The 508,348-nt window shown below is 40.8% G+C and overlaps 1 protein-coding gene across 7 annotated transcripts; it reads left to right on the plus strand.

The window, feature by feature from the left end:
- The first annotated feature begins 17,788 nt into the window (after nt 1–17,788).
- Nucleotides 17,789–443,003, plus strand: FRY (FRY microtubule binding protein). Of its 7 annotated transcripts, XM_079902876.1 has the most exons (63): nt 114,402–114,504; nt 114,983–115,155; nt 165,150–165,186; nt 235,734–235,933; nt 263,463–263,516; nt 276,677–276,816; nt 281,831–281,921; nt 282,147–282,226; nt 282,344–282,424; nt 287,284–287,452; nt 290,364–290,456; nt 290,551–290,649; nt 292,279–292,380; nt 301,313–301,416; nt 301,896–302,004; nt 303,860–303,946; nt 308,140–308,311; nt 309,555–309,687; nt 321,009–321,116; nt 331,153–331,411; nt 332,830–333,012; nt 335,541–335,627; nt 337,845–338,104; nt 338,508–338,697; nt 339,308–339,432; nt 341,607–341,664; nt 342,999–343,090; nt 343,377–343,549; nt 344,844–345,004; nt 346,597–346,707; nt 350,385–350,539; nt 357,899–357,998; nt 358,313–358,484; nt 362,565–362,821; nt 363,267–363,413; nt 364,850–365,018; nt 365,978–366,068; nt 371,394–371,476; nt 376,427–376,577; nt 377,131–377,234; nt 377,999–378,184; nt 380,355–380,553; nt 381,974–382,095; nt 384,949–385,136; nt 386,167–386,261; nt 388,298–388,905; nt 390,038–390,135; nt 390,466–390,636; nt 394,276–394,416; nt 396,452–396,631; nt 398,620–398,781; nt 401,054–401,128; nt 403,892–404,062; nt 410,093–410,293; nt 410,845–411,003; nt 414,046–414,212; nt 415,409–415,598; nt 419,127–419,276; nt 420,448–420,546; nt 422,621–422,704; nt 437,030–437,140; nt 440,647–440,849; nt 441,486–443,003. In XM_079902876.1, exons 4-63 carry the CDS (start codon nt 235,814–235,816, stop codon nt 441,742–441,744), a joined length of 8,889 nt encoding a protein of 2,962 aa, XP_079759002.1. In that variant the 5' UTR covers nt 114,402–114,504; nt 114,983–115,155; nt 165,150–165,186; nt 235,734–235,813; the 3' UTR covers nt 441,745–443,003. The 7 variants fall into 7 exon arrangements, with proteins under 7 accessions (XP_079759001.1, XP_079759000.1, XP_079759002.1 ...); XM_079902875.1 differs by lacking the exons at nt 114,402–114,504; nt 165,150–165,186 and adding an exon at nt 17,789–18,394; XM_079902874.1 differs by lacking the exons at nt 114,402–114,504; nt 165,150–165,186 and adding an exon at nt 114,220–114,297.
- Nucleotides 443,004–508,348: the final 65,345 nt, after the last annotated feature.

Below are 508,348 nucleotides of genomic sequence, written 5' to 3' on the forward strand. Positions count from 1 at the left end.
ATCATTCAATTCTCAATTTCCCTTTTCTCAGGAAGAATCAATGCACAGAGCCACCAATGTTCAGAAATCCACCCCTTTCAGTGGATTTCCTTCCAGGAGGCTTCTATTCTGGAAAAAATTCTGAAGCAATGCCTCAGACATTGAAGCTTTTCTAGGACACAGGCACTTACAACAATACAGCAGTAAGTACAACTTAAAAATTAGGTGGCCTATTGCTAGCAAAATCCAGGAATGCAGACATCAGCATAATTAACAAGCAAACATCTTAACTACAAATCAGACTGATCTCTTCACTTAAGTGTAAAAATAGGTCTACTATCACCTGCATTAGCCTCTTAAACAGACATAGATGCACAGGGATGTCCAGCACTTATGACTGGGTATACTCCTGGGAAAAATGTTGTTAGGATAAAGAGACAATGACATACCTGATTTCCCCGTGGAACCAGCATAGAACATGTGGTTCTTGACCCAGGATTCAGTTCCACCTCCAACTTTGCCCCATCATCTGTAAACTCCCTCCCCGTGTCACCAGCCTCTCCCTCCCTCTGCTGGCTCTTTCTCCTCAGCTCACAATGCTACAATTCTCACCGCAAAGAAGACAAGCCCACCATCCTGCACCCTCCTCTGTATTATTCTCACCTTCTCTTTATAGCTAAACATTTTGAAAGAATAGTACATTCTTGGTCATCAGCATCTCACCTCCCATGACTTCCACCCTCACCACTGCACTGAGCTGCTCTCATGAAGATTGAACCACTATGTTGTACACACAAAACTAATGTAATGTTATGTCAATTACACTTCAATAAAAATAAATAACTTCTTTTCATTGAAGTATAGTTGATTTACAATGTTTCAGGTGTACTAGAGTCTCTGGCTCTTCCATCACTTCCTGTTCAGGAAGACACATCTGGCCACCGGAGGGTGAGAGCGGAGGAGGGGTAGTAGAATCTGGCCTCTCCAGCAGCTACTGAAGAGGCCAGGGCATGTAATCTGAAAGTGCAGGGTGATTTACTCCCCTCTGAATGAACTTTGTCCATAAGAGAGAGAAGAGAAAAGATCCATTTTGGATCTTTGGATCCTCCATGTTTGGATCCAAATGGATCCAACAGATCCATTTCCACTTGTCCTGCTCCAGGGAACTGTTCCTAGGAATACGTTCCCCTAAAGCCTATCCAGAGACGCCTCACGTGGCCGAGTGGGTCCACCTGCCCAGCTGCTCGTCTTGGCTTGTTCTGAAGCTGTGGCATTTGCACAGACCTTGCATTTGCTCCCTGTCCTTCTCTGCCTCACATTCTGCTTCTCTCAGCCTCACTGCTCTAGGATTGGCTTCCTCATAAAGCACTAGCTCTTAAACCTTGCCTCAGGCTCTGATCTTTCTAAGGGATCCAGGCTAAGACATCCCACAAACCAGCAATTCAACTTGCAGGTGTTCACCCTAGAGAAATCGAAGCACATGGGCACAAAGAGATGAATACAAAGATGTTCAGTGCTACAATGTTTGTTCAATATTTGTATTAGCACAAAAGCAGAGGCAATCTAACTGTCCTGCAGTAGGAGTATGGGTAAACTATGGCTTACTAATTAAAACAATCCATTATCATACAACAGTTAAAGTGATCTCATGTATCAAAATAGAGAAATGTCAAGAATGTAATATTGAGTGAAACAAAGTTATAAAATATGGAGTACACTGTATTATTTACACAAAATTTTAAAACACAAAACAGTATATCCCTTATGTATCTTATACATGGGAATGATATTCTGCAATTTTAAGAAAGGATTTACCTCTGGGAAAGAGAGAAAAAAAATTTAATCTGTCTTTAACAATTGTTCTAAAAAAAGAAAAAAAAGACCTAAAGCAAATATCACTAATGTGATTATCTGTTTAATTTTGCCAGTGTATATATTGTTAGCAGTTATATTGGGTTGGCCAAAAAGTTTGTTCAGGTTTTCCATAGCATTTTATGGAAAACCCGAACGAACTTTTTGGCCAACCCAATATTAGTTCATAAACTTTTTTGTGGTTCCACCATCTTTTAGAATTAAAATTTCAATGACTCAAGCCCTCATCCTGCATATCATAACGTTAGAACGTCCAAAAGTCTCTTCAAGCGAGGTTTCTTTGAATTTTCAGGGGATTTACAATTGGCTAAATCGGTTCCTGTTCTGTGAGCACTTTCCTTCTCCCCTGATCCCCAGCCCTGGGCCTCCTCTAGCCTCAACTGTCTGGACCATGGGCCTCAGTCCTCCCTCGATATGGTGCTGCCACCAACACACTCACAGAGCAGAGGGATCCTGGAGGGAGGGCTGTGTTATCCCTCAGCTCCGTGTACCATTAACAGACTTACAGCTGCGGGTAATGAAGACAGATTACAGTTCAGTTAAAAAAAAAAAAAAAAACCACAAAACTTAAATGTGTTCTAAAAGGTCATTCAGTCATTTCCCTCTGTACATTTAGGCCCACGCTGTCTCCATCTTCTGGGGCTTTTCTGTTACACACACACACACACACACACACACACACACACACACACACACACACCTTCTTTTCTGTTACACACACACACACACACACACACACACACACACACACACCTTCTCCCTACCCTGACTGCCAGCCGTTCTATCCCACAAATTCTGTTAATCCCTTCTTCAGAATAGTTTTGTTTCTCACCCCTGCCCCAAACTGACTTTCAAGCCTACCCTTGCTTATCCAAAATCTGAATCCACATCGTTAAACAACGGGCCTTCTATTTAGGATCTCTGCCCTTTGGCTGCACAAAACAGAAGGAAAAGCTTTGAAATTACAGGCTTTCCTTTCGCATGAACAAATTTTATGAAAGATAGCTTCCCCCTGCAAGTCTTTCTCAAAACAGAAGGAAAACAGTATGAAAATTCACTTTACGTCTGTCCAGAATAAATCTGCAAGGGTGGGGAATCTCCCCCAACGCCCCACCACAGTTTACCCAACTCAGCACCCCTACACATATATACAAGTGCTAAAAGCCCTGAAATCTAGGTCTATTTAGTATAGGGGCAAATAATTCCGTACACCTTAGTTGATACTGAAGAAATATCTGCATTATGATCCCGTATTAGAATTACTGTCCGTGAGGATGATGCCTTAGATGTGCATAGCCTTCCACAGTTTACAAGGAACTTTTATATAGAACACAATCTGTAAAGAAATACGTAAGGAGACGCAAATAATTTTTAGCAGAACTGAAACTAAAATCCAGTTCTCTCGACACAATAAAATTCTTTCCACTCTACCAAGCTGTATCTAAACTTATGTCACCTAGAAAAGATTAGATTAGTATGAAAGGATTAGATTAAATAGAAAGGATAAGGTGAAAAGAAAGATTAGATAGAAAGGATAAGGTGAAAAGAAATCTAAAAGACTTCAGAAGAATTCATTTCAAAGTTTAAGCTTTGGTGGACAAATGGTTGTCTAGAACAGTGCCTAATGCGTAGTAGGTGCTCAAGAATTCGTTGAATGAATGAATGAAATGTGTATGTCCCTGGCTGCCTGAAATCACTATTTAGTTATCCAGAATAACCCAAGGATTTTAGATGTTTGAAATGGTGATATCCAGATGGAGGGAGATGTGTTTATATGTATGGAGATATATATATATCTCCAGAAATTCCCCATCTCTATTACTCTCTTCCTTGCCTACATCCTTTGTCTTCAAAGCCACATTAGAAAGTATAGATCATTAATATATAAGAAAACATACCCAGGGGTACAAAAACCATACCTAGAAGAAGACACTGAGATTCAGATAAGATTTTTTCACAACTTCATTACCTACTGAATAGAGTACCCTTTGTGTAATCTTTGGTGAAATCAGACTTTCTTAAAGGAGAGAACATATGTGACTTCCTCCCTTCTTCCTGGTGCTGATGGTGAATGTGGCCGTGCAGAGCACAGAGGTAAAGTAAAACCCTTGACTTTGATTCACAAGAAGGGGAAAATTTGCTCAGAGAATGGGACGCATCAGAGAACAGACCTCGGTCCCACTCTTGCCCAGTGGCTGAGCAAACAGCAGAGTTTTATTTGGCAGAATTTGCTTCAGAGAGTTAAGAGAAGAGAGAAGGGGTCCAAAGAGGAAGAGTGAGGGTCGGGTTTTAAACCCCTGTGCAAATAGTGCAGTCAGGTTGAAGCACCCTGGAGAATTTAGAACCCTAGCCAAAGTGGAATCAATATCTATCTAGCAAAAATGCCAGAATGTTATTAAGTCACCTGCAAAGCATATGAAGGAGAGAAAAGAGGTCTCTTTCTGCACCAAAAGACAGCAATCCCTGAATAGGTTCATGGTCTATCACCATGAGAAGCTTAAAGAACACCGCCAAATAATGAACTTGTATGATTGTATTGAATAAAAAATTTGCTAAAGGATTCAAACATCTTGTGATAAGTGAACGTGAATCAAAAGTAACTGCAATTATGAATCAGCAGATATTGAGGATTCAATTTAAGAGTTAAAAAGACATATGGGAACATATGTATATGTATAACTGATTCACTTTGTTATAAAGCAGAAACTAACACACCATTGTAAAGCAATTATACTCCAATAAAGACGTTAAAAAAAAAAAAAGATTTGGGAAGAGTCTCTAGCCGAGGAGATAACGTCTTCCCTGGGGGTGGATTAAGGAAGTAAAATATAGCATTCCCCGACTTCCAGAGTGGCTGAATGGCTTCCACCGCCAGAGCTCCTCTCCATGTCAATAAACCCCAGCTCACTGCTGGGGCTCAACAGCCTCACTCCCAGGCGACAGTGCTGCTGGAAAAGCCACAAACTGGTGATTTGTTTTCTTTTCTTTTTAACAATGTAATTAGTATTGCACAAACTAAACTATGGCAACACTGAAAGAAACATAAATAAAAAAATGAAAATCACCCATAATCCCCTCACTTTAATATATGATTTTCATTTATTTATTTTCTATTATGTTAATAGATACGTTTTCCCTCATTGCAAACCCAGCATATATACAATTACATGGTGCTATTTTTCTTTTGCAAGAGTGTAAAATTTTTTCATGTTCCCCAGTTTTCATAATTGTTATTTTTTCTGTATTGAGATTCAGTGATTTTCCATTGAAGTATTAATCCTAATTGATTTAACCACTTCCCTGCTGTGAAGCATTTTGGTTCTTTCCAACTTTGTTCATTCATTCGGAAAGCATGAAGTGTCTTTTATGTGCCAAACACTATACTAAACATTAGACGCGTAAATAGTCCCTGCTCTTGACAAATTCAGGGGAAAAGAGATGTGGTCACTGAAGGGGGGACCTGGAACCAAACTGCCAGGATCCAGAGCTCCCCGTGGCATTGGTCTTGCATCCGAGCTCACTTCTCCCTCTGCCTAATCTTCTTCCTCCCTCTCCTTTCCACAGGGGTTGATCCCGAGAGTACACCCTCATAAGCCCCCTGAACACTAGGCTGTCTCAGAGTCTGCCTTCTGAATACACCAACCTGTGAAACACCATAAAAGAAAGATGAGCTTTTCAAACCCTTGGGTAGAAATGGAACATAAATCTCACACCAGGGATCAAAAGACCTAGTTCAAGTCCCAGATCAGCCACAGAGAGGCAGTGTGATCTTGAACAAGCCTCTTACTGTCTTGAACCTCAAATGTTTCTAAGAGAAGAATAATTCCTCCCCATCTATCTTACAGGGTTATGGCATGAGGATTTAATAAGATGTGTCTTGGGAAAACGCTACAGAGTGTAAGATGCTGGGTAATTTGTTATTCAGTAGATTCTGGAGTTGTTCTTTTCTTTGTCTGTTAAGTTCATCCTTCTCAGCATTAAACCATTCAGATTGCTCTAGAAAAATATTTCCCTGGGTTATTCTCATAGGTGGCTGGAACGAACTCTCTAAGGCTCATAAAGAGATTTAAAAGATCAAGAACACTGAGAGAATATCAAAGCACTCTGCATATTTACAACAAACATTCCTACATAAAATATTCTATGACTACACACCCAGATCCCAGGCTACATGAAGCCCTGTAGTCTTGGGTATAAATGAACTAAGACGTAAGAGAGTCTGAGGCAGACACAGGACCAGATATAAAGAAGATTATGTGGCCCCAGTCCTGTTAATGATAGGAAATTATAGTATAATGATTTTATGGGGAGGGAGGTCTATTGCTAATATGTCAGCCCTTCCTGTCTAGAGAACTTTGTAAGCACGCCTTGGTTCATTTTTCTTTCTGTTGTTGAAATTTCTTCATAATAATTAGGAGTCTCATCAGAGAGGTGGTAGCTCGACTGGAAATCAGAAGAGTGATGGACATTTCGATTTTCGGTGGAAGGAAAGACTGGTAATGCAGAGACTGGACATAGTGGGGATGGCAGCTCTTCAGTGCACAGCGTCACTGGGAGCCTCTCCCATTGAGAAGGTGTGACCACCGTGTCACAACTTCTCTTCCTCTGACCTATGCCAAGTCGGTAAGACATAGCAGCCAGTGAACCGCAGCCACTGCAAACACTCCGTCTATGTATCCAGCTATCTATCTACCATCTATCTACCTATCTAATCTGTCAATCGTCTATCTATATCTTACTTATCTATCTATGTATCATCTATCTATCATCTCTATCTCTTTTTTTGAGAGAGAAAGTCTCAGATTAGTGTAACAATTCACTGACCTGTAAATTGTTATAAAAGAAAAATTAGGGGGGTTATAATGAGGGTCTTAGCCTCTGTCCACCTTCAGCAACCTTCAGAGATCTTTGATTTCCTCATCTCGATTCAATGAAAAACACAATATTAATTCAAAGTTAAAGCATTTTCCCTTTGCTAAGGGCAGCAATCTTTCTCTTAGCCCTTCTCCAGCACTAATGAGGAGAAAGCAAATCCCATTCAAAAAGCCCACTGTAGAGAGTGGAGCTGCTCTGTCAACACCAGCAAACAAGAGTGAACAAATTATCCTTAATTTTCCCCCCCAAAATTAATAAATAATTAATAGAGAAAGTGGGAGTTCATTTGACAGTAAACAGAATAAGATCCAGGCTAAACAAAGAAAAACGAAAAAAGCAGAGTTGGTTTAAGTGTCTCTTCTCTTCCCCTCTCTGTTTATGTCACTTTTCTCTCTCCCTTAGGGTCTGCCAACCTTTGTACAGCTTTTTTCCCCTTGCAATCCCTTGCCCTCCCAAACTCCTCACCCTAATTTGGCTGTCCATGACTCAGTGTCTTTATTTACCTCCACTCCCCAACCCAAGGCATGCACTCCTTCCCCACTCATAACCCCATTAGTCAATGGGTCTTATGCCCTCAGGTTTTAAGGGCTAACTAGCTAGTCCGGAGGCTAACATAGATTACAGAAAGAGGCTGGGTAGAGAGGGGCTACTCCCAGATAACATATAGCAAATACATGTTAATAATAACTTCCTAAAGACAAGTGGTCCACGGGAACCATTTTCCCCATTAGAGATTCCAATGGTGGACATTTCAGACTTGACAGCTAAGGAGGACCCAGCTCCGGCTGGCTGGGGGGAGCGAAGAGAACTGCAGCTGGAATGACCACTTTCACCCCAATCTGAGGAGGTTCCTCCCAGCGCTAACCTCTTGATATAGAGGCCCTCTACCTGCTAGTTTCCTTCCTTCAAAGTTCTGGGAACGTCGATACCATCTTGCCGAGAGCCTTTTTTGACTCCCTGGATTCCCTTCAGTCTGGTAGTATACCTTGGCTTCAGAACAAGGAGGACTGAACTGTCAATGATGATCTCCTCTGATCTGGCAATTCTGAAGCATAAACGTGCCGAAATGAGACAATTAGAGGAGCAGTGCCTTATGCGTGAGCACTATTGTGTATTAACGTGCTGAGTGCCCCCCAAAAGATAGGTAGTAGGTACCCAAACCCACTCGCGGTATTTTAACCTGCATGTTTTAAAAAATCGTGAAGCTTTAAAACTCCCCCAGCATATGCAACAGAATCATTCTGCGTTTCCTGAGGTAGTAGCTGTGTGAAGAGTGATATTGCCAAGGGGGTTTGATCAGCGGTGACATCAGACAGCAGTTTCCTGTGAGAAGCCCGGCTGCCATTTAGACGAGGCAGGGAAGAGCGGAAACCAAGCAAAGACGGCTCTAAGGGAGGAGATGACGGGGGACAAGTGGAGAAGCTGTACGGTCAGCAGTAAAGCCCCGCAGACGGATGACGAGCCCAGCAAATGCCTCCTACTAACACGTACCCGCTGCTCATCTACTGAAGAGTGAACACCAACATGGCAAACCTTTCCTTTTGTTCTCATGAATTGGCAAATATAAGGCCCACATCACTAATGTTGCTCCGAAGTCCTGACTATCCAAAATGACTAAAAACAAGTCATTCACTCATTCAGTGAAATGAATGGAGTGGAAAAATGGGGGATAGGGATGGGGCAGACAGATTTCACCAACTTCCACATATTCCAGCATGATTTTTATGTCTGCCATCCAGACACATGGATGTAACACATGTATGCAGTTGAAAGAGATATTTTTTCCTCTTAACATATTATGGTAGCTGTGCTTCACATGATTCATGTACAGGTATAAGATTTAGATCTGGTCAGTTTCGCTTTTTTTTGTTTGTTTGTGGCCTTTTAGCAGCCTCTGTTTTCCCCACCCTCCCCACCCCAAGGCAACCACTTTTCTACTCTTTGTTTCTATGAGTTTGACATTTTAAAAAGAAATTTATTTATTTATTTGTGTGTTTGTTTATTTATTTTATTTACTTATTTGTTTATTTCAGAGTCCACATATAAGTGATACCATACGGCATTTGTCTTTCTCTGTCTGGCTTATTTCATGTAGCATAATGCCCTCCAGGTTCATCCATGTTGTCACAAATGGACCATTTCCTTCTTTGTTGTGTCTGAATAATATTTGATTGTATATACAGATCTTCCTCGACTTACGATAGGGTTATGGCCCATAAACCCATCGTATGTTGAAAATATTGTAAATTGAAAATGTATTTGATACCCCTAACCCACGGAACAACATAGCTTAGCCCAGCCTACCTTCAACATGCTCAGAACACAACATTAGCCTACAGTTGGGCAAAATCATCTAACACAAAGCCTATTTTATAGAATAGGTGACAATATAACAAAGTGTTGAATATCTCATGCCATGTATTGGATTCTGTATTGAAAGTGAAAAACAGAATGGTTGTTATGGGTACAGAATGGTTGTAGATGTATCAGCTGCTCACCCTTGTGAGCCTCTGGTTGACTGGGAGCTGCGGCTCACTGTCGCTGCCCAGAATCACACAAGAGAGTATCATACCACCTACCACTAGCCCAGGAAAAGATCTAAATTCAAAATTCAAAGTGCAGGGACTTCCCTGGTGGCACAGTGGTTAAGAATCTGCCTGCCAATGCAGGGGACACAGGTGTGACCCCTGGTCCAGGAAGATCCCACATGCCGCGAAGCAACTAAGCCCATGCGCCACAACTACTGAGCCTGCGCTCTAGAGCCCGTGAGCCACAACTATTGAGCCTGCGCCACAACTACTGAAGCCCACGCACCTAGAGCCCGTGCTCTGCAACAAGAGAAGCCACCGCAATGAGAAGCCCGTGCACCGCAACGAAGAGTAGCCCCTGCTTGCCGCAACTAGAGAAAGCCCACGCACAGCAACGAAGACCCAACACAGCCAAAAAAAAAACCATTCAAAATGCAGTTTCTACAGAATGCATATCACTTTTGCACCATCATAAAGTCAAAAAATCGTAATTCAAACCATCATAAGTTGGGGACCATCTGTACATATACCACACCTTCTTTATCCATTCACGTGTTGATGGACACTTAACGTTGTTTCCATATCTTGGCTATTGTGAATAATGTTGCTATGAACATGAAAGTGCAGATATCTCTCTGATATTCTGTTTTCATTTACTCTGGATATATACCCAGAAGTGGGATTGCTGGATCATATGGTAATTCTATTTTTAGTTTTTTGAGGAACCTCCAAACTGCTTTCCTTAGAGGCTAAACCAATTTCCACTCCCACCAACAGTGCACAAGGGTTCCCTTTTCTCCACATCCTCACCAACACTTGTTATCTCTTGTCTTTTTGATAATAGTCATTGTAACAAGTGTGAGGTAATATCTCATTGTAGTTTTGATTTGCATTTCCCTGATGATTAAGGATGTGAGTACCTTTCCATGTACCTATTGATCATTTATATGTCTTCTTTGGAAAAATATGTATTCAGTTCCTCTGCCCATTTTTAAATTGAATTGTTTGATTTTTTGCTACTGAGTTGTGTGAGTTCTTAATATATTTTAGATATTAACCCCTTAGCAGATGTATGAGTTGCAAATATTTTCTTCCATTCCGTAGGTTGTATTTTCTTTCATTTTGTTGATGGTTTCTTTTGCTGTGTAGATGCTTTTTAGTTTGATGTAGTCCCACTTGTTTTTTGTTTTTTTTTTTTTGCTTTTGGTGCTTTTGCTTTTGGTGTCAAATCTTAAAAACATCATTGCTAAGACCAGTGTCAAGGAGCTTACTCCCTATGTTTTTTTTGTAGGTCAATTCTGTCAACTTTGGACAATTTTGTTATAATGAAACTTTATTCCTGAAGGATTTGTTCATTGAGTTGTCACTGTATAAAGAAAACCACATTAAAATGCAAGACTTAGAAAAAAAAAACTTAAGTCTTTGCAAAATCAGAGTGCTCCTCACTTTTGCTTAATATCAGATTGTCACAATTAATAATCATCAGCTGCAAGAAAGAAATAATTTATTTTTTCATAGTCTTGACTAAAGATTTAGTTTTCATAAGGTGGAGAACCAGTTGTATGATTTTGGGGGGGGGATTGAAGAGTTTATTCAGTTATGTCTCAAGGCAATTACATAACTGTTTATTTTGGTTAGCATAATATTTTGTTGCACTATTAATTTATACCATCAAATTGTATGATTTTTAGTAATTTTTTTCCCTTAGGGTCTGAGTAATTGTTTTCCAATTAAGGAACAACATTAAAAAAAAGAACCTTTGAGAGAAAAATTCAACTGTGTCAGTGTCCCTAATGGATTCTAGAAAATAAACCAGATTGTTGACTTGGTCTTCCTCTCCTAATAACTGACCCAGAAAAGAAGTTTAATTTCTTAGAATGTAAAGTAGGACTATTTCCTTTGATATTTCTATTAATCAAATATCTTAAATCCAGATTTATAATGGGCATATACATCTGGCATTAAATTGTTTTTAAAATGAAGTACATTATTTCTCTGACCCAACAGCTGTTACTGAATACTATAGAGATGTCTGAGATTGCGTTTGTAAGTACAACTCTAATGGTTTCTGAAATATGATTTAAAAATCAATACCTAAAAGTATTTTAAATGCATACTTGGGCATTATTCATCCTGGAGGCATGCACATCTCATTTTCTAGAAAAATCAAAGGCATACTTTGTAAAAATGAAAACAACATTTTCAATACTGTCTGTAGGATTTGATTGTGCAGGGCCAATACTTATATTTAACCAACTTGGGGGATGAACTAAACGATGAAAGAATATTAAACTTGAAGAGTTTAGACATAGATTTTCTACAGCTAAAACTCTGTGCCTTAGTCATATGGAGCTACCACAACCACTGACAAAGAAATGAATAAAGTAAAAATTAACTATAAGTTTCTTTTATCTTAATATTTCTTTTAAAATATAGGGAAAAGAGCAGTTATATTATTCGTGAGTTCAATATAATTATCCACTGATTTTTTTTTTTTTTTTTTTTTTTTTTTTGCAGTACGTGGGCCTCTTATTGCCGCGGCCTCTCCCGTTGCGGAGCACAGGCTCGGGACGCCCAGGCCCAGAGGCCATGGCTCACGGGCCCAGCCGCTCCGCGGCATGCGGGATCCTCCCGGACCGGGGCACGAACGCGTGTCGCCTGCATCGGCAGGCGGACTCTCAACCACTGCGCCACCAGGGAAGCCCTATCCACTGATTATATAATGCTTAATTCATTTTCCTAAGGTATGTTTGGAGAAACAAGTAACAACAGTATTGTAGGGATTACATCAATGAAGAGCAATCACTAAATAATAAAGCAACAACATTTATAACAAATATAATATTTTTGTTAGGGTTTTAAAGTCCCTAGGAATTTTTGAATATTGAAAGAGCAAATAGATATAAATATATTTCGCTTTAGATGAGGTTTGCAATTTTTCTTTCCATGATTAATTTTAGGGAAATTAAGACACATTTTTATGGAAAAAAGTTTACTCTGTAATTACATATTACTTCAAGATTTTAAAATTCATGCTCTGATATATAAATAGATTATAATCAAACTAATTAATACTACATTAATCTGGTTCATAACATCAGGTTACAGTTGATTCAACACTCATTACAGTTCATCTTTATTTTCTAGTTGAATTTAAAAATGATTTTTTTTCTGAGCAAAGAGAGGTATTAAGAATTTCATTTTTATTTATAATAATTGTTCAACATTTCTAAATTCATCAAAATTATATATTTTGTTGATTCTTTGCCACTTCAAAGTCTATAACTTGGGTAAATTTTCAGCACATGCCTGAAAATTACACATTTGCAATTCATTGTGCTTTTAGTCAGCAGTGATTAGTGAATTCAAATTGGAACTCTAACTATAGAATACTTAGAGCCTCTTCATACCGTGGTAGGTACTGGTTTGAAAAGATAATTGTAGAAATACATCTGTTAGAAACATATAGTCTTGGGGGAAAAATTAATGAAATACATAAATATTTCACAAGAAATTCACAAGGTTTGATATCTGTAGGCAAACCCGATGCTGCCACCACCGAACCACACCTGGCCCACGGAGTGGCAGAGAATGGGCTGTGTGCAAGAGAGAGCCTGAGAACAGTTCTGCAGATGGTGCTGAGAAAAACCTGGGTGCACGTAGGTACAATCTTTCAACCTCCACATCCCAGCTCAGGTGGGAATCTCCCTCCCCTTGTCCATGCACATCCCTCAAGCTGCAATTTACCCTTCTGTCTTCAAGGTGGCTGTGAGTTTAGTTTAATCTGATTTCACTTCAATAAATTGTTAAGGGAGACGAATGCTATTGGAGCTTTTCACACTCCGCACACGGGTAGAGCTGGAACTGCCCTGATTTTCACTTCTCCAAGGCCCTTGCTGCTGGCCAGTCTCCATCTAAGCCCCCCAGGCTTCCTAGTGCACAAGCGTCCATCTGAATTTTGAATCATGCTGAGGGCTGTGGGTGCAGAGTACAAGGCCTCAGGAACCAACCCAAAGCTGAAAACACTGCAGTTGCTACTTGTATAGAATATAACATATACATGGTTCTTCCAGTAGCCACGTGTCTTTTAACCTGATAAAAGCACAGAAGTGCTGGCTGGAAATGAGAACCGAATCTGCAAAACTAGCTTAGATCATTCAAATCTGCCTGACTCCAAACCAGTCCTGGGACAGCCCTGCATCTCTTCCACCCACCACCAAAGTTGGAGCTCCTCTAGTTTCATTTCATAACTAGAATGGCATCCTTCAAAAGAAGTAAAGTAATTGTTATCATGTTAAGTGGTCAAGACAACCTGGCAATAGGAGTTTTTAAAAGTAATCAAAAAGAGAGAGTTAAGAAATACAAAAGGATAATTTGAGTTCATTTTTGAGAGAAGTTTAGCTACATCAAAAAAATGCTTCAAGTCAATTATTTAAAAGAAATGATTTCAGTGTCAGTCTGCTTTAAACACGTGCATCTGTTGGGTTTTGTTTTATTTTATTATCATTTGAAGGTAAGTAGAACTGCAGACATCAGCTTCTCTGAATAATCACTATGAAGTCTTCCAAAAGAAAGGCAAGGGCTATAACCCTTGTCTAAATTTTTGGATGTCTTCCCAGTTAAATGTCAAAACAGTAGCTTCCTTTGGGATAACTATTCTTTATTGTACTGAAGAGCCTTTTAAGTGGTTTACTCTGAAGAATTGCATAGCATGCTTGACTTTACTTTCACATAATATGAGAATTTTTATTTTCTCATTCTCTAGGAAACAGCCAAGTTACTTCAAGCCTGTTTCTTTTCTCTCTTAAATACAAAGCTATTTTTCTGGAAGTGGAGGTGGGGGACCTGTAATATGCAAAGTCAGAGAACGTATAATCAGTGTAGATGAACAGAAACGTGTATCTCCTCCACACTTCATCCACACCCAGTCAGCTTGCTTCCTTCTGAAACCATGTACATATTCACACCCCGGGACTTTCCAGGTGCTGTTTACTCCTGCTCTGCCCTCCCCCCTCATTCTCAGACTACTGTTCCTCACTCATCTTTCACTGTCAGCTCAAAATCCATCTCCATCATGATGCCTTTTCCCCTGATCATCCAGACGGGATGATGTGTTCTTTTCTCAGCTAGGGAATGGGTCCCCACTGTTAACTTTTTAGAGTATACAATTTCAGCATTAGTTTTGATTTAAAAAAAAAAAAAACTTCACAATTTTCACATTTACACTACTTACAAAATTGTTCTTTTTCATGGGGCTACCAACGTTTGCAGTCACTGTCTGCTGGTATCCTTCCTATCCTGAAATTTTGTCATAAAGTACGTTGATTCTCCTAGAACGGCAAGGGACCCCAGGCTAGCTGACTGGAAACACCAGGATCTGGTAGATGGCTCAGCAGGGGGACGTTCTGGCTCCTCCTCTCTACCTTTGATTGTCTTTTCATCTATAGAAGCAGGTCCCGTAAATATCTCAAGGGGCAGTAGCTGTTCACTGTCCGAATAGCTCTCTGCCAAGTGACCTGGAAAGGAGGAAGCCTGCTTGAGAAGCCTGTGGAGCCATGGCTGGGGGCAGTGGACGGCTGACAGCGGCTGAACCCCTCCAATGACACCACTTGTCTCTTCCCGAGGACTGTTTCCCACACGTTGTTATGTGTGGTCCAATTAAGTTGGTCCTTTCGCACAAATCATTGTTTTTCTAAATATATTAGGAAAACTGTCATGTTCATCTGCTTTTACTGTGATCAGTAAAGAACACTTACTTAGGGATCGATCTGTCTGGGGCTGATGATATTTGATAACATTCACAAAGTAGCTTGCTTATTTTCACTATCTCATTTCTTCCAGTACATCATAACTCCTCGGGGAGGGACAACATTTGCTCCTGCAGGAGGAATGGCTCCAGCCTTCTCATTGGTTCTCCCCTGCCTAAGGACTCCAGGGAGATCAGCACTCCCCCATTCTTCTGGATTCCTTAGATTTTTGCACAGAAATTTATGGAAAAGAGAATTGTAATGCTGCAGTGTTAATTAGATATTACAATCTTGTGAAGGATAAAAATGAGACGAAAGGATGACCTGAAAAAGAAAAGAAGCAAGGAAGGTTTAGAAAAGATTTCGAAGATCTTTAAAACTACTAGGAAATTATCTCCTCAGAGTGAAAAAATTTCTATAATAAGTATTAAAATTATTCTGCTGTCAAGTACTTAGCTTAATTACTGTTAAAATATTAAAATTGTGCTTCCGTAGATTGAGACTAACTTTTAAATTTCAGGCATTTAGATTTAGGGTTCAAATCACAGCTTATTAAAGTGTGGGATGTGATTCTCTAATGTTCTTACAACTATGTCCCGAAACTCCAGAGTGTACACACTATATGGGCCAATTAATTTCCAAACTTCATAATGTATGTCAGCACTGTAAACAATTAGTAACAACAACAAAAAGATGATACCCTTTTTGATGGTAAATCATACTGAACATTTAACAGACATTCACTGAGGGCCTATTGGGTCCCAGGCACTCTCAGTACCTGGATGGAGATGGGGAAGGGGGTGAGGAAGTGGACAGGGTAAGGATAGATGGGGGATGCAGGTGGGGGGGAAGGGAAATAAGGAAATTAACAAAGCACAGTACCCACTTTCAAAGGTGTTCATCATCCCACGAGAGTTGAGAGAAAAGGTGGAGGAAAAGAAAAATGCTGTTGGGGACTTCCCTGGTGGCGCAGTGGTTAAGGATCCGCCTGCCGATGCAGGGGACATGGGTTCGAGCCCTGGTCCGGGAAGAGCCCACATGCTGTGGAACAACTAAGCCCGTGCGCCACAACTAATGAGCCTGCGTTCTAGAGCCCGCGAGCCACAGCTACTGAGCCCACGTGCCACAACTACTGAAGCCCGCACGCCTAGAGTCCGTGCTCTGCAACAAGAGAAGCCACTGCAATAAGCCCGCAAACCGCAACGAAGAGTAGCCCCTGCTCGCCGCAACTAAAGAAAGACCACGCGCAGCAATAAGGACCCAACACAGCCAAAAATAAAAAATACATAAAATTTAAAAAAAAAGTTTTCTCAGAGCCAGGAAATGAGTTCTGTCTCAGCTCCATCAGTTCGAAACCATACGGCCTTAAGTGCTTCCCTCACCTCTCCACTTTCAGGAGAGAATGCAAGAAAGCCCTTCGTGTACTAAAAAGGTAGAAACAAAGGCCAGCTAATGGATACTACTATGCCCCTCAGAGACGATGAAACTGGGCTTAGATTAAGACCACCAAAATCACACACTACAGGAGGGATAAGAAAGACCCAGAGGAATTCAAATTTTCACTTCCTGATTAGGCTGCCCCTCTTGAACTGAGCTCTAATCCACGGCGATAGTTTGTCCTGTGAGTAACTGTCCAGCTTCACTTCCTGCCACACCTCCCAGACAGGGCCACATCAGACATTGCTAAAAGACAGCACAACACCAGCCCCTCCACACCTGTGCCAAGGTCCTGCCTTAGGTCTTAGTACCCTGAACCTGGCACTGTCTTACCTCCTTGGAGTAGCACCTTATTGTATTATAACAACTGTCCCCTTAACAGTCTGGCAACTCTTTGAAGACAGAGATCATGTGTTATCAATCTGTGTACCCCTGTCAGAGTACCTGATAAAGATACGTGGTTTATTGAACGAGTGGATGGGTGTGTGCATATAAGCCATTTCTGCCCACAAAGAACAGAATCGTGACGTGCGTGACGTACTCCAACTATGTGCTTATGTGTGTCTCCCTAAAGCACTACAACTCTCAATATGGTTTTATAACAGCTTTACTGAGATGTAATTCACATACAGGTATCCTCAGTTTTTTCAAAAGTTTGCCATATACCACTTTGCTTTTACGACAAACCTACATTAGTAACCATTTTCGCTAACTGAAGGAAATCCAAAGAGGGTTTTGTGTAAAACCCTCTTTGTGCTTTTATGTAAAAGGCAAAAAGCAAACATAGTATTTGTCATTTGATTTGCAACAAGCTCTTATGGAGGCAGCAGCAACCTGGGCAAGGAGAGTGGCCCTGCCAAGGTCCTCCTCCGGGAACTACACTCAGCATCGCAGCATCAATCTGCCATAGTTTTGAACTGTGTCTGTGAGCATCTGTGCTTTATCTCCATTTATTTTGTGCATGCGTTAGCAAGATGTGCCCCAAGGTAATTGATTCTGTGCTTTATGCCGTTTTGGCTTATGAAAGGCTTCATAGGAACACTCTACTTTGGGTAGCAGGGAAAACCTGTACCACAATTTCACTTAAGGTGTACAATGCAGTGGTTTTTAGTATATTCAGAATTGTGCATCCATCACCACTAACAAATTGAGGAACAGTCTCATCACCCCCAAAGAAACCCCAACCTATTAGCAGTCACTCCCCATCCCCCCTTCCCCGCCCCCTAGCAACCACTAATCTACTTTCTGTCTCTATGGATTCTTAATTTCTTGTTACACTGTGTACATAGCTCAGTTATTAGGACGCATCTCTGCATGACTGAGAAATAAAAGCTGAAGCAGCTTCGATTTAATACAGAAGTACAAAATCAATCTCCTTGCTCTGTGACCTTGGGTAAGTTGTTGAACTGGATTTAATCTCCACATAAAATGAAGTTTGGACGGTGTGTGAGGGCACCTTCAGGTTAAAAAAAAAAAAGCAGAAACAAAACAAAAAAACCCTCTGTCTATAATTCCGAGACTCCACCCTAGGTAGCCTTTTCTGGGCGCCCAGCCCGGGACCCCACCCTTCGCTGCGCCCCTGGAAGGAACTGGCTGCCGCGCGCGCCCCCAGCGCGGGAGGGGCGCGGCGATGGGGGCGGAGCCAGCGACTCCGCAGCCAATCCGGGCGGCGGCGCGTCCCGGGGGCCGCGGCTCGCCCGGCGCGCAGGGGGCGGGGCTCCGCTTGACAGTGGCGGTCGCCGGGCAGCTGAGCCGGGGCGCAGCGAGCACAGCGCGGCGCAGGGAGCTCGAGCGGCGCAGGCGGCGGCGGCGGCGGCGGGTCCCAGCCCGCTCCGGCTCTTGGCGCAGCGGAGTAGCCTCCCGCGGGGGCGGCGGCGGCGGCGGCGGCGGCAGCGGCGGCGTTCGGGCGATGCTGCGGGTCTCCTTGGGTGTCGGTGTCCTGACCTCTTCCTAAAGGTACTCGGCTGGGCTCGCCCCGTCGCCTCGGGCGTCGCAGCGCCGGGAAGTGGCTTTGCAAAGCCCTGGGCTACAGCGGGCGGGCGGTGGGCTGGGGCGCGGGCTGGGCGGGGCTGGGCGGGGCTGCGCTGTCTGGGCCGCTTTCCCTGCGAGGAAGAGGGTGGCGGCTGAGGGAAGCGGGCTGGAGGAGGAGGGCTGTCTCCGGGCAGCAGCTGGTGGCTTTGCCATCCTCCATCCTCCTGCCCCCATGTGGTTTGAAAGAGGTTTTGTTCCAGGAGAAAGTTTGATGCTGAGACGAGAGGAGCCGGACTCGGGGGTCCCTGAGGCGCGCCCCATTAGAGAGAGACAGGTCACCCTGGCCAGGGACGCCCGTGACCTGAATGTAGGCATGCAGGAACGCAGGCCACTTTTTGGCCCGAGCAGCATTCCAGACGCAGGCTCTTCCCTGAGGACATTCCTCTGCGGGAATCCCCCTGGGGGAGGGGACTTTCCGGAGACTGGGCACTCAGAGCGCCCGTACTGTGGCTTTTGCCGTAGGTAGTTGTCTCCCTTACCTTCTAATTAAAGGTCCCTAAACAATGTGTCCAAGGTACCGATGATTCTTCTGTCAAATCTTGAATATTTTCTTGATGCTACATGTTTTCCCAGAGTGCTGGGGTGGAGCACGTGAAAGAGAGTAGCAGTTGTGGCCCAGCTCTTAGGGTGAGAGGTGGGAAGAAAGAATACAGGACCCACGTACCAACTTGAAGATGGGAGAAAGTTTTGACCTTCAAAAAAAGATGGATTAGGTGTGGATGATTTGCTTTACAAAACTTCCTCGAATGCAGAGAGATAAAGTTAGTGTTGAGTTTCACACATGATTGTAGAAACACATCTGTCATAAAGTAGCTCAGAGTAGAGGTGGACATGTGGATGTCCTATAGACTTGAAATGAGCAGATCTCAACGAGTGAGTGTTGAATTCTGTTTAATTCTAATCAGTCTGATACCTTTCTGATCACATGTGTGGATTCTCACAGGTACTTTCTTTTTTTGTATAAAAATTTGTTTATTTTATTTATTTTTATTTTTGGCTGCATTGGGTCTTAGTTGCTGCGCGCGGGCTTTCGCTAGTTGTGGCGAGTGGGGGCTACTCTTCGTTGCAGTGCGCGGGCTTCTCGTTGCGGTGGCTTCTCTTGTCGTGGAGCACGGGCTCTAGGCGCGCAGGCTTCAGTAGTTGTGGCACTCGGGCTCAGTAGTTGTGGCTCGCGGGCTCTAGAGTGCAGGCTCAGTAGTTGTGACACACGGGCTTAGTTGCTCCGCGGCATGTGGGATCTTCCCAGACCAGGGCTCAAACCCGTGTCCCCTGCATTGGCAGGCGGATTCTTAACCATTGCACCACCAGGGAAGCCCAGGGTACTTTATTTCTTATCAAAAATATTCATACCATAAGACAACTTGATAATGCCAACTTTTGTACCCTGGAGACAGCCTTAGCCAAGGACATCAACCCCTTGCTCAGGTCCATGTGATTTATCCCCATGCCAGGTCCCATCACTTCTGTGAGAACATTTACATATTAAAGGGAAGGAAACCTCCTTGGCCAATGGTGACACAGTACATCGAGCACATACTACGTACCAGATATAGTACTAAGTATTTTATATATAACTTTAATTCTCACAGTCACCCTGACGAGTTATTACTACTTCCCCTATTTTAAGGTTTAAAGAGTTTTGCAATTTTCCCAAGATTACTTGTCAAATGATAGTGGTGGGATTTGACCCTGGATGTGTGTGACTCCCTGCCCATGCTCTTTTCCACTATCCTATGCTGTCTCCCAGCCCCTCTTGAGAGAGCGTTGCCCATGTTATGATATAGCAGGAAATCCAGATATGGCAACATGTACTGCATCTCCCAGCCTCCTAGATCAGACTCCTTCGTAGAGTATCTTCTCCCTCTGGGAACCCACCACTGTGTGCCTGTGCCCCGCAGGTATTCCCTCCACCCAAGGGTGACATCTGGGACTCCGTAGACTCTTCCCGCCACACCCGCAATCCCCAGGATGGAAATCAGATGGAAATCTCCAGACATACAAACTCCTTGCCCTTCCAGATAACTTGGTTCCAAGTGTTTCCATCACTGGCACTTAAGGAGCAGTCTGTCCCCTCTCAGCCGTTCAAGTCTATTTTAAGTGTGCACGTATAAGTGCCCCCCACCAGCTGGCAGCAGCATATCCCCTGCAGCGCTCACACTGGCACACTCATCCTCCTGTACCAGCTGTCAGAGAATTCCTGACACAGCCCTGTCTACTTGCAACGAAAGACTGAAACAAGGTCACTGGGGAAGGTGGTGTGAGTCCAGAGAATCCCTGGATTCTCCTCTACTGACCAGAAAGGAAATTCACTGAGGACCCTAGGAGCAGGAAGCAGGCCTTCTCCAGAGTGCAAAATGCCATTTGTGTGGTGTAGCCTGTTGTCAGCACTGTTGAAGATACGTATTCACCATATAGAAACGCTTTTGCCAGTTATACTGGTGATGGATGTGGCCACACACCTATTTCTGATTTGATTACTCACTTTTACACTGAGGCAGTTGTCACTTGGCTGAAGGGTATGGAAACCTTGTGTCACAGTTGTGACAGTAAGCTTGAAGCTGTGCCTAAAAAAATTTATTATTATAATCTACAACCACTGTTTTATCATTTCTCTTCCCAAGCGGGGTGTGTATGTGTGTGTACTCTCTCCCTTTGTATAGTCTTCAACTCTCTCTGGTTGCAAAATGATGCAGTACTAAGGCTAAAAAGAAAGAAATGCCTTTTGGAGCTGTGACCATATGCTGCCTGGAGGCATATCCCCGTAGTTGGCATTTTACTCACGTTAATCTAGTGCTAAGCATCGCAAGGTCCCGTGTGCATGCTTTGGGATTTCACATGGGCTCTCCTGTCTAATTATTTTACTCCACCCCTGCAGCGTGGTGAGGTTTTAGTTTAGAAGACAGCCCTGGCACCTCCCCTCTGATATCTCTAAATGGCCAAGAACTGGAGCAGCGCTAATTAAAGTTGGGAAAGTAGAACATGAGGTTTACTCATTGTCACTCTTGCACCAGAATGGAAAATGTCCCCAAAACATACAAAAACTATACCAAATTATTGACATGGTACAGTTTGCCTGAAGTTGGGTGCATGCAAATGCCTTACTAACCTAAAAGTGTCCAGTATCAACAAACTTCCACTCTGCATTCTATTCTAGTTTTAAAACTTCTCATTAACTAGCAATCCATCTTTATTTCTGTATTTCATCAGATTGAAAATGTCAGCTGTAAGACATAGCATGATTTTTGTTATACAGGAAGAAAGAGAAAATACTGCCGATTGTATTACGACATGCCACTTTACCAGTGGTCTTCCATGACACTGCATGCATCTGTCACGCTAGCATCTCATTGCTTTCAAGATTCCTTCATCTCTTCCATGGATTTTGGTACTTTTTCCTGCTGGTACCTTCAGTAGCATTGCTTATGGTATGATAGGCCATCGGCTTGTATGTCTCACTTACAAACTGTAACAGATTCCTCTTTTGTGTTTTTCTTCAGTCTGGTAAAGCATTTGGATTTTGCTTTGCAAGGTAATGTGGAAATGCCAAACAAAGACAAATGTTTCCTCTAGTAATGTAACGTTCAGGCCCCACTGCTCTGTTTGTTTGCCTTGGTGCACACACAGTAACATCTTTAAGTGCCAAATCATAGTGTAACCTTTTTGAAAACCATTTAAATGGCAGTTTACCAGAACACGTGCAGTGCTAAGGATGCCCCTAACTTAGTGGAAGTGATGACAAAATGAATAGCGATGACCAAGTTTATGCAAATGCAGGGAAATGACAATTGTGCGGTGACTGCTGCCAACTTGTCAGCCGTTTTAAGACACCATCAGTATTAAGACACATCCTGATTTCAGAGATATTAAAGTGTGAGGAAAAAATGAACCTTATCAATGAAATATGTTAATCTGTGCCCACTCAGTTTTGTGAACTCTAACCTGCCTACCACCTTGCATGTATTCATTCATTCATAGAGTCATTCATTTTGTTAAACTCCAAGCTCCAAGAGGGCAAGGACTTCTTCTGTCTTGTTCTCTGCCGTATGCCAACCACTTAGGATTGTTCTGACACATAGTTAAGCTGCTCAATAAATATCCGTAGAACGAGTGAATGAATATCCCCTTCGGAAGACATGGAGACACGTAAGGCAGCTCACGGCTCTCCTGCCGGTTAGGAAACATATTCTTAAAATGAAGACATTGACAGAAATGCCAAACACAGAGAAAGAATACAGGCCAACATTAAGTCCTTTTTTTCTATTTACAAAGCCCAATACAAAATATTTCATGCCGTTGCAGAACTAGTTTCTGGTAGAAGAAATTCCAGTGTAGCTTTTATTGATCTTTGACCACTGAAGGAATTTATAACAACTTACATCTTGGTTCTTTTGTATGATCCAAAATCATTAATTGCTTGAATTTTATGCTTCATTCATTTTCATGTACTTGTCCTGTTATAGATGTAACACGTACCAGGTGACAGGTAAATACCTTTTCCTTCAGTAGGCTCCTCTGAAACAGAAACTCAGTGCTGGTGACCTTGTCTGGATGTACATCCCCAAGAAAATATATGTCTACTTAAAGGCCGCGCCTTACAGTCTGCTTTTTAACCCCTCAAAGAGGCCGTCTTTATATTTTGACATTTGGCAAAGAAAAAGACAAAGGAAAAAAAGAAAGGGAAAGAAAAGAGAGAGAGAGAAAGGAAAGAAGAAAGGGAGGAAGGAAGGAAGGAAGGAAAGAGAAAACCTTGATGGGCAAGGCAGACCTGCATCTGCTGGTGCCCCTGCTTCCTTATTGCTCCTGGTCAAGCAGAATGCACGTCTAGGCCAGGGCCAGGGAGCTGGATGAAGATGCCAGCAGGAGGGATGGCAGAGAAGTTGACGTAGCAGCAAAATCTCTGGAGCTGTCCTGAGGACTGAAGTGAATTAGCACTGTCCCAATCACCCCAGGTCTATGAACGTAATAGCTGGACTTGCAAAGACACACCCAGATTCCAGTCCAGGGAAATGTGGGACCTTTGAAACACATCTAACAAACCAGTGTCACTCCTGAGTTCCTCAGATTCATTTAGTCTGCTTGTTCGGGGAGAGGATAAGTGCTGTGAGCAGAGGCTGGTTACCCCTCCTCCACAAACAGGTGTGGCAGTGTGGCGTGGCAGTGGAGGCTGTGAAGGGACTTGGCACATAGGCCAGAGCTGGCTCTTTCACACAGGAAAAAATAATAATTAATTAAATCGTTTTGGTTACATACTTAAAGAGCTTACATACAATTTTATTAAGTATTGTTAATATGGGCCAGACAAAAGACAAGAAAAAAAAAGGCTTAACACTTGTTTTTACTGAGCAAAGAAGGTAGAATGAAACAAACAAACAAAACCAAAATAATCTTAGCTGCCAATTCTATGATTCTGTGATTCTCTGGGATGTTTTAGCGGTACCCAGGATTTGTTTTAATCAGGTGTGGTGAGACATGCAGACATGGAAATGACTGTCATAGTGGAAGAATTTTATTATACTCACAGCCTGCTGGAAGCAGGAGCCTTGGTATATCACGCAGTGGGGGTAGAGGGGAGAGGAAAATGTGGACAAGAGTCTTTATTGTGGTTCCACTGGAAGGAACGGAAAAGGCGCAGTAAGCAGGTTTGGGATTAGCTAAGAATTTCAGAGGCTCTGCCACAGTGGGGCTGTTCCCAGTAGGCTGATGCCTGGCCCTGAGGAGACAAGGGCAGGTGGAGAGTGGCCCGAGGTGTGAGAGCCAATAAGTAGGCGGTTTGCATATGGAAAGGCTTGCGGGAAGGCAAGTTGATTATCTCTAGGCATTGGCTTACCCTGGGAGGAGCAGTCCCTCCAGGGTTCTCCAGGCCCCAAGATGTCAAAAGATCAGGATACAGAAAATAAAAGGCATGGTGAGTACAAGGGGATTTTTTAAAATAGTCAGTTAATGAATTAGGCCCAGGTGCAGCCATTGTGCGGAAGCGCCTTGCTGAGGATCTGACACGTGGTACTCATCCAGGAAACATTCATTAAACCTGAGTCCTGGTGCCAGATGGTCCGACCATGCTCACGGTCAGTCTCTGCTGGATGGATACTGTGGTCAGGCGTGCACTGTTCATCTTCAGAAAAAGAAAAAAAATGAGAAACTCTACGCTGCGTAGAGGATCCCCAGAGGAAAGATGAATCACCCAGGACGAAGAGGAGGAAAAACACGGAAGTCTCTAAAGACATAAATGAACTCTTAAGCAAATACATCTTCAGCTTTAAGATCTTAAAATCTCTCCGATAATTGAATGTTTGGGGTAACTCCTTATCCACCGTGGATGTGGAATGTCAGTAAAAGTCAGGAAGCATGAAAGTTACAGGCAATTTTGTAAAAGGTTGTTTCTCAGAGTAAAATCGGAGTTGGGAAGGGAACTGTGCGCTGCAAATGGTGTGCTCAGGGGTAGGCTTCTAAGGGTGAGTCACTCAAAATAGCACGAAACATACTTTTCTTCTCAACCGCACGTCAGTATTGATCAGACAAGCGGATGAGTTACACACGCATGAAAGCACGGTACTGGGGAGGGTTACTGGAAGGCAATTAACAGGACGTGTGGGGAAACAAGTCTAGGCATAGAATGTTTAAAGCCTCCTGTTTAACAAGTGTCTGCTTTGAGGGCACTGATGAAGGATGGCCACGTGTGGGCTGGGCCTGGGGTTAGACTCAAGGCATTACTCTTAAGGATGGATGGCAGGGGTGCTTGAGGGTGGGCGTGTCTGGACTCCCAGTGAAGTAATTGAGTTGTTCCTCTGTTCAGCCTCGGGACTCTTCTTCACGTGGTTGGTTAATGGTTATAACGTCTTCAAAGTCCTATGACTTTTCCTTCAAATCTTGACCATGCACGTTAAGAGACTATAATGAAAACATAAACAGGAGGGCAATCTAATCATCTAAGAAGGGTAATTCCTTCTCCATGAAAACTCTGCGATCGTCCTCTGCGTACAGGTCCTCCTAGTTTGTGACTTTGCACACATCTCTTTTGTGTTCGTGTAGGAGCTTATCTGTGTTGATGGAAATTGCAGAAATGTTTTCACTGGAACACAGCTGCTCTCCCTTTGTGTTTCCACACTGATGTCATAACTCTTTAATTAAACTAGCAATGGTAGCCTAAACTGGCCAGTGAAAGCATTTCTGCCCGGCTATGTTGCTCAGGATGGTCTTTGGATTTATCCACACCAGTGACGCATTATCTCTTAACCTCACGTACATTTTATAATCCAGGCTTTTATGGCCTTTTCACCTCTGATTTGCTACATGAATTAGGCCCATGTAAAAATGGAGTATTCAGTCAAATGAGATAATATGCAGAAACATTTGAATTGTCCAAGAAATGTAACGAACAATTACATCAACCTGTATCTTGCTTTCAGGTATTTCTCACTCATCAGTGAGTCCTTTGCTTCCTGGAGCTCTTTCTCTGTGTTGATACTTATAAGTGAAATCCCATATGGGAGGGTGAGGGGAGGGCGGCAGCCTTCCTGGAGCTGTTCTAGGTATTTGCATTCTATTTTAACTTTAACCTTTATGAATTTGAATTGCTCTCTTTTGGGGGTGGAGTGGAAAGAGGCATACCGTTGCTTATCTCTTCAGCCCTGGAGCCTTGAAAACTGCCTGCAAATGGCAGGGGCTTAATAACTACTTGCTGAATTTAAAAATATCCTTTGACTGGTTGACACAGGAATTCCCATCCTTCTTTGGCTCAAAGACTTATGAATAAAAGCCTCACCAAATACCTTATAATTTGATAGTTGAATCATCTGGAATAAGGAATCAAGAACATCAAAACTGAAATTTTAACAAATGGAAGACATGACGATAACCTTGTCTTAAATTTAAAAATCTATTACAAATGATCATTATTAAAATTCTCTGATGTTGGATTGAAAGCTAGGCAGATTAAAAATAATAGTATAGAAATTACAGATTTTGATTTAGATTAGTGAACTTAATTTAACACATACAAATAAGCAATGCAGCTTTTGAAGAAAGGATCAATTACTTAATCAAGCTTGCTGGAACAATAGAATAACAGTTTGAAGAGAAAACAGTAAGAAAAAGAATAACTTATATTTTGGTCATAACCAAATATTGTGATAAATTTCCTATAAGCCATAGTGTTATATGTTGGAGAAAAAAAAGAAATACCATAATGATGGATACATGTCATTATAAATTTGTCCAAACCCACAGAATGTACAACACCATGAGTGAACCGTAATGTAAACAATGGACTTTGGGTGATGATGATGTGTCAATGTAGGTTCATCAGTTGTAACAAATGTACCACCTGGTGGAGGATGTTGATAATGACGGAAGCTGTGCGTGTGTGGGGCAGCGGGTATATGGGACATTTCTGTACCTTCCCCTCAATTTTGCTGTGAACCTAAAATTGCTCTAAAAAATAAAGTCTTAATGAAAAAGAAAAAGAGGGGAAGGAAGGGAGGGAGGGAGGGAGGGAGGGAAAGAGAACAAAGTAATGTTTTTATCCTAAGTCTGAAGTCAGTGAAGATTTTTCTGAATATTCTTGTCATCTTACAAAAGAAGATGCATTGGAATACAGAAAACTGATCATCATTTCAATAATGAAATATAATAAGACAATTCTAAAAGGCAGAATGGCAGAATGAGAAAGTACGTAGCTAGTGAGAACTTATCTAAAATACCTAAGGGGTTGACATGAATATGGAATGTGTGTCATGATCTCATATTCCAGGGGTTGAGGAGAGGAGCAGACATTTTGGACATTGATGTACAAATGTTAGATCATCACATGATAGGCCCAGAGCATGAAACACACACATTGATTGCCACCATTTAAAGGTGTAGTCAGTCTGTGCTTTGACAAAGATCAAAAGTAATTTGGGAAGTTGGAATCCTATATCCACTGACTGCTTGTTCATTTGTTGCACTCATAAACCAAAAATAACAGTCACCATCCTTGAAACACCACTGGAGAAGATAAGTCATAGGGGCTTTATTCAGAAACCACTTGAGACAGAATTACATATCAGGATTTTCTTCTCTTACTTGTTTTTCCAGATGATAGAAACAAATTTGACAAAAGACTGCAGTTTGGACACTTGGAGATGCTAGTAGCACATTAGACAGTGTCTCTACCTTAGTTGTTTCTCTTAAAAACACACTTACCTGAAACAGTAGTTCAGGTTGTGAAACCTGGTCCCAATCCTCATAAAATGTTCACTTCAGCGTTGTTTTCCTTATTTCTCTGGGAAGTGGAGGTGGAAACTCTGTCTCTATGAGTGTTGCATGTGGCTGGAGAATGACCTTTTGGACCATCGAAAGGATCAAAATAGAGGTTGGGAGGCCCCTGGAGCTGTGGCTACATTATATCCGGTGTGTCTGGGGGATGGAAAGAGCTTTGACTCAGGCTGACCTGGGCTTGCCATCCCCTCGTCATGGAATGAGAAGTGCATCAGTGCCAGTTGAAGGTGGCTCTGTGGCTTGTACGGAGCTAAAGGCTCTCCGTCCTCTCCTTATGCCATTTAATCCCCATACAGCCCCCGGGGCAGTTGACCCTGTTACTATCTCTCTTTTACAGATGAGGAAACTGAACAACAAAGAGGTTAGGTATTTTGCCCTGTGTCACCCTGATAGCAAGTGAAGAAGCTGAGAGAAGAACCCAGAGTGTCTGACCCCAGAATTATGCATTTAAGCACCGACATTATGCTCTCATGGGGTGTGCTGAACATCCCTCAAATTTAGCTTCCGCCTCTGTAAGATGGGGCCGTTCATCTCTACTGGGCAAGTTTGTTGTGGGTTTGCAAGAGAATATGTATGTATAAAGTATCAGGCACCCTAATGGCCTGATCAGAGTGGTTGGTTGCCTGTTGCTACTGCTGACTTTGTTGCTGTGGAAAATGGCTGAATAACAGTCTCATCAAAGTCCCAGGTATTTTCTTTGTCTCTCAGATTTAGCCCAGTCACGTCCATTGCCATGGCAACCACTCCATCCTAGCCATTCACCATTGCACATCTACAGTAGCTTCTTTACTGACCTCGGTTAAGTCCAGTCTAGAAGCCTCTCTTCTCCACCTGGACCGATCTTGTCTTCCTTACACAGAGTGACTGGATGAGCGGGAAGCAGAAGTGGAAGAGGAAGCACTTTAAAAGGGAGGGGCCAGAGCAGCGCTATTCCCTGTGGGAACCTCCACCCCCTCAGCAAAACACTAGAATTAAATCCACCAAAAATAAAACAGGAGGAAAGTTTTCACTCAACACTCTGGTGCCCAAAACTGGGGAATTATCATCTTGATTTGCTATCCTTTGAGCCCTGGATCAGTTGTCTTCTCCTTCCCACACATCCAGTCACTCTGTGTAAGGAAGAAAAGATCGGTCCTGGGGGAGAAGAGAGTGTTCTAGACATGAGAAATGGGGTAGCCAAAATTTGGTTGCCACTAGTACCGCTAGTGTACTCTTGAAGCCATAACTATATAGAAAGAGTACATTTAATTACGAGTTCCATGACCTTAAACATTCTTGTAAATATATTGTAGCCAGTGAAACCTATGTTGTATTCCTCCAGACCTTTCCTTAAGGAGATCCTGGGGCATCCGTAGAAGTTTTTAGAAGTCAGTTGTGAAATTACTTTTTTATTCTCACGGGTTCAATACCATGGGTACATGATACCTCATTAATACATTTTAATGTGTTTAAAATACATTAAATACATTTTAATATTAATGTGTGTTAAAATATGTTTCATTAGGCAAGTAATATATGTTCAACGTGGAAGATTTTAAAGATTTAATTAAGCAAATAGGAGAAAATAAAAACCGTCCATAATCACACCTCCAAAATAGAATCAATTTGCATTTTTGCATGTTTCCTCCCAGATTTCTTTTTTTCATGTATAGCTATATTGTATACAAGATGGAATCATTTAATATACTGTTTTATAAGCTGCTTTTCCACATAGCACAACTTACCCCGAATATCTCTCCATGGCAGTAAACCATTACACAGATTTTTAGACAAAAAGTCATCAAACCTTGGTCCTTGTGTTTCGAGACACTAGAGAAGCCTCCACTTAGCCCCAAGGCTGAGGACTTTGTCCATCTCTATACAAAACACACTCTCTGCCTTGTGGAGTTTTTAAGGCCCCAGGCGGTTTCCCTTGCGAAGCGGGAGGAGAGGTCTGCATCTGGACTCCTAGCTCTGCCCGGTACTCTTGTCATCATGAGCCGCCTACTGTTTATCTACTGAGAGGTCTCAGTGTCATCCTGGTGGCTCTGACACAGAACTGCAAATGAGCTTTTTCTGCCTTGCCTCTTCTGATGGATAAACGTCAGGAGACACACAACACTGCCAACTGGCCTCTTAAAACCAAGACCATCTGCCGTTCAGAATGCTGACATCCTCCCCATCTTATAATTTCCATTTCTATAGCTGGCTCTCAATTGCTGCTTCCCCTGGGAGCCAAGATCCAAAGATAATTAAAACCCACAGATAAGAACCAAACTTCATGATAGTTTAAATCTCCTTCTCGTCCATCTTTCGACTAGAGCTGCTCACAAGTGGACTGATTTGAGTTTCTCCTCCTTTTATTTCCCCTGATTAGCCCCTGATTCAGAGCCTAATGAGCAATGGGGTAGCCAAAATTTGGTTGCCAGACAGGCAACCAGCCTGTCTTTATGATCCTGCAGTTTGAGCGTATCAGTCTCTGAAACCTCCCATGACTTCACTGTGAAGAGTACTAAGCAAGATATTTCATACCAGTAGAATCAGACACTTACTATGCCTTCGTGGTTCTCTATCCAGACGTTTTACCCAGGAACATATAAAGTGCCTTTTGCTACCTAGATTTTCCAAAAGCCTATCAGAGCTCTTCAAATAAGTTCTAAGTAATTGATATTCCTTTTTTTTTAACACTATCTTGATCTCCTCTTTCCTCAGTCTGCCATCTTACCTCCATCCTCCTGCCAAAAAAAAAAAAAATCTCTCTATACACACACACACATCTGTGTGTATTTATATGTATATTTATATACAGACATAATACACACAAATACACATTTTAAAAAATGAATCAGAGTCACCATTCTCTAGCCGCAGATATTTTTATTCTTTTACCTTCTCCACCGAGGAACACGGAGCCTCGAAATCACTGGGCACCCAGTGCGCCCCCGTGCATGTGGCATCCTTTCCTCCCTGGCCAGCGCGGGCAGCTGCTTCAACCGTCTGGTCCTCTCTCCCCCAACTTCAAGCCTCCTGTCAGCACTGTCAGATCTCTTCTCCCCCTTCTTTCCTTCTGGACAATGCCCTGACATTTTTGTCCTCTCAGGGAGGACGTATGATGTATCTGAAAGAACAAACTTGGAGACCACGGTATTTTCTGCCACCATCACAGCTGTTAAAGTTTCCTGAAGCAGCACTACCTATTTAACAGATTTTTGGGTTTTGGTCTTTGTTTTTTCTTAAAGGAAGCCATTCCATGCTTTGGCTCTCATGGCACTCCCGCGGCGAGTTGGTTGTAACTGGAAGAAAGGGTTACGGCCTTCTGGTTACGTCACAGATGCTGAGAAGGGCCATTTTGATTGAGGCACAGCCCAGCACTTAGTTCTGAGATTTCTCCCCATCTTGTGGTATGAGTGGCTTATTCCTCAGCAGTCGTAGTGATTCAGGCCCTGTGGGACCACTCCAGCCTATTTGAATAAGCTGTCGATAACATTAAAAGCCTTCCCAGACACTGACGTTTACCAGCACTTACAGGCCAGTGCAAATGGGATGAGTGGCTTTTGGATGTTTTCGGTTTCTCCTCGGTGTTTGTTAAACTGTTAAGGTATTTATCAGAAATGGCCATTGGACACAAACACATTCTAGTTTGTGCTTTTAATTGTAATTTTGCTGAAACTGTTGGACTCGATTTCTTGTTGGATCATGTCCTTAGCCCCGGAAAGGAATCCTGGAAGTGTTGAAAAGAAATTCTGTGTGAATTACCCCTATTTAGTAGAAGACCAGTCAGAGCTGGCACAGTCTCCTAAGCTTTCAGCCAAAACTGAGTGTGAGGAATGCCAATTAGGAGACGGGGAGAGGGGCCCAGATCTGTGCCCCCCTCCGCACCGCTCCCCTCCTATCCCACCCGACACAGCGCCCCAGGCTCACCGACCAGCGAGGTGCCAAGCCAGCTGGACCCCAGACTAGAAAACAAGGAACACGATTCAAAGCTATCAAGGGACCTGGGGAGATGGCCATGGCAGGATTGATTTCATTTGCATCCTGGATGAGATTCAGGACGTTGATGACTTCTCCCTAGAAATTTGTGTTTCACACAAATCGTGAATTATGTAGGTATTCTTTCCTTTTATTATTATTATTATTATTTTGGAGTCCATAGCTTTGATCAAGTTCTTAGATCTTAGAGGAACCCATGGCTAAAAAGTGTTTAAGGACCGTGGTTCTAATTTTCCTCTCCCGTTTAAAATAGCCTCCCCTTTGCTGACTCTAAGCTTTATTCAAGTTGTCCTAGAAGGGAAGAAGTTTGAGGTGTTCTAAACCTCTAAGTTCAAAGCTTGAGGTGTTCTAAACCTCCAAGTTCAGCTACTGGGGTTAGGGGGCCGTTTAAACCCAAACCCTCACCTTCCTGAGCACCCAGGGAGTCCAAGAAATCACAGAACCAGAGGGAGGCTGCTCAGAATCGGAGAGAGGCTTAGCAGTGTGTGTGTGGGAGGTGATACTGTCCACTCCCAACGTGGTCTGAGGGCTGTGGGAAGATGCTGGACTGCGTAGCAGAACTGGGCAAAGTGGCTGCCAGTTTGGCTCTGTGAACGAACCTTTATTATTTTGGCTCAAGTGGGCATAAATTCCCACAACTTTGGCTATAGCCCCAAACGGCTGCAAGTCCAAATACACCTGCAGGATTCTAAATTCTAAAATATACCCTACTAAGAGTAATTTAAAAGTATATGGGGGCCTTCCCTGGTGGCACAGTGATTAAGAATCCTCCTAACAATGCAGGGGACACGGGTTCGATCCCTGGTCTGGGAAGATCCCACATGCCACGGAGCAACTAAACCCGCGAGCCACAGCTACTGAGCCTGCGCACTGCTACTACTGAAGCCCACGCGCCTATAGCCCGTGCTCCGCAACAAGAGAAGCCACTGCAATGAGAAGCCTGCGCACGGCAACGAAGAATAGCCCCAGCTCATTGCAACCACAGAAAGCCCGCGCGTAGCAACGAAGACCCAACACAGCCAAGAATAAATAAATAAATTTATAATAAATAAATAAATAAATAAAAGTATATGATCTTTTTGGCTCATAAGTATAGTGAGAATTGATTATAGTTATTTTGTTTTCCACTAGGGATATAATTTCCTCATGAGTATTGCTATTGGTCAATATGGAAAGAATGGGTGCTTGAATGACGTATATAAATTAAACAGAGTCTCCTTTTTATGATGACTGATCTGGGACTTCCCTGGTGGTCCAGTGGTTAGGACTTCACCTTCCAATGCAGGGGGTGGAGGACCTTCCTGGTCCGGGAGCTAGGGTCCCATATGCCTTGTGGCTAAAAAACCAAGACAAAACAGAAGCAATATTGTAACAAATTCAATAAAGACTAAAAATGGCCCACATCAAAAAAATCTTTAAAAAAAAAAAGAATGATCTGAAATGACACAAATAAGAATGAAATCAAGTCATAATCAAGTCCTTTTCATATGCAATTAGGTTTTGAGAGTTTAAGGACCATCCTTTATTGTCACACACTGTGATGAATTGGCCAAATATACATACAGGAAAAAGAAATAAAGCTATGAATTTTTTATTTTTAAAAGTTTTCAGGCTTCCCTGGTGGCACAGTGGTTAAGAATCCACCTGCCAGTGCAGGGGACACAGGTTCAATCCCTGGTCCAGGAAGATCCCTCATGTCACGGAGCAACTAAGCCTGCGTGCTACAACTACTGAGCCCACACCACAACTACTGAAGCCCACGCACCTAGAGCCCATGCTCTGCAACAAGAGAAGCCACTGCAATGAGAAGTCCACGCACCACAATGAAGAGTAGTCCCCGCTCTCCGCAGCTAGAGAAAGCCCGTGCACAGCAATGAAGACCCAATGCAGCCAAAAAAAAAAAAAAAAGTTTTCTATTAATGTCTTCATATCAACATTATTATCAGTATTGTAGACAAGGCTCAACCTTATTTTATTTTATTTTATTTTTTATTTTTTTCTGGTACGCGGGCCTCTCACTGTTGTGGCCTCTCCCGTTGCGGAGCAGAGGCTCCGGACGCTCAGGCTCAGCGGCCATGGCTCACGGGCCCAGCCGCTCCGCGGCACTTGGGATCCTCCCGGACCGGGGCACGAACCCGTGTCCCCCGCATCGGCAGGCGGACTCTCAACCACTGCGCCACCAGGGAAGCCCTCAACCTTATTTTAAAGGGGAGATTCTAAGTAACTTTTATTTTGCACTATCTGATTGGCTAAATTCCCTCCTGCTAATCATTTTTTTTTTTTAAGATTTAGTTTTATTTTATTTTTGACTGTGTTGGGTCTTCGTTGCTGTGTGCGGGCTTTCCTAGTTGTGGCGAGCAGGGTCTACTCCATTGAGGTGCAAGGGCTTCTCATTGCGGTGGCTTCTCTTGTAGCAGAGCACAGGCTCTAGGTGCACGGGCTTCAGTAGTTGTGGCACACGGGCTCAGTAGTTGTGGCTCGTGGGCTCTAGAGCTCAGGCTCAGTAGTTGTGGTGCACGGGTTTAGTTGGTCTGCAGCATGTAGGATCTTCCTGGACCAGGGCTCGAACCCGTGTCCCCTGCATTGGCAGGTGGATTCTCAACCACTGAGCCACCAGGGAAGACCCAGGCTTGACAACATTTAGTTCAGGGGAATGATGCTTATTGGTTTTAATTATTCTCAAAATGGATTTGGGTTAAAGAATAGTTTCTTAGTTCATTATTATAACATTGGTAAAATTATAAAATATATCTTGCAATTTAAAACTTTTGAGCTCTTTAGAAACTGCAAGTGTAAAGCCCCTTATCCAGCTTCATGTGAAGTCAGTCTACCAACTGTACCTTGACCCAAAGTTTTGGCTTAATTTATGTTGTACATGTTGTAGTGTAAATAACATGAATCATAAAATAATGCAAATAATAAGGACCTAAGGGAAAATAAAATGGGAGTTTTGAAGAGCTCACATCACTATGCGTGTCAGTGTAACTTTTTAGTAAGTACAGAGAGATCTAAATATATTTAGAGTTGTGTTTCTCCCATATTTAAGTTATTGGCCACACACTAAATGGCTTGATGAATTGGTTTCTGTGTATATATCCCTACAAAAAGAATCTTTTCTAGTACATGCTTAACAATCAAAAAGAGTAATTTTTATTTATTTTCAATTAATTCTTTTGTGGAATGGAGACAGTATCTCCGTATTTCATATACCTCTTCCAATATATATTTATTTCACGATGCTTTTTTCAGCATTGCAAGTGGACACCTTTAGACCGTAGATGTACACATCTACAGTTTGCTTGCTTTGAACTTCTGTATAGTTGTTCTGGCAGGGGATGTAAATAGCATAATTAGATGCTGTGTAATTAGATGGAAACATATTTCAGTTAGATAGAAAAATCTGGTTACCACAGCAGCTTCTCCTTTTGTCCTAGAGCAGCATTTAATTTTTTTTTCCCTTTTCAGTTCCCGACTAGAGTTGTTTACAGTTTTTTTTTCTTCACAAATGCCGGGTCACCTGGAGATACGGCAGTTGATCAACAAAACTGATTACTGTGCAGGTGTAAACCAGAAAGTTTAGGTCCCCAAACCATCCTGGACCAGAAGAAGTATTTCGTTTTCTCCACTAATGAACTTCACAGGATAGTTCTAAACCGTCCCTTTACATCTTAGGTTTGAAAATTAGAGCCTCATCGTAATGCCATTTAGCTGGTCCAGATGGGAGCCTGTGTAATCTAGGTAAGCTACTGAGATGAAGTGAAAACTCAATAGGTCAGAGAAAGAACATGAGTTGTGTGACCGCCCCAGCATCATCATTATTGGTCAGGGAAAGGCACTTAGGCACCGGAGTTCACTTTATCTGCTCTACTGATGGGGGATGATAATTTCATCGCATATGACTTTTGATGAGAATGCCTTAGTGAGATCGGCAGCGAGGGGGAGATGAATCTCAGAGAACGATTTTCGAGTGTGTGTATGTATGTTTAAGTAGCATCCTAGTGATTCTGAAAATCACCTAAGGAAGATGTAATCAGCCAGACCATACTGGCTTATCAACATCCGGCCATGTTTCTGCATTTCTAATTTGATTACCTGGAAACTAGTATCATTAAACTAAAAGACATTGCGCTGTATGTCTTGAGAGAGAGAGAGAAAAAAAAAGACAGATTAATGATACTTCAGGAAATGCTCTGACTCTACCCAGGAAATGAACTCTTCTCACTAATTTTGCATTCCAGCCTAAAACAGCCCTGTCCATGCTCTATAATTAGAAATATAATAAATAGTCAGATCGCGGCACTAGGCAAAATGTCAGATTTATTTTCTTCGCTCCCACATGTACTATATTTGTTTGGTTTAGTGTCTTCTTGGTCAAGGAAGAAATTTTATTTACATATTAGTGTCAGAAAATATAAAAGTGATTCACCAAATTTACCATTTGGGGTATACTCTATTTTTATATAATACTAATTAACCATGTTTTGAAACATAAGGTACAGGAAAAGCTTCCCTGTAGTATTTATATTGTAACTTTTCAGCTCACAGAAGTGTGTTGCATTTTGAACCCATATGACCAGTAAATACCTCTATCCTAAATGTCTGGAAGGAAGGTGCCCAGTGTGATTTTCTGTGCACGAAAATGTGTCTCAAGACACGAACATGAGGATTACAGGGCTTTAGAGTGCTGTAAAGTTAGTTTTCTGTTTAGACCTACATCATGTCGTAAGGTATTTGGAAATTAACTGGTGCAAAATAATATACCGTTTACTAGAAATAATTTTAAAGGCCCATAGCCTTATAATCCCTTCTAAATAATCTTTATTAGGTATGTTCCCACAAGCATACTGTGGCCTGGTACATGAATTTGATATTACAGTGTTGCAGACAACCGCTTTCTCAGACTTTACAATGGATCAAAGACAATCTTTATGCTGATTGATAGGTAATTCTGGAAGAGTGTCGGTTTCCCTGGATCTCAAGGGCCTCACTCTCAGAAGCTGCTCCCATCCTAGGCTCCACTCACCTCCCCACTAGCACCCACCAGGTAGGCCCGGAAATCGTATGATTAGACCAGAGATGTAAGGTGGGTGCTGCTTGTTGCTTGAGGGAGGTGGAGGTGATACAAGAAAATCGCAAGACCACGGAATAGAGGAGATGAACATAAGAGAAACAAGGAACCAACTAAACTATGGAAAATTGAGTACTCAATTGTGTGAAGTTCAAAGTTGTTTTCTTAGAGAACCAATCAAGAGGAAATAGGGTTAACCCTTAAGCAGGGTTGATTTGTTAGACATAAGGAAAGCCAAGCTTCCCTGGTGGGTTTGATATGACGTAGGACCGGAGCTTGGTACCTTTTAGTAATGACTCGTGGTTTTAAGGGCTGCAGCGTATGGGTTGACATTCCTGAGCACCCTAATCATATACTTGACGCTGTGGCAATTTAGAAAAGGCTGTTTGGCATCAGTGGAGAAGCTGCACTTCATCTGAGGTGAAGATGAGTTACCTATATATATAATGGGTGACCTCTTGACAAAAAACTACATGATAAGCAAAAAGTTTGGTCTGTAATCTCCTAGAGGTGTTATGGGGAAGGGAGAGAGAGAAACTAGCTCGTTTGCATGTCGTCCTGCCCAGAAAAACTTTTGCTGATTGAAGCTCTATTTTTTTTTTTAACTGTGGATAGAGCACTTAACATGAGAGCTACCCTTTTAACAAAAGTTTAAGTGTATGGCCCAGTATTGTTGACTATAGGTACAGGGTTATACAGGAGATCTCTAGAACTTATTTATCTTTCTTAACTGAACCTTTATGTCAGTTGACTAGTAACTTCCCATTTCTTTCACCTCCAGCTCCTGGCAACCACCATTCTACTCTTTGATTCTAGGAATTTGACTATTTTAGATATCTCATGTATGTGTAATCATGCAGTATTTATTCTTCTGTGATTGGCTTATTTCATTTAGCATGATGTCCTCAAGGTTCAACCATGTTGTCACATATTGCAGAATTCCTTTCTTTTTTTAAAGGTTAATGGTATTCCACTGTCTGTATCTACTGCATTTTCTTTATTCATTCATCTGTCAAGGGACACTTAGGTTGTTTCCACATTTGGCTATTGTGAGTAGTGATGCAACGAACAAGGGAGTGCTAATATCTCTTCAAGATTCTGATTTCAATTACTTCGGATAAATACCCAGAAATGGCATTGCTGGATCATATGGTAGTTTTACGTTTAATTTTTTAGAAAGCTGCATACTGTTCTCCATAGCAGTTGTACCATTTTGCATTCCTACCAACAGAATGCAAGGGTTCCAATTTCTCCACATTCTTGCCAACACTTGTTGTCTCTTGTTTTGTTTTGTTTTGTTTTTAATATAATAACCATCCTGACAGGCGTAAAGTGATGTCTCACTGTGGTTTTGATCTGCATTTCCCTGATGATTAGTGACATTGAACATTTTTCATATATCTCTTGGCCATCAGTATGTCTTCTTTGGAAACATGCCTGTTTAAGTCTTTAGCCCATTTTTAAAGAGTTGTAGGAGTTCCTAATATATTTTGAAGATTAACTCCTTGTCAGATGTATGGTTTGCAAATATTTTCTCCCATTCCATAAGTTGCCTTTTTATTCTGTTGATTGTTTCCTTTGCTGTGAAGAAGATTTTCGGTTTGATCTTAGGGGAAAAGCTTTCAGTTTTTCACCATTAAGTATAATGTTTCCTGTGGGCTTTTCATAATTAGTCTTTATTATGTTGAAGTACTTTCCTTCTATTTCTAGTTTGCTTAGAATTTTTATCATGAAAAGCTGTTAGATTTTGTCAGAGGCTTTTTCTGTATTTATTGAGGTGATCTATGATTTTTATTCTTTATTCTGGTAATATGGTATCTCACATTAATTGATTTTCATGTACTGCAACATCCTTCCATCCTAAGGATAAATCTCACTTGGTTGTGGTGTACAATCCTTCTGATGTGCTGTTGCCTTCAGTTTGCTAGTATTTTGATGAGGAACTTTGCATCTGTATTCATCAGAGATATTGGCTATAGTTTTCTTTTCTGGTGGTGTCTTTATCTGGTTTTGGTATCGCGTTAATGCTGGCCTCATGAAATGTTTGGAAGTGTTCACTCCTCTTCCATTTTCTGAAAGAGTTTGAGAAGGATTGGCACTAATTCTTCTTTAATTGTTTGGTGTTATTCACCATGAAGCCATGTGTTTCTCTGGTTTTCTCTTTTGGGAGATTTTGATTACTGATTCAATTGCTATACTAATTATAGGTCTGTTCAGACTTTCTATTTCTTCATGATTTAGTCTTGGTAGGCTGTATGTTTCTAGGAATTTATCCATTTCTTCTAGGTTATCCAGTTTGTTGGTGTATAGTTGTTCATAGTGGTCTCTTACGATCCTTTTTATTTCTGTAGTGTCAGTTGTAATGACTCCTCTTTCATTTCTGATTTTATCTGAGTCTTCTTTTTATCTTAGTCTAACTAGGTATTTGTCTATTTTGCTTATCTTTGAAAAAACTAACTGGAAAATTCACAAGTATGTGGAAATTAAACAGCATGCTCTTGAACAACCATTAGGTCAAACAAGAAATCAAAAAAGACATTAGAAGATACCTCAAGGACTTCCCTGGTGGCACAGTGGTTAAGAATCCATCTGCCAATGCAAGGTACATGGGTTTGAGCCCTGGTCCAGGAAGATCCCACATGCTGTGGAGCAACTAAGCCTGTGCACCACAACTACTGAGCCTCCACTCTAGAGCCTGCAAGCCACAACTACTGAGCCCACGTGCCCCAACTACTGAAGCCTGTGTGCTCTAGGGCCCGTGCTCCATAACAAGAGAAGCCACTGTGATGAGAAGCCCGCTCGCCGCAACTAGAGAAAGCCCACGCACAGCAATGAAGACCCAAAACAGCCGTGTCCCCCGCATCGGCAGGCGGACTCTCAACCACTGCGCCACCAGGGAAGCCCAAGTTGGCTTTTTTTATTGTAACTTTTCTTAACTCTAAAATTAAGAAAATAAGTGTGCCTGCAGTAGCCAGTGTAATTGAAGCAGGTATCTATATCCACGTGATCTGGGGCAGAATGCTTTACCATACCTCTTAGTTTAGGAATGTAGAAAATGTTCACTGTGAAAACTCTCTAAGAGGTATTTGAAGTTACTGATGGGCTGTGCTGTCAGTGACTGCCAGGAGAAAGCAGTGCATCATCCCTCTGTATTAAACCTTTTGGACCATTTGCTATAGAATCATCTTGGTCAGCTCATGTCCGCAGCGGGCTCCCAGACTCACCTACAGTTACTTAGTGTTCACTCATTCTTTGCCAGGGTGCACCATGAAATGATGCTGGGAGTCTGGCTCCTTGTTTGATTCACTCTTTTTCCTTGTCTAAAGCACTTTCCAGTGGGGACAATAACCTCATACACTGAGCTCAGTGTAAACAGGAAATCTGGCAGCAATAACTGGACCAAGGGCTAACTTTGCAAAGCCAAGTTTTAATGAGTAATTTGCAAAATAATTAATCAGGAGGCCACTGTCGCTAGAAAATGGGCTAAGTGCACCCCACACTGACTTGCTGCCTTTCCTGGCTTCCTGAGGTGACGGTCATAAGGAGAAGGTATTTTAAGGCCCATAAAATACCTTTTCCTACAAGTAAGCTTCTCTAAGTAACCTGCTGTTACCGGGATCGAAGGGAGAAGTTGTGAACTCCAGAATCCACTTCTTTAGTCTTAAAAAACTGCAGATCATGAGCTATTAATGACCCATTAATGGATGAGAAAATCAATTTAGTGGTTCAAAAACAACCATTAAAAAAAAATTAAGTGAAATAAACTAGAAATATCAAAGTGTGTCATGTATTATAAGGTTAAATATTTTGTAAAACAAATTTTTTATACACATATAAATATGTGTACACTTATGTTGGTACTGAGTTATAATATAATATGTATTTCTTAATCTTGGTCAGAGAAGTTTGTCATTACTTTATTTAAAACTTTTTTGAAATATGGAAATTTTTTTTTCAATTACATTTTAGATATAGTGATCAAGAGAGTTTATTTCTTTATGCTTAGGAAAAATAACTTCTCTAGGAAAATAATGAATGCACTTAAAGTTGCTATAATTAGACAAAAGAAATGAATATGCTTATATGATCCTCCAAAAAAATTTGACATTAGATGTAAACTGATATCTCATGCTATTAATTTAAGTATCCTAAATATTTCAAAGCTATATTTATAACTATATTTTTGTAAATGCCATTGAAGTATGCAAATCAATGATGATAATGCAAATAATTTAAGTATTTAAACATTTTAAATAGCATTTCAAAATTTAGAGTCTTGACCCTAAAAATAAAACATAAAATCTAATTTAAAAAAGCACAAACAGCAAGCTTATAGGTTTTCCCAAGGAGTAGAGGACACAATTGGGCTATTTCAAGGCTGTCACCAGTATATTTCTTTCATATATTGTCATAAAAATTCTATAAAGCCCTATTACTTTTAGTATGTAAGTAGTTTTATTCATCATTCACAGTGGCACATTTCTTTTTTTGGGTGGGGGGATCATTTTGTTTTAAAGAATTATTATTTTTACTTAAAATATGTAAAACAGAGAAGCAACATAGGAACATACACTCCAGAACCAGATTGCTTGGGTTATGTGACCAAGAGCTGGTTCTTTAACCTGTCTATGCTTCACTTTCTTCATCCATAAGATGGAAGAATGAGCAGTGTCTGTATGAAGAAGGATTAAATGAGTTAATATTTATAAATCTGGCAAGTTAGGAAGTGCTAAGTGTCTGCTGTTACTATAGCACATACTCAACCTTCATTAATTCAACAAGCATTCACATCACACCTAGAAGATCAAATGCTGAACTGTAGATGAAAAGGCAGCCTCCAGCATCCAAAGAGTACAACTGGGCAGGTCAAATTCCTGGAAGGGTAAATAGGAGACAGTGATGGAGGAAGCAAAGTGCCAATTTGGTGACGGGGGGAGGGTGAGCTGGGGCGAGCAGTGAGGGTGAAAACTCACTTTTCTTAAATAAGTGCTAGTTGCCCACAGTCGAAACAAAGTCCAGATGTTGACATTTATTTTGGATTTTCCGCTTGGCCAAGCAGCCTAGTTCCTGGCTTTTTCTTTCCTTACCATCTCGTGTAAGCTTCTTGTTGCCATTTCTCTAGTCTGGCTTTTCTCTGAGCATTCAGTCTCAATGAAGCTGTTGAAGGGCTGCAGTCGTGATGCAGGTGTAACTGATCACACAGGACTCCAGGTGCAGGTGTGGTTCTCTCAGAGCTGGCCCATACCCTGCAGTTGGTTGGCCCACCTATCATTGGTAGAAAAAGGAATTACTGCTTTAGTTGATAGACTTTCTTACCTCCCCTTCCCAAGCCAACTGCCATACTTGCAAAATGCTTCAAATATTCTCTAATCATACTAGGTATGTAGCACAGATCTTCTAAAGTACATTTTACCTGTGAACGTGTAAGCCCTGGATGGTTCTGATTTCTCTAATAATTTGTCACGCTGTGTCTTTACTCATAAAGTCAGTATTACAAAATGAAAATTGTGCATTGAGGCCCAGTGTTGCGAGTAAAGGAGTTGTTTCAGGGAAGTAGAAGTCGTATTTGTTAAGCACTTGTAAGTCACAACTATGAGGGTCCAAATAGGAATCAGACGCTCAAGGACCTTGGACCTGGATGGGGAAACAGATGCGGTTCCAAGTATTAGGAGCATGCTAGTAAATTACAAATGTGTTTCCATGGTGGCTCAGAGGAGGAAGTGGTCAGTTACGCTTTGGGTGTGGAGGTGGTGTCAGGGACCTCACACTAGCGTTCTACCGTGGGGAGAAGCAGCACATGTTAACTAAGGACCTCCTGCAGGTGGGACACAGTGCCCAGGAGCTGGGCTACACACCAAGATGGGACAGTGAGAAGGTAGACCAGGAAGCTGCCCATGTGGCCACATCTCACCCAGCCCTGTACACACACGGCTGCATCTGAGCTGAGGTCATGTCCTAGCCCCCTGCATACCTATATGTACCCCATGCCTGTTACTACAGGGATGGCTTAGAAGCTATGTCTCTGTCTACGGACCTGAGAATATGTTTATCTTATATAAAATATGCAGGACATGCTGAAGCAAGCAAGTGAAAGATAAACCTCTCCCCCAAATGGTCAACATCATCAGCAAGACAGAAATTTGATCCAAATATAACTGCAGAAAGTTAACAATGGGAAGGAAAAGGAAGAGAAGCTTTGGGAAGGAGTCTGACTTTGAATTAAATAACAGATGATTCACAAGCGAAGAGTAAAGCCTCAGCCTTGAAACTAAAAATGAGAAAGTCAATTTGATGCAAAAGGAGAAACATTATGATGAAGAATCCAAGTGACTGAATGAAATTAAAACTGATTTATTAGGTGATGGAGATACAGCTGGAAGCTCAGCATCCCGTCTGGAGGAAAAAGGGAGGAGATTAACCTTCTATGTGACTCTCCTGGGCTCAATAATAATGTTGAAGGAGAAGGGAAGGGAGCCTTGGTGAGAAAAATAAGGAGGGTCAGTTATGCACAGAAGAGAAGTTTCCAGGTTGGGATCAAGAAGCCAAGATGATCAAATCAACACAGAATATCATGTGTAACATAATGAAAGTGATGACAAGACCATCTTCTCAAACTGTATCCTGAGCAAGGGAAATCCCGGGATGGGGACAGCAGGGATACATGCAGATGATAGGAAATGGTTTCAGGAGTTCAGGAGCCAAGAAATAAAACAATAACAATAACAACAACAACAACAACACCCCTAACCTGTAGAGCCTCAACATAAGCAGGACCTAAGATAGACTAAAAGGCATCACGTTGTTCTTCCTGAGCCACACCAGGTATGTGTTTGCCCAGCCACCTGTCTACTGAGTCAGGAAAATGGCCAGACCTAAAAAAACAAAACAAACAAGACTGAAAAAAACCCCTAAAGATTCAAAGACAAGGGCTTGATGGTTCAAATCTGAAATGGAAAGAGCAGAAATGTCGTAACTGAGAGAGGAAAAGGAGGTTGTCACCAGAGCATGGACAGGTCTTGCAGAGGAGGCAGGTTCCCTGAATTCTGAGCTCACTGCTGAGCTCACTGTTTCTCCCACCTGGCTCTGTGGTTCCAGTGATGGGGTTGCCCAGTGTGTTTCCTTTTCCTTGCTTATAAAACAAGAGGATGGGAATAAATGAATTCTAAGATCCTCACCACACTTAAAGATTTCCGTAAGGATATAGAGAGTATAAACTGAATTCAGTTCTTATGATAATTTCAAAGTGAATTCGCTACTCAGGATGTAAGAATGAGGTTTCTATCTGTTGGTCATTTACTTATTTCCCTTCTTTTTTTAGATTGCCAACCCACTCCTGATCTGTCTAGGTTCACAAAAAAAATCTGTTACATCTGGTTCCTCAGAACCTTTCTAGAATGTCATATTGTCGTCATAACTTCTCTCCCAATTTCAATAAGAATGGGCACATTTTGAATCATTAAAGGCCATAATGTCCAAAGTTTGTACATATTCTGCCTATTTTGCTCCTGTCTAGCTGCGTCTTGAGATGCCAGGGCCCTTGGTTTCCTTGGCTCTGTGGGTGCTACCTTTTGGGAAATATAGTACCCAAAGGATTTAAACAGTGTCTGTTTAAAGTTGCATTGGGAAGGGTGGGGGAAATAGGTGAAGGTGGCTCAAAGGTACAAACTTCCAGTTATAAGAAAAACAAGTCCTCGGGATGTGATGTACAGCATGGGGACTATAACTAACAACACTGTATTGTATATTTGCTAAGAGAGCTTGAAAGTTCTCATCACAAGGAAAAAACAATGTGTAACTATGTGAGGTGATGGTTGTTAACTAAACCAATTGTGGTAATCATTTTGTAATAGACTTAAATCATTCCACAATACACCCTAAACTTATACAGTGTTATATGTCAAATATATCTCAATAAAACTAAGGGAAAATCAAGTTGCATTGTGCAATAGAATGTTGCTTGATAACTTCAGTTATAGTGATAAACATCAAGTGAAAAGTGTGCGGCATACACTGCCTCGTGTCGACTACAGAGTCGAGTGCTGTTTCTCTTGTTCAGTGTAATTGGGCAGCAACACAGCGAATAAACCAAAGGATGGAAAAGTCATTTCAGCCTGCCAGTTAAACACGGTACGGCACTGACTTTGTATACCTAGGATGCTAATGTGACCCTAAGGAATCAGAAAAGTGGGACCCCTCTTTTTCGTATAGGTTCCAAAAGAAAGACAAGTTATTTAAGAATATTGTCAAACCTTCCATGAAAATACACCCTTAAGAAGATTGAAGAAGAGGCCCTGCGGCCAGCAGGGGCAAATCAACAAGAGTGGAGTTAGAGAAAGATGCTAGAAGGCAAGAGTCAGATGACAAGACTGAGCAGCACAGGGGAAAGTCCTGCTAAGTTTTAGACAACAATCTTGGTCAAGTTACATTTGAATTGCTGATGAGCTGCCACACAGAAGATGCCGCAGAGATAACCGACAGTTAAGATTCCACAGGATGAAGAGATCTGGGGTGGACAGTCGGATGGGGGACCTACAAACAGAGGGCAGATGATAGAATTTGAGTACAGGTGATCAATAAAAAAGGTGGGTAGTAGACCACAGTAGAATCTATTTTTTTTAAAAATTAACACGAGCAAGGAAGCAAAGTCTTCAAGGCTATGTCTACACTAAACTCACAAGTGACGTTGAACAGCCCAGAACATCTTTTAGTGTTCACCGCCATCCTGAAACCTGGAGCTCCCCAAGAAGTTTTTGAAACGGATGCGCCATCTGCATTCCAGGTAGGGTAGTTTTGTGATGGGTCCTGTTTACTTTGTGTTTTGATTCTTTTCTAGTATATCCACTAGAGTGGGTTCTGGTACTCCATTTGATCTTTGGCTTCTGAAATATGAGCTTTCTAATAAGTTTAAGCTTGTACATGACCTGTCTTGAACTTGGAAAGATTGTGAGGAAACCCTGGGAAGGGCAGTGTCATTAAGAAAATTCCAGGAGAGAGACTCAAGGGCAAGGAGAGTCTCAGCTAGAAAAATCTACCCCTAGTTGGATGAGGATAAAGGGAGAATAGAGGCAGTTAGTATAATTCATAAGAAGCCAAATACAAACTTTAATTAAGACCAGAAAAAGACAAAGAAAAAACTTTAATTTAAAAATTCAGTAAAACACCAGAGAAGAAAATAATGATTATCACAGAGTATATCAGAGGTTTCTGTTAAAGGGGAGGGGAAGAAAGAGCGTATTAGGCAGGAGTAGCCATTTGGTTCAAAAGAGCCTTTTTTGAAAATTAGCTTGAGAAAGTGACAGTCATAATTGATGACATGAAGGTAGTAAAACGTTTCCTGCACTTTCTTTTTAATTTAATTACTTGTATCCTCTGAGACATGTCAGGGCATTGGTAATTTTGCAACAGTAGTTATCTGTCCAAGTTGAATACTATAGATGTACGTATGTGCCTTATAAAAGAGGGCAAGACTGTGAGTCTGTAACTTCTAGTTCAGCTCTGAGATTCTTCACCTGGGTTGCTACCCATTAATAGAATTTAAGATATATTAAATGACAACCAACTGATTCTGTTCTAATCCTTGGCATTCAAATGAGGATATGTTTTCTTTTTTCCTCTTACTCCACAAATAAGTTGTTACATGAGTTTTCAAAATTTCTACTTCACTGGCATACTAGGAAAAATCAGAATGGGGGCAGAATGAAAGCTCACTTGAAATTTTAACCCTGAGATAGACCCATGTTTCCCTTGCCAATAGCGGGAATCTACAGGGACCTTTTGCTTCGACAGATGGAAAATTCCTATTTTGGGAATCAACCCCAACTGTTTTTAAATAGTATTCAGCCATTACTTAATCTAAGGCATGGCTTTTGATCCACTGCTCAGAGGATTAAAAAAAATTCTGGGTTTCAAGTTAAAGGTCAACAAATGCTACATCGGCCTGTGTGGAAAAGGCAGAGTCACGTGGTTCGTTAGTGCTCACGCGTCTGAGATTCATTTGTGTGGGCCTAGCCATTTCTTTTAAGTTTCTTGGTAAAGTTTTTTAAAAATATGTTTTAACAGTTTTTTGATTTATTAAGATATTATAAGGGAGACCCAAATTCAGTTTGATCGCTTGTTTGCACTGAGGTCTCTATCTTTGCTAAGTGAAGTGTGGATAGGACTAAGACAGTTTTCAAAGTACACTGTGTCAGTTCATGACCATGATTGGTGCCTGGACATACTTCCCAGTAGACCTGTACCTTTAGCTTCAGTGTGGTCTAACTGACTGCAGATTAAGTAACAAAGGGAATTGAGACACGGTGGAAACGTGAAGCTAAGTCAGATAAAGAGCACTAGCATTACCGTCGGATGTGGATCAGTGTGGAAGAGGAATCTGGGATCCTGATGCTGTGATAGCTGCCCCTGAAATGTGATGCTCTCAGCCTATGGAGAGACCTGTTCATGTGTATGTACAATACTTCAGTGTATATCTATTTAGAAAGGACCATCTGTGATATATATATGTATATATGTAAATACACATGTACACATATATATCATAGATCATAAATACGTTCGATAATCCTCTCGAATGTATATATATATATATAGAGAGAGAGAGAGAGAGAGACAGAGACAGAGACAGGCAGAGCATGCAACCAAGTGTGTGTGCGAGTGTGTGTGTGTGTGTATATTCTGTGGAAAGATGTATGCAGACACATGTATTTATGTACACTTATATTTAAAGATATATCCCAGATGGCTGGAAATCTTTCTCAGATTGTTAACCTGCTTTTCAAGTACATTCCTGAACAAGAGGGAAGTTGTAACTAGTTGTAAATGCCCCTAGACTTAGAAAGCATTACCTACCAATTTGGGGTAGATAATGTGTGAGCTTATTGATTAAAATATATTTCTGCTTTTTCTTTAACAGTTTTTCTTTTTTTAAAAAAATAAAGGCAATGGGAAACTTTTCCAGTGATTTGTGTGTGTGTGTGTGTGTGTGTGTGTGTGTGTGTGTGTGTGTGTGTAATTAATTGTTGGCCTCAGGCCCAGGAACCTTAGAGGGGAGACATCATCATAGAACCCCAGGAGCAAGCCTCTGTTCTGATGTTAGGTCTAACTTTGAAATGTAATTTCCATAGGAGTCCATGGTTCAAATGTGAGGTGTTCTGAACTAAATCTGGAATTTTCAGATTACCATGGAATCAAAATTTAATTGATGAGAAAAACCCCTGTACCTAGTGGGAACATAAGCTCTGAGACACCAGTATTCTCATGCATCCGAGTTTATCTTTAATATTGTGATGGCTATTTCTGATTCTGTACCCGTTCGCCAGGAAAGCCTGGAGATTTGCTTCCAACGTAAAGATATATATGGTATAATATCTATACTATGTAATTATAATATGATAGTAAAGAGGCATAGTTTGGTATAGTAAGTTATTTCTAAATATTGCCTTAAAACATGACAGTAAATATACTAGAAGAAAAAAATTAAGTGATTTAGATAATATAATTAGACTTTGGGTTATTACTATTATTAATGCACTGAAATCTCATTAATTCACACAGAACTTGGAGTTGATTATTTAAGTGAAATCTTGGTATAAGTCTCCAATTTCTGTACTTATAAGTATTGTAATAAAAAATAATATCTATAATAAAAGTATTTATAATAGTCTCCAATTTCTATATTTATAAGAAAGTACAGTACATAAAGTTTATAATAAAATAAATAAAAGAATTTATAATTCTATATTGATAATAGAAAATAAGTAGTATGGACAAAATAGACCTGGGAGAGGAGCAACGTGATGAGCGCCTCTCAGTGCTAAGCACTACAGGTGTTACCTAATGAATGAATGTTACCTAATGAATGAATGTTACCTAATGAATGAAGGTCACAAGTAGCCTCTGAGGTAGGTGATGTCATCTGTATTTTACCAATGAGAAATCTGAGGTTTATGGCTTCCATGACTAACCAGAGTCACGTATCTAAGAAAGTGGACTGAGGGTTTGAACTCGGGTCCTATGCTTTTTTGAGTCCCAAGGCTCTTTCTAAGTTCCTTAGGAAGTTTCATTCTTTCATTCAACAGGTATTTTCTGAGCCACACCGTGGGCATAACAGTATGCCAAGCATTAATTCTTGCTAGCAATCTGCTTATTATCATATTTAGCAATCATTCTCATCCGGGCACTCCAGCAGTGCTGCAGGGCTTCAGTGTTCTGGGACTCCTGGACTGTCAGAGACTCCTTTGCATACATTCGAAATACTCGTATCCCTAGTAATTTATATGCTTCTGGACCTCATGCCTATCCCCAACTAGTCTAGCGAGTACTGTTTCGCTCCACTTAATTTTGTGTGTTCATGGGACTTCTTACTGCCGGAAGTCAGCATTCACTATAGGGCAGGACTCATCAAGCCCAGCCTAAGTCAACAGTAGCCAGTGCCTGACAGCACTGTGGACGAAGGCTCTTACTGAACCTACACTCTGAAAATGTTCTCACCTATCGAGCTGACGATAGCACAAATCAAAACTTTAAGGTAGAAAACCTTAGAATCTATTCTGAGTGTCAGGTGGAAGGAGGCAGCTGTGAATATGTCTTATTTTTAAAACCAAGAGCAAAGGTTCTCTTGTGTTTGTGCTGCCAGCTTCATGTTTCGAAAATAGTTGGCTCTTCTGATCGTTGAGTTCATAAAGAAAAATGGAACGCTTCCTTCTCAGCTTCAAATTCAGTTCGCTTTCAGGTTCTTAGAGGTGTCTACAGTACTTCTGTCTCCTGTTTAGCGAGACACAAACATTATTCTTACTGAAATGCACAGGAAGACCCAGCATAGTTCCTGCCATATGCAAGGCACTTGTCTTGTTATTTTCATCACTACTAATGTTAAACGTGATTTCTTTAAAGCCTTCATTTTATCTCTGAGATACAGTGAATTCTAAGCGCTCCTGTGAAATGTCAGTGAATGGAATTAAGCGGGCAGTTAAGCAGAGACAGAAGCTACGTTGGCATTACTACATTTTAGCATATATATTTTAGGAAGAAAATACCTCAAGAGATGGAAAAGTTGAAGTATTTTTAAAGGTGTCAAGGGACTTGTTAGTCATGGATGCGCTGACACACCATTTTTATTACGTACTTTTATCTTAGAAGAGTCGTGGAGTTTTACGATAACAGAGTTTTCCCCGCCTTGTGATAAACTAACGGGTTGTATTTTCTCTCTCGTGACTGGCTGAGACTTCTGCTCCCAGCCAGGCCTCACTGGCTCTGTGCCAGGATGTCATCTGTCCTCTTCTCCACTTTATAAAGCATGTCCTTGCATGTCCCATGACCCAAATGGAAATAACTCCAGTGATTGCTTCACACATACTGGAAATGAGGCATCGGGTGAGCACACTGGGAGGGTACTATTTTGTTATCTGCTTCCTTGAGAGTCAGACCTGTACAGGGTGATCCTTCAGTAGAAATAATTTATGGAGAAAAAGGAGGGAGAGCAAAACAAGGAAGACAAAAAAGGATAAACTTCTACGGTGCTCCAGGGAAGTGGCTAGGACCCCCAGGAATTTCTCTAGTAGTTACATTCATTGGTGAGGAAGAGTGGGAGGTTGTGCAGTTACCAGATGAATTACATCAGTGTATATATGCAGACTGGAAGGTGCAGTCCAAAGTACAGCTTTGCTTCAGAATTGTGTTTTCCTTGTTCAGTTGTACCTGAATTGACCCATAATTTCTTCAACGTTCACTTTCCTCTGTGTGTGGAATGAGTGTCACCTGGAAGCGTATGTTTCACCTTATATATCTATGTATTCTACACATCTAAAATCAGACTCTCACTTAATTTTAATACATCTTATTTGCTAAGAAAATAGTAATTTAAGTGGTATCTTTGCCAAAAAAAAAAAAAAAGACCAATCAGAATGATTCCCTTGGTCTTGCCTTATGGTCCTTTTGTCCCATACTTGCTGGAAATTAATTTTAACAGTCCACTTATTTAATTAAATTAGAAGATTTTTTAAAAGTAATTTATCCAGTAAAGCCATAAACTAATGACCTTTATGAAATGCTAAGGATGCCAGCAGTCTTTAGCCTTTTGCAAAAAGAGTTGTGGAAAGGGTTTACATGAATGGGTTAGATTTCGTTTTAAAGTGAATTAAGTGACATAAACAAACACGAACAATTTACCTTGTAAGTTACTGTAAGTACCTTAGGTAGAGGAAAATAGGAGCCAAATATTGGAGTGGTTATAAAGTCTCAGAGCAATGGTTAGGTACGGAGAGGAATAACTGTGTTTTAAAATGGTAGAAGAGCCATGATTTCAGATTTTTAATGTGAACTGTACTTTATATAAATAATCAATTATTTCCACCTTGGGATTGTTTTATTGCTAATAAATGGAATATGCAGTTATGCATTATAAGAAGGAGTTAATATGACACAATTCAAATGGTAATTCCCCATGGGGGGGGAAGAGTTGCAGAGATATTCTATACTGGAAAAGGCATATAATGTGAGCCATATATGTCATTTTAAATTTCCAGCGGACACATAAAAACAAGTAAAAAAAAAAAGCAGGTGAATTGATTTTAATAGTACATTTTAACCCAGTGCATCCAACACATCATCATTCCAACATGTAATCAATATAAACAATATTAATGGATGCGTTGCATTGTTTTCCTCCTGCCTTTTGAAAGCTGGTGTGTATTTTATACCTGCAGCACATCTCAAATTCAGACTCGCTTCATCTCCTGTGCTCAGTAGCCACATGGGGCTTGTGGCTACCGCACTGGACAGCACAGCTTTCAGACCCAAGACTTACAGGGACTAAAATGTAAGAAAAATGGAGCAAGAGGCCAATGGGGCCTGTGACAGGCTGTGACTTTTGTAGAACGGGCTGAGCTGCTCTCAGCCCAGGCTGTCCCTGCCATAGCCCTAGGGCTGCCAGGTTTCCTGATTTTTCAGGGAAACCAGACATTCAGAGTCCTGTGGGAAACTTCTTGATTTTTAAGTGCTGGCAATGAATTCAAAACTTTTAAAACATCATGTGGGTCTGGCCCTTAGGTTGCCAGTTTGTGGCCTCTGTTCTCAGCATCTCATATTTTAAATCAGGTTCTCTGGCTCATCCAACATGCAGTATTAGGTTTGGTTAAGGATAATAAAGGATCCTTGGTTTTCACCAATGCAAATGTGAGAGAACATCTTTTTAAATGTATGGACTCTATCCCACATTAAAATCTATTCAGTGATTTCCCAACTAACTCAGGTGCCTTTAGGAAAGAAAATTTCATGTATTCACAGAACCTAGAGCTGGAAACGCTCTGGGATAAGCCCCTCATTGCTCCAGCTGACTGCACTCCCCCTTTTTATAAAACATCCATCCCACCTGTAAGTGCTCGTTCAGCATCGCTATACTGTGTCAGGTTGCAGGCTTCTCGAGGGCAGGCGGAATCTGTCTTGTTCCTCACTGTATCCCCAGCATCTGGTGTGTGGCAGGCTTTGTGCAAGTGTTTACTGAATGAATGAGTAAATACATAAATAATTTAAAACCCAAGGAGGAAATGTTGGTGAGGGTGTGGAAAAATTGGAACTCTTGTGCACTGCTGGTGGGGATGTAAAATGGTGCATACTAGAAAGCAGTATCACAGTTCTTCAAAAAATTAAAAATAAAATTTACTCTATCATCCAACAATTCCATTTCTGGATATATACCCCCCAAAATTGAAAGCAGGGACACAAAGAGATATTTGTACACCCATGTTCATAGCAGCATTATTCATGCTAGCCAAAAGGTGGAAGCAACCCAACTGTCCATTGATATGAATAAACAAAATACCATACATACATACAATGGCATATTATTCTGCCTTGAGAAAGAAAATCCTGTCACATGCTACAACATGGGTGAAGCTTGAAGACATTATGCTGAGTGAAATAAGCCAATCACAAAAGAACAAATACTGTACAATTCCACTTATATGAAGTATCTAGAGTGGTCAAAGACGAATGGATAAAGAAGATGTGGTACATATATACAATGGGATATTACTCAGCCATAAAAAGGAACGAAATTGGGTCATTTCTAGAGGCGTGGATGGACCTAGAGACTGTCATACAGAGTGAAGTAAGTCAGAAAGAGAAAAACATCGTATATTAATGCATATGTGGAATCTAGAAAAATTGTACAGATGAACCAGTTTGCAAGGCAGAAATGGAGACACAGATGTAGAGAACAAATGTGTGGACACCAAGGGGGGAAAGCAGGGGGCGGGTAGTGGTGATGGGATGAATTGGGAGATTGGGATTGACATGTATACACTAATATATATAAAATAGATAACTAATAAAAACCTGCTGTATAAAAAAAAAAAAGGAGTGGTCAAACTCATATAGTGGTCCAGGGGCTGGGAGGAGGAGACAGTTGGGGAGTTACTGTTTAATGGGTACAGAGTCTGCAAGATGAAAAGAGTTCTGTGGATGGATGGTGGTGATGGTTACGCAACAATATGAATATACTTAATGCCACTGAATTGTGTGCTTAAAATTGGTTAAAATGGTAAATTTTATGTTATATATATTTTGCTACAATTAAAAACAATTTTTTTAAAAATCAGGGAGGTCAAATGACTTATCCAAGGTCATAGTATTCTACTCTGGAGCTTTTAAAACTATCCCAGACTATTTGTAATATTTTTTTGAGGTAGCGTAATAGTGAAAGGAAGGACTTAAAGGTGGGAACCAGGAGACTTAGATCTTGAGAAGTCATTTGATGTCTTGGTGCCTCTCTTCCCAGACCTGTGTAGTGCTCTGTCCCTCGAAACAACTTACGAGTGAGGTTAAGATGATGAAATAAGGGCTTCCCTGGTGGCGCTGTGGTTAAGAATCTGCCTGCCAATGCAGGGGACACGGGTTCGAGCCCTGGTCCAGGAAGATCCCACGTGCCATGGAGCAACTAAGCCCGTGTGCCACAACTACTGAGCCTGTGCTCTAGAGCCTGTGAACCACAACTACTGAGCCCACGTGCCATGACTGCTGAAGCCCGTGCCTAGGGCCTGTGCTCCGCAACAAGAGAAGCCACCACAATGAGAAGCCCGCACACCGCAATGAAGAGTAGCCCCCGCTCACTGCAACTAGAGAAAGCCCGCAGGCAGCAACTAAGACCCAACGCAGACAAAAATTTAAAAAATAAATAAAAATAAATTTTAAAAAATGATGAAATAAAATATGTATGAGAAAAGTATATATGCTGGATTAATCTGGGCTGAATTCATTATACTCTAGGGAATTAATGTATTATTGAGATGGAAACTTCCTGGTCAGGTAACAAATATGTAAGATCCTTGTTGAACTGATGCCCCAGCATGATCTTTCCCCTGTTCAGTTAAATGGTCGACTGAATGTAAAAGTTTGCCTGTCTTTATGATGATGATGATTTTATTTCAAAGCAGTCTTCCGTGTGTGCTGAAATGCCCTTGGAATCAGATTCGTCTTCTCTTGCTCTCAGAGTAAAGTGAGGTGGGAGGAGAATCTGATACCACAAGAGGGTATCTAGTCTCAAGATGCAGCGCCCCACGCTGAGGTGCAGCATCTCCAGGTGACTGTGACCGGCTCGGGAACTGTGTGAATGTCTGTTGTTCAAAGCAACCAGATTTCAGTGATTAGAGGGGAAAGCATGAGCATTTTAATATTTCCATTCTCTAGAGATTTGCTTTATTAGGAAAGCAAGCTCTCCCCTTTCTGTAACATGCTGTATCGAGTCTTATTGTTGAAGAGGACATTATCTTCAAGCGGAGAAAGTAAACAAGATTCTATACTAGTTCTGAATCACAGATGGCCCAGTTTATCCACCCTTATGTTTTGAAAATAAACACAGATAAACGCCTTGCATGTTGTTACTTACAAATCCGATTCTTCTCGTTGTTGGGAGAGCTTTCAGTCACATCATGCACTAAAATAAATTCAGGATTAATTAAAAGAGTTGAATGCAGAAAACGAAACCATGAAAATCAAGAAGAAAATATAGATGGAAAGTTAGTTAGACTGTTGAGGTATAAATGCAATGAAAAAAATTGCAAAAGAAAAATTGATAAATTTAACTGCAAATAATTTCTACACATCAAAAATGTAAAAGTTAAGCAATATGTTAGGAAAATATTTGAAGCAAGTATGATAGGCAAAGGGTAATATATAAATAAATCTGTAATCAATTATGAAAACCTTTACCATCCCAAGAAAATGATGGACACAGGACATGATTAGGGACATGATTCTTCTTTATAAAAGAAATGTAAGTGGCTAATTAGTGTGAAAAAGTTGTTATCTTAGATATTAAAGAGATGCAAGCAAGTAAGATGAGGACTATTTCTACTATTAAGTTGGCTTTTTCTTTTCTTTTTTTTTTTTTTTACAAGATAGCCTTCAATACTGGCATTCATATACTGCTTGGAGAAGTGTAAGTTGAAGTTGATATAGCCTTTCTGGAAAGCTATTTAGCAACAGATACTAAGAGCTTTAAATGTGATCATACACATTGACTCAGAATCTTTTCTAAGGAAGTAACTAGAAATACTGGTAAAGATTTATATGTAAGGGTGTTCACTGCAGCATTATTTGTAGCAGTGAAAAATTGAAGATAACCCAGATGAACAACAATAAGGAATCATTTATATAAATTATGGTTCATTGATGACGATGTTAGAAGTCAAGAGCCCAAAGAATATTTTTAAAGCGTTCATTGTGAATTGTGCACAACTGTGTAATGTGTAATTGCGTGAATGTATACAATTGTATGCCAAGATGTAACATGGCAAATATGTACGTATGGGTTGAAAAGGGATTACATGGGAATCAGCAATATGTTAGAAACTGTTATCCCTGGATGGCCAGGTTACAAATACTTTCAATTTTCTTTATACTTTTCTGACTGTTCTAGATTTTCTACAGTAAAAAATATATATTATTTTTATAAATGGGAAAATAAAGTTTTTAAAAACTGAATTGAAGGGACTTCCCTGGCTGTCCAGTGGTTAAGAATTTGCCTTCCAATGCACGGGGTGCGGGTTCAATCCCTGGTCCGGGAGCTAAGATCCCACATGCCTCAGGGCCAAAAAACCAAAAACATTAAAACAGAAGTAATATTGTAACAAATTCAATAAAGTCTTTAAAAATGGTCCACATTAAAAAAAATAATTCTTTAAAAAAACAAACTGAATTGCAACCAAAACAGATTTATTGTGAAAAAGACGCTACATCTTTTATGTAAACTTTTTCCTGGCACCATCACCATCATTAATGACTCCACCTTGTTCCTCAAATCCATCAAATTACCGGGTCCTATAAAGTCTTCCACCTCAATGCTTCCTAGACCTGGCCCTTCATTTCCCCTTCTGTAGTCAGCCCTGTAGTTTGGGTTAGGTTCTTATTACTTACGGCCTGGTCAAAACTTACATTGTCTCTCCATTGCCTTGGTTTTTTTTTTTTTTTTTTTTTTGCGGTACGCGGATCTCTCACTGCTGTGGCCTCTCCCGCTGCGGAGCACAGGCTCCAGACGCGCAGGCTCAGCGGCCATGGCTCACGGGCCCAGCCGCTCCGCAGCACGTGGGATCTTCCCGGACCGGGGCATGAACCCGCGTCCCCTGCATTGGCAGGTGGACTCCCAACCACTGCGCCACCAGGGAAGCCCCATTGCCCTGGGTTTTGAATCCTAATCCCAACATCCACCACTGTTGGTGACATGCCTCTCACCTAGCCTTCACATGTTAGTGCTCAAACTCCCCTATCCCGTCATCCAGACTGTCCCTCATGCAACTGTGCTTTCACATCTCTATGATGTTCCTTCTACTAGCAATAAACTATATATTTATTCATTCAGCAGACATTTACTGAGCAAATGTCATGTGCTAGGCAATCTGGGGCACAAAAATGAATTAAACACAAGTCTCTGCCTTACTGTAGCTCACAGTCAACTCGGTGAGCAAATTATAAACAGCCAGTTATACTTTGTAGGATAAGTGGTAGTTATGTTAAATATGTTCTCCAGTGGCAGAACCGGGATTTGAACTCAGGTTGACTTGCCCCTAAGGTCATTTTGCTTGAAGGTGAAGAAGACAAAAGCAATGGTGGCGTCTGATATGGATGGCGCCTCGGTATGTGTTGGGGAGGGGCAGGAGCTGAGGCTGCAGAATGGCCCGAACGCTATGCTGAGGGGTTGAAACTTAAACATCTTTGTAGCTGGAATAACAATAGTTAATAACTAACAGTCTGTGCCACACTCTGTTCTAAGTGCTTTGCATACTGACTCAGTTCATCCTTACAACCACTTGATGAGGGAGGTAAAACAACTGTATTTTTTTTAGAGATAAAGAAACTGAGACACAGGGACTTCCCTGGTGGCGCAGCGGTTAAGAATCTGCTTGCCAATGCAGGACACGTGGGTGCGATCCCTGGTCTGGGAAGATCCCACATGCCGCGGAGCAACTAAGCCCGTGCGCCACAACTACTGAAGCCCACATGCCCTATAGCCCGCGGGCCACAACTACTGAGCCTACGTGCTGCAGCTACTGAAGCCTGCGCGCCTAGAGCCCGAGCTGCACAACAAGAGAAGGCACCGCAATGAGAAGCCCGCGCACCGCAACGAAGAGTAGCCTCTGCTCGCCGCAACTAGGGAAAGCCCCCGCGCAGCAACGAAGACCCAACGCAGCCAAGAAAGAAAGAAACTGAGACAGAAAAGTCAGGTCATTTGCGCAATGTCACATAGGAACTCTCTGGCTCTGGTCAGAGACTCTCGTAGGCACTGCCGCGTCCGTAGCCCAAATCTGTGCGTTGACACCAGTAAACATTAATTGAATGGAATTGAACACACAGCTCTTGTGAAATATTCCTACTGGTTTTGTTAATTATCCAGACCTGGGTTGTGGGGGAAAGTGGAGAAAAAGAAAGGGACTGTTGAACCCACCATCTTAATCCAACACTGTATGTCCTTCAGAAGCAGATAACCCGTCTGCGTGGGCTGAATTCACACTACGTGGTTCCTGCGTGGCAGAGTCAGGGTCTCTTTAAGTCGGAAGCAGTCGTGGCAATGACCTTGCTGAACCTCCCACTGGTTTGAAACTGTAACTTGACTGAAAGGCTCTAAGAACACGATTCCGGAATGTGAGAGGCTCTTGCTTTTTTAAACTCACTTGTTCTAAGCCCATAGCTTTGTAGAGGAGAAAATGAGCCCTGCCGGGTCGGCTTACAGCGTAATAGAGTCCTAATGTGTAAGCTTGTAGGGGATGCTATGCAAATGAACACTTGTTTCCTGTTTGAGCCCGCGGTAGCGCAGTGCGTGCATCGGGACGCTTCTGTTTTACATCCTGGGGACGAGGGACTGACCTGCGCGGCCACGATAGGAACGTCACCGGAGACTTGCAGCCCGTGTGCACAGAGGGTGGACCACGCTAATTCTTTCTCTCCCCAGCCCTCACCCTCACTCACACGTGTGGGAGGAGCAAGCTGCCACGAGGTCGTGCAAGGACGCACGGTGCTTCCCGTTCCAACCATAGCACTGCGTTTGCTTTAAGAGAGCGGCAGGGCAGAGGGGAGAGATAGGGGGAGAGTGAGGACCTCTCACGCCGCCCTCTCCTGACACGGCTTTGTCACAGCTTCCCCGTCACGGCCGACCTCCATGCCCACAGATCAAGCTCGGCTTCAGCCTGTGAGGCCAGGCTCGGCCAAGGCCTCGTTAATAACAGTAAACGCAGCTAACACAGATTGAGCACGTTTGCCAAGTGACAGATTCTGTGTCCTGTTGGGAGATCAGTGCCTGTAACCCTGGGGGGCTGCATTCATTGTTCTTGTCTGCATTTACGAACTGCAGGAGCTGAGGCTCAGAGGAGTTTTGTGAATTTCCCGGGAGGGACGAGCCGGGACCCAGATCCCAGCTATGTTACTCCAAAGCCCAGGCTTTGAGCCTCTGTGCCACACTTTCTTGGCCACAGAACTTCTGGCCTCCAGATGCTCCCTGCTTCCACCTCCAGCCAGAAGTCATCTATCCTCCTTACAAATTCTCAGAGTGCTTGATCTGCATTTCTTTCATGGGGCTTCCCAGTTGAACATCCTATTACCGTTATTTATATAAAGTGTTCACTTCTCCTGTTAAACTGGGGCCGTGGAGGCAGAGTCCATTTCTTATTCCATGGCATATTTTCCACGGCCCCCAGTGTAATGTGTAGCCCCCTCAGACAAGACTAGAGAAGGTTGTTTCTGATCAGATCTGCCCCTTCTGAGCACGTGTGCCTTGATGGGAATTTGGGAATGTAGAAAACTATCTGTGGGAATTCTTCCGCTCAGAAAGAAAAGTAAAGATTTACCTGAGAATAGTTGAATCATGGTTTTCCTAACAGAAGCAGGTAACTCATATACCATAGTCCACCGTACCGTGCCTTTCCTGGAATACCCCCATTCCTCGCTGTCCTAGCACTGCTCAGGGACCATTAGCATCCCAGTCTGCTCAGAACCTCTTCTTGTTTATGGTTCAGATTTCTTATCCTTTCCTGGGCATCACATTTGCTTAGTGTCAGGGTTGACGTTCCCTCGGATCCCCTGTGACAGGTTGCAGAGACACTTCTATCTCATGTTGCTTCAATTCAGACCTTAAAGTATCAAATTGTCGTTACCTGTGCTTGTAGGTTCTACTATTGCATAAGTTTACTCACATGGATTTCAGAACATTCTGGGAGATATATGCTCAACTGTTTTTTTACACCAGGAATGCACACTCATCTCTCTTTGTGTTTCTCTGTCTCCCTTTCTGTCTGTCTCTGCAAGACTGCTTCTCTCTAATCTTGCTTCTTGGGCTGTGACAAATGAGAAGGGTTTTAGGTTCATATCCTGATCCATTTTTTGGCAGAAGAGAGCTGTTTTAAGGATGAACCCAACTCTATAATACCTCCCATGTTCCACCCTTAAACATCTTTCTGGATGCATCGCTCAAGATTTTTTTTTTTTTAAACATCTTTATTGCAGTATAATTGCTTTACAATGGTGTGTGAATATCTGCTTTATAACAAAGTGAATCAGTTATATCAGCTGATCTCCCTGTGCTATGTGACTGCTTCCCACTAGCTATCTATTTTACATTTCGAGTGTATATATGTCCATGCCACTCTCTCACTTTGTCTCAGCTTACCCTTCCCCCTCCCCGTGTCCTCAAGTGCATTCTCTAGTAGGTCTGCATCTTTATTCCCGTCTTGCCCCTAGGTTCTTCGTGTCCTTTTTTTTTTTTAAGATTCCATATATATGTGTTAGCCTACGGTATTTGTTTTTCTTTCTGACTTACTTCACTCTGTATGACAGACTCTAGGTCCATCCACCTCACTACAAATAACTCAATTTCGTTTCTTTTTATGGCTGAGTAATATTCCATTGTATATATGTGCCACATCTTCTTTATCCATTCATCTGTTGATGGACACTTAGTTTGCTTCCATGTCCTGGCTATTGTAAATAGAGCTGCAATGAACATTGCGGTACGTGACTCTTTTTGAATTATGGTTTTCTCAGGGTACATGCCCAGTAGTGGGATGGCTGGGTCATATGGTACTTCTATTTTTAGTTTTTTTAAGGAACCTCCATACTGTTCTCCATAGTGGCTGTATCAATTTACATTCCTACCAACAGTGCAAGAGGGTTCCCTTTTCTCCACGCCCTCTCCAGGATTATGTTTTCCTCTTTAACCATTTCATAATCACTGATTTCTAAGCTATCCTAGCACAGTATTTTGTTCGTAATTATGCACGAATATTTGTCAGTGAATGAACCAGTCAGGGGGGAAGGGAAGAAAGGAAAGTGGTGTGTTCAGTTTCCTGAATACAAGCAATGCCACCCCTTCTCCTCAAGTACAGCCCTAAACAGGACGTCCAGATGGGGCACCTCCCACCCCTCCACCCTTGCTGACTTCAGTAAATCACAAGGTGCTTATGTTTGCCCTGAGGTCAGTCTTGGCATCTGTGCTGCCTGCTGGGGAGTCCACAGCTGGCCCAGATGTTGCTGTATGTTTATATAAGTCTCTGTGCGTGTGCCTGTGTGTGTACGCAGATCACCCATTTACATGTGTCCTGTGTGTCTTCCCTGTAAAAACCATGCATGTCTCATCGTGGGCTGTTGTCCAGCAGAGTTGGAAAGTCGCAGCTCAGGGGGCCCCCTTCCTGCTGAGCCACCCCTTCCCTGCAGCCTTAGCTGCTGTGAATTCCACCACCCTTTCTGCAACCTACAAATGCTTTTTTCTTTCCTCAAAGCCAAATTGCACTTTCCTGACTGGTTGGCCGCGTTTGAGCCCTTAGTTTTTAATTCTTGCAAGATGACTGAAGGGAAAACCAGGAATGGTGATAAGCAGGCAGTAGAGAAATGGCATTTCATCACTGCCACTTGAATAATTCCTGTTGCTATTTTTGAATGCTGCTCAGTTTAATGTAGCACTTCTGCTCTTTGGAATGCGTGCCTATACCATGCTTGTGCTTTGGTACCTGGTCCTGCCTGAGTAAGATTTGCAAGGCTGAATCTTTGGCAGGTATCCATCTGCCTACGTATTAATTGAGGCAAGTCAATAGGGAGAACCCTCTAAAATGCTCAGGAATGTTGCAGAATGGCTGAATTCCTCAGGTGCAGGCTCCGTGCACTACAGCAGCAGTTCTGTGGCATCAGTGAACAAAGCATCGAGCAAACAGTGAAGCTCCTACAGAGCACCAGGCACTCAAGCATCGGACTCTGCTGCCAGCTGCTGCCTGCACACTCCAATAAAAGGCTACCGAGGCTGCCTCCTAGATGCCAACCTTCATTTCAGTGCCCGGAGCATTTGAAAAACATCCCTAGCAAATACGGTAATTCATTTCCTTAAGACAGAACTCAGAGTTGAAAGGAGGTTAAATGAAAAGGAACACAACAGGGCCAGGTTTCCAGCCCTTTCTTTTGGGCATAAATATTAATAGATACTTGGCGTAAGAGTTCTGCAGCTTTGTAATCTCTTATGATAGTGGCAGGACTTCAGGTTGGATGTGCGTCGTTAATTCTCCGTTCGCTTGTCTTTGGTACTCAGCGTATTTCTATGCCCCTGGATGAGGGTGTGACAAACCAGCGCAGTCCAACAGGTAGAAGCAGGTGATAAGGAATCTCCTTGTGACCTGGACTTCTTGTCACGTCTCCTGACCTGCTTAAACTATAAAAGGAAGACAGTACATCTTTAAAGACACTTTCCAGACCTTTGCTCGTGGAATTGAACAGAGCTGTGTTTAGCTGGGGGTGGAAGGAGGTGCCGGCTTTATGTTTTTAATGCTTCAAGATTACCGTTTGTTTATCTAAAACTAAGGGTTGGCACGAAAACACCCCCAAAGCATATTAACAAGAGGGACTTACTTTCTAGAGGAAGATGAGTGCTTTCGGTCCTTTGCTCTGTCCCAGCCAGGCAGCCTCAGCCCGGGCACTCGCCCCTCTGAGACACGATTTCTGCATGTGGTATAAAGGATCCTCAAAGCAGCTGAGTATGCAATGAGGTACATACCTGAAGATGCTCTAAACCCAGAGCACCACTCTTTCTAGTGTCTTTTTTATTGTCCTTTTATTGCATAGTTAACAATATCATATAACCGGCATAATTTAACATAAAGCCATCTGCTTTTTCAGTCTCTGGAACATGCGTCTCTGTGGTGAAGAGCACAGAACCGAGCATATAAAATTGCACGGGATGCTGTCAGGCCCATCACTTGCTCATTTGAGACTTCCTAGTGCCTGTCACATGGGAGCAGCCTGTAAAGGAGCTTTTCTACTCTTAGACACATATCAATTATTCACCAGCCTGGCTCCTCTTGTGCCTTATCTTATAGAATTCACCATGGTGACAGTGCACCTTGCTTCTAAATCTTAATCTGAAACTGATACATAAAGATTAGGTTTCTTCTGCTTTAGATTATTCTAAATGTCAGCTGATTCTGAAAATGGCTTTAAAACTTTTTCTCCTTCCCTTACGTTACATGAAGGTCACTTATTTTATATGAAACTTGATAGGAAGTTTAAGAAACTGAGAGCTGGCTGTCCTTTTTAGTATCAGTTATGAGATCATACTCCCGATATAACTGTCATTTAGCTTTTGAGAGAAAATATATAAGCAAGAATTTCTGCTTAAATCGATTTTATGTACTATGCTGCTTGCCGTGTTGAATGCAAGAGTATAAAATGTGTTTTCACTTTTCAAATAAGTGTAATTCAAAATTACACATACTACTGTTATTCCTTTGCACTCCATATGGAGAAAACTGTGTACGATATCAGGTTTCTGATATTTTCATATGTAAAACATAATCTATAAATCCATGCTAGAAAAATGCTATGGACATCAAGAATTCATTCTTTTTGTAATGTTTTTATTTTCTTTTTTACCATGGGTACAAGCAAAACCTTGTTGAGGGAGGGACCACATAATGTCATTAGTTGGCTGTCCTGACAGGATGGCTAATTATCCTCTTGAGCGCCTCACATAAAAGAACTAATGGTTCCTGGAGAGAGTCTAGACAGCTCAGGAAAGAAACAGAGACTACAATTATAATGTTAATAATCTTAACGAGGATGTGCACGTTACCTTTGGGGTGGAATAGTGCCCCCTGGTCCACATTCTGCTGGCAGTCTGTGCTGAATGACTGACTTCCACTTTGTAGTCATGAAAGTTAGATGGTGGATGATTTCTCACGAGAAAAGCCACATTCTAAAAGAGATGTCAGAACAACACGGTTGGACACGCTCCACATGTATCCTTGTGTCCAAAGATGGGCCCAGGAGTGCTGCCCATCAGTAATATGGCTCCTACATCACAGAACAGGCACCTGGGAACTGATTCAGCCCAGGTCAGAGGACAGCAAATGAGCGACAGGAGGGAGCTTTCACCGTCTGAAGAGTCAGGTGTTGAAATGAGTGACATTTTAGGACATAAGTTAAGGTTTAAGTAAATCGAGGCTCCAGTGAAGGAAATGAACACCACAGTTAAACAGCAAATATATTCTAAAGCGTCTTCAGTGTCCTGTTACAATATCACAGAACATTTTCACTCCACTCTTGGGGAGTTTAGATTATTGTATTAAGTAGAATATTCCGAAATATTTCTACTCATTTTTTAAATAAGAGTTTGTTTTTTTAGAGCAGTTTTAAGTTTACAGCAAAAATTGAGAAGGTAAAGAGATTTCCCATGTACCCCCTGCCCTCACACATGAACGGTCTGACCCATTATCAACACATCGACGTCTACTTATTTTCATGAATGACTGGGTATTATTTTTGACAATATTTTTCTATCCAATTTTTGTGAAGTTCCCCCCACCCTCCCGTGGACTCTTATCTATTTATTTTTTTTAAATTTTTGTTGGAGCATAGTTGATTTCCAATTTTGTTAGTTTCTGCTGTACAGCAAAGTGAATTAGTTATACATATATCCACTCTTTTTTAGATTCTTTTCCTATAGAGGTCATCACAGAGTATTGAGAAGAGTTCCCTGTGCTCTACAGTAGGTCCTTATTAGGTGTGTTTTATATATAGTAGTGTGTATGTGTCAATCCCAGTCTCCCAATTTATCCTTCTCCCCCGACCCCAGTAACCATAAGTTTGTTTTCTACATCTGTGATTCTATTTCTGTTTTGTAAATAAGTTCATTTGTACCATTTTTTTAGATTCCACATATAAGTGATATCATATGATATTTGTCTTTCTCTGTCTGACTTACTTCACTCAGTATGACAATCTCTAGGTCCATCCATGTTGCCGCAAATGACATTATTTTGTTCTTTTTTATGACTGAGTAACATTCCATTGTATATATGTACCACATCTTCTTTATCCATTCTTCTGTCAATGGATATTTAAGTTGCTTCCATGTCCTGGCTATTGTAAATAGTGCTGCAATGAACATTAGGGTACATGTATCTTTTCAAAGTATGGTTTTCTCCAGATATATGCCCAGGAGTGGGGTTGCAGGATCATATGGTAGCTCTATTTTTATTTTTGAAGGAACCGCCATACTGTTCTCCATAGTGGTTGTACCAATCAATTTACATTTCCACCAACAGTGCAGGAGGGTTCCCTTTTCTCCATACCCTCTCTTATTGTTTGTATAGATTTTTTTGATGATGGCCATTCTGACCAGTGTGAGGTGATACCTCATTGTAGTTTTGATTTGCATGTCTCTAATAATTAGTGATGTTGAGCATCTTTTCATGTGCTTTTTGGCCATCTGTGTGTCTTGTTAAGTTTTTTTATGTTAAAAAAATATCCATTTGTTCAGTAAACTTTTTTAGCATCTATTGTATGCTAAGCACTGTGTTAGGGCTGGGAATGTTGGTCTCAGAATTCAACATAGTGCTCTTTACATAAAAGACTCAATATTTAGTGAATAATTGCATAGAAGATGAATAAAATACATCGTTGAGAAATTTGACAAACTCATGGGTCAGGAGATGGAGGAAAAAGACATACGAAGTTAGTATCACAATGAAGTGGAGTTAATGGTTATAACAGACATCAAAAAGTCCTAAAAAAGTCAGTGGTAAATGAAATCATCTCCAGAAGATATTAAAGTCAAGAGATACTACATTTTATTGGTATTTACGTCTATAAAAGTTCACTTCTGGGCTTCCCTGGTGGCGCAGTGGTTGAGAATCTGCCTGCTAATGCAGGGGACACGGGTTCAAGCCCTGGTCTGGGAGGATCCCACATGCCGTGGAGCAACTAGGCCCATGAGCCACAACTACTGAGCCTGCACGTCTAGAGCCTGTGCTCTGCAACAAGAGAGGCTGTGACAGTGAGAGGCCCACGCACCGCGATGAAGAGTGGCCCCCGCTCGCCACAACTAGAGAAAGCCGTCGCACAGAAATGACGACCCAACACAGCCATAAATAAATAAATAAACTCCTACCCCCCCACCCCCCCACCCCAAAAAAAGAAAACGTTCCTTCATGTCATTTTGCCTGGAAGAAAATCAGAAGATAGCCAGCCTCTTAGAATTACGAGTTACAGACAGGCCTGTTGTGAGGAGGGTGTGGGGATCCTCAGTTCTGAGAGTCTCTTTATTCAGAAGGCATACATGTGAAATGACACTGTCAACCAGAGGAGGTCTCCCTGCAGCCCCTAGTCCTTGACTGCAACCCCTGAGGGGCTGTAGAGGCTCCTTCTGTGACTGTGGCCTCAAAGGAAGAGGCAGGGCCTCCTGCTGGCTCACGGAATAGCCCTGAAAGGGCTGCTTTCCCACCCTCAAAACAGGACTCTACCCTCAGAATAAAGCAGACTCCATCCACAGCTCCCTAACTGAGTAATCTCTTGGGGCTTCTAGGGGCTGAAAACCACAGCAGAGCTTCCTCCTGACTGGGCATGACTCTAAGACAAGAAAAAGAGATAATTTTAGACCATAAACTTTGACCTTGTGAATAGAAGGAGAATGGTATAAAGAAAGAAAAATAAAGTGGAAGAAACGAGCAGAAAAATGATAGGATTTAAACCACTGGGTCCTAAGATCAGACCCAATTTTTAAATGCCCTAAAACCTCATACTGGAGAGTTTACATCTTAACCTAGCTATCATTCCTTTTGTTTCTTTTATGTGTAATGCAGACGATTAGGAGCTGCTTAATACTATATGCTCTTTGGACATCTATTGTTTATTTACACTTTGCTTTGTACAGATGGTACAGAATGCCCTGCGTAACCTACTCTCAGGGTATTAGTTTCCTTTGGCTGCTGTAACAAGTTACCACAAATTTAGTGGCTTAGAGTGACACGGATCTATCCTCTTACGTTTCTGGAGATCGGAAGTCAAAAATGGGTCAACAGGGATGCCTTCCTTCTGGAGACTCCAGGGGAATATCCTTGCCTTGCCTTTTCCTGCATTTCATGGCTCCTGGTCCTGCCGACTCTGACCTCTGCTTCCGTAGTTATGGCTCCCTCTCTGGCTCTGACCCTACCCTCTCCGTCTTATAAGGACCCTTGTGATTGTACATAGGGCCCACCCAAATGATTCAAGACAATCTCCCCATCTCGAGATCTTTAACTTAATCCCATCTGCAAAGCCCATTTTGCCACGCAAGGGAGCACATTCACAGGTTCCTGGGATTAGGTGGGCCTCTGAGGGTCTGTTATTCAGCTACCCCACTGAGGCTTCGCGTGTGTTAGACCATCAACCTAGACGGAAATCCATCAGTGGAGAAAACAGCAAAACGTTGGAAGTGGAAGATTGTGCAAGGTCATTTTTTTCCTGTACAGAATTCTATAGGTTAATATGTTTTATATGTGAAAAATGAAAACGTATTCAAGTACATTCAGAAAAAGGAAGTTTTCCCCTTAACATTCTGTAAATATTTTACTATGTGGTCCAGAGCATCTTCTCACTCATTCTGCTGCCTGGGTAACTGTGGGCCCACCAGCCGCGAGGTGCTGCCTTAAACTCCAGGCAAACTACCCTCAAGGCAGCTCATTTCTTCTCAGGTCCAGTTTGTCTTCGCTTTCTGTTTAGCGTATAAATGGGTTGTTAGCCCTGTCCCAGAGCAGGGACCTGGACTTGCAGTCTAGCGCAGCACAGCCTCTGAAGTACAGCAGTGTGTTTCTGGCTGCTGCTGGCGTTCTTGTGGCTCGTGGTGGCGAGAAGCAGCAGGAGGGCAGTTCAGCGTAGATTGCCGCCCTGGAATGGGGGGCCGGGTTCGCAGGTGGCACCCTTGCAGTAGAGGAGGTAGTTGGGGTGTGGATGGGTGACAGTATTATGTGCTGACAGTGCCCGAGGGAGCCGCCTGCCGAGGGGAGGTCAGAATTCAATTCCCAAGGCAGGCGGAAAAGCTCACTATGGAAGCTTCCATCCTGGGGTGTGAAGCTGAGGGCTTGGAGGGTGGGGCACCTGCTCAGCCTGGAAGCTGGAAGGTTGGGGATCGCTTAAGGTCCCATGTGCGGCTCCTTGGAGGCTGCTGGGGGCTCACGTTCTCCTCCCGCTGGAAGAGCGAGCGCCAGGCCAAGGCCCCAGGACTGACCTCTGCATCCCTCCCTCTGCACAGCCACGTGAGCAGAGGAGAGAGCTGAGGTGCCTGTGGCGTCCTCTCTCGGTGGGCGGTAGAAAACCCCTCACGTGGTGTGTCATGTGCTGCCCAGTGCATAAAGGGGATTTGTTGATGCCCAATTAAAAGTCATACTTGTGAGCATTTACTAATGTGCCAGGCGCTGTTAGCTCTTTACACAAGTGATGCCATTTAATCCTCAGAACTATAGATTGAAGATGCCTTTACGGAAAAGGGGCCCAGAGTGATTAAGTAACTTACCCAAGGCCACACAGCTAGGGAGAAGTGAAGTTGGCATTAAACGCAGGCAGCCAGGCACAGAAGACCGTGCTCTGTCCTCCGCTGCTTCCCAAGAGGCGAGATGCTGAATGCTCTGGAGTAAAGATCTTTAAGCAACTTGAGTGATAATGCAGACACTTAGGAGGGCTTTACATATATTCATTCATTGAATCCTCTGAAAACCCCCGAGGTAGGTCCTGTTATTATCATGTGGGAGGGGTTACGTAGTTTGTCCAGTCTCACACAGATAGTAGGTAGCTCAGCCGGGATTTGCATCCAGGCAGACTGCCTCTGTTCCTCTAAAAAGAAGATGTGTTGTCATATACAATACGAGGATAACACCCAGGTTATAGATGATGGAACTAAAATGATGGAATTTATTAAGATTGTGGAAGGCATTGTAATTGGTACAATACAGAAATGAATCCAAGAAAGATAAAGTCTCTTTCCTTTCCCCAGGGAGTTTGCAGCCCAAGATAGATGACTTAGATGTAGCCAGTGATAAACTCAATGCCTTTGGGGACAGAAGGTGCTGTGACAAGAGGAAAAGGAGGTTCGGGGTGCTGGCATGCCTCATAAAGGGACAGGATGATGCCACACGACACCTCACAGCCTCACCTCTTCAAATTTCACTGAGTGTGTAATAGCGCCTCTGCTCGGTATGCTTGGTTACACCACTTCCTGCAGGAAACAGAAGTCTAAGGAAATGTTGAAGGTGAGGAGGGTACCGGCTGAAACCATGAATGAGACAAAGTAGTCGGCAGAAGGAGGGAAGTGCCCCAGCCACAGGGACCCGTGAATAACAAGGCAGGGAGGCAGGCAGGAGGTGACAAACCCGATCAGAGGGGCTGGACCTGAAAAGCAGTGACGTTAAGGATGTGAAATAAATTTTGGATGGATAGAACTGTAAGTTCCTTAGAGGCCTTTAACAAAGGGAGTAAGAAATAATGACTAACTAGAGAAAGTTAATTTATTATAATAAAGATTCTCCACAACCCTGACCTTGGGGGTTTGTGTTTTTGTTTAGAAGAGGCTCATGTTTAATTCCACTCTGTACTGAATAGATTATGGTGAGATTTGGTTGTATTTTTAATTTACGGTGACCAGACAGAGGACTGGAAGCCAGAAAGGTATTCATCTCAGAGAAGAGATGTGTCAGTTTCCTACTGATGCTCTAACAAAGAACCACAAACTTAGTGGCTTAAAGCAATGTAAGTTTGTTTTCTTACAGTTCTGTCCATCTGAAGTCCAACATGTGTCTCACTGAGCCAAGATCAAGGGTATAATTCCTTTCTGGAGACTGGAGATTCTGGAGAACCTCTTTTCTTGCCTCTTCCACCTTCTCGAGGCTGCCCACCTTCCTTGGCTCATGGCCCCTTCCACCATCTTCAAAGCCAAGGAGAATCCTTCTTGTATTCCCATCTCACTGATTCTCTTTTTCATAATCACATCTTCCTCTTCCTTCCTCCTCTGATATCTGGATTCTGAACATCTTGGGATTATGCCGTTCTCTTCCAAAATTATGTTACCAGTGTTGTGTCTGCATTTCAGCTGGAGAGTTATGAATGAGGAAAAAGTGATAAAGGTGAAGGGAGAGAGAGTTGGAAAGTCTGTAGCCAGGCGTCAGAAGCAGAGGCAGATGTGAGCAATAGAGAAAGGAAAGAGCGTGGGGCACCAAGAAGTGTGTCCTGGTGAGCCTGCGCTTTGTACGTCAGTAAAAATTGTGCTTGTCAAACAAAGGCAGTGTAAGTGCTTCTAGAAAACATACACTGTTTTTGTTATTCAGAGGAGAAATTCATGATAAATTGAAAAGAAGTTGATGGATATTTATTCACCTAGATAGTGTTGATACCATAGTATTGCAAGGACTTTTCAGAAAAATAAGAATTCTGTTTGACTTGTAGAAATTATAATTCCTATATTTATTTCTCATCTATCAATTGCATTCTACATCACAACTCTGGGAGAATATAAAAATTGATCTGTATCAAACAGAAACATGATTCTGGCAGCAAAGCAGGCTTCCATAAAAATCAGGCAAAGTGGACCAAAAAAAGAGGTAGGCAGATTTTATTACATTTATTTTTGTCCATCTCCTCAGTTTTTCCTGATTTATTTTAAAACCCTGGTCACATGGGGCCAGAATCTATATTTATTGCTAAATAAACATATCCGTTAGACCTGAGCCATATAAGGAAAATATTGCTAATCTTGGTTCCAGTGGTATTTTAAAATCTTAATATTCTGTGTTGGTTTAGTAGCCTTAGGCCGTTTTTTTTTTTTCTTCAGGCTTTGCACTCAAATATAATTGCCAGCTCTTCTCCACTTTTCTCACTTCCTGTGTCCCATTAAAGCTTAAAAGGATACCATTCCTTCCATGACATTATTCTCATCCCTCCATTATTCTTTTTTATTTCGATTCTTGCATTTCTGCCTTAGCTGTATGTTAATCTCATACTTCTGCTAATGAGTAACTCCTTTTGGCTCAATGGACAAGAGAAACCAAGCAAAACTTCACTCTTAAAGTAAATTATTAAACTAATTTTTACGTGATTTCTTTTAAAATTCCATAATTGCTTTTTAATCAGACACATTCGTTAAATTTGAAATGTTAGCAAGCAGAATTAAAGGCCCATAGTTATATGCTTTTCAGAATAAAGTGTTGCTGTTGCCTATAGTTTTGCACATTCTGATAAAAAGCATTAATATTTCCTTTGTTTCTGCCTCAATCATCAAGTGGTATAACGCTAAAAAGTCTCAGGATGATGACTGGGATTTGGTTAGCGGTTAAAGAAGGCAAGTCTTCTCAGAACCACAAAGACCTACAGCCTGTGTTTGAACTGTATTTACTACAGACAGGTCCTGACTCAGGTGCCAATCTGACATGACAGAATTGCTGTGCGAAGAATTCTGGATCTGTGATCAATTAGTAATGTCTGCATGGGTGCAGAATGTGAGTAGAAATATATATACCACATATTTACCATTCTTAAAATCTTGATGAAGGCTGCATAACAGCTTTTTTTTTTACTTTTAAAGGTAGCATGACTTAATGGAAAAAACTTGGGTGGGTTCTGGAATCAGATCCATCTGGGTCCAAATCTCTCCTGTACTTCTATCTAGTTGTATGATCCTAGGAAAGCCAGTTGACACTTGTGCAATCTATGATATGGGATTGATAATACCTGTATCACATGGTTGTTGGAATAATTAATCAGAATAATATATGTCAAGCCCCTGGGCCCTAGTAGAGTCTCCATCAGTGGGAGCTGTAGTTATTTCCTGTGTTATCTTCTCACATTGTTACTCACCGATCTTCCAAGACAGAGTCTTCACCAGACCATGTGCCTCTAGTGGGAGGGAGGGATTTCTCAACAAAACCAGTCACATTATGCTCCTCCCAACTCAAATCAGACCAAAACGAGTCCTTCTTTGGGGAATTTGCAGACTTGAGCTGGCGAAGGAGAGATGTTTTCTCTCTGTTGACTTGTGCTCCCAGAGCCGAGGATTCTCATCTACATGACAAAGCCTGTCTATGATGGAGAGAATGGACTGATGGGACAGTGTCTGAGTGTTTAGTTTCAGTGACTGGACCCCTGGAGCAGCCCGGGATCCTCTCCTCCCAAAGCCTGGGTGTTTGGTCATCTTTTCCTTTGATTCATTAATCTCCATCCCCCACTCCCACCCCAAACACATAGACTTCTAATCCCATTTAACTTTAAACTAGACCCAGCCTCAAAACAGTTCTGACTGATAGGCTAATTATTATTATGCCTACCTTTTAAGAAGTTTGATTTCTACAGATTAGCACTTAATTCCATCATTGCTCCTCTCTTGACAGTTTTTCATTTTTTCATGGTACAGGGAAGCTTAAAATCCAAACAAAGTGGCTTTCAAAGGTTTTGCTTATAAGCATGTCATATTAAGTAACTGAGCTATGAATATTTACGGTTGATGACATATTGGGAAAATTTGTTTCTTGCAGTGGCATAAGTAGATAACATTTATATCCTAAAATGAGCACCGTTGAGTGGTCTGTTAGAAGTTTGGTGCCACGTGGTGCAAATCAAGCCGTAATCATTGTTCTAGAACCTGTTCAGGCAAGTTAGCTCTCTGCAAAGAAAGCTTCACTCCACCTTACAGACTGTGTCTGCCGGGCTCCGATTATGGAGGAACCTGGGAGGACCTCGGGCAAACGTGTCATCCTGGTGGAAACTGGGCACAAAAGGCATTTCATCGCTGTCACCCTCTCCCCCCGACTCCAGTGTCTGGCCATGGTTGGTCGTCCAGAAATGTTTGTTTGATTAGAACCACAAGCAGAGAGAAAACGTATGAAACTAGTGCATCTTTTCCCTAAATCTCACCCCAACAATTGTCCCACCCTATTTTCAGGCTTTTTCTGTCTAAAAGCACCTTCCGTTCTACACTCAAAAATCCCCTTCTCAGCTCTTTTAAGAAGACATTTCATTTTCAATGAAAATTCTAAATTCAGGAGAATGATGTTTCCATAAGGTACGTAGAAAAATCAGATCCACTGCTTTCAACTTACACACTTACAAATTACCCGTGCCCTTCAGAATAGTTGGAAAAATCACAAATTCACAAACTCTCATAATTAGGAAAACTGAAAAAGGGGCAGCCATTCAGTGCTAAGCATGAATCACAGTGCTAAGCATGAATAGAGCAAACATTTGCTATTAATTTGCACTTCAACTAAAAGCCGATATAATCCTTACAATCTGTTATACCAGTTTAGCTTTTTGTTGACTTTTACTTGTTTCACCATGATTGGGCATTATAAACTCTTCATGAACCAAATCTGAATTATGTTTTTATAATTATCTCTTGGTTCCTAGATATACACCAAAGACTTAGTTGATACTTGATAACTGAATAGGGAATAATAGAGAAAATAATGTCTTTCAGAAGCTGAGAGTCTAGTGGGAAACACAGGATCAACATAAAGATGACTGTAATTTCCCAAAGAGCATTCAAATGAATAATTTAACAGGCTTTTGCTTTAAAGCTGACCTAAGACGACATTACTCAGTGGGACTGAAATTGCTGTGCCCAGAAACACATGGAGAGGGTGTATGCTGGAGAGAGAAACAGCCGTGTGGCTGACAGGGTCTTGGCGCTCTGGCCGGGTGTCAGGCCTGGGCCTCTGAGGTGGGAGAGCTGAGTTCAGGACATTGGTCCACCAGAGACCTCCCAGCTCCACGTAATATCAATCAGCGAGAGCTCTCCCAGAGATCTCCATCTCAATGCTAAGACCCAGCTCCACTGAACGACCAGCAAGCTACAGTGCTGGACACCCTATGCCAAACAAATAGCAAGACAGGAACACAACCCCGCGCATTAGCAGAGAGGCTGCCTAAAATCATAATAAGGTCACAGACACCCCAAAACACACCACTGGACGCGGTCCTGCCTACCAGAAAGACAAGATCCAGCCTCATCCACCAGAATCCCCTCCACCAGGAAGCCTACACAACCCACTGAACTAACCTTAGCCACTGGGGACAGACACCAAAAACAATGGGAATTAGGAGCCTGCAGCCTGAGAAAAGGAGACCCCAAACACAGTAAGATAAGCAAACTGAGAAGACAGAAGAACACACAGCAGATGAAGGAGCAAATAAAAACCCACCAGACCAAACAAATGGAGAGGAAATAGGCAGTCTACCTGAAAAAGAATTCAGAGTAATGATAGTAAAGATGATCCAAAATCTTGGAAATAGAATGGAGAAAATACAAGAAACATTTAACAAGGACCTAGAAGAACTAAAGAGCAAACAAACAATGATGAACAACACAATAAATGAAATTAAAAATTCTCTAGAAGGAATCAATAGCAGAATAACTGAGGCAGAAGAATGGATACGTGACCTGCAAGATAAAACAGTGGAAATAACTACTGCAGAGCAGAATAAAGAAAAAAGAATGAAAAGAATTGAGGACAGCCTCAGAGACCTCTGGGACAACAGTAAACACACCAACATTCGAATTATAGGGGTCCCAGAAGAAGAGAAAAAGAAAGGGACTGAGAAAATATTTAAAGAGATTATAGTTGAAAACTTCCCTAATATGGGAAAGGAAATAGTCTATCAAGTCCAGGAAGCGCAGAGAGTCCCATACAGGATAAATCCAAGGAGAAACATGCCAAGACACATATTAATCAAACTATCAAAAATTAAATACAAAGAAAAAATATTAAAAGCAGCAAGGGAAAAACAACAAATAACATACAAGGGAATCCCCATAAGGTTAACAGCTGATCTTTCAGCAGAAACTCCGCAAGCCAGAAGGCAGTGGCAGGACATATTTAAAGTGAGGAAAGGGAAAAACCTGAAAAAATTTTCAGATTTCAGAAAAATCTGAAAATCTCATTCAAATATGATGGAGAAATTAAAACCTTTACAGACAAGCAAAAGCTAAGAGAATTCAGCACCACCAAACCAGCTTTACAACAAATGCTAAAGGAACTTCTCTAGGCAGGAAACACAAGAGAAGGAAAAGACCTACAATAACAAACCCAAAACAATTAAGAAAATGGTAATAGGAACATACATATCGATAATCACCTTAAATGAATTAAATGCTCCAGCCAAAAGACATAGACTGGCTGAATGGAAACAAAAACAAGACCTGTATATATGCTGTCTACAAGAAACCCATTTCAGACCTAGGGACACATACAGACTGAAAGTGAGGGAATGGAAAAAGATATTCCATGCAAATGGAAGTCAGAAGAAAGCTGGAGTAGCAATTCTCATATCAGACAAAATAGACTTTAAAATAAAGACTATTACAAGACACAAAGAAGAACACTACATAATGATCAAGGGATCGATCCAAGGAGAAGATATAAAAACTGTAAATATTTATGCACCCAACATAGGAGCACCTCAATACATAAGGCAAATGCTAACAACCGTAAAAGGGGAAATCGACAGTAACACAATCCTAGTAGGGGACTTTAACACTCCACTTTCACCAATGGACAGATCATCCAAAATGAAAATAAATAAGGAAACACAAGCTTTAAATGACACATTAAACAAGATGGACTTAATTGATATTTATAGGACATTCCATCCAAAAACAACAGAATCCACTTTCTTCTCAAGTGGTCATGGAACATTCTCCAGAATAGACCATATCTTAGGTCACAAATCAAGCCTTATTGAAATCGTATCAAATGTCTTTTCTGACCACAATGCCATGAGACTAGATATCAATTACAGGAAAAAATCTGTAAAAAATACAAACACATGGAGGCTAAACAATACACTACTAAATAACCAAGAGATCACTGAAGAAATCAAAGAGGAAATCAAAAAATACCTAGAAACAAATGACAATGAAAACATGACTACCCAAAACCTATGGGTTGCAGCAAAAGCAGTTCTAAGAGGGAAGTTTATAGCAATACAGTCCTACCTTAAGAAACAAGAAACATCTCAAATAAACAACCTAACCTTACATCTAAAGCAATTAGAGAAAGAAGAACAAAAAACCCCCAAAGTTAGCAGAAGGAAAGAAATCATAAAGATCAGATCAGAAATAAATGAAAAAGAAATGAAGGAAACAATAGCAAAGATAAATAAAACAAAAAGCTGATTCTTTGAGAAGATAAACAAAATTGATAAACCATTAGCCAGACTCATCGAGAAAAAAAGGGAGAAGACTCAAATGAATAGAATTAGAAATGGAAAAGGAGAAGTAACAACTGACACTGCAGAAGTACAAAGGATCATGAGAGATTACTACAAGCAACTCTATGCCAATAAAATGGACAACCTGGAAGAAATGGACAAATTCTTAGAAAAGCACAACCTTCCGAGACTGAACCAGGAAGATATAGAAAATATAAATAGACCAATCACAAGCTTGGAGGAATCTAGGGGCAGGACAGGAATAAAGGCGCACACATAGAGAATGGACTTGAGGACACAGGCAGTGGGAAGGGTAAGCTGGGACGAAGTGAGAGAGTAGCGTTGACATACATACACTACCAAATGTAAGATAGATAGCTAGTGGGAAGCAGCCACATAGCACAGGGAGATCAGCTCGGTGCTTTGTGACCACCTAGAGGGGTGGGATAGGGAGGGTGGGAGGGAGATGCAAGAGGGAGGAGATATGGGGATATATGTATACGTATAGCTGATTCACGTTGTTATACATACAGCAGATATATGTATTATTGCTGTTATATATACAGCAGAAACTTACACAACAATGTAAAGCAATTATACTCCAATAAAGATGTTAAAAAAACACACACATGGAGAAATATAATATGTAGTACAAGCCTAGTAGGCAAGTGGAATAGTCTGGTCAGTCATATGTTCTGATTAATATAATTTCAGAGTTTGGGAAGTCATAAGGGTCTTTAATCCAAGTCCTACCTTTTGTAGAGAGAAGTGGTCTCCCCAGGATCACACAGTTAACTAGCAGAGAGCTCTATCTCAAATCCTCAAACCCCCAATTGCTGCTTTTTCGAACAAATAGGATAAGATGAAATAAACCTATCATGAAACGTTTTGCACAGTTTATCTTCTTGTTGCTACAGAGCTAAGTAACCCATGGTGGGAACAAAAAGCAGAGTCAGAAATTCTGTTGTTGAGTGCCAGCATTCTTTCCTAATGATGGCGCGACCCCAGGCATGTCATTCAGGGTCTCTGAGCCTCAGTTTTCTCACCTGTGCGATGATAGTGACAGTATCTGATACTGGATTTCAGTATCCAGTGAAACAATGCATGTGCAGATACTTTGTTCATTGTAAAGCTCCATGTAAGTGTGAGATATTATTGTTTATGTTGTTGGGATCCTGTATTACCTCAAGACCATTGTGATGAACATCATATATGGAGTTTCTGGTACTAGAGAATGCCAGTTGGGGAAATGCAGGAAACACCTGGTTTTTTACTCTATGGTTACTTACCCAGTGATGTGACTTGAAAACATTAATAAAAGTAAAGCCTGCTTTTAGATGAAGCTTTCAAAAGAAGTGTTTTTTCTGTTTGTTTTTTGGGTTGTTTTTTAGTGGTTCTCCATGTAGAGCAGTAGAGAGAAACATTGTTCTGATTAATGTCTTAGCCAGCTGTCACTTTTATTTTTGATTATTTCCTTTAAGAACAGGTCTATTAACTAACTTTTATTATTCCATCTCACACTGAATTTTCATCTCTTTATGTTCCTGCTCAAATTGAGGAAGCTCTGCGTGAATATCAATGAAAGTAAATGGAAATTCTGTTCTCCTCTCCCACCGCTGAAAAATGGTGAATAGCTGTTTTAACTGCTGTTTGCCGAATACTACACTAGGCACTTGGGGGTGTAGCTGCGGTGGGGAAACCTAAATTGTCACCAACACAATGACAACAACTCATGCCTGGGCTATGTCAGAGGAAAGTGCGCTGGTTAGCCCTTGAGTTCAGAGGACAGAACAGGAGCTCCCACCAGCAACTCAATTCAATAGCTCCACAAATGGACACTTCCCAGGCTTTGAATGTGGAGGTTGTCCAACATATAAAGACAATTGTCTAAATAAAAATAGAAAGAATAAAAATCCTTGGGTGGATCACACAAGTCCCTTTTCCATCCCTAAGATTCAGTTGCAAGTCTGCACAAAGTTGACCCTGTTATTCTGTAGTAAACTGGGGATAATATATCAGTTGAATCATTGAAGCCCAAAGATGACCACCAAATGTTATTTTAGCCAATGGTTTCAATTTTGTTTTCAGAAAAAAAATGTTTTCTACGAAGGACAGCCATTAATTGATTTTAATTTTACCTCTTTTCCTGTACTGAATACCCTTGATTTTGAATAAAGTAAGACAAAGTAGGAAAGAAATTGAAAGGTAACTCATATTGACAAAGCCTGTTTTCAGTGTATGTATTACAACATGTATTTATAAGGTTAGAGATATTTAAGTACATACTTCGGTGGTTTGGTTATAGAAATAAGAAAAGATATGAGCTCTACGAGGTGGAAAGATGCTTCGTGTAACTTAGGGAAGAGATATGTTTATAAAGACTGTAGGGTATTCACAATGTTTGACTATAATTTCAGTTGCTCTGTTTTTGTGCAGACACCCCTTTCCATTCAATCTGGTGATGTTGCCAGATTCCCTGTTCATCCTTGTCTCCCTGTCTTACTAAGGCCCCTGGTGGTAGCTAACATGTTGATCTACCCGTGTTGTTCCCTTGCTCTCTGGACCGCACACCCTCCTGACTTTCTCGTGCGTCACTGGCCGCTCCTTTTCCGTCTTCTCTGCTGATCCTCCCCCTTTGCCCAGCCACTGGTGCAGAGTGTCCCAGGACACTGGGTCCCAAGCCTCCTCTTCATTATCTGCTCACTCTCTGAGGTCACCTCCTCCCATCCCATCCGCAGAAAACACCCCAAATCTCTGGTCCTAACATCTCCCCAAAGTATTCAACTCATATTCTAAATGCCTTCACTTGGAGGTCCTGGAGGCATTTCAGACTTAACGTGGTCAAAACCAAAGCTGATTTTCCATCACATACCTGTTCTTCCCCAGTTTCCCCATTTCAGTACATAACACCACCATCCCAACATCAAGACAAAAAAATCTAGGGCTCATCCTTGATTATTTTCTTACCATCGCCCTCCACATTCAGCCCATTCTATCAACCCGGCCTCCAAAACTGACCCAATCCATCTACTCCTTTCCATTTCCGTTACCAACACCCCAGTCCAAACCATTGTTTCCGACCCTTGCCTGTTGATCTTTCAGAAACATTAGTATTTATCGCGCCTTCCTTCCCCCATTTCTAGTTCCCCAGTGGCATCCCCTCTATCTGCCGTAACACCCAGACTCTGCCCTGGTGTACAAAGCCCCCGTATCATCGGGGCTCTGCCAAGGTCTCCAACATTGTTTTCTATCGCTCTGCCTTTTTTCACACCCCAACTATACTGTTTACTTGTTCTCTAACACATCAAATACGCTCCTACCGTAGAGCTTTTGCATAAGCTGTCTCTGGTCTAGAAGCTCTTCTCATCTCTGAGTGGCTGTATCCTTCTTAACTTTCAGATCTCAGTTTAATTCACCTCCTCGGAGATACCTCCCATGACACCCCATCTAAAGCGGTCACCCCCTATCCTGTCACTCTGCTTTAATTCTCTCCTATGTATTCATTACTATCTGATACTGTCTTGCTTATCTGTTTATTAATTTTTTACTTTTTAGTCTGCGTGTGGGCATATGCCCCTGTACTGTAAGCTCTGAGAGCAGGGCCTTGAAGGTCTTATTTGCCATGATAACCTCCATGCTTGGAACAGTGCATGTAGAAGATGCTCAAAAAACATATTTTGAACAAATAAATGAATGCATTCAAGCAACAGGGAAATCTGTTAAGGGGGAAATTGATGACATTTTCTGTTTTATTTCATAGTGAGGTCTTGGCTAATCTAGCTAAATTCCTAAGGACTAATCAAAAAAGTAAAATTAAATTTCCTGTTTTTTGGCCAGTTCAGTTCATTGAACCCTCTTTCTTCTGCATTTGGGATCAAGGCTGCCATAAAGGAGAAGCATTATGCATTGTACATTTCTAGTTAGATCCGTGCAAGAAGGCAGGATCCTTAGGACCTATGATATCTAGATTCTCATTTATTTGATAAGATTGTGGCCGTAAACTTCAAGTAGTTTGGCAGGAACGGAAAGTCTGTAGTACTAAGAACTACTCTAGTAGATGCCCCAATTCTCTCCCTCCTTCTTTTCCTGCTACAAAATGAAATAAAAAGTATAGCGGGCATGGGCCTGGGATGTTCTCAGTCACAATTAACTGTATTGCAGGTTCTCACCTGTGGGGCTAAGGCGCCTGTGTGAACCTAAGTCTCTCAGCTAAAGTACACCCGTTCCCTAAGGAGATTTCTGAGGCCAAGCCCATTGACCCATTTAGAGATTCAGGGGTAAGGAACTTTCTATTTATTTCCGTTCAAGCACTATTTATGGCATTCTAATCACACGGCACTCTTCAGACTATAATTAGAGAGTTTTATATGAGAAGAGTACGGAACACTTCTTGTTGGATTTATCCTTTGGGGGTTTAGTACTGAGAGCATTGAAAATTGTTTTATTTAGTATTGAAAATCATTTTATATGGCCTCTAGCCAGTTCCGCATTCCTCCTTTCTCTTTTCACAACTGCAGAATGCTACTGGTGCGGTTTTCCTCTGTTTTGAGCCCCACCCTTCCTGTTGCTAAACAGATGAACTGGATTGCGTAAATTGTCAGTTACTCAGCTGTGACAACGAGACAGGGCAGCAGTAGCCGGAAATGAGGACAGCTACTTCTATTACTTGGATTTCAGGTTAGATGATGAAGAGAGAGTCAAAAGGCAATAGGTGAAGTTATCATAAGTAAAAGTTTTATTTATAGTTACCAACTGGGACAATTTAGAAACAGGACAAAATACCCCGTCCCCTGGCCCTAATTTTCTTTACATATATTTTCAGAAAGACCTGAGCAAGCTCATTCTCCTTTCAGAATATTTACTTATTGAAGTGAGTTTTTTCCCCCATTGTAAAAGTAATTTCCTATCATGACCAAAAGAAAAAAAAAAGGAAGAAAGGATATTATAGAAGGAAAAAAATGAAACATAATTCTACTACTTTAGTACAAACCCTGTTAACATTTGTGCGTATTTCCTTCAGAGATTTATATTCATTATATTAGAGTAAATTGATTAGATTTGTTTGGGTATTTCTTTGTCTATGCCTAGTGATAATTTACATACTTTTAGCCTTAGTTTTAGACTATTTATTGAGTAGCAGTTATTAATCATTTTAATATTTCAGGTTAGATTGACTCCCAATCTGGAGTCAGTTCTAAATCTGTATGTATTAAGGAGCATATTTGCATTTCTGACCCCCCCCCCCCCCCCCCCCGCCAAAAAAAAAAAGAAAGGAGCTGGGCTTCCCTGGTGGCGCAGTGGTTGAGAGTCCGCCTGCCGATGCAGGGGACACGGGTTCGTGCCCCGGTCCGGGAAGATCTCACATGCCACGGAGCGACTGGGCCCGTGAGCTATGGCCGCTGAGCCTGCGCGTCCGGAGCCTGTGCTCCGCAACAGGAGAGGCCACAGCAGTGAGAGGCCCGCGTACCGCAAAAAAAGAAAAAAAAAAGAAAGAAAGAGGCGTGCTGAAAATAACACCAGAGGGCGCTAGAGTAACATTGTGATGTGCCTCTGCTTTTCCCTTAGCTCTGCCATCAAAAAAATAAATAAAAGTTGTATTTATTTATTTTTATTGAAGTATAGTTGATTTACAATATTGTTAATTTCTGTTGTACCGCAAAGTGATTCGGTTATACATATATATACATTCTTTTTTTATATTCTTTTCCGTTATGGTTTATCGTAGGGTATTGAATATAGTTCTCTGTGCTATGCAGTAGAACCTTGTTGTTTATCCATTCTAAATATAACAGCTTACATCTGCTAACCCCATCCTCCCGCTCCATCCCTCCCCCAACCCACTTCCCCTATTAAAAGCTTTTAAAATAATGCACTACCTTGTCTTGAACACATTTGCTGGAATTTACATAACACAGCTTTATGATGTGAGTCAAACATTTGTTGTTATCTAGCATTCTAATCAACGTTTTCTCAAAAGCAGGTCTTTTCTTCCTATGCTGAACCTAAGAAAAGAATCTTTAGTAATCTCTTCTTAGACAGTTTTTTTTAAGGAAAGCACGTTCTTATTCTTCCAAGATTGACTTTGTCCTCTCCCAAGAGATAGTCATACGTGTTAAAATAGTTCTAATCTGCAAGATATTAAAGAAATGAATTATTTCCAAACATGCTTTTATCATCACAGAGTGTGGTCTTTAGATCCGTATGTGCCTGCTGTTGAATTTAAAATAAAACGTATGAATGCATTAGGATAACCTAGCAGTGCTAAAACATATAAGTATGGGTAGTTAGAAGATTATACTGGCATTTATTCCTAAACAACCAATTTAGTTTAACCAGAAGGTTTTCTTTTTCAATGGTAAGCTATTTTAAAATTCTAAATAAAGTATTTTTGTTCAACATAACTTATTTTAAAAGTGGGAATTTAGTGCCTAATGTTTATGTCTATGTGCCTAGAATTGTCTTTTAAACCATTCCTGCCTTCAAGACCTGGCAGTCTACTTGAAGAAACAAGATATTTTCTCCTTTAAGAAGTTGTCACATGACAATTTAAATAATCCAAGAGATAAATAATACCTACCAAACATATATAAAAATTTGCAAATGTGTGTCAAGTAAAATGCTGTGTGTTTACAGGATGGAGATGCTGCAGGACTGGAGGGTTGGGGGAGACTTGTAGACTGGGCTTGAAGGCTGGGTAGGATTTGGTTAGGCAGAGAACAGGTGATTCAGAATAATAGCCTGGTGGGAAGGGAAAACCAGTAAGAATTCACATGCAGCAACATATCTGGCATCTCCTGGTCCCTCCACAGAGAGGTCCCAATCCAAAGTTATACATGCCATTTGTTTTTCTTTTTTGTCTTTTTTAAAAATAAATTTATTTATTTATTTTTGGCTGCGTTGGGTCTTCGTTGCTGCGCATGGGCTTTCTCTAGTTGCCGCGAGCGGGGGCTACTCTTCATTGCGGTGCGCAGGCTTCTCATTGCAGTGGCTTCTCCCGAACATGGCCTCTAGGCATGTGGGCTCAGCAGTTGTGGCTCGCGGGCTTAGTTTGCTCCGCACATGTGGGATCTTCCCGGACCAGGGCTCAAACCCGTGTCCCCTGAATCGGCAGGTGGACTCTCAACCACTGCACCACCAGGGAAGCCCATTTTGTTTTTCTTTTATCTATCTGTTTATCTATCTGTTTATCTATCTATGTATTTCAAAATGAGATTATATTGTAATACACAGTTTCATAACACACACTATTTTATAGTCGGTGTTTTTCATTTAATAATCTCCAGATTTCCACATAAATAAGTCTGATCTTCATATGATGATGCCTATCAACAAACTTGCTGCATAAAAGTCTCCCAGGACATATATACACTACCAAACGTCAAATAGATAGCTAGTGGGAAGCAGCCTTATAGCACAGGGAGATCAGCTCGGTGCTTTGTGACCACCTAGAGGGGTGGGATAGGGAGGGTGGGAGGGAGACGCAAGAGGGAGGGGATATGGGGATATATGTATAGCTGATTCACTTTGTTATAAAGCAGAAAACTAACACACCATCGTAAAGCAATTATACTCCAATAAAGATGTTAAAAAAAAAAAAAGTCTTCCAGGAAAATACTTGTTAAATGCTTCAGAATCTCCAGGGTTATGGCTCTGGGATTTGTATTTTAGCAAGTGTCTAAATGCCCGAATCCTAGTCACTGATCTACAGCATTGTTAGGGGGGCGGGGGGTTGGGATAGATTTCCACTGTATAGATACACTGCAATTCATTTAGCCAAACCGTATGGGCTTAATTTTTCCTCATCTTGAGCCAGGTGATAAACATCATTTAGTGTTGAGCATGACAAGTTGAGATGATAAACATATTAAATCTCTGTGAATGTCAGCATCGCTTGATCTATTAAGTGCTAGTAATAAAACATTTTAAATCTGTGCTTAATATTGTTAGAGGGGGATCTTTGTTGTGATCCCAAAGCCACTGGATGGATCACCATAAAATGGGCTGAACTAAGACTACTGCAGGGGCCTTTCCTTCCTTCTTCTTTCACTCTTGGGCCACGGGGACATAAATCTGTGTGTCTGTGTGGGAAGCCAGATGACTCAGGTCCCCACGTCTAGTGCTCTCTCCACTGGGTTATGTGGACACATTGACCCATTTTGCCTCTGAATCCTTTTGCTGTCTGCTGACAGTCTTTCTTACCGCTTAACACCAGTGATTAAGTTATAATCAGACAACTCTGCCCAACCCACATTATTTCATCATAATATGTGTTGATAAAATTGGTCCAGTACTCCCAGGTTCTTGGCTGCCCTAGGGAAAAAGTCTGCCCAGGATTTTTTCTTATCTGTTTTTTTTCCTTTCAATTACATTCTGTAGTTCCCCTGGTTTCATGATATAATGTCAGTGGAATTAAACTTGAGCAGCTTAGAATTAAGTAATTAATTGCATGACGGTTCAATTATCATCACGAATTGATCCCCCCCTACCTGGGTGACACCTGGTGGCAGTGAGTTTCACAGTGCTATGACGGACAGATGGTAAGGCTCTGTTTGACCTGTCATGTATGAGATCCAGGTAATTAGGTTAAAAAATACTTTTCAGAGATCTCAGACGGGCCACATTTGTTAAAATGCTGTGTAAGGACACCTAGACACTGTTAGGCTGATATTTTCTAATCTGTTAAGTATAAAATTACTGATTCTGTTTCAGTACAATAGATAAGGCTTAGAAATCCATTTATTTGTTCACTACATAGTTACTGAGCCCTTACTGAGGGCAGGTACCATGCTAGGCACTGAGACCCAGTCGGTAAACAGATTGACATAGTTCCTGACCTCATGAAGTCTACAGTCTAAGGGATCAAAGACCAAAAAAACCAGGCAATTCCTACAAACACAGTTGGAACAATTTAACCCAGACTCAGAGTGCTGGGAAAGGCTTCTGTAAGTTCTGTCAAAACAAATCAAATAGGAACTGATGAAAGAGGGCAGGAGATGTCTAAGGCAAAGGAACAGCATCTACAAAAGCCCGTGAGGCACCATGCCACATTCAGGGAGCTGAATGAAACCCACTATGGCTACAGCCTGAGCTGGACTGAAATGGGTAAACCAGGCCAGGTTACCCAGCGCCTTGGAAGCCTTGGCCAGGAGTTTGGGCTTATTATAAGAACAGTAGGGAGCCATTGACGGGTTTTTTGTTTGTTTGTTTGTTTGTTTTTGCGTTACGCGGGCCTCTCACTGTTGTGGCCTCTCCTGTTGCGGAGCACAGGCTCCGGACGCGCAGGCTCAGCGGCCATGGCTCACGGGCCCAGCCACTCCGCGGCATGTAGGATCTTCCCGGACCAGGGCACGAACCCGAGTGCCCTGCATCGGCAGGCGGACTCTCAACCACTGCGCCGCCGGGGGAGCCCCCATTGACGGTTTTTAAGAAGAGGGTTATAATCAGATTTATGTTTTAAAGAGATCACTCTTGCAGAAGTAGGCAGAATGGATGGAGAAGTAGCAAGACAAGAGGCCAGACGGTGCCCTCTTGCAGTCACCCTGCTAAGAGCTGCTGTTGACCCAGGAGAGAAAGGAGTCATTTATTTTATATTCGTTTAGTTTATTATGTTACAATCAGCTGATAATGTTGCACTCGGCTTAGACTCTACATACCAGAAGCCAGGCACTGTTCTATTTAAACAGTCTGTGTTTTTTCGGAGCTTACATTCAGGTGAGGAGAAACAGACAATAAACACATTTTTAAAACTAATGCGGTTGGGCTTCCCTGGTGGCGCAGTGGTTGAGAGTCCGCCTGCCGATGCAGGGGACGCGGGTTCATGCCCCGGTCCGGCAGGATCCCACATGCCGCGGAGCGGTTGGGCCCGTGAGCCATGGCCGCTGAGCCTGCGCGTCCGGAGCCTGTGCTCCGCAACGGGAGAGGCCGCAACAGGGAGAGGCCCGCGTACCGCAAAAAAAAAAAAAAAAAACTAATACGGCAGTTCCCTGGTGATCCAGTGTTATGACCTGGCGCTCTCACTGCCGGGCCCCAGGTTTGATCCTTGGTCAGGGAACTAAATCCGATAAACTGTGTGTCATGGCTAAAAAAATAAAAATTAAAATAAAAAAATAAAATTAATAAATATAGTCACAATGACCAAAAGGTGGAAACAACCTAAATGTCCATTGACAGATGAATGGATAAACCAAATATGTGTATACATATATACAATGGAATATCATCCTACCTTAAAAAGGGAGGAAATTCAGATACATGCTAAAACATGGATGAACCTTGAAAACATTATGCTAAGTGAAATAAGCCAGACACGGAAGGACAAATATTGTCTGATTCCACTTGTATGAGGCACCTACAGTAGTCAAATTCATAGGCATGGAAAGATTAAAGGTTACCAGGGACTGAGGTTAGGGGCATATGAGGAGTTACTATTTAATGGGTACAGAATTTTTGTTTGAGAAGATGAAAAAGTTCTTGAAATGGATAGTGGTGATGATTGCACAGCATCGTGAGTATACTCAATGCCACAGAATTACACACGTAAAATGGTTAAAATGGTAAATTTTATGTGATGTATATTATACCACAATTAAAAAAAGAAACCCGAAAACCTCATTCCCCCCACAGCCAAACATTCTATGAGACTGTGGGGTAACGAAATGCAAGGAAGAGTGGCCAAAACTATGTTTCAGGTAGATTTTTTTTCTGGGCAGAAAAATTAATACATGGGAATTCCCTGGTGGTCCGGTGGTTAAGACTCTGCGTTCCCAGTGGAGGGGGCCCGGCTTTGATCCCTGGTCAGGGAACTGAGATCTTGCATGCCACATGGCGCAGACAAAAAAGAAAATAAAAAATTGAAGACAGATGGTGGTAAATTAAATGAAGCAATAAAGCAGGTGACGCTGGGGAGAGCAGCTTGGAGGAGCAGGTGGGGACGGGGCTCTTTCTTCAGGTGACGTGGTTACAGAAGGACTCGGAAGAGGTGACAGTTAAGCTGAAACCTGACAGACTCAGCCCTGCAGGGACCTGGGGGAGGAGCATTCTGGGCAGAGAGAATAGCAGGGACAAAGGCACTGAGGTCACGAAGAGCTTGGCAGAGAGAATAAAGAGCAGTGGGGCTGGAGGGCGGTGAATAGAGAAGGACTGGTAGGAAATAGCCAGAGAGGAGGCAGGAATCAGATTCCAAAGGCCTCGCAGGTCATGGGAAGGAGGTGAGTTTTATTCTAGTTGCTGAAGGAGGCACTGGCAGATTTTAAACACAGCAGAGATATGATCAGGTTTATGTAACAAAAAGACTGCCCAGCTTTGAGGTGAGAGCCTGTGGGGGAGACGTGGGGAGGCTCTTGGCAGTAATCCGGCTGAAATGGTGCCGGGACACAGAGCAGGGAGTGGATTTGGAAGCTGCTAGAAGGCAGAGTCCCGGGGCTCTGCGCTTGAACGACCGCGGCCGGTGAAATCTGCGATGCCCGGTTTCCACCATGTGTTTCTGGATGAACGTGCAGCCGCCATGGGGTCAGGTTATTAGAGTCCTGGGTCCACACTGTTGAGGTCTGTGTTCGGTTTCCTCCAGGGAGGCTGTATGTGGAAGGAGATGTACGGTAAAGAGTAAGAGCTTTGGCTTTGGGGTTGGGAGGCTTGGGTTTGAGTGAACACGACTTACCACCATTGGGAAAAATAAATTTCTTTAAGCCTCTGAAAATGAGGCTAAGGGTAGGAAATCTGGGTGCAGTGGCACCCCTAAAAATGATTGATGCCCGTCCCTTCTGTGAGCCCCTCACCAGCCTCACTGGAGGAAAATCACAGGCTCCCAAGTCAGTAGTAATGCAAGGTCTGGTCTGAAAGATCAGTCAGTCAGAGCTCAGAAGACACCCCTAAAGTAGCTGAAAATGGACAAAAGTAACTATTAACCTGCTGCCTACGCCTAAGCCTCAGGGAAGCCGTGAACCCAGACAGCCAGACACAAGCAAGGTCAGCCTTCTGGCACCTACATCTAAAGCCTTCTGGCACCAACAAAAAACACTGTTAAGTAATGGGGGCCAGGGGGTGGTTCTCATTCACAATAATAACAAGAGCTAAAAGGCAGGCATAAATCTAAAAGATGTTCAAGTCTTTACGGATAGAATTACAAAGCATTACTGAAGAGTGTAAAATAAGATACAAATCAAAGGAGAGATAGACCACGTTACTAGATGGTGGGATTCAATATCAAAGCCAGTTTTTACCAAACTGATTTTAAAACTTAATAAAATTTCAACCAAACTCTTAGTAGGTTGTGTGTGGGTGAGTGGGAGTGGGGAGTTTTACAAGCCAAATTCGCATAGAAAGCACAAAAAACAAAAATATCTAGGACGAGTTAGATACTTTTGTCAGATATCAGATACCAAAATTGATTTGAAATCCATACTGGTTTAGTTAAAGGAGCATCGGTACAGGGATAGAAACCGACCAAACAAAGTCGAGACCCCAGAGGAAAATTCATGCAAATGTAGAAACTTGATTTATGGCACTAGATATGGGCACTGCAGATCAAGTAGGGGTAATGATTGATATTTAAGTCATGACACATATGTACAGAAATAAATTCCAGGGGCTTCCCTGGTGGCACAGTGGCTAAGCATCTGCCTGCCAATGCAGGGGACACGGGTTCAAACCCTTGTCCGGGAAGATCCCACATGCCACGGAGCAACTAAGCCCATGCGCCACAACTACTGAGCCTGTGCTCTAGAACCTGCGAGCCACGACTACTGAGCCCGCGTGCCACAACTCCTGAAGCCTGCGCACCTAGAGCCCGTGCTCTGCAACAGGAGAAGCCACCACAATGAGAAGCCCGCACACTGCAACGAAGAGTAGCCCCTGCTCACCGCAACTAGAGAAGAGCCCTTGCAGCAACGAAGATCCAGTGCAGCCAAAAATAAATAAATAAATTTAAAAATAAATAAATAATACTTCACCTGAAAATATTAAAAAAAAAATAAAGAAATTCCAGATGGATTGAAGACCTCAGTGTTAGCAACAAACACATAAGAAAAATATCTTCAAAAATCTCATATTACAGAAGGATTTCACAGACAGGGTACAGAAAGCACAATCACATTTGATAAGTCTGCCTACATTAAAATTAAAGTCGTCTGTTCAGCAGAAAATACTATAAATGAAATGATAAGCTACATAATGGAAGAAAGATAGTTGCATTGGCTGTGATTAAAAATTAGTATCCAAAATGTATTTTAAAACTATAAATCAATAAGATATAGAAACATGGTGTAATATAAAACTAGGCAAAGAAAATGAACTTAAAATACACAGAAGAAATTTAATTGGTGTGAAAAGACCAAGGCTCCCTAGTTAAGAGGATGTAATGTCGAGGCCTTACAGATACCCATGCAATTTCTCAGCCACCTGGGAACATTTGTGGCAGGTTGAAGGCTCACAATCCTTAGAAGTTCACAGGGTGATACTGTGGCTTTTGGAGCTAGATATCAAGTTGATACCTAACTCTTTCAACTTCATGAGAGCTTGGAAGGTCCACGGCCAGGGTGATGTGGAATTCAGGTCTTAAGCCAAACCACGCAGGATTTTTGGAGAAAACAGAATTCAGATGAAGACTTGGTGAGATGGGGAATCCCAAAGCTATAGGGATGAACACCCCAGGGAGCTTCACAGCCAGTGGACAGCAAAAGTCACAGGAAGCTGGATCACAAGCTGAAATTTATGCTGAGTCAACCCCCATTTAGTGTGGGGCAAGTGAAGGCTGGTGCTCTAGGCATGGTGAACCCCATGGGGAAGGCGGTGACTCTGAAAATGATGTGGTACAAACCTGTGGCCACCTGCTCGTCTCTGTCCTTGTTGCAGACCTATCTCAGTCCTAACAAGTAAGCAGTGACTCTTGAGCAAGGCTAATCCCCCAAAGTCAGAATCTGTCTTCACCCATTAGTGGGGGTTTGCAGGTAATGCCATTCACTCATCCAGTACGTGCTAATCGAGTGCCTCACGGGCGCCAGACGATGTTCTAGGTGCTTGGGACACACCGATGAGCAAAATAAAGAGACCGCTGTCCTCCTGGAATTTATATTTTAGAGGGAAGGGGGACATTATAAATAATCAAAATGAATAAGTAAATTATATATCTCAGACTCCACCCCAGCCCTACGAAAAAAAAAGGAATCTGTATTTTAACCAGTTCCTCCAGTGATTTTTATGCCTATAAAAGTTTGAGAAACACTGTGAGTCTAGGAATCACTGGCTTTTCCATTCACAATTCTGCATCCAATTATCACGGTTGGATTGGCCTTCTGCCGTATCGACACCCAGCCTGTTCTTGGTAACAGGCAGTTAGGACATCTCTTGGCGATGGGAAATAGTACTTGTGAGCAGATATTCTAGGCAACACTTACCAAGTCATTTTGAATTTCGGACTCCTTCCTTGGCTATAAATGTGCACATTTCTTATACCGAGCAACTACTGGCTATAATTAAGGCAACTTTAATGGCAACAAGTGGTTTTGTTATTTTATGCCCCTTGCTATTCTGGACCAATTTATTTTAGTTCTGGTACATCTGGTTATACCAAGAAATATGAATTCCTTTGCTACATAAAGGCGTTTTCACTCTTTTCTTCATTTTAGCACAAAGAGGTGGGCCGGTAGTAAGAGCCAAAGAAAGTGGTCAGAATTGCCTGAAGCACTCTCTCATCTGCACACATCCACCACTGCCACTTCCAGAAGGTTCTCTTCCTGTTCCTCTGCCGGAACAAACCCTTCATTTTGGTACCCAGTTCCTAGTTAGTCTATTCCGTTAATATTTTCCTGCTCATCCCCAAATGAAGTCATTATTTTTAACTTTCATCTCATATAGCACCTACAGTTTCTGTCTCTGTGATTCATTTTGAAATGAATCATATACTGACTTATGCCAGCTCTTCCACACTTGCTTTGAACTGTCATTTATGTCTCGTGAACTGTCATTGAAGTCTCAGATGATTTTTTACATTCTCATACTTTTAAATCGTATTTTCCAGGATAGATTTTAGATTCCTTACGGACAAGAACTCTGTCTCACGTATCTTAATGCACTTCACGCATTGCCTTGTACACAGTAGTCATTGGATACATACTTGTTGATTTTAGTGTGCATTTGCTCTACGGGTAAAGGTTTTTCCTTTGAAAAGCCAAGAATCCAGTATATAAGTTATAAAATTTGGGGCTGACGCCGCACAGACATTTCCATTTGCTATTGGGGTAAAGCTTTAAGTAATATGTTAAGGAACTGAATCATATTTAGCTTGGAATGACATTTCTCAGGCAGCTGGTTTGTTCCCAGCATGTGAGATGATAGAAACTGGATTCCTGTTTGAAGAGCAAAATAATTGGCCTCCACCATTAAAAAACAAGCTCAAAGGGTATTTAGAATTCAAATTGAAAGCTATTAGTTTTTAGTATGGTGTTCTTTGTGCAATGTCTTCACCAGATATTTGACAGAAAGCTATGACTCAAATGTAAATAGAATTGTCATAAAAGCAGAAAGAATATGAAAAGCATAGAGAAGTTTTTTCATACAGCACTGTGGAAAAGCAATTCCATACTGAATCCAGCACAGCTCCCAAAGAAATGGTGTAGATCACTACACTACAATGTTTAATCCATTTATTCTTTTTTTTAAAAATTCTCTTCTTTTAAGAGGTTTTCTCTCTCTCTCTCTTTTTTTTTTGACTGCGTTGGGTCGTTGAGGCATGCAGGATCTTCCACTGCGGTCTCTTCGTTGCAGCGCTTGGTCTCTCCTCTAGTTGTGTGCGGGTTTTCTCTCTCTAGTTGTGGCACACGGGCTTCAGGCGCATGGGCTCTGTAGTTTGCGGCACGTGGGCTCTCTTGAGGTGCACAAGCTCAGTAGTTGTGGCGCCTGGGTTTAGTTGCTCTGAGGCATGTGGGATCTTAGTTCCCCGACCAGGAATGGAACCTTCCTGCATTGGAAGGCGGATTCTTTACCACTGGACCACCAGGGAAGTCCCTAATCTGTTTATTCTTAACAATAAGAGGAGATTAGCAGGAACTCCAAAATTGAGAGATTATTCTAGAGCTAGGATAAAAGATTACTTTCCCCGTGCAGTCTTTTTGTCTTCAAAAGATGCACAATTTTTTTTTTTTTTTTGCGGTACGCGGGCCTCTCACTTGTTGTGGCCTCTCCCGTTGCGGAGCACAGGCTCCGGACGCGCAGGCTCAGCGGCCATGGCTCACGGGCCCAGCCACTCCGCGGCATGTGGGATCTTCCCGGACCGGGGCACGAACCCGTGTCCTCTGCATCGGCAGGCGGACTCTCAACCACGGCACCACCAGGGAAGCCCAAGATGCACATTCTTACTGTATCCTCTTTCCTCTTTCCAAAGACCTTCCCTTTATATTGATGAAGGGAAGAAATGGGCTATCCCATTCTTCAATTTATTTTTAGTAGCTTAGCACGTCATTCTGTGCTACATTGGGTCAACTGGGATCTTGCTAGAAACCAAACTGCCAGACTTCTAAGCGGGATGAGCTGAAGTTGCCTACAGAATTGAATCTTCGGAAGGTGGGGAAAACAAATAATAATAATAATATGAAACATTAATTACTATTACTATTAATTAATAATTAATTAAATAATCATTAATGTTGATTATTATTATGCTAAACACTGAAAGCTTATTTTGGAAAACACACAGCCTCCTTCTATTTCATGACTTCTCCAGAACTTTTACATTAACTGTAAAATTTCATATTCTAAAAGTAAATCTCCTGCTTATTTAACCCAGAGTAAGCGGCAACCAGTGTTTTAATTTGAACTGTAGCGCCCATACTCAAATTTTCAAAAATCTGGTTGACTCTATTTCCCAGATTCAGATGTATCTAAAGGTAGGGAATGGACTTGGAGGTCCCAGTGTCCAAGAAGGATCCTGTTGCACTCAAACCTATCTTCGTGGTCAAACATTTCCCTTTTAGAATGAATTTGTTCTTCCTTTTATTTACCTATTTGGTTCTTCAAACTGTAGATGTATTTGTCCACATATAAATACTGGGTAAAAGATGAAAAAGATGACTCTTGGTACTTTTTAGTGAGGTGTTTACTGTGACCTTAACATGAGCAGAAGAAGTAATGGCCATGTTAAGGACAGTTTCGTACAGTCAGTATAAATAAACTCTTACATAAACCAAATTTTTAAATGATCGAAATCACTGATTATTTGACTTAGGTAGCATCAGCTCTCTCTGAAATATCAAATCCATGGCTCACATATTCTTTGAGGGAGTTTTGCAAAAATTGAACTAGATTTAGAGAAGATTGTCATTAAGCCACAAGGTATTTAAGCCACTTGTTATATGACAGAAGTTAAAAAAAAAGAAAAAGAAAGAAAGGGAAAAAAAGAAAGGAAGAAAAGCCTGCTTAAAAGAGAGAAGGGACTCATTAGAGACGGGAAGAATGAATTTTAAATAACTTCAGGGTTAACATCTTCCCACATTAAATTATTTTAAAATATTTTCACTGTACTTTCATCCCCCTGGAATTTAAAGAATCAAACAATTTTACTTTCTTAACAGTGTGAGCCAACACTAACTTGGGTACTCTGAATCACAGCCATTTGGGTGGAAAAACACCTTTCCTCTGAACATAACTAAAGTAGTAAAGTAGGATGAAGAAAACAGGGCTAGGAGGCATTACTTGAAAGACGGTTTCAAACAACAAGAATCAGTCATCTCTCCATACTCTCTATTATTAAATGCAGGGACCAAAGAAGGGAATTGATTTCAACCAGCTGACATGTTTTGGGTTCAGGTTCTGGCATTATTCCTAGCCAGCTCACGTGATTGTCTTCAGTTACTAAACACTTACTGACCAAGCGATGTGCTGTCCCACGATGGATAAGACAGACACAGTTCTTGCCTTTGTGCAGCTTACAGCTAGTGAAGTTCTTTTGGAGGCCCTCTTTGTTCAAAGGGCAGGGTCACCCCAATGCCCAGTGATTCTACATAGTATTTACTTTTCTGACTCCTTGAAATTCCCCACCTTAAGAAGCTCTTCTCGGGCTTCCCTGGTGGCGCGGTGGTTGAGAGTCCGCCTGCCGATGGAGGGGACACGGGTTCGTGCCCTGGTCCGGGAAGATCCCACATGCCGCGGAGCGGCTGGGCCCGTGAGCCATGGCCGCTGAGCCTGCACGTCCGGAGCCTGTGCTCCGCAACGGGAGAGGCTACAACAGTGAGAGGCCCGCGTACCGCAAATAAAATTAAAAAAAAAAAAAAAAAGAAGCTCTTCTCCCTTGAAGTCAAAAATATTATTGTCTTCATGTCTTCTCTAATTTTAGTTCTGATCTTTTTCTTTCTTTTTCATGTAAGCATTGTTGTTACTGGCTTCACGCTAGCCTTGCTTACTATTCTAAAGTCTCTGTGGGGAGCAATCTTCTATTTCTTATTCAATGATCACCCAGGTACAGTACACCAATGACTGCTCCGTCAGCCCCAGCTCTGAGTCTCCTGAGCTCCAAACGCCATGTCCATAGTCCCTGGATATTTCCACAGCCTCTCAGGTAACTCAAGCTGAACTCATCCTGTATTTCCCCACATTTTTGCCTCCTCCTGTCTTATGTACCTTAAGAGCATTATCCATCTCTCAAGCTAGGAATCTTGGGGTCATCTTTGACCCCTCCCTTTCTCACAATGTGGGTTCTCCCAAGTCTGCCGTTTAGTCCTATATGGTAGGAATATTTGTAGGATTTGTAATATTCTAATTACAGAATCTCTTTCTATCTGTTTAGCTCTCCACATCTGTATTGTCCCTGTCCCAGTCTCAGGGACACCTGCTCCACATTCCCTTGAACTGGTCTCCCTGCATCCAGACTTTCTCAGCTGGCTTCCCTGCTGCTCTGGGGTGGGACTGACAGATCGACAGATCGTGGGTGTGCAAGCAGGGAGATCCACATTAGAATCCTGCAACAGGACTGTTGTAAGAATTCAATACACAGCACAGTGCCTGGCCCATAAGTAGTTCCTCCTCCTACTAAGACTTATTTCTCTCTGTGTTTTTTTTAATCCCCCCATCTTTATTTTGTACTCAAAAATGTTTACTAAAACTCTTCTAACAGTTTAATTACTCTAAGTTTTCTTAGTATGTTATCTGAACGCATTCATTAGAATGTGAGCTCAACAAAGGCAGTGGTTTTTCTCTTTCCTTTACTAGTGATCCTCAGATCCTAGAAGTCTGGCACATAGCAGGCCTTATGTTTTTGAATGAATGAATCGATCAAGGAATGGCCAAAACTGTGGAGAGAACGGCTGCTACGGAGCAGTTAGGAGGTAGTGGGGAAGAACCTGTAATCTCAAATGTAGGCAGTTTGCTTCAAAAGGAAAAGGGAGGCAGCTGGGGAGAGAGGGGCACAGACAGTTAGAGACACAATTAAATTGTGATGAGTGAGAAGAAGGGTGAGTGCAAGATGCCAGGGGAAGGTCTGGAGAAAGGTATTTATATTGAGAACGAATGGATAACTGTGAGTTGGCCAAAGGACAGGGGGACTCTGTGAACATCTCTCCATAATAATAAATGTGTGTCTCTATCATGAGAGCTGTGCAGTCTCCTACTGTATGTGTGTTCAACAAGGAAAATACCATTCTTTCTATTCTTTGGTAATTAGATCAGTGAAAAATCTCATTGTTGCTTGCATTTCTTTGATCATTACTAAGATTGAACGCTTTTCCCATTCATTTATTGGCTATTATTCACTCACCTCTGAGGAATTACTTGTTCATGACCTTAGCTTACTTTTCTGTGGGAGTTTATACATAATTTTTTACAATGTACGTAGTCAAATCTACCAATCTTTTTCTTTATAATTCCTGTCCTCATAGCCCTACTTTGAAAATCTCTCTGTACCCCAAGATTGACTTTCCTTAATGGTTTGAGATTTCAGCTTTCTCCTATGCTGAATTCTTACTGATACTTGTATTTGCTGCTGGACTTTCTACTCTGTTTTGTTACTCTTTCTGATTACTTATGTTACCACGTTGTTTTAATTATCGTGCCTTTAAAACATATTTTCATGCCTAGGAGTATAAGCCACTCATTATATATATTATACATAATGCATATTGTACGTGTATACATGACATACATATGTAATTGTAACTTTTCCTATTGATATGATTACAAACTTATACAGGGGTTGCAAGAATGTTACAAGGAACTCTCCGATACTCTTTACCCAGATTTACCAATTATTTACATTTTGCTGTACTTACTTTACCGTTTATATTACCACTATCTCCTTCTTTCCTTCCCTTCCTCCCTCCGTCCCTATTTCCCTGTACACACACACACACACACACACACACACACACACACACACACACACACAGTTTTAGCTGTTTGAGAATCAGTTGCAGACACAACTGCAGTGCAGATACCCTACATCCTTCAATGTATATTTTCTAAGATCAAGGATATTCTCTTATATTTCTACAGTACATTTATCTAATTAGGAAAAATTAGACAAGGTCCATATGCAAAATTTGTCAGTTGCCCCAATAATGCCCTTTATAGATATTTATACCATGACCACCACCACCTTCCCCTCCGCCCCACCCCCATGCCTCACCCCCCCAAGTCCAGGATTCAATCCAGGATCACACATCACATTGAGTTGTTTTGTCTCTTCCGTCTCTTTTATTTTGGAACAAGAGGTCCTCATTCTTTGTCTTTCTTGACCTTTTAAGACTACAGGTCAGTTGTAGAATGTTCCTCATTTGAGGTTTGTCTGACGCTTCTTCATGATTAAATTCAAGTTAGGCATGTTTTTGGCAGGGATATCATAGTAGCAGTGCTGCGTCCTTCTTGTCATAGTATATCAAACATGCTGTCAGTTTGTGCCAGGACAGGGATGTTAGCTCTGATCACTGGTTAAGCTAGAGTCATCCAGATTTCTCTGATTATTTTAGCATTATTTTGTCACGTTCCCAGAAAAATCTTTTTTTTAAATTGTAAATCTACCTGATTTATAGATTAATTTGGAAAGAATTCGATGTTTTCTCTATTTTTAACTCCACTTTTCTGTCTCTCATCAACATTTTGGATTATTTTTTCTTCTTATGAGTTCTACAAATTCCTTATTCAGTCTTAGGTTTTAAATATTTCTGACTGTAGTTGGAAACAGCATTTCTTTTTTCTTCATGTTTTCTTTCTGTTTTTTTTGCGGTACGCGGGCCTCTCACTGTTGTGGCCTCTCCCATTGCCGAGCACAGGCTCTGGACGCGCAGGCTCAGCGGCCATGGCTCACGGGCCCAGCCGCTCCGCGGCATGTGGGATCTTCCCGGACCGGGGCACGAACCTGAGTGCCCTGCATCGGCAGGCGGACTCTCAACCACTGCGCCACCAGGGAAGCCCCATGTTTTCTTTCTTTGTGTGGCTGCTAGATAGGAAGTCAACGTAACTTTGTATAACTACCCATCTCTGATAGTTTTTATAGTTTAATCATGATTCTCTTACATTTTTTAAGTGAATAATCTTATTACTTGCAAATAATGATATTTGTCTCCTGGGTTTGAATTCAGAGTCTACCAGTTTTTAGTTTGAGTATTAACACTTTCTAGCCACAGTTTCTTCATCTGTAAAGTGGGTATAGAAGTACTTTATATCACTGCTATGAAGAGTAAATGCTAAAATGCATATAAAACTCTCAGGACAGTATTAGCAAGAGATCAAGCTCTCAATATATGTAAGCTAGTTTTAGAAATTATAGTAAACTGGGCTTCCCTGGTGGCGCGGTGGTTGAGAGTCCGCCTGCCGATGCAGGGGACACGGGTTTGTGCCCCGGTCTGGGAAGATCCCGCGTGCCGCGGAGCGGCTGGGCCCGTGAGCCATGGCCGCTGAGCCTGCGCGTCCGGAGCCTGTGCTCCGCAACGGGAGAGGCCACAACAGTGAGAGGCCCGCGTACTGAAGGAAAAAAAAAAAAAAAAAGAAATTATAGTAAACTAATCTCATAATTCACGGCATAGATCCTGTACTTACTTATCTTAATTTTTTTTTTTATGGACTGGATCTTTGTGGCAAATTTATATCCCAACCAATTATTGCTAATAATAGGAAAGCAATAAATTTTTCTATATTATTGTAATGAGCTTTTTTACTAAAATTACTAACTCTAATGCTTTTTACAGGTTTTACAGGTTTAAATTCATATAATCTGCAAATAATGCAACTAGTTCTTTTTCTTGTTTGATTACATTAGTCAGAATTCCTAGATCAAATTGTTCAATACTATCAGTTTATGATTTTGCTGAGACTATCTAGAGTGTTTCACCATTTTAAGGTGTTGATTGGTTTGGGATTATAATTTTATTTTATTAACAATTTATTCTTCTAATCCTAGCAAACTATAATTTTTTAATCAGGAAGTGAATTTTATTAAGTGCTTTTCAGCATCTACTGAAATGAGAATCTGTTTTCCACTTTTTTCTGAGATTAATTATAATAGAGTGAAGTAATTAATTCTTAACAAATATTCTAACGTTGAACTCTCTTTGCATTGTGGAATATAATCTATTTTGTTATAATTTTTTTTTACACTCGCTTGCTTTACTAACAGTTTATTAAGATTTCTGCATCTATATTCCTAAGAGATATCAGACTATAGATTTTTGTTTTGCTTGCTTTTTGTTTGGGGGCACTGTATTTTTCTGTTCTTTGCTGCAAGGATCTGTGAGTTTTATTAAATGCATTGGAAATCTTCCCATCTTTTTCTGTTCTCCAGAATGGCTTGAATAATACAGAAGTTCTGTTCCTTAACATTTGCTTATAAAATAACTTGGTACTAGTGGCTTTTGGAAAACTGGATTTTACTTTCTAATCATTGCTACAATTTCTTTCATAATTATCAGCATTTTGGGATGTCAAAATTGTTTCATGGGTCACTTTGGTAACAGCTTCCTCTGAGATCATCTATTTCTTACAGATTTTGAAATTTGCTAACATAGAGTGTGTATACTGTTCTTCATCGTATATTTTATGTTTTATTCCTAAAGTAGTGTATTTGTACTCTCTCCCTGGTTCAATCTACCTTTGGCAGAAGCTTTGATCTTTTATTGTCATTTTAAAGAGCCAATTCTTAGGTTCATCAATTCTACAGTTTGCTAATTGATTACTTCCTACTTTTGTATGTCTCAGATCTTTCCCTTCCACATTCTTTAGATTTCTGTACGTCTCTGTCATCTTAGGTACTATATTTAATTCGTTTTGATTTGTTCCGATTTAATAACAGTAATCTTAGTTGCATTGTGTCCCATAGAGTCACAAGAGTTTTGGAACTGGAGAAAATTGTCAAAACCATATAATTCAAACCCTTTGTTTTCCGTATTAGGAAAGCAAACAGGTTAAAGACTTGTTCACAGCCAGCCACCTGCAGAACCGAAGTATCATACAATTTTCCTGATCCTCTTTTTCTACTCCACCACTCTTCCTGGATGCTTAACCGAGAAAAGACACGAGAATAAAGCAAAGGGGGATAATTTCTGGTGGGAAAGTGACTTGTTTACAGCTTGGGAAGCCCCTCAAAAGGCCAGGACTTAAAGTAGCCAGCTAAGGGCTTTCTGAGCACTGTTTTCTCTGTCTCTGGGATAGAGGTTAGTATATGTTGACACAAGCTGACTAAATAAACCTGTTGATTCAGGAAGGGTGCAGGGCCTGTAGAGGGCAGCTTTGGAACTAGACTTCAGACCAGTGGAGCCACACCTGTCGTAAAGGAGTTCACATTGCTTCAACTGCCCAGCTCTGAACCAGACCTCCCAGGTGAGAGAACCTCCCTCTTCCCACTCAGAGTTCCAGTCTGACCGCTCCTTCCACCCCTGCCCATTGTATCCTGACCTGATTGCGTTTTCACCCCAGAGACGCCTGGAAGAAGGATTGCCATCTGCTTGAATTATAGCTTCCAGGGCAGGGCCAGGAAGCTCAGCAGTGGGGGTGGGGAGAGGAGAAAAGCAAATGGAGTAAGAGCAGCTCAAGTGATGAACAGGCTGGCCTGTGTGTAACCGTTGAGCGCCCTCCATTTTTCTCCTTTCTTGCCCTAACTTGTATTAGTGAAGGTGGTGGAATGGGGCAGGAAACAAAGTGGTGTAGACACGGATTCAAAAATGAGTTTTTCTGGGCTTCCCTGGTGGCGCAGTGGTTGAGAGTCCGGCTGCCGATGCAGGGGACACGGGTTCGTGCCCCGGTCCGGGAAGATCCCACATGCCGCGGAGCGGCTGGGCCCGTGAGCCATGGCTGCTGAGCCTGCGCGTCCGGAGCCTGTGCTCCGCAACGGGAGAGGCCACAGCAGTGAGAGGCCCGCATACCGCAAAACAAAACAAAACAGAATTTTTCTTCCTTTTTACTTACAAAGGCTTATGAAAGTTCATTACTTTCATTTAACATTGGATATTGGTGATCTTTTGAGAATGAAGATGTAAAAAGACGGATGTGTGTGTACAGACGTGTATTTGTAGCTACATATGTACATACGCACACGCATTTTACACACATGGAAGAGTCTGAAACCCAAGGGAATCTTGTGATGGAGCCTCTTTATGTAAAGTGATGAATGTTTTTGCCTTGGGAATAATTTTACTCCTTCTTTAAGTGTCTGTTTTGTCTGGGTGTTTTACGTATAGAATAATGCTCAGTATATATTTTTTTATTCCTATTTTTTGCCCTGCATGAAGATAAGAGATGTTTTACTGTTGTTACCTGGAATGACCTGTAAAAGTCAGTGCAGCTCACAAAAATTCCGAGTCCACCGATGCTTAGTAAGGACTAACTCTGTGCCCAGGGGCTTTCACAGGAATTATCTTGTTTACTCTCCCTTAGCCACTTCCTGCATAGTGAATGCTGTCATTCTTGCTTTACAGATGAAGATGCAGAAGCTCAGAGAGGTTAACTCACTTACCCTAGATCACACAGCTAATAAATGCCAGAATCTAAAATCAACCCCAGATCTTCTGATTTCAAGTTGGATATTCTGTCATCTGCCTGCCAGACCAAAGCCATTTCATGCTACATGGTCAGCTCCTTAAGGTCTAGGATAATGCCTCATTTATCTTCATACAGTGCATTGTCAGCTGTTTCCCAGGAGATTATATACTTTGTGGATTATTACCTTTTATTGATTTTTATTTTTTCAAGATATTACATGAGCATTCTTTGAGAGATCAGGTAACAAAGCTATAAGACCTTTCAAAACTAACCATCTCCTGACCCACCACCCTACATAATAAGTTTTTTGTTCCAGAATTATTCCATGCAATTTGATTTAGAATTTGAAAGAGAAAGGAATAAGAAATTGCTTTTACTTAGCAAATACTATATGCCAGGCAGAATGAGTTACATTTCCCCAAAGGTATCTTATTTCATCCTCAGAAGGACTCTCACTTATCCTGGGACTCCAGCCCCTGTGCTGTTTCCACCTCACTGGACTGCCCCCAGTGCCATGAGAAACGCATCTATTATCAAGTGTCAAGATCATCACCGTGATGGTTAATATACCATGTGGAAGTTCACTTGGTTTTCAGAAGTTCTTCCCTCTAGTCACAATTGATTGGTTACTAATAAGTTAAAAATGAAGTTAAAGCAATCTGCACCAGCACTTACTTTAAATGAAAACCAAGTATTCATCCCTATTCTCTTCTTTCTGAAAACCGATGTACATCTTAAAACTTTATTTGAATTTTTGTAGTTGGAAGCTACACAAGTCAGAAGTAGTATGTAATTTTTAAGTAAATGTTCTTCTAAAATATTGCATTTTATCCTCCCCCCGACCCCCCACTGCTTTTTTTTTTGCGGTACGAGGGCCTCTCACTGTTGTGGCCTCTCTCATTGCAGAGCACAGGCTCCAGACGCGCAGGCTCAGCGACCATGGCTCACGGGCTCAGCCGCTCCGCGGCATGTGGGATCTTCCCGGACCGGGGCATGAACCTACGTCCCATGCATCGGCAGGTGGACTCTCAACCACTGCGCCACCAGGGAAGCCCTGCCTCCCACTGCTTTTTATTATTCAAGGTTTACCCTGGCTGTTCTCTATAGTAGCCAGACAGTTCATCTGGTCAGGTAGTGTTGTTCTCTTTGGTTCATTAAATTGTAAATTCCTCAAGCTCAGGAATTGTTTTCTTCTTTTATTCCCACCTCCCTTCCCTGGACTTACATTGCTGATACATTAAAGAGCTCAGTAAATGTGTGATGCGTTGAATGGAGTGGAACTGCAGCGTTCACCCACCTCACTGGACTTGGTGGGTGTCCTGGTTGTCCGTCCACCAGCCCTGTGGTGTGTTTAGAGACCAGTGCTTCCAGAAGCGGACTGAGGTCCCTTGGAATGGGGCTGTTGTCATTGCCCAAATCTATTATGTATCATTTAGAATCGAAACTATATGTCAGTTAAATTAGCACTAGAATTCTCTTCCCTCTTTCTCTTTACTTGGTATAACTTTAAAAAAAAATACTATTTTGTGATTCTTTGCACTCACTCCTTTTGAAACTTAACCAAAGCAGTTGTTCGTAGTCATGTTTGAGCCATTTGTGAATCAAGAAAATCAACCTTAGAAGGTTAGAGTCAAGTGTTCAGGCCTTATCTTGCCATATCAGCCTTTTACCTACATATTTCAGTGGGTATTGAACTCATTTTTCTTTTTCTAACTTCCTGTCTTCTGCTGATGTCAACTAGTTAGGTATTTGTGTTTAAGTGTATGAAAATGTAACTCCTGCAGCCCCAAACTGCTTCTAGAAGCTGCAAGGACTCAGAAGACAGGGTTCTCCTGGCACCACCTCCACTCCCCAGTCTTAGCCCTGGGAGCCTGGCATGGGTGACCCCAATATGCAAGGAGAGTGAACCTCCAGTTCCACAGCCGAGCAAGCAAAGGTGTGTAAGACATGAGTTACACGCCAGCGAGGGAGACCGATGCGTGGGCAGATCAGCTATACAGCAGTGTAGGAAAGGTGATGGTAAATAGTCGAGCAAGGGAGTTAGGAGCTCAGAGGGGCAACTAAGGCAGCTGGGAAAAGCCAGAGACAGTTTCTTAATGGAGCCTGGAGAATTGGGGTTGGGAGAGGAGAGAGGGGTGGTGCAGGGAGCGAGCGAAGGGAATTAAGGGGTGAGGAGAAGGTAAGAAAAGGACTCCAGGAGGAGGCAGCCACGTGAACTAGGGCACTGACTGAGCGATGGCTGGGAGTGGGGAGTGTTCAGGGCACCAACCGTGTGCAGCTGAGCATTGCTGAACAGGCACATGCAAAGAAGGCAGTTGTAAGAGGTGAGAGTAAGGAAGCGAACTGGCACCAGGTCATGGAGGAGAGGCTTGGTAGTGCCAAGGTGCTGAATGGAGCCATCATTGCCTTTCCACCTACAGACCCAGGGAGCCTTGAAGACAGTTTAAGCAGAAGGACCTGCCATTTGTCTTTTCAGTGGAGCCATTAGGCACCAACAGTGAGGACACGTGTGAGGGGCAGAGGCAGAGAGAAAGCCATCGCAGAGTCTAGGCAAGAGTTAGTGGAGACCTGCCTTAGGACAAGGGTGACAGGAATAGAGGAAGCGATGAATTCAAAGTGGTAAAATTGGCAGCACTGGGTAAGCGCTGCGTGTGGTGGCGGGGAGAGGACGGAATTTAGAATGATTCCCAAGTTAGAGATTCAAGTGGTCAAGACAATTCAGGAGGGGTAGCAATTTAGAGCCCATGATGATTTCAGTTCTGGACCTGTTGAGCCTCGGGTGATCTTGAGTATCTGGATGGAAATATCCATCATGTAGTTGGATGTGAGCCCCGTGATGAGGTGGTAGCATAGATCTGAGGAGTTTACGTATCTGAAGAACACACAGCCACTGCTTGAGAATGCGAGCACAGGGCGATTAGATTTTATCCCTTGGTTAATAGTACCTGTGTAAAAATTCCAGGCTGCTTAGACATACGGGATAAAGATATAGACGTGTGTACGGACACACACACACACACACACGTGTGTGTGTGTGTGTGTATATATATATATATATATATATATATATATATTCCCCCTGCTCCCCTCCCCCACTGAGGATTAGTAAAATAGTAAATATCCTGTGAAGCATTGCATCAGAAGAAGCGTTTGCAAGGAATGTAGACAAAACAACATAAACCAAAACCACATACCTCCTCCAAAAAAAGAGCAGTGCATGTAGAAAATTACAGCTTTGTATCCACGTCAAGGAAGAGTGTTTGACAGCTACAGGATGTGAGAAGGAGATTCAAATGACCAGTTTGTTTGGTTTGGGGAAAAAGAATGTTCACATGAAGTCACAAGAGAACCCCTTACATCCTCCGTATCGCATTAAAGTCACCATTAATACATCCCCGGCCCACTCACCCTAACAATGTGTCTAATGTGTTCACCCAGCCATTTTCCCCCCACCCCGGCCCCCGTAAGTATGAAACTGTACAAAATACTACTGATTTTTTAGATCTGGGCATCCACTAAAGTCATTCTGATATTTCAAAGTGGAAGTTAAACTAGATGTTTTCTAGGGAAAAGAAGCTTCGTATGGATATCTGTAGATCACGATATACACAGCGGGCCCTCCGTTATCTGCTGGTCTGCGTTCTCGGATTCAGCCAACTGCAGCATTTTACAAAGGGACTTGAGCAGCTGTCGATTTTGGTATCAGCTTTTGGGGGTCCTGGAACCAGGGCCCCTTGGATACCGAGGACGACGGTGTTACCTTACTAAACGGCAACTCAATGCAGGGAACTCTTGTATTAAGTGATTTAAAGAATTTTATTTCTTATGGCTCCTCTCCTGGAATGGCAAAGAAATAAAACATTTGTAACAGTTGATGAATACTATATCATTTTTTCAAGTCTGAGTTACACTGAGAATCCTATGCTAGTTTCTCCAAGACTCCAAAATTTTCCAGAATTCTTCAACATTTCATTACTGTAAGAATTCTCTCTCAGTGTAGGAAAGGGGAATTAGAGAAACTGACCTGACCTCTACCTATAAATACCTGACCTTTCAGGTCAACAATAAATAAAAATAAAGACACACACATGCTGGAGCTGAGGTAGTGGTTCATCTTTTGAGAATTTCAGAAGAATTACTGTGGGAAAATGGAAAACCACAAAACAGCATGTATTAAATTCCTAGTCAAACTTCTGCATCTCTGTAAAGACCAAAATGAAACCACAAGCGATCATAAATGGTAAAAAACTGACTTCCCTAATAGGGTAGCATTTCATCAAGGTGGTGTGGTAGCTGATCTTTGTGGAGAAACTTGTTCAACAACAAGAAGAATACAGGTTTGTGTATAACAGAGTAACTGCTGATTGAGTGAGAACACTGTTGAGTTTCAGTTATTTTCTGTCTACTTGGAGGACAATCTGTAGAAAAATATAATTATATTTTGACTTCCCTTGCCCCCTTCCAACCGTTGGCATGTGTTGCAAGAGTAGAAACTCACTTCTTCAGTTTCCTGGATAAATTATAAAGACAGTTTCTGTGGCTTGTATTGGACTCCTGAGCCTGATATAAATTGTTTGAAGTTACTTTCTCTGGTCCATCTTCTTTAGCACAGGCAAAAGCAGTTGATTTTGTATTGATTGCATAGCACCGAGGTCTGTTCTCCTTGTAGGGGAGGGGGGACCTGGCAAACAACGGGCAGGGATTTAAAGCTTGTTCGTTTCTTCTACACGGGCAGTCACGATGCCCAAGAGGCCATTAACAAATGGCTTTTTGTTTTGCAGAACATTAGGGTCAAAACATACTAATAGTTGTTTGTTACCTAGAAAACAGGGGGAAAGAAAGTTCTCTATTCAGCCAAGTTTGGAAAATGCCAGTTAAACAGAGTTAAGTAGGATCGATTCTTTGCTGCAAGATTCAAGAGTCTTCAACATGGACCCCTGCATGGTGACGCTACAAAAGAGATTTGTTCGCAGAATTTCCTAGACGTTTCTCACCTAGGCACAGCTTTGTCACACAGACCCACTGTTTGAAAATCGTGGGTTAAGGCACGGACTCCAGAAGTTCTGTAAACACTTGACCGTGTGGCCTGGGGAAGGCCTCAACTGATACACAACTTTGGTTTCTTCGGCCTATATACACTGTCTTTAAAAACATGAAGCCAACATTTACAAATCAAGATATTTCAATACAAAAATCAGGGTTGCAAGCTTCTCTTGAAAAATCAGAGGATGAGGCAGACTGGGCCTTCAGTACTCCACAAGCACAGTCCACTGGACCTTGGGAAGCCACTGCCCTTCAGGGGAGAGATGTTCACCCCATTCATCACTGTCTACCCACCCCATTTCCGTACACACGACAGCCTCACTCGTTGATCTCCCTTGGGTGGCTCCAGGCACACTGGCCCCTCCCAGCCACATGGTACCCTTCACGTGGATGAGAGGGGGCTCTGAGGTTGAATCTGGGTGGGTGGTGGATGGCAGGACAAAGCCTGGAATCTGGAACCAAATATGCCAAAATGTTGACAGGGGTTGTCATGACTCATGAGGTTATAAAGTGTTTTCTGCTTCTTTTTATTTACTTTTCTGTGCTTTCCAAATATTCTGCAACAAACATGTTTCCTTTGTAATAAAAAACAGAATTAAAAAAGAAAAAACAGCTAGAAAGAATCTGAAATAGGGATTTTTTTTGAGATTTAGCTGCTATGAAAATATCTCCCTTCCTTTAAATCCTGATTACTAATAGAACTTATAAAACCAGGAAGAGAAGCATGAATTTATGCAAGAAACCAAAAATAGGTCTGCTTCAAGAGTTGTCTTAAGATCCTGTCTCTTAGCTATTCATCATGAGTTAATGATATAAATTTGTAGTTATATTTTATGGAGGTGGGGTTGAAAGATGTTGGTTTGGCTTATATGAAGTTTGGTTTCTGATACTTGGACCTTTCCTAGCTTCTAGAATATGACAAAAAAAATAAATCACCTTTTGTATGGAAAACGATAAAAATAAATAAGTAGAAGGATAGTTAGATCTTTCTGAGATGATAGAGGAAGCTGGGAGAATTGAAGTGGAAAATTAAGGCCCACCTTACTTACTGGTGAAGATAGTTCCAAGTTTTGATAAAATTTCCTCCAAGCTGGCTAGGACTCAACAGTGAGTAAACAGACATGACACATTCTTAAATCTTGCGTGAAACAGACATTTGGAATCCTTAGTGGGAATTTAATTCCTGGACAAAGGAAATAAAAGGGTGGCTCCTTTCAGCACCTGAGGGAGAGATACTGGAAGGACACCATTGGAAATTTCTCGTTTGATTCAGTTGTCAGTTGCTCTTTCCTGGTCATAAAAGAAGGCCCAGAAATGAGGGTGGGGCAAAGGAGATGCTTTGTGGGTAAGGATGAGGAACCAGGGAGAGGGAAGACAAAATCAGAAGGGAAAAGCCTGGAGGTAGCTGGGAAACAAAGAATCAGAGGGAAAATGTATATTTTAGAGAGTTTGGTATTAAAGGAAGACTAGACTTGGTTGTAATCAGTTACTGCTGCAGTTTCTTGGCCTCTCTTAACGAGTTTCCTCCTCTGTCAAGTAGAGAAAATGGTAGTACTGCATGAGAAATGTCAATACTTAGCATAGTACGTGACTAGAGGGAATACACAATAAATACTGTTACGAGCACTGGATTAAAAGAAAATGTTGCTATGTTTTACATTGACTCCCAGTTTTTGGGTAGTGATGAGAGAATGTCTCATAGGGTATGACAACAAAAAACAAATTGGTATCTTGAGATTTGTTTCATGGCCTTGTACATGGTCCATCATTTTTTTAGATGTCCTACAGAAATTTAAGACATTGTTTTTGGGTACAGAGTTCTCGGCCCACTGGATCAGGCTTTTTAATTGTGATATTTAAATCTGTTTTCTTACAGTTGCTGTTTTTTTTTTTTTTTTTTGACCGCTTAATATCAGCTTCTGAAAAACTTTACTCTTACTTTTGTTTGCGTAAGAAGCAATACGATGTTTGTAAAAATGGCAACCATATGAAGCTAAACTGGGATTTAAATGGCCGTGAGTGATAAAGTTTCTCTATTGCTCACACCTGAATTTGCAGACTAGAGCTAGCTCAATGACTCGGACATTTCACATTTTTTCATTAAATAGGTGGTGTCACCTGAATAATCAGTGCAGTGTTTGATCCAGCTCCAAAGCCACTGAAGGCATTCATGCTGCCCACTTACCTCTGGAAAGTTCAAATCGTAGAATCTAAAGGACATCGGCAGTGTCAGAAATTGTGGGAAGAATCTTCAGACTAGGTCATTTCATCCAGTCCTTGGGTGTTTAGCAAGGCTGCACCCAAGTCGCCTAAGATAACCGATGTTTATCCCGATCGTGAAGTTCTTTGCCCTAAAAGATTGCACACTTTTGCTTGGTGGCTTGTGAGGAAACTTCCTGTTAAGATGTGCCTTCTTTTTTTTTTCACTGCAGTTTTTTACTCTTTTACTTCTCCGTTCATTCTGTAATATTTATTGAGCACCTTCTCTGGGCAACTCACTGTAACAGTGAATGTGTTACCTGGGAGTATCGTGTAGACATCTTTCGAGCATTCTTGGAGTTCTACAGTGTGTAAATTAAACACTAAAGACATAGTTCAGGATAAGAAAATTCTTCAGTGAAAATGACTCACATAACACTTGAGTCCATGTATATTTTTCTCTCACTCTTGAAGTAGATGATGGAATAAGAAGATTGTTTTCACTTTTATTTATTAATTTTATTAGCTGAAAGCCGGAACATGTCTGAATCCTGGCCGAATGCACTGGGGGGGAGGTATAACGTTGCCTTTTTAAAAAAAGTTTTATTGAGGTATAATTGACCTATAATAAATTTCTTATATTTGAAGTATAGAAGTTGATTCGTTTTGACATATGTGTACACCTATGAATCCATCACCCCCCAACATTTCAAATCTAGAACACTACGGAGAAGTTTGGGATGGGGCTTTGGACTTCACGTCATTGGCACACAGATGAAAGTTGCAGTCGTGGCTGAGAACGTCTGCTGAGCGCCACTAATAACTCCTGCCATCGGAGTGACAGCAGTCACTTGCCAACCTGGTTTTAGCTACTGCATTTCTGAGGTTACACCATCTAGTGTTTGGACAAAATATTTTAAAAGCTTCGATTCTCTTATGAATGCAAATTTCAGTTTAGTTCCTTAAGCCGAAGAATAACTCTCCATCCTTCCTCTCAGAGACCACGTGGGTGTGTCAGGGACGTAGTACAGGGAGGAAGATTTGTTTATGCTGTACCTTCTCACCAGAGAACTCCACAACAAGCCCAGAAAAATGTGTCCTTAAGCCCTACCTTAATCTGAGAAAAAGCCCTGCAGTTATGCTGGTATTTTGCTGAGACTTGCAAAATTGAACAAAGAGGAATGCAAGTGCAAATGAAGTAGGATTTCAAGCCAGTAAGACCTGGTTCTAAAGATTTTTTTAAAAGGTACAGTCTGCAGGACATTAAAAACTTGCCTAAGAGTCTGCTTCAGCAAATCTCTGTATCTTAGACTCTGGAATAAATAAAGATGATTCAGGAGAAGGGTTATTTACTGGAGCCAGATTTTTTTAAATGTCTTTTTACATTTTGTTAGGAATTACCAAATTGTTTGAACAGGTTAGAGCCAGGTTTTTAATACTGATTTTTTTTAAAGGAGGTGTCCTCTGTATGTCTAATTTGTGGTGGTGTTTGAAAAGATATGTAATAATGCCAACTTATGGTTTTTCCTTCCGTTCCCAATTTGCTAGGATCGCTCAATCTCACTTTTCCAATGTCTGTACTTTTGCATGATATAATGCCCCAGTGTAGGTACGGGATTGCTGTGTTTGCCATTTTGTGGGCATTTGGTGTGATGTCACGTCTTAGTGCCTTTGCACTGTTTCCCTTCATCTGCCTTGTGAACTCTCCGCTTCTCCCCTGAAAATGCTTCACTTCCCATTCCCCTCCCATCAGGAAGAGCTGACCGAGTAGCTTTTTTTACGTCACCTCTGCACAGAGTGATCTCTCTGTGTTCCAGTAACTCGTTTGTTATAGGTCTGCTCCCTTCCTAGATCAAGAGGTTCTTGAGAGCAGAGACCTTGGACTTTGCATGGTGTCAGACACATAGCAGATGTGTCCAATCAGGGGGCTTGCCAAAGAGAAGGAACGAGGGAAGGAGAGAAGAAAATACCCTTCTAAGGAGCCCCGGAAGAATCTGAGCAGAAGGGATCTGAGACATAGGAGGAAAACAAGAGATAATAGTGTCATGGACTCCAAGGGAGCAGAGAATTTGAAGAGGGAAAGGCTGGTCATGAGTGCTAATTGCCAGGGAGAGCCAATGAGATAAGTACTGAAAATATCCATTGTATTGTTAGGAACTGAGAAAAGATTTCCTCAGCCATGGTCACACCCTAGGTAATACTGCAGGTGTGTTAACAACACCAAGCAGAGATGTGTTGGCAGTAAGCGGTGGCAGGTGACCTCTCAGAGGGATGGGTCAGTGGAGTTCCTTGGCTCGGGGATAGCCTTCATCATGACGTTCTATACGATGATTTTTTTTTTTTTTTCCTGGTGGCAAACCCACTGAATAATTGGTCCTCTCAGTTTACAAACTGAATGAAGAGTTCAAAACTCAGAAATATTTGCAGGATATACAGTACAGCAGAGTCAGATTGAGATTCGGAAGCTAATTGGTTGAATCTTAACAGGCCTAAAATCTTGGTGGATCATTTCTCAAAAGGTGATAATGAGCAAGGTGGTTACAGTTGTAAAACGGTACAGTTCTCAACTTGCAGCCTTCTCAAAAAATCCAAATGATTTAGTAGTGCTATTTAAAATCTCTCAAAATTCACAAGGAAATTATAGCTGCAAATGAGGAAATAAATGTCTTTCTATGGAATATTTGAACATTCTAAGAGCAAGAAGATAGTGTCTTATTAGCAGGAGGAATAAAATGTTCATGAGATGGTAACAGCATTTAATAAAAAATACACAAGTGCTTAACAGAATAGAGTCACAGATGTAGAAAATAAACTTATGGTTACCAAGGGGGAAAACAGGGGAGGAATAAATTGGGAGACTGGGAGTGACACACACTACTGTATGTAACATAGATAACTAATTAGGATCTACTGTATAGCACAGAGAACTCTACTCAATACTCAGTAATGACCTATATGGGAAAAGAATCTAAAAAAGAGTGGATATATGTATATGCATAACTGATTCACTTTGCTGTAGAGCAGAAACTAACACAACATTGTAAGTCAACTATACTCCAATAAAAATTAATTAAAAAAACAAAGAAAGCTCTAAGGCTTTTGGTGCCACACAGATTAAATTTAATCCATTTTGGTCAAAAAAAAACCCCAAACAAACCCAAAACACAAGTTCTTGAAGAATAAGAAATTAAAAGAATTCAAAAGAGATTAATATATTGGGTTTTTAGGAGAATGGAAACTTTTAAAACGTAATGGTTATTAAATGTATAGGAATAGAAAATGTCCAGTTATAAATCTTAAATTACTTAACTATGCTATAAGTTTTAAGATTTCTTTTAGCTCAGAGCCTAATATATCATCATTCCTTTGACTACCTGAAAAAAAATGAAATGCCACTTTTGCTGGTAGTATGAAAGAGGGAGGAATGGACTTAACATTACAGTTTGTGAATATTCTCGTTTAGCCCAAACCAAGCGAAATTATTTGTGGCCAATTATCACTCATATTGTCAGCCAATTTAAATATTTTGAAAAGAAAGTTTACTTTTTTTATGTTCACAAATTTAATACTATTTTAAAATAAAATTGTCCTTTTTTTCATTACCCTAAAATTTGAATAATAGCAAATTCAAGCTGTTCTCACTTTTCTCTTTGAGAAAATATAGTAAATGAGCTAGATTCATATCTGTTTATATTCCCAATGAGTGGAGAATAGTTGGGCAGGAGAGGAATTAAATTGCGCCTATCAGGAACCCTGAGCCCTCTCTTACATCATTTTATTTTTAGAGGATCAGGAGATTAGGGGCACCTTCACAAGTAGGGTAGGATTTTTTTTCCCCTAATTATGATTTAAATCTCAGGAAAATGGAATACGTTTATCTAAAATGCATTTTAATATGCAGAGTCTCAACATGAATACTTTATTTTTAAAGCATAAATCGGAATTCTCCTTCTGTTTTCTCATACTTTCATTCCATGGATCTTAAAGATGTCCTGACAGCTGGGTTACACGGGGAAGGCCCAGTTAGATCAGCCAGACCATTCCTCCCTCCCTCAGTGATGCAATGGAAATCTGCCTAAAACCAAGAATTGTGCTAGGAAAATAGAGAAAGACTTTAGAGTTCTTTCAGATTTCATATATACATTTAATAATGCAACATGGTGTTCTTTTGTTTTTATTTAATTTAATTAATTTATTTATTTCATTTTAACATCTTTATTGGAGTAATTGCTTTACAATGGTATGTTAGCTTCAGCTTCACAACAAAATGAATCAGTTATACATATACATATGTCCCCATATCTCCTCCCGCTTGCATCTCCCTCCCTCCCACCCTCCCTATCCCACCCCTCCAGGCGGTCACAAAGCACCGAGCTGATCTCTCTGTGCTATGCGGCTGCTTCCCACTAGCTATCTACCTTACGTTTGGTAGTGTATATATATTCGTGCCTCTCTCTCGCTTTGTCACAGTTTACCCTTCCCCCTCCCCATAGCCTCAAGTCCATTCTCTAGTAAGTCTGTGTCTTTATTCCTGTTTCACCCCTAGGTTTTTCATGACATTTGTTTTTCTTAAATTCCATATATATGTGTTAGCATACGGTATTTGTCTCTCTCTTTCTGACTTACTTCACTCTGTGTGACAGACTCTAGGTCTATCCACCTCATTACAAATAGCTCAATTTCGTTTCTTTTTATGGCTGAGTAATGGTGTTCTTTTGTTTTGAGTATGGCGTAGTTTTTTGTGTTTTTTTCAGTGTGGTGTAGTTTAAAGCACGGCCTTGGGCATAAGCGTTGGGAGTCAGGTCAAAGCTGTGTTCAGATCTTCTCCCAGTTCCCCGGGCGTTTGGCAGTCTCAGTGTGCTCATCTGTAGAACAGGGGGATTAGGAAGAATCAATGAGATGATGCATGTCCAAAGCTTAGCACAGAACCTGGCTGGTATTAAGCATGCAGTAAACCACAGCTATTGTTACAGTGCCTTCCAGGTGCATACACTCTTAACCCTGTGTTTGCAGCCAGCCTTTCCAAGGTGCAGCCGTACCTGTTCCACACTCTGTGTGATAATAACACCTTTCCTCTAAGACTCCATTTCATCTCATACACACTCTTATTTAGCCCCGTGAGGATACCGTGAATTGGGAAAGAAAGTCACTAAATAGTTCGACTTTCAGCTTGTCTTTTGGTAGATTTCTCCCTGTTAGCATCCAGTATTTTGTACCCTAGGGCTCTACCTTGTTAGGTATTCAAAACTTAAACACCGTTCCTGAGATTTACATTATGGAAATGTTTTCTTTCTCCTATTAAATCGTTATCTCAAACTTCAAGTAATGCTTTACTTTTTATTTCTTTGCTAGAAAAAAAATGTATCTTCATTAAGCTAAGGGAGATTGAAGAAGTCTCATGGGCTTTTCAAAATAGTTTTGTACAAGCCACTCATTGTTTTGAAGTTCGTGATACGTTCCAACTTGACAAAATAGTTTTAAGTCCTGCAAGGGAAATGGTGTAGATGTTTCTCAGAATTAGTAAAATAATTTAATAATCTAATATGTAAATAGTTTGCTGGATTATAATGATAATTTATGGGTTATAATGCAACCCTAATCTGGACACACTTGTTAAAAAAATACTTTTCTCTTCAGAAAATCTGTTGTAGTTTGAAGACCTATTTGCTAAAAGGAGCAAAGAGAATGAAACTTATACTTGTGTTGAAGTGTATCCTCAGTTAGGTGAAAAGACCCAGCTCCTAAGTTCTACCAAGCAATACAACCTACTTGGCAGCCAGGAAACCTAAGTAAACAGTGATTTCTGAAACAACCCCTAAATCTTTTATAATGGTATGTATCTACTGCTTCCAGGCGCTGGGAAGAGAAAAGGCAGATTTTATCTTCTTTATCTTCTGACTCACACTGCAACCAGACAGAACATAAGAGGGGTGTGTGTGTGTGTGTGAGACAGAGAGAGACAGAGGAGGGGGTGGGGGAGAGGAGACCCAGCCCTGGGACATGAGGGAATAAATGATTGAGTTATGATTTCTGCACAGTCAATGAAAGAAAAAAGGGCAGAACATTTCCACATAAATAGAGCAAGGGGGAAGGGAGCAAAGGACACAAAATGCAAACTCCGGAAGCGAAAGAAAGAAAGTATGGGACAGGTCAAGCAGGAGTCTAGTCAATGCTGCTTTTTCTCAGACCACCAAACCAGTTGACCGCGTTAGTTTCAAGGTGTTAGTTTCAAGTTGCAAGGCAGAATGCCCGCAAAGGTCACAGAGTTTCCTTTCCATTTGCTGAGTGGAGGCTGCCATCACTGATAGGTCACAGCTCATTTGCTAGACCTCTGACTTCGCCGCCAGACAGCTGACCTTTTCAAGAAGCCGTTTGCCAGGTAGAGCGCAGGATGGAAGGGGTGGGTAGGAAGCGGCGCAGGGTTCCCGGCACTGCTGCTCGGTACACGCCCACCACGGGTTCTTTCCTCATCTCCGCAGCCATCTCTCATCTCCTTCGTCCAGCCAACTTCCAGTCGGCTGCCTGCCAGATAAGGAATTTAATAAAGACAGATGTTTGTTCTGCGTGTGTAGTTTGAAACAGAAAGGTAGGAGGAAATGTAAAATGTTTCCCAAAAGCTTGTAAAAAATCTTGAATAGTTTGGGAAGTAATAATAATTAGGCTTGCGATTTGCATAGGTATTCACTCTTAAGAGCAAGTTGTGTTTGCTCTGTGGCAACGCACTAATAAAACAGAAATTTCACACAGTAACCATCACTTTTATTACCCGTGTGCCACATCTGTTCAACTTCCTCAGTCTTCTGAACCTAATGATATTTTGGATCTCTCCTCCCTGGTGCTATTAGCGGTGGATAGGAGGGGCTCCTTCGTAATTCTACACCTGTTCCAGTCCACACCCATCAACTTGCTAAGCTTCCCAGACAAGTGCGGGGTAAAGCATGAGAACATCTGAATCTGGGGTGGAGACGCAGATGGCTGAGGCTGGGCTTGGCTTTTCAGATTTTGTGAAGAAAATCTAATGTATTTCCTACCATGGCAGTTGATGACGGCAATTTATATTCCAGGACGAAGAACAAACTAAATTCATCTCAGAATGATTGTAAATCATCGAGACGGAGTAGCCTGCCGCCTGAACTACTCATAGGAAATGACATTAAAGGAAGACTTCAGAGAAACATTAAAAACTTGGAACCCGTTCACCTGAGGCGCCCGAAAAAGAGACCGTCCATATTTCCAGGTAGGATTTGTTTTTGTAGATGCCTGCCAGTTAAAAAAAACACACCAAAAGCAACAAGGACTGTATTTCGTTTGTAATGATCAGATGTGTTACATTTAAAACGAACTCGGGACATGTTTGAGTATAAAATATAGAATGATTCTTTCATCTGAAAGCACCCCCATCTTTTTTTCTTTTCTTTTCTTTCTTTATTTTCATATCTTTAAGGGTCTGGAAATAGGCGGCTGTTTTATTCTCAGGCAGCAGGATCAGGGAACCGCTTTGCTTGCAGTCCTGGAGAATGCCATGCTGCATTTCATTCTCTGGTGTGTTTTCTTTATTTTGCAAGATTATGGGATTGTTGAGTGAAGCTGATATTTGTGTGCCCCAGAAATTAACACCATTAAATACTCGAATGCATGCTTCAAATTCCTGTCTTGCATCAGAGCCTGAAACATTTGTAGTAAAGGGCTCAATTAAACAATGTGGATGGTGAAATGTATTGGAGCACAGAAGACTCAGGGATTTCAATCTTGATAAAGAGACTCTGATGGCAGCTTTAGATGTCCATGCCTGGTATTAGAGGTGTGTAAGCTTGTAGAAGACGCCTGTGATTGTGAACTCTCACGGAGGTGTCACTGGTGGGTGTGTGGTCACTGGAGAGGATGAATTATTTAGTCAACTTATTTCACTACCGTTTGCATTGGAATCTCCTGGAGAAACTGAAAGTGGCCTTTTTGTTTGTGATTGATTGATTGGAGTCTTTAAGGAGGATAGATTAGACACAACTGCTGAGGGCTAACTCTGTGATGATAGAAAATAAACAAGAATAATTCATTCAAGCTTTACTTCATCATGAAAATGAAATGAACCCCCCTAACAGTTGAGTTTTTTTAAAAAATATTTATCTATTTATTTGGTTGTGCTGGGTCTTAGTTGTGGCAGCTGGCTCCTTAGTTGCAGCTTGCCAGCTTCTTAGTTGCGGCATGAGAACTCTTAGTTGCGGCATGCACGTGGGATCTAGTTCCCAGACCAGGGATCGAACCTGGGCCGCCTGCATTGGGAGCGCAGAGTTTTATCCACTGTGCCACCAGGGAAGTCCCACAGCTGAGTCTTTATATGGAGGTGGGAGCTCAATGGATTCTTGTCTAGACTGTGTCCCTAAATGGTACTCCAAGCCACCTCACCGACCCCTGTGGCCTTCAGGTACATTATTTTTTCTGCCTATTTCTGCTGCCATTCCCCTTCTTGGGGACAGCAACAGGAGATGGACTCTTAACATCCTCCCTATCTGCTAGGGTCTCCAGTTGACAAGGTAGAGAGTTGTCTGCCCAAAGTTTGAACAATAGTGGCTACTTTTTTTTCTAAATTCCCTTTCACATGAACCACAACTTCATTGTCATGTAGGTCTCACTAACTTCTTTTTACAGTGGTTGACTTAGAAATGCCACCAGGCTGCAAATCCCACCACAGCTCCTAAACATCAGCTGAAAACAGAAATGTACATAGGTTGTGATAACCATTCCTATGTTATATGCTGTGTGGTTACACATAAAGAGTGGATATAATGTGGGACCTGAGCGTCAGAGAAATTAAGACGCAACTCAAAATTAGTAACTGGCAAAACTACGGGTCAGACATGGGTCTTTTAACTCCAGTGTTGAAGCTGTTTCCCTCTGTTACCCTGTGCTGCGTTGTCAACTGTTGTTCTCATTTGTCTGATGAGATGTAAGATTGAAGACATGTCAGCGTTCCGATGTGCATTCACTCTGACCCTTACATACACACAGTCAACTTTATCCTCTCTCTCAAGTCTCCTGTTTTCAGTCCTGCACTGAGTGATTTGAATGATGGGTTGATCAGCTCATTCATTCACTCATGAAATATTCATGTAGTTCTTGCGCTGGTCTAGGGTGGACCTTGAAGAACCGAGCTACGTGGTACTCTTGTGTTCTTATCTCCCGTTTCTCCTCTAAGGGCCGTCTCACACTGCAGATAGTTATCTACCCAAAATGCAAATATGTTTGGGTCATTCCCTTACAATTCTTCGGTGGCTACCCTCGCTCTTCAGATAAAGTCCAGACTCCTTAAAGTGAAGTACACGAGACTGCCTACCTGGCCGCTGCTTCTGTCCCCGGCCCATCTCTTTGCTCTCCTCCCCTTGCAGTCCTGCAAACTCAGCCAACTTTAGATCCCCGTGGTCCATAATGCTTGCTCTTCTAGGGTAGGTGCTATATAACCTACCTGCGTAGTTTCACCCAACTAATTCCTACCTTGGCTTCAGGTGTCAGCTTGACAGCCCTTGTAGGGAACGTCTAGGAAGCTTTCCTGACCCTCCCATCTGGGTGGGGTCCATTTTCCGTCCTTCTCATAACACCTGGACTTTTCCCTATCACAGCACGTATCACATTGTATTGTAATTATCTGTTTACTTGTCTGTATCTTCCACTGGCCAGTGAGCCAGGGACCATATTAGTCTTGTTAACCATTGTGTCCCTTGTACCTATCACAATGCTTGGCACATAGCATGAACTAATAAATATTTATTCAGTTGACTCAAATCGTGATGGACAGAATGAACCCTTGGCATGCCTTGTATGCTCTGCTTTCTTCCACTTTCGCATCCTCCCTCACCTCCCAACGCACACACAGGTGCACACACACACGCCTGTGTTCCTGTTATGCCCTTTCTTCCATTCTCCACCTGGGCTCCGAGGCCTAATTCAAGACTTCTGTCTTCTGTAATCACGCAGTCTTCCCATCTCTTTGAGTTCTCCTTTCATGCCTACCACTCACCTCCTTGGCCTCAGTACTGCACAAAGAGTCCTTCCCTTTCTTCCTGGGATTGTGTTCAATTGTCTTAGGTTGTGAGTGGGTTCGGTGGTCACTTTGTGGCAACTAAGTTTCTATTTGTATAGAAATTCTTTGAAAACAGGGGCAATATCTTATATGGCCCAATTGTATCCGAGAGGGAATTGCACATAGTAGGTGGTCAGTTAACATCTGGTGGTAAATTAACTAATTTGCTGTGAGGCTGTGTCCATCCTGTGGGGCCTATCTGATTCTAGCTCCAGGAAAGAACTAGTTGGCAGTAGAGACTATCAAAAGGGAAGGTCTTTATACTGATTTTCATCACCATATAGGAACTCCTGGTGGGGGAAATGCAGGTACCCCTTGTCTCAGTGTGTAATTCATTTGTTAAAACATGTTAGGATTCTGCTATATGCCAGGATCATTCTAGACCTTGGGAAGAGAGCAGAAAATAAGACAGTTTCTTATGTGGCTGATGGGAAAGAATTTTCCTAGCAGGATGCCTTGCATATTGTGCAACCCGACAAATACCTCTTGAGAAAAGGGGTGAAGGGGGTACCATACTCACAGCAGTGAATCTTAAAAATCAAAACCAATACATTTAAAAATCATATTTTTATGATTTTTACAAAAACATCAAAAACTAACTGTTTTTCTTCCCTTGAAGAAGCCTCAACAGTAGAACTAGTTTGAGTTGCTCAGTTGAAGTTCTTCCATCTCGGCTTCACCAGACCAGGCATTAAGAGTGTAGGTAGGTCTCTAGCGGGCAGCTAACCTTGCTTCCTTGTCCTCCTGAAAGAACTCCAGCAGCTCCAGAGCAGAGGGCTGAGCTCCGTGAAAGAAAGCAAAGGAGGAGAGAGATGTGGTCCTTACACATACCACATCCATAGGCACGGCAGATTGAAATGAGCATCTCATCCTGCACCTAGAAGAAAGTGGGGCTCAGGTGCCAGGTGTCATGGGTTGTTCACTCAGCACTCGTAAGCAAGCAAGTTGGTGTGTCTGATCAGCTCATTCTTAAAATATCCTGCTGATTTTACAATCATCTGTTTGAAAAGCGAGGAGCCATCTGCTTGGAGGAAACAGGCAGTTCCACGCACTTCCTTGTTGCTTAGTCAGAGGATGAGTGTGGGACCTCGAGGAGGAGGGCCCTCTGGTCAGGACTCACATGGCAGATAGGCCAGCACGTAAGCTAACCTCCATTCTCCTTTTTAAGTTGGTTCTGTTCCAAAGGGATTTTTTTTTAAAAAATCCTAAACAATCTAAAAAAAATTATTTAAAATCATTTTAATAAAAAAACAGATTTTGAACATTTTCTAAAGTAAAACTCCTTTTTTTTTTTCTTGCTGTATGTAGGATTTTATTGGAAACACAGGGAAGTAGTAAGAACACTGGCAGCTAGATGGTTCCAGCCTCCCTGAGGGTGGCCAGAAGGATACAGTGCAGCTGGGCAGTTGGGTTCGGGCTCCCTCCTGGGCGCCTGCTTATCCCAGGCACAGGGAAAGACACTCTGTAATTAAGCCCGCCTCCTCCAGTTGTGTGCTCGATGTTAGAATTCTGTCACTCTGCGGACTTTCCTGGCTTCGCCTTCCAATGCAGGGGGTGCGGGTTCGATCCCGGTCGGGGAACTAAGATCCCACATGCCTCGCGGCCAAAAACCAGAACATGAAACAGAAGCAATATGGTAACAGATTCAATAAAGACTTTAAAAATGGTCCACATCACCCCCCCAAAAAATCTGTAAAGAATAAAAAAAAAAAAAAGGAATTTTGTCACTCAGAATCCCTGCTGAGTAGTGATTTGATGACGTTTCAGCAAGGCCTTTCAGGGACAAGGAGGACGGGGGAGGACCTCCTTAAGGTCGCACCGTAAACAGTGCTTCCTGGGAGTGTGTGCAGTTGGATTCAGTGGCTCCTCTTGGTGATGACAGGACCCATGTTTCGTACACCTGGGTGTCTTTGATGTGGGAGGTGCCCTGGAGGTGGTGAGGTGTGCAGGCAGGGTGGCGGCACGTGAGAAGCACCATGTCATGGCCTCTCCGGAGCCGCACCCCCGTCCATCTGGTGGTGTGACTTCCTACCACGGCTGCTTCCAGAGGTGGCTGTGCTCAGGGCCTAAGACAAGGGAGCCTCAAAGGCACGAGTCTGAACTTGTCCTCTCATGAAAGGATTTCAAGACAAAGGATTTCACCAAGGAAGTATCTACCTCACAACTGGGTTCACGTTCTGATCCCCCATCTTACTAAACGTGTAATGGACGAGTCACCTGATCCCTGGGAACCTGTTTATTTCTTCATCTGTGAAATGGGAGCGAAAACACCAGTGTCACAGGGTTACCTGAAATGCAAATGAGATAGTCCCGTGAGGATGAAATGATACACAGCTGGAATTGACTGTGTTCGCTTATTCTTTGTTGATATCAAAGGTTTTGTTTCACATAATTTGTACTTTACATGGGTGGGTGGTAAGTGTAATTGGAACACTTTTGCAAATCTTCATGGATGGAAAGTTATCCTAAGTCGTCAATCAAACCCTCTGCTAAGGTAAATTATTATTATTATTACTTTTTTTTTTTTTTTTTTGCGGTATGCGGGCCTCTCACTGTTGTGGCCTCTCCCGTCGCGGAGCACAGGCTCCGGACGCATAGGCTCAGCGGCCATGGCCCACGGGCCCAGCCGCTCCGCGGCATGTGGAATCTTTCCGGACCGGGGCACGAACCGGTGTCCCCTGCATCGGCAGGCAGACTCTCAACCACTGCGCCGCCAGGGAAGCCCTGCTAAGGTAAATTCTATATAATGAGACACCACTAAAAGACCTATTAATTTTCCATGAAAAGAGGGTAACATGGAAGCTCTTCTTAATAAAAATAGCCATATATTTTCTCAACATGACCTCATTAAACTTGAGAGTATTGTCATGTCAGGCCTCTGAAAATTGTTCTGTATTAGAAACAACACTATCTGTGATTTCAAAACTTACTTGTGGCCTTGTGTTCAATGATTTTGCCTAACTTTGTCTAACACCTTGCTTTGGGAAATTCAACTTAGGCTTTTTTTTTTTTTTTTTTCGGTTGCACCTCGTGGCATGTGGGATCTTAGTTCCCCAACCAGGGGTCAAATCTGTGCTCCCTGTAGTGGAAGCACAGAGCCCTAACGACTGGACCACCAGGGAAGTCCCAGCTTAGGCTTTTCTTTGAACTATAAGTTGGAATAGGATGGTCGTTCATTCACAATTACATATGATGTATAGCTTATATGTAAGATTAAAAATGAACTCACCACTTGAAATGAATCTTTTTAAATATTAGGAGTATTTAGACTTCCAAAAGTTTTGAAAATCAACGTTTGACATTTTGATTTAAAATATTTATAGCATTTCTTACTCAAAAATACTAATGCAACAAAGACTGAGGTATCCTGTTTCCTTAAATAATCGTATTTATTTTATGGATAAGTTTATTCAGGGAGGTGAAATTTCTGTTCTTGTTTTGCTTTGTTTTTTTTCTAAAAAGAAACAAAGCCAAAAACTTAATGAGGATATTAATGGTAAACCAGTTACTTTTAAGAAAAACAAAAATGCTAGTACTAGTCACATGTGTGATAACCAAAGGGAAATATGTTTTACCTTTATGCAGGGACACAGAATAAGCAGAAGGCATTAGATTTACGGCTTGACTTCAGGCTTTTCCTCCTTGTCATAAAAAAATAAATAAATACAAATATACGGTTCTGAATGCAGGACTTACGATATAAGTATATTGAGAAGTGGCTTAAATGCTCCTGTTCTAAAAGCAGTTCGTTTCCATTTGCTGATCTATAGCAAATGTATAACTTTTCAGATTTGAGAGCTCCCACACACTTTTCTTCCCATTCTTAAATCTAACACTGTAAGGTCTAGTAGTGACATCTAGACCATGAAAAGATTGTGTTTTTACATCCACATAACTTTATATTTACTCAAGATAGTTCAGTGATAATTTTAAGCATTTTAATTGTTTTCATAAATAATGTACTTTTAACAAATATTTAGCAGGGGATATGGCCATCCAGTCACTCAGTTATGCAGAGAAATGACCATACCCCAACATTCTTTTGCTTCAGATACTCTGGGACTCTGTACAGAATGTTTACCTTCAAAGTTTAATTAGAATATCTCCAGCATTTCTTTAAAATCTAGGAGCTTAAACAGGTAGTCATTTTTGGGTGACATGCCTGGAAAAACTCTCATTACAAGATGGTCGGAGTGTTTTAGGTCACGACTTCCAAACCTTTCCATCCTAAGTGGGGCATGAGTTAATTTTTTTGTGCCGAACAATAGATTGTCAGATTTACCTTTGAACATCCTGGGAGTTCAGAGCACAGAGATGGAGGAACTACAAAGGTGGTATGTACTTTTGTCAGTAGATCAGATTTCTCCACGTTGCTCCCTCAGCTATCAAATCATGCTCTTCTCTCCCACCCTGATAACTTAAGAAAGACTAAGTCATCTTGATGGATAATAAATACTGGATGGCGTTTTGGAGTAATTATGGGCCAGAAAGATTCAATTCAAAGAAACATTCTTTAATTTTAAGTATCAAAATAGTGCCCAAGGATAAATGGAAGATATGCATATGGGAAGGACTACAACATCTATTCAACAAAAATCTAAGCTATCTTGCTGAACGACTACTAGATGCAAAATGCTGCGGAGGACAGGTTGATGGTTAAGACATTGATACACAGCAATTTGTTCTCCTTTCTAATTTTTTACTAGGAGAGCAGGGTGCACTAATTTGGGTGTTCACACTTCTCTGGCACAAGTGTTTAAGCTCTGTGTTGCACCAGCTAATGGCAATACTGACCGTGTCATCTGGCACAGAAACCCTAATTGGCAGTGAAACATCTCCCTACAGGAAAGTCCCAGGGGGTCTTAATTGTCCTCTGCATCAGGGTTTCTTTGCTGGGAGATTGTTTACCTTTTGTAAATTGTGACTCTTCTGCACCCTCTAAAACACTTCTGGCCTGATCAGCCTCCTGGACTTGAGTTTTTTCAGCTGAGGAACCTGAGCACAATGAGGAAAGAACACCAGGGTCTGGTGACGGCCCTGAGTTCAGATCCAGCTCCGGGAAGGACAGGTGGAAGAAAGCCACGCCCCTCCCTAAGCTCTGGGCCCCTGGGCAGGGCAGGCAGATCCTGGGGCACTGCTGGCATCTCTGTGCTCCCCTTCAGGCCACACTCCACTGACCTCCCTCATCTGGGCTGGAAACAAAATAAAGATCAAGCCTCCTGGACGCCAAAAACAAAAACAAAAGTCAGTGAGAAAGAGTTATAAGTCGAGTGGTCCTCCCCGGGGCCCAGCTCAGGAAGGGTTTCCAGTCTTCTGAGATTTTCAAATGCTTATACAACTAAGGGACTATTAACTGAGCAACTTAAGGCATTCATTTTCAATTAACTGCACAAATGCAAATTACTGGAGAAGTTTTTTCAGAATCCACAGGCACCAGCCCTGGAGATTTGATTGAGGAAGTCTAGGCTGGGGCTGGGCTTCTAACCGCTTTGTGAAAATTATCCCCAGGTACATGGGACGTTTGTCCCATCCCCTAGTTGAGAACTGCAGACTTAAAGGAAGTGGAAAAGATCCTCAAAGATCAAAGTCATTCTTAAACTATCCCCGGTTCACATGTAGGAAGCAGTAGGCATCTATTCATGGCAGGCCCCCGGCCCTGCCTCTTGTCATTCAGTCCCCTCTCCCACACACCCAGCCATCACCACCCTCAAAGGTCAGTGTATTCTTGGGCAGGAAGAGAACCTGTATTTTCTCTCCTAATAGTGCCTGGATTTGAGTTCCATTATATACAGGCCTCCTCCTGGTTCCGCCTCATAATCTTACACACTACCATCTAGGTCTTTGTTGTAACCCCTGCTCACAGCAGAGGGTAAAACACTAGAACTGTTTCTGCCACCTCTTGATCAATTTTTAAAATGTTAACGATGTGCTGAATGTTTGTGTCCCCCCCACCCCAGAATCCATTTGTTGAATGATCCCCAGTGGGATGGCATTTGGAGATGGGGCCTTTGGGAGGCAGTTAGGTCATGTGGATGGAGCCCTCATTAATGGGATTAGTACCCTTGTGAAAAAAAGACAGGAGAGAGATGATCTCTCTCGATTTCTCTCTCTCTGTCTGCCATATGAGGACACAGCGAGAAGTCAGGAAGAGGGTTCTCACTAGACACCAAATCAGCCAGCACCTTGATCGTGGACTTCCCAGCCTCCAGAACTGTGAGATGTAAATGTTTGTTGTCAGAGCCACCTGGTCTATATTAATTGGCTATAGCAGCCTGAATTGACTAAACCAGTTGGATGAATGAGAAATATTTGAGTCCGTAAGAGAAGAAAAACTCTTAATACAACAAACAAGTAATATAAGAAAATATAGAAATGTTCAGTGAATGAAAGTTGATGAATATCACGCACGATACTTAGTGCTGCACAGAAATTGCATTATTCGGAAATAAACTATAGCGACTTATTTTCTTTGGTTATTGAATCACATCCATCCAAAATAAATAGCAGTTGGGCAACTTCTCAAAAGAAATATTGCCAAAATGTAATTACTTTTAATAAAGATGCCACAAATTACTACGTAATTATTTAAACAAAAGGGAATGCAGTTTTGGAAGACTGTAAACATCCCGACGTTGTGACCTTGTACTTTGTCTTAATTTCTGCTGAATTAGAAAGGGCTTTGCTGTTTCAAATATACCCATGCTATTCAGTCCTTCAGCAAAAAAGTAGGTGACTAAAGTCTGTGTGCTTAACCATGCTTGACGAATGTTGATAATGATAGAAGCCATTTTATTGGTGGTAAATCAGCTTCTGATTTCCACACCAAACACTCCCAGAAGCACAAACATGGTTGGGCAGGAGGCAGAGAAGTGGTCTGGAATCATATCCTTCATGGACAAACTGAAATGAAAATGCAAAATCTCCATCAATGGGGTGCTGGTTGGGCGTAAGGGGGTACAGAGGAAGCCCAGAAGGCATTTATCTAACATGCTCAGAAGAGGGAACTTAAGAAAAAAAAAAGCAAGCAAAAAGAAAATAATGTTACATCCGTCCCCCACAGCAGGAAATTTGCGGGGTGGTTTTTATTTTGAACATTTTACTGCTATGGACGGGGCAAAATGACTTGCAGAAATGAAACTGTTTGGTGCTTGCCTCTGTGGAGTGGGGAAGCTCCCTGAATGTCATCGAGATGGTGAAGAGGGAGGGTGGTGGCAGGAGTGTAATCCTTGTTTATTTGATAAGTAATGGTTCTCTCTTTAAATGGCTCTTTTAAAGTTTCCCGACCTTGAAAATAATGATGAGTGAACACAAGACTGGATAGAGTGAGATAGAAAGAGTGGAAAGTTTCTGTTCCATCCTCTCCCCGAGACAACAACGGATTCTATATCTCTATCCAACCACTGCCTCGGGGGATTGACTTATTGGAAATTGAAGCAGTGGGAGGGAGACAGAGCCAGCCGGGAAGAGTCCATTGGCTTCTCATTGTCACACTCCTCCTTGAAAGGCTCCCCAGCTCAGCCTGCATGTTATTGCTTTAAAACAGTGTTAGGATCTAGCTCAGTTGTATTTGCGCAGCAGAGATAGAAATGACCAACATATGAGCTGTTGATGTTCAGACAGAAGTCCAGCATTGCATGTTGCTTTCATTAAGTTGGAAAATACAGTGCGTAGAAGTTGATGAAAAATTTACTCAAAAATCCACCACACTCTTTCAGGGCTATAGTAGAGGGGTACATATATGGTTCTGCTTCTTTAAAGTGTGGACATTTGAGATTAACACTGTAAAATCGATTAATATGTAATTGTTGTGCGCAAAATACAGATTAATCAGCCGTCTGGAATTCTGTCCCTGCTCTGGACCAGAGTGTTTACAGGCCTGGGATCTTGCTTACTGTACAGTACAGTTATCATCTTAACATCCCACATTGCTGTATGCTACTCATTGCTAAATGGAATGGGTCATAACATCTGTTTAAAAGCAGCATAATAAACTCTTCCATAGTTTAGGACTTTAAGTTTTAAAAGTTATAAAATGTCATGAATTTCATCCCAAGTGGCAATATTTCTCCAATCAGTTTTTAAGGAATATGATTAGATGAGAAGTATACCTCACTTTCAAAATATTTTAATTTCATCATTGAGAAAATTGGAAGGACACCCATTTTAAAGTCGTGGGGATTCTTCAAGCTTCGATCTTGCCAATTCTGGGCATTAATGAGCTAATTCTGCTTTTTGGTCATCATTGCTATTGTTTTATTCAATGAGAGGGCATCTTAGAAGACTTATGATGTTTCTCCAAAAGTTGAATTCTTAATTCCTTGCTAATTATTCATCTTATAGATACGTCTTTGAGTCCTGGGATTTACTTTTTTTTCAGAGCTCAAACTGCAAAAAGTGCTTGGTGGTTGTGTTGTTGAAGAACTTAGACAAGCACTTGGCAGGGAGCACAGTGGAAAATCAGAGCATCGTTGAATTACGGATCTGAAAGAAATCTTAGAGAGCATCTAATTCAATGCACTCATTTTACAGATGAAGAAATACAGACCTACACAGACAGCTTACATTGAGGGTCTCCTGCTTCCCAGCATAACCTTCACGAGATCATCACCAAAACCTAGTTTAAGAACCTCTGGGGTCATTTTTTGTGAACAAGAAAGTGAGGAGAAAATGATGCCCACAGCTCTCCTTGTGGGTCCCAGAGACAAGCAATCCACACACCAGCCTGTGTTATTTAAGCCTCCACACACCCACCCTTCTGCACAGGACACTGCAGTGGAGAGGCAGGGCAGGGGGAGGTTGAAGCTTTAAAAGGTACATGTCAGTCACAGGTGGTGACATACCCAGCTGAAGGGCGAGCCTGGCCCAGTGCACGGCATCAAGATCTCAGCTGGCTTTATTTTTCATTCTGTCCTTAAGAGATGAAAAGCCTGTTTCTTTGATGAAAGGAATCAAGCGAGAGAGGGGGAATTTTAGTTTTGGGAAACTTTTGTTCAAGGAAATGTACAGGAAACATGATTGTCCTCAGAGATGTGATCCAGGGGAAAACCTAGACCCTATATAAACATTTCTTTTGTGGGGGGAAAGCTGTAGGAATATTTTCCTCTTGAACGGTGAAAAGGTCTACTAAATTGTCATTGTTCTCACAGACTAAGATCACCATTCCCGTGTCACAGTGGGGAAGCTGAAGCATATGGAAATAATCTGTTCAATGTCAAGAGGGCAAATTTGAGACAAGATAAGATTTCACAACTTTTCAGTTTCAAGTTCTCCTTCACCAGATATTCTCTGAGGTTGATTGCATTCTCATGTTCAAAAAGTTATAACCCAAAGCAGCTTTAAAACCCTGTATCTTAGTGATTGAACAAAAAATGTATATGTCTTTTTTTTCCACACAGGGTATAACCAAATCCCTAATTAAAAATCAGTTAATAAGGCCCCTGATTAAAGGGGCATCGAAGGTAGACAGTAGACTTAGCCTGACTGCGCTTGTGGAGCAGCTGTGTGCCTGCGTCTATCATTGAAAAGTAAATACTTTGCTCAGTTGAGGGAAATGTATTACTTTTTAAGGTTGTCAGGGCTCAATTTAATCTTTGAAAAGTAGGTCACCCTGTTGTTTTGTGTGGTCCTCAGTTTAAAAAATTATGTAATCGCAGGTTCTATACCTCTGAAGGGGTATGTAATAAATAATCATTACTTTGGGAAAAGGATTCTACAAGAGCTCAAAATAAAGCAAAAAAAGGTTTTTTTTTTTAAAGCTTATTTCTTCTAAGCACTAGGGTTTGAAAATACAGAAGATTTTTTTTTCCTGTTTTAAAGTTTTAAAGTAATAGAAGGAGAAGATCATATAACCTCACATAACCTAAAAGTCAGCTGGGAGCAATTTGCTCTTAAAATTTAAGTAAAGATTGATCAAGCTTCCATGCCAATACCTACAGAAAGTCCCAGGCCCAGCTCCCAGATCTCTATAACTTCAGAGACACTGTCCTTCTGCTTAAGTTCCTTCTTCTGCTAATTTTTTTTTCAAATATTTCCAGTTTTTATTTCTTTCTAGGCATATGACAGGATTTTACTTCCTTTCCCCTAGAATTTAGTATAACCATTTGACATTTTGTGGCCAGGGAATTTTGAGAGTTACAATTCAGTGTGTCATGACTGGGTGGAAATTTTAAGCACCATATCTGAGACACCATATCCCCTTTCTTCTACTTCAGTGATTGTAGAAATTGATGTCAAGATAAGGCCTTCGTCAGCCTGAATCCAAAGAAGCATAAGTAAACACCCTGTAAATTCTGCACGTTTTGTTTGTTCTCTTTTGCCGTTTATGGATTTTCCCATTATCTTCTATGCTGTGTGAATTCAGAAGGGAAGTTCATCTTCTTTCCTTGATTTCCACAAACAAAAACTCAACCATAAAAGCCTGTGTGTATAGCAGATTCTGTGGCTGTCCAGAGAGACAAAGAGGATGTAGGTTTTAGATATTCATTCAGGACAGACAGCGCTGATTTAATATTAGATGTCCCTGTTCTTAAAAAGCCCTTTCAGCCACCCTGACATTTGAGATTTCTCAGTGCCTACTCTACCAGTATTCTTAACTCCTGGACATCTTTTTTTTTTTTTTGCGGTACGCGGGCCTCTCACTGCTGCGGCCTCTCCCGCCGCGGAGCACAGGCTCCGGACGCGCAGGCTCAGTGGCCACGGCTCACGGGCCCAGCCGCTCCGCGGCACGTGGGATCCTCTCAGACCGGGGCACAAGCCCGTGATCGATTCTTTCAAATTCCTTTCTACCACATCATCCCCAGAATTTCATGTTCTTCTCCCTCTGTCATATAGAGCAATTCTGATCTTACCAGCTGCTACCCCCAACTCCTCCTTTGGCCTATCACAGCACATCCAAAACCAATCTAGGTGCTCATCAAAATCAAAGGGCCATCTGAGATTACTTCCTTTAAGCCCATGGTCGTCATAAGGGTACATAAGAACCATCTCAAATTTTGTTAAAATTAAATTCAGATGCTGGCTCATCTGGTTTGGGCTTGGCCTGGGAGTACTTACTATTAATAGTCATGATTTGATTCTGATTGAGGGATCTTCCACTCATTCTTTGAGAAACTCTGTAGTCTAATAAGAGTCATCCTCTATAGGAGGCAGCTGGATTCTAGATAACAGGGTTTTTCCTCCTTTACATATAGAGTGCACCTACAAAATCCTGCAAAGACCCCGCTGTGATTGGGGTTAAACATCTCCCTATCATCCTAGCTTTACCATCTTATGGTATAAGCCCAAGGTCACTCTGCTTAGAAGCTCTGTCAGTTAAAACTTTGGTAGACTCATTAGCAGGGGATAAGACTCATATTTCCTGTCTTAATAGGATTTATCTTGTCAAACATGTTTGTACTCACTTGAACAGGGCCAGTGACCCATGTAGCTAAGTTACATAGAGGACACAGCTTGCTCTGGGACAATCCAGGGTACTTTGCTTCCCATCTTCCAAAGATGTAGAACGGAAGACAGTCTTAAGGGATCAGGAATTAAGACCGTCTTGGGTTAGCAGGTGTTCACATTATTTTATATTTTTAATACCCAGACTAGTGATGATTTCATATTGATTTGGGCAGCATTATTCAATGAGATTAGCTTTGTTTTCCACTCAGTTTACAAGATAGCTATGTCCCTTTTAAAAGCTAATTTAATTACAAACCAGAAACTGATCAGAGGGTTATTATAAAGTGTATAAATTATCCATACTATGAATTAATAAATTCTCTTACATAATATAATGCATTTTAAATAATTTGTTTTACACAAATGTGCACTTTTCAGGAAGCTGTCAACTGTGTTGTGTTAAGAAATACGTGTATATCTATACTATCCTTCCTAATACATTTACTGTCTTTTGTCTAGTTTCTGTCATCCTTCTACCTCAATTCTTAGCTCTTTGATTAAAAGAGCTAAATTTTCTATTTTTTTAATGTCCCTGAAACATTTATCTAATGATTTCTGCCCTCAGTGGATGTTCAGGAAAATGCTTACGCCCCACCCAGAGCTGTGTCATACTCTTCCCTCTTCCAGTAACAGTGTGTGGACCTAGATACGTAATTTAGCCACCCTGTACACCCTAGAATATTCCCTGAAAAGTGGGATAAAAATAGTATCTAATCTCTAAAATCTCTACTATTTTAAGGACCCCTCTGGAGTCTAGAACTGCATCCCCGAAGTAGTTCTCTCATCCACTGGTAGCTTTAATTCTCTTAAACATTGAGATATTCTGTAACACCCTGCACCTTCTTTCTGATAGTGCCTCTATCGTGTTTTAGCCCCTTTACTTTCAGGATCAAGCCTACACTCTTGAGCATGGCTTTGAAGACCCAGGAGCCCTCCCAGGCTGGCCCCGTGCTCAGAGGGAAGGCTTCGTCCCTGCCCCTGACCTTCCTGCACACATTCCGGCCACATGGAACCACTGAAGCCCTCTGGCCCTGCTCCCCTCTCATTGGGGCGGGTCTTCACACAGGCTTACTTGTAAATCTGCCCACCTTGCTTTTCTCTGTCATATTCTTTTTCAAGGCTGAGCTCAAATGTCACCTTGTCTCTCAAACTGTCCCTTGACACTCCCACCCTCAGATGGTTTAGTTGTATCTTACCTTTTGTTTCGTACGTTTTCACACACTGTTATGGTGTTTAATGTTGTTTGTATCGTTAGTACCACCCCCTCTGTTCCAAGCCTTTTTCTTTTTTATAACTTTATTTATTTATTTATTTTATTTTTGGCTGCGTTGAGTCTTCGTTGCTGTGCGCAGGCTTTCTCTAGTTGTGGCGAGCAGGGGCTACTCTTCGTTGAAGTGTGTGGGCTTCTCATTGTGGTGGCTTCTCTTGTTGTGGAGCACAGGCTCTAGGCGCATGAGCTTCAGTAGTTGTGGCACACGGGCTCAGCAGTTGTGGCGCATGGGCTTAGTTGCTCACGGCATGTGGGATCTTCCCGGACCAGGGCTCGAACCCACGTCCCCTGCATTGGCAGGTGGATTCTCAGCCATTGCACCTGAAGGCAGATACTGTGTATTCCATGCATGAATGAATGAGTGAGTAAATGGATGAATGGATGCTTTTCCTATCTGTCTATATATTAACTGCCTGGTCTGTCTTAGCGATCAGTAACATGCACAAAGCTAAACTATTTCCCAAGAATGGATAGTCATCCTTAGTATTAGTTTTCCAGTGAAAGTGGTTTATTTTCCTCTCTCCAAATCCCTCATCACCTGGACTCCTGTTATTTTGCTCTTGCCTTAATATATCCCATTTCGAGAGGATTTTTTGCTTATAGTATTAGCTACTTCAAATCCCTTGCAGATTTAAGTAAGTGAGAAGTATAATGCAGCATCTTCTGAGCCTCATGTGAGCTGAATAAGATCTTTGTCCATCAAAGCCTGCAACATTTTTTCCACTTCCCTTCCCCACTTACTGTATCCTGGTTAAAACCGATGTCAGCTCCGTATGTGTCCATCATGTTGCCTAATGTTTTGAGTCAGTACCCTTTATTAACTTATTTTGCTCCTGCATCCATGATTGGCTAGAATTATTTGACAGCTTCTTTTTGGCTAACATAGATTTACAAAACAAAACTTTCTAATGCACTTCGCTTTTGCTGGTACCATTACGCATGCTGCAGTAGCAGAGAATATGACTGTGTTTTGTGCAACGGTGTGGAAGAGTTAAGTAGAAAGAAGGAAAAGCGACTCAACAAAAAGAGATAACTGTAAGCTTGTCAGAGAATCAAAGTGAATTTCCTAAAATTATTAATACGGTGACAAGTATCTGCAACTTCTGTATTAAACCATCGGATAGAAAGTCTTATTCCCGAGATAGCTCATCCGAATGATGGTTCTTTGATGTACGGAATGGATTGTTTTACCTGATGAAGCAACACAACAGAGATGTCAGGAATAACCAGCTTTACAGCTGACAGCAGAAGCCTTCGGGCCAGGACTTTATACGTTTGGCACAATTATACTTATTGTGTATCAGTGCTGTATAAATATTTAATAAAAGTTCCTCCCACACCTATTCCTGGCAGGTCAAGGCCTTGCTGACTTGTCATGTCCGTAATCAAATATATTTTTCCACGTTAATCTCTTGAGGCGTGGCACCACTCTTAGGCTGGTTTCTCTGGGACCACCCATCTGCTCTAGGCTTGGGGCGTGCTCTGGACGACTGGAATATAGAGAAATAGCTGTGAAAAAAATCTCTTCATTTTTAGAGTTCAGTGACTTACAGAGTGAGCTGTATTTTCTCCTAAAGGTGAAACAGTCACCTTTGTTGAGGTTACACCAATACCTGGGCTTCTTCATCCAGGCTCTGTAACTCACACCTAGACTCTGGTGAGCTCACTTTACCTCTCCTGAGGTCAGTTTGCTCATCTGAAAAAGATCTAATCACAAATGTTGATTCTGGCCCCAAAGTTTTAGCGCACTGCCTATTTCCAGGTATAATATTAGTGGTGCTTTACTCAGAAGACATAAATTAGCTCATTCTTAAGTCTGTCTTTCTAGTGAATGTGAGAAATGTGCTGCTACTTAAATATTTCATCTGTTGTCAGACTTTTTCTTTAAGAGGAATTTACCCAATATTCACTATATAGAAGAAGAGAATCATTATGGGAACAGATTGGAATTCCAAAGCACATACATATAGAATACCATAGCTATTATGTGAATTTTAAAAGAATAACACCTTTAAAGTGATCGGAAAGAACAAAATCTACTGGCTCTGGGAGACAAAAGTCTGCTAATCGTGTGAACTCTGTCCCTTGGTTTCTTCATCAGTAAAATGAGATAAAGACGTAAAGGGAGACTTCCCTGGTGGTGCAGTGCGTAAGACTCCACGCTCCCAGTGCAGCGGGCCCAGGTTCAGTCCCTGGTCGGGGAATTAGATCCCTCATGCATGCCGCAACTAAAGATCCTGTGCGCCACAACTAAGACCCAGCACAGCCTAAATAAATAAATATTTGAAAAAGAAAAAATAAGACGTAAAGGGCCATCATGGGCAGTTACAGGAGTTTCAACTGGAAACTTTCTTGTAAAAAGCTACTTCCAAGGCTGGTGTTTTGAGTTTTCTGACGGTGCTAGTGTCTTCGTCTTCGTCCCTCACACTTTCTGTCCCGATCCCTCTCGTGGCTTTTGCCACAGTTCCTTTATGTCTGGCTCCCTTTGGAGCTACCGTCTGTGCTCACGCAAAGTGATGTGTGTTGTCGGTGGTGCAGCAACACTCATCAGCCCACAGAAGGATTTAATCTGTCTTTTGGTTCCATCAACAACTTCCTCCAAAGCCCCAAGTTTATTTGCCAAAAGTGAAGTAGTTAAGGCCCCATAAAAAAGCTGTGCAAATCCTTGTGGTTTTATTCACCTTGTCTTCCTCTTCTATCTGGGAACTCCCAGTCTGCAGAAGTTTTGTTTGTGCACCCTGAGGTTTCCAAGGGTGACTCGGGTAGACCTGAGAAGTTCTTTGGTCCAGGCCCACATCAGGATTATTTCTACTGTAGTCACTTTCACTTTCACAGAGTTAAACAATCATTCAGGAAAGTGAACCCCAGGTAGGTTTTCCTGCAGGAACACAGAGAGCTCTGTCTACCGCACTGACTCTTCACAGTCAGGTGACCCACACCTAACAGTAACTATTGTGCTTCCCATTACAATGATTTACACCTATGTTACTCTCAAGTTTAAATTATTAATATAATCTATTAATATATTAATACATGGATATAGTATCATATAAGCCACTGACACTGTTTCTAAGTGCGATATGTCTTATTTATTCCTCTGAATGCCTTTAAAAATGTATACTTCTTCCAAGTCCCCAAATACTGATTTTGACCTCTCCATCATTGGCTAGGATCACCTTGCTTAATCCGATCTTCATTTCTATGTTAGTAAATCTTGTAATTTGTATTGTTATGGTAATTTTTCCACATTGATTCCCCTACCAATAGCTGTGATTCATAGAAGAATCACGTACCAGTTCATCCATTCATTCATTCTGTAAATTCTTTTTGAGGACCTGCTACATGCCAGGCAGTGGACTAGAACTTGTTCATAAGTATTAAAGTGTCCAGCTGCAGGTGTTCCTCATTTTATCCTGCTTCGATTTATTGTGCTTCACAGATACTGCAGTTTTTACAAATTGAAGGTTTGTAGCAATCCTGCATTGTCAGACAATGCTTAGCATTTTTAGCAATAAAGTATTTTTTAATGAAGATAGGCATGTAAACATAATGCTGTTGCACATGACAGACTACAGTATAGTGTTAACATAACTTTTATATACACTAGGAAACCAAAAAATTTGTGGGACTCGCTTTATTGCGATGTTCGCCTTACTGTGGTGGTCTGGAACTGAACCTGCAATATCTGAGGTACGCATACCTCAGCTGAGCCTTCAGTGACCCATATTAGTGACATCAAAGATGACTGATCACAGATCACCATAACAAATATAATAATAATAAAAAGCTTTAAATATTGCAAGAATTTCCAAAATGTGACACAGAGACACAAAGTGAGCAAATGCTGTTGGGAAAATGGTACTAATAGACTTGCTTGAGCAGGGTTGCCACAGACCTTCAGTTTGTAAAGTAGCCAGTATCTACAAAGTGCAATAAAGTCAAGTGCAATAAAGCAAGGTATGCCTGTATTACTCCCTTCCATTCTGTCAATTTGCTTCATATTTTGGGGAGCTCTGATGTTTGATGCATACATAATTGTTATATCTTCTTGGTAAATTGACCTTTTTATCATTATATAAAGTTCTTTGTCTCTTGTAACAGTTTTTGACTTAAAGTTTATTTTTTGTTATTACTATGCCACCCCCGCTCTCTTTTGATGACTATTAGGACGGATTCTCTTTTTCTATACTTTCACTTTCAACTATTTGTGTCCTTAAATCCTTAGATCTAAAGTAAGTCTCTTGTAGGAAGCATATAGGTGGATCCTGTTTTGTTTTGTTTAATCTATTAAGCCAATCTACATCTTTTGATTTGGGGAGTTTAATCCATTTACATTTAAAGCAATTACTTATAGAGAAGGACTTACTATTGCCATTTTGTTATTTTTTTTCTCTAAGTTTTATAGCTTTTTGTCTCTCATTTCCTTCCTTGCCTTCCTTTGTGTTTAGTTGATTTTTTTGCAGTGACATGTTTTGATTTCCTTCTCATTTCCTTTAGTGTATATTGTATAGATATTTTCTTTGTGGTTACCATGAGATTACAAAACATCCTAGAGTTCTAATAATCTATTTTAAACTGATAACAGCTTAACTTCAATTGCATACAAAAACTCTACTCATTTACATCTCTGCCCCACCCCTAGTTTACATGATTGATGTCACAAATTACGTCTTTATATACTGTGTACCTGTGAACATAGATTTATAATCATTGTTTATGCTTTTGTCTTTTAAATTCTATTTTAAAATGAATGGTGGAGTTACAAACCAAAATTACAAGAATTCAAGTTTTATATTTGTCCATATATTGACTTTTACCAGAGGACTTTTACAGTCATATGGTTTCAAGTTACTATCTATTAATCGCATCCTTTTGTCTCAACTTTAAGGACTCCCTTTAATATTTCTTGTAGGGCAGGTCTAGTGTTAACTCCCTCACCTTTTGTTTACCTGGGAATGTCTCAATTTCTCTCTCCTTTTTGAACAACAGTTTTGCCTGATATAGCATTCTCAGTTTTCTTTTTCTCAGTTTTCTTTTTCATTCTCAGGTTTTTCTTTCAGTACTTTTTTTTTTTTTTTTTTTTTGGCGGTACGCGGACCTCTCACTGTTGTGGCCTCTCCCGTTGTGGAGCACGGGCTCCGGACGCGCAGGCTCAGCGGCCATGACTCACGGGCCCAGCCGCTCCGCGGCATGTGGGATCCTCCCGGACCGGGGCACGAACCCGTGTCCCCTGCACCGGCAGGCGGACTTTCAACCACTGCGCCACCAGGGAAGCGCATCAGTACTTTATTTTTTATTTATTTATTTTTTTATTTATTATTTTTTTTTAGTACTTTAAATATATCATCCCATTCCTTTCTAGCCTGCAAGATTTCTGCTGAGAAATCCACTGGTGATATTATTGAAGATTCCTCGAATATGACAAGCCACTTTTCTCTTGCTGCTTTCAAGATTCTCTCTTTGCCTTTCACTTTCTGCAGTTTGATAATAATATGTCTCAGTGTGGGACTCTTTGGGTTTATCCTACTTAGAGTTTATTAAGATTTTTGTATGTGTATATCCATGTCCTTCCTCAAATTTGGGACATTTTCAACCATTTTTTCTTCAAATAAATTCTCTGCCCCTTTCTCTCTCTCTTCTCCTTCTGGCACTCCCATAATGCATATATTAATCTTCTTAGTGGTATCTCGTAAGTCCTGTAGGCTCTCTTCACTTTTCTTCGTTCTTTTTTCTTTTTGTTCCTCAGATTCAATAATTTCAAATGACCCATCTTCAAGTTTTCTGATTCTTTTTTTCTGCTTGTTTGAATTCATTGTTGAACCCCTCTAGTGAATTTTTCAATCAAGCTATGTTTTTTTTCATCTCCGTAATTTCTGTTTGGTTCTTTTTAAATAATTTTGATCTCTTTGTTGATAGTCTCATTTTGTTCATGAATTTTTTCCCTAAATTTGTTTAATTGTCTTTCTGTGTTCTCCTTTATCTCATTGAGCACACTTAAGAAAATTGTTTTAAAATCTTCGTTAAGCAAGTCCGAGACTTGTGTTTCTTTAGGGTTGGTTTCTGGAGATTTATTTTGTTCCTTTGAATGGACCATGTTTTCCTCTTTCTCTGTATGTCTTGTGATCTTCTGTTGAAAATTGGGCATTTAAACAACCATTTTCTCACTCAGTCTTTGTGGACTGTCTCTGCACAGAGGAGGATCTTCACTAATCAGCCTGGAATGAAGGCTTAAGGTTCTCTCAGACTTTTTCTGGGGATATGTCTTCCCTGCTTTTTTCCCCCTCCAATTCTCTTATACATGGCTGTGTTTAAATCTCTTAATTTTTTCTGAGTCTTATCCCTGCTCATTCTCGGGACCTTAGATGTTCTGCTGTACTCCTCTGCCTGTAATCTCTTTCCGCCAGGTGCCCATGGGTCTGCAGTTACCTGAAGTTGTCACAGGCCACTTCACCCACCACTGCTTTCAGCAGCCTCCAACCTGATATACAGAATATGTCACCCTTCCCATCGATGCTCTGAGTCAGGCCAGAAAGAAACCAGTTCCCCAGACAAACCAGAATGTTGCAAGCAAGTTCTGCTCTTTCCTTCTGTCTTGAAGGAGGGACCATAAATTGGATGGCATCCTCCTGACCACATCATGCTACACTGGGAAGGGGGTGGGGTAAAGGTGAGCAAAAAAGTCACGAATGTCCTGTTGTTTTGAGTGTGGCTTTTTCTTGCTTAGGCATTCACTTGGTTGCAGTGGCTTCTTAACTGGTTCTAGAGTTCCCACAAAGCTACTTCGGTCCATATGTTGTTGTTCATTTGGTATTTCCGTGGGAGAACAAGGGCCTGGAGCTTCCTATTCTGTCATCTTGCTGATGTCACCCTTATTAATAAGTAACTCGTGATCCAGGGAGAAAGAAAGACATACAATAAGAATGACATAAACAGCTTTGTGTTCCTGAAAAAAATAACTCTTAAGATTACACGTACTTGTACAAGAGAAAATAAACTTCAGAGCCAGAGAAACCATTGGAAACCTGTGTATTAGACTAGGTGAGAAATGATAAGAGCCTGAACTAAGACAGAGGCATGCGTTCAAGAGATATGGAGGAGGTACAGTTCTAAGGCTCAGTGGCCTATTGGAAGCATGCTCCAGGGATGCGAAGACAGAGGAAATATGGAATCAAGAAACAGACAAGTAGATCCCAGTAGTTCTGATTTTAAGCATGTTTCTTAGCCATTCTGAGCTCATTTTCTCATATATTAAGTACGATGGTTGTGAAGATTAAAAGAGATAACGCATGTAAGTGTAGTATACTGTAGGCAACTAATAAGAGTTAGTTTCTTTCTTTCCCATCCCCCTACCTCTAACCAACATTACTAGATTCTGCAGTTTGTGGATGGTGGCGCTGCTGACTAAAATATAGAATAGGAAAAAGTGCAAGCCAGTCTTTTAAATCTCTGAGTTTGCTGGGGTTTTTTTAAACTCCTCCTCTTCAGCAGTAATACACGTTAGACAGATTCTGTATAAGGACATGTTTGCATTCATGTTTGTCTTTCTCAGACAAGCTGTCCTACGTGTCCTAAAATTATTTTCTGATTCCCAGAATATTCCCGTAAAATTAGGCAGGAAGCAAGGTCACTTTTAGCACACTGGTTCGTTCCAGGTATTTCGGTACATTTGGAGCAAGGTGATAAAAATAACTTCTGTCTCCTGGCTCTTGAGCCAATACTTTGTTATCAACTCTGAGGCTTTTAAAAAATTCTGTGAGAATCTCTCCAAATGGCTCTAACTTGACAGATTTACAGCCATGTGAATAGATGTGTGCATTCACGATGACAGTTTAAATGTTATGTTTAGAGATTATGAAAGGAAAATAGAAAAAGGAATTTCAACCAGCCCTTTCCCCCCCCTCAGGGTACTGACCTCTTTATAAATCATGTTTCTATAGGCCAGGATTCAAAGTGCTATCACTACTAGAGAATGTTGGTTTTCATGCGACTACTATTTTGTGTGGGCTATGTCTTGCTTAACAAATCATGATGTAGTTACTTAAAAAAGATAAAAAAAGGACAATTTAAAAACCTCTTCTTGAAATATTGTAGAATAATCAAAATAGTGTGTTTAACCCTTGGGAAATAATGCTGTAGTTAAGATCTACATGTCAAATTTTAAAAGATGATCACTATATATCCAGATATTCCATTCTGATAGGAGAAAAATCTATTGGCTTGTAAAATACAAAATCTGAGAAATTGCGATGATCCAGGCTTCTAGCTGGGGAATGACGTAAGCAGTTATTGCAACTGTACCCCTGGGCTCTTTCCTCTAAGTCATATTCCCCTTTCCCACACCACCAAGAAATGGAATTTTCCAGAATCCTGCATTTTATTAATCATATGTTTTGAAGTATTTTCAAGAAAAATAAAAGCTATAAAAATATCAAGTAGCAGCAGCTAATTCATTTCTGCTCATCCTATAGCTGTGGTACATTTCCTGCATCTCATTTCTTATCTAGTGAAATAACCAAATATGTCATCATGTGTCACCTCCCATAGAGACAATAATGACCACATTTTTTGGGTGCTGAAAATGATGAAACACTGATGGAATTCTTATCATAACTCATTGTTATGCACTTAGAGATATTTTTCTTTAGCAAAGTCCTGATGGCTGGAAAGTCACAATTGTTCAGTGAGTGATGTCTTTATCTATTTTCACACGTGATTATTATTCAGAGATTTGACTCCAGCAGATCATAGGGCTGCATTTCTCGGAGATGATACATGGACACTCACAGACACAGAGAACAGTTTTGCCTCTTAAAGCCTTATCTCTTGAAAAGCCTGGCTCAGGTGATAAGGTTGCCTCACAAAGGCCTGATGTCATGAGGCAGGTGCCCATCTGGATAACTGCCACCTTTCCAGACTCACCTCTGCACTCCAGCACACTGAACCCAAAGCAGTTACACCATTTTCCTCACCATGTACACCTCTGGCCCAGCATTCATGCACCATCCCTCACCTTCACGCTGTCCCTCCCCACTGGCTGAAATAGACTCCACCAGTGCCTCCCTTGCCCTATAATTTCCAGGCTCCTTCAGAACTCTGCTTGGGCATGAGCCCTTCTGGGAAGCTTAATATCCATGCTAGGTTGGGTCCCTTTCTAAGCACTCCTAAGAGCCCTCTGCAAACCTTGGTTTTAACATTCTAGTCACTTGCTTCTCTTCCCCATTTGATAGTGAGCTTCTTGAAGATAAAAACTATCAACCTTGTCTTTTTATTAAGAATACCTAGAATACTGCCTGGCATCTGGGGGGACTCAACAAACATGTGTTGAATGAATAAGTGGACAAATGAATGATTGATTTCATCCTGGTCCGTAAATGAAATATTGACAAGAATTTTAAATAACTCTTACCAGGTTTCTTCTATGTGCCCAGCATGGTGTTGGGCTTTCTAGAGGCATCCTCTCATCTAATCCTTTAACAACTCTATGAGTCACGTATCTTATTGTCCCCGTTCTATGAATGAGAAAGTCGAGACACAGGAGAGTTAAATGACCAAGATCTCACCATGCAGACAGATTTCAACTTCAGATTTGTTGAGCCCTTTACACTCAGTCTGCCCTGGTGGGGAAGTGGCCCAGATCCAACGACGCAGAGTACAGTCGTGGAAGAACCCGTAGTCTGTGCCGTATTATTGATACAATACAGAATAAAATCTGGTGAAAACTGGCATCCATCATGGCTGCAAATGAAGGTCGGGGGAAATTGTCAAAAAGGGACCATGTACACGTCAGATGTGTGTGTGCAAGAGAGGGGTAGCTCAGACTGCAAAATATGCCTGCATCTTTTTGGTGGTCCCTGGGGACTTTATGCTGAAAATCTCAGAAATTTAAAACAAAAAATAAAACCCTGCCAGCCAGTGTCACTGATGTCGGCCTCCTGGCCCAGGTGGCTCCGGAGCCGCTGTAGAGCTAGAGTTCTTGAAACATTTCAGAGAGGAGACTGTTGTCTGTATGAGGATAGGGGTCATTTCTGTTTTTGTAGTTTGTGTGCAACACCGTATATCAAGCACGTAAGAGGTGCTAATTAAATATTGGTTTAAATGAAGCCATGGGTGGGGCAGAGAGCAAATGCTTTAGAATCAGAAAGAGTGGGGTTTGAGACTTGTATCTATCGCTGATGAACTAACTGGCCTTGGACAAGTGACTTAACCTCTCAGAGCTTCCATTTCCTCATGTAAAATGAGGACAATATGATTTGCCTGGCCTGGTGATTTACATGCTGCTTGGGTGTGTAATAATTATAGTAAGCAGGAGGTAATTGCAGGGAGAGGGGGAGATGCAAAGATTGCCTATAGCAGAACAGTGTCTCAAGTAAGAGGTAAATAGGTGGGAGAGAAGTAGGCAGGAAACATAACTTCACCTAAAAGTAAGAAAGCTGCAGAAAAATAGGTATAATGTGTGGCAGGAACTCGCCAGAAATGTAACAGAAAGGGAAAGAACAGCGTTTCCATTTATTTATATATTTATTTAGGCCTTGCTGCACAGCATACAGGATCTTAGGTCCCCGACCAGGGATCGAACCTGTGCCCCCTACTATGGAAGCATGGAGTCTTAACCACTGGACCTCCAGGGAAGTCCCAGAATCAGCATTTCTGATCCTTACAAAACTGATTAGTTATTTCCCACTTGTTGACATTTTATCCCCTTTTATGGGTAATCTCATTTTTTTTCTTTTTTACCCCAACTATGTTATAACTCACATAAATAGGAAACAGATTTTATAATATAGGGATTTTGAAGGATTGTCTTCAAGTAGATCTTGCCATTTTTTAGAACACATGAAGTTTATTTTGAAACTCTTATTTGGCCTCCAGCGTGCTTCCTAGAAATCTTTTTAGAAGACTAATTTGGCATAAAATAGAAATTACAGTTTGGTAAGAAGCCCAGAATCCTCATTTGTCCTTTTTTTAGGTATAGTGTACTCCATTTAGGGGTGTGTGTGTGTGTGTGTGTGTGTGTGTGTGTGTGTGTGTGCACGCGCACGCGCACACGCACGCTTCAGTAAAATAGTGTTACATATCGCAGATGCTGGTTGAGGACGCTTAAAAACAAAAAAAACTAAGTAAACGACAGTGACAACACTGTCTGCAATTCCTGTGCTGATCTGCTCAAAGACTCCTTATTCTCCTGTCCTTTCATACTCATGGGTTGCTGCCAGCACTGACCCTGCCAAGCATTTCTTTCTGATTTTCCAAGCACTCTTCCATGATTTAAAGAGCACCTCCAACCTTATAAAGTCTGAAAGTTGACTATGGAAATACCTGCCGACTGGCAAGTGGACCCCCAGGCTCTTCATCATCAGATCAGGACACCAGCTTCCTTGACTCTCCCAAGAATGGACGTGCTTTTCCTTGAACTCATAACTTATCTTTCCTTTATTTTATTTGTGGTTTATATAGCTTTAGAGCTTTTCCTTTAAATTAAAAAAATAATTATGAAGCGCTTCAAAAACAAGAATTAAAAAATACAATATCAAATACCTATGCACCCACCCTCAAAATAAAACAGATGCTGTTAATGGAAGACATTAACCTTTGCAGGTACAGCTAAATCTCCATCTCTGTCTCTTCCCCATTTCTCCCTCCAAAGAAATAACCGTTGTTTCCTGACATTGGTAAACTTAATTTCTATGAAATGTCTTCGTAGTGCTACTAGATATTTATATATCTCCTCAAAATTATGTCTTGCCATGAGCCCCAACTCTGATTTCCTGACTCCACACTGACCAAGCTCCTAGGTTCCCAAGACCAGCCACTGCTCCCTGCTACTGTGTCCCAGGGCCACCGTCATGTCACCTCACGTCTCACTGGTTGTCAGTTCCTGGGGCATTTTAGGAAGCCTGAAATTGCCCCTTCTCTCTTATAAACTGAGCCACGCATGTTAACAATTGCATATTGTACTTTAGCAAGCCCATCTGAGTGATTTTAACAGGAGTGTTTCCTGGTGATGTCCTCCACAACGCTGCAGAAAGCAGAAGTTCTAACTTCATTTTCATGGCCCAGTCATTCTCCTGTAATAATTCTTTCATATCTCGTGTTAATATTTTGATGGAACTGTGAATAATTATGTACCATGTTTTGCATCAGTGAGTATTAGGACCCTCATCTAGAACCCTCATCTAGAAGAGCGAGTCTCCCAGGCCCGTTTCCTCAGTTACCTTCTAACTGTAAGATTCTGTGATTGTTATGAACTGTATGTAACATGAGATGACAAGAATTTAGGACTTGACAGAAGTTTTTTTTCAATAAGATGAACTAATAAATGTTAGCATAATAACGGCATAACATATTTTATAGCAATTTTATCATAAAAACAAATTTCATTTCCATTGTTAAGAGTACTTTCTAGAAGTGACCATAGATATTTTCTTAAAAAGACATGTATGGGGGCTTCCCTGGTGGCGCAGTGGTTGACAGTCTGCCTGCCGATGCAGGGGACACGGGTTCGTGCCCAGGTCTGGGAGGATCCCTCATGCCGCGGAGCGGCTGGGCCCGTGAGCCAAGGCCGCTGGACCTGCGCGTCCGGAGCCTGTGCTCCGCGACGGGAGAGGTCACAACAGTGAGAGGCCCGCCAAAAAAAAAAAAAAAAAAAAAAAAAGACTATATGGTCATAAAGTAAAATGATTTGTTTAATAAATGAATATGTTGGTTTGAGCAAATTACCTCAAATGCTTGCATTCTTTTCCTTAACAATGGGTATTTTATCATCTTTTTCTTTAAGAAAGCTTCTTTTGCCCTTATCCACTCCTTAGTCAAGACCACTGCCAAGTTTTTAATTATAAAGTAGCTTACTTCAGAGGTTGAAGGAGATGAATCCTGGCTGATTCCTGGAAGGATAAAACTAGAAATCCCAGTTAAGTAAAGTTTCACCCGAAACATTCTGTTCCGACAGAATCATTTTTCCTTTGAGAAAACCTGGCATAGGACTCCCTCCCCTAGGCCGAGTTAACACCTATGTTTTCCAAGGTCTCTAATGCTTTCTGCAATCTCCATTTGTTCTCTTAAAGGCCAGTAAACTTAAGGTACACAGTGGGTTCTTTGCCAAACTGAGAACTAACACTGAGTAATTTAAAATCCTTCCTGATTAAATGTGTCCTTGTGAGATCGGTGGAGATAACGCATTCCTTGGGCTTCACTGGCCGGAACCACGCACCGAGGCCCAGTCCCAGACTGTCAGCATCAGCTCCGTACACCCCATCCCACCCAGCACGGGAGTTGCACGGTGTACCATTTACATGTATGGAGCTTCAGGACCACCGGCCACACCTCTGCCAGCTCCCTATTCCCAACACAAGGTTTGCACTCAGTTTCAAACCATGACTGGTTTTATAACTCCCCGTTAGAAAATGGTTTGAAATACATATTATATCACTTGCAGGGATGAACATAAGCTTAGGAAAACTGATTATGATGGAAAACGAAGGGCCTGTTAAAAGGGCAGTGTGGTGGGAGAACCCTGGCAAATGATGCTGGGAGTTTGAAAGAAATCTTGAGGTAGAAGTCTATCAGTCCTGAGAGCCTGGGGGGAAGGTGAGCTCTTTAAGGTCCCTCGTCGCGCGGGAGTTGTAAATGGGGTTCTCTTTTGGAGTATGGGGAAAAGAATTGAAGTGACATCCAGACCGAGGGACAGGAAATCTGGATTCCAATCCCAGTTCTGCCTCAGAGTGCCATCTTAGGGTGCAGGGCAAGACACAGACCCTGTGGTCCACGGTTGCCTCGTCTGGAGTTCTGCTGAGGTCAGAGTGATGACCTTGGGAGTTCTTTTCCATCTCCACGGAGCATGTACACAGCAGATCCTTTCCAATTATAGCTGATTTTAACTGTTTCCTTTGGTACAGGTGAGCCAGCTGTGAAAGTCTGGCACACGTCTGCTGCCTTGATTTCGTAGACGCACTCTCTTCACCTCGTTGACTTACACAGGATGGAGTGGCCTGCCCCGCTGTTCCCTGGAAACCATTCTGTTCCCCTGAGATTCATTCCTCCAGGTCTTTGCATTAGTTCAGTGCTGACGTTAACTTTTTCACTCCTCTGATCTAGTTCAACTACCAGAGCATCTATTGCTGATATTTCAACCTTCCCACCATGCTACTGCCCTGCATCTAGGTCCATCTATTCATCCATGTATTCATTCAACAAACATTAAGCATCTCCAATGTTCCAAGCCCTACAAAGGCTCAGACTGAGGTTGCAAAGTGGACGGAGAACGCATTCCTTAGTAATGATCACAGTATTGTGAACGCTTCTCCGGTAAAGGTCAACACGGTGTCGTGAGATCCACACAGAAGGCAGCTCTTTGCTCTGTTATGTTCCTCAAACACTATCAGCCGGTAAATGATATTCCAATCATAACTCTACTTGCTTCCATATTATTGAACAGTTTCTTCTACTTTGTACTCTAGTTATTCACTGAAGTATATCTAGTCGCTTACTTCTCTATCCCCCATCCAGTTTCTTCATAAAATGGTACTTACATTTATTTCTCTTCTCTCAAATGAACATTGTATGGAAATGTAAGCTACATTTGGAAATGAAAGAAAAGTTCTCTCTGAGACATTGTACTTACTAGAAAAGACATAACAAAAATTAGAGATAAAAATGTAACAGTCGACCAATTATATTTATACCTGGTTTATTCAAATGTTTATTTATATTCTTAATGGCTTACTCTAGAGGTATTTGAATGCCTAATTTTGAGGCATACTCTGGAGATGTGAGATATGTTTAGAGTGTAGCTAGAAATCAAGGATGTGAGTTTGTGAAGAGAAAAAGCAGAAAAAGAAATCTGGATGAAGGTGTGATGAAAGATGACAATTAAATACCATATTTTTCTGAAAAGAAGACGACCACTTTACCTATGTAGTTTAATGGAAAAAGGAGGAGCACTTACATTTAAGAAAACCAGTATCTACCGATGAAAGGAAGTAATTGTTAACATGTTTATTGATAGTTCCACAGTATAGAAGTAGTTAGATTCAAACAGTTTAACCAAAGTAAAAGTGGGAAAGAATTTTCAGATAGAAAACACAGTGCCTTATAATGAAAATTATAGAGAAATGTGAGGTATATAAATGGAAGATAATAATAGAATCATGCATTAGAAGGAAGCTAGGCGGTGGCCTCAGCTGTTTTTTCTTCCAACCCAAGAATACCCTATGTAATACCCCCAATATTTAACAACCTGTTGGATTGTTAAATGTTCTTTGACCTCTTCTGGAAATTTTCAGTTACAAGGATTTTCATACTTTAAAAAAATCAGTCTATTGCATTAATGAACAACTCTAATTGCTAGAACCTAGTCCTTGTGACATAACCAAATTCACCCTCCTGCACCATCTACCTGGTTCCGGGCTCTGAAGACACATGAAGTAAATCCAATCTTTCTTCGTTGTGACAGCTCCTTTGTAAATACTTGAAGAAACTGGTCATGTTTCTTTTGAGTTTCTCTTCTCAACCTAAATATCTCCCAGTTTTTAAGTAATTCTTTTTTTTCTTTGGCAGCATCGGGTCTTTGTTGCTGTGTGCAGTCTTTCTCTAGTTGCGGTGAGCGGGGGCTACTCTTCATTGCGGTGTGCGGGCCTCTTATTGCCGCGGCTTATCTTGTTGCAGAGCACGGGCTCCAAGCGCATGGGCTTCAGTAGGTGTGGCTCGTGGGCTCCAGAGCACAGGCTCAGCAGTTGTGGCGCATGGGCTTAGTTGCTCCGCAGCATGTGGGATCCTCCCGGACCAAGGCTCGAACCCGTGTCCCCTGCACTGGCAGGCAGACTCTTAACCACTGCGCCACCTTGAGGGAAGTCCCTCAAGTCATTTTTCATAGGAGCTTGTTTTGATACTTTTCAATATTGTGAGCCTCAGTTTATCAAGTTTCCTTTTAAAATATGGTGCTGACACCTCCGATGTGGTCTGAGCGCTGCTGGAATGACAGATGGGCTCTTTATTCATCCAGCTCAAGATTATATTTCCTTTTGAAGAGTAGTCCTATCATGTTATTGCTTATAAAGAGAGTTTAGTACTTTCATTCCCAACCTTTCTTAGCTTTGGGTATGTCTGTTCTAGGTTTTTTGTTGGGTTTGTTTACAAACACTAATTATGTTTGCTAATTATGCTATTTCAGGCATAATGCTGGGCCCTGCGGACAAAAGATGAATAAGATTCTGGCTGGAGTATTTCATGATGTGCTAGTGGGAGTGACAGACACATAAAAAATAATTACAGTATGACGTGTGATATATCTGTGAACTCAGTGCTCTAAGAACATAGGAAAGGGAATGAACTGCCTTGGGGAGGGGCAACTAGTAAAGACGAATCATTCATACATTCATTCAATAAGTCAGTGTTTACCGAGAGTCTTCTATGTGTGAGGCGCATAAGTAGACACTCATTTGTATGATTATGAATCCCCCAAGTATGGTATCAGGCCTGTATTTTTCTGGATTATCTGTGAAAGTTTAATGAAAGGTTTTGCAAACTTCCTTGCTACATTTCTGTGATCTTTTAATCTACCAATATGAGAAGAGGTTAATTTCATGAACAACTATTAGTTCATAATGATTACTGATTTCTTTTCAAAGTACTGAAAAACTACTTGTGTTATAATTTGCTCTTGGATTTGAACATAAAATCCATGTTACAGCTTTGCAGTTTTTGGAATATGCTTCTCCCCTTTCTTTGGAATCTACTACTTCTTCGTTTTGTTGTAATTTTTCCAAGACTAATAACAGCAGTTTCATGATGACACCTACAGCTTTTTCAGGATGCTCATTTATGATTTATTTGCGTTTGAGGACTGGAACTCAGAGTGGCTGGGCCCTCTCTTACTATCTCTTACTTATCCTAGGCTTTTATTCCCTCTAACTCATGTAATTTAAAAATAAGGCTGACTGATTAAGAAGATAGACACAAAATACTTGAGTAATTCAGTACTCTGACCCCAGTCCTGAATCCACCCCTCCTTCATTCAGTGCATATTCATAAGTTGCGACCCAGACTCTGGCTTTGGATGTATCTGAAAACAGACATCTTTAGCTCAACACGTTGTTCCTTTATACCCTTAACTTTGGTGCATTCTGGGCTTCTAGCCTTCCCACCATAGAATGCACAGATTTGAGCTGCTTCTGTATATCTGCTTCTGAAATTCTTGCTCCCCAAAGACGTCACTTTGCAGTTACATGAGTATCTTTATCTGTCTGTTTTTATTTTTCATTAGTATCATTTGGGATGTGGGTTCAGAATATTTTTTAAGCTGTTTTCCTTTTAAACTTCCTGGCCAAAAAACAAAAAAGGAATTATCTTTTCTTTGAAATAGTAATAAATGATAAGAAAAGAATATAGGGAATTCCCTGGCAGTTTAGTGGCTAGGACTCGGCGCTTTCACTGCCGAGGGCCCGTGTTCAGTCCCTGGTCAGGGAACTAAGATCCCACAAGCCACGTGGTGCGGCAAAAAAAAGACAAGACTATAGAACACCTTTAGGCAAATTTGGGGGGTGGAGGGAACGTTACAAGGTTAACGTGCAAAAGAATAAACAATGGTCTACGCACAGCATTAGGTTGAAGCTAGTCTATGTGAGACCAAGAGTTGTGAGGGTAGCTCCCTATCTTAAATATGCTTGATTTTTTTCTTTAGTGCTTAAGTTATTTTTTGAGTATATATTTTTTAATATAATAGATATTCACATGATATAAAACATAAGAAGTGTAAAAACTATACAGTGAAAGCCTTCCTCCTTTCCCTATACCCTATCCATCCAGTTTCCCATCCTCCCCTACCCCCTCAAGTTACCACTTAACAAGTTAACAATTATTGTTTTCTTTATCCTTATGTAAATAAATATGAATATAGATCACCTCTCTTTTACTCAAAAGGTAGCATATGATAAAAATGGTTTTGCAACTCACTTTTTTACACTAAATATATCTTAGAGATTTTTCCATGTCAGTAATAGAGAAGGTCTTTGCTGTTTCTTAAAGATACATGTATTTCCTTGATACATATACTATTTTTTTTAATTTATTAATTTATTTATTTTTGGCTGTGTTGGGTCTTCGTTGCTGCGTGCGGGTAGCGAGCAGGGCTACTCTTTGTTGCAGTGCGCAGGCTTTTCATTGCAGTGGCTTCTCTTGTTGCGGAGCATGGGCTCTAGGCCTGTGGGCTTCAGTAGTTGTGGCTTGCGGGCTCCAGAGCACAGGCTCAGTAGTTGTGGCTTAGTTGCTGTGCAGCATGGCATGTGGGATCTTCCCAGACCAGGGACCGAACCCGTGTCTTCTGCGCTGGCAGGCGGATTCTTAACTGCTGTGCCACCAGGGAAGTCCCTATACATGTTCTATTGTTTACTTACCTACTACCCTACTGATGGACATTTATGTCTCTTCCAACATTTCGTTATGACAACAGTGCTGCAGTGAATAACGTGGTATATATATTATTCCAAATATAAGCCAGTATATCTGCAGAACCAATTTCCAAAAGTGGAATTACACGTATTTGTAATTTGGATTGAAGTTGTCAGTAACATGGATCTGCCAATAACATGAGAGTACCTATTTTCCCATAATCTCACCAGAAGATGTATCGTCCAACTTAATTTATTATTAAAGCTTATTATAAACTCAGTTATAACCAATAAAAATTTTAAATTTCCCTGATTCCTATAGCTATGACATTTCTTCACGCCCTTTGTGGGGAGCACACCATTGCTTACCTAATTTTCCCTAATTTCAGAGCATAAGGTGCCCCTTGTCATGTTCTAGGTTTCAAACTTGTTCCCCTAAATCTGTCAGGACTTAGCTTCTCATCATCCTCTTGCTCTTCTGAATCTCCTGATGTTGCTTTCTGTTTCTTCCCAACTGAGTGTGCTCCCACTCCCCTTATTTAAAATAAGTAAATGAGGGCTTCCCTGGTGGCGCAGTGGTTGAGAGTCCGCCTGCCGATGCAGAGGACGCGGGTTCATGCCCCGGTCCGAGAAGATCCCACATGCCACGGAGTGGCTGGGCCCGTGAGCCATGGCCGCTGAGCCTGCGTGTCCGGAGGCTGTGCTCGCAACGGGAGAGGCCACAACAGTGAGAGGCCCGCGTACCACAAAAAAAAAATTAATTAATTAAAATAAAATAAAATAAGTAAATGAGAAAACCCTCCCTCGGCCCCCTCTTTCCCTGAAGCATCCGTTTTCAAGGTATGGTCTACTGATAGACCTTAAGAGGTCTTCTGTTGTGAAGAGATCCGATCCAGGGGCTCTGTAGAGAATTGTGTTGTGATGTAACGTAATGTATGTGAATTCTTACTCTTCTCTTGTAAATAATAAGCAAGTCACATCTGCTCCTGTCCTATTCTGTGTCCCAGATGAATCCCCAGAGGAGAGCCCAGCACAGCCGTCTTTACAGTCCCAATACTGTTTATCTGATTGCCTGCGAGACACAGATTCCTAGAGTCTTATCGTCTCAAAGGCAACAAGCTCAAAATTGAACCCAGCTTCCCATCTACACCGGTTTATCTCCTGGCACTCTCTCTCAGCTGGTGACCTCACTATTCACCTGATCGCCCAAACTAGAACTCAGGGAGTAGTCCTTAGTCATCTCTCTCCCTCACCCCAAATCTAATCAGTGGCTTTCAGTTACCTCATAACTATTCATCGACTCTGCACCCCGACTACTACTGGCCTGGGTCGATTCCTCAGCGTTCCTTACCTGATCTTTTGCAACAGTCTTTTAACTCATCTCCCTGTCTACCTTCTTGACCCCGTTAATCCATCATTCACTCGCTGTGTTCCCTGATGTGAAAATCTTACCGTCTTAAAACCCTTCACATATATCTACCACCTACAGAATGAAACCTGAACTCCCTAACGCTTGGTGAAGAGCCACTTATGGTCTGGGTCCTCCACCTCTCCAGTCTCCTTTTGCCACGTCTTGTCCCCTCATTTTTATTCCAGTGACTCCGGTTGATTTCAGCTCCCTTCGTTCTCCATGTCACATCTCCTGTCCGTGTCAGTAAAAGCTTTCATTGATTGAAAACCTATTACACGCCAAGTCCTGAGGCACGGAAATCACATGCATCGCCCTAACTGAATGGCCTTCTTTGTCCTCGTTCCCTTCACGCAGTTAGCTCCTAGCCATCCCTCCAGACTTAGCTCACGTGTAACCCCCTCTAGCAGGTGTTTATTAAGCAACACACTACCCACCGCATCCCTGCCCCCCATAGGCTGAGATGGGAACTCCTCTCTCTCCTTCCACTTGGCTACCAGTGGCTGCCTCTATGCCTGCACTTACCACATTACCCGAATCACATATACAATTTTCAGTTTTCTAATAGTCATAATAAAAAAGGAAAAGGAAGAGGGCAAATTGATTTTAATAACATTTTCTATTTAACCCAATATGTCCAGTATGTTACCATGGGAACATGTGGTCAATATAAAAATTACTCTTGAGATATTTTACATTCTTTTTTTCTCCTAAGTCTTTGAAATCTGATGTGTGTTTTACACAGCACATCTCAAGTGCTCAGTAGACACGTGGGACTATTGGGTACCATATTGGATCGTACAGGTCTAGTCTATGACTCAGTGAGGACACAAACCAGGTCTTGTGTCCCTGGCACAAAGCCCAGGACCTGGCATGTAGTAGATACTCAATAAATGTGGAAGTAGAAGAGCGGAAGGGAGCAGTCTGCAAATCACCTGCATGTGTAACAAGTATCATATTTATTCAGGTGTTTTTCTCTTTTACATTTCCTTATGTTCAAAACTGCCCTGTTGTGCGAGGGATGTGCTTAGAGAGGGTTGCAGCAGAAATACGAAGTGAAAGAAGGAATTGTTATTTTAGCTTTCTGACATCCAAAGCCAAGTTTGTTTATTAGTTTAAGAAAGAAAAGCAATTTTTAATATTTTTTAGCTCTCATTGACATATCAAAATTTAGATCTTACAGACTATCAGATATACTAAAATCTGCTTATAATTCAACACGTCCAAGAAATACCTACCTGTCCTCAGTGATAATAAAAGGAATTTTGTATGTAGTATACAGAACTATGTGTTAATATATTTAGGGTCGAATAAGAAATTAACAAAAGAAATATCACTATGCAAGGTGGCCAAGTGATTTTAATGAAATTGAGACCTGGTTATGGAGTGTTTAGATAAAAGATATTGTACTGCAGGGTAAGGAACAAATGTCCTAATTTAAAAATTAAGAATGATAAAATTCACGAATCATTTTCCAGGGTTTTTGGCCATCTACACAAGAGCTTCTTTAACATGTGGATTCTTGCTCCACCTTTGACCCATTCAGAATGTTCTAACACTCTGAAAAAAATGTTGTAAGATAATAAACGTAGGAGAATGCTAGGGAGGAAGGATAGGGTGAGTGAAGACAAAGGGCTGATTTGTTGCTCTTTGAGTTACTAGAAAAGATCATTAAGGCCAGGTAGGATACACATGGTAAAAGAGGGCACCTGAACAAACAGGTATTGAATTTAGAGAATGCCTACAAGACTATTCTGGGCTACGTTCCCAGGGCAGACTCAGAAGTTACCTGCCCTGCCAGGTACTTACTAATCTATCCCCCTCAGAAGGGAACATTTTCTCCATGACTGTATGAGGTGCCTCTTGAAAGCTCCAAGTCTGATTTTTTTTCCCAATTACATGTTTAATTGGTAAAGTGCTGAGTTTTAAGTAATTATATCAAGTAATTTTTGATGGTGGAATGAATCCAGTATTCCCTGAAACTGCCCTAATGGTCCCATTGGAAGGAAAGAGTTCACAGACATTTCAGTGTACCTACAACTGAGAAACTGATGTCAGCCTCCAGATTGAGGCTGATGGTTCCCTGGAGAGCATGCAAATTCAGGGTGAACTAGAAGACAATGTGAGATGCCATCTGTGAAATAAGAAACTGAACACTTTATTTAAATTCTTGGTTTTCTCTTAGATTTCTAATCAGAAATGTAAAAAAGAGGCGCTTGGTATAGCCTCCTGGAATAAACCACTGAGGTTTCTTTTGCCTTTCCATGTGATCTTATTATTTCGTATTTATGGAATGGATAAAATACAGCGAGGGCTACATCCTCCATTTTTTACCTCAGGCATTCAACAGCTTTCGATGTACATGGACCCGCCAGTTGCACACACTCCCTACCTACCGAGTGGCTAGTTGGAGGTCACCATCTTCCCCACTGTGTACCCTCCTCTAATGAAACTTTCATTATCCCACAAATACCTGTGTTGTCCATATCCTATCCCTACCAAAATGCCCTCAAGAAATGATCTGAAACTTTTCCGTGAAACTGATAGAACAAAGCCTCATCGAAGGCTTGAACAATGGAGGCTCCTGTGTATGTCTGCGTGTCTGTTTCTAATATGACAAGGAGTCTTGCTGTCTGCTCTTTTCATGGGTTGAGGAGGATGAATTAATTCACAAGGAAGGTTAAGATTTATCAAGAGCAATTGGCTGCTTTCTCAGAACTAAAGATGGGGTGTTTTTTGAGGGGTGGGGGTCCTAAAGGCTGGCCTTCTTCCTGATGAGCTGTCAGAAAGGATGGAATAAATTTTTTGGTTTGGGTGGAAGGTGGGGTGGGAATCAGTGGAAAGTGGCTCTGTTGATCCCCTTGGGCGGGAAGGGGACAGAGTTGCAGGTTCTGGGAGAGGTGGATGCCCGTGTGCGTGGATCCGTCCTGTGAGGTAGAACCTCAGAGGGAGTGGGGTTTGGGTCCATGGAGCTTTGACCTTGAGAGTCTGAGCAGGGGGAATCTGAGGTCAGCTTCAAGCAAAGGGAACGGAGTTCCTGTGGGGCGCTTCACTTCAAAATACAACCCCATTTGCGGCAGAAAGGGGAGGGGGTGAGGCTTGACCTCCACGTGGAGGAGCAACTTCAGACAGCAAAGAGGTTCTGAGCTCAAAAGCAGCATGTGGGCCGGGGATGTGGTCGGAGGACTTAATGGGACTTGTTCACTTTCAAACGGTTGATTTTATACATGTGAATTTCACTTCACTTAAGAAAAATAAGGCTTACTGGTGAGGACTTAACCCTGCTCAGCTCAAGAACTAGAAGTCTGGCAGACCTTGTTGGAGCTGTCAAAGACACCAGGGGTTCTCGAATGAGCTGGTACCAGCTCTGATTTATGGGAGAAAATTTTAAAGTGTGGTATTACTTGACCGTCACATGTTGTGGAGCAATGCATGTCTAATATCCTATAAAAAAATATCGATGGTTCTTCATTGCCCACAGAAATAAAAAAAATCTAAAACTGTTTTTCTGGCATTGCAGGCTCTCTACATGAAGCTCCAGGTCTTTCCTTGGAGTTTCATTTCCTGCCATCTTCCAGCCACCCTGGTTCCATTGCCGTTCCCTGATGTGATTTCTGCTTGGCTGTCTCTCTGCCTTTACTCTGTGGTGACAATGGGCAGATGCCAGTTTGGGATTTTTAATGGGTTCCGTGTGTGGGGACCCGTTAAAGAACCTAAAGAGGGCTTCCCTGGTGGCGCAGTGGTTGAGAGTCCGCCTGCCGATGCAGGGGACACGGGTTCGTGCCCCGGTCCGGGAAGATCCCACATGCCGCGGAGCGGCTGGGCCCGTGAGCCATGGCCGCTGGGCCTGCGCGTCCGGAGCCTGTGCTCCACAACGGGAGAGGCCACAACAGTGAGAGGCCCGCGTACCGCAAAAAAAAAAAAAAGCACAGCAGACCTGCTGTCCTTTCCTCTCCTTCCAAGCTCCCTATTTCTCCTCCACTTGCTGTCTCTTGAGCTAGTATCTTCCTGAACCACATAAATATTTGATATCTCAGTTAAAAAAAAATCCATTTTGCATCTAATCAAACAATTAAATACCTTGTCATTTCTTGACCTGATATGTTCATTTGTTCACCCAACAAATACTCACCAAACACGCCAGGTATGATGTTTGGTCCTAGGAATCCAAAGATGAATAGGTCATGGATCCAAAAAAGGCCTGTAATTCTGAAAGAAACTAAGAGAACTAGTTTTCCAAGAAGAAAGGCTCATCTTCAGTTGTGAAAGTTATTTGATTTTATGGTTGCTTCTTTACATCTGTTTGGAGGGATTCCAGAGTACAAGTGGTTGAAAGATGTTTTGAAGACTCTTTTGTGTTTGCCTCATTGACACAATCTTTGTTTGCTTAAAATATGAAACAATTAATAACAATCCCTTATCATCCGTTGTGGTACCTCACACCTTTTTTAGTAAAAACAATAGCTAAAAGGCCACATACTCATGCAGGAGCTCTCAAAGTCCCTTTTTCCAGTCCATTGCATCTTTGATTATGAAGCATGAAAAGCTTGGAACGGCATGTCATAGGAGAGCTAATTTAGCCAAAATAGGGCATTAAACAGCATCTGGGTCATACCTTGAGAAAACCTGGATGCAGGCATGTGAACATGATGTTTTTTCTCTTCCAGCATAGGTGCCAAAGGAGGGAAGAACAATACACTGGACTGTATCCAATTAGAAAAAAAACTATATAAGAAAAACAAAGGCCAGAGTTTTTATTTTCCCAAGAGATTAAATCTGGATGGGCAAAGATGATGGTGTCCCAACCGACAAACATCTCTGGGGAGATGCTGAATGCATCTCAAGTTAATATCTCCAATCGTACATGAGTACTCTTCTCTTGGCTGGAGTATTTTAATAGATATTTATTTTGAAAAAGAGAGGCATAACAAAATGTATCAATTTAAATTCTATGATTTCTATGATGACTTCAATTAATTTCCTACAGGTTTTACTCTTTTCCATAATGATGTTTCATAAACTTGTCACGAGAAGGAAATTTTTAAGTTTTAAGTTCATTACTTGGACAATGGTGAATCGATGATGTGTAAACTTACCTGAAATGATGAAGTACCTTCTGGAATGTAAATTACCCTCTCTCCATCCATAACATTCTGTTTGTGGCTTAACCATTGCCTATTCATACTGATTTTCCCAGCCCCTAGAGTCTATGGGGAAGAATGTTTAGCTCTGACAAAAAAAAAAAAGTGTTCCACATATTATACTGTTTAGCTAAAAGTTTTTGCCTTGAATTTTCTGTGTCTGTTTCATACCTGAATGGTTCAGCTATTACTTTTGGAGTATTTGGAATATGATTGGTTATATTAAATGGGTCTACCACTGGAACATGCCCAAGTTCTAGAAGATCGTAGTGAGGAATAACATCTTCTATTTATACAGCATATGATGCGTTCGTATGTAGCCTGATATTTAATTATCAGGCTAATCATAGGGATCAAATAATACTGTTATTCCCAATTTGCAAATGAAAAAACTGAGACTCTGAGTGTTATGTAACTTACTAAGAAACACACCTATAAATGGCAGAGCTGAGTTCAAATCAAATTGTTTTGACTCCAAATCCAGCATTGATACTATTTTTTCCTTAAAAATTACGACTTTTTAATGTTTCTCTGAAGCAGTAGGGCTGTGGAATCAGTAGGCCTGAATTTAAATCCCAGTCCCACCAATAACTAAAAATGTGGCCTAGATAAGGTACCTGACCTCTCAAAGCCTCACACCCTAAGACCATAACATCCACATGATGATTGACCTACCTCTTGGGATTGTGAAGATTAAATCACATCATACTTGTAAAGCTCAAGTGTGCAGTAATCCACTCAATAAATGTTACTATTTTAATCTTTTTTCTCAGAAAAAAATTTTTTTTTTTCTTTTTTGTGGTACGTGGGCCTCTCACTGTTGTGGCCTCTCCCGTTGTGGAGCACAGGCTCCGGACGCGCAGGCTCAGTGGCCATGGCCCACGGGCCCAGCCGCTCCGCAGCACGTGGGATCTTCCCGGACCGGGGCACGAACCCGTGTCCCCTGCATCAGCAGGTGGACTCTCAACCACTGCGCCACCAGGGAAGCCCTCAGAACAATTCTTAAGGAAATGTTTTGAGTTGACATGAGATTTCAACTCTTTTAACCCTCAAGTTCTGAATGTCTGTCTGGTCTTTCTTCTCGTTTTTCCCACCACTGACTCTCTTTGGCAAAGATATCTAACCATGCATGAGCCCCACGTACTCAATATTTCTGTTTGGTACTCTCTTACCACACCTAGCAATAATCTTGGAATCCCATTTTTACCACACTGGGAGTCAGTCTTCTTCTTCCATTTCTTTCATAGTATGAATTTCCCCTGCTTATAATTCAATTTAATTGACACAGTTGGGGAAATTCTCAAGTAATAAGTCAAAAAATGTCAATCCTATTCTTCGGGAACTGTAATTAGGTGTATATTAGAATTTCTCATTCTATTCTGTTGGTGTCTTAAGCTCTTTCATATTTCTTGTCTGTTCCTCTGTCTGTGCTGTATTCTAGATAATGTCTTCAGATACATTCACAATTCTTTCTTCTAGCTGTGTTGAATTTGTTGTTAAATCTGTCCATTTCTAACTTCAATTATTATATTTTTATTTCTAGAAGTTTATTTGTTTTCTTGCCTAAACCATTTGGATATCCTTTAATATTTCTGGTTCCCTGGTTCAATCTTGTCTTGTACATATTTAAACATAGTAAATATGGTTATTTATCTGAAATCCTTGGGGGTCTATTTTTGCTGTCTGTTGTTTCTGCTAATTGTTTCTTATGATGCCTTATTTCCTTGTGTATTTAGCTAGTTAGCTAGTTAGTTTTTTTTTTACTGTGAACTACTTATTTTCCTTGGAAGTTTATATGTGACAATTCTTTGAATCCAAGGCAAAGATTCATTCCTTCAGAGAGGTTTGGAATCTGTTTCTACCAGGACACTACCTGAGGGCACTACCCATCAAGGTTCACTCAGAATCCTATTTTTGGTCTGAAATACTTTGGACTACCTAAGTAGTATGCATTTGAGCTCCAAAGTAACATAAGGACTGGTTTGTGAGCCCAGAATTTCAGCAATGATTCTTCTCAGCTTATTGCCTAAATTTGAAAATATACTGTTTATTTGGCATTTCCCTGGGTGTGGAGGAGTGGGTGTCATTTTCCATTCACTTACACTAAGGGTGTAACCTTTTGCAGTCTCAACTTTATGTTGGAGAGGAACTCAAACTACCCCCCCCCCCCCACACACCAATCTAGGAGCAATCCCTAGAATTTTTACCCACACCCGATGTGGTCATAAAGATCAAAGTTAAAGTTCATGCACTTTAGCAAGTGCCGTCAGAGAGAGAAAGTCAGCTGCAGTGCTGCACTTAACTCTGAGTTCCTTCACTTAGGTTTTAGGTCCAAGAATTTAAATATTTTATCCAGAATATTTAAGCTGTTTCCAGAAGGAAGGTCCGTCCGTGTACCTATTCTCCATATTGCTCAAAGCAGAAGTCCCTACCCATATTTTTACCAATTCCACCTTTGTTTCAGATTTGGTACAAAGTTGGTAACATTGGTAACCAGTAGGAAAAAAAATTGATTCAATAACATCAGAAAAATATGGTTAAGCAATCAACTAAGTTATTCCTTTTAGAAGATTATACCGTTTATGCACCTGAGCTAACTCTACAATCACTACATGATAACTGTCTCACAGGGGTGGCAATCACACTGGTCCTCGCCCAGAGGGAAGCCTCAGACTGATCCATCCAGGCTCACATTGTTCAAGCCACCGTCGCTCCATAAGATATATAGGGCCCTCAACCTCTGGCTTCTAGGGTCCAGAACTGCTGAGTATCAGAGTGAGAGCTGTCCACACTAGAAGGGCAGGCAGACAATGGGGAGGGCTGGGAGTGTTAAATAGACTCTTCGGGATACAGTGGAGCATATCCAAGAAGTACAAAGAGCAAAGGGCTAATAGACCAGCAGGTGTTTTCCCCAGAAAACAACAAGAAAGTTAGATCTAGGTTAACTAAGCTTCTCGGCAGCTCTCTAGGCTCTTGACAGAAGATCCTTTCACCTTGACCCTACTGCCCCCAACCACAACTTCCACCCCCTTGGGCTGCAGCTTTCTCCCTCAGCCCTCTGCTATTCTTAGGCTGATGTCATTTATTAAGCAGATAAATATCTATATAAGTAGGCATCAAAATCTTTCTCTATGGAACAATTTTCATAGCCTTTTGAGCAAGACAGAGACATATTGGGAGCTGTGAGTTAAGGCAATAGTTTTAAGGTTTCTTAAAAAAAAATTTCCTGAACCAGTTAAGTATTTAGAAAATTAAAAGTGCTGGGCTTCCCTGGTGGCCCAGTGGTTAAGAATCCGCCCACCAATGCACGGGACACAGGTTCGAGCCCTGGTCCGGGAAGATCCCATGTGCTGTGGAGGAACTAAGCCCATGTGCCACAACTACTGAGCCTGCGCTCTAGAGCCCACGAGCCACAACTACTGAGCCCGCATGCTACAACTACTGAAGCCTGAGCACCTAGAGCCCATGCTCCGCAACAAGAGAAGCCACCGCAATGAGAAGCCCGCGCACCGCAACGAAGAGTAGCCCCCGCTCGCCGCAACTAGAGAAAGCCCGCACACCGCAAGGAAGACCCAACGCAGCCAAAAATAAATAAAGAAATAAATTTTTTAAAAAGACCCTACAGGGCTTCCCTGGTGGCGCAGTGGTTGAGAGTCCGCCTGCCGATGCAGGGGACACGGGTTCGTGCCCCAGTCCGGGAAGATCCCACATGCCGCGGAGCGGCTGGGCCCGTGAGCCATGGCCGCTGAGCCTGCGCGTCCAGAGCCTGTGCTCGGCAAGGGGAGAGGCCACAACAGTGAGAGGCCCGCGTACCGCAAAAAAAAAAAAAGACCCTACAAAAAAACAGTGTTTACAAAGAGTATTCACTATTTTGTTTTCTAAGTATGAATGTATATTTTTAAACAACTGCAGCCTAGTTTCTGCTGTTTTATCAGTTTGCTGCATAAGAAGCCACCCCAAATTCAGTGGCTTAAAACAGCGACATTTATTATCGTCGTGCCTCGGAGGCTCTTCTTGTCTGGACCTGCTGGCCTGGGGCTGAGCAGTCCGAGATGCCCTCATCCATATGTTTGGGCCCTCAGGGTGGGCAGCTAGGATGGATGGACAGGACCTTTCTTCACTTGGCCTGTAATCCCAGGAGGCCAGCTCAGGCTTGTTCCCATGGGGTCACAGGGTCTCAGCAGCAAGAGAGGAAGCCCCCGCGCACAAGTCCCACTGCCCAAAACAAGGCACATGGCGAGCTCAGATTCGAGGGCTAGAGAGATGCAGTCCTCCTCTTGCTGGAAGGAGCTGCCGGTCACATTGCAAAGGGATGAACAAACCGGTGAGAATTGTGACCACTTCTGCCGCGGTCTACTACAATTATAATTATCATTTCATAGAAAAAAAGCATCTTACCAAAAAAAGTTAGAATAAAAGTTCCTCAAATGTAAAATATTTAGCTTTATGAAAAAAACCCTCACCACCACGTTGTCTTTTATTATTTTTCTTCCTATTATTATTGCTGATACCATGGACTGTTGAAAACTTCATTCCTGTCCCCATTATTCTAGAGAACAGTGTTGGGAATTATGAGGTGATGAAACTGAATCTGGCACCGTTGCCTTGGATTAGAGAAAAGGGTGGGAAGACTAGGGGGAGGGGGCTTCTTACCTTACCTGGCTGGGTAAGAATCCAGATAAAAGATAATGAGAGAACATGAAGTGACTACTGAGATAGTGAGGGAGCAGGGAAATATGATAACTAACTCAGAGTAGCATTTAGTACCAGGATAGGTTGGGCTGTGTGTGTGTATGTGTGTGTGTAAGTGTAGGGAAAGGATGGAGTCCTAATTCTGAGGCTTCCGCTTTGGTCTAATCCAAAAATTTGATAATCATCTGTATTAGTTTTCCATTATTGAGTGGCAAGTTGCCACTAACTTAGCAATTGAAAACAACACCCACTTGTTATCTCACAGTTTCCTTGGGTGAGGAGTCAGGCATGGGTCAAACCCTTGATCTCTGCTCTAGGCTCCATAGGCCAGAATCAAGGTTTTGACTGAGCTGGGCTGTGACCTGGAGGCTCAAGGGATGAATCCCTCTTCAGGCTTATTCAGGCTGTTGGTGGAACCCAGGTTCTTGTTACTGTAGAACTGAAGACCTGTTTCCTTGTTGGCTGTGAGCTGGGGCGCTTTGCATCTTCAAGCCAGCAATGGCACGTTAAAACCCCCGCTCTCTTAAAATCTCCTGCTCTCTTCTTCTGCCACCAGCCCGAGAAAGCCCTCTGCTTTGAAGGGCTCCTGTGATCAGATCAGGCCCACTTGGATAATCTCCCTGTTTTAAGGTCATTTCTGCCGTGTGACATAACGTTACATAACATGATCCTGGAAGTGATAGCCCATCAAATTCATGGGTTCTGGAGATGAGAGCAGGGCAGCTTTGCGGGACAATTATAGAAATTTTGCCTGCTACGTCATCTCTTGGAGAAAACAGTGATATAATTAAGGAGACTTTTTTCATGAAGGTATTGTTTTATTGTGAAATCACCATCACCTCACAGGATTATTGCTAGACACTCATGGTATTAAGAATAAGGAAATGTGTCATCAATATAAAGAGTGGAACGAGCACAGATTCACCTATTGGGACACTGAAATCCACTGCCACTGCTCGCAAGCCGGATCATCTTAGGCAGGTCGGTGACCTCCAGCAAACGTCTCTCCTCCTGGGGGTTGTATCACTTGCTGCCACTAGGTGTCACTTACACAGCTTGGGAGAAGATCAGTTCCTGGTGGCTGTTTCCTCTGTCTCGGGGCTGATTTGGACGGATATCTGTGCTACCCCCAACCCCCGTTGTGGAGTCCAGAATTCGAGCTCCTGGTCCCTGGGGATTCGGAAGCTTGGAGCAACCTTGAGGAATCGGCTCTCCCAAAGGTGCGAGCCACGCATTCGCCCTGGGAAGGGGCTTCTCATCAGTGCAGTAGGGGGTGGGGGGGTGAGGAGAGGGGGTGGGATGCGTTTGTCATGCCTTTGGCCTCCTTCGCCAAAATCCGGTGGCCCGGCTGGTTTTGGCCGGGAGGTGAAGTCTTTTTTTACTCTGCCAGCCTCAGCACGTGGCTTGGCACCATCGAGACAGGAGTGGATGGTATGGGCCAAAACGAAAACCAAAGTGCTGACGTTCAGGGTCCCAGGTAGAGTGGTGGAATTCTTTGTTACAAAGGCCCCTGTGAAACTTGGCTGTCAGGGGCGGACCAGGTTCACTGTTGTTCTTCACTGGGTCAAACAAATGAACTTCAGCTACACCTCGGAGCCCCCAGGTTTCTAGGTCAGGAAGCTGGCATGAGGGGGCAGAGCCGCCGTGGACTTGAGCCCAGGACTACTGCAGGTGCCTGATAGAACATAACCGACTTGCGAAAGAGAACTTTTGCCATGAAGAGCTTCTCCTGCAGGATGTAGGGTGCAGGCTTAAAAAGAGACAACAGCTCTAAATCGATGCTGATTATCTGTTGTTATCTGTTGTGGTGAATGAGCTGTGATGTTCATATATGCTCTTTTAGCACTAGACCCTTATTATCAAAGTCCTCTAGCAGTAACTGCCCGTGTCTTTACAAACCAATGCCACCGAGGAAAATACAGACTTCACAAGTTAAACAGTGTATTTTATTAATTCATATCATCTCAGAGATCACTGATGTTTCAACAGCTTAGTGGTATACGGAAGGCTTCAGTATTTAAAAAACACACAGAAGAATGTAGAAAGTGAATTATAAGTGAAGTGCTTTTTTTTTCTTACCATGTATTATGAGAAAATCAGTCTTGAGAATTATCCCCAGAAGCTGAAGTCTGCAACCTTTTATGACTTTCTCAAAAGGGCATTAGAATATGAAGAAATTACAGGAAAACAAATTAGTCGTGTTTTTTACAAAAAACATTTACCCAAGCAGATAATGCAATAAAAAAAATTAAGTAGTGAAGGAATGCAGAAGATGTAAAGGTAATGCAGGCTTGTTCCCGTAATCTAAGGGGAGACCGGGATCTGCGAACACCCCATGGGCCCCAGGCCCTTCCCTCGGCTGGCAGGGACCTGTTTCTTAGTCAAAGACCTGTTTCCTTGCTAGTGAGTCTTGGCTTATGTCTAGAACATAAATTCATGTAGTAGATAAAACCCTGTGATCTGTGCAGATGCCCATATCTTTTTTGAACATCATTTATAATCAGATCCTGTTTCAGCTCCGCCATGACAGTTCTGAGTAGGTTTATTTTTTTATATTAGAAGTGCATTTGGTGATGAGAGAGCTTTCCAGTATTTGCAAAAGGAATAATAGTGATGGATGGCATTTTCGAGTTTTCACTGCGTACTAATATAATCCTCATAATGACCCTTTGAGATAGAGATTATTATTATTAGTATCTCATTCTATGCAACAGTGAGGCACAGGAGGGTTTAGTAATTTTCCCAGTGACATGGCTACCGTGTGACCGATCAGGATTCTCAGTGGGGCCGGAGGACTCCAGACTCTCCTCTAGGGCATCTCACCACCGTGCTTCTCAGGAAGCATATGCTCGCCTGAGTCTGTGCCCGGAGCCCGTCATGTCCCCAGAGACAGTGTGGCAGGAGCATGTCACAGGCTAGCAGTCCTGCAGGGAGGTCCCTGACCCTGTAAATACATGAAATGGGCTTTCACCTTTGAGTCTTCTTTCTACCACCCATTTCAAAGGAGGAATTGGTTTTTCAGAGCCCCAGTCTCTGAATTTGTAAAATGGGTTTAATTTTTTTCTCTACTTAAAATCTAAAAGGTATAAGAATCTCCGTAATGTATAGTCCTGTGCTCATGAAACTATAATGCATTATCTCATACCAGGTGTTATTGTAATTCTCTCTTAGAATTAAGCTTTAATAAATAGATAAGGCCTGAATTATATTTTTACTTGAAATTACCACGCCACTTTCTGATAATTACTTTTATGTTCTTTCAAAAATATCTAGATTGTATTTTGCTTCCTGACAGATATTTTGTGAGTTTTGTGTTTCCTCTGGAAAGGAAGGGGTGGGGGGAGTACACCACTGAAAAGCAAATTTCGAGCGCTTCCTTGCTTGTCTCTAAGATAGCATTTAATTGAGCATCTCTCCTCCCAAGGCTGTGCTGATATCCTCATTCAGCCTAGTGTAAGAGAGCATTTTGAGATGAATTCTTAATCATGTAGAATAAATTCTTTTAAGAGCAGAGGCCAAGGGGAAATATGCTTCAGGCCTTAATGATTACCTTATTTGTCCATGACAAAAGCTCTCTCCTGGAGGTCGCTTTTTCTCCCAGAGTATTTTAGAATGTGAGTTACATGGCTGAGTCAGAAGAACATAGTAAATCAAATCTCATCTCCCGCACATTAGTGAGTGTCACAGCAGGGCCAGGACAGAGTCGCCTCATTACATAGATTAAGCTGCTGAGAGGCTCCACCCAGCAGCCACAGGAGGAACCAAGTGTCACCTCAGAAATGGACAACAGGCCAGGTTGCTCTCGATCTTAGAAGCAGCAAATCTGTGCAATAAAAAGTTTAAAAATGACAACCAATTAGGATGGATCACCTTTCTTAAACTCGGTCAAACCTTTATTAAAAAAAAAAAAAAAGGAGAAATTGTTTCAGTCTCTCAAAAAATGAGACATCATCTTCTACTCCAAAAACAGGCAGGGTTAGATTTGTGTTTAGCTGGTGACATATTAAAGAACCATTTTGTGAATTAGCATTTTCCTTTTCTTCCCAGTAAAATAATTTTTTGAGCTGTAACCTTTTGTTCAAATTACTGTGTTGTAACCTAAGCAATGTGATTTTGTTTAGCCTTATACAAGTGCCGTGACTGTCAGTGTGGCTCAATTCCTGTTTAAACTTTCCTACGCTACCATCATATATTAATCCAAAATTCCAAAATCATGTACCTCAAAATAATCAACATGCAGATCCTTTATTTAAGACAGAGTTTCCTCTTCCGAACGCTGAAGATCATATTTATGCTTATGGTAAAATTGCTTAAAAAACAGACTTGTGTAACTGCCCCAAATGAATCTCTATTATAATTATTTACTGAATATATATACATATGACTTTAATTTTGATATTGATGTAAAATCAGTCAGTTCAGTTGTAACCTTCTCGTGAATATTCCCCGTCATGCCTTTCCCTCTCGATGAGACACTTGGCTTTTTACTGTCCTTTTCTCCCTCCATCCCCAAGTCTTAGTCTACACTTCTCTCGTTGAGCCATCTTCCTGGCAGCCCACCAGCATGTGTACCCATGGGAATTAGGTGAACTATGCATCCCTTCTCTATTGAATTCAGGGTACCTAGTGTCAGAGTTCTCCTGGTGTGAAGGAAACTGCACACAGTATTGCATGTTGAGCTATGTTGCAAGCATGTGAGGGCAGGGATTTATTTTATACTTCTCTGGGTTCCCATTTTTAATAAATAGGTCTTAATGGTTTAAATTATTATACCTTCTTACTTTCTGACTCCTCTTCTGAATGAATTTTTTCATTCCTCTTAGGTGGACAGTGATGGCTTGTTCAATGCAGTAGTTGATGGTAAAAATTTTCTCTTTATGTATGTCTGCCTTTCCTCTCTTTTCCCAAATCCACACCAATGCCACTCACTGCAGGAAGAACACAGAGATCAAATGGGGCCTGCTAAAAATACCCACGATAGGGCTTCCCTGGTGGCGCAGTGGTTGAGAGTCCACCTGCCGATGCAGGGGACATGGGTTCGTGCCCCGGTCCGGGAAGATCCCACATGCCGCGGAGCGGCTGGGCCCGTGAGCCATGGCCGCTGAGCCTGCACGTCCGGAGCCTGTGCTCCGCAACGGGAGAGGCCACAACAGTGAGAGGCCCGCGTACCGTAAAACAAACAAACAAACAAACAAAAATACCCACGATGCAGAAACATAGCTGACTGTAGCAAGCCCTGTCATGACATGCAAAGATAAAAGAGGAAAAATTTAAAAAAAAAAAAAAAAAAAAGGCATTTGACGTCAATGTTAGGAACTTTGTCTTTACATTTCTTTAGGAGCCTAGAACTAGTGATTCTCAACCTATTAGGTCCACTCCCCCTTTTATCACAAATATTTTGTCACATCTCCTTTATTATCCTGAAATGAAATTGAAAGATAATACAACTCACCTATCCATATAATTTCTTTTAAAAAATCTGTATTTAAATATATGTATCTGTATCTCATATCTGTAATATAAAAAGAGAAAGGTAAGGAAAGTAATTCATGATAAACTACCTTGACTGTCAACACATTCCGTCCTCTGACACTGTCACATGGAGAGATATGCTGAAATAGTCAGATGCACACACCTGTCCCAGAGCCACCGTGAATGCACAGCCCTCCACGCAGACTGACCCAGGCATGGCATTGCCTGGGGTGTTATGATTTTCCAAATTGATGACCGATTCTTGTTAAAGCTCCAACACAGTAAAGTACAGTCTCTCCTCCACTTACATTAAGTAGTTGCATTCCTTGAAAATTTAGAAGATATCTAACTTGTGCGAAAACACTTTGTTCACATGTACAACAGTTAGCTTCCAGACTTAGATCATTATAAGTGAGTTTTTCATGTACAAGGATGTCAGGGGGAGCGTTTGAATGTCAGGGGACGGGGGAAAATTCTTTGTGGGCAGGAAAGCTCCAGGCGTTGCAGGACATTGAGCAGTTCTGCCCCCGCCCATGTGATGTCAGCAACCCCTCCCCCATCACTGGTATGGCCAGAAACATCTCCACACATTTTGAAAAAAACCCCTAAAGCGTGGTTTCACACCCTTTAAGAACACTGCTATCGAACATTAAGGATGCCTGATAATAAATTTGATTCTATTCTATTAAAGAGTGTAATTATTATAGAAACTTACATTATAGCCACCATTGTACTGAATGATCACCATTTGTCTTGCTACTAGGCTGTATAAGCCTATGGAGGGTTAAGACCATATCTTACTGTATGCAGAGTGTCCAGCAGGGTCTCAGGCAATTAACTGGTGCTCAGTAGCTATCCGTTCAAAAATAAAGACATGAACATCTACCCTATTTTCAAAGGAACTGATAGCACTTTCCTAAGTAATACATGCCACATTTATCAAACTTCATTGTTAAGATATTACTATTAAGCTATTAAATGCTAGATTGTGCAAACCTAGAAAATAGTCAATGATCTGTGCCTAGCTAGAGAAGGTTACCTTTCTTTCTTTGTTGAATTTTTTAAACATAACATGTAAGAAAAGAGATGCTAGCAACCACAGACCCTGAGGTGTTTTCCCTTAAGAAAATACTATACCGTTATAAAACAATTGAGCTTTTTGAATACAATAGAGCAGAGAAAAACAACAAAGATAGTCTCTCTGCAAGGACATTATTATCCATTTGGAGAGATGGGCTACACATCTAGAAGCATTAAAGCTAATAAACAAGTGCCATGAGGAATAGGGATGTCGTTAAATACAGGGAGAGACTAGGAAGAGGTGATCGTCCCTCCCTGGAGCGGGAGGGCTTGAACACCAACATAAGTGACGGAGAGAATTTGGACTGGTCAACAGGACCACGTCCTAGGCAAAGGGAGGTGAGTGTAACAAAGGTTTGGAGGTGGCAATGAACATGATAGGTTGGAAGAGAGGCATCAGGGGAGTGGTCCAGGTGACAGCGGGGAAAAGATAGTGGTGGTGGTAGTGGTGAGTAGAAGAAGTTTGCCTGATGGGGAAAAATGTAGAGAAAGTTGTTTGACAGAATGGGGACCAGACTGATTATATACTCTTGACCAGAATTCCTTTAAAAGACCTGATGTTAACTGTAAGTTCCATTAAAAAAAAATATTCTTAGAGATATGTTTTTTCACCTTACTTCTTTGTGTCATTGAAAAAACAATGTTCATGGTCTGATTTGCGATTGAATGCTTAGTAATCACGTTAAGCAAGTTAAAAACAAGAATTAGAAAAGAGAAAATGTTATCTTTTGTTTTTAGTTTATCTTATTATTTTAGATTATTATTTTTTATTACCTTCATTCAGATAACTAATGTTAGAATAGCTGAGCACACAAAGTTAAAGGAAGGCTGTGTTCCGAGCTATGCTTGGGTTTGGGATCAGAAATCACTTGCAGCTGTGCCACCTTAGGCAATAACTTAACACTGATGAACCTCAGTTTTCCCATCTTTAAAATGGGGGTAATACCTGGTTCATAAACACGCACAGGTCTTTGGATTAAGTGCAATAACCTGTCAAATAGCCCATTATGTGGCACATAGAAGACACTTAATAAATATTAGGTCTCTTATTAGATTAAAATAAGATATTTAACCCCTTTCAGGTTAGGTGAAATTTGTGTTCAGTCATGGAACAAGCAAAGCTTATAAAAATTACGTCTCATCAGCTAAGCAAGTGTTTATTATCTGAGTGACCTTGGATTCTCTGAACTTCAGTTTTCTCATCTTTAAGATAGGGATAATATACCAAGCTCAGAGAGTTATTATGAGAATTAAGTGAGGTGATGCATGAAAAATGCTTAGCATAGTCACGGGCACAAAGCAATCTCTTAATAAATGTTATCATTGGTGCCATTATGTTATTAGCATCACGATGATGCCTGCTACATGCTATGTACATGTCCTACCTGTATCTTTATTACAGTCCTAAGTGGTGTGTGTTTTTTAAATTTCATCTTTACTGAGGTGTAACTGACCTATAAAATTGTAAGATATTTAAATTTCACATTATGGTGACTTGATATACATACACACTGTGAAAATATTCCACTCATCTAGTTAATTAACACATCCCATGGTACGTATTATTAATGTTCCTAATTTTATATGGGCAGGAGCTGAAGAATGGGGAATTAGATGGCTTGCTCAGGGTCACCAATTGGTTAACTGGCGAAGTTGGACTTGAACACAGATCTTCCAAGTCTGGAGTGTTTTCCATCATGCCTGTGCTGCCTCGAGCCTTTGTAATGTGCCAGGATAACCCTTTCCTTCAAACTCCACTGAGAAAATGATTCATAGGACAGTTTGGAAACCACTGGACAGAATAACAAATGTTTCTTGAGACCCCAGAGCCTCAAGTGACATTTTATATATAGTACCAGTCCTGCCTAGTACAAGCCCTGCTTTTCCAATGATAAAGATGAAGATGGAACAGATAACCCTATTCTTTGCATCTCCTCTTTGTTGTCAGTGCACGTCTCCCAATGCCTTCATGCTGGCATCATGGGCTGTGGGAGCTGGGTGGGAAATTTGACTGCCGGGAATAATTCAACACAGTTTACCGTGCAGTACTGAGCACTGCTACCTGGGGTTGTAAACATGTTTGACTCATCACCATCTATGTCATAGCAGAGTTTTTTAAGCTGGTTGCCAATCAGTGTTGATCATTTCTTTGGTTCCATTTAGAGTGGTGATATTCCTTATGAAAATAACTATTTTGGAGGTACAGCTAGGATATAAACAAACATGCAGGTGGAGGCACTACAGACCTCGACACATGTTGGGTTGCAGAAGTTGCCATCTTGGCTGCATATGTAGTGCTGCTCTGGGCACACGGCAGAATTACAGCAAATTGGAAATTAAGTTTCTGGGAGCCAACAAGTGTTAAACATCTGACAAAGTGAATTATGAAACAAAACTTTTCCTTATTGAAAATGTTGGTGCTTTTCAATTACCTGAACGTTGTAATGCTCAGTGTTTCTGAGCTATGTGAATGGGCCTGAAATCGTGACATTGGGACTCAGCATCTTCCATGGGATGGAAGAAGGAGGGTGGCCTGTCCCCCTTAGTCTTTTGTATTCAAGGACAGACCTACTTTTCAAAATCTCTGTAAGGTCATCTGGTGATTATTTTTTAACTGAATGGCCGTGATTGAAAGTATACAGGCTCATCTGCTAGAGCAGAGTCTGTGCCAGGAGAATCTTTGGAACAACAGCGGCAAAATTCATGAGATTCTTGTGAGTTTCACTATGTTCTTTGAATGCTGGCTTCTAGAAAGATCTATGGGCAGCCACAGGCGCAGCAAGAATTAGGCACAGCCAGAATTCACCATCTGCCACTACTCTTGGGAGTATAAGAAGAAGATGATGATTGCTAATATTATTAATTATTCATCATGAGACATTTAATAAGATACCACAGTCTTCTGCTGTTGGAGCTCATGCATTAAATTAAACAGACATAAGAAACAGAAATGTCTATCTTCCTCAAAAAAAAAAAAAACCGGAAAAGAGCTGACTTTAAGCAAACAATATATAGTAAACTATACTTAAAATTTTTTTTCCTGTGTTAGGAGATAATACATTCAGGCTGAAGAAATGCAAAATATGTGTGTGGCCTGAAACTTTGACTAAGTTCCACACATGAAGACAGCTGGTTAAATGTGGACCTTTACCTGTATTTCATTCATCAGTAGTAGGATCAGATTAATAAAATTTCACCTTTGAAAAAGGACCCTGAAGTAGCTTAACCCCTGTGCCCTCTGACAGAAACGTCTCAATAATATCCTCATAGACAGCATGTTTGGCTTCTGTTCACATACCTCCAGTGACAGGAAACTCATTGTCTCCAGAGGAAATTCATTCACTCCGCATATTTACTGAGCACTTACTAAGTAACTGTCTTTGTGGAGCTTATCTCTAGCCAGAGGAGTCAGCCATAAATGATAAATTCAGTACTTAAGTAAATTATATGTTAGGGTGTTCGTTCATTCCATTTTCAGATGTCTCTTTTTGCCAGAAAGTTTTCCCTTATAGTTCCTTTCCTATAATGATTGTTTAGGTATTTGAAGAAAGTGCTTATTGCCCTCTTAAATTCACCTCATTTTCAAATTATACACTCTTAATTGGTTAAGCAGCTACTTAATACCTACCAGTTCATAACAAAGGACCACAGACTAGGTGGGGTAAACAACAGAAGTTGGCTCAGAGTTCTGGAGGCTGGAAGTCCAAGATCAAGATGTTGGCAGGGGGGCTTCCCTGGTGGTACAGTGGTTGAGAGCCCGCCTGCCGATGCAGGGGACACGGGTTTGTGCCCCGGTCTGGGAAGATCCCACAGGCCGCGGAGCGGCTGGGCCCATGAGCCATGGCCGCTGAGCCTGCACGTCCGGAGCCTGTGCTCCGCCACGGGAGAGGCCACAACAGTGAGAGGCCCACGTACCACAAAAAAAAAAAAAAAAAAAAAAGATGTTGGCAGGGTTGGTTTCTTTAAGGCCTCTCTTCTTGGCTTGCAGATGGCCATCTTCTCCCTGTGTCTTTTCTCTGTGTATGTCTGTGTCCTAATCTCTTCTTATCAGGACACCAGTCAGATTGGATTAGGACACTAGTGACCTCATTTTAACCTAATTACCTCTTTAAAGACCCTACTCCAACTACAGTCACATTCTGTAGTCCTGGGGGCTAGGACTTCAACATATGAATTTAATGGGGGACACAATTCAGCTCATAACATATATTCTTAAACTGGAACACCCACAAGCAGGCAGAGTACTCCACAGAAAGAATCAGGCAGGATGGTCACATCCCATGTGCTAGACATCTAGATCACCTGTGAAAGCCCCAGCATATGGACTGACATTGAACTTGCAGTCAACAAGAAGTGCGAAGTCTTTAAATCAGGGGTCCCCAGCCCACGGTACTGGTCCGTGGCCTGTTAGGAACCGGGCCACACGGCAGGAGGTGAGCAGCGGGCCAGCTAACAAAGCTTCATGTGTATTTACGGCCGCTCCCCATTGCTTGCATTCAACATTAGATTCTCACAGGAGCGGGAACCCTACTGTGAACTGCGCATGCGAGGGATCTAGGCTGTGCGCTCCTTCTGAGAATCTAATGCCTGATGATCTGAGGTGGAGCTGAGGCGGTGATGCTAGCGCTGGGGAGCTGCTGCAGATACAGATTCTCATTAGCAGAGAGGTTTGACTGCACAGAGACCATAATAAACAATGACTTGCAGACTCATATCAAAACCCTATCAGTGAGCGGCAAGTGAAAACAAGCTCAGGGCTCCCGCTGATTCTGCATTGTGGTGAGGTGTATAATTATTTCATTATATACTACAATGTAATAATAATAAAGTGCACAATAAATGTAATGTGCTCGAATCATCTTGAAACCGTCCCCCTCCTTCCCCCAACCCCTGTCTGTGGAAAAATTGTCTTCCATGAAACCGGTCCCTGGTGCCAAAAAGGTTGGGGGACTTCCCTGGTGGCGCAGTGGTTAAGAATCTGCCTGCCAATGCAGGGGACATGGGTTCCAGCCCTGGTCCGGGAAAATCCCACAAGCCGCAGAGCAACTAAGCCCGTGTGCCACGACTACTGAGCCTGCGCTCTAGAGCCCACATGCCACAACTACTGAAGCCCGTGTGCCTAGAGCCCGTGCTCCGCAACAAGAGAAGCCACTGCAATGAGAAGCCTGCGCACCGCAACGAAGAGTAGCTCCCGCTCAACACAACTAGGGGAAGCCCGCACGCAGCAACGAAGACCCAATGCAGCCAAAAGTAAAATAAATAAATAAATAAATTTATTTAAAAAAAATAGGTTGGGGACCGCTGCTTTAAATGACTTGGTTTTTTTTTTTTTAACATCTTTATTGGAGTATAATTGCTTTACAATGTTGTGTTAGCTTCTGCTGTACAACAAAGTGAATCAGCTATATGTGTACATATATCCCCATATCCCACCCTCCCTATCCCACCCCTGTAGGTGGTCACAAAGCACCGAGCTGATCTCCCTGTCCTATGCAGCAGCTTCCCACTAGCTATCAATTTTACATTTGGTAGTGTATAATTGAATGACTTGGTTTTAAGTCACATCGTCTTCCATCCCTTGCATAGATTATTCATTCGTTCAGCTATTCATTCAGTGAATCTGTCCTGAGCACCGCTACTTTGGAGGTACTGCACACACTGTGTATGCAGCAGGGCAACAGGCAATGTCCCTGCCTTCTTTGGAACTTAAATTATGTCCGTGAAGGCTTTCAATAAACAAGTGAACAAACAAATATGTATTATAAATTGATACGTGCTACGAAGCAAATGAACATATAAGAGAGGCACCCTACTTCTGATAGTTTTTTTGGGGGGTGACCAAAGTACAGAGTTTGAAATAAAATATTATATTTTAGGTTTGGCCCATATTCCATCCTGTCCCAGTCATTTACAGGAGAGATCCTGGCTGTCATTTATTGTATACAGTGCCTCCCCCCGTCTCCCAGATCAGAACAATACCATTGTAAAATGTCATAGAACTAACAATATCCATTAGCTATACGTAACTAAAGGTCTAGCCGTCATATATAAAGTGGGACTCTAATTAGAGATATTAACAAGAATCAAGCTGCCCACTGCTAAGTTTTCTGTATCACTAGCCTGAGCCTTAAATGTTCCTCTGGTTGTGCCACATTTATCCCAAAAGGCCTTTGAGGTTGTCTGTTTGATGATTCTTAAAAGGTCAAGTCCATTTAAAGTGTTTCACTCATAATGTGGGGAAATGAAAGTTGTTTTCAATTTAAACAGAAAGAACACCATTTGCAAAACAGAATGCCCATGTTTATGGTATCAATGCTCAAAGGTGATATCCATCAACTTCTTTCAAATGGACCTGACCTGCCCATGCGGGACTACTCCAGAAATCTGGGTCCAAGGCAGTGTGGGTCCAAGGCCAGCCCTCACCCAGACCAGCTCCATGGTGCCCTCTCTCTTCTTACCTTGGGCATCCTTGGCATTTTTTTTTAATTTATTTACTTATTTTATTTATTTTTGGCTGTGTTGGGTCTTCCTTGCTGCATGCGGGCTTTCTCTAGTTGCGGCGAGCGGGGGCTACTCTTCGGTGTGGTGCACGGGCTTCTCACTGCGGTGGCTTCTCTTGTTGTGGAGCACAGGCTCTAGGCGCTCGGGCTTCGGCAGCTGTGGCTCGCGGGCTCTAGAGCACAGGCTCGGTAGTTGTGGCGCACGGGCTTAGTTGCTCCGCGGCATGTGGGATCTTCCCGGACCAGGGCTCAAACCCGTGTCCCCTGCATTGGCAGGCGGATTCTTAACCACTGCGCCACCAGGGAAACCCCATCCTTGGCATTTTAACAACCAGTTCTGCACTTGCTGATCCGGTTCATCCTGGTTCCCCCCCACAGACGCAGCCTCTGTCTTTGTCCTCAGCCAGCACACCGAACATTTGGGTAGAAGGTACCCAAGCTTGCTTGGCTGCCAGTCCCCTGAACTGACTCTCTTTGTGGTCGGAGTAGGGAGAGTGCAATCAAATTCAGAGAACTGGGGACTGAGCAGTTCATCCAACAGGTACGTCAGCCTAGACTGTCACTGGGCTACCGACCCCAAGGTGATGTTGCCTTCACATCTGTGGCAGCATACTGAGAGCAGTAGAGAAAATGAAATGCTTTCATACACAGTCAAACTTCACCTTTAATTTAGCATGGAGTACGGCTTGTCAAGCTTTCTGAGCAGAGAGGTACTGTGGTAAGCATTTGTTCACGTTAGGTATTATTTGACATTAGTTTGCTTATTGAATCGGCACATTATAATCCATGATATACATAGAGTAAGTTAAATTGCAACAAAATTCATTCATTCAATATTCCTTGAGCACCTATCTTGTCCCTGTATTCTTCTGAGTTACTAGGATTACAGCCGGGAATAAAACAGGCATAACCCCTGCCCTCACAGATCTTATGTTCTAGTGAGGATGGGAGACAGACTCTGAATGTGGACATATGTATTCTTTAGAAAGTGAAACATGCTTTGAATAAAATAAAGGAAGGAAAGGAGGATACAGTGACAGGGGAATGAAATCTTACCTTATAGATGGTGGTGGTCAGGGCAGACTTTGCTGATAGGCAGAGACTTGAAGAAAGAGAAGCAGTAAGGCATGTGGACATCTGGATAGAGAGAGTTCAGGTAGAGGCAAGAGCAAGTGCAAAGGCCCTGGGCTTGAACTGTTTGAGCAGCAAGGAGGCCACTGTGGCTGGACTGGACCTAGTGCTTCTTCATTGCTGGTGTTTCAGAAAGTGTAACAAAATTAGATCAGTTCTTCACTAGACTTGCTCTGTTTTGTTACTGCTGCTGTTCTTGTTGCTAACTAAAAGTATGTGAGAAAAGGGCATTTTAGTTCTCCTAAGTCTGTGTTATTAACTGGCTGAGTAGGTAATCCCAGGCAGGTGTGTGTGTGTGTACAGACATGTATGTCTGTATATCTACATATATACAAGTTTAATGAAATTAGGAGAGCAGTTGAGACATACATTTTTATGTTTAAATGTGAGAGTAAGGCTCATCTACCTGATTAAAAAAAAAGCCCTTTGTGGCCTGTGATGCAGTCTGCTCTTAGCAATCACTCCGGCCAGTGCTATCCTTTTCATCCTCCAAATAAAGCACAGGAGTTGGGTAAGAGCCAGAGTAGTTAGAAGTGTAAATAAGAGCTCTGATTCTTGGCAGGATTCCGCACACCTGTGTTAAACTGCCACAGGCGCAATCCCATTGGTGCAGACAATTTTATAAGCAACACCTGAGCGGGGGGAGGTTACTTCCTGAGGCCAGTCTTCTTTCCGCGCACAGTCGGCCTTCCCTGACCTCCTCCGGGCCGCTCCTGGGTACTACGCATCCTGAGAAATGCTGGGAATTTTTTTTTCGGTTATGAAGATAACAGTTCTCATGCTTCCAAGTGTTTCCATGTGTCAGATTCTGAGGGGTGACCTGTGTTGGGAGCAGAGTGCATGCAGGTGATACTGTGCTGGTGAGCCTAGCTCAGCTCGTCCAGCGGGAGTGGTTCCGGCAGCCCAACGGGGCCATGGCTGCAACCTCAGAGGACGCCAGAACACTTGAGGTACAAGAAGAGCAAATGAATAAAACTTTATCTGCTTCAGAATTAGACTCTGAAATGCACCAATGTAGCTTCAATTGGTCCTGAGAGCAAAGTTTGCAAATTTAAGAACAGTGTTTGGACTCATTCTTTGGCCATAACCAATATTTAAATATTTAATATTTTATTAAATATTTTAATGCTTCAGTCTCTCCATTGGTGAAATTCAGTGATGTGGTGGACCTTCACGTGATGTGAAGGTACGCTAATTAATTGGTATCTTCTCAGGAAAAAAACCGTCACAGTGAGCCGTGGTGGTCCTTCTTGGTTGGAGCTGCTTCTCTGTGAATGACCGGCTGGGTAAGTGTGTCCCAGTAAAGTTAAGTCTTGTCCTTGACAAGTGTTTTCAGAGCATTATAAGATTTCATGGATCACATCCCGTATCAGCCTGGTTGTTTCTAAGGGCTGAACAAATGGCATTTAAAGAAATTTTGTGGTAATGGCAGAATATATCAGAATTAATCTCTAGAATTACATCTCTCTGCTTGGATATTTTAGTAAAAACAGGCATGTGATTTTTAGCCTTTGGTTTGTGTGAAACAATTAGTTGTTCTCCGTTTTATTGTGTCTGTGGATTTTTACAGAAGACCACTTGACAGATGCACAACCGAAGAGTACATTTTGTATATTCAATGTATGGAGAGGGACGTTACCATAGCCGTTGCTTGTGGGCTCACCCACAGACATAAACTTCAGCAAGCATTTCATAGAATCTTTGATGTTCCGGGCACCGTGCTAGAGGCTGGTAGTTCAGAGATGAGGCGCACGGTCTTCCACTTCTTTGAAGGAGCTCTCAGTTTAGTGGGAGGCAGACAAATAACAATCTCAAGACTGTGTAACAAGTGCAGCTGCAGCCCATTGAGGAGCATGGGGGAGGGTTAGAGTTGAGAAAGAGAGAAAGAGGAGACTATACGGTGGAGAGCATAGCAGTATGGTGAAGTGACGTTTGGGGGAGCTGCGGACCGTTCCCTTTGGCCGAAGCGCAGGGTTGCGTGAAGTTAGAGAAGTAGGAAAGGGTCTAGGATGACAACCAAAGGTTGAGCTTTATCCCCAAAGTGATAGAGGACCATTGAACAATCTGCAGCTGTAGCGTAGGCAGGACTGCAAGACCAATGAGAAGACGGTTGCATTGAGCCCGGCAAGGAATCGTCAGGACCTGAGTTAAGACAGTGGTGGTGGGAATGAAGATGAGAAGACAGATACAAGAAATATTTAAGAGGGAGAGTTGACAGGGCTTCCTGAGTCTTTGGATGTGAGGGATGCGAAAGAACGGAGTTCCTGGCTTTCTGACTTGAGTGACTTAGTAAATGGCAGTGCCATTCGGGCAGTAAAGGAAGACAGTGGGAACTGGGGAAGGCAAGTGGTGAGTTCAGATTTAAAGATGTTGAATTTCAGGCACTTGCACGGTATCTAGGTGGAGACAGACCACAAAATGTAAAAAGGTACACGTGGACGGAGACCTCAGCGGAAGATCAGAAGTGTAGAAATAATTCAGGAAATGTAAATTGGAGAGCGAAAGGGATTAGGAAGCGTATTCAGAAAGAGTGTGTGTGTTTAAGAAACTCGGCTGTAAGGAGGAGAAGGTGGTGCGTTGTTTCATCAGGTGCTGCTGAATCCATAAAATGGACTTTGCCAGCCTAACTGGCCATGTGCGTGAAGGCGTTCTCTATCATCATCAAATCAACAGGCTCCTCACAGCACTGTTTTAGAGGAGAAGGGTCGAAATTTTTACATTAAAAGTCAATCAAGGTCAGACAACTGTCTGGGACTTTCTAACACCTCCTGCTATTCCTGAGTAGAAAAAGAGTTTCAAAATCTCATTAGAGGGCTTCCCTGGTGGCGCAGTGGTTGAGAGTCTGCCTGCCGATGCAGGGGACGCAGGTTCGTGCCCCGGTCCGGGAGGATCCCACATGCCGCAGAGCGTCTGGGCCCGTGAGCCATGGCCGCTGAGCCTGCGCGTCCAGAGCCTGTGCTCCGCAACGGGAGAGGCCACAGCAGTGAGAGGCCTGCGTACCGCAAAAAAAAAAAAAAAATCTCATTAGAGATGTTCTGGTCTTGATGCTTTGAATAGGATGGGTGTGGGATAGCTCCACTGAGAGATCTCTCCTTAACATGTCAGAAGGAACACCTGGCCTCCTAGCTTAACAGGCACTTGGTGGTTTGTAAAAGAGCCCTGGATTTCAGTCCATCGAGTTCTTCCACCACTGGAGGCCTGGGGTGAGTCCCTTCCAGCCTAGGCTTGGGTTTTCCCTCCATATAATAATAAGTGGATTTGACTGTATGCCTTACAAGACCCACTGCTCCAGGTTCACCAGACTTTGACTCTGTCGTCAGAGTTTCTTTTTGTTTTCCCTTCCCCATCCCTCCCATGTTTGCTTCTTCTACATGCATGGTTTCTGTAGTTTTCGGTTTACAGTACACTGCTAGGAAGGAGCCCCATCTACAACTGACACGGTTGGAAATTGTGGCAGGGGAATGAGAAATCAAACACCAAGAGAACTGAGACTGCTTTCTTCCAGCTTACTTTCTCCTTGGCTTTTCGCCTCTTTGGGCTTCCAGCTTACTCCTCCTCTTGGCCGAAATGGGAGTTTGTTCAAACAGATATCTGGGAGCCTGAAAAAATTATGGACAGCTTCTCCATGGGGGAGATTCAAGGCCTGGAGCCGCCAGGATCAAGTCACTAATGTGCTTTGACCCCCTGCCATTGGTTAGAATATTTGGTCGTTCATTCAGTTACCCCAGTAGCTCCTCATTCAATGATTACTTACCTAAGGGCCTCCAGTGTGCTGTTTATTGGGCTCAGCTGGGGTCCCAGGGTGCCGGCCTGAAAAGGTGAACACAATGAACATGGAATCTGCCCTAGTGGAGTTGATAGTCCAAAGAGGGAGGAAAGAATACTAGAAAAAGTTACACAGTAAAAGCGTAACTACAAATTGTGATAAGGGCTATTAAAAAAGTAAAAGTAGCAATGAGGAATTTTAAGAGTAGGTCTGGATTTAGACCAGATGTCAAGGGAAGGCTTCTCTGAAGAAATGATGCTTAGATAGGAAGAAAAACAGGATTTAGCCAAACAAAGAGAACAGAGAAAGCATGTAGGCAGTGGCCCAGCACTGCTTAGACCCTGAGGTGGCCAGAGACTGGGCGGTGGGGGGGGGGGGGAGAAGGGGAGACGGGAGACACAGGTGTGGCTAACTGGGCAGGAGCTGCAAAACCAGGAACGTTTGAGTAGAAGAGCAGAGGTCAGGGCAGCAAATGCTACTGAGATGCCATTTCCGTTAAAGACTGAGCAAGGTCCGCTGGCTCACTGGAGGCTACTGGTTACCTTAGCGGGAGCGTGGCCACAGGAGACTGAAGAGGAAATGGGGGGACAGGTGTGAAAGCAGCCGCGCTCAGACACTAAGCTGTGCTGGGGAAGTCGGGAAGAGAAGGTAGAAATTGGAAGGCAATGTGGAATAAAAGGAAGCGTTGCGTATTGTCTGTTGCTTGCTTTTCAGATGAGAGGTTTATTCAGCGTTTTAATAAAGACAGGAAAGATCTCATAGAAGGAGAGTGGTTAAGATACAAGAGACTGAAGGAGTGAGGTCCCAGCAAGGCGGCAGAGATGGGTCAGAAGTGGCGTTTCCTCCATCCTAACAGGAGACGCGGGACGATGGTTTTGGGGATTTGGTGGCAGAAAAATGGGAACCTTCACATCTGATGCCACCTGTGAGGCAAAGTCATCCCTGCGAATGGGATGGCAGGAGGGGAAAATGCAAGACATGACAGCTGCAGAGGGGGGAGCCCTGCTTACCCCACGACCCCTGGCGGGGCAGCCTGGTCCCCTGTACCTGCTGGCAGGGCTCTTTTCTCCTCGCCATCTGTCCCACTGATCCTGTCAGCGTTCTTAGAAGTGTATAAGGAAGGTGTTTTGAGTTTGTTTCCTGTGGTTTTCCGATGCCAAATGACACCACTTTATGTAATTCCCTTAGGAATCCAGAATATTCTGCCATGGGAGCAGTGCATTTTGCTCTGGTAATTTTTCTTCCCTGTTTTATTTCTGATTAATTTCATGATCCTCCCCCCTCCGTGTTCTTGCTTTTACCCTTTAAGTTGCTTATATCCTTTGGCCTTGTAATCTGAAAAGCACATGATTTTGTGTCTGTCTTTTCTGGTTGTTTTTTTGTAACTACATCTCACAGTTCGGTCTGCCTTCCATCCCATTTTTATAGAACATATTATGAAGTTGGAATCTTTCATGCAAGCCCACTTACAAAAATATCCAAATACTTTGCCTTGTGTATTTTTTGGCCTTTCTCTCCCCCAACACCACCCCCCTTCTTTTTTTTTTTTTTTTTTTTTTGCGGTATGCGGGCCTCTCACTGTTGTGGCCTCTCCCGTTGCGGAGCACAGGCTCCGGACGCGCAGGCTCAGCGGCCATGGCTCACGGGCCCAGCCGCTCCGCGGCATGTGGGATCTTCCCGGACCGGCACGAGCCCGTGTCCCCTGCATCGGCAGGCGGACTCTCAACCACTGCGCCACCAGGAAAGCCCACCCCCTCTCTCTTATGATTAGGAACTTTCAGGCAACATTTGTGGCAATAACTAGAATGTCTGCTAGATCTTTCCTTTCCTCCCTCTTCCCATTCCTGTTAGCCACCTGGCGCTCACCAGGCCCTGTTGCTTTCATCTCTGGGCTTTGTATTTGTTGTTTCCACTCCGTGTCCTGTGCTTGCGCTCTCCAGAACCCTGTCTCTTTGCTCCAAACACCCAGAGTCTGTTTTTCTTCTGGATGACAGTGTGAAGCAGGGGAGCCCCCTTGGAGGTATGAGTCCTCTTGTCGGGGGTTCATACGTCCATACCAAGTAGCTTTTGAAATAATGAAGGATGAGGAAGGGCACTAACACGTGGTGAGCACTTGCCCGCTAGGTGCAGTCCTTATGCTGTATGAACCCTTGTGGTAATCCTGCTGCAGGGAGTGTGGATCCCAGTTTATAGACAGGTAAGCAAATCCCAGAGTCATTCGTGACTTCTTGAGAAATACTTCAGGGCCAGGACTGGAAACTGTCCTTCTTCCGTGCCTAAAGCTCAGGGGGACTGGAGGTTATCACTGGGCATCCTCTGGACACTTACGAAGGAGAGGCCCGGTTAAGGACCTTGACTTGCTTCAGACACCGCACTCCCTGTGATGTGGGGGTGGCTTGCCTGGCAATCAGGAGTCTTTAGCCCTCGAGTCCAGACAGGAATCTCCTTCACCACTAGGTGGCGATGTAGCAGCACCGCAAGTGGTCCCCGTGCAAATGGAAAAGTAGACCTGGGGACAAGCCTTCTAGGGCAAGGGCATTCGAACTTTTTTTTTTCCTCCTTAAATAATTTCCTGACATAAAACTAACCATTTTGAAGTGACAAGTCAGTGGCATTTAGTACATTCACAGTGGTGTGCAACCACTGCCTCTATCTATGGCTCCAAAGTAAAACCCGTTAACCATTAAGCAGATTCTCCCCAATGCCCCCCTCTCTGTGCGCTTGGCAACAGCCAGTCTGCATTCTGTCTTTATGGATTTACCTGTTCTGGGTGTTTTTAATCAATAGAATCATACGATATGTGACCGTTTGTGTCTGGCCTCGTTCTCATAGCATAATGTTCTCAAGGCTTATCCACGTAGCATGTGTCAGTACTTCGTTCCTTTTTATGGCTGAATAGTATTCCATTATATGGGTATACGACAGTTCGTTTATTCATTCATCCATTGATGAACATTTGGGCTGTTTCCCCCTTTTGGCAATTGTGAATAGTGCTTCTGTTAACATGGGTGTACTTCTCTTTGGTTGAGTCCCTGTTTTCAGTTCTTTGGGGTATATACCAAGAATGGCATTGTGGGGTCATTTGGTAAGTCTACATTTAACTTTCTGAGGAACTCCTAAACTTTTCTACAGTAGCTGAACCATTTTGCATTCTCGCCAGCAGTGTATAAGATTTTTAAAACTTTTTTGACCAAGACGCACAATGAAAAATATATTTTACATTGCAACCCAGCATTCACATGTGTGTATGTGTTTATATAACATATGTATATATCATACATATTTATATATCATATATATATGAAAACAAGTTTTATGAAATAGTGCTCACCCTTACTACTACATGATACACTCCTATGTGTCCTTCCTATTCTATTTTAATAGAAAAATAGACTGGTTTTGATCCACCAAATTAGTTCCATAACTCAAAGCAAAATGAAATCTTAGCTGTTAAGATCAGAGTACTATTCTAAATGTAAGTAGTAACATATCTCCTTTCCATTTGGATAGTCAAAGAATTTAGGCTATCATTCATCAGTTTAGCAATGCACAAGTTTGGCAGGGGGAGCTTATTTACCTTATGAAAATGACATTTTATATAGTATATTCTCAAACATGGACAATTTAGATCATATACAAATATAAGTTGTACTGCATGTAGTTGACAGTGTGAGGATTGTAATTAGATGTTATTCTATAGTCAAGCAATGAATTTTTGGGTGGGTATCGTACCTATGGTTTCTAGGGAAAGTCCTGTGATACATGTTATTTTCATGTATTGAATGGTTCAGTTCTTTATATATCACTTGAGTATTTCATAGTAGAGTAAGATACTGCAGCATGCCATGGGATGACAGAAAGAGCAAGTGGTAACAGAAGAGAAAGAAATAGAATCAAGAGAATTGGAAGAGGGGCTTCCCTGGCAGTCCAGTGGTTAAGACTCTGCGCTTCCAATGCAAGGGGCATGGGTTCCATCCCTGGTGGGGGAACTAAGATCCCACATGCTGTGTGGTGTGACCAGAAAAGTATTAGGGAAAAAAAAAAGAATTGGGAGAAAAGCATTAGAAGCTTCTCACATCTGCAGTGATAATTTATGACCATCTTTGAGAACCTGCAACTGTGAGCTTTCCTGGAAGGCGAGGTGTTTGGGAGGAGTAGAGACTAGGGGTTGGAGGAAATTCTTTTAGAAAGAATGAAGGACTGATGCAAACAGGTCCACTCCTTGGGCAGATGGGAAAAAAATTACATTTTACTTCTCATTAACATCTAACTGAAATTTTGTATTTTCTTCATTTATGAACATAGGCAAGAAACCTAGTATTAGCAGTACCTATGACTTCACTACTAATTGAAATCAGAGATAAATTTCATCCCGTTACAGTTACTTTAGGTAGATTTCAATCTTGTTTATGTTCATTATTTCATTTAAAAATTATAACTATTAGGCTTGTCCCTAGATTATGTTTAGTGCATTGTTAAATGCATACATACAATACCATAATTTAAAATAAATTGATTTTTTAAATCTGGTTTTTAAAATAATTTGATAACTGTATTTCAGAATAACTGGTTTCCCCTCCTCAGACACTGCTGGTGGGAATGTAAATTGATACAGCCACTGTGGAAAACAGTATGGAAGTTCCTTAAAAAACTTAAAATAAAGCTACCATATGATCAATCAATTCCATTCCTGGGTATATATTTAGAAAAAATGGAAACACTAATTCAAAATAACTGGTTCCCTTATAATCCCACGTCTTTGGTCTCATTCACGTAAACACATTCTGGAAAGAAAGGGGTTCATGCCCTAAAATAGTTAAGGATCCCCTAGAGCTGTCCTCCCAGTAAGAGCCAGTGGCCGCATGCAGCTCCTGAGCACGTGGACTATCGTGGCTGGTCCAAACTAAGACGCACTGTAAAATACACAACACATTTCAAATATTTAGTGCAAAAAAAATTCCACTAATTTATATTTATTGCATGTTGAAATGGTAATATTGGGGGTATATTGGGTTAAATAAACTATATTAAATTGAATCTAACCTGTTTATTTTTAGTTATTATAAATGTAGGTACTAGAAAATTTTAAATTGCATATGTGGACATCACTGGCCTAGTGTCAGACCTGAGCTCCAGTCCTGGGTTGACCACATAACCAGCAATTATCTTCATTGTTGTTATTATCATTATTCCACCATGTCCTAGCTGTCAGATCCCCGTCAATTGCCATTTCCTCATCTCTAAGGGTAGATAGAGAGCGGAGGAAGAGTACTGCTATGTTCATTCCAGATTGAGCCTTCTTCCTAATACATTTCTTACTCTCAGAAATGCCCTGCCACCGTATCTTACCCAGAAGTCCAGCAGAAGCCCCACAGCCATATCCCTTTTCCTTATTCTTCTGCTACTTGTTGTCTTAATGAACAAAAAATTTTAATTATATACAGGAGAGGGATATACAAAGGTGAGGGTATAAGAATTCATAGACAAAGTGAACTTTTTTTAATTTAAAGAATAAGAGAAAAAGAGAAATTCCAAGGGATATTCCCCTGGAGAAGTAAAGAAGATGGAAATAAGTTTTGAGGTCGGGTGGAGTCCTGGGCAGACTACAGATGCCACTCACTCGTCCTGTATTTATCCAGAGAGACTCAAGTGGCATTTGGGTAAGACCCAAGCAAACCACCAGCAGATTCCTGGAGTTTGGAAATGGCCGCTCGAATAGCGGGACGACCCTGGTGTGTTTCCTAAGCTAAAAGCCCAGCAGGCTACGCTCAATAGCTGGGACGGTGACGGTGTGTTTCTTTCAGAGGAAAGGGCTGAGGAGGGACATCCCACCCTTTTGTTTGTCTGATCCTTAAACTGATGGAGCCCTGAGCATCTTAACACTAGTGCTCTGGGAATCCAAAGCCCTTTCATCTACAGAATCTCCTCTGAGATCGTGAAGTAACTTTCTGTAGACAGCAGATAGTAGCGTATCGCCTGCATCTTATGGGTGAGAAGGGAATAGCTCAAGCACAGAAGTGGATCACTGTGGCCAGTACCTGGTGGGAGAGGGGCTGACTGCGAGCTTGGGTTTCTCCATAGCTAACACCACGAGGGTCAGAAGCATGACCTTCCGCCTCTGTTTCCCTAGGCTTCGTAGAGTGACCTCACCCACCCCAACCGTCTGCAGAGAACGTTGTCCTCCCTTCTGGCTCCTAAGCATTTGGAACTGCTCTCCCCACCAGCCTGTTAAGTTGCTCCCTTCCATCATTCAGCCGGTTTCTAACAGCCACACCCTCCTACACAAAGCACTGCCTGTCTGGTCGAAGCAGGGTGGTGATTTCCCCACCCTTTCTGAAAACATGCCTTGCAAAAGATTTTCTCTGTCCTCCAAAATATACTTGCCCCTTCACAGTTACATTTTCCACTACATTTGAACTGTGCCTGTTGGAAGAAGCATACGATGTAGGTGTTTCTCTGATTCACTGTTGCTGGGCTCAGACCACAGTCTTCTAAAGTTAGGAATCAGAGGGTCCGAACCACACGACCCCAAGAACAGATGGTCACTTTGAAGATTCTGAAGGTTTAGTCAGTGATGCTCAGTGAGGCAGACACTTGTTTTTAAAGCATTATTTCTGAACAAAGGGATATTCAATATGGCTTTAATTCCTTGGCTCAACTATTCTTAATCTCAGTGGTGATGATCTGGCTTCAGCTATGGCTTATCCCTGGTTTACAGGATGCTTCCAGTTGTATAGTTCCTATACAATTGTATAGGTGTATAGTTCCTAGTTTTCCTCTAACCTGAATAAAGCGCTTTGACGTTGGCTCATTAATTTCCCAGTAGGCAACTCCATTATTTTCATATCAATTTATCTCTTTCTAATTCCACATTATTTTTTGGTCCTGTGTCAACTTCTCCTACTAGTCAGGCAGTGTGTGCTTTATATTGGATATCTTCAATACTAGCTTTATCAGAACATAATTGAGAAGGTGAATCTGTTGCCTAAAAATTCAAATAATAAATGCCAAAGACTTACATAAAATAATTGATTGCCCAGTGTTCTGCTTTCATCATGCCATGGTTCCTCCCAATAGTATGGAGAATCAAAGGCTGGCCTGCCCAAGAGATGAGGCAGTTTGGTGATAAGAAGCGGCATCCCTCAGTAGAAAAGTAACTTGTCCAGGGTCATAGTATCAAGGTCAAAATTAGCACAATAATTTCCTGATTCCCAGTCCTTCAACTTCTGTTCATAGGTAACTATAAACATGTGATCATACCTAGAAGAAGGAAAAAAATTTTAGTGTTTGTAAAATTTAACTAGTAAGTATATAAAAAACTAACCAAAACTTCTAATTTTGTCCAGTTTCATTCATTGTCCAGTTGATCTGACCCTTATGACTTAAACTCTCATTTATTTTTATGCATGAAATTAGGACCATTAGTGGGAATATTAGCTCTAGCCCTAAAAAGTACTTAATTTTTATCACTAAATAATGGAAATAGCCTACCACATCTCAAAAATTTTAATGTAACCATGAAAATGCTCCTTTTGGGCTTGTTAAATTCTCATTCCTATGGAGAAGAACCAGCATTTTCTTAGTTATCATTTAAATAGCAAATAGTGTTTGGGGAAGAGTGATGATTAAGAGAAATAGAATTGTTTTTTACTTTAAGTATTATCTGTGCATTTTTGGTAAATAATATGCAAAGCAAATGCCATTTTTTACGTCAGAAAGGACTTAATATTTTATAATCATATATTGTTAGCTATTGTAGCTAGTTATATTGGAGCTGTTTGTATCTCAGTGTAAATAATTTGTCAGGTTGCTGGTAGTATATGAAAATAGGGTAGGAAACTAGTACCTTCGTGATAAAGGTACGTGGAGGAAACCGTTCCACATTTTCTCTTTACGTGCACGTCTGTCAGAACAGTATTAAATACTACGTGTGCCTTGCATTTACTCTGCAGAAATTGAGGTCAAATCTTTATACGTGCAAAATATATATGAACCACAGCATCTCCTGGGTTGGGCTCTAGGTTAATAATATCCAAACATGCAGGCCCTACCTTGAGCGGTTAATGGGAAGAATAAATTAGGTAAATATTGAGCTGATACTAAGCCAACCAGAACCTGCTAACTTTACCCTGGGCACCGGAAGTTAGAAGCACTAAAATATTAAATAATACTCTTTTCTTTTTGTACATGCACGTTTAGGTTTTTATCTTTGCGAACTTCAGCCTTCCCCTGGTAGCCGCCAGGGGTGGGTGGCTGGACCGGAAGGGCCCTCTGTGATGAGCAGGTTCCCTCTCTCCCCCTTTCCCTAATCTGGTCCTGGAGTGAAGGGGGCATTTTGCACTGGGTATTCTGGGTTCATTGCTAGCTATAGATCTGCTACTTAACAGTTGTCCTATTCCTGTGCGTTCATTTAATTCTTATAAAAGAACCTGTGAGATAAGCGCTATTTTTCAGACAAGGAAACTGAGACCATGGGGTGTTCAAGACTCTGGTCTCCTATATTGCTCCCCTTCTAATTAATATCCCTTGAATATTTGCTCTCAAAGTCTCCATTCATTTATCTGGAGCAGTGTCGAGGGAGAAGCCCAGTTTTCAGTTCGCCAGTTAGGAAGGTGCTGGGGTGGAGACCTGAGTTAAGGGACACTTTAGTCCCAATTCCTTGTCCTGGTGTCTCGGTGCCAGTTGTAGAAAGGCACCCCACAGGTGCCGAGCAGACCTACCCCTCTGTTCAGCTTTGTCTGTACAGGTCCTCTAGTTACAGCGCATTTACATCAAGGGCTCAGTAAATGTCCATCCTTCTACCTGACTCTGAACTTGTGAAACACCCTGGGTGACACGAGCTCACGAGGAAAGGAGGCCTGCCCTGTGAGAGCAGCAAGGGGACGAACTTCAGGCTTGTCCTCTCCTCCTGCTTCAATCTTTAAGGGCTTCCCATTGCCCTAGACCAACGTTCAGTTCCTTTGTCATGGCCAGGAGAGATGAGTGGGGAAGAAAACTGGGTTCTGCTGCTGTTTCTTAATGAAAACAATTTTGGGAGACATGATTTTCCTTGTTTATGTCTGAATCTGTGCAGCAACAAGCTGTGCTTTAATGAAGTTCTGTCACATTCAAAAAATTTAAATGTCTTTCAATTCATTTCAAAGAATTATTTGTACTGGATAGTAATGGAGTAAATGTTTTCCAAACTTGCGGAATCTATTTTTGTGAAGATTTGTATATGTGGGTTGGATTTTTTTAAGGGGATGATGATTGCATTCCGTGTTTACGAAATGAACGTTGCGTGGCATCACTTCCTATTTTTTTCTCTAATTTCTTAGCATAGGATAGATCAGCCCAAATTATGCATAGACCAGAATAGCAGCTTGTAATTTATGTCAATCATTTGTTCTTTAGGTTATCTCTAAAGGGCCTCTTATTCTACTGCTTAAAGAAAAACAAAACCCTTTCTCCACAATTGTCTCCATTGATCTCAGCTGCTGTCTTTCGAACTCAATCCAGGCGATGCTTAATTTGACTTGGGACTGTTCTTATTAAGAAACAATCTATACTAGTAGGGATATAATATATTTAGTGCTGTTTTGGAATTTGAAAGTCCAGATCAAAAATTGATACAGGAATTTTTCTTACCTTAAGCAATTTTCCTTTGTTTCCTCAGGATGCTGGTAAAACATTTCTCCTCTGCCTCACACATTCTGTGCATGAATGTACATGTCACTCTGTGACAATAATTACATGTGTGTAGCCACGTGCAGCCACGTCCTGCGGGGAGAGGGGGCGGATTCTAGTCCTGACCCAATCAACTCACTCAGATGCTTTAAAATCATTAGATAATGGCTCTCCACGTTGGCAAGCATCCAGATAGTTTGCCTCGCTTTGTTTTCACATTTGTTTTTAATACCACACATTTTGGTCTCCCAAAAATTTGTCCAAAATGCTAAGAAAGGGAACATTGAATATGAATTAGAGCACAAACTGATTGCACTTCTGTTGCACGTTTTTGTCACAGGCAACAGCCAGCACTAGGCACGCATGACAAGTCTGTTCATTCACTGACTCACTCAATGTCTGTGTTTTGCAGGAGGTCTTACCATGTGCTAGGAGGTGGAGGGGATACACAACAGAGTGACACACAGCTCTTCTGGGGGGACGTGGGACAGATGGTTATAATAGGAATCCAGGTGGGATGTGGGTAAATGCCGTGGATTGCAAGATACAATCCATGTGCCCTTCACCACCCTCATCTCACTGCCATTCAGCGACCTGGGACCTGGGTGACCACTTGGCCTCTGCCTTCCTGAAACACTCTTGTTTTCTTAGTTCCTGCTGCACCACCCAGGCTATCCCCAGCCCATTAGGTATCTTGGTCACAAATAGGCTCCCCTTCCTGTGGGTTGAGTATTGGGTAGATGCAGTCGCACACCAGCGTGGACACAGCCCATCACCACCCACTGACAGCTTGGAGAGTGGAGTTGGGACTAGATGTCCACCCTTAATCGCCCCACTCCCACCCCAGGTCAGGCGTCCCTTATACAGAACACAACCTGTGGGATGAATCAAATTAATGTGAAAAATCATGGCATTCTTCTCTGGGTTCCTTTTAGGTAGGGCTACAGCCCCCCAGGGGACAATTCCTCCTCCAGACTAAAGCCAGATGGGAAGGCGGTGTGTAGTCCTGGAAAGCCAGGCCTGCGGCACTCCTCTTAGTGATAACAAGGTTTTTAGCACCTCTTCCTGCACTTTCGCTAAAGAGGTTGGTAAGCATGATTCTGGCCTTGCTTGTGGTTAAAGTAAATAAATAAAATTTAGCATAAATGACTCAGGCTCTAAAATTTGCTGGACCTTAATTTTACCAGCCATGTGACTTTGACCTTTGGCCTTATTTTATGTCTCTTTAAACCTCCATTTTCTCATCTGTAGAATGGGGCTATTCATAGTACTTCATAGGGTTGGGGTAAGAATGGGCACCTTTAAATATGATAAAGTAGGGATTTTTCAGGACAATATTACTTTTCAACAAATGTAGATGGTGTCATTAATTGTTATCAGTGTCTCAGGTCACTTTCCGACTCCCACCCACCCCTACCTTGATACCATTTCCTGAGGCCTCCCACTTTTTCTGTATTACTGCTACTTTTCTCTCAGCCTCCAACATCTCTGCCTAATTTCTTGCCTAAAGATTTGTGTTCTCCTAAGATTCTTAAGGAAGGGTCCCTCTTTTTTACAGATATGAAAGCTGAAATAGTTTTAGTTCATCTTAAATGACAGCTGAAGTCTCAACCTAGAGAGAGAGGAAACCAAAGGGTAAATATGTCTTATCCCAGCTTGCAGCAGGTGTCATGCTATTTGGTTTGCAGGGCTTTCAGCAAAACAAAAGGCCTTTTCTGTCCTTTTACAATATATGCTCTCTTTAAAGGTACTCGAATGAGGAAAAAAAAAAGCCTACACTGGACAAGATTTCGGCTTCTAACAGACAGAAACTGGGCTCTTAGTTGCTGATTCACTCTTCACAGGGAAAACTAAATGCCATTAAACACATTCTTTTCTAAATAGCATTTAAAATTTTATGAGAGCGTCCTTTTGAAATAACATATATGAGTGACATTCTCAGCAAATTAATATGTTTATAGTAGGATTGAAAACTTTTAAAAGCCAGTTAAGATCTCTTTTATAAAATCAACAGAGAAAAATCTGTCTGCTTGAGTAACAGTATATAATAGCATGTTTGGTTATTGAGCTGTTTTAAATGTCTCCACCTTGCAGTCCCTATAGTTACCATTGGTGTTCAAAGGTGATAGAGCTTAAATGGTACAAAAATGTATTTAACCTAAATTTAAAAGTTCTAGAGTCCCTAAGGGTTCATAATAAATATCAAGATAGCTAAAATTTAATTAAGCATTTACTGTATGCAAGACAGTATGCTGAACCCTTTCATTCATAATGTCATTTAATCTTTCCAACAACTCAATGAGGGCAGTACCACTGTGGATCCCCATTTTGCAGATGAGCAAACTAAGGCTTAACAAGGTTAATAGCTTACCCTAGGTCTCAAAGCTAGGAAATTCTGATGCGTTTTGAGAGGCTTTGTGCTCATGAACTCCAAGGCACCCTGCAGCCTCCCTGTTCATTCATTGCCAACCACGGCGAGGGAGGCACCAGAAAGGTGGGCGTGGATATTTTGGTTTTCAGATGTAACAGCCATTTTGGTAAATCCTTTGGGTCCTGTTTCACCTGGAATCCATATATTCAAAGTACAGGTGATAGAACTCAATTAGCTCATGAAACAGAAGTCAATCTCAGGAGACTTCATGAGGAGAAAGTGCTGTGAGTGGAGTTGGAAATCTTGGTGGTGGAGTGCTTACGTTTTGTATGAGGAGTTTGAAAAGCTCACTGTATTGATAGTGTCTTAGGGCATTTCAGGACAGTCCTAAAAGTTCTCTTTAGTGTTGAATTTTTTAAAATTCTTAGTCTTAGAAAAAGTGTACTCTTTCCCTACTATTTCTCAAATGAACTGTTAGTCTGGAAAGTCCTATTTGTGTGTTGATTTTGAGTGGGGGAGGGGTGCTCACTTTTTTGGTGAAATAATTATTAATATAGTTTATTAACGCCTTTGGAAAATGTTAGTCGTAAGTGTACTGGGGAGGGGGAAGGATGCACTGTTGATGAGATGCTTAGTCAAATCCCACCTACTCCAACGTAGCCTGTCAAGATTAAAGTTCTCTTGTTTAATCGCCTAGTCCAGCTAAATAATAACGTGAAACAAAGCTAACGAATCAGGACGCCTGATACCAAGATTTCATGGAGTAAAAAGCCATTGTGCAGCAAGGAATATAACGCTTTGCTTCTTATCTTTTGATAACAAATAAAAATAAGCTTTCCTGGGCTCGGTGGCTCCTAGAAAAGACAGGCTTGAAGATCCATTGTGGAGCCTGGCATTCGGTAAACAAGCCTAAGCAGTTCGTACCGTCCCCTTCGGACGCACACGTTGGGGCGGGGGAGCGGGTGCCCCTCAAAATGACAGCATTTCTGGGAGGGCGCAGCACGAAGTGCAGCTTCCACTGTGCCCGTGAAAGGAGGGGAGGAAAAAGCCCAGGCCGATATCCTGTTATCAAGCTTTCCTGCGGCAGCGGGGCGAACGGAGGGGGCTTTTCAGAAAACGTCGCTGCAAACCAGATCCAGGGGTGCCACTTGGCTTCCAGCGGCGACGCGGTCGTGTGGATTTCGGGGGGCAGACGCCGGGGGAGCCGCAGCGATGCAGCCGCGGGCGGCTCACCGGCGGCCGTGCTGAAGCCGGGAGGTCCCTCCCGCAGCTGAGTCGGGGCTGAGGAGTGGCTCAGGTTGAGCCCGGGGGGCGGAGGCTGCCCTCCCAGCCCATCCCTCAGCCCTGCGGCGGCCCGGAGGAGCCCTGGGGGCCGGAGCCTGTCTGCGCCGCGTCCGGCAGGCCGGCCGAGAGACCCTCCCTCCCGGGGCAGTTGGGGACTTCCTCGGTCCCGTACCTGCCGGGCCGAACCTGTGGGCGGCGGGCAGCGGGCGTGGCTGGTTATAGCAGCTCAGAAATGAAAGCAGTGGCCGCCGCCGCCTCTCAGGGCTCGGGATCAGCCCCCAGCAAATAAGGAGCCAGTTCTGGACCCGAAGGAGGAGGAGCGGCCGAGCATCTCTCTCTCCGGCGCCTCCGTGTCCTTTAAATGAGGACTTGCTGCCGGCGCCAGAGGTAGATCTGCAGAGCCGCCCTCCCGGCTGCTGACCCCGCTTACATCACTAACCTGTGACAAGCGCATCTCCACGCCCGGTACCTGCTCCCCCGGCGGCTCCCGGTCCAGTCCGAGGAGCAGCCTCTTTGTATGCCGCCGACATGGCCAGCCAGCAGGACTCCGGCTTCTTTGAGATCAGTATCAAATATTTACTGAAATCCTGGAGTAATAGTGAGTAATAGAAAATAACCGTTTGTTTGTTTTTGTTTGCTGGGTGTTGCCTAAGGTCCGAGAAATGAAATCTCAACTGGACGCATAGGCTTGTGAGCCGAGGAAGTTTTTTTTGGTTTTTTTTGCTTCCATCTGCTATGAAAATCAAAATGTCAGAGACTGAACTAGCTTTCCTGAAGTGCAAAGGCTGCGGTGGAATTACAGTAGCTTTGGTTTGATTAAATTTTCAAGTGAGATGGCCCTTCAGACCCTGGCCAGCGCAGGATGGGGCATTCCAGGCTGCATCTGCCTTGGTGTTTGTTTAATGTGTTCAGGTTTTATCGAAATATTTTGTGAAGTGTGGTTTAATCAAAGGGGTGTGGCAGGGTTTCAGAGTACTTCATAATTGTTTTATTAGGGTATTGTCTAAAGAAAAAAAAGTACTTAATAGTCCAAAGCCTGACTCATCTTTTTTTTTTGACTATAGAGGCATTTGCAGGTTTATTTGATCTCTCCCGTCCATGTGGGTGATGTTCAGAATGCTGTTACAGTATTTGACTTTTTGAAAAATCCTGACGTTTGTTATAGTGCCAATAAGGTGCTTTTCTGAAACATAAACATAAAATCATTTATTAGGATATCAGAATGTTATGGCTTCTGAAGTTCCATTTCTGACCTACTTAAAGGTTTTTGCAGTCAGATATTTCCAAAAGACAACCTCTAAGGCATCATGGATCCGGAATCAAATTAAAATGAGGCCTTCAGGTGATCAGTGATGCCTTGTATTTTCTGAACAGTTTAAAAACAAAGTCTTCTTTATTTCACCAACCAGCCTTTGTACTTGTTTTGGATAAAAGACCGGCTGGTGTTACAGATCCCTAATTGTTTAAAATTTTTAAAAATTTTCCAAGAAAAAAATTTATGTTGTATTCCGTGCATACTAATTAACCTACCTGTGCTCAAAGAGCTGGAGATTAATTATCTCCTACACAAATGACCTGTGGCCAAGATTGTTCTTATGTAAACAAAAGCGGGGAGGAGGACCTGTGCCATAATTGCTTTGAGAAAAGAGCCAGAGTACCTTCAGCCTGAAGGTACTCAGGGACATTCATCTCTAAATGATATCCATAGAAACCTTCTTTTCCAGATCATTTTGCACCACTGTATACACTATGGGGCTTGTCTGAAGCTGTTTTTCTACAAGTGGGAAGCCATTTGGGAGTAATCCTGTCACCCTAACACAGCATTCCTTTGTTATAGTCATAATTCATTTATCTTGGATTCATTACTTGTGTAATACTTCACACTCAAAGGGTGAATTTTCTTTGTCTTTTTATCCTTTGATTAATGAAAAGAATTTGACATATAAGGTTCTTTATGGAACAGTTTTCCAATATCTGGAGAGACTTACTGTTTGACATCAGTGTGTGGTTTTGAATCATTATTTTGAGTACTTTAAGGCCAGATTATTTTCTTCCATCAATTTCTGTCATTGCCTCATTAGATAGAAAATTACGTTGTGACATCCTGAGGCCAATGGGATTTCTTTTAAAATCTTTCTCCCCTTTTGTCTATTTTCAAATTACTCTAGACAAAGTCTATATTCTCTCCACCCTTCCTAAACTCTCCATCCCCCTCCCCGCCCCCCTTCACATCAGGAGATGGTTCAAAATGACTGTTCATTTCTACTTTGAGAGTGTCTGGGACACAATTTTGAATTCTTTCAATTCATTCAGCAAATATTTATTCCACACCTACTACATGCCAGGCTGTGGAGCTACAAAGGTGACTAAGACACAGCACCTGCCCTCTATCTTAATTTCTTTATCGCAGAAGAGTGAACTTGGTGATTCTCTAACATGCCTTTGGGGGTCAGAATGTTTTTCAGTCCTTTCTTAAAAGAGGAACAGGAAATACACCTTATGCTTAGGCTTCCTTAAGCTTGTTGCAACACTAGCATAGCTCTCAGTTTTACATATTTTCAGTGGCAAAAAAGAGAAAGGAATTTGTCTGTGTGGAAGACAAAGTAAAAAACAGAAGCCTTCGGATGCTCAGCCTACTCAGGGCCCCGGGGCTGAGAGGATGCACCGTGGGGTCGGCAGCTCGTGGGCCCAGCATCACAAGTTTGAGAGGTGAGGAAGCCCCACTCTGCCACATACCGAATGGAGAATCAGGCCTCTAATTATGTAGTGGTGCTTATTGATAAAAGTACAACAATTAAAAAGCAATAAAACAAACTATAACCATGGCTGACTGCTTTGCAAGGTGGTAGTAAGATGATTCTGTGAGTATTTCCAGGTTAAGATTTCCGTCTTTTTTTTTAAATGGCACATTGTAATTATGTATATATTTGTCTCCTCTGAAGAATTAACAAGTCAATTATATCAGTCATTGCCTGGTGAGATATATTAGCTTTTCGATCACTGTTCTTTTTTTTTTTTTTTTTTTTTTTTTTTTTGCGGTACGCGGGCCTCTCACTGTTGTGGCCTCTCCCGTTGTGGAGCACAGGCTCCGGACACGCAGGCCCAGCAGCCATGGCTCACGGGCCCAGCCGTTCCGCGGCATGTGGGATCTTCCCGGACCGGGGCACGCACCCGCGTCCCCTGCATCGGCAGGCGGACTCTCAACCACTGCGCCACCAGGGAAGCCCTCACTGTTCATTTTGACACTCCCTTCTTCCCTGGCCTGCCCTGTCAAGGCTGCCCTTTCATTTTAATGGAGTTGGAAATTCATATGGTCTTGATGTCTGGAAATAAAATGTCCTTTGTTGACTTCACTGCTTTCCTTATCTGCTTGGACACTTGTCCTGTTGCTTCTTCCCCACTCTTACCCAGGCCTTCCCCAGCCGGTCAGTGATTCTCACAGCTGCACCGTCTTGATGTTCATGGCTGTGGCCACCATGGGCCCTCTTCAGTTTAACCTGGAATGTTGCAGAGGTCTCCTCATGGTTCACCTGACATAGAGCAGCCTGGAGAGGCTTCTGCCAGCTTTTCAAAGACTATATCACAGCCTCCTCTGCCCCCGAGTGTCAGGGACCACCATACAGGACCCTCTTTGAATTCCTTGTTTGTATTCTCTCATGTTGTTTATCTGTTCCAGCCATAGTTAATCTGCTCCCCTCTCTGCATTTCACTAACTTGCTCTCCAGTCCATGCCCGTACACATGTCAGCCCCCTAACCTGGCACGCCCTCACCTAGAACACACAAGCTGCAGAGCCAAACAGGCCTGGTTCAGATCTCTGATTCCTGCATTTGTGAGGCCTTGGAAAATCAATTAACTACCCTCTGCCTCAATTTTCTCATATGTAAAATGGAGGCAATAATAATGGATACCTCACAGGAGTAAATGAGGCATTAAGATGTCAAGTACTTAGCACAATATCTGGCGCATTGTGAATCTCAATAAATTTTAAAATAATATTAATGTATTCCACTGCTTCCCTTTATTCTAAACCCACTTAAAACCAAACTTAGACCATTTTTCACCTTAGCATTGACAGCCTCTCTGGAGTATTCCCTGAATAGTCAACATTCACTACAGCCCCTGCTTTGGGCCCTTCTTTTTTCTAGATTTACTTTTTATCTTTACCCCTTTTCCCACCTCAGCTTCTAGTGGACTGTGCCTACCTTCCCTAAGTACATACCTTCCAGCAGCGTGGGAGATGGCCTGGGAGTATTCTCGGTGGCAGAAAGTCACCTTGACCTTTCAGGTTTACTACAGAAAATGTTTAGAGCAGATAGTTCCAAGCTAGTTCACAGGAGAGGAGGGCTTGCTTTGTATTGATGCACAGAGCTGCTGGGTAGGCTCTCCTGCCGATCTGAAACGTCTAACCGGCATTCCTTGGGTTTCTATCCACCCCGTAATAGCCAGTGAACACGGGGCCCAGTGGATGAAGGGGCATTCAGGGTCCATTCAACATCTCCATCTTTCCAGGGCAGGACAGTTTGTATCTTTCCTACAATGCTGACAAACCTTGCTACCCCATAGAGAGAAATCTTTGAATGCCTGTTAACGCTTCCAGGGAATGAGAATTCCATTGACAAACTGCTCTGGGGAACTGAACAAGCCCCTGGCCTTGTTTTGGAAGGGACTGCTGTACATTATAAAATGACTCATGGTGCTATAGAAAAACTTGCTTTATTGGAAGAATTGGGTGTGGCATTTTTCAGATATGTTGTAGTGAGATAGATCATGGTGGTAAGGACAGTATTTCTGTCCAACATAGAAATGCTGGTTAGTATATGGTAAGCTCTGGGGACGAAGAGAAACCACGTTCAAGTAAGAATTGAAAACATGTCCGATTCACTGCAGAACAGTACGCATTGATCCCTATTTATGTCACCAGGATACTGCAAAGATGCTATGAGAAAGCCTTAAGAAAAATCTCAAGATGTTAGTTCAGTTAGTTTTGTAGAGTTGGTTTAAAGAAGTAGAAAACTAAAGACGTTAACCAAGTTGCCTTAAGTCCAGCAGAGCAGTACAGCTCAAGTTGGAAATTCATATGGTCTTGATGTCTGGAAATAAAATGTGCAAGCACACCCACCTCATTCTTCTAACAGTGGGGAGCGCCCAGCACTGTCCCAGGCACTTAGAGGAGAGTTACTCCCGTGTTCCTGTAGCCACGGTCACCTCTGCCAAAGTTGTGAGCAACGGAACCCCAGGTCAATACCCGCTCTTTCTAAGTAGAAAAAGTTGATGTATCCTGGGTTTATGATGGAGGAAAATTTGAGGTTTGTGTTTGCTTTTGTTTTTTGGGTTTTTTTTTTTTGGTTTGGCTTTTTTTTTTTTTTTGGTTGAAATACATGAACAATCCTAGAATCTAGAATAGCAGTAGCTGCCACAGTGCCTGAGGGCCCACCCTGTGTCAAATGTTATGCTTGGTAAATTATACGTAGGGCAAACCACATCACTATTTGTCCAAACTGAGGCACCTTTAAGAGTGAAAGTTAATAATTATGCTGGGACACTAGGCATAAACGGGGACTGCCCAGGGCAAAGGAGGCCATATGACCACTCTGTTTATTATCTTTACTCTTTCCAGTAACCCTGCAAGGTTACGTATTATCTACATCTTACAGATGAAAATGAGAAAAATGAAAAAGAGTTGAATAAGTGGTTTGCTCAAAGCCAGGATGGTAGTAGGTGCCATGAGCCCCTCCCCCAATCCAGCTGATAATCTCATTTTTAAAAATCACCCAGAGAATGAGCAAAGGATCGAGAACACTTTGGGGAATTTAGTGCTTTGCGGGTACGTACCTTCTTGCTGGCTGATGACACTCCCAGTTCTTCGCCTCCTCCTTCCCTGTCTACCTCTGAAACTGCCCCCTGCCCCACCATCTCTCAAGACGCAGTGCTGGAGAATACCATCCCCTTAGCACAGACCTGTTTGAAAGACCTAAGTATTAACAGCTCTTCACTCTCATTATTAAATATACGCAGCCAGTTCTGTGCCCTGTGGTCATTTGATTTCACTCTCACACACACACACACACACACACACACACACAGGATTATAGTAAAAAGGTACGTTTCTTCTGGTAGAATATTTTATGTTGATTGCCCCCATTTTTAAAAATACATGTAAATACTTAAAAAGCTCGAATAAATAAGAATATATTAATGGTCTTCTTTTAGAATTGTCCTTTGCTTATCTTGTTGGGGTTTCTCTGCTCTGTTGTGTTCTTTTTGGGAAACAGTAGCAAACCCCTAATTATCTTCAGCAGTGAGAACAGGGAGACTATTTCCAGGGATGATGGAAATCTGTCTATAATTCGGGTATCTCATTTTACCTGATAGCTCTGGTTTCCGCCACCATAAAACCCCCCACGAGACTGGCCACACAAAATGATTCAATTTCAACTTCTTTGCCTACTTTTGCCTGCTGCTTGCAGAAGTTGCCAACAAGAACTGAAATAGTCAGAAAGGCAAACGGCAGTAGGCAAGGAGGAGAAATGACCTGGATATTTTTACAATGTGGGAACAGCCCAGGATATTTGAGAAAGTTGCCAGTATTGAGATGTTTCAACTGATATAACATGCAAATATGCCCTTTATTTAAAAGACATCTGTTTCAAAACAGTGTAATGCCCGTGACTCACTAGTTCACTTTTGGGTACAGTTCAAGGAATTGAATGGATTCCATGTGTCCTGATCATCTTATTAGTTACATCTATATTTTTGAGCCCGGTGAGATATTCAGAATGTGCTGGGCTCAGAAGTAAGTTTGAGCTGATGAGAAATGGCATTTTCCTTGTGTTGGAGGTGTTCTATAGATTGACAGCCCTGAATGTAAGCCTTTTGTGCAGGTTCTTTGTTAGTACTAAGCCTTAAATTTATTTAGTGCCTTGTAGTTTGCTCAGCGCCTTCAGACACCACATTACCTCATTTGATGAATGAGATGCATTGATTCTGAATAAACTAGCTTCTTCTTAAATGTTCCTGGTTTGGAATGAAGAGGCTTAATTCTCCCAAAGCTCAGCTTCTGTGGTATGAGATACCCATACGGCATCACATAGGTATATTTTGTGAGATTTCAGATCAAATAATGATCTTAGTACGTGGTCTTGACCTTTGAATGGGACTTTCTAAGTGCAGTATACCTGGGCATTTATCACATAAGATATACGGAGGTGAGTCCATCCAAAAAAACTATGTATTAAAAATTCCCGAATTTATTTGTACCCTAGCATTTCTTAGTCCTCTTTTTTAAAACACTTAAACATTTCTACTTTTTCGCAATATGGTGCCTTTTGGGAATCACCCGCTATTTGCAGATGACCCCAGTGCAGAAGGTTTAGCAGACACCGACTTCCTGGAGAGGGGCATTGATGGATAAGATAGTACACAGCTTTATCTCTTTTTTTTTCTTACTAATCTCTCTCATTTGATAGATCCCATTCATCATATTCATTTCAGTGTTATTCCATTGTAGAGCTGTTGGCTATATGAATAAAAGAATCCTCTTTCTTTGAGTTGAAATGTATCTCCCAATTTTGGAGGAGCAGTGGGAATAGCCTTTTCCATTAGAACATCTTTGCTTACTTTTCCATGCTGCCTTATACTCAAAAACTTACTACCTTACCATCAGCTTTTCTTGGTTATTCCTCATAATGTCTTGCTGCTTGACAGTGTCAAAGACGCAAGGCAAACGCTATGCATTACTTCTTTCTTGAGCACCTTCTGTGTCCTAGACACTCTGCTTTGAGAGCTTCATAGCTGAATCAGACCTGGATCCCACCTTCTTCCTTCCTTATTAGAGTCAGAATTCAGGACTATTAGTGCAGAAGCTCCCAGGACTAGGAGAGGATCCAGTGATATTTCAGAGACACTGTGTGCCCCGGAGAATTTTATTTGGGAGGATGTGTTTGATAGATTCTGTTGACTTTAACAGTCTGGATTTGTACTTGCACTGCCTCAGAGAACTATTGGAAGCCTGGTGTTTGCAGGCAGAGTCCTGTGAGGACATTTTCCAGTCTTCCTCCTAGCAGGGTGGCTGAAGGAGAAAAGGAGATGTAAATTATTTACTCAGGAACACTTGACCAGATGTCAGTATTTGGGAGAGCAAGGGTTTCAGATAGGCATTCTTTACCTTAGAAAAATGTGAAGAAGAGTTACGATGTTTATCAGAATTTTGGCGTGGGACTCGTTTAAAGCCATTAGACTTCATTTGGAGTGGGCCCCTCACTCTTCGGCATATTTGGGGGATTAGAGAGAAGGAATGTGTATGTATGTGTATATGTGAATTATATATTCTGTACGTTGTTTAATGATCATATATCTCACCTATGTTCTTACAAACACTTCTTTTTACAGAACATACAAGCACAAGCATTTAAGTGTTAGTCATCCAAAACTCCAGATGCTAAGTAGTGAAAGTTTATATTCTGCCAGCATATCAGGCTCTGTAATGAGTCTGATTTTGGTTTAATTCCTTTCTACTGTTTAGTCATTTGATGAGCTGCAGATGGAAATTTAAGCCAAAGCCATAATATTCCAGCCAGTACTTTTTATGCTACTGTAAGGACTTGTTGTCATGTCAATTTAAGGGAGTTGAAATCTTTTCCAAGAAGACATTCAGATCTACATTAAGGGCTTTTATCAACTCTAATTTGATATACAACTCTAACTGCCTCTGCTGTTCTCAATCAATTGCAAAGTGCAAAGTAGTTTAGCAGTGGAAGACAGCTTTGAAATTTCTAGTATTTCTCGGCTAATGCCACAAGCATAACATTATGGAAATATACAATTAAATCTCCATTAAATTTTTTTGTCCTCAGCTTAAGAAACACTAGGTTGGCTTCTTTGAGTCTGGATTTAAACAGGTAAATATATATTTTGGCAGCCATGAAAAGGAGAGGGTATTAGATTAACTAGGGCAATACTTTAGTAAAATTCCATTTGAATGTTATATTTATGTGGGAAGGGTTCAAATCAGTAAGATGATTTATTATGTAACCGTCAAATCAATAAAATGTTCAATTGTGCAAATACAAGATTAGGTTTTCCTTCCCTGTTTTTCTGTTAATTTTCTGTGTGTGACCTTGATCGTCTCCTTCCCTTACTTCCTTGTGTGAAGGGAGCAAAGCTGACACTGTCTCTAGCTGTTTTGTATGAAGGGTTTTGAATGCCTCCACTGAAAAAAGAGGTTTATGTAAACGTCGTAATAATTGTCGGTTATTCCTCCTGTCCCATTAAAGCCAGACCAAAGGAGGGTGAGCTGTACATTCTTGGACTTGACTGATAAGTAGAGATCAGTCTCTGACTTTCTAAGCTTGGTCAGTTTCTTGGACTAGCTCGCTCTTCAGTATTCCGAATAAGAAAAAGTTGTCAGCCTATCGGGTTCTTTCTATTGTTATTTTTACAGCGAAGTGACTGTGTGTCTGACTCAGTGAATTTGAACAGGGTTGTCTCCAATCTGAAGTGTGGCATTCTTGATCCAGAGCTGGGCATTTCTTTCTGCACCGTAAGATATGGTGTTTATGGAGACTGCTGGCATTCTGGAGGTTTTATAACATAGGATTGTACAGCCAGAGGATACGCTCCTAGGTTTTGGTAGATATCGTGTTTCAGTTAAGCTATGTTGAAATAAAGTAGTTCGTAAGGATGCAAGATGCTATTAAAAAATTTGTCTGAGGGCTTCCCTGGTGGTGCAGTGGTTGAGAGTCCGCCTGCCGATGCAGGGGACACGGGTTCGTGCCCCGGTCCGGGAAGATCCCACATGCCGCGGAGCGGCTGGGCCCGTGAGCCATGGCCGCTGAGCCTGCGCGTCTGGAGCCTGTGCTCCGCAGCGGGAGAGGCCACAACAGTGAGAGGCCCGCGTACCGCAAAACAAACAAACAAACAAAAAAAACACACACAAAAAAAACTGTCTGCAACATCGTTTGGTTTATCATACTGTTCACCTTTACTTAATGCCTGCAGCTAGGTAGAAAGCTCTGTGAGAGCTTTAAAGAATTGTAAAACTAGAAAAGTTGCTCTAGATAAGCATACTGCTTATGACTTTAGCAAATTATAAGCAGCTAGTTTAAAGTTTGCAGGTTGGAGCACCAATGAGAAGATAAATTGCAGTTTTTCTTAGAAAAAAACCCCCCTGCTTTTCAACTTTTAGTTTTTGAAAACCACATTTTTAACAAATCTCCACTAAAAATGAGGCCTAGCGGTTGAATGACAACATGGACTTAGCCTTAGTATCACTTGTACTATTTCAGCGCCCCAGAATTAATCTTTTACTTTTCCTTTTTTTAAATTGAAGTATAGTTGATGTACAATATTATATGTTGCAGGTGTATAATGTAGCAATTCACAGTTTTTAAAGGCTACACTCCATTTGTAGTTTTTATAAAGAATTGGCTATATTCTCTGGGTTATACAATATATCCTTGTAGCTTTTTTTATGCCTAATAGTTTGTACCTCTTCATCCCCTACCTCTATATTGATCTTCTGTTTTTCTAATGAGAATCGTAGCTTCCTTGGGGAGTTTACAGAGAAGCCCACCCCCTGTTGGGCCACACTGGGTGTTTGGTCTCCCTTCCCTCATGATTTGATAGTGGCCCTGAGGCCTGTCCTCATCTTTTCTTCTAAGACAACCTGTGCTCTTTTCTGTTTTACTTGACTGAATACAATTGCAAGCAAATAGGAAAATGAGACATTTTAGCCTTCTCATTTTGCATTCCATTTACTAAACAAACCCCCAGTCCTTATTCATTATGGGAAAGTTAATCCTAGTTTATGCCAACTGAGGTATCAGTTTTGAAGGTGTTTTAAAACGTGGCCCATTTTCAACTGAAAAAAACTATTTTTTTTAGCTAACAATTTAAGTGCTTGAACTTTAAGAAAGGTCACAATTATGAATGAGAATGAAGATTCTATCACAGTTTAAATATCCAAAAATCTGTTTTACCTTAGCTCCTTTTCTTTCTCTTGTTAACTGTTCTATTTGCCATTTCAGTGATTAGTACCATTTTCTTAGGGCAAAGAAGTTGAAATTCAAATTATGATCATTGTAATTAGTCAACTGCTTTACTTATTTAAGAAAAAAGGAAAAAATATATATATAAATTGGAAACTACTGTGTAGGATTCTGAAGATCAGTGACTTTCATTTCTAAATCCTTCTTGTCACAACTCAAAATACCATAATGCCGTAATGGTATGGCTAATACATAGAACGAACTTTGCCATCTAGTAATTTGAAATGTGTCATTTTAGGATGCTTTCGCTATACGTAATAGATAACTTTATAATGGCTGAAAGAATAAAGGCTTAATTAGCTTGCCTAACCACAGCCTGGATGGAGCTGGGAGGTTCTGAATGGCTTTAGAAGCTGGAGGACCCAGACCATTCAATCTTTAGACTTGTCACTGCATGATTACAAAATGGCCACCTTAGTTCCAAATATCTTTGCTTCACTTAAGAGGAAGGAATGAGGCCCAGTTTAGGTCTGTCTTCTGGCAGGAAGGAGAAGATTTTGCTGAAAACCCCAGCAAACTTCCTCTTGCATTCCTCTGACTGGAATCGGGTCACATGCCAATTACTGGCAAAGCTGAATGGAATTACCATCTTGGCTTCGACAAATCGTTATGCATACCCTGCCCTGGGGTGGGTCCACCTTCTGTTAGACAAGACTTCTACCTGCTACCTGAACAGAATACTCTTTTACCAAGAGAAAAGGGTAGCAACCAATAACAACCCCCATAAAATATAAACTGTACAATGCTAGATGACTATTAATCACCACCTGTTGTTATATAACATCGCATTAAATGCAATAATAGTAGCTGGTATTTATAAGCCCTCATGACGTATCAGTGCTGATTTAAATGCTTTACCTGCATCATTTCCTCAAATCTTCACCATGACCCAACTTGGCCTATACCATTTGTAAGTGACAGAGCCGAGAATCAAACCTAGACTCTAGGATAAACACTAAATTATGCTACCTCTCATCATTATTTGTAATATAAAGATATTGATTAGCAGTAGGTGAAATTGATGAACCTCAGGTAGGAGCAGAAGTATATTGACATGTAATTCCTACTAAGTTACCTCAGTGGTATTTGTCAAGAAGTAGTGGCAAAGAGTTCGAGAGCACTCAAAATAAAAATTCTCTCTTTGCCTCCAGTTTCAGAAAGAGGAGAATTTTCTGACGTTTTCTTTCTTATGCCCATTCAATAAGAACTTGAGTCTGCTTTTTTTTTTTTAAAGCAAATTGTAAGGAAGAATATTACTAGATCAGAAACTTGAGCCCTTGAAGATTGTACCCAGTTCTCAGCTGAAAGAGAAAAAAAACAAAGGAATGTAATAGGTTTATTAAAATCTGTTGTTAGATTAAAATGAACAAATGCAGTATTAATTTGAGGGCCATCCGACAGTAGTAGATGAAATACCCTTAATCTTGTCATTGCCCGAGAATGACAAAATGTTTTCCTCTTTTCAGATATTTCCAGTTAGGTAGAAATGTCAGTATTTTCCAATGAGGTTTAGATTTCAATCTCATTGTTCAGATTCAGCTACTAATTTGAAAAGGCCTCAGCCTGACTCACTTTACCTATCCACGGCCCCCATAAGCTAATCTTGCAATGGTCCAATAAGAAGAATTGGCTGTGTTTCAGCCAGTGTGCTAAGCACTATCTCATTTAAACTTAAATCAAATCCTACTGAGGCAAATCTCATCTCATAAATGAAGAAACCTAAAGCAAATAACTAATACACACATAGAGACTTGCCCAAGGGAAGTGTGTGAATAAGTACTGGCACCTGGATTCGATTTGCTTCTGGCTCTGGAGCCTCTATTCCTGTTGGCAGCCCAGCAGGAGTCATGCCCAGCCCCCTTCTGTGATGATTCCCCACCAGAATGTTTGAAAGAGGCAGGTCCTCGCTTGTTCAGCCCTCAGTGCAAGCTTGCAACTGTGATTCAGTTGCTGGGGGAACTTCTGGAATGCATGTTTCTTCCTGAAAATAGGAAAAATTCATTCTTTGACACTCTGATTGACCTGTTGCATCCAGCCTTTGAATACAATCTGTGTAGACAGCAGAAAAAAACCCCAACAAAACCCTACTAAAGTCTAATACCCAGAGATGACTTTAAGCTGGACATGGATCAAGTTCCTGCTCTTAAGGATTGTCTAGTGAAGGAGACCTACATAAATCAATAATTCCAATCAAATATGACCAGGAACCAACCCCATGAAAGATGAAATGCATCTCTGAGTAAGAGAGACTATAGTTTTGTTTTTTTTGTTTTTTTGCGGTACGCGGGCCTCTCAGTGTTGTGGCCTCTCCCGCTGCGGAGCACAGGCTCCGGACGCGCAGGCTCAGCGGCCATGGCTCACGGGCCCAGCCGCTCCACGGCATGTGGGATCTTCCCGGACCGGGGCACGAACCTGTGTCCCCTGCATCAGCAGTTGGACTCTCAACCACTGCGTCACCAGGGAAGCCCCTTAGTGACTATAGTTTGTACGTAAACATCGCTCGCTGACCCCGAAGGCCGGCTTTTCTCTGTTATTTCCCTGCTTTGCTGATGCTCATCTCCAAAGCTGGATCTTTTCTCAGCAGCCCGGTGAAGCTATGACTTCATTTCTCTCCTTCAGGTCCCTAATTGTGCTCATTGTCCTCATCACAGATGCTGCAGTTTCTCTCTTGGTCAGGCCCAGGCAAGAAACTGAGTCCTTTTCAACCCTTCTTTGTCGTTTCGTTCAAAACATGGCTGAAACTTCTTGTGCTTCCCTTTCCGCATCTGGATCTCTGTCACCATCGCCTCTGCCACAGCCTTGTTCCAGGTCTTCATCACCTCCCATCTGGAGCACCAAAACTCTTCCTCTCCAGACGTTCTGCTGCCACCACCTGGCCGCCTTTCCAGGACGCTCTGGTCCTTGCCACATCCTTGAGTGAGGACCTCCACCTTTGTTCTTTTAACTGTGTGCTGGCACTGAGGGTGAGGTTTCCACAGGCAGGGTTGGCGCGATGTCTATGGTAGCAAGCACCCCGAATAACTAAAGTGTCATTATGAGCTCAAAGTCATCATCTGAATTCATTGTCTTGACCATGTATATCCAAAGCGTTTGTTTTGGTAGGTTTAAGAGTTCTGTAGAATGCAGAAATGGACTCCATCTCTGACCCACGCTCTGTAATCACAGTCATGGCCCAGGGGTGGGATGGAGGGCTATTGTAATGCTGGGACTGCACTTTAAGGTAAAAGGAGTAACACCTACTACCCTGCATTTCCATGCTGCTGAGATTTGAAGAGTCTGGATTTGACGGGCATGACGCAGAAATTAAGGAAAAGCTGGCCTAAAGTTAAGTAAAAGACCACGATCTAAGTGTCATTATCTGCTAATAAAATAAATGAACTCAGGCAGAGGATCTAACTACTCATGGAGTGTCCACACTCCAATGATGGAAGGCCCACTCAACAATTCTCAAGTGTCCCTTATACACGAAATAACAGTCATCAAACTGGCCCAATGAGCTCATTAAATATCATATTGTTCTGCCAGATAAGGCCCTTGTTTTAGGGATTGACTCAGAGACTGTCACTTCTTGGGCCAGGAGAATGAAAGTACTCTTCAGGCTCTGGGAAAAAGATAAAGAGAAGTTGTAGATACTGTTCCTAGGCCATCCGTCCCATCTCAGTCTGTCTGATTGGACTGTGTGTTATACTGAAAGATGTCTACTCGGCTCATGTATTCAGCAGCGTTTCCATGAAGTTTCTGCTATAGACCCACACAATGGAGAGGAGGTTAGAACGTTCTTTCTGGACAGGGTTCTACTAACGGCAAAGAACAACCCAGGCTTGATGGTGCTGGGCTGGCAAAGTCATGTGTGCTCAGAGCTTGAGTCCAAGCTTCCATCTCCTTCCTTGTAAGTGGAAAGAAAGCCACATCCAGAAGAGCCAGCCAGGAGTGTCATCCCGTTTTATTTGCTTGTATTTTTCTCTTGCTGAAAACAGAAGTGAATCACACTCTTCACGGAGCCCTGCTGCTGAAGGAAATGATGCAATGCTGGTCACGTGGCACAAAGGAACAAGGCCCATTATGCAAACCTAGTTCTTCATTGTGTTCTGGTGTAAGGAGAGGTTCAACCTCCGTGCAGGGAGGCAACATAGAACTGGGATTCTTAAACGTGGATCCTTTTCCTACACGGAGGAACCATGTTTTACTTCATTTTTGTCTCTTTTTTATTCTTCTGCCTTTTCCCATTGGATTCATTAATTTTGATTGATACAAAGTATGGAAACAATTGATTTAAGCTTGTTTGATTTACTTTTTCTGTATGATTTGGGATAGTTATGAACATGGGCTTTGCCTTAGCCCCTAACTTGCTATGTGACCTTGAGCCTAAGGTGCTTCAACTCTGATTCTGTAGAAAGGTTTTAATATACATCATATATATCTTCATAAATAAAAAGTATACATGTATATTTAATACGCCTACCATAAAGCCTGACTAATTAAATGAGTTAATGTTTATGAAATGTTTAGTATACAGCCTCACTATTGTAATTGCTTGATAAATGGTAGCCATTATTATTATGAATTTATCTAATGGATTCTTGTCTAAATTCCTCTTTGAGTTAATGGTTTTATCATGCTTGCTCATTGCCAAGACAATAGGACAGGGGCCAACGAGTCCTGGAGTCTCTTTGTGACATCTTCTTGCCGTGGATATCTGGTCTTTACCACTCCCTATAGCAGACACTTTGGTAAAGAAGTATGTTTCTGGAACTTCAGAAAATAAACCATCTGAAGAGGTCCAAGTTGAAATACCTTCCTTTCAAATTCAGCGTTGTGTGGAGTGACTGCTAATACGGCAAGGTATTAGTATGTGGAACAGTCGCAGCCTTTCCTGTAAGTGTCCCATGAATTAAACCATAAGCACGTGTTTTTTGGACCTGAGCCAAAGTCCTCTCCCAAGCGTGAGTTCAGTTGTCACCTTCAGGGTGAAGTCTTCTTTGATTGCCCCACTTCCCCTGCCCTTTCTACATACCCCCATTGTAGCAATGGCCACGTTGTTGTGTAAGCGTGCTTTGTGGTCTAGGTCCCTCCTGGGATAAGAATCCTCTGCGTGTTCGTCATTATATTCCCCAGACCTTTCGGGGCACACTGGCTCTTGTTAATCAAGAGTCAAATGTTGACAGAGTGAATAAAATTACCTGAATGGGTGTGGGAGGCTTATGGCCAAACTTAACTAAGCATTTATCCCATCTTGGATCAGCCCCCAGCAAGCAGTAACAATGTTTTTGTATTCGGAGGTTCTTTCTTTCACTCCAAGCGGTAACTCTCCTTCCGTGATCCTCACCTGTTTTCTTGGAGTGGATTTAACCTGTGTTCACAGAATTCAGGGCCGATGAGTCCATGAAACTCACAATGAAGTGACAGTGAAATAATTATGTAGTAATCAGCCAACTTCAGGGAATATTTCTGTGGTAGGGTTTTTTGTTTTTGTTTTCAATCAGTGAACACTGTCAAAGATTACTCTTTATAGAAAAGTATTAACTTATTCCTACATTCGTCGAATTTAACTTTACTTTGAAACCTTCCAGCCACTTTTGCCAAATTGGAAGGAAATCATTCTCCGTGAGATTACTGAGCTAATTTAATTCTTTACTGATCAGGGTCTTTTTCCATGAGAGGGATGCCGCCGTTTCCCATTTGGAGAAATTGATTGCCTTAGTAGAAAAAACGTTCTGAACCCGAAGATTTCATCATGATGCTTATGGTGGATGTACTTGGAGCGTCACCCCAGTCAGTCATGCCTGAATGGGCTTCAGGCAGTGCCTGCAAGTGAATCAACAGTCTTCCCCTTCTCTTCTTCCCCTTCTCTTCTTATGCCTCCTTAGTAGGGCACTGGGCTGGATAGAGCACACTCGGCAGGCCTACCTCCAGCCTTCTGTGGGCCTTACAGTCAGAGACAGCTGGCTTTGATGAAAGGAGAGATATAAGGAAGTCACAGAGAAGAAAAATGCTGATTAGATAAATGTTCTGTGTGTGCCAGGCCTTTTGCTTGGACTCAGGGATACTGACATAAATAATCATGCAGAGGATAAAGTGATTCATCTTTTTATGTGGAAGAAGGCAGAGCCTTCTAAGAGGCTGTGACATTTGAACTTGAAGGATGCCACAGAAAAGAAGGGAGGAGGGCAGAGGGAAGATCACGATCAGATGCTGGGAGGTATGAAATTCATGGGTTCAGGGAGCGACAGCTGGATCACAGGGTCCCAGAAGGAGAGTGATAGACGGTAGCCATAGACAAATGGGGTCAGGTCATAAGGAGCGTTCATGAGCTGCTGAAGGGTCTGGGCTTTATCCTGAAAGCATCGGGCGAGCCCCACAGCTTTTTTTTTTTTTTTTTTTTTTTTTTTTTTGGTGGTATGCAGGCCTGTCACTGTTGTGGCCTCTCCCGTTGTGGAGCACAGGCTCCGGACGCGCAGGCTCAGCGGCCACGGCTCATGGGCCCAGCCGCTCCGTGGCATGTGGGATCTTCCCAGACCGGGGCACGAACCCGTGTCCCCTGCATCGGCAGGCGGACTCTCAACCACTGCGCCACCAGGGAAGCCCCCAAACAGAACACTTCTTAAGGTTCAAGATGATCTCTGTTAGCTGCTTTTTGTTGCATCCATAGCCATGCATGGTTTGGTCCTGCTTGGACAGACAGGACCTGCTCTCGCTTTTCTTCCTACCTTCTAGGGAGGGCAGTGTGCTTTCCAGGCCCATGTGTACTTCTATAAATGGCTCTAGGAGAAAATTTCTCCTAGTCTTAGGCAACTTGATGATGACATATTTTTCTGTGTTTTTGTGCTAGTTCAAAGTCTGTCCCATTAGGCTAGTTGAATCAGATTCTCCCAATGCCTCCTCCCTGCCCTTACATGAGGAAACTTCTGGAAGTTGTATTAACTTTTGTGGTCTGCCAGGCATGGCAGTAACTACTTCAGAATGCCGCAGAGTGCTCTGTAACAATAAGTCATGGCAGGTGGTTCGTCATCACATAAGAAAGTAAGGCAGACATGCCCCTAATTTGTCATAAAACAATACTGTAAACCTTACGCCCATATTGTCTTGTGCACTCAATTCTCTGAATTATAACTTAAAGTTATAATTATGTATCCACCACATACAGTATTCAGGAAGACACATCAGCATGTAAACAAGCTCTTAAAAAGCTCCTTAATAATGAGGATTATTTAAGTAGATAAACCTATAGCGATAAAGCTGGCACAGAAATAATATCGATACTTTGTTTATTTATTTTTAAAATTTATTTTCTATTTATTTTATTTTTGGCTGCGTTGGGTCTCCGCTGCCGTGCGCGGGTCCCCTCCAGCTGGAGCGAGCGGGGGCTACCCCTCACTGCAGTGCGCGGGCCTCTCATTGCGGTGGCCTATCTTGCTGCAGAGCACGGGCTCCAGGTGCGTGGGCCTCAGCAGTTGTGGTGCACGGGCCTAGCCGCTCCGTGGCATGCGGGACCCTCCCGGACCAGGGCTCAAACCCGTGTCCCCTGCATTGGCAGGCGGACTCCCAACCACTACGCCACCAGGGAAGCCCAATATCGATACTTTAAACAGAGATGTTATACAGTAAAAAAACCTCCACTCATATAGATACATATTTAAATATTTCCATCCCTTTCCAGTCTGAGAGCTCGTAGTGATTGCATCCCAGGATGTAATTGGGTGAGGAAAAGAACTGTTTCCCTTTTATTTGGTTAAGGGAGGTTTTGTGGTATAAGTCGGATTTGTAAAACGTCTTTGAAAGAGAAGGTGTGTTGGCAGGATTGGGAGGAAAAGGTATGTCAAGCAGAAAGTGTGTAGCTGGAGTGAAGAAGCAAAGGAGAGGAGTGGTGGGATGGCTGGCCAGAGCAGCTGAAGGGAATTCCAGAACTACCTCCTGGAATGAAATAGAAGCCCACCAAAGCTTCAGATGCACATTTGCCAGTTTAGCTTTCTGCTTGAATAGGAGCCCATTTTCCCCAGCGCTCAAAGTACTTCTGAGGTTTCAGGTGGGGATTAACTGACGAAATGATTCTGCTGTGGGAACAGTGTGAATCGAGACTGTGGTGTGCCTGTATTGCTAATGCAAGTCTGCATGAGGAATTGACATATCGTCAGACCGTTTTACCAGTTTTTCTTCCCACCTTGATGTGGCTTAAAAATTAAAGACATAAACAAATGAATAAATATTCATTGAGGATACACTGTGTGCAAAACACTGCAGTAGGAGCCAGGTGAATTGCAAAGAAGTGTGAGGTGCTGACCCCAAAGAGCAGGCAAGGTGGAAATGTATATTTAGTAAGAATGACGGTGGTGATACAGTGGCAATCACAAATCCGTGTGTACTCAACTGTAATGTGGGCGAGATAGCGAGACAGGGCTAAGGGAGTATTAAGATGTTTAAAAATCTGTTTCCTAGTCAGTTTTATATTTTTGGTTTTATATGGATTTGGCTGCCATGTGGAAGCATTTAATATCCGAGATATCTTTTTTTTTTTTTTTTTGCGGTACGCGGGCCTCTCACTGTCGTGGCCTCTCCCGTTGCGGAGCACAGGCTCCGGACGCGCAGGCTCAGCAGCCATGGCTCACGGGCCCAGCCGCTCCACAGCACGTGGGATCTTCCCGGACTGGGGCACGAACCCGTGTCCCCTGCATCAGCAGGCGGACTCTCAACCACTGCGCCACCAGGGAAGCCCCAATATGTATAAGTTTTATAAAGCGGTAATTGGTCTAGAGAACAGCATGTACAATAGAAATATAATGCAAAGCCTTTATGCAATTTAAAGTTTTCTTGAGGCCACATTAAACAGTTTAAAAGCATCTGAAATTAATTTTAGTATTTTACCTAGTCCAGTATATCTAAAATATTATCATTTTGACATGTAATCAGCGTAAAAATTATTAATGAAATATGTTATATTCTCTTTTGGGGGAATAATTCAGTGTGTATTTATCTCGCACCACCAGCACATCTAAATTTGAATACCAAATTGGTCAAAAATACTTGATCTGTATTTAGATTTCATAAAACTTACAGTTGAAAAAAAGTAGTTTTACGTATGCAAATTATTTACCAATGTACCTAAAATTTTTCCAGTAACTGAATCAAGCATCAGGTTTTCAATTATAAACTGATTAAAATTCAGTAACTCAGTTGCACTAACCACATTTCAAGCGCTTAATAGCTTTATTTGCCTGGTAATGCACAGCACAGGTAAAATGATCCTGAATTATTTTTCAGTAGGTCCCCAGACTTTTAGGCAGCAGAATCATTGCATTAAAAAAATACAGATGTTCTAAACCTGGATTTCATTTTGGGAGTTAGTTTATACTGACTATGCTTAGTGGCGATTTCTGGCACTCAGCTTGTTCTGCCTGCTAGATTTATGACATCTCCTTTGAATGAAGCTCTCTAGATGAGCCTGAGGAATGTTGAGTTGCTTTTAAAATGCTGCAGAAAGATCCGTGTTTTTTCGTAGTGAGCATCTGAATCCATTATCGTTGCAGATGAATAGTCTGGGTCTCCAGCTGCTTGACTTGCCCAAGATCCCATGGCTAGTTGTGGGGCAGGTCTCCCTTAAACCTGAACTTAGGGGTCCTTGCTGCTCCTTATTTTGCCTCGTTTAGGCGCAGGCGGATCCCTGATGCCCTGCTTTGGACACTTAACGTCTTACCTGAAGGAGGACCCTTTCTCAGGCCATATTTTTTGATTCTCAAAAATATCATCAACCCCAAATCCAAAGTGGAGTGTGGAGACCATATTGTATAGACTGAATTGTCTCAAAGAATCCTTGGGCAGAGCAAGGTTGTGGAGATGAAGGAGGTGGAGAAAGAGGCTTCCTTAGTAGTAAAAATGTATGTGGCTAAGTGCCTTCTTCCTGCTCCTTCCCTGACTTGTAAAGGCAAATTTTAACTTAATAGAAAAACAACCATTGTAGTCCTCAAAATAGTGGTGCCTTTTTTTGTTTTTGTTTTTTTTGCGGTACATGGACCTCTCACCGCTGTGGCCTCTCCCGTCACGGAGCACAGGCTCCAGACGCGCAGGCTCAGTGGCCATGGCTCACACGCCCAGCCGCCCCGCGGCATGTGGGATCCTCCCGGACCGGGGCACGAACCCGTGTCCCCTGCATCGGCAGGCGGACTCTCAACCACTGCGCCGCCAGGGAAGCCCAGTGGTGTTTTACTATGTACATTTCTATTGTATAAAGTTCTCTTTTGGAAAAGTCTCTTTTTTGCTGCTAAATAAAACCAGTAAAGATGATTCATAAGCATTGGGTGGAAATGGATATGGGATACTTAGCTGAATGATTCCTAAATGTTCAATGTGACTGGTTTTTAGACACTGTTGGCTCCTATATACTTTCTTAATGAATAGTCAAAAGGGATATGAGCTAATTCCTTGAGCTCCTGGCATTAACTATTTCACAAGAATTTACATACTTTATAGAAAAGGTTAATGTTTTCAGGACCAGTCAAAACTTCAAGTTCGGAAATCTTTGTTTAAATGATGCTTTCGTAGACGCAAGTAGTTGGGGTTTTTTTTGGGGTACGCGGGCCTCTCACTGTTGTGGCCTCTCTCGTTGTGGAGCACAGGCTCCGGACGCGCAGGCTCAGCGGCCATGGCTCACGGGCCCAGCTGCTCCGCGGCATGTGGGATCTTCCCGGACCGGGGCACGAACTTGTGTCCCCTGCATCGGCAGGTGGACTCCCAACCACTGCGCCACCAGGGAAGCCCTGGAATTTTTACTTTTTAAGAGCTCCCCAGCTTTGGGTAAATGGGCTTTTGTCAGGCCCCTCCCCCCCCAAAATAAATGAGTTAGATGCAAGAAACAGGATCAATGCAATGTTCCTCCAATATAAAATAATTAAAAGACTGTAGGCCAGGGAAAGATCCAGTTAGGGATTGCACTTTTAGTTGTGGGACTGGGGAATGTCTCTAAGCTGATTCATCATCAGAGAAAAGTTTTTGGAGAGAAAGCATTTAGAGTATTGCTAACACACGTAAGTTCTTTCCCTTCTCAGTAGCATAGAACCCCTTCTGATTTTCCTCTCTAAGGTTGGGCTTGAGTGCACCTGGTAATTTACAAGAGCATGGGTGATACACAGGTTTAAAGAGAGCCCCTGTATAGGTTCAGACAATGTGTATATAGTAAGTATTGCACACCTGTTGGTAGAATACTGCTTTAACAGTGGCTGGGTTCCAGAGGCTCCCTGTGCCAAAACAAACTAGTGTTTTCCTAGAGGCCTCCCTGGCAAACATTTTGGGGTTGCATTTGTTTGTTGCATGTGTCTTCAGGTAACGACATGCTTGTAACGACTAGAAGCCTGTTTGATAGCCATTACCTCCAAGCATAATGACACATTGTCTTTTAAAGGTTCTCTGCCCTTATGGTTTCCACAGGGAAGGGGCAAAGCTGCACGTGATGTTTGCTTATGTTGTACTTAATTTGGTTCCTACCCTAAGATAGCCTCAGATGTTCTTTGTCTCTGAAAGATTTGTGAATCCAAGTGAATGAATATATTCTGTACTATGTTATCTCATGGAAAAATAGTGAAAAGAGATAATAATCCTCTTGACACTGGCATCTATCATTAACGGCCACATTTCTGTGGTAATATTTTAACACTTGTATTTACTAAATTTCTAGAAAGACTAGTGTGCATGTGATTATGCAAATAAAATGTAACGTCCTATTACTGAAATATTTCATTAAATATATCCCAAATTGGTTTTAAAGACTCAGTGAGAAATGTTGAGTTTTTAAGGCCAATGATGGGAAAAAAAAGAATTATCAGCTTAGGGCTTCCCTGGTGGCGCAGTGGTTGAGAGTCCGCCTGCCGACGCAGGGAACACGGGTTCGTGCCCCGGTCTGGGAAGATCCCACATGCCGCGGAGCTGCTGGGCCCGTGAGCCATGGCCGCTGGGCCTGCGCGTCCGGAGCCTGTGCTCCACAACGGGAGAGGCCACAACGGTGAGAGGCTCGCATACAGCCAAAAAAAAAAAAAAAAAAAAAAAATTATCAGCTTGAGTTTCTCATGACTTTAGGGTTTTGATTGATATAGGTTGTGTTCAGTGTCACCACTTTAAATGCTGACTTTTTCTTCAAGCTGGAAAAATTTGAGTTGGTGTCTAAAGGATATTTTTTGCTTCCCATAATATAATAGAGTAGATTGTACATTAAGGGAGGTGAATACAGTCTAATAGGCTACATTTGATGAGAGTGGTTATATAATCTAACCTTCATGCCAGTAAAGTAGCATGAAGTAGTATCAGTCGGTCAGTAGCCTAGAAACAGTCTTTGCCAAAACAATAAGGTTAACTAGACACACTGAGGAACGTCCTTGCAACTTGCGAGCTTGTGAAGATAGAAGCAACCAGTTTGGACTTTCACTTGCCCTTAAAAATACTTGCAGTCAAGCCACCATGCCACACAGAAACAGAAAGGAAATTTTTATGAATATTAGATTAACTTTTTTTTAACATCTTTATTGGAGTATAATTGCTTTACAGTGGTGTGTTAGTTTCTGCTTTATAACAAAGTGAATCAATTATACATATACATATGTCCCCATATCTCTTCCCTCTTGCGTCTCCCTCCTACCTTCCCTATCCCACCCCTCTAGGCAGTCACAAAGCACTGAGCTGATCTCCCTGTGCTATGCGGCTGCTTCCCACTAGCTATCTGTTTTACATTTGGTACTGTATATATGTCCATGCCGCTGTCTCACTTTGTCCCAGCTTACCCTTCCCCCTCCGCGTATCCTCAGGTCCATTCTCTAGTAGGTCTGTGTCTTTATTCCCATCTTCCCCTAGGTTCTTCGTGACCATTTTTTCTTTTTAGATTCCATATATATGTGTTAACATACAGTATTTGATTTTCTCTTTCTGACTTACTTCACTCTGTATGACAGACTCTAGGTCCATCCACCTCACTACAAATAACTCAGTTTTGTTTCTTTTCATGGCTGAGTAATATTCCATTGTATATCTGTGCCACATCTTCTTTATCCATTCATCTGTCGATGGACACTTAGGTTGCTTCCATGTCCTGGCTATTGTAAATAGAGCTGCAATGAACATTTTGGTACATGACTCTTTTTGAATTATGGTTTTCTCAGGGTATATGCCCAGTAGTGGGATTGCTGGGTCGTATGGTAGTTCTATTTTTAGTTTTTTAAGGAACCTCCATCCTGTTCTCCATAGTGGCTGTATCAATTTACATTCCCACCAACAGTGCAAGCGGGTTCCCTTTTCTCCACACCCTCTCCAGCATTTATTGTTTGTGGATTTTTTGATGATGGCTGTTCTGACCGGTGTGAGATGATTAGATTAACTTTTAAAGTAATAAAAAGCATCAACTTTTAAAGTCATCATTCAATTAATATGAGGGTTATTACGGTACTGTCAAGTAAGCATGCCAGCAGTCCAGTGTATGTTGTTGATTACACTTAGATTACATTAATATCGTTTAAAATGCATGACATTCATGTAACATCATCGGGGAACAAATGATCTCTGAGTAAATTTCTCCAAGTCATGGAGCTTAACCCTTGAAGTGTCAAAACATTTCAATGGAATAATTTTGAATAGAATTCTTTGTAAAACGTACTTTATTAGTCTCTATTGTATCTGTGCTGTTGTATGCTATCATAACTTAGCCATGTCTAAATGAATTCAGATCATCAGCACATGTATTCATTATTAAAGATTCATCACATACGGCTACCTTTAGGGCTCTTGAAATGTTAAGGGCTCTCTCTTGTTCTACTAAAATATCCTAAGGCTGCTATCCTTCCAAAGTTTTAGGTCTGCTTTTTGTCGTTGTTTTCTGATTTTTCTATCAGTATCAGCCATGAGCTGACAGCTGTCGCTTACTCAACTCTTAGTGTGCCGTAGGAGCCTTCACCCATCCATGATCTGATGTTTTCAGTCTAACATAAATTGAGGCAAGGTCAAGATGGTTAAAATGATGTGTACCGTAGGAGAAATAAGCTCTGAGTGGAGATGGGTGAGGTGAGGTGGGAATTCTTAGTAACAAAGACTCTGAGCTTTAATGGATGGACTTTGTGTCATCTGTTTTGACTCTAAAAGACACCTTCTGTTATTCATTAATTCAACTCTACTAGGCATCCAAAGATGAGAACAATGTGGTTTATGCCCTAAGGACGTTCCCCAAACTGTTAAGGGCCATGGTACCACAGAAGCACGAACAAACCAGGGAGGGCATCAAAGGAGACTAGACTCTCTGGCATTCAGCTGGGTTTGGGGTATGTGAAATTTTTGGATTAAAAAGTAGATTACTTGGGGGCTCCTCCTAAATGTATACAAAAACAAATACTCTAAGGGTACGATTGTTTAGAAGTTCCAATTCATAGTAAGGAAGGTAGTAGAATAAAAATAAGTGTAGTGACTCTGGAGTCTGACAACCTTGTATTTGAATGACCTTGAGCAATCTTATTTTTAATCCTTTTCATCAACTGTAAAATGGAGTTGGTAATGCCTACCTTATAAGGTTGCTGTGAGGGCTGAATGAAGTAATACATGAAAAGTACCTGGCAGAGTACCTGAATCCAGTTCCATGTCTCACTAACGTTAGTTCTTTTTTCTACCTCTTTCTCTCTTGCACTTCCGTTAAATGCTGTTTGGTAATTGGTATCTGTAAAAAGAGTGAAAAAATAAAATGATAGATACTTTTTTTCTTATTTGTATGAGGCTCTTTTAAGTAACTTTTTGTAATTGAATGACAGTCACATCATTTGAAAGGTTGATCTAATAATAGCACTAGAGACTTGAAGCTGACAAAGTGCAAATTTTCAGTTGAGTCTTGATTCCAATTTAGATCCAGGAAGAGGAAAATTGAAGAATTCTTATTACTCAAAATTCAGATACCTCCCTAGGCACACTTGTAATTGTTTTGGCCCCTTTTAGTAAAGCATAAACCAAATGCCACATGGGCACCTCAGTCAGCTCTTAAAAAAAGGCGTTATAAACCCTGGATGTGTAAGACACAGTGGTACCACGGGGGCGTCTTTGCTGGCGTTTAGCTTGCCTGAAAACACGTGGAGTGTTCATTTTGGTAATGTGGACATTTTTCTCCTTCCTGTGAAATGTTTCCGTTCATCAGTCAATTCCCCATACCATGCTGTTTTGTAATTCCAATCTATATTGCTAGAGCAAACCTTCAGTTACCCTGAGCAAATCAAAAATAGAAAATGACTTGGGTTTTGTGCTCTTCACAGCTGTGTTAGTGAAGAAAGATTTTTCACTGACCCTCATAAAATTTTTCTGTCGGAAATGATGCCCATTGAAAGATCAGTTAGTTACACTTCTATTTCGTTTTTAAGTGACTTTGCATTTTCCTTCTCAATCTCATTGGCCTAAACCTGTTTTCTTTTGAAGATAGAACACTCAACACTCACCAGTGTTGGCTCCTTCTTGGTGTTATAAATTAAGTTGTTAACAAGTGGATTTCAGCTGTGCCTTTTAAAATAATATAACTATAGATTTCAACCCAATCACTTTCCTTTACTCGTTATGTTAACAGATGTTCAGTGTTGCGTTTTCCTTAAGGGTGTATAGTTTCTCACTGACTCTTGGCTTCAAATAGGGCTTCTCTGCTGTTGGTTTTGTCTGTAAGAACTTAAGCTGTTTAAAGCTGTTCACACTTGTGGCCAAGAGATCCTGGTTCCCAAAGCAACGGTTTATCACCCACCCTGTGTTATCTTTGCTCTTGTATTTCTTTGGTTACAGGAACACTCTTGCAGCCCGGTGGGTCGGCTCCACGGGTCGTGCGTGGAATCGGAATGCGTGAACTGTTTGTGGTGAGCTGTGGAGGTCAGGCTCATGTTCCTGGAGTGCTCTAAGCAGCTTGACTAATCTGGCAGCATAGTATGTTCTTGCGGTTAAATATAGACATACAGGCACTTTGCTAGTTGTGGGTCACTGTCTTACTGTGCAGCTAAAAATTGTCCCATTGGTATGAACAGTGTTCCCTGGACGGAAGGCCTGTTTTAGTTTGTCTTCTACTGTAGGTCTTTAGTACCTGACTAAAAATACACCTTGGGCCAGAAATAAAAGAGCCCTACCTTGTGGCCGAGACACTTATGGTGGCAGAGAGCAGCAGGGTCATGGACTTGGTCATTCTGTTTTTCTGCTTTGGAACATAGTCTGTGTAACGGTTCCAGACTGTGAGTTCGGGTTCCTTTTCAGGCTCATGGAGATTACAACAGCTTGTTGGAGACGATCCTGTGTGATCAGCTTCATAAAAGGGCTTGGTAGGTATGAAAGGCTGTTAATTGTGCAGAGTGGGTAACTGGTTATTAAGTGCTGGGTGTAGGGCAGATTTTCCTAAAGGTTACCATGGATGGGGGTGGGAGGGGCACTTGCATCTCCATGCAGGGAATTACTTATAATGTCACTGTTCAGAGACAAGAATAATACCCTTTGGGGTTTCTGTTTGGGACTGCAGTGTTTCTGAGGTAAGATTTGGTCAGTTTTATACATGAGTCTGTGGAACAACAAAGCCATGATGTCATGGAATTTTTCTGTGCATTGAAGTTTCACTAAAAGATTCGATATGACTATCTGTTCTATAAAATTGCTAATCTGTAAAAATTGCTAACATGTATTTGGAAAATAGTCAATACCATCACATTTAATATTACAGCAGAGGTAGGGTTTATGCTTGATTTCTTCTAAATACTGTTGTAAATATCCTTATTTGTTTTCTTTCAAACATTGAAATTGGCCTAAAGCAGTTTTTCCTTTGCTTTTGACCCAGCCTTCTCCAACATTTTAAAAATGTTTTTTCTTTTTTATGAACTAAAAAACAGGATACCATATGTTAACCAACATTAACTGGGTCCAAATTGCATGCTGCTGCTTTTTCTTTATCCAAGTAATAGCCTGGTTACATTAGCTCTAGCATAACCTTGTAAGCAATATTGTACAGGAGTTCCAAAAATTTAATGAGAGGTAACTTCCATGACACAGAGTTAATTGCATGCATCTTGGATATCCACCATTTAACTTTCTATTTAATGAAGGTGGAGGAAAAGTTAATTTGTAAATGGTAAAGGCACAACAAACTGCTCTAATAGAGAAGAAACATTTTGTTTATTAATGATTTGGGAGATTTAATTACTGGTTAATTATTGTGCACTATCTCTAATGAGACTATTAGATATTTACATATAATACCATTCTGTTTCTAGGAATAAAATCTCTATTAGTCATTAATTTACCCCTTATGGTTTATAAAAGTGGACTGTATGTTAGGAAACTTTTTCCTCTCAAGAGATTTTTTTTTCATGTATAACAAGCATACAAGTTAAAAGACAAAACATATGGATGCATTTGGAAAAAATGCTGCATTGTAATAGGACTTATGTGAAATGCTTAATACTTTTGTTGTTTGATGTCTCTTGGAAATGTTACTGACCCTTGCTGTGTTACCACTGGACAGACCACTCCCATGCTCTGCTAGCCATCTCAACTTCTCTTTAACTCATTGTCTTTCTTGCTCACAATATATAAACTTAACTGCTAAGAGATCAGTAACAACTAATATGTTTTCTGTGAATTGGTAGATTTATCATTGCCTTAGATGATAAACTTGTGGTAGGCACGTATCAAGTGAATTTTACAGTCATTGTACAGTTCCGTAACGACTTAAGAATTTAATAAAACCTAAAATATTTTTTATTAAATGAGTTGACATCTAAATAAATAAGCACATATGAACCAGGAATTTAATAAATATTTTGATCTTGACAAAATAAAAAACTAACCAGACTATAAAGGATTTCAGTTATTCAGTTAGTTCATGGACAAATTATAGAGTTTCTATTGTATACCCTGCACTGGAAGTCCTTCTCTCACTCCAGATGTTGCAAGCATATCTTGTGTGATCATATGTATTCATAATGTATATGCATAACATCTATATTATACATGTGTATAGGTAGATTATTGCATACACATATATGTGTATATATTTTATAGTAGAATGCGTATTGTAATGTATATTATACTGATGTGTATGTATTTTTTTTGCACAGTAACATGCTTTATTTATTTATGTATTTAATTGGGGTATAGTTGTTTTACAATGCTGTGTTAGTTCCTACTGTACAGCAAAGTGATGTAGAGTTCCCTGTGCTATACAGCAGGTTCTCATTAGTTATCTATTTCATACATATTAGTGTATGTATGTCAATCCCAATCTCCCAATTCATCCCACCCCCGTATGTATATTGTTTTATGATATATATTATATTAACAAAGACATACATAGGATCGGACTCCTTTTCAAGTCCCCTTACCTCCCGCCCTGCATCATATAGTCTCCAAGGGTATCCTGAAGGGAACAGCTAAAACTTTGGTTCGTGACCTTTAATGTCAAGAAAGGGCAGTGCCTGGCCCTGCTTTCTGGTGGCCGTCCCCACACATCCAGCCTGCCCTATCTTCATTGTCACTTCAGGTTGGGTCCCTGTGTCACGCGCCCACTCATGCAGCTGCAGAAACTTCTGTTCTCTTACCCTTGATTCTGGCTTAAATATGGTTCTAATAAAGCAGTTCAAGAAGCTGGGTCTGTCCTTTTGGGTGGACCTGAGGCTACCGCCTAGACAGCAGCCTACAAATGACTGCTGTTCCTGCAGCCTCTAGAGCCTTCTTGGCCATGCCCCACAGTGGGAAACACATTTTGCGTTATGACCCAGAGCGCACACACACGGACATATCTGTGGGCACAGACAGAAACTGGAAACAAAAGTATCATGAAACAGTGCTTCGCCTCACTATGCAGGGTGTCATCGCTCTGCTGTTGTTTCTTCTACACTTTTCTATTTCATTGCAGTCATGCTGGTCAGCACCCACTCGGTTGGTTTCATGATTGAGTAACAGGTCCCAACCTGCACTTGACAAGCTCTGCTGTAAAGATTTCATAAGCCAGGCCTCCTCAACACACCATTAGTCAACTTCTCCACCAAAATGACGTGCTGTCGTCCTTGATATAACATTCTCCTCCTGGGCGTCTTGGTGCTTTATTTGTCAGTGTCCTGTTAGGTGGCAGAAAGAGCTCTCCCAGTAGACTTGATGTGAGTCTTGGGTTGAATATCAAGGTGCTAGGCTGGAGACAGTTCATGACCTTATATATCTTAATGCTTCCTTCCTTCTTAATGCAAGAACTATTTACTGAGTACTGGCTATTAAGCTGGAAAGTGAGGATACAAGAGGACTTACACAAATTCTTTGCCCTTGTTGTACTTAAGTGTAGTAGAGGAGACAGATAGAAAACAAGTACAAAATATATCACTGAATATCAAGAGGTGGCCGGCACTCTGCAGGAGGGCGAAGCTGGGTAAAGGGGATGGAGGCTGTCAGTGAGAGGATGTGCCAAGGAGTGTCTGGCCAGAAGAGCCTCTAATAAAACCAGAAGGAAGCGAGCAAGTGAGCCACCATGAGGCATCTTTTCCCCCCACTCTGCTCTCATTCTCTTCTGCCTTGAAGGCTTCTCTGACTGTATCTATCATCAGTAATTTCTAAGTCTCAGTGTCAGTGTCACCACCCCAGACGGTCCTGCCCTGACCCCCTAGTCACAGATATTGCACCCTGTCTGTCTCTCTCGTAGGATTTTTTTTCATTGGAGTATAGTTGATTTACAGTGTTTCAGGTATACAGCAAAATGATTCCGTTGTATATATGTATGTTCTTTTTCAGAGTCTTTTCCATTATAGGTTATTACAAGATATTGAATATAGTTCCCTTTGCTATACAGTAGGTCCTTGTTGTTTATCTATTTTATGTACAGTAGTGTGTATCTGTTAATCCCAAGTTTGTAATTTATCCCTCCCCTGCCCCCCTTTCTCCTTTGGTAACCATAAGCTTGTTTTCTATGTCTCTGAGTTCCCCCCTTTTCTCTCTTCAGCCCTCATAGCACTTCGATTTGTGATTCTCTTTCTGGGTGTGTTTATTATGTAATGCCTATCTCCTCCACATACCCCACGTACCATCAGCTGTATGAGGACAGGAGTCGCACCTGCCTTCCCCCACTGCAGCTGGCACACTGCTTGGAGCAGAGTGGGCTTTTAGTATATAGTTGATGACCGAATCAATGAACAAATTAACGAATGCTCTCCTAAATTCATGTGCTCGTCCATTGGCTCATCAACCTGACGCTGTCTTGTGGCACCTTGTGACTGAATGTACTAAATTTTAAAAATCTTTCAAATTGTCACTTTAAATTTATCTTTGTATTCTCCACTGAACTTTGCAGAGCACCTTATCCATATTAAGGACTCATTTGTAGCAAATTGATTAACTGATCGCATTCATAGTATTTTCAGACAAAAATATTTCTGAAATATCATAACATAACTATGAAAAAGGACACCTAGGGGAATGACATCCCACCTGTATTCACCCTTGCTGTGTGTTGTAAGTGTAAGTGCTCCAAGATACACACCATTCGGTCCAGCACAGTTAATGTGACAGGATGTAGCTGGACTTGAAATCTTAGTGAACATTCTAACTTACGTGATCAAACCTAGATTATAGATGGTGTTCAGTTTTCTTATATAATAATTTATTTTTTGAATTGAGGTTCTAAGATAGCATTGCTTCATTATTGCCCGCTATAAGGCAATAATGGAAACTTTTTACAAATGAGCCTTATCTTTTAAAAATGTTCTATTATGAAAAATTTTCAAACAAACACAAAAGGGGAAAGAGTAGTACATTATACAACACATCTCCATCACTCAGAGTTAAGTTATCAAGATTTAATCATGTTTACTTCATGTACACCATCTTTCTCTTAAGTATTTTGAATCAAATATGGGCATCACTTCATTGAATTCTATATAATCAGTATACAGTCTACAAAATATAGGTATTTTCTAACCTACCCACAATGCCATTATCATTCCTAACAAAGTTAACCATGATTCTTTGATATTACCTGATATCCAGTTCATATTCAAATTGCTTTGATTGTCATTTTTTTAAATGTCTTCCAGCAGTTGGTTTGCTCAAGTCATGATTCAAAGAAGGTCTGCTCTGTCTCCTAAGTCTCCTTTAATCATACTATTTTCATCTCTTCCATTGATTGGTAGACATTAGTGCACTTTTCTTATAAAATGGACCCAATTCTGGATTATTTCTTTTGCTTCCTTAGGGTGACATTTAACTTGTTCCTACATCCCCGTTGTTTCTTGTAAATGGATATTAACTCTGCTGTTTTGAAAACTTGATGAGGATGGACATAGGGCAAGATACAATTCCCTCTCTGCCCTGCTGCTCTGTTCTAGTGTTAGGAGACTGGGAACCCCCCTCTGCTATTCCCAGGAATACCTAGCCAACAGTTTTCAGTGCTTGGGGGGACAAGAACTCCTGCCACGGAGGGGGGGGGGATTTTGAGAAAGCTTCTAGAGTCAGTATTCTAAAAAAGTTTCTCCAACGCCTTAACCATTATAACATCTCACCAGGGAAACATATCTTGCATGACTTTCTTATTGGAAAATCGTGATGTGACAGGATTTCAGATCATCTCTGTAAGATGTAGGACCTTCCTTTCTGCTCTGATGGGCCCCATACAGGTTCCCACCTTCATTGTTTTTCTCAGAGTTGGTACAGTGGTCTTTAATTTGTGTTGTCCCTCAAACAGCCCTTTTTTTAGCCCATCCCATACAACAATATCGATCAGCATTCCTCCCAGAAACCGGCTAGCTTCAAATAGAATCCAAACTCGTTGACTTGTCATCCAAGACCTTAATTCTAATAATAAGAATTAAAAACCTACAGTTTTTTCAAGAGTCAAAGGTTTTTATTAGGATGATGAAAAAACTGTAAAGTACTGAATACTTTTAAATGATATAAAAAGTGGGTAAGGCACTGAATATTTATTATTGACATGATATAATGGCAAAGGAGAAAGACTAGAGAAGAGGAAGTTGTCATTTGGATAGAAAATTCCCCTTATTGCCTCCTTATTAAAAAATTATGCACAGGGGTTTCCCTGGTGGCACAGTGGTTAAGAATCTGCCTGCCAATGCAGGGGACACGGGTTCGAGCCCTGGGCCGGGAAGATCCCACATGCCGCAGAGCAACTAAGCCCGTGCGCCACAACTACTGAGCCTGCGCTCTAGAGCCCGCGAGCCACAACTACTGAAACCTGTGTGCCTGGAGCCTGTTCCCTGCAACAAGAGAAGCCACCGCAATGAGAAGCCCGTGCACCGCAATGAAGAGTTGCCCCCGCTCGCCGCAACTAGAGAAAGCCTGCACACAGCAACGAAGACCCAATGCAGCCAAAAATAATAAATAAATTTTAAAAAATTATGCACAGGAGGAGGTCAAGATGGTGGAGTAGGAGGTCGAGGAACTCACCTCCCTCAGTGATCTCATCAACAGTACATCTACATGTGGAACAGCTCCCGCAGCAAACCAACTGGAGACTTGGAGAAAGACAAAAACCTACATTTTTATAGGACTTAGGAGTTTAAGTTTTTCATATATATACTTGTTCAGTGATTTCATTCACACAAAGGCTGTGCACTGTGGAATCAGACGGGTGTAGTTCCATTAAGTAAGCACAGTTGTTTAATTATGCCAGGCATTGTAGTCAGTGCTTGAGATAAAGACAAGATGTGCTCCTGTTCTTGAGAATTTCTCAGTTCCTTGGTGAAGACAGAGTCTGTGCATGTGTGCTGTGATGGGGATGCGTGGTGGGCGGGTGAGGGAGGACAGGACAAGGAGAGACCCTCAGCAGATGCCTCCAGGCACCTGCCATGCTGAGCCCTCGCCTGGGTTGTGCCTTTCTCATCTCTACCTGTCAGAGTCCTACCTGTCCTTTAAGCCTTGGGTCAGATGCCATCTATTCCACAAAGTCTGGCGAATCGATGGCCTGGAACAGAGTTGATGCCTCTGTCCTTCTGGGTCTACTACAGGGTTTTGTGAAAGGCAGACTCTCAGCACCTAATGTTTTTGAAAAAATGTTGACACGAGTCCTGAATTTACAGCTCGGCATGAAGCCAGGTTTCCTCTTATGTCTACCTGGAGTGTAGGGAGTTGCCAGTCTCAGAAAGGTGGGTGGGAACCAGAGCAGAAATGGAGGTAGAACTGGAAGGGTCAGGAGTATTTGTCAAGGTTTCCTCTAGAGAGAAGACAGACAATGGAATCTCACTGGTTTATATTAATTCCAGGGAAGGCAAGTGTTGATTACTAAGTGTTTGAATAAGTGATTTTTTATACGGCGTCAGTGCATTTTTGTTTGTTTGTTTGTTTTTGCGGTACGCAGGCCTCTCACTGTTGTGGCCTCTCCTGTTGCCGGAGCGCAGGCTCAGCGGCCATGGCTCATGGGCCCAGCCGCTCCGCGGCATGTGGGATCTTCCCGGACCGGGGCGCAAACCCGTGTCCCCTGCATCGGCAGGTGGACTCTCAACCACTGCGCCACCAGGGAAGCCCGTCAGTGCATATTTTTATACAGTCATAGCATACTGGAGCTAGAAAGGACAACGAGGCCTGGCCTCTTTAAGAAGGACAGGTAAGGAGAGCAAAGACCAGTTGCTGCAGGTTCCTCTCCCAGGGACACACACAGCTGTGCTGGGACTCAGACCTTGGACTCTCCATTCAGTGCTCTTCCTCTGTTTTGCCTACAAAGCATTAACTTATTGGAGTTCATGAAGCATATCAGTTTTGCTATAGGCAAAAGGAATGAAAAACACTTCTAAGAAACACAATGTAGAAACAAAATGAAAAAAAATAGTAATGATAATAAAAACTTGCATTTTCAAAAAAACAAAAACACTTCTATCAACTGGATTAATTGGTCCCCTTTGCTTTCCTCAGAGATCTCAGTATATGGTCCCCAGGCCAGCAGCATTGGCATAACCTGGGAACTGGTTAGAAATGCAAATTATCAAGCCCTACCCCAGAGCCCCTGAATCAGGTAGGGCCCAGCCTTCCAGGAGAATCTGATGTGCAGAGTTTCTGAGCACCCCTGATTCACATCAAAAGGTAGCAAATCTTTTTCAAAGCTAACATAAAAGAATGCAAGGCCTTGTCCAATGTATCATAGATTTTAAATTAAGGAATTTCAAATTAATGAGACTTTACTGCATAAAATGAGCCATAAGAGGAAGACAGTAGAAAGGAGAAAATACAAGAAAGAGGAGAGGATGGCCAGTGAGGGCCACATGAATGAGAGCCACATGTCAGTTCTGTTCGGGAGAAGACAGAAGTTGAAATTGAGAATTATCCCGCCTCTAGCAGGTTATTCTATCTCCTTTTGGTGAGAATGGACCTTGAAATGTCAATGTAACCTCATCTTCTTTTGCTCACAGATCTTGGCAAACATTCTCTCAGGCTCTGATGACAGTACTTACTTGGAAGATCAGGGGAAAGTCCATGTAATTGCATCTTAGCAGATGACAGACATTTATAAAGGAAATCACTCAAGTGTTACTGTCATTTCTCTAAGATAAAATACTGGAAGGTAAAGGAAGAGAGAAAGAAAACAGGGCAGTGACTTGATGCTTACTGTCTCTTTACTGAACTTTTTCACTCTCTCCAAGGTGTTCAGTCTTTGGGAGACCAAAGACAAAAACGGTTTTGAGAGGCAGCAGATTGAAGTAAACACAGAGAACTGTGCCTTCAAGTTCACTTGCTTCTTCTTAGGATAACAACCAGTTAAAGGTTATATCATCAGGAAAGAATAGTCTCTAGACCTTTCTAAGGTGTGTCATTAATCAGATTTCATATATTTATATGGGTCCTCAATTCTTTTTTCTTTTAAGATTTTTTTTGATGTGGACTATTTTTTAAAGTCTTTATTGAATTTGTTACAATATTGCTTCTGTTCTATGTTTTGGTTTTTTGGCCGTGAGGCACGTGACATCTTAGCTTCCCAACCAGGGATCAAACTCACACCCCCTGCGTTGGAAGGCGAAGTCTTAACCACTGGATTGCCAGGGAAGTCTCGGGTCTTCAATTCTTGATTCTTTTTTGTACTCCTAGCCTTTCTTAGCCTCCTCTAATGCCTAAAAGATGCATTCAAGGTGAAGAAGACATACAACTGGGCATGGGACCCATGTCTGGAGGTTGTATGAGTCTTTCTAGAAAATAACCATCTATACTAATCCACAGGAAGCCTCATTCTCCAAATTACAACATTTATATTTTATCTTGTCATCCCTTGAAGTCCCCAAACTAGTTTATGCCAGGGGAAAAAGCCTTGTGGGTGGGTAAAGGGACTTACATTATTTAGTCTTCATCGCAAGCAACTGCTGTGTTTTAAGACAGGGTGATACGGGAAGCTCACAAGATATGCTGTCAGGTAAACATGGGTTCAGATCCTGAGTCAACCGCTCTGTGACCTTGGGCAGATCATGTAACCTCTTTGAACCTACATGGTCTTATCTGTAAAAGGGACATTGTTTGACCTTCTAGGATTATTTTTGAGGATTAAAGATATTAATTGTCCTAGAGATATCTTGTGAACCCTGAAACTTGAAGGAACACAATTTGAGAATTATAGAATTGAGAGCTAAATAGTGTAAGAGAAAACAGGAATGTATTTAATGAACAAAAATGGGAGGAACATTTCACATTATTAGAACTTTATGGAAATTAATTAAGCAGAACTTAACATGTCATTGAATATATTTCTCTTCCAAGGCAAAAATTATTTCTGAGTATTTTTGCCTAGTAGTCTTTTATTGACCTACTTTGAAATATATACTATTATTTAGGAATCTTCTATCCCTTAAATATTTTTCTGTTGCTCAAGCTAATTGTTTCTTCTTATCCCAATATCTTTCACTTCTCCTTTTTATTTATTTATTTTTGGCTGCATTGGGTCTTCGTTGCTCTGTGCAGGCTTTCTCTAGTTGTGGCAAGTGGGGAGCTACTCTTTGTTGTGGTGCGCGGGCTTCTCATTGCAGTGGCTTCTCTTGTTGCAGAACACAGGGTCTAGGCACACGGGCTTCAGTAGTTGTGGCACACGGGCTCAGCAGTTGTGACTCGCGGGTTTTAGAGCGCAGGCTCAGTAGTTGTGGCGCACGGGCTTAGTTGCTCCGTGGCATGTGGGATCTTCCCAGCCCAGGGCTCGAACCCATGTTCCCTGCATTGGCAAGTGGATTCTTAACCACTGTGCCACCAGGGAAGCCCTCCACTTCTTAATAATACTCTTCAGAGGAAAATAAATCATCTGATCATAGTTGGAGGGTTTTTTCCTTTTGTCCTAATTTACTTTCCATGACCTTCAGGGTTTCTGGTCATTTTGAGTACTTGCAGTCCCTTTAAAATGCCATTTCTTAAGCACCCTCATAAATGCATTAGTGGACAATTTATTATTGGTCTATACACAGTGTGACACGTTCTCACCGTAGCTGCGTCATCCTTGGTTTACGTTTTATGCAATGTTCCTGTAATCCCAGTAAACAAAATAAGTCTTACAGGAAAGGAGGGATTGAGGGGGGGACGTATGGCCCTAAAGAAGGACCCAGTTCTTGGTTACAAAAGGGGTTTGCTCTCCAAACCTCTAAAATGAGCGAGGCACCGAGAACTGGCAGAAAGAATAATGTATACCCAACTGTGAACAAAGAAATCTAATCAGTTTACTCCTATTTTGAAAGATAAGGTTACTTAGATCTCTAGAAAGTAAAGTTGTTTAAATAGACCTTCATTTCTAGGAGGAGTACCTACTTTGAACAGTTACTACATACTATCTCAGGATACTTTAAAAAAAAAAGTAAACCATTTTCTTTTTCAAATGCTCACGGTGTGGTTCCAGTAATGGAAACGTCAGAGGAAGCATTGAGTGTTTTGAAAGCTGGCTCTTTGCTTGTCTGTCTTTGTAAGCTGCTGAAGAGCTGGCAGAGATGCCCCCTTTTCTGAGTCCTGTACTTTGTGAAGGAGGTGAAGAAGCCGTGTGTCTGGTCAGCATTTTGATTCATGCCCTTCACAGGCTGGTTAAAACTCTCATTTCCAATCCAACTGACACAGATACAGGCAGGCCACAGGGATGGATCAGAAAAGCAGACCCTGCCTGAGGCAAGCGCTCTGGGTTTTCTGGACACCAAGAATGCACGTGTCTTTCATCCCTCTCCACAACAGTTGTAGACTGTAACATCTAAGCACCTTTGGGCAGATAGACAAGAGCAGGTTCCTCTGTTTGCTCACTCAATTTAATTTTCCCTTCGTCTTTTAGCATATATTGCAATCTAACACACTTTGTGTGTGTGTGTGTGTGTGTGTGTGTGTGTATACACACACATGAAATTGCTGATTATATGACCCTGCCTCAGTAAACTGTAAACTCCATGAGGGCAGGACCCATCTGTTCACAGCTATCTTCCCAGTGCCTAGAACAGAGCCTGAAGCCTCAGCCCTCATTCGTTAAATATTGGTTGAAGTGAATGGGTGAAAGCATGAATGGATGGTAGGCTATAACGAGCGATGGTATTAACGTGTCTGAAAACCTAACTGAGAAAAACAGTTGCTCTCCTGTAACATAGATCGCCACTTCTAGCCTCTGGGGCACTTACACAGGGAAACTCGTTACAGCCTTTCCTTTCCTTAGTGTCACAATAAAAATGTGGCTGCACCATGCGTTTTGGAGCTGTTTGTGCTGGTGTTGCAGTTAGGAGGTTAGGAATTCGTGGAAATGTGGGTAACTCAGGGAAATTGTACTGAAGACCGTAGCCAGCTAAGAGCAGTCAGGCTAAAAATTAAGGTATTAGTTGATGAAATTAGGGGAAAAAGAGTCACCCTCAAAAGATCATCACTTGCGGTCAGAAATAGATCTAATAAAGAGGTAACGAATGGGCCGCAAAAGCCTAAAAGAGACTTCTAACAGATTAAGGAATGGAGCCTGCTGGATAGAAGAAGTAGACACCCCGTAAAAGGGGGAAAACGCCTCCTGAAACCATCCAGCAGAACCAACTGAAACAGAATTTAGCATGAAAGTAATAAAATAGCATCAACAAAACCCATTTAAGACCAAAGAAGAATTAGAACATGTTTCCTCCGAGATTAAAATGTAAATGGGAAAATATAAGCAAAGCAAATTTCCAAAGATTCAGTAGTTAGAGGCCTGATTAATATCTGAAAGTGATGCTCTTCTCTTCAACCCCGCCTCAGCTCCCCACCCGCCCCTAGGAACACCGGTTTCAGTGACTTTCTAGGGACATTGAGCTGTTGTGTGAAAATAGGAAGATGAGATGAAGAAAAGGAGAGAGGATAAAGGCAGATGGAGTTGAAGCTTAAAAATCCATCACATACGAGAAATTTAAATGAGAAAAGTGTTTACTCCAAGTTAAATTGTTCCTTCGACTTGTGTTTAGGTGGGGAAGAGGAGATGATGGCCTGTCAGGACCCTTTTATCCTGAGGGATCCGTATTTCCAGAGGTCCCACGTTAAGAGGATGTTGACCATCCAGAGGAGCTGGGTGGACTGGGGCAGAGCCCAGTGGAGGGCAGGGCCTAGACCCAGCCAGTGGAGGAGAAGGGAGTGACCGGACCCTAGAGTGTAGACAGGCTTCTTGCCCGGCTGGATAGAAAGCAGGGAAAGCAGTGGAGGGGAATAGACTCAAACTGTAGGGTGCCCTCAGGGCCCACGGGGGATTGCTTCCAGGAGCCCTGCAGATTCCAAAACCCGTGGATGCTCAAGTCCCTTATATAAAATGGTGTAGTATTTACATATAACCCACGCCCATCCTCCCGTATATTTTGGTTCATCTCTAGATTACTTATAATACCTAATACAATGTAAATGCTATGTAAGTAGTTGTAAGTACAGTCAATGTAAATACTGTGTAAATAGTCGCCAGCCCGTGGCAAATTCAAGTCTTGCTTTTTGGAACTTTCTGGATTTTTTTTTTTTAAATCATTTTCCATCCAGGGTTGGTTGAATCCACAAATGCAGAAGCAGAGGAGACAGAGGTCAGACTGTAACCGCCTGCATTTGCAGAGCTGAAAAATGGGGCCTTAGTGTGGCAATTACTGAGTTGGTGGTTGGTGTATATGTTTCGATGAAAAAGAAGTTTTAGTTAAAAATCAGACCTATGAAGAAATAGATTTAATTTTTGAGAGCAAAGTTTACCCGTTAATATACCAAAACGTTTTTAGTGTTTTCCTTTTGAAATGGAAACCTTTTGCAAATTTATATCGTTCTTTTTCCTCACCTTCTCAACTACAGGACTAGATGTTGAACTTATTCTAACCTTTCCACGGGACTCAGGGTTATCGTCGTGAACGCTAATCATGACAGCCTGCAGAAGGGAGATATCCTTGCCCGCAGTGTCCTATTCTGTGGCCCTGTACTAACTGGCTTCGGGCAACTGCATTTTTAAGTTCTGCTGGCTTTTCAGAGTTGTGCCTTTTTTTCTTCTTCTGCTGTTAGTGCATCTACCCATAGATGTTGTACCTTTCCCTTGTAACTTTCTGTTTCCAGACTATTATGAACTTAGAAACGAGACAGTTGATCTTAATTATGTGTAGATTAAGGGCAAGCAAGTGCTGAGGGAGGAGATAACGATTTTTTTCCAATGGTAGTGATCTAATGTTTAGTGTGAACTATGACTAAATTTCAAGTACCAGGAACATGTATTTTCTGCTTCTCAACTATATTTGGTAACAATCTATAACTTGAGTCACTGAAAGGTGCCATGAAAATTATCCTAACAAAAAGCTAGAATTTGTTATGAATTATGGTGGGAATGAAGAGGGCTTTCTAAAACTTGGGAGTGGGTCTGGTTCAAGGACACTTACCCATTAACTCTCACGGCATCTCCATCTGCCCAGCTGGTCTGTTTGCAGCCAGAATGATGGGCACCCTCTCCCTGAGTCGCTTTCAGCTCTGACACAGGGCTCCGCTGGGCTTGTGTAGTTCCAGCTCGCTAAGGCTGTGCACACAGACTTTTGTACTCACGAAGATGTCTGGGCTTTGAGGTATTGGCAGATACCATTTTTTATGATAGCAGTGAATTGGTACTTTGGCCTTTTAAATGGAAGAGTTGTCTGGGAGACATTCTGATACCTGCATTTCAGCTCTTCTGGTTGAAGATGCAGCTTTGCAGGAGGACTGCTGCAGGTCACTGTTAGGAAAATTCTCTCACTATACTTAGGACTTTTAAGCCCCAGAGTCTTATGATGATGGATCTGGTCTTGCAGTTGTATCCCATCAACCTGATTATTGCTGTCTTCTAGAAATGGATTAAGTCCTGTGGAAAACTAAGGGGAATAAAAAGTCCTCCACTTAGACTTCTTCGGTTTCTGTTTCAGTCTCAGTCCTGTGGCACAGTGCCCTTGATACATTAGAAAGATATCTCGTGGAGATCCCACGTCCTTCTGTAGGTTGGACCTGGGAGGCTTCCTACTTCCACCAGGTTCTTGCACTTAGGGTGGGAGGTAAGGCAGAGGAATGGACTTCATTTGCATCACCTGATTTTGAATATGCCCTTTAGAATTAATAGTACCTTTCAGTAAGCTGCAAGGAGTGCCGTTTACTAATGACTCTTCACTGCAAATGTTTCACCCTGTTCCTTTCAAACTGTGACCACTGATTCTTCTCATAGTCTTCCCTCCTTACGAATCATGTCAAGACATACAGAAATAAAGTTAGATGTCATTTATTTATTTAAAGAGATTTATTAAGTATTACCTGTGCGAAGAACTCTGTATTAGATCTGGGAGGCTACAGTCTTGTGCGGGGACACAGAAAAGTATGTGGTTCAGTTACAGAGCCAACCCTCAGCAGAACTGCGTGACTAATTGATAATGACTTCACTTTTCAGCCATCTCTGGAGCCTTCCTTAGGTCATGCAGGATGTACAAGGCCAAAGCGCGAGAGTTAAATGTTTAAACCTTGTCAAACAGACTGACCAGTGAGGATGGGCCTGGTGGAGTAGGTTTCATGGAGATGAGAGTAAGAGTGGTTCTGAAAGGCCAGGAGGATTAGATGAGCAGAGAAGAGTGGAAAGCAGCAGCGGAGGGACAGCAGGAAGGCGCAGGTGAGAACGGTGCACACCTGGGCCAGCAGGGCCATCAGCACGACTTGGGTGCATTCATACCAGGCCATGTGTTTGAAGCAGGATGAGGAGAATCGAGAGCCGTTGAACATTTTGAGCAGAGATGTGTTCGAATTAAGCTGAAGGAAGACTCGTTTGGTATGTGAAATGAGTGGAATTAAGCCAGCAGTGGGGCTGCTGTAATAATCTAGCCGTAGGTTTCCAAAGGCCTAGACTAGGATGGAGCTAGTGAGAATGGAGAAATGAGAAAATGGAATCGTATACAACCGATTTTATTTTATTTTTATAACTTGAGAGGCCATATTCTTAAAGTTTAGTGGTAGTTGAGATATGGGAAGACCCTCCAGATGTAAGGGAGTCCCCAACTGTATGGCAGGTTAAATGAAGTGGAGAGGAGGGGATGTTAGGAAAGAGTAAGAAAGATGACAGAGAATCTACATGACGTGAGAACACGCTGGTAATTCCATAAAATTAATACAATTAATAAAATTTTTGCCTGGCTTCCTCAGAATTTAGCTTGAGATAGAAAGAAGTTTAAGAGAAGGCTTGAATTTATTTGTAGTTTTGAGAAAAGTGTGTTCAGTTTTCATGGAGAACTTTTTCCCTCCTTTATTATCGATGACATTCCCCCATTCTCTTGACACCCAAACCAATGTCCAAACTGGACAGTGGAGGGCAGGGCCTAGACCCAGCCAGTGGAGGAGAGGGTAGTGACCGGACTGTAGACAGGCTTACTAGCCCGGCTGGATAGAAAGCAGGGAAAGCAGTGGAGAGGAATAGACTCAAACTGTAGGGTGCCCTCAGTGCCCACGGGGGATTGCTTCCAGGAGCCCTGCAGATTCCAAAATCCATGGGTGCTCAAGTCCCTTATATAAAATGGTGTAGTATTTACATATAACCCATGCACATCCTCCCGTATATTTTAGTTCATCTCTAGATTACTTATAATACCTAATACAGTGTAAATGCTATGTAAGTAGTTGTAAGTACAGTCAATGTAAATACTGTGTAAATAGTCGCCAGCCCGTGGCAAATTCAAGTCTTGCTTTTTATTTTTCTTCACTCCTCTCCTTAATCTCTGTATCCAGTCACCCAAACTATCTAGTTTTCCTTCTAATAGTCTACTTTATCATCGTCCTCTCCTCAGCATACCTAATGCCTGTCACCTAAGCTCACCTACTCTCATATTTCTTTCATTGAATATTGTTAACTGACCATCTTACAGGTACTTAGGTGGAAGGGGCTAGTCCTTGTTAGAATTCAACATGTCAAAGGGTAGTCAAAAGTAGGGAGACATGAAATTTTCATTTATGAATAAAAAAATCTTTTTCTGTAACTGTCAAAGCAGTGGTCCGTCTGCTGCATCCTGAAAGGAGGCCACTGACTGGAGATTCTGCTAATGGCCTCTGTTCAGGATCTGATCCAAGTAGGGAATCTGCACATTTTATAAAGGATGGGGAGGGGCATCCCGACTTGAACCGAAGGATGGTGAGAGGGGAACGAACCCGCACCTTGGATGGCATAGATGGCAGTGCGTGAGCCTTTTATCCTTCAAGAGGGGCATCCCTTTCAGGAGCAAGAGCCAGCTGGGCTTCTGAAAATTGGTTCTTGGAAACTTCTGGAAGGGACGACCCCAGAGTCTTTTCCATTATTAGAATGAATCAAGAAGACAGAATGCCCCTGGTTATCAGGCAAACCAGGACAAGGAATCATTTGTTTTCCCCTGTGCATTTTCTTAGTCCGTTTCCCTGGAACGTAAAAAAGAAGCTAAAAGCATCCTAAATGTTTTAGGATTTCTCAGCTGTATTATGTCTTTGCAACACAATTTACCTAAAGCAATGAGGTAACCAGAAGTATTTCAAGATATATACGGCATAACACACACTTATATAATCAAAATAGTTAAATCCTAACTCCATAAGGCCAGGTTATGATGTTGAGTACATCATTCTTCGTGTGATTCATATCCTTATATTTATGGTTTAACATAGCCAATCTGAATATTGATGATGTTATTTTCAGCCAGTGAGAATATCCATTCTGTTTTTTAGCTTCTCCAGTTGGCAACGGTTATATCAAGCCTCCAGTTCCACCCGTATCTGGCACACAAAAGGAGAAAGGGCCACCAACCATGGTACCCATCAGTGTGGACCCAGACAGCAAACCTGGAGAATACGTCCTCAAGAGTTTATTTGTCAACTTCACCGCTCAGGCTGAGCGCAAGATTCGAATCGTTATGGCAGAGCCCCTGGTGAGTACGCACAGGAGACTTGCATCTTGTTAAATTCATCTTGACACTGAATATAGCTTTTACAGCTCTGAGAAAGGATGGATGGCTTTTCCCCTAGTTTCCAAATGTTTGATACCATAGGTAATTTTTAAAAGATAATAGTTCAGTTTGCTGATTTAAGAAAAAAATTGTGGATGCAGGACTTCAAAACAGTCCTTAGCCAATACAGTTCAGCAGCGCGCTTCACCACTGCATTTAGGACAAATAAGCATAATTCCACGTTAAGCCTAATTTAACGTTATTCATCATAGAAAAATCGTGTTCCTAGCCTCTGCTGTGTCATATACTTTAGTCAAAATCTTTTGTCCTATTTTTAAAGTAAAAGAAAAAAAAAAAATCGTCATTCTTCAAGGGCTGGCCTGAGCTCCCAGTCTGAGAACATATGGTCTCAGTGACATCTTATCCGAGGAAATTTTTTGGTGAGTCATTCAGAAATACCACTCTGTTATCTGAAAATTGGAAGACCGGAAATTCTTGACTCAGTTACCTTTAGGTCCATTCTTAGATAGATAATGCCCTTCAACGTCAGTAGTCAGTATCTTTCTTTGCAAATGATTCTGCTGCAAAATAAGGCTTGTGGCTTTCGTCTTACGTTCATTACTTCAACAAGGGCTCTAAGGACAGTGTGCTAAATCTCCAAAGGACAGTCAGAAAGGAATAAAGTCCAAATGGAAGATTCAGATTACTTGTTTTCTGACCTTGGTAGGCCACACACAATAAGAGAAAGGGAAGGAATTCAGAGTGACGCAGCTCTTTGTATGAAGCTTGGCTTTGTACCTCCTGTGAGGAGACTGGGACAGGAGAAGAGGTCTGGAGTTGGCTTTAAGGCGGGGGTCCCCAACCCCCGGGCTGCTGAGCTGTCTCGTTAGGAACCAGGGCCGCACAGCAGGGGGTGAGCAGCGGGTGAGCCAGTGAAGCTTCATCTGCGGCTGGCTCCCCACTGCTCGCACTACCGCCTGAACCATCCCCTGCCCCCCATTTCTGTGGAAAAACTGGTTTCTACGAAACCAGTCCCTGGTGCCAGAAAGGTTGGGGACTGCTGCTTTAAGACATCATAGCTTAAAATAATTGAATGTAATAGTGAGCCCACCGCCCAAGTCTCAAAAAAATACGTAACGGATGATATTCGACATCATCTGTTAAAAATAACCTTTATAAGAATCACAATTTCAGGTTTGGGAATCAAAATTCAAGAATATTTAAGTGTATGGTTGCCCGAAAGTTACAAACTTTGCATTTTAACGTTTTTATTAGATCAGTGAATACTAACTTCCTATGAAGGAAAATGTTTTCTTGGTTTTACAGTTTAAATCATTTATAATAAATGAAACCTTAGTACTGTACCTTTTCCCCATTCACCCGTGTTTTTGTGTTTTTAGTACTCTTGCTACGAATAATAGCTAATATTTCTGGGGCACTTACTATGTGCCAAGCACTGTGCTTAACTTATGTCCTTTAATCTTCATGATGACCTTAGGTAGGTAGTATTTATATCCCTGTTTATAGATGGGAAAAGCTAGCACAGAGAGGGGAAAGTAATTGCCCAAGATCACACAGCATTGATTTGATTTCAAGCTCGTTCTCTTCAGAGCCCACCTCGGAACCATCCTACACTCTACTGCCAGTCATTTTCATGGAAAGAACCTTCTTTCACTTTTTTAAACAAGCCAATACAGGGATCCCCATAACTTGAGTCCAAAACACGTGCCCAAATTGCCATTGCTCCAAACAGTCCCGATCCCTGGGACCCTCTGAGCTCCTTGAGAGGTGCTGAGGCAGCCCAGGCCCCCTCCCCCTGCCAGTGCGGGTCGGGAGCCACCTGGGTTCCAGAGATCATGGGGGGAGTTAAGGAGGAGAGAGTTGGGAAGGCACAAAAAAGAATCGTTTCACTCCTTGACAGTGGAACAGTGCCAAAGTAGCAGGCCAGGGCTCTCTGAAATTGTGTATTACGGTGGATTTTCCCAAGAAACTGGGAAGTTGTACAGTAGTGGAAAGAGGTGCTTGAAAGGCTAGATCCTGAGCCATCCCTGTTTCCAAAATAATCGTTTAGATACTGTTACTTAAGAATTTATGAAGTAAAATAGTTTAGGTTTAACTTTTTCATCTTTAGTTTACTCAGTTTGGCATGTGTTCGCATGACAGTTTTCTTCCTGGAGTAAACATCATGTCTGAAAAAGTAACATGTACCACAGCTTTCTTTTAATTAGAGGTAGCCATTTGTGTTCCTTTCTGTGAGACAAAGGTCCCCAAACAAGAAAAATGGAAAAGAAAAAGTGCAAGTCCTCTTCATCAGCAAATTTTCATTGTGTGCCCAGGGTGAGAGAGTTTATTAGATGCTGATGGCCAAGTAGATGGACATTGTGTTTTTAGCTGAAGAAATGTATTCAATCAATTTTCAGTATCGTTGCTTTTTATAAAAAGAGACTATTTACTCCCCTTGTATTTTTTGGCAGAGATGTAAGCTTCTGTGCCATTTCCATTTCTTGTCTGCTGAAAAGCGCTTAGTAATTTTTGCCCTTGTATTTGCTTCCTTATGGGGCAATAAATGTGAGTAGATTCTGTGGCTTGTTACCTGATTCTAATGTAAATGTGCATTTGGCATTTGTTCTGTAGCCATAGCGAGAAGAGGTGTTATTTTTGATGCATGTGTAGTACATTTAAAGGGAACTCCAAATACATGTGCCCTACTATTTCTTTTGCTGAGGTTGGCTTTATTTAGAAAGATGTTGAATCCTTTAAAAACCTGGATTTAGGTGGGCTTGTATCATATCACAAAGTTGTATTCTGTTATCTCTAATATAATTAAAACCTGTATGGAATAGCAAAGGTAATTTTTAAAAATTTTGTAGTATAGATTTATTATCTATGGGGCTACTCAGGAATCTGTATTTTTCAGTTTTATGTAAAAAACTGAGTCCTTCAGAATTCCACATCAGTTAGACTGTGTGGGATCAATTATATACAATATTAAATTAAAGTTGTATTTACGAATTACCAGTATCCAAATAGGTAACTTAAATGGGGAAGAAAGGACAGGAACAAAAATGTTCTACCAAAATAAAATATTAGATATTTTTCTTGTTAAACATCTTTCACTGGTTCAGCAGTATTGTTCTTTGTATCCAAAAGATGCTCAGATCATATTCATTAATATTTATGGATAAGTCAATAATTTTATTCTATTTTTGTTGCTTCATGGGGTCATTTGATAGCATTTGCTTTTGGTTGGTACCATTATTTCACCTTTCCCAAGCGAAGTGTTTTAAACAAGGTAAATTGGGTCATCTGTATCTTCTTTATATTTTTATTTCAAAACAGAAAAAGTACAGAAAACAATGTAACAGATGCTTTCCCTCTTGCCTCCTACTCCTTTCTTCTGGTTTAAATTTTCTTTTTCCCAAAGTATATCTTTTTGTAGTTCTTTAAGTAACAGTCAGTGGGTGGGAAATCACTCAGTCTTGTTTATCTTGGATGCCCATATCTTCCCCTCAATTATCAGTGATAGTTCAGCTAGGAATAGAATTCTAGTTTGACATTTATTCTCCTTCTAGACTTTTGACAATCTATTTCACCATGTTGCCTCAAGCATTGCTGTTGAAAAGTCTGGTTGATTTGCTATTTGTTTGTGGATTATTTACTTTTTTCTCTGTTTGCTTTTATGGTTTTTTGCTTTGTGTATAGTGTTCTGCAGTTTCACTACATTGTGTGCTTAGATGTGGATTTATTTATTTTATATATATATTTTTTTTAAATTTTATTTTTGGCTGCACACAGGCTTTTCTCTAGTTGAGACGAGCGGGGGCTACCCTTCGTTGCAATGAGCGGTCTTCTCATTGCAGTGGTTTCTCTTGTTGCAGAGCACGGGCTCTAGGCGCACAGGCTCAGTCGTTGTGGCACACGGGCTTAGTTGCTCCGTGGCATGTGAGATCTTCCCGGACCAGGGCTCGAACCCGTGTCCCCTGCATTGGCAGACGGATTCTTAACCACTGCACCACCAGGGAAGACCCTGGATTTATTTTTATTTTCTTGTTTGAGACGCATGTTTCTTGAATTGAGGGTTCATATCTTTCATCAGTTCTGGAAAATTCTTAGCCATTAATTATTTGAATATTGCCATTTCTCCACTTGTCCTCTTCTCTTTTTCTGGCATACATATTAGATGTACATTGGACCTTCTCATGATATATTACATACCTTTTTACCCTTTTATTATTTCTACCTCTCTGTCTCTGGCTACTGCATTCTGAGTAATTTTCTCAGGTCTATCTTCAATTTATTAATCTTATCTTGGGCTATGTCTAATCTGTTGTTTAATGTGCCCAGTGAGAATTATAATTTTGGTGATAGAATTTTTTATTTCTAGAAGTACTGTTTTAAAATCTATTTAGGTGGGTTTTATTTTTTTAGGTTTTTTTAGGGGTTTTTTCCTAACGTTCAGCATTTCTTTTTTCTGTCTTTGATCACCTTAAACATACATTTCTGTGTGTGTCCTCTTTTAGGTTAGCCCCAGAGTCTTCACCATCTGGGCCAAATATTACGTTAATTTCTTGGTTTGCAAGTTTCTGCACCTAGAAGGTGATATAAATGTAAGCTCCAAACTCTTGTGAGACTTGAGACTGTGGTTTCAAATTCTTGGGGAGGATTTTGTTATTGTTGTTTTTACCTAGAACCCAGGCAGGGGTCATTGGAATATCTTTTCATCTTCCTGTGCCAGTGCATAGATTTGTCCCTAGTCCACTGTTTCATTGTTTAGGACCAGGGTTTATATAGGTGTCTTATTTCCAGTGTCCCACCTCTCAAGGCTCACAGCTTTGTTGCGTGTCCCCAAGTGGAAAACAACAAAAAGCCTCCAGCATAACGAGACCAGTAGTCCTCTCCCTGTGTAGCCACTACATCACCTCATATCTTTCTGCCTTTCATTTCCCTTTTCCTTTCTTGTGAACTCATTTCTGCCTTTAAAAAAAAAATCTTATACTCCATTCAACATTTCCAAGTGTCTGTAGCATGTGAGTTTTTGCATTATGTTTGTCCATTATCCGACCAAAGCCCTCTGCACAATTCTTGGTTTGCCTTTCATGCAGATAAGGGCAGGTGGGTCTTTGCACTGTGAGGTTCCTGTGCAAGCAGACGTTCCCATGGCGAGGTGGGGTGTCCCCAAGATGAATAAAAGGGAGAGTGAGGGGATGGTCACCAAGTCTTCCTCTTCTGATCCTGCCTGATGAGTTTCCCCTAAATACAACCTGTCCCTTTCATTCTCTTATTCAGATCCTTCATATCACACCCTTCTGCTCCTTGATTTAACTCCAGCCTACCTTTCTTCCTCCATGGATCTTTATGTTTCAATTCTGTGCTTGCCGGCCAACGTGTGTACAGCACACTGTCCCCTCTTCCTGGAATGCCCCTCATCTCTCCATCCTGCCTATCTTTCAAGGCCCAACTCAAACACCTTTGAAAGGTTTACTTGATTTCTTCCCTGCTGACGCCACACAATTATGCAGTTGTGGATATACACACTTGTAAATCTCTATTTTATCTGAACCGCCATATCATTATCTCAAGCAAACTGCCTTCATTAAGTAAGAGTATTAGAGTAGACTAGAATAGAAAATATCAGAGAACATTGTAGATTTTAAGGGTAGATGTTGTTTTACGGAACTTTCAGTTGTGTGTATATATATCAGACCTTGGTATAAAATGTATATTTTTATGGTATAAAATTTATATTTTAGGAGTGGAGGATACAGACTTTTTGTAAGTTAAAGAAGCACGTTACTAGTCTTTAAGTTCCTACAGGCATTAACTGTGTCTTATCTACACACACACACACACACACACACACACACACACACACGTCCCTGTGTCTAGAAAATCTCCTTTATATACAGTAGACAGTGTTTTTTGAGTATATGAATGAATGAATAGATAGATGAATGAATGGATGAAAAAAATATTAATAGGGACTTCCCTGGTGGCGCAGTGGTTAAGAATCCGCCTGCTAATGCAGGCGACACGGGTTCAAGCCCTGGTCCAGGAAGATCCCACATGCCGCAGAGCAACTAAGCCCGTGAGCCACAACTACTGAGCTCACGTGCCGCAACTACTGAAGCCTGCATGCCTAGATCCTGTGCTCCAGAACAAGAGAAGCCACCACAATGAGAAGGCTGTGCATTGCAACAAAGAGTAGCCCCTGTTCGCCGCAACTAGAGAAAGCCTGCACGCAGCAACGAAGACCCAATGCAGCCAAAAAAAAAAAGAAAGAAAAAACTATAAAAAAATATTAATACAGTAGCTCAAAAGGAATGTAGGATCCTGTGTGTTTCTGAGGGTTGTCTTGCCAACCTCTAAACAGGTAATAATGGATCTTGTTCTGTCCTTTGTACCCCTCGGCAGATGAATGCCCTACAATCTGCAGAGTACAAGGGACGTTAATTCTCAGCCTTCTGCCTTGGGGCATCTAAGGATACCTCATTATTCATGGATACGATCACCTGCTCCCACTTCACCGGAGCAGTGTGTGAAGAAGAGAGTCAGGCTGACTCTTAGCGGTCGGACTCAGCCTCAGAATATACGCTCTCATTATCTCTGAGTCTCTCCGGTTATATAGCATCTGTCACTGGAGTCACAGGCAATTACCTTCTCAATAAACTCTCTTCCAAAAAACAAGGCTCTCCAGCTTTTCGAAATTCAAGAGCTCGCATAATCTTGACTTTGCAGATTTAATGGAAAAGAAGGGATAAAACAACTTTTCATTCAGCTTGATCTGGATCTGAATCCCGATGCTGCCTCTTTAGTGTTGTGAGGCCTTGGGCCAGCTAGTCAGTCTCCCTTGTTTCTCATTTGCAAGAGCCTAGCTCATGGGGTGGGTGAGAGAATTCGAGGTAATGTGTGGAGCTGTGACGCAATTCTTAGCACGTTCTAGGTGCTCAGTTTTCACCGCCATCATCATCCTCATCGAGGAATTGGTATCAATAACCTCATCCTCTGGTATGTTTCTCTGGTGGCCAGCCTGGGGCTTCCTCTCTTTGTGTTCATCCAGAAGGAGTGGAAGCTTGAACAGGGTGGTTGGATGCCTGCTGTTGCCATGCCCTGTTATTGTCAGATGGTTGTTCTGATCTCTGCCTTGGCAATGAGAAAGGTATAGCTAAAGCTGGTTTAAGCAGACCTGGTCTGGATCCTTTAGGGATTTATGCTCTGGGAGGTGACAGAGGCAAACAAAAGTCTACAAGAGAAGGCAGCAGCCCCACTGGCTCACTGTTGTCTCCCGCAAAATACTTACGCGGGTATAAGTTGTGAGGACCTAGGAAATGAAACCAGGGATTTGAAGCGAGTCCACATAGAATGGTTTCCCAAGAGGAAATTTCACAGGCCCTTGAGGATCGGGGTCTCGGAGACAAGTAGGAACATTGTCGTGCCAGGTTGTGCTGGGAAATCAATGGCCCCAAATGTGAAAAGCTGGATTATTCAACTAAGTAAAGCAACTTCAGAAAATTTCATAACTTTCTTTTTTCTCATTCATATGTTTAAATTTATTGAAAACGTCAGAGGGAGAAATATCTAATTTTCTTAAAGTTAGTCGTCAAATCAAACTGATTTTTCCTTTTTTCCTGTTTTATTGAGCTATAACTGATGTATAACATTGTATTAGTTTCAGGTATACAACATAATGATTTGATGTATTGTGAAATGATCACTGCAGTAAGTTTAATTAACATCCATCACCTCACATGGTTACAAATTTTTTTTTTTTTTTCTGTGGTACGCGGGCCTCTCACTGTTGTGGCCTCTCCCGTTGCGGAGCACAGGCTCCGGACGCGCAGGCCCAGCGGCCATGGCTCACGGGCCCAGCCGCTCCGTGGCATGTGGGATCTTCTCGGACCGGGGCACGAACCCGTGTCCCTTGCATCGGCAGGCGGACTCTCAACCACTGCGCCACCAGGGAAGCCCAAATTTTGTTTCTTGTGATGAGAACTTTTAAGATCTACTATCTTAGCAACTTTCAAATATACAACATGGTATTATTAGTTGTTGTCACCATGCTATATGTTCATTCTCAGAACTTAACGTTTGTAATAACTGGAAGTGTGTACCTTCAAGAATTTTCAACCACACTACTCAGGCTGCCTGTTTTGTCCACCCTCCTTCCTATAATTTGACCAATACACAAAAAACTTGGTTTTTCATCACAGCCCTGCTACTAGCCTCTGCTTCCAGCAAAGTCACTTAAATGTGATCCATCATTGTTTTTTCTTCTATGAAATGTTCACAGTCAAGCCCAGTTTTAGCTCTAATGTGTATAACAAATGAAATATAAGCATTAACTCTCCACATCTCTGAGTGAATAAGTCATATCCCACTGAATCCACCTTGGTTAAAGCTTCTGTTGTCCTTGCGAGGAGCTGCAGTGAAGCTAAACTGGGTACTGGACCAGGGGTTTCATCTGGATCTACAGCCTAACAGCATAAAGTGTCAACAGGAAGAAGAAGAAATTCTAACTCACCTAAGACTTAGAAAGCAAGTAATGTATTCTCTACTTTAATTGAAACGTGGAGAGAGGAAAAGATCTGCATAACCTCAAAAGAAGAACACACACCTTTCGTCTTGTCCTTTAGCAGAGCCTATGACTGAGCAGGAGAGCAGAGCTTGCCTTCCTGTAATGTTCCCGCATTTAAAAACATATTTCGGATGAAAGGTGATGTGACAGTGGGAAGATTTCATTATTGGGATTGCTTGAGCTTTGACAGCCCCTGCTCACAAAATAGCTAAGGGGTGAGATGCAGGCAGGAGCTTTCAGATGTTATCCCTGTGTTGAGCTTGGAGCATAGGTGAGGGAGGGGTGACAGAGACTCACTCACAGAGATGCTAACTGAGGGATGCTGGGATGGAGCCTTAACAATCATATAACATGATCTAGCTGGTTTGCTAACACAAGAGACACAAGTCAGGGAATTTCTGTTTTAATATAAGACTAAAAATGAACTAGAAGTAACACAAAATAGTTTCTTGGTGTGCACGAGTTTAAAGAAGCCAGGATGCCAATGTCTGTTGCACCCACACCACCAACCTGTAGGGAATGTGTCATGCCTTGAGACCAAGCCTGTAGGGACAGTGGTCACGGCCAGCTGGCACAAACATGGAAAGGCTGAGCAATTAGCTAATTACCGCAAGCTAATGTGGTTCTAGGTTCACGAAGTACTACTGCCTGTTGACGAACACTTGTTTCTTGGCCCTGCGTCTCAGGCTTTCAGCTCCTCCCCCACCTGAAGTCGCAGGGCTGGCATCAGGACAGCTCTCCAGTTAACCCCAAACTTAAGCTGGACATTGAGCTATAATAGACACAGGTGATCCACCACCAACAAAATAAGTACGGTGAGTGGTTCTAGTTGTTTTAATGAATCTGACTGTGGCTCTCTAAGTAAGCAAAGCCTTTAGTAAGTGAAACACACGCTCACTCCAGCCTCCTCTTAGGATTTTAGACCGGATCTGATGAGAGGTAAGAGACTATGGTTGGGATACAGTCTACTTGTAGTTATAAAAGAGCTCTTTTTTTTTTTTTTTTTTGCCTCTGGCCCATATACAGATTGAACTTTCTGCTGTAGTCTTTTGTTTCATCTCTGTAGGTACCTGAATAGTCTGCTGATGTCTGGATACCAGAAACTATCAGATTCTTTAATCAGGAACTTTTTTAATATTTAAGGAATTTGTGAATTAGGGAATCCTGCTGCACTAATTGAAAGGCAGAATTACTACCTCTAATTAAATTTGAATCTTTGTATGGTGAATTTCATGAAAACTGTTGTAATTAGTCATGCTTATTATAGCCTGATAGCCATTCACTAACCTCAGTGTTGATATTTCAAGATAGTATTTCATCATACTCAGATTTGCACATTGGTGGGTTTTTTGCACTGTTGTGTATGCAAGTCTTCCTATACCACCCAGCTGTTACACGTCTGTCACCTAAGGATGTGTAAATAGCAGAGACAGCAGCTTTCGGATCTCTCTGCACTGTGGATTCAAGTCAGCTTCCCAAAAGGACAACCAGCTAGTGTTTTTAGCCAAACTTCTCTTTAAATAGAGGTTCCTCTTACTTCAACAAACCTAGTAAGGGAAATATAAAGAGAATAAAAATAATTTCTAGATTTAGCTGCCTACTGAGTATAGTGACAGAATCAAAGTAATGCTGTCCTTAAAGGAGACTCAGAAACAGTTCAGGTCAGATAAGGAATATTTATGTTACACTTGACAAAGTACTAGCTTATTTTCCAAATTATAAATTAAAAAATAACTTTAAAAATAGCTATTTCTTAGCAGAGCAGCTCAGCCTGGCACCCCTTACTTAATCTAGTAACACTTTCACCAGAAATCTGAAAACTCACCCTAACCCAGAAAGAAAATAGTATTAATAGCTAAAACCAGACAGAATTGTTGAAAGGTTGCATTTAGCCGCCGAATGAGGTGATCTTTCCAATGAGCTCACAAACTCACTTTTTTCTGTGTACTGTTCAACTTGAAGTTTGTTTTCCTTGTTATGAATGTTCTTGGTTTCATACAGATGAAAAGTTGTTCTTTTGTGACTGTGAAATGGAACTTTTTCGGCCATGAAATGAAATTTAATGCACCATGAGAGTAAAAGTTTCACTGAACCTTATAGCAAATAAAACATATGGAAAGTATCATGAAGTAATACCAAAAAAAAAAAAAAAAAACCCAAAGGGGTTTTTACTTCAACTTAATAGTATCCAGTTCAGTTCATCCCTGGGTGAGGCCATAATTTTTATGTCCAGTGACTATGAGAAGATTATCAAAGTTTCTTCTTTTTGAGAGTACAAATCAGGTGAAGATTATTCCTCAAGTTATTTTCAGTCTAGCCTTTTCTGATTATATGCTTCTTCTTACTATGTATAGAGACATCATTTTTAACACTAAAGATCATTTGAAGATACATCATCATTTTTTAAGTGACAGAAAATACCAATAAAAGTAAATTCAGGGACTTCTCTCCTGGTCCAGTGGTTAAGACTTCGCCTTCCAATGCAGAGGGTGCAGGTTCGATGCCTGGTCAGGGAGCTAAGATCCCACATGCCTCGTGGCCAAAAAACCAAGAAAAATAAAACAGAAGCAATATTGTAACAAATTCAATAAAGACTAAAAAAAACGGTCCACATTAAAAAGTAAGTTCATTAATATGACATAATAAGCATTGAAGGCCCTTTCCTACAATCACTATGATATAATATCACTATATTTCCACACAGCATTTTGCATTTTGACTTTCCTGAAAGTCATTAATACAGTTTTAGGCAGCAGCAGTCTTTAGCACTGTAGTCATTTTAACTGGCTAAAATTCCACAGGTCATGCTAACAATAAGAAGACATTTTATTAGGTAATTTTGATGGTCACTTACGTATGTATCTAGTATTTCCGACTTACACGATTCTTAAAATTCAGCATTCCATATGTTGGTATTTCCTGATGCCTTTAGGGGTTTCTACTCAATTCATAAGTTGTAATCACGAAGTTTGGTGGAGGTTAGATACTATAATCTTTAAATATTTTGATTGACCTAAAATGTAGGTATTGCTTTTCTTTAATTGAGGTATGTTCACATACCATGAAATTCATCCTTTAAAATTGTGCAGTTCAGTGAGTATTCACAAAGCTGTACCATTAATTGCAGAATGTTGCCTTTTAATAACACTTCAGAAGAGAGAGTAGGTGAGTAGATTTTCATCTATTTTTTTTTTTCAACTCTTTACCCCCTGGAGTTTTCCTTTTATTTTTACCAGAAAACCAAACCTTTTTTTTCTTAGTTAAAGTAATTGGGTCATTTCAGTTTTAAGTGGGAAATTTTGATTGGCTGCATGACTTTGGGTATGTAATGAATACTATATGATGATTATCATGAAGAGGATGCTGCCTATGAAATGGCCTTTTTATCTCATGTGTAAAACAAAAATTCAAGATACTTAGGGGCTGTGGAACTTCTACAGGAATGAAAATGCTTACCCGTGAGTCAAGCCAAATTCCAGTTCAGAAATGGCAGCAAGGGCAGCATCCCCCTTCACTCGGGTTCTAGCTGTTGGTTCAGATAACGGCGCTGTGTCACCAAATCCCACCTGAGAAGAGGCTTCTCTGTGGTGCTGAGTGAAGTGGTTTCCATTCTCTAGTGTTGGCTACTGACCTGTCAGTAACACCCTGAGAGGCACTTGGCTGGAAAGGCTTGTAGAGTGTGTGTTACATTCCTTTCCATCTAAATAATGCCCCGTATGTACCAGATTGGTCAGTCAGAATGTTCTAATTCCAGAGATTTACAGCCAGCACATTGGGATCAATGTCTTACCCCATAAGTGTCAGCTCTGTGGCTTCATGCGTACCCACTTCCCAAGGTTTTCTGGGATTCCCAGTGGTTAGCATAATAAATTGTGAACTTCTCAAAGGCAAAAACTATCATGCTTATGCTCAGGATGGACAGTGGGAACGAGGCAGTGATTCCCACTGCTAAAAGTAGGTCGTTACTATCAGAATTGCCTCCCCTCCTCCCTTTGGTGTCCAAGAAAATGAAATGCCTTTCAGACAGATTAGGGATTCTTCTTCCCATACATTCAGTGAAAATTTTTACTTTAATCAATATGCTTAAAGCATACAATACAATAAGCTACAGGGGTTTAAAATCTATGATTTGATGAATTTTGATAAATTCGTACGCTGGTGTCAGCATCACCTCAGTCCAGATACAGAACATTTCCGTCATCCCCGGGAGTTTCCTGTGCCCCTGTGCAGACAGCCCAGACCACCACCCAGGGCCTCAGGCAACTGTTGATCTATATATAGATTAATTCCCATTTTCTAGAATTTTGTATAAATGGAAGCTCTAGTTTGTTTCATTCACCATAATGTATCTAAGGCACTTCCGTTTATTATTTATCAGTAATACATTCATCTTTATTGCCGAGTAGAATTCCATTTAATGTATATACCACAATGTGTTTCTTCAGTTACCTTTGAATGGCCTTTGGGTCCAAAAACAGTGTTTTGAGTACAGTTTTAACCAGCACAAGTCTTTTTTTTTCCTATTCTTTTTCAGATTCTTTTCCATTATAGGTTATTATAAGGTATTGAATACAGTTCCCTGTGCTATACAGTAGGTCCTTGTTGTTTATCTCTTATATATATAGTAGTTTGTATCTGCTAATCCCAAACTCCTGTTATCCCTCCCCACCCCCTTCCCCTTTTGGTAACCATAAGTTTATTTTCTATGTCTTTGAGTAGCCAGCACAAGTCTTGATTTCCATAGATCATGCTAATAATTATAACAATGTATATTTTACAGGGTATGTTTTTAAGTTTTATGGAAGTATAGCTGATTTACGATATTGTGTTCATTTCTTCTGTCTGGCAAAGTGACTCAGTTATACATATATTTAAGTTACTTTTGATAGTAGCTTATAGATAGGTAGGTAGGTAGATAGTACTTTCTACAGTAACTTCCAAGTGTGACTGTACTTGAGGCTATGCATTATACAAAGAGGAATAAGACAGATTTTTATAAGAATAACTGCCATTGTTTGGCTTACCTGTCATGTTTCAGACATACTAATTTTCACATTAACCCTAGCAGATAGGTAATAATAATAGTTCATGTTTCTCTAGTGCCTACTGAGTGCCAGGCACTGTTCTTAATACTTGAATAACATCAACTCACCTCATTTTTCACATTAACATCATGAGATATGTACTCTTATACCCCACTTCACATACAAGGAAAAAACTTGTCAAAAGTCACACAGTTAGTAAGTGGTGGGGCTGGCACTCAGTGTAGACCACCCATCTCCTGGATCCTTGCTCTTAACCACTACACTCGTGGCCCCCTTCATTTTTAGTCGGAGATGCTGAACCTGGGAGATTTAATAAAACCTTACCAAAGGTGGTGGAGTTAGGGTTAACATCCTGATTCAAATCCTGATTTGATTGACTCCAAAGTCCAAGCTCTAATCTACTCGGGAAAGGATGTGTGTGTGAGTAACCAGGATGAATTTGGTTAGGTACTCAAGAACTAGAGAATACCAGAAGAGCAACCGAGAGTGAAATCTCTGTCACTTCTTGTAGGAGTGACCAGGGAGAGTGCGGTGGAGTGAATGGACCTTGAGGGACAAGTACGATTTTTTGATGAGAGGTGGTTTGGTTGGGTCTGAGAAGAGTGTGAGTGTGTGTGTGTTAGTGGTGCCAGAAGATAAATCAGAACATGATTGATTTCAAGTCCCCAAGAACATCCCTGGGGAATGTAAACATTTGAGGAGAAAGACCAGCCTATGAAGGACACAGAAAAGGGATGTCTAAAGAAGTAGGAGGAGAAAACGTGGGGGATGGCATGAGTCAAGTGGAAAGAAGGGAATCATCAATAGTGTTTCATTGCAGCTGAAAGACCAGAAAGAAAAGTACTGAAAGACATCCACCAGATTTATTGTTTGGAAATTCACTGGGGCTTCTCGGGGGACTATTTTTAGTGGTGACAGAAAAGTCAGATTGCAGGTGGTTGAACAAGGAGTAGGGGAGGAAGGGAAGACAGGAAGTGTAGACCACTCATTGGCGAACTAAGGATGAGAAGTAGGGGAGGAAGGGAAGACAGGAAGTGTAGACTGCTCATTGACGAGCTAAGGATGAGAAGGGGGTGGAAAGAAAACGGTAGCCAGAGGTGGAAGTGTGGTGAAGGCAGATGCTAAGATGAAAAGCTCTAAGCACGTTGATGGCTGAGAAAAAGAGCCAGGAGCATAGGGGAGGCTGGCATCTGGGGAGTGGGGAGCTGGGAGACCATGCAGAGTCCCAGAGGAGGCAGGGAAAGATCCATCCACGTGTAAATGTCCACTCAGTGGACATAATGTGCACAACTGGTGTATATACTGGGACAAAAAAATCCAAAATACCAACAAAGACAGAAACAGATGAGTGAAGGTGGCATCTTGCATTTCTCCGTAGCTGCTGTAGTTTTTACAAAAATGCCTGTGGGAGATGCTCTTTTGTTCAGTTAAAATGAAGGTTAACTTTGTAGCCAAATTTAATTGAAGTTTCCCCTCCAATGTTCAAATAATAGATTTGTCCTTGGGACTGTTAGATTTGGCAGACAATTGGCTTCTCTGAAATGTGCAAAGCCAGCTGCAAATAGGACAGGTTCTCTCAAGAGTGTTTAGTTCTTAGAAAAAGCGCCAAAATATTCCTCCAGATTTGAACGTGCCTTCTCATTTCATATCACAGGGTAACAGGCAGCATCTTACTTGCTAATACCTGAACTGACCTGAGATACTCTCCATCATTGTCTTGATCTGGGGATTTTCCCCCAATATTCTGGGTAAGAATCAGCATCTATTGTCTTGTTTAAAGAAATCCGTTTGTAACTGAAGAGAATAAAAGGGAAACACAGTGTCATCTGTTTCTGTTAGCCCCCTTCTTTCATAGATCTCCAATGGTTTTCTTTTCTTTTCTTTTTTTTTCTTTTTTTTGGTTGTGGTACGTGGGCCTCTCACTGTTGTGGCCTCTCCCGTTGCGGAGCGCAGGCTCAGTGGCCATGGCTCACAGGCCCAGCCGCTCTGCGGCATGTGGGATCTTCCCGGACTGAGGCACGAACCCGTGTCCCCTGCATCGGCAGGCGGACTCCCAACCACTGCACCACCAGGGAAGCCCTCTCCAATGGTTTTAACTAGTGCTCATGAATTCTTATTAGAAACCTAGCCAGGTCGGTGTGAAGTGATGCTCATTTTTACCTGTGGACAAACTGAGGCACCATCGAGGAGGCTGAGTCTTCCGCTAGAAGTTCAGTGATCCCTGCAGGCAAACAAAATGACCGGAGTGTATCTTCGAGATGATTCCAACCCCCAGGTCCCTGATTGCCCCTCGTCATGTAGGGAGAGACTTTTGGGGAGAAATGGTCAGTATTCAGAACTGTGACTTCTCAGGCTTCTTCCTTAGATCTGTTTCCAAGGTTGAATCACAGTTAGCACAAATAAGATCTGAAGAAAAAAAATATGTGTCAGACATGAAGATATTTTGAACCTCATTTTTCTTTGGTTCAGCCTGAGGAAGGTGCCTGCCGCTGTGTGCCGATTGTTCTGGATGAAATGCCTTAGTGGCATCTCAACGGTTAAGCCCACGGCTGCTCTGAAGGGTGCAGCGCACTACACATCCTCCCTGTGTTCTGGTGAAGAGGGATCCCAGTCAGCTGCAGAAGTTCAGATCTGAACACTTTTTGTTGACTACTCAGAACAGACATGTGTATTATAAAATTTCACTGCTGATGGTATCAAAATCCTAAGTCAGTGGTGCATAAACAAGTTCTTATAATCAAAAACACTAGTTTCAAGACTTGAGACGTTTGGTGTTTTTTTTTCTTTTTTAAACTTGGTTGCTTTTATAGCATCCCGCCATTAAATGAAAAGGTTTCCTCTAAATTACATATTAAGAATTAAAGTCACTGTAGTCATGTTAGATTTTTTTTTAAGAGAGAGGGACAATTACCCTTTATGTTTCTTTCCTACTTTCTGTAATACAGCTTTCTAGTTACACTTGGAAGCTTCCAGGAAGGTAAAATTAAAGCTTTAATTAACGTTAGTGGGAGTATGCGTTGCCCCAGGAAAAGAGGTGGAACTTAGTTTCAGCTCCTGAACATTATGAAAGAGGTTACACATCTTAATCTTTCTAGTCCCAATAATAATGGTATTAAAAGGAATTTTAATAGTCGTAATGACTCTCAATTATTGAGTACTCTGTCATTCATCTTTCGGTTCTATGAGATAGGTTGGCATTATGTATCCTTATGTTACCTAAAAGTTAACTGAAGCTTAGAGAGGTTAAGTAAGATCCAATAAGGGACCTAGGAGTCAAAGTCAACTCTCTCAGGTTCCAAAGTCCATGCACTGAACTGTTATATAATAATTAAAAGATGTTAAAATAGTATCTCATAAGCAAGGCTGGTGACATAGTTAACAAATTGAATAAGCTCATATTAACTCTAGTGACATTGCTGGGTGACATGTTTATTGAAATATCTCTGAGGACAGTAGTACTGGGGTCGTTTGAGATTAGTGAAGTCCTACCTGTGTGGGGCACATTGTGGAATTTTTTAGGCCACTCAAACTTCAGAGGTAGAAAGTGATTTATTAAATAAGCCCCTTGTATTCCCCAAATAAAACACCTTTTGATACAGAAGAGTCTCTCTAGACTTGTCTCACTGCCATGTCCTGCTGTGCTGTGGCCATCTTTTCTCTTACAGATTACAGAGAAACCCAGTGCGAAACAATTATAAAGTGAAAATGTAGCTAGTATGCACTGAAATTGTTCGAAAATTGAGGTAGAAGTCAAAGGCCTTTTTAGGTAGGTATGGGCACAAAGAGCTTTTAGAGTTTGTATTTTCTTAAGGGAGGGAGAGGTTGGAACGTCCCAAGGTTTGAGAAGCACAAACAGGGACCTTGCTCTTTTCCTATGGAAATGCTTGAAACCCCTACAGGTTTCTTCGTGACAGGAGAAAATTCCTGTTGGATGGGTTGGGACAGCAGTGCTCTTTGATTCAGGGGAAGCAAACTCGAAGAAAAGCGCACAGTGCAGACTGAGAAGGGCAGCTTGCTCCTCACACAGCAGGCGAGATGCTCGCCACCCAGATCCTGCCAGGAAATATGAAGAAATGGGGTGGGGTTGGGTTCCTTCTGCAGCTCCAGCAGGAAAAGATAAAGAGTTGTGTAAGTACTATAGAAATCAGTTTTAAGTGACTTATGCCACCTTGGAAATTGAGACATTATAAAAAATTTTTTTCATGGTGACACAAGCGATACATCATTTCCCCTGTTTTTAGTTTTTGTTTGTTTTTTTGTTTATGGAGAATTTCAAACATGTACTAGAGTGGGAAGACCGTGTAATGAACACAGTGACCATCAGAGGCAGTTATCAACTCATGGCCAATTTGTTACATTCCCAGCTCCTCTCCCCAGTAGTATTTGAAGCAAATGCTAGAAACCATATCATTTAATCTCTAAGTATCTCAGCATGTATCTCCAAAAGGTAAACATTCTTTTTGAAACGAAGACCATTATCACACCTAAAAAATTAAAATAATCCCATAACATCATCAAATATCTAATGTGTTCAAATCACCAATGGTTTCATGAAGGTCATACTTTCTCTTAACAGATTATTTGAATCCAGCCCCAGATCAGATCCACATAGTGCAATAGCCTTTAAAACAAAAATCAATAGGCTCCACCTCCATTTCTTTTTTCTTTACTCTCTGCAACTTTTTATTGAAAAAATATCTTTTTTTACTTCAGTTTCCTTCAGTCGCTGAGTCTTGCTGATTTCATCCCTGTGGCTTAGTGGAACATATTCCTCTTACTCTTTCCTAACTCTTGTATTTCCTGGAAATTGGAAATTATATCTAAAGGCTTGGTTAGTTACAGGGTTTTTTTTTTTTTTTTCTGTTTGTTTTTATCAAAACTATTTCATAGTGTTTGCTTCCATCAGGAGGGGCTTAATGTCTATTTTGTTCTCTTTGGGCTGTTAGCAACCCCTGAGGTTCAATGCCAAGTCTCACGATGTTTTTGGTTTGCCCATCTCTTCTGTTCACTGTCACCCAGTGAGCCGGGGCTTCTGGGCAAGGTCGAGTCACAGGCTGAGGTCTTCTAGCTTTGGACCACTAAGAATTTTGGGGGATCCATGACCCCAAAGTTTTGTTTTATTAGAATGATTTTTGAAAAACAAATGTATCATTCAATTAGTGAACCTCTAGTAAATAAATCTGTACTAAAATACAGAACAAAGACAAATTTTAAAACTATACAACACACACTGTTCTTATTGGACAAGTGAGACCATTATTTGAGCCTCCTCTGTCATAGTCTGTTTCTACTTGTTCTTTAAGTATCCATTGTTTACTCTGTGTTAATTTCATTTTACTACTTATTTAATGCTCTTTGAGACCCATGATGTCTTGAATGTGCAGACCTTGGATTCTTGCAGACCTTAGATTCCGTGCGCTGATCTCCTGCAGGAGAACCTCAAGCAGAACCAGGCCTCTGCAGATCTCTTTTCTCAAGGGGGCATGAGCCTGATTGCTCTGCCTTGCTTTCAGATGGCTCTCTCCTGAGCTTCAGCAAGTTTGCTTCTCTCCTCTTTTCCAGTCTCCCCTCCTTCCCTCCCTTCCTTCCTTCCTTCTCCCTTTTCTCTTTACTTTTTAGCCAGCGCGATAGTGTCTTCCCCAGGTCTAGTTTTTAACCTCTTGACACTGATAAAATCTATGCTGATGCGCAGCTAATCTTGGGAATGTTAAAATGTGAACTTGATTCTCTGTGCCCAAAGCTACCTTTCCAAATGCACAGGGATATATTCATTTAATAAACCCCAATAATAAGTTTCAACTCTGTACTAGGAGTGTAGGGAGACAGACAAGTTACAGCACAGTGGAAATGCTGACAGGAAGAGATGCAAAGTGCTGTGTGACAAGGAACAGATGACTCTGCCTGGGAATAGTGGGGAATGGCTTAATCTTGGAAGTGACATTTAAACTAAGTCTTCAAAGAATATGATTAAGACAGCATATTTGTGTAAGAACCGTTCAGGAGAACTTAGTGTAAAAGTATGTTGTTTTACTGGGACATGGAATTCAAGTAATTGGCTAAGGGACTTGACTTTTGAGTATAGCAACAACTTACCATATTAACTTTGCTTGCTAGACACAGTGAGACTTGCCATAGGCTATTTCCTTCATATGTATGCAAATATGTGAGCATAAAATATCATGTTTATCACCATTCCCACCCAGATAGTAGTGGGGAAAAATGACTTTTAGGCATAGGACGCTCCAGGATGTGGGTGGACAGAGTCACCTTCCATCCCCCACTGTGATAGGATCTCATCTTTTAGGATGAAACGATGGCAGATTCCCAAGGTAAGGACTGCTGAGTAATTGCAGGGGTCTACAGATCCACATGTGTCTCAGCCATTTAGGTTTTTTTTTTTTTTTTAAGGCCACACCATGCAGCATGTGGGATCTTAGTTCCCTGATCAGGGATCAAACCCATGCCCCCTGCATTGGGAGCACAGAGTCTTAACCACTGGACCTCCAGGGAAGTCCCAGCCATTAGCATTTCACTGAATACATTATAGTTTCCCATGTAGATGCAGCCCCACTTTCCTAATGTATATAAAATAAGTATTGTTGCTGTTACAGTACAAAACCATTTAAAAGTATCATTGAAAGCATAGTTTTAGCTCTGTCATTATGTATGGTTTTAAACAACAAGGTAGAATTACTATCGTGTATGTTTGGGGTATAAGTCTATGCTTGGTGGTTAAGAATTCCTTGAAAATTTTTGACATTAAAATGGGTCCTTATAACAGAGTGGTGAAGGTTAGACAACATTGTAAATGCACTTCGTGTCGCAGAATTGTACACATAAAAATCGTAAAAATGGTAAATCTTGCATCATATGTATTTTGCCACAATGAAAAAGTATATTAAAAAATTCCTTTAACTTATAGCAAAACACACACATGCCAATAACAGGACCTCATAGTTGAAGAAACTGGACGTCATTAGCCTACAGCTTTGATTAATTTGGCAAATGTTTAACCATTACCAAGCAGAGCCCTGCCCTGTAACTCTAGGTGCTCGGGAAAAATAGAGGGGACTGCATTTCTGCAGCTTGTAGTCTACTGGGGGTGTCAGTCAGCTCATCACCCTTGGTAAGTGCTATAAAAGGAAAAGTATAATATACTTTGAAGAGGCAATGTTTATTAGCCCTTGAGAAGGCAGCATTCTTTTTATTTTAGGTGAATATGCATTTTGAAGCTGTGTATTTTGCAAATGAGACAGAGCAATTAATTCATATGGTTCCTGGTAAAGCTTTAGATACCCAGACTGAGCCGATCTCTTCAAGAACAGAGACTCTGCGGGGTGGGGTGGGGCTCGCATCCACCTTAGGGTATATGTCACCTTTTCAGTAGAGAGGAATGGAGAACCGAGGCAGGGAAAGGGTCTTTGCGATCAGCAAAATGTAAATGGAATCTTTCTGGGACATCATTAGCTAAAGTAAAACACTATTTTTTTTTAACGTCTTTATTGTAGTATAATTGCTTTACAGTGGTGTGTTAGTTTCTGCTTTGTAACAAAGTGAATCAGCTATACATATACATTTATCCCCATATCCCCTCCCTCTTGCGTCTCCCTCTCACCCTCCCTATCGCACCCCTCTAGGTGGTCACAAAGCACCAAGTGATCTCCCTGTGCTATGTGGCTGCTTCCCACTAACTATCTGTTTTACGTTTGGTAGTGTATATATGTCCATGCCACTATCTCACTTCGTCCCAGCTTAACCTTTCCCCTCCTCGTGTCCTCAAGTCCATTTTCTACGTCTGCATCTTTATTCCTGTCCTGCCTCTAGGTTCTTCAGAAACTTTTTTTTTTTTTTAGATTCCATATATATGTGTTAGCATATGGTATTTGTTTTTCTCTTTCTGACTTACTTCGCTCTGTATGACAGACTCTAGGTCCATCCACCTCACTACAAATAACTCAATTTCGTTTCTTTTTATGGCTGAGTAATATTCCGTTGTACATATGTGCCACATCTTCTTTACCCATTCATCTGTCAATGGACACTTAGGTTGCTTCCATGACCTGGCTATTGTAAATAGTGCTGCAGTGAACATTGTGGTACGTGTCTCTTTTTGAATTATGGTTTTCTCAGGGTATATGCCTAGTAGTGGGATTGCTGGGTTGCATGTTAGTTCTATTTTTAGTTTTTTAAGGAACCTCCATACTGTTCTCCATAGTGGCTGTATTAATTTACATTCACACCAACAGTGCAAGAGGGTTCCCTTTTCTCCACACTCTGTCCAGCATTTATTGTTTGTAGATTTTTTGATGATGGCCATTCTGACTGCTGTGAGGTGATACCTCATTTGTAGTTTTGACTTGCATTTCTCTAATGATTAGTGATGTTGAGCATCCTTTCATGTGTTTGTTGGCAATCTCTATATCTTCTTTGGAGAAATGTCTGTTTAGGTCTTCTGCCCATTTTGGGATTGGGTTGTTTGTTTTTTTGATATTGAGCTGCCTGAGCTGCCTGTATATTTTGGAGATTAATCCTTTGTCAGTTGCTTCATTTGCAAATATTTTCTCCCATCCTGAGGGTTGTCTTTTCATCTTGTTTATGGTTTCCTTTGCTGTGCAAAAGCTTTTAAGTTTCGTTAGGTCCCATTTGTTTATTTTTGTTTTTATTTCCATTTCTCTAGGAGGTGGGTCAAAAAGGATCTTGCTGTGATTTATATCATAGTGTTCTGCTTATGTTTTCCTCTAAGAGTTTTATAGTGTCTGGCCTTACATTTAGGTCTTTAATCGATTTTGAGTTTATTTTTGTGTATGGTGTTAGGGAGTGTTCTAATTTCATTCTTTTACATGTAGCTGTCCAGTTTTCCCAGCACCACTTATTGAAGAGGCTGTCTTTTCTCCATTGTATATGCTTGCCTCCTTTATCAAAGATAAGTTGACCATATGTGCATGAGTCTATCTCTGTGCTTTCTATCCTGATCCATTGATCTATATTTTTGTTTTTGTGCCAGTACCATACTGTCTTTATTACTGTAGCTTTTTAGTATAGTCTGAAGTCCGGGAGCCTGAATCCTCCAGCTCCGTTTTTCTTTCTCAAGATTGTTTTAGCTTATCAGGGTCTTTTGTGTTCCCATACAAATTGTGAACTTTTGTGTTGTAGTTCTGTGAAAAATGCCATTGGTAGTTTGATAGGGATTGCACTGAATCTGTAGATTGCTTTGGGTAGTAGAGTCATTTTCACAATGTTTATTCTTCCAATCCAAGAACATGGTATATCTCTCCATCTGTTTGTACCATTTTTAATTTCTTTCATGAGTGTCATAGTTTTCTGCATACAGGTCTTTTGTCTTCTTAGGTAGGTTTATTCCTAGGTATTTTATTCTTTTTGTTGCAGTGGTAAATGGGAGTGTTTCCTTAATTTCTCTTCCAGATTTTTCATCATTAGTATATTGGAATGCAAGAGATTTCTGTGCATTAATTTTGTATCCTGCTACTTTCCAAATTCACTGATTAGCTCTAGTAGTTTTCTGGTAGCATCTTTAGGATTCTCTATGTATAGTATCATCTCATCTACAAACAGTGACAGTTCTACCTCTTCTTTTCTGATTTGGATTCCTTTTATTTCTTTTTCTTCTCTGATTGCTGTGGCTAAAACCTCCAAAACTCTGTGGAATAATAGTGGTGAGAGTGGGCAACCTTGTCTTGTTCCTGATCTTAGTGGAAATGGTTTCAGTTTTCACCATTGAGAACGATGTTGGCTGTGGGTTTGTCATATATGGCCTTTATTATGTTGAGATAAGTTCCCTCTGTGCCCATTTTCTGTAGGGTTTTTATCATAAATGAGTTGAATTTTGTCAGAAGCTTTTTCTGCATCTATTGAGATGATCATATAATTTTTCTCCTTCAACTTGTTAATATGGTTTATCACATTGACCGATTTCCTATACTGAAGAATCCTTGCATTCTTGGGATAAACCCCACTTGATCATGGTGTATGATCCTTTTAGTGTGCTGTTAGATTCTGTTTGCTAGTATTTTGTTGAGGATTTTTGCATCTGTGTTCATCAGTGATATTGGCCTGTAGTTTTCTTTCTTTGTGACATCTTCGTCTGGTTTTGGTGTGGGGGCAATGGTGCCCTCACAGAATGAGTTTGGGAGTGTTCCTCCCTCTGCTGTATTTTGGAAGAGTTTGAGAAGGATAGGTGTTAGCCCTTCTGTTAGTGTTCGATAGAATTCGCCTATGAAGCTGTCTGGTCCTGGGCTTTTGTTTGTTGGAAGGTTTTTAATCACAGTTTCAATTTCAGTGCTTGTGATTGGTCTGTTTATATTTTCTATTTCTCCCTGGTTCAGTCTTGGAAGGTTGTACTTTTCTAAGAATTTGTCCATTTCTTCCAGGTTGTCCATTTTATTGGCATTTAATTGCTTGTAGTAATCTCTCATGATCCTTTGTATTTCTGCAGTGTCAGTTGTTATGTCTCCTTTTTTCATTTCTAATTCTATTGATTTGAGTCTTCTCCCTTTTTTTCTTGATGAGTCTGGCTAATGGTTTATCAGTTTTGTTTATGTTCTCAAAGAACCAGCTTTTAATTTTATTGATCTTTGCTATCCTTTCCTTCATGTCTTTTTCATATATTTCTGATCTGATCTTTATAATTTCTTTTCTTCTGCTAACGTTGGCGTTTTTTTTGTTCTTCTTTCTCTGATTGCTTTAGATGTAAGGTTAGGTTGTTTATTTGAGTTGTTTCTTGTTTCTTGAGGTAGGATTGTATTGCTTTAAACTTCCTTCTTAGAACTGCTTTGGCTGTATCCCATAGGTTTTGGGTTGCTGTGTTTCATTTTCATTTGTTTCTAGGTATTTTTTGATTTCCTCTTTGATTTCTTCAGTGATCTTTTGGTTACTTAGTAGCATATTGTTTAGCCTCCATGTGTTTGTATTTTTGGCAGATTTTTTCCTATAATTGATATCTAATCTCATAGCACTGTGGTCAGAAAAGATACTTGATATGACTTCAGTTTTCTTAAATTTACCAAGGCTTGATTTGTGACCCATGATATGATCTGTCCTGGAGAATGTTCCCATGAGCACTTGAGAAGAAAGTGTATTCTTTTGTTTTTGGCTGGCATGTCCTATAAATGTCCTATAAATATCAATTAAGTCCATCTTGTTTAATGTGTCATTTAAAGCTTGTGTTTCCTTATTTATTTTAATTTTGGATGATCTGTCCATTGGTGAGTAGGGTGTTAAAGCCCCCTACTATGATTGTGTTACTGTCGATTTCCCCTTTTATGGCTGTTAGCATTTTCCTTATGTATTGAGGTGCCCTTATGTTGGGTGCATAAGTATTTACAGTTGTTATATCTTCTTCTTGGATTGATCCTGTGATCATTATGTAGTGTCCTTCTTTGTCTCTTGTAATAGTCTTTATTTTAAAGCCTATTTTGTCTGATATGAGAATTGCTACTCCAGCTTTCTTTTGATTTCCATGTGCATGGAATATCTTTTTCCATCCCCTCACTTTCAGTCTGTATGTATCCCTAAGTCTGAAGTGGGTCTCTTGTAGACAGCATATACATGGGTCTAGTTTTTGTATCCATTCAGCCAGTCTGTGTCTTTTGATTGGGGCATTTAATCCATTTACATTTAAGGTAATTATCAATATGTATGTTCCTATTACTGTTGTCTTAATTTTGGTGGTTTGTTATTGTAGGTCTTTTCCTTCTCTTGTGTTTCCTTCCTAGAGAAGTTCCTTTAGCATTTGTTGTAAAGCTGGTTTGGTGGTGCTGAATTCTCTTAGCTTTTGGTTGTTTGTAAAGGTTTTAATTTCTCTGTCGGATCTGAATGAGATCCTTGCTGGGTAGAGTAATCTTGGTTGTAGGTTTTTCCCTTTCATCACTTTAAATATGTCCTGCCACTCCCTTCTGGCTTGCAGAGCTTCTGCTGAAACATTGGCTATTAACCTTATGGGGATTCCCTTTTATGTTATTTGTTGTTTTTCCCTTGCTGCTTTTAATATTTTTTCTTTGAATCTAATTTTTGATAGTTTGATTAATATGTGCCTTGGCGTGTTTCTCCTTGGTTTTTTCCTGTATAGGACTCTCTGCGCTTCCTGGACTTGATAGACTATTTCCTTTCCCATATTAGGGAAGTTTTCAACTATAATCTCTTCAAATATTTTCTCAGTCCCTTTCTTTTTCTCTTCTTCTTCTGGCACCCCTATAATTCGAATGTTGGTGCGTTTAATGTTGTCCCAGAAGTCTCTGAGACTGTCCTCAACTCTTTTCATTCTTTTGTCTTTATTCTGCTCTGCAGTAGTTATTTCCACTGTTTTATCTTCCAGGTCCCTTATCCGTTCTTCTGCCTCAGTTATTCTGCTATTGATTCCTTCTAGAGAATTTTTAATTTCATTTATTGTGTTGTTCATCATTGTTTGTTTGCTCTTTAGTTCTTCTAGGTCCTTGTTACACATTTCTTGTATTTTCTCCATTCTATTTCCAAGATTTTGGATCATCTTTACTATCATTACTCTGAATTCTTTTTCAAGTAGACTGCCTATTTCCTATTCACTTGTTTGGTCTGGTAGGTTTTTCCCTTGCTCCTTCATCTGCTGTGTGTTTCTCTGTCTTCTCATTTTGCTTAACTTACTGTGTTTGGGGTCTCCATTTTGCAGGCTGCAGGTTTGTAGTTCCTGTTGTTTTTGGTGTCTGTCCCCAGTGGCTAAGGTTGGTTCAGTGGGTTGTGTAGGCTTTCTGGTGGAGGGGACTGGTGTCTGCATTCTGGTGGATGAGGCTGAAACTTGTCTTTGTGGTGGTCAGGATGGCGTCCGCTGGTATGTTTCGGGGTGTCTGTGAACTTACTATGGTTTTAGGCAGCCTCTCTGCTAATGGGTGGGGTTGTGTTCCTGTCTTGCTAATTATTTGGCATGGGGTGTCTGGCACTGTAGCTTGCTGGTCGTTGAGTGGAGCTGGGTCTTAGCGTTGAGATGGAGATCTCTGGGAGAGCTTTCACCATTTGATGTTACGTGGTGCCAGGAGGTCTCTGGTGGACCAATGTCCTGAACTCAGCCTGATATCCAGCCAGAGCACCAAGACCCTGTCAGCCACACGGCCCCAAACTCCGGAACTCCACTCTCCAGAGGCCCTCCTCTGGACGTGCTTCCTCTCCCCTTCTGCGCAGGTTGAAAACACTATTTTTGGATGTGTAACTTTTTGCGTGGTTTCTAATCCTAAGTCAAATTTGGGTCAATATTAACTTCCAGAAAAAAAGAGAAAGGTACAGGTAAGGCTAAATAGTTACAAAATACCCTCCTGAAGAGTCAGTTAAGGCTTCCTAATGTAAACGAAGAAATAATCGTTAGGAAAATTTATTTCTGTAGACCTTTGTCACTTCCCAGATGATTTTTGCAGAGATTTGGATGTTTTGCAGGCCAAAATATCATGCTTAGAAATCATCGATTACACCTAGTAAGTGTGTAATTGTAGGTTGTCCATCCTTCAGACTAATAATTATACCTTATTTTGTTTCTAAATCTTAGGACTTGGAATAGTGTATCACTTTCAACTTTTTATTATCTGTCAAGTCCCAAGATAGGTAATGAAATTTCAAACAAATTCCCTAGGTTTTATTATGTGGTTTCCTTTGAAAACACAGGATCACTTATAGCATCAGATTTGAATGTCTTGGTCAAATGTGTGAAGATGAATAGTAAAAATCCTGGTGGTGATGATCAAACACTATACTTTAAGGTTTGAATAGTAAGGAAGAGTTTCTCACATATTTGAAAACTGGCGTCTCTTCATCCCATAAAGGGAGAAATAGATGAGAACAATTTTAATAATAATGACATTTCTTTTGTAATATTTAAAAGCCTCTAGTAATTTTTCTTGCCTGTGTTTCTTTCTAGGAAAAGCCATTGACAAAATCTCTACAACGTGGAGAAGACCCCCAGTTTGATCAAGTATGTAATATATGTTATATACTGCTTTTTATTTGTTTGAAGATGTACAGAGGCAAGGGCTGAATGCTTACTATGGTGTATTGATGAACTTCGTCAAAGAGGATACAGGAGTGTGATCTTAGGAACTGTGTCCTGCAGCTTTGACAGTGACAGCTTGTAGTAGATGTTTAGTAAATGTCTGTTGGTTTGAATTGGAAAGAACTGAAGTGTTGAAATTTAAGATGAGGAGGTCACCAGTCTTTGGTTACCAGAAAAGATAAAGGAATTTCCATTCAAAACCTTATTGAGATTCTTCTGAATAAATGGTATCATATGACGATCAGATCTCTGCCCTAGAGCTTTCTTACATTTTAACCGGCGTTTTGTTGAACGCCAGCTATATGCTTGACACAGCAGTAGGCTCTGGTGATACAAAATCTAGGACCAATTTTAGCAATCCTGTGAGAGAGAGAGACCACCTAAGCAATAATTATAAAACAGTATAGCAACTTAGATTCTAATAAAGTGATACATGAAGAAAATGGTTTAAGACAGAATAAATACAAAGAAGGTCCTTTGAAAATAGATCAGGACTCGTAGAAGGACTTCCAACTCTAAACAGCAGGTAATAAACATAGGAAACTAGAATCTTATCAATCCTGGTTGAGTCACTTCAGGAGGGCTTTAGGTGTGTTTAGAATGATGGATAACAGGACATCAGAGGAGGTCGGAAATGTGTTTGTGGTGTTTCCTAAACGTCTACATTTAATGACAGAGGACAGCGTGTTCTTCTTTATAAACCTCATTTGGTGCCAGTAGCAGAGGCAGAATCCCACGGGATGCACCATGGCCTGATCTAACACGTGGGATTTTTGTATTGTCTTATGGAGAACACACAGAGAGTACGCTCTCTGCAGTGCTTTGAAATTGCCTTTAATGTGGAATCAAGAGGAAATGCTTTGGCTGTTAAAGTTCAGACTTGTTCCATCCAGAAATGTGAAGGCCTGACTATAGAGACAGAATCCTCCATTCTCTATTTTATAAACTGTTGGCTGAGGGAGACCTCACAAGTTTGCTGTCACGGCAGGTCTTGGAAGGCTGGTGCGGCCCTGGCTTTGCGCTCTGTTGCTGGCAGAGCTGGCTGTTCTCTGGAACGCTGGTGGAATGGAGTCTGGGCTTCGTCTCTCTGTGCCATGGAGCTGACTTCTCTCCTCATATTATCCTTAGTTGCTGTTACCTGGTCCCGCTTGGAGGTCAGGGACCTGGGGTGAATGTTTGGGGTCGTTATTTTCGAAATGTGGCAAGTGTGGCTCTTTCCGTTCTCCTTAAGAACCTAAATATTATCTGTCTTCCATAAGTTTTCACTCTATTTTATTTGTCTCTTTCCTCCTAGATTATCACTGTCCTTTCCTCAAAAAAAAATTGTGTTTTCTTTTTCTCCTGCTTCGTGTGCTTCTTTCTTTTTCCTCTGGGAGAATGGTACTTTGGCATTTTAACATTACGTATAATAGTTATCCCAAATAATTTGGCTTCGACACAATGTCTCATTTATTATTCAGCACTCTATTTCTGCATTTCAGCATTGTGGGAAAGAGATCGACTTTGGGGTTTAAATCCCAACTTTGCCACTTAATTAGCTATAATACTTTCAACCTTGCTGCTCAAAATGTTGAAATGCAGAATCACTGCCCTGCCTTGATATACTGAGTCAGATTCTGCAGCTTAACGAGATCTCCAGGTGACCCCCACCCACATTGATGCTTGAGAACCACTGCTTGTAACACATCTCTGTGTATTAAAGACACTTTAGGGGTGAACCAGTAGTGAGTTGGTCACTGAGGACTTTCAAATAAGGCACATGAAATTATCCTCTGATTGTAAAATCATAAATTTATGCGTGAACCATGAGAGAAGACAACCTACGAAGTTGGTCTCATTTTAAAGAGATAGCAAGATCCCCAGGCCAGAAGGAAATGTGACTGAAGTTGGTCCCTCTGTGGATTCAGTGAAAAAGAAAGTCAGCCAAGTCACCTTTGAAAGTGCCCATCCACTGTTTCAACAGCAAATTATAAGAATTGTGGTTCTATTGGCAAGGCCGTGAATGCATCAAGCTCTCTTAGGGTTTTGATAGCAAAGGTCCAGATTCTGTAATTCCCCTTATTCTGATTCCAAGCAGGAGGATGTTATTCTGGGGTCACACAGGTCCATCTACGGGAGAAGAACACGCTGGTGACACCTCCTTGGAGCTATAGACTCCATTGCTCTACTCCCGGGAGCAGTGGTACCCACAGAAGTGACATTTATTTAGTACTTACCATAGGGGAGGCACTATGCTAAGTGCATCCTTTGGACAACGGACAACTGGTCCCTGTTTAGAGAATATTTTTATCAATTTCTCCCTTTAAATGTCCCTGGCATGAGTGATAGGCTGAAGAGAGCTGGGCTTCACTTCCAGTGCCTGATCCTGGGTGGCCCTGTTTAATCCTCCACTTGCCAAGCCCAGGATTCATTTTTCTCCTGTTAGAAATAGAAGCAAAAACAAAATAACAAGAATCATGTAATACTTTATAAGTAACCAAGCCTCTTCTTAATTCTTTTATATTATCATTTTTATTATTTTGGTCACACTGCGCGGCATGCGGGATCTTAGTTCCCTGAGCAGGGATCGAACCTGTGCCCCCCTGCAGTGGAAGCGCAGAGTCTTAACCACTGGAACACCGGGGAAGTGCCTTACCAAACCCCTTCTCACGTATCGTGTCACCTGACATTACTCAACCCTTCCAACAAGCCCAAGAAGAAGGTCTCATCATCATCTCTATGTTACAGCTAATGGAAATGAGTCCTGGAGAGGTTGCCCTTATATTATATGACTAAAGCCTGAAGGGACCGAGACTGGAATCCATATGTTCTAACTATAAAGCCTGTGCTTTTTACTCTGTAACATGCTTATATTTTTAAAAACTAAGTTGGTGAGAATTTAGAGGGGAGTTTTCAACAGGTAATGGACCTAAGATCCCATATCAGTTAAGATTAGGTTTGGCGGCAAATGGCACATAAAATAGCAGTGGCTTTAACAAGATAAAAGTTTATTTCTCTCTCACATTGAAGAAGTACAAAGAAAATCAGTCCCGTATCTTTATATTTTTGTTTTCCTGTGTATGGCTTACATTCCCAAGGTCATCTCATGGTCCACTGTGGCTTCTGGAGCTCAGCTGTTACATCTGTGCTCCAGGCAGCAGGGAGGTGAAATGGAAAAAGAATCACAGAAAAAAAAAACCAGAACATCCTTACAATGCACACGCTACTTCTGCTTATGTCCAGTTGACTAGACCTTAATCACACAGCCACATATACCTATAAGAAAGATGAGGAAATTTTATTTTGGGCAACCATGTGTCCATCTAAAAATGAGGTATTTTATAACTAAGGAAGAAGAGAAGAGTGGATATTGGGCATTACCTGGCTCTAATAGATATTATGTAGCCTATTTTTTTGTCAAAATTCCCAGTAAAGAGTATTATGTACAATTCTCTGCCTCTTTTTTTTCACTGTGGAAATCTCTGAGAATTTGTCAGCTTTCCAGTTTGAATTTTAAAACGTATATTTAGAGGTTAAAGCTTTGTGTTTCCTTAAGTTTTCTGTTGCTTTTCTGTTTCATTAACTGTTGGTTTAATATCTCTTATTTAACCTAATTGCAATCTAAACATGTATAGAATAGGCTTGGTTAAAAAAAAAAAAACCCTCTTGTTTCATAAATGACAAGATGTCTAAACAGGACTAATTTTTTGAAGCTCACTGTTAGTGGGAGAAGAACTGTACCAGTGACTACTTTGTATATTGGAGAGCTAGGAATTTGTACCCTAATTCCCAGAATTTCACTTTTACAAATGTTATGAATGTGAACTTGACCCATTCTTACACGGTACCTACCTTGTGGCAGCCGTGTGCCAAACATTAGGCCAGGTTGTGGAAATAAACATGAAGGAAACATAGTGCCAGCCCTGGAGAGGCCCCCAGTCTAGTGTGAGAGACAAAGAAGAAAGATGTAAATCAGATAAATTATAACCTCAGTCTAGTAAGGAAGCTCACAGTGGAAGAAGCAGGCGTGCTGTGAACCCGAGAGCAAACTTTGCCCTGTACTAGGGAGCCAGGGAGGGCTCTCAGTTCCTGCTGGTGAGACAGTCATACGGTAATGAGAATTAATAAAGGTGATGAGATTTCCAACAGCATTTTGAAAATGTACACTGCCCCTAATTTATTTTAAATGCCTAAATTAACCCTCAGCACTTAGAAAGCAAAATAAATGAAAAATTGTCCGGGTAATAAAGTTATTTTAGCAAACGTCTATTAGGTGAGTGAGAGCGTGTGTGTATGTATGTGTGTGTACATATACAGCAAAGCCCTGTGTGGGACAAAGAGATGTAAGAATGTGGTCCCTGCATTCCAGGTAGGAAGGGTCAGACTGTGGAAGACCTTGATGCCAGCGGGTGGGGCCGTATCCTCTACCTGCCAGTATCAAAGAGATCAAGGTGCAGCCTTGATGTTAAACCCCGACTGGAGAGATCCTTAAAGTTTGGAGGCATTTTGGGAGTTGGGGCATCGATAAAGATTTGAGGCTAACATGGAGAAGGTGGAACTAGAAAGAAAGAATGACTATAAGCAACCTTATGTAAGAAGAATCAATATTGGTTGAGAGAAGGAGAAACAAAAGGTAACTGCAGTTTTCAGCCATGAGTTGCAGCCATTTCCATTCAGTTTAACAAACGTTGAGCACCTGAATCATGCCAAGGTCTGTGCAAGGTGCTGGGGTTACAAAGCAGTAAGCAAGAGTTTCTGCTCTCCAGAAATTCTCAGTCCCAGGAGGAAGACAGATACCTAAACAAATAGTACTGTGATGTAAGTATAATAAGAAGGTACAGTTCAAGTGCTGTGGGAACTCAGGTAAGGGAGTAGTTAAGGATGCTAGAAAGGTGGGGCGGGGGGGAGTGTCATAGGAAGCAGTGACATACTAAAGATATCTGCTCTCCAGATGGACAAGACGGGTTGGGTCGTGCCAGACAGGTAGAGCCGAGTGGACAAAGGAATTGAAGGAGAGAAGAACAGAGTTCTGGGGAGTGGCCGGGAGGAAGCTGGGAAGGCCGACTGGAGCCCATTGCTCCCGTGACCGTGGGAGCCATACTGAGGAGTCTGGACTGTTTTCTGTGGATAAGGAGTTTTTCAGAGGACCGCTGTGCTTGGGGAGAGGGGATAAATTAGTTTTACACGTACTGAATTTTCAGTGCGGGTAAAATACCTCAGGAGAAATAACCAGGGCTTATTCATTTATATGATCACCCAACAAACACTGAAAGATTAGGGTAGAGAAAGTGGGTGAGGCATATCATAGGGAAACAAGTTCATTTAGGACCAGAAAGTGGGATCCACAAAAGAAAGCCCAGAAAAGGAGTGCCCAAAAAAGTGAGAGAAGCCTAAGAAGATGCATCTCCCCAGGGCAGGGGTGGCCCAAGACGGCAGCCTGTGCAGGGACCCTCACGGAAGAATGAGAGGTTAGAAGTTAGGAGCGCATAGGAAGCCAGCTTTGAGAAAGCCTTCTGTGCAGTGGCTATTACTCATTGCCATGTAGAATACACTTTCAGATTGCTGGATTCATGTTAAATAGTTTAAGAGACTTCCTTTCACAGCCAAGTTAGAGTGGCTGGTCATGATTGGCAACACTTAAATGAAACAGCATTATACCAGGACACAGTCATGGTACCAGTGATGAGCTCCCTATCTGTGATCTGTGCAGAGCACCCTGTGAGTGAAGGGCATGGAGCTCCCTGTTTTAACTTCAAGTGACTTTCCTCTGTTATCAAAGTTTACAGATATTCTTTTAAAACATAAAGGCCAAGGCATTGTATTTTGGATTTTCCAATGAAACAACCACTAACCTGTGATGTGTGTGGACCTGAGTAGATGGTGACCAAATGCAGCTCACATATCAAGTTAACCCATTTTAAAAAGTGAAAAACACCTCTCCAAAATAACCCTCACCTGAGGGAGTACGTAAGCCTTACCTGGTACAGTATGTACTAATGACAGTCGCTAGATACATTTACACACAGATGAAAAGTCGTGCTTGAGTAAAGTAACAACTGAATCTTTATTATTTCACATACCTTCCAGCTACATATGCTTCTTGCCTGTTTTCTCTGCCCCTTGGCTTTTAGACCTTTGCTTATATCTAATGGTGGCATGAACATGCAGTAAATTAAATGATACAAACAATCGTACACTGCACGATGTGCTTCTATTTGAAGTATTGCTCCAACTTTGTTTCTTAAAACAGTCTCATAGAGTAAGTGGAAGTTACTTCTTCTTTGCGTAGGAAAGTATGATTACTCCCCAAAGGGGCTTGTGTCAGAACAAGCAGGATTAGCATCCAGCCCCTTCTTTTCACAGGTGCATTGCTTTACTGTGCTTTGGTGGTGCTTAAATAACCACATGGGAGATGGCAGCATCGCAGAATGGAGGAAAGCATTTCCGGCAGAATCTGATAAATGTTGTCATGTGCTCAGGAGACTTCAAGGGAAATGATTGCAGGAAGGCCATTGGCTGGTCGTGGGTTTGTCCTTTCTGATCTTTTACAGAAGAGTGTCGGTACTGTAGCAAGAGTAGAAATCAGGTCTCAGGAATGAAGAAGTGAGGCAGAAAGAGGAAGCATCTCCAGTCCGTGGCTGATTGAGCAGTTGGCCAGAAGAGGGACCCGTCAGTGGGTCAGAGAGGGGAGAGTGGAGTCAAAGAGGGCTGGATGTGTTTACAGAAATAGGAGAAATCCGAGAGCTGCGTGAAATCCGAGAGCGTAATGCTGTGCCTTTCAGCCAAGGGTTGTATCCATTCTTTTTTTTTTTATAAACTGGCTTATAACAGTATATGTTTCCCGTGTTCAATATTATAATTCGACTTCTGTATTCACTACAGCGTGCTCACCACCAAAGTTTAGTTTCCATCTGTCACCATACAGCTAACTCCCTGTACCCTTTTCACCCTCCCCGTTGCCTCTTCAGTATCTATGTGTTCATTTTTGTTTGGTTTGGTTTGCTCATTTATTTGTGTGTGTGTGTGTGTTCGTTCTTCACTTACATTTGGGCTCGACACCTTTTTCAGGATGCTGGAGGTTCCTGAGAGCCAGACTTGTAGATGAGTCAGGACTTACAGTTACTGGTTTTTCTTCAACAGATTGATTGTGGTTGCAGAATAGTTACCTTCTCGGTGTCCTTTCCCATTTGCTTTAGAGCCAGGTGTGCCGGCAGTGAACTCGGGGAGTCCAGTGTTGCTGTCTTTCTCTTAAGGAGCTGATGTAGGACAGGTGTTGCTCAGAGGCCTCTACAGTAAGCATCTGGAAGGCACTGTGTTTACATCTGCTGGGGCCAGAAAAGTTGGCTTAGTTTGGGAATACAAACTAAGCAGAAAGGTTCTAATGGAGGCCTTGGTAGTTTGTGCTTGGGTAAGAGATAGGTGGGTCTTAATTTTTTCCCACTGCGGTTGTCCAGGGTGTCCACGGGGCATTGGTTCCAGGGCCTCTGACCTACATGGATGCCAAAATCCACAGATGCTCAAGTCCCTTGTATAAAACGGTGTAGCATTTGCATATAACCTACACACATCCTCCCATATACTTTAAATCACCTCTAGATTACTTATAATACCTATTGCAATGTAAATGATATGTAAATAGTTTTAGATACAATATAATGGTGTGTAAGTCATTGCCAGAGAGCGGCAAACTCAAGGTTTGCTTTTTGGAGCTTGTGCATTTTAATTTTCTGAATGTTTTTGATTTGTGATTGGTTGAATCTGCGGATACAGAGGGCTGACTCTGTACCAAAAAGCAACATTTATCAGCTCTGATAACATCTGTCATCAACGTCTGTCATTCGTTCTGTCATTAACCTAGCCTGTGATCTTATCAAAGTCAAAATATTTTGTGTCTGTGCTTCAGTTTCAATATTTGGAAATGGAAGAGGGGAAAAAAGAAACAGACACTTTTGAAGGTCTGTTATATGTCCCACACTTGAGAGTTTCTCCTTTAGTCTCCATAAAAGCCCAGTGAGGGAAGTATTCTTAAGTCCTGTTTTATAGCTGAAAACAGAGCTTCAAAGAAACAGCAACGTGGCCAAGCCCATACAGCCAATAAAGGGCAGAGTTGTAACTTGAACCCCAAACCTGCCTGATCTTCCCAGTACGCTGATGAAATTATGAAAATGTGGCTTTTGGAGATCAGGCTTCAGATACGCTGTTCTGAGAACATTAAGTTGCAGCTATTTGCAATTCAGTGTGACCTATTCTTTACTCTAAATTAAAGATAATTTGGTCATACATTCTAAGTAACTTCTTTTGGGATTTTCTTCTAGATGGTATATGTTTATGTCCTTTTGTGGCACCTTAGTTTCTTAATGTGTTAAAAACGCTATCTATAAACAGGAAACACATGGTAAAATGAATCTATTATAAGTCTATAATAGAACTAAAATAACTTTTTATCCTCTTGGGTAGTAATATTTTCCTGAAGAAGGAGGCAGGTGAAATTCTAGTGCTTTAACATTGATTCTAATGCTTCAATTCAATGAAAATCTATTTAAAATATATAAGTGAAAAATATAAGCAATTAAGAGAGTAAAAACAAATTAGGTAGCATTGGATTCACATTAGTGTTATTCAGTGTTTCTTATTCTCCAGTGGAACAGTGAGTTCCATAAAATGGACCAAGAAGGTAAAATCAAATAATGAAGATCTTTTCCTAATTTGCAAGAAAATCATATTTAACATATACATTTTTATAATTTTAAGTTTTTATAATAAATTATTCTTAAGCCTGCAGTGTCTATCATCACTCATCGAATACTGTAAGCTAGCAATAGTATGAAATGTGATCGAGTAAAAAAAAAAATTGCCTCTGAATTGCTATAATAGATCAGGCACACAGAGAGTACCCTGGCGCCCAGGTGCTTGGCCACCTGAACTAGTTTGAGAAATTAAGCCATCAGTGAAGTTACTGTAAAATTATTCGTTAAATACACCACTCATGACAAGTCAGCCTTATTACTGTAAAATATGGAATGACTCCACTGAGTAATTATTCAAATATTTATGTGTGAAGTTTCCTTCTTTGCATTCAGCCAGTATAATAAAATGCTTATGAAAAATTAATGTCTTAGATACAGCATAATGGACAGTTTCTTTTAGCCTATTTATATATAAAACGCCAAAATAAATGTTAAGAAAACATTTGCAAAGTACATTTAGTATTCCCCTCTATCACCCCTCCAAAAGAAAACACCAGTATGAAATAGTTCTGTGATTCTGTGAACTTCATCTCCTCAAGCTGCACAGTACCTAGCTCATCTGTGATGGAAGAATATGATCATTTAAATGCAACAAGAACATCTTTGTAAATGGGCCTCCCCTTGCCCAGCGGCACAGAGCTAGAATTCATCTCACCATTGGCTCTGCTTCCCATAAATGAAGGAACTGAGTAACCAAGAAGCCAGCTAGACCTTCCTCCCTTCCTGAGCTTTGAGGGCCAGGTCTTTGCAAATTCCACCCTTCCTTCCTGAAAGTCTGAACTCAAAAGGGCAGTTAACAGAGAGATGGAAAAAACATGCACATCCACCCCCTGCTGACCTTTCATCTCTTCTAAGATGGTCTCAGTGTATTTGCCATGGAAAGCATGCCCAATAGATATAATACCAAGAATGGCTTCGGGATGACTTTTTAATGGGTAGAAAAAAATTATTACAGCTGAGATTTGAAGAACACTCTTGATGTTCTCTATGGAGAATGTGGGTTACACCTAAGTGAAGTAGCTGAATGCTGTTAGAGAATGCTCTACCCAGAGAGGTTTATAGGAGTCAAACACAGGTTTATATCACCTTTACGGGTCTGAAGTAAATAAAGGAACTTGTAAATGTCACACAGAAATTTTTTTTAATTTTTATTTTATATTGGAGTATAGTTGATTAACAATGTTGTATTAGTTTCAGGTGTACAGCAAAGTAATTCAGTTATACATATGCATGTATCTATCTGAATGTTTTTCAAATTCTTTTCCCATTTAGGTTATTATAGAATATTGGGAACTCTACTCAATATTCTGTAATGTTTTTTAAATAAACATTTTATTTTAGAATAGTTTTGGATTTACGGAAAAGTTGCAAAGATAGTACAGACAGTTGTCATATACCCCGTACCCAGTTTTTCCTATTAACATCTTACATTACCAGGGTACATTTGTCATAACTGAGAAACCCATATCAGTACATTATTATGAACTAAATTCTATACTTCCTTTGTGTTTCATTTGTTTTTCCCTGATATGTGTCTTCTGTTCCAGGATACCGATACCATCGAGGATGCCACAGTACATTTAGTCATCATGTCTCCTTAAGTCTCATCCAGACTTGCACAAGTATTTTTAAATTACTGAAATATAATTGTAGTGGCTTTGGGATTTTACTATCTATTCAGTAATTAAGACAGAATTAACCCTTGGTCAGGGACTCTGAATTCTGATCCCGTTTCCCATGTGGGAGGAACCCTCTTTGTTTCCCAATTCAGAATATTTTAGATGATGACAACTTGAAGAAATATCCTTTCTGGATAACTTTAGAGAGGTAGGAAATTACCTGGGGTAACTTTAGAGAGAACTAGGAAATTACCCCCTTGGCACACCATAGTCGTCTTTCCTCCAAAAATTTGCTGCTGTTATATCCAAAGGAAGAGCAGGAAAATTTGTTGTGCCTATGGATGTTACAGCCTGGAGGGGAGGGCTCTTTTTTTAAAAAAAAAAAAATTAGATATTTTTAAATTACAGAACCCTATAACGGTGACTAGTTTCACCAGGCAGGCTAAATGCAATAGCCTGTTTATTTTTTTTAACTTAACCCATAACTAAAGATAATGCACAATTTTGTATTATGTACCTATAACCATAATTATAAGAGAGCATGAAATAAGCTATCAAGAAATAGAATCTGAGAAAGAAAGCAATCATTGCTTTATTCAATCTTAGGGCTTGTTTTAAAGGTGACAGTGGAAAGTCCTGTTGACATGAAGCACTTGCGCTTTCATTGCTCTAGTTTCCTGCTTTTGTAAAAGGAAGTTAAGCCTAGCCTGCTTAACTACAGAAATATTTCAAGTTAACTAACGTTTTCCGTTTCTTCTGCCACCTCCCCAGCTCAGGCTCTGAGCCCTGCGCTCCTGGAACCGTTGCAGTAATAACCTCATTAGATTCAAGCATGTGTTGTGTATTCTCTTAACTGCCTCTGTTTGCAAACCACTTCGGTCCAGCCTACACGTCACTGCTAGATTAAACCTCCCCAAACACCATTTTCATGGGCTGAGTATCCTACTCAGAGATCTTTAGGGGCTTCTCATTTTCTAGAGAAGAAAACTGAAATTGTTTAGACCGGCATTAAAAGTACCTTTAATGATTTAGTTCCAACTTAAAATTTTCAACATTATTTCCCTCCACTCTGGTGAACCAAAGTCCCTACATCAGTCAGATATTTCTTCTTTCAGTTCCTTCAAAACCTTCATTAATCACATAATCATTATCAACAAACAGTTATTTTGCAACTTCATGACGGTAGGATTTCCTGCTTAGGCTCCTTGCTTAGTTTCTTTCTTGACTCTCATTTCAGATTTCTACCCTTTCTTTTAAAAAGGCCCAGGTAAAATCCTACCTTCATTTTTTTTAAACTCCCACTTACCCTGTCCCTGGTGATCTCTCTCCTGAGATCTCTCCTGATTGCAATATGTGCCTTCAATATGTTGGTATATTTTCTTCTGGTCTTATTTTCTATATATGCATACTTATATGGGTCTCTATCAAATTGGGATCATACCAATTAAATGATTTTCACTCTTTTTTCACTTAACATATCATGAACATTTTCATAGCATTAAATATCTTTGAAATGAGATTTTTAACGGTTTCATAGATAATCTACATCAAATTCCACATTGGATTCAGGCATTTACCTAGAGCAGGACATTTGTTTCCATTTTTTTGCTATAATAAGTAATGCTGTCCTGAACATTCTTACTCATCTCTAATTATGTACTTGAGATAAATTCCTGTCTCATCAGTGCTGGGTGTTATGATTTGCCTGTACTGTTTGTTAATTAAGTAATTAAAACCTATCTCATTGTACTTTGACACATTCTGGTTATAAGACCTTTATCAGAGAGGTGTTCTGCAATATTTTCTCCCAGTCTCTGGCTGGTCCTTTCGTCACTTAACAGCATCCTTCTAAAGCTTAAACTTTTAATTTTGATGATTTTCAGTATGTCGAATTCTCATGGAATTTGCTTTTGGTTTGATCCCTAAGAAATCCTCACCTACCCCAAAGTCACAAGGATTTTCCCCTATGTTTTCTTCAGAAGTTTTATAGTTTTAGGTGTTATACTTAGGTCTATGACCCATTCTGAGTTCATTTTTGCATGTATTATAATATGAGATATGGACTGAAGTTCAGTTGAGGAGTGATACTTAATAAAAGATCAGGAATCTTTCCAAAATAAGGAAAGTAGAATAACTCATCTATCAAAGGTATGTTTGTTGTTTAAAGAGGGGAGATGTTTGCCTTTGATGTAATACAGAGTAAATTACTGCTACTGATTCATTAAGTCTAATTTGGGGCACAACTCAGATTAGTTTATGAATGATTATTGGCAGAAAACCATACATTGCATTACCACTTAGGTTATTTGTTTGGGGGATAGAATTGCTTATTTCACCTAAGCCATTAAGGTAATCATATTAATGAATGTATTTATTTATATAACAAGCATTTTTGAGGACCTAAGTAGTACCAGTCACTGTACTTCTTAGATGCTGTGGGAAAATAATTTCTTTGCAGTCCATGAATAACCTGTATGCAATTAACATCTGATTTCTGGAATGAAAGGGAGTCAAAGTAATTATCTTTCTTAAACCACAAAGTTGTTATATTAGGAACATCTGTCAACAGTAAGAAACGGGTTCTTGGGAATGTACTACTAAAGATTATTAAGGATAGGACTGTGATAAATAAGAAAATTTTGTAGTGACTATGGTTTGGAGTTATTTGTGAAATAAAAAGTTTCTCAGTAATTGGCAGTGCCACCAAAGCTTTTTAATTGCCTGCTTTTCTCTGTAGGTCATCAGTTCAATGAGCTCCCTTTCTGAGTACTGCCTGCCTTCCATTCTACGTACATTATTTGACTGGTATAAAAGGCAAAATGGCATTGAGGATGAATCACATGAATACAGACCAAGAACCAGCAATAAATCCAAAAGGTACACTTCTCTTATGTAAGGATTATGAGGATTATAGTTTTTTCTGTCTTTCTTTCTCTCTTTTTTTTTTTTTTTTTGTGGTACAGGGGCCTCTCACTGTTGTGGCCTCTCCTGTTGCGGAGCACAGGCTCCGGATGCGCAGGCTCAGCGGCCATGGTTCATGGGCCTAGCCGCTCCGCGGCATGTGGGATCTTCCCGGACCGGGGCACGAACCCGTGTCCCCTGCATCGGCAGGCAGACTCTCAACCACTGCGCCACCAGGGAAGCCCTCTTTCTTTCTTTCTTTCCTTTCTTTCTCTTTTCTTTCCTTTCTTTCTTTCACTTTCTTTTTCTTTCCTTCTTTCTCTTTCTTTCTTTTCTTTCTTTCTTCCTCTTTCTTTCTTTCCTTCCTTTCTCTTTCTTTCTTTCCTTTCTCTTTCTTTCTTTCTTTTCTTTTCTTTCTTGAAACAAATCAAAGTGGGAGTTGGGTGGCCTCTAGATCTTCCTGCCTCTTTACACATGAACACCACCTTGTCTAGCAGGTGGCACATTTGGAGTATTTGTCACTGCCAGCTGTCAGAGGTTGAAAATTCTTACACGGCCTTATTTTGACAGTGGTGGGGGCAGGGTGTCAAGGACCCTAGGTAACCGTCTTGCCTGCTTCTCTCCTGGGCCCTCTCTCCTGCAGTCTGCGCCTGAAGGCAGAAAGCCTGCAGCAGGCCCTGCACGACATTGCCTGGATATTTGGGTCTGCAATTGTAACCTTGAGTGCCCAGGGTACTGTAGTGCAAAGGACGCTGGGTTGGACCTTAGAGGTAGTCATGGAGCTGCCACTAATTAACCATGTGACTTTGGCCAGCTCCCCAGCAGCTTCCCAGCTCCCAGCCTTTTCGTGAGCAAAGGGGGAAGTCAGATCACCCCATCTCTAACTTCCCTTCTAACTGAGAATTTTGTTGATTGGATTTGAAAAGTGGAACTCGCTGCTACATGAGTTCTTCAGCCATAAAACTTAAGACTCTCGTTCTGTCCAATGAATGTATGTCCCCCAGAATTTTAGGTAAATATGTATAATTTCATATGTTTGAAATCAGCCTATTATAGCAAGGTAGCAAATATAAGAAAGTTTAATACATTTACCTTTCTTTAAAAAAATGAGATTTTTCAAAGCACTTAGATTTCTCCACATGGGTTATACATTTTTTAATGCTTTTAAAGACAATATAAGTGAAATTAATCACTCAGAAAATCAGATATTAAATACTACTTGTGAGTGATTTATCCCTCTCATTTTTTTTGACCCTCCTAGTACTTAAAAATATGTAAACTTCTCTTGAAATTGAAGACCTGTTATTTTACCAAATTACATTTCATCTGAACTTGTAATTTCATTTTGTAATATGCTTGAGTTTATTCAAGATTCATTTACTTATCATTTTGTTTGGGGGAGAGATTAATAACTTTTGCATATTGAATAATTATTTTAGTTGAAGAAGAACTTTTTTAAATGGAGATATAATTCACATACCATAAACTGCATCCTTTTAAAGTGTGTAACTCAGTGTTTTTAGTATATTCACAAGGTTGTGCAGCCATGATCACTGCCTAATTCAAGAATATTTTTATCGCCCCAAAAAGAAACCCCATACCAATTAGCAATCTCTCATAAATATTTTTAATGCATCAAATTTAAAGGTAAAATTTCAATCCTGTGTCTGAAAATGGTTCAGCCTGTATGATTAATAAATTAATGCGTCATTTTAGTATTTCCTCCTATTTCATGTTAACTTATGAATAGATACTAAAACTTTCTAGGGGTGGAGAGTGGGGCAGTTTTAGTGAGTTGAATTAAGTGAGTTTTAGTTTTGTCCTGTTTGGTCAGAATTTAGTTACTAAAACTAGATTGTTCATGAATTGATTTCTTCATGGATTGAAAAGAATAGCTTTTTAGGTTGTATTACTGATTATTTCCAGGAGATCAGAGTAATTGCCGAGATCAGAGAATCGGGACAGAGAAGTTCAACTCAATTACATTTTAGTTAGCACTTGAAAGTTTAAAATAAGAGAGAGAGATTGTGTGTTTGGGACAAAGCCAAAAGAATGAGGGTCTCTAGAACATGATGTAGCTAATAATGGGGGTCTCTCTTAATAGAAACAAGAAAAGAGGAACTTAAGGAAGAAGCATAAGCAACTGAAAACAGTCAAATGTGATGGATGTGTATTTGGGTTATGATTTCTTTTTTTTTTTAACATCTTTATTGGAGTATAATTGCTTTACAGTGGTGTGTTAGTTTCTGCTGTATAACAAAGTGAATCAGCTATACATATACATATGTTCCCACATCTCTTCCCTCTTGCATCTCCCTCCCTCCCACCCTCCCTATCCCACCCCTCTAGGTGGTCACAAAGCACCGAGCTGATCTCCTTGTGCTATGCGGCTGCTTCCCACTAGCTATCTATTTTACGTTTGGTAGTGTATATATGTCCATGCCTCTCTCTCGCTTTGTCACAGCTTATCCTTCCCCCTCCCCATATCCTCAAGTCCATTCTCTAATAGGTCTGTGTCTTTATTCCTGTCTTACCCCTAGGTTCTTCATGACATTTTTTTTTCTTAGATTCCATATATATGTGTTAGCATATGATATTTGTCTTTCTGACTTACTTCACTCTGTATGACAGACTCATCCACCTTACTACAAATAACTCAATTTGTTTCTTTTTTTTTTTTTTTTTTTTTTGCGATACACAGGCCTCTCACTGCTGTGGCCTCTCCCGTTGCAGAGCGCAGGCTCAGCAGCCATGGCTCACGGGCCCAGCCGCTCCATGGCATGTGGGTTCTTCCCGGACCGGGGCACAAACCTGTGTCCCCTGCATTGGCAGGCGGACTCTCAACCACTGTGCCACCAGGGAAGCCCCTCAATTTCATTTCTTTTTGTGGCTGAGTAATATTCCATTGTATACATGTGCCACATCTTCTTTATCCATTCATCTGTCGATGGACACTTAGGTCGCTTCCATGTCCTGGCTATTGTAAATGGAGCTGCAATGCACATTTTGGTACATGACGCTTTTTGAATTATGGTTTTCTCAGGGTATATGCCCAGTAGTGGCATTGCTGGGTTGTATGGTAGTTCTGTTTGTTGGGTTATGATTTCTAAGATTAGTATAGTATCAACATGTTGACTGCCAGATAAATTTGTCAGATGCCTCTGGCTCCTCCTGGCAGTTAGACCTCAAACCAGCAATAAAGTTGGATTCATTATTGGAAAGACGTATGTCTTCCTTTTATTTGAAAGCATAAATTGGCTTATTAAATAAAACAGAATCAGGAGTTTAAAATTTTGTTTCTACCAAGATTTTTTTGCTACTTTTTCAAGTTCCTCTGGCCCCTTTTGGAGACCCCTTACTATAGCCCTCTTCTCTCTACTGCTGCTGGCCGTCTCTGAGAGTTTTCTCTCCCTGTGGTCTTCAGACTTCCTGTTTCTCTTCTCCATGATGTAATTTCTGGGTCAGACTTGTGGACGCCCTCTTTTTAATGCAGCTCCATATGTTTTCCTCTCCTCCCTTCCTCTGGCAGCAGCACTTTCTAGTTCTAGTGGGTCTTGAAGTGCTCCAGATGGATGGTTTGGTCCATTGCTCTTTCTCCTGGCAGGGACTGTTTGTAAATGATCCTGAATGAATTGAGTTCCTGCCCGGTCCATACATTTCCCCTTGAAAGTTAAAGCTGCAGCTTCCCTCCTTGACCTGCTCTGTCACCTACCAGGCTTGACTTGCTCAAGGCTGCAGAGCTCCTCCAGAGTTCTTTTTTCTATCTTTTATATGCTTTCCTCTCATTCCCTCTTGACTGAATAGAAAAACATTCCATGTTTAAAATAGTCTTGATTTATTTTGAAAATATCTGCCTGACAAATCCAAATTCTGCCCTCCTTTCTCATTGCTTTTCTTTAATATGCAGGTACTGAGCAGTTGTATGTTTGGGAGACTCTACTAAATACACGTTTTCTCTTAATACTCAAGCAAACCTTACTATAATTACTATTATTATTTCCATTTTGTAGATGAAAAAATTACTGGTAAGTAGAAGAGGCGTAATTTTCACCCGGGACTGTTCTACACCAAAACCAACACTCTTTTTTTTTTTAATTTTTTTTTTTATACAGCAGGTTCTTATTAGTCATCAGTTTTATACACATCAGTGCATACATGTCAATCCCAATCGCCCAATCCGTCACACCACCACCCCAAAACCAACACTCTTAACCAGTATTCTGTGCTAAGGGACTTTGCAGTCACTTCAGTTGCTGAATTCCAAATTAGTCCTCAGTACATTAGAGAAGCAGGAAATGAAGGGAAGAGGGTAAGAACTCACATTTCTGTCCTCCTGACGGTGCTAATTCTGCTCCCTAACTTTGGAATAAGTTCAAATGACTCCACTTTGCCCCTCCTACCTCTTCTTCCATCTGCTTTTTAATCTTTGTCTCTTCCACACACCCCCGCCCCCCGACACCTTCTTTCTTCCTCTCATAAATCTCAAGTGGCAAAAGGTCAAGAAGAAAGGGGCAGGGGAAAAGAAACGAAATGTAATGCTGATCCTTTCTCCTCCCACTGCAGTCCTGATTCTATAGGTAATCATATTATTTCTTTCCGTTGTTTAACTCTTTTCACAAGATCCTCTCAGGGTCTACCTCTAGCACCGGAGCCTTGTATCATGTTTGTTTCCATGTTACAGATGAGAGGTTTCCTGTGTTGAAAGGTACCTTAGAAAAGTCCACAAGATGAAATTATATACTCACAAATAGCTACCCAAGTTGACATGGTTAGATATTTAAAACATAAAGTCAAATGTTCAAATCCAGTGTCTGTCCACTGCACCAGACTGACCATAGGAATAACTTCAGTGTGTATTTACCGCTGCAGTTTCTTCGTAACAAAATTGGTTTGCAGTCCACTGGGGATGAGTCCTAGATTTTTGGGTGAACTACATCACTCTGAGGATATTTTCAGTGCCCATTTAATGTGAATATTTTAAATTTTACAGTGATGAACAGCAGCGAGATTATTTAATGGAAAGACGGGACCTCGCCATTGATTTTATTTTTTCTTTAGTATTAATAGAAGTTTTGAAACAGGTAGGTCATTAATTTAATGTTACTTTAGATAAGATTTATTTATCTAAAATCTACTTATGTTTTTAAGGTCAAGTTTATTAAATTGTTCATGAATTTCAAATACTATGTCATGAATTATATTTATTGATTGTTAAAGGCCATATGTAGTTCATTGTGAGTACTCTTACTGATTTGATCTTTAATATTCCCTTCCAAGTTGAGCCATCTTTTTTTTTTTTTTTCCAGATTCCACTTCATCCTGTAATAGACAGTTTAATACATGATGTTATTAACTTGGCTTTCAAGCACTTTAAGTACAAAGAAGGGTAAAGTAATTTGTCATCTTCGAATTTGAAGAAGTTGGGTACTTAAAACTAAATCAAGTTTGCTCTTTTCAGATGACCTGGGGGGATTCCTAACTTGTCTAATTGTATGTTATTTAGGTACCTTGGTCCTAACACTGCCAATATGCACATTGTGGCAGACCTGTATGCAGAAGTCATTGGAGTGTTGGCACAAGCTAAGTAAGTGAACCTCAGAATCGTTCACCATAAGAACATGAGTGCCTCTTCTGGGCCAACCCAGCCCTACTGTCAGGAGGGGGGAGGGTGTGAGCTTACCAGAAACTAGGGTTTATTTATGCTGTGTGTGCCCTGTCTCTGAACCTCACAAGAAGCTCCCCAGGACAAGTACCAAGTCTTTCTCCAATTTGTTTTCTCCTTTAGCTTTTTCACTTGGCAGTTGGGCCAGATCCTACCAAGAGTCCATGAGTTTCAGACTATTGCATCCGAGAAAGAAATGAACTAACCAAAGTACTTTTCTTCCTGCTTAATTTTCCAAAGAAGTTTATCAGTTTTAAAAGTTGTGTTTTCTATATTCCATGAGTGGGTGGTTACGATATAGCATCCATGAGTGGGAAAATTCCATTCTAGAATGTGCCTTTACTATAGACCTTACTTAATTCAGCTGAGCTAAAAATGTCCCAGACTCTGTCATGGAAACAAGTCAGAAAATTCTCATTGCTAAATATATCTGGCCCATAACACTACTTAGCAGGCTAGAACAAAGTGGTATTAGACTCTTAGCGATAATATACTTCTTCCAAAAGTGATGTCACACCCTATTCACCCATCTTCATCTTATTCAACCCTGAGGCAAGTCGGGCAAGATCCTGAATTTCTAGGTTAGGCAAAGTGAGCCAGAGACATACTGTGAATCCAGGCCAAGAGGCCAGCTGGGAGCAACAGTGATGCCCTGATCTTTGTGAAATTGCAACCCTCAGAAAGATTTGTATCTTCAAGAGATGGAATTTCCTAACTTAGCAGTGTGGAAACGCTCAAGTTATCACAAAACAAAATTTTTAAAAAGTACTTACTCAGCACCTTTAGCTAGCCAAAACATAGTCAAGAACTCAGGAAACAGACCCCAAAAACTCCTTGAGGTGAGTTATTTATTTAACCCTGGTTGTCTGTTCATCTTGACTGTTTTCTTCTAACACATGAAACATCGGTACTAGGTGGAAGAGACCTAGATACACTGACGCCCTGAGAAATATCAGGCTCGAAAACTGACAGCAACAGAGAGGAAAGAGAAACTGGCCAAAGCATACGTAAGAACCAAACATTAGAGTTACCTGGACCATTTTGCATGAGAATATATATTGTACGTTTATTATAGCCCATCGTAATAATTGCGGTTCATGAAACACTTAAAAAACTTAAAAAAGTGTAATGCGTTTTGGAGAGATTTCCTTTGCAATTAAATAATAAAAGTATTGGCTTTTTGAGGGAATAAGCTGCAGTTATCTGGCAGATTAACTCCTGTGTCTCTACCTCATTCCTAGAAAAGATCAGAAAAATGAGTTGTTAATATGTATTTTGGCTGCTTTGTCAAACCCTGGGAATCTCATCATATTCCTTTGTAATTACCCCAGCCTAACTCTCTTATACAATCATTTGGAAAGTTTAATATGCCAGAAATGACTTCTTGTGTTTTTCTTAGTTTTGTGAACTGTACATAACAATATCGATTACTATAGAATGACTTGCCTTAGCTACACTGATTTTCAGTTGGTTGAGAATGAATTGAGAGACAACGTCATAATTAAAGCAACATTCTAAGGTTGTAGGAATTTCCTTATTAGGTCTGATTGACGATCCACTGAGCCGGTGTTTTCTTGCCAACAAGGACTTTTTAAAATTTTCATGTCAGTATTAGTCTCAATTCTGCAATAGGAGGCTATAACAAATGCCTCAGTTTGGATAATGCTCTAGTACTTTTTAGTCACAAGAAAACGCTTTCACCAGTGGCTTCTTGCAGTAATTGCAGTAATATATAGTAATCCCACTGATAAATTCTTAACCAGTCGGTATAGAGTTAACCTTTATTGATAGACAGTACAGTCTTAAACTGGTGTCACGCTACAAATTATCACATTACATTCTTCTCATAAGTACACCAGGACCATTACTTTATTGTCACCTTAGAAAATTACTGCTTCCTTTGTTCTCAGTGGGGGGAAAAAAAGGATGTATGCCTATTTGGTATAGGATGGTTATCTTTTTTTAAAAATAAACTTGAGTAATGTAACAATTCTAATTTTAGATTTTATATCTAGATCACAGGGGTAATGCACTAGAATATCTTCTTCATTCTGACTTTAGATATTAATATTTAGTTTGGTCTTTAAGTTTTAGCAGAATCACTATTTTTAATCTTACTAGTGATAATGTGCTCAATTCCTGTCATTAAGGGAAAAAAATTTTTTTTTTTGCTATTAAGTGATATTCACCCAGGGTCTTGACTTTTTCAAAGTCAATTAAGTTAAAATTAGATTTTTTAAGGTAAGTTTTTTGGATTAAAATCTGACATATTCATTTAAATAGTAATGATTGCTTGTAAGATTCATTCCAAAACTGCTCTCTCTTTATGTGATATAATTTTAATATATATATTCTTATACTCTCACTTAAATAATATCTACTATACATTTTAAAGCAGAAGACTGAGTAATCATTTAGTTACTGTATTTACTAAAGAATACTAAACACTCTAGGCATGGTCATTGAAAAGAAATTTATTTTTCCCTAAAATTATTTGAAGGGAAAATAGATTTTAAGTGCAAATAGATTTTTGGATTATTTTTATTTTAAAATAACATGTTTATGTCATGTGGGACTTTTTAAAGTAAAAGATAGCTATATTTATTTTTAAATGACAAATAAATAGACTTTTAGCCACTAACTCGTGAGAGTACTGAAATAGTGAGGTGTACAAATAACCTGCCTTTTCCTCCCTCTCCTTGTTTTAGTCACGGATTAGAAAAGAAAAACACACTTTCTAAGTATCATGTGATCTTTAAAACAATATAACTCTAACCTGTAAAGTTACTTTTTTCTTTTAAAGTCTCACATTTCAAAATTAAAGCCATAGTTTTTTTTGTTTTTTTTTTACTGTTTGGAAATAATTTGAAATAAAATATAATTTTTAAAAATCTAGTTTTTATAGATTTTATAAATTTTTATAATCTTGATTGAAAGTGTCACTTCCTTCTCTTTGCTCTGCCATTTCTGCTTCCTGTCCTTCATCTGTCTCTACCTAAAACCTCTGTTCACCCTTTTACCCTAACATAAATCACCTCTGAAATCTCTGATTGTCCAGCTGGAAAGAGCCCCTTCATTGTCCAGTGCCCCCGGAGCCTCTTCAGGTGTATTATTCACATAAAGGACAGTGTGAAATATGAGAAAGTGATTTGGCCTGGGGCATTTAACCACCCTGAAGGACCAGAGAGATCCAGGCAAATTCCCAGGCCCATGGTAACATACCTCATAAATAATAATACTGGTTATTATTCTTATTAAAATTATTACCATTATTCACATGGCTCATGGTCAATGCTACATTGTCTTACCTTTCCAGTTAAACTGTATACTGTTCTAAATAGACAGGGACTACATTTCACAGCTCATGACTGTCTAAGGCAGCTACAAAATAGTGGACATTCCTGGAATTCACAGCAGAAGATCACAAAGTCTCACCTTTTTCACTTTGACCTTTCAATCTGTTTCTTCATTCATAAAATGGAAACGCATTCACTACCTGTTTTCTGCTCCATTGCCTTCTTAAAATCTTTTTCTTTTGTAGGCAGCAAACATAAAGAAAAATCCATAAGTTGTTTAGAAAATACAAACAACTTTAACAGATTGTTACCAAATGAACACCATGTAACCTCCTGCATTCCAGCCGAGAACGAGAAAATTGCCGCTCTCACGAAGCCCGCAACAGCCAACTTGCCAATCATACACCTCTTGCACTGCCTTTTGGTGACACCATATCTGTATGTGTACCACCTCCCTTATATGTCCTAAAATTTCTGCTTTGAGGTGTCAAAAGTTGCGATTCCAAACTTCTGGGATTTTATTAATTGGCCTTTAACTTTTATAGTCGTAATTACCCTCTGTGATCATGCCTTGCTTCTAATTGATCCTTTGCAGAAACTCAGGCTGATAGTTTCAGGAAACAAAATACAATGAGTCTTAGAATGCTTTCCTTGTTTTTCCTTTTTTTAACCAATAGTCAAACCAGCCATCTCAGAAATAGTTTGGATGACTTGTTTGAATATGTTCCTTTACCCTTAGGCACTTTGACAGCCTGCTACTTTCCATCCTCTTAGGATCTGTTCTCTTTTTAAACTTTTTATGATAATGTTGTTGTTGTAATTAATGTTAATTATTAATATTATTTTACTTTCAAACAATATAAATACCTTAAGTTCCTTGGGGACTGTGTCTTTTTATTTGTAAAATCCCATACATGATTAGAGAGCTTTTAGAGATGATTTGAATTTTCCCATTACTAGATTTTCCTTCAACCTGAAAATATTTTTTTCAATAATCATTAACCTAAAACTATAAAAGAAGCAACAACAGAAAACTGTGGAAATGGATGTAGGACTATTACTTGGCGTTATTCGCTGTCATGGTCAGAAATACCTGGCCTCCTATGTTATTGCTCATCTCACAGTTGGATACTTCAGGCCCTTGGGGTCTGTAAGTACCTGGGAAATTGCTAAGCCTGAGGAAATGGAGCTTTTCATCATGCTCAGTTTAAGGGCTGAACCATTTTGAGAGGCTCTAAATAACCTTGGATCTTCTCCCTAGCCTGAAGGAGACATTGAGCATCTGATAGAATAAGAGAAGAAAGGAGAAGATGGGACTCTTTACTATATCCTCAATATCAAAACCTTTACAAGATGACAGCCATCGTACCTCAGCTGATTCGAAGGTCCCCGTCACTGTGCCCTGTCACTCTTAGATGCTGGGGACCTACTTTACCGTTACTTTCCTACCCATTATTTGATAAATCACGCACGTTCTCTTCTTAGATTCCCTGCTGTAAAGAAGAAATTTATGGCAGAGCTCAAAGAATTACGGCACAAGGAGCAGAGCCCGTATGTCGTTCAAAGCATTATCAGCTTGATAATGGGGATGAAGTTCTTTCGAATTAAGATGTATCCGGTGGAGGACTTTGAGGCCTCTCTCCAGTTTATGCAGGTACTGTCTTGGGCAGGAGAACTAAGGGGCTGTCAGCTTGAAGCATCTGCCTTCCTTAGAGTGACTGACGTGGACGGTGAGAACCCATTCACTCGCGCATACGTAAAAGAATCCTACACTTTTTCCTCAATAATTCATAAAGGGCTTCGTAACCAAGTAATAGAGTTTCAGGCACTTAAGTTCATTTTTAAACTCATATCACCTTTGGAGTTGGGTGTACAGTAGAATCTTATTTGTAGACTTTTTTTCCCTCTTTTTTACCCATTGGCTGCATATCGTTCTGTCAGTAAAATATAGCTGGTTTTTTACTTTCTGAGATCGATAGCATTGAGTTGGCGATATTAACATTTCCAGGCATCAGAACTTTAAGTAATGATATCTTTTTTATTCATACTATAAAAAGGAATCAATTTTTAAAAAATCAACTAAACCATACAGGTTTAGGTGTCTGTGACACAGTGTTCACCATTATGTACTAAAAAAAAAGAATTATTGCTAATGAGGATTTCCCAGAATACACAGCTCTGTTGGTTTTTCTCTGTGTGTGTGTGTGTGTGTGTGTGTGTGTGTGTGTGTGTGTGTGTGTGTGTGTTTTGTTTTGTTTTTTTGGCCACAAGGCAGGCCTGTGGGATCTTAGTTTTCTGACCAGGCATCCAACTTGCACCCCCTGCATTGGAAGCGCAGAGTCTTAACCACCGGAATGCCAAGGAAGTCCGCACAGCTCTATTAGATTTTATAAAACTTTAGTATCTAAAGGGATTTTTTTTCTAATGCTGCTGTGAATTAGATCTAGTGAGGATCTTAATAAAGAGTTTAGATACAGGGGTTATGAGTGTAGGTTGTACCACTTCATACCCACTAGGATGGCTATGAGCCAAAGGACAGACAACAGCAAGTTATCTGTTGGTGAGGATGCAGAGCAATTGGAACCCTCATACGCTGCTGGTGGGAATGGAAAACAGCACAGCAGCTTCTGAAACAGTTTGGCAGTTCCTCAGACGTTGAAATCTAGAATTACTATATAATCCAGTAATTCCAATTCTAGGTATATAGCCAAGAGAAATGAAAATATATGTCCACACAAAAACTTGAATGCAAACGTTCATAGGAGCATTATTCATAATAGCAAATGTCCAGGATAGGCAAATCGGTAGAGACAGAAAGTAGAGTAGTCGTGTAGGGCTGGAGGAGGACGCCGTGGATGCAGAGGTTAGGGATGCCTGCTAACAGGTGCAAAGTTTCTTTCTGGGAATGAAAAGGTTCTAAATTTGATTGTGGTGAAAGATGTACAATTGTGAATATATTAAAAGCTATCAAGTTATATACTTTATAAGGGTGAATTGCATGGTATGTGAATTGTATCTCAAAAAAGCAGTTTAGGGCTTCCCTGGTGGTGCAGTTGTTGAGAGTCCGCCTGCCAATGCAGGGGACACAGGTTTGTGCCCCGGTCCGGGAAAACCCCACGTGCCGCGGAGCAGTTGGGCCCGTGAGCCATGGCCGCTGAGCCTGCGCGTCCGGAGCCTGTGCTCCGCAACGGGAGAGGCCACAACAGTGAGAGGCCTGCGTACTGGGGGGAAAAAAAAAAAAAAAGCAGTTAAAATTAAAAAAAAGAATATAGGCCCTGTATCAAATTTCTTGGGTTTGAATTCAAGCTTCAGCACTTACCAGCTCTGTGACCTTGGACAAGTCACACTTAACCCCTCCCAGCATCACTTACCTTGTCTGCGGAGTGGTAATAATGACACTAACTTTGGAAGGTGGTTCTGAGCATTCTTGGCACATGGTAAGGACTCACTAAATGCTAACTATTTTTATCTCTCTCTCATGCTAATGATTTGTGTATCTATGTACTTGAATTAAGATTTGAGACAGTATTTACATATGTATGCAAAATAATGTGGGAAAAGGGCCACAATTCTGGGGAACATAAAACTCCATTCTGTATTGGGAAACTCTTAAAGACTTCCCATTCTGGCAGTGCCTATCTCGGACTGATGTCTTAGTATGATATTGATATACTGGGAACTTGAGTAACCGTTGTTGGTGATAGTTCCAATGTGGATTGAAAATAAGACGTAATAGCTGACACAGATATTAAAGTGTCATCACCAATACATGTAGCCTTGGACCTTTCCATGAAAACAACATGTGAAAAAGACCACAGTAAGTTACTACCCAAAAGACCAGGAAGGGGAAAGGGGCTGGCAGAATTCTGGACAGGCCAGCTCTTCTAATATATTATTCCCTGGGCAGCCAAAAATACCCTTTTGTAGACAGGAGTCCACAAGCATAGACATCCTTGCTTAAGAAACTATTCCAAAGGTTTCTTGTCTGAGGTGGGGAAGGGAAGCATTCCAGACTTGCTCATGAAACTATCTGAATAATAAACACCTAAAATGTCAGGGCCTAACAAGTAAACAGCTCTGTGCCCAGGGCTGTCAGGGCCTAAAATAAGGTTAATGTCTTCTGCCTCTCTTCCCATGGTTACCTTCTCTGGGGATCTGTGCTTGTGGGTTAATCAAGGCCCCAGGGCCCCCCACACAGTAGGTAGTCAATAGAAATTTCTTGCAAATGAGTCACTGAATGAACCAACTAGTAAGTCAGTGGATGAATGTCTGCTTGCTGGTTATAGATGCTTTGTCCTTTCAGCAAAGGACAGAGTGATTTTCAGTGATTTGGGGATAGAAGTTAGGGGGAGAGTGAGAAAACCAGCCTTGTAAAATGTCATTGGAAGATATTGTCAACTTAAATATAAATGCTTGAATCCAGTGATTTTTTTAAATAGATTATGGAATATGCTGTGTTATTGGGTGTGATTAAATTAAGATCTATTTGCTTAAATTTGCTGACATACATTTTCTGTGCACATTTCAATCTTTCTCCCTCCCTTTACTCTGTTTCTACTCCTTAGGAATGTGCACATTACTTCCTCGAGGTCAAAGACAAAGATATCAAGCATGCCTTGGCTGGGCTTTTTGTTGAAATTCTTGTCCCAGTTGCTGCTGTGAGTTACATTTTCATTTTTAAGAACTTCTTCAAATTGGATTAGAGAAGCAACAATTTCATTAATATAATATAAACATGCATCTCTATTTCAGGCTGTTAAAAATGAAGTAAATGTTCCCTGCCTCAGAAACTTTGTTGAAAGCCTATATGATACCACGCTGGAACTTTCTTCTCGAAAGAAGCATTCCTTGGTTAGTAACTCTGAGAAAATTCAAAAGACAAAACTGCAAAGACTCAAATTCCTAGGCCGAAATCTGTTTGAGAGTCATAAGGGTTCCACAGATGGGAGAATTACCTACAGCTTCCTCAAAGAGAGGTAGCATTTCAAATTTTAGAGCTTCCACCTATTACTGACCATGACTGAATCAAGGTAACATAAGGGGATTAGACCATGTCCCCTCAAGGACCCTCTAGTCCTAAAGATTCCGCTGTTTATTTTCAAGATGGGTTTAACTTATTTTTATTTTAATTTCTGAGTATTTTTTCAATCTGAAGACTAAAGTTTATAACAACAGTTTCTTTTCTCAATCCCCAGGAAGCTTCACTGGCTAATTCCCATCCTGATATTCAGAATCAAAATGGAACCAGGCAGGAAAGGGAGTTGGGACACAGATAGTTGGCCATTGGAAAGATTCTCTGAAGGCTGAGAAAACAGTTTCGGGGAATGCTTTTGTACTGAAGAGCAGCATAGAAAAGTCTTTTAAATTACCACAACTTTTTTCCTCCATGGTAAATAAAGCTCTGGTTTATGAATCAGCAGGTGGTAGACCAGCTGTAATTGTGATAGTATGGAGGAAGTGGGCTGCTTAGGGAGCTGGTTTCTAGCCTTGTTTATGCTAATCTTTAAAGTATGAACATTACCACCATTATTTGAGCAAATAGTTGCTTTGCTGGCAGTGGTGACAGATTTGCTCATTTGTCTACATTCTGTGGTCGTGGTGACTGCTTGTATTTTTGTTTTTAAATTACTGGCTGGAATTAGAGTTGCACTCAATGGCAGTAATAGTTCAAAGTCAGTTTAAAACTAAGTTAACAACAGCAAAAAAATAAGTGTATGAATTGTTAAGCACTGAGTCTCATTGTGGCAATAGATTTTTGCTAATTCAAGTTAATGGATGAGCGAGTTACATTTTTGTTTTAATCTTCACTAGCCCTAATTTTGGGGAGCGCCGTAATCTGGTTCAGCAAAATGGTGGTGGGTTCTGCATGTATGTTGTTTGGGTGGCTGCCCACAAGCTTTTCTGTCTTCTCCAGTTGCTGCGGGAAACCTGCCCAGTTAGGCAGGAAAAGCACAGTAGCACCTCTGTTTATTCACTCGTAAGCAGATTCCTTCTGCGGTTAAATTTGTCTGGGTGGAGTTTACCGATGCAGTAACATTTCTTTTAGGAATCTTCCTTAATTACAGGAGGATTGCATGCAAAAGAAAACACATACACCTACCTCTAAGACAGGGACAAACTGGTAGATGTTTATGAGCCCGAAAGCCAGTAACATTTTCAAAATCAGTGTGCCTTCCTGCTTTTCTTCCTGAGGCTTGAGAGTGATCTACGATAGTTTGTTTTTAAAATTTATGAGTGAAGACTAAATCAGTGAATCAGATTTCCACTTATGATCCATGAAACTCACTCTCTACCCTCTACGTAACTCCAGAGCATTCCATCCCCATCGTCCTCAGAAAGCATTTGCAAAGTATCCACGTCTGCACCGCACTTGTTGCGCCTGGGTGTGTTACAAAGTGGGTGGTGGTTCCAGAGAGCGTGTGTCACCTGGTTGTTGTTGAAATAGACATCACCCTGTGACCTCATCTTCTCTCTCCTCAGGCCTTGTACCCGCTGGTGACCTGTCTGCTCTGCGTCAGCCAGAAGCAGCTATTCCTGAACAGGTGGCACGTTTTCCTCAACAACTGCTTATCCAACCTTAAAGTTAGTATTTGTCGGCTCAGAAGAGTCTTCTATAAAAATATGTATGAGTCTGAGCCTGGTTTGTGTGTTTCTGAGAGTGACTCCTGATGTCTGCAGGGGAAATGATCCTGTACTGTTTTGGAATAATGAAAAAAATATTAAGAAGAGTTTTCCTTATTAAATATAGTCAGTTTTAGAAGGCGACTGGGATTAAGAGGAATCATGTCAAATTGGGGGGGGGGGAATCTTTTAAAATTTTTTTTAAATTTTAATTTTCTTATTGAAGTATAGTCAATTTACAATGTTGTACGCTCTCGTCTAAGAAGGATCACTTTAGAAGCTTTTTTTTTTTTTTTAATATTTATTTGGCTGTACCGGGTCTTAGTTGCAGCACGTGGGATCTAGTTCCCTGATCAGGGAGTGAACCTGGGCCCCCTGCATTGGGACTGTGGAGTCTTAGCCACTGGACTGCCAGGGAGGTCCCTAAGAAGGATCATTTTAAAGGTAGAATTAAATACCCCTCTATATGCATCTATGGTCACACTTTTTCTAAATGATTAAAAAAAGGGAGGCCACACTTCACTGGCAGAAGCTCACCTAAACCTCCTCCAGCCTTTCTCTAACCTCCTCCAGGCTAGGGAAATATTTGGGGGGGAAAACGTTCCATTCTGTGGGAGGATTGACCTAGTAGCAGAGAACACTTATTTCCTGTCCCTGTTATTTGTGATTGAAGATGTTCTGTTCAAGCCACGTGCCAGTCAGTCCTCAGCATTCACTGAACAACAGCTGTTCAGATGTTGGGTGACATGAGAACCAATTCAGGGTGCCTGAAACCGAGGAACCTACAGTTAAACCAACTGTAATGGTTAGCTTTAAAATAGGCTTTATAACTTTTAATGTTGTGAACATATTTTAAGTTTTAGTGACCTATTGATAAAAGACAACTAAAGGAACACTGTTTCGAATAGGTGCAAATAGCACATATTTTTCACAGTTGTTCTCAGTTGTGTCCAAAGATGTTGAATTCCTTTTACAAGGTTAATACTTGCTTCTTTAGAATTTTTGAAATGCACTTAGTTGTAAAGTGCTGTATGTACTTATACATATTGCCTTGTCTTTTTTGTTCTAAGACCCTTTAATTTGGTGAAATGGTCAAGATTAATTATATTATTTTGTCATTTATCATATAATGACACAATAGTCTGCTTTGGGGCTGTTTTAAGCACCAGCTGTGTACTGGCTCTAAAAGCTGATTGTGAAATCCAAGATTAGAATCGTTTATTTTCTTCAAATTGGCAGGGAAATATAATAGCAGTGGATATAGAATTAGCTTTTAAGAATTCTGGAAAACACAGTATTTTTCAGGGTATCAGCTATTATATAATGGCCACCTTCAGATGTTTGATGCAGGGATTTATCCATCTGTCAAACGCCTCCAACACATAACCCAATGTCATTTTTTTGTTATATTGGTCCATTTTTAAGTTATTCCGCTATTCCATTTAAATATTTTTTCTTCTACATTTTACACAAAGGGGAAAAGCTCATTTTGTTCAAAACGAAACAAAAGGAGAAATGATTAAGAATGTTCATTTTTCTGTATATATTATGCTAAATGTGTTTGTGATGAATTTTAGTTAGAACCAAACTAGTGTTTTGCCTGACAGTTTACTGTTGTGGCCCAAAATACCAAAATTCTTGGTGTCTGGAGTTGCTTTTGAAATACAGCAGCATAATCTTACTTTGCACTTAATTGCTTTAAAGTTAGAATGTTGTTTGAAGGTCTGGTCGAAGCCCACCAGAAAGGCTTAATAACAGGGTTACACACAGCCCTAGAGAGAAGGGCTGCACGCTCATGGTGTTTCCCTGTGCAAACGTTTCAAGCATCAGGATTTCTCAAAGGGAAAGACAATAGGATCAGAAGGAGTAGAGGTGCTAGGGAAGGTGCCGGAAATGGGAAAGATAGGGATGTTAGTTCTATAAAAATTAGATCTAGGGTCCCTGTTCTCAAGGAACTTGGCATTTCATTGGGGAATATGTAATGAAGTTTCAAAATGCGTGATGCAGACAAGGAGGGATGTAAAAGTTGGGAGTAGGGAGTTACCTGTGCCATTTATGGAGGTCTGGTAATCCATGAAGCATGAAAGAGGTAGTTATTAGGCAACGGAAAGGCAATGATATTTCACTTTATGGGTAATAAACTGTTGGAATTCACCTCCTCAAGGGTAAAAGATACAGAAAGATCCTTGATGAATTACAATCAGAATAAAATTGTATCACACGTATTTAGAACTAAACCTGATGAGTTACAATCGAAATAAAATTGTATCACACATATTTAGAACTAAACCCAGTAGGGATTAAATGGGACCATTTAAAAAAATACAGAAAACCTTCCAAACCTCCTCAAGTGTCCTCGACAGGGAAGAAATACCTGAGGAAAAACTAACATGGCTTTAGGAGTACACTTTGTCTTGAATGGCTTCAGTATTCTGTGGGATTTAGAGCCAAACATATCATTTCAGAAGGGACCACCAATCCAGCTCTTTCCTCTGGTCACCATCCCTTTTTCCCTGCATCCCCTCCCCTACTTGTCTCCCCATCCCCTATATGTACTCAAGTATAATGAACCCAGTGTTTGAACCTTACATGTTGAACTTGGTAGCCACCTTTGATAGGTTCTGCAGGGGAGAGCCATCAAGGTGGCAGCATGACATAGAGCAGAATAGAAATGTGTGTGAGTGTGAAAAATCTGCTTTCAAAGTAAACAAGCTCTCAGATTCAATGCTCATTTAACGTCAGTGCCCTGGTTTATCCTCAGCGTCAGTCTGTCAGAAGCAGGCTGCTTTGGTAACACAAACGTGAAGTCCTTATTTACACTTGTTAACTCGGTCAACCACGTATTAGCGATAGACCCTTGTAAAGTGGTGAGAAGTTTACAACACCTTCTCACCACGACCTTGACATCTTTCAGGAACCCCTGGTGAGTAGTGACCAATACTTTTTTCTTCTATATATTTTATGTCGGAATCTGAACATATTGAGCTATTTTAAAATGTTACATTCCCTTCACATCTGCCATAATATGTCTCATTCTGAAAAGGGGAAATATGTTTTGAAAAATTGAGTTAATAGTACTTTTTTTTGTCATGAATCCCCATTTATGAATAGTTCTTTTAAAATGTAATTATTGTGTTCATAATAACTATGTACACGTTTCTTATCCTCGAAAATGGATAATATAATTGGGAAAATCTTTAAATTTCCTTTTCCTTAAAATAATGAATATAATATACCCGTGAGGTCTTGATCACAGAAACAAACAAAAAAGGAAACCTCAAAAGTTAAGAAATCTATTTACTGTATAATTAATAACAACAATAGGTCTCATTAATTGGAGATCTGTTATGAGCCAGGCCAGCAGTAGGGCCTTTACATACATGTCATGGATTATCATGACAATGTCACAGGCTGCATTGACCTCCCCCTGTGCTTTCATGATATTAGTTATGTTTTTCTAAAAGTTTTGCTCAGATAGCAATATTGAAGGTATATCATCTGAAGGTTAGACATTAGTCAGCTTAGCTTCATAGTACTAGAAACCAAAGTACAGAATTAAAAAGGATTCTTCTTTTGTCTCAGTCACTATTTACACTGGGACTTGAATGCATTCGCTTAGTTAATTGGTCAACAATTCTTCACTAGAACTGTACCAGGCACTGTTCCAGGTGCTGGGAATAAGTGATGAATGAGATAGTAACATGCTGGTCTTTTAGACCTTGTAATTTAGTGGAGGAAACAGACAGGAAACAAGTAAACAAGTAGATGAGGAAAAAAACTTCAGATAGTGATAACTGCTATGAAGAAAATCAAATAAGCTATGATGATAGAGAATTACGGATTCAGAAGGGGCAGGGAAGAGGAGGGGACAAGGAAGGTCTTTTGCTTTCCGCTAAGAGTCTCAAAGTTTCGTTGCCATAAATTTGTTTGATGAAACTTGTGTTTGGCACTTAATATATCTTTGTGTGTAATAATCACTATGAAGTTAAAGGAGTGCTTTTTCTTAACTTTTCACATAAAAGTAAGGGTATTAATGATATCTTTATTTTATGAGGGGAAGGATTGAGTAATATATTAAGGATTCCACAGTCATTGCCTGAATCCATTAAAATGTATGGTACCATTTAAAACAACTACTATCCTCTTTGCAAATATCAACTGTAAGCGATGCTGTATTAGCTATTTAAATATTAATTTTCAAGAAATAGTTATACTGCTTTAATATTAACTTTATTTCTATAAACTTGAGAAAATCTCTTATCTGTGTTTCAGATCTGTCAAAGGCACATTTCAAAGTGGAATTTATAAATTCTAATAGTGCACACAAATTGAGTCCAAAAATTAGTGATCAGATGACAGGTGTGTTACTTTCTGTGAATGCCTTATTTATTCAGCCAATGAATAGAAAAATAATCTCTGTAAATTTTTGGTACAGAAATTTTAGAGGTTATCCTAAACTATAGTACATATGTTATTTGGGTAATACAGTCATCAAAAAGATTGAATTATGATCAGAGTAAATTGATTCAGCTATCAAAAGGAAATGCCAAAAGGAAGGAAGGTGTTGACTGTGATATGTGCAAGGAAATATGAGAAAGAAATAGGTTTACTTCAGTTGCTTTAGTTGCAATGCAAGAGAAATCTAGAAGAGTTTTGAGTATAACAAGATGAAAAGACTAAAATTATTTATTGATCTGTAATCAATGGATCTTTATCTCTGTGTGCATAAGGATCTCTAAGGAAGCCTGTTACAAATGCAACTTGTTGAAACCTACCTCCAGAGATTCTGGTTTAGAATGTCTGGGTGCAGCCGAGGAATTTGCATATTCATAAGCAGCCTGGGTGACTGGGTGCAAGTGGTCAGCTGATGGTCATGGGAAACATGGGTCTGTCCAATGACCCTGTCACTAGCCAAGTTATCAGTGAATTCAGTGCTCCCTGCTTGTTACTGTTAACACTGAATTGCTTTAACTAAATCAAAAGCACATTTTAAAGAAGGTGGGCATGGTGTTGGGCAGGTTGACATGTCACATGAAGTCTGTCTGTGACCAGCACTGAGATGAGATGCAGGAGACCAGGGAAGATCCACTCTGAAACCTACTAGATTCTTGGAACAGTTTTATCACTGTAACCTCAGAGCTGGTATATAGATAAGTTGTTGGTTAATTAATTAATTGAGAAGCGTATTCCAGTGGAAGAATAGAATAGTCTTTCCATCTTGGAGTGGAGACTTTTGACACAGAAGTCGGTGGTTTGAGACATAGGTTAAAAGTGTCAAAATCCTGAAACTATATATCAAGACCTTGTTATGTTAGTTGCTGTTGACATACAAAGACAATGAGGAAAAAGTCCTGTTTTCAAGTAGAGTGCAGTCTAGTAGGTACCAGCAGCATATTTGATCAGCCTCCATATAATATTTCCACTGAGGTGGGAAAATTCATGTTTGGAAGACACCGGGGCCAGATTGCTTAGGTTCAGATGCTGGCTCCGCCACTTATTAGCCCCTCTGGACCTTGATTTCCTCATCTGTGAAGGGATACAATAACAGTATCAACTTTATGATTCTGAGAATTAAAAAGAGTTAGTATGTGTACAATTTTGATAACAACGCCTGATGTAGTAAGCATCCTGTAATATACACATTCCAGTTTCTGAGAAAACAGTCCTTACTGGACCAGAAGTCAGTTCCTATCCCACCTGTCATTTACTGGCTTGAAGACTTGAGCCAGTGATTTGGCTTCTGTCAATGACAGAATCGCCCAATTGATGTCATGGTCTATGAAAGTACTTTTGAAATATCAGAATGCTGTAAAAGTGTAAGATGTTTAGTAATGTCATGTCCATTAGCTTCAGCTACGTACTGAGGGTTGCCTTTTGTACAGTTTCTATATAAAGACATTTTGCTTACGCGTCACGTTGTTCAGCTACTACTCACAGTTTGCTTTTTTTAAAAAAAAATTTTGATATTTACTGATAACCTGCTGTATGGCAGTCACTGAGGGCACAGAGATGAACAGTCCAAAATTCCTGGAGCTCACAGTCTGGTAGGAAACATATCAATACAAGTAAAGGCATAGAACAGCATTCTAGAAGTCAGAGAACAGGAGCACTTGGTAATCTCTCTGGGATGGAGGAAGGAGTGGAGGGGCAGGGGAACGTAACACAGGAGTGACACCTAATGAATCTTGCTGGGGAGTAGGAATTTTCCAAGTAAAACAAGGGTAGGGAGGCATTCCAGGCATTCGATGAATTGCAGAAGGGATGTCATGGCACAGAGCACAGTGGGGGTGGAGGCGGAGGGTGGTGATGGGGGAGCCAGGTCACCAAAGGCCCCTCACGCACCACATCATGGAATTTGGACGTCGTCCAGGAGGTGATTAGAAGCCACTTAAGTGCTTTAAATTCAGGGAAGTAAACAGTCATGGTTGCAGTTTAAGAATATCATATGATAATGCCGAGAATGGAAGAGAAACAAGGGAAATCATTTTAGCAGAGAATTGCAGTGATCAGTGATATCATCTTGAAATGCTACAAAGCAATTACCGGTACAGGATCCACGGTTAAAACAAAATAAAAACTTAAGTCAGCCACCTTGCTCTTCAGTCTCTATGGGAGCACAGATAGACAATCTCAAACATATTCTTAAGAGTAAGAGCACGTCAGTCACAACAACATGCCCCCAAAAGATAATTGTGGGTAGGAGGACAGGGAAAAAGTGTAAAAGAAGTTAAACAGAAGACAGTCATCTGAATCATTTAAACTAGAGATCTTAGTTAAGCTCCTAAATGAAAGTTAGATGCTACTTGCCCTACCTGGCCATGATTCATAGTGCGAGATAAGGCACAAGAGAGAATTTTGAATGACACACTATGCAAATATGAATATAAAATAATATATACACCAATAAAGGGAAATGCACAAAGGAGGAGACATTCCCACTAGAAAGGAAGCTCCCTGAAGTCAGAGACTAATCTCCTTTGTTTGCTGCTGAATCTGCACCTTGTACGTAATAATAGTTACTATGGGCAGGAACAGTGCTAACTTCCCTCTATGGGCTAACTCTTAAGTTCTCTTAACACTCCTAGGAGGGAGGGAGGATTAGTATCTGCGTTTCACAGTCAGGGAAAATCAGGCCCAGAGAGATTACAGAGGTTCCCTGAGGTTGGCCACACAGCTAATAAATTGCAGAGCAAGGATGGGTTTAAACCCAGGCAGTGTGTGTCTAGAGTCTGCTTTTAACCACTGTGTTAACATCATAGACATTTGCTGATCTGGAGTGATTAGAGGACAGATAATTAGAATTCCTGAAATTTTTAAATGATGGAATATTTTAAGCGCAACTTTACTATTTTAGTAGTTTATTAAAATTCCTTTACGTAACCAAGACATTCAACAAGTTATATGGTGTATCACTTGTTTTACTAACAGACAAAAAAAATCTTTTATGTATAAATGTATGCTTCTAAAAAGTTGGGGCTTTTTTGTTTCCTGGAGCTAGAAAAGTAGTTATAAAGTTTATTTGGAAGAATAAATATACAGGAATATCTGGGAAAGCCCTAAAAATAGAAAGAAAAGAAAAAGAGCAGTGGATGGTGGAAGGTAGGCCATACCAGATAGTAAAACACATCATAAAGCCTCAAAAATTAAAATGATGTGTTTTATCATTTTATTTATTTACTTATTTAGATTAATAGAAGAAAAAAATCCGGAATGAGACCAAAATGCATATAGAAATTTAGAATTTCATAATAATGATCATGCCAAGAAGTTATTTTAAAACTATTTAGGCATGAGAAATTTTTTCTAAATCTAAAAAACTACCCCCTACAGTCTTTTCCGTAGAATTTATTTATGTGACTCCTGTTTATTCAGCAAGTAGCTTAAAGGTAAACTTATCCTAGATTATGTCTAAACCGTTAAGAATTCTTAACAAATCTCCTTGAGCTTCATGGCTTCCTGTCACCACCATGAGAACCCTGGTCCCGTTATTTAGCAGGGCACATAGGGTTCTTCTCAAGCCTCCTCAGCCTCTGCTCCTTCGCCTGGCCCTGTGTCCTGGCAGAAAAACCATCCCCAGTTTCTGAAACATGACTCCTTCACCTGCTCTCTTAGCTTCTTTGTGCTGTTGCCTCTCTGTAAAGTGCTGTTCACTCCCCATCATCTTGGTTTCTAGTGTCAAGCATAGTACCTGGCCCAGTGTAGCCACTCGAATGTTTGCTTAATGAACAAATGAGTGAAAGGATTTCAGTTCGTCTGAGTTTTCGTCTGCCCCTGGAAACCTTTCCTGATCCCAGTCCTTGTGTTTGCCATAGGTTGCCCTTCTTTCCATCCTCTAGCTCCTGTCCCCACCAGTTTTTCTCTGTGTCTTTGAGTTGACTGTTCATTATTTGTCTCCCAACTGCCACCGGCTCCCCATAGACTGTGAACATCTTAGGGAAAAAGGATAAACTTGTATCTCTGTATCCCAGTGCTTATTATATATTAGTCTCAATAGATGTTGGAGGGCAAAGAGATGGGAGGTGAAGGTGGGTGGTGTTTACAAGGGCATAATCAACAGTAGGACGGATTGATTCTCCTCTTGGCGCCAGGGGTTGCAGTTCCCTAGGACCTGGAGGAAGAAAGCAATCGCCAGTATTCACCTTAGAAAGGAGAGAAAGACGACTTCCTCCCGAACTGCTCAGTCCTGCCCTCTTGGCTATTTGGATCCATTCTCAGAGATTATTTACCCAATGGGCACCAGGAGGCAAATACCCCATAAGTCCCAGGTGGTGCAGCGTACCTCATAGGCACCCTACCACCCACCTGTGGCCCTCCATTACCAGGCATTCAGAAAAGAATAACCTCTATACAGTACCATTTAATCTGCAATCTTTTATCTTGGTTTCTGTTGTAGAATAAAGACCCCAAGATGGCTCGAGTTGCACTGGAATCTCTGTACAGATTACTTTGGGTTTACATGATTCGAATTAAATGTGAAAGCAACACAGCCACTCAGAGGTAAGGAGCTGGCTTGGGTTAATGGTAACCCCATCACTGAGTTAACTGTAACCACATCACTCAGCCAGTGAAAAGGGTGTTTTGTGTCATTGCCAACTATGCTAACCAAACCAGAAGCTGTTCAAAGCTGACAGTTTGTAAAAGCTCTAAGTCCTCTGGACCTTTTCAGGCTTTCCTTAGACGTTGGCTCAACAGCCATTACAGAAACTCCAGCCTCTACCAGGATTGCCAAGTTCTGTGTCAGGACTACATTCACCACTCTAACAAAGGAAGTGGCTATAATTTTCCAGCTGCCCTTAGTTTTCCAGAAAACCTTTTCAGAGAGTAATTATGCTAATGGAAAAGAGATGAAGTGGTTTGTTTTCTTTCTCTGAATTCTCTCTGATACTTAGATAAGATGAAGCACCTGCCATTTTCCCTTAATGTACAGGAGCTCAGCCAATCTTGCTTGTTTTCTCTTTTTTTCCCTTATCTTTCAGCCGTCTTATAACCATCATCACAACACTTTTCCCCAAAGGGTCCCGTGGTGTGGTGCCGAGGGACATGCCTCTGAACATCTTTGTGAAAATCATCCAGTTCATTGCCCAGGTAATGGAGATGCGTCTGGCAGTGAGAGTCTTCTAATTGCCTCTAAGTAGCCACCTCCTTCTTATGAAGTACTAACAGATGAAGAGTCTAAAATAATCTCACGTGTGCAGACTTTTCAGGATGGTTTTGCAAGTGTTTTCACACATAGCTTTTTTTTTTTTTTTTGCTTCAAAACAAATTGTGACATGGTGTGCCAAGTGTCTTCAGCATTTGACCAATGAAAGAACTGAGAGGCAGGGTTTAAGTGACTGATCTGAGGTCACAGAGCCTATTCGTAAGAGGGTCTCTTGACTCCTAGGCCCTGTTTGTTCCTGCTTCTCTGCTCTAGATGCTTCAAGTCAGGAGGAAATTGAGTCTGATGTTTGGAGGAAATAAGAAGACGATAATTTAGTGAACCTGGAGGAGTAAATAAATCATAATGCTCTTTCACCCTGTGAAAAAGAAGAATGTAACAGGAATATTAGCTTTTATCCGGCGCTCATTCTTTGCCAAGAACTGTTCTGAGCACTTCATACATACTATTTTACTTAAGACCTGGGTCCAGTGATATTAAACATTTAGTGTTTACTATTTAGACCCGAGACTTTTAAAAGTTGTTGTTGTTGTTTTTCTTTGCGGTACGTGGGCCTCTCACTGCTGTGGCCTCTCCCGTTGCGGAGCACAGGCTCCGGACGCGCAGGCTCAGCGGCCATGGCTCACGGGCCCAGCTGCTCCGCGGCATGTGGGATCCTCCCGGACCAGGGCACGAACCCGTGTCCCCTGCGTCGGCAGGCGGACTCCCAACCACTGCGCCACCAGGGAAGCCCTAGTTTTTAAAACACTTTGTGTGTAAATGGTTTTTATCCCAACTCTGGCTTCCTTGTGATTTATAGAGAAGCATGAAAAGCTGGTTATTCCAGTCCAGCCTCTGCCGTGAGCCAGCTCCATACCCTAAAGAAGTCATAGAACATCTTTATTCTCAGTGTCTTTATCTATAAAATGTGGATGAAAGTGCTTACCCAGTATCCCTCAGAACGCTGTGTGGATAAAGGGAAATAATAGGCATGAAAGTACTGTTGAAGTGTAATTGATATTGCTATAAAGACATAAGGTTCAATGGCTACTTCACAGACCATTTAATATATACTATCTCTCTGTGTTTTTAGTGCAAGGAAGTGTCTCTGTGATATTTGTCCTTAGGGAAAGGACAGTACTTGCTCTGCAGGTGGATGAATTCACAGAACTTTTCTACATGTAGTTATCATGTGGCTGAGAATGTGCTTTGATGATTCTGGAATATATTGTATAAAATCAACGTGACATATCTTAGTAGTCACTGTCTCAGATTATTAGAATCTGTCGTAAACGTTCTCATTTAAGTAACCTTAATAGTTCTTATCTGTTGATTATTCATTTCACTTGCGGGATTGTCTGTTGTAATATGAGCCAAGGGATTGGAAATGTTAGAGAAGAGAAGAAAATGGTCATTTTGCAGTGGTATTTTTACAAATATGTTTTAAACTGAGTTTCAGGAAGGTGTCAGCATTGGCAGGACAAGCAGGAAGAGTTTGCACTGTGTAGAAGCCCAGATACTCAGAGCGTTTTGGTTTTTCATTTTTTGGTTTTTAGTTATTTGTCATTCTGTGCTTTAGGGCCTAATTACCTATATTATATAAAGCATCTCCACATGCCACATGGAAACAGGAGCAGCTCCACCGAAGGTTCGGATGGACATGGTTTTCCTTCAGGGATTCTCTGTGATGCAACTAAGCGATGCCCCTCTTCTTTCGGAAGCCACCTGTTTGGTGCATATGACAAAAACAGACATTTTCATGTTGAATTAACGCTTTGTTTTGATTTCCCTTTTTCACTACAGGAACGTTTAGATTTTGCAATGAAAGAAATCATTTTTGATTTTCTTTGTGTGGGAAAACCAGCAAAAGCTTTCAGTCTCAATCCAGAGGTAAGAATGACCCTTTTGCGTTTATCGACAGAAACGTCCCTTTGCTTTGCAACCTTGGGGGATGGGGTGAAGGCTGTCTTCTCCAAAAAAGTCTTCTGTTTGTTTCTGTCCGTGTTATTTGACTAAAATAGTAGAGAAGTAAGATTTTTGGGTGAATAGACTTAGAATGATGAAAAGTTGACGTCCTACCACATTCTGTTCTTGTAGAAGGGAGTGAACCTTGCCCCGAAAGGTAATCTGTCTCTGTATGTCTGGTTGTTCATTTTAGAAAGTCAGTACTTGTAACTATTTTGATGCAGATTAGCAAGTTGAGCAGTATTGAAAGTGATGAAACAGAGAAGAATAAATAGATGCAATGATAAAATACTAAAATCTAGTGAAATTAAATAAGTAATGTATGCGTCTTTGATTCTGTGACAGCATCACAATTCAAGGGCCAGGCAGATCATGGCAATGAGTGTATAATGGGTATGATGTACCTCATGTGCGGGGGAGGGGGGCGGCTTAGGCAAATGAAAAGCACGTGCAATTTTAAACTTCTAAAAAGACTGTTGGTGGGAATTCCCACCAACAGAGTGCAGAGTCCTAACCACTAGCTGTAAGACATTGACCTCTCTGAACTTCAGCTTTTTTACTAGTAAAAGGGACAAACTACTTTTCCAGATCACCTCACAGAATCATCGTGATACTACAAATTCATAAGCAGAAAAAGAAAGAAATTGCACATCAGAAAAAAATTTTTAAATGTTGTTCCTGTCATCACTATGATATTGTCTGGCTCCTTCATTCTGTCAGTGAGGAAGGAGACCCAGAGGCTCAGAATAGGCAGCTGGTTAGCAGCAAGGGGAACCCAAGTCCCCTTGCGCCCTCATGCTTCTTCCCACCACACCCTGAATTCTCTCCTTGGCGCTAAGGTTGCCATGTATGTAGGGACAGCCCAACAAGCCCTAAAATGGGAGTTTCTGTCTGGTGTTTAGTGACATCACAGGCTTCTGGAATGGCTGCAGCCAGGGTCAGTGGGCCAATGGGAGGGGGACAAAGCCAGTGCAAATTCGGGGCATTTTGGCTGGAAGGAGGCCCATGGCCCAAGTACTAAAGAGTCTTCTCTTGCTTGGGAACAGTGGTTCCATGCGTTTCAATGGATGAAGGATAGTCTTTTTTTTTTTTTTTTTGGCTGCGCCGTGTGACGTACGGGATCTTAGTTCCCCAACCTGGGATTGAACCCTGGCCCCTGGCAGTGAAAGCGCAGAGTCCTAACCACTGCACCACTAGGGAATTCCCAGGATAGTTTTTCTAATAAATGGTACTAAACAGTTGGAAATCCACTTGCAAAATAATCAACTTCAACCCATAATTTGCCCTGTCAGGAAAAATTAACTCAAAATGAATCATAAGCCTAAATGTGAAATCCGACATCATAAATCTTCCAGAAGAAAACAGAAGATAAAAATCTTTGCAACCTTTGGGTAGGCAAAAATTTCTTAGATAAGATACAAAAAGCATAAATTACAAAAGAAGAAGTTGATAAAATACAAAAGTATGCGCTTTAAAAGTTAATAAAATGTAGCGCCACAGACTGGGCGAAAATATTTGTAAAACACGTATTGACAAACGCTTCTATCCAGAATATATAAAGAACTCCCAACTCAATAACCCAATTTTTTAAATGGACAAAATGAAGAGCCTCTTTACCAAAGAAGAGATACAAATGACCAATAAACCTATGAAAAGATGTTCAACATCCTTAGTCATTAGGGAAATGCAAGTTAAAACCATAGTGAGATGTGCTGAGAAGGATACAGAGCAATTGGAACTTTATACTATTGATGTTTTAGTGAGAATGCAAAATGGTACAACCATTTCTTATAAGGTTAAACATACACTTGGCATATGATCCAGCAGTTCTACCCCAAGGTGTTTATCCAAGAGAAATTAAAACATTTGTCCACAAAGATTTGTATCAACATTTATAGCACCTTTATTCATGATCACTAAAAGCAGGAAAGCAACTCATGTTCAAACAGCTGGTGAATGTTGAAACAACTTGTGAATCACCAGCACAATGGAATACTATTCAGCCATAAAAAGGAACAAACTACTGATACTGCAGCAACACCTCAAAAGCATTAAGCTCAGTGAAAGAAGCAAGACACGAAAGGTTGTGTCTGTTTGCTTCCATTTATATCACGTTCTGGAAAATGCAAAATTATAGGCAGAAATTAGACACTGATTGTCAGGTGCTGAGGTTGGAGGAGAGGACTGACTGACTGTAAAGAGGCACAAAGGAACTTTTGGGGATGATGGAAATATTTTATATCTTGACTGTGATGATAGTTACCTGACTATATATGTTTCTCAAAATTCAAAGGACTGTACAACTAAAAGGAGTGTATTTTACTATATGAGAATTATATCTCAATAAACTTGACTTCAGTAGAAAACAGTGGAGATTCTAGCCTACAATATATATTTACCAGCGGGAACTTTTCAGGTATTAATCCTCACCATAGCCCTATATGATCAATAGGTATTATTATTCTCATTCTACAGAAAGGAAGCTGAGACTTGGACTTGGAAAAGTTAAGTAATTTCTCAAGACCAGACAGATAATAGAAGGAGAGGTATGATGCAGAGCTATACAAAACATAAGAAGAAATTGTTTTTGAAATTAAGTTAAAAATATATTTCCCAAACTATCCCAACTTACTTCTGCCCTTAGAATTATTCAGAGAAAAGGAAAACTAAGAGAACTGGCAAGAATGGCTCATAAATTGGATAATCCATTTGCAAATAATTGAAGCTTGATCATTTAAGTCAATTCACAGTCATCCTACTGATACTGCATCTCCTGAATTAAACGCTGTATTTCCTCACCCAAAACAATGCCGTGTCTTGAAAAATATCCACAAATCTAGAAAACATTTCATGAAAGAACTACTAAAATAAGTGAGGAAATTAATGGACTTTAATATACATTTAAACTTTTTAAAATGAATACTCTTTCATTTTAGAAAATGGAGAAAGAATATTACTGAAAACCATAAAATCATAAAATACACATTGGATTGGGTATGAATGGGCCAGAGAAATGTTTACCACACCCTGGTTGAAATACCCCTACTCCTTGAAGCTTGAATAAATAGTTTAGAAGTCGATATTACTTCATGTTCTAAGATATAATCATGTACTACAGAATAGGTGATTCGGGCAAACCCAACTTGAATGTATAGCTTCCCACCTACTAGTTATGTGGCCCTCTGTTTCCTCACCTGAAAAATGGGAATAATCATACCTTCCTTGCATGACTATCTTAAAGATGAGAGTTAATGAGCAGTTCTGGATATATTTTAAGAACTCAATAAATTGTAATTAGATTATCATTGTTAGTAACGGTAATTATTTTCTGCATTAGGTAGCGGTCTACTTAGGGAACTTATTCCTTGATGTGGTTTGAAAATATGAGTGTAAGTGTTTACACATGGCTGTTTAAGGAACTACAGATGTTTTAGTACCTTCTGACCTTTTAAGATTATTGCTGCTGGGAGCAACTATCTTACTGAGTCATCTTTCAGAGACAATATTATGCCTTATCTGAGCCTGGGGAAGATAATGATCTGGCCCAGAATGACATTTCTTCTTATGAGTTTATGTGTTTTTATAAGTAACAGGTTCTGTGGCTTCGAATTCTTTAAATTTATTTTCAAACTTGCCAGCCTTTGTGAATCAAAAGTCAACAACCTGCAATTCAGAGCAGACGACTTACATTTTTATGATTCACATTTGGAACTCCCTTTTGTTTTCATTCAGTCTTTGTGAGTTAACACATGTCTCCTCCCAGGAGACAAAGAGATTTTTGTTGACCTCAGTTTACCTTAGTTGCAGCTGCTCCAAAGGGGGACTGCCTATCCCTTGGAGGTGCACCCAGGATCCCCCAAACAGAATGAATCTGACCATCTCAAACATACCCTCCAAGTTTGGTGAAAATCTACCCAGTTGTTTTCTTGTGATGCAGCAACAAAGAGTGTCAGAAACTTAATTTCATTTTCTTAGGTTTGGCCTAAACCCTTTTAAATGATTTTCCCACACTAATCTAGAAGGCAAACCATGCTTAACTTCTTTTGAAAGACTGATGGTTTAATTTCACAACAATAATTGGGTCTTTCTCTTTACCATGAATATATTGTCTCTTACAGAGGATGAACATTGGTTTACGGGCGTTCTTGGTCATAGCTGATAGCTTGCAGCAGAAAGATGGGGAACCTCCCATGCCAGTTACCGGAGCCGTTCTCCCTTCAGGAAACACACTGAGGGTGAAGAAGACATATCTGAGTAAAACACTAACTGAAGAGGAAGCCAAAATGATAGGTGGGTTTCAAAGATATATTTGCACTGGGCCTTATTAAGCCTTTAAAATGACCAATAGACACTTACCCTTAGTGAGATATATTTTTAAAATCTTCATAAAAGTAGCTGATGAGACATGTCAACATTAATTGTTTTGATTCATGCTGTGGTTTGTTTTACTGCCCTTTAAACTCTTTGGAACTTCCTGGTAAACATTTTGCCGTTTAAATGTTAGATTTTTATCTGTGGTCTTTTCAAACTTCTAATATTGATAATTTGCAGTTTACAGTAAATTTCTAAGACATCTGTGTGCTTTGGTAGATAATCCTGTTTATAAAGCAAACATATAAATATATTCATTCATTTATTCATTCCCTCATTCATTTTTATAGTTCCTTTTCTTCTATTTTTTTTTCAGTAAAATTAGTTTAATCTGTGTTTTAAACATGCCAAGTCCCATACATGCCAGGGTATATTGTGGGTTTAGCCTACGTGAGATTATTTTCTTTTTAATTTAACTATCTTAACCCAAAGAGATGATCTTTTGCATTTGTTTCTCTTTCACCGAGTTCCTGAATTTAGAAACCTACTGCAAACTTGTTAAGTTAGTTCCTGGATTCCAAAGACCTAGAGGAAACATATGAGGAAACTTTTTCCTTTAAAATATTTATCTTTAGTTATGCAATGCTTAAATGAGTTCAAAAATATCAATATGAAATACATATTCTGTACACATTTTCTTCCACTGTATTAATGAGAGCGGTAAAAATGATATACCTGAGGTAAATTTTTCTTCATTTAAAAAATTATGATGTGAAATCATTTGTTGCCTTTACTAAGAAAACCCACACATATATTTCAGAGAATAATATAAAGTTATTAAAATTCTAACCCCAAATGAGAATTATCTTTTATTCACATAACCACTCATTAGGCTGAATTTTTTTATACTAACCAGAAAACTAAAAATTCTAGTGTGGAACTTTCTGTTTCCTTGTTTATTTTTACTCTTCTGGAAAATATTTCCCTTTGAAGTATTAGAATTCCTATGTGTTAAATTTAAATGATTCTTTCGGGAACACCAACTACATGTGGGTACTATGCTAAGAGTCCTGCAGATAAGAGATTAAATTAGACTCTGCTCAGAGAATTCACTGACCCACAGAAGGTCTTCAGTAAAAATATATCACAGAGGATGAATAAAATGGGATTTCACTCTTTGATAGATTTAGTCAAAGATGTAACTGTCATGTGTATTTTTCAGGCATGTCATTATATTACTCTCAAGTACGAAAAGCTGTGGACAATATTTTAAGGCACCTTGATAAAGAAGTAGGAAGGTGTATGATGCTAACTAACGTCCAGATGTTAAACAAAGAACCTGAAGACATGATCACGTGAGTATAGTGAGGACTAAGTTTTCAATGAAGGATTAATGAACCAAAAGACACCAGCAGAGGTTCTTCCCCTTTATTCTGTATTTTGTTCTCATGTTATTAGAGTCCGAGTTCTGAGAAGTGTTAGGGATAGTAAAAACATCGTTTGATACTATTTGACTAACTGTAAAAATAAAGTCAAACCTGAGATTGATCTGTTTTGATAATATTTCAAGTATCATTAGGCCAGTAAGTTAGAAAATGGGCCCAAGACACTTTTACTGGTCCACATTTTCAGAAGTAATGTTTTGCTCTCAAGCCTATGTGATACAGCGTCATCACCAGTTTAGAGACATTCCATCTTTATGAATCTCAAGTTTACTTGTTGCTAGTGAGCGTTCCTGAACAGTGAGAGTTAAACCTGCTTAATATTCTCTATGTAACTGTGTCATAAAAATACTGGATTTTCAGAATGCATTTGTAGCTTAGAATGTAGGAATCAGATGTTCTTAGCCAAAATCCAAGATCTAGATTTGTAATTAGAGTTCCTCATTAGAAACAACAGTTTGATTTTGATGCTTGTGATTAATTATGGCAGGAACGCAGGTTAGGTTATGATTATATTTTAAGACAGTTTGGACTTTGTTGTTGAACTATGAATTAAATTATATTTGGCACCTGTGGCATACATTTCTAAACATACAATTAGGAAAATTTTCTTTGTCACTCAGTGTGTCCAATTCCAAATATCACAGTTAGTTGGAACGTTGTTACCTATATAGGGAAGTTCATGTTATGGGTGTGTATTTTTATTACAATAGTAGTATGTCAAAAACAAACTACAGTGAGACAAAACATGATAAAATAAAGTTAAAAATACAGAATTATTTTAAATACATATTTAGCAGTATGGCAAGTTAAAATGAAAGCCTCCTCCACAGAGCTCCACTTGAAATCTGCATCCATTCCTTGGTTCAGGGTGATTTCTTCCAGACCTTTCCCAATGTCAGCACAAATACATACACACATTTTCCTTTTTACAAAACTGGAGTTATACAATGTATATTATCCTGCAGCTTGCCAGTCACTTCATTTAAATGATATGGAGAGCATGCAGCTTTAGATTTTTCAACCAAAATGATAGCAGAATTGAAATTGACCAAAGTTAATGACATTAACTATCTTGTCTACAGATCTGGTCCTTACCTAACAAATTGCCAGGTTGTCCATAACCTTTAACCTCCTTACTGCACACTCTCTGAACATATTAAAGCAGTTTTCAGTTTACAATGTAGAAGATGTAAGAAATGCTTTGAAAACTGCTGCCATAGGGCTTCCCTGGTGATTCAGTGGTTGAGAGTCCGCCTGCCGATGCAGGGGACGCGGGTTCGTGCCCTGGTCTGGGAAGATCCCACATGCCGTGGAGCGGCTGGGCCCGTGAGCCATGGCCACTGAGCCTGCGTGTCCGGAGCCTGTGCTCCACAACAGGAGAGGCCACAACAGTGAGAGGCCCACGTACCGCAAAAAAAAAAAAAAAAAAAAAAAAAAAAACTGCTGCCACATTGTTGTTTCCTCTGAAATAGTAAGGAAATGAAAGGCCTTCAAAGGAAAACTATGTTTATAATCCAGAGATCATAAGACAGGGTCAGGACCAAAACAATACATTCAAAACCATAAAAGGTACAGGTTTAAATGTAAATGTTAACATTTCATTTGTATTTTCACAATACCTTAAACTTTTTCTAAGGTGATTCTTTACTTTCTCCTATTCAATGGTCTTAAGATGCCCCACCCCCCCAAATAGGGCTAGAAATAGTTTTCATGCTAGACTTTAAAGCAGATCCCTGAGTGGAAAATGGCTCATGGCTACATTTCTAAAAAACAAAGAGATAGGGAGACCTTCAAGATGGCAGAGGAGTAAGACGTGGAGATCACCTTCCTCCCCACAAATACATCAGAAATACATCTACACGGTGGACAACTCCTACAGAACACCTACTGAACGCTGGCAGAAGACCTCAGACTTCCCAAAAGGCAAGAAACTCCCCATGTACCTGGGTAGAGCAAAAGAAAAAAGAAAAAACAGAGACAAAAGAATAGGGACGGGACCTGTACCTCTGGGAGGGAGCTGTGAAGGAGGAAAGGTTTCCACACACGAGGAAGCCCCTTCATGGGCAGAGACTGCAGGTGGCGGAGTGGGGAAGCTTCGGAGCCGCGGAGGAGAATGCAGCAACAGGGGTGCAGAGAGCAAAGTGGAGAGATTCCCACACAGAGGATCAGTGCCAACCAGCACTCACCAGCCTGAGAGGCTTGTCTGCTCAACCGCCGGGGCGGGCGGGGGCTGGGAGCTGAGGTTCAGCCTTCGGAGATCAGACCCCAGGGAGAGGACTGGGGTTGGCGGCGTGAACACAGCCTGAAGGGGGCTAGTGAAACCCAGCTAATAAGGAGGGAGTCCGGGAAAAGTCTGGACCTGCCTAAGAGGCAAGAGAACATTGTTTCGGGGTGCGTGAGGAGAAGGGATTCAGAGCACCACCTAAATGAGCTCCAGAGACGGGCACAAGCTGCAGCTATCAGCGCAGACCCCAGAGACAGGCATGAGACGCTAAGGCTGCTGCTGCAGCTACCAAGAATCAGTATGTGCAAGCACAGGTCACCATCCACACCTCCCCTCCCGGGAGCCTGTGCAGCCTGCCACTGCCAGGGTCCCGTGATCCAGGGACAACTTACCTAGGAGAACACACGGCGCCTCAAGCTGGTGCAACATCACACCGGCCTTGTCGCTGCGGGCTCACCCCGCATTCTGTACCCCTCCCTCCCCCCAGCCTGAGTGAGCCAGAGCCCCCGAATCAGCTGCTTCTTTAACCCCGTCCAGTCTGGGCAGGAAACAGATGCCCTCAGGCGACCTACGCGCAGAGAGGGGGCCAAATCCAAAGCTGAACCCCAGGAGCTGTGTGAAAAAAGAAGAGAAAGGGAAATCTCTCCCAGCAGCCTCAGGAGCAGTGGATTAAATCTCCACAATCAACTTGATGTACCTGCATCTCTGGAATACCTGACTAGACAACGAATTATCCCGAAATTGAGGTGGTGGACTTTCGGAGCAACTGTAGACTTGGGGTTTGCTTTCTGCATCTAATTTGTTTCTGGTTTTATGTTTATCTTACTTTAATAGTTAGAGTTTATTATCAGTGGTAGATTTGTTTATTGATTTGGTTGCACTCTTCCTTTTTTTTTTTAATATATAGATATGTATATTTTTTTCCTTGTTCTCTTTCTGTGAGGGTGTATGTGTATGCTTCTTTGTGTGATTTTGTCTGTATAGCTTTCCTTTTACCATTTGTCCTAGGGTTCTGTCTGTCTGGTTTTTTTTTTTTTAGTACAGTTTTTAGCGCTTGTTATCATCGGTGGATTTGTTTTTTGGTTTGGTTACTCTATTCTTTCTTTCTTTTTTCTTTTTTTATGACTTTTTAACTTTTTCATGTTTAATAATTATTTTTTATTTTAAGAACTTTATTTTATTTTTTTCTTTCTTTCTTTCTTTTTTTCTCCCTTTTCTTCTGAGCTGTGTGGCTGACAGGGTCTCAGTGCTCCAGCAGGGTATCAGGCCTGTGCCTCAGAGGTGGGAGAGGCGAGTTCAGGACATTGGTCTACCAGAGACCTCCCGGCTCCACGTAACATCAAAGAGCAAATGCTCTCCCAGAGATCTCCATCTCAACGATAAGGCCCAGCTCCACTCAACGCCCAGCAAGCTACAGTGCTGGACACCCTATGCCAAACAACTAGCAAGACAGGAACCAACCCCACCCATTAGCAGAGAGACTGCCTAAAAGCATAATAAGGTGACAGACACCCCAAAACACACCACTGGACACGGTCCTGCCCACAAGAAAGACAAGTTCCAGCCTCATCCACCAGAACACAGGCACCAGTCCCCTCCACCAGGAAGCCTACACAGCCCACTGAACCAGCATTACCCACTGGGGGCAAACATCAAAAACGTCGGGAACTACAAACCTGCAGCCTGCGAAAAGGATACCCCAAACACAGTAAGTGAAGCAAAATGAGAAGACAGAGAAACACACAGCAGATGAAGGAGCAAGGTAAAAACCCACCAGACCAAACAAATGAAGAGGAAATCGGCAGTCTACCTGGAAAAGAATTCAGAGTAATGATAGTAATGATGCAAAATCATGGAAACAGAATGGAGAAAATAAAAGAAACGTTTAACAGGGACCTAGAAGAACTAAAGAGCAAACAAACAATGATGAACAACACAATAAATGAAATTAAAAATTCTCTAGAATGAATCTATAGCAGAATAACTGAGGCAGAAGAACAAATACGTGACCTGGAAGATAAAATAGTGGAAATAACTACTGCAGAGCAGAATAAAGACAAAAGAATGAAAAGAATCGAGAACAGTCTTTGAGACCTCTGGGAAAAAATTAAATGCACTAACATTCGAATTATACGGGTCCCATAAGAAGAAGAGGAAAGGCAAGGGACTGAGAAAATATTGAAGAAACTACTTGAAAACTTCCCTAATATGGGAAAGGAAATAGTCTATCAAGTTCAGGAAACGAAGAGAGTCCCATACAGGATAAATCCAAGGAGAAACACGCCAAGACAAATATTAATCAAACTATCAAAAATTAAGTACAAAGAAAAAATATTAAAAGCAACAAGGGAAAAACAACAAATGACATATAAGGGAATCCCCATAAGGTTATCAGCTGATCTTTAAGCAGAAACTCTGCAACCCAGAAGGGAGTGTTAGGACATATTTTACATGATGAGAGGGAAAAACCTGAAAAAATTTTCAGATTTCACAAAAATCTGAAAATCTCATTTAGATTCGATGGAGAAATAAAAACCTTTATAGACAAGCAAAAGGTAAGAGAATTCAGCACCACCAAACCAGCTTTACAACAAATGCTAAAAGAACTTCTCTAAAGAGGAAACACAAGAGAAGGAAAAGACCTATAATAATAATAAATAATAAAGATTAATAATAAACCCAAAACAATTAAGAAAATGGTAATTGGCACATACATATCAATAAATACCTTAAACGTGAATGGATTAAATGCTCCAGCCAAAAGACATAGACTGGCTGAATGGAAACAAAAACAAGACCTGTATATATGCTGTCTACAAAGACCCACTTCAGACCTAGGGACACATACAGACTGAAAGTGAGGGGATGGAAAAAGATATTCCATGCAAATGGAAGTCAGAAGAAAGCTGGAGTAGCAATTCTCATATCAGACAAAATAGACTTTAAAATAAAGACTATTACAAGAGACACAGAAGGACACTACATAATGATCAAGGGACCAATCCAAGAAGAAGATATAACAATTGTAAATATTTATGAACCCAACATAGGAGCACCTCAATACATAAGGCAAATGCTAACAGCCATAAAAGGGGAAATCAACAGTAACACAATCATAATAGTGGACTTTGACACCCCACTTTCACCAATGTACAGATCACCCAAACTGAAAATAAATAAGGAAACACAAGCTTTAAATGATGCACTAAACAAGATGGACTTAATTGATATTTATAGGACATTCCATCCAAAAAAGCAACAGAATACACTTTCTTCACAAGTGCTAATGGAACATTCTCTAGCATAGATCATATCCTGGGTCACAAATCAAACTTTGGTAAATTTAAGAAAATGGAAACCATATCAAATATCTTTTCTGACCACAACACTATGAGACTAGATACCAATTACAGGAAAAAAATCTGTAAAAAATACAAACACATAGAGCCTAAACAGTACACTACTAAATAACCAAGAGATCACTGAGGAAATCAAAGAGGAAATCATAACCTAGAAACAAATGACAATGAAAACACAATGACCCAAAACCTATGGGATGCAGCAAAAGCAGTTCTAAGAGGGAAGTTTATAGCAATACAGTCCTACCTCAAGAAACAAGAAACATCTCAAATAAACAACCTAACCTTGCACATAAAGCAATTAGAGAAAGAACAAAAAAACCCCAAAGTTAGCAGAAGGAAAGAAATCATAAAGATCAGATCAGAAGTAAATGAAAAAGAAATGAAGGAAAGGATAGCAAAGATCAGTAAAACTAAAAGCTGGTTCTTTGAGAAGATAAACAAAATTGATAAACCATTAGCCAGACTCATCAAGAAAAAAAGGGAGAAGACTCAAATCAATAGAATTAGAAATGTAAAAGGAGAAGTAACAACTGACACTGCAGAAATACAAAGGATCATGGGAGATTACTACAAGCAACTATATGCCAATGAAATAGACAACCTGGAAGAAATGGACAAATTCTTAGAAAAGCACAACCTTCTGAGACTGAATCAGGAAGAAATAGAAAATATGAAAGACCAATCACAAGCACTGAAATTGAAACTGTGATTAATAATCTTCCAACAAACAAAAGCCCAGGACCAGATGGCTTCACAGGCGAATTCTATCAAACATTTACTGAACAGGTAACACCTGTCCTTCTCAAACTCTTCCAAAATATAGCAGAGGGGGGAACACTCCCAAACTAATTCTATGAGGCCACCATCACCATGATACCAAAAACACACAAAGATGTCATAAAGAAAGAAAACTACAGGCCAATATCACTGATGAACATAGATGTAAAAATCCTTAACAAAATACTAGCAAACAGAATCCATCAGCACATTAAAAGGATCATACACCATGATCAAGTGCAGTGTTTCCCATGAATGCAAGGATTCTTCAATATATACAAATCAATCAATGTAATACACCAGAGTAACAAATTAAAGAATAAAAACCATATGATCATCTCAATAGGTGAAGAAAAAGCTTTCGACAAAATTCAACACCAATTTATGATAAAACCCCTTCAGAAAGTAGGCATAGAGGGAACTTACCTCAACATAATAAAGGCCATATATGACAAAGCCACAGCCAACATTGTCCTCAATGGTGCAAAACTGAAACCATTTCCACTAAGATCAGGAACAAGACAAGGTTGCCCACTCTCAACACTATTATTCAACATAGTTTTGGAAGTTTTAGCCACAGCAATCAGAGGAGAAAAAGAAATAAAAGGAATCCAAATCAGAAAAGAAGAGGTAAAACTGTCACTGTTTGCAGATGACATGATACTGTACATAGAGAATTCTAATGATGCTACCAGAGAACTACTAGAGCTAATCAATGAATCTGGTAAAGTTGCAGGATACAAAATTAATGCACAGAAATCTCTTGCATTCCTATACACTAATGATGAAAAATCTGAAAGAGAAATTAAGGAAACACTCCCATTTACCACTGCAACAAAAAGAATAAAATACCTAGGAATAAACCTATCTAAGGAGACAAAAGACCTGCTTGCAGAAAACTATAAGACACTGATGAAAGACATTAAAGATGATAGAAACAGATAGAGAGATATACCATGTTCTTAGATAGGAAGAATCAACATTCTGAAAATGACTCTACTACCCAAAGCAATCTACACATTCATTGCAATCCCTATCAAACTACCAATGGCATTTTTCACAGAAGTAGAACAAAAAATTTCACAATTTGTATGGAAACACAAAAGACCCCGAATAGCCAAAGTGATCTTGAGAAAGAAAAATGCAGATGGAGGAATCAGGCTCCTGGACTTCAGACTATACTACAAAGCTACAGTAATCAAGACAGTATGGTACTGGCACAAAAACAGAAATATAGATCAATGGAACAGGATAGAAAGCCCAGCGATAAACCCACACACATATGGTCACCTTATTTTTGATAAAGGAGGCAAGAACATACAAGGGAGAAAAGACAGCCTCTTCAATAAGTGGTGCTCGGAAAACTAGACAGCTACATGTAAAAGAGTGAAATTAGAACACTTCCTAACACCATACACAAAAATAAAATCGATTGAAGATCTAAATGTAAGGCCAGACACTATAAAACTCCTAGAGGAAAACATAGGCAGAACACTCTATGATATAAATCACAGCAAGATCCTTTTTGACCCACGTCCCAGAGAAATGGAAATAAAAATAAACAAATGCGACCTAATGAAACTTCAAAGCTTTTGCACAGCAAAGGAAACCATAAACAAGACCAATAGACAACCCTCAGAATGGGAGAAAATATTTGCAAATGAAGCAACTGACAAAGGATTAATCTCCAAACTTTACAAGCAGCTCAGGCAGCTCAATATCAAAAAAACAAAGAACCCAGTTCAAAAATGGGCAGAGGGCTTCCCTGGTGGCGCAGTGGTTGAGAGTCCGCCTGCCGATGCAGGGGATGCGGGTTCGTGCCCCGATCCGGGAAGATCCCACATGCCATGGAGCGGCTGGGCCTGTGAGCCATGGCCGCTGAGCCTGCGCCTCCAGAGCCTGTGCTCTGCAACGGGAGAGGCCACAACAGTGAGAGGCCCGCGTACCACAAAAAAAAAAAAAAAAAAAAAATGGGCAGAAGACCTAAATAGACATTTCTCCAAAGAAGATATACAGATTGCCAAGAAATACATGAAAAGGATGCTCAACATCACTAATCATTAGAGAAATGCAATTCAGAACTACAATGAGGTATCACCTCACACCGGTCAGAATGGCCATCATCAAAAAATCTACAAAGAATAAATGCTGGAGAAGGTGTGGAGAAAAGGGAACCCTCTTGCACTGTTGGTGGGAATGTAAGTTGATACAGCCACTATGGAGAACATTATGGAGGTTCCTTAAAAAACTAAAAATAGAATTACCATATGACCCAGTGGTCCCACTATTGGGCATGTATCCAAAGAAAACCATAATTCAAAGAGTCATGTACCACAGTGTTCATTGCAGCTCTATTTACAATAACCAGGACATGGAAGCAATCTAAGTGTCCACTAACAGATGAATGCATAAAGAAGATGTGGCACGTATATGCAGTGGAATATTACTCAGCCATAAAAAGAAACGAAATTGAGTTCTTTTTAGAGAGGTGGTTGGACCTAGAGACTGTCATACAGAGTGAAGTAAGTCAGAAAGAGACAAACACCATATGCTAACACATATATGGAATCTAAAAAAAAATGGTTCTGAAGAACCTAGGGGCAGGACAGGAATAAAGACGCAGATGTAGAGAATGGACTTGAGGACACGGGGAGGGGGAAGGGTAAGCTGGGATGAAGTGAGAGAGTGGCATGGACTTATATATACACTACCAAATGTAAAATAGCTAGCTAGTGAGAAGCAGTTGCATAGCACAGGGAGATCAGCTCCGTGCTTAAGACCACCTAGAGGGGTGAGATAGGGAGTGTGGGAGGGAGACGTAAGAGGGAGGAGATATGGGAGTATATGTATATGTATAGCTGATTCACTTTGTTATAAAGCAGAAGCTAACACACCATTGTAAAGCAGTTAAACTCCAATAAAGATGTTAAATACAAAAAGAAAAAACCAAGAGAAACATTAGAGAATCATGTAAGCATTTAGGAAAAAAGAGTTGAGGTCCATACCACACTAATGGAAATAGTTATTGGAGTTGAAATTTGAGGCTGGTCTACCATTTTTCCAGGCCTTCTTAGGGTATGAGCTTGAAAATAAAGCATTCTGTGTTGCTCTGTTTCCATTCCTCATCCCTTTTTTTCTTTATTCTGGCAAATAATCATAATAATAGTAGCAGTAAGTATAATAATATAATGACTGTAAATAATAATTATACAATATCTGTTAATAAAAATTATGCTATTTGGGGGACTCAGATGCTTCCTATAAAATCCCAGGCACAGGGCTGCAGTAAATGGAAACCATGCACCAATTAGAGTTTCTAATCTAGGCTTGCTTTATCAGCTGGGAAGTCTGCCAGTCCTGTAAGTCTGCTTTATCGGCTGGCAGAATTTTCCTTACACTTCAGGCCAGGCAGGGTCATCTGTTTTCCAACAGATATGAAAATAATCCCAGCTGTTTAAGACATCTGGTGAGCATGTTAGAAGAGCTATTTAAAAGACTCTGTGCCACACATGAACAATCAGATCACTAGGCTTTAACTCTGTCTAGCCATCGAGGATGTCATTTGAAGACTTCTCTTTCCTTCAGCTGATTGGAAACCACTGTACAGTGAAGTCCTCTCTGAAGTCCTTGTACATCCCATGCAAAAGGACTATGGAAATGGAGAGAAAATAAACTTATGACTTCCCACAAGAGCAGAGTATTTTAGAAATTCACATATATGTGTTTTGTTTTTCACAAAGTACAAAAAAGTTTCGTATTTATTCCTAACAAACTTAAAAACACATGCTAAAAATTAATGTCACAGAGCAAAATTGCTGTCTGATTATTGTCTTTAGTTTATAGAGAGCATGGATTCTGCCTGTTACATTTCTATTCTGACACAGTTACTCTTCCAGGAAGGAATTACTTCTACGCTACTTTGCATTTTCATTATTGTGTTTGTGTCCTACGATTGCGTTAATTTGGTACCAATTTTATATTTATTCTCAGGGGACTAAATCGTCAAAATTTGAATATGCTGTTATATTATATCACAAGTTATTTGAAAGATTTGATGTGTAGTTTAGTTTTTCCATAAAGGTTATTGATAAATATGTGGTTAAGAATCAGTTATCTATTTAAATAAGTAAAAATTGAAATAATTTGTCACTGAATTTATATTTTTCCTTCATATTTTACAACAGGATATAGAAGGTATTAATTACCTTTAAAACATTCATATTCTCAAGAAAGTAAAAAGAAGATAATCTCCATAGAGATCAGGACCATCAGAGTAATTTTAAAAATCAGAAATGGGTGCACAATTATATAGATTTCAGGATTTTACTTGACATTATGAAAGACTTATTTTTGGAAGCATTTAATTAAAAAAAAAATCAGGGGTGGGCACTCTTGAGAGGAGAAGCATAACTCAACAGAGAGAGAAACTTCCAGATGTCATGCTTGTTAAAGGCACCGTTAGTTGTATACATTAAAATCCCATTTTTAAATGCTGAAGGTAGTAATGACTGCAATGTGTTTCTTACATACTAATGTGTCTGGGCAATTCAGTGTCTTAAATGCAGCCCACAGGGGCCAAACCCCATGGAACCCAGCTGAATGGCAAGCCATATGATAGCAATAGAATGCTATTGCTATTGGCATTTTTCTTTCCAGATACATACCTCTAACTAACATTTAAATCTTCAAAAGTTCTCGTAGAACTGGCCAAGCTATAAAAGGCATAAACCTTTAGGAATAATAGGGAACCATCACCAGGCAGTGATTCAGAAGGCATTGATTTTAGTCTTTGTTCACATATTTGGCCAATTTTTAAAAATTTCTTCATAACCTTTGACTTACGTTTAAACTTTGTCTTCAAATTCCAGGGGTGAGAGAAAGCCAAAAATAGATCTTTTCAGGACCTGTGTTGCTGCTATTCCTCGACTGCTTCCTGATGGGATGTCAAAACTTGAACTTATTGACTTGCTGGCCAGGTAGGTGAGAGCTGTAGTGGGCATTATTTGATCAAAATTGATTTTAATCATTTGTCATGATTCCTCAAAAAATAGAATGATTATTAAAAATGGACAGATATTTACTAATTCTAGGTACTATTTGGAGTTCCCAGGAGGAATAAAGAGATGGTTTTGATTTGGGGCTTTTTGTTTTTTTTCCTGCGCTCAAGGGGTTTAAAATTCAATGCAGAAGCAAATCCATAAGGACATAAGGTAACTAGCAATCCAAGGCTTGAAACTGTGCAAATTAATGGCACCAAAAAAATGTGATACATGAAATCAGAGGGTAGAAGGATTACTGTGGACTGGGGACGTCAGCAGATGACTCCCGGGAGATGGTGGAACTTGAATGGCCCTTCGAAGGAAAGATAGGATATAGAAACGTAAAGAGCCCTTTGAAGGAAAGATAGGATGTAGAAATGTAAAGGGAGTACCATGAGGACAAGCACAGAGGTGGGACCAGGAAACGAGGAGATGAGCCTGGCTGGGAAAAAGTTCATTCAGGATGTGATTCCCAATCTGCGACCAGCACACCCCCAGGGAGGCAAGAAGGTGGGTAACAGGGATCCTAAGCGAATTTTTGTACTTCACTTCCATAGATCATACATTTATGCCGCTCCCCATCTTCCGTTAGAATTCACGGTCCGACTAGAACCTAAAGTTAACTTGCTTTGCTTTGAATGAAAGTATATTATTGTAGTTAAATAAGCTTGACTTTTCTCATGCTGATCTGAAGTTCTAGCTGACAGTTATGCATGTCTTTAATTTAAAAATCAAAAGTGACTTATTATCTAAGTGCATTTAGAAGGCAAAATCATTAGAAACGGGGTCCTTGGAGGGAATGGAATGAGGAGGAAGACAAGTCATGCTTGCTTTGAAAAAAAAGAAAGAAAAAGGATTTTAGAAAACCCAATGATAAAAATAAATAGAAATAAGACTTTAGAGGTAGATATTTAATTAATCTTTACTATTAACTGAGGCATTTGGACTAATGGAGTTTCTAAGCAGGAGAATAACATGATAAAAAAATGTCATTTCGGCTGGTTAATCTGATAATGGCGGAATAGAGGAAAGGCCAGAGAAGGATAACAAATATTGATGCTGATTAGATGAAAGATGCTTTATACATAATCTTTTACCCACATCCTCTAGCCTTCAGAGAGCACCCTTCCCATCAATATCCAAAAAGTAGCCCAAGCCCTGGTCCCCCGTGACTGCACATCGCCCGGTGGCCGGCCAAGGCTCTGAGTGTCCCCGTGGTGCTCAGTGCGTCCTGGCGATCCTGGTTGTCATGCTCTCTGCTCTGCACAGCCGTTTGGACTCTTGTGCAGAGGGGACCAAATCCCATGGTTGATCACTTCCTGCTATCAGTTAATAGCTTTCATAGCCTGCTGTCCTTCCCCATTCTCTTCACTCCAAGTGTGGACAAAGCCACTCCTTTCCCTCTTCTGGTCACACTAGCTCAGGATAGTGCTGGCTCCTGAGGTTTACTGGAGAGCCATTGCTTTGATAACCACCGTGTCAAGCTTTGGTGTTCCCTGGCCACAGCCGTCTACCCTTCTAGCTGACTTTTATCACCCATGACCTATAACCAGTTCTTTGCTACAGTCAGCCATCCCCAGGCCATGGGTTCTTCTTTCTTCCATTCCATGTGTAGGATGAGTTTTAAGAATATGAACTTAAAACAAACTACAGTCTAGGCTTTTGCTGAAGCCTAGCAATCAGAATGTGAGCCTAGAGCACCTTATCCGAAGTAGGGGAGCAGTGGGGAAAGAGGGAAGGACAAGCCTGGATCACAAAGGGGCTTCCAGTTCTCGGGGAGGACAAGATTTAAGGAGGAGCGAAGGGTGGATTCCTAGTGAATAACAGACATGGGGATTTGGGGGTTGGGGAGCTGAGGAACAAAGAGACCAAGATACTATAAAGGGCCGTCCACGCTACTGTGGAGTCTCCCAGGATGACGGGGAAGTGCTGTAGATAAAGAAAAGCTGTGAGCCAAGTGCCAGAATTACCCAGAAATGTACAGGAGCAGCCTGTCCATTTGCCGTGGACAACAATGGGGAGGATGGTGTGACTAGGAGACAAGTATTTGCACAGAGGAGGGAAGCTGAGTGAAAGGGCTGCAGGGGGCGTTGAGGAACGAAGGGAACGCCATCTGAGAGATGTGCAGGAGGCGCTCCCCAGATGGGAATAGTACTGACTCCTCTGGAAATTCTGATTTTTGCTTCCCTGCTTTACCATTTTACTAGCCATTGTGATGCTGGCAAATTACTGGGTTGGCCACAAAGTTTGTTCGGGTTTTTCCACGAGACGGTACAGAAAAACCCGAACGAACTTTTCGGCCAACCCAATATTTAACCCCTGTCTTTTTTTTCTTTGGTAGAATTGGAATAATGCTGCCTAGCTCATAAGACTGTTGAAAGGGCAAAATGACGTGGCACTTTGGTTAATCGGAGAGAAAATGTGTCAGCAGGGAAAAGACAGTTCTCAGTGAAGCTGAAGTAAAGGGAAAGTTCACTTATTTCATTGAAGTCCTAATTGGTGATGATTATATAACTAAGCCCTTTGAAATGCTAAGTGTTTGAAATGTCATGCAGCCTTCTGGTACCGTCTCTAATGCTGTTTTGCTGTAAATCTGTGTGGGAGACGCTTACCTCTGGAATCACCTTGGTAGCCTCATGCAGTGACGCCTGGCTCTGCAGCCGCGGTGCCAGGCTTGTCAGGAGGGAATGCTGTGAGACCCGGTTGGAATGGCGGTGCTATTTATAGAGCCCCATGTTTATTATTATGTACATTCTTACAAAGCCCAAAGCCATGGGTACTGTTTTTATGAGGGGAAGGAACAAATAAATATACTTGAGAGTTCGAGTCTTAGGGCAGAGTTCAGAAAATGACGGAACTTATATGGGAAGCCTGTGAAGAGGCCTTTTTCATAAGCTTCAAAAGAAGCCAGAGGCCGTTCTCCTCAGGGGAAGGATAACTTGGAGAGCTGGCCCTCACACTGGGTCCATGACCCTATGAGAAAACGAGCCCCTTCTAGATCTCAAGAAGGTCAGAGGACAGAAGTGAAGGAATTGAAGAGCAGTCAGTGTGGGTTTCAAGTCTTGAGTCACTCTGTCCCCCTGTAGTCCAGTCACATTTGGATTCACTTGCCTCCTGACACAGTCTGGTCAGAGAGGTGTGAGACCTTTTATTTCAGACACTTCCTGGTTGCATCTATGGTGTTTTTTTTACTGGAGAAAATCTTGGTTTTCTTCATACTTGGCAAAATAAGACCCAATGCCATGCAGGCTCACCTGCCCCTCACAGCTCGGTTCCCCGAATAAGGAGTGTTGACTGAAAAAAAATGCACAACGTGAGAACTGTGAGTTGAGTTAAGTTTTATTTGGGGCAAAATGAGGACTATAGCCCGGGAGACAGCGTTTCAGATAGCTCTGAGAAACTGCTCCAAAGAGGTGGGGGGTGCTCAGGATATATGTGATTTGGTGAAGGGGGAGTACGTGCAGTCAAGCACATATTTTTTGCAGAAAGTTTCTGCTAGTCTCGTGAAGGTTACAGCTAGTCACGAGGAGCAGACATCACCATGAAGGATTTTAGTGCTTTTCTAGATACAAGGAGATGCAAGAATTGGGCTCATAAAATCTTTTCCTGAAAATATCTAATTATCTGAAGACCCGTTCTGCCAGTTTTTCCCAGAGCACAGAGCGCCTCATTCCTGATCTCCACCCTGAACTCCTTTCAGGGGGTGTCGAAGGTCAGCAGCTGCAGCGGCTCGTGATTTAATCCTTGTAGAGGCAGGTGGCAAGTGCCCATGGCAAGAGCCAGTTTGTAGGTGACAGGAGTTTCAAGGTTATGTCCCCCATAACTGCCCCCAGGCTCCCTTCCCAGCTGTTCACGTATTGGCTAAATACCCCAGACACTCTGATCTCAGAGTTGTATTAGTATGTTTACCATAACAATGGCTTACGGACCGAAACAGACAAAGAAGGTGGAGCTCACTTTTCTCCTTGGCAGTCGCCATCATTTTTCTCTGTCTCCTCCCAGGTGTTTCCTGCTCTACCCTTGACCACAGGAAGGACCTTTTCCCCTAACAGTCTACAGGCTCCTGTCCTCTGTCCCTTCCTGCAGCACTGTAGTTGCACTAAGGGTTTGCTGTTCCATGTTTGCCCTCCTTTCAGAAATCTGAAATAGGGTTGTGAGAATTAAACAATGCATATAAATCACTTAACGTCGTGCCTAGAACACAGTAAGCTCTCAGCAAATGTTAGTTATTATTTTTAGGCATCTTTAAACATGAATAACATATTATGCCACGATGTACAATGCACTTTCATATACTTTATGTTGGGAAAGCTGGGTACATATGCATTCCTATTTTCGGACAAAGAGATTGAACTTCAGAAGAGTAAAGTTGGTTGCCCAAATGTACAGAATTTTGCAGAAGCCAAATAGAAGTGACAGATGTCATTGGTTTTATACAAAATGGCAAACATTTTGTGCAGTGTTTCTTTACAACTTGTGGAACTTTCTGAGGTAATGCATATACAATTTCATGATCTTTAGTGGTATCTGAAAGCTATTAATCATTTACTATTTATCATTCAGTCTTCAGCCTTTGTGTAGCGGAGGGCTGCTAGCTGTTTTGAGTAGCTGGGTGAGAACTGTAGACTCAATTGCATATATTGCCTCGATAAACCACTTAATCTTATTACTTTATTTTAATTGAGATGCAATTCAAAGCCCTGTAGATAGGTGGGAGCTCATTCTTTTTTTTAATAAAGTTCCCATTTTATTTTATTTATTTATTTTTTCGGGAGGGGGCACGCCACGCGGCATGTGGGATCTTAGTTTCCCGACCAGGGTTGAACCTGCACCCCCTAAATTGGAAGCACGGAGTCTTTTTTTTTTTTTTTTAACATCTTTATTGGAGTATAATTGCTTTGCAATGGTGTGTTAGTTTCTGCTGTATAACAAAGTGAATCAGCTATACGTATACATACATCACCATATCCCCTCCCTCTAGCGTCTCCCTCCCACCCTCCCTATCCCACCCCACTAGGTGGTCACAAGGAGCACGGAGTCTTAACCACTGGACCACCAGGGAAGTCCCGGGAGTTCATTCTTTAAAACCTTAGAGAAGAAGTTTCTGCCACTTCTGGTGAACATGCCAGAGGTTAACAGTCCACTGGTCAGCAAGTCTCTCCTTTTGGAAACCTTTGTCTCCATTTCTTCCTCTGCTGCCCTTGGTGACGTTATGGGGCAGCAGGTCCCTCACCGCTGCCTGATAACCTTGTGTCAGTCCTGCCAGAGCTGAGAGGAGGCTGTTCCTCCTAATGGATCTTTTCTTCTGGGTATAGTTTGTGAATTTGAAGTCACTCCCTTTTCCTTCATGCACCTCTAGCAACAAAATTCTTCAAAGCGACTGAGCTGATTCCATCTGAACCTGAGCTCACCTTTACGAAAGTGTTTCTGTTCAGTCATTTGTCTGATCTGACCAACCAAGAAGGCAGCCTTGCTCAAGTTCTGGGTTTTCCCCCCTTTTACCCACATCCTTACTTAGTGTAAGTGCCCCTCACATCACACCCTCATCCTAGATCACTCCAAGCAGGGCCTTGGGACTGTTGGCTCATGCAGAATGTCGCCGCCTGGTTAATCAGGCCAGGCTGGTCCATGAGCCTCATGGCAGCTGCTGGGGAAGGACAGATGCAGTTGATGTTGGCAATAACGGTTTCTTTTGGTATGCTTCACTTCTGTGTCACGGTGGAGTCCCTTCAGGCCCCCTTGGTGGTTTTGTGTGTAACCATATACTCGTGACCCCATTTTAAGCTCCTGGAAACCAGATCAGCGTCTTAGAAATTTTTCTTCGGGTCCCCCAACCTAGTCAGACTTCCTGAGCTGCCTTCTCTGAACGTCTCTCTTCTCTTTGAATTGCTGCCACCAGACTGTCACAGGACTGTTGTTTATTGTCATCGCAGTTGTTCACAGGCAAGAACCTGTCCTTTCTTTTCTGGCTTCTCAATGGGATGACCCTGCAGGAGTTTGGGGGATGTCCTCTCCTCAGCCACTCCTTGCTCGCTGGACCAGCAGGCATCGTGAGACTGTAAATAGGTCGGCCAGCATCACGCAGCTTCCCTGCACATCCTGCATCCTCAGGATGGCTGAGCATCTTTCTCCTTTAACTGAATCTTCTTTTCCTTTTTCGTTAACTAAAATTCTTTTTCCTGTTTTCTGTTTTATAATGTTAAATCCCATGCGCCTCACAAGATGATCTGTGATTATCTGGTTAAAATCTAACAAAAGTAAAAATGAGGAAGATCTGGGTGGAAGAAACGGCAGCAGTATCTGATAGGCAGCTCCCTACTTAGACTCTCTGAGGAATGACACAGGGGCGGGGCTCTGGCTCTTCTCGCAACTTCTTCTCCTTCTCCCTCGCCTGTTGCCACTCAGACTTGCCTTGATACGTTATTTTCACTCCATCTCAGTTCTGTGACACTGGACCTTTTTCTTCCACAAATATTCCACGTTTATTATCAACTGGGCCTTTTATTCCCAAAGCTCCCTCCCCTCCCTGGTCCTGTCTCTTCGTACTCCAGGAATATTTTTGAGTGTTCTCACTGGTGAGGCATGTGAATACCATGATTTCAAGAGGAGTGGTCACCAAAAATAGCAAGAGCTGCACCGCTTTGGGGTCTCAGAGTCCTTAAAATGATCCTGCACTGTTGGTTTAAAGTTAAGGCAGCCTCCAGATTGCAAATTGCGAATGATGCCAAAGTTAGACGAAGAGTAGAATGAATCTCATTGGAAATCTGGAAGTATTGGCCCTTCTTTAAAAGCTTCATCTAAATAGACCGTGGCATGGTCTTTATTTTGACTTTTGACCCTAAAGGTATGTGCTTGCCTAGTTTCATGTGTGTAATAAAATAGCGCAAACTGGGTGGCTTAAATAACAGAAGTTGTCTCACAGTTCCACAGGCTAGAAGTCATCAGGGTTGCTTCCTTCTGAGGCTGTGAGAGAGAATCTATTTTCTGCCTCTCTCCGAGCTTCTGGGGGTTTCTGGCATAGTTTGGCCTTCCTTGGTTCATACAAGCATCACCCTAACCTCTGCCTTTATCTTTACATGGTGTTCTCCCTGCGTGTGTGTGTCTCCAAATCTCCCCTTCTTATAAGGACACCAGCCATATGGATTTTGCCCGACTCCAGCATGACCTCATCCTAATTTAGCTAATTGCATCTGCAATGACCTTGTATCCAAATAGTGTAATATTCTCAGGTGCTGAGTGTTTGGATTTCAACATGTGAATTTGGGAGGAGATACAACCCGTAACAATGAACAGTACCATTACCACCAGTTAACATTTGCTGAGTGCCTCCTGTTCCTGTCCTTAAAAGGTGGTTCATCATCTGCAGAAGCTTATTCTCTAAGACATTCAGGACAGGTAGAAATGTAATAAATTGGAACAATAAACTTAAGATGGAATCATGACCTCAAGTGTTTTCCATAAATTAGTGTTTTCAAACCATGGGCTGCAAAGGTGACTGGAAGCTGCTTGTAGATTGAAGGAATGTTTCCTGTCACATGGGGGGCTTCAGGTCCTTTACCCACCTTCAACCAGAACAACTCGGTTTTTTCTTTTTAATAAATAAATAAATTTATTTATTTACTTATGGCCGTGTTGGGTCTTCGTTGCTGCGTGCAGGCTTTCTCTAGTTGCGGCGAGTGGGGGCTACTCTTTGTTGCAGTGTGCGGGCTTCATTGCGGTGGCTTCTCTTGTTGCGGAGCACGGGCTCTAGGCACACGAGCTCAGTTGCTCCGCGGCATGTGGGATCGTCCAGGATCAGGGCTCGAACCCCTGTCCCCTGCATTGGCAGGCGGATTCCTAACCACTGCGCCACCAGGGAAGTCCCACAACTCGGTTGTACTATATACTAGAGTTCTACATAAAATTTTTTGAAAAAAAAAAATGGAGCTGCTGATTAAAATACAAAGAAAATTTGTAAATTCCTTCCTTAGTCCTTAACTAGAAGCCCAGGTTAAAGACCTCTGTGTGTTATTTCAGCAACTATGACCTACTTAACAACTATAGACTTAATAGCAAGTCTGCCCTGAAGAATTAGCTCAGCTCTTCCTTCTCAGCAGTTTTGTAGAGCTTAACTTGCTTTTGGAACAGAAAATATATCTTCCCTGACTTGGTATATATCTGCTCATTAATGAGCTTTTTTCTGGTTTATATTGTCAAATTTGGACCAATTAGTGTATTTTATACTCTAGAGAATAAGAAGGGTATTCAGTATTCAGTTTTTGAAATACTGTCTGTTCAAAAATATGTAAGTGTATCAGACCTGTTTTATGGAGAAAACTTTGGATTAAAGATGAGAAGTCCTGGGTTGGAATCCTGGACTTTGAGGAAATCCCTTAACCACTCCGGTTCGCAGTTTCTTTTTCTGTTGGTTGAAGATGCTTCATCCTGTTTAATTGGGGCCCCTGTTGACTTGGCCAGGTTCTTCTTTGACACTGAACAATTCCAGGCTGCTGAGTGCTGGAGATTCTGTCTCCTGGGTAGCTTTGCTCTCCATCTCTCCCTTCTTTACTACGTCTCTGCCTTGGGTCAGGCCCCCGCCACTCGGTGCCTGAGTCACTGCAATGACCTCCCAGCCGGTCTCTGCCCTCAGTCTTGTGACTCCTCCAAGGCAGCCTGCATGTTCCTGCCTAACTTTCTTTTCTCAGATGTGAATCTAATCATGTTACTTCCCCTGTAACTTTCTGAATACGGTTCATTTTCTTCTCATAGTAAGAGCTAACCTGTACTGAGTGCTTACTGCATGCTCCGTGTGGTACTAAACGCTGTTCATAGATCATCTCAATGAACCTCACAACAGGTTTATGAGATACAAGTACAGCTATTACCCCCATGTTCCAAATGAGGCTCTGAGGCTTAGAGAGGTTAAGTAACTGGCATGAGGTCACATAGCTAATGCATGATCAGGCATTCTGATCCCAGAGCACTCACACTTAACCTCTTCCTGCTGTGTTGCCTCCTTGGGTGGCCCACAGACCCTCCAGCGAGCCACTCCTGCTCTCTCTCCAGGACTGTCTCATACCTCGCTCTTGCTAACACCCTACCCAGTAAACACAGCCATACCGTACTCCATATCCTGAATCTTAGGAGGGCTTGAATCTTAGGAGGACCTCAAAAGCATTTGTTTATTAAATAAGTGAATGAATGAATCTATAAAGCATGATGTTAACTATAAACGCTCCATACCCATGTTGAGATTTATTTAATAATATTATTATGATGTTCTGGCTTAAACCATAAATACACTGATATTGTTTCAGTTGACAAACTCAGGATTTCCCAACTTTGCCACAGTCAGCATTTTAGGTCAGAGAATTCTTTGTCGTAGGAGTTGTCGTGTGCATTGTAGGATGTTTAACGGCATCCCTGGCTTCTACCTACTACATAGATACCAGGAGCACACTCCAAGTTGTGACAACCAATAATGTTTGTAGACGTTACCAAAACTCCCTTCGTGGGGGCCAAACCAATTGAGGACAACTGGCCTAACTTTTAATTACTCATTTTCACTGAACTTCTGGATGAGTCCCTTAGTTTCTCCAGGACCATCCTTAAAAGTGGTAAGGTTTGATACTAATTTGTTCTGTAGGCAGTAATGTATTAAAAAGAATTCACGTACAGCTAAGTGCAACATGGTATCTCGGATTGCATTCCGAAACAGGAAGGACATTGATGGAACACTGGTGAAATCTGAATAAAATCTGTATTTTAGTTAATAGCATTGTACCGATGTTAACTTCTCAGTTTTGATCACGTACCATGGTTATATAAGGTGTTAACATTAGGGGAGCTGAGTGAAAATTATAATAATATATTAGGGGAGAGTGACCCATTTTTCAGATACAGTAAAAGGCTCTGGCCTTAGATATGTTCCTTTACAGATATAGAAGAAAAACCGATAAAGTAAATGACTTCATTGTCTTTATTCATCTCACAGGCTCTCTATTCACATGGACGATGAACTGCGACATATTGCGCAAAATTCTCTTCAGGGTTTACTTGTTGACTTCTCAGACTGGAGGGAAGATGTCCTGTTTGGCTTTACCAACTTCCTGCTCCGGGAAGTGAATGACATGCATCACACACTCCTTGATTCGTCCCTCAAGTTACTGCTGCAGCTCCTCACCCAGTGGAAACTGGTCATACAAACTCAAGGAAAAGTCTACGAACAAGCCAACAAGATCAGAAATTCAGAGGTGATTTTCACCCTTTGCCCACTAATTTATATTCTTTAAGTCACAAGTAGGTTGCAGCCCAGAGAACCTTGTGGTTCTTACTTTCAGCTACCTAGGAACTTGCTCCCTAGTGATGGCCCTAAGTTTTTCCATCTGCTTAAACCGTGGCCAAGAAATTCAGGGCATCATGTGCCACCTCAGGTTAGATTTAGTAACATTAGCAAGGCCATTTACGGAGCAGAAAAGGATGTTTTTTTCAGAGAAGTATGATTATAAATCCGCTTGTAAGAGCAAATGGCCATAGGGAAGAGATATAGAGCTGGGGATGAATGTGGATCTAGATATGGATGTGGACATAAAGCTGGAAGTGGATCTAGAGCTGGATGTGGATGTGTATCTAGATTTGGATATGACTCTAGAGCAGATATGGATATAGATATGAATATGGATATAGAGTTGGATATGGATATATAAAAGTTAGCTGCCCACCAGTGTTTTCCCCCTAGTCAGCAACAGATTGGTTGCTTTCTCCAATAGCCAGAGAAGAAAGAAGTCTTGTGGTTTCTTTATTCTCTCCTGCCTCAGTCCTGAATGGTAAAAATTAATGATGCCATGTTGAAGAGCAGGTTGAGGAGGAGTGTTGTCAAATGAGAACCAGGGCTGTGTGACTTGGTGTTGGCAATGAGCAGACAGAAAAGGGGTCTGGCTGGAGAAGAGCTTAGCTGAGGGTCTGAGGAATGTCGAGGCTTGGGAAGTATGATAGCATTTAGGGTCCCAGATGGGCTAAGGTCAGAGATGAGCTTCAGGGCATTGCTCCTTCCTTGTGTCCTACACTTGCCAAAAGATGACAGGGAGGAAAACAAGGATTACCTATGCTTGAAAAAGGGAGGCTGAAATGGAGGTGGAATCTGCCCTGTTGTCTGGCGTGCTTTTGTTTGAGACTTATTTGGTTTGGGAACTTTCGTAACCCATCTCATTAACATGCAAAACCCGGATTAAAATCTAACATGAAAAGAAGTCTGATTAGCAAATCAATGTTTGAAAATTCAATTTAGTAGTAACTAAAATAGAGAATTCTCTATAGAGAATTTAAGTAAAGCCAAATTAGGACACTTTAATTAAATATACAGTGTCATCTCAAATGGTATGGATGGAAGCAGTTTTGTTTTTATTCCTGCTAATAACCTTTGAAAAGTTATTCCTTATCAGAGGTAACAGAGGGCTGATGGTATTCCAAAGTGACAGTTGGTCTGAAAATAAAAAGGGATCTATGATATTTCATGAATAATAATGAATTCACAGACATGTGTGGTTCTAAGCTGGTATAATTTATTTTAGTATTACAAGGTCAAACATGCCAGAAGATGTACATAGAAGAGTGGCTGCTTCTTCCACTGTTGTTTTTCTGAACATAGAATGTTGTTCTTATTGCACAATAGCTCATTGCCAATGGCTCCAGCCACCGAATCCATTCGGAGCGAGGTCCCCACTGCAGTGTGCTCCATGCCGTGGAAGGCTTTGCTCTGGTTTTACTCTGCAGTTTCCAGGTGGCCACACGCAAACTGTCTGTTTTAATACTCAAGGAAATTCGAGCTTTATTCATCGCCCTGGGTCAGCCTGAGGTATGGATTATTTTTCTGAATTTTCCAATTCATATCTTTCAACAGTTTCAAAGTTTAGGTTAAAAACTGTAAAGAATGCATTACTATTTTATGTACTTTCATGTTCCATGATGTCAACAAATAATTTTTGATTCAGGGTGGGTTTTTTTTGTTTGGTTTTGTTTGGTTTTGTTTTTTGTGGTACGCGGGCCTCTCACTGTTGTGGCCTCTCCCGTTGCGGAGCACAGGCTCCGGACGCGCAGGCTCAGCAGCCATGGCTCACGAGCCCAGCTGCTCCGCGGCATGTGGGATCTTCCCGGACCGGGGCACGAACCCGTGTCCCCTGCATCGGCAGGCGGACCCCCAACCACTGCGCAACCAGGGAAGCCCAGGGTGGGTTTTTAATTATGAAATCGTACTCTGGACCTACAAGAGCTAAGTCATATATTCTGAGGGCACGAGAATAGACTATTCCTGATTCTCTAAGAGGTGGTGCTTTGTGAAGAAGTGAACCTTAGGCTTCATTTATAGATCACTTTCTTTCATAATGTTCAACGTACATAGAATTAAGAAGATATTTCATTTATATTAGAGAATGAACTTGAGAAAACCATGCATCCCATTTAAAAAGAGCAAGGTACCAAACAGTCTGGCTTACTGAAAATTGTTTAATCTCAATAGTGGTAGAAAAATGGCATCACAAGAAAATATGTCCACTTGAGATGGGAGAAGTAAGCTGTCTAATAACCATGACTGACTCCAGTTATTCTCCTGCACTCGGTCAAGGGCTGTACACCCTTGTTTAGATGTTAAGTTTCATTGCCTGTCGGCACAGGTGGCCAAACTCTCTCCACAAGTTGATGAAAGAAGGACCAGCTTTTTATGTGACATACTTCTTTAGAAAAATACTACTTTCTGTTTTCTTGTTTTAAGTCACTAATCTTGGTTTCATGATCCTTAAAACGATCAGTGTCTTCACAAAATATTTTCGAATGTATCCCAATCGTTTCTGTTCACATTTCTGCAGCAAGCTTTCTGATGTATTTTAGGACATCTCTGGGATCTGGTAAATGGATCTCTAGGACATGCTGCATTTTGATAAACCTCCATTAAGTCTCTAATTATGAAATAGCGATAATAATAATTACCATGTATATGTCAGGCAGTGAGCTGTGCTTTATACATATTATCTCACTGAACCCTCACAATAACTTAAGAATCGGTACTGTTATTTTCCCCATAGTGCAGATTCTGAGACTGAGGTTTAGGGGCCTTAAATGCCTTACCCAAAATCAACAACTAGGATGTGGTAGAGCTAGAATTGAAAACCAGATATACATGCCTCTTCAGCCCAGGTTCTTAACTGCTATTCCAGCCGACTGTGTTAAGAATATTTCTCATACGGTGCTTTCTTTGACCAGCCACAGCGTTTTTGTGTGTGTAATTTTTTTTATTGAGGTATAATTGACATACAACATTATTAGTTTCAAGTGTACAATATAATGATTCCATAGTTGTACATATTGTGAAATGTTCACCACGATAAGTAGTTAATATCCATCACCATTCACAGCTACAGGATTTTTTTTTCTTGTGATGAGATCTTTTAAGATCTACTCTCTTAGCAGCTTTCAAATATGCGATAGTCTTGTTCACTGTAGTCGCCATGCTGTGCATTACATCTGCATGACGTATTTATTTTATACCTGGAAGTTTATACCTTTTGATTCCTTTACCCATTTTGCCACCCCTCCCCCCCGCCTCTGGGAACCAACCAATCCGGTCTCTGTATCTACAAGCTTGGTTTTTTGTTGTTTGGTTTTTTTTCAGCCACAACCTTTTTGAAACCATTCTCATTCGTACATGAATAAGGACATTCCGAAGCTTTCCTATAAGGCTGCTAAGTAAATAATTTCATATTTCTGAGCCTTTCTATGATAAAGGATGGCAAACACACATGTTCATGTATATACGCACTATCATGTAGGAGAATTTCCTGTAAGATACTCTCTCCTGTGCTTTTTTCCAATTTGCTTCTTTTACCAAATAGCTGTGCACAACATAGATACTACAGAGAGTGTGTGGTCAGTCTCCTGTGCAGTTTCTTTGGGACTGAAATGCAATCACAGTCAACAATTTACCAGTTATTTTAGCAGATCAGTGACTTGAGTAAGTAGCATTTTCATGGCTTTTCCATTTTCTAAAATTAATGACAACGTGAACACTTTAGTGAATAATGTGTGATGCTGAGATTTAGATTCCAGTCTAAATAACTGTATGTGCATGAGTTTTTGAAATTCAGGTACGTGTCTTTTCAGTACAGTGTCAAACTAGAGCTCTAATTATCTTCCGCTGAAACTTGTCAGACTAAACTCAGAATCATAGGGAGTTTTACCCACTACCTTTCACCACCGTGGCACTCACTTTTCTGTGAGAAAACCCTTATCACTACCTTGCAAGCTGTTATGCTTCACATGCTGGACAAAGGCGGTGGAGAGGGTGGAAGGATTCGTTTTCCCATGGAGAGTAATCGTCTCCTTTATGTACAGGACGATGACAGGCCTATGATTGATGTCATGGACCAGCTAAGTTCTTCCATTCTCGAAAGTTTTATTCACGTAGCAGCTTCGGATTCAGTAAGTACACGTTTGATCCCGATGGTTGATAGTTCTTAAGTATAAGCTCTGGGCCTGGCTGGAAAAGAGACACAAAGAAAAATGATATGGAAGAATTCTGGGATTGTATGTCAGGTTAATAAACCAAAACAAAAGTCCTTAGGGAAACAAGACTAGCTTTTCAAATACTAGCTCAGGAGACCTTCAGATAAATTTAAATCAAAATTTGAGTCTGAGGAAGATAGATAAAGTTTTGCAAATTGCAATTTCAAGAATTGCTCAGGATTCTTTCAGAAAATTAATTTGCTTTATTTATTACACTTAATGCTATATAACCTATATTTATGTGTTGTTTTACAGTTTACAAGGTGCTTTCACATTTAGTATCTATTTTGACCCTCATAGGTATTGAAACTCAAAAACATTAAGGGGCAGGGCTGTAGTCACACAGAGTCTCAGGGCCTGGACTTGACCCTCTCTGGACTCTGAATCTCGTAGAGGTTTATCTGCTACACAAATACATTCTTTGTTTTGAAGAGCATATTGGCAGCTTTCAATTTCTGGTGAAGTAGAAGGAAAATTGAAACCGATTTTAATTACCTGATTTTTTTTTTTTAATTAGTAAAGCACAGTTATGGGACTTGGATTGATTTTAGCTAAGTAGCCGAAGAGAGGCAGGGCACATCTGCAGAATCCACATTGCCGATGCGCCTCGTATATTCTGATCAAATAACTATAAATGAATATAAACATATTTGACAAAGCTATAAATAAATATAAAACCTAAAGGCATGTGTGAGCTTTTTAATGACCTTTTCTAACCGAGAGTGAACACAGATCCCTATTTTTAGCAACCCTGTTCTTGCTTATGGTTGGAATATTAATGATAATTGCTAAAACTGTTAGCCAAGCAGTGCAGACCTTCACAGTGATAGTGCATACCTCTACCTCTTCTTTTAGAAATTCAGATTGTTTTGACACTGAATGGAAGAGTCAGGCGTAATTGTTTTATATACATATCTTGTTTCCCTGCAGATTATGTTCTGTTCCTGTGATTTTGTTCTGTGTTTATCAGAGTCTGAATCTTGAGCCTGGGTAACCAGATCAGCAGTACTGCACGTAGGAAGATGCACTGAAGGGGGAGAAGAGGCGTGGGGGGAAGTAGCGCCTGCTTTGTGCCAGGTTTTGACATCCCTTATCTCATGTCATCCACTTAAAGATTAAGTGCGATCAGCATTATAATTTCCAAGTCATATATTAAGCAGACAGAGACTCTGAGGTGTTCAGAAATGTTCCTATGTCAGGGGCTTTGGGCAGAGCCAGTGTCGGAGCCTTAAGTCTCTGGCTCTGCAGCTGAAGCTGCGCCTCTTCAGCCCATTAACCATGGAGGCCCCAGGTGCAGCACTCTGGCGCATGGGAACTCAGAGACCCAGCAGATAAAATGGGTCACTTTAAATGCCTGACAAACGTAACAGCGATTTTCTCTCCACGTACGACAGCTAGATTATTTGAAACTTGGTCTTCCCTCAGCTTTGATACTCTGGACTTAAAAGAGAATGAAATATAAGGCATTATGTGGTATCAATATATAAATATATGTCTCTATATAATATAGATTAAATATGGATATAGATATCTTTCCAAAGGTTTTAGAATGTATTATTTTGGCTTGATATCATAGGACAAGAATAAGTAGGTATCTTACCTCAAAAATCATTAGTAAAATACCCTTCCTAAAAGAGATTGCACTTAGCCATCTCCCTAAGCCAGGGAGAGAAGGTATTTCGGTCCAAGTAAAGGTAAACAAGATCATGGCTTTAAGAAAAAACACTAATTACAGGGATAATAACACACTTAGGAATCTCAGAGATTAATAACTTTTCAGAATTTTAAGTTGGCAAATCCATGGTCAAGTTCAAACTAGCTCATGTTGTATATTTGTTCGACAAGTATTTAGTGGGCAGCTCCTGGGTACTAGTGTGTGGGGCTGTGCGACATTGACCCCTGCCCTTAAACTCTGCACTTCCGCTGCCTGCGGTCTCCCATAGGAATGGCCGTGACCACAAACCCAGGTCCGGCGTGGGAGGTGTGGGTAGGGTGCTTCAGTTTCCGAGCTGGACCCATTGCAGAGGTGGATGGGAAAAGCGTCGTGGAGGAAGGGACATTGGGCTGAGGCAGGTCGAGGACGTGGAGCTTGCCGTTCAGCACCGATTCATCACCTGCTTCTTGCACCTGCAGGCGACCTTACCCCTGACCCACAGCGTGGACCTACAGTGGCTGGTGGAGTGGAACGCCGTCCTGGTCAACAGCCATTACGATGTGAAGAGCCCTTCCCACGTCTGGATTTTCGCTCAGTCTGTCAAAGACCCCTGGGTCCTCTGCCTCTTCAGCTTTCTCCGGCAGGAGAACTTGCCCAAGCACTGCCCCACTGCCCTCAGCTACGCCTGGCCCTACGCCTTCACGCGGCTGCAGTCCGTGATGCCTCTGGTGGACCCGAAGTAAGGGACCCCTACGCTTCCCTCTGTTTTGTTTGTTTCACCATTTGCCCTCTTACATTTTTGTTTTATATGTGAGATCGGGATATAATTCTCTAGTTTCTGACCATCTTACTACAGAAGTCTTCACATTGAGTAAATACAGGTTAAAAGTTCTTGTCTAGAGCTAATTTTTTTTCCTCCCTTAATAATCATTATGATTGTCTGAGTATAGAATCTCAGCGCCTTACCGGTGAAAAGTTCTATTCAGCTTTCCATCCAATAGAGACATTCCCTGTCCAGACAGACAGTCCTTGACAGACAATCGTTCAACTCAGTTGGAGCGCTTCCCAGGATCTTTATTTAATAAGTGATACCTAAAATCCGGAACTTAGTTTCACTCTTGTTTTTGACTTCGTATTTGTAGCAGCCCAATTAATGCCAAGAAAACCAGCACTGCCGGCAGCGGAGACAGCTATGTTACATTGTGGAGAAATTACCTTATTCTTTGTTTTGGAGTCGCAAAACCCAGTATTATGAGCCCGGGACACTTACGAGCTTCCACTCCAGAAATAATGGCGACTACCCCTGATGGTACCGTGAGCTACGATAACAAGGTGACATGACATGCTTCAGAAGAATTATTCTGTAAGGTTTTTTTTTAGCTTGTTTGTCTAGATTTCACAGTGTGAATTGCACTGTGCCTGCCATCTGGAATATATGGGATCAGATTTTCATCCTACACATTTCTAAATTCCATTGAGCGTTTGTGTGAATAATTTATTATTCCTCCCTGACAAGCGGGGAACTGAAAATAAAGGGAAGTTAAGAAACTTGCCTAAGGTCGTAGAGTGACTTATGTTTATTAGCGCCCTGAGGTTTGGTTCATGTCCTACAGACCACGTTTCTCTCACTCCTCACGAGTGTTCACCTTTAAACCGTGTCTTGATTAACTTATCTTGTTAAAGATGGTTTTGTGGATTTAAGTATTTAAAAAAAAAAAAAGACTCTTATAATACGAATGTTCTTTAGAATTTGTGTCCCAGGTAAAAAATGCATTCATTGTGCTGTTTTAAAATTTATGTGTTTTTTTTTTTTCCTGAAATGATGGCAGTGCCTTGGGATGTGGTTCAGTACTTTAAAACTGTTATAATGGAATCATCGTTTGATTAAAAGACGCATCAGTTATCATGTTACCTCTTTTTCACTTTTAACAACTTGTTTCAGGCCATAGGCACCCCATCGGTGGGAGTTCTGTTAAAGCAGTTGGTGCCTTTGATGAGACTAGAGGGCATTGAGATCACAGAGTCCTTAGTTTTAGGATTTGGAAGGACAAATTCCCTTGTTTTCAGGTACGGTAGTCTTAATGAGTTGTTCTAAACTCCTGTATACTGCTGCTCTCGTAGTTCCTGCTTCTAACTCAAGTTTGAGTTCGTGTTTGGCATGTGTCTGGAGGTCTGCAGGCTTTGCACAATTCCCTTTGTGTCCTCGTTGGTTGACATGCGCGTGACAAGCATTCCCTGCAACTGCCTCGAATTTAACTTTTAGACGTTGCAACTTTGATTTTACATCTCAGATTTTCTCTCACTTGCAAGCTTTGTTTTAGATAACCATAAATGAAGATAATTCCGTGTCAATCCCCAGCTAGCCAGACTGTTCAGAGGCTCTAACGTCAAAATAATGAGTGTCTGCTCATCAGCCACTTATACAACAGACTCTCAAAGGTTAAACATGGACAGAACACTTTCAGGGGTGTCTGTTATGTGTCACGCTTGCTGGTCTTTCTATAAGTTGCTGTATCTGCCTTAAGAGAACCATTATGTCTCACTTTCTGGATTCCTTACTCATTTCACACCTTTAATCAAATAACCATTCCATCTGAGGCAGTGTCAAAGCCTTTTCAAAGAGTCATCATAAAATTTTATTTCAGGCTGCCTCTGATGATTTTATCTAGCAACGAAAACCTATAAAGACAAAGAAAATCTTAGTTTTTCCTATACACAGAAAAGGGAAAGCTCCAAGCACCTGTGAGAAACCCTATCTGAAAAATAAAGATTAGTGAGACATTTTAGAAGCAACTAAAAAAGATCTGTTACAGTATAGAGTCAAATTTTATCCTTAAAAAAAGCAATTGTGAGTTCTGACTGCTTGAGTGCCAGTTAACCAGTGTTTTCACTGATTAATTAATTAAGACAAAGCATCATACAGAAATACTACAAGAAGATAAAAAAAATAATTCCTGGAATTACCTAATGTCTTTCCCAAAGAACCTAAGGCTCTTTTGCATATCTTACCTTCTGAGTACTCCTAGGAGCAAGTAAGGTTACACAACTTACTGGCCACATGGGTGTGGAAAACACTGTCCCTGGGACTCGGTTCCGTCACCTGTAAAATTGTCATAATAAAAATAAAGTGTATCTCTGTAATTTAAAAAAATGGTATAATTATAGACTCTATCTTATAGATGTATCAAGAGGATTAAATGTAAAAATGCACGTAAATATTTGATAAATGATTGCTATTAGATGAAGGAGACCATTAGCGTTATTTCCATTTTTTGAAGAAATTCTAGCATCTGTGTTGGAGAAGTCTGGAATGGAATACAGGATTTCTGTTCTTCAGTACAGAATGCCATAGAGTTTTTGCCTTCGTGTCCTTGGATTTCCCTGGAGGGTGATGTCTAATAGCACAAAATATTCTACCAGAAAATACAAGATTTTCAGACATGGAGCAGACTATAGACGAAATACCTAGCCACAGGCTAGATCTCCTAATTTTGTCTGTTTTGACAAAGCAATTCAGAAGTCAGTTCCTAAAGATGACAGCTGGTTAGATTACCAGCTATAAAGCTGAGAATTGGAGAAAATGGGGACAGATGAAGTATATACATGTAATATCAGGCGTATTAACCTGATAAACATTTTTTAGTTTTACTACACAAGAGAAAAGGTTTTGATGAGAACCTCACCATTAAAGTAGTTGCATTTATCATGTAGCTCAAATAAAGGAATTTATCTCTGAAATTCCAAAAAGACTTTATTTTAAAATCAACAGTCCTCTGAGCACAGATCCCAAAGGTAGTGCCATAGTTATTACACCTGTTTCTTTTGCCCTAATTAGACTGAAAATTTCTTCTGTTTAGGCAATCAATTTTATTTCTCTTCAGTGCCTCAGCCTGTGGCAAAGTGCTTTCAATTTAGTAAGCACTTCCAAACTATTGTTGGTTTTAGTTGCTCAGGTAGGGATTTTTGCTATAGACTCTCCAGAACATTAAATCAAAATCAAGTCAACAAATATGTATTGAGCGCAGATTATATACGTAGCACTGGAGTTAAGATAATACAAAGTAAAAGCCAACGGCAGTTTCCATTTCACCACATGATACAGAAATGGAAAGGCCAGAGGAGATTTTGATGTCAGAAGCGAAGTTTAAAAAGCAGATGATTTGGGATTGAATGGCTATATTTTGTAACAAATTTGGTGTCAACAATGATGAAGTCTAAATGCTCACCTTTTTCATTCATAGAGAATTGGTGGAAGAACTTCATCCATTAATGAAAGAGGCTCTGGAACGAAGACCAGAGGTAAGATTTTGAATTTATATAATTAATGCCTTGGCAGGAATAAAGACATAGAAAATGGATTTGAGGACATGGGGTGGGAGGGCGAAGCTGGGGCGAAGTGAGAGTAGCATCGACATATATACACTACCGAATGTAAAATAGCTAGCTAGTGGGAAGCGGCCGCATGGCACAGGGAGATCAGCTCGGTGCTTTGCGATGACCTAGAGGGGTGGGATAGGGAGGGTGGGAGGAGGCTCAAGAGGGAGGGGATATGGGGACATGTGTATGCATGTGGCTGATTCACTTTGTTGTACAACAGAAACTAACAGTGTTGTGAAGCAATAAAGATCTATTAAAATAAATAAAGATCTATTAAAAATAATAATTAATGCCTTGGTTTATTTGGACAGTAGTGTGAATTTAAACCATACCCAATAGTTTCCCCTAAAGAATACAAACATACCAACATGTTGTGTTTTTTTTCATTTTTGAGTGTTTTATTTATATCAAATTAGATAAAATGTGTGTATTTCTCAGACAGAAAAGACATGTTGAGGTAGAAATGTACCTTTCAACTATTCACCAACATGCTTTTAACAATGAATCTTACTATTTTAACTTTTGTTATTTTCATTAATTTTTGATATTTGAGTATTTAGTATAATCTGTTTCCGATTTTAAAAGATTTTAAGTCCTAAACTTACGAAAGAAGAGCAACCTAAATAGTCATATGTATGTTAAGATATTATATTCTTTTGTAAGAGGTTTGAGTTAAGATTGAATTGGGGGTTGTAGTTAGTTTGCTTTTTTTTATAAGGGGTTGAATAGCCAAGAACATTATTTGTTTCATCTGGTATATAAAGCACTTTCCTCAACATTATCTTCCCTGAAGTGAACTCTGAAAAGGATAAACTTAGAATGTAGCAGGATAAAAAATTAAATAAAATAGAATAAGACTAAAAAAGAGGCTTCCCATGTAGTAGATAAGATACAAGAAGTAGCAGAAGTTTGGCAATTTAAGTAAGAACAGTGTTACCTCTGTGACCAGAACTGGTGGGACTGTTAGCGTCCACTGTCCTTTGCCACTTCTTCCTGATGCTTTAGTTTTTCAGCAGCTGCTGGAGGCCTCTAGGAAATGAGACTTCTTGACTCTCAACATTTCCAACTTACAGATATTTATTGGCCCACTTGTGATCTGTTTCTCTCATAACCTGTGATAGCAAGCATTTTCTCTAAGGATTAGGAAGAAAGAAAAATACTTTTTGTCCTTTGTGTTTAGAAAATTGAAAATGACTAGATGACATCTTCCTTTATCGTGCCCATGTTTATAAGTGGTATTACCTCTTTCTGCACAGAACAAAAAACGCCGAGAACGGCGAGACTTGTTAAGGCTACAGCTACTTCGAATTTTTGAACTTCTGGCTGATGCTGGCGTAATAAGTGACAGGTAGGGTGGAAATTCTACTGAGTTGGTCTCTCCTCACCAAACTGATGTCTTTGCCTCTCTTTTTTTCGTTCTGTCTTTTTTTTTTTTTTTAATATATTACCTTTAACTTTTACTTAGAAAAGTCCAAAAAACCTTGTTTTTTTTCATATTCTGTTTACACTCCATATACGTCAAGGACAAATTGAGTGTGCGAGTTCTAACAGTGAATCTTATTTTCCATGAAGCATGATGCACTGCTTTGACATCAAGACTAATCATCTACAAGTTTAATTTCCTTTTATTCCAGCACCAACGGAGCCTTAGAACGGGATACTTTAGCCCTTGGAGCTTTGTTCTTAGAATACGTGGACCTGACCCGCATGCTCCTAGAAGCTGAAAATGATAAAGAAGTGGAAATTCTTAAAGATATCCGGGCACATTTTAGTGCCATGGTTGCCAACTTGATTCAGCGCGTTCCAGGTACAGTGATGCATCACTGCAAATTACCTTTTGTGCTTGAAATATCATTTGTGTTCCTCGTTACCGTGCTTTCCTCTTTAAACCTGCTGACCTGCTTGCAGGTCTGGGATGGGATCGTTTATTTGTTTGGAAATCCTTGGAACAGATCGTGGGCATGCAGCACAGAGCTGGAAGGGCAACAATAGAAATTAACTTTGGCTTTGTGCTCGTCATTATTTCTGTTCTTTGTTTTGGTTCCCACCTGAAAATGAACCTGTATGATTTCCATAGAAAGGAAGTAATCCAGAGGGAAAGTTCACAAAGGCTCTATTTTTTCATTCTCACGGTGCTAATCTGTGAACATATAATCTCAGCAATATTCCTGCTCTCAACTCTATCCAGTCAACACATTATATATAGAATTCTATATAGCTTAAGAAATTATATTATTGGGATTTTTTTCATAGAACAAATGGGTCTGAAACATTTTCATATAATAGAAGCACAGAGAATAAAAATAGCTGGTCAGTTTGGTATAAAAATTAATTGCTGGAATTAACATGTTTTGACATAATTACAAAAAGCTGCAGCTCATCTGTTTCTACTTTTTCATTATGATTTAACATTATGATGTTGTAAAACATTCTTACCAATCCTCCTCATTTTTGATGACCCTAAATTAAGATTTGCCTTCTTGGGCTTCCCCGGTGGCGCAGTGGTTGAGAGTCCGCCTGCCGACGCAGGGGACACGGGTTCGTGCCCCGGTCTGGGAAGATCCCACGTGCCGCGGAGCGGCTGGGCCCGTGAGCCATGGCCGCTGAGCCTGCGCGTCCGGAGCCTGTGCTCCGCAACGGGAGAGGCCACAGCAGTGAGAGGCCCGCGTATTGCAAAAAAAAAAAAAAGATTTGCCTTCTTCAGTTAAAGAATGTTTGTTTGAGGTAGACAGTCTATCCGTTGTGTTTCACAGTTCTTCCTAAAGACGCAGCAGCAGTCAAGAGAACGTTTTATGTGTAACCAGCAGCCGAGTGGAAGGTGTTGCAGTTTCTCTAGATAATGCTTAGAAAACAGGGTCTGTGAGTCCATCTTCTATCTCTGCTTTCTGCTCTGAGACAAGGTGCTGTTGACTGAAACATGAGGAGAGGAACGAAAATTAAGCTTGACTTTTTAAATACATATTTCATGATGTAAAGAAAACTTGAGTTAGAAAACGAAATTACTCCTTTCCCCAAAACTTAAGGATCATGCCTAATCGCAACGTAAACTGTATTCACTGTATTTTTCCGTCAGTAGACTCTTAGCTCTGTTTTCTCTCTAGTTCACCACCGAAGATTTCTCTTCCCCCAGCAAAGCCTGAGGCACCATCTTTTCATCTTATTCAGCCAGTGGGCAGGACCCTTCAGCATTATGTTCACTCCTCTGGATCGTTACAGTGATAGAAATCATCAGATTACAAGATACCAGTATTGTGCATTGAAGGTAGGTCACCTTTGCCTCATGAATGACTTTTGTCAGATTGATGGTCTCTTTCCTTAAACAACCATGCCTTAAATACGATTAAAATAAATAATATAATATGACATGATAAAATATAAGCACATATGCAAAAAAAACCAAATACATACACGTATATAAATACATAAGCTTACTCTATAAATTCTAAAATATCCATACATAAACAAAATAGATAGCTATGTATAAACATGTAAATATTCCGATTGTGTTCACAATTTCAAAATGCCAAACTTTTCCAAGATCCCACTTTTATCTAAGGTTTCTACTATATGAAAACCATAGTTTTTGCTCATTTACCCTTTAAGTAACTGCCTTGCCAGTTAATTTCCAGCTTAAAATATATATATTCCCTTTTTAGTCTCCTCCCTTCCTAAAGACTCCCAGAAATAAGTTTCTACACTACTAGGACTGTTCAACATTTTCAGAACCATTATTCCTTACAGCTTAATTTCCTTTAGAAAACTAACTGTATATTGTCTCAGTCATATACACCAGGAGTTGCTAACTGTCACGTTGACTTTTGACTCTATGGAGCTAATATAAGCCATGGCCCTGATAATCATTTGGACCTACGGATTACAAAGTGAATCAAGATCTTCCCTTCTCTTGCTTTCTCCCCACCTCAAAGGAACTAAAGTTCATATTCTTCATTTTCTTTATCTTTGATTAAGAATCACAATTATTTATTTCTACATAGTTTGCTTTAGTTTCATGGTTTAAAGGAAGATGTAATCTAGTAATTTATGGTTTCATAGTGTATCAGTCAAGTATTTGTCAAGTTTGTTGGTTCAGTATATTAGTTAAATATTTGTCATCAAAACAAAATTTGAAAAGCCACATTTATCATAAGCAGAATTCATTCACTTGAAGTCGCTGATGGTAAGTTTATTTTAAGTTCTGTGAAATGGTCATTTTGTTTTGAATATCTCAGCCTTTCATTATAAAGATTTATAAAATTACATGTCTACAAAGTTCAATTTATGGGTTTTAACTCTTATAAAAAGAGACAAAATTGGGAATCTGGTATTTTTTATTGAATCTACTAAGGAATACTTTAAAATCTTGTGGAACTAACTGCTTTAAAAGACCCTCATCGGGACTTCCCTGGTGGCGCAGTGGTTGAGAGTCCTTCTGCCAATGCAGGGGACAGGGGTTCAAGCCCTGGTCCGGGAAGATCCCACATGCTGCGGAGCAGCTGGGCCCCTGTGCCACAGCTGCTGAGCCTGTGCTCTAGAGCCTGCAAGCCACAACTACCGAGCCCACGTGCCACAACTGCTGAGGCCCACGTGCCTGGAGCTCATGTTCCTTAGCAGCAGAGGCCACTGCAGTGTGAGGCCAGTGCACCGCAGTGAAGGGTGGCCCCCGCTTGCCACGGCTAAAGAGGCCCTGCGCGCAGCAGCAACGACCCAACGCAGCCAAAAATAAAAATAAATAAATAAATAAATACATTTTTTTTTAAAAAAAGACCCTCATCATTTATAAATCTAGTAGTATGTGTTTTAAAGTCAGTTGTGTACCATTCAGTCATCCCAGGTTGTGTTCTGTTTTGTCATCAGGCAATGTCAGCAGTGTTGTGCTGTGGCCCAGTGTTTGACAATGTGGGCCTTTCCCCAGATGGCTACCTGTATAAGTGGCTTGACAACATTCTGGCTTGTCAAGATTTACGAGTAAGTACTAGCCAAAAATACATTGTTTTTAAATGTCTTGGTTACCCTGCCTCAGTTGGGTTACTGACCTGTCTAAGCATCGTTCACAGCACAGTCTCTTCACACATCAGCCACAGAACTGTAGGCTTATGTGTTGTTCACATTACACTATGATGCATCAGGATAAAAAACACAGTAACATTTACCAAAATTGACTATAGACTAGGCTATAAGGCAAGTCTCCACAAAGTTCAGATGATTGAAAGATACAGGCTCTGTTCTTTGATCACAATGGCATTAAACCAATAATCAGTAATAAAGAAGATAATTAAGAAATGCTCTTCCAGATAACCAATGAGTCAAAGAATAAATAAAAATACAAAGTGAAAAATATTTTTAAATGAAGAATAATGAAACCACTACACACTAAACTTGTGGGTTTTAAATAAAACCTTGCTTAGAATATGGCCTTAAATGCATATATTGGAAAGAAAAAAGGCTGATGACCTATGCATCCATTTCAAGAAGTTAGAAAAAGAATAGCGTATCAAACTCAAAGTACATTGAAGAAATAATAGAGATAAGAACAGAAACTAATTAAAGAGAAAAAATTACTGGAAATGATCATTTAAACCAAAAGTTGAATTTGTTAAAAGACTAATAAAATTAGTATATCCATGGCAAGTCTGATTAAGAGAGATAAGGTGTATATCACCAACCTCAGAAATGTAAGGGGACATCACTACAGATGCTACAGATATTAAAAATAAGTAGAACATATGAACATCTTTGTGCCAATAAAGTTCAAAATTTAGATAAAATAGACAAATTCCTAGAAAAACACAGCACAAGAAGAAAAGAAAATCAGAAGTCATACAAGTAAAAAAGAAAATTAATCTATAATTGAAGGTCTTCCCACAAAGAAAACTTTAGGACCAGATGGCTTTATGGATTAATTCAACATTTAAGGAACAGATTGCATTGATTTAATGCAAATCCTCAAAGAGAAAACAGATGAAGAGGAAACATATCTCGACATGTTTTATGAGACCCGCATACTAAAACCTGACAAGAATTTAACAAGAAAGACAGTTAAAAGGCAAATTCATTCATGAACATAGATACAGAAACTTTAAACAAAATATTAGAAAATTGAATTCAGTGATATATTAAAAAGATGATTCATCATGATCAAGTTGGGATTATTCAAGAACTACAAGATTGGTTTAATATTCAAATGTCGTTCAATTCATTTGTATATTATATTAAAGTCGCAAGAAGGAAATATCATCTGATCATTTCAGTAGATGCAGAAAAAGCATTAACAAAATTCTACATTCATTCATAAGAGAAACTAATGAAACTAAGAATAAAAAAGAACTTCCTTAGTTTGATAAAGGGTGTCTTTAAAAACAAAAAAAACCCAGTAGTAAACATCACACTAAATTGTGAATATTGAAAGTGTTCTCTGAGACTAGAATGACCAAGGAAGCCCATTTTCATTACTTCTATCAACATTATACTAAAGATCCTAGCCAGTGTTTTAGAAGAGAAAAAATAAGATATCATGAGTGAAAAAGAAGAAATAGTTTATACAGAAACAGACTCACAGACTTAGAGAACGAATTTATGGTTATGGGAGGTGGGAGGGATAGATTGGGAGTTTGGGATTGACATGTACATACTGCTATATTTAAAATAGATAACCAACAAGGACCTACGGTACAGCACAGGGCACTCTGCTCAATGCTCTGTAATAACCTACATGGGAAAAGAATTTGAAAAAGAATAGATACATGAATATGTATAACTGAATCACCTTGCTGTACACCTGAAACTAACACAACATTGTTAATCAACTATACTCCAATATAAAATAAAAATTGAAAACAAAATAGTTTGTAGATCTAAATGTGAAAGCTGAAAAACTGAAGTTTCTAGGAAATAAAACAGAAGGCTATTTTAATCCCTGGGGTTAGGGAAAGATTTATTAAATAGGATGCAAAAATTACTCACCATAAGGGGAGACTAATTAATAACTTCTGTTCGCCAAAAGACACAATTATGAGTGTAAACAGGCTAGCTGTAGAGTAAAAAAAGATATTTGCAACATAAAGCCAACAGACTTCTTATCTAGAATATATAAAGGACCTCTACAAATAAATAAGGTAAAGACATTCATAGAAAAATGAGCAAGAGACTTAAGCAATTTACAAAAGAGGTTATCCAGTATGTGCAATGTAAGACATGTATAGAAATATTCAAAGCAGTATTATGAAGTCAAAAGCTGGAAACAACCCAGATGTTCATCAGTAGTAGAATGAATAAATTGTGGAGCAATCATAAATTAGAATACTATACAACAATGAAAACGAATAAATGTTGATGACTTTTAAACATAAGTTGAGTGAAAGAAAGACACAAAATTATATACTCTATAATTCTATTTACACAGAGTTCACAACAGCTCAAACTAACCAGTGGTGGTAGAAATCCAGATAGTGGTTACTTTTGAGGAAGAGAGGCTAGTGATGAAGAGAATACACAGAGCAGGCTTCAGTGGTGCTGGTGATCTGGTTTCTTCTGGTATTCACACTAGTGTGTTTAGTTAACATAACTCACCATTTACTTGTGAATTATACTATCTACATTTTATAAAGTTTCTAAAGCACAATAAAAACTTGCTGACTTTCTTTCAAGTTGAACTAAGTTTTTAATGAGATGTTATTTTTAAGTCCTTTGCAATAGTATCACCAGCTTTTATCTGCTTCTAAGTACTTAAGCCCATGGGGAACTAGGTTGATATTTGACCATCCAATTAGAATATAGCTCCCCAACTATACTCCAATAAAAATTAATTTTAAAAAATGGTAATTTTGGTACACAATAAAGATTTTTAGTTTAAAAAAAAAGCAAAAGAAAGGAAAAGAATATAGCTCCCATCTGGGCCCATACCCTATAATATAAGAACAAACAAGGCATAATCTTTCCTTCTCCACCTTGTTGCTACTGGCAGGAGAATGGACAACTTCAGGAAGAGGCAGGAAAATGTTACTTTCTGAGGGGAATATAGCCTCCAGACACCAGGCTTGTCCTGGACAAATGGGACCATCCAGTATTTAACAGTAGCTTCAAGAATCATCAGTTAATGATCCTATTAATTCTATCTAGTATGATAATCTTTTCATATGAAAGTCTCCGATCAAAAAGAGCTTATTGATATTGTATTTCTTTTTAAAAGATTGCCAGCTAAGCTGTACACCATATATTTAGTAATTAAGCCTCATAAACATATTCCCTCTGATCTTTTTCCTTAAAAGACTTGGCATTCATGAAGGCTCTACTTTCATATATTTAAATTTTTTAAACCAAATACATGTATTTTTCAAAAATATTTTAAATACAAAAAAGAAACATTGCCAATGAAGTCTTTATCACCTTTTCAGAGTTAAAAATCGAGAATGAGTGGAGCCTATATGACAGACTTACACTGAGTCAAATTTAGTTTATACATTTCAGTTTTCAGTTGCAACATTGCATCCTCTTAAAGAGGAATTCCTGGAATAAAAGTAATCAAGATAAATGTTCAGTGTTCGCTTTCCTTTTACACAATTGATATTCGCTAAGCTTGATTTTGTGTCTTTCCCTTGAATAATCTTTCATTAAGCGTGAATGGTTGCTTTCCTCCATGTGTTCAGGTTCATCAACTTGGCTGTGAAGTTGTTGTCTTGCTATTGGAACTAAATCCTGACCAAATAAATCTTTTCAATTGGGCAATTGACCGATGCTACACTGGTTCCTACCAACTCGCATCCGGCTGCTTCAAAGCCATAGCAACTGTGTGTGGAAGCAGGTACGAATTCTTTAAGTGGAAGGTACTGGGCACCGGCAAGTGCAATTAAGGTTACTCTTCATCGTATGAATAATTGAGAGCTGACTGTTTTTGCAGATATTTGAACAGAGCAAATTCTAAGGAAATACAAAATGGCCTGTCTTTCCCCAGCAGATAGCCTATTCCCTCTAAGTTTACAGCTACGTTGTTTTCTCATTCTACTGGGAGAATGGTTTGTAGTTATAGACTGGAAATTTTTTTTAATTGCCTGGAAATTTATAATGAAGTATTAGAGCAGGATTTGAAAATGGTAAAGATACCTTAAAGGAATTTCTAGAAATGTTTGTGAAAGGTATGAACTGTAAGCACTTCAGCCATTTTGAGACCAAACTAAACTCGGGAAGCAACCTAAAAATGTTAAATTTCTCTTGCCCAAACCTTGAGAAAAGAAAAAAAGAAAGGAAAATGTGTCTCCTGGGATTCCATGGATTGTACTTTTAAAACCAGTGCCCTAGCTATGTAAATTAGTCACTCAGTGGAGTATTTCAGTTCTATGATTTATTGAAAGAAGTTGTTTCATAACTAAGACGAAAGGGTTAATGAAGCCTCCCCATATTGCAAAAGCTACTCCCAAGGAAGAGCTTATCATGTGTTAGAAATCCAGAGAAGGCAGCTCAAGTTTATTTTATTTTATTTTTTTAACATCTTCATTGGAGTATAATTGCTGTACAATGGTGTGTTAGTTTCTGCTTTATAACAAAGTGAATCAGCTGTACATAAACATATATCCCCATATCTCCTCTCTCTTGTGTCTCCCTCTCACCCTCCCTATCCCACCCCTCTAGGTGGTCACAAAGCACCGAGCTGATCTCCCTGTGCTATGCGGCTGCTTCCCACTAGCTATCTATTTTACGTTTGGTAGTGTATATATGTCCATGCCACTCTCTCACTTCGTCCCAGCTTACCCTTCCCACTCCCCGTGTCCTCAAGTCCATTCTCTACATCTGTGTCTTTATTCCTGTCTTGCCCCTAGGTTCTTCAGAACCTTTTTTTTTTTTTTTAGATTCCATATATATGTGTTAGCATACGGTATTTGTTTTTCTCTTTTTGACTTACTTCACTCTGTATGATAGACTCTACGTCCATCCACCTCACTACAAATAACTCAATTTCGTTTCTTTTTATGGCCGAGTAATATTCCATTGTATATATGTGCAACATCTTCTTTATCCATTCATCTGTCGATGGACACTTAGGTTGCTTCCATGTCCTGCTATTGTAAGTAGAGCTGCAATGAACATTGTGGTACATGACTCTTTTTGAATTATGGTTTTCTCTGGATATATGCCCAGTAGTGGGATTGCTGGGTCGTATGGTAGTTCTGTTTTCAGATTTTTAAGGAACCTTCATACTGTTCTCCACAGTGGCTGTATCAATTTACATTCCCACCAACAGTGCTAGAGGGTTCCCTTTTCTCCACACCCTCTCCAGCATTTATTGTTTGTAGATTTTTTGATGATGGCCATTCTGACTGGTGTGAGGTGATACCTCATTGTGGTTTTGATTTGCATTTCTCTAAGGATTAGTGATGTTGAGCATCCTTTCATGTGTTTGTTGGCAATCTGTATGTCTTCTTTGGAGAAATGTCTATTTAGGTCTTCTGCCCATTTTTGGACTGGGTTGTTTTTTTATACTGAGCTGCATGAGCTGCTTGTAAATTCTGGAGATTAATCCTTTGTCAGTTGCTTCGTTTGCAAATATTTTCTCCCATTCTGAGGGTTGTCTTTTCGTCTTGTTTATGGTTTCCTTTGCTGTGCAAAAGCTTTTAAGTTTCATTAGGTCCCATTTGTTTATTTTTGTTTTTATTTCCATTTCTCTAGGAGGTGGGTCAAAAAGGACCTTGCTGTGATTTATGTCATCAAGTTTATTTTTGAAAGGACTGATATAGGCTGTTGATTGTCCCTTTTAATTAAATATTGCATTTTAAATAGCTATCTTGAGCTACAGGGTGACGGGAATAAATGTAAATTAGTTGTAAATTCCAACCTGTTATGGTTCTAAATGAATAAGAACAGTATTTTAGAAGACATCTACTTTCAATCAACCTAAAATGAACATGCTTTTTAAAGAGGCAAGTTTCTCTTTAATATTTTTCTTTCTTTTATAAAGATAGTAGATGACATTTCATGTCTAAAGCTTTCGTTTTCCATAATCTTAGTAGTTAAATTTTTATTATATATATATGTTAACTTCCATAAAAGTCATATCAGATGAACGTAATCTAAACTGTCTGATTTTCCATTGGTTTATTTCTTGATGTTAGCAATACTAAGTAATTTATTTATCCTATTGGATATTACCAAAATAACATTTTTTATAAGAGTCTCTTTCTCTGGAGTGTTGTTTTATTTTCGGGTATTTCAGCATTCTAGAAATAAATTTCTGTTCTTTGATTTTTAAAAATGTATTTAGAATCTATGACTTAGACCATAGATTCATTTGACGAAAATGAGAGTAATAAAAGTTCGCTCTCTTCACTGCCCTTCTCCCAGTGAACTTGGTTTGAACTATCCCAGTCACATTTATTTCATTGCATGGCCCTCTCATAAAATATCACACTGCATTCCTCTGGATAAATCTAAGTATTTTTTTTAGGGAGCACAAATAAATGTTTTATGACTTTAGCAATATAGTCTCAATTCCAATAATATCTCAGTCACAAAAACATTAGGCTATAAAGCCCTCTATGTTTAGAGTAGATTTTTTAAGATAGCATCCTAAAATATTTTGATTTCTTAAACACGTATCGCCTATCAGCTTACTTCACAACACTCATCTGTTCAGAGGGAAGGTCAGAGGGCCAGGCAATGCCATGGCTGCAACCTCCTGCCAAGGCCGTAGCCAACATGTGACCGTAAATGGTGGTCGTTTCTCATCACGGGGCACGTTCAGAATTTCACGTTTCAGCTGTGGCTTAAATTTGCCCTCTTTTCCCGTAAGTTCTCAGTCTGTGTCGTGTGGATAAGCCTCCAGATTTGTTTGCACGGTCCTCGCACTTCAGTTTTCAGTACTTTTTTCAAAAGCAATTCTGGTGTTTTAGACTTTGTTTTTTGCAAGTTTGCTTCTAAAAAACACCTAAATAATTTATGAAATAATCTGTTCCTAAAATATCATACATAAACTGGATCATATTTTAAATTCCTCAAACAAGGTGTCTGTGCAGTAACTCCTGCAACAAGACATACCCTAAAGTGAAGAATTCTTCCTGTAAAGAAAAGAATTACCTCTTCCTTGTCAAATGAGAATGATCATACGCTGTATTTATTTTTGTAGGAATATGACAGTTTATAAGCAGACTCATTTATTTAGGAACCACTTATAACTGACCTTAAAATACCTAAAAGATTTCACATTTTAAAAATGCTCTTGTGGATTAAAATTTTCTACCTTTAGTTTTAGAACTAAAACAATTTTTACATAGTTAATATATCAATCCTTATATTCAAGAGCTGTGATAATGGGAAAAATGGTTCTCTGCATTTTTCTTTTTAGTTTATTTCTCCAAATGACTCTGTGTGTGTGTGTGTGTACACATGCGTGTGTTGTGAACTTGCTGGTCTCCAGTCAAAACTATAACTGTAACTATAACTAGGATCTGACTCTGGTGACGTTGAGAGATTTGGAAGTCAGAGTGGAAAGTGAATAGGACCAGGGGAAGTGAGTATAAAAGTAGAAAGTGATGGTAGAACTAATAATATTAGTTTTGAAGCATTTTTCATAAGGTATGTTTCATATTTGATTAAAATCTATTAAATGCAGCTCAGTACTATAATTTAGCACAAAAGAAAATAGCTCACCTGTCAGGCAGCATTAGTTCAAATAACTGTTTGGGTTCTGTATGTGTTCTTATTAATTTTCCCCTCAACTCCAAGTTATATCAGTTTGGAAGAGATAGGGAAATTGAGAAAGAGATTAAATGGCTTTCCAAGGTTATAAATCAAGGTAAATAATATGCTCTATATTAAAAGTATGGACCGCTTCCAATCACTAGCTTAACTCAACAGAATTCTCTTCATATTTAATTAAATACTTAAGAATGCCATTGTTTTTACTCTTACTCTGTAACATACGACTAGAATATAGTTAATAGATGCCTTAGAATTACATGCAAGATCAAAGTTTTAATTTTTAAAGAATTTTGTTGGGTTTATTTTTGGAGGTGGTTTTTGTTGTCATTGTTCTTTGCACGTCTGCCTTGCCTTAACTGTCTATAAATCTTTGCTCATTTAAATCAGGCACTGCAAACTTGATTCCTTAAAAGTAAATGCCCCACATTTCTTAAGGGAATAGCATCCATCTATTGCCAAGGAAGACAAGGGAAGCTTCTGATTCATGAATCTCAGTCATACTCCCTAACTGGTGACGTAGAGCCTCATTTGGTTGTGTCACTCAGCTGGAGAATTCCAGGAGAGCACAGAGCTTGGGAATTTGGGCTCTGGAAACATACTGTCTTGAGTTTGAATTCTAGCTCTGCCTCTCATTAAGCTGTGTGCTCTTGAACAAGTTACTGCAAATGCTTGCTCATTTGTGAAATAGGAGTGATAATAGGGTTAGGGTAAGAATTAAGTAAAACCAATCTCTTGACCTAAGGTCTAGCACATGGCAAGCACCCTGTAAACACTATTATTATTCAACAGCTATTGGAGGCAAAGAGCTATGATGTAATCATATCAGCTGGTACAATCTGCTTCTCTTTAGAATAAAATTATTCTGAGCTTCGTCATTTAGTTCTAAGCCAGAGCTAGTGGGTATTTCTCAAATTCTTCAAAATCTCCTCTCTTTCCGATTGAAAAAACAGTTTTATTTCTTGTTTACTTTCTGAACCATATTTACCTTTCATATTTATTTTACCTTTTTTTTTTTTTTTTTTTGCGGTGTGTGGGCCTCTCACTGTTGTGGCCTCTCCCGCCGCGGAGCACAGGCTCCGGACGCGCAGGCCCAGCAGCCATGGCCCACGGGCCCAGCCGCTCCGCGGCATGTGGGATCTTCCCGGACCGGGGCACGAACCCGCACCCCCCACATCTGCAGGCGGACTCCCAACCACTGCGCCACCAGGGAAGCCCTACCATTTTATTTTTGTTCTGTATGAGCACAGCTGTCTTTATTTCTTTTACCCTTCCACTGCCTACATTGAATAATTAAATACTGAAAAATGTGACATTTGGTTTCTAAGCCTATTTTAAACATCTAAGTACAGATGTTTCATTTATGCTCTTGTACTCATTTGAGAGCTTTCTAATTTTTTCCTTCTCTGGGTTTCTTTCATTTTCTGTATCTGTGTTATTTCTTTCAATGTTGTTCCCCTTAAACTCTGTAGCTCAGTCTTAAGCAGCTAATTGAATTCCCTAATTACTCAGTCAAGTGCATAGCCCTGCATAAGAGGGAGGCTTCGTCTACCCTTCTACTGCCTTTAAATCCCCAGTGATCCTTAGTAGTTTCCAGTGGTTATTTATATTAAAAACATATGTATTAAATCCCAGTGTCAGAGACAGCAATGTAGGTAAGATGTCTCTGCTACTATGGGGCTCAGAAGAAAGTTACCTTTCTATTTTCACAGTCAGAAAGGTCTGTTTCCAAATACTGCAGTTTGTAAGAATTCCAAATTAGCCTGGCCATGAAATGATCTATTGTGAGGTGTCCAAGAGGCTGATAGCACTGTGGATAAGTGTTTGAATTCTTTGGAGTCATACAAATCCAGGATGGAATCTAGACTCCACTACTTCTCCCTAACCTTTGGCAAGTACTTAACTTCTTTAAGCCTCACAAGCTTGTTGTGAAGATTAAATAACAAATCTAGATGAAGGACTTGGTACAATAACTAGCACAAAGTAAGCACATCATAACATAAGTGTCATCCGTTGTTTATCATCATCCTCACCACCATTATTTGGGGGCTTTGCCCAGTTTCTCACCTAACACATCAACCTCATGCATTTTTGCTCACTTAAAATTAAAGTTCTAGAAAAGCAATCATTTGGGAGTGCTAACTGGTAAAGCCACTTTGGAGGGCAATATAGCAGTATCTGTCAGAATTTTAATGTGCCCTTTGACCCTGCATGACCTCTTCTAGAAATCTGTTCTAAAGAAATTCTTGCACATGTGGTGTTTGTGGTATTATCATAGTGAAAAAAATGAAAGTAACCTTTAAATGTCCGTCAACACATGTCAAAGTTTGGCTTCCCCAGGAAGCAAGACTCTGAAGTAGAGATTTGAGTCCAGGAAATTTATGAGGGAATGCCCTTGAGATCAACATCTGTGGGGAAGTGAGGGACACAGGACTGGGCAGAGGAAAGAAACCTCAGCCAATCCCACAGGGGTGCTCCTGGGGAGTAGGCATGACGTTGGCCTAGGCAATTCCCAGAGGGCTATTCAGCCAAAGGTATCAGACTGCAGCACTGTAGTGGGAGACTGAGTGCCTCAGTCCTGAAGGGGGATCTAGGTGGCACACCGCAGCATCCACTACAAGAGTGGTTATTTATGGTACGTCCATACTATGGAACACAGTCCAGCTACTAGAAAGCCTGAGCCTCACTGTCCAGTGAAAAAGCGAATCCCCAAACAATACATGTAGGTAGTATAATTACATTTACGTTTAAAATTCTGTGTAACGGGGGAGAGGTATTTTCATATATAACCTTTCAAAATGGTGTTCTCTCTGCACCATGCTCCCCCTTCCATGGCCTTGCTAACAATTACCATGTCTCTTGGCGCTTCAGGGCTTAGTTTACTTGTTTCCTCCTTCAAAAAGCCTCCTCTAACTCCAAGTCTGATGTAGGTGTCCCTTGTCGGGATTCTGTTTCATGCTGTGGATAATCCCACCACAGCTCATCATAACTAGACTGTACAGTTTGTCTCCCTAACTAAACCGTAAGCCTTCCTTAGGGGAGGGCACCAGCCTTACTAACTTAGTATCATCTGTACTTTGCAGTCGTTTCTGATAGATGTTTGGTGTTTAATAAATTTAGATAGATTGAATGAAAATAGTAAGTCAGTGAGCTGTTGAGAAATTTAGACATATTGTCTTCTTCTTTTCCTCTTGTATTCGGTTCTCATTGAAATCTATTTGCAGTAGATAGACTTTTGTGTTCATTTATCCTGGTGTGACTATATTCAGTTTTCACCCAAAATAGAGCTATTTCCCTTCACCTGCTAATAAACAGCAAAAGAATGAGGGGGGTGGGGGAATGGCCACATGGGCTTGGGAATGTCTTTAGTAAGTGTGACCGAGGTCAGCGTACCATGTAGAATTTTGAGAGGTAATGATTTATCAAGATTACTAGCCAGGCTGTCTCCTAAACTATGCTGTTTATTTTTTTTTAGGAACTATCCCTTTGACATAGTGACATTGTTAAACCTCGTTCTATTCAAGGCTTCTGACACCAACAGAGAGATTTATGAACTCTCCATGCAGCTCATGCAGGCACGTATCCTTGACTACGTTGAAATGTCCATCCTCGAGCACAGAAAATAGAAATGGTAGTTGATCTACTGGGTTGCTATTCATTGAGACGTATTTATTTATTTCTGCATCTCACCGGTGGATATGATGAGTGAGAAAACAATTACCTAATCTTCTGTAAACATAGGAAGCAGCCGATGCTTTACCTTTAATACAATATTAAAATATTCGTTCATTAGTTTTTATTACAAAACTTTATTCAATATAAATACTCCTGAGATAGCAAGCCAATGTCGTTTCATACTGTTTATTACTTTCCTACTACTTCTTTATAGATCCTTGAAGCAAAGCTTTTTGTGTACTCGAAGAAAGTAGCTGAACAAAGACCAGGAAGTATTCTCTATGGAACACACGGCCCGTTGCCGCCCCTGTACAGCGTGTCACTAGCCCTCTTGTCGTGCGAACTGGCCAGGATGTACCCCGAGCTCACTCTCCCTCTCTTCTCAGGTACCATGGGATAGTCAGTCATGACATGTGTGATCATTTCTGCTCTAAGTGTTCTTACTTTTTAAATTCTAGTGTAATTTAGAATCAAAATTATTGATGCTAAATTTGTAGCTCAAAATTACTCTGGGCTAAGTTCGGTTACGTATAAAAGTAAATTCTAGAATATCTTTAAAACAGTGTATTTATCTAAAATAGTGTTGGTATAAATAAACATAGGGCAAATGTGAAGATGCTTAGATGAATCATAATACTTTACATACCCTGTGTATGTAAAATTTCCCAAAGAAATTAAATATGGGTGGAATAACTTCTAATACAGATAATTGCCGTAAGTTGTTTCCTGGTGGTGGTGATGGTGGTATTTTGTAGCTTGAATGCTACATGTATCAGTAGCTTGAATGCCACATGTCTCAGTTGTTGAGAGTTTGAATCGGGGCACACCTTTACGCGTAATCTTTGTGAATCATGTTTTGGAAAATCCATTTATCTGAAACAGACTTAGTCACATCCTTGCATTGTGCCTGAAACAGTGGAAGGACTCAAGGAAAACCTTTTTGATAAATTAATTTTCTTCTTGGAAAACTAAAATTTATTCTTATTCACTTCAACCAAGATCTGAGTGCCACCCGTACGCCAGGCACTGTGATTGGATCCTAGGAGTACGGAGGTGAATTAAACAGCCTCTCCCATCAAAGTTTCATTGTCTAGTAATAAATCTGTGCAATCCTATGATTATGATACAATTTTTAAAAAGCACATTCTCTGTATGAGATGGAAGATCAGGGAGTAATCAGTTACTGGGCCAGGAGTATCAGAAAAGACTTCCCAGAGAAGTTGATGTCTGAGCTGCAATTTGAAAGAAGAGTAGACATTTGCAAAGCAGATGAATAGTTGACATTGCAGTTGGCAAGCAGACGGCATTACAGGCCAAGGAAATATCATACGCATTGGCTTAGAGGCATAAAATACAATGATGCCTTTGAGAGATTATGTAGTCGTCAGTTTGGCTAATACAACATGCAGGGAAGGGGGAAAGTTTGAGATGGTCACAGACAGGCAGAGAGGCAGAAGTCAATCTTGGAAGGCCTTGTATTGTACCCTAAGGAGTTTGTAGGCCAGTGACCACATACGTGCTCCTTGAAACCCCTCAGAAGCCTGTGAACAGGCAGGGCATCCAAGCGAGCTGCTTGGATTTTGAAAGCCACTCATCAGTTTCAAGCAAGAAGAGAGGGGACGAGATCAGAGTGCATTTTAGAAAGACTGACTGCAGTGTGGTGAATGGATTAGAGAACACCCAATCTAGAGAGAAGAGACCAGTTGAGAAATGATGACAGTAGTCCAAGGAGGAAATGAAGCGGACCTGAACTCGGACAGCCCAGTGAGAGCAGAGGGGAGAGACCAGAGTCAAGAGCTACTGGGCGGAGTGCACAGAAGGGAGTGCCTAGTGCCATATCTGGGAAATGGGTGGTGATAACCCCACCTGGAGAGCCGACTGGGGGAGAAGAGGTCAGGCCGAGGCAGAGATCATGAGCTCTGTTTGGGCTATTGAGTGTAGGCGTCTGTTGGACATCCTGAGTATAGACAGGCCAGGGTCGAGGGAAGGCCAGCGGTAGTGACTCACGGAAGACCAGAGGGGTCAGAACCATGGGAATGAATGAGGTCCCGAATGGAGAGCGTACAGAGTGAAAGAAAGAACCTGGACCCCCAGCTTCTAAGGACCAGGCCAAAGAAGGGTGAGGGAGCAGAGAGGGAAGGGAGGCATGTTTATAGAAGGAGAGCACCTAGAAGGTGTGTTTTATGGAGACCTAGAGAAGACAGGACTTAGGGAGACGGAGTGGAGCAGTCCACATTCCTATAGATCCCAGGAGATAAGGTCTAAAGATTACCCTGTGGATTGCACAGTTCATTGGTAACTGCCGGTAGTTTCCATGGAGAAGTAGCGGCAGAAGCCAGATCTCAGGGGCTTGGCTAAAAAGAAGCAGAAAAAGAGAGGATGGGGCTGTAGTAGGACGCAGAGTCCGAGGATGAGCGAGACTCGAGCTTGTTTCCTGGCTGAGGGGGAGAAGCCCGTAAAGAGGGAGAGACTGACAGCTGGGGAGAGAGAAGATAAACAGTCCAGCAAATTTAATAAGAAAAGAAGCTCATGTAATGAGCTGCAAGTTCAAGCTAAATTTTCTGTCAAGAACTGACCTTTTGGCTATTTTGATTTATGAGGAATAAGTTGTTAAAAATAACATGGAAAAATGAGGTTTTAATAGATTCCTCGCTTTTGTTCATACTGCCTTTACCATTAAAAACCCTGTGGTGAGATTTTTACTGCCTGTAATTTCAGATGACTTAACTCCTTGTACATAGCCAGGCCAGTTGTTCAGGTCTCTCCCAAAAGCCAGCAAATGTATACGGGATCCCACTGCCATTGTCTCACCGTTTATTTAATTTGTTTCTAAAGAGGTGAATGAGGGGTTGTTCGTGTGCCATGGCATTTTTTTTCTCTTTTCCCTTTAAAACATCTCTAAACATCCAGGCCCTGATCTAGGTGCCTGGGATACCACAGACAGACATCCCCACCCCCTTGGACCTTATGTCTGACAGACAAGATAAAATAAACATAAATAAGCAAATTATTTATAAATTTTATAGATATAAAGCTATAAATACAAATTTATTTTACATAAATGAGTAATATGATAGAAGGTGCTTATTGCTACGTAGATTTTTATACCGCTGTTGAAAGACGACAGATATTCTTAAAGCAGTTGTCCCTCTGATTGGAAAGGTTTATTTCTCTCCAAAGTCCCAATAAATTTTTTGTGTCATAAAAATCCATGGTATCAGTCATCACATTCATGTAAGTTTAGAAATTAAGTAAATTTTGACCTGTGTGAAATATAACAGCATAACATGTCAGATTATTGTGCACAGAATTAAGTATATTCTTATTCTTCAAAATAAAAAATTGTCATTTTAATTTCAGGAAAAGGGCCAAATCAATTAAAGCTGCTGTTTCAGGGATGCGGTGGATTATCTCGGTATAATTCCTGGCATCCATGTTGTTCTGTCGTGTAGCAGGCATGAGCTCTCCAAATGAGATTACACGCCTCGCTGGATGATAGCAAATGCATCAGGCCAAGCTTTCTAATTTCCCTTAGGATAAAACAGTTTCTTCCATAAATATTAGAAGTAGGAGATGACTTAGAACTTGCAGCATATACATAAAGCTGTGCTTTTATTTCTATAGAAAGCTTATTCAGATTGTAAGATTAAATGCTGCTGGCAGTGAAACAATGTAAACATGCTATCAGAGGAAGTAATGGTGAGATGACCGGGCTGGTCATATAGTTTTACCCTTTTGACTCCTTGTTTCATAAAACAAAGCGTGGCATTGAAAGCACACTGGCCACGTAGCTGTCAGTTCTCAAGTAGACACCACGGACATGAGTCCACACGCTGGGCTTGTTCTTCCTGGAAGTTTGCATTTCACTTTTTAACAGCTAATGCTTCATGCAAGGCACTTTGTAAAATATAGGCATAGTTGAGAGGTAAGTCATTGTTATAATAATCGTAACTGCTGTTTATTAAGAGCCTACTGGATGACAGGCACTGTGCTGAGTATATTATACACATTGTGATGGTATCTTTTAATCCTCACAATTGCCCAAGGCAGGACCTGATGGGCCCCATTTTACAGATGAGGAAATTGAGGAACAGAGAGGTTAAAGAACTATCCCAGAGTCTCATGCAGCTAATAGGTTGAGGAAATGGGATCTGGTCACATGCCCTTCTGATTCCAAGTCCCCTGTTTTGTCCACCCTAACGTACCTCTTCCACTAGCAGTCGATCTGAATCCAGGAGGTCTTCCATCCCATCCCACCCAGCCTGTGCTCTCCCCGCTGTGCTCTCACTTTCCTCCACGGAGCACCTGCTGAGAAGTGAGGGTCTTGAGGACAAGCCTTGGGGAGCTGCTGTATATGAAAGTGCTTTGTAAACGGAGGGCTCTGTTGGATCTGTCAGTTGCTGTTCATCTTTCGGTTTAGTTTGATGAGATGACATGGCTCTCGGTCACTGCCCTTCCCTCTATAGAGGTCAGCCAGCGGTTTCCCACGACGCACCCGAACGGGCGTCAGATCATGCTCACCTACCTGCTGCCCTGGCTGCACAACATCGAGCTGGTGGACAGCAGGCTGCTCCTCCCAGGCTCGAGTCCCAGCAGCCCAGAGGACGACGTCAAGGACCGGGAAGGAGAGGGGACGGCTTCTCACGGGCTGAAAGGCAATGGCTGGGGCTCCCCGGAAGCTACGTCCCTGGTGCTGAATAACCTCATGTACATGACAGCCAAGGTAAACTCCGAGGAATCATGCCTCCATCCTGTGCTCCCACATCCCAGGAAACCCGGGATTATACCTGGGGGAAGTGTCATCTACCATTAAAAGTCACAAAAATAGGGTGGGGTTGGTGGTGACAGTTTCATGACAGTGTGAACGTGCTTCCTGCCACTGAACTGTACACGTAAAAATGGTTAAGATGGGAAACTTTATGTTTATTTTACCACAATTTTAATCGTGATCCTAATCATCATCATCCTAACATTTGAAAAATCATGTGAATAAATATTGTGCATTATAAATTCCTAAAAAGTGGCATCTTTCTGATGAATGGCCATTTCCCCCCTTCTTATGATTTGGAGATGACCGTGACCCTTAAAATGACTTTTAATCGGACACTTTGCGTCCTCACGTTTTTTCTGTGTGTCTCCCGAGCCGGTTTTTATTTTGTTGGTTACAGTACGGAGATGAAGTTCCTGGCCCAGAAATGGAAAATGCCTGGAATGCTTTAGCCAACAACGAGAAATGGAGCAACAACCTGAGGATCACCTTGCAGTTCCTGATCAGCCTGTGTGGGGTTAGCAGCGACACGCTTCTCCTGCCCTATGTGAGTGCCCCTCTGACGTTCAGTGGTCATTATTCTGCCGGTGGTTCCATCAGCGGTTTGCAAGTCGGAATGTGCTCTTTGGTCCAAGTAGAATAGAGATGTCAGATTTCATCAGTCACGCTAATCTCCTGTGAGCTTTCTAGATATTACATGAAAGTTCCCTTCTGCCCCTCTGAGATGCGGACTAGTGTCCTAGTGACACCTCTGTCATCCCCTTTCTAAGACTTTGGACACGGAAACCTATGAATTTAGGCGTAGACGTATTTCTAACAATTACCTAAATCTGTCTTCTAGAAACATTAGACCCACCCATTATGTAAGAGACACTAGGTGACACATTATATTTTTACTAATAAAGTGTTTCATGTTTACATCCTGATGCTCTTAAAACAATAAAAATGGGGAATATCCCAGTTGGTTTCTTCAAAGGTAAGAGAGAGAAAGAAGCAAAGAGAAATCCTGCTGAGATTCCCACCATTTAGTGTTTGTATTTAAAGGTGAGGTGATCAACAAAACCACTACATGTTTAAAAGCCTGACTCAGGGGCTTCCCCGGTGGCGCAGTGGTTGGGAGTCTGCCTGCCGATGCAGGGGATGCGGGTTCGTGCCCCGGTCCGGGAAGATCCCACATTCCGTGGAGCGGCTGGGCCCGTGAGCCATGGCCGCTGAGCCTGCGCGTTCGGAGCCTGTGCTCCGCAACGGGAGAGGCCACAACAGTGAGCGGCCCGCGTACCGCAAAAAAAAAAAAAAAAAAAAAAACCAAACCCTGACTCAGTTGGCATCTGTGTGCTGGTTGCTTTTCTGAGAGATTTTGTGCCTGCCTGCTGTTCCGGGCCACATCAGCCGCATTACAGCAGCTTACGTGCCGCAGGTTTGGGGGCTATGGTGATGCAGAGCTTTAGTCCAGGGTTATTTTTACAACTTAAAGCAATGCAAACAGCTCAGACTCGTTTGTTTCTTGGGTAGCAGGAGACTGAGTTTTGGGGATTTTTTTTTAACAGAAACAGCTAGCAGTTTTTCCCCCATGGTTCTGTATAAATAAAGTACTTCCTCAAGGTAAGACCTTACGTGGCAAGTTTTTAGTTTAGATAGAATCATGTTTAGCCCACAAGTTATCCCCAAAGTAACTCTTGTAAACTCAGCCATTAGGGAAGGTAAGACCTTTAACCACACACTCCTATCAGCTGTGCATGTGAAAGGAGGTGAGTTTTAACCCAGACACTTGACTCCTCCTGCGAGGGGAGGAGGCTCCATCAGGGTGGGCGCTTCTGGGGGGATGACGTCAACAGAATGAACGGGTTACCGTCTCCGCTGTCGACAGCCTGGGGGATGACGTGGTCAACAGAATGAACGGGTTACCGTCTCCGCTGTCGACAGCCTAACATTCTTGCGGGCGTGCTCTGGAAAATATCCCTTGTGTTCTGTTTTTCATCTCAGATTAAAAAGGTGGCCATATACTTGTGCCGTAATAACACCATTCAAACCATGGAGGAGCTTCTGTTTGAGCTACAGCAGACGGAGCCGGTGAACCCCATCGTCCAGCACTGTGACAACCCGCCCTTCTACCGCTTCGCGGCCAGCAGCAAGGCCTCGGCGGCAGCCTCCGGTAGGGGACAGGCGGCTGGGTGACACCTTGTCGTGGAGCTCTGGATTTACCTTTACGTAGAGCATCGAAAGGATATGAGTGTGTGTTTGTTACTTTCTCTTATTCCTACATATACACTCATTTAAAAGAAGGCTTAAGGATAGCTGAGGCTCTTAGGGCCTTGTCTGGTTAATGGAATGATTCTGTAAGGATAACCAGTAGCCGGGAGCCAGGGACTCGTATGCGCAGAGCTTCTTGCTTCAGGCTGAGCTTAGAGTGGACGCTCGTCATTTAGGTATCTCATTTCCGGACCTTCCTTCTCGTATCGATGGAATTCTCGTGGCTAATATTCTCCCAGGGTTTACTAAAATGCCCCCTGACCAGTGTTATCACTTTCGATAAATTGGTCTCTCAGCATCATTTTATGAAATATATACCACCCTCCTCAAATTCCTTGATGCTATCTTCCTTTCAATTCACCTAACGCTGTAACTACCTTCAAACCTCTCTCCTCCTCTGGTCTCTTATGCCCTCTGTGTGTTCATCCTGCTGCCAGAGCAGTGTTCTTGCAAAGAAGCAGTGGCCTGGGGATCAGAAGCTCTAGGAACTTGGAAATGCTTCACTAACATTCGTTTATTAACTCCTGGACCCAGAAATGCTAAAGGAGCTAACAGCAGGGCTGGCCACTATAAATAAGCTTGTTACCTAAGCAGCCAGGAAGAAAGGGTTTCAAGAATGTTGTAGGCTCGCTTTATAAGAGAGTTGAGGAATTTGGTTTGACCATAGCAGATGTCTGGGATTCTCCATTTCAGTGGGGCAGGCCTGGAAGGTTGTTTAGAATGTCTGAGATTATGCAGAAGATGTAAGGAATCTCACAAACAGATTTTACAGGAAATCCTTTCCTGGAATTACTTGAGACTTGAGCTTGACCCCAGCGCAGGTATTTCTCTCTAAGTGTTGCTCTTTAATCCCATCTACAGGAACCACCTCCAGCAGCAATACAGTGGTTGCTGGCCAGGACGGTTTCCCAGACGCTGAGGAAAGCAAGATATTGAAAGAATCTGATGAGAGGTTGGTGCACAAATTTGGTTTAACATCCAGCTTAACTTTCAGCAATTGTCTATACAAAGCATTAGCAAAATTTGTGGGGCTTCATAAATTTCACACACACACACACACACACACACACACACACACACACACACGCATCCTTCTTTGTTTTTTAGAAACACAGATTGACTTTCAGACTCCACTCTGTATATCCCTAAAGATAACAATTTCCTGCTGAGCAAAGCCAGAGGAGAGAAAGATTAAGAGAGATGTTGTTCTGGTGGCTGAAGCCTACTTACCCCAGGGCTTAATAAAAACCACAAGTTGTTCTGCTAGTGGGCACAGACCATCTGGAGTTAGAGGGAATTTCCACGTGAAATGTTCAAATCTGGGTTTTGAATAATTTCTTAGAGACAGAGTAGTTATCTTGGGGTGACTTCTGTGAAACATCATCATTCTTCTTTTACCTTTACTCTGTCACATCTGGGTTAACCAAGAACACTGTCTAAAAGAAGTCTCAATCCCCTTCCTGTTAGCTCTTTAATGGTAATATTTCTCTTGTTCGTATTTCTGCCTTCACGTTGTCTAGGAGCTACCCATAAATAAGCAAAATCTAGATCACCATTTCCTGCAGTTTGGTTGTGAAGAGCAGAGAGACAAACCAAAAGAGATAACAGGACTGAAATTTGAAAATTAAAATTAGAATGATTCTCATGGTGTTGAAAACTCCTTAGGTTGAATATTTTCTAGTGAAAAATAATGGGGAGCCCTTAAGAAATTAATAACAAGGATGAGATATTCACAAATTCATACTGGAGAAAATTTAGTGGATCAAATAATGAAGATAATTCATTTAGCCTAAAAAGCCCCTAGATGCTTCATGACCATCCTCAGGATTTCATCCTGTACACGAGAATACATCAGGGGCTACAGGTGGAAGATGATCTGACATGGGGCTGGAGTTCTGAAAGTTCATTCTCTAATTTAGGCATTTATCAAATTCCTCAACATGTTGATTACTGGCTGGCTGCACTGCCTTTAGGCAGATGCTCATCCTGGGAGCTTGCCTTCAGATCAAAAGCTCTAACTCAGTAGGTCATGAATTATAGACCTTTTCCTTTACAGTTCTCTAATAAAGGCCTTTCTTTCTCAGAAATGGATAATTTTCATACTCTATGCATCAATGACAGTACAAGATTATTAATTAACATGTTACTTTTTCATCTATATTTGCCAGTACCTTCTTTGGAAAACTCCCTCATGGTAAAAAAAAAAAAAAAAAAAAAAAAAAAAAACCCCATATTTCTCTAAAGATATTTCTACTTTCTGGTGGGAGTGTAACATTCTTATCATTTAATGTGTAGTCTGAAGTTTTCATCTTAATTGTATTAAGGGTAGAAAGGTGATACATTTCCATACATTAACATCTCATTACAAAGGCCCCTTTAGGACCAGAGTTCTGAGTGTCCTGCCTAAATTTTTAGTGGTAGCCTTTAAAATGAAGAAGCCAGAGAATATCTGTACTAGGCTTTCTTGTTTATCTCTTGCTTTCCTGCTCTATCACCACCTCTCTGTTGGCCATTACAAAGCCTGATGCTACCCACATTTTTACATATTTGTGCACATCTGTTATTTCATACTGACTATATCTGTTTATCTACCTATAGGTAGGTTAACTGGTCATATTTATATATATGGTCATACCTATATGAATGTTCTATCACAAAGGATACTATCATTCCATTGACCCTATATTCCACCTATGCTATTTCTCTAATATAGTCTGTCTTTTCTTTGAAGGTAGACTGTGCCCTCAGCCTAAAGTGTCCTTTTTCTCTGCAATCTACTTACCGCCTTCCTCCCTGTCATGTTGACTTATAGATACTTGCAAGCATACTTGTGTCTCAACCACTAGATTTTCATTCTTAGAAAACAGATTATGTAGCTCTTATACATATTTCTGTCCTCAGTGATTACCCTACTATGCTGCACATAGTAATCATTTCTTAAAATGTTTATTCAGTATGTGAATGAAAATTGGAGAAACATCACAGCCCCAGAGGTGGATAAGCTATCCAAACACCCTCCCTTTCTCCCTCCCTCTTACTAATCCCATCACACAAGACAGTTGTTTACTCTGTTCTTTACATCCTTCTAGACAAAGAGCCTACAGAGATAATCTTGGTCACAAATACCGATGACCTGGCTGCTGTGTGACACAACTCCTGGGGGTACCAGTCACCAGAATGCATTGTTGGGCTCCAGGGGGCACCATGGAGTTGTGCAAAGTGGCAGCCCTGATGCCATGTCCTTTACAAATAGTTAATTGTTCTTAGATATAATTCAGAAATATTTAACAATACCATACCTACTGACATAAAGTTTAGATAACTTATAGTAAAACCAGGGTAAAAGAATGAGTCAAGCTAAAAGGAAAGTAAGATAGTTATGTCAAAAGTCCTAAAGAGAACTACTAAAAGTTAATATTAACCTAACATTGAGTTCCTCAATAGTCAAAGTAAGAAAAGAAAAATAGAGCAAATTTTGTAACTTTCAGTACATCAAAAAGTAAACAAGCAAAAGCAATTCACTGGAAGCTACTCAATAAGTGTTCCTCAGCTCTAAGAAGTATTTATCATCTAGTTTTTAAAATGAAACAATAAAGTGAACACATATTTTTAATTAAAATAACAGTTCGTAAAATATGCAGAAACAAACCGTTTAAGTATTTTTAATACATCAACCATTGATAAAAGCCACGAAAGGATTGTTCATAAGGAACTAAAAGCAATAAACTTCAGCTATGTAAGTTTCTGGTGATCTGTGTTGATACAGGGGTAGAGATTAGTAACCCACAGAAAGTTGTGTAAGTATTAATTTGAGCAAAATCAGCAAGAGAAAATTTAGGGAAACACTTTGTGCTTCTCGTTTTTCTCTTAGCAGAGCTATTTTTATGATAACATTTCTAAGACATGTACCTTTATATTAAAAGACTGTTCAGTCTACTTAGTCCTTGAAATTCCTCTAGGACCTAGACCCAAAATTATTTTCTTCAACCCAGGAAAGCAAATGAACACAGCAGATTTTACTCTTGGGAATCAGTTTTTTACCTTTTCTTTTTGCCAAGTGTACACTTCCCTGCTCTGTGGTTTCAATCTTCTCCAGAATAAGGAGAATAGTCTGGAAGGGGCTTGCTCCTCCCCTTCATCTTGACCTCATAAACGCCTCCTAGCAATCCTTTAGATCTATCTCAAAAGGAAAAGAGAAGAATTGACATCTTTTCTATAATTCTTCCCTGCCTGGCCTTCCCGAGCACGACTGTAAAACCGACGTATATCACAATTCTTGAATAGCTAGGAAGGCTGCAAAGCTCTCTGTCCTGTGGAAATCTCCAGATGTGGAATTCTTTCATCACCATGTTTTTATTCCCTGTTGAATGATGTCTGGGCTCTGTATATGCTGTTTATATCTTTGCATTTATCAACATAAATATGATTGTAGAACTTCTTCAGAAGGTAATAGGTTTGTCACTTTTCCAATTTCATAAGTACCAGACAATTACATGGCCTGATTTATATGAAACTAAGCAGATGTCCTCCATCTTCTGTTTTATGGATTCACAAATTAATAGCCCAAAAGATAAGAGAATGAAGAATGTTTGAAATACAAAGTTCCTGGGAGAAAGGTGGCTTGTCAGGACCAAAAAAAAAACAAAAGCTGCTGCAAATATCTACAGAGTGAATAAAACCAAAGGCTTTATACTCAATACATTTCTATCTTCAGAAAATTCAAATCATCATTGCAGTGTTCTGAGGTTATACCCTGGGACGAGGTAGCATCTTAATGGTACATCCAGTACATTTTCCTGAAATATCACTGTTTCTCCATACATTGATGAGGACAGCTATAGCCGTGTATTTTCTAGTGTTCCAGAGGGAAATAGAGTGTTGATCTGCTATCAGTTAGGAGGGAACACCCAGTCAATAATGTAGACAAAACCCACTTTGTATCATTTTATGTAAAGTAAATATAGACGTACCATTTCACCCACACTTCCCCTCATCCACACCCTTGCCTGACCTTATAGCTCTTTAGATGGTAAAAATGCTATTGATTTGTAAGTCTTTGGTGCCCTAAAAAGGCATTCTAGAAATTCAAGGTAGAGGTATAATAATTAATACCTTATAGTTGGATGGCGACTTGGAGTTTTGGAAATTCTCACATCATTTCTTTTGATTCCCACAGCAGTCCCAACAAAAGGTTGGGTGAAATAAATGGTGAGGTGTTATTATTATTCCTTTTTGGCAGGTGTGGAAACAGGGTCCCCAAGGAGGTAAAGGACTTGCCCAGGGTCACCAAGCTAGTGAGCGAGAGCTCAGCCTGAGATCGCGCCCCCCCCCCCCTTCTTGGAGGCAACACGGCAATAAAAGCATCCCTGTACTGCCACCTTCCTCAGCCTGACACTGGACGAGTTGCTTAGCCTCACTCGGCCTGTTTCCTCATTTGCAAAGTAAATGATGCTTATCTCAAAGTTGAGTGAAATTAAATGAGTTAATGTATGTGAAGTTATTATACTTCAACCTTTTTTCTCTCTTTTTTTTTTTTTTTTTTTTTTTTGATTACTTCGTAAGCCACAAGAGAGACCAGACAGAAAGAGTCCCTCTGGTTATATCATGCCTCAACCAGTACCTTTTCCTAAAAACACGTTAAGGAAAACTTTAAAGCTGGTTAAGTCCAAAATTTGTTATGAAACTATTTTTGTTTCCAACTATTTCCAATTCTGTCTCCTTTCACTTATTCAATCATTCAGCAATTATTTCTTGACCACCTCCCATATGCCAGGTTACCATGTGAGTAAAGGATTCATGTTATTCAGTATCATGCCCATTTTATTTCCAAACAAATGATATAATTTTCTAGTTTAATTCAAATATTAGTCTTAAAATGTTTATTTTCAAGGTTTGAACTTGTGCTGCTGAGCAAGAGTGACCACTGGCCCTCTCGAGGACAAAAGGAGTGTTTGGTGTACACTTTTTTTTTGCAGTACGCGGACCTCTCACTGCTGTGGCCTCTCCCGTTGCGGAGCAACAGGCTCCGGACGCGCAGGCTCAGCGGCCATGGCTCACGGGCCCAGCCGCTCCGCGGCATGCGGGATCTTCCGGGATCAGGGAACGAACCCGTGTCCCCCGCATCGGCAGGCGGACTCTCAACCACTGCGCCACCACTTTTTACAGTATTCTTTTAGGAAAAGGATCATGAGAACTAGCTGCCCCAAAATAGTATGTTTTTCTGTGTCACAGCACAAACCCACATGTCAGTATCTCATGACGGTTCTTGTATTTGAAGGTTCAGTAACGTCATTAGAGCCCATACCCGTCTGGAGTCGAGATACAGCAATAGCTCTGGAGGATCGTACGACGAGGATAAAAGTAAGTACCAACAGGCTGGGGCGGGGGGGGTCAGATGGAAGGCAAAGGGTTGGAGAATAGAAAATGAGTATTTTGATTATTCTTGTTCTAACCACTAAAAAGGGGCCCATAAGTATTAAGTAACCACTTAGTCCAACTATGTAGATGGGCAAGTCAACCTCTTAAAAGTAAAAAGAAGCCAAGCAGTGCATGAATCAAAGCTGTTAAAACTTCAAGCTACTACCTAAAGCCATATTTTTGTATTCTTGGCCCTTTTCCTTGGTAATGCAGTTGGGGAAAGGCTAGTAAGAAATGGTCTCATGAGAAAACAAAGGTTTCCATTCAATTTATTGACCTGTCTTGGGAGTGGATTTAACCTTTAAGCTTTGTGAGTCAGCTCACCCAGGATAGATTTGTTTTCACATTGGATATCTGAACGGCACAGTCTCAGTGGCCAAGTGAAAACCTTGCCAGACTGGGAGATAAAATTATCACAGAAATTTCATTGTACCTTGGGACGTTGGAAAAACCAAAAAGGTCAATGCATTCATTAATTTTGTTTAAGCCCTGGACAGGTTGTGTAGATACTCAGAAGGTGATGGGTATTACTTGTTCACAAGTTACAGAAATTCTGGAACCAAAGAACACTCCCAGTGACATTTAGGTGTGCTAAGGAAATCGGTAAACTATCTGGTAGAACTTATTTGTCTATTTTGGTGGAAATCGTAATATGATATCTCATGAGTTAGGTTCATTTTGTAAGTCAGTGCATTGGGCCTTTGTAGTGGTTGTTTTGAGTTGTTTTGTTCTTATGGGAAATGTGCAGAGTGGGGTAAGAGCTTAGCAGTTCTAATGACACCACATTTCAGTTGCCCTTACTTTACTCCTTAATGCAGATATAGATAGGCAATTCTCCGCCATTCAAAATACCAATTGGAGGAATGTCTAAAATCCATCTATATTGCCATACTTGGGTTAAGTTTTAACTATGTCCCTATAAAACCTTTTTCTAGAAAGGTCAGTATGAGATTAGGGGCGGGGGGGAAACAAAAAAGCTATTTGCATTTTCCCTCCTTTCTGTACCCCATCAAGGGGCTTTGCCATCCAGACACCAAACAGTTGAATCTAGGCAGGACCAGACTTTATAGATGAGGAGAGCAGTACCTGAGGAATGGAGTTGTTGGTTCAAGAAAAGTCATTGCTGTGCAATATTTGGTAACACAGAATTTGAGGACAGAAAAACTGAATGATGAAAAAGTTAGGCAGTCAAATCCTGACTCCCCCAGAACGTGACAGGCATGATATAACAAAGCATATGTGACTGTGGATTTTACATTAGGAAGATTGTTGCACTTTGGCCAGTTGACTCCTTCAAAGTATATCTCTTTGTTCTGGGTATAGGACCCAGAATTTGGCAGAAAATGCTGTAACAAAGTAACAATCATTTTGAAAATACATCTTCAGAGCCCTCTGGTATTAAAACTTCATATTCCTTACATATTTTAAAATAGTGAATTTCAGGGGATAATTATAACAAAATAAGGTAATAGTTGTGTCGTTATATAAACTCAGATCACTGACTTTAGGGACAAAAAGAAAAAGTAATAGAAGTATTTATAAAGGGAAAGAAAGACTACTGTGAATGCAGATAAGGTATAAAGAGTAGTCTGGTATTATCATTATGGCCTCTGTTTTACCCAGAAATGTTTATAAATTTGTCATACCAGCATAAACAGCATTTTAATGGGAAATTTTGGGTACAGAACTTGAATTTAATTGAGTCAGGTGTCAGTAATATTCTTCACAAGGTTACTAACATTAGCGAGGGAAATTGGAGTTCACAGAAAAGTAGTTTGGGTGCTGAGAGCTCAAATCTTCAATTCCTCATTGAAAGAGAAAATGGAATCAAGCTTCTCAAACAGATCCTCATAACAGAAAGTACATAAACTATATGCTAAGATCCTTTCCCAGGCATTCAAGTACTAGAGCTTGACTTTGGCTGTCTCGGATGAAGCAGTGTGTCTAATAAGGCACGAATACCCTCAGGACTTGGGTAACTGGGTCCTCCCAGATGCATGTTTGGTTCCAGCTACCCAATGATGGATAGAGTATGCCACAAGAGAAGCAAAAGGTAGCAGGCTCAATTCCAAAACCTTATGGCCAGGCGTCTGGTATATGTTAAGGGCAGTCATTTCCTCCCTGAATTCCTGAGGGTATCAGCAAGGGTAAGAAGAGTGAGAAGGGATCAGGAGAGACTTCGTGGCCCAGGGCTTCATGGTCTGGGTTATCCAAAAATCAGGGTGATGTGTACCTCCTAAGTGTATTTTTTATTAAAAAACCGTACCACCTTGAGTAAAATGGACAAGCAAACTGATTTAGACCCGGTCTATAAAGCAGTTTTCTACCAACGTTATGTAAGCTTTTTTTTTTTTTTCAGAACTACTTAACATATCTGGATTATTTTCCAAGGCCATATGCTCATGTCTGTAACCCCACAATAAGGATACAACTAGTTAAGTTGGATAGCAGCTGAGTCCTAGCAGTTTAGGCCTAACTGTAGAAAATCAGTTTTAGGTCAGCTTAATCCCTCGCAGCACATTTTTGCTGACTGGATATATATCTGAGAACATCAGAAACGAAAAATAGCATGTCCTTTCCTAACAGAAATCTCACAAGTTTTTTGTTTTTTTTTTAATTCTTCAGTGTTCTCCCATTTTTGCTCCCCTTTCTAGTTTTGTAGAGTAACTCATTATTTAGAAGTGCATTTTGCAACTAACTCACCTTGGACAGTTATTCAAGAAGGTAGTTTGCTGAAAGTGATGCATCCTGTAGGTAGTTTACGGAGTGGACTAAGCTGAGTGACTATTATACCTGCTTAAAATGTTTTCTGGGCTAAAAATGTGACCAAGCACATTTCATGGCATAGAGTGACAGGTTTCTAGTTGCTCATTTGCTTGTGTGTTAGAAAGAGTCAAGAGGCACTTTCTGAGGTGACTTCTGGTCTTAACCCCTGGAGACTCCCTCAGCTCACACCCCAGGAGAAGTGGGCTGTGCTTGGTTCTAGTACCTGTGTGGGTTTGGAGCCTCAGTTTTCGCCACGGGAAGGCATCCCCTCCATCAGCTCTGCTAACTGTTAAGACCAGCGTCCTGCATTGGACCAGTAGCATTGAATCAGCTACCTCTCACTACCTTCAAAAGTGCAACCAAGGGCTTCCCTGGTGGCACAGTGGTTGAGAGTCCGCCTGCCGATGCGGGGGACACGGGTTCGTGCCCCGGTCCGGGAGGATCCCGCGTGCCGCGGAGCGGCTGGGCCCGTGAGCCATGGCTGCTGAGCCTGTGCATCCGGAGCCTGTGCTCTGCAACGGGAGAGGCCACAGCAGTGAGAGGCCCACGTACTGCAAAACAAACAAACAAACAAAACTGTATTTTGGAGAAACTGCCTAACGATGTTATAAAAACGTCCTTCCTCTTCATACACTAAAGTCTATCCCAGGATTAAGCAGCTTGTCTGAAGCCGTATGCATTGATCATATCACATGGCCCCAAGTGCAGAGGCTTGTCTTGAATGCCACTGGCCTGGGTTGAGAGCGTTATAAAAAATAACTCCATGAGATTTGTTGCTGTGCTTACTTGAAAAATATTTTGTTGAGGAAGTTCATTAATTCATTCAAAATATATATGTACTGATCTCCTGCGACGTGCCAGATACTGCTCTGTGTACTAGGAACAAAATAGAGAAAGTCCCGCTCTCAGGGAGCTTGTGTTAGAGGCAGAGGAGGGGGAAGCCGTCAGCGCTGGGGAATCGGTGCCGCAGGGGAACTACAGCAGAGAGAGGGAGAGAAAGTGATTGTGGATGGGGTGGATTTTAAATGGAGTGGTCACAGAAATCCTCTGCGATAAAGTAGTACTTGGGCGGAGACTTGCATGAAGTAAAGGAGTGAGCCACGCGGCCATCTGGGGAAGAACACTGCAGCTGTGCGGTGGACGGTAGGTGGACGGCGCCTGGCACGGTCACAGAACAGTAAGAGAGCCAGGGTGACTGGCGGGCAGTGAGCAAAGGGGACAGCAGAAGGACATAAGCCAAGAAACAGGAGAAAGATCTTGTCAGGCCTTAAAGGCCTTGATGGGGCTGCTGGATTTCGTTTTGAGTGTTAAGGGAAACTACTGGCCAGTGGTAAGCAGAGGAAGGGACTCTGAATGAACTTCTGTTTTAAAAGGATGACTCTGCCTGCTCTGCAGAGAACAGACTGTAGAGGGGCAAGGAGGGAAGCAGGGAGAGACGGTGGGAGCTTAGCCTAGGATAGTAGTGATGGAGGTGGTCGTATCCTAGATTTGTGATGAGGTAGAGCTCACTGAATAATGTGGATGGTAACAAAGTACTTAACCTTAGCGTCCCCTTGATAAAATAGGGATAATAGGTACCCATCATTGGGTTATTAATATGTGAGATGCATAGACCAGTGCCTGGCATAAAGTAAGCACTCACTATGCTAGTTCAGATGTTGTTATTTTAATTATTACTGTCACCACCATCATGATCATCATGATTAGAAGTTGGATATGAGATGTAAGGGAGAAGTCAGGGAGGACTCCAAGGCTCCTGTCCTGAGCGAACTGGAAATAAGGAATCGCACTTTACTGAGATGGAGGAGATCAGAGAAAGGGCGAGTTGTCACAGTGATGGGAACTCACGTGATTTCATGTTTTTCTTTTTGTGTATCTATATTTTCATATTTTTAATCACTCTGTAATGAATCATCATAAATTAGATATCCAAGAAACAAAGAAATGAAAGAAACTTAATCAAGTAATTCCAACCCATTTGATCATATAATTTCATGCTCACCAAATGGAATGGTTAGAAAGTTATTTTTACAAGCATGAATTTGTAAGTTTCTAAAAAGTCAAGTAGGGAAAATAAAAACCTCCTCTGCCTGAAACTAAAGCACGCTTGTGTTTCTCACTCTGTAGATGACCCAATTTCTCCCTATACTGGCTGGCTCTTGACTATTACGGAGACCAAACAGCCGCAGCCCTTACCCATGCCTTGTACTGGAGGGTGCTGGGCCCCCCTGGTGGACTACCTTCCAGAGACCATCACTCCCCGGGGGCCACTCCACAGGTGAGTAGCATGTACAGGTAGAAGGAAATGATCACTTAACTTTGAATGGACTTTTCTTCCTGTGAAAAGAGGGAAAGGGATTCCAGGTCCCACCAAATGAAATGACCTTTGAAATCAGAGGGAACATGCTAACCTGACCTGCAGCTATCAGCATATTGGCAGAGTCTGGTCAGCCATTAACCAGGGTGCAAAGCTGCCTTGTAGCCCTCTGAATTTTTCCGTGATGTCACCTTGGTATGGGTATTCATTCTGTTATGCTTTTTAGATTGTGAGCAGCTTGAAGAGAGAGCCCTTGTCTTCTGTTTCTCTTCATTCCTCAGCTCTTATTGCCTAGTAACTAGTAGAATCCCCATTATGTGAATTAGCTCAACTGACGTTTCTTCTCATAGAGCTCTGTGCTGTGTCAGAAGTTAAACTCCATTTCCCTGGAATAAGGGCCTTACATAATTCTTCAACAAGGTTTACAAGTTGGATGTAATTGTGACCTAATGATCTATCAGTGTATTTTCATCCTCTTCCGAAGTTGCATTAATTTCATCATTTCATTGATTAGGTGCAATATTGCTGTCATTTTTATGACTGAGATGGTGGTGGATCACAGTGTAAGAGAAGATTGGGCTCTTCATCTCCCATTGCTACTCCATGCTGTCTTCTTAGGTAAGACTGGAACCAAGAGGAATTCTAGCCAATAGGGTCCAAAACCTACAGAAGTCACCCATAGAGCTTTCCTTTTACATGGACATCCTGCTTTTCCTCATTTCCAAAATATCTAGTCTCTTCCGTTTTTCACTGTCTTTCTGTGACATCTCTAAAATTCTAGCTGATCAGTCATTGTTTAAAATTGTACTATCACTACAATGTAGAGTGGTACCTTGCCAGTGCTATTTCTATAAAGATATCCAAAACAAGTTGGGCCTCTTTGTGGGTCTTTGGTTCGACGTGATAAATTTTAAGCCATGAGACACAGTCGGTGCACAGAGAGAAAGAATGTAGAGCCTGGTGGGCCAAGCACTGAGATTTTAAAATACTCAAGAGCAAAAAAATGGGAAGAGGAACCAGCCAGGCAGGGAGACTCAAAAGTTCAGTTAGAGAGAGAGAGAGAAAATTAGAATCTTGCAGTAACAGGGAAATCCAGGGGAGAGAACATCTCAGGAAAGAGGAATGCTAAGCATGTCAGATGCTATGGAGAGGTCAAGAAAAGTCCGTCTATCAGTGCTTTATGAGAACATTTGATTTAAGGAATAAAACATTTTATTTTGCCTAGGACCAACTTCTTTACGTCGGTAACACAAACAATAACAAAGAAAACTAAACATTCTTTTAACATGTTCCTCCTGGGTATCTTGGAATCTTTACTATCCCTGGAATCTAAACGAGCTGAAGATTTGTTTATGCTGAGAGATTCCACCGTTTTCTTCCAGGTTTGGACCATTACCGGCCTGAAGTCTTTGAACACAGCAAAAAATTGCTTCTTCACCTCTTGATCGCCCTCTCTTGCAACAGCAATTTCCATGCAATTGCTTCCGTGCTCCTGCAGACTCGAGAGATGGGGGAAGCCAAGACTCTAACAGTGCAGCCAGCTTACCAACCCGAATATCTCTACACAGGTAACAAAAGAAGGAGTGGCCGGGAACCTGAGACAGAGTCACAAGTATGAGGATAACTCGAGGTGTCACTGGAGCCCCAATTAACTTCTCGGGTGCTATTCCCCACCCCCCAGCTTTCTAAGTGGTAAATGACAGGACTGTGAATATGCACCATTTCACTTGATGTGAACTTACCTCTCAGAATCTTTCTTCATTAGTAAATATTTTCAAATCTACTTTTTACATTGTTACGATGATTGCTGTTTTCATTAAATATGTTCCTATTGGTACACTGAAAATTAAAATGTCCATTGACCAAGAGCATGAGTCTAGAACACCCGTGGAGGAAGATGCAGAAAAAAGTGACCATCTCCATCCCCTCAAGAGCAGGCGTCACCAAGGTGCCAGATGTTTCACTGTGTACCTTCTAGTTCCCTTGAAGGAATCTATTAAATGACTGACTTTTTTCTGGAAGGCACCGTTAGTGGAAGTCTATTAAAAATCATTGCTGTTTTGAAACCAAAAATTTCTTCTTAGAAATGAGGACAGAAACCATTAGCTGAGTCAAAGAAATGACCCCGTTGTGTCCAAGCTACTCATGAAAACGTTCCCAAAAGGGTTGACCAGCGGTTCTCATTGAGAACCAGAACATTTTAAAATATCTTAAAGTGGTGATGAACTGACAGTTCTGGGGCTACTTTTCTTTACCTCGTTATTTTGTACATCACACTGGCACTGGATATGGGCTGGCATTTCATAAGTCACCACGTACTTCTCTCATTACCTTGAAAAGGAAGGCCCTTTTATGCACTCCTGTCCTGGGCCCTGTCCTGTCTTCTGACAGACGTTGCATATTTCTCTGGAAAACAAATCTGAAGTCATTAACTCTGAAATGCAAGGACTTACTGACCTCAGTTTAAGCTCTTTATGTTGAACCAAGCTACACCTAATTGAAAGTAATCCATCAATAGCCTCTCAGAGACACAAAACTCTCTTTACTGTAGACGATGCTTAAGTAACAGATTCTGAAGACTGGCTGTTCTAGCTCCCCAAGGTAGGGATGTATTCCGTTAAGCACATGGCCTTAGAATGAGAAAATTGTAATCTCTGTTCAGTTGTATGTCTCTGAATGCATCAGTTTTGTATTCACTGTACCACTGATGTGGCATAAAATGGTTTAGAGTGGGGATTTATAAAACCAAAGCGAACACAATATACCGTAGGCAAGACCTTGTAAAATGATTGAAGCTCTATATAGTACACATGGACTAGGTGTACCAAAACTTTGAGAAGTGTCTTCTTTTTATAAACATTTGTTAAATATTTATTGAACACCCAGTTTCAACTACAGTTGCTTTCAAATCCATACTAAAAACCTATGTGATAAAAATTGTCTTCATCTTATTGTAATAGGAAACTGGGGTACAGGGAAGTGACCTGACTCCCTGAGATTACACATTAAATAGCAGAGATAATACTCAGACCCAGGGCTTCTTACTCATAATTTAATATATCTGTCAGACACACCAGAACTGTGTACTTTTTATAATTATTAAGTAGGAGAAAAAGAATGGTCGTGTGTATACATTTTCAAACCCACAACATACCCAGAGATGTAGAATGCTAACTGTAGTATAGTATTTACTTATACCATATTTATTTTGCCTACCTTGAGACATATTTTATTAAAATATATTAATATACACACAGTATTCACAATTCTGGGTACATTTACTCAAAACATTATGTATAATCTACTTATCGCTGGTTAGTGTTGATATCCTCAAAAATGGTATCATTTCACATATTTAAGTTGTCTATTACCCAAGAATAATTTACTAACAGCACAGTTAGGTGCACATGCTTAGAGGAACTATTCATCAGCCTGTGCACGTGTGTGAGAATGCACACGCAGACACACACACACACTTCTTTTGTAGAAAGCGTCAATTAAAACACCAGAGTAGAAAATAGCAGATCGCCCTCTATTACCAAATGCACTCTCGTTTACACAGCAGTGCAATTAATCCGTAAGCGGGGAAAGAGTGTCAGTCTTATTTAATCATAGCCATAGCCAGAATGAAGCGTTTTTCCCCCCAAAATTAAATAACTACACACTTCTTTATGTGCACCTCCTGACCTCATTAAGTGCCCAGCCTGCAAGTTTCACCTTGACCTTGTCTTCCGCCAGGTGGCTTTGACTTCCTGAGAGAGGACCAGTCCTCCCCGGTGCCAGACTCGGGACTGAGCTCCAGTTCCACCTCCTCCAGTATCAGTCTGGGAGACAGCAGTGGGAACCTCCCGCAGATGACCCAAGAGGTTGAAGATGTGGACGCAGCTGCTGAAACAGACGAGAAGGCAAACAAGCTCATTGAGTTTCTGACCACCAGGTAATGAGGGGTCAGGAGATGGGCTGCTGTTTTCAGGTCAGTCTTTTGGGAAAGGGACATCACTTTAAAACCACAGATAGAAAAGCAAGCCTGGAGTTCTAGCGAAGTCTTCTTTCTTCTAAATTGTGTCTGCTGGAGTCTGTGTACAAGGCAGACACTGGTAGGCATCGTCACAGTTGAGAGGCAAGGAGATTTTGTGCATAAAGACCCTGCAGCAGGTGGAGGCGGGAGAAGTGGCTCCCGGAGGTGAGCGTGACTTTCACCATCTATTGGAGCTGCCAGGATCTGGGAGTTGAGAGTTGGCAAAGAACATCACTCTGGAAAGCAAAGATATTAGCCACAGTCAACCCAGTGGCAGCTGCAGAGAGGACAGCTGTCTGCTCCTGTAGTCCAAGGAGTCATTTCTAAATGGAATTCAGAAAGCAGAAACGGTAAGGATGCATGATAGGAAAGGGATCAAACTAATAATAAATCAAAATCGAGAAAAACTGCGAGCGAGCCTGTTTTTTGCAGGTCTTCTGGCTCTTCTAAGGAACAGTTTAACTTGGAAGGCTTCCAAATCGCTAGTCCCCTGAGGTCCAGTATTTGTATAAACGCATGCTTACCTGTGACCTGGGGCATGCTGACCTTCCTCAGTGAGTTAAGTCCTGGAAGTCTAGTCTATATAAATATTTGTTATCTACTTTCTCACATGATTTTTCTTTATTCAACTAATGCATCAGGTAAAGCAAAAAATGAAGAAAGAGCATTTTTTTTTCAATTAATGATTTAGAGTATTGTGTGCACTCAACTCAATATAGAGTTTAACGTACAGGAAGCTCAGGGAGGGGCTGGGGATGCCTCCATACTGGGTACCTCAGAGACCTGACTGGTTTGTGGAGAAGAAAGATATTGTCACCACTCACTGCTGTCAGTGTTGGGAAGGCTGTTCTCTACAATTCTCAACCCTGGATCCGTCCCATTCTTACTGTAGAAAACCAAATAGACAACAGAGGTTGTATCTTCAAGTTGGTGCTACAGTATTTGGCAACCTAATGATGTGATCCTGATAAAAGCATTATCTCTGCAAATTCTAAGACATAGAAATTGAGTCTGTGTCTAAATCTATATTTTATTTAACATATTATATCATTTTGTTGAACAAACACATAGCACCTACTATGTGCTAAATAAACACCGTCCTGGTGAATTGAGAGGTTTTAATTTTGTGGGTAAAACATAAGAAAAAGTGTGTCTCCGTCAATTAGCTAGTTCTGTTTTGAGTATGCTCTTACGCTTTAGAAGACTGAAATTTACCACCAAATTAATATGTAAAACTTTTAAAAATGTATGTTGTACTTTTGGAGTTAGAACTGTGTATATGGTTTTAAAAATGCAAAACGATAGTTACATTTTTGGCATTTTGTGTGTTTTGTTGAAGGGCATATGGTCCGCTTTGGTGCCATGAGGACATCACACCCAAAAATCAGAATTCGAAGAGTGCTGAACAACTCACTAATTTTCTACGTCATGTTGTGTCCGTGTTTAGAGATTCCAAATCAGGTACTTCATCCTGTTTCTCTAAATCCCACTCTCAGCATTTTTCTATAATGGAGCTCATTCTCCCCATATAACCACACACTGTGTATGTGTGTGTGTGTGGCGGGGCGAGTGTGTGTGTGTGTGTGTGTGTGTGTGTGTGTGTGTAAAATCCTGCATTCGGAAGCCATAGCAAAGGAATATTCATAGAGGATATTGAAGCTTTTTCAGATGTGCCTGAGTGATAGTTAATGTCACATATACTGATACTCGCATTGTGCTCTATCAAATAATTTCCCCAATGTCTCTGTTCTCCTTGCTTCAATTACCTTACTAGAATTAAACTGTGCCTGTATTGATTTTATTTAAAGAAAGCCATGAGAGAGAAGTCGTAGTCACTGACTGTCAGACTCAACTGTGAAAACTGTCAGCCTTGCAAACTGTTTTTTTTTAAAAAAAGAATTTTGTGATACAATGTTTTCGGCTTTAAAAGTATTTGCTGGCAAGTCCTGTGCCAGTGACCACTCAGTATTCTGAACACGGTCTGATTCTAATTTAGACAGTAGCACCATCACAACATTTAAGCCCTTAGAGGCATTCCATTCAGATTCGGCTTGGCCTGGGCTGATGTGTGTGTGAAATTTAAATTTGGTTCCTCAGCACGCTACAGCAGCTCTCCCTGCCTTCTTTCACACAGCAGGCTGGCCACAGCAGATAGGGCTCACCACCTCTCCTGGCTGCTCTGGTAATTAGCACATTTCACAGTTTGAAACATTCCAGATTCGCCACATCTCTTTGCATGATCAGAGGATACTTACTAAAAAACAAAAAATACTGTTCAACTGAAATGGGAAAGTTGTTCTAGGAATGGGGTTGCCATTTCTTGTTTTGAGTTTCCCCTTTGGAATTTCTTTGAAATATTAAGACTGCTTTTATTGGTATTTCCCCCACTTAAAAGTCACTTAATAGCCTAAAGGAAGACATTTATGATGCATGTGAACTCTTCATTTGTGTAACACTCCTGATTGTATGAAGATACTAAAAAGGAGAAAACGTACGAGTACCTTATATAGCGTGTTCTCAGAGGGTCTTTCAGACTGCTTAGAATATCGTATGTCTTTTCACAACTTGCACAAGATACTTTTACCCACCTCAGTTTCCTTGTACGTCGCTACTTTCTGTTTCCAGTCCAGCACAATAAAATGTGTTCCTGGAAACACTTGTATTAGTCAGGGTAGCATAGCTGCTATAACAAATAACCCCCAAAGCTCAGAGACCTAACACAAGAGGCTATTTCTGGACCACAGAACAGTTCAATGTGGACATTTGGGAGACAGCCTTCCACCTGGTGCTTCAGGGACCCTCTGCCCTGTGGCCCTGTCATCCCCTAGGCTCGGAGGCCTCAGCCCTCTGTGTCCATGGGGCAGGTGAAGGAAGAGAGTGTGTGGAGGATTGCTCCGGAGGAGTTTACATGCTAGCTTTGCATGTGACGTCCGGTGCTTCTTCCTACGTTCCACTGGCCAGAACTCAGGCACGAGGTCACGCCTGATTTCCAGGAAGGCTGGGAAATGTACGATCAGTGTGTAACAGGGAGTAAAGGAAACCTTTTTCTTTTCTCTGCCACCCATGAAATAGCTTTTCCCAAAGGACATCGTCCTAGTGGTGGTGGGACGGGGGAGGATTCTGCAATCCTACTAGTACAGTTCCAGCAGTACGATTTAAATAAGCTTTTGTTCATTGCCAGGGGACCTAACCCCCATATATTAAATGGCTTAAGTAGAAAAATATGTTTTGAAAAGCAAAATAAAGATGTAAAAAACTCTTTTGAAACATCCATTCATATGGGTTTAATCCTGTATTTACTACCCCGAATGTGTCTAAGTCCATTTTCCAGGACCCTTTGTTGACTCTGCAGGAACATTTTCTTATACGGTCTACGTGTCTCTGGGGTGAGACCGCCAAGCAGCAGCTAACAACAGTAACACTGAATGATCCCTCCTGGTCTCCTTCGTGAGACGGTCGAATGTGCCACAGAGCCTCTAGACCACGGAGACAGCTCAAGTCGATGTTTTCATCATGTCCTGTGACTCTCGTAGCCTGATTTTCTCCCTGTAAAGAGGCACAGCAGGTGTAGGGGTTAGTGGCCCAGTATTCAGTCATGGACTTTCCCTTCTGCTTTCATTTCTGTCTGATCACATGGTTTCCTGAGGACTGAGATTACCTTCATGCTGGTGGAAGAACAGATATTCAGGCGAAAGTTTAAATGATGCCTGCCTTCTCTGCCGTGCCTACACGTCCGTATCTGCGTGTTTATGGACTCTTCTGAAGAGCAAAGACTTTGGCCCAGGCCGTGGCTATGCTTTGCTTTCCTCTGCGTACACAAGTCCTCCAAAAACTTTTTTCTAACAAATTCTCGTATGAAAACGGGAGTGAAAGTATTCTGTGTAAAAAGTACAGAAGAACAATGTCAAACAGTAGCAGCGTAATAAGTAATAATACGCTTGTGAGCACATGTTACGTACCAGAGACAGCACTAAGCCCTGTTTAAGTTGTTTGATTTTCACAGCCCCTCTGAGGTAAATGCTGCCATCCACAAGGGAAAGACGAGGAAGCAGGCTCGCAGAGAATTAGCTTCTTTCCCAGAGTCCCAAATCCCCCATTCGAAACTAGGACCACCTTGCTCCAAAGCGTCTGACTGTACTCCACTATGCCTCCTTAAGACTGATGCAGATTTGGGTTTTATTTTTAAATGGTTAATTTTTAAATAAGTAGCACCAGGAGGTAGCGCTGTGCAGCTAGCTTGTTGTAAACGTGCGGATAACTGGGGTCCGAGGTTTGCAGAGGAGCGGCTGACCTGCTCCCACCCCTGTGCCCTAGGTTTCCACCTGGAGCAGCAGCTGAGTGAAGTTGCTCTGCAGACAGCCCTCGCCAGCTCTTCCAGGCACTATGCCGGCCGGTCCTTCCAGATATTCCGGGCCCTCAAACAGCCACTGTCGGCACACGCCTTGTCGGACCTTCTCTCGAGGCTGGTGGAGGTGATTGGAGAGCATGGAGATGAGATTCAGGTATGGAAGGAAAGTCCAGGAACTCACCCTTCTCTCAGCTCAAAGATGGGGTGTTAATAACTTTCTTTGAGTTTTCTTCCACTCGCCAAGTATCCCAGCCATTTGGACATGTACAATTTATTTTGAAATTCTAGAGGTTGACTTTTATTTTTACAAAAATCACTCCAGGGGGCATTGTTCTAGAAATCCAGTGGACACTTTTATTGAGCCAACAACTGAAATCCTGTGGTGACTCTTTGTGTTGTTTTGTCTTTATTGATTTTATTTGGTGGGGGCTGAGGGAGTTGTCTTGTTTTGTCTTTTCTACTAACAACCTAAGATGCAGTTGTGCAACCTGCCCACCCAGAGGAGGGATCGCTGTTGTATCTGTGCAAAGCACCACATCTGTCTGTGTGGTTAGCCTTCCATAAACTGGGAAAAGTGAAAGAAATAGTGGGGAGAATGGATGCCACAGGAAGACCCTGTGGACTGGGGACCCCAGAGACCAGGCAGCTGGAAAGCCAGGGGCATTACAAGCTCTGTAGCTTGTAATGTAATGTAGCTTCTTTTCCACCAGAAATGTTCTGCATCTCAGAGGACCTGCATGCCTGTAGACTTCAGCTTCTTTTCCTCCTCCTGGCCATTGGCAGTACACTATAAAATGCCCTTGGGACACAGCCCTTCTCATACTTCATCTCTTAATCCTGGCTTTCAGACGTTGCCACTCTGTATTTCACATGCCCACCATCCCCTTCAACAAGGGGCCATGCTTGTCCCTTGCCCCTCCCTGTTGGATTTCAAATGAGCTTGATCTGTGGAAGACCTCACAGCTAGGGAAATAAATCTTCACGATTATCTGCTAACTCCTAAGCCATCTGAATTTCCTAAGTGGCCCTTAAAATTTGTTTGTAGCCTTTGTGCATTAAAGTAACCATGACTGTCTAACTTCCAATATTACGATTATTTGAATAGTTTGTTTTGATTAAATTTATCTTCAGGAAGTTAACAGTAGTTATAAGCAGTACAGAATGTTGTCTTTGCCTGTTTGCAGGGTTATGTCATGGAAGCGCTCCTTACCTTGGAAGCTGCTGTGGAAAACTTGTCTGACTGCCTGAAGAACAGTGATCTCTTAACTGTATTATCTCGGTGAGAATCAGTTTAACTTCGTTCTGAAAATCAAATATGCTGTACTGAATATTTGGGAAATGCCTGGACTTTGGGCAATGTCTAAAGAACGAATCCAGTTTTGGAAGTCTGTGTATGATCCAAGAAAGTATGTATGACATTTCCTTAAGTTAAAAAAAAAAAGTCACAACACACACACACACACACACACACACAGACACACACACACACACAGTAGAGAAGTATTTTAAAACATCAGCAAGATAGACAATAAATGGGGCTTCCCTGGTGGCGCAGTGGTGGAGAGTCCGCCTGCCGATGCAGGGGACACGTGCCCCAGTCTGGGAAGATCCCACATGCCGCGGAGCAACTAGGCGCGTGAGTCATGGCCGCTGAGCCTGCACGTGCTCCGCAACGGGAGAGGCCACAACTGTGAGAGGCCCGCGTACCACACACACACAAAAAAATAGACAATAAATGTTATTTCTAAATAATACAAATATTAATGATTTTTCATTTCCTATTTCTTTGAGTATTTTTTCAAATTTTATGTAATTATCCTATTTATTACATTCTATAGAAACAAAGTATTTTATTTTTTAATTTTCAAAAATTTTTTTATTTTGGCCGGCTTCTCATCGTGGTGGCTTCTCTGGTTGTGGAGCATGGGCTCTAAGCGCATGGGCTTCAGTAGTTGTGGCATGTGGGCTCAGTAGTTGTGGCACACAGGCTCAGTAGTTGTGGCGCATGGGCTTAGTTGCTCCATGGCATGTGGGATCTTCCTGGACCAGGGCTAAAACCCATGTCCCCTGCATTGGCAGGAGGATTCTTAACCACTGCACCACCGGGAAGTTCTGTTATTTATTTTCGGCTGCATTGGGCCTTCGCTGCTGCGTGCAGGCTTTCTCTAATTGCGGAGAGTGGGGGCTACTTTTCCTTGCGGTGCGCGGGCTTCTCATTGCAGTGACCTCTCCTGTTGCAGAGCATGGGCTCTAGGTGCGCGAGCTTCAATAGTTGTGGTACATGGGCTCAGTAGTTGTGGTGCATGGGCTCAGTCACTCCGCAGCATGTGGGATCTTCCCAGGCCATGGATCAAACCCATGTCCCCTGCATTGGCAGGCAGATTCTTAACCACTGTGCCACCAGGGAAGCCCCAAAGTATTATTTTTTAAATGAATATATATGAAACACAACTGATCGATCACTATAAAAACAGTTGGAATAAATGTTGATTTTACTTGAAGAAATTTCTACCTTAGGATCTTTCTTTTTTTAAATTTTTCAATTCCTTTTGCTCCTGGCAATGTTTAATAGCCCATTTCAAATCATTCACAATTTTGTATTCTGTTTGTGTAATTAAGCTCAACTTGCTTGAAATTCAGTTGGCAATGTTATATCACGTCGAGCTTTGTTTCATTTTTAAGTTGAACATTTTTATGCATACGTAGTTTTAGTGTGATTAATAGCATCATACACACTTATCTATAGAAACCTACAGATTAACCTAAATCAGTAAAAATTTAGCAAGAATGTTCATAAAGAGTTCTATCTTTTCAGCCTGAAATAGATTTAGAAATCATTTTTCATAAACGTTTATAAGTGCAAAAATTTTCCTTTGACACAAACATTTACTTTTTTTTTTCCTAGATGTTTCTTTATCTGTTCTTTTTATCAGTCAGTTAATAGAATATTAACATTTGTACCTATCAGGTACATTTTATTTTGTAATTACTCTTATCCAAATTCAAACAAAAAATAAATGAAAGATCAGTAAACTTTACAGACGACTGCTTATTTCTTTAACTTTTTGATAAGTGGAAATCAGTATTTGGTTTTGTTGGTGAGGGTGGTTCTGATTAAGTTTTGTTTTTCATAGCTTTATGTTTAAGAATAAGGAAACCTATTCTTTCAGTTTAAGAATATGGAAAAATGAATAGAAAGTAATATTTCCAAAGAATGATTTCCCTTCCTCATTGTTTGTTGTTGGATCTTGAGAGGACTAGCCTTTCACTGAAAGGTGTTGGCTTCCTATTGAACTTTTTAACTTTTATACCCAGCTCTTCATCACCAGACTTAAGCTCTAACGCTAAACTAACAGCAAGCAGAAAGAGCACAGGACAGCTCAATGTGAACCCTGGAACAGCCAGCGGCAGCACAGCAACTGCAGAGCGCAGCCGGCATCAAAGGAGCTTCTCTGTGCCCAAGAAGTTTGGTGTCGTCGACCGGTCCTCAGACCCACCTCGGAGTGCCACCCTGGACAGAATCCAGGCCTGTACCCAACAAGGCCTCTCCTCAAAAACCAGAAGCTCATCTTCCTTGAAGGACAGCCTCACGGACCCATCACACATAAACCATCCAACCAACCTGTTGGCCACCATCTTTTGGGTCACGGTGGCCTTGATGGAATCCGATTTTGAGTTTGAATACCTAATGGCCTTAAGGCTGTTGAACAGACTGCTGGCTCACATGCCACTCGATAAAGCTGAGAACCGAGAAAAACTGGAGAAACTCCAGGCACAGCTCAAGTGGGCGGACTTCTCAGGGTTGCAGCAGCTGCTCCTGAAGGGATTCACCTCTGTCACCACCACCGACCTTACCCTGCAGCTGTTCAGTCTGCTGACACCAGTGACCAGAGTACCCATGGTGGACTCATCCCAAGCCATTGGTAAAGCCCACCTCACTCACGCTCTTACCGTTCTGGTCATGGTGGGACTCGTTTAGTGTAATAAGATAATGTGGGCTTCGTACTTCTACCGATTCTGCTTAAAAATGGTTCTTTGGGAACACTTTGTTCTTTCTTTTAAAATTCTATATAAGTCTTAAAATTCTATGTAAGTCTTAATTATGTATATTGCAAGAGATATTTTTAAGGCAATAGCATAAAAGGGGCAGGAGTAATACATAAGACAGTAATCAATTCTTTATGCTTTCCAAATCAAATTGCAGACAGTGTTGGTTTATTCCATTGCTGTTGTACAGACTTTTTTCCCTTTTTTCTTAACTCCTAAATCTTTTATTTTTCTAAGCCTTTCTTTTCCTCTTGAAAATTCCCTTGATTCCCTATCGTTTTGAATTAAGCCAACAACAAACCAGATTTTTTTTTTTTTTTTTTTTTGCGGTACCCGGGCCTTTCACTGTGTGGCCTCTCCTGTTGCGGAGCACAGGCTCCGGACGCGCAGGCTCAGCGGCCATGGCTCACGGGCCCAGCCACTCCGCGGCATGTGGGATCTTCCCGGACCGGGGCACGAACCCGTGTCCCCTGCATCAGCAGGCGGACTCTCAACCACTTTGCCACCAGGGAAGCCCAAACCAGATTTTTAATTACCATGGCATGTGGCCCAGAATTCTTTCCAGGAAGCCAAAGCTTGATACAGTGGAGCTAAGCTACTCCTCATCATTTTAAAGAGTCTTTCTGATTACATGAGTAAGACTTAAATGGATTGGCCTGTGTCTTCTCAAGCAGGTTTTCCTTAAAATACATTTTTGATAAAAATTCAAACTAGTGCTTCAGTCCATTTTAATCTGCTTTTTAAAATCTGTGCCAATCATTCTTATTTGCAACAGTCCGTAGCAAAACAGCCGCTGAACCTGCAGATTACAAATGTACTTCAGTGCCTCCTTGGAAACGGTGCCATTGCAGTCGTACATTCTTCCTGGATTTATGTTAGTTCAGATCAAAGCTGCTTCAAAGGCTGCTTTTGCAGCACCTCAGAATAAAATCTGTAATATGCCTTCCCGCTCTTAATGGTTCAAATGCACCATATTCACTTGTCTCCATTGTATCTTCTCTAATCCAGGGTTTCCACTGAATGTCTTGTGTCTTCTGCCCCAGCTGATACAGCATTTTGAAAACCCCGGCCAGTTCTGTAAGGATATAGCCGAAAGGATTGCTCAGGTATGCCTTACAGGTTCAGGCACATTCAAGGCCTAATGGTGGACGGAGATGACCAGGCTCAGACAGGGTGATGAGTTTCATAAACCTGAAAATAATAACTGACATCACTAGTAATTCACATCTCTGGGTGGCTGATTTGCATTGTCATTTCATTATTGAGAAAACAAGTGGAAAAAAAATTGTGAAAATTAAATTACTAAGCGCCTCCGCAGCTACCCAAAAAATGTATCGATCCATTTTCCAGGCTGCTGGAGCTTATAGCAAAATTGCTGACATTTCTTCCTTTTCATCAGGCTATTTTATCTCTAATTGATTTTCTTCTTGTAAAAGGTTTGTTTGGAAGAGAAGAACCCCAAACTTTCCAACCTTGCACATGTCATGACTCTTTATAAAACACACAGCTACACGAGGGACTGTACCACATGGGTCAACGTGGTCTGTCGATACCTTCATGAAGCATATGCGGACATTACCTTGAATATGGTTACCTACCTGGCAGAGGTAAGCTCTTCAATTAAGGATAAAATCTGTTATGGTTTCTATGGGTAAAATATGTATGTAAAACGGATAACAGTAGCCTTAACTCATTGATCACCTATTATCTACTGGCATAGATGCTGTATGGAATCATTTAAAATCCTCACAACAACCCAGTGATGTAGGATTCTTTATTTTAACAAAGATTCTGAGGCTCAGCCGGGTTAAGTAATCTGCCACAAGTTTAAGGTGAAATGAGGTGTAGCTGCCCCCGAAGCTTAAACTCCTTTTTACTACACGAATACCTGTCAGACATGGCAGAGATGAGGAGATTTTATCTGCATTATTCTGGGTGTTCAGATCTTATTTAAGGAGTTACTGTGTGGCTTGTATGTTTAATGGTGGTTTGCTCTGAACTCATTAACAAAGCATATATTTTTGAAAACAACTTTTTATCTTCATCTTTTGTGTTTGTTTTTAAAACTGGGATGGGATTTTTGTCCTCATACCAGTGTGTTCCTAGCACATTCATTGCAAACCCCTACTCTCACTTCTGTGTACGCTCATGCTAGAAATACATGCCACTTTCGGCAAGCGATGCAATGTTATTCTTTAGCGACCCCAGACCCCAACTGGTTGACTATACAAGGTCATGAAATCTATGAGGCAAGTGATTGATAGTATTACCCTGTTTTAGCATTTTCAGCGTTTGCTTTTCCTCTCTGGATCTGCGTTCATGCCTCTTGCTGGGGCCTTTTCAGAAGTGATGAAGACAGTCCATTCTAATTTTTCTTGTATTATATCACCAATTCAGAATGCAGAGAGGTTAAGAATCAGTCATTTTCAGAAAGGCTCCATGAGACTGAAAGCCTCTACCTAGAAAAAGGTAGCTGCTTCCTCCACCAGCATATGTAGTTGACCCTGCAGGATTTGGGTTTGCATCACAGATCAGCAATATTGGGCTGTATTCGCACTGTCAACAGCCAAGGATTATTTTGCTCTTTTCACACCCCCATCCCTGGCATTTAAAGAACCTCTCTTAGGTGCCACCCTACTGCTTTTGATAATCACCTTGGTCACATCTGTCCCTGCAAGAGTTACTAATCCAGCACACACGTACCTTAGCACACAAGAAGCACCGGGATAAACAACGCAAACACCCTGCTTCCCAAGGCAGCCAATGCCTGTTGTAAAACAAGGTGAACTGGGAGAGAGCAAGGAGGCAAAATTTGTTTGGTTCACTAGACATAAAAGTTTCAAAAATACAAATGGGCCGTGGTCTGTACATACGATGGAATATTATTCAGGCTTAAAAAGGAATGGAGTACTGACACATGCTACAACATAGATGAACCTTGAAAATATTATGCTAAGTGAAATCAGCCAGACACAAGATGACAAATACATGATTCCACTTATATGAGGAACATAGAAGAGGCAAATTTATAGCCCCTGTTTTACAGTTATAGAGTTTCAGTTTGGGATGATGAACAAGTCCTGGAAATAAATAGTGGTCATGGTTGCGCAACAATGTGGGTGTACTTAATGCCGCTAAATTGTACACCTAGAAATAGTTAAAATGGTAAATTTTATATTATATGTATTTTACCACAATAAAAAAATAAATTAAAGTGGATATCCTAATTTGTTCTATGCTGCCCTTATCAACAATTGTCACCAAAAATTTTATTATAAACTTACCTACTCACTACATATGATATAAATTAACTGCTATTTCAGTTAGTCCCATGTTCTTTCAGGTGTTGGCCAGGTACCTACATATAATTTTAGGCAGCTGTGGTCACTGTCTCCATTGAACCTGCTGTGCTCACTTCACGCTAACTTTGTATGTGTGTATGTGTTGACATAGCTCACGTCTTGTCACTTTCAATAACTGGAATTATATCGTTAACCATCTACCTTTTGTTGCTTGTATTCATAATTTTTTTAAAAATAGTCCTTTGATGCAGACTTTTTATCAGATTATACATAGCTCATTTTTCCTGGTGGCATTTCCCAAAAAATCTATCCAGGTAAAGCTCATGGATACATTTGGGAAAATGTATGCATTTGGGAAATTGGTCTTCACAGAGATTTTCCCAATTTACAATACTACAAACAATGTATAAATATTCAGGTTATCCCATATCCCCACTAAATTCTATCATTTCATTTATACATGTTTTCAGTTGAATATTTTTATTGGTACTTTAAAATTAATCTCTTTATGTATTTCCTTTCCAGTGAAGATATTCCTTTTTTCATACAATAGATTTGTGAAATTGTATATTTCCTCATCTGTTAACTGTTCAGTTATTTCTTTGGGCCACTTTTTTTTTTAAATTTATTTATTGTATTTTTGGCTGCGTTGGGTCTTCATTGCTGCATGTGGGCTTCCTCCAGTTGTGATGAGCGGGGGCTACTCTTCCTTGTAGTGCACGGGTTTCTCATTGCAGTGACTTCTCTCGTTGCAGAGCACGGGCTCTAGGCGCACGGGCTTCAGTAGTTGTGGCACGCGGGCTCTAGAGCGCAGGCTCAGTAGTTATGGCGCACGGGCTTAGTTGCTCCACGGCATGTGAGATCTTCCTGGACCAGGGCTCGAACCCATGTCCCCTGCATTGGCAGGCGGATTCTTAACCATTGCACCACCAGGGAAACCCAGGGCCACTTTTGATGTGGAATTTCAGCATTTATTTGAATCATCTCTATTAATTTTTAATTTTGAATAGTAACCTTTTTCATTATGTCTGTCACATCAGTTTTCTCATTATTTTGCTTTCCTTTTTGAAAATGTCATTGATTTTTTCCCCCGATTATAAAAGCAGTATGTGTTCAAAAATAATTATATTATCTAGGGAGAAACACTTTCAACATTTTGTTGGGTTTACTTCCAGCATTATTTCTATGTAACACACACCCATTCACATCAATGTTGGCATCATCTATTATATAGAAATTATATATCCTTCCTCTTTCACTTAATATCATCTGATATCCTTTACTATCTTTAAAAATGTCATTCTATTGACTGCATGATATTTCATCATACAATTTACCATAATCTATGTATCCATTTCCCTAGTGTTTGACATTTAAATTGCTTACAGAGCTTTCTTGTTTTGTGTGAGTTTTGTTGTTTTTTTTTTTTTTACCATTATAAATAATGCCTTGGTGAAATCTCTTACTTAAATCTTAGTATTTATCTCTAGGTTTGGAAAAGTTCCTAAAAGTGTAATTAGTATTTCAAAAGATATAAACCCTTTTAGTACTGTTGATCTCAATTGCCAAATTATCCAACTTACATTTCCACTGATGTGTAAGAATACTCTTCTTATATGCTCACCAATACTATCATCAATTTCTAATCTTTGCCAATTCCATAACTGATAAATGTGTCTTTCGTTTTCATTTCTATTTTTCAGTCATTAGTGGTGTTTGATGCTTTCCTTTTGAGGTTTATTTTGTTGCACTCCACTGTATAATATTATATTTATAGACTCAGACCTACCTGCGTTGCCTTTGATAATACCTCCATGTCTTCAGTAGTTAGGATTTTCTTTTCCCTCCTAAGGAAATGTGCAATCATAAAGGTACTAGGAAACCCTGGTGCTTCTGTGTGAAAATCTGGTGTCAAGCTGACTCCCTGTGTGCTTTTCCCCACAGCTGCTGGAGAAGGGCCTCCCCAGCATGCAGCAGCCCCTCCTGCAGGTGATCTACAGTCTGCTCAGCTACATGGACCTTTCTGTCGTTCCGGTAAAGCAGTTCAATGTGGAAGTTCTGAAAACCATTGAAAAATACGTGCAAGTGAGTATTTGAACCAGGATGTTTCCAGAAAGTCATTCCAGAAAGATTGAGGCTTTGCATGGAGCTTTCTTTGTACTTGGCCACAGAGCTATATGGGTGCCAGGCTGCATGTTCATTCATTGATACCCATAACATGCTGAGGGCGGCTGAGACGGTGGCCGACCACACCCTGAGCGGTATCCTGAGGCCGCAGTGCGTTCCTGAGCCTTCGGAGGACACCTCTCTGCCTCTTGGACTTCTAGGCTGGGTATTGAAAGCACACTCCTGGCTGGGAGGGTGGGGGCAGGGTCTCCTTTGAGGGGTCCTGTTTCAGTGGAGAAGGAAGAAGCAACTTGCTTGTGCCTGGTTCTAGGCCAGGCGTTTCCAATGCGAACAGTTAATTCAGAGGTTCAAATTGTCCCTTTAGAGTTGAAGGAATTAAGGTTAAGAAAGTGGCATAAATGTACTTGAAAATACTCCAACAAACAAACGTAGTGCACTTGGTAGGTTTCAGAGTTCAAGGGCAAATGCTAGGTTTTTCTCTGGTTAAACTCATTGACTAAAGCCATACAATTTTAAACTTTTTTTTTTCCATCCTCACTTCACCAGTCACATTACTTGCAGAAAATTACTTAATGCTAAAAATGCTTTTCAAGCTTTTTTTTTTTTTCCGAGTGGCATTGCTCCAGTAATAGTTGTACCATGTGGTAGGCATTCATTACCACTTTCTCACTTTACACTCATGAGAGACAGGGGGTCAGTTCACATCTTTCTACTAATCATATGCCCCTAGTTTTTTAAAAAAGTGATTGTTTTATTAGGCTACCTATTCTTAGGCCTGTGGGCCATCCCTGGTACTCAAGATCTTATCTTGAATGGTGGCTAATTTCATATTCAAACCATGACCTCCCGTGTGCAGAATTTAACAGTGAAGGAAATGTGTTTTATTTCATGCACTTTATTCCAAGGCCCAGGCAAATAATAACTTTTATCATGCTAGTTTATCTGTATTCAGTATTTTTGTTGGAGAAGTACCTCAGTCAGCTTGGGGTTGTCAGGGATACAAAGAGGGTGAAACAAATGAGACTTACAGGAAGAGTAGGAGTTTGATAAGGCAATAAGGAGAGGAAGGGCGTTCCAGGATGAGGGAATTGCATGAGGAAAGGCACAGAGGCTAAGAGACCTTGGCTGGTTTGGGCAACTCCAGGAGTTGCCTGGGGGAGATTACCCCTGCAGGCCTTCCTCAAAGAGGGTGGACTCCACCTTGTCCACCAGAGGGAGCCCTTGAAGGAGTTTAAGCAGGGAAGTGGCTTGAGCTGAAGATTCTAGAAAGATCACTGTAGCTGGAGTGGGTTTGATGACGGACCCAAGGAGAGGCTGCAACTGGGGAAACCAGTTAAGAGGCCATTGAAATAGTCCAGGCAGAGGCCAGAGAGGATTCAGCTGAGCCAGTGCCAACAGCAACGGAGGGGACGGGGATCAAGTTCTCAGGAGGGAGGGAAAGAGGGGAGCTAAGAATGGCTCCCAGATTCCTGGGTTAGATCAGGAGGAAGGTGTGGAGAAGAGAAGAGGGCTGAGGGCAGAGGTCAGATGCCCAGGAGCATGTGAGGCAGGAAGAGCCAGAGAAGTAGAAGGAGGACCAGGGACGCTTGGAAACTGGAGGTGGGGAGAATCTTGAGAAACGCTGAGTAGACAGTAGCGTAAACTGCAATGAGGGTTGCTGCAGGGGAGGGGGGCAGTTGTTTGTTTTCTGTTTTGTTTTTCAAACTGAAGAAATACCTCATTAGCAAAAATGGTACCTTGTCATTTTAAACTTTTACTTATTTGAATGTGGACAACACAGGTCTTTTTTATTCTTGTTTCCTAAATGTAGCTCATCTTATGCATAAATTATCTTTTTATGTCATTTGCCTTTTACTTATCGCAGAATTTCCTGCACTGTTTTAAATCAATGAGTTCTGACCGGTCATTAGAAGTTTCGGTAGCTAGCGGCATGTTGTGTGTTTTGTTTTTTTTTTTAATTATTTTTACCCATTGACTGTTTTATTTCCTTCAGAGCGTCCACTGGAGAGAAGCTTTGAATATCTTGAAGCTAGTAGTTTCTCGATCTGCCAGCCTAGTTTTACCTTCCTACCAACACAGTGACCTTTCAAAGATAGAAATACATCGAGTATGGACCAGTGCATCTAAGGAATTACCTGGGAAAACCCTGGACTTTCACTTTGATATTTCAGAGGTATGTTAACTGTTTCTGTAAACTTCAGCATGAATACATAGTGGCAAAGGTCAGAACTAGTTGCCTGGAGAAGGGGAGACTTATTTTACAGTTATGTCAAGTGAAACCTCCTAAGACCTAAATTAGGTTCAACGCATTGTCCTATTCACTGGGGCTCTTCAGTGGCAGCTTTTAGAAATAGAAGCTAGCCTCAGTTGTATAAAAATGACTTCCCCCCAAAAGATAACTTTAAAATGGAATGATCTTAAGCATTTTAAACCATGACCTTCACTCATTCTGTATCTGACAGCTGTCACGTCCTATCTTGTATCCACAACCTTGTTTCCTGAACTGCAGCCAAACCAGCGGATGCCTGAGATTTACAGGAATACGGAATCTGCCTTTGTGGTCACTTCCCCAAGTCACACTGCTTTTTAAACCAGTATAACTACCTAAATTCTTGCCTTGAGGGAGATGGGTGTGAGGAGGGAAGAGACTTATAAACTAAGGAGTTAGGAAGAGAAGAAGACAGAAAATAGTCAGGTTTACCTGCTGGTCCACGAACAAACTTTTGGAAGGCCTGTACTTAACTATTTTAGTCCAAGATGTAAAAATACATTTGCTTTCCTGTCTCCTTTACCCCATGGCCCATAAACCCCCCAAAGCAGAAACAACGGCCTGTCCACTTTGTAAGCAGGGTCTGTACAGTGTCTGATGCATGTTAGGTAGTTCATAAATATTCTTCAGCACGGCTGAGTGGATTCATTCACTAAAGGAATCAACTAGATCTGCTTACATGGAACTCACTCTGTTGTTTAGGTTGTAGCTAGATTGGGTTTTCTCACACAGCAGTCTCATTGACTGTTCATCATTTCAGTACTCAGGAGGAGATGCTGTTGTGCTTCCATTGTGATATTTAGTGTGTATATGATATTAAGGTATCAACTCAGTATTTTGCAATGTTTAACATTTTTTTTTACATTGCTGGGGGTGGGGGAAGCTTACTCTTTGACTTAAGTTTACTCTGTCCCAAAGAGGTACAGAAAACCTGTAGCCAATCCGCCGCATGCCCCGGAGACCCAGCTGCTCCAGAAAGATGTGCCTTGAGAGGCAGGTGGAGAATTACCAGCCAGCGTCTGCCATCTCTGAATGTAGGCCTAGGAACAGGTTTCTGCAGAGACCTCCCTGGGGCTAAAGTTTGGGAGGTGCTGCCTACCCAGCCACCACACTCCAGGACTCTCAGGAAGTGAAATTTCTGAAGTGTTGTCAAGAACCTGGCCCTGACCTCATTCATTAAAATAATTGAAAAGATATAGATAATTTAAATAAATTTTTAAATAATTGAGAGTGTATCAAGATTGGTGATTACAGGTTGGGATGAGGGGAAGGAATTTTGGTCTTGTTTTAACTATAAAGAAAGTCTTTCAAGCTTAAATATCTGAAAACTATTTTGCTTTCCTGCATGTCTTCCTTCTTAACTTTACAATCATTTCCAACGTGTGTTTAAGAACACGCAATTGGGGCTTCCCTGGTGGCGCAGCGGTTGAGAGTCTGCCTGCCGATGCAGGGGGCACAGGTTCGTGCCCCGGTCCGGGAAGATCCCACATGCCGCGGAGCGGCTGGGCCCGTGAGCCATGGCCGCTGAGCCTGCGCATCCGGAGCCTGTGGTCCGCGACAGGAGAGGCCACAACAGTGAGAGGCCTGCGTACCGCAAAAAAAAATGAAAACATAAATAAAAGAAATGTATTTTAAAAATTAAAAAAAAAGAACAAGCAATTGGATTTGTTTTCAGCTGCTAAAGAGGGTGGGACAGTGTTGAAGATACAAAATGATCTGGACTATGTATTTGAACATACGGAAAATGAGCCTCCTTGTAACACTGAACTTCTCTAATCTGAGTTTTAATCAGATAAGCAGTTCTTGGTTGCTGCTGGGATAGAGCGATCCACATACCCCAGAAGTATGAATGAGATAGAAGAACGTGTGCTTCTCTATTCTTTTTTCTCAAGACGCCCATCATCGGGAGGCGATATGATGAACTGCAGAACTCTGCTGGGCGTGATGGGAAGCCCAGGACCATGGCTGTCACCCGGAGTGCGTCTTCCACCTCATCAGGCTCCAACTCCAATGTCCTTGTTCCTGTAAGCTGGAAGAGGCCCCAGTACTCTCAGGTAAAGGGTCCTCGACTCCCAGGATTGGAAGGGAGCTCGGGGACCTATTGAACCCAACTGTGATATGGGATTCCTGCATCCAGCATCCCAATATTTCCCGTCTGGGCATCGACACTTCAGTGATGATGATCTCGCAGTATTCTGTATCCCGAGGGAACCCATTTTATCTTTGAACAGTTCATTACATTGAGTTGAAGTCTGACACTCTCTTGCTTCTTCTCATTGGTCCTTGTTCTCTTAAGGCTTAGAAAATGCAATTGGATCTGTCTTTCACATGGCAGCCCTTCAAACACTTAAAGAAACTCTCCCCCCTCTGCCACTCACCCGAATCAGTCCTCTTTTCTCCAAGTAATACATCCTTAGTTCTCCTAACCAATCCTGCATAACAGGGCCACACCCCAATGACCATTCTGGCTGCAGTCCTACAAGCCTGCCCTCCAGTCAGTGGGCTCCATGCACACCTGACCCTGCAGAGCATGGTGGGTGGCCAGATTTCTCTGTGGTTCTGTCATCTGTATTCACTTTCTGGGTGACTGCATCACAGCGTTGATGTCACTGGAGTGAAACCCATGCATTATTTGGGGCTCTTTTGGAGACATATGCCAGAAGCCCAGTGGAAAACTACCTTAAGTGGAAAGGGAATGTGTTAACTCCTGTATCATAACTTCAGGCAGAACTGGATTGTAGCACACACCATCCTTAGACCCTCTCTGTCCTTCTCACTGCCCCCACCTTCTCTTCCCAAAGTCTCAGACCTGCTCTCCTCCCTGCTGACCTCATTCTCAGGCAGACTGTTCCAACGTGAGGCCCAGCAACCTCTTGCAGCTCCAGATTTACATGGTCTTTGGCTCTGACGATTTCAGGACAGAGACCTCCCCTCCCCAGCGTCGTAGCAATTCCGGAGAAAGGGCTCTGTGCAAGAGAGGCAGAGTCCCATTTGGCGGGAGAAGAGCCATCCCAAGATAAAAAGAGGGACTGCATTACCGGAGGAAGGCGAAGTGGGTGCTGCTGGGTGCTGCGCAGAGAGAAACCCTTTGTTTGCACGCCCAGCAGGACTCATCCTCACTCTCAGAGTTTAGGGAAGTGGAGCTTAGAGCACGGCGCCTACTCACTGCCTGCTTGAATAGAGAGCCCGCCCTACTTTCTTGGGAATTTGGAAAAGAGAAGACAAATGTCCAGCCCAATTCCATGCTCCTCTACATTCATTCCTTCCCAGAATTGTAAAGTGCCCACTAAAACTTAGGGAAATAGGTTAGTGAATCTCTTGCCATTCTTCAACATCAAGGTCCTCCTGTCTTTGACCTTGAAATGACACCATATTGAGTGAGTGTCCCGTCTATAATTTGAAAAGAAGGATGCAGGGAACTGAGTTCCATTAAGAAGGAAAATCTATGAGTGATATTGGCCTCCTTGCAGTCTGCATATTAAATCAGATTAAAAGGGAAAAAAATCATGTTCAGGAGAGGAGGACGATTGCTTTAAGAGCAATTCTGAAGCACATTCACGTTTTTTAGGCTCTGGTTACCCATCCTTTTCATTCTCAACTCACCAGTCACTCTGAGACCTAGTTTGTCTATGTCATTGGGAAATGTGAAGGTTTGTAGAAGAATCCCTGTGCCTAAGGAACTGAAAAGTAAGGTTTACAAAGAACAGCAAAAGGAATTCTATCCATTTAATTATAGGAAGAATAAATTGAGAAAGATTTAATATGCCTTGCAAATAATCGAATTTAATTCTGCAGAAAGTAAATTTATCCTCCCATTTGAGGAAAAGAGAATTGTGTTGTCATATAATAGATTTAATTTAGGTGTAAGGAAAGGCTTGCTAATGATTGGAAGTTGTAGCACACAAGAAAGATTATCAAGGGGAGTAATGAATATCTGCTGGAGAACCAAGGGGTTGACTTTCACATCCCCTCCCTCGGGAAAACTTAGATCAGCACTGTCCAGTAGAAACAGAATGTGAGCCTCATTTTCAATTTTCTAATAGTCACCTTTTGGAAAAAAAACAGGTAAAGTTAATTTTAATAACACATTTTAGTTAATCTAATATATCTAAAATATTATTTTTTAACATATAATCAGTATTTTACAATTATTGGTGAGATATTTTACATTCTCTTTTCATACCTACTCTTCATGTATCTTATATCTGCATTCTCACTGGCCACATTTCCGGTGGGTTAGCCCTTTGTGGCTGATGGCTACACTACTGGAGTAGATTTGATCACAGGACCCCATGAGTAAAACCTGCCTGTGTGTTTCTCTTCCAGAAGAGGACGAAAGAGAAGTTGGTACACGTCCTTTCTCTGTGTGGCCAAGAAGTCGGATTAAGCAAAAATCCATCAGTAAGTTCTGTCCTATATCACATTTATTTTGGTGTCATAACCTTTTTACCTTTGGTCAGTTTTTGCCTTTGCTCATGTAGTTTGGAGGTTTCAACTATGAATTACAAGTATGATATCCATCATCTAGATCAAACCCTTAGATTATTTCTCTCCATAGTATGATTTTTAATCTCAGTTCAGAAACAATGAAAGATGTTATTGGCTATTTGCCCCAGTTGGTAAATAAAAACTCAGTTATTTTAATTTTTTTAATAACTTGGATATTTTTAATAAATATGCCCAGACTTTCTTAAAATATGTATATGTGACTGTCTTCTGCACCACCATATATGATACACGTTCCTTTTCGGTGTAATTTTACTCTCTGTACACACATCTGTTACCGTGATGTCACTATTTCACTCATGTCCAATAAAGGCAAAAATAGTGATATATTATCATGTTTTTTGTCCTATAAACTTCCACTGAGGAACTTCCCTGGCGGTCCAGTGGTTAAGACTCCATGCTTCCACTTCAGGGGGCATGAGTTCGAGCCCCGGTCAGGGAAGTAAGATCCCGTGTGAAGCGCGGCCAAAAAAAAAAAAACAAACACAAACCAACAAACAAAAAACTTCTACTGACGTTACAGTTGCACAAAAATGCCATTGGGCTTTGAAATAAATGAATAATTGAAGTCTTAGAAGTTAGCTTCTGAAGCTTTTATAAAATTTAGAAAATTCAAATTGTGTGTGTGAGAATATTGTAGCAAAAACAATAAAAATCTCAGGGTTTGGTTTTACCAGGTATTTTTATTTCATCTATCTCACAGCATCTTTATTAGTAACCAGAAAAGAAAATAGCAAACTAAGTAACTTCCCAAGTAAGAAGTAGCAAACAGTGTCTCTGGGGAACTACTTTTAAAATTCCAAAATGTATATACTAATGTAATTCATGAGCAGGTGAAATATGAGACTCATAGGTTCGAGCTCAAGTGCAAGTTGCTACTTGTAATCGTCTGGGAATGTGCCCCAGCCAGAAGGGTGGCCTCCGCTGAAGTCACCTTCTGAGTTATTGATCAGTGGGTTTGCTGCTGCTCCTGTGACATCATTGAGGGCAGAGGGACGAGGAGATAGTGTGGGGTAGATGGAGCCCCCCAGCCTGAAAGGGAGAGGAATGGGAGCCCTTTACCTCTGCAGTGGCATAGCCAGAGAGGTCCATTTCTTACCACCCCTGCGGTTACACTGTCTCCTTCAGATCCAAACCGCCTGTTTCTGTGCCAGGCTTTTCTAGCTAGAAATGTTTACTATGTTACAAATAAGAAAAGTGGCACTAACAAGGAAAGGGAGGCCTCGGCTGAGGGAATCAGAATTCTAGTCTCTCATCTCTCACTGACTAGTTGGCTGGTCCTCAGTGCTATTTATCTCATAGACCCATTTGCAATCCCTGTACAGACTGTGTATCTTGTACCATTTTATGAAAACCTAGTGCAAATCCTATGACTGCTCTTAAACACTGGAGAAAAAAAAAGAATGTTTAAAATCCATTCCCGGGCTTCCCTGGTGGCGCAGTGGTTGAGAATCCACCCGCCAATGCAGAGGACACGGGTTCAAGCCCTGGTCCGGGAAGATCCCACATGCCGCAGAGCAACTAAGCCCGTGCGCCACAACTACTGAAGCCCGCATGCCTAGAGCCCGAGCTCCGCAACAAGAGAAGCCACCGCAATGAGAAGCCCGTGCACCGCAACGAAGAGTAGCCCCCCGCTCGCCGCAACTAGAGAAAAAGCCCACGCTCGGCAACAAAGACCTAACACAGCCAAAAAGAAAGAGAGAAATTTTTAAAAAATAATTTAAAAAAATAAAATCCATTTCCGCCCCTTTTTTTTCCTTTTGAGAGATATTTGTGATATTTAAATTCTTATAAATGACTTGCTTACTTTCAAGGAAGACCAAGACGTTATAACGGTTAAATAAAGAATACTGTTCATTTTATTTAAAATCAGTCTATGTTCAGGAGAGGCTGGAGAGCAAAACATTTAGATTTATTTGAAGTCTGTTATTTCTACAGAGTTATATTAAAATGGCCCAAGTGAAATGGACCTAAACATAGAAGTTAATTTAAAAATATTAACATACTAAAATTTTAATAGAAAAAAAAGTTTTGTTTGAATCAACAGGACAGGACTTTTAAGTATGAATTATGAGCACGGCTGCTCAGCTTCTCCTCTGTAATTCAAATGAACAAGTACTGTATTTCCTGACTTATGTTTCTTTTTCCCTGCCGGTTCCTGGTTTATCTCTAAGAGGGTTAAATACTTTGCTCTCACAGTTCGTTCTACAATAACATATCTTGGCATCAGTAGTCCTTAAAATCTTTCATGATAATATGTATGTGATGTGTATGTGTGTGTGAATCTGTACAGTTTCTAACCTCGGTAAGTGCAGAAACATTGGAAAATTTCTTGGCTGCTGTAGACTGTGAACATACACTCAGTTGTCACACACACACACGCACACACACGCACACACGCATGTAGGATACACTTTTCATTAAGAAGCAGCGATTTGACTCTTGAACAGTTTCCTAGTGTGTGAACTTGCATCTTCGCAATGAGTTTAATCTGAAGGCGCCTGTCCAACATAAATAATAAAAGAGCATTCTAAAAATACCCACTTAAGGAATTAGGTGTGTACTGGAAATACAGTGCTCTGAGGAGCCAGTTACACTTTTTGTAGCACAAACAAAGAAGGGAGAGCGGTTTCTCAGCAGAGGACTCTTGGTTCGTAGGTGATTTTCTCGTCGTGTGGGGACTTGGATCTGCTGGAGCATCAGACGAGCCTAGTGTCCTCCGAGGACGGCACCCGGGACCAGGAGAACATGGACGACACCAACAGTGAGCAGCAGTTCCGGGTCTTTAGAGACTTCGATTTCCTAGACGTGGAGCTGGAGGATGGAGAGGTACGGCCAGGCTCGGTGAAAACCATCCGCTCAGCCTTTTCCTTGACTAACAGAACAGTTTCTTTCTATCTGCTAAATAATGAGTTCTTTCATTAGAAAGCTGTAAACTTTATTTTTAATCAATTTATTCAAAGTACAGCAGCTTAACTTTGGCAAAAGTCACCACAAGCTTCCTGTCTAAGCCCACAGCCAAAGCCACCAAGTTCTTTCTAAATGGCAAAGATCTGACTTTGAATGACCATACAGAGACTCTGTGTGTGTGTAGTCCAAAGGTGAACTTTAAAAAAAAAATCACAGAAGCATTCAAGGTCTGAGCCTGTTCTCTGGTACCTGGGTAAAACAGGCTAAGCATTTTATTATTTTCAATGTGCAATTGCTCTCATGGGTTGACGTCAAAGCTTGCCTGCTGCAACCTGCGATCAGAGCCCAGGGGCCCCGGCATCTTTGTGCTGTTTGATGAAATCCTCAGAACTTGAAACTAGATTTAACATACAAGAGCTCTTGGCTCTGCTTTCAGTTGGTTCTTGACACCTGGAGTAGCTGAATTCAAGTATCAACAGGCAGATGCAGATCTGTTTATCTGAATGATAATCATGGTAATAAGACCCTTTCCGTTATGAGTCATGTTTTTGAAAACCTGAGGTTGCAAGGAGGAGCATCATTTCAGTAGCTCAGGGGCATGTTCCAGCTGAGAGGCAGGCTTTTTCCTCCTGGGATGGACACTATGTTCCCTGAAGTGGGGTTGGCATCTGTAATAAAGCCTGGTACCCAGCCTGGCATGTGGTGGGATCCACATACTTCAGCTCACATTTAACCAAGCACACTCTATTTCCCAGACAAAGAAAGGGCTTTCTGCTAGCCGTACAGTTAAAATGGAGGCTCAAATTCAAAGTTTGTCATATCCTATGGCAGGTAGGCACCTCCTAATTTAACGATAAACTTGTGGGAAATGATGCTTCAAGTAACTGCTTACCTTCCCTAAAAGGATATTATTGCTGACCAATCCACTTATGTCAAGGCAAGGCCACGGAGCTGGACAAGCTCTCTTGAGCTCTATTTTTGTCCTTACTGGCCACTGACTGCCCTGGCTGTTTGTGCCAGCAAGGAAGAATCATGTTCTCAAAATGAAGAACGTTTTCTTTACCAATTCTTTCCCTGGAAGCAAGTTTAGCAGATCCAGTCCTTTAAGAGTATAAAGGCACCAACTGCAAGGCATCTTTAAAATGCGTACGCTTTCATCTTGAATTGTTCTCAAGCCAGTAAAAAGCATTGCAGAGTTTTCTGACTGTTAACCATAATTAGTGATAAAGAAATCAATTGCTAAATGCTGTGAGGATTGTTTAAAAAGTCTAATGCAAAATACAGCTGTTTTGAATACTTTCGAAATGATCCAGAGGTATATGGAATGTCAAAAGTTTAGCTTCCTGGTCTGAGCAACTGACCTAATCTTTGCTCTTAGGCTAGAATTCAAGCTTGGGCACCCTCTTCAGGGGTTAAACTATGGAGAGAAAAATTGATGAAACAAGAGAGGCATCATTTTTCACTGTCAGCCAAAGAAAAATGTGTTACGTGAAGGGACCTAGGAGGAATGGTGTCAGAGAAATCAGAAACAATTTCAGAACAACTAACAAATTTAATTTCTATCAAAATAAAGTAAGGAAAACCATAGATGCCCATCACTTGAAAATAAATATTATACTAGTATTTTTCAAGGACAATAAATAATGATTACTAGGCCTTCCTTCTAGTGTTCTCGCTATTGTCCTGGCCAACAAGAACTGAAAAATCATAGTGATTATTTTATCTTGTATGATTAAGATTTTATAAGAAGTTAAAGAATGTGAAAGTATATATTTTATCCAAATAAAATTAACCATTTGAGAATATTTTGCTACTTCTCAATAAGGTTATAATAAGGGATCCTTGCGAGCTTACAGAGTGGTAGAGTGAAAATGCAAGGGCTTTGGAGTCAGGCAGGTCCAACTCTGACTTTCAGCTCTGCCACTGACCCAGCTCAAGCCTGGATGCAGTTTCTCTTGGCATCCCCATCTATCGAATGGGAGTGATAATACCTGCCTATAGAGTTGACGTAAGGATCAAGTAAGATGACCTATGTAAAGCTTTTAGCATAATTTCAGGTAGTAGGCATTCTAAATATCTGTTCCTTTGTACTGTCTGTGGTGAATAATTTCAGTATTTCCTCATCTGCGAAAGGTAAGCATATTTGGCTTCTAGATCAACACACATTTACTAAAAAAAAAAAAAGACAAGGTTTTTGTCATGTCTATTCCTTTTCATTAAATAGTCTCAGAATTTATTGACTAATATCTTTAAGGGTTTGCCTTTGAACTTCTCAGAATCTTTAAAGGGTGCTGTGTCTTTGCTATTAATTGCACCTCAGCAGTGAAACAGATCATGATCACAAACACTTCTGGTTTTGTGTGCAGGATCAGGTGATGCCACCTTTTTTCCCCAGCTGATGACCCTCATTAGTCTTTCCATGACGCTTCACGATTTTCTCACAAATAAAAATTCAGGCATTCCAGAAAAAAAGTGTTGAGGAGACCAAAGTTGTCACTGAAGTGGAAAGCTATTTCAGAAATTTTATTTATGATTTGTTACCAATTACATCATCCACCGCTAAGAGGTTTGGAATTTCCGGTGTTTCATACTAATTTTTCTTTATGGGGTTAGTGTATCTTTGTCTTTTTCTTTAAGTTGCATCTACTGACATATATACTGTTAGCACTGTTAGTTGCTGTTGTGTTAAAACTAAGACAAATGCACTTGAGTATCTAATATAATCATTTTAAATAGACCTCTTATTTGTTTTTCTGTCCATTCAATCTGCTACACAGGAACTTCAGGTAAGACGATGCTATTTTCAATTCAGATGCACTAGTAGATGTTTTGCATCATTGCAGATTTATAACTGCATAACTGCTTTTTCCCCCCTTCGAGAGTATGTATGCCTATTTGCACATTTACACTGAGATGTGTGTGATAGAAGTATTTTTCTTGGTTGCTGTAGAAGGGAAATATTTTCTGAAGTATAAATATTAGATAGTTTTAAAATCTTTATATGTTTAGTTCTGGAAGTTGCATGATTATATCTCTTGAGAGAGAGTGAGTTTTTAAATATGATCCATGGAAATCCTATAATTTCTCATTAGGCAGTTGCACAGCTGGATTGGTTTTGCTGTTAAATTCTTTTATTAAAAGTGAAATCAAGAAGCTGCATCTAACAATATACCACATATACTGCCAATCAATTCCTTTTATTTTCCAGGAATTAGGAGCTATCTTTGGATGGTGACTATATTAAATTTCATCCAAATGAGGACCCTTTTCAAGAAAAAGGGGCCCGGTAATAATTACACTCAGACAACAGGCATAAGCTGGCATTATCCTGGGCAAACTGACCTATAATCACCCTGTATCTATGTCATATAGACTTACTCTAAGTAGGTACATTTGAGAGAACATATTTTGACCATCCAAGTTCCTTCAACAATAATTCTTATTTTTTGGAACTCCAGGATCAAAGAATACGATTTCCAACATTTCTGGAACAGTCAGTCGTGAATACTTTCTCATCTCAGTGTAAATCCTGAGTGGTTATTTAAGTTTGATAACTGACATATGCAAATTGTCCATCAGGAATAGTTAGCCATCTTCTAAATTATCTCACACATAGAAAATCTCACTTAATCAGTGAAACACTCTTTTGGCTTTTGACCCTGTAGGTAACATAAAATGCAAATCTGACATTTGGGTGTGGGGAAGTTGGAAGGTGGCTCTCCCAATAGGGGTATTCCTGTGCTATGAGAAGGCCCAGTTGACTTTTAATCACCACCGACTTTAACGTAGACTAGGCTACTGTTCCATCTCAATCCCTCAGCTACCACCGAGGAAACAGTTTCAACATCTTTGCCTCTAATGGAGGTATTGCATCCTCTTGCAAGACACCCAGATATTGTTCCTGCAAGAACAACTTCCCTGACTCCCAGTTCCCATGCCTGATTGATTCAGATCTTCACCTGAGCTGCAATCAAATTAACAGCAATGGCAGTCTATACCCAGTGTAGCATTCTCTGGCCCTAGGTGTCTGTATTTCTCTGCAAGCTCAGTGCAGCCCAGGTTCAGTGTGGGAGACATCCAGAACTGCTGCCTGAGACAGTTCATCTAACCCGTCCATTGATTTGGTAGAAGAGAATCTGTTTTGGGAATTAGGTTTTACAGTTGTACGTTTTTCCCAGTAACTTTTACATTCTTTTTTCTCCGTATTGTAATCTCATTTTTCTTTACCCTCTTTATTTCTTCACACATTGAGTTTTCTTTTTCTTCCTAGAACTCTTGCCTCTTCCACATTTTTTTCATTTTTTCACTGAAACAGCTATTTTAAAACACCAGCACAACAGTCAGCCTTTTCTACCAGGAAAAAAAATCATTTGGTGGTAATTTATCACAGCACTTACAGATAAAAGGTACAAATACAGCTATAAACTATGGAAAGCATATTTTGAGTCTTATAATCAAACAGTCCTAAGAACAATCATAAATATCATAAATGGGGTGAATAATGCTAATTTCCATATCATATCCAGAATGTGTTCAGGATTCTTACCTGTTGCCTTCCACCATGAATAGCCAAAACAGACTTTGGAAAAGCTAAGCATCTATTATATGAGAGATCTGTGAGAATGGTAAGATTCATTTCATTAGCAGCCAGAAAAAATAGACCCTTAAAATCAGAGGAAAATTAATAAAGTTAATGCTCATTAATTTTAATAGTAATTTACATCTCTCACTGAAATTATATTATTATGCTATTTACTGAGCTCTCATCAGAAAGTTATTTATGGGAGTTCCCTGGCGGCATAGTGGTTAGGATTCGGTGCTTTCACTGCAGAGGCCCAGGTTCAATCCCTGGTTGGGGAACCATCCCACATGCCATGTGGTATGGCCAGAATACAAAAAAATAAAATAAAATAAATAAAACATCACATTTTAAAAAAAGTTATTTATGTCAGTGAACCATCAGTGTTTCAAATGACTGATATAAATAAGATCCTGTGCTAGATTTTATTCAGATTACCTATTTGTTTAGGTTAAAATTTGCTCACCAATGAGCTAGTAATATTTCTCTAGCTTTATTCCTATCTTAACAGAGAGAAAAATAAAACCCAGATTGGTTTTCAGAAAAAAAATTTTATGTGCATCACATAAGCTTATTTAATATCTGATGGTTTGTAGAGAAAATCTGAGCTGTATCTAAAATCTTTAACACTCTACATTGCCACTTAGCCCAGTTCTCAGTGCAAATGTACAATCCAGCAATAATCCTCGGTACCGAGTCAGTCCATTCAGGTCTAGGGAAGGAACTGTTTTCTATATTGGGACAATTATTTAAAGATGAGCCTAAAACAAAACTGAAGCCTTGCTGCTCTGGCCTCTGCGTAGTGCATGATTGTCCGACTGTGCCCAGCTGCTCTCTGATACCCCTTAACGCTGCATTTTATCTGTGAAAACTGCTGCGGCAGAAACAGCCTGGAATGTTTACCTAATGCTCTTCTACTTAATACCCAGGGGGTGTGGAACGTGCCACAGGCGGAGCTCCTACTTTTTCTCCTTCTGAAAAGAGTACTAAACAGGGGTGGGGTTTGGGGAGGGAACATCTCTTTTGAAGTTGTTTTAATATTAACAGTCTCGTTCTGACAGATTTTTGTTAACACGGATCATTTAGAGAGTATCCCAAAATCAACTTGTTAAAACACAAGACGTTACCCACTGTGCCAGAGTAGAGTGTATATCATGTCTACCTATGATTTAATCCTCATTTTGGTGAAAACAGTGTGCTTCTTACTACTTTTCACATCATGTGAGCAAAATGTTTGGTGCCCAAGGCCATGAGGGCTTGAGAGTTCATAATGAAAAATTTTATTACTAAGCTGTGGCTAATCGACTGTGTAAAGGCGTGAGTGCAGGAGGATTCGGGCCTTAAAAAAGCAGCTGATGGTGTGATTTCAGGGCGAGAGTATGGACAATTTCAACTGGGGAGTCCGCAGGCGTTCTCTGGATAGTCTGGACAAGTGTGATATGCAGCTTCTGGAGGAGCGCCAGCTTTCAGGAAGTTCTCCCAGCCTAAATAAAATGAACCACGAGGATTCCGATGAGTCCTCCGAAGAGGAGGATCTCACCACCAGCCAGATCCTGGAGCACGCTGACCTAGTAAGTAGGAACTCTCCACCTACTCTTCCCAAGACGTTGGGAGACTTCTTTTTGTGATTCAAGCAGTAGTGCAGTTTCCAGTTGCAGCTAAAGAAACTTGCTACAGCTGCTAAACGCAACTCTGAAACATAAGGTGGTGTCTGATTCTAACCGGTCTCTTCTCTGTAGGTTGCAAATGGAAACAAACACTGGGGTTTTTATAAGCCCTGAATGCCATCAAATCCGTTCAGGCCTAGATTTTCCCCAAAAAACTTTTATTATGCTGAAATCTTTTTTTTTTTTTAATTCCTCAGACATCTGAAGTTTGAGGAAATATGACACAGACATTTTGATGGGGTTATCTGGAAATAGAAGTGTTTGTATTGCTCAGTGCTGGGCCTTGCCAGCCAGTGTGCTTAAGTTCTAATGACAGTGAAGTATGTAAAACAGTTATTACCTGTCCACCAAAAACTAGCTTGTACATTGGTTTGTACTCTTATGTAAAGAATAACTAGAGCTTTTAAAGAATGGGAACGCCACACTCTGTTTTATTTCCTATGCTTTCTCAACAGATCATGAATCTCTCCCCTTCTGAAGAGACTCATCCCATGGAACTCACGACCACCTGCGATATGACCCCCGCTGACCCTCATGCCTTTAACACCAGAATGGCTAGCTTTGACGCTTCTCTGCCTGATATGAATAATCTTCAGATTTCTGAGGGTTCAAAGGTGAAGAGATTTTGGCAATCGTTGATTGTCGTTTTCTTTAAAAAAAAAATGTACTTCCAATTTTCTGAGCATTCTTAGCAGGTTATAAGTGGAGGGACTATCTTTATTTTCTTTCTTTCTTTTTTGAAGTAGTTGAGTTTGTGCCCCTAAACCTAGGTTTTGAAGTTGCTTTATTCTCACAGATCTGAGTGGCCATCTTGCTGTTGGTTGAAGGAGATTTGATTTGAGGTCCTTTTAAAATGAAACATTTTGCATTTTCCATAGAGCACAAACACTGGTCGTGTTTTGCCATTTGATTAATGGCAAAACAAATTGGTATATGTCGGAGATTGCTGAGACTGGGAAACTGCTGTTCTTTGTCATGACTTTTATAAAACAATCTGCTAAGTGAGGTGTGGGTGTATGCCTGTATCGGGGGGAAATTTTTTCCTATGTGGGAACCAATTTTACAATCTGTACATTGATTCTGTTCTCGCCTTTGGCTGACTATCAGAATTTTCAATATCAATCACAGTATTATGCACAAAACTGTCCTAGCCAGGCTCTCTGAGGAGAAAAGTAAGTAAATGGATACAATTTCCTGATTTAAAAGGTCAGCTTTAAAAAAAAAAAATCTAAAAATGTGTATTTCATTTAAGGTTTATTTTATCAATATTTCCATAAATGACCTTGTCCATAAAACTATCAACTCCCACACTGTGTTCACATATGTGCCCACATAAATGCCCATTAGTACAGAATTTTATTTTCTTACATTAGAAATACCAAAATAACCTATTGCTGTTAGGATAAAGTTTTCTTTATCTTTAGTTTGGTTATGGTGGTATAAGTTTAAGGAGAAAATGAAATAGAAAAAAATTTACAAAAGTATATTCTTTCTGATGCTTCTACTAGAAAAGTATAATACTGGCTATTCTGTATTCTTTTACAGTGTGCTAAAAAGTATGTCTGTGATCTAGCAAAATCTAATCTACTTTAAACCAAGGGCAACCAATGAAACTGCAATCACCTAAAAATATTGAAGCTTAAAAACTAATTATTTCTAAGACTTCCCCATTGCAAAAGGACTATGCTTAGGATTCTTAGAATTAGCAGAGTCCTTTTTTAGCCAAAAAAGGGGCCAGAAAGAAAACTGTCTGAGATTAAACTTCATGGAAAGGACATCACAAAATAAATGTGAAGTTATTAGCATTTATTATTTCTCAGTCTTGCAATAGTCATTTTCTCAACTTTTCTATTTTGAATGCTAAGTTATATAATTCCTTATACAAAGCATTGCCTAAGGAGTAATATTTTCATGGACTCACACAGAAATCTATCAAGGATTCTGTCAAGGAAAGGCTGAGTCTAATTTCTGAAAAGCTATATCTGTTTTTCACATCAGCTGGGCTTCTGCAATGTTTGATGTATCTGTGATGTCAGAAAGAGAAAATAGAAAATATTTTTATAAGAACTCAGCCCACCCCTAATAGATTAAGTCTATATACACTAATAACCCAGGCCAGTCAGCAGTCTCGTTGGAACCACTCTAGTTTTAAAAAGCAGGAAGATGTAAATCAACTATACTCCAATAAAAATTAATTTAAAAATAAATAAATAATAAAATAAAATATAGTGCTCTGCCCACTCATCAGACACAAGAAAGCAGTGAATCTTCTGGCCAAAATTAAGCTGGTTAACTGCATGGCTATCAACCTAGACAGTTACTGTTTACATTCATAATTTGGGGTAAAGGATAAATGAGTTTTTAACAACAACAAAAATTATATGAAGTGGACCATTAATGAAATTCTAACTGGACAGAAACTAAATATTTTTTAATGGCAATAGTAAATGTTTTAAAGATAAAAAAATAAAAATAAAATAAATAAAAAGCAAGCAGCAGCAGATATGGATACGCCTCTGAAACACAGTATTTATGAGCAATTCCTTCAAAGACATGAGATAACCTATTTCTCTAACATATCTGTAAACATTTCTAATTTCCCTATTTAATCCTAGACCCGAAATACTAAATGGGCAGCCAGATGTCAGCCCACGATAACTCTCTAATTCATATATACATCTATTTCGCCTTGATTTTGTTTTTGTTTTAAGAAAATGACTCACTGAACCATGTATGTGTGATTTCTTCCTCTCCTCTTCTGCTCTGTGATCCAGTTGCCTTCCTTCCTCTCCCAAAGAACAATCAGTTCTCCAGATGATTCCCCCTGGCCCAGGTTCAAGCCCAGCCTCTTTTTCCATTTGACTTGCTACGTCTTTTTCCTGCCCCTCGGTGATCCCAGCTCTGCCTGCCCTAGAGCCCTTTCATCTCGCAGATCATTCTACATTTTATAGCAACGTGAGAGCAGCCTCTCATATCTATTATCTTCAAGGGATATTCCCAAGAGTAAAGCATATGTGTATATGGATCTCGGAGGATTTTCAGCATGGAAAGGCCTGTCAACGTGGCAGGCTTGGTGAATAACTCTGGATCACTTGTGAGCACCGCAGACACTCCTGGAGCCTTTATTATGCCAGGCACTGACAATTCTAAATTCTAGTTTCCATAGGTAATATTGGACATATTATATAATATATTGGAGAGTTAACTCCAGATAACTTGCTTTAGAAGACTGGGGTTGTACAATGAAAAGAGTTCTGAATCAGAGATGGTGTCTCTAGTCCCAGCTCTGGCTCTGATTATATACCTGATATTAGGCACGTCCTTTTCCCACGTGGAGCAGCTGTTTCCTCGTCTATAAAATATGGAGATTGGACCAGGGGGTCTCTACGGTCTCTTCCAAGTTTAGCATTTTATACTTCATAAGCGTGGGTCAAATATGGTAATCTACTGAGAGCCTCTTTGCGAACTCTCCCGGAAAAGACTGAAAAGAAGATAAAGAACAGTACTTCAGAGAATTCTTGAGCTCAGTTATAGAAATTGACTCTACCGTAGCTAGAAGACAAATGCCCCCAATTTCTATTACTCTCAGGATTGCAGATTTTCCTATGGATAGTCTTACATATTGGGGGGATCCTTTTCTCTTTTTATGTTCCCAGGTCAGCGCTGCCCAGGAGGCGGAGGACACCACCGTGCACGAGGATGATCTTTCCAGCTCCATCAACGAGCTCCCGGCAACGTTCGAATGCAGCGATAGCTTCAGCCTGGATATGACCGAGGCAGAAGAAAAAGGCAGTCGAGCGCTGGACCAGTTTACTCTTGCCAGGTGAAGAGTGTACAGGGCACATCGTGCTGGCTTCACTCTCACTCCAGCTAAATGTCAGGCTTGTGCTGCTGGGACTTCCTAACGAAGGAGTCCAAGCGGACATATAACTTGGAGGGCTCTTGGCGGGTGGGAATCCTCCAACCCCAGAGCAGGGCCTATGCAGAACCCATAAAGCCCTGGAGTAACGTAAAAAGCCAGAGGGGAGCCTGGGGACATGGTCCAGGCCTTGTAAGCTTTGAAAATAGGCAAGCTTGGCAAGGCTTGGAAATAGGGAGTTCTTTTCATTTTGAGTTAAAAGACCAGAACAAGAGGCCCCTTCTGAGCCAAATACCTACTCTTTTTTTAAGTGGGTGGCTTTCAGCCTCGTGGCTGACATTTCTGAGACAAGTGAGATCTAGTCAGAATACAAATAGGAAAAAATATAGAGAGGATAGATTTTTTAAAAACCCCACTAATGTGGCATCTAGAATAAATCACAAATAATAATGCTACAGATTTACTTTAGGAGAAGAAAGAATCCTAAAATCACTCCTCTGAACGGTGAAAATAAGAATGAAGTAAAAGCTTCTGATGTGGCTGGACAGAGGCCTTCTGTTATGGTGACCCATATCCGTCCATCAGAGAAACAGCTTACGGTGATACCTAGAGAAGAACTTTGACTTTTCACAGTTCGTTCATTCTTCTCTCCTTTCTTCGTTCCTCTCTGTCTCCCCCTGCATTTCTCTTTTTTCATTTCCTTTCCTCTCTCTGCCCTTTTCTTCTGGGCATTTATGTATCTGCACCCACTAATACTGTCCCTCCACAAACGAAAAGTGAAAAGATTCAGAAATTTACTTATCACTTATTGTATTGAAAAATGAAGAGGACTGCAATGGGCCACAGCACAGGAATGAATGTATCCTGTGTGCGGGGAAAGTCTGTCCAGGAAAGTGGGGGGCAGTTACTGAAGGCTAAAAGAGGCACCGAATCTGTAAAGGAAATCCGAGTGGGAGGAATACCAGAATTCTACAGGTGAAAATTCTCTTTTCTAGAGTCAGAAAAGAATCTTGGAGAGACCTCTGAATGGGAGCCAGGCTCCCAAAGCGACCCGAGCGGGAGGAGTGGGCAGAATGGGTGCCTCGGGGTGAGAACTAACACAGGCTGGCAAAGGAGAGGAGGACGCCACTTCCTGACGCTGCCGTTTGCCTTCGTTCCAGCTTTGGAGAAGGGGAGAGGGGAGTCTCGCCGCCCCCCTCGCCCTTCTTCTCGGCCATCCTCGCTGCGTTTCAGCCCGCGGCCTGTGACGACGCGGAGGAGGCGTGGCGCAGTCATGTCAACCAGCTGCTGTGCGACTCGGACGGCTCCTGCGCTGTGTACACGTTCCACGTGTTCTCCTCCTTGTTCAAGGTACGGCGCCCGCGGAGGGGGCCACAGACGCGCAGGGGCTTCGGTCTCCGGGGAGCCAGCCGGCCTCCAACTGAAGGGGTTAAGTGCAGGGTTTATACTACTTTGTCCTCCTGACATCCTTCAGTCTCCTCTGACTTCATCCTTTCTTCTCCTCAACCTTCATCTACTCAGCCTTCTCAGGCTGGCACTGTGGACACGCTGCGCTCAGGGATTCAGGCCGCCGTGCTGTGCCCCTCGGTCCCCCACTCTGGTTTTCACTGGCATCATCAGTCCCAGGCAGGCAGCCAGGTCTTCAGGACCACAGGGTGGCACTTTCTGCCAAGCCCAGCCTCCATCTCTTCTTTCCGCTTAGACCTCTCCTCTGTCTTTTTAATTCACTGTGTTTTTCCTTGTCTTTTATCTTTCCCCACCATGAAGTCCTTCAACGTGCCAGCCAGTGAAACTTTTCTAGAGGTTGAGTTCTGCTGAGTATATCACGAGAGAGGCAAGGTAACGTAGTTGGACTGAGGGATGTAGCCCTCTGATCTCCTTCAGGAAGAGCCATGGGAAAGGCAGGGAAATGAGGAATTACATAAAAAGTGGAAAATGAAAAAACTGGGATCATCTGCTTTAAATGATTTCAAATTCAGGAAGCCATAATTTAGTTAACATAAAAGTCAACTTGGTTTTTGAGCCTGGAGGCCCTTCCATTTAGGAGAAGTATATACCAGTAGTACTCAGAGCTAGTTTCTCAGTATTCTGAGTGTTATTCATGCTGCTGTCTCTCAAGGGTTTCAATTTACTTTTCGTGAGACCTGTTAGAAAACTGAATGGACAAAAACTAAGGTGGTGTCTGAGATGCACTGGGGGCTGGAGGGACTGTTAGCCTTAAGACAGAAAACAATGGGCTGCTGAAAGATGAGAATCCAGAAACACCCTAACATGAAGCCAGACGGAAATTTTAGAACAACAACTACTATCCACAAGCTACCATTTGAGGTAAATTTAATTGTTAAGGATTCAGGAGCAAAGTAATTTATTATATTGTTCTAAAGTCAATTTGTAAATAATGGTTAATAATGTATATTTAAGTTTGCCTGTTGTAGTAATTTTTTCTTATTACAGTTGCTAGACCCTTCCTGCTCAATTTTATAGTCCTGAGCAGTACTTTTCCCTCTGCCGACAACTGTCATCCCCTCTTTTCCCACAGCTGTGCTCCCAATGACATGCAAATCCCTGATCGGCTGTCACTTCAGTGAATGACGCCTTCCTTTACCTCTTTCTGCCTGGCCCCCACACACACTTGGGATCCCGAGCCAATTGTAGTTGTTTCTGTTATACTTGTCACACTTGTTTAGGTGTCTGTCTCCCGGGAAAGGGCAGGTAATGGTGTCTTGCTTTGATTCTCCAGCAGCTGGCACACAGTGGCTCACACACAGTAGCTGCTCAGTAAATGCAGAAAGAATGAATGGGGAAAAAAAACCTTTTTAATGTAAATCTTAAACGTACAGTTTCTGACTTAATGCCAGTACGGCAATAGACTGTCATGTGAGCTGGGACGTGGGGCTGGGCCCTGGGAGGTACATTGGGGTTTGGATTTTTTCCATCAGCGTATTGGACCAATTTCTAAGGAGCTTATCCACAATAATAATAATACGAATGTGTACCTCCTATTTCAGTTTTTAATATTACATTTAGCTTTAAGAACTTTCTCAGCTACCATCAAATGCTCTGTGATTGAGAGCAACACAGGTAGCAAAATCGGTATTAATCCAATATGCTGGAAATGAAACACATTTCAGACATGCAGTCTGTTAATCTTTCGTCATGTCCTCACCATGGCTGTTTACTGTTTTCTAACATTTTTCCTGTGGGTCTGGACACCACGTTTCCCTGTATTTGGTTGGATTTTGGATGGGGTAGAGAGCAGGTAATTGCAAAAATAATTTGGTTTTAAAAACAAGGAAATGGTTTCTAAAGGTCCAGCATGGGTGGCTTTCCAAGTGTCTCAGTCAGTGTATTTCCTTCCTGCTGCTCCTGTGTTAGAATATTGTCATTTGATCACACAGTGTCACCAAATTATATGATATTTTTATATGGAAGTCATATGTGGCTCTGAAGTTCCCTGAAAGATCTAGCTTCTCAGTACAATAAAAAACAAACCCAGGGACTTCCCTGGTGGTCCAGTGGTTAGGACTCCATGCTGCCACTGCAGGGGGCACAGGTTCGATCCCTGGTCAGGGAATTAAGATCCTGCAAGCTGCTCAGAACGGCCAAAAAAATTTTTTTAATACAAAAATGAGCCCAGATCTCACCATATCCTTAAGTAAGATGGAAAGAAACCAAACTATTTGCAGGACCTGGATCCTACTCCCGGCTCTGCCACTCCACTAGCTGGTGACACGTGGCATTTCCTGTTCCTTTCAGCAGCAACATTCTGTCAAGTTTTTTTTTAATTGCACATAAAACTAAAAACACCATAAAGGCATACGTATGTTATGTGTTATAACAAGATTCTCAGAGGTATTAAATAAAAAATAAACAATATGCAACATGGTAGGCATTTTTCTAGTATAACTTGTAAGGAACCAAGAGCCTGCTGCTGTTTTGGGGACCTGCTAATTTCCCCATAACAGGGCAGAGAGGATTTCTCGTGGCTTAGGTTCTCCAACTCAAAAGGTACGACATCTCTTGGGGGAAAGCCAGTGCCTACAACCAGAATTATTTTTTGGTTAAATATTTTGTTCCTTTGTTAAAGGTGTTGTGTGTTGGAAGTTGGGGCTAAAAATGTTCTCATTTTGGCACTGACACAGGCCCAGTGAGTCAGATTCTTCCCAATTATGGTTTTTCTTCAGGCAGTGTAGGGGGAATAGTAACATTTAGGAAGCATTATAGGTTAATGGAAGGGATATGAACTTAGAAGTCAAGCTCATCCTTACTCTTTCACTTACTAGCTGCATGACCTTGAGTCCTTTAACCTCTCTTAACCTCAGTTCCTTCACTTGGTTGTGAGGATTGATGAGTTGATGTGTGCAAAGCTATCGGACAGTTACAGACTCCTAATCAGAGGCGCTCTCACAGGGAGACAGGTCCCATGAATTTACTCTTTCATTCGTCAGAGGCTTTATGGCCCATTTTAGTGCTCTATCTCAGGGAGCTGTGATCTTGGGAAACAGATTATATCTCATGACCTTTTTCTTCTCACCCACATTGAAATAATCTCAAAAATTCTCACTCATCTGACAAACACGCTAGGCAGACTCAGGCTGCCGACCGGCGCTGACAGTCAGCAAAAAGCAAAAGCAGCATTTATTTAAAAGATTCTATGAGCTCCCACGCATTGGGAAATGACATTTTAGGAAGAAACTTTGTTCACACTGGGTGATTACTCACTTGACTTAAGACATTCACTCTGCCCCTGTCACCCCCCCGCCACTACATGGAGGACCTGTGCTCATTTGATAGCTTTATGAAGATTAGAAAATAGTTTTTTCTAGTACAAAAGTTAAAACGTGGCCGTTTACAAATAGTAATTATGTTGCCTTTCAGAATATTCAGAAAAGGTTCTGCTTCCTAACCTGTGATGCGGCCAGTTACCTTGGAGACAACCTCCGGGGCATCGGATCCAAGTTCGTCAGCTCTTCCCAGATGCTCACCTCCTGCTCCGAGTGCCCCACGCTTTTCGTGGACGCCGAGACCGTGAGTATCTCAGGCCTGCTCCCGCGGCAAATGGCCTGCCCAGCTGATGGTATGGAACTTCAGGGAAGCACACGTGTGTTGTGGTTTGTTTGAAAGACACTCTTAGTGTTTGCGAGCAGCGCTCTGTTGTTCTATGAGTCCCAGAGGCCTGGGCCGGCACAGGAATGACTCTGCATGGCCAGCCCAAGCCAGGGCAGTCACTGCAGGGAATCAGGAGGAGGACCCCCTCTGTGCTCCCTTCGCGGCCTTGTCGCTTCTCTCCGATGACTCTTGACTTTGAAGGCTGAGAATATGGTGAGCTAGCCCCCCAGAGCAGACCTAGCCAGTCCCCACGATGCCAGGTTGGCTAGGCGGATGGGTCCCCAGAGGCAACGATGCTACCACTTTCCCTACTTCCAAGAGACTAAATGCCCTCTGGATGGATTCGTCCAGCCGAACTGCAAATGATGAGTTTAAAAGCAGGAGTCCCCAACCCCCAGGCCGTGGACCGGTGCCAGTCCACAGCCTGTTAGGAACCAGGCCATAGAGTCGAGGTAGGCGGCGGGTGGGCGGGCGGGTGAGCGAAGCTCCATCTGCCGCTCCCCACGGCTCACATTACTGCCTGGACCACCCCTTCCCCACCCACCCCACCCCGTCTGCGGAAAAATCGTCTTCCACGAAACCGGTCCCTGGTGCCTAAAAGGTTGGGGACCGCTGGTTTAAAGGATGATTAAAACAGTCCCTGGCTGACTGCTGAATCGTGACTTTATAAATGTAATACTAATGATTTAAAGTACAGATTAAATACAAAATCAGTTTGAAAACCTATTTGGCGGTCTGTCTTCACATTGCTTGGAGTATTACTGGATGAAGACACTAGAATCCATGCATAAAACGGTGCTGTATCTTAATGTGGGCTTCTGTGGAATACTTGTTAAGATTTGTCCGTCTATACTGACATGGGGAAGATGGATATTTTCACAGGAGATTTTGATTAGCAGTATCCAATGCAATTGCCGCTGATAGTGGAGCTAAATTACAAACTGCACAGCTTATTAAAATGGATGCTACCAACCCCCCCGCCCCACACTTTACATCTAAATATACTTCTCTTTTCTCTCTGCATAGCCATGCCTTTGTCTAGATGTCTCTCTGGAAGTTGTTTTAATACAAATTATTTTGCTGTCTTTAGCTCCTTTCTTGTGGACTTTTGGACAAGCTCAAGTTCAGTGTTTTGGAACTGCAAGAATATTTGGACACCTACAACAACAGAAAAGAGGCCACCCTCTCAGTAAGCTTTTATGTTTCTGTGCATATACATTTAGTTAAAACCAAATGAACCCAACCACTGTGAGCTCTTGGGAGGCGATGTGATTTACCCAAGAGAGGCTCTTTTGGGAGAAGACAGATTTCATCTATTCTTCTGTGAAGGACTACAGTTCCAGCTTAATGGTGGCAGAACTGTCAGTACTATGGATTATATAAAAATTATACCTACAAAAGAGAAATTTTTCAGCTTTCGATTTTAGCCCTATAATTTCCCTACCAAGAAATTGGGGAAAGTGGGTATCTGCTTAATATGTCAGTTTATCAACATTATAACTTTTCTTTTCTCAGAAATTTAAAATTGTTAATTACTTCCTTCCAGTGTTCGCCTCACCCAAAACTGGTTGAGACGGATCTCATCTCTCTTCTCCTTTTTTTTTTTTTTTTGCGGTACGCGGGCCTCTCACTGCTGTGGCCTCTCCCGTTGTGGAGCACAGGCTCCGGAAGTGCAGGCTCAGCGGCCATGGCTCACGGGCCCAGCCGCTCCGCAGCATGTGGGATCTTCCCGGACCGGGGCACGAACCCATGTCCCCTGCATCGGCAGGCGGACTCTCAACCACTGCGCCGCCAGGGAAGCCCCTCTCTTCTCCTTTTAACCACTCTCGGTAGCTGCTTCTCCGCCTCCGTGGTTTCTCTTGGCCTCGGCTCCTGCTCTTTACTTTTTTCTTCCTTCAAAGATGTAATTTGTAAAATGTTAGAGCCAGAAGTGATTCAGAAACCATCCATGCAAACCCCCTGATTTCCAACAACTTCCATGTGTAATTTCCATGGAGCACTTCCTATCATATACCAGTCACTGTAAAAAGAGCATGGATTTTTAAGTCAGATGGACTTGAGTTCAAATTGCAGCTCAGTTACTTAAGGGTTAGTGACCTTGGGTAAGTTACCTCCTCTCATCTCAGATTCATCATCTATAAGACAGTGATAATAGTAATTTGCAGAACTGTTGTAAGAACATAACGATTATAACGGTCATAGCAGTTGTCATTTCCTGAGTCCTTTCTATGTATCCAACAACCTGATAAGTTACATCTCTTAACTTAAATCATGTAATGCTTACAACTACCCTGGGAGTTGCTATTATTATTCTCATTAGCTAGGAGGTAGCATAGCGGTATTGAAACCCAGGTCTGTGGGATTCAAAGGTCCATGCTCGCAACCACAACACGATATTGCCTTTAAAATAGAAATAATATATGTAAACTGCCCAGCACAAGTGCATCATACATAGAAGATATTCATTCTAAAGTTACTGGGTTTTTGTTTCTTGTTGTTCTTATCTCATGACCTGTCAAAGAGAGTTCTGACATTCTACTGCAACAATTCCCTTTGTCTTCTATTTCTGTGGCTCTTTCGCTGTCATTGATTTCCAGCTTCTCAGTCATCAGTTAATAAAAGTAATCCTTTCATTCTGGTTGGTGAACGAGCCAGTCTTTTGATGTCAAGTGTGAGTTTCCGTTCTTCAGTGCTTATTGTTTTCTGCCCAAAGGTTCCTTTCACATCTATACTAGTTACTATTCCAGATACTTAAGACTGGCACAATCTTTAAATAGCTGGGCTATTACTATAATAGCCTTTCTTACAGTGAAATAGACCTGCCTCCCAGAAGCCACCTCAAAATAACAGAGGAGAAGGTGTTCCATGAGTCAGGATGCATTGTCCAGGATGACCCAGCCTGCGAGGAAGTGTTGGACCTGTCTCCTAACCTCAGTCGTATGAAAGGTTTCTAACCATATGTGAATTTAATCTATACATAAATTTGGAATGGTCTGGTGAAACCATTCTTCAGGGTGATACATCACAACACTGAAATGATAAATGTTGAAATTTTTAAATGACCATCACTGAACCCATCTAAGCAGATATTTTAATTTCAAATTATTAATCTTTAACCAAAAAGTTTTCCAAAAGTCGTTATATAAAAATTTTATTTTACTGTGATTAGAAGCTTAATCTATTTTTCCTGACAGAATTGATTGTAAGAACATTCTTAGGACATCACTGAATTTACCTATGTCTGTATCTCTTTCTGACAACAGTGGCTTGCAAACTGTAAGGCAACATTTGCAGGAGGATCAAGAGATGGAGTAATTACCTGTCAACCAGGGGACTCAGAAGAAAAGGTAATAAAAGCCTGTTAGAGTTTATCTTTTCTGTGCTCTGACTGTGTGTTGGTGTTGATCTACCCAAGAAGCGTGGAACTTGAAAAAGGAAGAGGCAGAATGAGTCATCCCATACATTCACATGACACCTCTAGAGTAAGAAAGAATGACATTGGCACCAAGCATGACTGTGTTGATGGGATTTGGGACGGGCGGTCTTCTTTTTGGAAAAGTAGAAGTATAAAAATAACCTTTCTGCTCGACACTAACTATACTAACCATTTCCTAATAAATCTATTCTTCATTCAGAATATAAAACCAAATTTCATTAATTCTTCACTGAACCACTTAGTTCCTTCAATGAAGAAAGTCTTTGTTGACCTTTCAGCAATCACTCAGACTTTTTTTTTCCTCATTTAGAATTGCTTTAAGTACACACCTCAGACCAGCTGGCTTATAAACGTACGTCATATTGTAAGGGAAACTGGGCAGAAAAGTGTGAACAGATTAAGATCATTCAATTCTGCAGTTACTCCCGTGACCCCCGTGGTGGGTACAACAGTGAATTCTGCTCTGGGTGGAGCTTCTGATCTGTTCAGGGAGATGGACGTTAACCAACAGTCATACACGTGTAAACCGTGACAAGTGCCCTTAAGGAAAGGAAGGAACAGTAAAGCTATGAAAGAATACAGAAGAGAACCTGGCCTACCAGGAGGGCAGGTCTGGGATGGCTTCTCCACAAGGTACCATCTAAGTGAAGATCTCGGCTCTGAGCTAGTGCAGGGGGGTGGGTATGCGAAGGCCCCGAGGCAGGAGGGAACCTGCCCCTTTCCAAGGACGGACGAGAGCCTGTGGGGCTGAGCGTGTAGACAGTGACAGGGAGAAAAGTCTGAGTCTGAAGAAGCTGCACAAGCCAGACCGTGCAGGGCTTTGGGTGCTTATCTTAACAGCAATGGTGGGCAATTAAAAGTTGTAAGAGGTGGGTGTGATCAGAGTGGGGCTCGCCCACTCTGCTGTGGAAATGGACGGAAGTGGACAAGAGTGGATTTGGGAAGACAAGTTAGGGGGCTGCTGATGGGTCTAGGCAGAGAGGTCACCTTGTAATTACATTGTCACACCTAGAAAAGCCCGTTAGAGTGCGCATCCTTCAGAGGATGAGAAATCGTTTCCAGGGTGGGCCTTGAGGAGAAATGACAGTGTCAGTCCATCTCAATATTGATCTTATATCCAGAGTTGGAAGAGAGATTATTTTTCTGATTAGAGCTATCATTTGGCTTCCATCCCAAAGCAAAACCCAACAGATGTTTGACCTCAGAGCACTGCTTACCCTCCATTGATTCACTCCAACTCTCTTTTTTAAGTCAGATTCTCTATCTTCTGGAATAGTCTGAAGTTGCCAATTATTCTGAGCACCCTTTGCATGGGGACAAGTGGAAGGGGGAGACAGGAAGTGAGCTTTAACTTGAAGAATCTATGTCTGGATATAAATTGCGAAGTCAACATGCCAAAACTTATTCCACGTGTGTATTCTATTTCAGAGAAGCGTGGACTTTATGGAATAGTACTTACCTTACTAAACCTAGCAAACTCTTGAGCAGTTAGAGATGTCAGTCGGCCAGAGATGGTGACCAAGTACAGATAGGCGTGTGAAGTGTTCCCACCCCAAGCCCTACCCCAACCGGTCTGGTCTTTGCCACCAGCTGATTTCTAGTCATTCTTAACTGGTAACGTAAGTGAGAAATTGCTGTGGAATTGTTTGTGGAACAGAATATAGCTCTTTGTTGGATGCTGAATATTTATTTTCTGATTTTTCTTCTATTCTCAACATGAAGTTGTAGACATCAAGGTAATGAGGAAAGGTTACACACTGGTAGCCTGTAAGCTGTAACCAATTCAGACATGTTTTATTCAGCTTGTACAATTTAAATTGGACCCAACAGTTTAAACTTAAAATTGTTCACACGTACGCTCAAAACAGCATTCCTGGCATCTCTTGAAAAAAGAGAAAAAAGAGGTAGCAACACCAGGCCTGCCTTCCTAAAGTGGCAGCAGCGACCTTGGGCTGGTCGGCTCTCCACCGTCCACTGTGCACAGAGTTCCCGACCCTGCCGGCAAGAGCCAGGTGCCAGTCATCAGGATGTTCTTGTCTTTATAATAGAAACATGTGCCTTTGCACCTAAGGCCCCACAATGGGGAAGTGAAAGCTAAATAGAACTGTGCCTTTCAAGAAAAACAGGAGTGTTCCTCTTTGCCGCAGTGAGAACAGTCTCTGCGTATATAAGATGCTAGGGCCCGTGTGCTGGCCTCACTCCCTGAGGGGGCCTTGGAGGAGTCGTTGTAGCGTGTGTACAAAACAACAGAACAGTGTTCCTGAGAAAAGTGCTTCTAATACATGGGAAGTATTTTGGAGGGAAGGCTTCTTTTGTTAAGACAGGTATGATTAGTCAGTAATTTAGGCTACTTGGTGACTACAATACCCGTTCTCCTAGAATGAGGCACGGTGCACAGCAAATAAGATGTAGAACAAGGCGGGCGTGTGAGTCGCGCCTGTCGTGAGGGCAGCTCCTTGGCAGACGCTGCTGTACCAGTGTCTTCTCCGCCTGCACACACCCAGCGAGACAGGTCTCTTCATGACTTAAAGCCAGCACCTCTATATAAGGATTGTGGTTTGCGGTGACCTCTCCTGTCACCCGCGGAATTCATCCTGGAGCGGCTGCTGCTGGGGAGTTTAAGTTCACGGAAACGTAGGACACGGTGAAGCATCTCAGCTCTGGGCTCTCCAGGCAGTGGCATTGGCCTTGACCCTAAGGCGAGTTAGCACAGCTCACCTCCCCGGTTCTGCAGGGCTGGCCCTGGGGAAGCTAGAGAGGTTGCCACTTCATTTGCCATAAGTGATTTTAGTTGACGCACTCTTAATTCCACAGCTATTTCTGAGCACTAATTGAACATTCGACTCTTTGGACTCAAGTACAAGAGTTTACATGTAGCCGCAATACATTTTCTTATTATATTCAGACCATCTTAGAGTCGTCTTGGACAGTACCCCTCTTAGCTGTGTATTTCCTATCCCTGTCTAACCAAGAATGAGAGAAGGCTGCAACCTCTGTTTTTCTACAAATTGAGCAAAAAGCTAAATGTTGAACAAGACGAGATGTTTCTCCAGCTAAACTGTAACCCATTAAACATTATCCTTCGGATACAGTCAATCAGTCCTTTGCTATAAGGAATCTCTTCTCTAGACTGAGTAAGGAAATGTCTGCTGAAATGAAAGTTTTCTTGAAAATAGTAAATACGTCAGAGTGTGTAATCTGTATTAGAGGCTTAAAGGTATTTATCTTTCAAATCTTCGAAAGATATTCATGACCAAGGTCCAAAACCTACTCAACAAATATAATGCAATGGTCATGAATGTGCCAGAGCCAAGTGATTTTAGCACCAGGTGAGTACGTATTGTACCCACCTGCTTAGGAGATTGCATGCATCTATGTAATACTGAGTAGGAAAGCTTCAACAATTGGCTAGATTTTCTAAATTTTATCCAATTTAGTTTAAACCAGTGACTTTCAGAGATTAAGCATGATGAAAATTATAGTTAATATAGTATAGTATACTGTGACTTATCTTCTGATGTCGAAAATCTCTCAGATTTTTACCTAACTGGCTACATCATAAGCAAAGAACTGGATTCAGAGCAGAATACAGAGAAACAAGAGTGGCTATGCTTTTTTTTTTTTTAACATCTTTATTGGAGTATAATTGCTTTAAAATGGTGTGTCAGCCTCTGCTTTATAACAAAGTGAATCAGTTATACATATACATATGTCCCCATCTCTCTTCCCACTTGCGTCTCCCTCCCACCCTCCCTATCCCACCCCTCTAGGTGGTCACAAAGCACCAAGCTGATCTCCCTGTGCTATGCGGCTGCCTCCCACTAGCTATCTATTTTGTTTGGTAGCGTATATATGTCTATACCACTCTATCACTTTGTCCCAGCTTACCCTTCCCACTCCCTGTATCCTCAAGTCCATTCTCTAGTAGGTCTGAATCTTTATTCACGTCTTGCCCCTAGGTTCTTCTGACCCTTTTTTTTTCTTTTTTAGATTCCATATATATGTGTTAGCATACGGTATTTGTTCTTCTCTTTCTGACTTACTTCACTCTGTATGATAGTCTCTAGGTCCATCCACCTCACTACAAATAACTCAGTTTCGTTCCTATTTAGGGCTGAGTTATATAATTCCATTATATATATGTGCCACATCTTCTTTATCCATTCATCTGTTGATGGACACTTAGGTTGCTTCCATGTCCTGGCTATTGTAAATAGAGCTGCAATGAACATTTTGGTACATGACTCTTTTTGAAATATGGTTTTCTCAGGGTATATGCCCAGTAGTGGGATTGCTGGGTCGTATGGTAGTTCTATTTTTAGTTTTTTAAGGAATCTCCATAATGTTCTCCATAGTGGCTGTATCAATTTACATTCCCCCCAATGGTGCAAGAGGGTTCCCTTTTCTCCACACCCTCTCCAGCATTTATTGTTTCTAGATTTTTTGATGATGGCCATTCTGACTGATGTCATTGTAGTTTTGATTTGCATATCTCTAACGATTAATGATGTTGAGCATTCTTTCATGTGTTTGTTGGCAATCTATATCTTCTTTGGAAGAATGTCTATTTAGGTCTTCTGCCCATTTTTGGATTGGGTTGTTTGTTTTTCTGATATTGAGCTGCATGAATTGCTTGTATCTTTTGGAGATTAATCCTTTGTTAGTTGCTTCATTTGCAAATATTTTCTCCCGTTCTGAGGGTTGTCTTTTCGTCTTGTTTATGGTTTGCTTTGCTGTGCAAAAGCTTTGAAGTTCCATTAGGTCCCATTTGTTTATTTTTGTTTTTATTTCCATTTCTCTAGGAGGTGGGTCAAAAAGGATCTTGCTGTGATTTATGTCATAGAGTGTTCTGCCTATGTTTTCCTCTAAGAGTTTGATGGTGTCTGGCCTTACATTTAGGTCTTTAATCCATTTTGAGTTTTTTTTGTGTGTGGTGTTAGAGAATGTTCTAATTTCATTCTTTTACATGTAGCTGTCCAGTTTTCCCAGCACCACTTATTGAAGAGGCTGTGTTTTCTCCACTGTATATTCTTGCCTACTTTATCAAAGATAAGGTGACCATATGTGTGTGGGTTTATCTCTGGGCTTTCTATCCTGTTCCATTGATCCATATTTCTGTTTTTATGCCAGTACCATACTGTCTTGATTACTATAGCTTTGCAGTATAGTCTGAAGTCAGGGAGCCTGATTCCTCCAGCCCCGTTTTTCTTTCTCAAGATTGCTTTGGCTATTTGGGGTCTTTTGTGTTTCCATACAAATAGTGAAATTTTTTGTTCTAGTTCTGTGAAAAATGCCAGTGGTAGTTTGATAGGGATTGTATTGAATCTGTAGATTGCTTTGGGTAGTATAGTCATTTTCACAATGTTGATTCTTCCAATCCAAGAACATGGTATATCTCTCCATCTGTTTGTATCATCTTTAATTTCTTTCATCAGTGTCTTATAATTTTCTGCATACAGGTCTTTTGTCTCCTTAGGAAGGTTTATTCCAAGATATTTTTTCTTTTTGTTGCAATGGTAAATGGGAGTGTTTTCTTAATTTCACTTTCAGATTTTTCATCATTACCGTATAGGAATGCAAGAGATTTCTGGGCATTAATTTTGTATCCGCTACTTTAACAAACTCATTGATTAGCTCTAGTAGTTTTCTGGTAGCATCATTAGGATTCTCTATGTAGAGGATCATGTCATCTGCAAACAGTGACAGCTTTACTTCTTTCTGATTTGGATTCCTTTATTTCTGCCTCTTGTCTGATTGCTGTGGCTAAAACTTCCAAAACAATATTGAATAGTAGTGGTTAGAGTGGGCAACCTTGTCTTGTTCCTGATCTTAGTGGAAATGGTTTCAGTTTTTCACCGTTGAGGACGATGTTGGCTGTGGGTTTGTCATATATGGCCTTTATCATGTTGAGGAAAGTTCCCTCTATGCCTACTTTCTGGGAGGCTTTTAATCATAAATGGGTGTTGACTTTTGTCGAAAGCTTTCTCTGCATCTGTTGAGCTTATCATATGGTTTTTCTCCTTCAACTTGTTAATATGGTGTATCACGTTGATTGATCTGCATATATTGAAGAATCCTTGCTTTCCTGGAATAAACCACACTTGATCATGCTGTATGATCCTTTTAATGTGCTGTTGGATTCTGTCTACTAGTATTTTGTTGAGGATTTTTGCATCTATGTTCATCAGTGATACTGGCCTGCACTTTTCTTTCTTTGTGACATCTTTGTCTGGTTTTGGTATCAGGGTGATGGTGGCCTCGTAGAATGAGTTTGGGAGTGTTCCACCCTCCGCTATATTTTGGAAGAGTTTGAGAAGGATAGGTGTGAGCTCTTCTCTAAATATTTGATAGAATTTGCCTTGTGAAGCCATCTGGTCCTGGGCTTTTGTTTGTTGCAAGATTTTTAATCACAGTTTCAATTTCAGTGCTTGTGATGGTATGTTCATATTTTCTATTTCTTCCTAGTTCATTCTCGGCAGGTCATGCATTTCTAAGAATTTGTCCATTTCTTCCAGGTTGTCCATTTTATTGGCATAGAGTTGCTTGTAGTAATCTCTCATGATCCTTTGTATTTCTGCAGTGTCAGTTGTTACTTCTCCTTTTTCATTTCTAATTCTATTGATTTGAGTCCTCTCCCTCTTTTTCTTGAGAAGTCTGGCTAATGGTTTATCAATTTTGTTTATCTTCTCAAAGAACCAGCTTTTACTTTTATTGATCTTTGCTGTCGTTTCCTACATTTCTTTTTCATTTATTTCTGATCTGATCCTTATGATTTCTTTCCTTCTGCTAACTTTGGGGTTCTTTTGTTCTTTCTCTAATTGCTTTAGGTGTAAGGTTAGGTTGTTTGAGATGTTTCTTGTTTCCTAAGGTAGGACTGTATTGCTATAAACTTCCCTCTTAGAACTGCTTTTGCTGCATCCCATAGGTTTTGGGTCATTGTGTTTTCATTGTCATTTGTTTCTAAGTATTTTTTGATTTCTTCAGTGATCTCTTGGTTATTAAGTAGTGTGTTGTTTAACCTCCATGTGTTTGTATTTCTTTCAGATTTTTTCCTGTAATTGATATCTAGTCTCATAGCATTGTGGTCGGAAAAGATACTTGATACGATTTCAATTTTCTTAAATTTACCAAGGCTTTATTTGTGACCCAAGGTATGATCTATCCTGGAGAATGTTCTATGAGCACTTGAGAAGAAAGTGGATTCTGTTGTTTTTGAATGGAATGTCCTATAAATATCAATTAAGTCCATCTTGTTTAATGTATCATTTAAAGCTTGTATTTCCTTATTTATTTTCATTTTGGATGATCTGTCCATTGGTGAAAGTGGCATGTTAAAGTCCCCTTCTATGATTGTGTTACTGTCGATTTCCCCTTTTATGGCTGTTAGTATTTGCCTTATGTATTGAGGTGTTCCTATTCTGGGTGCATAAATATTTACAATTGTTATATCTTCTTCTTGGATCGATCCCTTGATCATTATGTAGTGTCCTTTGTCTCTTATAATAGGCTTTATTTTAACGTCTATTTTGTCTGATATGAGAATTGCTACTCCAGCTTTCTTTCGATTTCCATTTGCATGGAATATCTTTTTCCATCCCCTCACTTTCAGTCTGTATGTGTCCCTAGGTCTGAAGTGGGTCTCTTGTAGACAGCATATAGATGGGTCTTGTTTTTGTATCCATTCAGCCAGTCTGTGTCTTCTGGTGGGAGCATCTATTCCATTTACATTTAAGGTAATTATCTATATGTACGTTCCTATTACCATTTTCTTAAGTGTTTTGGGTTTATTATTGTAGGTCTTTTCCTTATCTTGTGTTTCCTGCCTAGAAAAGTTCCTTTAGCATTTGTTGTAAAGCTGGTTTGGTGGTGATAAATTCTCTTAGCTTTTGCTTGTCTGTAAAGGTTTTAATTTCTCCATCAAATCTGAATGAGATCCTTGCTGGGTAGAGTGATCTTGGTTGTAGGTTTTTCTCCTTCATCACTTTAAATATGTCCTGCTAGTTCCTTCTGGCTTGCAGAGTTTCTGCTGAAAGATAAGCTGTTAACCTTATGGGGATTCCCTTGTATGTTATTTGTTGTTTTTCCCTTGCTGCTTTTAATATTTTTTCTTTGTATTTATTTTTTGATAGGTTGATTAATATGTGTCTTGGTGTGTTTCTCCTTGGATTTATCCTGTGTGGGACTCCCTGTGCTTCCTGGACTTGATTAACTCTTTCCTTTCCCATATTAGGCAAGTTTTCAACTATAATCTCTTCAAATATTTTCTCAGTCCCTTTCTTTTTCTCTTCTTCTTCTGGGACCCCTATAATTCAAATATTGGTGTGTTTAATGTTGTCCCAAACGTCTCTGAGACTGTCCTCAATTCTTTTCATTCTTTTTTCTTTATTCTGCTCTGCAGTAGTTATTTCCAGTATTTTATCTTCCAGGTCCCTTATCCGTTCTTCTGCCTCAGTTATTCTGCTATTGATCCCTTCTAGAGAATTTTTAATTTCATTTATTGTGTTGTTCATCACTGTTTGTTTGCTCTTTAGTTCTTCTAGGTCCTTGTTAAACGTTTCTTGTATTTTCTCCATTCTGTTTCCAAGATTTTGGATCATCTTTACTATCATTACTCTGAATTCTTTTTCAGGTAGACTGCCTATTTCCTCTTCATTTGTTAGGTCTGGTGGGCTTCTGCCTAGTTCCTTCATCTGCTGTGTGTTTGTCTTCACATTTTGCTTAACTTACTGTATTTGGGGTCTCATTTTTGCAGGCTGCAAGTTCGTAGTTCCCATTGTTTTTGATGTCTGTCCCCAGTGGTTAAGGTTGTTTCAGTGGGTTGTGTAGGCTTCCTGGTGGAGGGGACTAGTGCCTGTGTTCTGGTGGATGAGGCTGGATCTTGTATTTCTGGTGGGCAGGTCCACGTCTGGTGGTGTGTTTTGGGGTGTCTGTGGCCGTATTATGATTTTAGGCAGCCTCTGTGCTAATGGGTGGGGTTGTGTTCCTGTCTTGCTAGTTGTTTGGCATAGTGTGTCCAGCACTGTAGCTTGCTGGTCGTTGAGTGGAGCTGGGTCTTGGCGTTGAGATGGAGATCTCTGGGAGATTTTTTCCGTTTGATATTACATGGAGCTTGGAGGTCTCTTGTGGACCAGTGTCTGGAACTTGGCTCTCACACCTCAGTGGCACAGCCCTGACTCCTGGCTGCAGCACCAAGAGCCTGTCCTCCACATGGCTCAGAATAAAAGGGGGAAAAAGAAAGGAAGAAGGCAAAATAAAATAAAATAAAGTTATTAAAATAAAAAATAGTTAAGAAAAAAAATTTTTTAAGTAATGAAGAAAATAATATGGACAGGCAGAACCCTAGGAGAAATGGTAAAAGCAAAGCTATACAGACAAAATCACACACAGAAGCGTACACATACACACTCATGAAAAGAGAAAAAGGTAAAAAAATAATATGTCTTGCTCTCAAAGTCCACCTCCTCAATTTGGGTTGATTCTTTGTCTTTGTGTATTCAGGTATTCCACAGGTGCAGGTACATCAAGTTGATTGTGGAGATTTAATACGCTGCTCCTGAGGCTGCGGGGAGATATTTCTCTTTCTCTTCTTTGTTCTCACAGCTCCCAGGGGCTCAGCTTTGGATTTGGCCCCGCCTCTGCGTGTAGGTTGCCTGAGGGCATCTGTTCTTTGCTCGGACAGGATGGGGTTAAAGGAGCAGCTGATTCGGGGGCTCCGGCTCATTAAGCCCCGGGGGAGGGAGGGGTATGGATGAGGGGCGAACCTGCAGCGACAGAGGCCGGTGTGTGTTTTCCCGGGGAAGTTCTCCCTGGATCACGGGACCCTGGCAGTGGCAGGCTGCACAGGCTCCCCGGAAGGGAGGTGTGGAAAGTGACCTGTGCTCGCACACAGGCTTCTTGGTGGCAGCAGCAGCAGCCTTAGCGTCTCATGCCCGTCTCTGGGGTCCACGCTGATAGCCGCGGCTCATGCCCGTCTCTGGAGCTCGTTTAAGCGGCGCTCTGAATCCCCTCTCCTCAGGCACCAGAAACAATGGTCTCTTGCCTCTTAGGCAGTTCCAGACTTTTCCCGGACTCCCTCCCGGCTAGCCGTGGTGCACTAGCCCCCTTCAGGCTGTGTTCACACAGCCAACCCCAGTCCTCTCCCTGGGATCTGACCTCCAAAGCCCGAGCCTCAGCTCCCAGCCCTGCCCGCCCCGGCGGCGAGCCTCTCGGCCTGGTGAGTGCTGGTCGGCACCAATCCTCTGTGCAGGAATCTCTCCGCTTTGCTCCCCGCACCCCTGTTGCTGTGCTCTCCTCCGCGGCTGCGAAGCATCCCCCCTCTGCCACCCGCAGTCTCCACCCGCAAAGGGGCTCCTAGTGTGTGGAAAGCTTTCCTCCTTCACAGCTCCCTCCCACTGGTGCAGGTCCCGTCCCTATTCTTTTGTCTCTGTTTATTCTTTTATCTTTTGCCCTACCCAGGTACGTGGGGGGTTTCTTACCTTTTGGGAGGTCTGAGGTCTTCTGCCAGCATTCAGTAGGTGTTCTGTAGGAGTTGTTCCACGTGTAGATGTATTTCTGATGTATTTGGAAGGTGATCTCCACGTCTTACTCTTCCACCATCTTGAAGCTCCTCCTATGATACTGTTAATGAATAAGAACTAGATGATTCTAGGCTTTTAAGCTACCTTGTCTATGATCAATTCTTAACATCTTGACTTCTTGACATTTTTTTTTCTCATTTTCAGAAAACATACCTCTAAATCCAATTTATATATAAATCAAGTCATATCAGGAGTACAGGAACTGGGCTTGAAGAAAATCCTTGTGACCAAATAAAACAGATTCCCACATTTTCAAAAGGATCTTGAATCACCAAAACATAGATATATCTATAAAGACTTCTAAAGGGATTATTTTTAAAACCTGGATATCGGAAAATATTTGGGGGGGGGAAGTTTTAATATTTTCCTTGAAAGGCTTTTTTCACTATCTTTTTGGAACTCTAAATGCAAACTACATCCAAGCCTGTGGCCTAGGAAAAGATTCTGGGGTAATAAATATCAATGCAGCTTGGACTAGCCTACCTAGAAAGGAGAGTGTAAGAAGGACACTGAGAACTGGTGTTCATCAAGCTGTCCGTCTCCCAAGAAACACAAGTGTGTGCCCTGAGCGTGGAGTGGAAGGAATTCGTTGACAATGAAATTCCTCGGTACCAGGCTCATTTGCCTTCACTGAACAGAGAAGATTTTTCTTTAACTGACTTGATGACCTGGGATTACAACATTCTTTTGGAAAACAGTAAAAAAGATAGCCGTTTTCTTCACATAAGACCATGTAATTTACTCAGCACTTGCTTCATTCCATGCTTCTGCAAAGTAAATTCCATGGTATAAGCAGTTATGTACTAAGGTTCATACTAAACGTTTCAATCAGATTTGACGTTTTCTAAAAAGTCTTCACAGTGGCAACTCTGTATATGTAGACTTAAAACTCTGGCCCTGTACTCCTTTCTTGTGTGACATTGTTTTTCAGTGCATAAGGTTTGGTTATAAAAACTTCTAGCACAGTTAAAGTTTTCTTGAAAATAGTAAATACCTCGGGTTGTGTAATCTGTAACATGGCCCAGTTACAAATTTATAATATTCTAGACTAACATCAGTTCTAGATTACTTTTAGAAATTGTCTACTGGGGAAAAAAATTATAAAAACTAAAATGCAAGATTAATTGTCATATCTCACACTTGTTTGGGAGTATAAAGACAATGTTCAGTCCTTTGAAATAACAATATCTAGCAGTCCTGTAAAATATTCTCAACGTGGAAGGCAACCTGACTCTAAAGAAAATGCCACTTAGATTGTTAATTATATTCTATGCTAATTGGATAGTCATAGCATAGTAGATATGAAGCCAAACATATCAAAGACTCTGCCTTAACCTAGCAATAGTGTAATTTGTTTGGGGCTGTAGTTCTTTCAGATTAATCAGTTGGTCTCCTCACAGTTTTACTATGTTTACTATGTTACTATTCATATTTCAACACTAAAATCTTCAAGCAATATAAGTTTTCACTTATGGTCTCCAAGACTGACAAAGTCTAAATTAACTAATCAGAGAATCTAAAAGATCACAAATTATGTTTTTTCAATGACATGTTTCCCATTAGAGCTTGTTTTTAACTGGACTGCTGTGCATGTTGAATGGGTACAACATTTGCAACCATTTATCACGTTGGGGCAAGCGATGCTAATACGGCTGACGGCTGACGGCTGACGGTTCTGCTCTTAGAAGAGGGCCGTGCTTTCTGTTGCATGCATTACACTGACCCTGTACTTTCTTTCCTTTCCTTTGTTTCCTGTGCCATGCTTGCTGTGTAGCAAATGGAATCTCTTGCAGTAAGTTAACTTTCTTTCCTACTCTTTGTCCATTTAGGCATGGACCCATAACAATCTTATTTTTACTGTTACTATTATATCTCTTAGCATGTTTTCCCTTTTTTGTTTCATTTTCTTTTATTTGGTAGACTGAGACATGTAGTTTATTAGCATTCTGGGCTGCTTTCCTCCCAAAGTAGAAACCTATGTTGCTATGAACTCTCATGTTATCACTAGAATATTTTTAGAAATAACTACCATTATCTGACACTTAGAAAAGTCAGAGTTTTCATATCTAGGTTTCACCCTAAATTGTGAAAGGTAACATTTTGTTTTTAAACAATACTTTTTTTGTCTGAGAGTCTCTGGCAGTTGTCTTTTATACCAGATTTTGAAAAGGTTTCCACAAAGGCAAGTTTAAATTATCATAAAATGTGTTACTAAAACAACCAAACATCTAGTTTGGGTTAGCAAACGAGTGTAGCTACTTCTTTACACTTAGGCTGGTTACCAGCATTGAGAGATCAAATAAATCTAAGTAGAATTGCTTTTTCCCCCTAAGGGCCAGGGAGAGAGGAGAAAGAAAACTCCATCCAGCATGGTCTTAGCATGAACTTTAGTCACTTTTAAAATTAGGGTCAAGAGTATGTTAATAATACTATTAATGGAATATGCTTCCTAAAAACCTAAATTTAAATTCTTGTCATTTCTCTCCTTAAACTGATTTGGGGGGAACAATTTTAAGTCACGTCAGTGGCTCTCCTTAAACTGATTTGGGGGGAACAATTTTAAGTCACGTCAGTGGCTCTCAATTCTTACTGAGTTCTTTGTAGTCCATTAGTGAAAGAAAGGCCCTATTTATCCTTACTTAACCACATTTGAAAACTGAACAGTGAAGTGTTTGGTTTAAGCCACATATCTCACCCACTTTCAGTGGTGACTGCTGAGCCATTAAATTCTATCTAGTGAAGGCTGTCCTTTTCCTCTAGCAGAATCCCATCTGCTACCTAGGAGCTAACCCTTTCTTGGGATAAGACAGGCAAAGTTTAGAGGCCATTGAGCAGATACAGCTCAAAGAGTGCTATGATCATTGGTGTTGGAATTACTCATGGTTTATTCTTCCCTTACAGTACATGTAAGCTGTATAATGAAAACATTTTCAATTCCAGAGGTGTCTATAGAGTTCCAGGGCCATTTTGTATGCATATTTTTTAACGTTCTTTCCACAGAAAGTTTTGCATGCTTTCATGATTTCTCCTTTTTGTAAGCATTTCGGGCCCTTTTTATATCTCTTTAATTCAACAAATTTGTTGAGCACTGAGTAGAAGCATCATCATTAAACCTGATGCAGCACCTTAGACAGTCACGTGACGCTTGTGTTTACACAGACTTTAGGATGAGTGCCTACACCCTAAACGTCAGCCAGAGTTGTCACAAGGAATAATCTCCCAAGTGTCTGCTGAATTTATAAATTTAACACCTAGAACCACTTAATGCTGTGCCTTTTAAATATACCTTTAATAAAGAAATTGTGTTCAAAGATGTATAGCTTATAAGACTGCAGTTATAATTTGTAGATATTAAACCTGTAATTTAATTGGCGAATATAATGGAAATTTGGCAGTTCACTAAGTCCCTTTATAGCTAGCTACTACTTCTTTCTAATTAGTCATCCTCCAGGAGCTGTTTTATTCTATATTACACAGTGAATTTCTCACTGATAGTCATTGATTGGATTTATTGTTCTGTTTTATTTAGAATGGTAACAACTAGTTATGGTTCCTTGATTTAAAAAAAAAAAAGGTGCATTAATCTCCACTAAGATTTCACTTACTATACAAGAATGATCCTTAATAACTCTTTCTTCCCATGCAAATTCTCTCTTTAGCAACTGGAACTGTGTCAGAGGCTGTATAAGCTACACTTCCAGCTGCTGCTGCTTTTTCAGTCGTACTGTAAGCTCATCGGCCAGGTGCACGAAGTCAGCTCCATGCCAGAGGTGAGCCTGCCCACTCCCGACCCCAGGTCCTGCCATGAGTATCATTGCTTTCCTTTTGTTCTTCCTCCTGCCAGTTTATAAATGTCCAAGTGATTTTATTCCCACATAATCCTTTCACTCAAGCACAAGTCTTAAATACCAGTGTCTTATATTTATTTCCATGCTCACGTGGCAGTGCCAGGACTAGGGTGAGGCAAGTGACATACCTGGACACAAAATACAAGGACGACCTTCAGGGTGAGCCCCTCCCTGAATGCTGTGCCGAGGGCCTCACTTGCCTCCCCCTGGCCCTGTGTCTGAGGATCCTTATTTGAAGAAGTTCCTTGTGTTACGGTTTTTCTGACCTCTAGCTGTTCATACTTGATCCTACATTGAGGTAAGAAGGAAATAACTACATGATGTTTGACTCTCTTCAGCTTCCCTGCTCTGCCTAGCATCCGGATGCATTAATACTTTTAATGTAAAAGGTAAAGTAACTTGAGCATACAGCTTCTGAGTGAGCCAAATTTTTCCTAGACTTGAAAAAATACTACTGCAGTGTAGTAGATGAAATAATGGTGGTGTACACTGGATATTGTGGAAGCTCAGAGGGTGAGTGCCTAGTTCAGCTGGAGACAAGGAGGTTGAAAGAGGAAACTTTCTGGAGATCACACCTGATTCTTAAAGGATGAGTTAGAATTAGAGAGATGAAGTGGGGGGTAAGGAGGAATGTTCCAGTAAGAAACAACAGCGTGGGCATAAACATGGTAGTGAGAAAGAGAGAGGAACTACAAGTACAGGCAATTGAGGATTGCTAGACTATAAAATGCAAACCAAAAGGAACGATGGACTAAGGCGGAAGAGATAAGTAAGGTGAGATCACACAAGACGCTGCACCTGTGAGTATTTTAGTTAGATCTTCACGGCAGGGATGTGGAGGGTGGATCTGGTGACAATTAGACTGGAGACAGACAGACCAGTCAGTTATGAGGCCGCTGAAATAGCTCAGATAAGAGGTGAGAGTTTGAACTAGGACAGAAGTGCTAGGTAAGGAGAGGGAGGAAACGTGGGAGATATTTTAGGACAAAAGGTCACTGAAACTGATGGGGTTGTGGCGGGAGGAGTGGGGGACGATGCTCAGGTCCCCTCTCAGATGAGCTATGTAACCACAGTGCCACAGCTAAGACAGGGATGTCGGAGGAGGCCTGACACAATTGTACATCCACAGCTCCTGCCTGCTCGTCAGTGACCGACTCTGCCTGCTAGATCCCATCTTGCATGTAGTTAAATACAAGGATCTGCTGCTAAAGGTGCAGATGTGCTGTCAGGGAACAGTCATGAGTCCATGAAACAATCCCATTGCAAGCAGCGGAGTGAGGCTGGAGCCTAGAAACCTCATGTCTGAGTTGGGGGTAGGGGAGGAGGAGACAGAATGACAGCCATTTAACCATAATTATTACTCAGTGTGGAAAAAAGGAAAAGTGACTATAGTTTTTAAATATACAGTTCACCCTTGAACAACATGAGTTTGAACTGTGAGTCCACTTACCTATGTGGATTTTTTCAATAAATATATTGGAAATTTGAAAAATCTCACAAACATACCTAGAAATAGATATGTCGTGACTACATAAAATATATGTAGACATACATATAGCATACAAAATATGTATTAATGGACTGTGTGTTATCAATAAGGCTTCTGGTCAACAGGGGGCTGTTAGTAGTTAAGTTCTAGGGGCGGGGGGAGAGGGGGTGGGTGGGTGGAACCAGAAGTTAGACCGTGCCTCTAACCCCAAGTTGCTCAAGGGTCAACTGTCCTTTCACAGATCCCAATTTCAAGGGAGACAGGAGTCAGACATCGTTGTTTATGAAGAGCTCTTCACAAACGAGTTTTCCTCCACAGAATCACAAATTATCAGATAAAAGAAAAGACAGTTGATGACTGGGATTTGCCCCATTGTCAAGATAAGCTTTACTCTTCTGGAAAGTAGGAACCGAACCCTCATAGTCCATTCTCTGCTCCAAAAATAGAGGACAATGCACATGCAATTCACATGTCATTTTCCATATTAAAAAAGTAATTCACGTTTCACTTAAGAGTAGTAAATTACATGTTTCATACTGTGTGTGTGTATATAATTATTTTAAATCTAATAAATTTAAAGTGAATTTTTCCTTAATTATTTTAAATCTAGGTAAGTTTTAAATACTTTACACACACATAATTTAAAACTTACCTAGGGCTTCCCTGGTGGCGCAGTGGTTGAGAGTCTGCCTGCCGATGCAGGGGACATGGGTTCGTGCCCCAGTCCAGGAAGATCCCACATGCCGCGGAGCGGCTGGGCCCGTGAGCCATGGCCGCTGAGCCTGCGCATCCAGAGCCTGTGCTCCGCAACGGGAGAGAGCACAACAGTGAGAGGCCTGTGTACCGCAAAAAAAAAAAAAAAAAAATTACCTAGATTTAAAATAAGAAATTCACTTTCACACTTAAAAACTATATGTCTAAGACACTCTAACAACTTATGTAAAAGGATTACCTCCTTCAATTTTGAACGTGGGGCTGGAGTACAGAGTTGTATTTAATCGGCATCTGTGTGAAGACAGTCCTTGAGGGCTTCAGTTCTATACCTTGTACGGTGAGCAGGCTGGGAATGAAAACAGGTAAAGATGCTGGGTAAATCAACTTTTCAAAGAAACTGGGCATCCTCAGCTTACATGACAAAGGGAAACAAAAAACCTTTAAATTCATCTCAGTTTCTTTTAAATGCTCTTGAGGTCAAACTGCAAAAGAGCTGTCTTCCACTGTACACTTTGGAGGCACTAAGAAGTGACACAGGTTCTCTTTATGATTTACTTTTTAACAGCTCAGAATCTTTTCGTTCCAGTAATTCTGAGGGAAAATATCTCTTACTTGTAACATGAATACTAACATTACATTGAGATTTTTCCTCCTCCCTCTTAAAATTATGTCTTTCATCTTTTCCCGTGGCATAGGAGTAGGGAGAAAGTTTATTCTTCAAACAGCATCTGTGTTCATAATTAAATTTATTGGGCACTTTTGTGCCAAGCTGTTTGTTTAATCTTTAAAATAACCTGAGAGGTGGGTAATACCTTCAATCTCACAGATGATAAAACTAAGGCACGTAAAAGTTTGTTTACTTGACTATGCAGTAGTCAATAATGCAGAACTGGCATCTAATAAACCCAGCGTTATCCAACTACCGAGCCTGTTCTCTTGTGCATTTTACTTCTACGTATGCCCTTCTGCTTAAATAGACGACATTTTAAAAGGAGTCAATCTTTTATATAAGGAGAGCATCCCAGCTGTTGATATAGTTGAATACAATGCATTCAGCCCCATAACCCTACATATACCACGCAGTACGGTTTCATCTGTCCTATTTTAGTTTACCGAGATATTAAGCTTCTGCTTAACCAGACCTCATACAAATTTTTTTTTACTTTGGGGATGTAAAATCCAGCCTGCAACTAAATACAGTAAAAATACTTTTTTTTTTTAACAGCTGCTAAATATGTCCAGGGAACTGAGTGACCTAAAGAAAAACCTGAAGGAGGCTACTGCAGCCATCACAGCCGACCCTCTCTACATAGAGGGGGCGTGGTCTGAGCCGACCTTCACGTCCACTGAAGCAGCCATCCAGTCCATGCTCGAGTGCTTGAAAAACAACGAACTTGGCAAGGCTTTACGGCAAATCCGGGAATGCAGGTGACGCTACTATTTCTATTTAGAGACGGTTAAAGGAAATGCATGCCTAATAGTTACTTTGTCATGGCTGGGGACTAAATCACTACGGAAGGAACACCGAGATGTTTATATAAACCCTTCTCAGATCCTTCCCATTACCATGCCAGAAACATCAGATTTCAGGACTTATTGTTTGAAGTGTTGGTTTTGGTTCTGGTCATCTCTAAAATGTTCAAACACTTCAAAGTATATGCTAACATAATTTTAAAACTAATTATTTGAATGTAGCCTCTTTGGGTTTTTTCTCCCTACATTTTGATAGTATATTCACATTCATTGTAACCAGAATGCTATAGCAAATAAATATTTTAAGATTATGGGATTCCATTCTGATATTTTTTTACTTTAGATATTTTATCAAAACCAATAATATTCAATATTCTAAAACTGATCATGTGATGTCTGCACAACTCTGAATATTACTAAAAAAGCCACAGAACTATATATTTTAGATAGCTGAATTGTACAGTTTGTGAATTATATCTCAACAAAAGCTTTTGTGTTAAAAGAGCAATTTTCTTATACTAATAAAGACTCATAACCTCTCAAACTTGTGAATAATAGTGCCTCTAATCTGCTCTTCTTTTCTGACTGCAGAAGTCTGTGGCCCAATGACATCTTTGGAAGCAGTTCTGACGATGAGGTCCAGACACTACTGAATATTTATTTCCGTCATCAAACTCTGGGACAAACAGGTACTTACGCACTGGTGGGGTCTAACCAGAGCCTGACCGAGATCTGCACCAAGCTGATGGAGCTGAACATGGAGATCCGGGACATGATCCGCAGGGCCCAGAGCTACCGGGTCCTCACTGCTTTCCTTCCAGACTCCAGTGTTTCCGGCACTAGTCTCTGACAGGAGCCTTCCGTCCCCCATGGGTGCCAAGCTGGGGGTGCTGCCATGCTGGGGTGACGTCATTCAGTGTCTTCTCGGCCTTCAAAAGGCTTGGTCAGACTGTTCTCCCTCTTGTTACCTGTAGAACTTTTTCTAAAGAGGATGGCAGAACTTCCCACGTGTAGCAATACTATAGGAACCAAGGTAGCATAGGACATTCTGGAACAACCTCCATCCGTCATGCTGTGTGGCACAAATGTGTTATTTTACTGAGCAAATGCAACTCACTACTGAAGATGTGACTTCCATTGCATACCAAAGCCGACTACTCTGCACAGTACCTTCCTTTCTAGAAACAATTTTAGATTGGCAAAAGTGCAATGTTTTCTTCGCTAAAAATATTTTATATTCTAAAACTTGTACATTCTTTCCTTTTTTTTTTTTTCTTTTTTTGGTGGGCTGAGGAAGGGGCAGGCAGAATGAAGCTGGCCACTGAAAATTGTAAGACGGTCAAAAGCTGACAGCCTGTATATGTGAAAAGGGAATTGTAAATGGACAATTTAATGTACACTGAAATTTGAATACAATTACTGTATCTAAAAGGAGCTGCTATGAAGTACCTTTCTTATGTTGCTAGGCTACTGTTTCGAAAGCCCTGGATCTCTTTGCAGGGGTCTGTGATTAGGACCCTCGCACCAAAAATGGTCCAGAGAGACCTTTTTTTTAAAGGATCTTGGCTGCTTTTTACTATAAGGTTGCTTTTATGAGCATATTTATACTACAGAATGATGAGTGTTAATTTTAACCAACTTGGCCATTTTGTAGAAAAAAGTTAAAGACATTCAACATTATAAATTCCAAGTCTTTCCACCTGTTACGCATGCATATTTTAATATCCGTTTGGATAGCTGGAAGTAGAATCATAACGGTAAAATATGAGTTGTCACTTTTCTTAAGAAATGTCATTTTATTTGTAATATATATGTAAAGGGCCATTCTTACGTTTTCTCCTTAAACTTAATGCTGTCAAGTGTTAGCTGTGTGCATGTAAACCTGTTGCACATTAGAAACATTCAAAGTTTATCTGTGTAACTTATTCACTCTGTAAATACATTTAAAGTTTTTGTGATGTAATCTCGGTTAATATTCTCTTTAGACTAAAAGAAAAAAATACATATTGACCACAGGTTTTATTTCTGCTTAATGAAGATTTTTGCCGTTGACACATTTATAGTTTTGTGTGTGGGGTGCCACACTCATATGTGTTCCATGAATGGCAGCCAGTGGGGTTGTGAGGCAGTACAGTGACCCTGGGAGCAGGAGGCCTCTGTAACCTCTTGAAGTGGACACCAAAGACTGTGACCCTCACCCAGTGCTCACTGGGATCAAAGAGAGAAATCAGAGAAGAACAAGAGCTCTAATTGTCCATAACCTATCATTAGGTTGTCATCCTTAAAATTCTGAAATAGACCCATAACGATCAGCAAAAAGTAGTAAGAGTTTTTGTTCTTTCACCAAAACCCATCTATTCTTCACCCCACTCAAAAAACAGGGTCATGGAGACACATAACAATCTGATCTCTATGGTCTTCCTACTCATACTTCTTAGATTAACAAATATAACTTGCTTTCCTAACATGCACCAACTAAATCGTAAGTAGTAATTTTCTAGAAGTACCCTGCAACAGAGCCTGACCCAAGATTTTTTTAATGTTACCATAGGTACAACTATTCACTTATTTTAAAGACTTTCTGGACATTGCTGTCAACATACTCTTCTGATGATTTTCACCTTACCTTAAAGATGATTCTCCATGATTTGTAGAAAAGAAACTGAATCACAATCTCTCTGAAAAAAAAGTCTTACATAATGCAGGTCTCTGTGGTTAACAACACTCGCCAACTCTCAGAGTTGTGCTGGGACCCACAGTAGATAGGACTGACCAGTCATGACTGAATTTTCCACCATGGTCTCTAACCCAACAAAGAACCACCATGATGGGTTACTCTTTTAAAAAACCGAGATTTCAGTAATATCTTATAATCTGTAGTCATGGGAAGTAATGGGTTTTTTTCTGTTTATTTTTTAAAAAAACAGATTTGTTAATGTGAAACATTTCTTCTACTTTTCCACTATTTCTTAACCTTCTCACCCTTGAGTATAAAAGAAAGGCCCTTTGAAGCTGCAGACCTGCCCCATTTGAGCCCACCAATCAATGATTTCAGAGCTGCAGTCCAATCTCCTTGGGTATTGTGTTGTGCCTCTGTTACTGAAGTGTTAATTTTCACTTCGCAAGGAACAGGGATGGAGAAGAGAGAAGAGGTAGAGATATCCACCTGAAGGAGAGGGCAGATATCTAACAGATGCTTCTGGAATAAGAGAAATACCTCCTCATACCTCCATGCTTTCTAGTCCCAAAACATGATACACTTTACCCACAGGCGTAAAACAATTCAGACAGGTGCACTGCAACTTAGACATAACTTGATTAAAATTGTAGTGTCCAAATCGAGTATTTTAGAAAAAGCACCATACATTTTAGAGGCATGCGAATGTCTTATTCTCACAAATAGGTGAGACTGTTAATACATTAGTACAGCTGTGAAATAAAGATACTTGTAACTTAGCATTGCACCTGCACACGTGTCCACAAACATGCACAGAGTTAGGTCTTAGGGCTCTTCAGGTTCCAAATCTTAATGCTGTTCTTTTCAGTGAACTGCAAATTACAGAAACAAGGGGGGAGAGCATCTAGGGAGGGGAACAAGCAGGGGTGCCCAGAGAGGTCGTGGAAGCTCTGCACACTTTCCCCAAGCCCTGCCCTACACATCTGTTCCACATGGGTGTTCATCTGTTTCTTATATCCTTTAAGAACAAACCAGTAACAGTATTATCATTTAAGACGGATTCCTTTCAGAAGCTTGGTGTTATCCTCACTACAGTCTTGCTGCTCAAAGCACACAGATCAATATTAGCTACCTCTTCTGGAAGCCTGGAAGAAACACAGACTCTCAGGTCCTACTGCAGACCTACAGATTTAGAATCTACATTTTGACAGAACCCTCAGATCCCCAGAAAGATGGCAGAGTAGAAGGACCTGAGCTCACCCACCTCACGAAAACACCAAAATCAAAACAGCTGAATGACCATTGACAAAAAACGACTGGAACCTACCAAAAAGATAATCTACTTCCAAAGACAAAAAAGAAGCCACAATGAGACGGTAGGAGGGTTCCATTCGCGATATAATCAAATCCCGTACCCACCAGGTGGGTGACCCCCAAACTGTAAAATAATCATATCACAGAGGTTCTCCCACAGGAGTGAGAGTTCTGAGCCCCAGGTCAGGCTCCCTACTATGGGGATCTGGAATTGGGAGGAGGAGCCCCCAGAGCATTTGGCTTTGAAGGTCAGAGGGGCTTGATTGCAGAAACTCCACAGAACTGGGGGAAACAGAAATGTCACTCTTGGAGGGCGCACACAAGATTTCATGTGCACTGGGACCCAGTGGAAAAAGCAGTGACTTCATAATAGCCTGGGAAAGACCTACCTGCTGATCTTGGAGAGTGTCCTGGAGAGGTAGGAGGTGGCTGTGGCTCACTGTTAGGACAAGGACACTGGTGGCAGAGGTACTGGGGAGTACTCATTGGTGTAAGCTGTCCTGGAGGCCGCCATTTTGATGCCAAGGCCTGGCCCTACCCAGCAGCCCAAAGGCTACCCATAATGTTGGGATGCCTCAGGCCAAACAACCAACAGGGTAGGAATGCAGCCCCACCCTTCAGCAGACTTTAAGGCTGCTTAAAGTCTTCCTGAGCCCACAGCTGCCTATAAACACACCCTTTGACAAGGCCCTACCCACCAGAGGGACAAGACCCAGCTCCACCTACCAGTGGGCAGGCATGAGTCCCTCCCAACAGGAAGCCTGTACAAAGCTCTTAGACCAACCTCATCTACCAGGGGGCAGACACCAGAAGCAAGAGGAACTATAATTCTGCAGACTATAGGAGAGCAAACACATAAAGTTAGACAAAATGAGACAGCAGAGTAATATGTTCCAGATAAAACCTCAGAACAACTAAGTGAAGTGGAGATAGGCAATCTACCCAAAAAAGAACTCAGAGTAATTAAAGATGATCCAAGATCTCAGAAAAAGAATGGAAGCACAGACCAAGAAGATACAAGAAATGTTTCACAAAGAGCTAGAAAATTTAAAGAACAGATGAACAATCAAATAACTGAAAGGAAAAATACACTAGAAGGAATCAATAGCAGAATTAATGAGGCAGAGGAATGTATAAGTGAGATGGAAGACAGAATAGTGGAAATCATTGCCACAGAACAGAATAAAGAATGAAAAGAAATGAGGACAGTCTACAAGACTTCTGGGACAACATTAAACACACCAACATTCACATTATAAGGGTCCCAGAAAGACAGAAGAAAGAGAAAAGACCTGAGAAAATATTTGAAAAGATAATAGCCAAAAACTTCCCTAACATGGGAAAGGAAACAGTCACCCAAGTCTAGGAAGCACAGAGAGTCCCATACAGGATAAACCCAAGGAGGAACCTGCCAAGACACATATTAATCATACTGACAAAAATTAAAGACAAATAGAAAATACTAAAAACAACAAGGGGAAAGCAACAAATAACATACAAGGGAATCCTCATAAGGTTATCAGCTGATTTTTCAGCAGAAACTCTGCAGCCCGGAAGGGAGTGTCATGATATATTTAAAGTGATGAAAGGGAAAAACCTACAAGGAAGAATACTCTAACCAGCAATGCTCTCATTCACATTCAACAGAGAAATCAAAAGCTTTACAGACAAGCAAAAGCTAAGAGAATTCAGCATCACCAAACCAGCTTTACAACAAAGGCTAAAGGAACTTCTCTAGGTAGAAAAGAAAAGCCCACAACTAGAAACAAGAAAATTACAAATGGGAAAGCTCACTGGTAAAGGCAAACATACAGTAAATATAGGAAATCATCCACACACAAATATACCAAAAGCAGCAATCATGAGAAGAGGACAGTACAAATGGAGGCTATTGAAAATGCATTTGAAATTAACAAACCAGCAACTTAACACAATCCTGTATATGTATAGACTGCTATATCAAAACCTCATGGTAGCTGCAAACCGAAAATCAACAATAGATACACACACAAAAAAGAAAAAGTAATCCAAACACAACACTAAAGACAGTCATCAAATCACAAGAGAAGACAACAAAAGAGGAAGAGAAGAAAAAAGACCTATGAAAACAATCCCAAAACAATTAACAAAATAGAAATAAGAACATACATACTGGGGGACTTCCCTGGCAGTCCAGTGGTTAAGACTCTGCACTTCCAATGCAGGGGGCATGGGCTTGATCCCTATTCAGGGAACTAAGATCCCACATGTTGCAAAGCGTGGCCAAAAAGAAACACACACAAAAAAATACATATTGGTAATTGCCTTAAATGTAAGTAGATTAAATGCTCCAACCAAAAGACACCGACTGCTGAATGGATACAAAAACAAGACCCATATATATGCTGTCTACAAGAGGCCCACTTCAGACCTAGGGACAAATACAGACTGAAAGTGAGAGGATGGAAGAAGGTATTCCACGCAAATGTAAATCAAAAGGAAGCTGGAATAGCAATACTCACATCAGACAAACTAGACTTTAAAATAAAGACTGTTATAAGAGACAAAGAAGGACACGACATAATGATCAGAGATCAATCCAAGAAGAAGATATAACTATTGTAAATAGTTATACACACCCATTATAGGAGCACAGCACCTCAATATATAAAGCAAATACTAACAGCCATAAACAGAGAAATTGACAGTAACACAATAATCGTGGGGGACTTTAACACCCCACTTTCATCAATGGACAGATCATCCAGACAGAAAAAAATAAGGAAACACAGGCCATAATGACATTAGACCAGATGGACTTAATTGATATTCATAGACTATTCCATCTGAAAGCAGCAAAATACACATTCTTCTCAAGTGCATATGGAACATTCTCCAGGATAGATCACATGCTGGGCCATTAAGCAAGCCTCAGTATTTAAGAAAACTGAAATCATATCAAGCATCTTTTCTGACCACAATGCTGTGAGATTAGAAATCAACTACAAGAAAAAAAAAACTGTAAAAAACACAAACAAGTGGAGGCTAAAAAATATGCTACTAAACAGCCAATGGATCACTGAGAAAAGCAAAGAGAAAATCAAAAAAATACGCAGAGAAAAATGAGAATGAAAACACAGTGATCTAACACCTATCAGACACAGAAAAAGCAGTCCTAAGAGGGAAGCTTACAGCAATACAATCTTACCTCAGGAAACAAGAAAAATCCCAAATAAGCAACCTAACTTTACACCAAAAGCAACTAGACAAAGAAGAACAAACAAAACCCAAAGTTAGTAGAAGGAAAGAAATCATAAAGATCAGAGCAGAAATAAATGAAATAGAGCTGAAGAAAACAATAGAAAAGACCAATGAAACTAAAAGCTGATTCTTGGAAAAGATAAACAAAATTGATAAACCTTTAGCCAGACTCATCAAGAAAAAAAGTGAGAGGGCTTAAATCAGTAAAATTAGAAATGAAGAAGGAGAAGTTACAACTGACACCACAGAAATACAAAAGATCATAAGAGACTACTGTACAAGCAACTATATGCCAGTAAAATGGACAACCTAGAAAAAATAGACAAATTCTAAGAAAGGTACAATCTACCAGAACTGAACCAGGAAGAGAAAATATGAACAGACCAATCACAAGCACTGAAATTGAAACAGTGATTTTAAAACTCCTACAAACAAAAATCCAGGACTAGATGGCATCACAGGCGAATTCTATCAAACATTTAGAGGAGAGCTAACACCTATCCTTCTGAAACTATTTTTAAAAAGAGGGAGGAAGGAACACTCCCAGACTCATTCTATGATCCTCTATCACCCTGATACCAAAATCAGAAAAAGACACCACAAAAAAAGAAAATTACAGGCCAATATCACCGATGAACATAGAAGCAAGAATCCTCAACAAAATAATAGCAAACCAAGTCCAACAATACATTAAAAGTATCATATACCACGATCAAGTGGGATTTATCCGAGGGATACAAGGATTTTTCAATATCCACAAATCATTCAGTGTGATATACCATATTAACAACCTGAAGAATAAAAACCATATGATCACCTCAATGGATGTAGAAAAAGCTTTTGACAAAGCCCAACACCCATTTATGATAAAAACTCTCCAGAAAGTGGGCATGGCAGGAACATACGTCAACATAATAAAGGCCATATACAACAAACCTACAGCTAACATCAGGCTCAATGATGAAAAGCTGAAAGATCAGGAGCGAGACAAGGATGTCCACTCTCCTCACCTTTATTCAATCTACTTTTGTAAATCCTAGCCATGGCAATCAGAGAAAAAAACAAATAAAAGGAATCCAAATTGAAAAAGAAGAAGTAAAACTGTCACTGTTTGCAGATGACATGATACTATACATAGAAAATCCTAAGGATGCTATCAGAAAACTAATAGAGCTCATCAATGAAATTGGTAAAGTTGCAGGATACAAAATAAATACACAGAAATCTGTTGCATTTCTATACACTAAAAATGAAAGATCAGAAAGAGAAATTAAACAAACAATCCCGACCAGTCCCTCCCATCAAGCCGTGTAGACAGCCTCATCCACCAGAGGGCAGACAGCAGATGCAAGAAGAACTACTATCCTGAAGCCTGTGGAACTAAAACTACATTCACAGAAAGACAGACAAGATGAAAAGGCAGAGGGCTATATAACAGATAAAGGAACAAGATAAAACCCCAGAAAAACAACTAAATGAAGTGGAGATAGGCAACCTTCCAGAAAAAGAATTCAGAATACTGATAGTGAAGATGATCCAGGACCTGGGGAAAAAAATGGAGGCAAAGATCGAGAAGATGCAAGAAATGTTTAACAAAGACCTAGAAAAATTAAAGAACAAACAAACAGAGATGAACAATAAAATAACTGAAATAAAAAGTACACTAGAAGGAATCAACAGCATATTAACTGAGGCAGAAGAACGGATAAGTGACCTGGAAGACAGAATGGTGGAATTCACTGTTGCAGAACAGAATAAAGAAAAAAGAATGAAAAGAAAGGAAGACAGCCTAAGAGACCACTGGGACAACATTAAATGCAACAACATTCGCATTATAGGGGTCCCGGAAGAAGAAGAGAGAGAGAAAGGACCAGAGAAAATATTTTAAGAGATTATAGTCGAAAACTTCCCTAACATGGGAAAGGAAATAGCCACCCATGTCCAGGAAGCACAGTGAATCCCATACAGGATAAACCCAAGGAGGAACACACCAAGACACATCGTAATCAAATTGGCAAAAATTAAAGAAAAATTATTGAAAGCAGCAAGGGAAAAATGATAAATAACATACAAGGGAACTCCCATAATGTTAACAGCTGACTTCTCAGCAGAAACTCTACAAGCCAGAAGGGAGTGGCATGATATACTTAGAGTGAAGAAAGGAAAGAACCTACAACCAAGATTACTCTACCCGGCAAGGATCTCATTCAAATTCAATGGAGAAATCAAAAGCTTTACAGAGAAGCAAAAGCTAAAAGAATTCAGCACCACCAAATGAGCTCTACACAAATGATAAAGGATCTTCTTTAAGTGTTGGAAACAAAAGAGAAGAAAAAGACCTACAAAAACAAACCTAAAATAATTAAGAAAATGGTAATAGGAACATACATATCGATAATTACCTTAAACGTAAACGGATTAAATGCTCCAAGCAAAAGACACAGGCTTGCTGAATGGATACAAAAACAAGACCCATATATATGCTGTCTACAAGAGACCCACTTCAGACCTAGGGATGCAAACAAACTGAAAGTGAGGGCATAGAAAAAGATATTCCATGAAAATGGAAATCAAAAGAAAGCTGGAGTAGCATTACTCATATCAGAAAAAATAGACTTCAAAATAAAGAATGTCGGAATTCTCTGGTGGTGCAGTGGTTGAGAGTCCGCATGCCGATGCAGGGGACACGGGTTCGTGCCCCGGGCTGGGAAGATCCCACGTGCCGTGTAGCAGCTGGGCCCGTGAGCCATGGCCACTGAGCCTGCGTGTCCGGAGCCTGTGGTCCACAATGGGTGAGGCAACAACAGTGAGAGGCCCATGTACCACAAAAAAATAATTAATTAAAAAAAATAAAAAATGTTACAAGAGACAAGGAGGGACACTACATAATGATCAAGGGATCAATCCCAGAAGAAGATATAACAATTATAAATATATATGCACCCACCATAGGAGCACATCAACATATGAGGCAAGTGCTAACAGCTATAAAAGAGAAAATTGACAGTAACACAGTAATAGTGGGGGACTTTAACATCTCACACCAATGGACAGATCATGCAAAATGAAAATAAATAAGGAAGTACAAGCTTTAAATGACACAATAGACCAGACAGAATTAATTGATATTTATAGGACATTCCATCCAAAAACAGCAGATTACACTTTCTTCTCAAGGTCGCACAGAACATTCTCCAGGATAGATCACATCTTGGGTCACAAATCAAGCCTCAGTAAATTTAAGAAAACTGAAGTCATATCAAGCATCTTTTCTGACTACAACACTATGAGATTAGAAATGAATTACAGGGGAAAAAAAGTAAAAAACACAAACACATGCAGGCTAAACAATATGTTACTAAATAACCAATAGATCGCGAAGAAATCAAAGGGGAAATCAAAAAATACCTAGAGGGCTTCCCTGGTGGCGCAGTGGTTGAAAGCCCGCCCTCCGATGCAGGGGACACGGGTTCGTGCTCTGGTCCGGGAAGATCCCACATGCCGTGGAGCCCTGGTCCCGTGAGCCATGGCCACTGAGCCTGCGCGTCCGGAGCCTGTGCTCCGCAACGGGAGAGGCCACAACGGCGAGAGGCCTGTGCACCGCAAAAAAAAGGAAAACAATACCTAGAGACAAATGACAATGAAAACACGACGATCCAAAAACTATGGGTTGCACCAAAAGCCGTTCTAAGAGGGAAGTTTATAGCTATACAAGCCTACCTCAAGAAACAAGAAAAATCTCAAGTAAACAATCTAACCTTACACCTAAAGGAACTAGAGAAAGAACAAACAAAGCCCAACGTTAGCAGAAGGAAAGAAATCATAAAGATCAGAGCAGAAATAAATGAAATAGAAACAAAGAAAACAATAGCAAAGATCAATAAAACTAAAAGCTGTTTCTTTGAGAAGATAAACAAAATGGATAAACCATTAGCCAGACTCATCAAGAAAAAGAGGGAGAGGACTCAAATCAGTAAAGTTAGAAATGAAAAAGGAGAAGTTACAACAGGCAGCACAGAACTACAAAGCATCCTAAGAGAATACTACAAGCAACTCTATGCCAATAAAATGGACAACCTGGAAGAAATGGACAAATTCTTAAAAGATATAACCTTCCAAGACTGAACCAGGAAGAAATAGAAAATATGAACAGGCCAATAACAACTAATGAAATTGAAACTGTGACTAAAAATCTTCCAACAGGGCTTCCCTGCTGGCGCAGTGGCTGAGAGTCCGTCTGCCGATGCAGGGGACACAGGTTCGTGCCCCGGTCCAGGAAGATCCCACATGACACAGAGCAGCTGGGCCTGTGAGCCATGGCCACTGAGCCTGTGCGTCTGGAGCCTGTGCTCTGCAACGGGCGAGGCCACAACAGTGAGAGGCCCGTGTACCACAAAAAAAAAAAAAAAATCTTCCAACAGGCCTTCCCTGGTGGCGCAGTGGTTGAGAGCCCGCCTGCCAATGCAGGGGACAAGGGTTCATGTCCCGGTCTGGGAAAATGCCACGAAGCGGCTAGGCCCGTGAGCCATGGCCACTGAGCCTGCGCATCCAGAGCCTGTGCTCCACAACGGGAGAGGCCACAACAGTGAGAGGTCGGTGTACCACAAAAAAAGAAAAAAAACTTCCAACAAACAAAAGTCCAGGACCAGATGGCTTCACAGGTGAATTCTGTCAAACATTGACAGAAGAGCTAACATCCATCCTTCTCCAACTCTTCCAAAAAATTGCAGAGGAAGGAACACTCCGAAACCCATTCTATGAGGCCACCATCACCCTGATACTAAAACCAGACAAAGATACTACAAAAAAAGAAACTTACAGACCAATATTACTGATGAAAAATGCAAAAATCCTCAACAAAATATTAGCAAATAGAATCCAACAACACATTAAAAGGATCATACACCATGATCAAGTGGGGTTTATCCCAGGGATGCAAGTTCTTCAATATATGCAAATCAATCAATGTGATACACCATATTAACAAATTGAAGAATAAAAACCATATGATCATCTCAATAGATGCAGAAAAAGCTTTTGACAGAATTCAACACTCATTTATGATAAAAACTCTCCAGAAAGTGGGCACAGAGGGAACCTACCTCAACATAATAAAGGCCATATACAACAAACCCACAGCAAACATCATTCTCAATGGTGAAAAACTGAAAGCATTTCCTCTAAGATCAGGAATGAGAGAAGTATGTCCACTCTCACCACTATTTTTCAACATAGTTTTGGAAGTCCTAGCCACGGCAGTCAGAGAAGAATAAGAAATAAAAGGAATACAAATTGGAAACAAAGAAGTAAAACTGTCACTGTTTGCAGATGACATGATACTATACATAGAGAATCTTAAAAATGCCACCAGAAAACTACTAGAGATAATCAATGAATTTGGTAAAGTTGCAGGATACAAAATTAATGCTCAGAAAATGTTGATTCCTGTACACTAATGATGAAAAATCTGAAAGAGAAATTAAGGAAACAATCCCATTTACCAATGCAACAAAAAGAATAAAATACCTAGGAATAAACCTACCTAGGGAGACAAAAGACCTGTATGCAGAAAACTATAAGACTCTGATGAAAGAAATTAAAGATGATACCTACAGATGGAGAGATATACCATGTTCTTGGATTGGAAGAATCAATATTGTGAAAATGACTATACTACCCAAAGCAATCGAAAGATTCAATGCAATCCCTATCAAACTACCAATGGCATTTTTTTACAGAACTAGAACAAATCATCTTAAAATTTGTATGGAGACACAAAAGACCCCGAATAGCCAAAGCAGTCTTGAGGGAAAAGAATGGAGCTGGAGGAATCAGACCCCCTGACTTCAGACTATACTACAAAGCTACAGTAATCAAGACAATATGGTAATGGCACAAAAATAGAAACATAGATCAATGGAACAAGATAGAAAGTCCATAGATAAACCCACGCACCTATGGTCAACTAATCTATGACAAAGGAGGCAAAGATATATAATGGAGAAAAGACAGTCTCTTCAATAACTGGTGCTGGGAAAGCTGGACAGCTACATGTAAAAGAATGAAATTAGAACACTCCCTAACACCATACACAAAAATAAACTCAAAATGTATTCGAGACCTAAATGTAAGACCGGACACTATAAAACTCTTTAGGAAAACATAGGCTTAACACACTTTGACATAAATCACAGCAAGATATTTTTTGATCCACCTCCTAGAGTAATGGAAATAAAAGCAAAAATAAACAAATGGGACCTAATGAACCTTCAAAGCTTTTGCACAGCAAAGGAAACCATAAAGAAGATGAAAAGACAACCTTCAGAATGGGAGAAAATATTTGCAAACAAAGCAACGGACAAAGGATTAATCTCCAAAATATATAAGCAGCTCATGCAGCTCAATACTAAAGAAACAAACAACCCAATCCAAAAATGGGCAGAAGACCTAAGTAGACATTTCTCCAAAGAAGACATACAGATAGCCAAGAAGCACATGAAAAGCTGCTCAACATCACTAATTATTAGAGAACTGCAAATCAAAACTACAATGAGGAACCACCTCACACCTGTTAGAATGGGCATCATCAGAAAATCTACAAACAACAAATGCTGGAGAGGGTGTGGAGAAAAGGGAACCCTCTTGCACTGTTGGTGGGAATGTAAATTGATACAGCCACTATGGAGAACAGTATGGAGGTTCCTTAAAAAACTAAAAATTGAATTACCATATGATCCAGCAATCCCACTACTGGGCATATACCCAGAGAAAACCATAATTCAAAAAGACACATGCACCCCAATGTTCATTGCAGCACTACTTACAATAGCTAGGTCATGGAAGCAACCTAAATGCCCATCGGCAGACAAATGGATAAAGAAGTTGTGGTACATATATACAATGCAATTTACTCAACCATAAAAAGGAACGAAATTAAATCATTTGTTGAGAATGTGGATGGATCTAGAGACTGTCATACAGAGTGAAGTAAGTCAGAAAGAGAAAAACAAATATCGTATATTAACACATGTATGTGGAACCTAGAAAAATGGTACAGATGAACCGGTTTGCAGGGCAGAAGTTGAGACACAGATGTAGAGAACAAATGTATTGACACCAAGAGGAGAAAACCACAGAGGGGTGGGGATGGTGGTGGGCTGAATTGGGTGATTGGGATTGACATGTATACACTGGTATGTATAAAATTGATGAGTAATAAGAACCTGCAGTATAAGAAACAAACAAACAAAACAAAAACTAATACTAAATTTTCTTTGCTTATTTGTATGGAAATATGTTAATATAAATGTTTCAGACATTACATGAAATTTCTAAAAATCTTATATGTTCTGATATAATGTTATAAGTCATAATTCTAGTTATTATTTTAAAATGTATATCTCTGAGGGCTTCCCTGGTGGCGCAGTGGTTGAGAGTCCGCCTGCCGATGCAGGGGACGCGGGTTCGTTCCCCAGTCCGGGAAGATCCCACGTGCCACGGAGCAGCTGGGCCCATGAGCCATGGCTGCTGAGCCTGCGCATCCAGAACCTGTGCTCCGCAACAGGAGAGCCCATGGCAGTGAGAGGCCCGCGTACTACAAAAAATAATAAAAAAATAAAATAAAATGTATATCTCTGAAATAACTTAAAAAAATAAAAAAATGAAAATCTAACTTTCTCTTTTGAAAATCAAAGAGTAATTCCCATAGTCCTACAATAATGGGATAATTAGTTCTGAAACCTGTCATGTTTCATGTTTCATATGTAAAGAAAATCATATTAATTTTTAAAAATTAAACATGGACTTTGTAGCACAAAGACAAGGTCTCCCCCTCCCAAAAATAAGAAACAATCCCATTTACTATCACAATAAAAAGAATAAAATACCTAGGAATAAACCTACCTAAGGAGGCAAAAGACCTGTACTCTGAAAACTATAAGATGCTGAAGAAATAAATGAAAGACACAAACAGATGGAAAAATATACCACGTTCTTGGATTGGAAGAATCAATATTGTCAAAATGACTATACTATGTAAGGCAATCTACAGATTCAATGCAATCCCTATCAAATGACCAATGGGATTTTTTGCAGATTTAGAACAAAAAAATCTTAAAATTTGTATGGAAACAGAAAAGATCCTGAATATCGAAATCAATCTTGAGAAAGAAAAACAGAGATGGAGGAATCAGGCTCCCTGACTTCAGACTGTACTATAAAGCTACAGTAATCAAAGCAGTGTGGTACTGGCACAAAGACAGAAATATAGATCAGTGGTACACGATAGAAAGCCCAGAAGTAAACCCACACACTTATGGTCAATTAATCTACAACAAAAGAGGCAAGAATATACAACAGAGAAAAGACAGTCTCTTCAGTAAGTGGTGCTGGGAAAACTGGGCACCTACATGTAAAAGAATGAAATCAGAACATTCTCTAACACCATACACAAAAAAAACCTCAATATGGATTAAAGACCTAAATGTAAGACTGGATACTATAAAACTCTTAGAGGAAAACATAGGCAGAACACTCTATGACATAAATCACAGCAATATCTTTTTGGATCCACCTCCCAGAGTAATGAAAATAAACGCAAAAACAAATGAGACATAATTAAACTTAAAAGCTTTTGCACGGCAAAGGAAGCCATAAACAAAATGCAAAGACAACCCACAGAATGGGAGAAAATATTTACAAACGATGCAACTGACAAGGGATTAATCTTCAAAATATACAAACAGCTCATGCAGCTCTATATGAAAAAGAACAAACAACGCCATCAAAAAATGGGCAGAAGATCTAAATAGACATTTCTCCAAAGAAGACATACAGATGGCCAAGAGGCACATGAAAAGCTGCTCAACATCACTAATTATTAGAGAAATGCAAAATTACAATGAGGTATTACCTCCCACTGGTCAGAATGACCATCATCAAAAAATCTACAAACAATAAATGCTGGAGAAGGTGTGGAGAAAAGGGAATGCAAATTGGTGAAGCCACTATGGAAAACAGTATGGAGGTTCTTAAAAAACTAAAAATAGAGCTACCATATGATGCAGCAATCACACTCCTGGGTATATATCTGGAGAAAACCATACTTCAAAAAGATACATGGACCCCAATGTTCATTGCAGCACTATTTATAGTAGCCAAGATATGAAAGCAACCTAAGTGTCCATCGACAGATGACTGGATAAAGAAGATGTGGTGTATATATAGACAACTGAATACTACTCAGCCATTAAAAAGAACAAAATAATGCCATTTGCAGCAACATGGATGGACCTAGAGATTATCATACTAAGTGAAGTAAGCCAGACAAAGAAAAGACAAATATCATATGATATCACTTATATGTAGAATCTTAAAAAAATGATACAAATTGACTTATTTACAAAACAGAAACAGATTCACAGACTTAGAAAACAATCTTATGGTTACCACAGTGGAAAGGTGGAGGGCAGGGATAAGTTAGGAGTTTGGGATTAACATACACACAGTACTGTATATAAAATAATCAACAAGGACCTACTGTATAGCACAGGGAACTCTATTTGATACTCTGTAATATAACCTATACGGGAAAGAATCTGAAAAAAATAGAGACACGTATATGTATAACTAAATCAGTTTTCTGTACAACTGAAACACAACATTGTAAATCAAATAAAGTCCAATATAAAATTTAAAAAACAAATTTAAAAATAAAGAAATAAGGGGACCTCCAGGCTGCTTACATCAATAGCTCACACCTGCTTCCAAATACCTGCCTGAAGAACATAGACATTAGGGTCCATGGGTGGTTTTACAGTATCTTAACTATATCTGACTAAAGGTGGGGTTTTTTTAAGCTTTTTTATATACTTACGCACAATTAATTGATATTTGAATGCCCATCATAAGCTGAGTTTTTTCCTTCATTCAGCAAATATTTATTATGTACCCACTCTGGGCTAGGCATTGTTTCAGGGGATATTGCAGTTATCAAAACAGATATATCCCTGTTCTCAAAGATTTTATAATTTCATGGAGAGGAGATATGCCTGTTTGTCTATGCCAGGCCATGAAGAACAAGAAAACAGGACAGAAGTGATATCTCATTGTAGTTTTGATTTGCCTTTTTAATGATTAATGATGTTGAGCATTCTTTCATGTGTTTTTTGGCAATCTGTATATCTTCTTTGGAGGAATGTCTATTTAGATCTTCTGCCCATTTTTGGATTGGGTTGTTTTTTTGATATTGAGCTGCATGAGCTGCTTGTAAATTTTGGAAATTAATCCTTTGTCAGTTGCTTCATTTGCAAATATTTTCTCCCATTCTGAGGGTTGTCCTTTCGTCTTGTTTATGGTTTCCTTTGATGTGCAAAAGCTTTGAAGTTTCATTAGGTCCTATTTGTTTATTTTTGTTTTTATTTCCATTTCTCTAGGAGGTGGGTCAAAAAGGATCTTGCTGTGATTTATGTCATAGAGTGTTCTGCCTATGTTTTCCTCTAAGAGTTTGATAGTGTTTGGCCTTACATTTAGGTCTTTAATCGATTTTGAGTTTATTTTTGTGTATGGTGTTAGGGCGTGTTCTAATTTCATTCTTTTACATGAAGCTGTCCAGTTTTCCCAGCACCACTTATTGAAGATGCTGTCTTTTCTCCATTGTATATTCTTGCCTCCTTTATCAAAGATAAGTTGACCATATGTTCGTGGGTTTATCTCTGGGCTTTCTATCCTGTTCCATTGATCTATATGATGAAAAAATTCTGGAAATAGACAGTGGCATGGTTACACTACATGGTGAATGTACTTAATGTCGCTTAACTATGTACTTAAGATGGTAAATTTCAGGTTATACATATTTTACCACAATAAAAATAAATTTTTAAAAAAGGATCACTCTGTCTGCTATGTTGCAGAATAGACTGTAGGACCGCAGAAGCAGAAAGACCAGTTAGAAGGCTATTGCAACAGTGCACCTACGAGTTATGTTGGCTTGGGCTAGGGGCGTAGCAACACAGGTTATTAGAAGTGGGCCTATTCTGGAAACATTTCAGAGATAGAGCTGACAGGACTTGATGACACATGGAAATGTGAGAGACTCCAAAATTTGGCCCAAATAACTAGAAGAACAGAGTTGCTATTTACCAACACAAGGAGGTACACATTTGGAAAGTGGAAATCAAGATTTAATTTTAGACATGTTAACTTTGATTTGCCTAATTAGACACCCCAGACAAATGGCGAGCAAATGGATGGATGTGTGAGTCTGCTACTGCGAAGTCTAAAAACATAGAGGTGGTATGCAAAGCCTCTGAGGAAAAAACAGGATACACACCTGTCTCTCCTGTAAGAATCAGAGCGTATTGCAGTGAGTTTGAAATCTTAGTTGCACATTAAATCATGTGGGGAACTGCAAACTCCAATACCCACTCCACTCCTCCAGAGATTGATTTAACTGGTCTGAAGTGTGCAACTCCAGGGCTGTTTAAAGTTCCCCACGTGATTCTAATCCACTCTAAGATTGTAACACTGCTCTGGTGGTTCTTGAACCTAAGAATCACTGGAGGAGGCTAGTCAAAAGTAAGTGCTCACTCAGGTAAATCCAGAGTAGGGTCCACCAAACCAGCATTTTAATGGCCACCTCACTTTGAAAGTTGTTGAATTAGGAGAAATTTATTCTCCAGCAAAGTTCACACCCTCAATCATTTTTCCATGGAGGGTGTTTGTGTAGTGATTCAACTCCAAATCTGTCATTGATTTGTTACTTTGTTTTTTATTTGAGGTCACAGGAAGTGAATGACTAGAAATCACGCAGACCATTACAAAGCAGTTTCCTGTCAGGCACTTCCTTCTCTGTCACCATCTCCTCTAGCCCAGACTTTGCTTTTAACAGCAAACTCTTTCTCTAACATTGTATGCTAACTTTGGGTTCCAAGAACTTTGGCCACCTGCCAACAACTTCCAGGAGTTCCTGGGCCAGGAGGTTGACGAAACTCCCCGCTGCTCCACTCTACGGATTTCCAACCCTTCTTTCTTTATTTCTTTCAAACAGCCCAGAGACTTTGAAATTCACGCTGCCCAGGTGCACTAACCATCCTCCTTCCTCAAGCCCATCGCCATCCCCATCACCCGCAGCAGTAGTTGGGAACCTTGGAGTACATTTGAGTCATTGGAGAAGCTTTTAAGATACTCTGGGACACAGGTCCCACCCCAGATCCCTTAAATCAAACCCTCAGGACAGTGGTCCGCCATAGTTACTTATAATGTCCCTCATATGATTTTAAGGTGCAGCTGTGGCTGAGAACCGCTGACCTAAAGCCCTCCTGCTCACATTGCCTTATTCATTGAATAAACAATAGCTTATTGCTCACTGTCTTCCTATCCATCCCAATGTCTGATGTCATTCTCAGGGACTGCAACATCCTCGTGACTAACCCAAACAGTATCTTTTTCCTCTCAGTTTTAACATTCTTACCTCCAGGGAATCTCTGCTCCCCTCCATCCCAACTTGGCCACCCAATTTCATGGCTATACAAAAACCCCATCCATAGCAATAAGTGTATCAGCTCCAGAATCTCATGCTTAAGCATCCCACTCAGATATGCTTCCAGGCCCCTTTTGCTCTAGCCCCCAACCCTTTTCAAACATTCTTCTCCCATCATCAATAACAACCTGTAGACCTCGCTACTTTTTCCACTACCCACCACCTATCTTCACTCCTCTTCCGAACAAGTTTAAATTCCATGGATTATAATCACTCCCTTGCTAACACTCAAAAATATCAACTAGTTAAAACCTTTCCACATCTGCACATGTTGAAATGTGACATTACTAGACCACAAATGCAACCAAGCATATCTTAAAGAGTGTCAAATCTCACAATGAGCCCTAAATGCTATCAGACAATCCTATAATACAATTATGCTCCCTGACAGTTTCAAATTCCTATTATGAGATCATTATTTCATATCTTGCTCTCCCTCTGCAGTTTTTCAGCCCGTATTTTTTATTATTAAGGTATAATCGACATACAACATTAGTTTCAGGTATAGAACATGATTTGACATCTGTGTGCACTGAAAAATCACCCCAATAAGTCTATTTACCACGTGTCACCATACAAAGTTACAAAAAAAATTATTTTCAGGACTTCCCTGGTGGCACAGTGGTTAAGAATCTGCCTGCCAATGCAGGGGATATGGGTTCGAGCCCTGGTCTGGGAGTTGCCGCGGAGCAACTAAGCCCATGCGCCGCAACTTCTGAGCCTGCGCTCTAGGGCCCATGAGCCACAACTACTGAGCCCGTGTGCCTAGAGCCCGTGCTCCGCAACAAGAGAAGCCACCGCAACGAGAAGCCCGCGCACCACAACGAAGAGTAGCTCCCTCTTGCCACAACTACAGAAAGCCTGCGTGCAGCAACGAAGACCTAATGCAGCCAAAAATAAAAATTAAATCTTAAAAAAAATTTTATTTTCTTGTGATGAGAACTTTTAAGATTTAATTTCTTAGCATCTTTCAAATTTGCAATATAACATTATAGACCATGCAGTATACTACATCCCAACGACTTATTTGTATTATGACTAGAAGTTATATTTCTTCATCTCCTTCACCCCTTTTGCTCACCCTCCAACCACCTCCCCCAACTCTGGCAACCACCAATCTTTGCTCTGTGTTTATGAGTTTTGCTCAGTTCTGTCTGCTTGTTTTTTAGATTCTACAGGTAAGTGAAATCATATGGTCCTTGACTCTCTTAGTTCACTTAGCATAATACTCTCAAGGGCTATCCATGTTGTCTCAATTGGCAAGATTTCATTCTCTTTTATGGCTGAGTAGTACTCCATTGTGTATATATGTACTACATCTTCTCAATCCATTCATCCACCAATGGACACTAAGGTTGTTTACATATATTAGCTATGTAAATAATGCTGCTATAAACATTGGGGTACATTTATCTTTTCGAATTAGTGTTTTCATTTTCTTTGAATAAATAACAGAGGTCGTATTGCTGGATCATATGGTAGTTCTATTTTTAATTTTCTGAGGAACCTCCATACTGTTTTCCATAGTGGCTGCACCAATTTACATTCTCATCAACAATGCATGAGAGTTTCCATTTCTCCACATCCTTGCCAACACTTGTTATTTCTTACCCTTTTAATAGTAGCCACTCTGAAACATATGAGGTGATATCTCATGTGGTTTTGATTTACATTTCCCTGATGGTTAGTGATGTTGAACATCGTTTCATGTGCCTGTCAGACGTCTCTATGTCATCCCTGAAAAAATGTCTATTTAGATCCTCTGCTCATTTTTTAATTGGATTGGTTTATTTTTTTATTATTGAGTTGTATGACTTCTTTATATATTTTGGATATTAACCCCTGTCAGATATATGATTTGCAAATATCTTCTTCCATTCACTAAGCTGGCTTTTTCTTTTTCTTGGCTGCATTGGGTCTTCATTGCTGCACGTGGGCTACCTTGAGCTGCGGTGAGCAGGAGCTACTCCTTGCTGTGGTGTGCAGGCATCACATTGCGGTGGCCTCTCTTGTTGCAGAGCACAGGCTCTAGGCACGCAGGCTTCAGTAGTTCTGGCACACAGGCTCATTAGTTGTGGCTCATGGGCTTAGTTGTTCCACGGCATGTGGGATCTTCCTGGACCAGGGCTCAAACGCATGTCCCCGGCATTGGCAGGCAGATTATTTTTTTTTAAACATTTTTATTGGAGTATGATTGCTTTACAGTGGTGTGATAGTTTCTGCTATATAACAAAGTGAATCACCTATACGTATACATATATCCCCGTACCTCCTCCCTCTTGCATCTCCCTCCCACCCTCCCTACCCTACTCCTCTGGTGGACACAAAGCACTGAGCTGATCTCCCTGTGCTATGAGGCTGCTTCCCACTAGCTATCTATTTTACATTTGGTAGTATAAATACGTCCATGCCACTCTCTCAATTCGTCCAGCTAACCCTTCCCCCTCCCTGTGTCAAGTCCATTCTCTAAGTCTGTGTCTTTATTCCTGTCCTGTCCCTAGGTTCTTCAGAACCACTATTTTATTTTATTTTATTTTTAGATTCCATATATGGGTGTTAGCATATGGTATTTGTTTCTCTTTCTGACTTACTTCAGTCTGTATGACACTCTCTAGGTCCATCCGCCTCACTACAAATAACTCAATTTCGTTTCTTTTTATGGCTGAGTAATATTCCATTGTATATATGTACCACATCTTCTTTATCCATTCATCTGTTGATGGACACTTAGGGTGCTTCCATGTCCTGGCTATTTAAATAGTGCTGCAGTGAACACTGTGGTACATGACTCTTTTTGAATTATGGTTTTCTCAGGGTATATGCCCAGTAGTGGGATTGCTGGGTTGCATGGTAGTTCTATTTTTAGTTTTTTAAGGAACTTCCATACTGTTCTCCATAGTGGCTGTATCAATTTACATTCCCACCAACAGTGCAAGTGGGTTCCCTTTTCTCCACACCCTCTCCAGCATTTATCGTTTCTAGATTTTTTGATGATGGCCATTCTGACTGCTGTGAGGTGATACCTAATTGTAGTTTTGATTTGCATTTCTAATGATTAGTGATGTTGAGCATCCTTTCATGTGTTTGTTGGCCATCTGTATATCTTCTTTGGAGAAATGTCTATTTGGGTCTTCTGCCCATTTCTGAATTGGATTGTTTGTTTTTTTGATCTTGAGCTGCATGAGCCGCTTGTATATTTTGGAGATTAATCCTTTGTCAGTTGCTTCATTTGCAAATATTTTCTCCCATTCTGAGGTTTGTCTTTTCATCTCAGTTATGGTTTCCTTTGTTGTGCAAAAGCTTTGAAGTTTCATTAGGTCCCATTTGTTTATTTTTGTTTTATTTCCATTTCTCTAGGAGGTGGGTCAAAAAGGATCTTGCTGTGATTTATGTCATAGAGTGTTCTGCCTATGTTTTCCTCTAAGAGTTTGATAGTGTTTGGCCTTACATTTAGGTCTCCAATCCATTTTGAGTTTATTTTTGTGTATGGTGTTAGGGAGTGTTCTAATTTCATTCTTTTAAATGTAGCTGTCCAGTTTTCCAGCACCACTTATTGAAGAGGCTGTCTTTTCTCCACTGTATAGTCTTGCCTCCTTTATCAAAGATAAGGTGACCATTACCTCTGGGCTTTCTATCCTACTCCATTGATCTATATTTCTGTTTTTGTGCAAGTACTATACTGTCTTGATTACTTTAGCTTTGTAGTATAGTCTGAAGTCCAGGAGCCTGATTCTTCCAGCTCCGTTTTTCTTTCTCAAGATTGCTTTGGCTATTCAGGGTCACTTGTGTTTCCATACAAATTGTGAAATATTTTGTTCTAGTTCTGTGAAAAATGCCATTGGTATTTTGATAGGGATTGCATTGAATCTGTAGATTGCTTTGGGTAGTATAGTCATTTTCACAATGCTGAGTTTTCCAATCCAAGAACATGGTGTATCTGTCTATCTGTTTGTATCATCTTTAATTTCTTTCATCAGTGTCTTATAGATTTCTGCATACAGGTCTTTTGTCTCCTTAGGTAGGTTTATTCCTAGGTATTTTATCCTTTTTGTTGGCAGGTGGATTCTTAACCACTGTGCCACCAAGGAAGTCCAGTAGGTTGGCTTTTTATTTCATTAATGGTATCCTTCCCTGTGCAAAAGCTTTCTTGTTTGTAGTCCCTTTTGTTTATTTTTGCTTTTGTTGCCATTGCCTTTGGAGTCTAATCCAAAAAAATATCACCGAGATCAACATCAAGGAGATTATGACCTGGTTCTCTTCTAAGGTTTTTTACATTCAAGTCTTTAATCCATTTTGAGTTAATTTTTTTGTATCGTGTAAGATAGTGATGCAGTTTCATTCTCTTCTATGTGGCTGTCCAGTTGTCTCAACATTGTTTATACAAGAAACTGTTCTTTTCCCACTGGATATTCTTGACTCTTTGGTCATAAATTAATTGACCATATGTGCATGAGTTTATTCTGGGCTCTCTATTCTGTTCCATTGATTTGTGTGTCTATTTTTGTGCCAATACCATAATGATTCTGATTACTATAGCTTTGTAATATAGATTGAAATCAGGAGTGTGATGCTTCCAGCTTTGTGCTTATTTCCAAATATTGCTTTGGCTTTCATAAACTTTTGTGATTCTGTATAAATTTTTGGATTGTTCAATTTTTGTGAAAAATGTCATGGGTAGTTTGGTACGGATTGCATTGAATCTGTAGATTGCTTTGGGTAATATGGACATTTTAACAATATTAATTCTTCCAACCCAGAGCAAAAGACAAATACAGACTGAAAGTGAGGGAACAGAAAAAGATATTTCATGCAAGTGGAAATGACAAGGAAGTTAGGGTAGCAATACTCATATCAGAGAAAATGGATCGCAAATCAAATTCTGTAACAGAAACATAGAAGGGCATTATATAATGATAAAGGGATGAATACAAAAAGATGATACAACACTTGTTAACACATATGTACCCCAATATAGGAGCACCTAAATATATAAAACTAATATTAACAGACATGAAGGGAGAAAACAAGAATAATAAGTAATCTTTGGGGACTTTAACGCCCTAGTTATATCAATGGACAGATCATCCAGATGGAAAATTAATAAAGAAACAGTGGACTTACATGACATGTTAGACCAGTTTTACTTAATAAATATCTACATGACATTGCATTCAAAAACAGAATACACATTCTTTTCACATGCACATGGAACATTCTCCAGGGCAGATCACACGCTAGGCCACAAAACAAGTCTTAACAAATTTGAGAATGTAAAAATTATATCAAGCATCTTTTCCAACTACACCAGTATGAAACTAGAAATCAATAACAGGAAGAAAAATGGGAAAAACAGAAACATGTGGAGACTAAGAAACATGCTACTAAAAAACCAATGGGTCAATGAATCGAAGAGGAAATCAGAAAATACCTTGAGGCAAATAAAAATAAAAGCACAACTTTCCAAAGTCTATGACACACAGCAAAAGCAATTCTTAGAGGGAAGTTTACAGTGATACAGGCATGCCTCAAGATACAACAAAAATCTCAACAAAACCTAACATCTAAAAGAATGAGAGGGCTTCCCTGGTGGCGCAGTGGTTGAGAGTCCACCTGCCAATGCAGGGGACACGGGTTCGTGCCCTGGTTCAGGAAGATCCCACATGCCGCAGAGCGGCTGAGCCCGTGAGCCATGGCCACTGAGCCTGCGCGTCCGGAGCCTGTGCTCCGCAATGGGAGAGGCCACAACAGTGAGAAGCCCGCGTACCACAAAAAAAAAAAAAAAGAATGAGAAAATGAACAAACAGCCCAAAGTCAGCGTAAGGAAGGAAATAATAAAAATAATTATTTTAAATTATTTTATTTCTTTTAAAAGAAATAAAATAGAGGCCACCAAAAAACAGATCAAAGAAACCAAGAATTGGATATTTGAAAAGATAAATAAAGCTGATAAGCCTTTAGCCAGGCTCATGTAAAAAAAAAAAGGACACAACTATACAAAATAAGAAAGAGATATCAAAACTGATATCACAGAAATACAAATAATTATAAGAGGATACTATGAACAGTTATATGCCAACAAATTGGATAACTTATAAGAAATGGATAAACTCTTAGAACCATACAATCATCCAAGACTGAATCAGCAAGAAACAGATAATCTGTTGAGTATGATAATAATACCTGTGGATCTGTAACATGGCCTTTTTTACAATGAGGTATGTTCCTGCTATGGCCACTTTCTGAAGACTCTTTTTATAAATGGGTGTGGAACTTTGTCAAAAGCTTTTTCTACATCTATTGAGATGATCATATGGTTTTTATTCTTCAATTTGTTAATGTGGTGTATAACACTGATAGATTTGCAGATACTGAAAAAATCCTTGCATCCCTGGGATAAATGACACTTGTTCATGACATATGATCATTTTTAACATCTTGTTGCATTTGGTGTGCTAGTATTATGTTGAGTATTTTTGCATCCAAGTTCATCACTGATACTAGCCAATAATTTGCTGTTTTGTGGAATATTTATCTGGTTTTGTTATCAGGGTCTGGTGGCCTCACAGAATGAGTTTGGAAATGTTCCTTCCTATTGGAATAGTTTCAGAACCACAGGTATTAACTCTTCTCTAAATGTGTGATAGAATTCACCTGTGAAACCAACTGGTCATGGACTTCTGCTTTTTGGGAGCTTTTAAATCACAGATTAAACTTCAGTATCTGTAATTGGTCTGTTCATATTTTCTATATCTTCCTGGTTCAGTCTTGGGAGATTGTACCCTTCTAAGAATTTGTTCATTCCTTCTAGAGTGTCCATTTTATTGGCATATACTTACTTGTAGTAGTCTCTTATGATTCTTTGTATTTCCATGGTATCAGCTGTAACTTCTCCTTTTTAATTTGTAATTTTAAAGATTTGGGCCCTCTCCCTTTTTTTCTTGATGAGTCTGGCTAAAGGTTTATCAATTTTGTTTATCTTCCGAAAAGCTGAAAGCATTTCCTCTAATATCAGGAAAAACACAAGGATATCCACTGTCACCACTTTTATTCAACATAGTTTTGGAAGTCCTAGGCAGAGCAAACAGAGAAGAAAAAGAAATAAAAGGAATCCCGACTAAAAAAGAAAAAGTAAAACTGTCACAGCTTGCAGATGACATGATATTATACAAAGAAAACCCTAAAGACATTACCAGAAAACTACTAGAGCTCATCAATGAATTCGGTAAAGTTGCATGATACAAAATGAGTACACAGAAATCTCTTGCGTGTCTATACACTAACAACAAAGGATCAGAAAGAGAAATTAAAGAAACAATCCCATTTACCATCTCATCAAAAAGAATAAAATACCTAGGAATAAACCTACCTAAGGAGACAAAAGACCTGTACTCCAAAAACTGTAAGACGCTGATGAAAAAAATCGAAGATGACACCAACAGATGGAAAGATATACCATGTCCTTAGATTGGAAGAATCAATATCATAAAATTGACTATACTACCCAAGGCAATCTACAGATTCAACACAACCCCTATCAAATGACCAATGTCATTTTTCACAGGACTAAAACAAAGTATTTTAAAATTTGGATGGAGACTCCCTTTTGCGAGAACACCGGAATCACAACTAACTGCTGAACAATCATCGACAGGAAGACATTGGAACTCATCACATCCAAAGACAAAGGAGAAGCCACAATGAGATGGTAGGAGGGGTGCAATCACAATAAAATCAAATCCCGTAACTGCTAGGTGTGTGACTCACAAACTGGAGAACACTTATACCACAGAACTCCACCCAATGGAGTGAAGGTTCTGAGCCCCACGTCAGGCTTCCCAACCTGGAGGTCCAGCAATAGGAGGAGGAATTCCTAGAGAATCAGACTTTGAAGGCTAGTGGGATTTGATTGCAGGACTTCGACAGGACTGCGGGGAACAGAGACTCCACTCCTGGAGGGCACACACAAAGTAGTGTGTGCATCAGGTCCAAGGGGAAGGAGCAGTGACCCCACAGGAGACTGAACCAGACATACCTGCTAGGGTTGGAGGGTCTCCTACAGAGGCGGAGGGTGGCTGTGTATCACTGTGAGGACGACACTGGCAGCAGAAGTTCTGGGAAGTACTCCTTGGCATGAGCCCTGGCAGAGTCCGCCATTAGCCCCACCAAAGAGCCTGGGTAGGCTCCAGTGTTGGGTAGCCTCAGGCCAACAACCAACAGGGAGGGAACTCAACCCCACCCATCATCAGACAAGCGGATTAAAGTTTTACTGAGCTCTGCCCACCAGAGCAAGAGCCAGCTCAACCCTCCACCAGTCCCTCCCATCAGGAAGCTTGCAGGAGCCTCTTAGACAGACTCATCCACCAGAGGGCAGGCAGCAGAAGCAAGAAGTAGTACAATCCTGCAGCCTGTGGAACAAAAACCATATTCACAGAAAAATAAACAAGATGAAAGGCAGAGGGCGATGTACCAGATGAAGGAACAAGATAAAACCCCAGAAAAACAACTAAATGAAGTGCAGACAGGCAAACTTCCAGAAAATGAATTCGGAATAATGATACTGAAGATGATCCAGGACCTTGGAAAAAGAATGGAGGCAAAGATCGAGAAGATGCAAGAAATGTTTAACAAAGACCTAGAAAAATTAAAGAACAAAAAACCAGAGATGAACAATACAATAACTGAAATGAAAACTACACTAGAAGGAAACAATAGCAGAATAAATGAGGCAGAAGAACAGATAAGTGACCTGGAAGACAGAATGGTGGAATTCACTGCTGCAGAACACACTAAAGAAAAAACAATGAAAAGAAAGGAAGACAGCCTAAGAGACCTCTGGGACAACATTAAATACAACAACATTTGCATTATAGAGGTCCCAGAAGGAGGAGAGAGAGAGAAACAACCAGAGAAAATATTTAAAGAGATTATAGTTGAAAAATTCCCTAACATGGGAAAGGAAATAGCCATCCAAGTCCAGGAAGCGCAGCAAATCCCATACAGGATAAACTGAAGGAGAAACATGCCGAGACACATAGCAATCAAATTGGCAAAAATTAAAGACACAGAAAAATTATTGAAAGCAGCAAGGGAAAAATGACAACGTACAAGGGAACTCCCATAAGGTTAACAGCTGACTTCTCAGCAGAAACTCTACAAGCCAGAAGTGAGTGGCATGACATATTTAAAGTGATGAAAGGGAAGAACCTACCCGGCAAGGATCTCATTCACATTCAATGGAGAAATCAAAAGCTTTACAGAGAAGCAAAAGCTAAGAGAATTCGGCACCACCAAACCAGCTCTACAACAAATTGTAAAGAAACTTCTCTAAGTGGGAAACACAAGAGAAGAAAAGGACCTACAAAAACAAACACAAAACAGTTAAGAAAATGGTAATAAGAAGACACATATCAATAATTACCTTAAAAGTGAAAGGATTAAATGTTCCAACCAAAAGACACAGGCTCGATGAATGGATACAAAAACAAGACCAATATATATGCTGTCTACAAGAGACCCACTTCAGACCTAGGAATGCGTACAGACTAAAAGTGAGGGGATGGAAAAAGATTTTCCATGCAAATGGAAATCAAAAGAAAACTGAAGTAGCAATACTCATATCAGATAAAATAGACTTTAAAGACTATTACAAGAGACAAAGAAGGACACTACATAATGATCACAGGATCAATCCAAGGAGATTTTACAATTATAAATATATATGCATCCAACATAGAAGCACCTCAATACATAATGCAATTGCTAACAGCTATAAAAGAGGAAATCAACAGTAACACAATAAGAGTGGGAGACTTTAACACCTCACTTACACCAATGGACAGATAATCCAAACAGAAAATTAATCAGGAAACACAACCTTAAAATGACACAACACCCGGTCCTTAAGGACCCGGGCCTTAGACGAGACATCCTCAGTTTCTTCCCAAGCAAAGAAAAGTATTGGCTCCAATGAGCTCTACGTACGTCTCTGCTGCTCGAGATTCAAAAGTTCTTTTTCGAGGCAGGCGGGATTTAGTTTGCTTCTTGTTCTGGCAGGCTCACAAATTTGACTTGTCAATCTTAAGTGTATAAGCCTCCAAAGGAGAAGACAGGCACGGAGTTGAGGAAGATGGCAGAAGAGTAAGATGCGGAGATCACCTTCCTCCCCACAGATAACATGAGAAATACACCTACACAGGGAACTGCTCCTACAGAATACCCACTGAACGCTGGCAGAAGACTTCACATCTCCCCAAAGGCAAGAAACTCCCCCACGTACCTGGGTAGGGCAAAAGAAAAAAGAAGAAACAGAGATAAAAGAATAGGGACGGGACCTGCACCAGTGGGAGGGAGCTGTGAAGGAGGAAAGGTTTCCACACACTAGGAAGCCCCTTCGTGGGTGAAGACTACAGGTGGCGAGGGGGGAAGCTTCGGAGCCACGGAGGAGGGCGCAGCCACAGGGGTGTGGAACGCAAAGTGGAGAGATTCCCGCACAGAGGATCGGTGCCGACCAGCACGCACCTGTCCGAGAGGCTTGTCTGCTCACTTGCCGGGGCGGGTGCGGGCTGGGAGCTGAGGCTCGGGCTTCGGTCAGAGCACCGGGAGAGGACTGGGGTTGGCGGTGTGAACACAGCCTGGAGGGGGCTAGTGCACCACGGCTAGCCGAGAGGGAGTCCGGGAAAAGGTCTCGAGCTGAAGAAGAGGCAAGAGACTTCTTCCCTCTGTTTCCTGGTGCGCGAGGAGAGCGGATTAAGAGCGCTGCTTAAAGGAGCTCCAGAAATGGGCGCAAGCCGTGGCTATCAGCGCGGACCCCAGAGACGGGCATGAGACGCTAAGGCTGCTCCTGTAGCCACCAAGAAGCCTGTGTGCAAGAACAGGTCACCGTCCGCACCTCCCCTCCCGGGAGCCTGTGCAGCCCACCACTGCCAGGGTCCCGTGATCCGGGGACAACTTCCCCGCGAGAACGAACAGCACGCCTCAGGCTGGTGCAACGTCTCGCCGGCCTCAGCCACCGCAGGCTCACCCTGCAACCGTACACCTCCCTCCCCCGGCCTGAGTGAGCCAGAGCCCACGGATCAACTGCTCCTTTAACCCCGTCCTGTCTGAGCGAAGAACAGACGCCCTCAGGCGACCTACACGCAGAGGCGGGGCCAAATCCAAAGCTGAACCCCTGGAGCTGTGCGAACAAAGAAGAGACAGGTAAATTTCTCCCAGCAGCCTCGGGACCAGTGGATTAAATCTCCACAATCAACTTGATATAACCTGCATCTGTGGAACAACTGAATAGACAATGAATCATCCCAAATTGAGGAGGTGGACTTTGAGAGCAAGATATATTATTTTTTCCCCGTTTCCTCTTTTGGTGAGTGTGTATGTATATGCTTCTGTGTGAGATTTTGTCTGTATAGCTTTGCTTTCACCATTTGTCCTAGGGTTCTGTCCATCCGTTTTTTTGGTTTGTTTTCTATTTTAAAAAAACCTTTTTTCTTAATAATTATTTTTTATTTTTCATTTTAATAACTTTATTTTATCTTCCTCTATTTTATTTTATTTTATCCTCTTTCTTTCTTTCTACTTTTTCTCCCTCTTATTCTGAGCCATGTGGAGGACAGTCTCTTGGTACTCCAGTCAGGCATCAGGGCTGTGACTCTGAGATGGGAGAGCCAACTTCAGGACACCGTTCCACAAGAGACCTCCCAGCTCCATGTAATATCAAATGGTGAAAATCTCCCAGAGATCTCCATCTCAACACCAAGACCCAACTTCACTCAACGACCAGCAAGCTACAGTGCTGGACACCCTATGCCAAACAACTAGCAAGACAGGAACACAACCCCACCCATTAGCACAGAGGCTGCCTAAAATCATAATAAGGCCACAGACACCCCAAAACACACCACCAGACGTGGACCTGCCCACCAGAAAGACAAGATCCAGCCTCATCCACCAAAACACAGGCACTAGATCCCTCCTCCAGGAAGCCTACACAATCCACTGAAACAACTTTAGCCACTCAGGACAGACATCAAAAACAACAGGAACTACAAACCTGCAGCCTGCAAAAAGGAGACGCCAACCACAGTAAGATAAGCAAAATGAGAAGACAGAAAAACACACAGCAGATGAAGGAGCAAAGTAAAAACCCACGAGACCTAACAAATGAAGAGGAAATAGCCAGTCTACCTGAAAAAGAATTCAGAATAATGATAGTAAAGATGATCCAAAATCTTGGAAATAGAATAGAGAAAATGCAAGAAACATTTAACAAGGAACTAGAAAAACTAAAGAGGAAACAAACAACGATGAATAACACAATAAATGAAATAAAAAATTCTCTAGAAGGGATCAACAGCAGAATAACTGAGGCAGAAGAACGCAAAACTGACCTGGAAGATAAAATAGTGGAAATAACTACTGCAGAGCAGAATAAAGAAAAAAGAATGAAAAGAAATGAGGACAGTCTAAGAGACCTCTGGGACAACATTAAATGTACCAACGTTCGAATTACAGGGGTACCAGAAGAAGAGAAAAAGAAAGGGACAGAGAAAATATTTCAAGAGATTATAGTTGAAAACTTCTCTAACATGGGAAAGGAAAAAGTTAATCAAGTCCAGGAACCACAGAGAGTCTCATACAGGATAAATCCAAGGAGAAACACGCCAAGATACATATTAATCAAACTACCAAAAATTAAATACAAAGTAAACATATTAAAAGCAGCAAGGGAAAAACAACAAATAGCACACAAGGGAATCCCCATAAGGTTAACAGCTGATCTTTCAGCAGAAACTCTGCAAGCCAGAAGGGAGTGGTAGGACATATTTAAAGTGATGAAGGAGAAAAACCTACAACCAAGATTACTCTACCCAGCAAGGATCTCATTCAGATTTGATGGAGAAATTAAAACCTTTACAGACAAGCAAAAGCTAAGAGAGGTCAGCACCACCAAACCAGCTTTACAACAAATGCTAAAGAAACTTCTATAGGCAAGAAACACAAGAGAAGGAAAAGACCTACAATAACAAACCAAAACAATTAAGAAAACGGTAATAGGAACATACATATCGATAATTACCTTAAATGTAAATGGAATAAATGCTCCCACCAAAAGACACAGACTGGCTGAATGGATACAAAAACAAGACCCGGGGGGACCTTGAAGATGGCGGAAGAGTAAGACGCGGAGATCACCTTCCTCCCCACAGATACACCAGAAATACATCTACACGTGGAACAACTCCTACAGAACACCTACTGAAGGCTGGCAGAAGACCTCAGACATCCCAAAAGGCAAGAAACTCCCCACGTATCTGGGTAGGGCAAAAGAAAAAAGAAAAAACAGAGACAAAAGAATAGGAACGGCACCTGCACCAGTGGGAGGGAGCTGTGAAGGAGGAAAAGTTTCCACACACTAGGAAGCCCCTTCGCGGGCGGAGACTGCGGGAGGCGGAGGGGGGAGCTTCGAAGCCGCGGAGGAGTGCACAGCCACAGGGGTGCGGAGGGCAAAGCGGGGAGATTCCCGCACAGAGGATCGGTGCCGACCGGCACTCACCAGCCTGAGAGGCTTGTCTGCTCACCCGCCGGGGCGGGCGGGGCTACGAGCTGAGGCTCTGAGGCTCGGGTTTCGGTTTCGGACAGAGTGCAGGGAGAGGACTGGGGTTGGCGGCTTGAACATAGCCTGAAGGGGTTGGTGCACCACGGCTAGCCGGGAGGGGGTCCGGGGAAAAGTCTGCACCTGCCGAAGAGGCAAGAGACTTTTTCTTCCCTCTTTGTTTCCTGGTGCGTGAGGAGAGGGGTTTAAGAACGCTGCTTAAAGGAACTCCAGAGACGGGCGCAAGCCGCGGCTAAAAGCGCGAATCCCAGAGACGGGCGCGAGCCGCGGCTAAAAGCGCGGACCCCAGAGACGGGCGACAGACGCTAAGGCTGCTGGTGCCGCCACCAAGGGGCCTGTGTGCGAGCACAGGTCACTCTCCACACCCCTCTTCCGTGGAGCCTGTGCAGCCCGCCACTGCCAGGTTCCCGGGATCCAGGGACAACTTCCCCGGGAGAACGCATGGCGGGCCTCAGGCTGGTGCAAAGTCACGCCGGACTTTGCCGCCGTAGGCCCGCCCCGCACTCTGTGCCCCTCCCTCCCCGACGGCCTGAGTGCGCCAGAGCCCCCAAATCAGCGGCTCCTTTAACCCCGTCCTGTCTGAGCAAAAAACAGACGCCCTCCAGCGACCTACACGCAGAGGCAGGGCCAAATCCAAAGCTGAGCCCCTGTGAGCTGTGAGAACAAAGAAGAGAAAGGGAAATCTCTCCCAGCAGCCTCAGAAGCAGCGGATTAAAGCTCCACAATCAACTTGATGTACCCTGCATCTGTGGAATACCTGAATAGACAACCAATCATCACAAATTAAGGAAGTGGACTTTAGGAGCAAGATCTATGATTTTTTTCCCTTTTCCTCTTTTTGTGAATGTGTATGTGTATGCTTCTGTGTGAGATCTTGTCTGTATAGTCTTGCTTTCACCATTTGTCCTAGGGTTCTATCCGTCCATGGTTTTTTTTTAAAATTTTTTTCTTAATAATCAATTTTAATTTTAATAACGTTATTATACTTTACCTTCTTTCTTTCTTTCTTTCTTTCTTTCCTTCCTTCCTTCCCTCCTTTAGACAACGAATCATCCCAAATTGAGGAGGTGGTCTCTGACAGCAAGATTTATGATTTTTCCCCCTTTACCTCTTTTAGTGAGGGTGTATGTGTACGCTTCTGTGTAAGATTTTGTCTGTATAGCTTTGCTTCCAACATTTGTCCTAAGGTTCTATCCGTCCCTTTTTTTTTTCTCTAAATAAGAATTTTTTAATTCAATAACTTTATTATACTTTATTTTATTTTTACTGTATCTTCTTTCTTTCTGTCTTTTTTCCTTCTTTCCCTCCTTCCTTCCTTTCTCCCTCCCTCCCTCCCTCCTTTCTTTCCTTCTTGCCTTCTTTCCTTCTTTGCTTCTTTCTTTCTTTCTTTCTTCCTTCCTTCCTTCCTTCCCTCCTTTCCTTCTTTCTTTCCTCATACTTCTACTAATTCCCTCTACTTTTTCTCCCTTTTATTCTGAGCCATGTGGATGAAAGGCTCGTGGTGCTCCAGCCAGGAGTCAGGGCTCTGCCTCTGAGGTAGAAGAGCCAACTTCAGGACACTGGTCCACAAGAGACCTCCCAGCTCCACATACCAAATGGCGAACATCTCCCAGAGACCTCCATCTTAACACCAGCACCCAGCTTCACTCAACGACCAGCAAGCCACAGTGCTGGACAACCTATGCCAAACAACTAGCAAAACAGGAACACAACCCCACCCATTAGCAGAGAGGCTGCCTAAAATCATAATAAGTCCACAGACACCCCAAAACACACCACCAGACGTGAACCTGCCCACTAGAGAGACAAGATCCAGCCTCATCCACCACAACAAAGGCACTAGTCCCCTCCACCAGGAAGCCTACACAACCCACTGAACCAACCTTAGCCACTGGAGACAGACGTCAAAAACAGCGGGAACTACGAACCTGCAGTCTGCAAAAAGGAGACCCCAAACACAGTAAGATAAGCAAAATGAGAAGACAGAAAAACACACAGCAGATAAAGGAGCAAGATAAAAATGCACCAGACCTAACAAATGAAGAGGAAATAGGCAGTCTACCTGAAAAAGAATTCAGAATAATGATAGTAAGGATGATCCGAAATCTTGGAAACAGAATGGACAAAATGCAAGAAACAGTTAACAAGGACCTAGAAGAAATAAAGATGAAAGAAGCAACGATGAACAACACAATAAATGAAATGAGAAGTACTCTAGGGCTTCCCTGGTGGCGCAGTAGTTGAGAGTCCGCCTGCCGATGCAGGGGACGCGGGTTCGTGCCCCGGTCTGGGAGGATCCCACGTGCCGCGGAGCAGCTGGGCCCGTGAGCCATGGCCGCTGAGCCTGCACTTCCGGAGCCTGTGCCCCGCAACGGGAGAGGCCACAGCAGTGAGAGGCCCACGTACCGCAAAAAAAAAAAAAAAAAAAAGTACTCTAGATGGGATCAATAGCAGAATAACTGAGGCAGAAGAACGGATAAGTGACCTGGAAGATAAAATAGTGGAAATGGAAATAACTACTGCAGAGCAGAATAAAGAAAAAAGAATGAAAAGAACTGAGAACAGTCTCAGAGACCTCTGGAACAACATTAAACGCACCAACATTCGAATTATAGGGGTTCCAGAAGAAGAAGAGAAAAAGAAAGGGACAGAGAAAATATTTGAAGAGATTATAGTTGAAAACTTCCCTAATATGGGAAAGGAAATAGTTAATAAAGTCCAGGAAGCACAGAGAGTCCCATACAGGATAAATCCAAGGAGAAATACGCCAAGACACATATTAATCAAACTGTCAAAAATTAAATACAAAGAAAGCATATTAAAAGCAGCAAGGGAAAAACAACAAATAACACATAAGGGAATCCCCATAAGGTTAACAGCTGATCTCTCAGCAGAAACCCTACAAGCCAGAAGGGAGTGGCAGGACATACTGAAAGTGATGAAGGAGAAAAACCTGCAGCCAAGACTACTCTACCCAGCAAGGATCTCATTCAGATTTGATGGAGAAATTAAAACCTTTACAGACAAGCAAAAGCTAAGAGAGTTCAGCACCACCAAACCAGCTTTACAACAAATGCCAAAGGATCTTCTCTAGGCAAGAAACACAAGAGAAGGAAAAGACCTATAATAACGAACCCAAAACAATTTAGAAAATGGGAATAGGAACATACATATCGATAATTACCTTAAATGTAAGTGGACTAAATGCTCCCACCAAAAGACACAGATTAGCTGAATGGATACAAAAACAAGACCCTTATATATGCTGTCTACAAGAGACCCACTTCAGACCTAGAGACACATACAGACTGAAAGTAAGGGGATGGAAAAAGATATTCCATGCAAATGGAAACCAAAAGAAAGCTGGAGTAGCAATTCTCATATCAGACAAAATAGACTTTAAAATGAGGACTATTAAAAGAGACAAAGAAGGACACTACATAATGATCAAGGGATCGATCCAAGAAGAAGATATAACAATTGTAAATATTTATGCACCCAACATAGGAGCACCTCAATACATAAGGCAAATACTAACAGCCATAAAAGGGGAAATCGACAGTAACACATTCATAGTAGGGGACTTAAACACCCCACTTTCACCCATGGACAGATCACCCAAAATGAAAATAAATAAGGAAACACAAGCTTTAAATGATACATTAAACAAGATGGACTTAATTGATATTTATAGGACACTCCATCCAAAAACAACAGAATACACATTTTTCTCAAGTGCTCATGGAACATTCTCCAGGATAGATCATATCTTGGGTCACAAATCAAGCCTTGGTAAATTTAAGAAAATTGAAATTGTATCAAGTATCTTTTCTGACCACAACGCCATGAGACTAGATATCAATTACAGGAAAAGATCTGTAAAAAATACAAACACATGGAGGCAAAACACTACTTAATAATGAAGTGATCACTGAAATAATCAAAGAGGAAATCAAAAAATACCTCGAAACAAATGACAAGGGAGACACGATGACCCAAAACCTACGGGATGCAGCAAAAGCAGTTCTAAGAGGGATGTTTATAGCAATACAATCCTACCTTAAGAAACAAGAAACATCTCAAATAAACAACCTAACCTTGCACCTAAAGCAATTAGAGAAAGAAGAGCAAAAAAAAAAAAACCCCAAAGTTAGCAGAAGGAAAGAAATCATAAAGATCAGATCAGAAATAAATGAAAAAGAAATGAAGGAAATGATAGCAAAGATCAATAAAACTAAAAGCTGGTTCTTTGAGAAGATAAACAAAATTGATAAACCATTAGCCAGACTCATCAAGAAAAAAAGGGAGAAGACTCAAATCAATAGAATTAGAAATGAAAAAGGAGAAGTAACAACTGACACTGCAGAAATACAAAGGATCATGAGAGATTACTACAAGCAACTCTATGCCAATAAAATGGACAACCTGGAAGAAATGGACAAATTCTTAGAAATGTACAACCTGCCAAGACTGAATCAGGAAGAAACAGAAAATATGAACAGACCAATCACAAGCACTGAAATTGAAACTGTGATTAAAAATCTTCCAACAAACGAAAGCCCAGGACCAGATGGCTTCACAGGTGAATTCTATCAAACATTTAGAGAAGAGCTAACACCTATCCTTCTCAAACTCTTCCAAAATATAGCAGAGGGAGGAACACTCCCAAATTCCTTCTACGAGGCCACCATCACCTTGATACCAAAACCAGACAAGGATGTCACAAAAAAGAAAACTACAGGCCAATATCACTGATGAACATAGATGCAAAAATCCTCAACAAAATACTACCAAACGGAATCCAACAGCACATTAAAAGGATCATACACCATGATCAAGTGGGGTTTATTCCAGGAATGCAAGGATTCTTCAATATACGCAAATCTATCAATGTGATACACCATAAAAACAAACTGAAGGAGAAAAACCATATGATCACCTCAATAAATGCAGAGAAAGCTTTTGACAAAATTCAACACCCATTTATGATGAAAACCCTGCAGAAAGTAGGCATAGAGGGAACTTTCCTCAACATAATAAAGGCCATATATGACAAGCCCACAGCCAACATCATCCTCAATGGTGAAAAACTGAAAGCATTTCCACTAAGATCAGGAACAAGACAAGGTTGCCCACTCTCACCACTCTTATTCAACATAGTTTTGGAAGTTTTAGCCACAGCAATCAGAGAAGAAAAGGAAATAAAAGGAATCCAAATCGGAAAAGAAGAAGTAAAGCTGTCACTGTTTGCAGATGAAATGATACTATACATAGAGAATCCTAAAGATGCTACCAGAAAACTACTAGAGCTAATCAATGAATTTGGTAAAGTTCCAGGATACAAAATTAATGCACAGAAATCTCTTGCATTCCTATACACTAATGATGAAAAATCTGAAAGTGAAATCAAGAAAACACTCCCATTTACCACTGCAACAAAAAGAATAAAATATCTAGGAATAAACCTACCTAAGGAGACAAAAGACCTGTATGCAGAAAATTATAAGACACTGATGAGAGAAATTAAAGATGATACAAATAGATGGAGAGATATACCATGTTCTTGGATTGGAAGAATCAACATTGTGAAAATGACTCTACTACCCAAAGCAATCAATAGATTCAATGCAATCCCTATCAAACTACCACTGGCATTTTTCACAGAACTAGAACAAAAAATTTCACAATTTGTATGGAAACACAAAAGACCCCGTGTAGCCAAAGCAATCTTGAGAATGAAAAACAGAGCTGGAGGAATCAGGCTCCCTGACTTCAGACTATACTACAAAGCTACAGTAATCAAGACAGTATGGTACTGGCACAAAAACAGAAATATAGATCAATGGAACAGGATAGAAAGCCCAGAGATAAAGCCACACATACGGTCACCTTATCTTTGACAAAGGTAGCAGGAATGTACAGTGGAGAAAACACAGCCTCTTCAATAAGTGGTGCTGGGAAAACTGGACAGGTACATGTAAAAGTATGAGATTAGATCACTCCCTAACACCATACACAAAAATAAACTCAAAATGGATTAAAGACCTAAATGCAAGGCCAGAAACTATCAAACCCTTAGAGGAAAACATAGGCAGAACACTCTATGACATAAATCACAGCAAGATCCTTTTTGACCCACCTCCTAGAGAAATGGAAATAAAAACAAAAATAAACAAATGGGACCTAATGGAACTTCAAAGCTTTTGCACAGCAAAGGAAACCATAAACAAGACGAAAAGACAACCCTCAGAATGGGAGAAAATATTTGCAACTGAAGCAACTGACAAAGGATTAATTTCCAAAATTTACAAGCAGCTCATGCAGCTCAATAACAAAAAAACAAACAACCCAATTCAAAAAAGGGCAGAAGACCTAAATAGACATTTCTCCATAGAAGATATACAGACTGCCAACAAACACATGAAAGAATGCTCAACATCATTAATCATTAATCATTAGAGAAATGCAAATCAAAACTACAATGAGATATCATCTCACACCAGTCAGAATGGCCATCATCAAAAAATGTAGAAATAATAAATGCTGGAGAGGGTGTGGAGAAAAGGGAACACTCTTGCACTGCTGGTGGGAATGTGAATTGGTTCCGCCACTATGCAGAAGATTATGGAGGTTCCTTAAAAAACTACAAATATAACTACCATATGACCCACCAATCCCACTACTGGGCATATATCCTGAGAAAACCAAAATTCAAAAAGAGTCATGTACCAAAATGTTCATTGCAGCTTTATTTACAATAGCCTGGAGATGGAAACAACCTAAGTGCCCATCATCGGATGAATGGATAAAGAAGATGTGGCACATATATACAATGGAATATTACTCAGCCATAAAAAGAAACGAAATTGAGCTATTTGTAATGAGGTGGATAGACCTAGAGTCTGTCATACAGAGTGAAGTAAGTCAGAAAGAGAAAGACAAATACCGTACGCTCACACATATATAAGGAATTTAAGGGAAAAAAATGTCATGAAGAACCTAGGGGTAAGACAGGAATAAAGACACAGACCTACTGGAGTACGGACTTGAGGATATGGGGAGGGGGAAGGGTGAGCTGTGACAAAGCGAGAGAGAGGCATGGACATATATACACTAACAAACGCAAGGTATATAGTTATCGGGAAGCAGCCGCATAGCACAGGAATATCAGCTCGGTGCTTTGTGACAGCCTGGAGGGGTGGGATAGGGAGGGTGGGAGTGAGGGAAACGCAAGAGGGAAGAGATATGGGAACATATGTATATGTATAACTGATTCCCTTTGTTATAAAGCAGAAACTAACACACCATTGTAAAGCAATTATACTCCAATAAAGATGTTTTTTAAAAAATGACACAATAGACCAAATAACTTTAATTGATATTTATAGGACATTCCATCCCAAAACAGCAGATTACCCTTTCTTCTCAAGGGCGCACAGAACATTCTTCAGGACAGATCACATCTTGGGCCACAAATGAAGCCTCAGTAAATTTAAGAAAACTGAAATCATATCAAGCATCTTTTCTGACCACAACACTATGAGACTACAAATCCACTACAGGGAAAAAACTGTAAAAAAACACAAACACATGGAGGCTAATCAATACACTACTAAATAACCAAGAGATCACTGAAGAAATCAAAGAACAAAGAAAAACATACTTAGAGAAAAATGACAATGAAAACACGACAATCCAAAACCTATGGGATGCAGCAAAAGCAGTTCTAAGAGGGAAGTTTACTGCAATACAAGCCTACCTCAGAAATAACAAAAATCTCAAACAAACCATCTAACCTTACATCTAAAGGAACTAGAGAATGAAGAACAAACAAAACCCAATGTTAGCAGAAGGAAAGAAATCATAAAAATCAGAGAAGAAACAAATGTAACAGAAAAAAAGAAAACAATAAGATCAATAAAACTAAAAGCTGGTTCTTTGAGAAGATAAACAAAATGGATAAACCATTAGCCAGACTCGTCAAGAAAAAGAGAAAGCGGACTCAATTCAGCAAGAAAGAAATGAAAAAGGAGAAGTTACAACAGGCAGCACAGAACTACAAAGCATGCTAAGAGAATACTACAAGCAACTCTATGCCAATAAAATGGACAACCTGGAAGAAACTGACAAATTCTTAGAAAGGTATAACCTTCCAAGAGTGAACCAGGAAGAAATAGAAAATATGAACAAACCAATAACAACTAATGAAATGAAATCATAATTAAAAATCTTCCAACAAGGAAAAGCCCAAGAGCAGATGACTTCACAGGTGAAAACTGCAGAGGAAGGAACACCCCCAAACTCATTCTGTGAGGCCACCATCACCCTGATACCAAAGCCAAAGATACTATAAAAAAAGAATATTACAGACCATTATCACTGATGAATATAGATGCAAAAATCCTCAAGAAAAATACCAGCAAACAGAATCCAACAACACGTTGAAAGTATCATACATCATGATCAAGTGGGATTTATCCCAGGGATGCCAGGATTCTTCAATATACACAAATCGATCAATGTGATACACCATATTAACAAACTTGAAGAATAAAAGCCATATGATCATCTCAATAGATGCAGAAAACGCTGTTGACAAAATTGAACACCGATTTATGATAAAAACTCTCCAGAAAGTGGGCATAGAGGGACCCTACCTCAACATAATAAAGGCCATATATGACAAACCCACAGCAAACATCATTCTCAATGGTGAAAAACTGAAAGCATTTCCTCCAAGATAAGGAACAAGACAAGGATGTCTACTCTCAGCACTAGTATTCAACATAGTTTTGGAAGGCCTAGCCATGGCAATCAGAGGAGAAAAAGAAATAAAAGGAATACAAATTGGAAAAGAAGAAGTAAAGCTGTCACTGTTTGCAGATGACATGATACTATACATACAGAATCTTAAAAATGCCACCAGAAAACTACTAGAGATAATCAATGAATTTGGTAAAGTGGCAGGATACAAAATTAATGCACAATAATCACTTGAATTCCTATACACTAATGATGAAAAATCTGAAAGAGAAATTAAGGAAACAATCCCATTTACCACTGCAACAAAAAGAATAAAATACCCAGGAATAAACCTACCTAGGGAGATAAAAGACCTGTATGCAGAAAACTATAAGACTCTGATGAAGGAAATGAAAGATGATACCTACAGATGGAGAGAAATACCATGTTCTTGGATTGAAGGAATCAATATTGTGAAAATGACTATATTACCCAAAGCAATTGACAGATTCAATGCAATCCCTATCAAATTACCAATGGCATTTTTTACGGAACTAGAACAAATCATCTTAAAATTTGTATGGAGACACAAAAGACCCCGAATAGCCAAAGCAGTCTTGAGGGGAAAAAAAACGGAGCTGGAGGAATCAAACTCCCTGACTTCAGACTACACTACAAAGCAACAGTAATCAAGAAAATATGGTACTGGCACAAAAACAGAAACATAGATCAATGGAACAAGACAGAAAGCCCAGAGATAAACCCACGCACCTGTGGTCAACTAAGCTATGAAAAAGGAGGCAAGGATATACAATGGAGAAAAGACAGTCTCTTCAAAGAGTGGTGCTGGGAAAACTGGATAGCTACATGTAAAAGAATGAAATTAGAACACTCCCTAACACCATACACAAAAATAAGCTCAAAATGGATTCGAGACGTAAATGTAAGCCTGGATACTATAAAACTCTTAGAGGAAAACATAGGAAAAACACTCTTTGACATAAATCACAGCAAGATCTTTTTTGATCTGCCTCCTAGAGTAGTGGAAATAAACAAAAATAAACAAATAGGACCTAATGAAATTTAAAAGCTTTTGTACAGCAAAGGAAACTACAAACAAGAAGAAAAGACAACCCTCAGATGGGAGAAAATATTTGCAAATGAATCAACGGACAAAGGATTAATCTCCAAAATATATAAGCAGCTCATGCAGCTCAATATTAAAGAAACAAACAACCCAATCCAAAAATGGGCAGAAGATCTAAATAGACATTTCTCCAAAGAAGACATACAGATAGCCAAGAAGCACATGAAAAGCTGCTCAACATCACTAATTATTAGAGAACTGCAAATCAAAACTACAATGATATATCACCTCACACCAGTTAGGATGGGCATCATCAGAAAATCTACAAACAACAAATGCTGGAGAGGGTGTGGAGAAAAGGGAACCCTCTTGCACTGTTGGTGGGAATGTAAATTGATACAGCCACTATGGAGAACAGTATGGAGGTTCCTTAAAAAACTAAAAATTGAATTACCATATGATCCAGCAATCCCACTCCTGGGCATATACCCAGAGAAAACCATAATTCAAAAAGATACATGCACCCCAATGTTCATTGCAGCACTATTTACAATAGCCAGGTCATGGAAGCAACCTAAATGCCCATCAACAGATGAATGGATAAAGAAGTTGTGGTACATATATACAATGGAATACTACTCAGCCATAAAAGGAACGAAATTGAGTCATTTGGTGAGACGTGGATGGATCTAGAGACTGTCATACAGAGTGAAGTAAGTCAGAAAGAGAAAAACAAATATCGTATATTAATGCACGTATGTGGAACCTAGAAAAATGGTACAGATGAACCGGTTTGCAGGGCAGAAGTTGAGACACAGATGTAGAGAACAAACGTATGGACACCAAGGGGGATAAACCGCAGTGGGGTGGGGATGGTGATGTGTTGAATTGGGTGATTGGGATTGACATGTATACAATGATGTGTATAAAATTGATGACTAATAAGAACCTGCAGTATAAGCAAACAAACAAAAAAAACCCAACTAATTCTAAACACTCTTTGGGTTATTTGTATGGAAATGTGTTAATATAAATGTTTCAGACATTACATGAAATTTCTAAAAATCTTATGTGTTCCTGTATAATGTTATAAGTCATAATTCTAGTTATTACTTTATAATGTACATCTCAGAAATGACTAAATTCCCTTTTCAATTGCATTATTATGAAGTTTCATCAAATCTTTAACCACAGTCATTTTTAAGTGTTTTGTCATTCAAAAACAGTTCTGGGTGTACTCTGATGCTTTTTCAAAAATGTTCCTATAAAAGGGTTTTATCTTCAAGGAATTCATGGAAAAGACTCTGACAAGTACAGATTTCTGATAACTGACTATACTGCTGAACTGAATGAATAAACATTTTCAGAACTCTAATGGAAAACGGATGAATTCATAAAAGTACTAACAAAAGATCAAGATGAAAAAAAATTAATTACATGGGACTGAGTGAACTGATAAGTATGATTATAATTTTTGTGACTTTGTTTGAATAAAAAAAAATCCCACAAGGACTCAGAGGCAAAAAATATACAAATCAATTTTCACTGCAAAGTAAAGGAAGTGTTACAGTGGAGGACTACTGAACTGAATGTCAATACTATGACACAGTATGAGTGTGTTTCATGTTTGGTAATTGCAATCATTGTTGCTTTTGTTGCAGTCATCCATTTACAATGCTTGTTGTCAGTTTATTTATCTGTGTAAAAATAAAATACAGTGTGTATGTCTGAAGAAAAAAATAAAGAATGTTCTTGGGGGACGTCTCTGGTGGCGCAATGGATAAGACTCCGCACTCCCAATGCTAGGGGCTGGTTTCGATTCCTGGTCAGGGAACTAGATTGCACTTGCATGCCACAACTAAGAGTTCACATGCCACAATCAAGGAGCCTGCCTGTCGCAACTAAGGAGCCCACCTACTGCAACTAAGGAGCCTGCCTGCCACAACTAAGGAGCCCACATGCTGCAACTAAGGAGCCAGTGCCTCGGAACTAAGAAGCCCGCAAAAAGAATGTTCTTGATAATGCAATACGCATTCATTTTACCAAATCTCACCTCTTAAGTACACACGTTTTAAATATTCTGTGTAACTAGATGGGAAGTACACAAAATACTTCTTTTGCATACCAAAATATGTAGGTTATCTAGAGAAAAATCACTTGTGAGACTGAATTACAAGCTGAACTAGCTACATGCATTGTCACTTTCAAGTACCACCATTTTAACTTGAAAGAATGATGGATAACTAGTTATTCATGACTGAGTGGCAAAGATTTTCTTGAGAAAATGAATAAAATGAGCCTATCAACTCCAAAGGAAACAAACAAACAAAAAAACATAGGCAGGGACTTCCCTGTTGGTGCAGTGGTTAAGAATCTACCTGCCAATGCAGGGGACACAGGTTCAATCCCTGGTGCAGGAAGATCCCACATGCCATGGAGCAACTAAGCCTGTGCGCCACAACTACTGAGCCTGCACTCTAAAACCCACGAGCCACAGCTACTGAAGCCTGCACACCTAGAGCCCGTGCTCTGCAACAAGAGAAGCCACCACAATGAGAAGCCTGCACATGACAACAAAGAGTAGCCTCCGCTTGCCACAACTAGAGAAAACCCGCATGCAGCAACAAAGACCCAACACAACTAAAAATAAATAAATTTTTTTAAAATTAGGAAAAAAAAAAAAAACCATAGGCAGTACACTCTTTGACATAAGCCTTGGTAATATTTTTTTGGATCTGTCTCCTCAGGCAAGGGAAAGAAAAGCAAAAATAAATAAATGACACATTATTAAACGTAAAAGCTTTTAAACAGCCATAAAAGGGGAAATCAGGGCTTCCCTGGTGGCACAGTGGTTGGGAGTCCACCTGCCGATGCAGGGGATGCGGGTTCGTGCCCCGGTCCAGGAGGATCCCACATGCCACGGAGCGGCTGTGCCCGTGGGCTGTGGCCACTGAGCCTGCGCGTCCGGAGCCTGTTGCTCCACAGTGGGAGAGGCCACAGCTGTGAGAGGCCCACGTACCGCAAAAAAAGAAAAAAAAAAAAAGGGGAAATCAACAGTAACACAATATTATTAGGGGACTTTAACACTCCACTTACACCAATGCAAAGGTTATCCAGACAGAAAATTAACAAAGAAACACAAGCCTTAAATCGCACATTAGACCAGATAGACTTAATTGATATTTATAGAGCATTCCATCTGAAAGCAGCAGAATACACTTTCTTCTCAAGCGCAAGAACATGGAACATTCTCCAGGGCATCTCAGGTCACAAATCAAGCCTTGGTAAATTTACGAAAATTGAAATCATATCAAGCATCTTTTCTGACCACAATGCCATGAGATTAGAAGTCAATTACAAGAAAAAAAAACTGTAAAAAACACAAACACATGGAGGATAAACAATATGTTACTAAATAGCCAATGGATCACTAAAGAAATCAAAGAGGAAATCAAAAAATACCTAGAGAAAAATGACAACAAAAACACAACAGTGCAAAACCTATGGGATGCAGCAAAAGCAGTTCTAAGAAGGAAGTTTATAGCAATACAATCCTACCTCAAGAAACAACAAACATCTCAAATAAACAACCTAACCTTATACCTAAAGCAACTAGAGAAAGAAGAGCAAACAAAACCCAAAGTTAGTAGAAGGAAAGAAATCATAAAGATCAGATCAGAAAGGAATGAAATAGAGATGAGGAAAATAATAGCAAAGACCAATGAAACTAAAAGTTGGGTCTTTGAAAAGATAAACAAAATTGATAAACCTTTAGCCAGGCTCACCAATTAAAAAACGGGAGAGGACTCAAATCGGTAAAATTAGACATGAAAAGCAGAAGTTACAACTGACACCACAGAAATACAAAGGATAAGAGACTACTACAAGCAACTATATGCCAATAAAATAGAAAACCTGGAAGAAAGAGACAAGTTCTTAAAAAGATAAAACCTTCCAAGACTGAACCAGGAAGAACTAGAAAATATGAACAGACTAATCACAAGTAATGAAATAGGAACGGTGATTTAAAATCTTCCAACAGGGGGCTTTCCTGGCGGCACAGTGGTTGAGAGTCCGCTTGCTGATGCAGGGGACACGGGTTCGTGCCCTGGTCCGGGAAGATCCCACATGCTGCGGAGTGGCTAGTCCCATGGGCCATGGCTACTGAGCCTGCGTGTCCGGAACCTGTGCTCCGCAACGGGAGAGGCCACAACAGTGGGAGGCTCGCGTATCGCAAAAAAAAAAAAAAAAAAAATCTTCAAACAAACAAAAGCCCAGGACCAGATGGCTTCACAGATGAGTTTTATCAAACATTCAGAGAAGAGCTAACGCCTATTCTTCTCAAATTCTTCAAAAAATTTGAGAGGAAGGAACACTCCCAAGCTCATTCTATGAAGCCACCATCACACTGATACCAAAACCAGACAAATATATCACAAATAAAGAATATTACAGGCCAATAGCACTGATGAACACAGAAGCAAGAATCCTCCACAGAATACTAGCCAACAAAATAAAACAACACATTAAAAGGATCATGCACCATGATCAAGTGGGATTCACCCCAGAGATGCAAGGATTCTTCAATACAGTATATGCAAATCCATCAATGTGATACACCATATTAACAAACTGGATAAAAATCATATGATCATCTGAATAGATGCAGAAAAAGCATTTTACAAAATTCAACACCCATTTATGGTAAAAACTCTCCAGAAAGTGGGCACAGAGGGAACCTATCTCAACATGATAAAGGCCATATACGATAAACCCACAGCAAATATCATTCTCAATGGTGAAAAATTGAAATAATTTCCTCTAAGATAAAAAACAAGTTAAGGATGTCCACTCTCACCACTTTTATTAAATATAGTTTTTGAAGTCCTAGCCATTGCAATCAGAGAAGAAAAAGAAATAGAAGGAATCCAAATTGGAAAAGAAGTAAAACTGTCACTGTTTGCAGATGACATGATAATACTATACATAGAAAACCCTAAAGATGCTACCAGAAAACTACTAGAGCTCATCAATGAATTTGGTAAAGTTGCATGATACAAAATTAGTACACAGAAATCTCTTGCATATACTAACAATGAAAGATCAGAAAGAGAAATTAAGGAAACTGTCCCATTTACATTGCAACAGAAAAAATAAAATACCTAGGAATAAACCTACCTAAGGAGGCAAAAGATCTGCTCTCAGAAAACTATAAGAGACTGATGAAAAAAAAATCAAAGATGACATAAACAGATGGAGAGATATACCATGTTCTCATATTGGAAGAATCAATATTGTGAAGATGACTATACTACCCAAAGCAATCTACAGATTCAATGCAATCCCTATCAAATTACCAATGGCATTTTTCGCAGAATTAGAACAAAATATCTTAAAAATTTGTATGGAAACACAAAAGACCCCAACTAGCCAAAGCAATCTTGAAAATGAAAAACACAGATGGAGGAATCAGGCTCCCTGACTTCAGACTATCCTACAGAGCTACAGTAATCAAAACAGTATGGTACTGTCACAGAAACAGAAATACAGATAAATGGAATAGTACAGAAAGTCCAGAGATAAACCCACGCACCTATGGTCATCTAATCTATGACAAAGGAGGCAAGAATATACAATGGAGAAAAGACAGTCTCTTCAATAAGTGGTGCTGGGAAAACTGGACAGCTACATGTAAAAGAATGAAATTAGAACACTCCCTAACATCATACACAAAAATAAACTCAAAATGGATTAAAGAGCTAAATGTAAGGCCAGAAACTATAAAACTCTTAGAGGAAAACATAGGCAGAAGACACTTTGACATAAATCACAGCAACAACTTTTTCAATCCATATCTTAGAGTAATGAAAATAAAAATAAACAAATGGGACCTAATGAAACTTAAAAGCTTTTGCACAGCAAAGGAAACCATAAACAAAACAAAAAGACAACCCCAGAATGGGAGAAAATATTTGTAAATGGAGCAACCGACAAGGGATTAATCTCCAAAATATACAAACAACTCATGCAGCTCAATATCAAAAAAAAAAAAACAAACAACCCAATCAAAAAATGGGCAAAAGATCTAGTCACTTCTGCAAAGAAGACATGAAGATAGCCAAAAAGCATGTGAAAAGATGCTCAACATCACTAATTACTAGAGAAATGTGAATCAAAACTACAATGAGTATTACCTCACACTGGTCAGAATGGCCATCATCAAAAAATCTACAATAAATGCTGGAGAGGGTGTGGAAAAAAGAGAACCCTCCTACACTGTTGGTGGGAATGTAAATTGGTCTTGTCACTATGGAGAACATTATGGAGATTACTTAGAAAACTAAAAATAGAACTATCATATGATCCAGCAATCCCACTCCTAGGCATATACTCAGAGAAAACCATAATTTGAAAAGATACATGCACCCCAATGTTCATTGCATCACTATTTACAGTAGCCAGAATATAGAAGCAACCTAAATATCCATCAACAGAGGAATGGATAAAGAAGATGTGGTACATATGCACAATGGAATATTACTCAGCCATAAAAAAGAACAAAATAATGCCATTTGCATCAACATGGATGGGCCTAGAGACTTTCATAATGAGTGAAATAAGTCAGACAGAGAAAGACATATGATACGTCTTCCATACAAATATCATATGTTATCACTTATATGCGGTATCTAAAAAAAGGGTACAAATGAACTTACTTACAAAGTAGAAGTAGAGTCACGGAAAAGAAACTTACGGTTACTAGGGGATAAGGGGTAGTGGGGAGGGATGTATTGGCAGAATGGGATTGACATATACACACTACCATATAAAATAGATAACTAATAAAACCTACTGTATAGCACAGGGAACTCTACTCAATACTCTGTAATGGTCTACATGGGAAAATAATTTTTAAAAAGAGTGGATATATGCACATGTATAACTGATTCAGTTTGTTGTACAGCTGAAATTAACAGAACATTGTAAATCAACTATACTCCAATACAATTTTAAAAAAATAAAGGCACCTTGGATATTTAAAAAAAAAAAAAAAGCTTTTGCACAGTAAAGGAAACCATCAACAAAATGCAAAGACAAACTACTAAATGGGAAAATATATGTGCAAACGATACATCTGATAAGGGGTTAATATCCAAAATATATAAAGATCTCATACAAATTGATAATAAGAAAACAAACAACCTGATTAAGAAATGGGCAAGAAACCTGAATAGACATTTTTACAAAGATGACACATAGATGGCCAACAGGCACATGAAAAGATGCTCAACACCACTTAGCATCAAGGAAATGCAAATCAAAACCACAATCATATATTGACTCAAACGTGTCAGAATGACTGTTGTTGAAAAGACAACAAATAACGAGCATTGGGAAGGATGTGGCGAAAAATGAACCCTGGTACACTGGTGGTGGGAATGTAAATTGGTGAAGCTACTGTGGAAAACAGTATGGAGATTCCTCAAAAAATTAAAAATAAAACTACCGTATGATGAGAAATTTCAATACTGAGTATTTATCTGAAGTAAATGAAAACACTATTTCTAACTGATAAATGCACCCTTATGTTCACTGAAGCATTATTTACAATAACCAAGATATGGAAGCAACCTAGGTGCCCACTAATAGATGGGTAAATATTACTCAACCATAAAAATGAATGAAATCTTGCCATTTGTGACAACATGAAGAACCCAGAGGGTATTACGCTAAGTGAAATCAATCAGACAGAGAAAGACAAATACTGTATGACTTCACTTATATGTGGAATCTAAAAAACAAATGAACAAATATAACCAAACAGAAACAGTCATTGATTCAGAGAACAAACAGGTGGTTGCCAGAGGGGAGGGAATGGGAAAGGAACATGATAGAGGAACGGGATTAAGAGGTACAAACTAATATAACCAAAATCTTATAATAATAACTTTAAATGAAGTATAACCTATAAAAATATCAAATCGCCATGCTGTACACCTGAAACAAATATTGTAAATCAACTATACTTCAATTAAAAAAATCAGATGGTCTTCTCTTCACTCCCAAATCTATATGCCTGTCTTTATCTAATTCTAGCCCATGTTCTAGGTGCTCCATCTTTTTACAATAGAAGGAATATCACTGTTTCCACTCAGGCCTAATCACTCCACCTGTGCTCTGGACCCCATTTCTTCTCCCTTTTCATAGGTTTTGACCTGGAGGCATGGCTTCTCCCTGCTATAACATCAGCTTCCATCTAATGATTTATTCCATTCCTACACAAACTTACTCAGTACCTCCTTTTTCCCCAAGAGCCCTTCCTGAGGATTACTAATTTCTCTAACAGCAAAACTTCTAGAAAGTATTATCTTTATTTACTGTCTTCACTTTACTAACTTTGCCTTCCATCCCTACCAGTACATTGAAACTTCTCTTTCCAAGGTCACCAGCCACCTTCATGTCACCAAACCCAACAGACATGTCTATCTTCAGCTTTCTCATTCAACAAAGAATTTGACTCAGTTGACCACTCCCTCCTTCTTGAAATACTGTTTTATCTTTGCTTTCATGACACCATCCTCTGCTGATCTTTCTTGACCTCCTCTTTTATCTAACCTTTAACTTCTTGCTATCTAAACTGTGGTCAGGGGACCAGCGGCATTGACTGCAAATCTAAGAAGCTCCCAGATGCTAAGGCTCAGACCCCTGACCTGCTGGATCAGAATATCAAATTAACAAGGTCATCAGGGAAAAGAAAGGAGAAAAGATGGCAGAGTAGAAGGACTTGAACTGACCTCCTCTCACAAAATCACAGCTAACTTCTGAACAACCATCGGCAAAAAAGACTGGACCCTACCGAAAAAGATATTCTACCTCCAAATACTAAGAAGAAGCCACAAGCAGACACTATGAAGGGTGCTTTCATGATATAATCAAATCCCATACCCACTGGGTGGGCAATCCACAAACTGGAAAATAATTATATCACAGAGGCAAACATACAATAAAGGTAGGAAATCATCCACACACAAATATATCAAATCCAGCAACTGTGAGAAGAGGAGAGTACAAATGCAGGAAGTGCATTTGAAACTAAGAGACAAGCAACGTAAAACAATCTTGTATACATATAGACTGCTACATCAAAACCTCATGGTAACTGCAAACCAAAAAGCTACAATTGATACAAACACAAAAAAGATAAAGGAATCCAAACCCAACGCTAAAGATAATCAAATTACAAGAGAAGAGGAAAGGAAGAAAAAAAACCTACCCCAAAAATCCTAAAACAATTAAGAAAATGGCAATAAGAACATACATATTGATAATTACCTTAAAAGTAAATGGATTGCTATTTGTAATGAGGTGGATAGACCTAGAGTCTGTCATACAGAGTGAAGTAAGTCAGAAAGAAAAAGACAAATACCGTATGCTAACACATATATATGGAATTTAAGAAAAAAAAGTGTCATGAAGAACCTAGGGGTAAGGCAGGAATAAAGACGCAGACCTCCTAGAGAACGGACTTGAGGTTATGGGGAGGGGGAAGGGTGAGCTGTGACAGGGCGAGAGAGAGTCATGGACATATACACACTAACAAACGTAAGGTAAATAGCTAGAGGGAAGCAGCCGCATGGCACTGGGAGATCGGCTCGGTGCTTTGTGACAGCCTGGAGGGGTGGGATAGGGAGGGTGGGAGGGAGGGAGACGCAAGAGGGAAGAGATATGGGAACATATGTATATGTATAACTGATTCACTTTGTTATAAAGCAGAAACTAACACACCATTGTAAAGCAATTATACCCCAATAAAGATGTTAAAAAAAAAAAAGTAAATGGATTACATGCTCCAACCAAAAGACACAGACCGGCTGAATGTATAGAGAAGACCCATATATATGCTGTCTACAAGAGACCCACTTCAGATCTAGGGACACATACAGACTGAAAGTGAGGGGATGGAAAAGGTATTGCATGCACATGGAAATCTAAAGAATGCTGGAATAGCAATACTCATATTAGACTTCAAAATAAAGACTGTTACAAGAGACAAAGAAGGACACTACATAATGATCAAGGGGTCAATCCAAGAATAAGACATAACAATTGTAAATATATATGCACCTAACATAGGAGTACCTCAATATATAAGACACATGCTAACGGCCATAAAAGGAGAAATCAACAGTAACACAATAGTAGTGGGGGACTTTAACACCCCACTTACATCAATGGACAGATCATCCAGATGGAAAATCAATGAGGAAACAGAGGCCTTAAATGACACGTTACACCCGATAGATATAATTGAAATTTATAGAGCATTCCATCCAAAAGCAGCAGAACACACATTCTCCTCAAGTGCACATGGAACTTTCTCCAGGATGTATCGCATGCGGGCCATAAAAAAAGCCTTGGTAAATTTAAGAAAACTGAAATCATATCAGGCATCTTTTCCAACCACAACACTATGAGATTAGAAATCTACAAGAAAAAATGGTAAAAATAACAAATACATGGAGGCTAAACAATATGTTACTAAACAACCAATGGATCACCGAAGAAATCAAGCAGGAAATCAGGGAATTTCCCGGCAGACCAGTGGTTAGGACTCTGTGCTTTCACTGCCAAGGGCCCAGGTTCAATCCCTGGATCAGGGAACTAAGATCTCACAAGCTGTGTGGTGTGGCCAAAAAGAAAAAAAAAAAAAGAGGAAATCAAAAAAATACCCAGAGACAAGTGAAAACAAAACACGATGATCCAAAACCTATGGGATGCAGGAAAAGCAGTTCTAAGAGGGAAGTTTATAGCAATACAATCTTACCTCAGGAAACAAGAAAAATCCCAAATAAACAACCTAATCTTACAGCTAAAGTAACTAGAGAAAGAAGAAAATAAAAAACCCAAAGTTAGGAGAAGGAAAGAAATCATAAATATCAGAGCAGGAATAAATGAAATAGAGATGAAGAAAACAACAGCAAAGACCAATGAAACTAAAACCTGGTTCTTTGAAAAGATAAACAAAATTGATAAACCTTTAGCCAGACTCAACAAGAAAAAAAGGGAGAAGGCTTAAATCAGTAAAATTAGAAAAGAAAAGGAGAAGTTATAACTAACACCACAGAAATACAAAGGATCATAAGGGAATACTACAAGCAATTACATGCCAATAAAATGGACTACCTAGAAGAAATGGACATATTCTTAGAAAGGTACAATCTCCTGAGACTGAACCAGGAAGAAAAAGAAAATATGAGCAGACCAATTACAAGTTAAAAAACTTCCAATGTTTCTCCAAAGAAGATATACAGACTGCCAACAAACACATGAAAGAATGCTCAACATCATTAATCATTAGAGAAATGCAAATCAAAACTACAATGAGATATCATCTCACACCAGTCAGAATGGCCATCATCAAAAAATCTAGAAACAATAAATGCTGGAGAGGGTGTGGAGAAAAGGGAACACTCTTGCACTGCTGGTGGGAATGTGAATTGGTACAGCCACTATGGAGAACAGTATGGAGGTTCCTTAAAAAACTACAAACAGAACTACCATATGACCCAGCAATCCCACTACTGGGCATATATCCTGAGAAAACCAAAATTCAAAACGAGTCATGTACCAAAATATTCATTGCAGCTCTATTTACAATAGCCCAGAGATGGAAACAACCTAAGTGCCCATCATCGGATGAATGGATAAAGAAGATGTGGTACATATATACAATGGAATATTACTCAGCCATAAAAAGAAATGAAATTGAGCTATTTGTAATGAGGTGGATAGACCTAGAGTCTGTCATACAGAGTGAAGTAAGTCAGAAAGAAAAAGACAAATACCGTATGCTAACACATATATATGAAATTTAAGAAGAAAAAAAATGTCATGAAGAACCTAGGGGTAAGACAGGAATAAAGACACAGACCTACTAGAGAACAGACTTGAGGTTATGGGGAGGGGGAAGGGTGAGCTGTGACAGGGCGAGAGAGAGTCATGGACATATACACACTAACAAACGTAAGGTAAATAGCTAGAGGGAAGCAGCCGCATGGCACTGGGAGATCGGCTCGGTGCTTTGTGACTGTCTGGAGGGGTGGGATAGGGAGGGTGGGAGGGAGGGAGACGCAAGAGGGAAGAGATATGGGAACATATATATATGTATAACTGATTCACTTTGTTATAAAGCAGAAACTAACACACCATTGTAAAGCAATTATACCCCAATAAAGATGTTAAAAAAAAAAAAAAAAAAACTTCCAATGAAGTCCAGAACCAGACGGCTTCACAGGTGAGTTCTAACAAGTATTTAGAGAAGAGCTAACACCTATCCTTCTGATACTATTCCAAAAAACTGCAGAGGAAGGAACACTCCCTAACTCATTCTATGAGGCCACCATCATCCTGATACCAAAACCAGACAAAGGCACCACACACAAAAAAAAGAAAATTACAGGCCAATATCACTGATGAACATAGACATAAAAATCCTCAAAAAAATACTAGCAAACCAAGTCCAACAATACATTAAAATGATCATACACCATGTTCAAGTTGAATTTATCCCAGAGATGCAAGAATTTTTCAATATCCACAAATCAATCAGTGTGATACACCACATTAACAAATTGAAGAATAAAAACCATATGATCATCTCAATAGTTGCAGAAAAAGCATTTGACAAAATTCAACACCCATTTATGATAAAATCACTCCAGAAAGTGAGCATAACAGGAACATACCTAAACATGTAAGGCCATATGTGACAAACCCACAGCTAACATCATACTCAACAGTAAAAAGCTGAAAGAATTTCCTCCAAGTTCAGAAACAAGACAAGGATGTCCACTGTCACCACTTTTACTCAACATAGTTTTAGAATTCCTAGCCACAGCAATCAGAGAAGAAAAAGAAATAAAAGGAATCCAAATAGGAAAAGAAGTAAAACTGTCACTGTTTGCAGATGACATGATACTATACATAGAAAATCCTAAGGATGCTAACCAGAAAATTACTAGAGCTCATCAATAAATTCAGTAAAGTTGCAGGATACACAAAATTAATACACAGAATTCTCTTGCAGTTTTCTATATAATTCTCTATACACTAATAATGAAAGATCAGAAAGAGAAATTAAAGAAACAATCCCATTTACCATCACATCAAAATAAAATAAAATAAAATACCTAGGAATAAACCTAGCCAAGGAGGCAAAAGACCTGTACTCCAACAACTATAAGACACTGATGAAAGAAATCGAAGATGACATAACCAGATGGAAAGATATACCATGTTCTTGGAATGGAAGAATCAATACTGTCAAAATGACTATACGACCCAAGGTAACCTACAGATTCAACGCAATCCCTATCAAATGACCAATGACATTTTTCACAGAACTAGAACAAAAAATCACAAAATTTGTAGGGAGACACAAAAGACTCCAAGCAGCCAAAGAAATCTTGAGAAAGAAAAATGAGGCTTGAGGAATCAGGCTCCCTAACTTCAGACTATACTATAAAGCTATAGTAATCAAGGCAGTGTGGTACTGGCACAAAAATAGAAAAATAGATCAATGGAACAGGAAAGAAATCCCAGAAATAAACCCATGCAGCTATGGTCAATTAAGCTAGGGCAAAGGAGGCAAGACTTTACAATGGAGGAAAGACAGTCTGTTCAATAAATGGTGCTGGGAAAACTGTATAGCTGCATGTAAAAGAAAAAAATGAAATTAGAACACTCCCTAACATCATACACAAAAATAAACTCAAAATAGATTCAAGACCTAAATATAAGACTGGACACTATAAAACTCTTAGAGGAAAACATAGGCAGAACACTCTCTGACATAAATCACAGCAGTATCATTTTCAATCTGTCTCCCAGAGTAATGGAAATAAAAACAAAAATAAACAGATGGGACCTAGTTAAACTCAAAAGCTTTTGCACAGCAATGGAAACCATAAACAAAACAAAAAGACAACCCACAGAATAAGAGAAAATATTTGTAAATCATGTGACCAACAAGGGATTAGTCTCCAAAATTTACAAACAGCTCATGTGGCTTAATATCATCAAAACAACCCAATCAAAAAATGGGCAGAAGACCCAAATAGAGGTCTCTCCAAAGAAGACATACAGATGGCCAAGAGGCACATGAAAAGATGTTCAACATCACTAATTTTTAGAGAAATGCAAATCAAAACTATGAGATATCACCTCACACCAATCAAAATGGTTATCATCAAAAAGTCTACAAACAGTAAATGCTGGAGAGGGTGTGGAGAAAAGGGAACCCTCCTACACTGTTGGTGGGAATATAAATTGGTGCAGCCACTATGGAGAACAGTATGAAGGTTCCTTAAGAAACTAACAACAGAGCTACCATATGATCCTGCAATCCCACTCCTGGGCATATACCCAGAGAAAAACATGGTCTGAAAGGATACATGCACCCCAATGTTCATTGCAGCGCTCTTTACAATAGCCAAGACATGGAAGCAACCTAAATGTCCACTGACAGAAGAATGCATAAAAGAAGATGTGGTACATATATACAATGGAATATTACTCAGCCATTAAAAAGAATGAAATAATGCCATTTGCAGCAACATGGATGGACCTAGAGACTGTCATACGGAGTGAACAGAGAAAGAGAAATATTGTATGATATCACTTATATGTAGAATCTTAAAAAAATGATACAAATGAACTTACAAAACAGAAACAGACTCACAGACTTAGATAATGAACTTATGGTTACTGGTGTGAAGGGTGGGGTGGGGGACAGTTAGGGAGTTTGGGATTGACATGTACACACTGCATGTGGATAACCAACAAGGACCTACTGTATAGCACAGGGAACTCCGTTCAATATTATGTAACAACCTAATTGGGAAAAGAAATTGAAAAAGAATAGATATATGTATAACTGAATCACGTTCTTGTTCACCTGAAACTAACACAACGTTGTTAATCAACTATCCTCCAATATAAAATAAGAAGTTAAAAAAGTTAAAAATATAATACTTAGCAAAATGAAAAAAAAAAAAGCCTGAGTTAGATTAACCCATGACTAAAAGGAGATTAGAATCAGAATGGAGGTTATTAAATTGTTTCTAGTTTACCTTCTTTAAACATTTTGAATTATATGTTATATTCTTTATTGAAACTAATAAATATTAAAATTAGAAAAAAAATTTTTAATGGGCAGAAGATCTAAATAGACATTTCTCCAAATAAGACATACAGATGGCCAAGAAGCACATGAAAAGATGCTCAACAACTCTATTAGAGAAATGCAAATCAAAACTGAAATGAGGAAAATAAAAACGTGCTTGGAGGAGCTTCAAGATGGCGGAAGAGTAAGACGTGGAGATCACCCTCCTCCCCACAGATACATCAGAAATACATCTACATGTGGAACAACCCCTGAAGAACACCTACTGAACGCTGCCAGAAGAACTCAAACCTCCCAAAAGGCAAGAAACTACCCATGTACCTGAGTAGGGCAAAAGAAAAAAGAAAAAACAGAGACAAAACATAGGGATGGGACCTGCACCTCTGGGAGGGAGCTGTGAAAGAGAAACGTTTACACACACTAGGAAGCCCCCTCACTGGCGGAGACAGAGGGTAGCAGGGTGGAAGCTTTGAAGCCAGGGAGGAGAGTGCAGCAACAGGGGTACGGAGGGCAAAGCAGAGAGTTCCCTGCACAGAGGATTGGTGCCGGCCAGCACTCACCAGCCTGAGAGGCTTTTCTGCTCACCCCCCTGGGGTGGGCAGGGGCTGGGAGCTGAGGCTCCGGCTTCAGAGGTCAGATCCCAGGGAGAGGGCTGGGGTTGGTGGCGTGAACACAGCCTGAAGGGGCTAGTGCACCCCAGCTAGCCGGGAGGGATTCCGGGAAAAAGTCTGGAGATGCCTAAGTGACAAGAGACTTCTTTTTGCCTCTTTGTTTCGTGGTGCGCGAGGAGGGGGATTAAGAGCGCCACCTAAACGAGCTCCAGAGATGGGGGCGAGCCGCAGCTATCAGCACAGACCCCAGAGACGGGCATGAGACTCTTAAGTCAGCTGCTGCAGCCACCAAGAAGCCTGTGTGCAAGCACAGGTCACTCTCATCACCTCCCCTCCCGGGAGTGGGTGCAGCCCACCACTGCCAGGGTCCCGTGATCCAGGAACAACTTTCCCGGAGAACACACGGCGCGACTCAGGCTAGTGCAATGTCATACCGGCCTCTGCCTCTGCAGGCTCGCCCTGCATTCCGTACCCCTCCTTCTGCCCAGCCTGAGCCAGAGCCCCCGAATCAGCTACTCCTTTAATCCTGCCCTGTCTGGGCGGGGAACAGGTGACCTCAGGCGACCTACACGCAGAGGCGGGGCCAAATCCAAAGCTGAACCCCTGGAGCTGTGCGAACAAAGAAGAGAAAGGGAAATCTCTCCCAGCAGCCTCAGGAGCAGCGGATTAAATCTCCACAATCAACTTGATGTACCCTGTATCTGTGGAATACATGAATAGACAATGAATCATCCCAAATTGAGGTGGTGGACTTTGGGAGTGATCATATACATATATATTTTTCCTTTTTCCCTTTTTGTGAGTGTGTATGTATATGCTATTGTGTGTGATTTTGTCTGTATAACTTTGCTTTTACCATTTGTCCTAGGGTTCTGTCTGTTGGTTTTGTTGGGGTTCTTTTTTTTTAGTATAGTTTTTAGCACCTGCAATCATTGGTGGATTTGTTTTTTGGTTTGGTTGCTCTCTTCTTTATTTTTTCTCACTTTTAAAATTCTTTTTTATTTTTAATAATTATTTATTATTTTAATAACATTCTTTTCTTATCTTTCTTTCCTTCTCCCTTTTATTCTGTGCCATGTGGTGACAGGGTCTTGGTGCTCCGGCCGGGCATCTGGCCTTTACCTCTGAGGTGGGAGAGCCGAGTTCAGGACACTGGTCCACCAGAGACCTCCCAGCTCCACGTAATATCAAACAGCGAAAATCTCCCAGAGATCTCCATCTCAACACCAAGATACAGCTCCAATTAACGACCAGCAAGCTACAGTGCTGGTCACCCTATGGCAAACAACTAGCAAGACAGGAACACAGCCCCACTCATTAGCAGAGAGGCTGCCTAAAATCATAAGAAGGTCATAGACACCCCAATACACACCACCAGACATGGACCTGCCCACCAGAAATACAAGATCCATCCTCATCCACCAGAACACAGGAACTAGTCCCCTCTACCAGGAAGCCTACACAACCCACTGAACCAACCTTAGCCACTGGGGACAGACACCAGAAACAATGGGAACTATGAATCTGCAGCCTGCAAAAATGAGACCCCAAACACAGTAAGTTAAGCAAAATGAGAAGACAGAAAAACACACAGCAGATGAAGGAGCAAGGCAGAAACCCACCAGACCTAACAAATGAAGAGGAAATAGGCAGTCTACCTGAAAAAGAATTCAGTATAAGGATAGTAAAGATGATCAAAATCTTAGAAATAGAATAGAGAAAATACAAGAAACGTTTAACAAGGACCTAGAAGAACTAAAGAGCAAACAAATGATGAACAACACAATAAATGAAATTAAAAATTCTCTAGAAGGAATCAACAGCAGAATAACTGAGGCAGAAGAACGCAAAACTGACCTGGAAGATAAAATAGTGGAAATAACTACTGCAGAGCAGAATAAAGAAAAAAGAATGAAAAGAAATGAGGACAGTCTAAGAGACCTCTGGGACAAAATTAAATGCACCAACATTCAAACTATAGGGGTACCAGAAGAAGAAGAGAAAAAGAAAGGGACTGAGAAAATATTTGAAGAGATTATAGTTGAAAACTTCTCTAACAGAGGAAAGGAAAGAGTTAATCAAGTCCAGGAAGCACAGAGAGTCCCATACAGGATAAATCCAAGGAGAAACACGCCAAGACACATATTAGTCAAACTACCAAAAATTAAATACAAAGTAAACGTATTAAAAGCAGCAAGGGAAAAACAACAAATAGCACACAAGGGAATCCCCATAAGGTTAACAGCTGATCTTTCAGCAGAAACTCTGCAAGTCAGAAGGGAGTGGCAGGACATATTTAAAGTAATGAAGGAGAAAAACCTACAACCAAGATTACTCTACCCAGCAAGGATCTCATTCAGATTTGATGGAGAAATTAAAACCTTTACAGACAAGCAAAAGCTAAGAGAGGTCAGCACCACCAAACCAGCTTTACAGCAAATGCTAAAGGAACTTCTATAGGCAAGAAACACAAGAGAAGGAAAAGACCTACAATAACAAACCAAAACAATTAAGAAAATGGTAATAGGAATGTACATATCAATAATTACTGTAAATGTAAATGGATTAAATGTTCCAACCAAAAGACACAGACTGGCTGAATGGATACAAAAACAACACCTGTATATATGCTGTCTACAAGAGACCCACATCAGACCTAGGGACACATATAGACTGAAAGTGAGGGGATGGAAAAAGATATTCCATGCACATGGAAATCAAAAGAAAGCTGGAGTAGCAATTCTCGTATCAGACAAAATAGACTTTAAAATAAAGACTATTACAAGAGACAAAGAAGGACACTACATAATGATCAAGGGATCAATCCAAGAAGAAGATATAACAATTGTAAATATTTATGCACCCTGAATAGGAGCACCTCAATACATAAGGCAAATACTAACAGCCATAAAAGGGGAAATTGACAGTAACACAATAATAGGAGGGGACTTTAACACCCCACTTTCACCAATGAACAAATCATCCAAAATGATAATACATAAGGAAACACAAGCTTTAAATGATACATTAAACAAGATGGATTTAATTGATACTTATAGGACATTCCATCCAAAAACAACAGAATACACTTTCTTCTCAAGTGCTCATCAGACATTCTACAGGATAGATCATATCTTGGGTCATAAATCAAGCCTTAGTAAATTTAAGAAAATTGAAATCCTATCAAGTATCTTTTCTGACAACAACACTATGAGACTAGATATCAATCACAGGACAAAATCTGTAAAAAAAAAAATACAAACAGGGCTTCCCTGGTGGTGCAGGGGTTGAGAATCTGCCTGCCAATGCAGGGGACACGGGTTCGAGCTCTGGTCTGGGAAGATCCCGCATGCCGTGGGGCCACTAGGCCCGTGAGCCACAACTACTGAGCCTGCGCGTCTGGAGCTTGTGCTCCACAACAAGAGAGGGCACGACAGTGAGAGGCCCGCACACCAAACTAAATTAAAAAAAAAAAAAAAAAAACACATGGAGGCTGAACAATACACTACTTAATAACCAAGAGATCAACTGAAGAAATCTCAGAGGAAATCAAAAAATACCTAGAAACAAATAACAAGGTAAACACGACTACCCGAAACCTATGGGACGCAGCAAAAGCAGTTCTAAAAGGGAAGTTTATAGCAATACAATCCTACCTTAAGAAACATCTCAAATAAACAACCTAACTTTACATCTAAAGCAATTAGAGAAAGAAGAGCAAACAAACCCAAAGTTAGCAGAAGGAAGGAAATCAGAAAGATCAGATCAGAAATAAATGAAAAAGAAATGAAGGAAACAAGAGCAAAGATCAGTAAAATTAAAAGCCGGTTCTTTGAGAAGATAAACAAAATTGAAAAACCATTAGCCAGACTCATCAAGAAAAAAAGGGAGATGGCTCAAATCAATAGAATTAGAAATGAAAAAGGAGAAATAACAACTGACACTGCAGAAATACAAAGGATCATGAAAGATTACTACAAGCAACTCTATGCCAATAAAATGCACAACCTGGAAGAAATGGACAAATTCTTGGAAATGCACAACCTTCTAAGACTGAATCAAGAAGAGATAGAAAATATAAACAGACCAATCACAAACAATGAAATTGAGACTGTGATTAAAAATCTTCCAACGAACAAAAGCCCAGGACCAGATGGCTTCACAGGCGAATTCTATCAAACAGTTAGAGAAGAGATAACACGACTCCTTCTCTACCAAAATATAGCGGAGGGAGGAACACTCCCAAACTCATTCTACGAGGCCACCATCACCCTGATACCAAAACCAGACAAAGATGTCACAAAGAACGAAAGCTACAGACCAATATAACTAATGAACATAGATGCAAAAATTCCTCAACAAAATACTAGCAAACAGAATCCAACAGCACAGTAAAAGGATCATACACCATGATCAAGTGGAGTTTATCCCAGGAATGCAAGGATTTTTCAATATATGCAAATCAATCAATGTGATACTCCATATTAACAAACTGAAGAATAAAAACCGTATGATCATCTCAATAGATGCAGAAAAAGCTTTTGACAAAATTCAACACCCATTTATGATCAAACCCATCCAGAAAGTAGGCATAGAGGGAACTTACCTCAACATAATAAAGGCCATATATGACAAACCCACAGCCAACATTGTCCACTAAGATCAGGAACAAGACAAGGTTGCCCACTCTCACCACTATTATTCAATATTGTTTTGGAAGTTTTAGCCACAGCAATCAGAGAAGAGGCAGAAATAAAGGAATCCAAATCAGAAAAGAAGTAAAGCTGTCACTGTTCGCAGATGACATGATACTATACATAGAGAATCCTAAAGATGCTACCAGAAAACTACTAGGGCTAATGAATGCATTTGGTAAAGTAGCAGGATACATATTAATGCACAGAAACCTCCTGCATTCCTATACACTAATGATGAAAAATCGGAAGAAGAAATTAAGGAAACCCTCCCATTTACCATTGCAACAAAAAGAAATAATATCTAGGTATAAACCTTCCTAAGGAGACAAAAGACCTGTATGCAGAAAACTGTAAGACACTGATGAAAGAAATTAAAAATGATACAAATAGCTGGAGAGATATACCATGTTCTTTGATTGGAAGAATCAACATTATGAAAATGACTCTACTACCCAAAGCAATCTACAAATTCAATGCAATCCCTATCAAACTACCACTGGCATTTTTCACAGAACTAGAACAAAATATTTCACAATTTGTATGGAAACACAAAACACTCTGAATAGTCAAAGCAATCTTGAGAAAGAAAAACGGAGATGGAGGAATCAGGCTCCCTGTCTTCAGACAATACTACAAAGCTACAGTAATCAAGACAGTATGGTACTGGCACAAAAACAGAAATATAGATCAATGAAACAGGATAGAAAGTCCAGAGATAAACCCATGCACGTATGGTCAACCGTATTTTTGATAAAGGAGGCAAGCATATACAATGGAGAAAAGACAGCCTCTTCAATAAGTGGTGCTGGGAAAACTGGACAGCTACATGTAAAAGAATGAAATTAGAACACTCCGTAACACCATACACAAAAATAAACTCAAAATGGATTAAAGACCTAAATGTAAGGCCAGACATTATCACACTCTTAGAGGAAAACATAGGTAGGCAGAACACTCTATGACATAAATCACAGCAAGATCCTTTTTGACCCACCTCCTAGTGAAATGGAAATAAAAACAAAAATAAACAAATGGGACTTAATGAAACTTCAAAGCTTTTGTGCAGCAAAGGAAACCATTAACAAGACCAAAAGACAACCCTCAGAATGGGAGAAAATATTTGCAAATGAAGCCACTGACTAAGGATTAATCTCTAAAACTTACAAGCAGCTCATGCAGCTCAATATCAAAAAAACAAATAACTCAATCCAAAAATGGGCAGAAGAACTAAATAGACATTTCTCCAAAGAAGATATACAGATTGCCAACAAACACATGAAAGAATGCTCAACATCATTAATCATTAGAGAAATGCAAATCAAAACTACAATGAGATATCATCTCACATCACTCAGAATGGCCATCATCAAAAAATCTACAAACAATAAATGCTGGAGAGGGTGTGGAGAAAAGGGAACACTCTTGCACCATTGGGGGGAATGTAAATTGATACAGTCACTATGGAGAACAGTGGAGGTTCCTTAAAAAACTGAAAATAGAATTACCATACAACCCAGCAATCCCACTACTGGGCATATTCCTTGAGAAAACCATAATTCAAAAAGAGTCATGTACCACAATGTTCACTGCAGCTCTATTTACAATAGCCAGGACATGGAAGCAACCTAAGTGTCCATCAACGGATGAAAGGATAAAGAAGATGTGGCACGTATATACAATGGAATATTACTCAGCCATAAAAAGAAATGAAATTGAGTTACTTTTAGTGAGGTGGATGGAACTAGAGTCTGTCATACAGAGTGTAGTAAGTCAGAAAGAGAAAAACAAATACCATATGCTAACACATATATATGGAATCTAAAAAAAAAAGGTCATGAAGAACCTAGGGGAAGGACAGGAATAAAGATGCAGATGTACTAGAGAATGGACTTGAGGAGATGGGGAGCGGGAAGGGTAAGCTGAGACAAAGTGAGAGAGTGGCATGGACATATATACGCTACCAAATGTAAAACCGATAGCTAGTGGGAAGCAGCCGCATAGCACTGGGAGATCAGCTCAGTGCTTTGTGACCACCTAGAGGGGTGGGATAGAGAGGGTGGGAGGGAGGGAGATGCAAGAGGGAAGAGATATGGGGATATATGTATAGCTGATTCACTTTGTTATAAAGCAGAAACTAACACACTATTGTAACCAATTATACTCCAATAAAGATGTTAAAAAAAACAAAACTACAACGAGATATCACCTCACAGCAGTCAGAATGGCTATCATCAGAAAGTGTACAAACAGTAAATCCTGGATAGGATGTGGAGAAAAGGGAACCCTCCTACACTGTTGGTGGGAATGTAAATTGGTACAGCCACTATGGAGAACACTACGCATGTACCTAAAAAAGCTAAAAATAGAACTACCATATGATCCAGCAATCCCCCTGCTGGGCATATAACTGGAGAAAACCATAATTCGAAAAGATATATGTATCCTAATGTTCACTGCCACACTATTTACAGTAGCCAAGACATGGAACAAACTAAATATCCATCAACAGACGACTGGATAAAGAAGATGTAGTACATATATACAATGGAATATTACTCGGCCATAAAAAAATGAAATAATGCCATTTGCTGCAACACGGATAGATCTGGAGATTATCATACTAAGTGAAGTAAGTCAGACAGAGAAAGACAAATATATGATATCACTTATACGTAGAATATTAAAAAAATGATACAAATGAACTTATTTACAAAACAAAAACAGATTCATAGACTTCAAAAACAAACCTATGGTTACCCAAGGGGAAAGCTGGTGGGGAGTGATAAATTAGGAATTTGGGATTAACATATACACACTACTATATATAAAATAATAAACAAGGATCTACAGTATAGCCCAGGGAGCTCTACTCAATATCCTGTAATAACCTATAAGGAAAAAGAATCTGAAAAAGAATGGATATATGTATAACTGAATCACTTTGCTGTATATCTGAAACTAACACAACACTGTAAATCAACTATACTCCAATATAAAATTAAAATTACAAATAAAAATAAAAATGGCAATCTGGATACAAGCTGAATATCAGAGGCTTTGGGAAAAGCACATCATAGGTCAGTAGAACTGGCAGTGCCATAATAATTACCATAAAAGTTCTAACTTAAAACCCAGAGGGAGGAAAAGATAAGTTAAGCTAAAAACAGAGTCAACTTATGGTAGGGAACACAGGATAAAGAGTTATTAATAACAGTTGAAATCTAATTAAATGACTCATTTAATTAAAAAAGCAAAAAAGATCACCAGGTAATTCCTGGGACATTAAAGTTTTAGAATCGTTGTTCTAAATGTTGCTGTGCCCCAGGGCCCTGTGCTGTACTCTCCTACTAGGTGACACCATCCGGGCTCACAGTTTTAAATTTTATAATTATATTTATATATATATATATATATACACACACACACACACACACACACACACACACACACTTTTTTTTTTTGGCCACCCTGCTCGGCTTGCGGGATCTCAGTTCCACAACCAGGGATGGAACCCAGGCCCACTGCAGTGGAAGTGCAGAGTCCTAACCATTGGATCACCAAGGAATTCCCAGTACTATGGATTTTTTTTTTTTTACATCTTTATTGGAGTATAATTTCTTTACAATGCTGTGTTAGTTTCTGCTGTATAATGAAGTGAATCAGCTATATGTATACATATATCCCCATATCTCCTCCCTCTTGCGTCTCCCTCCCACCCTCCCTATCCCACCCCTCTAGATGGTCACAAAGCACCG

Source organism: Stenella coeruleoalba, assembly GCF_951394435.1.
Source record: "Stenella coeruleoalba genome assembly, chromosome: 18".
Taxonomy (NCBI): Eukaryota; Metazoa; Chordata; class Mammalia; order Artiodactyla; family Delphinidae; genus Stenella; species Stenella coeruleoalba.

Coding starts and splice junctions, on each gene's coding strand:
- FRY (XM_079902872.1), top strand. CDS start 114,951: ATGGCAGTTGATGACGGCAATTTATATTCCAGGACGAAGAACAAACTA. Junction 341,665..342,998: donor CTCTGGAACGAAGACCAGAG/GTAAGATTTTGA, acceptor CTTTCTGCACAG/AACAAAAAACGCCGAGAACG. Junction 346,708..350,384: donor TGGCTTGTCAAGATTTACGA/GTAAGTACTAGC, acceptor CCATGTGTTCAG/GTTCATCAACTTGGCTGTGA.